At 38.2% G+C, this 530,637-nt stretch overlaps 3 protein-coding genes and 1 long non-coding RNA gene across 7 annotated transcripts; 2 read left to right on the top strand and 2 right to left on the bottom strand.

The window, feature by feature from the left end:
- Positions 1-90,798: 90,798 nt before the first annotated feature.
- On the bottom strand, positions 90,799-137,992 carry GABRA1 (gamma-aminobutyric acid type A receptor subunit alpha1). Its single transcript, XM_067566611.1, has 10 exons — positions 137,863-137,992; positions 135,667-135,755; positions 131,893-132,005; positions 122,007-122,074; positions 116,047-116,267; positions 113,318-113,400; positions 110,814-110,957; positions 104,263-104,415; positions 100,171-100,373; positions 90,799-93,088 (listed from the first exon to the last, which is right to left on the bottom strand). Exons 2-10 carry the CDS (start codon positions 135,738-135,740, stop codon positions 92,780-92,782), a joined length of 1,368 nt encoding a protein of 455 aa, XP_067422712.1. The 5' UTR covers positions 135,741-135,755; positions 137,863-137,992; the 3' UTR covers positions 90,799-92,779.
- A 78,890-nt stretch (positions 137,993-216,882) lies between these two features.
- On the bottom strand, positions 216,883-238,841 carry GABRA6 (gamma-aminobutyric acid type A receptor subunit alpha6). The gene is made up of 7 exons (XM_067567310.1): positions 238,824-238,841; positions 237,151-237,371; positions 236,981-237,063; positions 236,219-236,362; positions 235,635-235,787; positions 230,184-230,443; positions 216,883-217,170 (listed from the first exon to the last, which is right to left on the bottom strand). Exons 1-7 carry the CDS (start codon positions 238,824-238,826, stop codon positions 216,883-216,885), a joined length of 1,152 nt encoding a protein of 383 aa, XP_067423411.1. The 5' UTR covers positions 238,827-238,841.
- A 6,461-nt stretch (positions 238,842-245,302) lies between these two features.
- On the top strand, positions 245,303-270,446 carry LOC137165721 (uncharacterized). The gene is made up of 3 exons (XR_010923467.1): positions 245,303-245,389; positions 269,239-269,365; positions 270,145-270,446. It is a non-coding gene; the product is annotated as an uncharacterized lncRNA (long non-coding RNA).
- A 34,186-nt stretch (positions 270,447-304,632) lies between these two features.
- GABRB2 (gamma-aminobutyric acid type A receptor subunit beta2) lies at positions 304,633-530,302 on the top strand. Of its 4 annotated transcripts, none has more exons than XM_067566618.1 (12): positions 304,633-304,980; positions 305,683-305,800; positions 306,696-306,928; positions 307,046-307,137; positions 308,004-308,071; positions 393,240-393,460; positions 437,931-438,013; positions 489,459-489,596; positions 491,220-491,372; positions 492,452-492,696; positions 527,579-527,692; positions 530,006-530,302. In XM_067566618.1, exons 3-12 carry the CDS (start codon positions 306,852-306,854, stop codon positions 530,012-530,014), a joined length of 1,200 nt encoding a protein of 399 aa, XP_067422719.1. In that variant the 5' UTR covers positions 304,633-304,980; positions 305,683-305,800; positions 306,696-306,851; the 3' UTR covers positions 530,015-530,302. The 4 variants fall into 4 exon arrangements, with proteins under 4 accessions (XP_067422719.1, XP_067422717.1, XP_067422718.1 ...); XM_067566616.1 differs by lacking the exons at positions 527,579-527,692; positions 530,006-530,302 and adding exons at positions 497,271-497,381; positions 512,188-512,908; XM_067566617.1 differs by lacking the exons at positions 527,579-527,692; positions 530,006-530,302 and adding an exon at positions 512,188-512,908.
- Positions 530,303-530,637: the final 335 nt, after the last annotated feature.

Raw genomic sequence — 530,637 nt, 5'->3', positions numbered from 1 at the left:
TTGATTTTGATTTAAAATAAAAAAAAATGTTAATTGTTGACTAAGTCCCCTACCATCCTTGGAGTGCTCAAGTAGTTAACTTTACAATCTCCTAACAAAAACATACTCTTACCAAACATTGCTTATTTCACCATTATCATCTACCATCACCTCCACCCAAAGTCTCTGGATAAACACTCTTGATAAAACCTCCTATTACCTGGAAGAAAAGATGGGCTTTGCACCTTATCTGGAAGGTCTAGTTCTAGGGGACTAAGGGAAGAAGCACATTCTAAAGTGATGGGATCATCATAGCAACCCCTGCCAGCAACAGCCAGCTCCAGCCTGTAAATTATGTAAAAAATTATGTAAAAAATGTCCAAACCAATTTAATCTACAGCTAAGGACAACAAGTGTATCAACATGATCTGCCCCATCTTAGAGGGAGATATAAAATGCATGGTGTCTTCATACTAAACATTACTAGCATACCATCCCACCCTTTAACATAGTGCATGTACATTCCTCTCTATGTCTGGAAGGTTCTGCTGGCTGATGGGGTAGTCCAACCTCCTCTCTGCCTTTTCTGGTGTAGCTAGTGTCTCTATTTGAACTAGCTTAGTTCAGTCCTTGCATTGAGAGTGTCACCAGACCCAGGTTGAGGCTCCATGCACACTCCCTAACATCTCACCCTTGGACACCCACACATGATCTTATCACAGTTTAGTTCATAATGAACTAAATTGCACACTGTTAATAACAGGGGGAAATACAATATTGTGTAAAGGTAACACCAAGTAACAAATTTCGGAAATTAAAAATGAGTGATGAGATTTGAATTCTTAGAGCTTTCCATGGAAAGTTTTTGTCTTTGAAATACTGTTTTAAATGATTATTTTATGGTATTTGGTCATTACAATGACCCCCAACAGATTTAATCATTCTTGACGTAACCTAGGAATCAACACTTCCTTATGGACCAATATGTCTGAAAACATATTCTGCACCTTTCAGATGCTCAAAAGGAGCACAGGCATTTTGGAGTTCAAATGACTTAGTAATGTTTTAAAGTACCATGTATATAACAGTGTAATCCCTCTAGTCAGTCATTTAACACAGCAAATGGTCAGTTTGTTACTGTATTAAGACTCCTCACTTTTGCTGTAGTCTACATTAAAGGTCAGGCAGGCTAGGAAGTGGAGGACAGAGTCATGCATTATTTTTTCAGTTTTTCAGTTCATTCTTTTCATTTACTTTGTGGAATTGTGGTGTTTAATCTTTTTGTGGTTTTGGAAAATTAAATATTTAAGGACTTTTATGGCTTACTATTACAAAAATGGGGCCTTTGAGGATGCTAAAATCTGCCCATTCTGCACATCTGTAATATTAGTCTTGTTCCCAACTGAAGAATAAAAATTCAAATTCACATTAACCAAGAAGACTTTCTAGTCACTAGCTTCTCTATTCTGTTTCTCTATTCTATCATATAGCAAACAAGGCAACATCACCAGATATTTAGTTTCTGCAGAAATGCAAGAAAAACATTATTGGCTTCAACTATCCTGAAAGCTGTTATTTCATTCAGGAAGAAGGCATTATTTTATCACCCTTTTCACTGTCTTTAAAGACAACGTATTGTTTCTTTCCGGAGAGTAAAATTTGTAATTTCCCAGTTTAGACACCAATTCAGCAAAGCACTTAGGTACACACGTAATTTAAAAACATGCTTAACTTCAGTGGACTTTAATGTGATTTAAACATGTGCATGAATACGGATGCTTTTCTAAATCAGGACCTTTATTAGCAGTCTCATGTAGATTAAGTTGGTGAAACAAAGGCTAATGTTTATAGTAAAATTACTCAACCCCAAAATGTCAGTTTTTATAATTGAGCTACCACTATTTTCCCATTAAGAACAAGCCATCTGTAATAAAGTTGCTTCTATGCCTCTTATATGGTTTTATCTCAGAGCACTGTAAACTCAGATCTAGCAGCACTAAAAGGTACTAATTTTGTTCATTCATGGGTCCTCTAAGATTCCTGTTTCTCACTTTGGTAATATACTGAACATTCCTACGATGACACATCCTCTAATAGCCTCAAACAAACTTCATGGATCCTTGTGGTCACCATCTTTCTGGTGCAGAAAAAAACTAAATGTGACTCGCTGCCATTCCCTATCAGCACCATGTGGACCCACCAAGTAGACCAGCGGGTCCCCTAATTATGATTCAAGAAAATGGCAAAGGATTGAGCACATTGGACCCAATCGTGTCCCCATTAATTCAGTTGCAAAACTGCTACTGACTTAAATGATTCAGGACTCTTCAGCGGTTGTAGCCCCCTGCCATCAGGAAATGATGTTTGGTCTTGAACTTCCCTACCTGGTCAACAGAGATAGTTTAGGAAGCTTCAAAACTACTTGGGCTCCTTTTCTAGAACTGTATGATTAGTTCAACATTTATCTGTTTAAACTGAATGAATTTACGTACTCTTATTAACATACCTGCTGGCTGCCTCACAGGTGTCACTACAGCCCAAAGACTGTTGCCAATGCTTCAGCTCCTATATATCCCCTTTATGGACAATTATAGCTATTGGATCCATATATTCGATCATGTATGCAGTGACCACATCCCTATCCCTTGGCACACTCCATAATTCCCCTGCAAGCTGCCACAGAGAAAGTCACCACAGAGCAAGATATGAGGAGTCACCTTGTGCAGACCCTTCAAGGACTGTGGCTTACTCTCAGCATAAAGTAAAGTCCAACAGTATAAACTTTTTATAGAAAAAATGCCTTTTGTAAAGCACAAGGATTTCCTTGTTAAGTCCTGTTCTCTTGGGATGGGACTGTAAAGAGAGTCATCCTAGTAACAGTTATTAATAATGTAAAAGCCACCCATCAGTTCATTCTGAAGCATACATCACACCAGGGTTCAAAGTTTCCTTTGGGACACAATGTGGTTGCTAGATACTCTCTAGTGTAAGGAAAAATTCCAAGTGGAAAGGATGATTTAGGGAATCTAACCCTCTTTATTGAAGTAGTTTCATTTCCTTGCAACACACGTGCAAAAGATATCAGGGTCAACTCAACATTTTGTTTTTTTCTGATAGAAGGTGGGGAAAAATTCAGCTCTTGGTGTAGAGTATAGGTGGGCATAAATACATGTATTTTAATGAGTTTTTGCCTACCTTAGAACTGGACCACATCTATTAAGGCAGGATCTTGATCTCTTGAGTCTATGCAGTTTGTTGTTTGGAAAGTCTTCTTGGTAAACTTACATTTCAAATCAATTTAATGTTTGTTCTGTATAAAAATTGAAGATGGCCCATACATATAAGCAGTTAATTATTTGTTAATAATTGCATAATGATAATGAAAGGACACTGCTAAGTGGTTGTTGAGGTTGATAAAGATTATAAACAAGAGCAAAATTCTGCAATATAAAAGAGTTAAATTGCTTTCTTTTAAGGGAGAAGAAAAACTGGTATAACATGATAGTAAGGGGTTCCAATTAGATGTGCAGTGATGTGAGTAGACTTGACCATGTAAACAGCTAGTGAGTATGCAAATCAACATCTGTTTTTCTTTCCTAAGATTGAAATTTATCAATGTGACACATCTGTAAAGCTCCATGAAGCAGATAAAACAGCATAATCAGATGCAAATATTCAAAATTTAATTATATCTAATAAGAATAACAGTATTTTTATTTGTGATGTATGGGTGGAAAGACTCAGCAGCCAATGAAATACTCATAGGATCAGATCCTGAACACAATTGACATAGCACCATTAAAACTAACGAGCTACACCAATTACACCTGCTGAGGTTCTGCCCTATGATGGTCAAAAGTAGTTATCATCTAATCCTAAAGAATTTTATCACAGCACAGATTAAGGGATGATACATTTTCTTCTGCTATTTCTAAGAAGACTGAATCCTTAGAGATTATTCCCCCCTGCTTATAGGGTGGGTGTGGATCAACTTTCACAACATATAGGACCAGTTAACACACAAAGCACCTTGGGACAGGAGCCATCTTTTTTTGCTGTATTTGTGCCATGCCTAGCACAATAGGGTCCTGGTCCATGACTAGGACTCCTAAGCATCATGATAATACAAATAATATTAATTATTATAATAATAAAGTGGCTGTAGGATATTCCTTATGACCCAAATTCTGCCTTCCATCCCTTCCCAGACATTTAGGACTCAGAGAAAATACAAATACGATTTCACTCTTTGAGTCAGAGGGAAGAATCATAGCACCAAGGGTCTCCGCCTTCTGTGCATTATGGATCTCTTCTCTTTGGGTGCTCCATACGAGGCAGCATTGCAGGACTGGGGCAGGACAGAGACAGGGTGGGATAAATGTATGGCTAGTAAATTTGCAGCTGTGAGCATCTATCACCTTTCAATCCAGTTTAGTAACAACATACAGAACATAACAGATTAGGGTCTGTTCATACTAATCCTAACTGGAGATTGTATAGATAACCACTCTGTAATACTGGTCAATCTTGCTGAATAGAATACTCATACAGCATACGGTCATTGTTTGTTTCTCACTGGCTTCTTCGGATGTTGCTCTGAAAACCCAATGGATTTACAGGCAGTAGTATGCTTCATTCACCTTATTTGAATACTGCCTTGAAATAAACAAAAAGGATAACAATTATCTGGTCTGCATATATTTTCAACCCCAAGGATACCCAACATCCAGGGTCCCTTTCATCTTTATTCCCAGGACTACAGTCAGCAAAATCTAATAATTTTGAAAGCAAGGCCATTATGAATTAATCTGATAGATCTGATTTATTGCTTGAAGGATGAGTATCCTTAGCCTTTTGGCTAGACTCACATTCATTGATGACATTACCTTTGTTTCTGTTCATTTTTTTTCTTTATGTAATCCCTCAATAAAATATTTGAATTGTATTAATTTCTATTCAGCATGTTTGTACACTTCTGTCCCCTGAATGATATATGCACTTGTTTTACTTGTCTTCCTGTCTCTGCTGTATAAATGAAAAATGTTTACAACAGAAATGAATTAAAGAGGTTCACTGTGAAAAGTCTTTACTATTTAGCTAGACATTTTCTAATACAAGAAGTATTTCCTGTATTGATAACTGTTCTTTTTCATCTTTTTCTCATATAAGGTTATATTTCAAAGATAAACAAATTGGGCCCTGATGCTGAAAACATATGCTTTACTTTTGCAATCAGTAGGACTATGAACGATAGTTAAATGAAGCATGTATGTTTGCAGGTTTGGTGTCTGGGGCCAGTAACAGAGCTATGACTATTTAGACTGACTGAGGATCTGTATCTTGTGTCCAAGAGCATAAAGCTCAGATTCACTCTTTTTGTTTTATGTTTGTCTGAGAACAAGCTGCCTTCAGATATGTTCATTTCAACTCAATTAAAATAAAAGTTTATGAAGATAATGAATTTCCACATAAAATACAATTACATTAAATTGACCTTTATTCATAATTCTATTAAAGTTAAAATTGATTGAAGTTCATTATTGTTCATTGAATCAATTTCTAGTGCTTAAAAGGGCCTGCAAATCTTCATATTTCAAGCTATTTTCAAACTAGAGCAGTTGAAAAGGATTAATAGAATTTTGTGGTAATTTCATAAACATTTTTATTTTATTCTATTGCAATTTTCAGTGAAATTTGAAATGTGGACAAAAATTTTCACTGAAATACAAAAAAAGACAATCTGCTCTATTTAAAATAGCGTGTAATGGAATGCATATGCTGCAAGCAGAGTTTGTCACAAATCTCTCTTTCTAGTAGTGGGATGTGCAATGGGTTGCAGAATTGTACTAGTTGTTGGTAATTAATTAATAGATCAGAATTGTTTTTTCCATCCCAGGAAAATGTTCGGGATTTTTAACAAAATTCCTGTCCCACATTGGGACAAAAGATCAAAATCTCTAATAGACTCAGGTTAATGGAAATTTTTCAGTTTAATAATTTAAAAAGTTTTTACATTTTTACTTTTTTTTGGTCTAATTAGCTTATATTTCTAAACAAAAATCATTTTGAGCCAACCCCAACCCACCCCAAAATTTTGTATTTAAAATTTTTTTAAATGGGACATTTTGACAATTTCAAAACTTGTTTTCCAAAAAATTTTTCAAAGACATTTGCCAAAATTACTTCCCACAAAAGTTCCAGTTTTGATAAACTGACATTGTTCAGTGAAAAATTTATTTTTAAAAAATTCCAAAGCTGGTGTGTTAATTAACAACCTCCCAGAACACTAAGGACATGATATTTCCAGTTTATGAATAGCTCTTGTGAAGCGCGGCACATTCTTCAGTAGCCAAAGAGGTCAACTTATTATTATTATTATTTATATTACAATAGCATCAAGAGGCCGTAACTGAGAGCAGGAGCCACTGTACAAGCACATAGAAAGATCCAGGCCTGCCTCAAAAGACTTATAATCTAAATAGACAAGACAGACAAAGAGGAAACATAGGTGAAATTACTTGTCCTGGGTCATACAGCAGGAGATTGATAGAACCAGGGGTATAGTCCAAAATCCTAGTCCAGTGCTTTGTCTACTAGACCGCACTTCACCTCCAGTGATAGCTGTGATGACTGACACACCAAAAAGAACCTCCAGCATTTTGCAGGTTCACATCCTCTATAAGATATGTAAACAGAGCTGAAATCTGTGATAAAGAGTCCCAAATCATGGCTCATTCTGAAGTGCTCTAGTATGCAGTAATAAAGACCTTGCCTTCAGTATTGAGATAACATGAAACAATGGTCAAACAACTTTTAGAATAAAATTAAGAGAAACCTTTCCACTCGCCTTTCAGTTATCTCAAAGAACTGACAAAAAGTTATACCCAGTCATTTAGTAGGTCAAAGGGCAATGAAACAATTGATGATATTTTAGCTGTTTCCTTAAAAAACACTCAGAGGCCTGATTCAATTTTTATAAACCAGTTTAGAAAAAAAATAATGGGTGATAAGCAGCAAATATTAGTGGCAGTGGAAAATTAGAAATATTGCTTAATAGATCAAAAGAAAATGGACAGAAAAAAGTCGTTACCAAAGACGTTATGAAAAGTCTGTGACTTCTTTTCATCTGTATCTCTGAAGTTCTCTTTCAGTTTTCTAGTTTTAAAGTCCATAGGTAAACAACTATTTTTAGGAAAATGTTCCAAAGATAAATCTGCATCTTGTTATGTTTCATAATTTTTGGTCTTCTACTGTTTACAATATGCTTCAGACCTGTGGGTGTTTTTTGGAATCTTTTCAAATAGAAAATACTGCAGGATTCACAGTCCTGTCATATTTTTATTCTTCTATTCCTATTCCTTTTTTTTCTGTGTTAAACAGAAGCATCTCTCTCAGATCATTCCAGTCCACTTTTATGCCTCTGAATGTGTATAACAAGCTCACATGGACCATAAAATAATGAAATACAAAGCAGATCTCCTCAACAATATTTGGTCCTTGTTTGTTCAATTTATGCTAGGTGTTTCCCATCCATAATATCTTGTAGACTGAGTTTCTTGAGGCAGAAACCATTGGATATCTATAGCAACTATCACAAAAAGGCCTTCAGTAAATGTAGGTGTTCCATTGGAATGTGGGATTAGAGATCAGCAGTCCTCACTCACCAACATGAGTCTACATTTCAATTTTTACATTACATTAATAGATTTCTGCTTCTGAGGTTCTCTGTAGGCAGAAATTCTTTTTTTTAAACCCCTGAGCTATACTACCCAATATATTTTAAGAACTGATTTTAGAGGCAGCCAAAGCAAAAGTCCTTTACAGTGAAAGGATAGCTTTATTGAATCTGGCCACTTGGTCACAATGCCCTGAGCAAAAGGGCAGATCTATTGACTCTGGCCATTGGCCCTTTGCCCTAGAGAGAAGGGCAGCTGCATAGACCCTGGCCATTGGGTCCTGCTGCCCTGAGAAGAAGAGCAGTTTTATTGACTCTGGCCATTGGACTACGCTACCCAGGGCAGAAGGGCAGCTTTACTGACTTTGGACATTGTGCCACACTGCCCTGAAGAGAAGAACCACTGCATTCACTCTTGTCACTGGGCCGCACTGCCTAGGAGCCACGGCCTCCATATTGACATGAGATACTAGGCCACTTGAGCTGTCAAATCTCCATTTTGTTCCCCCTCACAATCTGACACCCCATGATGAGGTGTACCTACCTGCAACACCATGTACAAACACTTTTCACAAAACAGTCACTCCATTTCTGACCTTCAGTCTCCATCCTCAAAGGAAACCTGTACAACACCTTCAAAAGATGAGCCTGGGAGCTTAAGTTAATAACTGCTCTAGACTTGAAAAATAATGGACTCAATAGAAACACTGGTTTATGTCTTAGTACAACAATCTGTAACTCACTAATTCTCCTTTGTCCTATGACTACAGAATTGTCAGTTGCTCACTTCATTTTGAATGGTTTCTTGCAACATGTAGTCAATTCCTTATGCTTAAAAATCTGTTCCATCTTGTAGTTAGCTGTGACACTCTGATTACCTTTCCCAGATCTGAAGAAGCTCTGTGGAGCTCAAAAGCTTGTCTCTTTCACCAACAGAAGTTGGTCTAATAAAAAATCTTGCCTCACACACCTTGTCTCTCTCATATCCTGGGACCAAATGGCTACAACACCACTGCAAACAATTTTACTCTTTGTTTCATATTATTGCAATTTCATTTTAATGTTTAAATTTTCTCCTTTGTTTGTTATTTTTACATTATTTTATGACAAATCAGTAGCAGTAGTAGTGCCTAATATGCATAATGTGATTTGTGAACAACAAGAGTCTGATCTTTTACACAACTACTATTCTGTGGTGGGCATCAATGAAACCAACAAAAACCCTGTCAGTTTCAATCAGCAGCTGCCAGAGCATCCAGGGACCCCAGCTCCACAGCAGTTTACTAGGTGTGCAGCTGAGAATATGAGGGATCATTTTTTCCCCACAAACATAATTTTTCAGAGTTTCAGAAAGTATTGCTGTATTTTAATTTCACAACAGTTTTCAAGTTAGGACTTTTCATCCTGATTTGTGATGAAAAATGTTTCTGAAAACTGGCAAATTTTGCCAGAATTAAAATTAGATTTCTCAGCCAGCTCTAATCAACAATGTTGTCAGGATGAATCTAGGAATAAAGGTCAAGGTTGGTTACCTAATTCCCTATTCAAGCTGCTAAATAAGAACAAAATTAAAAGTAGCCAGGTTTTCAGAGGTATGGAACACTCATAGAACTGTGTGATGCTTAAGTTCAGGCATCCAAGTGTGAAAATCTTGGCCATGGTCAAAGTTACTTGTATGCCCCCTGATGATGGGATGGTTGTGCACACAGCAGCAGAATAAAAATATTATACAGGTATCCACTAAAGGCTAGGGAGCCGTTACAAATTGACACAAGTGCTATGGTTACTCTAATCTGTTCCAGGGACTGAACAGGCCCATGTAACTGTATCTATGATTGGGGGAGTCGAAAGGAGGCAGGAAGCCACCTATGGATATTCTCCCTTCTTCCTCAAGCACATTTCTTCACCCATGAGGGTCCTGGACTCTTTCGTTTTATAGTAATATTAAATCCTGTTATCAGCATTCTGTTTTCTGATCTGGACATAGTCTTACACAGAAATGTGTCCACAGAATATAGTAGCTAGTTACTACATATGATCTGAGTGTCACCACTCAGGATAGTTGCTCTTATATTTCATTTTCATGTTTTTGTAGGTATTTCCTGTGTATTTTTTCACATCCCTTTTAAATAAGTCTCGGCATTTCCAGTGTTTCCTCACTCACTGATTGGTCTGTTAAAATGTAGGATAAACATTGTTTTAGATTTCCGTAGTCTCTGAGCGAAAACTGAGGAAATGCAACACTAAACTTAGAAAAAAAAAAACACATGCTGGAAATAGGAATAAGAACAGATGGTCCAAGTTAGCATTTTTAGAGCTTATATTACATAAGGGTGGTAGGAGGCATTTTTTTTTAAAGTTGTTATTTACCTTTTAAGTAATAGAACTATTCAGCTGATGCTTTGATAACCAAAGCTCAGTTATAGTGTGGAAGCAAATAGATATGCTCCATAGCTTTAATATGCAGCAGTTATTCTCTATACCCTTATACATGTATTAAAACTGAAAGTCTTACAACTAAATAATGTGGTTTCAGTATTAAACAGGTATTTAAGCTTAAGATCTAATTCACAGGGACACTAGCAATAATTATGCCTTTCTATTCATTGTGGTTCTTTAGACCATTTCTCCTTTTGTTTGAATTAATTTGAGACAGAATTTAATGACTGCCTAATTATGTCACATAGGGCACATTGCTGTTAATTTGCAAATTATAAGTCTGATACATTCACAATAATATATCCATCATCACTGAGGGGTCTTTCCAGACAAAAAAAGGACCTACTATGATTTTTGGCTGTAGTCTTTCACTATAATGTGTCTTGCTCTAAGAGCTAATTCTGACCTAGGAGCACCCCACTGAATTCTTCAGCACTGTTATAGATCTGTATTTTGGATACAGGCAACAGTTCTCATTATATTGAGTGGAAAGGAAAACTCAATAGACTCAAGTATACTTTGCAAATTATGAAAGGTAAACCAAAGTGATGACAATGATTAGACTCATTTTTTCCCTGATGTAATAATATAGAAATGGATCAGATCTTCAGCTGGTGCAGATGGTTTTATGTCTATGGACATCACGTACTTTATTGCAGCCAAATGAAAGATTATGCATTTAGAATTAAAATGTAGGTCACACTTACAAGATGGAAGAGAGTATCTGGGAATGCACTGATCCTGAAAAAGATTTAGGAGTAATGTTAGGAACCCAACTGAACATGAGCTTCTAGTGCAATGCTGTTGCTAAGAGGATGAATGTGATCCTTGGATATAAACAGGGGAATATCAAGGAGGAGTAAGAAGGTGGTATTATCTCTGTATATGACATTAGCATTACAGTAATTGTGTCACAGTTACCATTTCTGGTGTCCATACTTCAAAAACGACATTGAAAACCTGGAAAAGGATAAGAAAAGAGCTACAAGAAAAATTGCATAACAGGATAACATGCCTAATGGTGAGAAACTTAAGAAATTCAATCTATTTAGTTTATCTGAGAGGCAGGTAAGAGGTGATTTAATCATGTTCACGTACCTACATGGGAAGATATTTATGATAGCAGGCAACTTAAATTTAGCAGAAAATGCCATAACAATATCAAGTTGTTGGAAGCTAAAGCTAGACATATTCAGACTAGAATTAAGCAAACTTTTAAAAGTAAGAGTAATTAACCGTTGGTACAATTTATATAGGAATATGGTGGATTCTCCATCACATGAAGTCTTTAAATCAAGACTGGCTATGTTTTTTAAAGATATGTTACTGCTCAAACATAAGTTATGGACTTGATGTAAGAATTACTGAAAGAGGTTCTATGGCTTGTGCTATATAGGAGATCAGATTAGATTATCATAATGGTCCGTTTTGGTCTTAAAATATATGAATAAGCGAAGGAAGAAGTGAGAATATTACTGAAATCAATCAAGTTGTTCATCTAATCCAGTATCCTGTCTCACATGGCAATAGAGTATTGTGGAAATTACAAAGGTAATTCAGGGTGCTCTGAAATCTGAGTGTAGTATTTGATATAACTTAACCCATTTGAACTTGTTTGACCTGACACTGGATGATAAAATATATATAATCAGAGGAGCTGAGGCAGTGTAAAACGAGAGTAAATTAGGTCCATTATGTTTGTTGCACATTTTCATCAGGAAAGAAACCCACAAATTAAAAAATAAAAAGACAACTGACAGAAGAAAGGTAATACAAAGTTCAAAGCAAAAAACAATTCAGATATCCATGCCCTTTCCTGAAAGACAGGAACACGTAATTCAGAGAGAGATAATCAAAAACGATCAGTGTTGACCTAACTCTGCTCCTACTGAAGTCTAGGATGCTTTACTTCAGTTTTACCTGTGAAGCAACAATAGTGCATAACGTACATATTGCAGGAGGCGGGAGAAGAATTTCCATCATGTAGGGCCTGCTCCTGCTCTGATTGAAATCATGGCAAAGCTCCACTTGGCTTTAGTGGTGCCAGATCCAGGCACATATGTACAGTACATGTGATTACCTCTTATTAACAATAACAGGGTAGGAGATGTGTAGGCTAATTAAACACTAAGTCACTTCAGTGCAAATTTGCTCAGCTCCCACAGCTCCAGTAGAAGTCACTGGAACTGCAGGTACTCATCCCTATCAAAGAGAAATAGGAGATATAAAAAGAACAATAATAAAAATTAGAAATAAAAAAGAACAGTTCCCTCTAATTCTAATGAGAAAACGTATTCAGATTTAATAAACTCAAGCCAAACTGTATCCTGCTCTGAGCATTGTAAACTCAGGTTTTGTCATACTGGTTTTGGGATTTAGGATTCTGAAGATAGCTGAAATAAGTTAGATGAATTTAGAAGACAGTCCTCTATATACCAATACTGAACAAACATTTAATAAGATGTGCTTTGCCTGCTGAGTCTATCAGTCCAATCTTAACAAATAGGGCTGGGTTGAAGGTCTCTCCTAAAACAGGCTCTGGCTCCTTTATTTCCTGGCTGGGAAATTGCAAGCGAGGGTTTCTCTTCTTGTGAAAGTTACTTGTGTGTGCCTGGTTGAGGTTCACCTGACCGTGCTTCTCCCATTATTTCTGCAACCAAGATGGTAGTTTCCCTCATTCTCTCATGAAGCCTTCTCCTGGGGTTGACTCCCAGAACCTCCTGAATGGCTTTCCTCCAAGTGCTATTTTCACAAAAAGAGCAGGGTGACCAAACATCAGGGGGCCCAAGATACCTCATTTGTTCTTTTGCAGCCTCTGATTCCTCTCCTATCATGCCTAGGGATCAAAAGGCTTCCAAATGACACTTTATTTGTAGTCTTTTCTTTGTCAGAGTCTCTCAGTGAGAGAGGAACCCAGGGGGTTATGTAAGAAAAACAGAAATTGTTTTCCAGTGTAATCAAAAGAACAAGTGTAGGATGTTCCCTTTCTTCCTTCTACCACATTTAGACTGTTCAATAAAGAGAACAGTGACTGTATAAAACCAACAGGCCAGCTATACATTTCAATTTGCCAGAGAGTATTGTGTGAATTTTAAATATGCAATCCTACATCATTCTGCCTAAGTGAGTAGTGACTGAGTGAAGTACAAAAGCGAGGCATATATTTTCAAGATGCTAAAATGAAATCACTTTATTTATTAATGCAATCCCTAAACGGAACCCCTAGTTTTGTGGGGAACCATAGTCCCTCCAATGTTCTAATTGCTATAGCCCATGCTATATTTTGTTCTGTAGTAGCCAAATAAGGTATTAATGCAACAGGATAATATAATGTTTTTATTAAAATAAAAACTAACTATAATGGTCTCCTATCCAGCAAAGCACTTAAACATGTGCACAGATTCTTTGAAGGCAACTGAAATCAATGGGACTACTCATGGACTTAAGGTCAAACATGAGTTTAAATGTTTTGGTGGATCGAGGCTATAAGAAATAAGATGAAGAAAGAAAAAAGACTGGTGGGTGAGAAAGAGGGAACAGGAAATCATTTAGAAAAGTTACATTTATCCTTCAAAGTCTGTAGCATTATTATGAATCCAATGACATCTGAGAAGAATATGTGAGCTAGATCCCCAGCTGCTGTAAATTGGTATAGATTTGACTTCAGTCCCATTATGGTAATTTATGCTAGCTCAGGATGTTGCCCTTCATTATCAATCTAAAGTTACTATCATCTGTCTCTACCCGAAGCAACTCTTTCATATGTGTATTAAATGTACTGTGTTGAGCTATGCTGGTTAGTTGTAGTGCATCTTTGCAATTAGATGAGAAGATCTTCTGTGCGACCGTTCATAAGATATCCATCAGCCATTTTATGGATGAACCGATCTCAAATGGAAAACTGGGTGGTTTTATCATCTTAATTGTGAGTATCATAACTGGTAGATCAGTAGTATACTTAGTCCTCTTTTCCTTTTCATATCTTTGAATGCATAATTTAAAAAAATTCTAACAATGTGATTTTTTTTTTGTACTAAAGTCTAAAGAACCTTTAGGAAAGTGGCTAAATGTGAATCAAAATTCTCCTGCAGGCAACAATGAAGCATCAGATGCATTTGGGTAGTTCAGATTATTATTTGCATTTTTTGCGGTTTTTTACCTTTGTCATCTCCTGTTTCCTTTGTTTGTTGTTTTGGAGATATGAAATATGTAGATTCCAAGGCCAGAAGGGACCACTGTGACCATCTAGTCTGACCTCCTGTATAACACATTCATAGAACGTCCCCAAAATCATGATTTAAAAATTGTTGATGATGGAGAATCCACCGTGACCACTGGTAAATTGTTCCAATGGTTAATTACTAACCATTAAAAATGTATGCCTTATTTCCAGTCTGAATTTGTCTAGTTTCAACTTCCAGTCATGTTATACCTCTCTCTGCTAGGTTGAAGAGCCCATTATTAAATATTTGTTCCCTGTGTAGATACTTATAGACTGTAATCAAGTCAATCCTTAATCTTCTCTTTGTTAAACTAATAGATTGAGCTCTCTTAATCTATCTCTATAAGGCAGGTTTTCTAATCCTTTAATCATTCTCATGGCTCTTCTCTTAACCCTATCCAATTTATCAATGTCTTTCTAGTAACTGAACTATTAAATTATTGTTCTCCTTTTCATCAGCTCAGATCATTTTAAAGAGTCTAAAGTGAAATGAAGTTCAGCATTAAAAGCTTTATCTACATTAAGAAACTTACCATTACTGAGAACGTTTGTCTATACTAGGAATATTTTGCAAATAAACATTTCCTCTTGCTTCTTACACTGATTCAGTTCCATTAGTATTAGCAACATCTGAGCCTTAGGATAAACAAATATTGCTAAAAGCATGATTCTGATATATCACACAAGTATAGGATTTAGAAGCTGGGTAAAGAGTAGTTATATCCTTTTCTGACTCATTTAATATATGCATTAGGATACACAGTTAACGTAGTATACTACAACATGGAACCATATTGTACCCAGCTCAGGGGACAACTAGATTGCAACCACATCCCCTAACTCAGTTGCAGTTGTATTGTTCACAGGCCTTAAGAGCAGTAATACTGGGAATTTGGGGAATTTAAGGCTATTTTATAACATTTTTCACAGACTCCATAGCCTCCTTATTGGATATTTCATTGGGGTAGTTGACTGAGCACTGACAGTTCTGCCGGCATTTTGAATTGAAGAACCATATATTCAAATTCATAACTATTTGAAGACTTGTCTTGCTTTATGAGATACTATTCCTGAAATAAATTCTAAGATTCATCCTAAATCTTGCCATGAAGATTTCATTGTTTAGAAGTCAGACAAGAATTTAAAATGTATTTGTAAAAAATAGCAGTCTTCATACAGTCAAAGAGACCATTTATTTTGTTTGGATTTATGCAGCACCAAAGGAGTAATACCAAAAAAAAAAAAAAATACTGCAGCGTGTACAGACAAAGGACAAAGCTTGCTTTCTAGATACACTCAAAGGCTTATTCCACACTCCTCCTTTTGTGGGAGAAGCTTCTATATTTGGCCTTTGTAAAGCAGTCTCCTGGATTATGCTGTATGCCTTAACACTGCAACATCTGGCCTTCAGCAGTGATGTCATGTGGCAGATTAATTCTTCAGGAGGTGGTTCAGTAATTCTTCCATATGGTGTTTCTTGTTTATATCATTTTAGTCCCAAAAGGCCAGCACTAATTCTGAGGCCAGGGAATACACAAAATTGGCAATTGTCTTCAAATTCTGCTTCATTTTTATCAGGGAAATGTCATTGTTTGTCTAAGGTGTAACTTATTCTTTTTAAAAGACTTGACATTAACTTGAAATTGACTTGACATTAATATACCATTTTTCTTTCTTTCTTTATATCACTGCAAGGGTAAAGCTAATAGATTTAAAGAAAAGACACTAATATAATATAATAAATAAAAGACATTATATAATACTTAATTATTCATTTATGTATCTGTCAACACCTACTACAAGACCATGGTAATATAACTCAGTAGTTCCAGACTGGCTTCAAGGTTTTATAGAAATTAAATTTCCAGGTAGGAACTTATTGGTCTCTACTTTTACTTAAACTGATGGCTGGAAAGAAAACAATGAGGAAAGAGGTCAGACAGTTATTTGCCCACCTGCAGTTGAACCAATGGTATATAACCCATTCCGTTAGACAAAACTGCCTATGGTCGAACTGTTCTCATAAATCCTTGTAATACTATGCTGAACCAACATTACTAAATGAATCACATCAGAGAGAGAGAATCCCTTGTGGGGTATAGTAGAGCCAACCGATGGCAAAGTAAAGCCCATAGCAATCAGACTGGGAAAAGGGAGGAAAAGGGGCTTTTAATTATCAGTGTTCGATACACCGTTCTACTGAAATTATTGAGGAGATTATTTTTGTACCCTGTTGGCGAAGGAAAGAATGCTGCAGTGTGATATTATTTTTATATCATAATATCAATATTCCATCAAATAATCAGAATTTTTTGCATAGCATTTTAAGAACATGAGATTGGAGACACTGAGTCAACCAATGGTGCATCTAGCGCAGTATCCTATTTTCTGACAGTGACCAGTGCAAGGTGCTTCCAAGGGAATGAATAGAACAGGGCAATTTATCAAGTGATCCATCACCTGTCCTCCAGTCCCAGCTTCTAGCAGTCAGATATTTAGGGACACCCCAAGCATGAGCTTGTGTCCCTGACCATCCTGTCTAATAGCCATTAATGGACCTGTCCTCTATGAACTTATCTAATTCTTTTTTTAACAGTTATACTTTTGGCCTTCACAACATCCCCTAGCAATGAGTTCCGCAGGTTGACTGTGTGATGTGTGAAGAAATACTTCTTTATGTTTGTTTTAAAGCTTCTATTCATTAATTTCATTGGGTAACCTCTGGTTCTTGTGTTATATGAAAGGGTAAAAAACAAACTTTCTCCATGCCATTTGTGATTTTATAGACCTCTACCATATCCCCCTTTAGTCATCTTTTTCCTAAACTAAACAGTCTCAGTCTTTTTAATCTCTCCTCATACAGAAGCTGTTCCATATCCTTAATAATTTTTGTTGCCCTTCTCTATACTTTTTCCAATTCTAATGTATCTTTCCTAAAATGGGATGACCAGAACTGCATGCAGTATTCAAGGTGTAGGTATACCATGGATTTAAACAGTGGCATTATATTTTCTGTCTTATCTATCCCTTTTCTAATGGTTCCTAATATTCTGTTAGCTTTTTTGACTGCTGCTGCACACTGAGCAGATGTTTTCAGAGAACTATCCACGATGACTCCAAGATCATTCTTGAGTGGTAACAGCTAATTTAGATCCCATCACTTTTTATGTATAGTTGGGATTATTTACCAATGTGCATTACTACACATTTGTCAACTGAATTTCATCTGCCATTTTGTTGTCTAGTCACATGGTTTTGTGAGATCCCTTTGTAACTCTTCACAATCTGCTTTGGACTTAGCTATCTTGAGTAATTTTTTTATCATTGCAGACTTTGCCACTGTATACCCTCTTTTCCAAATCATTCATTAATATGTTGAACAGCACTGGTTCCAGTACAGTTCCTCAGGGGACCTGCTAATTACCTCTCTCCATGGTGAAAACTGACCATTTATGCCTACCCTTTGGTTCCTATCTTTTAACAAGGTACTAATCCATGAAATCTCCTTCCAGTTATCCAATGACTGACTACTTTTGCTTAAGAGCCTTTAGTGATGGACTTTATCAAAGGCTTTCTGAAAGTCTAGGTACACTATATCTACTGGATCACCTTTGTACACGTTTGTTGATACCCTCTAATAGATTTGTGGAGCATGATTTTCCTTTACAAAAGATATGTTGACTCTTCCCCAACTTTTCATGTTCATCTGTGTGTCTGAAAATTCTGTTCTTTACTACAGTTTCAACCAATTTACCTGGTACTGAAGTTAGGTTTACCGGTCTGTAATTGCTAGGATCACCTCTGGAGCCTTTTTAAAATCAGCATTATATGAGCTATCTGACAGTCATCTGGTAAAGAAGCTGATTTAAGTGATAGATTACATATCACAGTTAGTAGTTGTGCAACTTCATATTTGAGTTCCTTCAGAACTCTTGGATGGATACCATTTGGTCCAGTTGACTTATTATTGTTTAATTTATCAATTTGTTCCAAAACCTTCTCTAGTGCCATGTCAGTCTGGGAAAGTTCCTCAGATCTGTTACCTAAAAAGGAGACTTAGGTGTGGGAATCTCTATCACATACTCTTCAGTGAAGACCATTGCAAAAGTAGTCAATTAACTTCTCCACAACTGCCTTGTCTTCCTTGAGTGCTTCTTTAGCACCTGAAGCATCCAGTGGCCCAACTTATTATTTGGCAGGCTTTCTTCTTCTATTGTACTAAGAAAAATGTTAGTTTTTGTGTCTTAAAATTAATGACCCATTCATTCTGTGCCCTAATTACATTGAGAATGTCACAGAACAGATGTCCCAAGAAAAGTAATAAACAGAAGCTATATTAATGGGATGTTGTGAATGCTTTCTGTGTAGAAACAATTTCTATATGTGTAGTTCAGGAAATTTCACAAATCTTTTTTTTTATATGTATAAAGTGGTTGCTGGAAATAGGAATGTCAGATGGTGTCAGTTGAATTTACTTTATTTCTCATTTGCTTTCACTCATTTAATGTAAACTATATAGATAAATTACACTTCTGTAATAGTTTTTGTGGGGAGGGGTTGAAAATGCAACCATAGTAAATATGTATGACTTTAAATTTATTTTGACTGCCAGAATCTCTGCTGTGGACATAAGAGGTGATAGAATTAAAATATTGTGTACCTAAATGTCTTTTGTGTCTAGACGGCCCCCAAAAAGGCTATTTTAACATTTTTATTCCTCAGACTGGCTTGTGGCTACTGCCTTTGGAGAGCTTTTATTTTTCTTTACTATTAATTCACTTTCACTTTTGTGAGCCTCAAGGCATTTTTTAACTATAAATATTAGAGGAGGGATCCCCTGCCGACCACCATAATGCAGCCATGTCTGAGGTGGAACATCAAAGACATTAAAATGATGCTGTGGAAATGGCATGCATCTGGGAATTTCATCACGTTGTCAGCCAATCATGATTGCATTGTGAATGCACCACTGTTAAAAAAAGCAGCTTATCTGGGTTTGACAAAAACAAAATGGTATGTTAGGTAGGAACAATACATTGTTTTGAGCAGCTATTGTAATTCAATCTGTATGTCCATATTGAAGCAAAAATATGTGGCCACTTTTAAAAAATAAGCATATGTATGAAGTCAAAGTTAATAAAGGACATTTTCATAGTGAACACATTTGAATTCAACAAGGGAACACAGTAATATTCCCCACTGACTTTTTTGCTGTATTTCTTACTTACATGAATCATCAAATTTCACATCACATATAGGTAACTAACCATTACGGAATTTTCAGACAGTGAATAGTCTAAATTAACTGTTGACTCATAATCTGAAAAACAAGACCTGTTCCCTACAGAAATTCAAAAATAATTTTGAATTTCATATATGAGATTTTTGTCATCCATTCAGGAACTCACCAAATTATTTTATTTATTGCTTACTTCTGATATTTATAATCCAAACCTCAAATCTCTTTCTAATAATTGAACATAACCTGTGGTATACCGTGGAGGAAAAGTTCACAAATCATGAAAGTGGAACACAAAATCCTTTATAAATCTAGGATGTGCAAAACTGTGAGCACATGTAAGCAAACCTGACTGGAGGGCTTCAAAAGCAGGAAAGGATTTCTAGATTTTATAATCCTTGTGGATTAAGTTAGAATTTGCCTGAATGTAGACAGTATAGTCCCTAGCTCAAAAAAATCACTTCTTAATGGGATTATATTGCTATCTAACAGTGTCAGGTCATAAAAATGGTCTAATGTTTCAAGTCAGCTCTTGTCCTTGATCAGACTCTATTGCTGTCAAAACTGAGTATCTTTGTAGATGGTTAAAATACCATGTTTAAGGGGATTCAGCTAAATAGCTTCACCTTGGTAATATTCCTGCCACAAATTGCCATCTGGGAAGTGTCCATATGCTTATGGGAGGGGTCAGGTCAATTATTCTGTTAAGAGACCAGTGAAGAACATGGGAAACAAGACATTTATGCACTAGCTCTTTTGAAGCATACTACAGATCAGAATTCATCTCTGTACCAAGGCTGACCTCAGCACAGAAGCTAAGAGGGAGCGGAGACAAAGGTGGTTTTATGCCAAGTTTGTGCTTCCTCTGTGTTATGGCTGTCAGATGCTACATGCCTTAGTGGGAAAATACCACTGAAAGCAGAGTGCTTAGGGGAAGAGATCCAGCAATGCTCCCTCCAGCACCCTTCTAGGGAACTTCAGTGGTCCCCTTCATTGCTCCCAGTTCATAGGAGGCTTTTGGGGATCTCACTTGAGCCCATCTGAGTCTTAGTAGGTTTGTTTGTCCCTAACCAGGTTTGCACATTGGAGGCTGACTAGCGTATTTTGGCTTGTCAGAAGTAGAGCTTGCAATTTTTTTCTACCCATTTTTTTTGTGTGTGGGAGGTTGGGGGTGAAAATTGCAGATTCTGGTTGACCAAAACACTTAATGAATTTGTGATGAATTTTCAAATGTTTTGGGGGTGTATGGGGGGAGAATTACTTTAAAAAAAATCTAAATGTTCCATTTTTACATATTCAAAAGAAAGCATTTTGATTTTTTTTATTAGAAATGACTGTTTCAAAATGTACTTCAATTTTATTTTAAAACATTGAAAAAGGGTCAGTCTAAATGAAACAGTTTGTTATGGATTGAATGAAGGTTGTTGTTTTTGTTTTGTTTTTTAAATTTTCAAGTTGCTGAACATTTTGAAATAATTCATTTTCAGGTCAACCCAAAACAATTTTTCCCATTTGTTGGGAATTGCCAGTGAACTATAAAATCAGTTATTCACACAGCTCTAGTCAGATGCCCGAGGAGCCAAGTTTGGTTGAACAAGGGCTGACAAGCAAGTTTGGCTTCATAGAACTATGGCTTCTGTGTGCACATAACTGCTATTACATGGGTTTGAGTCTGAAATTTGAAGGTGTTCATATCTGCTAAAATTCTAGCTCTTGCATGAACTCTTTAAATCATCTAATATGAATGTCTTCAAGTGTTAGAAACTGCACCCTCAAAACCTATGACCCCACATATTGCCAACTGGATCAGTACTAAACCTCTTAAGTCCCCACTCAATACTATGTCCCCTCATAACATTAGGAGGTTAAGTAGGCATAAAACTCAATGTACAAAGCATGTATCTCCACTAAAGATCCCATGGTATCTTATACAAGTTTTACCCATTATCTGCTGTTCAAATTCCTGGTTGGCCAATTATATTCCTGCAACTGTTAGCGGGTAACCATGCAAAAAGTCACTCACAAAGTCAATTTTAATAACAACCATAAACTTGCTGTAATGGCACTGTAATCAATTTTATTCTGTGAACATTTGTACAAAGATTTTTGTTTACAGAAGAGCAGAAAGAGAAAGAGCTGTGAATACTTATTCATTCCTAAAGTATTTGGTGGCCATCTTAAAAGATCTTTATGGGTTTGGAAGTCATCAAGTCCAGTAGCAGAAACAGTGTCTTGTAGCTTAAGTGTCCAATCATTCAGTGCAGAAAGCAAATTATGAAAAATTGTTACTTGAAGCAATATTCACATTAAATACTTTGTGAATGACTGCACCGCACTTTAAACGGGATGTGGGCAGCATTGCCCGGCTTGCTGGGGAGAGGGAAAATAGAGTTTCGCTGGTGGGAGTGGGAGAGAGGCTGAGATCAGCTGACCGTAATTAGGGGGTGGGGCTTCCCTAATTAGGGGACCTATAAAGGCAGCCACTCAGTCAAGCACCAGAACAGGAGCCAGAAAACAAAGATGAAAACAGGGGAGTATGAGTGGGCCTTAGGGGCAGTGGGTGAGTTTTGTGGAATTGTGCATGTTTGTTTTGTTTCGGGGGTCTTTTGTTTTCTTTTTTTCCCTTCAGTTTGCAGGAGCTGGTACTGGGTTGTGTACTGAGATCAGCTGACCCTAAGTAGGGGGTGGGGCTTCCCTAATTAGGCAGTGGCACATGAGCCAGCACATAGAGCTGAAAACAGGGGAGTTTGCAAGGGGAGTTTGGAGAGAGTGTGTGTGTTCTGGTATTGTTGGGGTGCTTGTTGGAGGTCGTTTTGGTGGGTTGTTTTTTTTTTGTGTGTCTCTCACTGACATGAACTAGGGGGAAAGGCTATGACAGATACAGAGGTGGTAATGGTACTTACCCAAGCAATGGAAAATACAATGAAGATGACTGGATGTGGACGCTGTGGGATGTACATGATCCTGGAGGGAGTACCTCAAAAGAGCTTTGTCTGTATGAAGTACCCCCTCAGAGAGCTGATGAAAGAGAAGATTTGAGGTTTGGAGATGCAGGTGGAAACTCTGGTTGAGTTTAGAAGGAGGGGGGGTCGAGCAGATGATGGAGCAAAGGAATGAGGAGGCTGAAGGGACAAACCCAGACCTGCAGATGGAAGCAGGACCAACGAACTCTGAGGGGAGAATGCTGGGTGAGTAAAGTGGCCAGTGGAAGAATGTGACTGCAAGAACCCAACAGAGGAAAAGATGGGCTAGTGAAGGAGAAATAGAGCTCAGAAATAGGTTTACAGAGTTGGAAAATGAGGAAGAAGCACAGCAGATGGTTGCTGAAGGTGGGAGGGCAAGAAATAAAGAGACGAGCAGCTAGTCCTATACAAAGAGTGGATGAGCCAATGGAGATACCACCAAATAAGAGCCCCAGGAGGATACAGGAAAGGTTGCAGAGGATTGCAAAGGAGAATAGAAGACAAGATGACTTGCAGCCCGAAAGAACACATAATAGGCCAGAGAATCACACCATTACCAGGAAAAGTCAGGTCTACATGACTGGGGACTCTGTAGCGTGGGGTCCTGTCTGGCCCCGTCACTGTGGCCCTTCCTCGGGCCCAGGCTCAGAGGAAGGCCACTGCACCTTCCTACAGACTCCCGCTTGAGAAGAACAGACAGGCCTATAACCAGAGCTGATCCAGAGAACAGAAGTATGTGCTGTCTGGTGGGTGCTAAAATATGGGATGTGGACCTGAGGTTGAAGAGGATCCTAACGGGAGCAGGAAAGAATCTACTGATTGTCCTTCATGTGGGTACAAATGATATAGCTACATTCTTGCTGGAACATATCATAGTAGACTATGCCAGGCTGGGGAAGACTCTTAAGGAAATTGAGGCTTAGGTGATCTTCAGTGAGATACTGCCTGTCCCTAAAGCAGGACAACAAAGGCATGACAAGATTCTGATGATCAACAGATGGCTCAGACAGTGGTGCTATAAGGAGAGATTTGGGATGTATGGTCACTGGGAGGCATTCATGGACAGAGGATTGTTCTCTTGGGATGGACTTCACCTGAGTAGGGAGGGAAATGCACTTCTAGGATGGAGGCTGGCACAACTGATTAAGAGAGCTTTAAACTGGGGAACTGGGGGGAGATGGTTGGGAGATTCCCAGGTAATCTCGACACCTGATTTTAGCAATGAGAGGGAGGAAAATGAAGTAAGAAAGGACACAGAAATGGGGAGCAGATGGACTTTAAGAGGAAGGGTAGGGTAGATACCAGTCTAATAGATGATATTGGTAGTAGAATGACTGCCAAATCAGGTAAGGAACGTGAGTGAAGCCAAACAGCATATACTAAGATGTTTGTATACCAATGTGAGGAGCCTGGGTAACAAAATGGAGGAACTAGAGCTACTGGTAGAGGAAGTGAAACCAGATGTTATAGGGATAACACAAACATGGTGGAATAGTAGTCACGACTGGTGTACAAGTATTGAAGGGTATGTGCTGTTTAGAAAAGACAGATATAAAGGCAAAGTTGGTGGAGTTTCATTGTATATCAATGATGAGGTACACTGTAAAGAAATTAGAAGTGGTGGAATTGATCAGACAGAGTCTGTCTGGGTAAAAATCGCATTGGGGAAGAAACTTACTAGAGATTCCCCTGGGATAGTGCTTGGGGTATGCTACAGACCACCAGGATCTGATCTGGACATGGATAGAGACCTATTTAATGAAATACTTTTAATGAAATACTAGTTGAAACTGCGTAATTATGGGAGACTTTAACTCTCAGATATAGATTGGAGGACAAGTGCTAGTAATAATAATAGGACCCAGATTTTCCTGGATGTGATAGCTGAAGGAATCCTTCACCAAATAGTTTCTTAACCAACAAGAGGGGATGCCATTTTAGATTTGGTATTGGTGCGTAGTGAGGACCTCATGAAAGAACTGGTTGTAGGGACAACCTTGGTTCAAGCAACTATGAACTAATTCAGTTCAAACTAAATGGAAGGAAAACGAAAATAGATCTGTGACTAGGGTTTTTGACTTCAAAAGGGCTAAGTTTAGAAAATAAAGGGAATTAGTTGGGCAAGTGGACTGGACTGAAGAACTCATGGATCTAAAGGTGATGGAGGCTTGGAATTACTTCAAGTCAAAGTGGCAGGAACTATCTGAAGCCTCCATCCCAAGGAAGAGGAAAAAAATCATAGGCAAGAATTCTAGACCAAGCTGGATGAGTAAGCAGTTCAGACAGGTGATTAAGAGAACTCAGAAAGCCTAGAAGGAGTGGAAGATGGGGGCGGATCAGCAAGGAAAGCTACCTCTTGGATGTCAGAACATGTAGAAATAAAATGAGAAAGGCAAGAATCCAAATAGACTTGGACCCTGAAAAGGGAATTAAAACCAGTAGTAAAAGGTTCTATAGGCATATGAATAGGAAAAAAAAACAGAGAAAGAAGAAGTGGGACCGCTAAGCACTGAGGTTGGGGTGGAGGTTAAGGATAATCTAGGCATGGCTGAATATCTAAACAAATACTTTAGGTTAATGATGATCTTGGGAATAGTGGTAGGGTGGCTAATGGGAATGAGGATATGGAGGTAGAAATTACCACATCTGAGGTAGAAGCTAAACTTGAACAGCTTAATGGGACTAAATCAGGTGGGCCAGAAAATCTCCATCCAAGAATATTAAAGGAACTAGCACGTGAAATTGCAAGCCTATTAGCAAGGATTTTTAATTAATCTGTAAACTCGGGCTATACCATATGACTGGAGAATTGCTAATATAGTTCCTATTTTAAGAAAGGGGAAAAATGTAATCTGGGTAACTACAGGCCTTTTAGTTTGACCTCAGTAGTATACAAGGTCTTGGAAAAAATTTTGAAAGAGAAAGTAGTTAAGGACATAGAGGTTAGCGGTAATTGGGATAAAATACAACATGTCTTTACAAAAGGTAGATCATGCCAGACCAACCTGATCTCCTTTTTTGAGAAGATAACAGACTTTTTAGACAAAGGGAATGCAGTGGATCTAATTTACCTAGATTTCAGCAAGGCATTTGATACAGTTCCACATGAGGAATTATTAGTTAAATAAGAAAAGATGGGGATTAATATGAAAATTGAAACGGGGAGACTACAACAGGTCATACTGAAAGGTGAACTGTCAGGCTGGAGGGAGGTTACTAGTGGAGTTCCTCAGGGACTGGTCTTGAGACCGATCTTATTTAACCTTTTTATTACTGACCTTGGCAGAAAAAGTGGGAATGTGCTAACAAAGTTTGCAGATGACACAAAATTGGGAGATATTGCCAATACAGAGAAGAATTGGGATATCATACAGGAAGATCTCGATGACCTTGTAAACTGGAGTAATAGAAATAAATAGGATGAAATTTAATCGTGGAAAGTGCAAGGTCATACATTTAGGGATTAATAACAAGAATTTCTGCTATAAGTGAGGACGCGTCAGTTGGAAGTGACAGAGGAGGAGAAGGACCTGGGCGTATTCGTTGATCACAGGATGACTCTGAGCCACCAATGTGATGTGGCTGTGAAAAAAGCTAAAATGGTCCTTTGATGCATCAGATAAGGTATTTCCAGTAGAGATAGGGAGCTGTTAGTACCATTATACAAGGTGCTGGTGAGACCTCATCTGGAAACTGTGCGCATTTCTGATCCCGCATGTTTAAGAAAGATGAATTCAAACTGGAACAGGTTCGGAGAAGGCCTACTAGGATGATCTGCAGAAAAGAAGACCTGCCTTATGATGGAGACTTAAAGAGCTTGGCTTGTTTTGCCTAAGCAAAAGAAGGTTGAGGGGAGATATGATTGCTCTCTCTAAATACATCAGAGAGATAAATACCAGGGAGGGAGAGGAATTTAAGTTCAGCATCAATGTGGACACAAGAACTAATGAATATAAACTGGCCATCAGGAAGTTTAGACTTGAAATGAGTAGCAGGTTTCTAACCATCAGACAAGTGAAGTTCTAGGATAGCCTCTCAAGTGAGGCAGTGGGGGCAAAAAAACCTAGCTGGCTTCATAAATGAGTTTGATAAATTTATGAAGGGGATGGTATGATGGGACAGCCTAATTTGGCAATTGACTGATCTTTGACTACTGGTGGTAGATATGCCAATGACCTGTGAAAACATGTTAGATGGGGTGGTTTCTGTGTTATTACAAAGAATTCTTTCTTGGGTGTCTAGCTGGTGAGTCTTGCCCACATGCTCAGGGTTTAAGTGATCACCCTTTTTGGAGTTGGGAAGGAATTTTCCCCCAGGGCAGATTGGCAAAGGCTCTGGGGGGTTTTCACCTTCCTCTGTAGCATGGGGCATGGCTCACTTGCTGGTGGATTCTCTGTACCTTAACGTCTTAAAGTCCTCAAATCATGATTTAAATAACTCAGTCACAGGATTGGATGGGTGAGGTTCTGTGGCCTGCGTTGTGCAGGAAGTCAGACTAGATGATCATATTGGTCCCTTCTGATCTTAGAGTCTAGTCTGAGTCTATGAGCTGCTGCAAAAAGAGGGAGTGGGTCAACATGGCGACTCTGACTCATCTCCAGGGACCAGAAGTGCTGAGGAATTGAAAAGGGACAAGCCCAGTGGGAAATGCCCCTTTTCCCTGGATCAGGCTGAGCAGCACCCACCTTCCCTTCCCTTGAGGTGGCAAAATACCGGGTTTGGTCAGGACCTGCTGTGAGCATTGTGCTAGCCATGCTTTTCTAGGGCAGATGGGAAGTTTTTTCCTCATTACCAGATTGGCCTAGGCAGTGTGAAGGTTTTTTCACCTTCCCCACAGAAGGTTCAGGGAGGGCTTTATTAGGGTGAACAGGGAAGGTAGGCTATGCTCTGGCAACTCATTATATAAATCTGGGGCAGATTCCAGGGCAGGTACTCCATAGAGAAGGGATACAGTGGATAAATGGCTTGGTAAATATCTTTAAAAGGAGGTGTTTGTTAAAGGAGCAGAATGTATGTGTGTCAGTAGTGGGGGTCTGGAGATCCTGTGACTGGTATGGCAAACACCCAATCCCCCTTCCTTTATAACTCACCTTAACCCTCATTTACAGGGGGCAGGATGGTAAGGTCCCAGTAATGGGTTGGCTGGGAGACCTGGATGGGAAAACAGGAAGGCCGTTGGAAGCCCCCCAGGGAGCTACTGAATGATCATGGAGTTATCTGCCCTGTACACTTTTATATGCTGGGTAGCCCCAGACATCTAATAATAAAGTTGTGGCCTGATTAAAACCATATCATCTCTTGTCCTTCTTTTGGCATAACCTGACAATAACCTTTTGATAGATCTATGGTTGCATAAAACATTCACTGAACAATGAATACATTTTTAAGTCAAAGTCTGTTCATAGATAATATGTGAATAGAGATAGCTAAATTGGTCAAATTAGTGGTTCACTGCAAATAGTTCTTCAGATCCTTTGACCACCAACCGTTTTCCTGCAGTTACAACTTATTAAGCAATTTGAACATTCTGCATATCCTACCCAATAGCATAGTACTGCCCTTTAAACTGTTTTTGGGTTTCAATCCAAAGGGAACTTGATTTCAGTGATGAATAAAATGATCCTTTGTGTATAATTAGTGTATTGATTGATTTGTAAAGCACTTTGGGTTCTGTCTGGATGGAAGACAGTATAAATGTAAGATACTGTTGCTGGTATATTATTCTTTTAAAGATAATTATTCATTGTACTTAACCACATTTTTTTTTGCAAATTGGTAGCGAAGAAGGAAATCCATTGGAAGGGTTTTCACTGCCTGATCCAGAAGATGACACATCAGGTAGAGGCTACAAATAGAATAAGCAAGTGTAATCTGAATGCAGTTAGGGAAGGTTGGCCTTGCATTATAACACCTAACTGGGATTAAAAAAATATGGGTTTAAGCTTTTTGCTACAGACTTCTTGTGTGACCTTGGGTATGTCATTTAATTTTATGTCTCTGAATTTCCCATTTGTAAAATGGGAATAATAAGCATTTATTTTTCCTTCTTGTTTATTTATATTATAAATTCTCCAAGGAAGGGGTCATCACTGATTGTTTGTTTTTACAGTGCCTACAGGGCTCTGATCTCAGCTGGGGCTTCTAGCTCCTATATAATGCCAATAAATTAAATAATGAATAATAATAATTCAAACCAGAAGATGATTCTGGATGCTGAAGAAATGTTAATCTATCAGCCAATCCTTTCCTCAGCACACAGTGTATAAACTCAGAGTAGGTATAGCTATGTTTAGATCAAAATCAAGTTGGATTCACTTAATAAGTTTATGACATCATGATGATAATTGTTGTAAGCAGATATGCTACTTATAATCAAATAATAATTTCCTCTACCCAATTGTTAGCATTATTAATTGGCACTTACAAGCAATCTTGATTAAATTAGCTGTGCTTCACAGGTACAATTATTTCCTGTCTTCACCCAAATACAAAAATCAAGCTATATAGTAACAGAAGTTTGCTACTTGGCACATCTAGATCAGGTGTCAGAAAATGGATGATTGAGAAAGAAGTTTCTCTCTTTTTCACTCTCTTCTTAAATGCCTCCTTCCCTTGTACTCTCTTTTCCTTTGCTTATATATCTAACTCTTCAGGCATCTATCCTATGCTAACCCCTTGAAGGATATCACAATTAGGATTAGAATATCACAATTCTGATATTGGTGGCTCGTGATCCTTTCTAGAAACGGGAAAGAGAAAAGTGTCCATGCAGATTCTATTAGGCTATCAGTATATTTTAGTACTGTTGACTATCCATTTGATACCAGAAGGTTCTTTGACTTGCCCGCAAGAACATGTGGGAATTGATGAAAGACTTTTCAATGTGTTCATGCCTCAGAAAGGCCCCAGAGTTTAATGCTGGGTAATTACTCATCTCCAAGTTGAAGAAGTTCCATCCTAAGACCCTTTCTGTTCAATATGTATTGGAAGCTATTGAGAGGAGAATAGAAGCACTTGGGGTTTCAGCTTCATCAATATACTCCTATTCTCAGCTATATGACTCTATTTCATCAAACCAAATTATTTAGCTTCATTATTCTCATAGCTAGAGGGATCCAAATGAAAACGTCCTAGCTGCAACTCAGTATAGCTAGGACCATCAGAGGTGGATGTATTTTGTTTAGTTTTTGATGAAAGATTAGTGTGACAAACTATTTGTGTGTGTTCTCTGAACAGAGAACTTTAGCTGCTACACTGATAGATATTACTTACTTGTATAACTCCAGAGACTAATCAGAGATGGAAGGAAAACAGAGAAAATCTTTGAGAGCAGAGAACCAAACTCACAGCTTCATCTGTAAATGTTAAAATGGCTTTCAGGTTGTTTGGGGGTTTTTGTATTGCAAAGTTTTTTCAATTTTTTTTTTTAATTTTATTTTTATGGGCATAATATTTTTACCACCAAGGAGGTTATCTCAAATTTTTGCATTCTAATTTGGAAGCTGACTGTTATACTTGACGTAATCTTCCATAGCTATCTGGGAAAATGCTGAATAGCTCCCAATATCTGATATTCAGAACCCTTTTTTACACTTCAATATCTATCTGTAGCAGTTACATTTTCTGATAAATTCGTAACATGCTCTAGCCATTATGCATAGACTGAAAAAATATCTGCACAAAGGAAAATAACTCACTAAGTAGAACAGATTTTTTAAGATCAGAAATCTTGTCAATACCTTGCTCAGTTAACTAACACTTCCTGTCATGTGAATTGTAAAGTTTGTAGATTCAGTCTTAGGGCTATTATTGTATATGTATAATGCAATATGACTGACAGGCCTCACTCAGAATGGCAACTCCACTATATAAGCATGCCAAAAGACTTGGAGTGAAATCCTGGCCTCACTGAAGTCAATGGCTTTTCCCCCAAGAGAGGAATACTGTCAGTCTGATTGGTAAGCAGTGTATAATGTGCTTAATTTAAGAAAATACTCATATTTAAAATAAATAGTTTTAAGAACTTTCTTTGGCATTACATTATTCTTATATAACTTACCTTATTATTGTAACTCTCCACTCCTGTTTATTTTGTATTATAGCTTCCATAGTAAGATGTTTGATTTTCTATTGTTTACTAATTTCTTTGATTTTCTTTATTTCAGGACTATTATTTCCATAGTTTGACAGTTTTTCATAACGGCCAAATTCTGTGGTATTATTCAAACAAAACTCTTGTTGACTTCAATGGATGTTCTGCCCAATTTATGACTGCAGAACATATCCCATAACTATATAACTAGTCCTAAAAAACTAGTAACAAAATTTAAAACAGTTCTCCTACATTAACTGGGAACATAATATTTTTGTTCAAATTTCCACAGATTTTGTCCTTGATTGTTCTTTTTGTAGCTCAAATTCAATTTTTAGATTATGTTTATAATGATCTGATGTGTTCTTGGCACAAGCTGTCAAACACATGACATGCTGGGAAGCTGAAACTGCTAAACCTCTTATGTCGATTTTTCCCCAAAAATGTTATCCCTAATTTTAGCACTGTTATTATTGTCATCTTGCAATTAAACAGAGAGATATGCAGCCTGGTCTGTAAATAAAGTATCTGTGATCTGCAAAGGGCATTCCCTCTTACAGACTTCCCTTTCAAAAGCTGCATGAATACAGAAGGTGTGTAAAAGTTATTCTAAGGTATTATCCCACCTACAATATGTCAGTGTGGATTTGTGGAAAACCTTCTTTTAAATTCTGATCTAAAGCAGGTGAGGGGAAGGAGTCATTAGATTTATTGTGGTGGAATCTACAAGCTATGCAGACTTATGAGTTGGAGAAGAAAAAAAAAGATAAAAGAATTGATACTTTTCAGTCCACAGCTTCTCCACAATGTTTGCGTGCGTTATTATATTGCCAAGTGCCAGATGGTCAGTGACTTATCTGAGGGCTTAGATCATTTATTTCAAATTCAGCTATTTCTATCATTCCAATTCAGGAATCTTATATCTTTTTTTCTTAGCAATGATTGAATAAATGAGCAGATGCGGGTGTCATGTCCTTTTGTGGTTAGTCTGAACTTTTAGTTCATGGCCAGGAGCAATCTCCTAATTGCATAATAACCTTTCGAGCAACTCTCTAGAAGATCTATGTACATATAAGTGACAGGAATTTAGCTTTGCCTCACTGATGTGAAATTCAGAGGAATGTCAGGAAAATGACATGGTTAGAGGAATTGCTTGAGTCAAGACAGAACATATGCACAAATGCAAGAAATATCATTGGGTAAGAATCTCTGGTCCAATCAAGCTAAGCAAATCACAGGACAGAAGGTAGGGCAAAGGAAGCTTTAAGGCGGGCCAGTTGTGGATTGATTTTTGTCTCCATACTACAAGAGAGCAGTCTGGGGGCTTTGACTAACTTTGACTCCAATAATAGCTAGAGCACAGTGTACCCTAACAAACATGTTTGCACACACATAAATCCACAGCCTACAGACATACACAACACTGACTTGTATATGCTAACTGGGAATTGCATATCCGAATGTTGCATTAGTGCAAGCATATGTAATTACACATTTCTTCCTGTATGTTGTTTTGGCCAAGTTTGCATCACTATATCTTTTTTTCTTTTAAAGATAGAGTTATAGCCTCTGTGTAATTTTATTCTCACTCAGTGGAGGAAAAAACAACTTTGGAAAAATATTTTTCCTGTCAGACAATTCTCCACTAGCATACACAAACATTTATTCTTGAAACTGCCCTGTGATTATTGATCCATGTGATGTGCAAAGTATTAGGTAACAGTGTTTTCCCTGAGTAGGCAGAGGCTGGGCGAGAAGTAGCATAGTCTCTTACATTCTCATCTCAAGTCCCTGCCAATCAACATAGAAGCAGTGTCAATTGACTCTGTAGGGAGAACCAAACAGCTGGGTTTTTTTGATTGAAAGAAAGATTGTCGTAATGAGACAGACATCAGAGGTAGGAAAGAAGGGGGAGGGTGTGAAAGGAGGATCTGAAAAAACAACAGGCATGAGAAGGTCCCTCCCAGAGAAATAACAAATATTCTCCCTGATTTGTTAGCAATAAGAGAGGCAGAGTTGTAATACAGAGCATGCAGAAGAGTCTAGTGTTACACACTGAAAGGCCTGTTTTATGTCTGGTATCAATCTGGCCCTCTGTTTGCATTCCTGAGCCCTTATGCCACACCAAAGTAGATCCCTCCTAAAACCTGACACTCTCTCTGTCTTCATTTCTGCTCATCATACTAGTCTTTCCATGCAGCATTCAGACCTTTTTTCTTTTCTTTCCCTCAAGCTCTGCCCTGTAAGAGCTAAGAATTCATTCCCTCTCTCTTCTGCGATGATAACCCTCTAAAGAGTCGGGAATAGCATTGTCCAAACCAGGAGGTATAAGCACATTAGTGAAGTTACAGAAAAAAAACTTAAGGTGCAAATTTGGATCCAGATCCGAACTTCCAAAATGTTGAGGAATCTTTGTCTTGACTGGCTTGAGGCCAGTAGAAAGTTGGTGTATCTTATATGATGTAGCAAGTAAAGCTGTCAATAGTACTTTTATGGCCTCCATTACAATAGTATCTGAGGTTATGTCTACACTGATGGTGGCAAAGTCGCCACTGTCCGATTGACTTATCTGGATCGACTGAGGGGTCAATGAAGACCAGCTCAGTCGATCCAGAAGTTGATGAACTAAAACCACCTCCTCAAGTGGCATAGGGGTGTGTCGAAGGGAACATGGTTCCCGTCAGTGCAGTGCAGTGAAGACGGCGCACAGAAGAGAAGCACAGAAGTCTACAGGAGTTACGCAAGTTCTTTGCGTAACTCCCGTCGACTGCCGCCGAATCACTGAGGTAAGTGTAGACCAAGCCTGAGCAATTCAGTCAGTCTTTAATGTACATAACACTCCATAATGCCCCTGGGAAGGGCTATTATCCATAGTCTACAGATGGGAAATTGATTCTAAATGACTTGCCTAAGGTCAGACAGGAAGTCAGTGGCACAGCAGAAAATAGAGTTCAGATTTCTCAAGTCCTGGGCTAGTGCCCTAACCATTGGACCATGCTTTCCCTTTAACATCTTAGCAATATCACTATTAACACTAGAGAGAGGGTGTTATGCTAACATGAGAGAAAATGCTGCCTACTTCTTACTGGAGGGGGCCAGCTGCAATGTTTAAATTTCAGCCCTGTTCAGACCTGGTTTCTTTTGGTTTTTTTGGGGGTGGTAATGGTGGTGGTTTTTTCTAACCAACAACAGCAGGAATATCTTTTGTTACTAGAGAATTTGCCCACATAGTTTAGGCTGCAATGGTAGTCCTTCTTTGGAACTTGTATTTTGGCTATATTTGTATGTACTATGGTAAATTGAGCCCTGTTCTCTACCTAATAGATTACAGAATTGAAAGGGATGGGGTGGAGGAATGAAAATGAACTGAATCAAATATGTGTCATACATTTTTTTTGCAAAGATAACTTAAAAACTTGCAGTGCTCCAGACTACAATGAAAAGAGTAGGTGTAGGAGAAAATGGGTTGTTTCAAAATTAAAGGGCACAAGACATAATGAAAAACTGTACAGTATTTGATAGCATATACCCCAAAACTGAGCCTAAGGATAACAGATAGGTAACATTCATTAGGTATGTGATTACTGCGAAACATCTGACTCGCTGATGGATTTAGCAGGAAAAAGGGAATTAAAGCCCTTTCGGAAGGAAAGGAGATAAAAAGAAGAGAGACTGGCAATGCCTTGTCCAAATGGTGTATTAATTTACTCTCATGTCAAATTTGTATTCGGATATCGGACTCACTACAGTACTCACTACCAGATTCTGGTGTTTAGTAGGATATTTAATTTATAGCTGTGATTGACTTCTGGAAAACTAAACAAGCATTTAGTTTCAGTTAATAATGTCTAAAGATGCAATAATCATCATCAGTGGTTTTAATTAACGTTCCCTTTCAGCGATGATATACGACACTTAGGTGACCTTGATGACAGAACATTCAAAAATATTAAATAACAGACATCCAGAAGATTATTTTGATTTCTGCCTATGCTGATTTGTTTATTCCACTAGCAAAACTTGTCTGAAAGGACAAAAGCCATCTGGGCATTGACAAATTCTTTGATTTTTAATCCACTTTAATTAAGCTTTTAAATTGACGTTTTGTTTCCTTTGGGGCTTATCACTTTGGAGTCCAAAATGACATTTCTGGTGATGATTTCTTATTTTCATCCACACACAGTATGTATGCTGGATTTTTTTCCTCTCCTTTCTATTTTTGTTACAAATAACATATAGAAAAATTATATGATGAGTTGCTATAAATGTATGAAAATTATTCCAAGAGAAAATAGTTCACTGAGCTCAATTAAAAAGCCTAGGAAAACAAAATATCATTAGCCTGCCATTAACATAAATATGGGAAAATAGGTTGAAAATTCCTTAAATTTGGGATGCAATTGACAATAACTCCAGCACTTGAGCTTTACGTTTAAAGTTTAAGTATACTTGATAGTCCTCTCGAACTTTTGTCTCACATTTTATTTAAATCAGCTAGGACATATTGGGCTAAATCCTTGGTGAAATGTTCAGGTATATGTAGGTTTTAAAAAAACAAAATGGAATACCATGAGTAAGTTAAAGTTGTGATATAAGACCAGGAGTTACAAAAATAGAACATTTTGTGTTGAAGATTAACTTCATGGTGTCACTGGATTCCATACACGTTCATATCTGGCTGTAAGCATTATGGGAGCATTTCTCTACACTGTTATAGCCCTGTTCAGCCAAATAGGTGACACAAATAAGCCATAATCTGGCCCCAAATGCCTACAAGAGAATTCCCTTGTTGGCAGGGTCTCCCCATGGACATAAGCATGCCGGAGCTAGGACCTGTGTCTGAAGCCTGCTGTGGCATTTTTTAGTGAGGAGAGGGGGTCAGTAGTGGGGGGTCTTTGGCATAGGATTGACAGATCAAAATTACATTGTCTCAAGATTCATTTAAGGCTCTAGAACAAAGGTGAAATTTAGAAATAGGCCATTCTTTACTCTAATCGCATCAGGGCTGACCTTCAGCCTATTACTCATGAAACCAATTTTACTCATGTTGTTTTGTGTTGCTGATTTGAAGTTTGGGAGCAAGGGGTTGGTTGTGTTGAAACTGACAAAAGCATCTGTACTGATAGTTGCTTATATGCAAGAAAGCATTTCTTAGCTCTCTTCAGTGTGCTACTGATGTTCTCTCACCAATGAAAAAAGGTCTTCCTCTTAGATCAGCTCTGAAAATATCATTGTTGAGTTCCAGTATGTCTGACACTGACAAAGTTGATAGCAACCCCCTAATCGTCGCTCCATAACTAACTAAATAAATGATAGCTATCAAGCCTATTCCACTTTATGCAGTGGGGAACTAAACCCCAGAGCCAATACCACAAACACAACCCCGGGTTCGCAGTCCATGATAGTATTTATGATATTTCTTCTCTCCGTCCAGGGAGTGCTGGTCATGACACAGGTAAGTGCGTCTGCTTCTCTTCCTGGACCGACACCGTATGCTTCTCTTCCTTGTCCGTAGCCGCACAAACACAATGACACCCCTCCACGCTACCACTAAGATGGGCAGCCCCGAGTTCTGGCACTTACTGCCTTAAATCACCTCTTCTGGGGCTGTCCTTAGCCAATTGGCTGCTAGGATTTCTCCCGCCTTCTGGCCTTTGCACACAGCTCTCATACTGTGCACATGGCACCAATGCCTTTGCACTCAGCACTATAGCTGATGTTTTCCTGCCTTTTCCCCATCACTGGGCAGGATCCAGGCCTTGGCATTCTGCCAACAGTCAACATCTCACTTGCCTGAGTCAGACTCCAAGATGGATTCCAAATCCAATATGGAGTCTAACCTTGTCATCAACTATTTACATTTCAGGGGAGGGTACATAAACATTCCTAAACATATTTCCAACACACTGGTGTAGGCAGGTGTGAGTCCATTGAAGTCAATTGCCCTCCACGTGCCCCACTTACACCAGGTTTGAATTTGGACCATTGTGCAGTACAATATATAAAATGGAAACTGAATTGAAACAGAAGGGAAAGAACTCACCACATAAACCAGGGTTTGGGGAGTGGAGAGGTGCAGGAAGGGAGGGAGATTGCTCCTGAAGCCAGGGAGAATAGGTGGTGCTTTCCCTCAGTTTTGACCAGAAAGGGGGAACTGGCTCCATTCCACTCTTCCTTACTTTAAGCCCTAGTTTTCTCTCAACATTCTCTATATCATTTCCTTAGCTCAAAAGATGGTTTTTCTTATGGCCTACAGCACAAGCTCAGCCTTGAATCAAGATGTTCTTTTTTTGCTTCTTAGATCACAGTTAGAGAAACACCTGAGCAAGGCTCATCTGTAATCAGCACCACTAGTGGGGAGTCAGATTGCTCATCAGTCATCCTAATCTGTCTGATAACTTTGCTGATGATATATAAATCAGGTGGAGAAGGAGTAGTGCAGAGATTTTAATGGGAGTTAAGCACCTAACTCATTTAAGCACTTTTAAAAATCCCAATAAGTGCTTATCTGCATCTTTAGGCAACTAAGTACCTTTAAAAATCTGGCTTGGGATCCCTTTCAAGGAAACTAATGTCTGAAGAGTTATAATCTGTAGAAACAGATGCAGGAAAGGGACTATCCCACAAAGAAAGCAACCAAGGCTCTGAGCAGGATACTCTTTGCAACTGACTGTGTCCCCAGAGGGTGGGGGAAAGGGTGTTCAGGTGCAGACAGTGTGGTAAATCCCTAAGGTCTATAAAGACCTGGCTGCAGAGGAAAATGGTTAGCCAATGGTTACTTAGTAGTAGTAGTCTTCTGTTTTTGGCTGTTTGGGGTTGAGGTAGTTAGTAGGGTTAGGGGGTTTGCCTAGAGCCTGAGATGTTAAATAAAGAGGAAGGGAAAGTTTCAGCTTTTAATTTCTCACTATTTAGCTTTCATTTGTAGTAGTCACAGAAAAGCTAGGCTTACAAGAGAAGCTATAGCAGTTTTGAGTAAAGGGAACTAGTTTTAAAATGATATGATGGCTATAACTGTTCTGCAGTCAGTAGGTCTTTCTTTTGACCTTCAGATCTTAGCCCAGCAGCCACTTACTGTCATGAGTTGACTTTCCTAAAAGGTGCTTTTTCAGACTTCTCTAACTATTGTGTTTCTTTGTGTAAAGAAGCAGTATACTATAATCCCTTATGTGAAGGTTCATCATAGGATACCTTTTGGGTAAGAGAAATTTATTTTATTCTGTTTATTTTTAAAATACAAAAATTCCAGAACCAGGAACACCAATACAGAGGCAGGCTCTACCTATTATCGCAAAGGTGCCCTCATATACTTGTCTAAAGCAGGTTCAATCACTAGCATGCAACCCTTTAAACACAAAAATTGAAACACCATATTAATCTTACAGATCTGAGTAACCTTGTTCATGAAGACGTTTCATATGTAAACCTTCAGTGGACTTCTATGGGCATCAGATCTAAAGTATTACTACTTAAATATTGTATGAACATGTCTGATGCATTATAACATTTCATCTCATTTAAAAATGCTAGCAATTCTGCAAAATGATCTCAAGTGCATTTGCTCTGAGACTAAAATTTAATTCTTGTATTAGGAAAAAAATTAGTCCTGAATCCCTGAAATAAGTTAATATAGAAGCTTGTTGTTTAATTGGGAAGCACATTCACAATCAATATTAAATTATGGGAAGGCTAATTCCTTGGAGCAACTATGACAGAAAAAAAGTTGATTAAATGGAAAACACTTTAGTGCTTTCTAAAACTGAAAAATAAATCAATTTATTTGAGTAAATACATTTTGAAAATTCTATGCTGATACTTGATATTTATTATATGTTGAAACCATTTATGAATTTGTATCGTGAAGCCTAACCTAATATGAAATTTAAAACCACTCTGAAATTACTATTAGAGCTGTGTGAAACTTTGAAATGCCTTCAACCAATTCCTCACGAGAAGTGTCCCTAGTGTACATCTTGTGATTTCATACTCCCCAGACTTCAGTGTGAGACAATCAGTACTTTCTGTTTAACGCTGCGCCATGTGAAAGCACAAAAATTATTTTCCCACATGCATTTGGGCAGAAATAGACCACCTTGGAGAGACGTACTCCTTTTATGGTGGGGGAGAGGAAGTACTGATGAAAGGAGAAGAGCAATAAGATGCTGTTGCAGGTTCATAGATAATTTTCCCAGGAAAGAGAAATGGGGTTTGTGCCAGGATTAAATAAAGAAAGGAGGTTAGTCTGGGCCCTGGACTATATAGTATGTACATAGAATGTGGGAATCTGGATCTTTAATAGCAATTCCTGATGCCTTGCTGGTGTGCTCCTCTCAGAGATGATGGACTACATCAGGATTATATACCTTCAGTGCTAGACAAATGAGGGTAGAGTTATGTAGACTGCCTACCTAATGTCACAATAGGATCACTGTCCACTGTTGTGGATTATCTAATCATAGATAAATCACTATTTCTGTAACTGGGATGTGTGCTTTACACACAGCTATAAGATTAAAAGGAACAATCAAAGTGGAGTATCAAAGCGATGCAGTGGCTGGGTTACATGTTTCCTAGCCTGCTCCCTTGCTGTTGTATCTACCCACAGTCTTTACTGTGAAGCCAAGACATTACTGAGTGTTCAGATGTGCACAGGATTGGAAGTTTTAGTAAAATAATATGGTCATGCTAGAAGAGTAGCAGATAATCCAGCCCTCTCCTATAGATGAAGCACCACAGATGTGTCAGATAAATAAAGTAGGCCATCTGGGAAATATATATAATTATAATAATGAGAAATAAAAGGGGAAATGGGGCCACTCAAATCCAGCCTTACATAGATGCTTTTTTATGTGTAACGTGTCAGCTGACTAGAACAGTTGTTTAGGGAAGAACTAAAAACTGGACAAAAGATTTTTTTTTAATATGGATTTATGACCAATAAGACTATGCAGCACTTCACACTTTTCAAATTTCACCTGCCTTTTTGTTTTCAAAAATTATCTCCTTATCTTGAGGTCTTCAGGGTCAGTAAAAGAAGACCAATTTTCAAATCTCAGCCTAACCAAACAGAACATAAAACGAGAAAACTAACCTCAACATTGGAAAGATAATGTATAAAATCAGTATTTTGAGAACTGAGCTGATCAGAACACTTTCCTCTTAAGGAAATGTTAACGAAAAATGTGAAAATAATATGCAAAACTTGTTATCTGAGACTTTCAAGGTTGCATAGATGATTTAGAAGCACAGTTCCCCCTTGAAATTAATAAGTATTTTGCACCTAAATCCCCTGGACAGCTTTAACTACCTCAGCCTTTGCAAAATATTTTCATATTCTGATCATAGATTCCTTTATTTATGGTTTTATCTTCCTTTGCTCACTTTTTTTTTTTTAGGCATCTGATAAAGCTGCTGATTTAGTTAGTTTGGAAGAATCAATAAACAATTAATTACAAAAAATAGATCAGCCATTGATTAAGGAAGTTTTGTCATATAGCATCTTAATACAAACTGTTCTACACTAGTGATATTGCTGGTATAACTGGCTAATCTGAAGCTATCTAAATGTATGAACATCAAAGTCACTCAATAATTTGGCTGTTGCTCTAGATGTAAAGCGATATAGATGAAACTAAAACTCCTTCCTTTGAAATCAATACCTTCTCTGTTCCTCTTTCCATTTCTGTGTGCACTTTCCAGCGTAAATTAATTGAGCATGTATCTCACCAAGAATTGTTGAATTCTTGTGTTGCAACCAGCTTTTTTCAGTAGTGTTTTTAAAGTAAACTATTTCAAATTTGAAGTGTATTAAGTTTTATTGGAGCAGGATGTTTCCTGGAAGGGTAGCTGTCAGTTGTAGTGTAGGGACTGGAGTCAGGATTCCTGGGTTCCATTCCAGTTTTGGAACTGATTCACTCACTGACTGGCTTTAAGAAGTCATTTAACTACTCTTGCTTCAAATGGATTATCCCTAAACTGACTAGAATAATGTGTGAGGCTGAGTAAATTGTAAGGCCCATTAAGATCCTTTCATGAAAAGTGCCATATAAAGTGCTCAGTGTCATTATTAACATGGGAAGGCTAGCATTAATAGAAGGGTTAAATCATGATACAATTGAATGATAAAATTAAGGTCTAGATGGAGCCCATTAATGATAAGGTGGAATCAATATAAAGGAAATACTTGCCTGACATGGTTTCTATGTGCTCTTTGCAATGCATATTTGAATGAACAGACTCAACTAATTTTATTACTATATCTATTAGAGTTGTATTTTTTTAAAGGTTTGGAATGAGAGTATTCCAATTATAAACAGCTTTAGGAAGATTTCATTAACTAAATTTTAGGCTTTTATGCATTCACATAATTAAAGTGGCCTATTTTTAATAACTATTTTAGATTCAACTCCCTGACTAAACTCTGCTTAGCTAATTCTTGAAAATCCATAATATCCTTTTCCTCATAACTTTAATAGTCTTAAAAGAGGAAAAATTACCTTCCAGTGCAGAAATAAATTCATCATCTTGTGAGAAGGAATGTGCAATGCTGTGGAGTGTCAGTGTAGACAAGGGAGAATTTACCCTTACCAAAGAGTAATGCACATACTCTCTTTTTTTGAAACACAAAAGCAGCAGCATTTTATAAGGTCCTACAAGGACTGAAATATTGAAATATAGATTCCCTACATGCTTTATCCATTAAACATGCTTGCTTACCTTTTGTGCATGCATTATTAAATATATTTTGCTTTTTGGTCATTTACTACGGTGTACGAGTGTTCATCATACAACTGCACCTTTCTCTCATCATACACACCGTAGTACCCTAAAAGAGCTCTATTTAACTCAAACGTGCCTCCACTGCAGCTCAGCTATAAAGGCTCAGTTGAGTGTCTCTTGGTATGCAGACACAGACACTACTCCTTATTCAAAGGGAATATTCCCCTTTGTGACTTTGAAATTCTGGTTTGGGATGTATGTAGTCACTTTAAATCTCCCTCTTCCTTTCTGCCAACTTGCCACATATAGCAGTTGTGGTAGATGACTGACTTTTGAGAATACGCAGGACTCACATCTGAAAAGGGAGTCTAGATATTTCCTTGATAGCCTGAGGAGTTTCTTTTGAAAATGGGCTGATGGGGTCATTGTATATCTGCAGTTGTAAGTCACACAGAAAAATTGTATTTCTTCTACAGGGTAAGGAAGAGAAGAGAGCCCCCTACTTTAATGGGGTGAAGTTTCCTAGCAGTTGCTAGGAAATTTGTGCTAGCTCTAAAAAATCAGCCAAGCACTTGCAAGAACAGCCCCCCCCTCTCCTCCCACAATTATCCTGTCCAGCTGTAATGATTCTGTGGTTGTATAGCCTTCATGGGGGACAGCAAGGATAGAACTCAGGTCCTTCTGCTTCCAAAAAAGCATCCATTCCTACATGAGTTAAAAAAGAATCTCTGGTAATTGTGCTTATATTAGTGACATGACCACATGCATTGAGCAGGCCTCACCTTTCATTTGGCACTGACATACATTTGAACTAGTGAGCAGTTAGTGGAGGGCAACTTATCCAAAACCCTGTATGATTCTACAGGGAGAAAGAAGCACATTAAGAATCCAAAATAATATTCCAGAGACATGGAGTTCATGTAGACCCCATTCTCACTGGGCAGGGAATCAGACTAAGTAGCTGCTGAAGGAACCTGTTAAAATCAATTTTAAATGTATTTATTTAGTGTTTGCATTTTCACGGAGCCAAGCAATAGTGTTCTTAGTGGCCAGGTGAAGTTCTCAGAGCCCACCGCTTAATTTGGTTAACTGGCACTCCTTGACAATGTGTATCATTGTTTTACCTGAGCCACAGTTGCAGCTTGGATGTCTCAAAGACCCCATTGGTGGTGGCTGGCTGCAAAGAGGTCTTCCCCAGTCCGAAAGCAGTTAAGAAGGGCCCACTGATGATGTGGCAGGTCGAAACTGGGCAGGCAAGCGGTAGGGTATGTGATGAGGAACTGATTGATGGTTGATGTTAAACACTAGTCTTCCCATCACAGAGACTCTGCTGTCATGTCCTGGAAGGGCAGCCTTGACCACAATGGGTGTCATGATGAAAGACATGTAGCTGGTGAGCTAAAAAGGTTGTTGAACGAGGGTAGACTTGGGTTGGCACATACCTTCTCAAGCAGCTTGCCAGCTGCAATCTCCATCCTGATGTAAGGGGGAGCAATGTGGTTCAGAACTGGAAGCCATGGAAGATGAGTCAGTCAAAGAGTTCCTGTGATGATGCGTATTGTTGAGTTGCACATCAACAAGTTTGATGTGTGCTGACTGACTCCATAGTGGCACACAGTACTCTCCTATTGAGTATGAGATAGCAAGGGCTGAGATCTTTAGGGTTAGAGCATCCACTCCTCATGAAGAGCCTGCTAGTTTTCTGAGAAGGTGGTTGTTGTGATTTTAAAGAGTACCAAGTAACTTTAGTGAACGGTGCCAAAGCACTTAAGAACTGTGTCTAAATACTAGAAGAGGCAACGTATAAAATTTTAAAAAGTAACAAACATTTAAGTCTCTTAGACTTGTAGGTCATTTAGGTGCTTTTAAAAATTTTACCCAGAGACTTCAGTGAAACCTAATTTAAACACAAGAATGCTCATTGTGATGCCCATGGTAGCTGGTGCCCTTCTTGAGTTGCCAAGCTCTTGGGAGTTCTGTATTTCTAAATGGAGTTGTTTCTTATTTTAGTGTTATGTGGGTAGAGTCCTGAAGCATTAAATTGCTCATGTCTTGCAAAGCTTTACCTGCCATGAAGAAAGTATTCAACATACACACACTGAGTAAGAGAGACACTGTCTTCCTGCTAGACAAGGAGAATTTTAAGACTCCAGCTCCATTGGTTTGCCAGGTTCTGAGCCACTGAACGTGGATTTTCCTGGCCTTATTCAAGTTAGAAGTCCAAATATAGTTTACCCTGGTTTGGGATTTTTAAAGGTCATTGATGCAGTAAAATGGATATGAATGAGGGGGAATGAACTCCATAGGCTAGAACCTATGACAGCAAAGGCACTATGGCCAAGATATCAGGGTGACATCCCTAAGAATTACCGTAACTCAACCTATTCTGCCTCAACTATTTCTATCTGTCTTCCTTTCTCATGGAAAAACAGGTTTTTGAAGAAAACAGCTTGAACAGTCACCTATTCTCTTTATCTTTAATTTTCTGGTATCAGCCACTGAAGTCTCTTAAAAGACACACTCCAAAACTTTTCAAACCATGGGACCCATGAACTTCTGTAGCTCAATTCTGATATTAAAAATATGCAAATCTGGTTTGAATGAAACTTGGAAAGGTTTGTATAGCTTTCACTTCCACTTGTACCAAGATGACCTGCAGTATTGGTAATGATTATTCATGTTTCATACTATATGCTTGGTGGCTTAACCACTTCTAATTGTTTACTAAACTGTTCTTTTCAAAGCATTTGGCTTCTTCTGCTAAATGTCTTTCATCATCTTCTAGCAAAAGCTCTTGTTTGTCTCTAAGAACAAGCACGCCAGTCTCCTGTGCACTTTGGGTTGAGAGTATTCATTAGACATTTAATAAATCAAAGTAGTAACTAAATTATTTGAATGCCCCAATTACTGGACATTCTTACTTCCACACACTTAGTGTTTGACACTAACTATATTGCACAGTAAGTCTAATTAGAGAATAGTCCTGATTACAGAAATGACTTGGCTATTCTTTTAACTTGTCTCACAAGATAAGATCTCTCATTAGAATGGTCTTTGTAAAACATTAATTTAATTAATGAAAATGGTGGCATTGAAAAATATTATCAGGCTTAAAATTACTTTGGGTTTTCAAAGGAACAGTACCAAGTCAGAGAGAGAAATATCACGTAAGCAATTCACATTCTTCATAACTTGTCATGCAAGAAATGATGAACATATTAAATTGGATTACATGAATAATTTATTATGTATAACCAGTGCATTTGCAGTCTTTAAAACCAGTAGGATATCAGCATGTAATTAACAATATTGTTATTTATAGACATTAAGCCACAAAAATCTACATTAAAGTACCATTAACGATTTGCTATAAAACAACTAATGCAAATAAATTCAACATTAGGGTTGAAACATAACCCATTATTTGGCTAGCCTGATTAGTAAATCACTTTTTGAGATCCTTTCTATGTTTCCCAGTACATAGCACTGCCATATCTGCAGATTAGATTAAAGATGACATTTTACATTAAAATATAAATATCTTTATTTTGAGTGTTTAAATCAGCCCTTTAGTGTCAGAAAGGTGTTTGTTTTTGATGGCTTTTTTTTCAACTTAATCTCTTTAATTAGATTGTGAAAAGGAGAAATCATATGTAAAATGAAAAATGTTTAAAAAAATATTTACCTGGTGCCCAAAGGCCCTTCAGACACAGTCAGAGGTTGGCTGAAGCCAGAACCTTCAATTCAAACCCTAGCTGGATGGTTTTGAGTCTTGAGTTGAATCTAAAACCACAGAAAGAAAGTGAGGAGAGCTGCAAATTGGGGTGACTATAGCATGGGGAAGACTTGTAATCAAGATGAGAGTAGATGATAGGTCAGGTGAGAATTTCAGAAAGGCTAAAGGCAAAGTCATTCACAGGCAGTGTTCTGAAGTTATTTTATATCTGCACATTCATTATTAATTGGCAGTGTTCTGCTCAAACAGCGTCTGGGGGTGATGGGATGGCTATAAATGTAATTTAGGTTGTGCATCAAATATCATTTATTGGAATGCACAGTAAGGTCTCTTAAACTCTAATATTAAGTTCCACCGACAATTCTATGCATTTATTCATCATTTTCCTATTTCAGTATGTTAACATGGGATAAATGTTTCAGGAGTTAAACTGTGAGCTACACAACTTCTGGAAGAGAATCTAGAGTCTGAGACCGCAATTAAAAAATTCCAGTGCTCAGAAAGTTTTCAGCAGACTTGGAAACAGGCAACACACAACAAAACAACAAAAAACAACCAAACAAAAAGATTTAACAGGTACACGTATATGGCAGTAAGAATTTAAGACACTGGAAACCATTTTTCTCAAATTGTTTTCTTTATCATTAATGCTGATTCTGCCACACAACAACTATAACTGAGCATCTTTGGAAACCTTAGCACTATCTGAAATGGCATCCCATCAAATGTTTAGATGGGATTGAATAGCTTTACTGTATGCTGCACCCCATTTAGATACATCTCCACATGAACAGTAGACTAAGTGCTATTTTGCTTTGAAGAGAAATTACATTTAATGGTCAGTTTAATTTAAATTGAAAAAAGTACCATAAAGAGAGAATTTGTCATTAATCAAGGGCAAGGCCAAAATTAGAGCTGGATGATAAAAGGGGACTAATTTTTTGCAAAAAATGTTTACAAAAACAATTTCCTATTTTTAACAAATTTTCTATAAAATACAAATGTTAATGACTTGCGTTGTCTGGGAATCAATGGGAGCTTTGACATCGACCTTTCAATTTCAGTTATTTTCCTCATATCTGGGGATAAATAGGACCGCTTTATTTACCTGCTCTAAACTATTCCTTAATTTGTATGCCTCTAAGGGATACCTTCATATTCATACCTCCACTAAACTAAACAGACTCAGTCTTTTAAATCTTTCCTTCTATGAAAATGTAGTCATGTAGTCATTTTCATTTATTGTTTCTGGAACTCTGAAGATTTATGACCCTGCTTTAAATACATATAGTTATCCAAAACTGAATGTAGCATTCTAAATACAAGGTATCATCCTTTTTTTTAAGTTGTCATTATGTTATTTGATTTGATCTGAGGGAGTCAATGGATCTGTTTGTCCAGTTATTTCTAAAATATCATCCAGGAAGTATTTGATAGGCACTCTTACTTATTAAAAAGCCACATAAATAAATATATGTGATGGTATTATAACATATTCAGTACTATTTCCTATTCCATTCTTTACACATTCTAAGACTTTGCTTGTTTTTCTGATTGTTACTGTAGAAAATGTGAAGTTATAAAATAAATAATAGTCTCAGAGAAAAAATCCAACTAAAATTTATTGTACCAGCAAATAGCTTAATGCTAATTTAGCCATTATTTTTGCTTGTTCCAAGATGAATTCTTACTGGTTTAGCACCATTTTAACAGGAAAAGCATATTTTGACAACAAGCTGAGGTTTAGTATGGTTGACTTGTCATAAACTTGAAGATTAACATCACTCAACAGTCAAGATAATTTAGTGGGTTCTGCTGTGAAGATGTATTCTACTTTGCTAATTAAACTCAACCTAAATGGGACAGATGCTTGTAGTTCACCTTTTTTCAAATTAAACTGTTGCCATGGAAATTTAGTCCTTGCCTTAAAAAGAAAAATACACAGCACACTGAAATATTTTGCTAGGCTGAGTGCCCTTCCTCATTACTTAATTCGTACACAAGGAGTTTGCATGAGATATGGTCAGTCAACAACCACAAAGAGTGGAGCCAGGTTTTTATCAGGTCGCATAAATACTGTGGATTTTTGAAAAGTTAAATTCTTTGTCCCTTACTGTTGTGCAAGCAACTGAGTCTGTGCTGGGCAGCAGGAGTCATTTACATGGCTGTTCTCATCAAAGATATCTGTTGTTCATGTGCTGACATGAATGAACAGTAGCTGATATTGCTGTATAACTGCCGGATCATGTGATTACAGAATGATGTAGCATGCTTCCATATGTTTGTCTGCTGAGACCTGAGTCAATAATGGCTTCTTTCAGTGTACAGTACCAGCTACCTGCTTGTGAGCAGAATGCTCTGTTTTTGCCATATACTGCAACTTGTGAATGGCTACTCCTCTTTGACTTGTTTGGTTTAGCGTTATTGTTCTCTGTTGAACTTTGTTGCTCTTACATTGCCATGACATACACCAGGGTTAGCAGGAACATTACAACACCAGACAACGTGCCTTCAAAGCATGCTGGCATTTGATATGTTGTTTCACTCCTTTTCATGCAGACACATTCTGATCATGGTCACAAAGTAGAGTTGTGTTTCAGGCTTGACTCCACCAATATTGTATACCTTAGTATTTGTGCTTCCTAATGTGTCTTTGGCATGTGTCCATTCCAGAACATAAAAAGGATGGCTACTATCGGGCTGGCATGTTGTTACAATGTGTTAAATATTAACAGCAATATTAATTATATGGTATTGTAGTTGGTCGCTATTGTACTGTCGGCATCATGGTAGAAGTCGCACCTTTGAAATATATTAACTAGGTTTTTAAAAACTATTTTCCTTTTCTGTGGGTAAATGATTAGTTTATGAGCATAACTAGCTCAATCAGAACTCAATCTAGGCCAAATATTGCAAGAGCTCCTCCTAATGGAATGAACATATTTAAAACAAACAAAAACATTCCCTGAATTTGCTAGTATGTGTCCTAACCTTAAGGTTTTGATCAGATACAAAAGAATCATTTTAGATATACCTATGTCAAAATGAAGACATAGAACGTTTCACAGTAAGGCATAAATTCTTTTAAAAAATAACTTTACAATGTGAAATGCACAGCTTGCTACCTAGAAAAAATTGTTCTGTTGTGTGTGTTCAGCCCTGGTTGTCAAGAAGGCTAATGGAATATTGGGCTGCATTAGAGGAGCATTGCCAGCAGGGTGTGTGTGTGTGTGTGTGTGTGTGTGTGTGTGCGTGTGTGCGCGCGCGCAGTTTTGTTTAATTTGGGTAGTAATTTCCTTTATAGGAATGTCTGAATTCCATTTTAAGCAGATAATAAATACTTCTTCCTTGTGCCTATATCAATATGCACTAAATTAACTGCAAGGCTATTCTTTTGCAAAGTCAAAAATCTGTATGCAGCAAGCATTCAAATTCCATTTATACAATGAAAGGACGGCTGGGCTAAATTCGATTTTTGACTCATAATAAAATCTTATAGATTCCAACCCTATTTCACCTCTTCAGCTGCACACTATACTCTACTCACTGGCCCTGCTAAGGATGACAAAATGGAATCTTAATCTAAGTTGACAAAATGTTCTAAAAAAACAGATGAACATGTTTTTAATTCACGTCGTCACCAGGAAAAGAATGGGCTGGCTGAGTAGTAGCAGGTTGATAGGCAGAGACTTTTATGCTTTTATTCTAACGCTTTGTTTTCCTCCTTTTCGATATAAAAGGAATTCACTTTGAGACAGTTTCAAATAATCCATGCTTGCTAAAACAAAGGGCCATTACAATCTAATGAAATATCATGAAGTGACTTCTAGAGTTTGTGACTGATGAATGTAGTACTTTGTTTATAAAAAAGCATGATGGTCAGACAGGTTTTAGGACTCAGTCTGGATCCAGCTACACTGTGCTTGACACAGTCCCTGAGGTATGATTATGACAAAAGTTGCTTCCATTGCATTTATATTCCCCATAGGTCCCTGCTGCTGCTGGAGCTAATTCATCCCTGGAATAAATGAGAGCAATCTCAGTGCTGATCTTCTACACAGAGCTGCAATGGCCTCCAAGAGGCTCCTGTGGCCGATGAGCAATGCCAGAAAGCCGCACTCCCTTCCACTGAATCCCTCTACACGGAAGGCTGTGAAGGAAGGTACATAGAGCTGATTGTGGAGGCTCTTCACCATTCATCGATTGTTCTTGCATTTACAACTATTTAAGCCTCCTTTGTGTCTTCTTTGCACTGCTAGAGCAGCACAGAGCAGAATTGGCCTGGGACAAAATCTGGCACAGGGGATATACCAATAACTCTTTTCCTCCAGTACTTTGAAGTCCCTGATCAGAAAGGCACTTTTTAAAAAAAAAAATGTAGAGTAATTATCATAAATTAAACCAGCGTGTGTTACTAGCACTAGAGTTTGACAACTGATCATTTACATCCAAGACATATAGGGTCAAATTCTATTTTCAGTTACTCCAGGAATTAGTGAACTTACTCCAGAAAAACAGCAGCGTACTTGTGACCTGAATTTGGTCCAGGAGACAAGATAAAGAGAAGGGCACATCTATAGTTCTAAAGAAACTATATTTCTCCATTCCAGTAGCACTCAGCTTCTCCGCAACCAAGCTCCGGATTTAATTTAAAAAACTGACAATAACATGTGATTCAGATCCTGAGTCAAAGATGCATAAATTGAGGGACATTAAGTATAATGTAGGTGGCATTTCACAAAGATACTGTGCTGAGCAGTGCTCTGAGCTGAGCAATTCCTGCTAATATGTATTTCAGTAAATGTCCATAACATAGACAGCTTACTCAAGTCTTCTTCTATCGGTAAATCTTTTCCATCAATCAAGGAACATGTGGCTTAGAGGACTCAAAGTGACAATCATGAAGGGGGTGATATAAGGTGAAATTTGTTTGCATTAAATATTCATCAAATGACTTCAAATTAGGAACAAACTTGTATATATTGACGTTTGTGCAGTTGATTCATAGACAGAAAAGAGGGCTAAATTCAATGAATATTTTGCTACAAATAGTTTGCCCAGCTCTAGTGCTGAATAAGAAATGTATCCCATCATACATAACCAAGGGCATCCAGAAAACCTTTTTTTCAGACTAAATTCTATAAAGAATAAAACCCATCATTAATGTTTTCCCCATGGATAATTCAGAGAGTAAATGGGAGTTGGGCACCTGATGACTATTTGTGCCTTTTGGAAGTCTCTCCCTCAGAGACTTGGATGAAAACCCTGCAATGATTTTTATATTTTATAATTGTCAGTTTTCTTTGGTACTATTCCAGCAACAAAGAATGCTGTATATATAAAATATGGCAGCACATATGCCTTTCCTACTCTATAAATGATGCAGTTTAGATGAATAATTTCCTCTCGATTTGCATTATTCACTATAATTGTAAAAATCTTTATGGTCCCACTTCTTTCCCATCTTTTCTTGTCTATAATAGTCCTGATCTCCTGACTGTTGATATGTCACAATAAGATGTATAATATCTTTTTTATGACAGTCAATTGACAATCAGATAGTCGTGTGTGTGTGTGTGCGCGCATGCTAATGTACTATTCACTTTGGGTCAGATTCACAAAGATATTTAGGTGCCTACGGATCCAGTAGGCACTTTTGAAAATTCCCACTAGGTGCCTAAGCAGGTTAAGTGACTAACTCCCACTGACCTGCTTTGGCATTTCTGTAAATCCTTAGGTGCTTATATGTATCTTTAGTCATATAAATTAATTTGTGAATTTGGCCTTTCTTAACATACTTTGGCCCACGTTCTGCTTTCAGTTCCACAAGCACAGCTCCACACCTTGAAATCAAAGGGAGCTGCACACTCCCATATGAAAGTAGAATGTGCTGTGGAGATGAACATTTTGCAAATGAGCCCTATTAAAGCAAAAACAAAAGAATTTTAAAAGTAATAAGCGGTCTCTACCATTGTGTACCTTAGAAGGTCCTACCCATGTAGAAGATAATTTCTTTCTTCGATTCTACTACCATATCGGTTTTAGTTTTCCTCTTCCATACAGGCTTCAATCCACCTGGAAATAAACTGAGAATAGCAAGCATCTCTAATTTCCACTAGCAGTGTCAAGACAAGGTATTGGCTGTACTGTATAATCTCCGTGCATGTTAATAAACAGTATTTAAAGGCAAAATGTCACCATATAATTATTTTATAAATCATATCCTTGCTTAGGCTGGGTGTTTTTGTTTTGTTTTTTTTAATTGGCTGGTAGTAGGAATAAAGCTACCAGCATTCCCACAAATGAATGTAGCAAATAAGAAATCTTTACAGTTTTTATAGTCATTTCTTTATTGCATAATTTCGAATTGCAACACATATAGAGCAAATTCCTTTCCTTACTCAATGAGTTCAGTAGAAACATCTGCAAGAGTAAAGCTGAGCTAGATTAGATTCCCAGACAAGTCTTTATTAACTCCATAATATGATGTAATTTCACCAGTACAAAACTATCTGACCAAAAATCATCAGATGATGAGTCAATCTTTAAGCTTTATATCCATAGAAATGTTCCAATTGAACATAATTGGGCAATTAATATGACGCAGACTTGTGAACCTTTAAAAGACTCCAAAACTATGTCTATACTTTAACATCCAACCTCTTTTACTTTTGCTGAATAAGTTTGGCTGTTTATGCCACTTGTTTGTTTATCCCTTTTGTGATTTTACAGGGAATAATTACTCAAATGTTTAAATATGCATAGAGCTACAAATAAGTCCTTAAATATGAGATCTACAAGAAGTAGAGGTTGTAGCCATAAAAATCAACCTGAATGTTCTTGCTGTCTGTCCGCAGTCTAATGCCCATAAATGGATAACTGAACATTCTTGGAGGAAGATTGCTGGCTCTGGAATTTGCTTCTTATTGCAGTCTGACTGATTTTCAATTTGATTATTTTTTTGGTTGGAATGCAACAGGCAGCATGGTCTAGTAGGGAAGACACTGAGAGACGGGACACCTGAGTTATATTCCTTTTTTGCCACTAGCCTGTTGTGTGACCTTGTCCAAAGCACTTCAGCAATCTGTGCCATTATGCTGTGCCAGCCACCCTTTGTCCTCTGATCTATTTAGATTGTTTGGGGCAGGGATTGTCTCCATGTATATTTGTATAACATCTAATACAATCTCAGTTGAGGTGTTTAGAAACTTCTGTAATAAATATAGTAATACTACTAATGAGGATGTACTTGTTTTGGTTAATTTGTGTCTGAAGCCCAATGGGGTTGCTTATTTCACCAGGGGTTGGAAGTGGAATAATCAGGGATAGGTGTGATCTCTGCTAAAATGTGTCTATCTGCAATATGCACCAATGTATCACTGTGATGGTCATAATAGAAATAAACAGCTTTAGGAGCTAGAAGGAATGCAAATGCATCAGGACTGTGGCCCAGAGTTTCAGAAATAAGTGCACTTGTTTTGTTTTGTTTTTTCTTACACTGCTGATATTATGAAATTACTCACATAAAACTATTGTCTTTGCTTTGTACACAACATTAATAATCTGAAGAAACTGACACGGTTGGATTCCAAATAAACACATTTAATAACCATGTACAAACATAGAAGGTACAAATATACCATGTACCCTTCTGGGCTTTCCAGGCTGGGTTCTGATAGCTTCTGCAATAGGAGACAGAGATGCCCACTAGAAGGGTCCCAACTATTTAAGGGGATATTATTCAATTCCTATATACTAAAATAACCCAGTAAGGAACCAAGATTAAATTATAATTTTAATTCTCAGATGTTCTCGCATTTGGGGTACTAAATGAGCATGTAAAATGAGATTTGAGAAATATATGAACGAATAGTGCATTGATCCCCATATACCATAGTACTTTTAGGTAGGTGTTTTGTTTTGTTTTTACAAATAGCTTTAAAGAAGCTGCATGCCTAAATCACTATGAAGGGGAAGCTGGTATGCGAGAGATTAGGTATACTCACTGTGAATAAATATGGAAACAAAGGAAAACCTGGATTGAGAATCTCCTAAATATTATTCCTTCAAATGTGAAAGTAACTCATCTACATTCTTACTAGAAGTTTTGTTTACAGGTAGCATGGTTTGGAAGATAGCCCAAAGATTCATGAGAAAGTGATTAGCAAAATACCCTATCTAGCTTCAGTGCATTCCTATGCTCAGGTAAAGGTTTGATCCAGGCATGTGAGCATATGCTTGGTCCAGGTAAAAGGAGACTTTTCCCGCCTGGCATGGATCCATATAGTATCTTATCTCTTCTAGTCACCTAGGGGGGAGCGATGGATCAGCGTCCCTACGCTGACCTGCTCTGCAGCAGCTGTAAAAGTCACTCCAGGCCTCTCTAACCACTTAAGAGGTACACACCTTCCACTGACAAGCCCAGCAGCACCCCCGCTCCCCACTCAATGTGCAGTGCAGTCATCAACAAAATACCTTATCTAGTCTCTGTGCATTCCTATGTTCAGGTACAGGTTTGGTCCAGGGGTCTGAGCATTGGAATAGGAGCTTCCAAATTCTAATCCTAGATCTAATAGTCTCTCATTTTTTACTATCTATATGTATATAGAGTGGTAGGATCAAAGACGGTTCAAAGCCCATCCTGTCTCCAGTCCTCTACAAGGAACAGGCTGGCTGAAACAAAGAATCTTGGCCCTTGTGCTACCAGTTTCTCACAGGTCTAAAGAAAGAACAAAAGGTATTTGAGGTTGGAAAGTAAGAGGAGAGCCAAACTAATCATAAGATGTGGGCACCTCCAGTACCCCATCTGTACCCCATCCAGTGCCCCATCTGTACATTAGTTCTATACATTTTGCTCACGTATTTGAGAGAAAGGAGATGGAAAAAACCCTAATACATAGATGGGACAATGTTAAATGGAAAATATCCAAGTCGAAGTTATACTTGAAAGTTGGCTGAACCTTAGGTTTGATTTAAATTCTAAATGTCATGATTCTGACATTATTCATCTTAATTACTTTCCCTGACCCCATTTTTTGCATGTGCAGTGCTCAATTCTATATTTGTTGGCTAAAGGCAGAAAAGTAAAGCTGTTCCCAATCTCAAAGCCAGATAACAACTCATTTATGACTGCAGCAGATGCTCTTGTTTTGTAAATTATTTGCAATTTGGACAAAGTGCCTTCCCCTAAGTGAATGAGCTGCCACGGTCAAATTCTAGTCATTCACCTTTACCCCAGGCCATCAGCACTAGCAGCTGAAACACAATACTCAGAAAGTGGCCAGAAACTCCACATACAAAATGTATTTTTGGAATCATTGGCAAGTTACAGTCATAACTACTTGAGGAACAACACACTGACAGTTTGCTGTTTTAATCTGATGGATTGTGGGCATATGAGCCAAAAAATGATTTTTATTTTAGAATATCATCTGTTCTCTGGCAGTTTGTCATAATGTCAGACAATTAAATCTATCACAATATAAAAGAAAAAGCCCAAAGCTTCTTGTGTTTTGTACAGAGACTTGCTTCCATTTTAGACTAATAGGCATTATCCTGCCCCTATTGTGTGTACTAAACCCAAAATAACACATAAGAAATCAAGCTGGTACTTTTCTCCATGTTTTGAATCAATTTACAAATGTGGATATTGCAGAAGAACAGTGTAATTTAAAGCACCTAATGTCTGAACAAACTGTCATATTGATCAGTTACGATGTAGTACTGTGTAATTCAGAGGTGTTCATATATTTTGGAAGTTTAGAAAATGTTTGGGTTGACTCTGCAAACAGCTAAGACATCAATAGGGATTGTTTTTCAATACCAACATGCTCATGTGAAATGTATTGAATACATTAACTATGGAAGAACACTTTGTAATGCAGTTGATTTCCCCCACCTTTTTATGATTATTTATATATTTATTTATTTAGTCTTCAGATTTCTAAAAGGCATCCATACATGCCCATCCAGTGCTCTGGGTGCCTATTTCCTCAATTAAAAAGCACAAATCAAATGCTTGCCCATAATTCCATACAACTGAGTCCATTCCCTCTACCACATCTTTGGAGAGAAGGATAAAAAGATGAACTTTGCAGTGTGCCTGAAAAGTTAACAAATCTGAGCTCGGGAAGAGTGAGTTCCAAATTCAAAGACACGTCTCTGGGAACACCTGGCCAGCAACTCCTTCTCATATACATTAAGGGGGCTCCAACTGTCTCTGCTGATCTCAAATGTGGTCTCTCGGGTAACCGTATCCCAAACCATTTAGGTGTTTATAGGTTAAGATCAATAACTTAAATTCTACCCAAAAGCTCATTGAATGCCAACCCAGATCACAGAACTCTGGTCTAATGTGTCCCCAATGTTTGATTCCAATTCACAAGTGGACTGCAGAACTAGTATATTCTAGTTTCAGCTTTTGAAAAGTCCCCAGGTATAAACAATCTAAGCTTGAGGTGGAAAAGGCATAGATAATTGTGGCAAGGTTCACATGAGAAAGAAACAAGTGTACTTGTCTTGCCAGGCACAGATGAAAAAAACAAAATAAAGCAAAGTGAAATAATAATTATATGCATGATTTAGAACCAACTCCACAACAAAAATGCAACATAAAGCATTTTTGAACAATTTTGAACAAATTTGAATAATGGTCAATCTTTAGTTTATTTATTGTAAAGTGTGTGATCTGAACACTGAAGTCTGGAAAACATGCCTTTATAATGAGAGACTTAAGAAATTCAGTCTATTTAGTTTATTTCAGACAAGATTAAGAAGTAAATTGATTATGGTCTACAGGTGCCTGCATGGGAAAGAAACTTCTTGTAGCAGATGTCTTTTTAGGGTCCTGAGCCTGCAAACATTTATGCACATACTTTGCTTTACAATCATCAGTAGTCCCATTGAAATCAGTGGAAGTTCTCACAGTAGTAAAGTTAAGCACATGTTTAAGTATTTGCAGGGCGGGGGCCTAATCTAGCAGAAAAAGGCATAATGAGATACAATGGTTAGAACCTGAAGCTATACAAATTCAAATTAGAAATAAGGACCAATTTTTTATAATGAGAGTAATTAACCATTGGAATAATTTATCTAGGAACATGGAGGATTCTTCATCACTTGATGTCTGGATGTCTTTCTGAAATATATGCTACAGCTAAAATAGAAATTATGCGCTTGATACAGAAATTTTTGGGTGAGGTTATATAGCCTGTGTTAAACTGGAGGTCAGATTATATTTCATAATTCGTCCCTTCTGGCCTTAAAATTTATGAATCTATGAAAATATTCAGTGGTATTCAGCTCTTCCACTACTAAAGAGTATGAATGATTTAAATGGAAGTATTTAGTAGTCAATCGCCACAATTGGTCTTTCAAATTCAGTAGAAATATGGCGGTACAAAGCAGTCATCAAATTGACTGTAAGCATTGTAATACATGTACCTATGTGTATATCTTGAAATATTAACTGGTGTTAATGAGCATAGTGAGAAACTATTTCCTATCTGTGATGCTAAACCAATAAGGGGTTGTCACCTCCTGCCCAGTGACCTGGGGTGCTTCTGTGCTGTGCAGCTTTGGCTCAGAACTCTGATATCAGTAGCCTGTTTACAACACAGTGATCTCACCCTGGCTTCCACCAGCCTGGTTACTCCTTGCAGGGCTACACCAACAACCCCTCTAGTCCTGAGTTTCCCCAGAATTATCTCCTCTGTACTGCTCAGCCCTTGTCACTATAGCACTCACAAAACCTTTGTTGCTCCTTTAAAAAAAAAAAAAAACAGTACACAGCACCAACCTGTTAATTTGGTTGAGGATTTTACTCTTCAGTTTGAAACACTGAACAACTGAGATGGTTGTGTAACAAAACAAACTTAACAAATAACAGATATTTAAATAATAAATAGAAGGAATTGGGATAGAAATGGCTACAAACAAAAGTTAAAATATGCTTGTAAGATTAAAACCTAACTTCACAAACAAGAGCCTTTTTTTCAGAGTAGTTTTCTCACCACAGTTGTTCTTCCAGTCTGTCTGCTCATTCCTTAGGAATAAGGAGCAGAGAGAATCTTTGTGCCTGCAGCAGGGCTTCAGATTTATGTACTAATGTACTTTCTTTCGAGGCTACTGAAAAATTTTGTTTTTTAAATAAAATGTTTTAGAGATTTAGAGGAGCAATATTACTTGTAAATGAAATGTAGGAATACACAGAACCCAGTCAAACCAAAGTTAATGACTATTCTGTATTGTTCTTCTGTGTGTGTAGCTGACTTTAGTGCTTAGCATATAGAAATGAAAACAATAGGCTTGAGCCTTAGTTCAATGGAGCGATATCAATTTACATCAGCTAAGTGGAGTTACACGCTTTTTTTTTTTTTTTTTGCCAGTTGTAGATTTGTCTGTTGTGTGCATGTTGAAAAGTGTTCCCTTTCTCTCCATATATTTACTTATTTATTTATACATTGTAAGCTGTTAGGGGCAGGGGCTGGGGCTATTTATGTGTTTGTAGTGACTGGGACATTTAGATACTATTGAAGTGAAACTAACTAATAAATAGTAATAATGGTGGGCCATATACTCATCTCGGGTAAAGCAGCATAGAGCTATTGAAGACAGTGGACATACGGCAATTTATTCCATCCAGGATCTGGCCCAAAACACTGGACACACAGGTCATTTGTATTTGGACATATTTACCCTTTTCTTTTTAGCATGTTTTGAAGTTTTCTACAGGATGTTTTAATCTCTTTTTTCCTGAGTCTTGAGCCGTGTTCTAATTGCATATAATTAGTTTACCATTGCAATTAGAAGACCGACAAAAGGTCTTGAACAATATGTTCGACATATCTCAGAGAAAAATTATGTTTGTTGCTTTGAATCTGAAAGCTTCAAAGTTAACATTTAAAGATGTAAAAAGCTTTGAAGAGGGATTATGAGAGCAACGGGGAAATCATTGTATTTATTAAATCTCTTCCCTATTCCATCTCTGCAAGGGTACAGGAATCTTAAAAGTGAGTGCAAACACACATAGGTGCATGAAATAATCTATGAGGGGTGAAATCCTGGCCCCATTGAAGTTAAACTGGCGTAAGGTTATAAGATGGACAGTGTCTTATGAGTCTGACAACATCAAGCAGCGTTTTGGAGAATATTACAAACCTTTTACTGGTGTGAAATGGAATACTATATAATAAAAGAAGAAATACTGTAAGTGACTCAGTATAATAAAGGTATTTTAGTGAAAGTACAAACTTTACTTAAAAGCATATTATGACACTTAAATAATATTTCAACATTCTGGGATCCCTTTATCAAATTATCTTAACGGTGTACAGGTTCACATTAAACAGTTTGACCTGGAGTTACAAAAAATATGTCAACATGTTTAATTGCCACTACCAATGCTTTAGGACATAGAATGAATAACCGCTGTTACTCCTTAACTGATTATAAATTAAGTGTATTAAGATTTGTATACAATCAGCTATGCTTAAATGGAAATTGATCACTACGATTCTAGCTACAATGAGACAGTAATTCTAACCAGATACACCATCTTGTTGCAATTTGCACTGAATTGATCAGGGCTTTATATTGTAGACAGGGAATCTTTTCGACAGGGTATGCTAGTCAAATCTCTGTTTCAGAATATATCTTATGCTTGGTACTCTATAAACCTGACAGTAGCATAAAGAGTACACTGACCCTTTAGATACACATGTCTGGGTATTCAGTTCTCCTCATTACTGGCACCATTCATCCATTATTTGCAGGCTTACCACTATTTTTCTTCATGATATTTTTTTAAGGTGAGAATGTGCAAACTTAGATGTAATTCGCAATATTTGCTCTCGCCATCTGAAGAATACATTTTTTATGGATTTCTCCTTGTACAGTAATCCAATTAAAAATATATAATTCATCTTACAAATACAACAGACCATTTCCACATCACTTAAATGACTATACATAGAGAAAATAAGAATCTGCTTTTTTTTTTTTTTTTTTTAAGTGCACCTTTTTTAAAATATGGGGATGGGAAAATCTATGTTGGACTGAATAAGAACTGAGCCAAACCTTTCACTAAAACTGAATGAAACCTTTTTGGGAAGTTAGAAAGTATATGGCTTTTTTCTGTGGGGTCATAGCTCTCTCCAATAATGAAATGCAATGCCAGAAAGTTAGAAGAGTGTAGTGCTGTGTGAGGGTCAGTTCTTGGTTATAGCTAATAGTGCCTCAAGAAGCTGCCTTCTTAATTCTTGTTAATAAGGCAATTTACTACATCAAAGAGTCACTTTATAAGAGCGTTGCTGAGGTAACCACAGCTTGGTGAGGCCACAGCAGGATTGTAGCATTTAAGAGTGGGCTGCAAGGGGTGGGAATGGAACCTATTCCCTGCACCTCTTTGACCCCCTTCCCTATGGGATGGATCCCATGTATATATGCAAGGATCCGCTGCCAAACTCTGGGCCCGCTTCGTGCTGCAATGGTGGTGGCGCCAGCTCCAGCTCCCAAGTACACATGCTGCTTCTTCATTGTAAATAAAGTAAACTTTTAGTAGCTATTAAATTATACATTGGGCAGGGGTGGAAATAACTATGTTGTGATTTGTGCCTCAACTGTCAAAAAAGTCGCAAGCTGACACTGCGGGAGACAGAACTCTCAAAATATCACCAGATATTCACCATTTTCAAGACATTTCCAGCCTGACTGGAAGAACTGGATATTTTCTGAGAAAAGCCCATTCCTTTGATCCCAATCTCTAGCCCAGTTGTGCAGCCCCAAGCAGTCCAGACAATTTAGGTAATTATCTCTAGCAGGATAGAAAGCAAGGGAAAAGGTGTACAGGGCTCACAGCTCCTAGAGCACCCCCTGCTTTACTTATCAAATAGAAGCATCGGAGGAGAGACTATTTTCCTACCCTCTTGTGTTTAAGAAACTTAGATACTGAGTTCCAGAGGCGTAGCCATGTTAGTCTGTATACAGCAAAAACAATGTGTCCTGTAGCACTTTAAAGACTAACAAATTTAATTTCTGCAGGCATAAGCTTTTATGGGCTGCAACCCATTTCCTCAGATGCAAGAAAGAGAAATCAGATAGGGGGTGTATATATATACATCCAAGGGTAAGGAACAACAATGGGGAGGGTAGGTGTTAGCAAAGTCCATTCAGTTAAAGTAGATGAGGCCTATTCGCAAACATTGATTAGAAGGTGAGAATGTGTGAACAGTGACAATTACTTCTTGTAATGAGAGAACCATTCCAAGTCCCTATTCAGACCCAGTTTGATTGTGTCAAGTTTGCATATGAGTTCCAGCTCTGCAGTTTCTCCCTGAAATCTCTTTTTGAAGTTTTTTTGGAGAAGTATGGCAACTTGGAATGGTTATCCCAGTATGTAGTATGCAGGATATATACTGCATATATATTCTTTCTTTGCATTAAAGTTCCTTCATTGATGTCCTTATAACCTCCCCTTCTCCACTATGTTTTTCACCTTGGTTCGTTTTTTTCCTTTGTTTATCCCTTCCCATTCCCTCCTATTTTTATAGCGGAATGTGATTGAGCAGCTGTAGAACTTGAGATGAACTTTGGAAACTAGGATATTTGAGTGGGTTTGAAATTAGGAACAATGAGTTTAACCTATCCTGATTAGTCCTGACACTAAGTCAAGGTTCCAGAAAGTCCCTGTCATTGAAAGATCAGAGTTCAGCCTATATTAATTTAGTAGATAAGGTTGGAAAAACATTGTGAACTCAGCAGATTTCTGCTTACATGAGGACTGTAGTAGCAGACCCGGCATCAGCAGGGAATAGCAGCAGTTAGAAAGGGGTCACTGATTGCTCAGCTTTGCCTAATGTGTTCTACTTCAGATTATAAATAGAACAATTACAGCTTGAACTGGTTGAATCAGGAGCATCAATTGCACAATTGGGGACTTTTATCGGACAGGGAAAGATCACAATAGACATCCTTGAGTAAAACCCAACCTTTTCTTACTTCATCTGAATTAATTTTAGCTGAATTCTATTCTTTTGTTGATTTGTTGTTTTGATTTTTTGTTTTTTGGATTTTTTTTTAACAGACACAAAAGCTGAAGTCATGGATAACATTTATTTGAGATCCAAATCATTTAAAGTAAAAATAATGAGTAAGTGGTCTCAAAACTTTCTTAACTCAGAATTTATCAGTTTGTGCAACCACAGATATTTAGACTGAAAATACAGTGGAATCCAAGTTCAAACAGAGCCAAGTGCATGGATCTATTTTTTAAAACCACCTATTTTCTTTCAGCTCAACTCCTGTGTAATTATTCAAAATCCACACTGATTTCCAATGTTTTTGTAATATAATGTAAAATTTAATCAATTTTATATAATTGTGATACCCCTCAGATTGTACCATTTGCTTATGAACCCTGACAGACTTTCCCTGTAGAGCCAGAGTTCATGTAACTTATAGTTCCATGTACAACTTTGACTTTAGGATACAAATGGCCCCAAAACCTTGAATACATATTTTGATTCCAACTGTCACAGCAATGGGAGCCACAGTTCTCTAAAAATAGCTAAGTGAGATTGGGAAAACTCCTCAGAGATCTTTTGAACAAATGAAAAGTTAGAGAATTTTTCCACAAGGGAGTAAAAAGACTGAGGACAAGCAAACCTGAAATCTGGGAAAGTCATGAAGAAGGAGAACAAGACCCTTATCAGGATAGAGGGATTATCTGATTGTGTCCTCAACAGAAGACATAGATCCCTCAGACAACATGCTGGAAAATGCAAGTGGAGGTGGGGAAAATTCCTGTCACAGTGGCAATACACTCTCAGTCTTTCACAGAGAGTCAGTGGTTCCTGAGAAAGCTCCATCTTATAGCTGTTTTGTATGCCCAGTCTCCTACTCCACCACTGGAATCCCTTACCCTTGGTAATAGGTCCTACTGTCTATAAACCAGCGAACAAAAGCTTCTTTTTGAATTATCTTTAGTGGGTACATCTCATTTGTGTGAATTGTGTCTTAAGAGACATAGGGAATGAAAACGATGGGGTTCTATGGGGATCATACCTGTGCATATCAAGCAGTGCTGGACAGAAACCAGGAATAATAAATCCAAAAAAATATTTTCTGCTTTTCAGCTAAATCTTGTTTTAGCAAAAGCTTTTTCAGCAGCTCTATTAACCATTCAAATAATGAACTATTTAGAAGTTCTACTTCAGTTGTTTCTTACAGCCCTTTCTTATAGACCTTGGTGAGAATGCGCAATGGTTCTTATTTTTGACTCTTAGACATCACTGTAATTGATGCTTTGGAAGTACAATAGCTATGTAGGTACGTAAAACTATCATTAACAAGTTTAAAACAAAATAGCACTGAAGGACATTGAAAGAAAGTGTTCAACCCCTTAGAGAAATCTGCACAAGCATTCAAATGGCACACTTAAGAATTCTGGAGCAGCCTCTTTGTGGATCATCTCATTCTTCACTGCAGTTCAGCATTAACCTGACTCCCAAAAGGAAACAAAGGCAATTATCAAAGTTGAGACTGATGAGATGCTTGAATGAAAGATCAATACAGTATCTATATTTGGCTACCCTGAGTGACAACTTCAAAATAAAGAGATGGGCCTAGTGGGCATACTTAGGCTTAAACACAATAGATGGTGACAGACTATTTACCAGTGGCATGGGGGAAAAGAATTTTGCTCCCATCCACTTCCCCTATGGAAAAAGGCAGTTCTGATCAGTAGCTCTCATGACTGTTACTATGTTGAAGGCTGTTTTGCAATGATTTTCAACAGTTTAAAAGGTGAAATAAAAAGAGAAGACACATGACAGGCTTTGCCTTATGCTGATGTAGGAACATTTCATTGATAATTATCAGCCTTTGGGAATAGGAAAATTTGAGACAAATTATCTATACATTAAGCAGCAATACCCACAAATGGGCTTTTTAAGAGAAAACATCAGCATTTCCTTCATTTTACCTTGATTTACAAGTCTTTCATCTTGACTTTATCTAGTTCAGGGACACAGGGCAATTGAAAAGAGACTTTGTCATTCCACTGACAATATTACTACCATTCTTTCTCATATATTACTCTCATTTATGTCAGCTTTGATTTTCTAATGAAACTGTTGGCCATCTTGGCTCATGCAATAGGATTTTCTTAAAGTACATTAAATATGCCATAATCACACCCACCTCTGTCTGTCTTCTTTGATTGATCTTAGTTAGGACTTGCTAAAAGATTATCTAATCTCCATTATGCCTGTTTGTCATAAAATCTGAATCCCAGCCAGCAAAAAAAGTCACATTTAAGTGTGAGAAGATATTTAGGATAGCAAGTTAGTGAAATTAAGATACCAAAACAAAAGGGGGACTAAATCAACCAAAACTCCAGAACCTATCTGAAAAATGTCATAACCACCGAACATAAATTTTCTTCCAGCTCTCCATCCTTCCTTTAAAATTCTCCAGTCTTCCATACCTCAATGGACTAACTAATCTTTCTCACTGATCTCTGGATAGATTCTTTGTTTTTCCTCTGATTTGTTGCTGTTTTGACCCACCTGAAGCTAATTTCATGCTGTTCTTTTTTAAGATGAAAAAGGTGGCTTACAATAGGATAATTAGTGAGTACAGAAGTGGATGGAATGGAAGAGCTGGAAAGGAAAGTGAAGTAGGGACAGGGGGATTTGAAAGAGGAGAATGAGGCCCTTGGTACACTGGAAAAGGGAGTTTGTGGTCTCTAGGTCTTAAGATTTTGTTTCAGGGCTTTGTTCAACTCTTAACCTCTCCGGCTTCAAGGTCTCTGCTGCTTCCCCACAGGCTCTCTGCAGACCTGTATCCAGATGTGACTGCTGCAGTCCTTTCCAGCAACTGGCTCTCCTGCTGGGCTGTCTGCTTCTTACCCAAATGACAGGCTACATCTTGCTGTTGCTGAGGGATCCCATGAGAGTTAACTCACATCCTAAATAGACCATTTTTAAAAGGTTTCTACCCCCTCATGACATTGCCTAGGACAGACAACTCTATCTTTTTCTTCATCCTTCTGCTGACTCAAGACCCTCCGATAGTAGAGGGGGGAAAGCAATGGATTTGCCGCTTTGTGGCTTCACCAGTGTCAAATTAGGCACAATCACAATTAAATAAGGAAGAATCAGTTCAATGGGTTTTTTGGGGGACATTTTACATGGAAATGCAAAACACAGTAAGTCAGTTGGACATTTTCTTTTGGTGTTTTCACTAACATCTTCATCTGGCAAATATAGAATCATGTTGTGTACTTTGTTCTGTATTAACAAATTCTTTAGTTTCTTATCTAAATATTTTTGGCCCTCTAACCGCAGTATCAGAACATCTCCATAATATCTCAACTTTATATTGTTTACTGCAGCAGCTCAGAGCTCTATTTCCTAGGGGGAAATTACTTTTTGTTTTAAATTGTGATTGAGCTGCACAGTTTAGGAGTTGAGCATAGCTGTGGCCACACTGGTTCTTATTCAGTGTTGCCCTGCATCTTGTGAAAGTGAAAGTTGAAAGTGAGCATAAAATATGATCATTTCTGATGTGGTAGCATTTTACACTAATTTTGCAATCAATTTCCAATAGCGTGAATATTTACCCAAAGTGCAGGTTAAGCAGGAATCAGACACATTCTCTGCAAAAAAACTTCACTTTAATGCATTACTGATTTTGTACTCTCATGCATTTCTAACTTTATAAAAAATTTCTCACCTTGTATCACATTAGTGTTTTTTTTTTTCCAATGCTGTTTAAACATAGGTTTTTTTTAATTGGATCCTGCAGGGGACAGGTTCTTGGCCCTGTGCTACCTGTTTTTATTAATGACCTGGAAGAAAAAATAAAATCATCACTGAAGTTTGCAGATAATACAAAAATTGGGGAAGGGGTAAATAATGAAGAGAACAGGTCACTCATATAGAGCGAACTGATTCACTTGGTAAGCTGGGCACAAGCAAACAATATGCTTTTTAATATGGTTAAATGTATTCATCTAGGAACAAAGAATGTAGGCCATATTTCATGGTGGGGGAATCTGTTCTCGGAAGCAGTAACTCTGAAAATTTTGGGGGTCATGGTGAATAATCAGCTGAATATGAGGTCCCAATACACCGCTTTGGCCAAAAGGGATAGTGCAATCCTTGGATGCATGAACTGAGAAATCTTGAGCCAGAGTAGAGAGGTTATTTTATCTCTGGCATTGGTGCAACTGCTGCTGGAATACCGTGTCCAGTTCTGGTGTCTACAATTCAAAAAGTATATTGATAAATTAGAGAGGGTTCAGATAAGAGCCACAAGAATGATTAAAGGATTAGAAAACCTGCCTTATAGTGATGTACTCAAGGAAATCAATCTATTAAGCTTAACAAAGAGAAGGTTAAGGGGTGATTTGATTAGAGTGTGTAAGTATTTACATGGGGAACAAATACTTGATAATTGGCTCTTCAGCATATCAGAGAAAGGTATAGCATGATGCAATGGCTGGAAGTTGAAGTTAGACATTCAAACTGGAAATAAGGTGTACATCTTTAACAGTGAGCGTAATTACCATTGGAACGATTTACCAAGGGTCATGGTGGATTCTTCATCGCTGGCCATTTTTAAAGAAAGATTAGATGGTTTTCTAAAAGATATGCTCTAGGAATTGCTTTGGAGATGTTCTATGTCCTGTTTTATACAAGTCATCCGACAAGATTATTACAGTGGTCTGTTCTGTCCTTGGAGTCTATGAATCTATTTGAATTGAGTTACTGTGATTCATAGCTGGCAGTAGACTTATGGGTAATTATGTTATGAAATAAAAGAGTCAAGTGTTGACATACAGCTTCTTTCCATAGCTTGAATGAGACAAAAAGTATGCTGTTAAAATATAAGTTGTTATGTACTTACTGAAAAAAATCTTACCTATTCAATTATTTAACATACACTGCAGTGACCTTGGTCATCAGTCATGACAAACTTTTGAATGTATATCAACTTAACAATATACATAATAATCAAAGTAACAAAGTAACAATAATTTTACACTTTAAGCCAATAGGTCCTCTCTCATGTATATATGAAAATGTCAGATGTTGGATTAATCTATTTTAGGTCACTGATTATATAATGATGCATCTCTTGGTTGTGTAACTCTGCCCAATATTGAGTTAGGGTATTTTGTTTTATTATGAGGAATTGCAGTTAATCAGTTACAATCATTGTCTAGGTCTCTTTGGTATTTGTTTGGTTTTGATTTACATTTCTGAGGTGGAATTTTGTACTAATGAAGGCTAAAGTATGCAAGCAGCGAGGTCTGTATTGTTCCTCAGGCCATGCACAATCTAAGTAGTTACATCACAAATTACTTTACGCTGGTTTACTTCACATTCTGACCTTTGAGTTCCTATCTTCTCTAGAGGGCAAGACATTTTACAGTCAATTTCAGCATTGAACAACTGCAGTGTGGAGTTTTTCTTCTTTTTGAAAAGGATATTTCCAAGAGCGGTATCTGCGATAATGCTTAACTTACTACACAGCTCTGGAAAAGCTGCCATCAAGGTGATTTAGAAGAGGATTCAAACTGATTCCAGGTAGCAAAGAAGGCCAATAAGTTCCTTTATAACTATTTTAGGAGTTCTTAATAGAAATAGAGGGATGAGCTTTTCGTTAGAAGAAGCCTCTGCATCCCAGTCAAAGTTTTAAGGATCCTATGATATCCAGAAGGAAATACATTTCCCAGGAGTTGTACAGAAGTGCAGCTCAGAAGTAAAGTCGTTGGAGCTAATTAAATTCAGTTTGGGGAGAATTTAATCATAAAAATGATTTTAATCAAAAAAATAAAAATTTACATACCACTTTAATTTAGATCTTAGTACATGGGTACAAGAATTGTGCAAGAACTGTGATTTCAATTTTACAAATCTTAAAACCTTCAGCAAAGAATGGGGAAGTGACTAACCCAAGGTCACACAGTGAACGAGTGGTAGAACTGGCCAAACCTTCTGTCTCAAATTCTGGCCACAGTTTCATTGGGCCACATTTCCTTTCTTTACGATATAAGATAAATCTGCTGTTTTAAAAGAGCTATTGAGCCCACAAGCAGATTTTCTCAATGTACTGAAGCCTTTCTATTATTAAGTAGATATGGAGACCAGGTAGTAGTGAGGAGATGTTGAAGAGCAGTAAGATGTCAGAAGGGAAGAGCATCCAAACAGTGCAGTCATACTGTCAGCTGTGGCTTTAAATAGAAGAGGTAAAAGTAATGTTCCTTCTATTTTTGAGACATTCTTTGACCAATATTCTGCTATTGCTCATGCACAGCGAATCCCACATTTACTTTGATTCATTCTTATAATTGTTTTTCTAATCCACTCTCCATTCCTTCTGATTCATCAAACACATGAATTAAAACAAATATTAGGGAAGAGCAATACAATGCAGATAAAAATGAAGAGTTTGGTGAACATTCTAGAGAGTCAAATACTGGTTAACTTTTTGTTTCTTTTTTAACCATTCCTCCTACATTTTTCCAACCTTAAGTTCTTCTCAGTTCTGGCCAAAACCAGAAATGGAAATAACAACATTCTATTTATCTATCTAGGTATTTACCATGCTATGTGAGCACCATGATGGAGGCACATCTCCAAAAGGTTTCCTGATTATTTGAAGGGCAAATATGTATGGAAAAGGGCTCAATAATGAAAATTGCTAAGCACCCTCTGCTCCCATTGACCTCTGTGGTGTGGTGTGGTAAAAATAGGATGTAGTGGTGGGATCTTCATCTGCAACTATAATGGGAAAATATTAACGGTATGAATTTCATCATCATTCTCTCATGGGGAGATCACTGATGCATACTTATTAAAGATGAAGGCTGAAGAGTGAAGTCTTGTGTATATATGCAAATTATGCAATGTTCTAATTTGCATTTTGAATATTCATTGGGTTGTTTTTATAAATGACAGCAAATATCTTGATTACCAGAATATAAGACTGCAGCATGGAACTAGCTTTAGGGATTTAGGAATTGCTACACTCTTGATTGACTAGCTGAGTGCCTACTTCTGGCTGTTCCTTGTCTCTCAGTCCCTAGCTGATGGGACTCTAACCTTTGCTCTGGACAATGATCCCTAGTTACTGCCCAGCCCCTGAATATGAATATGAGAGATATGGCTGGAGCACTACCCAATATCACACCAGCCATTGCTCCAAGACTAAGGCCACAGATGAGTTGGGGAACTATGCTCCAGGTTTTGGGCCTGATCCAACTCACATGAAAGCCAATAGAAAGATTTTCATTAATGGCAGTTGTATCATATCCTTTCACCCTAGTTTTAGAATTCTCTAACCATAGAGATACAGATATCTCAGATCTTGCTATCAGGAAATTAAAACTCATAGGCAGGAGCTGTGCAGAAAGTAGCAAAAAATGAATCACCTGGCTAACGGTGAAGCTTTAAATGTTTGCTGGTTGAAGTTTCATTTTCATCCTTGAACCCCTCATGAAAAAAATAAAAAATCACAGAAATTGTGACTGTGGCTTCAACAGTGATTATCTTTCTAGGTTTATACAGATATATCTAACACAAGGAAGTAGTCCATAAAGGAATGTTTAGTTTACACATGTCCAGTACAGTTTAATCCAGACAGCTTTGTATCTCTAGCCCAAATAACCTACCATAAGTAATAGGAACAAAGTGAAAAATGTGCTGCAAAATTATCCACAGGAAATAACTAACAAATAAGAGAATGTATCCTTCTACCCTCCCAAAATTCAGGAACCAGTTGAGTTAATTCATCCAAAATACTTCAGAAATATTCACTATTGGTCTGATAGGTAAAATGGAAAGTTTCATCTCCCTACCCCCAAAAGAATTATTTCTGAAAGTTCCAGTGTAAACAACTGAATATAGAGATTTAGAATAGAAATACCTCCTCAAACTTACACACAATTGTGATAATGAAAACGTATAGCATGTACTAGCCACACATGCTATAACAGTACAGAAGTTTCTTCAGTTTTTTCTTTAAATTACCTGTATTTTGGACCAGAAGCCTATAAACTGGAACATATGAATGATGGAAAGAATGAAGGCAATAGTTTCTCATAACACAACCCATTTTACTCAGTGCTATATGCTAGGCCTTAATTACGGAAAATAAATGTACTAATCCACAGTCTTCCCTAATTTATTACTCTATCTCACTAAGAATAATTAAGCTTCATCAAAACCTTCAATCGGTTAATCCTCCCTAGAAAATGAACTCATTAAATATATATGTGTGAGAGGATTTTGCGTTGAGAATCCTTCTGCTGGTTGACTAAGCAGAGCTTTATTTGTGTTGCTACGTAGGAACATTCTGACTCTTTTTCTGGAGACTTTTTAATTATGAGTATTGATGCAACAAATAGGAGCACAGTGAATCGACACAGTCACTTCAGGTCTTTCCTTTAGCTGTTCTTTAGTTGTTACCTTCCAGAACAGTTAGCTGTGCCACTCAACCCACAATGCGAACAGAGGGTGGCTCAATGCATGGTAATAGGGAAGATGAAGCCAGTGATATTCAAATCACTGGTTTCAATCCAGATCAGCATGACAGTAACAGGTAATTAGTACACAATGTTAGCTCTTTGGAGTCTTATGATAAATGAGCTGGGGCTCTCAGACCAGGACATTTGTCTGAAATATAGACATTCAAATAGCGCCAGTAGTAGGGTGAATATTTGTTTTTAAAATCATGACCAAGGAATTGAATGGGCATGAATAAAATATAAACCTTGGCAACAGTTAGGCAGCTGGTGTGCTGAGATCACTGCCTTTCATGCTGGCCAGTGCTGTCTCATTGTTTCCTTGTGCCGTCCCATCTGTATACAACTGTTATCACTTATACTTCATCTTTTTTGGGAAGGGACCATCATCTTGTTTTGTCTGTACAGCGTCTAGTACAATGTGGTCCTGTTTATTATTGGAGCTCCTACGTGCTACCACAATACAGCTAATAGATAAGAAAAAGAAGAATGAATTAATCTGTCCATCCATGAGGTGATCCATTTGTGTCAGGGCTGAGGCACGCAGGCAGGAAAGGGCAGACTTTGCACTTCAATTTTCTGTCCTATACCTGTTCAGAGGATAAATAGAAGATTTCAGTTTTTGACAAAGCAATATATTAATTGAAAGAAATAACAAATGTCTGCTTTACCAGAGATTACTGATGTGGTGAAACCAATAGAATTCAGTCTTGCATTTCTTTGTGAAGAGCTCCTTTCTTTCTTAGATTCAGTGAATTATTGTATATCAGTACATTGACCTCAGCAGAATGCCTCCTCTGAGGAATATCTCAAAACATGCTTAATACCTTAGCTCAGAGGGCTCTCACTTTTTTATTTTCTGATGCTCTCGTATGATGTGAGATAAAACTGTAAGGTCTGAGTTCTGTAAAAATGGTAACAATAGTATTGTGCCAGCACTGGTCATACAGTGGAGTGAGCAATGAAGTGACCCGATAAACTCTTAATGCTGGGTGGGGGGAAGAAATTTTGGGAGGAGAACAGGGAAAATCCTCTAATTTTGTAACATGTAAGCCTTCCAGAAAAAGGAGTTTGGGGCCCAGGGAAAAATTGTCTTCCACCCTAGTGGATCCCATGGATATAGGGAAGGCCACTTCACTGGGTAGATGGGTCTAACAGGAGATGAGCTTCCCTGGGGCTCCTGCAGCTGTGCAGTAGCAGCTTAGAGGAGGGAGTCAGGGGGAATTTATGATACTTCACTTTGTCACTTAACTGCCATTCATTCTGTTGAGAGATCCTCTGGGTTAGTAGGGAAGCGAAGGAATGTACTACCCCTTTAAGTGATACACTGTAGCCAACAGCTGGGGTAGCATGGGGTGTAGTTAAGGTGGCCCTGCCCCACCTATGGTAGGGCTATATGAAGAGAAAGCAGGGGTAGGATGATTGTTTTCTGAGGCACTAGAAGTTCAGCCTAACTAGAGTCTTTGTTTGGAGACTTTAACAAAATAGCATGTCCTCTTTTAATACGGCTTCAGGATGGGAGCAATTCAAATTAACAGTTCATAAGGAACTCAGAACTGTTGTTCAACTCCCAAAGTTAATGTATATTGGCTTCTTCTTGCCCTGGGCTGTTAAAGTTAACATATTGCTGCCAAGCAGGGATAATTAAGCTGCAGCGCGCACACAGTGCCACACTGGGCTGCAAAGGGACACGCCTATACTGCCTACACCTTTAAAAAGGGATCATGCCATCAGCCAGTCTCCTGCTCTATTTGTTCCTATCCCTGGCTCCACTGCCAAAAAGTTTTGCTGAGTCCCTTCCACAAGGAGCTCTGGAGCTTGAATCCTCAGGTTTCCCAGGTGGGGTGATGATGCTCTAGAGGCAGCCATGTCTCCCGTATATGGGCACAAGGAGATCTGCCCAAAGAGAGGACAGGAAAGTAAAGATGAATTGACTCAAGCTGTGAAGTTAATGCTCATAAGGTATTATTATCATATTAACCCCCCCATGTGGACACACTCATGCAAGAGAAAAGTGACATTAGTGCACTGTAATATAATCCTCCCAAGGATTAAGCTTCAGCAAACTAAGGCCATTTTATTTTGGAGTCACAGCAGCCACAAGGGGATTTAATGCACTTTAAGTTATGTGCATTAATTTTAAAACTTGAGTTAATTTGTCTTAACTCCCCATGTAGACAAGTCCTATGAGTATGAGGTCTTAGTAGAAATGTCACTTTTAAGAACAACTCTTTGGGGAATTATATCCAAGACATCAGTGACAACTGATTTGAACATAGATTAGATATTTTGATGTATTGATTTATCTGTAGGAACAACATACAGCTATATTGCAGAGTAGCTGAGGTTCACCTAATGTATACATCTCAGTAATAACAGAAGAAAGTATGCAACCTAACAGGGCCGCCGTCATTGGAAGGATACAGTCACTTTCGCCTGCCAGTGAATTGAAATGCAGATTTCTATGAAGTCCTGCAGAGTCTCCTTTAGTGTTCATTAAGCAGAATCCTGATTTACTTATGAATGGGACTGACTGACAGCTGTCACTCAAACTAATTGAATTAAAAAAAAGAAACTCAGCTAATGACTTTCCCATATTGAAGAAACTGCCTCAGGAATAACCTTGATTTCTGAAGTTTGGTCTTAAAGTCAAAATTAGAAAAAAAAAAAAAAAGGAATGAGTTTCTTGACTATCTACTTCTTTTGTAAAGTCCATGTACTGAAATATAAATACATTCAAAAAGAGAAGAAAGAGGAATAAAGCTCCTCTGGATATGTTTTCCATTTATTATCAGTTAAGTGTTATGAATGTGGTTTAGTGTTTAAAGGTATTTTTTTCACTGACAAAGGCTTGAATAATGGCAGATCGGAATGGCTTTCAAGGCCCTTTAGGATAATCCCGACATCATGAAGGGTTTATCTGCTAGAGTTAAGTCAAAATTGGAAAAAAAGGGAATGAGTTTCTGGACTATTTATCTACTTCTTTTGCAAAGTCCATGTACTGAAATATAAATAAGTTCAAAAAAAGAAGTAAGAGGAAAAAAATCTCCTCTGTATATGACTTCCATTTATCATCAGTTAAGTGTTATGAATGTGGTTTAGTGTTTAAATGTATTATGTTCACTGACAAAGGCTTGAATAATGGCAGGTCAGAATGGCTTTCCAGGCCCTTTGCAATAATCCCAACATCATGATGGGTTTATCTGCTTGGTTAAAGCAAAATGTGAGCTGGGATCACTTAAATCTTTTGATAGTAAGAGCCATAGCACTTTCATTATTATGGGGATTCAGGAGGAACTTCTTTCAGATTTCATAGTATGGATAAGGTGGGGAGAGAGTTAATTTTATAGAGAAGTAATACACAGTCCCTTTTAGCACAACTATATTTGCAAGACTGCTCTCTTCAAAACCAATGAGTGAGTCACCAAGCAATTACCTAGCCCTCTTCTGGTGTCAAAGAGAACAGGGAGAGAAGCGAAGCGTGGCAAAGGGACGAGGGGAAAAGCAGAACCAAAGAGAGAAACTGTTGTTTCTTAATATGATGGAGATGAATCATTGTCTAGTGCAGTGTTTCTCAACAGGGACCGGCTTCCTAACTTCCTGAACTGTGTCAGGGAGATCTCAGGGACCGGCGTCTGTCCGAGGACTGATCATTGAGAAATACTAGTGTGATGGACAGGCACTAGAAGAGGAGTCTAGAGTAGAGCTGTGCAAATAACCGATTTTTTGGTTCAGTGGCTGAACCAAAAAGTAGTTTGAAAAACCAATGTTTCAGGTCAACTTGAAATGAATTTTCTAAAAAAATTGCTAGTGAAATTAAAAAGTTTAAAAAAAGTTTTGTTCTAAGGTTTTTACCTTTTACTTTAATTTTAAAAAGCAGCAAAATTTGAAAGAAAAATCTATTTTGAATAAAAAACCTCAAATGTTTCATTTAAAAAATATCAAAATAAACCTTTTGTGACTTCTGAAATTTTTTTCAGCCAAAACAATTTGGTGAATTTTACGTGAATTCACTAAAAGTTTTGATCGACCCAAATATGTATCTATTTGGTGAGAAAATTTCATCCAAATAGTTGTTCCGCACTGTGGTCAGGAGACATGGGGACTATTTCTGACTGATCTGCTATGGCATCTTAAGCAAGTCATTCCACATATCTGTGCCTCTGTTTCTTCTCTCATCCTTCATCTGTCTTGTCTTTTACACTGTGAGCTCTTTGAGTCAGGAACTGTCTCACTATGCATTTGTACTGTTCCTAGCACAGTGAGGCTCCACTCTTGACAGCAGCCTCTAGACACTACAATATTAATAATATATTTAATTATTTCATGGCACAAACATTTATGGTTTAGCCTAGTCTGGAACAAATGTTTATGGAGGAATGTCTATATTAACATTTACAGAGGTTTTAGCTAACCATGAGTTTATTGGCAATCAATAAACTCCAGTTACAATAGAGCCACAAATCTAGTCTAGATATATCTTTATCGACAGTGTGTGAGTGGTCAAGGACTGGATTTCCATCGAGGCTAAAGCATATGATAAAGATGTGCTGATGAAATGTATATATTTGTTTGCTGAGCCATGGACTCCAGCTACCAGTGCTATCAATCTGGTGTCTTTGATAGATAGCAATTCTCTTTTAAAAGAAAATATCTCAAAAGGAATAAGTTATCTTCCAATTATGGTACATAATAGAACTATTAACCTGAATTACTCCATAGGGATTAAAAAGCATTCAGCAAATAATATTAATTGCTTTAATTACCTTCCTTGATTACTTGTTGCTAACCCTATGGGTGACGATTACTGTTATATTTTTATTTGCTTAAAGCTGTTGCATGGAGTAGCTTTGTCCTTCTCCTTCTCTGTATTTTATAGCTCTTTGCCTCTACTGAGGCAAGTTTTTCTGGGTCTATGACTTTCCATTTGAAAAATTCATTCCGAGTACAATTAGGGTTTGTCATCATCCTATTTCAGAAAAAAATATTCTTCCGTTCATTCCTCCTCAATTGTAATTTTGAAGATATTTGTCCTGTTTGCCTTCCCTTTATCTCTTTTATCTCTTTTTAAGGCATGAACATGATTATTGTATACAGATCCTAGTGAAACAGGTGAGAGTAAAATAAGAGACAGTGCTACTTCTTTCTCTAATTTATATTCCAGTTCTGTCTCTCCACAGCTCTGATTCTGATTTTCATTTCCCTTCTGCATGACAGCAAGCACTGGAGTGAAGTTTGTGGATTTTGAGCTGTAACTCCCAAATCCCTAGTCTGGTCATTATGATGGAGCACTCATCCTATCTAGCGTATCTGCTTTTTCATGGGGGTGGGGGTGGGAATTTTAGTGGTTTGGGTTGTTTTGATAAAGGATCATACATTTTCTCTGCACTGAACTGCTATTGTCATCCTGTAAGCCTAGGTAGTAAAACAATACTATCAACCATTTTGAATCACATCAATCCTCATTAACTGTGACTATCATTTTAACAGCAGCAGAAGACTATGTACAATGATATTTTCGCTAAAAACTGTCATCCAAGTCACATGAGTAGAATCAGCTGCTATCCTTGCAGCCCTCAATTTTTTTCTTGTTGAAAATTTTACTTTATTTAACACTTTTGCTCCTCTGTTTTTAACTGATTTCCAAGGAATGCTATATCAATTTCAGCTCTGACTGCTGAGGCATAACGCCAAAAGGCTAAAGCTGATTATCCTAATAAGGGTTGAACCTTCCCATCAGATCTACTGGGCAGATATCAGCTAAGCAATAGATACAATGGGCACAATGCAGAAATGTGGCTTCTCCACATGCTTTTTTCCCTCCAGATCGGGGGCTTCCACTCGCTGCTTGGCTCTGATTACAGTGATGGCCAAAAGGGGTGTGATCTGGCCACAAAGGGCTGGCCCATTAGATTACTGCACCAACATGGAGATTCTCCCTCCTCAATATTAAAGGAAAATGAAGGCCATATCATATGTAATGCCATATCAGATGACTAAACATTAAAGCTTTAGGATAAGTATACACTCCATAGGTTTCTTCATTGAAGGACTGGAGGCAATTCACTTTTCCACTCTCTGCAGCAGGAGCCTTGGCAGTATCTCACTCTTCTTCCCCAAACAAGAACTTTTCCACCTCCCTAGTACTCACTTTCCCACCCCTCCAAGTGCACCAAATGCTGATACTGTGTCTCCTCTTTGCTACCATGGCTGTGCTTTCCTCTTTCAGACATGCCAGTTACTCACCACCGCTAGGGTATGTTAACATACCAAAGGCTGTGCACAGACTAGCCTACACAAACCGGCTTGAATCCAGTTTCCATGCATAACAACATCAGTGAAGGGAGTCCATCGTGGGCTTCAGTGTGGGTAGTACAACCTGGTACAGACCCTGGGTATGTATTTAGCTCACTAGCCCACTACTATTGTCACCCGTGCTAAGTGGATTCAAGCTAGCTCAGGTGTACAGCTTTTGCTGTGTAGATATACTCTTAGCGTCAGCTGCCACTATCTCTCTCCAGCTGGCATTTTCCAGGATTGGGAACAAGTATCATGAAAAGGCAGGATATAATGGGATTCTGCTTTGTCCCCAGGATAGCAGGCCTTAGTAGACTGTTTATAACTCAGGCAAATTTTAGCTCAACAAAGCTTCCCTTAGGAAAGACAAGGTCCAGATAATCAAAGAAGATCTTATAAAATGTTTACACTGGAACTGAGACTGTAGCACTCTAATCCTGTCTCAGAAGGGCAGAGAAGGCATTTGACCCAATACAACAGTTATACCTGTTTTCAGAATTACACCTCATAGGATTTGGAGATTAATTTATCTCCTGGCTAAAGCTATGTGCTCAGCCTCATCTTCCATAGTCAGAATGAACAGCTTTAATCCAGAGCCCTTCAAACTGAACATGGGCTTCTGGGTTTTCACCAGTGGTTGCCTGAACACTGGAACAGTGACCTAACAAAATATGCAATCCCCTTTAGCATTTCTATGTTGCATATGCATATAAATAGCATAAATATAGATGTCATGATACCATATCTCCTTACATGCAGATTTTTTTCTTGCTACTCACCTCTAAATCAAATGCTTTAGTACTGCCATTCTTTGAGGTGATACAAAAAATAGAGGTTGCAATTTCTTAATCTCAGACCACCCATCACCATCATAAATTAGAATTGAGGAAGAAAAGCTTTAACTGTGATCCTTCAGTGGCCTCACTTTGCCGGAGGATCAGCTGTAGTGGAGTACCATGGGCCTTGTTCCCATCCCACTCACCGTAACCAGCCTCAACATGCCCCACTATACTCCTTCCTTTCTCTGGTGCTATAGGTGGGGGAAACAGCTAGAACAGAAGACTACTCTGGAGTCCTTCATTGGCCATTTGTGGACAGTTTATGTCTGTGCTGTTTGATTTGTGCAGAATAATTTTGGGTGAAAACCTGGTTCCCAGGTTTTATGGTCTACAGCATACCCTTTTATTGCACCTCAGAATTACAATCTCTACTGTCTTAGAATGAGACGATGGCTATGCCTATACTATGTGCTAGTGATCTGATTCCCAGCTCACATAGACATACTCCTGCTAGCTTGAAGGGAGCTAGCACCAGAATAAATAATAGTGTAGCTTTCAGGTAGCAGCAGTGGTGGTGTGGCTTAGCCATGGGAGCACAAACCCTGAAACCTGTGGGTAAATACTCAGCACTGCTGAGCCATACCACCACTGCTGTTTACCATGCATGCTCATGTTCACTGTCATCAAGCTAGCACAAGTAAGTGTATGTGAAGTGGGAATCACACCCTTAGCTCGTAGTGTAGATGTACCCAGTGACACCCACATACTCTGGATCCCAGTTTCAAACATTTCCATCTACTCAGCCAATGGGTATGATGAGTGGAAATGGAGAAAGAAGGTCAGGATTCAGGAGAGGCCTTGTTCAGGGCATCACAAAGGGGGCTCAGGAATGCAAACAGGTTGAGCTGTTATCACTCAGCTCCTTGCTGAGTGGCCATCATTGCTCGCTAACACCCTACAGTCTATTTCCTACAATCCTGCCTGCTTGCCACATCACTTATTGCTAATGAAAGACTAGTGAAAGCTATTACCAAAACTTGAGTCCAAATGGCCCATCTGAATCATGAAGGAACCTCTTTTGTCTGTGGCGCTTGACTCCTTGAACCAAGGCAAGCTCCCCCACTGCAAATCATGACCTTCTTTGACTTTTCAGCTACCTCAGGGGCTGACCATTGACTGCTAAGCCTGGGATAAATTCCCAGTGCAGTCAAGGTCTAAACAACCCCCCAACTCCTTTCTTTCCTAGACTCCAAGAAAAATATATTGAGTTTTCATGAAATTATAATGATGAGGAAATAATGGAGGGATGTTGGAAACAACAAAACACTTTTTCTTTTCAAATGCATTTTTTGTGAAAACAAAAGGCAGTGTTGACTACAGATAAGTAGGCAGCAGAGTATGAGGGGCTGTAGCCCCTTGTCTATTCCTTTCTATGGTATACCCTTTTTTTCTGAATAGATCAGGAATGGCTAAACATGTTTTGTCATTTAGGCCATATATGGTCATTACAAGTCAAAACTCTGGGGCACAGCTGTCTCTGGACTATTTCACCCTAATGCTGATGCAGTCTGCCTTGGGCCACAAACTCTTTCCCCAAGACCTTTGTGGTTTTTAATCTAGTAGTCCCTTATGGCACAAAGCAATCTGTCATTTCAGCTTTGTTTCAGGCCTTGCTCTTGCCTCTGTCCTTAATAAATCTTGTCAATGGCAAAAGCAAAACAGAAACAGGTAACTGCAAGATCTGTTGCTACTCTGAACAGAAACAGCTGATACGCAGAAAGAACATGCATGGAAATTGCAGCTGTATTACACAGTACTGGACCAGTTTGCAGTAGGCACTTAGAGGCTTTAGTTAGGCCACCACTTATTCTCAGTGTGGAAAGGAAAGTCAATGTGTGGAGGAGGAAAGGAGAGGGTCATTAGGTTGTGCAGAGAGATCAGGCAAAATAATACAAAGGTAACTGGGAGGTAGTTTAATTGGGGGAGAGGGAATGAACTGATTTTGGCACTACTCAGATGTAGGCATCTTCAATGAACATTCCATTTCATAGGTTCATTTAAGAACATGGATACAGCAGAAATTATTGATTCATGCCTGCAGGTGCATGGGTTTGCAATCTACACAACAAAGGTATTTCCAGAAAGTCATAGGTTTATTGTAACTGGGTAGATGAAATGTGATTGAACCGTGTATCAGTACCAAGAGTCTGCGATGCTTTTGTGTTCATAGCTATATAACAAATTATGTTTCGGTATGTTGTTTCACAGGTAGGACTGGGGATATTTCAACACACACACTCCTCTTGGGTGAGAATGAGCAGCAACTTTTTCAGTGTTATCAGTTTAGAAAATATAGTTTGATAGAACCTTGTACTCTACAATCTCCAGTATATCAATAATTACAGTGTGACTATTGAGCATTGGCCAGTGTGCTCCTGGTCCTTGCACAGTAAAAGGAGGAGGGTCCTGGAGGGCACAAAGAGGAGCAGAAGGAGGCAGGGCCTCCTTTGTGCTGGCCTATATTGCTGAGCTACTCTAATGTACCAGAGGCCTATTGAAGTCAATGGGATTATTTCTATTGATATCAATGGGCCACCGAAAAGTAATCCTACCGTCTCAGTGGATGATGAAGCTGATGCACTATACCTGTGAGTTTGGGGAAAGATTCCTGGAGGCGCCAGTACTTTTCAGTTCTTCTACTTTAGTTTGGCTACAAACCGAAAACTTTCCCCTGTAGTTTAGAAGGGACTGTGGCCCAACTTGACTCTCCCATCAGCTTATGCAAAGCTACTGTTCCTCTAGACGGATTTGGTTTTGTTTTTCAATTCTCTGTCCAACCACTAAGGCAATGTTTAAGTAAGTGCAAGTTAGGAGGAGAACAACTAGTTAATTGGGAAGAAAAGTGAACTATATATCCCATATCTACAAGGCATATTAGTCATTTGAATACTAGGCTTAGCATGATGTTGCTAGATTTAGACTTGTACTTCAAAGTCCCTCCTCTCCACCCCCTGCACCTTTACTTAAATATGCAGCACATATTAGGGAAATTAGGGATATTACCAAAGTATATGCTGCCCTTATCATCATCCCGAGGTTAATTTGTGTATCTAAGGGCAAACTGTTTTAGTGCATTTTCCGTAGTATATTAGTCATAAAAAGAATTCTGTTTATATACATATCCATGCTCCATCATTTTCTAACAATAGCTACAGCCAGTGAAAGGGAAATCTTGTTCTTCTCTGTGAATTGCCATAGGATCTTGCTTCACACTTGCTATGCAGTTCTCTCATGGTATTCTTTTCTGAAGACTTCAGTGCCATAGGGCAACTGGCTGTATTTAGTAATTTTCTACATCAATAGTTTTGCCTTTTGGACTCCAAAATTGATTTTCCGCATTTTAGCATGTCTTTACAAGTGTGTCCCTTAACCTATTGCACTACAGTGGCCAGTGGCATGAGCAGCAGAGGATGTGTAATGTAGACAGAAGCTTTTTGGTCATCAGAAGTGGCAGATTCAGAAATATCAGCTTGAGTACAGCAAACTGAGACAGTTCATCTGTAGTAAACTACAGTCTGAAATCAATAAGTACCTAGGACGTTCAAACTAATGGAAGCTTCCTCTTTGTTCAGGAAACCTATGTCAGACCTTGCAAACCACACAAGTTTTGGAATTTACCTGCACTTAGGTAAACATGCCAATGTTGAAATGAATAACTAAAATGTTTTCAAAGTACCTAAACTTCTTATGCTAGACCCCAATCTTAGATACTGTTACACTTTCTCACATGCCTCCCTAATATGTCTGGGAAGAGCACCCCATAAAAAATTGTTAAGCAACTGTGTTATCTTCTTTTAAATTCCTCTTTAAAACTACCTGTGCCATAATGCCTGCATATTACCTCTGTCTACATGGTTTGGCTGGTGGCCAGGTATATGACACACCTGACTGATGAGACTACTAATTTAGCAAATTTACCAATCTTTATTATTGCTTTTCAACCATCAGATACATTTTTTCTCTTTATCTATGTATTATGTCTTTGTTTTTCTCAGTTGCACAGTGCCTAACAGAATGTGGCCTGAATCCCTGATGCAGGACTGTAAATGTTAAATAAGAAATAAAGATAATACCTGGTGCTTATGAAATATAAGTTGTTTTATTAAACCCTGTTATAATCTTGGCCTTCACAATAAATGGCAACTTTTCAGAATGGAGAGAGATAAATAGTGGTGTTCCCCAAGGGTCTGTACTGGGACCAGTACCATTCAACATATTCATAAATGATCTGGAAAAAGGGGTAAACAGTGAGGTGGGAAAATTTACAGATGATACAAAAGTCCTCATGATAGTTAAATCCAAAGCAGGCTGTGAAGAGTTACAAAGATATCTCACAAAACTGGGTGACTGAATTTATCAGCATTGCATCTCCTGTGCCCTTTGATTGCCCAAAGTAATGCACATTGGAAAACATAATCCCAACTATACATATAAAATGATGAGGTATAAATTAGCTGTTACCACTCAAGAAAGAGATCTTGGCGTCATTGTGGATAATTCTCTAAAACTTCCACTCAATGTGCAGCAGCAATCAAAAAGGCTTAACAGAATGTTGAGAATCATTAGTAAAGAGGTAGATAATGGGATAGAAAATGTTGTATTGCCGTTTTATAAATCCATAGTATGCTCACATCTAGAATACTGTGTGCAGATCCCATTTCAAAATATATGGGAATTGGAAAAGGTACAGAAAAAGACAACAGAAATGATTAGAGTTATGGGAAAACTTCCATATGAGGAGAGATTAATAAGACTGGGACTTTTCAGCTTGAAAGAGACGACTAACGGGGGATGTGATAGATGTCTACAAAATCATGACTGGTGTGGAGAAAGTTATAGGGAAGTGTTATTTACTCCTTCTCATAACACAAGAACTAGGGGTTACCAAAGGAAATTAATAGGCAGCAGGTTTAAAACAAACAAAAGGAAGTATTTTGTCACACCACACACACTCGAACTCTGGAACTCTTTTCCAGAAGATGTTGTGAAGTCCAAGACTATAACAAGGTTCAAAAAGAACTAGATAAATTCATGGGGGATAGGTCCATCAATGGCTATTAGCCAGAATAGGCAGGAATTGCTATTTGCCAGAGGCTGGGAATGACCACCAGAATGGATCACTTGGTGATTACCCGTTTCGTTCATTTCCTCTGAAGAATGTATCATTGGCCACTGTCTGAAGACAGGATACTGTGCTAGATGGACCATTGGTCTTACCCAGTATGGCCATTCTTATGTTCTTAAGATGTAACTGGCTTAAACTGAAGCAAGGGATATTTAGGTTAGACATTAGCAAAACTTTCCTAATTGTAAAGCTAGTTAAGCACTAGAACAAATGAAGTTTGTGGAACAAACATCTGTCAGGGATGGTCTAGATAATATTTAGTCCTGCCTCAATTCAGGGGACTGGACTAGATGACTTAGAAGGGTCCCTTCCAGTCCTGCATTTCTATGATTTGACAATTCTATGAAGGATGATCTTGTGGTTAAGGTACTGGATTGGATCTCGAGAATTCTGGGTTCAGTACACATTTCTATCCTAGACTTCCTGTGTAACCTTGACCAAGTCACTTAATTTTTCTCCATTAAATGAGCATAATGATATTTCCATTTCCTTATCCTGTATCTTGAATATATTTTCCCCAAGACAGAGAATGTATCTTACTTAATGTTTGCACAGTGCCTAACACAATGGGACCCCTATCTTGCTTGAGGCCTTTTGTTGCCATCACAGTGCAAATAATAACAATAAGAATAAGTTATGTTTTTAAATGTTCAGATTTTGCCCTGTTGACTTTATGTTCAACATGCTGCATTGATCTAACCTCCTAGCAGACCTTACCACATTAATAATATACTATAGTATAATTGTTTCAAAAGTGAATGAATGAATGAATAAATTAATTTCCTATTTGCACTGACCCTAAAATTCGGATGTAATAAATCCTTTATTCTACCAAGCAAACATTCCTGAAAATTTAAAAACTAACAACAATAAAACAAAAGAATAGCTAATAACCTTCACTGCTTGTTGGGTATAATGGCTTGTCTGACATTCTTTAGAGCCAATATTTACCTTTTATCGTTGGTTAGTGTCTCCTGAGACTCATTCTTTCTGTAATTCCCATTAAGAGGCAGTAGTAAAACAGCCTGTTGTCTTACTACTCTTTGTATTAAGTACACTACATTTAGTTATAAATAAGCAGATTTGTACTGCACAAGAGAATCATTATTAACCCTTATCTCTAAATATATCTAAATAAATGAGTCATGCCATAGTGATAGATTTCCTTTCATTTACATTTTGGACCAACCATATTTAATTGGTGTTTTCTACAACTGCATTGTCATGTTGCTTAGGTTCAATACGTAAGAAAAAATGAAATCTAAGACCTTATCAAAATTAATGCTCTTGATTTTGATGTCTTTTACTTTGTATTAAAGCAAAGGTTATGCTTAAGATCGATTTTTTTTTCTTTACTGGTGGCACAAGATAAACACTGTCTGGTTCCAAAATAATTTGATGAAAATACTACACAGCATCACTGATTTACTAGAAATTCAAGCTGGTATTTCTATTGCCTTTATTATAGCCTGTTGTGTTGGGATGATAATTAACTTGTGAAACTAATGTATCTTATTCATGGTACCACATTGCTATACAACAATCTCCAGTATAAATCCCAAACTCTATTATATAATAATGATAGTTTCAAACCACAATATTAGTGTGAATGTAACTTCAGGAAAATTTTTATATCTTATAGAAGAGACATGAAACTGAGGTCATGACTGTTTACTACTTCACATCCTATGGCAGTTTTTGCAAGAGTAGGATGTTTGAATCCAGTTCCCTGGCACAAATCCAAATTGGGTAAATAAATGCTGCCTGCTTAAATAGCTCCCACAGATACTAATAGTATTCTTCTTCACTTCGCATTCTAAATTGTTGTATAGTACTTCTGTGTTTTCTTTTCTTTTTTTTTCCTCATTCCATATGTGGGTTAACTTCTGTGGCTGGTGAGTCAAACCTGAATATTTCTGTATTAGTGAAATATTTTGGGATCCTTTTTGACTGGAGGAACTATATAAAACAGGACATTGGTCAGATTAGTCACATTAGGTGCATATATTAACATGAACAAATCTGGACTGTATACAGTCAGAAAACCCGATGTAAAATGCGTAGCAACGGTATACATATCCATAATTAAAGTGGCTACCGAGAGCCATAGAATCCTAATCTGATGCCAAATTGTTGCAATGCTGCAATAGAATTTGTACTCCCTACAGATTTGCTGTAGTAAACTTACTTCAAAATGCACTCCACTACAGATTCACTTTCTATACAAACATCCAAAATACTTGGGTTATGCATTCTGGCACTAAGCATGTAAGGATAACCACTCTCAGATTTAAAGCAGATGTGCTCTGTTCCCTTCATAAGAGTAAAAAGTTCAAATGAAGAAGCATTGTATATTCTTAATTAACAAATTACATACAAGATATCTAACCAAATACACAGACCTTCTTAAGACAAATTGTTAAAATCAAATTATGCAATACTTGCTGAAATACTCTAAGAATTATACATTGTCCTAGCTCTACCAGGGCAGTGTGTGACTGTGAAGCTTTTTGTGGAAATGCATCCTTACTTCTGAATTTCTTGGGTTGATAATTTTTTTTAACATAAACATCCTTGAAAGAGAATGAGCCAGTTTCTTAGCTGGTATAAATCACCACAATTCCATTGATATCTGAGAACGCAGCCAATTAAATATATTCTCAGAACCCTGACATATACCAGCATTCTTAATTTCATTATAAGAATGGTGTTTTGTGGGTGTGAGCACAAAAGCAGGGTAAACATGCATTTTAAACATGATACTGTAATATGCTAGAGAGGTTATCTTATTACATTGATCTTTCATTGTGGAAACCCTGAGTTTGAATTTTGTTGAATTTGAAGAAAAAATAGGTTAAAGCTTCATCCTTTAAAAACTTGGTTCTCATGCAAGAGATTATGCATAATGTATTGTTGATATGCTGTGATACCCTCAGTCTGATAGTGAATTCAGTAAATAATTCAATGTTAATAATCTGGTTGCCTCAGAAGTGTCTGAAGTAAAAAAGTGAGACCACATTGTCAAAACAACCTAACAAGTCTTTATACACAGCAAGCACCTGTCTCCTCTAAATTGGCAAGAAGCAGCTTCACCTTGAAAAGAACATTTTGTTACAATTTCCATTTCCCTAGCCTCTATCCCAAACTACAGTCACCCGCCACATCAAGTGTGAGAGGGGAAGCACAGAATCCAATATCATGAACTATAAGTGTGGGAGTTATATTAAATCTCAATGGTTCAAGAGGATGAGAAACAATCAGACTGGCTGGCCAAGAAGTCACTGGAGAGTAAGGACTTTCTAGAAATATTCGGTGAGATTTTCAAGAGCACACAACATTGGATTATCTCTGCTCCCATCAAAGTCTATTTGAGTTTTACCATTGATTTTGACAAGAGTAGGCCAGTGTGGAGAAGTTCTGAAAACCCTACCTGTAAGTTATTTATTTATTTTTATCCTTTAGGACTAGAGCTAAGAATCACATTTGGGTGGGTTTTTCAGAGTATTGAATTAGATATATTATCCACAATGTTTCTTTTGTTTTTAACTGATTTTCTTTGTCCTTACTAAATCTTGCTTTTAATTAGACAGCTTGAGTATTGCAGCTTGTCTGCACAGAGCAGTAATTCACACTACAGAGGTGTGATTTCAAAAGTTTAGTAAAGTGTTGCACATTAATTGGTCTGTAAAGACTCTGCTGATTTGGGGAACCAAAAGTTCTGCTTCAAACAGCACTATGTTAAAATACTTTAGGGAATTTTTAGTTCAGATCAGGAGGGTCTATATGAAACAATTAAAGTGCAACACAATGTGCTTTAGAAATCACACATCCACAGTGTTTATTACTGATCCAGGTAGACAAACCCTGAGACTGTTGTTTGGGAACTTCATGCAGAAGAATAAGGTCCTTAAACCTCTAAAACACATAGTGAATGAAGGGTATTTGTAGCCAAACTCAGCTTTTTCAGTCAAAAGGGCATAGGATAAGTTGCAGTGCTCTGATGTTCAGAGAGCACCCAGTTTGCACTAATACGAGATCCATAGTGAATGAACTCATTGAGTTCCCTGGTAATATCAACTGGAACTGTGGAGGGAGCTCAACACCTCTGAAAATAGGCAGCCTATTCGCAGTAAGTGCATAAGCCTGAATTTAGATGCCAACTCTGTGCATTCAATTATGAAAATTCTGCCTTTCATTTTGTTTTAAGTATTGTATTTAGAAATACTGCACAGTGGATGCTATTGAAATCTGAATATTTAGCATGCTGCAGTATTTGCTTATGGCATCTACTGTATTTCTGATACTTAGAATGCGGATGCTCACAAATATTGTGATAAATGTAACTAGTGCAAGTGATAAGCGTCAAAGGCCATGTCCTCAACTGGTGTGAATGGCATAGCTCTATGAAAGTTAATAGAGCCACATATTAATTAAGACTGCTGAGAACCTTGTCCTAAGACTTTAATGGCACATTTTTTATCTAAAGGAACATTGGAAGGCCATAATGAGTAAATGAGCAAGTGAACTAGGAGAACTATGTAGAATTCAGCTTTTCATTCACATGATTTAGTCTGGCTTAGTTCAGTTGTGTATGGTTCTGTGCTGCTGAAGTGTCATTTTGACTTTTATGTTCAAGTGAATTCAGAAGCAAAATTTAATTATTTCCACGAAGTTTCACATTTATCTTCATGTGATTTTGAGATACCCGTGGTGATCAATGGAGCAGTACAGAGTGGGGGTCAGTTCTTCATCTATTAGTCATCTCTACATCCATGGGATGGGGGTTTCTTTCCCTGAATTCAAAGGATACACACCATTGGGAGGTTGAGCCTCTTCTTCATCTCTCATAATCCCTCTGAGCTTTCTCTAGTGGAGTTTCTGGGCAATACTCCATTCCCGTCAGTTTTCTGGCCTGGTAAGTTTTTTTCACAGGAAGAGACAGTTAATATTTAGCTTAATCACCCTCAGCCAAATCTTCAGTTGGTATAAATTGGCATAGCTCCATTGAAGGCAATGGAGTTGAGCAACTTAGACCAGCTGAGGAGCTTGCCTATTAATTTTTTCTGAGAAAGTTTTGTTAACAAATCTTGCTTTGTTAGATTATTTCTATTGTCTTACAATAGTAAATAACTACTGGCAGAGATTTTACTATGGCCTTATTGTTTTTCAGACTGAGGAGATATATATATTTTTTAAAACATGCCTTTTATTTCAGCTGAAATCCAGTTCTCTGTTTTTATAGGGCATTTAATAAAAAAAAATAGAATATTACGATTGAAAATAAATATCTCTCTATTATAACTTCACTGAGATTTATTTCCTGGCTTTATTTCAACATATCACTTTCTCATTTATTTAATTTTGGGCTGGAATTTATCATAACCCTGTGGTAAATTTCTTACATTAACAGGTTTTTTTTAGAATTGAGAGCACTTCTGATAACTAACATCCCATTTATGTTGAGGTACTGTACTCTAGTCGTTGATGGTAGAGAAATAGTAAAGTAAAAGTCTTAAGGAGGGTTTTTTCATTTTGTTTTTAGCAATTTTACACTAATCATATAGATCTGATGCATTTTTTCAGTAAGATAGAAATAGGTGGTTGCATTAGATCTGAATGACCAATAAAATCAAATCTAAGCCTCAGTCAGGCAAGCAAGAGAGGCATATTCTAGGCAAACATCAACAAAAATTGCCTTTAGACAAACTCAGATATCTTGGTCCTTCACAGATAGACCTGCATGGCCTCTGGTTAATTCTGAAGCATACTTAACATATGAGGGAACCTGACAGGAAATGCACCATTTCTATTTGTATGGATGAGGTTCAAAATCTGTTTGACTTCAGAAAGCCAGAGTTCACTGAACATGTCTTTCTTCTCTTGATAGCACATTCAAAAACCAGTGCCCTTTGTGTGTCTTTGAAAGGTTTTTAAGGTAAAATGGCTCTAGTTCTTTGGAGAAATGTGTGCAAGAGACAGCTGCTCTGTGAGTGCAAAATCCACTCAAAACATTTTCAAATGCCCTAAAGCAGTTTAATCAAAGGAGTTTATAAACATCAGTAAAATAATTCTGTCTGCTTAGATGGGCCGGTAGCTAGACAAAAATGAGCCTGTAGAATCTTGTCATTTGGAGGCTTTTAGTTCTCTTCTTGTATATAACATTGTTTGTAATCAGATGTAACATGACAGCAACAGCTTGACAGGCTGATAATACACTTCACTTGCAAAATTCATGCACTAAGACTGCATACACATTTTTATTTAAGCTATGTAATGTTTATGTATAACAGGAGGATTTTTGCTGCAAATCTTCCAAAGAAAGACTGCAGAAATATTGAGGTTTTATTGTTTTAATGCACTGCTTAGATATTTTTCCATCTCCTGAGAAAGTTTAACTTTCCTCAGTCACACTAATTTATTTGTACAGTCATTCAGATCCACAAGACAAGCTGAAAGACGTTCTCTATTTGTACTTCTGCTGCCTGAAGTATGTAAGTCCTTTTTTAAAGCTGCTAATGTGTTTCATAACCTCATATTGTTTACCAAGTTGGCAGTGAGTAAAAGAAGGCAGAGAGAAGGAGCTCAGCCTCTGTGAAGGGCTGTTCATATGAAGATTTTGTTCCAGTGGCTCTTATCCTGTGGCTCTATAGCTCCATGCAAGTTTTTGAGGTACCACATATCTCTTGTCAGGTGATCCATAAATATGGTTGGAACAAGCAGAATATGGCCACACTATCTGAAAAAAACAAGGCAATGGGAATAGGGCTGAGTTGATGGACTAGAGCCATCAGGATCCATCATCCATCCTCTCTCCAGCCAGGAGGGGCGGAGAAGAGACAAAGCGGAGGAGCACCTTTTTGTTCTCTTGCCAAGAGAAGTACCATAGAAGAAGAGATATAAAGAGCTTTTAGATTGGGTCATAATTTGCTAGGTTACACTCTTGTAGCAGCTTTGAAGGAGGTTGCATTGGGAATAACTGAGAAAATTTGGCCCACTGATGCAATGTTACAAAATCAAAGGTAACAAAGAATGCCATGGAGTTTTACCTGGAATGTTTTATGACACTGTGTGAATGCATTTGCTGCTGGTGTTGTTCTTCATCCCTTTAATGTTGAGTACCACACCCTGATTTTTGAGGAGCCAGATCCTGATGTTCTCATTCATCTTTACTCTATTCTAACTCTGGCAAACTCCTGCTTAAGATGGTCTGAGTAAAGACAAAGTAAAAACTGATGATCCATGCTCCCCTGCCCACCAGCACATGGAAGAGAATCTGTACTCAGGGGTATGGGGAATTCCAATGCTGTGGCTTCAATCCTGCAGGAAGTCTTCTGTGTGGGTTCCATGGGATTCTAGCAACATGGAGTTGGAAGAGAGAGGCTAGGGATGGGGAACTGAGTTGGATTTCCCTCACTCTAAAAACACAGGAGAAAGAGTAAATGAATACAAAACTACATTAACTTGCTCTGCTTTCTGCTCCATGTTGAGGACTCCCCTTATGGGGATTCCAGGGGCTAGCGCATTTAGAATAGCACATGAGAGCTATGATTGCAAGGACAGGCAGTTACTATGTGAGGCCGAACAACATGTGGATATTTTTTTACTGCTGCGAATCCCTTGAGATCAACATGGATATCAGGAAATCCATGGATTTATCTCCTTTCTCCCACAGATGAACAAATCATGAACACTTTGCTTCCCCTGACAGAGGAATTCAAGAAAACCTCAGAGGTTTCAAACTCCATGCAATTTCTTTTCCTATACTTGGGTTTTTTCCATGTAGAATGAGGACTTGAACAAAGTTTTCAGGACTTGGTCTGTACAACTTAGCGAGAATGTTCTTAACACAACCAGTTAAAATAAATGAAGAACATCTACTTACCAGCTGAGGATCTGGCCCAAAGTCTCCATTGGATCTGCATTTTTGTTTTGTTTTATTTTACCAGACCATGAGGTCTGTATTAAAATCTTCAGCATTTGTTTTGTTTTGTTTCTCCCATCATCTGTCTGGTTAATCTGTCCATATTCCATCACATAGAGTATTTATTAAAATAAAATTTATTAACTGTGACATTGTCTGTTCTATTTAGGCTCTGTATCATATCCATCACCATGATATTAGCAAACCTAAATCACTTGTTCATCTCGTGCATTGTATTGCTTTGTTGGAAGAACATTGTGTGGGCTTTATTTTTTTTTTTAAATGTAAAATCATATTTCAGAAACTGTTCTAATACTACTTGTGTCCCTTGAAAAACATTGTGCAGACACTTACATCTATTAGAACCTCATTCATTTCCAAATACACAGAAACTAAGAGCTCTGAATGAACAGCAGTTTCTCAAGCAGTAAAGTACAAAGCAGTAACTTAAAAAAAAAAAAAAAAAGTAAAACATTCACTTTCATTATTGAACATTTTTATCTTTATTATTATAATAGAATTACAGTCTGACATAAAATAAAGAGCTTTTGCTAAACTCTGTAAAGCAAATACATGCTTCTGCCATAAACAACCTCTATTAGATTTAGGTTTTATTGCCACATTACTGCACTGAGGTGCAATAAACATTCAATGTCATCTTTTTAAAATTATCCCAGGAGTAAACAGAAACTGTCCTCTATAAGAGTGTATCATTATTTTCAAGGAAGACTTACTATTATTACATGGTTTAGCAAAGCACTGTAAAAAAGCTACATAGAGAATATTTTGTATTTGATAAACTGTGCAATCAAATTTATACAGTATAATACTATTCACATAGACTAACAAACTAAGAGGTGATATAATGCAGTCATTGCATAGCAAAAAGCAGACTAATTAAGTAATATTCACATCTAATGTGCAAAATGCAGACCAAAAAGTAGCTATGAACAGCTAGGAAGGTAAAATACCCTAAATGAACACACTAGATTAATGCCAAAAATAACAAGATAAACAAGTACACAGAAGTTAAAGAGCCATATTTTATTTTTTTTTCTATACATATATCTACACATGAACCAGAAGATGAAACATCCCCTTTAATAAGCTCCAATCAGGTTAGCTCATCAAGTTTAGACAGGACTAAATGTTAGACAATGAAGCATTATTTTAAAAAATCGTCTCTTCTAAATAAAACATCAATTATTTCTTTTTGTAGCTTGTGAGTGGTAACCTCTTGACTTATTGAGAAAGAGTTTATAAAACATTGCCTGAAACACAATTATGAAACTTGACTGTCTCATTGACTATTTTGCTGAAGATTCATCTGGCATTGTTTTTAAATTCATTCAGTACTATCTTCTATGGATTCTGAATTAATGCTTGCAAAAATTCATCAATCTCTCAATCTCTTTGAAAAAATCTTTTTCGGAAGTTTATATTTCTAAGAAGTTCTCAGCAGTAATGAAACTAACTAGAATTGTTTTAAAGGGAATACCATACCTGCAAAATGGACATCTTGTATTTAAAGCCCTTACATATTGTTCCTACAAATATATTGCTACAGTAAAAATGAAATGTAGTAAGTTTACTCAATAAAATCTATTTTCCTGTACATTCTTTTGAATATGATTTTTTTGTATTGAATGCTACATATATTACATCACTTATTGTAACAGTTATGTATCAGCAAATATAGCAGTAATATACAGATGATTTTTCTGTCTTAACAAGTATTTTACCAGTTTTACCTACTATATATATCCCCATATTTTAGTATTTATGTATGACCTGAGCAGACCAGTCATTTATCTAATAGTATACATTGGATGGCATTATCAAATTGCAAACTACTTTACACTTAACCACTTTACAAATGAAATTGACTCCAAGCTCTTTCTTTCTTTCTTTCTCTAGTCTTTCCAGTACCGCTGACTTTTTAATGCAGGCTCTAAATATGTTTCCTTTAGCATTTAACAACATATTAAGAGCTAAGATAGATGAACCCTACACAATATTTTAAGAACACAACTTTAAAAAAGTAAAAAAGTACAATCTCATGCTGCATATTTACATACATTATTTAAATACTATATTTTGTCTTTCTGCTATCCATAAATTTTAATCTAAAGCTTTTTAATGTACGGTTTTATAAAAGAATACATTCAACATATCTAGAGCTTGCAAAACTTTTTTTCTTTCTAAAACGTTAATAAATAAAAGCTATCTGTAAAAGCATACAGGTGTTGGTTTGATTACACATGTGGTAAAGGGCATTTGAATTCTGCACTTAATAGTGCAACTGATTTCATGTCTAGTGTAGTGACAAATTAATGCTTAGAACAAGACTGCCTTAAAACAGCAGATTAAAGCATTCATTACCGTTGAATCATATGTGCTGTACAGTGATAAAGTGTCCCTAGAGTATGCAGACTTCCTTTTCTTTAAAGAACAGTTAATACTATAAGACCAGTGACTGGAGATCGGGGGGGGGGGGGGTGGGAGGAGAGAAAGAGCTGGAAATATAATGTATCTTATGAAATTTGACAACATTGAAAGCTTTACAGCCTTGAAAAGAATACAACGTAAACAGTGCATAGTAAATGGTAAGTACACTGCAGTATGTGCAACATGAACATCATTGAGAAATTTCCCCCACAATTATTATGCATAAAAATATTTCACGTACATGTACAGTATCTTTGTTGGGACATTCCGTAATAAGCTATCTACAAATGGTTTAGAATTTGTTTTCATTACTGAACGTTTCCTCTCCCTTCTTCAAAATCATGGTTCCCAGGTGTACACATCACATTGTTATGGCCCTATTATACAGGGTTACTTTCTTTCTTTTTTTTTTAAATATATATACTTTTTTTTTAAAATAAGGAAACCTTCATTTTCTTTAAGACAGAGGCAATGAAGCAAATGGGAATTACTGTGTGTCAAACTGAAAGCAATTCCCAGTACAAAAGACTGAACAATACTACATGAGTTAACAGGGTTATTGATGTGGAGTTGGAGCTTTTAGCTGGGGCTCCCTGTTTAAATAAGTTGCCCAGTAGACTAAATTAAAGATTCCAAAAAGCAGTGGGAAAGCTATTCTTGATAGTCGATCAATTTTGCTGACACTGTTAAAAGTTTTCTTGGGTTCTGCTGGTTTTGTTTCTGGTTTAACATCTTTGGGCTCTATTGTTGCACTTTTAGCAATGGTAGCCAGCCCAGGGTCTCTGGCAATATTAGGAGTGTAGCTTGTTGCTGCTGCTGTGTATGTGTTATTTTTCTTAATGAGAGGATCCTTCAGTTTCTTTGGCTGGGGAAAGAAAAACATAAAATGTTATTCTTGTCTACCTTTTCAATAGATAATCCTGTGGGAATGTACCATAAAAAAGTGGTGTTGCTACATACTGAAATTAAATTGGACAAACTAGTGTGATTTCCGTAAACCATTCTACTCTCACTTTAACTACTTTTCCTAGAAAGAAATCAACCAATTAATTCCCAAAAGCATTTAGAATAACAGATCCATTTTAGGATATGCTATTTTTGATAGTGAAGCAAAGCAATATCTGCAATATTACTCAAACAGTAGCAAACTAAACATAGTTCATTGTCTTCTGAATCAAATGAGCTTTATGACTAGAATAAAAATATATTGAGTTTGAGAGATACCAAGGATGCCACCATTATAAAACTATTTCCAAATTTGTCATTCAGATACCAAACAAATAATGCTTCATGAGTTCCAACACAATGCATACATAAACCTATCATTTTCACCTTCCTCCCACTGAAAGAGAATGCCTAAAAGGAACCTAACAAACAGCTTCTAGATGCCTATTGAGCAAAATACTTGGAACCTCAGCATTTGTATTAAGGGGCTGGACATATTGGAGTCTTAATGATGCCTTTTGCAGGTTACCATTGAACTATCCGAGTTGGAATGGTTGGTGTTTCATTCAGAATGTGTGGGAGCTATAAAATTGTAAGTTCCCAGTCCTTTAAAAAATATCCATATATCTCACAGAACATCCTAGAACTCTGATATTTTAAAAGTGCTTATAGCTCAGTAGAAAGTGACTGAGTTATATTAAGCATGCTGGATGGGATCCTGGTACTTGATCAGGCATTGTGCCATTCTGATCATTTTAATTAGTCTTAAAGCCTTTTAATTGGCTTTAACTCATCTGGTATATGGTAGTCTTAGCTGTCTTAAAGTCGTAGGTAGCCTTATCCCCAGCATAGTCTCTATATAGGGACAAGTCGGAGCATAGATTGGGTGGAAGGGAGAGGAAGCCAGAGAGAAGTACCACTGTGTTCCAGTTACCCCTGACTATGGAATAATTCCTATGCTCAGAAGGGCTCTAAACTGTGTCTGACACTGATGAAGGGGCAGTTGCCAAAAATCTGATCATGTGTTCCTGGAATAGTAAAAAGAAGGTAGAGATAAAAATGAACCTTTAACAGATTGTTTTATTTCTATAAACTAATATAATTCTGTATATATTTATTTTATTTATATTTTATTGATTTTTTCCCAAAAAATTAGGGGAGAACAGAAAAAGGAAAGAACAAAAAGGCATTCAAAGATAGGGAAAGGAAAGGGGGGAGGGTAGGGAGGGTGAAAGGAGAGTGACTTCTTGTTTTCCATCCCCTAGGAATTAATCAAAGCTTTCTTAGAAGTAAGGCCAAATCTTTTAAAATTTGTCTAAGGTCCCTCTTCTCTGAAATATTAAGTCAAAATATATCCTTGAGGTTGAGGAAAAGTCTTCAAATTCCCTTCAATATAAATGCCGCAGACTATTTCCACCTAATAGATGGAAAAAAATAGCTGAAAAACAGTTAATCCATATGTAAAAAAATACTCCAAAATTTGAGTCAAAATCAGGGAGCACTTTAGTCATTTCTCTATCAGCAGTTTCAGCTCTCATATTTCAAAATTTACTTTTTCTCACTTTTTCTTACTTGCTCAGGACAGAAACAGTCCTGTTTCATTCTCAGCGAGGTATTCTAGTAAGCAGTAATAAATCCAGCTAACTGAAGAGCTGTTTCATAGAAACCAAATAGAACAGCCATTTTGTAGTTTTACATTTTATGAAGAATCTGAGCCAGGAAAACCTAACTCCAGTAAGTATCTCAATATTTTATGTCAGATTGAAGTTTATGAAAAAGTAATAGGACATCTAATCAGAGCCCTGAATTCTATTAAGTTGTGAACTTCTGTCCATCATGAGTTTGCCTTACTTGACTTTTCCCTTTCCTTAGCATTCACTGCAGCTAATTCAGTACACAGTGTACAGAGAATATCTTTGCTACATTAATATCAAAGAATATAGGGGGATCCTTAACTTCTAGGGAACACAAGAGCCATACAATCTTTTAATATTTTAAACAATTGTTGAATGTTGCATTTTATGGGATTTTAATATTTAATTGAATCCCATGTCAAATGGAATGTATGAGTTAGGATTATTATAACATAAGTCTTGATTATTTAGGATACCAGTATCATTGCCATATGAAAAAGTCTATTTGCTACACATAACAGAAAAGATTTCAGAATTTCAGGGCAACTTCGCCTCCACCAAAAATTATTTTTAAATTACCCTTAAAAGGAACTATAACAAACTTGAGAGTACAATTAATAAGGAGAGCTGAGTAAATAATTTGCCATTAAAACTGTAGTTATTATTTGACTTAATTTAGAAATATTCTTCAGTAAATAATTGTGCAGATCATTAGCATACAGTTCATTGTAAATGTTTACTTGTTATGTTGGTAATTAGTTACAAAAGTAACCTGCTTTTATTTCTATTCTCTAATTATGACTTATCCAACTAACCAAAATAATATGAATATTATGGATATTGCTTTCCACTACACAATTTGTATTTTTTTTTTTTGGTGCATATTCAAAAACTGAAGCTTAATGTATTTTTTCCAAAATATTCACTCTACTGAAGTTCCAGTACTAACAAACAGCAAATATGAACACAACCATTCAAATCAAACTTCCTTTTCAAAATTTAAATGGATGTTCGTAGATTCCCCTCCCCCCATATTTATTCAGCTCTACTAATAATGCTGCCAAAATTTGAGTTTTTCAAGACTATCATCGGTTCTCATATGTGACAATTCTGCATAATTCAGTCTAAATCCTTTAGTTAATGTTTACATTTCAGATAAAATAGCCAGAATCTTCTGATGCTTATTGTCTCTTATCAAGGCTTGAAGTAAGTGTCTCTTCAGTGCAAAAAAGAGGACTTAAATCAAGGGAATTTTGTAGTAAGAGTCATTTTAAAGCAGATTTCTTAAATAACAAAGTGATATTAACTATTAGTAGTTTAAAAGAACATATTTAATTACGTTACTTATTTTCCAGCAGATGCCTTAGTGGTAAGCACTGGAAATGTATCAGAAATATGTCTGAATAAATAAATGGGATAATAGTCAATGTGTATGAAAGCATGAATTAGATTAAAATAGCATCAGTGTTATGTGCAAGATGAATCAGGACATTTCTGTTTTGCCTATGTAAATTAACGATATTGTATTGTTCTCTCAAAAAAGTTGATATATAATAATAAATTTATGGAAGCTACTGTATGTTCCTAAGGAATGTGAGAATTGCCATATCAAAGCAGAAAAGTGGTCCACTGTCCTATCTCTGAAAGGGACCACTACCAAGTGCTTCAGAGGGAGATACAAAAAACCCCAACCCCATAGTGAACAATTATGGATTAAACTGTTTATAAAAGAAACATCTTCAAAAATCTCTACATAGTCTACAACAGTGACTTCTGTTCTGAAGTGTAAGATTATCATATTAAAAAAGTATTAGTATTTTTCTGATATCAGTAGTAAATCTGTTGTCTTACAATTTCATTGAATATTCCCTTGTATTATGAAAAAAGATCATGTATAAAATAGACAAGAATGAGGCATGAAATATATTGGCAACCATCAATCCAAACTGGATCATGGTATACACGTAAGAGGTCTAATCAGGTGCCTGATGAATCCGCTCATGGCTGACAAGTCTAATTTGAGACTGACACAGCTTGTTACAAATTTCATATATCCATGTGTTGTCTGAGTTAGAATCCAACAGCACACTGTTTTCTTCTTTCTCTCTTTTCTTCCATTCTCTGGATCATAGCCACTTCATGTTGAGCTGCATCCAGTGCCAGATATTCCCTCCAAATTGGAAGGGATCCTGAGCACTCCTCCCAGCTTTCTAAATTTCATATAATTTTTGCATACGTCGTGGTACTGCCATAAAGGGCTACTCATCTTCCTACAGCTGCCCCAAATCTCACTTGAATATTTCTGTAATAGCCCAAAATTTTAACTGGTTTCTCATTCTATTAGTTCAGTTTAAGGTCAAGATTCCTGATGATTGTAGAATGGAAGTAGCAAAAACTGTTGAAAATTTCAAGGGATTTATCCTCCAGAGTGACATCAGATATTGGTTCTTCCACCCCTTGGTACATGATCACAGTTTTCTTGAAACTAATTGTCAACCCAAAGCTCCTGCATAATGCAGAACATCTACCCAAGAGATTTTGCAAGGAAGATTCACTATGGGCAACCAATGTAGCATCATCTGCAAACTTGAAATCTCTCAGAACTATTTCTTTCACCTTGGTTTTCACTTTAAATCTTGCAGTGTTGAACAAGCCTCCATCGAGTCTGGTTCAAAGATAAATGCCATCATTGCTGTTCTTAAATGCATGAAGAAACAGGAATGAAAAGTAGATGTTAAAGAGCATAGAGGCTAAGTTACACTCCTGTTTCACTCCGTTGTTAATGTTAAAGACATTTGATTCTATGTATTCATACACTACAGTTGCGCTCATACCTTGATGTAAGGAATTAATGATGTTAAACAATTTGGGGGGATAAACCAGTTTCTTCAGAACAATAAAAAGGCCCTGGCTGTTGGCCATATCAGAGGCCTTTATCAAGTCGATAAAGGCTAAGTTTAGTGGCATTCCTTTTTCTCTACACTTCTCTTTCAGTTGCTTAACCAAAAGTATCATATCAAGGATGGAGTGTTGTGAGCAAAAACCACATTGACTTTCAGGAGAGATTCTTTCACCTAGAGATTGCAGCCTAGGGAGCATAACACGAGTGACAACTTTTCCATCGATGTTCAAGAGGGAGATACCTCTATAGTAGTCACAGTCGCTTCTATCCTCCTTGTTTTTGTATAATTGTACATTGCATGAAATAGATCCTGGCATCATCTACACATGGTTTCTTTTATTTTTGTTAATATGTGGTGTTTGGAGTAAAGAATCTGAAGAAATAATAATGAAAAAGTTTCATTTTGTTCTCGTTGTTGTTTATTGGTTGCTAAGGTTAAAGCCCTAGGAATAGGTTCTGATTTTCACAGAAAAAGATGGGATAGATAGGTAATTTTCACTCTTGTGGAATCTGGTCTGAGATTCCCTTGTAGTTCAGCTAGCGCTGATGGCTGACAATCTGACCTTGAAGTCTGATAAGCATTCACTGCAAGACCTCACCTGCTGGCTCCTACATTGCTCAGTCCTCCCCACTGTATTAATGAACTTACATATTAAGCCTCTGGAGAATTCAAGGGCCTGCTGAAAATACCCACTCTGTGTATCCTTTATATAAAATTTATATATGCCAGGCCAGATCCTCAGCTGGTATAAATCAGATGCCCTTAAAATTGGGGATGTAACTGAGGAGACAAGTGCTTTAAAGAACTTTTCTCCTCTATTACATTCCCCATTACTGAGGGCATCTGCCTCCAGTTCAAGTCTTTCTGCAAATCTGGGTTGCCCAGATAGCTACTGGGAGCCAAATAGCCATGGCAGTAAAAAAAAATGTCTGCTTCCAGTTCTAACTGACAAAACATATGTACCCCATACTTTCAGACATAGATGAGGCCCATGGTGATCCACACAGTCATGACCTCTAGGCTTGCTCACTGCAACTTATATTAAGAAATAAAGACACACTCTCTGAACAAGCTCCAACTGATACAAAACCCAGACGTCTGTCTGCTTAATAACCATAGTGCTCCACTCTCTGCACTGGCTCCCCATTAAATATAGTTACAGGTCTCCATAGTATTAGTCCTAGATACTTGAGACATCACCTTGCTGATCTTTCACAAACATGCTCTGCCATGAAAGCTACATTTGGAGCAATTAAACCATCATTAAATAAGGGAAGGTTCTTCAGTGTGTCAAACAGAGCTTTCAAAGGGGTTGGACTTAAGACTATGAAACTCACTCTGCAAAAAAACAAGAATGACCATGGACTTCACCATGTTGAAAACTTAATGCAAACCTCATTTATTTAACTTAGTTTTCCCTCATCAGTTCCTTCCTACATGCAAACTTGCAAATAGGTCCTGATCCACAGTCTATGGAAAGCAAGGAAAATTCATCCACTGCCTTCAGAGAGCTGTGGATCAGAATCACAGACACTCCACACGACCACTGAGTCTCTCTCTCACTCACAAACAGACACACAACATAAAAACTAATCAACCTATTCCTACTACAGGCTGGAAAGGAAAAATAAGAGAGACTGTTATTTCTATTTTTAAATAACTGGGCAGTGCTACAGTGATAGGAGCCATATAAAGTAATGATGATTTTCCCCTTTGTGTCCATAGAGCAAACCAATACCCACTGAAGTTGGAGAATTGTGTTATGGAGAAAACCATTCGAGAACTTAGCTGTAAAAAGTGGCAGACAGTCAATGTTTTTCTACATTCATATTGAGTCACTGTGTAAAAGACATAAGATTCTCTGGCTCGTGCATTAAGGAGACAATTCCTTTTGTACTTCAAGTCCACATTTATTTTTTCTGAGTTCAGTCACAACAGATCAAAATTTAAATGGCTGAATGCTAAAATGTTACAGATGGTTTTTATCTACAAAAGGAGGATTACATCTTAAATTATCATTAGCATTAAACAGAAACTAGTTTAAAAAACTAGTATGGGCTACATGGTACCTAAATATTTGTCTATACAGTCTATGCTCTCATGCACAATGCACAGGCTCATATATAACACTTGCTTGAAATCTCCTATTTCTCTTTCCCACAGTGTTAGCCTCAGCCAACTTATATCTTTAGAGTTGAGACATGGGACAGGGACTGTGTCTTCCTCTCTTTGCCGCACAGTGCTGCACATCCTGATGGTGCTCTATGTAACCATTTTCCATGCTAATAATTTGCATACAACAAGGGATTTCAACACACAGTGTGACCAGCAAATCCTGAACAGAAATGCCCAATAGATCCATGTAAGGAGCCTCTTATTATCTAAGTTACATTGAAAAACAGAATCAAAATGCCATGAATAGATGTGAATGTATGTGACAGACTATCTATTAGTAAAAATGTTACCTTTTCAGGAACAACACTTTTGCCATCCCATGCGTAACCTCTCTTTGTGAAGTAGTTCACTGTTGCAAATTCGATGAGTGCGGAAAACACAAATGCGTAGCACACTGCTATAAACCAATCCATAGCAGTGGCATAGGCCACCTTTGGAAGGGAATTTCTTGCACTGATACTCAAGGTTGTCATTGTGAGGACAGTTGTCACTCCTGTAAAGCAAAAATGTCAGCGTCTCTTTAGGTCAGTTACTGTATTTTGTCTAATCAATATAGATTCACAAATAAAATAGGAAAATACTTTCATAGGCTTCTGTTATTAGAAATATATTTCCCAACCAAAGAATATCAAATTTCAGGTTCTCTCTAGGAATAAAAATCTTTGAGATACCCTTCTGGTTTGTGCTTTATCATGATCTTTTGACTTGTGGAAATGAGGTTTGTGCTTTAGGAGATATTGCTGCTCCAACAGACACAGCCCTGAGTGGATGACCAAGGAGTATTATTGGCCTTGACCACAATCAAGTAGTTGTCAGGTATTCAGTGGTGAGCCACTTAGAAATCAAGAAGATAACAGTGGAAAGAAAAATAAAATGGATTGGGGTGGAAGAGGGATAAATGTGTTTATCGGGGTTACTGATTTCGCATTTCTTTTGCTCAATCATCTGTAATATTAAATAACTAATAAACTACATGAGATATTTGTGTTTCTTTTAGGCAAGAGTTTGTACACTATATCTCAGAATATATACTCTCTATACAAGAAGTCATTGGTCCATGTAGTCGGGCATCCTGCCTGTGATTGTAGCCAGTGCAGCAATGCCTCCAGTAAAGACAAAATTAAACATAATGTGCCCAGCTAAATTTCTTCCTGGCCCTCGGAGTCAAGCAGATTATGTTCCACCGCAAGAGATTTGATTTACTACTTTCTTAGATTGTAAATAAATTCAGCAATTGAATAAAATCTCAGATTTATTATTTTAAAATCAGACTTAATGAGCATCCCACCAACAGGAAAGAAACGGAAAGAAGCAAGTCACCACAGCCGTACACTTGTCTGGACTTATAGACCAACATAATTTCCTCTTTCAACAGAAGAATTAAAGGAAGTGTTAATTTATGGCCCAATTCCTGCTGTCACCTAGCATTTTAGTAGTCATATGGATGGTTGCAAGTCTTTTTCCATCTTGTCAATTCTTTCATTTCATATAATAATTGCAGATAAAACAACTCAAAATTATGCAAAGTTCAGCTAGGCATACAAAGGAATATTGGATACTTTCCACTTTATTTGTGTAACATTGTTACAGTACCATAAGATATTTCCCATAAAACCAAAGAACATTAATTGTTCTTATTGCTGATTAACCTGTTCGGGGCTGAATGAAGTAGCAGGAATATATTTGGAAAAGATCTTCCTCCAATGTAGTCCAAAATAGATTAAGCTGCATGTTATGATATTGCATGTACTTGAACTGATGTTTTATGTAGGTTTTTGCGCCATTACACAGTAATGCTTTGGCAACAGTTAAGTAAGAACCATGGCAATATAATTTGCATTTCTAGTAGCAGAGCTTCATACCTGCTGGAAGAACAATTTTGCTTTAACTAACCGTGGAGTTTTTACTGAGAGTGGGAGGATTGCATTTCTATCACATTGCCTACAGATTTTTGGAAGTGCAAGCTAGACATTTAAATCAAATCATATGTTCGCAAGTTACCTTGACAACTGCAGACATTTCATGTATTAAATATCTGCTACAGTTTATAACCGCTGTGCTGAGAATTAGTGAAAATATGCAGAGATCTGAAAGGACCAGATAATAAATATATAGATATCAATGACAATATTTTAAATTATTGGTACCTAATGATGATGTGGTTTTTGTTCCCTGAGGGATCTTATAAACTCTTCTTACACTTATAACTAATGAGCTCTTGTTGCTGTTGTATAGTAAATCCTGCTGTGCTACAGTTTGTGTTATTATTTATAGTGCTAAAAGAGGGCTATAAATCTATATATGCTGTGCTTTTCTTTGTAGATGCATGTATGAATATGCCCCGGTGAAATATTCTGAGATATCTTTTTTTCTTCAGTGAAGTCAGGAGATTAAAAAAAAAAAAAAAGAAAGAAACAGAATTCCAGACTTGGTTCAAACATATGTAATAAACACCCAAGAAGTCAGCAAAATAATTGTATTCTGAAAGAAAGACTATTAAAATGTGTACAGTGTTGACAGGGAGTCAAAAGGCTTATAAAAACAGTTGCTTGAATACCATAGGGTATTGTATGTCATTTTTTGATACATGGGGTAATTTAGTACCCCATCTACGGCCAATTAACTACAGAATCATGAACCAAAAACTTGGTGTTGTCAATAGTTAAAAAGAAAGCAAAATGGAAGTGTATGAGGTTCTATTTCTTTTTTAAAGTCATGCATAACTGATACAAATATTAAGTATTCCCAACAGCAATCTTTGAATGTGTCTTTTTAAGGGGTCCAATCTACTCTCAGTGACAAAATTGCCAGGATTAGGCTTTTGGTACCAATTTCAGAAGTGAATCTAAAGGACTTGAATCTATTGCACTTCACACCAATTTGTGGATCCCCTTTCATATAAATTAGACTCAGTTAAACTATCTTATACTCCTCTACTTTGTTTAGGGACTTCCCTATACTAATATCTACTTACCAACATGGAACTTACACCCTATGTGAGCACTTGACTCACTGAGTCTAAGGATGTCTAAATTGGTGTGATTCACCTGAAGAGGCACTGGGAAAGTGGAGTGGATCAGGAAAAGCAACTAACAGAAGAGTATTTTGAGGAGAAGGTGAACATAGGTATAGTCCCACAAGAGTTGCAGATGCTTCTCAAAATCAGACCCTTAGACTGACTTCTGAATTTGGCCATAGATCTCTAGTTTTCCTTTGCCAACATTAAAAGGATGAGTTCCTCCTGCAACTAACCTCCATATGTCCTTTGGAGCCTCTTCTTTGTCATGCTCTTGCACTGTGCTAAGGGGGAACCATTGGTGCAGAAACAAGGTCTGCTGCATTTATGACCTTCCACTCCTGCCAGAGGCATTCTCAACTTGCCAGTTATAGCTTGAGCAGCACACAAAGAGCTGGAGCATATTGGAGAAATCTCACCTCCCTGTTTCCTTAATCAAGTATCTGTTTGCAATATTGAAGAAGATCTGAAGAAGAGCTCTGTGGAGCTCAAAAGCTTGCCTCTTGCATGAACATTAGTTGGTCCAATAAAAGATATTACCTCACACACCTTGACTGTCTGTCTGTCTATCTGTCTATCTTGATTTTGGATGTGAAATGTGTTAAAGAAAAGCCCAAAGAATGTTCTAGCTGTTTCTCTCTAATTAAAAAATTGTATTAGAATGTAATAGCAAAAAACCCAGGGAGCCAAAAGCACACATGAATTATACCATCTTAGAGTTCCTTGCATTCATCCCTGCCTGAATCTTTCTCAGAGAAAAGTCAATAGGAATTCTGTCACTAATTTCAGTAGCATCACTGGACCACAAGAGAATCTGAGGAGCTTGCAGATGAGATCAACCCACGGAGTTATTAATATTGGGCGTTTCAAATGGGGCAAGAAAGTCAGGAGAAGAACTCCCATTGACTAAATTCCCTTTGAAAATCCAAGCCAAAAGCTGTACTAGCCATTTTGCTTTATGAGAAACAGTCAATGCACACTGTAAGTATGGCCTACGTTCTTTGCTTCAAATTGTTATATATGTACATTTAGTAGTATTAAAATGTACATAAGTCAAACCTTTTCTTTTTTTTTCTTATATAAATGATGATAGGCCATGATGTTCAGCTCTGAATCCAGATTAGTATAATGTCATTATCTTTTTTTTTTTGTTTTTCATATATAGTATTCTACTATTCATTCTTTCTAATAAATTAAATAGTTTGAACCTTTTAAAAATCATCGTTTGCAATATATTTAAAGCAAAGCACCTTTCTTATCCTGTTCTCCAATGTTACATGTTAATGTCCAATGTTACTTTAAGTTAAAGTAAGAATGATTTTTATATGTCACATATGACCATGGCAAGATTTTTTGTTTCACTTACCAAATACAGTTCTTGCTGGAACAGATTCTCTGTTAAGCCAGAAGGAGACCTGGGACAGAATCACTGTCATGATGCATGGTAGGTATGTCTGAATGACAAAGTAACCAATCTTTCTCTTCAAATGGAAGTGGGTAGTCATAACAACATACTCCCCTATAAACCAATAAAGATAAGACAGTGAGATCCTTTTTCAAATGCACAGATTAGAATCTGTGTCCAAGTTTTTTGCATCTGTAATTATTTCAGCATCATTTCTGACCAATGTTATTAAAAATGGTTTTTTTGACAAGTTTGATTTAGGTCTAAAGAAATTTTTTAATAATGGTGCAGAGGCCTTTCATCTCAAATTCATCCCAGCTGATAAATGAATAAAACTTCATGTTAACTGATGGCTATTCAGTGGCCTTTGAACAAGGGAGGCCTGACCCATCATAAAAACTGGAAAACCACCATAACCAATACTCTTGTGCACAATGTCCAAAGATTAAATGAACCTGGGAGACTGATGCTTAAAAGGGGATCATCCATATCAGGCTTAGGACTCAAGGATTAATTCAGGTTGGTTATGTTTGTATTGCCACTACCTGTGTACCTGTTCTGAAGATAGATGGCTAATGTTCTAATTCTATTAATTCATTACCTTTCAGTAGTAATGCTCTCCCTTAAAGTAAATGGCTGATGGATGAATTATAACAGAATTCTGTCCATAACTAGCTTTTTTGGATGTTGCAGAAATATACAGAAACAGCATTCCTGTGGAGTTTGTCACTATTCAAAGTTTTTTAGGCATTTATATAATTCTATAAATCTCAGTTGCCAGAATATATCAAATAATACCTCAATTTCACTGTTACGTACAGACATTATTGAAAACGCAATATTTTGAAAAGCAACATTCCCAAAAGATTTGAAAACCTATTGATGTGACTTTATGTTCAGAATAGACTGACTCTCAATACAATAAACATTAACTTAGAAAAGATACACATAGATTTGAAAATGAATGAAACCCTGTGCCTAAATAAGAGATGATGCATGAAATTACTGTGATTCTTTTTTAAAATATAAACAACTGGCAACAGCACTGGTGAAGGAAAATCCTAAACTAGATTGAAAAACTGTGTCTAGACACTGATTGCTTATGCACTAAGAATATGAAATGTCCTTTTCTCTAATTCAGATTCTAGAAGAACATCCATGCGAACATTCTTGCTCAACATATAACCCTGAGGGAAGCTTAGAAATAAGATGTGACAATACTCCTAATATGTTTCATTATAAAATAAAAGAGAGTGGCAGAAAGGGAAAAAGAGAATCAATTATGAGCTGAGAAGTGGAGCAAAGGATATATAAAGAGAAAGTTATCTGCAAAAATAGGACTGGCAGGAGCATTATACTCAAGTAAAAGCTAAGTAAGATAACTGATGTGACCCCACCCTCCTTTTTTATTATCCACTTAGTCAATTTTCCTTTTTCTCTGTGTCAGATATGGCTATATTTTGAAGGATGCCCAATAGCCAGTAAAGCCAGAGTAAAGGAGAATCAATCTAAAATATAACAGGGAAGCTATTTTAACGTAATCAGAAACAGAATTATAACAATAGTATGTAAGTGTCAATTCATTGCTTATGGACTGCAAGCAAAGGAGGACAGAGTTAACACATAATAATGCTCTGAAGCTTTATTGGCTGCTTAAATTATCAAAGTATTTCTAAGCCACAATAGTTTTGGTTTAATCTTTATACAGTGTAAGTAACTAGAAATGAAATCTCATTTAGAACAGTGTCCTCTCAGCAGATGCATGGAGCATAAAGGAATAAGAATGTAACCGTTAGTGAGCACAAATACTGCTGATTTTCACTGAAAACCAGTACTTTCAAGGTGTCGAAATAAATTCCATGAAAAAAGGACGTTTGTAGGAGTCCTTTAAGCATCTGTTTTTCTTTTCACGAAAACCTTGCGGAAAATAAATGGCATTTTAGAGACTTGATCCATTAAAAAGAAATGCATTGATCGTTGGGGAGTGACAATAGTTTCACATACATCTCAAAAAATGAAAAAGGTTTGAGTGACTTCTCTTTCATTAAACATACTAGAAGCAGCAATAATAGTTATTTATAAATAACATTTCCTACACCAATTTTGTAGTGACAGCTACATGCAAGGCAAAAAATAATGGTTAGGGCAGATTCTTCCCTTGCCACCATAGAATAGTCATAACACTGAAAGAATATTTTAGTTTTTCAAGGTATGACATATAAAAACCCCTTTCTGTAAACAGCTTGGAAATAACCACTACCTTGTTCTAGAGCTGCAAATGGGGAACCAAAGTAATGGCTATGAGGCAGAATAGAAGAGAAAGGAGCAGGTGGATTGGTCCGATAAAAAATCCTATACTTTGGGGAATGTTTGTAGTGCCCCAACTCCCAATAAACCTGTGAAACTAGGAGGGATACATGTAGAAGGCAGCCACCTGTTTATGCAAGGAATTTTTGGGAAATCCAAATCTCATGAGTATACATCAAAAAACTCTGCAAGACTTTGGTGATGTCTTCAAAAGACCTCAAAAACTTCTAGGCAAGCAAGCTCTTCTTTTGTCTAATAGTGGTTCTGGAAAGTGCAAATGGAGATTACATACAGGAGTTATCACCAAGAGACTTCAGTCCTTTGCCTTTGTGTCAACAGAGCGTTCATCTCACACAACTCTAAAAGTGGGGGAGAATTTGTATTGTTCATATTAAACTTGCTTTACACCTTGAAACCGGGACCTTTTGGATGGCAGGGAATATGCAAAGGGTTTTTGCCGGGCTTTTGACAATTGAGAAGAACAATTACTGCAGTAACTCCCAGGTTTATATTTCAGGGAGATGTTATTGTTCCCATAACCGAGTAGAGTAAAAAGTAAAAAATACCTTTGATTATTAACCATGTTTGAGCTACAGTAGTATTTTGCTGAAGACAAGTGCCATGGAGAAAAGGTTCCACTTGCAGCTCTTTGCGAGACAATGACTTTGTGAATGATAAATCTGTTTCCTCCACAACTGTGTTCCTTTATCAGGTATTAATTTAAGAGGATTCTGTTGTATGTGTAACTTTGGTGCAAAGAAGATTATTTAACTGGTTTATTTTTAGGATTTGATAACTGTTGTTCTTAGACCTGCAGGTTTCTGCATCTGCAGAGTAACATGTTTTTGTTCCAAAAGGTATCCATTATACAGAATCTATATTTAGCCACTTAGGCTTGTGTAGGAGGAAGCAGGAAAAAAATATGGAATATCACTAAAATATAATTCAGTTTCCCTGTAAGAATGCTCCAAGAATGGTGATGGTGGTGGGATTATACTTTTTAGATCTGCCTTCAATTGTTTAATGATTTATTATCTGGCTTTCTTAAGTATTTACTTAAGTATTTAGTATTTAAGTATTTCAGTATTTTCTTAAGTATCTTTCATCTTGGTATTGAATTATCATGTACTATATCTAATATTAACTACATGGTTAAAGTATCTTTCCAATGTTTTGACACTTTATGTATTCTCTTACCTTCCATTGGTCAGAAGAAAAAGTGATTTTGTTCAAAATAGTTTGAGAGGGGGAAAAACTGATCCAATTAGGCTTTTTCTGCACCAGAGATTTCAGCCAGTGGAGCTGCACTGCAACAAACACTTAGCATAGGCAAGCAAAGCCTAGTAAGCTGTACTGATTCAAATTGGTTTTGCCCTTCTACACCAAGGGTTTACACAGGTGTAGCTACCCCAGTTCTGGACTCTGATGTCTGTAACTTGTGCAATTCCCACTGGAGAAGAAGCCTTAGTATCTATGTCTCAGTACTTTTTTGAAAATTTTTCCCTTCCTTATGTTACAACTCTAGGGGACATTGTTCTTTTCAATGTTCATTGATTCAATTGTTCATTGATATTGTTGGAATGGCACTGTATTTGCTTTCGGAGCCTACAGGCTCAAAGCTTGAGGTCTTTAATAATTTTCTACTCGTGTAAAATCCTATTCCCTTCAATGAGAGTTTTGCTAAGTAAAATGTGAGTCCTCAGTCATTCTCTATTACATCTGCACTCAGATCTGGCCCTTATCTGTAGAATGGAGAGAGGTCAGAGGCTTCTATGGCTCCATCCTTCCCTTGCTGGTATCCTGCAGAGAGCCCTGCACAGAGACCCCAGACACACATGTAGAGAGGAAGTGAGCTAGAAACAGAAGTGCGGACTAGAGAGGACTTCATTCATGAAGTCCTAGAGAGCATTTATGCATAAGGTCATGCTGTATTGTGGAAACTCCTTTTTGTGGGTGATCACAGGAAGAGCCACATGTGGAGTAATCCCAAAATGCATGGCCCTGTGGGAATCTGCACTGTCTGGGAACTTGAGGGGAGCAGGACATCCATAGGCTAAACTGGAGGCACAGGACTTCCTGACAAATATCCCTGGCCTCTGGTCATTCCCAAGATCCAGGGGACTGAGGCAGAACCCACTGCTTTCTCCCTTGGGGGAGGGAGAGGGCAATCAGGCTTCCCTTCTTACCCATCCACTAGGGAGAGAAATTCAGATGAAACACAATGGAGCAGTCTCACCAAATTTTCCTCCCAGAGATCCCCTGTTGAGGTCCGTTCTATAAGAGAGGGCAACACTGGCTAGAGTAAGGACCAAAGGATTTGATCCTTATTGATTATCACTTTTATTGTCCTTTAGCACAATCATCTTGGGTGAAATTCTGGCCCCACACAAGTCTATGGCAAAGCTCCCACTGATTTCAATGGGGCTAGGATTTTGCCCCTTGTCTTTTTATTTGACTGTGAAGCACCATGCATGCCTTTGTCACTAAGTAACAAATAACAGTTATTAATACATTTTAAACAGCTATCTTAATTTTGTTTTGATATTACTGCACATTTGAACTCCTTATTTCTTCTGCTTAAGCTGTCTCTCTCCTGATGGAATTGACAAAAATAGTTCTTGAGCAGTGATTTTAATTTTAAATTCCTCTCTTTAGTTTTCTAGAGAGGACCTGCAAGTAGCTTAGCAGATCCTTTTTCGTACTGAAATACAGTTGACTCGATAGGTCTGTTTGTAAATTCCCAAAGCTGAGTAGTCATGGCAAGGCTGTATTAGAGGGATCTCAGTGGACTCTCTTTTAAACGTTTGTTTATCTTGTGAATGACATTAAAAAAGCTCTCTGTTTATTCAGGTGTAAAGGTACTACTGTGCTAGAATCACTGGCTCCGTCACTTTCAATATACTGTGGCTATTCTCCTAATAGAGTGATTCTGTGTGGTCCATTGATTATTCAATCGGGTCAAAAGTGTTAGAGCTTGTTGATGCCCAGTGTATTACTCAACTTAATACTGCTTTTAAAATCTCATACCTTTTAGAAATAGCCAAAATAAATAAATAAAATCTATTTGAAATGCATGCTGAGTAGTGGAAAAGCAAAATTTTTCATCCTGCCCAGAAATCATAGCCATATGATACTATGGTGACGAGTGAGTGCTATTTGTTTATGCCTAACAACAAATACTTTTGCATTGGAAATTAACAGATCAGATTTAATCATCTGTGGGTAGCATCAAAAATAAAAATACTACCCAGCTATCTGTAGTAGCTTCTATTAGGAGATCTCAGAACTTAGAAGACACAATAATAAATTTAGAACTGAAACACAGAGTAATAACGACTTCCCTAAGGTCTCACAGTAACATCTGTGGCAGAGCTGGGACTTGAATGCAGATTTTCTGACTCCTGATCAGGTTCCTTAACTAAAAACCCATTCTTCTAAGATACATTTCATGGGTGAACAAATAAAAGTGGGTGCCTTCATTAGGACTTCTATATCCCACATTTGAACTTTCCAATCAGCATTTAGGTTTGTAAAACAAAATGTTTCCACCCTAAATATCTGTTTGGGAGATCAAATATGAGGTTTCATCATCCTAGTAGACTGCTTATATTTGAAATTTGGTCTTTCTGTGATTAATATTAGAAGCCCATTTTAAGCCTACTTTACTGTAATTATTGAACTTGTATTAATTCTAACAACTGCACTTCAGTTCTCATGATATTTTTTAAATGAACAGTTTTGTTTTCCTTCCTTATATGGACAATATAGAATAATGTACTTTATCTGGTATATAAGCTCCATAAACAGTGATTTATAATGAAAAAAATATTTTTATTAGCAAGATATTGTCCTTTTTCATAACAATTTGTATTTTTTTCCCATTCATAGCAAGAAACTATTACAGTGAGAAGATAGAAACATGATAAGAATAAGATGAATACTTCCTTTTTGATATACACTACTATATTTCTTCTGGTTAGATGCTGTATGTCACTACTGTAGGCTTCCTATTGATAAAACATTTTAACCATCAGTTCAAGTGTGATGATAGTTACTGTGCCAGAATACACTGCCTTGCCAGATGTAAATGTCCTTTGCATTACAATCTCTATCTCTTTTACTCTCAAAGTTCTCTTCTGGCAGTTAAAATCATCTCATCAATATAAACCTTTCTTACCCCAAAAAGACAATGTTTTATTACACACCTGTACTGGATTGAACAATTCCAGAGTCCACAGTTTGCCCCAGAAGATCGTATTGGTTCAATCGAGAGCCATCTTCAGCCACAACCACAGACCTTGCTGGTTCCCGTGTCCATTCATACACAACCTCTGCTCTGGTATATGCATCTAGTTTAAAAGAAAAATATTTCATTTCCCAACCTTTTACATAATATTACAAAGGTAGAGAACTGCCATTTAAGTCTGACAGGATAAAATCCATCTCTTCCCCCATCCAATTCCTGACATTGAAAAGCCTGAGTGTATCAGGCTTTGTGCAGGAAACACCATGGGGGGATGGGACTTTAAATCTGCATTCCCTCATTCATGGGCATGCCATGGACCACTTCCATTTTTCTAGCTTCCAGACCATGATGAGAGACAGCAGCCACACCCCTCTGCACCTATATGTAGTAAGGGTTGGGCCACTGGATCTAAATAAACATCCCCCAGCTAGGCCTCAATGGCCTTCTCTTTCTCAGCATGATAGGAACTCTACCCTCTACATGGACACCTCATCTGTAGACCACTGCTTCCCCCTCATCCTGTTTATGAGACTTAAGTGGCACAGAGGCCACAAATTCATCCAAGCCCAAACAGCCTCAGGGCTAGTCTATATGATCAGTTTGGGGTAGCAAGCTGGGGTGTAGATATAACTTGTACCAGCCTGACATGCACTAACTGTGGATGTTTCTGTGAATCCTGCAGAGCACTAGTGTCCTTTGATATACTCTGTTTGAAATAAGAGTAGATCAAAACAACTAAAGAACTTTTATTGTCTGGGAATAGGGTCAGCATAAACAGTGCATGCTGAATATTGTTCTATAACTGTTATCTCTGGAAGGTGCTGAAAGTGCTTATCCTTGTTCACACTTGCTAACAAAAAGAAAGAAAAAAAGCTTTGCATGTCACTGTAGACGCTCTTCATGTTCTCTGCAATCCAGTTTAAGGCTATGTCTATGCTAACGGCGGCAAAGTCGCCGCCATCATATCAACTTATCTGGATCGACTGAGTGGTCAGTGAAGACCCACTCAGTCGATATTCCCGTCAGCACAGTGCAGTGAAGATGTTGTGAAGGTAAGAATAGCCTAACCTGGACTTCTATAACAGCCAGCCAGAAAAATCCTAGACTAGAACAGAAAGTCTTGAAAAAATGGTCAAAAAAATGTGAACATATTTGGTAGGCTGCCTGGTGCCTCAATTTTTCAGAACATTTGCAGCCACATGCCCTTTTATAGTTGGAGGTTTTATTTATTTTCTTCTGTTTCACAGGATATAGTCAGAAATGTTTCCTGGAAGAGCTGAAAGAAAGTTTGGATTTCAAAAGGTACCAATTCTGGCCAGCTACATTCAAAGAGTCTAAGCTTTTTATTCTCTGAATCCCAGCATGATACAAAATTATGTATAGAAGACTGGTAGATATCTAGTGGAATAGATCAATCCTTTCTGAGAGTAAATATAAGGCCATTCAGTTCAAAGTAAATTATCACATTGTCTGGTATCCAGTGAGGAATGAATTAGATGAATAATAATTATCCATTGTCAATAAAATGATCCATTTTTACTGAAAAGAGAAATAGCCATTGAGGAAATGGTTTGTATTCTATTAAATATTCACTCATTCTGTCTTCTTTCTTTCATTTTGAACTAGATAAAATAAACCCATCTTGTTGTTTTTTCTGATCCAAGAACTTTCTCACACTTACGCTTTTTGATATGTGTACTTTAAGTTACTTTACAATAATATATTTATCTGTGAAATGGAATATTTGTGACGGATGACTCTCAAAAGTGTCAAGAGTTTGGTTTCAGTCAGGATGCTTACCTAAACTAAACTTCATCAGTAAAATCCTGGGCCCATTGAAGGCAACAGTAAAACTCCAATTGCCATCAATGGGGTTCAATTTTTCAACCCACGAGCCTGCTAATCTGAGCTAGAAATCTTGAAAGAATAGGACTCTCTCATGAGATTTATAAGGTTTTCATTTTTAGAAGGGCCATGTTATCACCTTTTTCTCATATTTTGGTACCTCTGCTTTAGGCCTAATCTTTAAAAAAAATGATAGGAATATTTAAGCATCTTAGAAAAGAATTTATTTATATTTGGTTTTAAAAATGTGCAAATTTGGGGGGAAGGTGTTCACTTTTATCTGAATCAGTTCATCCATCATTCATCTATATTACTGATCTTACTCAGTCTCAAACTAACATTCAATTGCAGTCAAGCTTAAAGTGGGTTTCTATATACCATGCTGCAACACTATTATCTCTATCTTTGGAGTATATCCATTCCTCTCTTTGGCTAATGCCTAGACAAGATGTTGATTACACTTAATCATGTAGAAAATGTTCGTTTAAAAAAAAAACCCTGCAGAGTTTGAAAAAAAACCAAGCTTTTATGTTTTTAAATAATCTTCTCCTCTGATCTGATGTGAAATATTTGTAAAGTGGCCTTAAAAGGGGGAACCTGAGTTAAAAATAAACTTACAGCTTCCAAATTTCAATGGGCAAGCATGTGCATCCATTGGAAAGTCTTCTAAATGCATTGGACATTCTGCTCTCACAGTCAGTCTACAATGGATTCAAAAGGAAAAGAAATGATTACAGCTTTATGCAATTAGCAAACAAAATTATATGTACAATTATATAAAGGCATATCTAATAAATAGAATTATAAAATATATTTGCTATGTGATTAAGAAGAAAAATCCAAAGAATTATTATCATATTTCACAAACTTCAAAAAGATTGTTTGCAAGGAAATAATTTTTTAAAATGTGACTTTTTTCAGTCGTGCTGTATATCTTTGCTCAGCTCTAGATGTTGCTTGACTGTCCTGAAATCTTCCACAATTCTTCTAATATTGTTTAATTTTTTCCTCATTGAAGATAGTGGGAGTTTTGCTTGAGTAATGGGAGTATCAGGACAACAATGGACAAAATGTTAAAGAGTTTGTTTAGATTCCTCTTCAGTAGCTTTGCATTTGGCAAATTATCCAATTATTTAATATCACCAGCCACTGGCATCAGATGTTGCAAAATAAGCCTTCATTTCATATAAAGATATTATACAAAGGTGGACCTGATGCACAGCCCACTGACATTAATGAGATGCTTTCCACTGAATTTAATGGGCATTGGGTTAGGCCCTCTTTTTCTAAAGACATTTGCCTCAGTTTGATAGTGAACCTAAATCAACAGATTGGTGAAAACATTGCAGGAAAGTTTACAACTCAAGAAGAATGAACTGGCAGTGTAGGTTTGAGAACAGACTTCCAAATAATATTTTCAAAATTAATTTATTCAGGAGTCCATGGCCATGCAGAAAGTTTGAACACCTACTTCTTAAATCCCAATTGTTATAATGAACATGAAATAGAATTCTAGTTCTGTAGACTCACTTTGCCCATTTTAAGGACAGTTCTTTAGAATGTCCACTACGAATTTGTTAAAGAGGTGTATTGGTGATGATGACAACCCATCTGAGTCAGCCATTCATTATATAATATAAGGCTCATACATTACAATATAGCCCTAGTTTAAGGGTATAAATACTCTTTCCCCTGGGAGAAAAATTATATGAAACTAGATCATACACTCCTTACTCTGTCAAAACTTCCACTGCCTTCATATTATGTGCGCCTATAATCTCTCAACCACATAAACTCTCGGGGTAAAATCCTGGCCTTATTGAATTGGTTCTAATGTGGTATAGGGATTGAAATTTACTTAAAATGAAAACCTTGTTGTTGTTGTTGTTGCATGAAATTGGGATAAATTCAAGCTAAGCTCTTGATTGATAAAACAAAGATTTGATCGGCTTGGATGCAAAAATATTACTCAGTAGGACAGGTGAAATAGAGAAAGCTAATGACAACAGGATTTATATTGTCCCTGAAAAAAGTCAAGCAGCACACATCAGCAAGGAAAGGACAGTAATACTTGAACACCATATAGCGTTTGCATGCATGCACTTTTACAAGTGAAAGGTGAGGAAGACAGAATTAATAATGGCAAAAAGGACATATTTGAACAATGCACTGCAAAGTGGTGATCCTGTGCATTAAGTCCCTAACATCCAAACATTTGGGGAGACGAGAAAAATTGACCTGGACTTTTACAACTGCCAGCTGAAAAGGTCCAACTCCAGCTTAGACAGTCTTCAAAGACATTTCAGAATAAATTGAATATTCCCAGGAGCATGGAGATTTGGATTTCTCAAAACACTGGGGACATGTGTTCTCATTCCTTTAACATTATTTAGGAGTGTTAAAAGAAATCTCAGTGCTCACACAAATATCACTCCGATGAGCTGGATCAGTCTAAAGAATTATTTTATACTTTGAATCCCAGTGAGACTAAACCCTTAAACTGGCAACTATCTAGATGCCAAAAAAAGAAATACAAGCAAACAAAAAACCAACATGCCTTTCCCATTGTTTGTTATAAGGCTTTTCAGCCCAAAAATTGTCAATCTTTGTGTTATGTAATAATGTGTGGAATTAATTGGTTATTTACTTTACTGACTAGCAGTTAGCATGAGTTCACCAACATCCAAATTATCCAGGAGTGGAATGATACATTTCTAATAAAAAGAGTAATGTCTACCAATGAAACAATGTGTTCCCTAACAGTTTCACAAATTCTTCAGACAATTTGGTTTTCCTGTTATGTCTATAATTATGAATGTCCATTTTTAGACTATAATGTCCTATATTTCCCATAGAACCTGGAAAGTGTGCAAAACCTCTATGCCCTCATTTTCTAGTCCTCAGAGTTTGTTTTCCATAATACTCCAAAAAAGTAAAAGAAACATATTTACATTTTAGACCCAGCACACTAGAGTGCGAGTATCAAACTTTCAGGCTTCATTGTGCTTTTAGTCTAGGATTCTCAAAAGCAACTCCAATTTCAGCTCCATTAAAAGCTAGTTGATGCTGGAGACCTAATTTCCTTAGGTGCCTTTCAAAATCACATCTTTAAAGCACAGGCAGAGAGTGTAAAAATGGCCATGGTATGGCATGAGAAAAAAGATTATATTGTAAACTCCTGAATTTGTCAATTATAATATGGCCTATTGTGAAAATGATTAATAAGCTGAAAATTCAAACATACAGTTATCTACAAAAAGGAATATATCTCTATTCTATTTGCAGAAATATTATTGTAAAAAAGTAGCAATTTCAAATGAAATGAAAAAACGTATTCTTATTCTCACCTCATTGTATACAGCAGTGTCCCATCCTCTGTAATTCGTAGTAGTTTGTTAGGCATCGTCATGTTGTGAGCCACTGATTTCTTTCCATTGTGGAAAAAAGTATCAGGTGTCCAAATCTTGCTGGCCATTAAATTATTTAGCCGGAGGACTGTCATGGGTCCTTTGAATTTTAGTCTTTCATCTCTCCAACTTTGACGGAAAAATACATCTATTGTATATTCCTAGACAAATTCATACAATAGGAAAACTCTCAAGATGTCATATTTTGCAATACATGTTTTTCGACAGGTAAACTTTTAGAATTTTTGTAAAAGCAAGATTATGAGAATATTATAACGTCTAAAAACAGTTATTAAGATTGTTACAGCATTGTTACTCATTTCAACTAAAAAAAGGTTAGGGAGAAACTTAGAAATGATTAATATCAAAAGAGACCTTAACAATGGACAGCAAGTTATATATGAGTTTACAATCTGATGTAGCAACAAAAAATCAAGTGATATTTTGATTGCATATACTGAGGCGTTTTGTAATAGAGTTGGAAAGTATTTGTCCCTCATATAAAATAAACCTTTGTGAGACTGCACCTGGAATATTGCCTTCAGTTCTAGCCCTATGTAGCCAAATTGTGGGGAGTTCAAGAGATCACTAAAAATTATGATGGGATTTAGACCCTGTCTACACTTACCTCTGAGATTCAGCAGCAGTCGATGGGAGTTACGCAAGTGACGCAAAAAACTTGCGTAACTCCCGTCGACTTCTCTGCTCCTCTTCTGCGTGGTGTCTTCACTGCACTGCGCTGATGGGAACCACGTTACCGTCGACGCAGCGCTACGCCACTTGTGAAGGTGGTCTTAGTACATCGATTTCTGGATCGAGTGAGCGGGTCTTCACTGACCGCTCAGTCGATCCAGAGAAATCAATCTGATGGTGGCGACTTTGCCACCGTCAGTGTAGCCATAGCCTGATTTATAAGAAAAGAATACAGGAGTTCAGTAGGTAGAATCACTGGACTGTACATACTCAAGTAACAAAGAAAGATTTGGACCAACACTGGTAGCTTGTCTACCCAATGATTGAGGAGATGGGAGAAGGGACACTGCCTGATTCTCAACTCATTTACAATAGTTTTAAAGTAGGGTATTACTGCTGATTTACCTCTGTAAATGAGAGGAGAATTTGTCCTTGATAATAACCACTGCTTGTTAAGGAATGAAATATATTTTTATCATGGTATAAAGCAATATAACCAGAAGCAATAGGATGAAATTACAAAACCATTGTAATATATACAAATATATATAGCTGACAGCAAAATACATAAAGTCATGAAATAGTTTCCCAACTGGAGTGGTAAAAATGATTTAAAATTAGACCGGACAAAGTGTGATAAAATAATTTGTAGGAAATAATCTTGAACTGATATGGGGCTAAACTATATGACTTTAAATGTCTCTTCCATCTCTAACAGCTATAATGCTGTGATGAATGAATGAAAAACATTGCAATTTAAAATCACATTGTGCAATCATCCGTTGTTTTTGGTTGAAAATGGAGGCTTCCCTGAGACTTTTTGACAAAGGACCAATGGCAAACCATGAAGGAAAATGGCTCTACCATCACTGAAAATGTATAGATATATATTACACATACAAGTAAAAGTACTCCATCTATCCAACACAGTCAGTAGAGAGGCACTCTAGAAAGAATAATGGAAGAAATTAGGTTCCACATCAGACCACCTTTAAATCCTCCATTTATTTTTAACAAATGTTAGTATTTCATGGAGCAGAAACCATTGTGAAATGTTTTCTCATCAGTAAACTATCAGCTGCATTATAGACTATTTAGACTAGTAAGGTTACAGTATGTCCGTTTTTATCTATTATGGTGGTACGATAGTCATAATCAAATTCCTTGCACATAGTCAAATGATTTAGTCACACAGGTCTAAATGTTTCTTTAGGCCTGATCCAGCAAGCCATTTTAGCATGTACTTAATTCTATTCACATTCGTATTTCTGCTGTTTTCAATCACCTAGTCCATCCCACTCCAGGAGGCAGAATTATTTGGCTTCAATGGGACTACTCACATGCTTCTAGTTAAGTAAATGCGAAAGGGCTTTGCTGGGTCAAGATCCACATGAGGAATCACTTAAGTCAATGGGAGTTTTGCCCTGACTTCAATGAAGTCAGGATTTTACCCCCATGATTGTACCAGAGCAGATATGAGGGGGAGGGGGGATAGGATGTCTTATGGGAAGCAAATGATTGGAGAATGCTGGGCTTTCATCATGTTCTTCTAACTCTACCCAAAACTTCCTCCTACACAGAAGTGTAGTGAAAGATAAACACAGAAAACGACAGCCTTGCAGTACAGAAGCAATTGTTAATCCATACCCAATACTGCAGAAAGGGAAGACAGTGAGATGATGTGCAAGTCGGGAAGGAGGAGATTAAGGAGCCCAATGAGTCACTGGATATTAATGCAGGGGGACCTGAAGTTGAGAGAAGATCAGGTGTGTGACCAAATGATTTGATGGCAGAGGAACAAAAGTAGAGAGGAAGTGTTGATGGGTCTAGCTAGGCACTCTGCTCTTCCTGACTATAGGCTCCTCTACCCAACAAAACCTTTTCCCAGAGTATTCATTGCAATTTTAAAAATGATTATGCTTTGGCTGTGTTCACACCTCATCAGGGTTAGCTATCCACCAGCACCCACACAATATATTTGCTCAGATGAAAGCTGTAAGAAAGCCAATTTTAACATCAAATGATCCAATCTTCTCACCAGAATTGGTCTGGTTTCTGTGGCATGGTACATTACTTTAGAAAGCAGGAAATCAGAGTTCCCAAATCTCCTTGCTGCAGTTTTGGTAAATATGCAGTTAAATAAACCAACAAGAATCTGACTGCATCATTCACAGCTAGGATCGGTCACATATGCATTAATGGGAATGTAATGAGAGAAAAATAAATTAAGCCTCTGCATCCACACAATAAATCATACAATTGCCAAATATTTTAGGGTTGTTGCTTTGGAGAAGGCCTGTAAGGCCCACAAAATAAATGATTTAACATTTTCTGTGTTTCCCTAATCTGTCTATCTGCTGCCTCTTCCTGGTTGTTATAAATTATTATTTATTTATTTATTTTTACTGTTATTATTTTACTTGTATTGCAGGACCACCTGAAAGCCCTATTGTGCTAGTTGCTATAGAAATATATAGGAAGACAGAATCTCTGCTTTGAAAAACTCCCTATCTAAAAAAACATGGAAAAGAGAGAGAGACCATAGAAGGAAAGTGACTGGGGTGATGGCAGCCACATGCCATTTGTTCCATCTCTCTTTCTCTCTCCATGTTCATTTTAATTACTACAGAAATTTAGTTTTAGGTGTTTAGTTTAAGAGAGAGCAATAGGGTCAGTGTCAATAGGCTACACAGATATTACTGGGTTCCCAAAAGGGAGATGAGCAATAGATTGCACAACTAGCAATAATTTCTTTAACATTAAAATACACCGGCCTATGTTATACTGGTTCATAAGCTCTAAGCCTTTACTGTAAAATTTTGTATTATTAACAGATAGATAAATATCTTTGCCCAAGATTAGTGCAGTAAAATTAAGAGTGTGGAGTATGTTTATAAAATTATTTTTAGCAACTATCCTATTTTTTCATACCTAGTGGTCCCCTGTGCTACATTAATTAGGATATATTGATGTTGATATATATTAGTTCTTTTTTTAATCTATACCTATGCTTAGTTTTGAAAATAGATGATCTTAGGTTCCTATTATATTTCTACCCAACTGCTAAGTCTCATATAAAGATAGACACATATCAGTAGTGTGAAATTAGCTTCAACTTGTATTCAATAATTAAATCACCTGAATCAACCAAATCTAAGTAAGACAGAAAGTCCAACCTTGGCATAGTCCCATACACACCAGTAAGCCTACAACCTGTCTTGATCTTCAATCTATACCATGACAAAGCCTCCAAGTGCACTGCTTACCAGGGTGGCATGCACTGATGGGAATTCCACAATGAAACTGGCTGCTCATGTTTAGACAAAAGTCTATCCAAGCAAACAGTTGGGGAAAACATGTTCATAAATATGAGTTCAAATTTTAAAATTATTTTTGATTCAACCATGTTAATTAGCCCTTAATGTTTGCTTGCTGTGAACATCTGAACCAAGTTGCAAAAAGCAGCCAAGATTCCCAAAAGTGGCTAGTGATTTGGGGTACTGAACTTGAGACATTTTAAAGGATCCCAGCCACCTTCTGAAATTCAGGCCCTTTTATGATGTCTCAGTTTGAACAGTCAAAAATGGAGCACCATAAATCACTTTTGAAAATCTAAACAGCTATATTTTTAGTTTCAAAGCCTATTTACTGAAGATGAATTTCAAATTGCGTACTTTTACTTAAAATACTCTGGTTGCATTGTGTTGGCTGGTTACATAAATTATCCAACCAGGAAAGAGAAGCAATTTGAAGTGATCTATTTAACTTATCGAGGGAGGGCAAACTGTGAATAGCAGTGTGTAAACAAACTGCAGCCCAAGAAATTGCCATTGAAGTAATTTATGTATAATTTCAAATAACAATAAAATGTAAGAATTTTACAGTCACTCAGAACAATCAGCCTTTGTGCAGGTATGCCTCACACTCCACTGGAAAGCAGCTGCTTCCCATATTAGTGTGTGTGTTCACTAAGAACATGAGTCACTTGATCCAGCCATTCTTCTGAATTGCCCCTTCATTGGAAAGGACTGAGTCAACTAGTCTGTGCAGCTCAATACAATGACACACCAGCCTGCTTTAAAATCATCCTAAAAGTAGCATCAGTTGCAGTTTTCAAATCCTTGTAGATGTGTAAATGATATCATCTACTTCAACTAACATTAGAATAGTGGCTTTGTGCAAAGTGGCTCATGAAAAATAACTGATTTTTGGAGAACCACTTTATCTGTAATCCCATCATAAAATGCTGCTTTGTTCTGCTAGAATCTCAGTTAGCGGCTGCGTAAATGCCAGCTATAATTTTGGAGATTGGTCCATTTATACATCCAACACCCAAGGGAATTAGTTTCATGTGCTAGTTCCTTATATTTTTCTCTTTCAGTTCCTTTTGTGTTTTAATTAGCTAAATGATTAATTTTACTAGGGGAAAAAATAAAAGCCTAGTTAATTAGGATATTTCCAATTCTCATTTTTACACAGATGTTAGGGATCCAACAAGGTTTACTAGCCAGACAACAGACTAGGCTTGTCAATAGTGTCCCTTCACATGTGAGAGAGGAAATGGTTCCATATATGTGCAAAAATGTAAAAACAGCGGTAAGTTCCTTTACATCTTTTTTTTTTAAAGTTTAAGGCCAGTGCCTACAACAGCAGTTCAGAACATGTGAATCCCTTGTGATTATGCAGCAATTAGGCTTTGATATCCACGTCATAAAGGAGTGATTCAGATTCTCATCATTAATCTTCTTTGACCAGCCAATAGCTAGGAAATTCACTTCCAATTGATCAGCAGCATTTAATTTAAAAACATGGGCTATACTGTCTGGGCCTCACTGTAGGCTAAGTATTTATCATCCTTTAAAATAATGATCTTTTCTGAAAATTGGATCAGTGGTGTGCCAATTTGGACTGAATTATCATTCTCTGAAGGGTACTGATCCATTCAAAATGATTAAGTAGGAGACAAATTCTATGCTATGGTGCACTTATAATGCGTGTTATAACCTATTATTAAAGTCACAGAGGCTCCTAATTTAAGGACGCTTAAATGAAGTCACAGCTAACAGTAATAGGTAAGTGTAAAAGCTGAGATTATTTTGGAACCAAAATGTATATAAAAAAAGAAAGAGTTAGGTAACAGATTAGAGTAGATACCTCTACCCTCCAAAGAACAGATTATTGCTGTAAAAATATAGATTGTCACTTACCATATCATGGTCGGAAACAGGCCCAAAGCTGGTGACGAAGATGTCAGTCTTCACTTCAGTTACACGCTCTGATGAAGCAGGAAATTAGGACAGTGAGTGTCTATCAACAGTCTTCATTAGATCTAACCACCGCAGACTCTCACCCAAATAGAAAGTTTATTGGCTTTGATTAGCTATTCTAAAATTGGTCTACAATGTGGCCTTGATAATTTACTGCTTATAGATGTAATTTCACAGTTAATATTTTCAGTTACCATTTTTTTAATGCAGTGTCACAATATAGCTTTTTGAGACAAGAGTTTTTATGCAGGGTGTTATGCAGAGTATTGAAATCTCTTTACAGACAGGTTCTGCTGTTAATTCAATCTTTAAATGAACCTTTGACTAATGCACTTCCTTGTTTCAAAAGTACAAAGAGTACTCAATAGTTAATATTGTACTCAAAACTTATACTATGCGTCAGTATTTCTGGGGAATTCTAATAAAGTTCTCAGATAATAAACCTTCTGTTTGTCTTTTGTGTATATCTGTGTATGTTATATATTTATATAATACACAGAGAGACAAAGACAGAGAGAATACAGTATGATGTGATGTGACATGATGTAAAGGTATTTTTATCAGCAGGAGTTTGAAGTGGCTGCATTACTCATGAGTGCAATAGACAAGTGTGACCTATGCAAGCCATTCCAAACAAATGCCAATTAAACCTTTATATCACACCATCATGTATTCTGTATGTGCCTCATATTTTAAACAACCATTTTATACATATCTTAGATTTCTGTTTAAATTGTTATTGGTAGTGCTCTTTGAATCCATTCAGCATCCCAACTGCCAGATTCCTTTTGGATCATCAGACCAGCTATATAGGCCTCAGAAGGAGAGAAAAGATTATTTTGGGGAAGTACTGTGGACTGTGCTATATAGGAGGTCAGATTAGATGATCATGGTAGTCCCTTCCTATCTTGGAAACTATGAATCTATATTCCGTTCTGAATATTGACTATCCTAGACCTCAGGCCAATGAGTTATAGTGAGAAATTCCAATTTTGGAAATAGGAAGAATATGTTTCTAAGACAGATTTGAAATAAAATGACAGTTGTAAAATGTCAGTTGTTGACAGATATGGAATATTAGAAGTAGTTCCAGAGAAAATAGATTAATTAGATACAATGCAGGGAAGGTGATCAAAGGTCCATGATAAAGGACATTTGTCATAGGGCTTTGTGTCAGGAGTCGGGCGTGCAGGAGAGCAAGTCTCTGGGCAACCTAACAAGTGCAGCTGGCCTGTAGAAAGCTGCCTGATTGGCTATATAGCCAGATTGGTTGAAGGAATCAGCGGACTGTCAGCAGCTGCTCAAAGCGTTTTCCCATGGCTGAAGTAGTTCCTGTCCCAGCCTTAGACCCAATCTTGCCCCACTCTAGGTAATGGGGTCCTAACCCTTGGCTCCAATTCCTGCTGACTCTTGCTCTAACCACTGGGCATTACTCCTACTCCAAGAAGTAGGCATGACCATCCACATCCTGGTCACTGACAGATTGAAACATAGTATATAGATACCATACACATTTTACATTATACACATATTCCTTCAAAGTTGTAAAACAATGTAATAGGAAAATTATTGATTTAATCAACCCCTTTTCAAGTTTAAACTGATTTATTTTATTGGACTCTGGTGGACTAACTCTTTCAATAAACACAATTTATTGTACGTGGGAGAGGACAATAGCAAAAAGAAACTCTTGTTCAACAATGAAAACAGTAGCATTAACAAAGCACAAAATCTGTATATATGAAATCAAAAGTTATGAAGGGAAAGCAATAATTCTGTATATGAATTTTATTTCTATTATTTGAAAATATCTAAAACATCTAAGTATTTAAAATCTTATTTTAAAATATCCACCAATTTTTTAGTGGTAAATGATCAAAATATAATGTTAGTTGTGATGTGATCCTCCATCACAGCTAATGTTACAAGAAATGTTATTGCATCTTTTCAGCAAGTCAGTGCAGAATTTAAGTAGCAGATAAGACAATCTCAGACATTTCTTCAAAGAAATTAAAGACTGAAATTTCCTTGAGCTATTCTTCATCACACAAAGTATAATATTACAGCGGTAGCTAAATTTCCTCATGGTGTCTTTTGAATTCTAAGACTTATATTCAGGACTGAATAACAGGTAAATACTATAGTGACTCAGTTGACAAAAGCATTTGGATGGTGAAAAGTCCTCATTAACCATCCAGTGAAATGGATTTGTGCCCTTTTCAACACCGTCTGCAAGCAATTTAATTGGCCTAAATAAATGTAAAGGCTCCCTTGACATATAATTGGCTCTTGGCTTAATCTTAAAGAAGTTCACAGTGGGAATTTAACCTCAACCATCGTAAGAAGCATATAGTTATTGCAAGAGGTATTCAACTTGGAAGAATGTTCCCCCTTCCAGCCTCTACCTCTTACAAAAAACTCATAAGCTTAAGGTAAAACAGCTGGCAGCAAAAGAAGATTCAGATTTCACATGGTGCTTTCAAACATCTCTGTAAAGGTTCCCAGCATTATAATACCTTTAGTTATGGTTACTGAATAGTGTTTCCTTAAGCACAGTGGAAACCATTATAGACATGCAACCCTTCACAGTAATTGAATATTGAAAGCTGAAACTGAAACAACTGTTTAAAACAGTATATGTCACTTCTCCACTACAGCATGATCCACTTCCCTTTTAAGACAATGGAAAGACCCCTGTTGACTTCAGTATGAGTTGGAAGAGGTCCCAAGACAAGCAGAGGCTGGGGGCTATGCAGAAGCCCCTGAAGACATAAGACCAGTTCCTCACCTGCTGTAAAATAAAATAGAGTAGCTCCATTAAAGTCAATGAAGCTAAACTGATTTATACCATTTGAGGATGTAGCCCACAGACCATGTTGATTGAATAAGCGATGTAATATGTACTGGAATTCCTGAGATCCAAACATAGTTCTATCCTTCCAGGAGACTTGTGGCCATAATGTAGAGGTATACGGGTTAATGGTAAATGTAAGTGGGGAAAAAATGGAAAATAAGTGCTCCAGCAATAGTATGGAAGACATCCAGGGAAAAAAGAAGAGTGAGTGGCATTTTTCACTTTTGAGTAACAGCAAATGTACTTTACGTGGCATAACAAGGCCATAAGTAATGACAATATGAATAAACCTAATATTGACTGTGATATTTTCAGACTGACTAGACTTTTGCAGAATTTCTAATCCTCAGATTCCCCCATATCAAAGACAGGCTGTGGCTTTTAAGAATCATCGCAAATGTCACCAAAGAGTCTGTTTTGTACTTTATGTGCACAGAGCTTCCAATGCCAAACAAAACAAAACAAAAACCATGAGCACACTAAGAAGAGAATTAATCCTTCACAGTTCTGAGGATATTTTTAAATTCTTTACCATTTTTCCAGTTAGATGATTCGAACAGGCATTGTTAGTAGCTCCAAAAGTTATGGGTTGGTACCCCTGCACAGGACATAGTTTTATATCAACAGACATATAGAGTTGGGATATGAATTCAGAATCATGATAACCTTCGTTTCATTTTCATTTTGCAACTTGACTGTCATGTGGAGGACAAATATGTGTTTGAGATTCTTTGAGGTTTGTGCATTAATGTCACCTCCTCAACTGCAATGGAAAATAGCACAACGAACTTGGGTTTCGAGAAAATTCTGGAGACATTGAATAGTCCAAAATAAGGCCAGGTCTGAAAAGATATTCTGACATGCCCCATTCTCCTGACCATCACTCCTACCTCCAGAAACTGGGATGGGATAATGTAGGAGCTGTTATGGTGGCTCTAATCCAGGTGAGGATTCCATTACAAAAAAAGGAATCTTCAAGGATTTGACTCACTGACTTAAAATTACATTTGCACCAAGGGAACAGTGCAATGGAAATTTAACACACCAGAGAAATAGGGCTCAGGTGATTATTGCTTAGAAAACAACTAAAACCAACTGTAATTCATTATTTGCTGTACACTTCAGTGCTAGTCTTAGATATCAGAACACTCAAAAGGGCTTCCATACGATAGCAGAACACATGTAAATAGACACTGGACCAGAATCTCAGCAGGTGTAAACCAGTTTACACTAGCTGAAGACATGGCCCACAATGTATAAACAAATGTCATCCAGTATAATATAACTGCAGCTGGAGCAATTGTTTTACTAATGATATTGAGATTAAACAAATGTAAACCCTAAGAATAATGAGTAACATATCCAAACACAAACAGATATGGAAGTAAAATACCTTGTTTTAGCTTATCAGAAATCTCATTGCTTTCTGGGCTTATGATAGGAATCATAAGTTGAGAAATAAATGAAAAATGAATGTTGTGCAAACAGCAGAAAATAAGTCTACTGTGTTACACATGCACACAAAATGGCAAATGTCCCACTTACTTGGAGAATTATGTAGCTTTGATATTTTTAACAGCAATACATTGGAGAATGAATGCTTACAAGACTACTCTCAGGAAGTGCAAGATTAATTAACATGCATTCTGCAGCATCCAAACAAATCCTTGGCACATTACATGACCTGAGAAATGAAGGTTGTAACTGAGACTAAAATATAAAGCACTGATAGATCATTAAACCCATTGAGGCATTTTTAGGACAAACCATTTCATACAGTTGCCGTAGCTAGAGAGTGGAAAAATAGAGGAATGTGATGGAATATTCTAGGGGTTTATTGTCAAGTTTTTCAGCAATGTCAATTTCATCAGCAGTTTTGAAAAAACAATAGATGGACCTCAGCTGCAAATTTTGGGCCTGGTGAGTGTTAAGAGCTAGATCAAAGAATCTAGAACATGACTTTTGAAAGGAGCCTAGGGCTATTTACATCAGCCTTATTCTACTTCTGCACTGGGGAAATTCTCCCACTGTAGCTCCTTGACAGCTCCTTAATACCACCAGAGCAGAATATATGAAGTGGGACAAGGACCAGAATAATTCTCAGCATGTTTTTTATTGATAAATATAGAAAAATGGGAGATTGTCTGAGTAAGAAGTGAGTAGAATCAGAGGCTCAGATTCTTCCACCCTTATTCATGTTTAGTGGCACCAGGTAATTTTGATTGGACTTCTCAATTTGAGTAAGAGTGTCAGAATAGTCAATAACTAGTAGCAAATATCTCCAATGGCCAGAGATGGGATTCTAGATGGAGAGGTTCTGAGTTATACAGATAATTTTTTCCCAGGTGACTAGCTGGTGGGTCTAGCCAACATGCTAACTGATTGTCATATTTTGGGTTGGGAAGGAATTTTTCCCCAGACCAGATTGATAGAGGCCCTGGGTGGGGCCTGGATCACTTGCAGGTTTAAACTAGAGTAAATAGTAGATTCTCTGTAACTTGAAGTTTTAAATCATTATTTGAGGAATTCAGTAACTCAGCCAGAGGTTAAGAGTCTATTATAGGAAGGGGTGAGTGAGGTTCTGTTGCCTATGATGTGCAGGAAGTCAGCCTAGATGATCACACTAGTCACTTCTGGCCTTTACATCTATAAGTCTATGGATCGAGACCACAGTGAGGATCTCAGCATTTCACATGCATCTACAGCCTAAACCAAAACCCTGGGTGAGTTCAGATCTGAGTCCAAAGGCACTTACTATATAGATTGCCCTGATCTCTAATATGCATATAAAACTGATTGATAACATTATTATCAAACAATATGTGGAGTGTTTATTGTCATGCTTATACTCTAGACATCATGTACATTGTGAAAATAATTTGTCCTGGGATAGGGGAGTTTTCACAGTCATAGGGAGCTTTGCAGTATCCATGTCCACATATATAGTTTTACAGTAATTATAGCCAGCTAATGCTCAGGAAGCTCAAGCATATCATCTAGACCCAATAGCTCTTACTAGTGCCCCAAAACAGTAATCAACAAAATAGCTTTTACCCGTTTCATGAAACAAACACAAAATAATTTTGCTTCGTTATGTAGACTAAAGTAATGGGTGAGTAGAACTAGAGTAATAATAACTCACATGGGATCTCTAATATATGTTGGAGTAATAACTACAAAGCTCAGAGCCCATTAACGGATATTAGGCTGAGTCTTGCAGTCAAACCCACCCTTCCTCTTCCCATACTTCTGCAGGATTGTTTTGTATAATCCACCTATTGTCTTCTTCCATGGAAGATATTATGAGGGGGGAATGTTACGTTTACAGTTGTGCCAGGCTGAAAGGTCACAGATTCCAATGTATTCCTCAAGTGGCAGGGATGCACACGTGTTGAAGGAGCAGCCCAAAACCTGTAGGTAAACCTGATCTCACCCTATAGCTCTCAGGGCATCTGTGAAGAGTGCCTGGCCCTCTGCATATCAATCTGGTCTCCCCTTTCTACTATTGGCACAGCCCACTCTGTGACCTGGCTGCCCAGTCCAAAGCTGTCAGCTGCCCACACCCTCAGTCCCCATGGTCAATATCCCCAGATCAGAAGTTAATGGATCATTCATTCTTCCAGGAAAATCTGAGATTTCCCTATCGCACCTAAGGCAGCTACTCTCTGTCTTTATCCCCACAGACAGTTATCCACTCCACTCAAATTACCACAGAACCTCAAAATTTTGTTAGTCGGGCAGACAGGTTGTTGAGCACTTAAGGCTCCACTTCCACTCCAGACGTTGCCTCCTTTCCTTTGCTATCTCTAAACTTTTGATCTGTTTCACACCATGCAACTAAAAGAATCCTAGGACCCTAATTGTTGTATTTACGCTACTGCTGTACACCTTTAATGATGGGGCCTCAGCTAGTTCCCTTATCAAATGATTCAATTACCTAACTGATTTCACTCTTAATTTTTCTGTAATGTCTAAGTTGATTTTCCCTTTTCCAGTCTGTTACTCCTCCATGCAATTCCTCGCCCCATCACTTCCAATGAATTATTACCCTCATATACTTATAGACATTCACTAGACTGATCTTGAACATAGCCTCCGCCTGACCTTCCTTTTGTGTGTGATTTTTTTCCATGCATAAATAACTGCAAATGTAGTTTTATGTCAATGTTTATGGATGGACATAACAGCTGCTCTTTACTGTAGATGTCAGAGAGGCAGACATCTAAATGACTGTGGGGCTCCAAAGCTTGTCTCTCTCACCAACAGAAGTAGGTCCAATAAAATATATTAACTCACCCACCTTCTCTCTCTTCACTTGTACCACAATTATTTACAACATGGAAGATGCAGGTGCAAAATGTAGACCTGCTTTTTAGAAATCATATCCACTTTACGCCTTTTTTTCTATTATATGCATATTCAGTTACCATGATCTTACTTCATGGGTTATCTACCTTGCTAATTTATCAACCTTTTATAAATGAAATGAAAGCTCAAAATGAACACACTACTTTATCTGTGGCCTTACCAAGGTAATCATTATAATCTCCATACTCTGTATTAAATCAGCAATATAAAACCCTATATTATGTACGGTTTAGGTTTTCCATTAAAGGAAACTCTCAGAAGAAGATCTAATAAAGGAAAGTTCCCAACACATGGTGGGGACTTAGGAATGAAGCCACTCATACTGAAATAAACCTTTAAGTGGTATAAAATCCATCAGCCTTACTGATCACATCATGCCACTGCTCCATTCATTACCCTGGTTCCCCAAGGAATACACAGTGCAGTGGAAGGTATTACTTTTTGCTTGAAACATACAACTTTTTGCCCACAATTATGGTATATTTTGGGCTTGTTTAAAGATGTTTTCCTTAGTCATAGTCTTTGAGGTTCTTCAGTCATTCTCAGAAATATGTTTAAGTAACAAAGTTAACATATTCACTCAACTAAAAAAATATTATATCATCAAAATAAATAAATACCATGGCCCAAATCCTTGGCTATAGCTAAGCAACACACAACACAACTCAGAAGAGGGGAGGGGACAAAGAAGGCTTTGTGCTTCCCCAATCCTAGGCCAGCTGTGTGCCAGGCTGGTCTCTCAGTGTAAGTTGGAGAAGACTCAGGGTTACTCAAACTCAACCTAGCTGTCAACGACCCAAAGGAGCTCCTATAGTAGCTAGGGATCAGTAGTTGGAAGGCAGCTGGTGCAGGAGACGCTGTACTGACTCTACACCAATGGAAGATTTCAGTTACACTGGGATGATCATCCCGTAGCTGTTCATGCCATCAAGCCCAGTACTCAAGGACAATGTTACTACACAGGACTGGAGGATATAGACCTAAGCACACAAACAAACTAGGATTCACCCACTAGAAATCTCTGGTTATCTCACCCTCTGATAAATTGCATTTAAATAAATGATGTATAAGATTGTCTTATGCCATTAACAATTTCAACAAAGAGTGTATTTTCTTTTTCTTTCCTTTATCAATTTCTGTTCATATTCCTAGAAAAATGTTAAGTAACTCATAGTAGGTGCAAAAATCAAGTAAGAAATTTGCACAAATGCTTGTAATTTTGGAGAAAATTCATATATCAGATTTTATAGCATATTCACTTTCTCATTGCCTTCTATGATATATGTACTTACTGCAGCAGTTGACTGAAATCTACAGTGGTATTAGTCAAGGATAAAAGAATATTTATTTCCAGACTAATCCAAGGAATTACATGAAAGCAGGCAAAATATTAGTACATCAAGTGGACAAAGTGATTACTTGTTTTGTTGCATATTACCTTCAAAATTACATTTGAAATCCTTAATAAAGAACAAACCATTGCTTTCTGTGTTCTTAAAGAAAAAGAATAATTTATAAACAGAAGTTTAAAGATAATCATCCTTGAACTCAATGAAGTTAGGCCAGGGATGAATTTGATCCAATGTTCAAGGACTGTGGTAAAATGAAAGATTTAACAGACACAGACTAAATGCGCATACTTTTTTATCTCTGATTCTTTTTTCATGGTTAAGGGATAATCATTCTTTTTACAGAAAAATGTTCTCTACAATAAAAGCTTCTGTTTGGAACAATTTTGAAATCAGATAGATGAGGAAAATAAGTTAAATGATATATTCAATTTTATTTTTTCCTGGAGAGTGAAACAAATTGTGGTATCTCAAAGGAGTATAAAGGTCATCAGTTCAAAATCATTGCAAGGAACAAGCTTATGTCTGTGCATTATAGAACCTTTTCCTTGAAAAGACATCATATAAGAGCAAATGATGAATCAGTGTGCTACAAAAGAAGAGGAACGAGTATCAATTTGGATGCAGATTTCCTATTTTGATTGTGAATTGTAAGAACAGTTTGTTTCTGTAGTTACACAATGCCTATTACTCCTTCATTTTTATGATCCAACTCTACAGAAAGGGAGAATAGTTAAACTGCCATCCTTTCTTGTGTAATAATGGTGTTAAGACTACAAGTTTTTTAGCAGGAAATAGACTGGTTGGCCAAATCTTGATTCCCTTACCTAGCCAAAACCATATAAACTTTACTGAGACATTTGTATGAGTAAGGGTGGCAGAATCTGGCCCTTAGGGTCATATTCTGTTATGACTGAAATCAGTGGGAGTTTGGGGAGTTTGTTTGTTTTAAGAGGTTAGGCTTTTAGCACCGGATCTATATAGCCCATTGAACTCAGGCAAGTCCTGGGCCAAATTTTTCATTCCTCATTCATGCAAAACTTAGTGAATGATTTGTTGCACTGAGAACCACATATTTTGTCCTTAATTTAAAACGTGTGTCAGCGAGTGAATGTACACAGATGGAAGTTTTACTAAATGTCTTGAATATCAAAATTGCTGTATAAACCTACAAAACAAATGTGAATGTAAAAACAAACACTTTAAACTTAATTTTGTCCTAAGGGGCAACCTTCAAAATGACAGTATCACACACCTCCCAATCCTGGTCTCAGGCGGTTATCATAACCATCCAGTAGACGGTCCAGTATTCTGGTAAACACTGTAGTGTTGTCTTTAATTTCATCTTGTAATGAAGTTTGTCCATAGCTGAAATCACAGAGCAGTTAACATTATAAAACATTGATCTACTAGTAACCCTACAAAAGAATAATTCCAAAATCTGCTTAATCTTGCTCATACTGATTTATGGAGACAAAATCTCTTCCATAATACCAGATTGTAGTGCATTATGTGGTCCTTTCTCTTAAACATTTTCTTTTTAAAGAACACATTTGCAATAAAAGCTTAGGGCAAAACCAGTTCATTTTCACAAATAGAAAGCAAGTGGAACTTGGGTCCGTTATTGTTTACCTCATTATTAATCTTAATATTTTTTCAGTTTATATTCCATGATGATATTTGTATTTATCAGCAAATGATAGTATGTTTGATTTATAATAGTTATAAAGGGCTCAGATGATAAGAAATACATAACAAATTAAGACTGAATGGAATTTCAATACTGATCATATTTGCTAAAATAAAGAGAAAATAAAAAATACAGAAAAGTGTCCTTCACAAACATGCATGCAGCCCAATTGACATCTATGCGGACCTTAATGGAGAACTGGAGCCAAAGCAAAACATTTACCACTAATATAATGAAATTGTTATTTACAGACATATACATATTTAACACTTTCTTATGTTGATATACTTTTGCTTTCATTTTTCCATTAGCAGATTTATATAAGAAGACCAACTAAAATTATTCCTTGCAAGTGCGTAATCAAGCCATATGTTGACATGGAAATTTTCTTTCTCTGTAAAGCTTCTCCTTCCCACCCTCATCCCACCCCCAGTGCCACACTCCTACTTCAGACAGAAGTCCCACTGAAGTCAGTGAAAAGTTTTGTCTGAATAAGGATGGCAGAATAAAAGTCTTTGAATTTGAGTATTGTAATCTCACTTACACTGGTATACATCACGATGAAGTCTACCGTAGTCAGTGAGGTACAATGGTGTTAAACAGGTGTCAATGAGATCAGAATCAGTCTCTTAACTGCCTAAAGTTCTTACTAAATACACATCATGGCTATATAAAAGATCAAATTATATAAAAACCTTATTATTTCTCTTAAACGTCATCTATTTAGTTTTGTTTGTAGATCCCTCAGGCATAAAAATGAGGGAGGGGGAGGTTGTTTGCATGATCTGTTCCATGGGACAGAAAAATCACTGATATGTTAATTTCCAGAGAGGTTCTGAATAAAATAAATTACAGATTCAAGCAACTAACAGAACCTACTTTCACAAGGTTTTAACCACCATTTTATTTCACGTGTTGTTTGGAGGGCTTTATAATTCCTTTTATTACTGGGAATTTATAATACAAAGATATCTACAGTTCTGTTTTTAACTACTAGAAAAAGATGGCAAATACCTTTCCCAATGAAACATTATTAATACATTCTACCATGTTTCCTTTCAGCTGTCGTAAACAAATATTTCTAGTATGATGGGTTTTCTTTTTAAATTGACAATTTAAATTTTAAGTGACAGATGTAAATATTTTCAGGCATCTTTTCAGATGTTTCTTATCCATTAATTAACAAATTATGCTGGTGTGTTACACTTTTTCCCTATGTGTATTATATTTTAAAGGACCCATTCCCAGATGCATTACATAAAGCTGTAGTACAGGACTATTGTCTGAATTAAATTGTATATAAACACTCATTGTCAGTAAACAAACTGCTGTGCATACATATCTCAAGAAAAAGCAGAAGGCCATCATGATTAAAGTACATTTTAATAAGTCGATGAGAAAAAAATAAATGAACATGCCTGGGGTAAAGGAGAGGAAAAAGTGGTGGATAAATGGCATGTCCTCTGAGAGGATGTGATAAAACAGAAGTATGTCATCACCTGTATCTGTATCTGGGTGTGGAATTTTAAGTACATTTACAAAGTCTTCCCATTATTTTTCCAAATACAAATGTTTTGGGTGGTGTTTTGGTTTAAACTAACTGACATAGTATAACATGAGCAGTCTGCATAAGTGTAACAGACAATACATTATAAATTCCAGGAAACAGTGAGTCTTCCACTTTAGATTATCCAAACCCAGGAAGCCATTCTTGGTAAAATAGCTCCAACACTGATCTTTTTTTTTTGAAAAGAGCCATCTGATTGGAAGCCTGTGACTTTTCCACATAAGAGAAATTGTATTTAATTAGAATACTATAATTGCCAAGGTATTAACACAAATCTAGAAATAAAGGCAAGTGGAGTTGCGTTGGATAAAATGACTTCATGAACAGATATACTTGATGTGGGGTGTGTATATTTTGAAGAAAAAATATCAGTTACTTTATGGGCTTGTGGTTTCATACTAAACCACTGTATAATAAAACACTGTACACTAACTCCATCTACAGGTCATTATAATAGTAACACTTCATATAATTTTTCAAAAGCAATCAAATGCATTTTAATTCTCACATTAGAATATACACAATTAATATCTTTCCAGTGAAACATAATTTCACAAAATACCCTAGCTAATGAAAGAACAAAATGAAATACCTAAATAATAGTTTAAATTCTCACTTTTTAGATGGATTTTTAAACAAGGGTATTTCTTTTTTAAAAATCTGTCTTATTTGTTCAACACTTATATTAAGCTGTATACGTACGCTGTTTACATCTCTATTTGTTAGAAGCAACACTCATGCAAAATAGACCTTTTTATCCTCTTTTATCTATCTAAGCTCTTCTGGTTGGTCCCGAAATAAATTTCTCTAGAGTGGCTGAATAAAAACGTAGAAGAAGACATTATAGAAATCATTGTACAAAATATTTTCTAAGGCTTATCATTGACAGTGAGAAAAATATACTTCTAATGACCTTTATTCATTAGGTAGGATTATAAAGAAGAATTGAATATTTTAAAATATAATAAAATATATATTTGAGATCCCCCCAACCCCTCCAGTGAATTTTGGATTGTACTTTCCTTTTCAGTATACTCAAGGTTAGCCCATGGGTTTAATAATCAAATAAGATAATTGTATAGTTATGAATGGCACTAGTACTAATGCTAACTCTACACATAGATAGTTTTTAACGTATAGATTAAATAGCATGGACTTTCAAACCCAAAGTTCTATGGAGGGGCCTGATTTTTCAAATTCTTAGGCATGTAAGCCTTTACTACTTAGCAGGGATTAGTTTCATGAGTAAGGATTTGCAGGAACAGGTACCAGCACTTTTTTTTTTTTTTTTTTTTTTTTTTTTTTTTTTACAAGTTAGGACCCAATCCAGAATCCAGTGGGAGTTTTGCCACTGTTTTCAGTGAAAGTAGGATTTGGCCCAAAATACTGAAGTAAAATGTCTTAATTACACTTTCCTTTCTATTTGATTCACAGTCCCAAATGAAATATAGAATAAACTCTCATACTCTTTATTTCTGAGTAGAAGGGAAATATATTATTTTATATATATTTAATTGATAATTATCTTTAATATGGTTCAAATAGTTTCTGCTGAAGACTTTCTTAATCTTAGCATAAAGATGTTAAGCAAACAAATTGTAGTGTTCTTTCACTCTTCATTATTCAGATTTAGTTGGGATTTGGACAGGGATTAACTTCCTCCAATACACTTAGTAGAGCCCAGTCCATGTGATAGTTGTTTCTTATGGCCTTATAACAAACTAAAGGTTCCAAATTTATTTAAAAAAATACTTTAAAAATATTTCCCCCACCTTCTTCCAGTCAATGTATTCAAAAGGAGGATCCAGGCCCAAAGACAGTCACAAAGTGCTAGAATGCTCTTCATGATGGGCTCTGAAAGCTGAAAAGGAAAATAAATAATGATCAAGGACCCTTGCATTAAAACAGTCATTTGGAAAAACACAACAGGACTCAGGTAACTTTAGCTGAATAATTTGGTGTCAATCAATGACCTCACAGCGCAATGACATGTCACTGAGTAAAAAAAAAAAAGAAAAAAGTGGCCCATCCATTCACCTTTTTACCTTCCTTCTTCCTTTTCTGGAGGTGAAAATATTACTGTTTATTTACACATACAATGCAATTATTTTTAATCTTGTTTATATTATTCTTCAGCTATTTAAATATATATATATATATTACTGAATTAAAGTGCTTAGCTCCAGAGTAAGTTTAAAAGGCCATTATTCACTCTCCTCCTGTGCTGACAATGTGGAGTCTTTTCATGATATCTGCAAATAACCAAATACAATTGCTTCTTTCTTGTTCTCTTTTTGCCTATTTTAGTGCAGAGGTGCCATTTGGGATATCTGCTAGTGACTGAATGGAGTAGAGTTTCCTTGCTTATAAGTGCTTTACCTTGGTATTATGGAAACAACTTTCTTCAGAGACATTCCTGTTTCTAGCCTCTTATTTATTGAAGCATCATTGTGTAACTAATGTAATGTTTAGAGTCTCATTCTGCGAGCTGCTGCTAAGTATGCACACGATCACTTCAGTCAGGCTAAAGGACACACTTTATTAAACAAACCATGTGCTGATTGCCTACATACCATTTTCTAAATCTCTAGCCATTCTCACTGGCTGACGCTAGGAAAGGTTTCCGCGTAAAGTCTTTTTTTCCTCCATCTCCAAATGGCTCCGGTTTTATTTATTTATTATTCCACGGTTTAATCCAAACAGACCTTTACATTAAGCAAAAAGTGAGCGGACCCTACATATTTTTCCAAGGAAGCCTAAAAACAAACTTCGCTGGTATTTGTGGAATCAATCTTCAACGTTCAAATGGCTGGCTAGATCCTGCTGCGAGTCCCTGTATACATTTTTGTGCGCTGGAATCCAGTAAGTTTCCAGCCTTCATGAATTTTAAATAAGCAAAAATCTAAAACCGAAGAGTCAAAATGAGGAATGAATTGGAATATTTAAAACGTCTGAGCAAACGAAGCACTCTACATTTTCATGTTGTGGTACCTTTAAATACATCTATCCCCGTTCCCTGCACACACTCCCAGGCACAATTTAAATCAATAAAATACCATTACAGAGCGCCAGATGAGCAATGAAATACCATTAATGTGTTTATAATAAAATGATCAGAACATAAACATTCCGGGGATTTGAGCTAATCTCGGTGGATGTGACACAGGTGAGTTGGATGTACCAGGAAAACAACGACAGAGATCGTCATTTTAAATTGCACTGTTCTCATTTCCCCTGTAATGATAAAGGTAACATCTGTAGTCTCAAAACCCCCATCTCCTATTACTATTAGCTTTTGGGTTTGCAAAAGGTGTAACAAAAAAATGAATCAATCTCAACTATCTTCCTGGAGCTGATGGGCTCCCCCAACTACTCCCCTTAAATAAAACCATAGAGACATCATAATTGCTGGAGAAGTAAAGTTTCGGGCAGCCTAAAAAGCAAATGCAAACATACAGTTTAAAGGAGCATTAGACGATTCCAGTTCCCTCAACCTGACCCCCCCCCCCCTTTCCCATTCATCCCAGACATTATTTTAAATCTTCTTTAGTTTTCCTATTCAAAATGGGAGAAAGACCCACACATCTCTGATCGTTTTCGTAGCGTCCATTGGAAAAGATGCATTTTAATGCATTTCTTGACCCATGCTGAGATTTGTCTTGCTCTGAGGCGCAGATCTAGACATGTTTTCCTTCCTGCATTTCAACTTTTGTATTTTGCCCACCTCTCCCTGAGAAAGCCAACTCCCCCCTTCCCCCGAAAAATATTTTTCTAAGGGATTATTTGCAGATCGGTTCATGTAAAAACACCCACCGATCGCTGCGGATTCTCAACCTGGGGAGGGGGTGGGGGGGAAGGATTGAAATGCACCTGCTAAGGGAGAAAATTGGTCATCTCTATACACCGCTATTATTCCAGAAAAACCCGAGCGATCAAAGGTCTGTTAGCAGTAAATAAGCAGCTCTTACCTAGAGCCCCTCTGGGCACAGGTTCGCAGAATTACTGACAAAGTCTGCCAGATAAAATCGCTCAAGAAATCAAGGCTTTTGGAGCGGTTGAAGCTGTGGTGCTTTCCCCGGCTCTGCTTCTCAGTCATTCGGTCTCAGCCATCATGGATTCTGCCGGTGCTTCGGTGTGAGAGATTTAACACCCAAATTTCTTTTCCCAATATTCAGACCGCAGCTATACAACAAAAGCTTTCTCTTTACCAAGACAGTAGTAATACGTCCCAGGGTAAACCGGATGTGAAATAGGCTGTGACTTCATGCCAGAGAGATTTTATTTTAGAAAGGAAGGTGGTACCAAGCTCTCATCTAGAGACCAATCCGCCCATTTTTTTTATATGCAGCACAATTTAACTTCCAGTGCTCTCGCCCTAACCCCTTTCTCTCTGGCTGCAGACTCAAATCCTTCTACAATCTGCAGCATTATTATTATTTGGGGGGTGGGGGGGGATGTGTACAGTTGAGAACTGGGAGATTACACTTGGAATCTTTTGACACTGGCAATTTACAAAACACCCTATTTTAAGGCTCTTGCATTAAAAATACACCCGATCTGCCTTAGCATTCAACCTTTGATCAAATATTTAATCGCTGCATAAATATTAATGAAGGCGAGCTAGGAAATATTGAGGAGGCAACATAGTGTGTGTGTGTGTGTGTGTGTGTGTGTGTGTACACACATATCTATGTATACAGGCATGGGTAGACGTAGATACAGATACATACAAAGAAGTGCTGCATTGTATTGCCAATTAAACCAAAGTAATATGCACTGTGGATGAAGCCCGTAGGAAATCACTCTAAAGCCTGGGTGGGTTTTCCACTCCTTAATGCACATTTAATGGTAGGTGACATGTTTGTCTGGAGTGGGCTTTGCTGTTGACGACATGGAGGGAACATATTATTGGGGGGAGAGGGGGGAGGCAGCCGTGTATGGAAACTCTAATTTAAGCACCTGTCTGTATGTCTGTCTATATACATTCATAATATTTGGATCGCCGTTCTGGGCGATATAGCTGCTTTTGATAAACAGTGCAGAGAGGAGATTGTATCTGTGAGAACAAATATCGCCTTCCTTCTACGCCCCACCCCACTCCCGTCAATGTCACTGTCTAAGGATGTATCTGTCCCAGCCCAGCAAAATAACAACAACATCAGGCGACCAATAAGGCACAACAATACCCCAATACAGCTGGGGGGTGGAGGGGTTGTGTGTGCGCGCACGCCTGCGGCGAACGTGAGTCTATAGATACATCCCCCCCGCTCCCAGGACTGACGGTGGGGCTCGTTTTTCGATTTTATGAATGGGTTTGCCGAGGAACAAGGTAGAGGCGGTGCGTGATGCACGAAAGGGCTCACTGAGGACCTGCCTCAGTCGGCGGCAGGAGCTGTCCAAGCAGTGGGAGTTCTCCGTGGTGCTGCAGAGGACCTCGCTGCACACTGTGTTCAGCATCGCTACAGTACACCGAGTCGATGAACGCCCTGCTCGGTAACTAGCACTACCAGCTTCTTAGACCGACCTGCTGCATGCCTGGGAAATGGGTCACCTAAAAAAAAAAAGCTCCCTTTTTGGTCCTTTTTCAAAAAATAAATAAATGAGGTTTCCCGTCTTGGAGCATGGTAGTCTCTTAGCAGTGGCTGCAGGTTTTCTGGACACTTTGATGGTAGATGAATGCATTGCTGGCCACCAGAAATCCTGGAGTACCTTTCGACAGAACTGCCATCTCAAATCAAAGAACGGTCCTCAGGCCAGAAGGTTATTAGACATGGAATATTTACCACTGCTCACGGTGGCCCATCCGGTTTGTAGGTAATCCCAAAGGTCTTAATTAAGGTTAGCATCACTTTAAGCCTAAAATAATTAACTTTCCCATCTGACTTCAGGAGACTGGGAGAGAGCAGTGGTGGTGTGCTGCTTCTGTGGAGAAGCCAAGAGGAGAAGTTGGACAGACCAGAGCTGATGAGATTTCAGTAGGCTTTCAGAGAGTATGACCCAATCACATCTGTTGTATAAGTTGGCTACCACGCTTTTAGCTCATGACATATATCAGTGGCTCCAAGTTCCTGCAATATTGCATGTGTATGCCCAGCACACCCAATTACCATGGGCTTTCTCTAGATTTACCCATATTTAGTGTAAGGATTAAATGACCCTTTAGGTGAAAGCGCTCTCTCTCTCTATATATATATATACATATATATAAACACGCACATATATACATATATAATAACTTGTAAAGCATTGCAAGGGACATATATATTATGCAATTAGGTCATACTTTGTATGTAAGACCATTTGTGCTCTTTTTCTCCTGTGTTCAACAAGGGTATTTTTGCACTTCATCATGAAACATGAGCCTGCTCTCATTGAAGTTAAAATCCCTATTGGTGACAGTAGTCCCTGGATCAAGCCCCAATCTTTCTGCAAAGCTACCTTTGCAAGCCTCATGATATTCAGCACACAATACATATCCTCCTACTATATATTGCATTATTTGTTCGTTTCTACAACAGCATTTGAGAACAACAACATTGATAGTTGAGGCTGGCAGTAACTTTGAAGGTGTCAAGGCTGTGTTGGAGAAGAATTTGAGTTATTATATCCTAAGTGCATCAATGCTTAGCCTAAGACCAAGGGAATTAGGAATTTTATTTGAGAGAGTCTATTTAGTTTATCCCAGGAGCTCTCCATTCTTTATGATCTGCATGAAACAGCCAAAAAATATCTGAGATCCAGACAAATGTGTAAAGATCAACAGTTCACTGTTGCATTTTTTGCTTTGTTTCTCCATACTTCCATTTAAATTAATCTCATTTTGGTTCAAGGTTGGTCACAGTGCATAGACTATCTAAAGAAATTCAAGGAATTGTTAAATGGAGAGACATATTGCTTTACAGTCAGTACTAACCAGAGGTATACCAATGGCTGGTATGAAACCACCCACACTTTCTTCCATGGCAAGATATAGTTTCCAAACACATTACATTTCAAACTTTTCCTGCTATTGATTGGTATAATCACCTGTGAATTTATGGCCTAATTCTGCAAGCTTTACTTTCTCAGTGAAGAGTTAGACAATTTTGGTTGAGTAATATTTAAAATACAACCCATAGTTGAAACTTTCAAACACTACATGGGCTTTAGTTGCACACATTGCATTAAAATCTGAAGATATATGGCTATGAATCCCTTGTATTGAACCGAAAATCCCAGCCCTTGTGTGCCCTGTGCATAAAGGGTTATATTTGTTACAATGACAAATAAAGCCATCTAACTGAAGAAGATATTGCAAATATAAATATATTTTTAACACTAGGCCATCTTTTTATCTGGTTGAGCATTGCAAAATTGAAGAAATAAGCAGATGTTCTATATTGCTTCACTATTTCATTTCTTTTCCTCATTCAATAAATGACTGCATCAATTTTAAAGAAATTCGGTAACTATAGTTTTACACCCAGAGGGAATATATTGCATGCCAAAATGTCAACAGTAGTGTATTTGAGTTAGAATCTACTGCAAATGGGTGGAGCTACACTGGAGTAGCAACTGCTAAAACTCTTTTCTCAATTTACTTACATTGGTATATAAAAGAAAAGCGTTTTGTTCTTATTTTAGTTGAGCACCCAAGGTTATATGGAATAGTTCATTCCTCCACTGGTATAATTGCTGTACACCAAAGGATGACATGATTTTGGGGTTCTCCCTGGATGAAAATATTGACCTAAAATAAGATGCAGCACATTCTCTCTTTAATTCTCTCTCTTAAAAATGTAGGACAAAACCATTCATTTATTCTGTGTGGCTGAGATTCCAGCCCATCAGTGAAATACATAGCCCAGATTTAACCATTTCCTTTCAAAGCCTGTTATCACAGACCTCACTTCAGTCAATAGGAAGTGATAAAAATATTTGGGTTTACTGAAAGAAATAGACTGGTTTATGATGTGCTGTGACATGCTGTGATGGGAGTTATCCATTGACTTCAGTGGATTTGGGATCAGATCCTGTGGCTAGGATTTTCAAAGGAATCTATAAGAGTTAGGCATCCAACTTCAATAAGAGTTGACTATCTAACTCTCTAAGGTGCCTTTGAAAATCCCAGCCCAAATGTATAACTAATACCATTTAGGTCCAGCTGATCTTGACCTTCAGTAGGTTTCTCAAGTAAATAGGGTGAGCTGGATTTGGCTCTTAAGGTCTCAGAGTTGTTAACTACTAGCTGTGCATCTCACTGCATAGTTCACATTTGGAAAATGAAGATGTCAAGAAGACCTATGTGACTCATTATTTTCTAGCCATCTTATGTCTTGGGCAAGTTTTCAAAAAAATGGTTCATGTGATGAGCTATTGCTTTAGTTAAATCCTTTTTTAAAAAAATCTAAACAGATCAACAGAAATATCTTGCTCCAAGAACTGATTAGAAAATGTTTGTGCTTTGGGTATGGAAAGTTGCATATTAGTACAAAATATTATTAGTAGTAATAATAGACCAGTGACATCTTACTTTCAATTTAATGTCCAAAAACAAATAAATAAAAAGACTATATTAAAACTAACACAGAGCCAGATTGTCAAAAGTGCTTCACACACATCATCTCATATTGTTTTCAAAGGGAATTTCCAAGTGTTGAACAGCTTTTTTTTTCATAATCTGGCCATTTATTTATCTGCCTAAATCTGGCTAATGATCTCTACATACAAAAATATCTTTTATATTCATTCACAGGTCAAGCTGTCCAAAGACTTTTTTCAACAGTGTGTTTGTTCACCTTATTAGTATACTAGTTTTCCCATCATACAATTATATATGTATCTGTGTGTGTGTGTAGTATATACACATCATATGACTGAAATACTCCAGGAGAAGTGCTCTAGTACGCTGTGTCCTGGATAGCCAAAGGATTTGAACGAAGCAAATGAAACCAAGAGATTTATCTCATACAGCAGATCAGATAGAGAATTAAAACAGGAGTGTCCATCTGTTCCAAAGCTTTTAACTCTGTTAGCTACAAGTCTTGCTCATGCAATTAAACAAATACTTTGTAGATATATGATGAGGATTTTATTTTTAATTTAACGTGCTCCACAAATATATAGAAGTGTGGCTACTCTCCCTTCCTAGACTTAGGGAAATTCAGTTAATTAGATTGCTTTTTTACTTCAGTTTCCAACTGCACAAAACACATGAGTGAGTATCTCTTGACACTTAACTTTTTTGCAGTTGACCCAGGTGATGTCAGCCAAGAGCACACATAAATGATGCCTCCTTTTTCCCATTTAAAAAAATGAGTAGAAAGAGAAGAAGACGTGGTTGGAAAATCTTGATGAGAATATTTATGAAAATAAGTTTCACTGTTTTGAAATAGTCAGTTGAATTTGAGATACCACATACCATTAAAGGAAAATGGATGCTCTTTCTGGGTACCTGTTGAAAGACTGAAATTGACACTTTGTCCCAATTTTATAGTAGGAAATGTGTTTAATCAAAGACCTAGAGAACTAACTGATGCCAAGAAGCTTGAAAAAAATGTGATTACTGAACACTGAACGGTCCTAATAAAGTATGCCAGCCTATTGTATGCGTTCACTTGTGAATTTATCCAAGCATCTTAAAATACAACATCTTTTTATTATACATTAGCTTGAAGGTGAAGCCTACTAGTTTAAAATACCACCCCCAAATGAAGTTTGTGAAACTGAAAATGTAGGTGGCTATCATAGGTTCTAAGAACACTTCATGGCTGATGTCATAATGGCAGAAAGGTATTAGACTCCACTTTTTAAAGAAATTTTAGAATGTATATATAGCAAGACCAGAAAAAGAACCAAGTTCTTGACCCAGAGGCATGTGGGGCTTTAAAAGACAAGAAAGGTGTTTTTTAAAAAACCTGTAACTATGTAGCCCAACTTTCTATATGCTTTTGTAATGGTGGCCATTAATGAAATATGAGGTAAGTCTATTTCAAACTCTTTTTCATCTTATCTATTTTTGGCAGCAACTGGATTTTCCTGAATACCACATCTTCACCATATGACAATATGCCCTGTGCTCCACCTAACCCTACAAATGAGTTGAAAACTTGACATCTGAAGCCTATACCTTTCCACAGCTTTATAATTCCTTCATGTGAACTCACTTTCCTGCACCCAGGCTTCACCATCTCAATTATTCTCCACGCCGGTTCAGACCTGAATTCCCTTCAGCACTCTGTTAATGTCATTCTTTAATGACAAATGGGTGTCATCCACACGCAGGAAATGACACAGTGGTTTCCACAGCACTCCAGGCACCTGCCCTGCTCATGAAGTGAAAGATCCATTTTGGAATTCAAACCTTGATATTGTGATTGGCAGTTGAGTGTACCAACCTGTGAGGCCATACTGTACACTTTCTTACTAACTTTCAAGGGTATCATGTGCATTTACATCTACAATTACATCTATCTTTGATTATGAACATTCCTACAATCTGACAGGATGAAACCAGTTTCAGTGGGAGTTGTGCTAAATAGTTCCAAATCTTCTGAGTTTATTTTGCCTTTAAAAGAAATACTTTGCAGCAGCATGGTTAGTACATTAGTAAGTGTCCGTTGTTTGCCACTTTGGAATAAATGAAATAATTGAATATGAAAATATGATGGAAAGTGAGTGGTGACTAGGACTGGGAAATGGAAAACAAATCTGATAAAAATGTATGTCAATGTACTTGTGTATATGTTATATATGCTAAATACCAGATTATCCACAAAATGGAAATGGTCTCAACTGTTACTCTCATTGTGTTGTTTTTGTTTGTTTGCCTGCTTGGTTTGTTTCATTTTTAGATTGATGTTGAAAATTCTTGTTCCCTTTCCCTGTTATAACCATTATCTCTGGCTTGGCCAGATGAGTTGAGAGTCAAGATTCCTGGGCCTCAGTTCAGCATAACATTTAAACATGTTTAAACATATCCCTATTCAGAAAAGTACTAAGCACCTGATTAAATCCCATTAATTCCAATGGATTTTAAGAGTGCTCTTGAAGTACAAGGTTTAGGTGAATTTCTTAGTAGGGATGGTTTGCTAAATTGAACCCTGAGCTCTCCTATTGCCTTGCTATGTGACATAGGGCAGGTCATTTAAATTCTCCGTGCCTCAGTATATTCATCGGTGAATGGATATAATACAACCTATGATCTTTATTCAGCCCAAACTCCCTTAGATTTCAGTGGGACTTTTGATTGAGTAAAAACTGCATGACTAGGGTTTTCATAAGGGTGTTGTTCAGTAATTACATAAAAGAATGTAAAACATTTTGAGATCCTTGGATTAAATTGAATGTTTTGTGTTTTATATTTTGGATGTATATATCTACCACCATGACACAACATATACTTTTTGACTGCTGAAGCAGTTAGATGCAAATCAAGCTGTTGAACGGTGGTGTTAATCCCAAGGCAATTTTACACATACTGTATGTGGTTATCACATTTGTTTATATATCTATGAATGTAGATACATTTTGAATGTATCTATGTATTTTGAATGTACATAGCCAATCTATTATATTAACAATTGAGAAAACACTTGAGTAATATCCTGGAGATCTGCAGATTCATATTTCATTTCAAAGTGACCTTTTGTGATAAAATATTGGTGCATTCAAGTGTGGTAAATGTCTGGGTGTTTATATACTTCTCTAAATCTTGATCATATTTAAAAAGCAATGATGTCAATGAAATGTTATAGTTGTATACTTAACTTTCGCATTTTCTTAAATGTTTTGAAGTTCCTGATCCAAAAAACATTGATTCTATTGCACCCTGGTACATTTCTACTCCTGTTTCCCTTATGGTTTAATATGTTTAAGTTTGGGTTTATACATATACTGCAAATTATACAGATATGCTACTTGTCTTCTAAGAGGATATTTTTTTTTCATTTCAGTTTTTTGGCTTGTTGTATTTTAAAGATTTTGCTCCATGTCTGTTGATAAGACATTTACAATTTCCCTCTTGCAAACTCTCCTGAACTCGTCAGGGGCAATTTGGATTTTAATGTCTAAATCGGCTTCTTTGGGATCTGTTAAATAAATTTTAACATATCTCAACCAGACATGCTCAAAAGTATAACTTTATTATTTAAATAAGCTTTCCTCTCCCCCAAATTTGGTCCAGGGTAAGTACATCTCACAGAGCATTATTTATATATAGGCTTGGCAAATTTAATTTTTAATATATTTTTGATGCATAACATTGTCATCACTCTTTTTAAGCATTTTTTTATTTTTATAGATTTAAATTTTCACAGTCACAGAAAATTGTAGGAAGGTCAGACAATTATTTAATGACAGTAGACATTGAGATTCAAAAAGTTAAACTTTATAAAATATTAAAACACAAATTGTCAACATCACATGTCAAAGCATACAAGAAAGACAAGGTAACTGAAGCAATACCTTTTCTTGGAGCAACTTCTGTTGGTAGAAGATCCAAGGTTTTTGAGCTACACAGAACTTTTCTTCAGGTCTGAGAGCATCTGAGTTAAAATGTATATTTTATTTCTATTATTATCTGCTATTATTATATTATGTTATTATGGATGGAAATATATTTTGGTCGGTTTGTGTCTGTATCATGTAATAAATGTTTACTGACATTTACCAATAAAAATATAGAAAGTAAATATCCTTAAATCAACAAATCATACTTGTTTTTACTATTCACTCACTGCTCCATTTGTAACAAGACTAATTCAAAAGTTTAAATCACTGGATTTGTCTCTAAGCTCTCACGCAGCATTTTTCTCATTTTGGCTACCTGTAAATTTCTGTTACTATCAATGGCAATAAATGTGTACTAACATTTACAAATAAAAATGTAATACTTCCACACCTAGTTAAATGCAAAATACAACTGGCAAAATTCAAGTTTATTGCAAATAATCTATATGGCAATATTTTTTAACATTGGGAGATTGCATTTTTGTTCAGACTCACTTAACTCAAAGGCAGCTGAAATAATTTTTGTCAGGTTAAAAAAAGGGGGAAAATACTTTTGGACAGGGACCAAGCATGCAAAATCTGAACCCAAAGGCAGAATTTTTCAGAAAGTTACCAAAGAATGACAATACAGGTTATAACGGAAACTCTTTTGCAAGATAATGCTACACTGTTCACTACCAAATGGATGCTATGAGAATGCCATGTTTGGAGAAAATCTTTCCCTTCCAAAACCTTTGATCATCCAAGATGCTATAACTTATATTTTAATAAGTACTGGCATAGCTGAAAAAGTGCTCTAAATATTCATTAGGCTAAGCAATTCTGTGGGTCAAGGACAAGATTTTTCAGCTGATATAAATCAGCATAGCTCTACTAAAGTCAATGTGCCTCCATTGACTTACCTCCAATGAAGTTTTAGTCCATGCATGCTATTCTATTGAAATGAAGAAAGCAAGTGCTCTAGATGCTTAGGGTCACTTGGGGACAGTCAATTAATTTAATGTGAATACACAAAGAATACAGCCTGACTTTCAGATTTCATGGTAAGGTTGCAGGTAGTGAAATTACCTTTTTACTTACAAACTGTGAACTTTTGCTCTGGAAGTCATTGAGTGACAATAAATATGGAACCACAATATGCTTCTTTACAGAGGAGATTCATACTTTAAGGGAAGATAAAAGACTGAGAGTGAAATCCTGGCTCCAGTCAATAGCAAATTCCCAATCATGTCCATGGGGCTAAGATTTCAACCTGAATTATCACATGCAGACAAGTGAACAATACTAGTTAGACTCTTGAAAAGGTTGTTATTCAGAGAAAGAACTCTATTTCTCATGGTTATACATTACACCTCCCTGTAATTTCCCACTCTTGTAAAAATATTTTGTAAAAAGTGAAATAAACAAATAGAGCATTATAAACAAATTCCTATTGGCTGGTGTGTAACTACATTTAAAAAGTGTCTTGATCTGTCCAAATGTTTTAGCTCTTACAATTTTTTAATAAAGTAGGTATGCAGGGTTTAATTCTGCATCCTTAGATGATACTGCCTAGCATTTACTCACACAAGTAGTCCCAAGTACTCAATGCAGATTCAGGAGTATAGAACATTTCTCCTACGGGGCAAGTATGATTTTCAGTAACTTGCGGTTATAATGATTTGATTTATTTGTATTGTAGCTCAGAATCCACCCTGTTTACTGAATGCCCTGGGCACAATAAGGAATGATCTGCGACAAAACAATATTCTGACACGGAGACAGAGTTTGTGAAGATTTAACCCGTTTTTCAAAGAAATTTAATTTGGGAATATGGGTTTATTTGTCTATAGTGCACACCTACAGTTTCTCAAGTGCAGACTGAGTACAGTTTTATTCACTAGCATACACACAGCTGTGTTTCAAGCATCTTCATGAGAATGACTAAATGAAGACATGGTTAAGCCTGTTCCATAAAGCAACTGACATATGACACATTTTGTTCCACCAGGAGAAAGCAACTAAATGTTTAATCACATTAGATCCATTGAGAATTATTTGTTTATTTGTTTAACTCAAATACTTCTGTCTTAAACCTTTATGAATTACAATAAAAATTGCATTTTGATAGGTGCTTCCTCTGCTCTCTAGATTCCTCATCCTGCTGGACTGTTACCTTCAAGTGACCTCCTTAAAAACCTTCCTTCTCCTACACCTTTTTGTCCTTCTTTATGTGGGAAAGAAGCCCAAGACTAAGCTCTCTGTTGTTACTGTCTATCAGAATCATAACATTATAACATAGTCATTAATGTTTCAAATCTTGTCACTTCATGTGCTAATGTGTTATATTTGCATGGACACCTGGATTGCTAAACCATGCATTGTAATTTGTATCAGTCTTGCCTTACTGACATCCTGCATTATGTGTCTACTTTGGCATCCAAAGCAAAGCAAGGTTGTTTGATATATTTCAGACACCACAGCACTTATTTGGAACTCTCTAAAGGTGACCTATGTAATTGTACTGATTACAACACAGGAGTTAATATTAAGATCACCCTTCAAAAGAAATAAGAAAGGTTTTGGTGTTGCTTGTATTGGTTGAAATGGAATTTTGGAAGCTGGGGGTTATGATAAGAAGCTAAGTTATTGAGGAACAATTTAAATACGGTTTACGGTATGAAATGGGTTGGAAAACAGAAACATATAATCTTCTACTGTGTTTTTTAAACAAAAAGGCTGAGAAGGAGAAAAATAACATGGGCTTTCAGGGGAAAATATGCTGGATTCTTCCATCATTGTGTGAATGCCGCAGCACATGTGAGGCAGACAGTCTGGCCTTCAAAGTTGCCATGGATAGAGATCCGCTAGAAATGGCTGGGCAAAACCTGTTGATTTTCATGTAACAGGGTTTCAACCAGAGAGGACCTTATCCAACTCCATTTAATTTCAGTGGAAGTTGGATCAGTTCCTTTGTGAGCTTCTCAGTCTTTCCTATCACTGACCCATAACCAACACCAGCAGCATGTCTCCACCTTTTCCCTGCCATTGGCTCACCTAGTGCTGCCTACAAAGTTTCACCCTGTGCATAGAGGAATGAAGTTATGGAGGCGGGGTTAATACCTAGTCAGTCTCTGTGACAGCAGACACTGTACCGTTGCTTTTCTCTCATTCTGCCTGCCCCATCTCTAGTCAATACCAGCAGAACTCTGCATGCTCATGTTTCGTGTGGGACTGCTGCTGGTGGCAATGAAATGAAGGGTGCAACGTATATCATCTGTAACTGCCTTATCACAAATCCTTATGCATGACAGCTGATTTTTTACATTTGAAATATATGGCAAAGAGCACCAATTAATTTATAATGATAAGAATGTGCCAAGTTAATTTAAAATACTTCCTTGAAGATGTAAAGAAGCAACAGGAATCTTATACACAGTAGAATATGATTACAAGTATTAAACTACAAAACATCAGAAGGTCCTAGCATAAACACCATCTGAGCAGGGCTCGGAATGGGTGAGGGAAGAGAGCTCATTCCTTGAAAAATACGGCTAACTGTGACCCAAATCAAAACACATTCATCTGGCTTCTATACAATTGTTTGTTCAGTGTCTCCTAGGCACCTAACACTAAGTTCTTTTGAACTAATCCACTAGAAAAGCATTTTCAGTGTGCAAAATCTAGTACAATTCCAGGCCTTCCTCAGAGGTGCTGCAAAAGCTGCAGAGTTGTAAGACAGATCCAACAAATTTGTACTGGAAAACTTTTGCAGCACTATTTATCAGGCCTGTCTCTGTGCTTTGCATCCATTATTTTCATAAACCATGAAATTTATTAGGTTCCAAAAAAGATAATGCACTTTAAAAGAGAAATAAACCTCTTTATATAACTTTAACGCATATATCATACCTAAAAAGAACACATTTTTACAGTTTCCAATTCTTAGCTATAGTCCTGTGAGGAACGATGGGTCTTGACGACTGATCTACCAGGGTCATAGGCAATAGTAACTTCCAACCTATCACTCAGTGACATGGTAACAGTTGCCAGAGAAGAAGCTGAACCCTGACATGGGATGCCAGTTCTGGAATTTGATTGGCAGAACTCTGGGAGGGTCCCGATTGATTCACAGCTTCTATATAAACCCAATACAGGAACAGGAAGTTGTCCTGCAACTGGGTTCTCCTTGCTTAGGACTGCTTCCCCTGCAATACCTGCTCTTCATCGCCTGGTAACCTGACAGTTGCTACCTGACTTCTAGTTTGCCCTCTGGCCTGTCTCAGATTCTGACCTCCTAGTAGCTGACCAGGCCTGACTCCTGACCCCTGCTCTGACCACTAAGTTAGACTGCCTATGCCTTGGTTGTGACAAGTCCTCTGGAAACATTTATTTTTGAGTGATTAAAGAAATATTAGGCTGCAATACCCACATCAATCAACAGTACCAGTAGGCTAGAAATGAATTACAGAAATCACTGAATGCTCTGTAAAGTGGGCAGATTTATCAAGTTGCAATATTTCCTTTACCCCAGCATATGCAGTATTATAGTTAGAATAGAAAGTACTTCAAATACAGTAGTTAATCCAGCTACTTCAGGTGCTAAAAAACTGAGGTCAAATCCTGGCCCTCTTGTAGTCAGTTACACTGTTGGTCTTTTTTTTTATAAATCTATGTTCATCCTTTGTCCCAAGTTATTCATGATTTCCTTGAATCAAGGTTCAAGAAATTCAATGGCAGAGGTACATAAAGTTCATGGATGATGGTCACACAACATCTCTTACCCTGAAAGGTTCCCACTGTCTTTGACATCAGTGGGAGTTGTGAGTATTCAGCATCTCACAGGATATAGCTTTGTATTAGTTTTGATGAAACTCCCAAAGTCCTGTTGCAGGAGTCTATATAAAACTTTAAATGGATTATCTGGGGGTCCAATCTCTTCCTTTCTTCCCCCAAGCCTGGGTCATGAATCAGGACAGCACAGGGTGAAGAGTGGACAGTTATTACTGAGTTGTGCCTCTGAAAAAAATATTGACTGTGCTTTTTAGAAGTGACTTCACAGCAGTTATAACAGTCTCTGTCACAAAATAAGAAAGAGAAAAAAAGCCAAGACTATTTAAAAAAACACAAAGTATTCCCCTTGCTTTTAGCAGCTTTTATAGCTACACACAAAACAGATTCTGACATGTAAACCACTACTTTTAAGAATTTTACTTCCAAATTATTTCATCATATGCATCTTTACTTGCAGAGCCCTGAATCTTCCGTGATTCTAAATTATTCGGCGACATAGAGAGGGGCAGAAGCCATAAATCAGAATAATATATATATTTCTGCCTCAAAGCTATCTGGAGCAAGCATTCAGACAGAGGACCCTCACTGCCAGTTCTACTCATCAACATCAGTGGAACATTGCTGGCTGATCATATCAGTTGGGATGCCAATGTCAGACAGATTCCTAAGTCATCAATAAGACTAGGAGCATGGGATTGATGGCAATGCATAGAAACCTCATTTATATTCCAATTCTTTGCCAATGTACAGATGAGAACATTACCAAAAACATTTGCATGACCTCCGTTCTTTCATAGTAAAATTTTACTGTGACTTTTGATGCAGGATCTGTATCTCCTCCCAGTTAAAGGAGAGAATTTGACATATGGTTCTAAGTATTGATTATCAATGATTGTGTGATTTGTGTGTCAAGATATAAAACTTGGAGTATTGATTAGCACTCTTTCTAAGTGCATTAGTTTTCAGGGACTGGACAAGCACAGCTATTATTCTTTAAAAAAAAAAAGTGGATGAGTTTTCAGTAGGAACAGAAAAATTTCTACTCTCAACCCTTTACAAAATATGTAGAGCCTTTCATTTATTTGAACTCATTTATAAATGAATGCATCTAGTAATATTGAGATAGATACCATAGGGCTCAGCCTTTCAGAGTCCGTCTCTAGAATCACATCATCATGAGTTAGTACTTCCAGGAAAGACATCAAAATGTGGCAGTTTCAGGTTCATCTACAACATGCATACCCCTAAGAGATAGATGAGCAGTTCTTTGAAGTATTTATTTTTTTCAACTAAATGAAATTCCCAGGGTAAAAAACGTTGTTCATCTATAGTTGAAACTAGAAATATGTTTATAACAAAGGTGTTAATAAAATGCACGTTATGAATTACGGACAAACATAGCACAGAAAGAGGTAAAGAGAGAAGGACTTGCCTAAGGGACCCCACAAAGGCTTGCTGCAGCACCTACACCAGGTTGGTCTGTAAAACAATTGTGTGGGATAAGAACCCTCTTTTGTCTGTATAAGGAGTCAGCTCCAATGTTTGAGGTTTAGGGGATTTTCCTAGAGGTTCTGAACCTCTTTAAACAGATCTAAACATCAAAGTGAGATTAGAGAAAAGGATCCTAAAAGCCATCAGGTACTGAAGAAGATGGCCATCAAACTGACCTATGAGGACCCCCTCACAAGCCCTGGAGTAGATTCTAGGCAGCCCTGTGGCCCAGTGAGCATCCGGAGGAGGCTACTGTACCTTTAGACAATCCCCCAGGACTGTCTAAACTACATTCTGGATCTCTAGAGACCCTGGAGCAGTCCAGGTTCATGAGGGCATAAAGGTGGTTCAAAGTCACCACAGCCCTCACTTCTCCCAGTGCTGTGAGTTCTCTGCTGCTCTTCTTAGGCTATGTCTACTCTTGCATCTGGGGGCGGGGGTGATTCCTAGTTTGTGTAGACGTACTCATGCTAGCTTTGCTCAGTCTAGCTTGCTAAAAATAGCAGTGTATCTGGAGCAGCATGGGAAGCTTGGGCTAGCCAACCAAGTAGGTACCCAAGGGCTCCAGGCAGGTATCCACTATTGGGAGTAGACATTGATTCTGATTCCATAATCAGATATCATAAAAATAAAAAGTCCTGCCCACAAACATCCAAACCCACACCTCCACCTCAAATGCACACTCACACAGTACACTTATACATCATTGTATTCTCACGGGGAACTTCAATCATCCTGACATCTGCTGGAAGAGCAATATAGCAGAGCACAAACAATCCAGGAAGTTTTTGGACAGTGTTGCAGACAACTTCCTGGTGCAAGTGCCGGAGCAACCAACTAGAAGCCTTGCTTCTCTTGACCTGCTGCTTACGAACAGGGAAGATTTGGCAGGGGAAGTAGAAGCGGGTGGCAACCTACCATGAGATGGTCGAGCAGTGACCATGAGATGGTCGAGTTCAGGATCCTGACAAAAGGAAGAAAGGAGAACAGCAGGATATGGACCATGGACTTCAGAAAAGCAGACTTTGACTCCCTCAGGGAGCTGATGGGCAGGATCTCCTGGGAGGCTAATATGAAGGGGAAAGGAATCCAAGAGAGCTGGCTGTATTTTAAAGAAACCTTATTGAGGGCACAGGAACAAACCATCCTGATGTGCAGAAAGAATAGCAAATATGGTAGGCGTCCAGTTTGGCTTAACAAAGAAGTCTTCGGTGAACTTAAACACAAAAAAGAAGCTTACAAGAAGTGGAAGCTTGGTCAGATGACTAGGGAGGAGTATAAAAATGCTGCTCACATATGCAGGAATGAAATCAGGAAGGCTAAAGCACAATTGGAGTTGCAGCTAGTAAGGGACATGAAGGGCAACAAGAAGGGTTTCTACAGGTATGTTACCAACAAGAGGAAGATTAGGGAAAGTGTGGGCTCCTTACAGAATGGGGGAGGCAACCTAGTGACAGATGATGTGGAGAAAGCTGAGGTACTCACTGCCTTTTTTGCCTCTGTCTTCACAGATAAGGTCAGCTCCCAGACTACTGCACTGGGCAGCACAGAATGGGAAGGAGGTGAACATCCCGCAGTGCTGACGGAACAGGTCCAAGACTATTTAGAAAGATTGGACATACACAAGACCATGGGGCCAGATGAAATGCACCCGAGGGTGCTGAGAGAATTGGCTGATGTGATTTCAGAGGCATTGGCTATTATCTTTGAAAGCTCATGGCAATTGGGGGAGGTCCCTGAGGACTGGAAAAAAGCAAATATAGTGCCCATCTTCTAGAAAAAGAGGAAAGAGGATCCAGGGAACTACAGACCGGTCAGCCTCACTTCAATCCCTGGAAAAATCATGGAGCAGGTCCTCAAGGAATCCATTTTAAGGCACTTGGAAGAGAGGAAGGTGATCAGGAATAGTCAACATGGATTCACCAAGGGAAAGTCATGCCTGACCAACCTGATTGCTTTCTATGATGAGGTGACTGGCTCTGTGGATGTAGGGAAGGCAGTGGATGTGATATACCTTGACTTTAGCAAAGCTTTTGATACTGTCTCTCACAGTATTCTTATCAGCAAGTTAAAGAAGTATGGGTTGGATGAATGGACTATAAAATGGATAGAGAACTGGCTAGAGCATAGGGCTCAACGAGTAGTGATCAATGGCTCTATATCTAGCTGGCAGCCGGTCACAAGCGGAGTGCCCCAGGGGTCGATCCTGGGGCCGGTTTTTTTCAACATCTTCATTAATGATCTGGAGGATGGGGTAGATTGCATCCTCAGCAAGTTTGCAGATGACACCAAGCTAGGGGGAGTGGTAGATACCCTGGAAGGTAGGGATAGGATACAGAGTGACCTAAACAAACTGGAGGATTGGGCCAAAAGAAATCTGATGAGGATCAACAAGGACAAGTGCAGAGTCCTACACTTTGGACGGAAGAATCCCATGCACAGCTACAGACTGGGGACCGACAAGCTAGGCAGCAGTTCTGCAGAAAAGAACCTGGGGGTTACAGTGGATAAGAAGCTGGATATGAGTCAGCAGTGTGTCCTGGTTGCCAAGAAGGCTAAAAGCATATTGGGCTACATTAGTAGGAGCATTGCCAGCAGATCAAGGGAAGTGATTATTCCCCTCTATTCGGCATTGGTGAGGCCACATTTGGAGTATTGTGTCCAGTTTTGGGCCCCCTGCTACAAAAAGGATGTGGATAAGTTGGAGAGAGTCCAGCGGAGGGCAACAAAAATGATTAGGGGGCTGGAGCACAAGACTTATGAGGAGAGGCTGAGGGAACTAGGCTTGTTTAGTCTGCAGAAGAGAAGAATGAGGGGAGATTTGATAGCAGCCTTTAACTACCTGAAAGGGGGTTCCAGGGAGGATGGAGCTAGGCTGTTCTCAGTGGTGGCAGATGATAGAACAAGGAGCAATGGTCTGAAATTGCAGTGGACATTAGGAAAAAGTTTTTCACTAGGAGGGTGGTGAAGCACGGGAATGGGTTACCTAGAGAGGTGGTGGAATCTCCATCTTTAGAGGTTTTTAAGCTGCGGCTTGACAAAACCCTTACTGGGATTATTTAGCTGAGGTTAGTCCTGCTTTGAGCAGGGGGTTGGACTAGATGACCTCCTGAGGTCCCTTCCAACTCTATTATTCTTTGATTCTATGATCATGTTGCTTAGAAATGCCCATATTTTCCCACACATATTGGGGCTTATCTCTGACTATACCTTCTGCAGTGTATTTGGTGAGTTTTGCTGTGAATGTATAAATTGAATATTAAGAACCTCTTGCAGGTTGGTCTTCAAGTAAAGACAAATGAGGTTATTTCCCAGTTCATATATTACGTTATTATACGGCATATTGTGTAAGCATACAGTACGTATATATTTATACGAATTATACATATTTTGCTCTTGTGCTTCTGACCCTTCAGGCAGCCAAGATATTGCTTATCTTTCTGACTACCTTGTTTGAACAATCAGTTTTAAATTAACTTTTAAAAAATCTACCTATACTTTTTCTGTTTCTAGAATGTATGCTCCTGTCTTTTTCTAACTTATGGCTGAATGTTATTTCATCTAAACTTTTTTTTTATACCATGTGAGCATGACAGTATTAAGGGAAAAAATATCCTTTATGATAGTGAAACCCACACATTCTCTAATTTATTCTATTCGTAGGAGAAATTACTCAGGTTAGAATTTGTTTTCACAAGAGAAAGGAGAGGTTTTTTTAAAAAATTCCTAGTTTTGCTTAAAACAATTTTCCATTATCTCTAAACTGCCTCAATTAATCCTTTGCATAATATTAGTGTGGTGACATGTTCAAATGTATATCAACTACCAAACTAGCTATTTAACATCTCACTATTTGAAACATAGTTCTACCCCTTGGAATTTTGAAATTGAAATCTGCTTTCATAGAAGTTTCTCTCTTGCACTTATTGGTTTGTTGCTGGTCAATTTTTGTTTGTAGGCTGTTAATTATATTTAAAATTAGAGTATTGAAACTTTTTCTTTAAAATAAAAACACAGACTTTACCAGTGGCCCGATCCCTCAAACACTTAAGTATCTGAATAGTTGTACTCAAGTGAGTAGATAGTCTCATTGGTCTAATCACTCATGTGATTAAAATCACTCAAGTACATACCTGTTGCAGGTTGCAGGATCAGATCCAAACATAAGAATAAAATGGTAGACTAAATATAGGCTTATTAAATTTAAAACAAAATATGATATTTTAACTGTTTCCCAATTCAGGCACCAGACAGCTAGAAGTGTTCAACTTAAAATGGAAATTCTTGATGCTTAAATCTGTGATTCTACAATACCATAATTAAAGACTGATGAATGATTTATTATTTCTGTTAAAATATGTATCATTGCTTTTGGTTTAGGTTCTGCTCTGCTCTCTGTTTCATTTGCTGAGATGGCAGTAGATTTGAAGGCTGGGGGATTTTGCCAATTTTTTTCTATATGTATTATACTTTTAAAAATTCAGTCCGTGTTTTAAAAGGTAGACTTCATTAAGCATATAATTGTTCCTAATGTCCTTCCATAAACTACCAAACTAGGACCTCAGTCTATTCTATTCTAATCTAGTCTATTCTAGATAGCTTCGTATACTCATTACCATAGTATCTTAGTCATGTTGCTTAATGTATTACTGGGAAGCACTAACATTATTTATTTATTTATTTATTTGTATTATTGTAGCACCTAAGATCTCCAATCATTGTGCTAGGAGCTGTACAAACATTGAACAAAAAGATAGTCACTGCCCCAAAGAGCTTACAATCAAAAAATAAGACAAGAGACAACAGATGAATACAGAAGGACTGATGAGGGCATACAAGATAACAATGACACTATTGGTCAGCATGATAGCCTCTGGTCCCCAGATGCTAACAGTCCGACCATGTTAAGTTTTTTTGTAGGCATCACAGCAAAGGAGGGATTTGAAGGAGAACAATGAAGTGGCTTGGCGGATGTTGATGGGCAGTACCACCCATGCATGAGGGGCAGCCTGAGAGAAAGCACAAAGTTCCTTGTTTGAAAATTTAACAGGTGGGCAATGGAAAAAAATGGCTAAAATCATGGGCAAGCAGGAGGCAGGTGATTTGTTCTCTCATTCTCACTCCAAGGAGGAAAATTGTGAGGGTACTACAATGTTTTGTTTTGGTAGCTTTTTTATTTATTTATTTATTTATTTTTGGATTATCACATGCTTAATTTTAAACCCTTAAACTCTTAAGCATGTGCTTACTTTTAATCTTGTGAATAGTCCCACTGAAGACAATGGAATTAATCACTTGCTTCAAATTAGGCATGTGCCTAAATTCTTCCTGAACTGAGATCCTAGCGTGAGGCAGTCAGGAAACTCTCTGCTTCCTTGTTTTCATTTTTCCTTTTGTTTCTGTTTCTATTTTGTATTGGCTTAATGCTGTGTGTAGTGGGAATGACAAATGACAAATATAAAATTCATAGGGAGCTGTGTAAAGAATTCTGAATAATTCAGATTCCAGTTAATAGCTAAAAAGTATATAATCCATACTGTATAATAGAATGAAAAATGGTTATTTCTCTTGGGATGTAGATAAAATTCAATCATGTCATTAAATCAAACACAGATTCTACCCTACCCTGATGGTACATAAAAGAAATGATATTCAGAAAAATCCAGTCCAGAATATGTAAAATAACCCTCTAGCATATGTGTGCTTGCAGCATAGTAGGAAATATATGCATATGTTAATTCCATTTTTATACCTTTCATTAATTCAAAGCAAATTGTGATACAGATATGAAAATGATTCAAGATTACTCTTAACTGGGGGGCAGATTTTGCCACTTTTAATCACAATAAGTATTCTGCCAGTAGTTCCATTGATTTCAGTGGACTACTTGTGGGGAAAGGTGCTACTTAACACTAGTAAGGGTGGAAGAATCTGCCCCTATAATTGTAGTAAGCTTGCAATACACCACTGGCTATACCGAAAGAAGGACCGGAGACGTATGATATGGTTTTAATTATTAGATGTCTGGGACTACCCAGCAGATAAAAGTTTACAGTGCAGGTAACCCCATGTTCATTTAATAATTAAACAGGAGGCTTCCTCCAGCTCCCTCTCTTTTTCCATCCAGGTCCCCCCCAGCCAATCCATTGCTGGGATCTTACCAACCACCCTCCTTCGTAGGAGGGTTAAAGTGGGCTATAAGAAAGGGGGATTGGCTCCCTGCCGTACCATTCATAGGAGCCTCCAACTCCCCTGCAGTTCCATTCCTTTAACAAACACCTCCCTTTTAAGTCCTTTTTCGTCCCATTAATCCAGTCACTCTATATCTTTCCTGTGGAGTATCTGCACTGGACATCTGCCCCACATTTATATAATGAGTTGCGACATATAACCTACCTTCCCCTTCATGCCACACATGAACAAAGCTGCCCCTTTTAAACCCTTCTGCCCTTCTGGTTCCCAGGAGATGAGTCAGTGTCACCACGCTGGTCCCTTTTCCTGTTTTGCCGCAGTCTGACCTCTCTTTATCCGCCCTCCCGCCTCCAAGCCCTAAAGCACTGTCCCCTTCATTTGGCCAGCCAGACAAATCCCCCCCTCCCCGCCGCTTAAAGGTGCAGTGTGGTCAGTTGTGATTTTGCACATTTCCAAAAAACACAGTTTGTTGAGAAGCCTGGAAAGGTTTGGTTAAATGTTTGATATTTTAGAATGACTAATTACCGTGACAAAAAATAAATGACACAGCTCCATTATTTTCTTCTGGGTAAAATATTAACCTCCAATTGAAGTAAAATGAACCCCTTTCTGCAGTGTCATTTGTGATTGCAATATCACTGCCATCTTCCCTAATGCCTTTTGGATACAACAGCGGCATCTCTGCTAACAACCTCTATTTGTCTGTTGTGTCCAGTGTCCGTTTTAAGCATGAGAGTAGTATGTGTGTAGGAATGTGCTGCCAATATTTTACCTAGAGGCAACCACGAAAACATCCCTTTTCGCTTGTAATAACCCCCGTCATTCGTACTGAGGGAGTCACATGCTCACAGGGCCTGATCTAAAACTTGCTGCAGTCAATGGAAAAACTCTCAGTGATGTCAGTGGGCTTTGAGTCAGGCCCACAAAGAGATGAGCAACGGGGAATTCATTAATGTGCGTCCCCATTTTAAGAACAAAAATAAAAGGTTTATAGCCATGACCAAAGAAGGAGGTAAGGCCACTTACCAATCAAACGTACACAGAGTGCACTTGCTGGAAAAATGTATGCTTTCACATGAAAATATGCTGAGATTAATAGCCTGGTGTGCACCTGGTGTAGTTTGAAAAAGAGGGAGCGTGAGGACCTTGTAGTGAGGGTATTCTTCTCTGGGAATATATAGTTTGACATTATCTGCCATTTGCTGCAGTCTGATACATTCTGAAAGCAAAAGATTTTTCTCTTCAGAAGTCTTTTTGTAAACCCCAGGGAAAAGTCATCTCTGCAGGATGATTAAGCAGTATCCAGAGAGGGATGAACTCTATCAGAGAAAGGGAAATCAACCCTCCCTTCAGTTTGGTTGATGGTATTTTTTGAAGAGGTTTCTGGAAGCCCCTGTCAGCGCTCTCCAGCACATTGTGGTGTGCATGGGTGGTGTGTGTAAGACAAAAAGGCAGATAGGTTCGAGAATATACTCTGGCAGTTAGAGACTGCTCGTGCTGATGCATAGAAACTCCATTTCTTCCTACTGTTGGTAACATATTTAGATTCACTTGGCAGTCAGGGCACATGAGTTCTTTCTGAAAGAGGTTTACTGCTGAAAGCTATGCTGTGCTTGTCACTAAAATATAATTTTTTTGGCTGTTAAGGCTTTAGGACAGTACAGCTACAGGTAGTTGTTAATGTGCATGGTCCAATGGAAAATGTAAACTAGTATTTTTTTAGAGAGAAATAGATTAAAGAAAATGTTTGTACAACTCCATTACATTTATTTCGCAGAGGAATTTTTTTTACTGCAGCTCCTTCATTTCTGGAATGTGTGCCAAATTTCTCTCCTCCCCCACCATCAACTTTCCTCTTCAATTTCAGCGCATGAGCAAAATCTGTACCGTACAGCCTCAGTTTGCCCATTGTCATAGAGGATACTAAAATGTTTATTAATCAAAGGAATTAGGAAAACATTACAGGATATGGGTCTGCTATGGATAACACCAATAACTGAGGCACTGATAACCAAGATTGTACTGCATTTGTCCAGAACACGTTTCTAATAATTGATCATCCATTCATGTGAAATACAGTTTCATGCATTATTTTGGGATTCTTTTTTCTCCTCACTAAATTTTCTAAAGTGTGTTAAGCCTGTACAACATAAGTGAAGAACACGGTGTACCACAAAGGTATGCCAGAAAATGTAGAAAGAGCTGGACTATTGAAACTGACATAAAATCCATAAAACAAAGGAAAGATGGGGAGGGAGAGGGCGGGAGAGAGAGGAAAAAAATTAGAAACATTGCCCACATCATTCCACTGAAAAAAAGGAATAACAATGCAATGCAAATTGCTTTATTGCTTTTCTTTTGTGGAGCCTACCTGATAGAAAAGTTAATGGAATTTGGAATTTAAGACCCATCTCAGGTCTAATAACTTCCTATTGAAAGCCAGTAATGGCATTTATTATCCACTTCCAGATACTGTCTCATAGATTTTTAAAAGTTACTCAGCAAAGAACCAAAACTAAGCAAAGAAAGTGATGGGGATTCAATGTCCATAGCACACATGGTCCTAGAATTCTTTAAACCATCAAACAGCATCAAACAGAATTTCCCGGATAAAACTTCCATTGACTTGGGCCCACTACAATAATTTAGGAGAAAATCATGGTTAATCATGGTTGGAAGTTCTATACTGGCATTTCTGTAGCTTTTGTTTACATCACCCAAATTTTTCAGGACGATGGGTTTGATCCTGAAAGGTGCTGAGCACTCTGCCTCCTAACCAGAAAAACATTTTAGTACATATTTAACTCTAAGCATGTGCTTAAGTGCTTTGCTGAATGGGGGCCAAAGTACTCTGCACTTTGAAAGATCAAGCCCTAATTCTGCTGCAGCATCTCTGCCATGGTGTCCTAAGCTGCTGTTAGCAGACATAAAGGCTTTTAAGAAACACACACATCCCAGTATGTCAGACTGTGGAGTTTTCTTACTGGTAATTGAAATGAAAAGTCCTAAAAAGAGCATGTGTTGTTTACAGTTGATCATAACGTAATTTTTAACTTTCCATCCGTCGTAATATCTTTTCATTATTATTTTACAATACAATAGCACATTAGAAAGTAACATTGTGACAGATAAATATTTCTCATTCCTAAATTTGTATGTTTATCACAAAGGATGGATTTAAGTCACCTTTATTTTTTTCCTTATTATAGAGAGAAAGAGAGAGACAGCAGGTTGAATACCATAATACAACACGCATTGTCTTTCTCTTTTGTATTATAGTCCTTTCTCAGTAGCAAATGCTATAACTTAGGCTGCACTGCTGCTCTGTGCCAAGCAACCAGGTTTGTGGGGAGGATTTCCCCTTGTCCCATCAACCCCTATACCCTTTATAGAGCCTGTTTAGTCATTCTTTGCATGGAGGTTGAGTACTTGGTCCTAAGGATTTAAAGTGGTTTAATCTCATATGCTGCATTCAGGATTTATTATTTATTAAGGATGGTCTTAAGGCATTTTAAGACACAAGTACTGCCTTAAATCCTTAAAGTAGCTTAGTAAGGGATTTTAACCTTTCCTTTAAAAAGAAGGAAAATACAATGGGGGGGAAAAAACATGTTGCTAATGTAATGTCCATTTTAAATTCCTTGTGGCAGGGACCGTGTCTTCCAGCACAAAGCACAATGGGACCTTTACCCTGAGTAGTGTGTTTATTTTAGTTTAATTATTAGTTTAAAGGACCCTTGATAGTCACAGAATCACAAATGGAATCAAGTTTGGTCAAGCAGAATCTGGATCAGGTACAAATGCAAATGCAGAAATCCTCTTTGATACCCGTGGGAATAAGAGAATGTTAGGAGACCTAATCCCAGTCTCAGACCTCTGTGGCTACCCTCTGAGTTCCTGTTAAAAACATCTGTTCATCTTGTTCCTGTAGGCTCACTTTCTCCCACTCTGTCCCCTTATTTTTCTATGGACTGTATCTGAATCTGGTACCCTTCACTTTTTCTGATGCTCTACATGACCTGTTACCCTTTCAAGCTTGCAGTATTTCCACCTAAAGTGTTAACTGAGTCTGCTGAACAGTCTTTCCCATTGGGAAACCATTGGGAAACACATCAAGAAAAGGAAGGAGAGAGAAACAGAAATTAAAGTAATACTTCCAGGACCACCCGCTGACTTCCTTGGCAGTGCAACCCTGAAGATGTGCTGCCAGAGACTCTCCTGCTGATCTCACTCCACTACTGCAGAAGTGAATGCAATAGGAGTTTAGGATGATTAATGTGTGGAACTGACTATCAGAAGCAGAGGTAGGAGCTGTAACAATGAACATATTACAAGAACATTAAAAGGAACACTTAGATGGGAACAAAGATTACAGAGTACAAGTGACAGATGGTGATTTGTTTGTGAAATTCCTAGATAGGCAAAAGCACATAAAGGTATTCAAGTTGCAGACTGAGGTACACAGTTTCATTATATACTTAGCAAAAAATAATCCAACCCACAGAAAGCCATAGAGAGGTGAAAATACCTCCCACTGATCTTCTTAGCCATGCAGCCCTGAAGGAGATATCCTCCCCTCCTGCTGATCTCACTCCATTATTCAAAAGCTAAATACAAAAGCTAACACTAGCTCAGTCAGACTTAATTTTATTGTATATTCCCTGTCATCTTGATGGGGACAGGATAAGCATTTCCTTCGCCACCCCAACCAACTTCCCAGGGAAAGAGGGTGAATGTTGGTGCAGAGATGTCTCCTAGATGGGGAACCACAAAATTTGTATTCCCTCCACTTTAAGAAGTGGAAGGAAATATTTTGCAATATAGTCTCAACAGAGATTCTATTATGTGGGAAAATAAATTTAAAATACTTTAAATACTTTAATTTTAATACTTTAAAAATGTTTAATTAATCAACCAAACAAATAATAATAATACCTTTCACTCATATTCAGCCTTGCTCTTTAGAAAGGGGGCTATACTTCACTTCCGACACTATTCAAATAACAAATAATATAACTAGTCACACCATTTTACAGATGGGAAACAGTTTTAGTTCCATCAGATATTGGGTTTCTTTCCTCCCTCTTTGTGCACCTTTTTACATTCTGCCATAAGTAAAATGTGAACCTCATTGTGCTAACTCAAACTGAGTTTTCAAATCCATGACATTTTAATGGGTTCAAAATTAGGCAAAATAAGTGTGGCAATTCTTTGTTTATATGCCTGTCTTTCTGTCCTCTGTTTTAAATATACATATTAGAGATTATCAAAAACGAAGGGAAAAATAGTGGGGAAAACATTTCTTTGTGCATCTAACAAATATTTCAATGGAAATTTTCTGAGTATCTCTTAATAAATATATTGATATTTTATGTGGTAAACAATAGCTCTGTGCTGTTACTGATATGACATAAAGCTATGTGTTATGGAATAACTCTAAAATTAATCAAAAACATTTTAGATTAGAAAAGGAGACTGAGGGATCACGATTTCGAAATATGATATACTTTGGAGTGGACAAAAGATAGATGCCCCAAAACTTGGTAAGAAAACAAAAGACTTATAAATAACAGAATGCAAACAAAGGATGGGGCTCTGAAGAAGTTGAGGGTGATTAATGCGTGGAACTGACTGTCAGAGGCAGAAGTAGGAGTTAGTAGGAGCTAACCATGAACATATTCCAAGACCATTAAAAGAAAGAGAGGAATAAAGATTACAATGTATAAGTGACAGACAATGACTTGTTTGTGAAATTCCTAGATGGATAAACCACACAAAAGGTCTCAGAGATGCAGACCTAGGTAAACAGAGTTTCATAATATAGTTATCAAAGAATAATACAAACCACAGAAAAGTTACAAAGGTGAAACTGCTTTTCCAGGCTGGACGCTATTGAGTATTAAGAACCAGGGAACAGACCGTTTATAGGAGGGAAATTTTCACCTATCTCCATTACAACTGAAACACTAGCACTAACATACCAGATCAACTAAATGGCAACATGGCCTTCTTCAGATGCAGAAAAAAATGTTCATCTACAATGGCTCTCAATGTTCATGAAGAAGTCAGATTTCCCTGGCAGTCATGGAGGGATTGGCCCTGTTGCACAGCTCATGGCAGTGGTGGTGGGCAGAACCCATTGTGGGCACCACATTTGGCAGCCACAAACCTGAAAAATGGATGGTCGGTGATTCAAATCTAGACCAGATAGTGATGAAGAGTTATTACCATTTGATACTACTGACTTATCTTATATTAGCTGTATGAAGTATAGTTCTAGCCGTGCTGGTCCCAAGATATTAGAGACAAGGTGGGTGAGGTAATATTTAACTCATTCACCTTGTCTTCCTAATATCCTGAATTAGCTTAATATCCTGAACATAAGCTTTCCTATTTAAAAAAAAAAACAACCCACCACCATATCCTTCATTAACTAGTAAACCTAATCTCATCAGAAAGGTCTAGGAATGACTCTGATCCAACTCTCTTTGAAATTAATAGAAGTCTTTCTATTAACTTCAGCAGTTGAAGGATCAGGCCTTAACTCTACAGATGGTCCCCAAGGAAGGATTGAGGTGACTTGGTGGGTCTGTATGTGGAAAGTCCTATTGACCTTGACATATCTCTTCCATGGACAAATGCAATTTCAGTATCCATGGCTGCAAGTTCATCACTTTTTTATGAACAATACATTTATGAAAAATATTTTGCATTATTATATAATAAAATATGTTATCTGGTGTTCCTAACACATTTAGAACACAAGTCCCACTGAAGCGAAGGTTCTTGTGCTCCTAAATCTATCAGGCACTTTTGAAAATGTTATTCAAAGCTAGTAGTTAATATAAAGGGCAATTACAAGTTTGTTCTATCTTAATGTGTCCAGTTAACCCTATTAAACAGTGTGCACTTGGTGCACTTGCATATGGAGTATCCATCTCAGAAAGCCTCCCAACCACTGGAAAAAAAAAAAAGAAACCCAACAACAACAACCAACACACACCAAAAAAGCCCAACCCAAACCTTGCCTCAGCCAGTCCAAATCAATGATGCACATAAATGTGTTTATGGTAGAAGTGTCTAGGGCAAGTGCCAGGTCATAGTGCCACTCAGCTTTGGCCCGGCTGCCCCTCTGTCATAATCAAGGAGTAACCAGGCAAATTTGAGTGACTGGTGTTGTGTCTGCCTCCCTGGGCACCTGCCTAGTTTGCCTATTGCTAAAGCAGCCCCTGAATACCTGTATGTAGTGTGTGTGACAAAAAAATCAAAACACATGCACATTATAGTTATATTGATCAATTAAAGTTAAGAAAGAAATGGCATGCTGGAAACAAATGAGCAGCTCCTTTAGATAAAAATTATTTAAAGAAAAGGAACTGTGGGAAAAAGAGTTACTGAGCAAGGAAGATCTGGGGGCTGCAATTTCCATAGTGCACAGGGCCTCAAAATTCTTTAACTGGCGCTGATCCTACTCTACAGCACAGGATTCCTTCCTTATGGAATTCTTCTCTCATAGCATACTATTGATGCACTATCTGAATGTGGGGTGTTGATTTTCTCTGGTGCATTTTCCCAGGCTTAACACTTGGTGCCATGTGGTTGGGCTTTTCATTGCTACAGAGGACGGCTGAGGAAAGGTTTCATGGCTATTGTTGCTTACCATAGCCACTGGAATTGTGACATCACTCAGGGTTATTCAGAATTTGTTGCAACTTCTGGGTGTGAATCACTAATGGTTGGCGCTGGGTTTGATAACCCATTTGGCTGAAACTTGGCTGTAGACTGGGAGCAAGCGGGACACACCTTGGAGGAAAGCTGATCTGGGTATGAACTTTATGACCATACACCGATATGAGGCACCCCCACAGGGAGACTGATTCATGGGAAGACATTGGGTTTTAGGAGCTGCTGTAACCTCTTTAGCAGGACATTGACTTTGAGTATGTACTGTGTTGTGGGACTAAGGGGTGTCAATTAAACTTGATTTGGCTCATTCAAGAAAGCTATGACCAGAGGCCTTAAAACCCCAAACCTTTGTCTGTGAATTAATCATGGGTGCCACCATAGCAAGCACTAGCATTTAATACTAAAGGAATTAGAAAACTGATTACGTTTAAAATCACTGTGGTGGTAATTCCATTCCATTGCTTGCACTATAGTATCTTTCTATGGCAGATAGTAAGACAGCAAAAAGTGGCTGATATACAGCATTGGACCCTCATTTATTTTGAAAATTAATTCATTTCAGAACAAGCAGTGACTGGAATAAATACCAGTAATGCAGGCCACTAAAGATAGTTCTTCACAAATGATCTCTACAAAATGAATTAGGCCTTACTACGAAGTACATAAACAACAGGGAGTAAAATACATTTGTGTATGAGCCAGATCCAAAACCTACAGAAGTAAATGGGAATCTTTTACCTTAGGATTCCTGTGTTTGCAAGGGAAAAGTACCCACCCTACAGAAAACCCACAGCAATAAATATTAAAGCAATCATTGCTTCCCATTGAACAACATTAATTTTGATTTGCTGTGACTGTATAATAAAATGGAAGAGATACTTTAGTAATGCACTTTGAACAAATAAGAATCATCTAACTCATTCATGGAGAAAGATGAAGTATGGTAGTCATATCAATGAAGCTCAGTCTATAGTCTTGAAAAGCCTTAAAAACAGTCAATCACATTTGCCATATTATAGCAGTGGTCCATCTGATACCTGGCAGTGGTTAATTCCTAGTGCATCAGAGAAAGGAAAAATCAACAAAAACATACATAAATCTAGCCTGCTGTGGTATACTGTGTACATGGGAGATGGGGAATTCTTTCCTCATCTCTGTAAGTGACAATCGTATGTCCTGGAGCATAAGATCATATGACCTTGTAGCACATGTGGGCTGTCCCCTTTAAATGTAGTGCAGCTCAGAGGCAGCCCATCCTATTCCATGACATGGCTCTTTTTAATAAATGTGCATTTTAGAGAGCAGCAGACAAGATGGGGAATGGGGCCTGGGTGTTAATCAGGACGCTAGCTCCTGAACTGGATAGAACCAGCTGTTAGCTGGCCCTGGCGGGAGAGAACAGTGCTTCTGTGGAGTGGGCGTGAAAACTCTGAGTGAGTTAGTGCATGTAGCTCTATGACGGAGGGCTGTGAAATCCCTTAACCAGGGTGTTGGAGTGCTGAGACCAAGGACCAGTGCAAGAGAAGGGCTGTGAAAAAAATTCTCCAGAGAAGCCATGAGTTGTGGTGGGACTGGCAAAGTGCTCTGGTGCAGAGGTAACTGAAGGAGCCGCTGGGAACCTGAAGCCCTGGTGTAAAGGGTGGGCTTAGGCCTGTAAGGGTAAATGTATTGCAAAAAGACTCAAAACATTGAACTGCAGGAAGAAAAATGGTACTTTAAGTACTTTTGGCTATGAACAAGTTATTGGGAACTAGGAGGGAACTGAAGGTGAGGTGCCTGCAGGGCCATGCTGTACCACAAAGGGTGATCAGGAATGGGATCCTCCTATAGACGCTAATTGTTTTATCGTGTGTTTCTAGAAATGATATTAATGAGGATAAAATTATCTAGCGTCAGCCCTACAAAGGAGATGAATCCATTTCTTTTTCAACCTTATGACTGAACTGATCTCACAGGTTTTTTTCTAATTATGTCCCATATTGAAACCTGTGTGCCCTGACTTCCATCAGTAATTCATGAATAAAGATCATACCAGAAGATGGTCATGCAATGATTAAAGAGTGTAGCTGTTCAAGGGGCAGCAGCAGTAAGAGATAGCATAACAGGGGAAGAATACACACTAGAGCGAGACCTCAACAAAATCACCTGTTGCAACAGACAGGCCCAGCTTCAGCTTTGAATTTTACAAATGGTTCCTATCTTCATAGTGGGTTGACCTGACATCTCAGATCCAAAGGCACCCCACACTGTGGGTGCTCAGGCTCTAATTTCAAATACAAATTTTGTGTCTTGAGACCCTCTAATGTAATGTAGGACTGCACAGGAAGAGGTACCCTTGGAAAATAGAGTATGTTCTTAACAAATCATACCCATGCTTTCAGCTAGGAGAACTCCATCAATCTCTTCCCCAAGCACAAGGGGACTATGCTGGCTGCATCAACCAGTCCATGTGGTCTGTTCTCTCCTTCTGCCCTCTCTGTGGCTAGCCCAGCTCATGGACTAGTGTGAAGAGCGATGGCTGCCTCCTTGCCATTTCCCATCTCATCTGAAGCACTGTGCACCCCTAAAATGTAAAAAAGGAACAGTCTCTCTATAACTTTCAGTGCAAAGGCTGCAGTCTTGAATGCGTCTTGTACAAGCCATGCAGTGACTGAGGAAAGATTCCTTGCATTCTTTCCATGTACCCTGAGGCTCTATGACAATTTAGCCCTTAAGATTCAGATACCTGTGAATGTTTGTTTTTATTAACAAAGGAAACACATGTACTGCCAGAAAATTCTAAGGTGAGGAGAAACATTCTCCTCTGAAATATTCTCATGGAGAGGGTTACTATCTGCATGGTGGCAGAGATGACTGAGAGGTAGAAGAAAACCTCCTCCATTGACATTAGGTGGCAAGCAGAGGAGGGCATGAAGAAAGCTGTCAAACAATCCTCACTGTTTAAAAATAAATGTTACCAATGCTGTCATTCTGGGTTTCCTTTATAACTTCCATCTGCTTCCCTTTCTTTTCCAGCTTCAGATATACACAGGACTAGGGTTGTGATCTGAAGGTGACAATAGTGCACAAGTGCTAGAAGGGAACCTTTCATCCCTACATCTCAAATAGTAGAGCTGTGACTGCAATAGTATTCTTATCACACAGAACATGATAAAACTCCACTCTTCTGGCAGGTTAGGATAAGGGCATGGTTATCACTGAGCTTCCTTCCTGTAGAGCAAAACAGACAATGCTTCAGTTGGATACTGAATGAAAAAAGGTGTAAATATGATAGGGAGGACAGCTACCATATGTGCCACTCATTAGTGACATTCATAAAAATGAGGAGACTTGTTTTATCACTGGATTGCACTTTGATGGAGGTCAGTGAGCTAAGTGAGTCAAAGATGGAGAGGGAGGTTCATGAAAAAAAAGCAGAGTCTTTTGTCACAGCCCACAGATGTTAGAACTGGAGATGGAATTTAAAAAAAAAAAAAATCAAAAGCTGTTGCCCAAGGCTGGCTTTTATCAGTGTTTGTCTTTTGTCATTCAGTTCAGTGAATTAGTTCATTCTTAATGGTTCACTAAGGAGTGGCTACAACAAAGTTCATGTTTAAATGTATTTTTCAAAAGTAGAAATGAAAGCTACCTTGACAAAAGGATACATCTTGGTGCATGCAAAACTACACAAAATCTTTTTTTCCCCATGTGATCATGGTCATGATTTTGAATCTCCCCCAGTACTCAACAGTTATGCAGGAAGCTTAAAATAATGTATAACGCCCAAGACCTTCAGCTTGTGTAAACCGGCAGAGCTCTGAAATCAATAGAGCTATGCTTATTTATATCAGCTGAGCATCTTGCCCTGCTATTTCTTGATTTTACACTTCTGATGTAAGTAGGTTAAAATAATTATGATGGTTGATGATGATGATTCAGAGCAGACACCTCACAAGAGCCAAAGCAGTATTTTTTATATTCCATTTTACTCTTGAGAGACAAGAAGGTTCTAAATCTTATGCTAAATTCTTTCGTTAGTGTATGTTTGTGGGTGTGGAGAGGTTATCACTTATTTGTCTGTCTTAGTATCTGAAGGAGGACTTCTCTTTTCATGCTCACTTTTACTGGTCATGTTGAGTGACAGAAAGATCAGGAAAGTGTTCTAGTCAGGAAGTTTTAGTCATGACAACTTAGGTTTCTTTCATGTGTGCCTGCCTTTAACGTCTACTTGAGCTGACTACTAAGAGCTATAAGGATACATTTCTGTAATAGTCTTAATGTAGTGTACTCCAACAGCACAGCTTTCCTGCTAACAGTACCTTTCGAACTTCTTGTACTGCCAGTTCATTGTACAAATAAACAGAAATAATGGCAGTTTACTGTACAATGGCATTTACATGAAAAGAAAACATAGGCATCCCACATTTTAAAAATAAATTGCCTGTAATAGACACACACAATTTTTAATTCTGACCATGGGAAACTAGCTAATTAGGACAACATCTTCAAAAGTGACCACTAATTTCAAAAAGACATGTGGATACTGAAGGACAAATTCAGCTCTAACTATGTTGTATCAGTAAAGTCAGTAGGATTGCACAGGGGTAACCCAGTGCAAAATTTGTCCATTGATATTCCAGCTTCTTTTTAGCTTTGTTATCAAACCCCCTGGGCTTGAGATTCCTTTAACTTCTTAGCCAGCTTTGCAAAGACTTCTCAACTTCCTTCACATGGTTGGTTTCCTCCTTCAAGACTTTCCCATGATCAGGGCCATATCCTGAACCGACAAAAGTGTACCTCTTCTGGAAATTAATGAGAGCTTTTGACTGAGGACTGCAGCATTAGCAAGAGTGAGAGGTCCAGCGGATAATCATAAGGGTTACATGGAACTGGCCAACTCCTGTGGCAACAAGCAGAATTTATCCATTGGCCATCTGTTTCTATGATGAATTAATTCAGTTTTTACGCCCTGCACCCTCAAAAAATAATCTCCAAATATCTGTTTGGTTTGTTTTTCCTAATGGCAAACAGATATTGCTGGAGATTTTATTTTTCTCCTTTCCACAAAAATAAATTCACTGGAATTACTTGACATACAAAATGTTTTATATACTTTCCAGAGAAGGACTTATAGTTCTGTTGACCACACTCATCGCTATTGAAACTTGAACTGAGGAAGGGATAGTCAGGTTTGAAGACCTAGACGCACAGGTTTAGTTCTATCCATACAGTTCTAGTCCCAAATAATCAGGGACCTATCTTCTGGTTCCACATTAAATGCAGCAACCTCTCAGAAGAACAGCTAATCTTGGTCTCATGAGATTTTTGGGGTAGAAGACAAAATTACAGTGCTGTCGGATCTACGGCCAACAATAAACCTTTTGCCCTGATTTAATGACAAACCCAAACTATGAAATCTACTTTAAACTGGATCCAGATCAGCCCATCTCTAATATCTTCCCTATGTCTCCAACCTGTACATTGTTCTAATTACTTTTACTTCTTTGCTGCACAATACAGTGAAAAGTGAAGTCTGTCCTCTGAGCTGTCTTTCAAGCTCCTTTATACAGAATAATAGCTGCAGTGGGAGTTTGTTACTATTATTTTAATCTTACTCTACGTTTTTCAAGGTATTGTATCAAGATTGAAAAGTTAAAAATTCCGTAGCATTCTTCACTTCTGCAACAACAAAATAGCCATTTGCCTGATAAAATGTGGTGAAACAGAAATTGGCATTTCACCAACTTCGGTGACCAGTGACTAGCCACTTAACAATGGAGGGGAGAAAGGAACTCCATGAAGTCCACTATGGTCCTCATGCTGTAGTCCGAAGGTATCTTTGCAGTGTTTAGCTTCGGTGATAGGCAACATGGAAAACTGACATAAATCAGTCAAATTGCTGCTAATATAGAAATGCACTGAATTAAAAAACAGTCAGACTCATTGGCTGCTGCTAATACCTCCCTTCAGATGAGATCTGCTGGGGCTTTTTCCACCAGATGGTTCCACTGTCATTCGAGCATAGTCTTCCCATTGCTACATGAGTGGAGGGAAGATAAACCAGGACAGAACCACCAGGGTGGAGGAATGATGCTGCAAAAGCATAATCCCCTCACATCCACAGAAAACCCTCTACACAAGATCCATGGAAACTTATGTATAAAAAGGGATAAGCTAAGGAGAACTGTGTGCTATAGTCGTTTACAGAGAAACCTGATCTATGAGTAGATAACTGCATCTAAGCTCCTTCTAGTAGAAGCACCATTGTCTTAGGATCCATGACTGAACCCTCTTTGAGAGAGTAGGATGGGTTGTGGGGTGAGATATTTGCACAAGTGCAGAGTGGGGGACAATGGAAGCACAATTCTTCTAAGAGTTGTGCTGAGACGGGATACAATTATGATGTGGTTCATTATCAAAGAGTTAGAACAAGTGTCTGGAAGTCATGAATTCAGGATTCTATTCCTAGCTTTACTAATGGCCCTAATGGGTTCTTTGCACAAGTCATTTAACCTTTCTGTTCCTAGGGTTACCCAGCTATATAATGGGTGTACAATGTCTACCGCCTAGTGGTATTATGAGACTTAAAACCAGATTATGGCTCTGCTCTTCCCCATGCTCTTTCAAGAGACTAGTGATGTCATGGACATTAGCCAGGAACAATGGCTCCATTTTCCAATATGATTGAGCTTGACCCCTCTCCAGAGATGAAAGGGGGGATGGGAAGGTCTTGCATTCTTGTGCAAGGCTGGGCACTTTCTAACCTCAGTTATTCAGTACATGTAAAGTGCTGTAAGACCCTATTGCTAAAAACTACTATGAAGGGGCAAAGAATCATATTAGTTGTTGTTAATATAGATGACAATTTTCACCACTGGTTAAAAAGTTAAAATATTGTGATGCTTTACAGCAGAGGTCTTTATGATCAGATATTCTAAATCTCCATGCAGCATCATTTTTAATAATAAAAGCTCTTAGAATATTTTGCATAGCAACTGTTGCTAAGAAAAATCTGCAGTCTAGACCAAAATTCTGAGGGATTCAAATCCTCTCAGCATTTCCAGCAGCTGGAGAAGACTAAATATACATAGTTCAAATGGCTGGCTTCCTCCAGCAATGATATTTTTAGATGTTTCAAAGAGTAATACTGATTCAGTACATAGAAATATTCTTGCTAAATTATAAATATAGGTGGTGTGAGAGGGCTGGATCAAGACAGTACCAAAATTTGATTTTTGTATAGTTCAGGTGTTTATAAGTGCCCTGACAACAGTTCAGATCTCAAATCAGACCCATCTGCTCAATCAAAACAGCACAAATCTTCTGATGAAGCTTCTGCACCCTCTCTCTGACCTCATCCCTTTCTGCCCGCGGTCAGGGTTGCTTTTTACTTTTAATGAAAGCTTAGTATCTGATGTAACCACATGACTCCAGGACCTGGGACCTTATGCTGGGATTTAGCAATGTATTGTGACTAATCAATCAATTTTCAGAATAAAGCGTTACGAATTCAGACAGTGTAACTCACATCCTTTCCTACTCAGGGGAGGGAATGAGGGAAATCCCCCAGACTCTGTACTTTCCAAAGTATGAAGAATGATGTAGGAATGATATTCCAAAGATGCTTGTTGCACATCTGCATAGCCCGGAAAGCAATGAGGGGGAGGGGCAGAGGCCCCAGTGGCAATGAGGCAGACTGGAAAAGGGAATTTATGAAAGCTGAGCAAAGTGGATACAGACCTGCCATGTATGTCATATAACACACACACATTTGGCGGGCCTGTAACATCATCCCACACAACCGGTAAAGTGGCAGGCACTAGTGTATATGTGGCCTTCTGACACACACCACCCTGTAATTTAGAAGAACATACTCTGACATACAAAACAAGAGTCTGAGGTCTAATCCCAGGTCTTCTACTGACAGTTCTTAATATTTCTGTGCGCTTCACAATCCTTTCTAGCCAATGCCTCAAACCCTACTTTAAGGAGGGCAACAAACAACTTTTTTATAGATAAGGTGACTGAAAAGTTAGATAAAGTCAGTGCAAATAGAGCTAGGAATATAATCCAGGCCTGTAATATGGCAGATCAAATTTTCATCCACTTGGGCACACAGGCTTTCAGAAGAAATGGTCCAGATTATATACTTGTCTAATCCACACTAACAGTGTGGATCTTTGTCCCTCTCTGGTGTCAAGAGCACACATACAGGTTTATGAGTCTGCCAATACCTCCATGCTGCTGTGTGTTGCTTTTTAATTCAAGAGGTAGACGCTTATATTAGAAATCAAAGGTTGAATCCCAAATGATCCAAAGCCAGGCATTGTTACACCTGGCTGTGCTCTCTTTACAGTGTTTGTATTTTGGTTAATAGGAGTTCTCTTTAAGTACTGTAGGGTGTACATATTGTAAGGTAAGAAAATTAAGAGCAGTGTGTGCACGTAGTGGAAGATCCTGCCTATGTAAGCTCAAAAGAATCAGAATGTGAACTTATCTTTCCAGAAAACAAGCTTCACTCCTGAAGGAGTAAAAGTGTGGAGCATTTATTATGGGACTACATGCTTCAGGATATTGCTAATGCCATTCCCAGCCTTTTGTCTGTAGGTCAGCAGTATGAATCCATCCCAGCACAGTAAGCATTAACAGTTGTTCCCATATAATGGATGTTTGATAGCTCTTATATGCGCTGAATTTGATAGGTCTCAGTTCTAGCACTCACCAGACAAACTCATCGCCACACTTTTCACTAAGTGGCAGATTTAGCAAGAGAGGCCAAGAGCTTCATGGGTGTGACAGGGTGGCCTGACCCTTTAAGCCAAGGCCTGGGACCACCTAGCCCTTTTAATTAGCTCTCCCTTGCCACCCCTAGGAAGGGTGGAAGATTTAAAAGTAAGGAAAGCCCAGCAGGAGGAAGGTAAGAGAGGAGGAATGTGGAGTATCTATGTGGGTTGGTTGCTCTGATTTGGGCTATTTGTAGAGGGCTGGCTGAGGAAGAGATCCAGGGGAGAGCAGGGAGGCTCTCCATTTGAAGACCTGGAGGAAAACCTGTATGTTGGGTCTCCTTTGGCAAGGGCCTGAGGAAAAAGCCTGAGTGAGCCTAGGAGCAGAGGCCAGTGAGAGGGCCAGAAATTTCCTGGGATTATTGTGGATACTGGCGCTAAGGGAAGGAGCATAGAGGAAGTTTACAAACCCTGATGAGAGGCCCTGGAGTCAGGAGAAAGAAGAAACGTGGTGTGCACTGCTACAGGAGAGGAAGAAGTATTTACAGACCTGAGTGTAAGGCCCGGGAACCTAGTACCCTGGACGCGGTGGGATTAAATGAGACTCCTTAGCTGGAGAGCTAAGTCACCAAAGCAGCCTGGAAGGCATTGATGTCTGGGTCGAGTTGTGGAAGATTAATGGGAAATTTAAGACAAATTTGATTCAGTGCTTCACTATGTGCATGTCTACCTTGCCCTGTAGCTCATACTATAGGAGTGTGAATAGCAGGGCTCAGCAAAGTGCTGTGCTGTAACTCCCCTCTAATATAGTCTTCTACATTAGTGCAAACTAGGGACCTTTAAATTTGCACCGATAGCATCCACATGAGGGAGTTAAGTGCAGCACTCTGCTGAGCCCTGCTATTCACACCCCCATAATCCAAACTGCGACAGTGTTGTTGGAGTACCATTAAAGTGACTAAATATCAAGGTCCTAAAACTGAGATACCCTTTAAAATGCAACACTGGAAAATTTCTAATGAAGTTTTTGTAATGATTCACAACAAAACTGGACTTTGAAAAAAAAAAAAAGGCCTTTGAAAACCCATGTTTAAAGAAGATGAGATGTTGACAGAAAAGGGTAATAATGTTGTGAGTAATTGTCCCCCTCATTGCTCCAAATAGATTAAAGAAGAGGGTATGATAACATACACATAACTAACAAAGCTTTTAATTTTACCCTTTAGCAATCCTTCATTTTTGTATTTCAGTGCTATAAACCAATATATTTTAATAAATTTTAATTATCAATAATGAATGAGTACAGATGAGGTAATACTTAGGGCAACGTCTTGCTGGCATAAATTTGGTTTTGCCATTTCTTCGTTTACTTAGAATTGCTGATCTGCTTAAAATGATGTTATTGCTGACAGAACCAAGGTAACATTGTGCTGGAAGTTTTGAGATTAAGAAAACAAACCTTTAACAACAGGAGCCTTTTTTTACTGGGAAAACTGAGGAACAAGGTGATCAAAACATGGCGCAAACTGCATAAAGAGCAAAAATGCAGAAGTAGGAGAAATTGAAGCTTACGCTTCCATAAAATAGGGGTTACATAAAAGCCAAAAGGTTGAGGTGCTAAAATCTAACTGGAGAAAAGTTAAGATTTATGGAAAAGTTGAAAAGTCCAAGTGAAAAAGTTCCAAACTGGAGAACAGCGGGGACCAGAAACTGAAGGAACAGTACTGAAGGACCAGATTAAGGGATCAGAGGAAGCTACAACAATCAAGAAATGTAGGTAAAGCCCCAGAATGTGGTAACTTGGGCCCTCTGCCTGTTCTATCTTGTCTGTGGTTTTTGTCTGGCATAAATATTCATAATTGTTAATTTATTAGTTTAGTATATTAATTGTATATTTATATTAGTATATTAGTTTTATATTAAGTTCAGATACAATAAGTGACAATAATTCTGTCTCAGGAGTATCTTTTCCTGGTCCAACTTCTGTTGGTGAGAGAAACAAACTTTCAAGCTTATGCAGAGCTCTTCTTCAGGTCTGGGAAACTAACTCAGAGTGTCACAGCTAAATACAAGGTGAAACAGATTGTTTAGCATAAGTAGTTAATACATATTTCAAAGGACTGTTCAAAATGAGGTGGTCCATTAACACCCCTCCAAGGAAAGGAATGGACAGAGGTAAAAGCAGCTGCCGGGTAGTGGGGGATGATAGTGTGTTATAGAATGTTGTAATAAGCCAGAAATCCAATGTCTCATTCAGACCATGATTTTTAGTGTTTAGCAAAGTTATGAATTTAAGCTTCCAGGCTTGTCTTTTGAAAGTGTTGTGCAGGTTTCCTTTGAGGATGAGGACCGAGAGGTCAGATATAGAGTGAGGGCTTTGTGACTTGTGCGCACCCACAGGTGATGTGGTGTTTTTGTCTTTTATCCTTTTCCTGTGTGCATTCATTCGAGAGCATAGTGACTGTCTGATTTGAACTAGATAGTTGCTATTGGGGCATTTAGTGCTGTGGATGAGGTACACTGTATGTTGTGATAGTTATCTGTAGGACCCATGGATCTTGAAAGGTGTGTTGTTGGGAATACTGATCAATAATTCTGTAAATTAAGGTGAAAATTGATTAAGCCTAAATTAGATGGATTTGTGACTCATTTCCTGTTCCAGCCACATCAGTGTAGACATGCCCTAAATTGTGAGGAAATGCTCCAGGGTGATGAGTTTTATAACAATAGGTTATGGAGAATGTACCACCTCAGTTATATCTAGAGGATGTTCTGCCTAGGTCAGGGCTGAGGCATGATGACAGGGCAGGGTGTGGGGGGAGCATCATCTAATGCTACTTTGTAGATAAAGTAAGGTCTTCATTCACCAAAGCTGCATGAGCACTAAATCTATACAATTTATTTTAAACCAGGTTTCACTTATATGCAGATTAGTGCTTTGAATAACTTCATAGATTATAAAGACAGAAAGGACTATTGTGATCATCTAGTGTGACATCGTGCATGACATCGGCCATTGGACTTCTCTTAATTAATTCCTTTTGAAATAGAGCACTTTTTTTTTTTAAGAAAAAAAATCCAATCTTGATTTAAAAATCGTCAGTGATGAAGAATACACCACAATCCTTGAGAAATTGTTCCAATGGCTAATTACTCGCACTGTTGAAAATTTGCACCTTATTGCCAGTCTGAATTTGTCTGGCTTACCCTCCAGCTATTGGCTATTGTTATACCTTTGTCTGCTAGACTGAAGAGCCCATTATCAAAGATGTGTTCCCATGTGGGTTCTTACAGGTCGCAATCAAGTCATGCCTTAACCTTCTCTTTGTGACGATAAACAGATTGAACTTCTTGAATCTATCACTATAAGGAATCCTTTCCAATCTTTTAATCACTGTCATGGCTCTGCTCTGAGCCCTTGTTAACTGATCAACATCCTTCTTGAATTGTGGATACCAGAACGGGACATAATTTTTCAGTCGTGATCACCCTAGTGCCACATACAGGAGTAGTATAACCTTCCTACTCCAAGTATTCTGTTATCCCTTCTAGCCACAACATCACACTGGGAGTTCATGTTCAGCTGATTACTTAGCATGACCCCCAAGTCTTTTTCAGAATCAATGCTTCCCAGTGCACAAAATGTCACATTTGAGGCTGCACAGAATTTGTCAGCTATGTACACAAGGCGGTTTAAAGGCTAGGTATAGCATGGCTATCCATGCTAACCATATGCTTGTAGGATGAGATGACTGTAGCAGGGCGGAGTGGTACAATGCTGGAAGGAAGAGGAACTATCTGAAAGGATTAATACCTTTTATGAGCAGTGCCCCACTGCCACCTGCTGGCCAACACTCTTGGCAGTTATTTACCCACAGCAGAAAGAGGTCTACCCTTGGCTAGTGAGTGATTATCATGCTGCTTGGACCTGTGTTCAGAAGTACCTCTTGCAGTGACTCTCACCCCTTACCTGATTCTTACAAGCTCTTGCCATTTACCCTGCTAAGTCCAGTTTAAAATATGCTGTAATTTGCAGTTTTGAGCAAGGTCATGATCCTAAAGTTCTCATCGCAACCTACTCTTTTATGTGTACATCTCAACTGTTCCAATTATCGTTCTCTCACCAGGTCACATGAAGACCATATGGAAGGGCCTATGGTTTCACCTTCTCTGAATGCTCTTTAGCAGAAAAGGACAACCGTACCACCAAGTCCAAGTGCAAAATCATGATTCAGGTCCCCAAAACCATGAGAGTCTTAAAAATATAATAGACTATGTTCTTTTATTTGCCTTTGTGTCTTTGAATCTTTAGGATTCATTTTTTTCAACAACCAATTTACCTTCTTGCCTTGCACCCCCTAAAATTAAAATGTAGGTTTTCAAATAATCACATGACTCTAGGAACTGTGACTTTAAGGAAAAAAAGCTCTCTTGTGAGACTCATGATAAATTCCCAAGCATTGGTAACACTAGGGAATCCGTGTGTCTATTCTTGTGGTTTATGGCAGGAAATGGTTGTCAAACTTTAGAATACTACCGTAATTGTCTTTTGTTGGGAGAGTGGGAGGAACCCATTAAAGCACTGTTGTCAGCTGGGCCAATCTATGGGCACATCTAGGTAGAATTAGTCTGTTGCATTGGATGAAGGCATCTTTCCTTTGTCTCTTTTGCTCTTCTGTTGGAGATGGTTTGAGAAGTCATTTTTGTCAACATGTCATGTATGAAGGTAGGACACTGAACCAATTCACTTAGGGTCTTCTATTGACCTTCACGCAGTACTTTGTTACTGCATTCAAAAACTATCCCAGGCATGTGGAAGATTTTGTACTTATAAGGAAAATATAAAGAGACTCCCTGTTGATAACATCACTTGCCTTGTAATATTTACTATGTGAAAGCTAATAATGATATCCTGAGCTAAACAAACTCTTAAGCCTAATACCATTTCTGTTTTTGTGCTGGGGTGTAATTATTACTAAATTAACAAGGAGTACTCACAGTGTATTAATAGAGTTATGCTCACCTTCTCTCTTAACCCTGCTCTTCTGAATCTTTATGATTCTTAGGAAGAATTAGAAACCTCTTTCATCATAAGGTTTTATTTTTTATATTGTGTTTATCAGAAAAGCTCCACTGTCCCTTTGTTTGAAGTTGGAATCTAGGTTAAAAACATGGCCAGAGCCCAAGCCTGTGTTCCCTGTACACCCAAAAGCTCCCAAAGCCTTCTGACAAGGAATATCAATGCAAACTACCTCATATTGTAATGCAAATGTAGTTCTGTGTGAGAGTTCTTTCTTTAGGACTCTCCTTGCACTTTATTCTCACTTTCATCAGAACACTTAGCTAGGCATTTATGTCATTAAGATTACAATTGCACTGATCCTTTTAACTGCCACAGAAAGACACCAAATATAGAGGTGTAAAATCCAGACTTTTCACATTCTTGCTAATTACATCTGGGATATCAGATCCCTTGCATTCAAAGTTTTTTCTCATATGAGACCACCTTCAAACTGAGGGGTGAAATTCAATGGTAAAATTTCTATTAACTTGAATGGGAGCTGGGTTAGCCCATTAAAGAATGGTATTTCAACACCATGGTACTCTGCAGAGGTCTAATATTTTTAATAAAGGAATATCACATTACTGTATTGTCAAGGAGCCAAGCAAAAAATATTTTAATGGTACCTATATTTCAGTTCAAAGCAACAGGGAAATTTGTTGAACTGCAAAGCAATTCAAATATACTTTAAAAAGATTGGTAAAATAAATACTAATGTAGAACTTCTTCACAAAAAAGTCTCAGAAAATAAATATTTCATAATTAGCCACAGGCTTCTGTAGGATGGAAGCCACACATTATTTTAATAGCAATGGAAATTGTACTAAGAAATGTAAGGGAAAGGTAGCTGCTACTTCATAAATATATAAGATACATAAATACCAGTAAAGTTGTCAGTCAGTACAGGTTACTTGCAAATCAGGCAGAAAATTGTGCAATGAGGAGATACAAAATGGTGGTGCTTTTGCCTCAAATTCTCTACTGAAGGAGTGGCAGATTTTGTCTTCAAACATTCTTCCCATTGTACAAAATTTACTTCTTATCTGGGATCACATAATTTCCTGGATTATGTTCTGCCTTTTTATTCTCCTACCCCTGTTTTACCTTAGCTCTTCCTGTTTAAATAATGCCTCTGAATCCAGAAAGTACTTTGTGGACTGCTGGAAAAGATAGTCAGGTTCCTTTCCAGGTTGTCACAGTTTGTTAGTACCATTCTTATTTCTACAAGGAATTTGAAAGAAGCCTGCAGGAGCAAAATAGAGGTCAAAGTTTGAGGTGAGGCCTTCACGTTAATTTCTGCTTTTAAGATTTATTTGGCCTGAACAAACCTATCACTTTCAGTTCACAGAAACAAAAGATTAACTGTTTGAAAAGAGCGGGACAACATTTATAGAAAAGCACCCAACAATGTTTAGTTAGTGGAGAAAAATTATACATGCCTCTCACAGCATATGATCCTTTAAATTATTATTATTTCCTGAAAATATATTTTCAATCTGATCTAGTGATTTTTAAAGCTCCTGCACAGATACAAGTCATGGAACATTAGCTACCAAATAATGTTATTAATTAAAGTGTGGAATGGCTGGTCATTTGTGTTGTGAAATTTCTTGACAAAAGTGTGGTTTTGATTAGTTTCTAATTTCTGTGCAACTCCCCTGCTATCAATACTATGAACTGGAGTAGCAAGAAGCAGGAGTTTTGAATAGGGCTAAGCAACACCTGTTTTTAAAAAAAAGAAAGGAGGAGGATGTTCTAATTGTATAGAGTGAATAATTTCATAATCCCAACATAAACTAGCCTGTGTGGTTCTGTAAAAAGAATCAGAATTTCTCAACCAGCAAATTCTTTCTCATTCCTTTCATGCTATGTCACAAACAGCATATAAAACAAAGAAGTAATTTTACTTCAGATTTCTGGTGCTATGTACAAGCCATTTAAACTTCACCCCAAGGTTTATACTCACTAGAGAAACCTCTGATTAACATATAGCCTAACAGTTTGCAGCTGAGTTCTTTATTCTCTGTGTGATAAATGAATGATGGCAGTAAATGTATAGAAATCCCTACTTTAGAAAAATCATAATAAATGCTTCTGACATCAGGGGAGTCATTAGCTGCTAATCCAATGACAGGTTATTACTTTAAGACTTTATTCCAATTATAAAGATACATTTAAAAAAAAAAATTCAAAGCTAACAAAATGGCTTCCTGCATTGTGTAAAATGAAGCACTTCAGAGTAAAATTTTGTAATATCAGAGGATCAAAATGCCAATAATTAACACAAATTGCATAAAATGAACAGTTCAAACATCAGATGATTGAGGGGACTGATGATCAGTTTGTAAAACAAAATAAAATCATGAAGCTGTTGGGAGGGGAAGGAAATGTAATGCTGGTGAGGGACTGTGGTTTGCATCATAAACCAATTGAATCTCCCTTATGATTTAATATGAAACTATTGCATATTTCTCTGTGTAATAAAGTGCACTTTGACTTTTGGCTTCCTCACCTGAAATCTACTTACTTATCTATTGCTGCAGGCGACTATTTCTCCTGTGCCAAGCTTCCCACCAAAATATTTCTTGATTTCCCCCACATGTGAGTCAAGTAAAATTACATTGGCTGAGGCCCTGATTTTCAAAGTTCAATCCTGTATCATGTGCAGCATTAAGCTTCATTTTTTCATAATTTGCCATGGCTAAGGATACATATTTTACAATGCAGGATGGTGGGGATTCCAGGTTGCCCAGCAATCTAGCCTCCAACCTTTCACTTCCAGTCCTGGAAAGTCATAAAGTTCCCTTAACCTTTGTAAACTGGCTAATTCCCAGATGCTTTTCACAAGGGAACTAGATAATTTCCTGGCATATTTTGAAGCTGGTAGGGAGTCCTGTGCCACGGAGGAGGAAGATCTGTGACTCAGATATTATAGTATAAATGAATCAAATAGGACTCCTTTCTACAATGAGTTCTCTCCAATCCATTTTCTCCCCATGCAGAGGAACCAATCATCTCTTTTCTGTCTGCATCAGACTCTGAGCTCCTTGCTTTAAAATCCTGACCCCTTGTACCATGTCCACCCCTTCCAAAACTTAATCCAAGAACCGGCAAGAGTCAGATTACTTATTGTATCATTGAACAAGGACCTCCACATACTGAACTCATGATGATTACACCCCACATATACCATAAAGCCTGTATGAAGATGCTCAAGAGCTATATTTAGCTGGTGATCTACATGGAGAGTTTCTCTGTGGGTGAGCATCAGGAAAACAATCAGGAGGCAGAGAAAGCAGCTGGTGGAGCAGTATTTCAAAATGACTAGAGCTATGTGTTGGGTAACAAGGTTAAATGAAGGTGGAAGAGTCAGGAGAACTCGTACTATGCCATAACCCTCAGGTTAGAGCTCTGATAAAAATACATTCATGGGAGCCTGTTTAGAGGAAATGTGTGAATGGTATGTATAATGCATTGTCTTTTGGTCTCACTTTTTGTCCTTCTGGACAAAAGTCTCTTCCCAAGTCTTTCATTATCTGATTTAAATCCTAAATGCTACAGTTGGAGACTCTTTGGCTTTACTTAGAATTCCTCAGAGAGAAGCTTCTATTCCCAGGCAATTTGCAACTCCTCCTAGGGTAGAATGAGTTGTTTATCTGGGTTTTATTTTTGAAATGGGTAATGATAATGAGATGTAATTGAGAATTGCTTTGGAATCATTAATATGCATGTTGTCATCCACTTGTTTCCTTGTTTCCTTTAAAGTCACCTTCTTGAGGATTTGGAAGATAACTTTTTGATTGTCATAGCACATTTTTCTTTCTTGAGTAATATTGCTGTGGGGGTGTTTTGTGTTTTTTTGGTGTCAGAATTATGTGGGGTTTTATAATGATTATTATTTGTTTTCTCTCTTACAGAGTCTCTGGTTTATTTTTCCTAACTGATTTTCCATTAATGTGGGCTTTGAATTGTCTAACTGCCCTAAACACTGTTATTTAGAAATATTTTTAATATACAAATAGGAAAACAAAGTCCGCCCTCGCATTTTAAACCATTTTCTTCAATTATAGATTGACTAATATCTTAACTGTATTAATGGCTTGATTTATTTTCTTTCCAGAGGTACTAGACACATTGGTTCCTACTGGCTTCAGTGGCAGGTTGGGGTACACAGCACCTCTGAAAACTAGACTTTAAATATTCAACCTTTATTTTGTCTTATAATTAAACATCATAATTAAATACCTTGTTGTTGAATAGCAGGTCCCTGCTAGCCATTAAGAGAGTTGCTGATGTATATGAACTTCCAGGGTTTTTTTTCAACAAATCTTTATGGCCAGTTGGTTAGACCTTTTTCCAGATGCTTTTTCCCCTTTCCAATGCAGTCACCTTTAAAAGACCTGTCTTGGCCAAGTAGAGCTAAACCTATGGGTTAACTCCAGGGCCAGTACATACCTCTGAGTATCAACTAAGAGAGGATGCTTACACAAGATGAGCTTCTTATCCAGGATTGAACATGTGGAACTGAACTGAAAACCCAAACTTGGGTCCCTGTGTGACAATCTTTTCTTTTTCATTCTCTCTCTTCTAAACAATTTGTTTTGAATTAAATCGTCTTTACCTGCACAGAACTCAATAAATCAGGTTTTTCTGTGATTGGACTGCAGCAGATCCAGTCTTGAGGTCAGTGAGCAGGACTAGTACGTAGCCTTCTGAGACTGTTCTTCCAGTTTATGCACTAGAACAGTAGCCACATCCCTTCTACACCAATTGTACAGATATTAAGGAAATTGGATCTACCTAAATTCTGAATCCCATAGACTTGTCCCCTGGTATGCCCCCCACTCACTCCCCTTCACTTTCCAACCTATGTTGGGTAGCATGTAATCCTGCAATATCTAGGGAGAAGAAGGATAATCTTGTTCTTAAGGCATTGGACTATGATTTGGGAGATTTTGGTTCAGTACCTGATTATGCCACAGACTCCCTCTGTAATCTTGTGACAGATTTTGAAGTGTTCAGCTTTGCTGTAAGCACCTAAATGAACTGACCCAGAGTTTCAAAAGTGCTCAGCACTCAGGAGCTTCTATTGTAAGAGTCACAAGAGTTTTGGACACTGCATAGTTTTGGGTCCAAGGGGCTATAGGGGAGTTAGGGATGGCCCCCTGGCTGGGCCCCATCTTTTCCCCAACCCCCATACTACAATACTTGCGAAGACTGTTCAGTGTCTGCTCATGCCAGTGTTACTTTCTCTCAGGCCCCTGGAGCTGGCTCATCCCTGGAATTTCTTTCTTCCTCCCAGTCCACAAAGCTGCCTTAAATGATTTGTCAGAGAAAAGAAATGTGCAAGGGTACTTAGTCTAAACAGTCTAAGGCAGTGCTTCTCAATCTTTTTATACTAGGACCAGCTTGCTGCCTTCCTAAACTGTGTCAGGAAGATCTCAGGGACCAGCATTGATCCATGGACCAGTCACTGAGAAACACTAGTCTAAGGCAGTGTTGAAAACATTAGGAGGAGCCCAGTCCTGCAAGCCTTATTCATTGACTTCCATATGCCTAATCATGAGTAAAAATTGCAGAATCAGAGCATTAAGAATACAGACAAGTTTCTTTCATGAGCACTCAGAGTTATACAAGTTTATCTACGGGTGAGCAGAAAATCAATAAAATAACAGATGCAAATAATATGAAATTTCATAATTTGGTGGGTCAAGTAAGAGAACTTTCAAATGTATCTGTTTATTCTATACAGGGGTTTTAAAAAGGTATTATTTTAATATAACACAATTGTGTATGACTTTTTGTTTGTTTTTGACTAGGCTAGATTTTCAAAAGAATTCAGGGTATTGGGTGCTGCATTCTGGCCTGTATAGAGTCACTTAAATGAGAACTGCACTCTTCTGGAAATCTGGTTGCAATTTTCAGTGATGAGCACTTCTGAAAATCTGGCCCAAAAAAGGTACCTTTATCAGTGAATACGCCTTACTGATTCATTAGGGCTTAATTAAATGGCCATAGCTTGATTCATAATTTTCAACCACTTTTTAAAAAAACTTCAGGCTTAATACTTGGAGCCATACACTCTATTATGTCCATAACATTAATTTTCCTGAAATTGCCATTAACTTCTATTATAATACTGGTGGAAAAAACTACTTCCTTGTTTCTTCTATTTTATTTGTATAAACTTCTAGCTCTTAACATTTTCCTTTCATTGTTTTTAACGTGATTTTATAATTGGTCTCCTTTCTTTTGGTTTTTATTGTCATCTAAAATAAATCAAGTGAAGGAAGCAGGTTTTTTATTTCCACATAGTTTAGGGTAGCCTAAATCCATGGGATGTCTCTTATTTAATATTTAGTGCTTGTGAGAATGACTGAGCAGTGGCCTAAGGTCTTCAGAAGGTGTACCAGCAAACAAATCATTTGTGGACTGACTCAGTTAGGGTCCTGAGGAAGTCAGTGAGAGATTTTTTATTTACTCATTGGGTCAAATTATTGGATGAGATTCTCACATCCGCTCCAACCCCTTTTACTTTACTTTAGCAGCGAAATACAAGTATTAATGAATGTAACATGGTGTCTTCAGGCCTGTAACATATTTAGCTGAGCCAAACAAGGTCTCATGCCTAAAGATAGGCTAACATGAGTAGCTAACTGATGAGTGACCCTATGTCACGAGATAAAACAGATACAGTAATAGATGTATTAACTGCTAACATTTAGAAAATATAAATTGCAATGTGCCAGTTAAAGCCTGTTAGAGTAGTTTAGGGTTTTGTTTTGTTTTTGCAGACAGTGTGTTGGCAATGTGCTAACCACAAGTTGTTGCAGTGATTGTGAGTGATGTTCCCCTTACGCTCATGTTAATGGGTACTAACAAGTCAGCCAATGAAAAATGGGGCACCCCAAATTTGGTGGGATGTGGAAGTATAGATAAGGAAAAGGGATTGAAACCTTCATAAATGCACATAAACCCCAGTGGATTTCGGCATAAACATTGTAAAAACTGTATCCCAGCTTGTATGCCTTGGAAGACGCCAGGATGACAGCCACTGGTGATGGTGGGGGGGAGGAGGAGGAGGAGGAGGAGGAAGATAATGACTCAGACTCTGGGGTTCCACAGCAGGAGTTGTGAGTGATGCCAGTCATAGGATTAACCATGCTGTATTATCTCTCTATCTCCTCTTCTCTTTCTGTGTTTGTTGGATTGCTTATCTGCTTAGTGGACTTGTTAATAAAGGGACATGTGATAAATTGAAGTTGTTCCTTGTGTGGTTTTCTGGTCTTTCATTATAATTACATCAGTGGCAATCTTCCTGATGTTGTAGCCGTTCAGGAGACCAAACCCTTAGTGACCACTGTGGTCTAAAAAATTAATCAATACACCAATTAGGCTACAGCCACATATCTGGCTGGGGGAGAATTCCCCTGGTGCAAGAACTGAGGAAGACAAATACAAATTATCCTTTGAGAATCCACTGTCACATCCTGGTGTAGCGGGCAGGCTGGGGTGGAGCTGGGGATGAGAGAGGTCCATTGGGACTGCACAGCACCACAGACCACTGTGAAGATTCTGGACAGGATTGTTGTCCATATGGCAACTTAGGAAGGCTGCTGTAACTTGAAGAACGTCTGGAGCAGACCAGCATTGGGGGAGCACAAGGGTAACTTAAAACCACCGTAGGTCCTCACTCCCTGGGCTGTAAATTCTGTGCCTTGAAGAGGCACATCACGGAATCTCTTCCCCCTCCCCCCCCCACCCCAATGACTGAGGGGTTCTCTGAGAGGATCATGATAATGTGTATTGTGAAATCTGTCCCTTTGTGATCATTCATTTCCTCTCACCATTTAGTTTCTTAATTGCAATTTGTCTGTCAATTTAGTTTCTTTATATGAAATTACCAGACCTCAGCACTAGGCTTGGAAGAATTCATATTTTTTATATATGTAATTTCAAAGGATAATGTTGAAGTTTATTTCTAAGCATTTTTTCCCCCAATTGTTATAGATTTAAATTTGCACAGTTGTGAGAAATAAAGCGGGGGAGGCAATGATTTAATGACAGTAGACATTGAGATTCAAAAAGTTAAAGCTTTATAAACCATTGAAACACAAACTGTCAACACCAAATATTAAAGTATACAAAGAAAATATCCTTAATCAACAAATAGTATCTGTTTTTACAATTCATTCGCTAGTCCATTTGAAACAAGCCTAATTCAAAAGTCTAAATCACTAGATTTTTAGTCCTAATAAGTTCTCAGAGAGCAGTTTTCTCACTTTGCCTAGCTGTAAATTTTTGTTATCGATAGAAATATATTTTCAGCGCTTGGTGTGTGTATGATGCAATGAATGTCTACTGACATTTACAAATAAAAATTGAATCCTTCCAAACCAATACACGTAACTATTTTTTGTTACAGTTGGTGGAGATGGGGAAATACATTTTGACCGTTGGCTCCCTTCTGTAATAAGGACTGTAATTTGGTCCACAGGCTTAGCAGTTGAAACTAATTCTAAGTGTGCTAATTTGCCCTGTTTCCATATGGAAAATAGACTGGAGACAGCGAATGTATAATTGTTAAATATATATTTCTATCTTCACTCACTGCTATGATAGCAGCTTGCCACCATCATTTTTCCAGGTGGAAGAACAGATGTTTCACAGTTGACATCAGTGTTACTCCTTGGCCAGCTGGCAACGCAAGTCCATGACTCTTTCTCACTTGAGATCACAGATGACACTTTTTTGAGACATTCCTTTAGTAGGAGAGCAATCAAACTGTGACAAACTTGGCACTACCATGCAATATTATTTTGCACTTTGTCTGTGTGTTCATGCACATATGTCTGTGTCTGCATGTGTATTGATAAAGATCTGCAGAATTGTACCTGGGAACTGTATATGCTGTAGCAGGGATTCAAATAAGCCGTTATCTGGGAATGGGATTTTTCTAAAGGACTAACTCCTGTTGGGACCATTTTTCACACCAAAAATAGATAGTTAAAAAGAGCAAAGCTTATATGCCAACTTTGGCATTCTTGCTGCATGAATGCTTCTTCTAGGCTTCCAAACTGTTGTTTATAATCAGGCCAATGGTTCACACGGATTCAGTTTCCTGCTGCCTCAAACTTGACGCTCACTCTCTCTCCAGCTTTGGAAGAGGAGGGGAGGAGGAGAAGGTGTAAAGAAAAAGGAAGTGTTTTGAAACAATGCCAATTTGCAAGCACTTGTGACTGGAGGAGGTTGTGCCTCCTCCTTCACATATTTTCAAACATGGACAGTATTCAAAATGGAGACCAGATGGAAAATTACAGCTCTCCGACATGCAATGCATCATTCAATTTATTTGAACCCCTGATCGACAAAGTTGCAAGCAGTGATAGTTTCAGTTTCTCCAAACACTAACCTTTTCTTACTGTTGTCTTTTTTTTTTAAACGTATGAAGTAATTCAGTCTTCACAATAACCCATCATTTGGTCTGCTCTTGCAAGTAGCATACTGAATCAGGTTCTATGAAATGGCTATAATGTAGGTTTCTGGGTAACACAGACAGTGACTACAGTTAAACAATGGAGATTCTACATACTATAAGTACTTCCAAATACAAGGGTGGTGCTTAATTTATGCATGGATGTACAGAGTATGAGTGGTCTGGCATGTTCTGTTCCTCTTACAATCATTAGCTATAAAACATCATGTAGCTATATCATCTTATTAACCAATATGCATTAGCAGATGCTATAGTTTCATTAGTTATTGGAAATTCCAACTTTAAACCTGCACTCTTAAGAATGGCAATTTTTAAATGGTTCTCTTTAACTAATATCCATAGTATCAACAAGATAGGGAAAATAATAGGAGGTAAAGATTTTTTTTAAATGCCTTCCCTCTGTTTTTTAAGGTGATTATATGTGTATGTATCAGCATTTGTCCTTACAAGATTTAGCTGCAAAGACAGTTAATCCTGTAACCAATCGTCCTTCTCCTTATCCATTTCTGTCTCTCTGACTTTCCCTTCAGCTGTTTTTCCTTCTCTCCTCTCCTGCTGCTCAGCAGCCTCAGGAACCGAAGTGCCATGAAAGTCTTTACAACTCACTGCAAATATTTCGGTTTGGGCTGGATTTGAGGGAGCAGCAGAATAGGTTAATTAAAACGATTGCAGTAAAAAATAAAATCATCCACAGACTCTTGAAAAGTGAGAGGATCTGAATAAATCGGACAAACAATTTATACTTAAAATAGTATAGAAAATGTATTTGCATTCTTTTCCCTAGTAAGTATTTTCTCACAAACTATTTCTCATAGTAGAAGGATACATGTCATGCAAATTCCTGCAAGAATGCATCTTAAAATTTGCTTCTAATGATATGTCAAAGTAAATAGCAATATACCAGCAATAAGATACTTCTGGGTGCGCATTAGTACAGTATTGATTAACTTCTTAATACCTTGAAACCACTCTGGCTTTGGCTTGATACCTCAAACTACAGTCATGCACCAATAGTCTAACGCACATCCTGTTGTGACTTATCGCTATACTGGCCAGTGAAGTGACTTTGTTCTATGATACTTTAGAGGTTATGCTTCTGGGGGGTGATATAAAAGCATGCCAGCCACCAAATATTCAGCATAAATATGGATAACTCAGATAATTGGAGGACTGTATTGTGCAACCCAGCAAATAAATTATTTCAAATTATAGTCCTTTGGAGCTGAGGCAATCTATCATCTGGCTGTGCAGGCAGCACCTAGCACAATGGGGTCTTGCTGTATGACTAGGGCCCCTAGGCACTCCAGTAACACAAATAATAATAATCCAGTTAATCTCTAAGATTAAAGTAAATTTCATTTCAAACATTCAGATGAAGCAAAAGTAATAAGCAAGATACATCTCAAGATGGACACATACCCAATCGTGTTTAATGAGAATTACAATATGTGGGACAAGAGGAAAGCTTGGAAGAAATTCTCCACTGCAAATTGTTTAGCCTGTAAATTTGGAGAAACCTTTGCAAACTTTCCTCATGTTCCTGCAGGTTTTACACTGCTTTCTCTTGTACTTTTTTTACTCCTAAAGTTATATTTTCCTCCTTAATGAGTTTTACTGTCACTGGGAAGAAAACAAAACAAGGGATGGGGAGTAGTGGGTGAATCACTTCACTTCTCTACATAGTTGAGCCTAATCACTAGTATCACTAATACTGTATCTCTTGAAGCACAGCTTCTGTAGTGTTCCCCTAGAGTTAACTCTGCAATCCCTTACTCCTCATCCGTGAAAACGTATGCAATTTGTATAATCCAACCCTGAAAATGGATGCCTCAGATCAGGAAACATACCAAAAAATTCACTCAACTTTACCAAACAAACCAGGCAATGTCTATAGTATGAGCTAGGGGTGTGATTCCCAGCACATGTAAACATACTTGTGCTAGCTTTCATCAAGCTAGCGTGAGTACAAATAGCAATGTAACCATAATAGCCTGGGCAAGGCACAATTTAGCCAAGCCAAATTCAAACCGGAACCTGTGCCACTGCTGCCCATGTTACCCTGGCTACAGTACTATTTATATTCATGGTAGCTCTCGTCAAGCTAGCTTAAGTAAGTGTACCTGAGCTGGGAATCACACCTGTAGCTCATAGTGTAGACATAACCTTAGAAAGGGCTTTCTTTGGCATTGAACTGCTAAGAACTGCAGTGATACTTATCTAAGAATTTGCATTCTCCTTGATGTATATTTTCTATTAATAGTAAGTGACTTAGAATTTATCTTGAATTCTCCTTACTGCACTTGAACTGATTACACGTTCCCACAATTAGAGTCAAAAGTGATATGACTGCATTCTTAATAACAGCTGCTGATAAGTGTATGCTTAAAAATATCACTTCTTCTGAAAGTGGGAGGTGTTTCTACCCACAGCAAGTAGGATGAATATCTGAACAATTGCAGAATACCTATGATGAAAAGACTCTGATATTAGCTTTAACCAGAGAGGACATTGACATAGACTTGTATGATCATGAACAGTTCATATTATTATTTATCACAATCACACCGAGAGGCCCCAAACAAATTTGGTACTTCATAGTGATGGTCGCTATTCAAGCACATAGTAAGAGAGTCTAAACAAGAATGCAGGGGAAAAGTAAATACTTAGATAATGATACTTCCATCTGGTGGACTGAGACACAGAGATTACGATTTAGCCAAGGTCACACTGGAAACCTCTGACAGAATCAGGAATCTAACCCAGATTTCCTGCATCCCAGTCATTTGCACCTTAACCACAGTGCCACCTATCTTCTCAAGGGGCCTAACCTCCCTGTTGTAGGTGCAAATTAGACCCATTTTTTTATACCTGCAATTGGATTGTGAGTGCAAATCTGGATTTTTTTACACCTGTAGCAATCTGTGTATGTGTAAATTATGTGGTCAGATGTGAAACTGTTATGACTTGCACATTAAATTCAATTTGTGGGTGCAAAAGTGAAGTTGAATAACAGTATAAATACAATTTTAACTGAAAAGGAGAGATTACTTGCTTCATATAATTTTAAAAGAATATTTTAGAAGCACATAATACATGAGAACACTTGCCCCAGAACGTGCAGGCCCACAAAGATGCCCCATTTTCCAAGATATCTCTACAAACTTGCATTCACACATACAAAGCATGATCTGTGCACACAGATCACATAGTTTTACAAATAGTATTGTTCACTCTAATGTATAGTGATTAGAGGTGCAGCAGTGGTCAAAAAAACAAACAACATTCAGGATGAAAAACAGCACTAAAAATCTTGTGACCTCTTTGCTTAGTCATCTTTCCGTTGGAGGAGAAATCAATCACTGATTTCATCAGATTCTGGCTATATTGTTAATTCTTGTTTTATTTACATTATGAATAGCAATCCTTGAATAGAGGTAGTCACAAACAGCATGAAGGCAAACCCTTCTTTCAGAAAGTTCATCACTAATACCAATGCACTATTGCATCTAGGAAGTAACTCTGCATCAAGATTGACTCTAGTAAGAGTTTGTCAGAAAGAAAACTATCTTGCTACTTGCAACAGCTCCCCAAAAGAAACTGAATCACAAAACTAGCAATAATACATAATTTCATCAGAGTGAACAGTGCTAATGTTAAGGTAACCATCTAGGACTCCTGCCATAACAATGTTATAATGCCATTACCTGAATTAGTGTATCCTCTCACATGATATACTGTGTTCAGTTCTGATCACCTCATCTAAAAAAGGCTGTTGCAGAAACTGAGGGGGGTTCAGAGATGGACAACAAAAGTTATCGACATGGACAATCTCTCATATTGGGAGATATTGAAAGGATTGGGACTGCTTACCACAGAGGGACGATATGATTAAAGTATGCAAAATAATGAGTGGTATAGAGGAGGTAGATTGGAAATGTATATGATTTTTCATATTATATAAGAACAAGAGACAAAAAGGTAGCAATTTGTTACACACAGCAAAAGTAGGTTGTAGAATTCATTACCACAAGATATCACAGATGCTAAGAGGTATTGGATCCTCAGAAAGGATGGGTCATTTGAATGGATATCAAGGACATCTAGAGTTACAACAGCAATGGTTAAAAAAAAATTAATGAAAACCCAAGAGTTTTAGAAGGGCTACCAAATCCCATGCATCATGGCACATGTCAACTTCTAACTAATGTGGGCTAGGAAGAAAATTTCCCTTGGTCGGGATATTCCATAATTGACTCCTGTATGGTTTTTTTATGCTCCTTTGAAGCAGCGATACTTAGAAGTGCTGAAGATGGGATAGTGAACTCTATGGACCACTGATCCAATCCAGTATAGCAATTTCTATGTTCCTATGGGATTTGGGATTTGAATCTGTGTTCATTGAAGTGTATGGCAAAGTTACCATTTGCTTCAAGTGTGCAGGAAGTGGCCTGTGTTGCATAAATAGCTATTTACGCACTTACATATACGCAGGGTTTTTTGCTTTCTCTTACCTTTGAAAAACTGGGATTTGGGATTAAGAATTGTTATCTAAATAATGAATGTAATAAGCACATGATTGGTTTTCCATTCCTTGCACTTTATTAGTAGAACCTTACATTATTTTAATAAGGCCACTAAGTGAAAATTTGTCCAAAATGTATGTGTATGGATGAGTCTCATAATTACCTGCTCATGTTGACAAGCACAGCTGACAATGTTCTATTTAGCAAAATGAGTGAAGCCCCTGAGCCCTGCCAACAGTGTTTTTCTGTTAATTAAAATGTGACTTTTCCCACCCGGCTTTTTGCTCCTAGTAGACAGCTAAGAGTTTTGTACATCTTTCAAGGAGGTAATGAGATGGAAAGGTAAGATCAACAGGTCAAAAGCAAGAGCACATGTTTTTCATGTTTTTCATAAAGTCATTGGAAAGGTGAGGGTCCTAAGTCACACAGGATGAGAAATGCTTTCGAACTAAATAAGCCTCCAAAACATTATTTGGTTGGCTTGGTTTTTTGGATGCAAGCCACTTAGTCCAGAAATGCTGGACTTCATTCTCCAGCATGATCAACCCACTTTACAGTGCTCCAAATGCCAAAAGCAATCTCTGACCAATAACCTAATTAGGGGTGTCCCCAGCTAACATAAAGCTGGCATAGCTCTGTCCGATCTCCTCCCAGTATAAGGGTCATATCAGGAGATGGAAGGGAACTTCCAGAAGCATTCTGGGAGGAAGGAGAGAAAGCAGATGAGACTCACCACACGTTAGCTATTCTCAGCTGCCAGTATCGTCTGTGAGTTGTTCTATCTATGGGACAGATTTTCTGGAACAATTTCCATAAAAGTCCCCTGTTTTCTAATTCATTTAACTCCTCAAAATATTTACCATGTTGAAATTTTCCATGCTTAGTTTCTGCTTTCAGGATATGTTGTAATAATAAAGTAATGTGCCTTTGCACCTTTTTGGGAAGGAAGTTGGTTAGTAGCAGGAGTGGATGTAGAGGAGGTAAAACTTTCTGGCTATGTCCATGCTGACCTGCAGTTGGATTACTGGGGCGTGAACAGCAGTGCGCACCAAAGTGCTGTGCTATAACTCCCCTGTGTGGACTGGTTGAAGAGAAGGACTACATTAATGCAAACAAGGAACCTTTTAGTTTGCACCTGTAGCATCCACACAGGGTTGTTACAGTGCAGTATTTTGCTGTGCACTGCTATTGACACCCCTGTAGTCCAAACTGCAGGGCATTGTAAACAAGCCCTCTGTCAATGGGAGCTCTGGGTTCTTAACAACTTTGAAAATCAGGCCACTTGTTTAGATGCCTAAATAGTAATTTGGATGCCTAACTTTAGACACTTATATTTCAAAATTTGCTATATTTAAGCTGTTAGCATATAAACCCATTGCAGAGCGTTATCACAGTAGTGACACTAAGAAACAATGTTAGTTTTAAATACTTACACAATTTTTATTATGTCAATATTATCAGTGACTGATGATTTTACAGTAAAAACTCATTCTTGCAATCTGTGCTCTTTGCTGAGGAGTATTTTCCCCCAATGTATTTGGTTTAAATAAGTTTAGATCTAGATATAACATATTAAATTTAGCATTGGCCAATAGAGAAAGATTAATAACAGTGACTAGATCCAATTATACAGAGTTTCTAGGTGCTGTGGAAGCTTCCCAACATATCTGCCAATGCAACTGTTTTGGCTCCACTGGCAACACCTCTGCTGTTTTAGTTTTACGTACTATATCTTCTGCATAATTATCTTGTCATAAGGATAATTAATATGAATATTCACCAGGCACTTAAAGTATAGGAAACAAGTTTAGCCTAATGTTATTACTTGGTGTACAAACTCTCCTATTGACCTGATAGACTGTAATGGCTCCAAAGAGTGACTAAAGTTTTAGTCAATAAGCCATGCATTACAGGTGCCTAATTACATGCACTGACACAATAGATTAACATGTTTGTCCATATAATGTACATTATAGATTCCTAAATTATAGGCACTTCATAAATATTTTCACTAATTTTTTAAAATACTGGAATGAAAAATCTCGAAAGAAGCCAAAGTAGAAAAGTATCCAAGAATGTTCATATAATAAGGTTATTGCTCTTTCTAAAATAAGGATAGCTAAAACTACATCTTCCACTTGATCTCTAAATTTGCCTGAGCAAGACTAAGACACAACATAGTAAATCAAATGTGAGCTCTGATTTACTTCAGATTTGTTCATTTCAATAAGACCTTCTACACAACTTCAGCGGGCTTTTCTTCTCCCATAACAGATGTATGTTACATTGTTATCTATTTAGAAGACTGGGATCTATAAGTGGCCTCCTATTTTCTCATTATATGGTGCATTGTATGAGCTAACCATAGCTTTTTTGGACTGTCTCTCTTTCTCTGTTATCATCTTCTTAAGTTGTCTATCTCATGTTGAGAGCTACTGTTATGAGCTGCTTAGAGCAGTAACAGGTAGAGATTGAAACAGTGGAGTGTGAGGATTGAGGGCAGAAGGTGATGCTTACAGAAAGCCCGGAGGTAATGTAGTAAGTACTGCTGAAGCCAAATAGTTTTCATTGAGCAGATAACATGCATTTTTAACTGTGAGAGTAAATATGTATTGACAGGGATCTACAGATTTCTTCTATGCTTCCCAAAGAAAATTTGATCTGTAAACCAAAAAATGCATTAATCTAATAATATAGAAGATGTAGGGCTGGATTTAGTGGTATGATACAGCTGGTATAAATTTATCCATGAAACCAGCAGAGGCAGCCCAATAAGGTCTGCCCCAAAGCAAAGGTGATCCTTTACTCATACAACCAGCACAGGGATGCCTATACTACTTCCTATCCTAGTTGCCAGAGTATTAGGAAAAATCAGAAATGGCCAGGATCCACACACACTGATACTCAACTATATTTTCAGCTGTATGAGCCTATTTGCAGACAGGGTAAGTTAGTTAGGACACCCCTTGGTGCGCTCTGACTCAGAGCAACAGGACCAGACATTTTAAGGCTGGTTAAATTGTCCGTCTTCAATTGATTTGGGGTGCTCATACAGGAGAATGAAGCCCATGACTTAAATTTAAATCAGATAATACCAGAAATTGGACTTTATGCTTTCTATAAAAGCTATTGTGAGTAGGGAAATGCCATTTGCTGACACAGCAGAGGGCAAAGAAGGTCCTGGATACAGCCTGGGAAGTCTGTAGAACAAAAATTTACACCAGCTAAGGATCTGCCCTAGAAACTGTAGGGGTTTTTGTTTATTTGCTTAATTCTCTTTCCTGGTAGACTCATCCCTACCATGGATTTCAAAATGTTGGTTGACTTCTGAATCTCTTCAGTGTGAGACTGAAGAATGGGGAGTAGAACTGGCTAATTATGTGAAGTCTTGAAGCTCAAGGATGTTTTCTCAACTCCAATAACTGGAAGAATGGAGTCTGTCCAGGAACAGATAATCAGTGCATTTAATCCACCATCAAGATTGACATTCCTGTCACTCATGCAACCACAGTCTCATTGGAGTGAAAATTCTAAGAAGATACAACTCTGGGAGTATCTGTTCAATATCTGACAAATGCTCTGTGTGCAGAAACCTCATCAGCATGTTTAGTTTCCAAATGTAAATGTAATGTTCTTGTACAGTCTCACTTGCTTTGATGTTTCAACATTATCACAAGTTTTCTTGTGCACAGAGACTCATTAACTTTTTCAAGCACAAATGTTAGGGGCCTGGTTTGCTGTTCTGGCCGAGCTTTTCTCAACACAAGAACATAAAGTGGTGGGGGGAAGGTGTCTTTATGCCAATGGCAGTAACTGTTCATCCTAAGTAAGGAAGGCAGAAACTGGCTTATAAAGAGTAAAAACATATAATCAAGACAATCTACTTGTATGTGAATTTCAAAAAGATGTGCTAGACCAGCAATCATTAACCCATTTATTTGTAGTAATAAAAATCAATGGTAGATGGTAAGCGTTAAACTTTTAACAAGATATAGGTAAACACAGTCATATACAACGTATCCAGATTAGTTTTTAGATGCTAATTCTCTTTTGTGTCTTAACTGCCATGTACTATGCATGTGGATGGTTCAGTTAGCCTTAAAATAAAAACTGTAAGATACTGCAGGAAACAATTAAATTGAAGACAATATAAATAATATTATTAATCTATGCTGTAATGAATGCAACTAGTTGATCTGTGTATGCATAGGGAATAAAAGATTCGCTTTAAAGCAACAATCTGCACTGCCTATTCTTCATCAGAGGAGGTCCTGCTGTGAAAAGAGGCTTGTCAGATTGCTAGAGAGCCATAAAGGAAAACCCTATTCCTGATCCTACCATCTCAGGTCTGCTTAAACTTTAACAGGGAAAGTCTAAGCCATAAGACTGAGGTCTCGAGGAAGAACTTGAACAGACTCCACAACTGCACTACCTATTGGACAATAACCTTTTAAATTGATTCCAGAAAGACTTTTACAAATCAGCAGCCTCCCCATCTCTGCTATGAAACTGAGCTAAGGACTTTACACATGTTTGCATGTATATTGATCTCTTAACCTTTTGTAATTCTTTTCCTTTTATTATTAAAACCTTTAGTTAGTTATTAAAGGATTGGCATCTGTGTGATTATTGGGTAAAATCTGAGACTCTTATTGATCTGGAGATGTATCCAGTCCTTTGGGATTGGTGGACCTCACATATGGTGAATCAGGTTTTCAATAACCTCTCACTTTATTAGACTTGTGTGTCTCAATGGAAGTGAAGGGCTGGAATGCTTAAAGGGGCCTGTATTTGGCCTTTTGGTGACTAGTATGGTATTATAGAAGCTGTTTTGTTACTGGCTTGGTGAATCTAATTTCAGAATATACCACTAATTTGGGCGATTATCTGTCCTATTCCTTGCAGTCTGCCCTGAGTATAGCATTCTCAGTGTGGCCCATCCAGGCACCTGGTCATACGTACATTTGACATACATCTGCCTGCAGTTCTTGCTCGAGAAAAATATTGATTTGACTAGGACTGTTGCTTGACTAAGGATTGCAGGTTTGGGTCCTTGATGGGCATCTTTGAACACCAAGAAAAGAAAGGTTATGTCACCATTTTGGGCCAGATGCTAATACTACAGATGCTGGTTCTGTGGATGTTTATCTCTAGAGTAAGGTGTTGTGCAAAATGAGTGTCATAGAAGATGGCCCTAAATTATGAAATTATCAGAGCAGATAGTGAAAATAATTATTGACGCATAATTATTTGATGCTTCACAGAAAAAAAAAAAAAGAATCTTGTTCTGCTACCTGGACCTGGCCGAATAGCACCAAATATATATTTGTGAATAATTTATTTGGCAATTGACAGAAAATGACATGGAATAAACTATACATGAATATTATTCACAGGAGGAGGCTCTTTATCATAACAAAGTGTCCGTGTAGGAATCATTCAGCAGGAGTCTCTCTTTCCTTCCAGTTTTTATTGAAGGAGCATAACCTCAATATTTTGGGAGAGGATTCAGAAAACACTATTCTCTACAGCAATAAAAGAAAAATTCTGCAAGTCACAGTCCATAGAAATGTGAGAGAAATGCTGTGAGATTGATTGCTAGGGGCTTGAATGGATGACAATGGGTATGAACAGAATTACTTATTCTTCCAGTAAAAGGCACAGCAATATTTATATCATGTAAGTCACAAACAGAGATTGTTCATACTGCTTTTTAAAAATGTATGAATAAATCATACCACAAGACAAAAATATATAATAAAATGACATGCCAAGGGGGCCTGCTTTTCAGAAATGCTGAGCACCTGCAAATCTCTTTGAAGCCAGTGGGAACCTGCAGGTACACGGAGATTTCTAAAATAGGACATAAATCTTTACTGTTATGTCTGAACATCTACACTGCCATCTTTCTGATGGACTCACACAGATTATGTATTATTAGATCAATAGTATCACTTTTCTAGCAAGTTTACATGAAATTTGTATTTGGTTTACATCAGTTGTGAAAGTCACTTAATAGTTGGAGATATATTTAGTTTGTTAATTATATTGTATTAACAATTGGCCTGAATTCATGTTTCACCTACATACCTCAGAATAGAAGTATTGATTTGCTGAATAATGGTATTCAAATCAGACTTGGTACTTTATTTTACCAAGATCCCCCATCTCTGCATGTAGGGCTTAATGTTTTTTTGCACTGACAGTTTTATTCCATTATGACATAAAATGACATAAAACCTTTTAATGGCTTGTGCCAAACCAGTGTCACTCGGACCTTGTGGGCTACTGAGCAGCACTAGCTGCAACAGCAGAGGAATTTAAGGTACCATCTGCAACAAATCTACATTTGCATTCTCCTCTTGGATGCCATTTTGTATTTTTCAGTCCAGTCAGTGTATGCTGATTACTCTCCATATATAATGCAAATTACAGAATGCTGAGAGCATAATTAGTTTTTCTGATTGCTCCGCATGATATGGTGTCTCAAGAACTTTGTGCATTCTCATGTCAGAATGTAAATCTCTCTCATCCTAAAGAATTTTCTATCTATGATAAAATAGCCTCCTATTTGAAATCTTAGATGAAACAGCATCATCTCATGGAGAGACTGCTAGGCTGAGACTCCAGAGACATGGATTCTATTCCCAGCTCTGTCACTGACTTGCTCTGTGACATGCTTCTCTTTCACTGCCCACCCTTTTTCGACCTTATCTATGTAGAGTGCATAAAGGGGTGGTCAAAAAAATTTCTGTTGCAACTTTTTCAGTGGAAAATTGGGATTTTGACTAAACCAAATTTTTTCATGAAAATTGTCTGCTTTCCATGAAAAAGTTTGAGTTTTGGCCAAAATGCTAAAATTTTTCAACAAAAAAATTAAAATGGTGTGGTTTTCAGCTGAAATTTATTTTTCAACTTTTCAACAGAAAGTCAAAAAATTCTGTGGAAAATTTCAATGAAAATAGATTTTTTTTTCACTTTTGTCAAAATTTTCCTTTTTGGGAGGGTAGAGGGTGAGGAAGAGGGGAACATTTTCTGACCAGCTGTAATTTTAACCTCTATGGGAAAAGGATTTTGTTTCTTATTGGCCTAATCCATAATCCTTTGACATGAATGAGAGTATTTCAGTTGCCTTCAGTGGGCTTTAGATCAGGCCCTGTGTGTTTTATACAGGGCCTAGAACAATGGGATTTGAGTCTTGTTTGGAGCCCCTAGTTACTACCATTTATAAATAACAATTAAAAATGTATAAACGGTAACAGATTGATCATAGGATGCTGTAGGCATGTGTTTTGTGGAGAACAAGTCCTTAAAATATTGTCTTTGCTTGGATTTTTTTTGCATCGAATCTACTCCAACGTAGTTGCACTGGTGCAATTTCCTCAGGTAGACAGACTGCACCAACATAAACTGCGTCTTGCACTGGTTTAAGCTGCACTAATGCAAACCATGGCTTACACCATTGTAATGTATCTATACTAGAGATGTGAACTGGTGAAGCTACATCCAGGGCCAGACCTAGTTGTTTTGCAGCCCAGGGAGAAAAATATTTCAGTGCCCTCAAGTGGCTGAGCCAAAAAAAAAAAAAAAAACTCCAAACAAACAAAAAGCAGAGAGGAGTCACCAAGTGATGTGATGCCTCTTCTCCTCCAATTTCCCAAGATTTCGCATCCCCAGGTGCTGTTGTCTCGGGCAACTCCCATGATCTCCTGTCTCTGGTGCCAGTCACTGTAGCTAGAAACAGAGGCCCAAATTCTTCCAAGTAATCTTTCTCTCTACCCTCTGCTTAAGTAGTGTTATCTGCTGTTAATACAAAATGCAGTTGCCTATGTGGGGATAATTTGGTGTGGGCTGTCTATTTCTTCCTAATATTTCTTATATATTTGAATCTAATCTATTTATTTACTTATCTGAGTGCCTAAGAACAAGCATAGTATAAAAACTAGAGCTGACTGAGGATGACAATTCCAAGTCACAACTTCTGAGGTTTTGAAATTTGTCTTCATTCAGCACTGGAAAGAAAAGAAAACCTTTCAAACATTTTCACAAAACGGAATTTTCTCAAAACAACTCTTTCTGCTCGAGAAGGTCAGGGCTTCTGGTTCTGGCTTGTCAGAAGGCCAGAGAGCTCTGGATCTCAGAAATCTTCCAGACACAGATTTAATCAAAATCAATATGTCTTCATGAAACATATTGACTTTGATGACATACCCCATCATATTGAAGAAGTACATTTTGTCAAAAATGTGTTGGCCAGCTTTTAATAAGAACAATGGGCCAAGGCCTAACCTTCCGTTATGATCCCTTTGTACCACTCCATTGGTGCAGAGGGGTTTATGAAGCTGCCCTAACCAGATAACTAAAGATTCCCTAGCATGAGAAATCATCCGGTGGTAAAGAGCTGATCTTCCCAGGATAGCTAGGACTTCACCACTTCCTTCCTCAACCCCTAGTCTAGAGGGTAAATCTAGGTGTGGCCAGTGAAGGAAGATTAACTAAAGTGCTGTTGTTATCCAGCTTATCTCTGAATGGCATCATGTCCCGTTAAGGGGTCACTACCAATGACTTAGAGCAGTCCTGTGGCTGGCCAAAGTGTCCCCTATAGAAGAAGAGCACAATGATAATATAAATCTAACTTTGCCTCCTCACTTCTCCCTCAAGTCTTACACTGACAATAGATTTCTTAGATCCAAAAATTGGGTTCAATATATGATTTTGCAAGTTTATGTCTGTGAGAAACAGGTCTTGTCATAAGGCATATATATTAGGAGATACCTTTAGATTGCTGTAACTTTAAATGGAACTCTTAGCAAGCCAAAGTGTTAAATTCACACATCTCTGACCTGAATATATTTTTGATGATTTGGGAACATAAAAAGGTGTTGATTATAAAAGTGGTGAGTCCTTGATTGGTATAAAATTTGGCAAATGGCACCTTGTGAGTGAATAAATTACTTCATGTTCCTAAAATAAATCTAGGTTGTTGGAATCATGTAGCTATGAATTGCATAGTGCTGCTGGAATTAGAATTTTAAACCTTATTTAGCTTCTATGACTGTTTTATCGATGCTGAATGAAGCACATTTACCCACTGGTTTTAATTAAAAAAAACCCACAATAATGCTCCTGCAACTGCTCTGTAAGGAGCTGTTAATGAACACATCTCAAATGCAGAAAGTCATTTTCTGATATAGAAACACTTTTTATACCCAAAGAATAAAAATAAATTAATAGATACATCATATGCAGAGTGTCTTATACAGGCATTTGTGATCTCTTTTGCATCTGAATTCCTGCTCCCCCTGAGGGTTTTGTCTTTTATTCACCATTAGAAGCTCCTCATGTTGCCTTCATATTGTACACAATTTTTTTTTTTAAAGAATGAAATGTAATGTAATGGCAGGCATCTCTAAGTGCAGCTTTTAGGGACATATTTGCCTTAATTCATTTAATTAATTATAGTTGTCAGTATTTTTTCTGCTTTTTTAACTGATCTTTTTAGGGCTTGCATTCATTCAAATATATTTATGTAATTTTTGGTAGTAGACTGCCCTTTCATAGATTTAACCAATATCACAATTCCATTTGAGCTATCGTATAAAAATAATAATTCATGTTTAAAGTAGCTTTCTTATATAAGGCCCCAATTCCAATCTCACTTACATTAATTTAACTCCAGAACAATTCTATTAACTTCAGTGGAATTACTCCTGACTAAATAAGATCAGAATCAAGCCCTAAGAAAGACAAGTCAAAACTTAATCTTACTTATTCACATTGATTTAAAATACTGTCTGAATAACTTTCAGCTCAGATATCATAAAAGCATACGATCAGATCTTCAACTAATGTACATTTACACTGGTTTACAAAACAATGGATCAGGTCTATGTTGTTTTTCAGGAAAAGACATTATTTTCATTGAGACAGATGTAGAAATGAAAAGTGTCAGAATGATTTCAGGCACAAGACTAAATGGTCTGTGCCTGTGGATTTCTTAAATTGGCGGAGGTAAAATCTCAAAAACATAAAAGATGAGCTTTCTGCTATGAGGAGTTCAAACTTCTTTATGGATTAATATAGATAGTGCTATTCAGATCTCACTCTACCCATGAACCCTACTAAACAATTCCCCTTGACCATTAAAACACTAAAATTATTAATTGAAATAAGACTAAATAAGAACATGAGATAAACCCACAAAAGCCAGGAAATTCAGAAGTAAAGCTGAACTTCCATCTCCCCCTGTCATACCTATATTTTACTGGTGCACAGATAATGCCATTCATTGTCCTCAGTCTACATGCTCAAAACCCACTGACATCAGTGAAAGTTTTCCCACTGAGGAGAGGATATGCCCTGCACTGCATGAGCAATCACCTACAGCATTGTTTATAGACTTTTGCTAATCCTGGATGCAGAAAGTAAGGTACAAATGTGGTTTTATAACCTTAAACCACCCAATGCACTATGATTTGATTATATTTTTGGAATTACACTTTCTTTTTACATTCACGACTAAGTTAATTAACAAAAAAGAAAATCCTCTCTTGGCAGCATATACTATGGGAGTTGACACAATAGATTACTAGATAATTAAATGCTTGTGCTCTAGATCTGATATGTATGTATTTACAAAATTGTAAAAATCTTGCTAATATTTAACCAGTAGACATCATGAAGAACATGGTGCTTATAATTCATGAATACTGTATGGTGATTGGCATAGTTACTGTATGGCTATATGAAGTCATTGGGATATTTACAGTATACATATGTTGGTTTAGTTTAATAGCAGGAAGTCCAGACAATAGCTTCATATAAAACATCTTCTATTAAATACCTGGGTTAAGCAACTGTAGCTGAGCTATTAACTGAAAGACACTTACTACCTTGCTCCAGCATAGTTACAAAGCTTGTTTGGCCAATGGCTAAGATCCAACAGATCAAAATGACTATAAACAGATACTCTGTAGACAGAGACCAGGCAATTATTAAGGAGCTATTCTCAGGTAACAGATTGACACACACAGAACCCGCTGTGGAGACTGAAGCAGTTACACATTTCTAGGCTTCCAACACAGGAGGAAGATAAGCCTTCACTAAGACAGTCACAGGTTTAGCCCTTTTGTTGTTTTAGAACACTTTTTCTTTTATGTTATGCTTCATTCCTACTGTTAAGATTAAACAGTACTTTGATTTAAGAACGCTGTTTTGTGTCATTAAGCCACTGGACACAAGCTCCCAGAGGGAAGAACCACAGGTACACAAACCCTGTTGCATATGCTGGATATGCCCAGTTGACACACCAAATAATGTAGCCCAGGACCTGATCTAAGAATGTGAGAATATTGAGATTCAACCTTGAGAGAGGTGAAGGCTCAAGACCTAAGAGCTGAGAGGGTTCACTCTTAAAGATACCTGAGAAAGGGTCAGAGGTACAACTAGTCCTGTAACTGTGACAGAACTTATGGCATATTTTCAATGACTTGAGTAGGGCTGCCCTGATTTACACCAGCCGAGGATCTTGACCTAAATCTGTATTTAGGATCTTTCTTACACTTGATTGAATCTGTAATAGCATTCGAGGGTTCATTTCAATGTGATCGTGGACACAGCTCTTCAAGCTGTTTTGTTTAAAAAAGCAACATTAGTTGGAGAGCTGCTTTCATATATATGAGCTAACTTACATTCGGAAGTTAACTTATATTTTTAAGTAATAAACATATCTGAGCTACATGCATACAAACTTTTATTATCTAACATCTAGTGTGCGTATATGTATGAGGAGTGAATCAGGGGATAGAGCAGCTTTGAGTCCATTACCTAACATTAAAATCTCTTCAAGTTGAAAACTTAATAGCCCAAGTTCTAGCCCCAAATGAATTTTTATGACCAATTAAAACTCAAGAAGACATTATTGATTATACAAAGCAGTGGTCCCCAAACTGTGTGGCGTGCCCCACCTAAGAAATCAAGGAGGAATATTCAAAGAGGTGCGTGACGGGCCCTGGACCAGCTCCCATGGGGGGCAGAGAGGGAGTGTCATCTAGCCCTGCTCTGGCCCCAGCCTAGCTCCATCCCCAAATGCAGGTCCACTCCTCTACACCCTCAGTCCAACTCTGCCTTCATTCCCTCTCCACCCTCAGTCCAGTTCTGCTCCCAGATCAGCCTTCAGCCCCAGCTCCTCTGCTGAGCCAAATGTGCAATAATGGAGGGGAGGCATGGACAGATTCCTTTACTGGTGGGAGGCTGGGGGAGGGGCGCAATAGGAAAAGTAGGGCACCATTGATATAAAGGCTGATATTCTTGTCATAGCCCTATTGGTAAGAACAAGTACCGCAGTAACTAACAAGCTATTTTATATAGATTGCTACCTTTATTCAATCCAAATTATTAACATCCTCTCTATAGAAATTTTACTAAAACAGTGTGTGGAAGACAAAAATAAAACAAAAATATTACAGCAAAGATTGAATATAAAATATCCAATAGTATCAAAAATAGAAGGATCAGTTATTTCTTAAGACAAGCATAGAATTCAAAGCAATGCTTGACTTCTGACTGACTCCGGTACTTAAGAATATATGAAAAATATTATGGATTCTAATATCAGTGGTAAAGTAAGACTAGCTGCAAGGAACATGATGATAATAAAAGCAGATTGAATTTTCATGCATTATTGATCTCCCTGTAAAAGCACTGTTCAGTAACAAAGACCTACAGGACCAAGGATCAAAGGCAGAAATGTTATAATTCAGATACCAGTATAACTTTACTTTTTTAAATTATTTTTTCCCAATTGAAAGTAATCCTAGTTGCTGTGCCTATGTATGGCACCACATATATTAAAATCACTCATTTTCTACTACTATTGTCCTTAGCGCAATATTATAATATGTACTGTGAAAGGTCTTGATTAAAGTAGGTCAAAACATTTCTGATGGAACATTTTTCTACCAGAAAATGCCATTTCTTTGAAATCAAAACTTCCTGGAGAAATGTGTCACTATTGGCAATAATTTGTTTTTTAAAAAATTGAAAAAAAGCATTTTGATAAGGTTGAAATGTTCTATTTTGACATTTTCAGAATAGGTATTTTCCTTTTTTAGTTACTTTTCTTTTAATTTTTTTTTTCTTAATTAAAATGTTGAAATGTTGAAAACACATTTTGATTTTATCAGAACAATGTTTCAATTGACCTGAAATGGAATCTTTTCTGAAATTTTGTTTCATTGGATTTTTTTTTTTTTCCTGTTCCTATGTGGAATGAAAACAAATTTAGAAATTGCAGAATTTCCTGCAAACTGGAAAAACCACACAGTTCTATTCACTAGGTGATATTGCAGAGCATTTGTGTGTTTGGCTTAGTGAAAGTATACTTTTTGTAATGCTTTATGAAATACGAGTCTTATGAAACAACAGTTTTATACGGTCATGTTTAACATGGTTGTGAATATTTTTATTATGTTTAAAAATGTTTTTACTTAAGCATAAGTAAATGCAAGAACTCTTCTTGGGCAATTTGAGAGTGGAAGAACCAAAATATGAACTGAGAAGAGATATTGAAAGAGCACCATAATGAATCATAAACACCAGCTAAGCACTCTTTATGTGTATACCTAAGGCATAAAAGTCCCTGGGTTTGAGGCTGAGAATTACAGTAGAATCTATTTTACAGATTAATTGGGGGTTGAGAAGTTCATAAAATTGAACATCTGAATATTACAATAGTTACTGAGCATAAATTGCAGTGTAGAGCACTGCATCACTTTCTTCTTGTCATAGAATTTAAGGACAGAAGAGATCACCTGCTTTGACCCACAGCCCATCAGTGCCACCCAGCACCCACCCCTAACCCCACAACAGATATTGGACCAAGGTATAACAGCCCTCAAAAGACTAAACTATTGTATGCCACAGGCAGAGAATAGGAGAGACTGAAGTGCATCTATGCCTGAGGCCCTTGCAGTGGCAGGGAATAGATTAAGTGGGATATCCCAGATGATCCCAGCAAATGACCCACACGGCAGAGGAAGATGAAACAAACCCCAAATCACTGACTGTATTCCCCGGGGAAAGTTTCTTCCTCACCCTTCAAACTACTGCAAAATGATGCATGCTAATACACCGAAGGCATGAATGTGAAGATCTTATGGGGTGTCAACTTATTCTTCATCAACATCACTTTTGTGATGTGATTTCTCCCTCCGAGTCAGGAAGAAATGTTTGTAGAACTGTTGGGGGTGTTCATAAAATCTCCTGTACTACTAAATTTTGGATTCATTCTTTAGAGGATTCTAGAAATATAGGATTTAGAAACTGGCAGCCTCAAAAAAGTTTAGATAGCATGATGAATTGGAAGATACCAGACACTCAGGTTATACTATCCCCTGATAATAATCATGGCTCTTTTCCCCAAGACTCAGACTGAAATTGCTGGAATTTAGGTGTATCGACTAGCGGAGCTTATATCTTCAGTAGACCTTGTGTGTTTCAGGAGAAAACAGCTGTATTAAGAAGTTTAACTGCGTATTTTTCCCTTCAACTCTCTTCTAGTTCAAGTTGAAGGTACAGCTTTCATCTTGGGCATTTTGTTGGTGGTGGTAACAAAGGATACACATGTGCTGCCACAGAAAGAATCCGACAAACAGGAGAAATGTCACAATACTTAAAAATACCTTTAAGAAACCCTGAAAGGGTCATACTTGTCCCCGTGCAGCCAACCTCTGGCCTTTCCTCACCTTCTTTGGGAGGGCACTATGTGCCTTTAGTGAGCAAGGGCCAGATCCTGAGTGGTGCTGAGCATCTCCAAACCTCATTTAAGACATTCGGAGTTGTAGGTGCTCAACACTTTACAGGATCAGACTCTAATTAAGGAGGAGTGCCTGACATGAGCCATTCAAGGGCACAAGGAGGAGGGTCCTTTCTCTGTCTCCCGCTGCCCTCCCTCTCTCTCTCTCTCTCTCACACACACACACACACACACACACTTATGTTAGAGGTAGCTAGGTCTTGCTCTTAATGTAGTTTTCCTTCATTCTTGTTATTACATCCTTGAGAAAGATACACTTTTTTTTTAACAATGCACTTTTTTGAACAAGTGTCCTTTCAATTCTTGCTGTTCCATCACATTTATTGCACTGATATCATTCTCAGTAAAAGGATCTCATAATGACTAGAGTGTGTGAGAACAGTTTCAGGTAAGATTAGGCAAGACTGAGCTGATACAGCCTGCAGGATTGAGTTTTGCTTGATTTAATTTGGATTTAATTCACTTGATGACAATCATCACTTGGAAAAAAAGCTAAAGAAACCCTTTAAACAATGGGGCATACACAGTGTTATATCCTACATTCCCTGACTAGGGCATCAGTCAAAGTCTTTTGGGGCAGAGTAGTGCACACCCTTCCAATCTAGCTTCAAAAGGGGTTTGCAAATGTCATTGTCATAACTGCTTCACAGGGGTTTGCGGCCTCAGAAGTTTGAACAAGCTCATGTGTGAAGAACACAGATTATTGTAAAACTACTGGCAAGATCCAGGTCAGGTGGAGTCATATCTGTTCACATCTAGTCACCAGGAGGTAATTTAAATAAAAATATCAGTACATGTAAATGAGCTGGAACAGCAAGAATTGAAAGTCCCTATTTCAATATTTGCATTGTTTAGAAAGTTACATTATTTTAAGAATGCAATGAGAGTACTCCTGCAGTAAGGTATTGCTCAATGTCAGGATAACAGAAACTAGGCCCTGTGGGAGCTATGCTGCTTTGTGGACCCTGTTTGAATTTGAATTGAGGCTGATTATGACAGTGTTTCATTTTAAATCAAACAGCTGACATCCCTCTACTTTGGACTGTGCCTAGTTTTGACTCCCATACAAATATGCAAATATCACTGGGTGAGGTGATCTGGGTAATGACTTTCTGACTTGCAGTATATTATTCAGCTATTAAATGTCTGTCTCCTGTATAGAGTTCCAGAGAAGAGAGGTACCTTGTACACAAGGGAGATAAAACTGGGCCTCAAGGTATGTGGAAACTTGCTTGTTAGCACTGCTTTTTGTAGGTGATTTATTATTTTAGATTTTTTTTTTTTTTAAGGAAATAGCTCCTGTTTAAAATAGACTGATGTTCTGGAAAATTTATCATGTAGTTATGGTCAGAAATTTGAATGCAAAATCTGAATTTTAAAAATGTACATTTTGTTGGTGACTTCTATGTCCAATGTATTCAGATAACACATAATATTCTAGCATGGCACTATCAACCTGATATCTGAAATTCAAGCAATAATCTTTATACTTTGTACATCAAAAGTGCAGCACATTTTGGAGTCAGAATTCAGGTGACAATTTTGCTGAAGATATGTGAGACAAAATGGAATATAGCTCCCTCTTCCCACAGCTATGTTGGCTCCATATTGTGAATAACTTGTTTTTCCTCAATAAACTTAGCAGATATGTGTTACAGCAACACAGTGCATTTTTGCAGTCACTTTTCATGACTCTCACATGAACAGAGACTGAAAAGATTGGGATTGCTTACTTTAGAAAGGAGATGAATAAGACAGGACATGATAAAAATATATTTTAAAAATGAATGGCATTGAGAAAGTAGAACAGGACAATCTCTTCCCACACTTTCAAAACACAAAGGAAGAGACGTTCAATGAAATTAAAAGGGGACAAATTCACAATTTTAAAAAGGAAATATTTTTCACACAATGCAGAATCAGACTAAGGAACTGATTGCCACAGAAATCCATTGAGGCCAGGAATTTAGCAAGATTCACAAAGATTCTAGATAACTCGGAATATACTAAATGATAACACAAACTTTGGAAGAAATGGTAACCCTTGTGCTTCAGGGTTTAAGCCAATCTCTAACTATTAGAGAACAGGATGAGACTTAATGTGGGGGTAGATTATTCCATATCTGCCTCCTGTGGGATTCTCACACTTTGCTCTGAAGCTGCTGGTACTGATCACTGCTGATGACATGATACTGGACACGATGTACCTCTGGTCTGATCTACTATGGCAGTCCCTGTGTTCCACATTTTAAAACCCTGGCTGGAGTTTTATTCAATTTAGAAACCATGAAAAACACTGACTCCCAATAGCAGTACAGGTAACCCCCCTGTTGTAAAGGGCTTTCCATTGTACCTACAATATAATTCTGCCCCATTCTCTATTCAAGAACCAGAATGTGGATTTGAATTTATGAATGGGAAGCATGTACCATAGTAAGTGGGGCAAACAAGATGACCAAGAACAGTCAGTGGTACAAAATCAGAGCTCACTTTCTATTAGGACTTAAGGACATTTCAGGTCAGTATTCCCTGAACTAGGATCCTGAGTCTGAAAACCCAGGAACTTTCTTCATTATTCATGAAGATTCTTGTGTCTTCTGATCCAAGCATCCTGTTGAGCATATACATGTTCCCATCTCTAGCTTTTCAAAGTACCTGTAGTAGGGTCTCTCAGGCCATTTTGGTCTCCCCGCTGAAGGCATCTGTGTCCTGGCTACCCCTGTTAAAGAAAAACCCATTTCAGCTGCGCTACCTGTGAGATTTAGTACTCCAAAGGCCTAGAAGGGCCAGGAGGTGACACAGATGGATAGGGAGCCAGAAGGCCAATTAAGAAGGCTTGCCTGCTTCCTCGGGGGGTAGTACTCGGAGATATTGTGATGGAGGAGACAGTCCTCAGTGCTAACTCAGAACCTCAAGCCAGGTTATATCCAGTCCTGTCTGGTCCTTGGCTTAAAGCACTGCAGCCCAGGGTGTGTCTTTTACATTTGTTTGCCTGTTTAAAAAACCAGACAGTCAGATTCTGAGTCGGTTATTTTTTAACCCTTTAAATATTGTATGCCAAGCTTACAGTACAGACCGCCTTCATCTGGACCAGTTGCCACACCTTGTAAACTGAGGCAGGCAATGCCTGCCACAAAATGCCCCAGTGCAAGTGGGTGCAATAGTGGTGGTGAGTGGAACTACTTACAGCACCACTGACTGGTTCCTTCTATCTTATAAAAGGTGTGTGCATGTAGTAGTAATTATGAGCAGGACTGGTCACCAGATAGAAAATGCAGGGGAAATTAGCTACTTCTCTTTATTTCTTTTGATTTGAGCTACATATGCTTAAATTTCACAATCTCTCTATATATCTGTTCTTTTCCACTGTGTTGCTTTTGCTATCAGTGCTGGCATATGTTCAGGATTGTTAAGAATTTATATTCATTGAAAATAATTACATTTATTCTAAGCTATAACTTGATATTATTAACATTACTATATAGTACTGAGCACTATACTGAGTACTATAAGCAAGAAGTCTCTACAAAGCATTTAAGAACCAAAACAGATATTTCTTTACTAATATTCAAACAGATACACTGAAGCAACTGCTGTTCACCTTGCCCATGTAGGAAATCCCACAGAAGTCAGACAAACAGAATTTGGGACCATACTATACTGAAAATATATGCGTCAAAACCTGAGAGCTTGAAGTCAGTTTTGAAGAAGCTAATTCATTATTATATTTCTCGGGCTAGATAGGTTTCATTGAACCAACCTATAGTTTAAAACACTATAATCAGTGGGAACTGTAGGTGTCAAGGAATTCACAAGATTTGTTTCAAAGCTTATACTTAAATTGTTTGAGTTGTTTTAACTAAAACAAGGTTAAATACAAAATTTAGCCTTTTCCATTCCAGCTTAGCTTTCCCTTCACCTTTATACGTTTATATTTTATAGACAAGGCTGTTCAAAATTATTTTGAAAACTATGGTAAATTATTCACAGGGGGTGTGTGTATATGTGTGCGTGCACATGTATGTGTATTTAAAATATAAAATGTGTTTGTAAAGCAAAAATCAATATATTTACACAAGCCAAATATCCATTTTAAAATACAAATAGCCTTTGGGCCCCTGTTCTTTGTAAAGTAAAATATATTTACAAATTATAAAATATGAAGTTGGGGGGATCTGTATTTAAGATATTGTATGAGGGCTAAAAACAAGGAAAGCTTTCACAATTCTGGTTGCAGAGCAAATGGGAAATAATTCAGTATACTTACAAGTACATTCAAAACATTCCTGTTTGTTGCCTCTGGAACAAAATAAACTGCATATAATGACATCTCTGTGTGTAGACTGCAATTACTATATTAGCCCAAGCATACTGAGCATGAAACTTACTCCACCCACATAAAGTACATATCACTTGCCTTCTATGAAGAGCAGGGACACTGAAATCCAGCTGAGCATTTGACCTACGATGTTCTGTCTGGTTGCCAGACCAGAAGAAGCTACGTGCATCTTAAAATAGGGGTAAAGTAGACAACAGAAGCCAGATCCTCAACTGGTGTAAATTGGCGTAGCTCCAGTGAAGTAACCAGAGCACTAACAACTTACAAGAGCTGAGAATCTAGACCCTGAATATTAACTTGCAGGGGAAAAGAGGTTTGGTTTAGATGAAGCAAAAAATCCTTTACTATGCTTATATCTATGAATCTATGGACCTTGCAGCACCTAATCATCCCATTAATGTTAATTCCATTTAGATGTACAACAATTTAATATAAATATAGGAGTTCTTAGTTTATTTTTGCTGCATGTTTTTTTCAATGCTTACCAATATCCACTGGGCTTGCAAGAAAGAAGGTTCGGGTTTTATTTAATTAGGTAAGTTCTCTCCGGTTACATTCGTAAATAACAAAGATAATAGAGATGAAGAGTGGGTACATAATAAAAGATCAGAGAGCTAAGAAATATTTAACAAAAATACTACAACAAGGGCTAGACCTTTCTTTGTTACAGGAGTGTGAATCAAATTGTAAATACTTTCATCACCATTAGATTTGAAGTTGACACCAAACTTACTAGTAGTACTTTATCTATACCTATAGGCAAGATAATATGTAATATCCTAATTTACTAGATCAGATTAATAAGCAACGGTTTACATGTTCTGTTTCAGTCTCCTGGGAATAAACTGTTTGGATTTTTTTTGTAATAGTGTAGGAATATTCTTTTAGATGTTACATTTGAACAAGATGATAAAAACAAGGATACAAACAAACCAATGTACAGAATTCATCATGAAAAAGTGACAGGGTTCAGTCCTCTTTCACAGAACATCTCAACAGATATTATGTGTAAATTGACAACAGCCCCGTTGATTGCAATGGAGCTGAGTCTATTCATGCTAGCTCAGAATCAGATTTTCATTAGTACCCTTAAAAGTACTTAAGGAAGATATTACAAGGAATATCAATTTTGATTCAAGGTTTACCTTCAAACATTCATAATAGAATTAGAGCATGTATAATTCTCAGTCCTGAACCGTTTAACAAAATAAGAACTTGAACTTGTACTCAGAATCAACACCTTAGAACTTTGCACAGAGTCTGTCCCTTGAAGTGGCCAAGAGTCTAAATTTCCAGATGGTGTCCCACATACATACGCTATATTTTACTTTTACAGCAGTCAGAGATAGACACTCATCCTTTGAAGTCACTGAGCTCTATAAGACTGCCAGTGATTTGTCAAACCTGTGTTGTGTACATCAGTTGGGCTGATGGTCATTCCGAAGATGCATTGCAGTGGGTTCAAAAAACTGGAAGAAAAGATTCAAGAGAAATTTCAGTCATGTGCTGCCAACGATGCAGTCAACCAACTCAACTACTACTGATTCCCAGCTGTCTTAGAAGGCTTAAAGGAGTAACATATTGTAAGGAAGAATCTTCTCAGTATTAGAAGCAGTGTTCACTTCTAGGAACAGCAAAGCTCAATTCTAAGTATGCTTGATAATGACTCTAGTTATTTCTTTTGCAGTTCATTTTATTTTCCAGTGGTTAAAGTGGAGAATGATATTATATACATTGGAAGGGTCAGCTACGTCTTATGAATGTTAGGATATTATTATTCAATTTGTTACAACAATTTATTTCAGCGGCATATCCTGTTTTGTAACTTTGGGCGTTATCCTGCCATTGAGTTGAATTGCCTGGTTTACATGGCTCAGGCTTTGCAGAATTCACTTATATCTTGAATAGAAAGGATTAATACATCAAAATTGCCATAGGTGTTTAAGACAATAATGAATGTAAAAGTTCTTGAGATAGTATTATAGATTATAATGCTGACAATGAATCTCAAAGCCATTGTTCTTCACAAATATATGGAGAGGGGTATGAAAAATACCTTGTCCATTTGATTAAACTCTTCGCTATTTGAAACATTTACCAACTGTCAATATTCTCCTTTTTGTAGTTCTGATTCAGGATTTCTGCCATGCTATAAGGCTAGCATTGAAAAGAATTTCTCAGTTGTGTGTGTCTTTTGGGCGCATTTAAAAGTGAAACATGAAAAATGATTGCAGTCAGTGCTATTTGAGAAGCCTTTAAAAAGCCTAGGGTTAATATTTATGGTAATATACCTGGTTCAACTTAAATTTTTCATAGCTCCTGTGGGAAAATAACAATACTTTTTCATTTTCTATACCTCAATTTAGAATTTTAGAGCAAAATCTTCAGCTGCTGCAAATCAGAACCATTCCAATAAAGTCAGTGACATTTACACCAGTTGACAATGGCTCAGGATCTGCCCCTTAAACTCCTATACTACCAGTTCATATAATAATTATGCATTTTATACCTTTGTTTTAGGGGAACCTGAATATTTCTCTCTCTCTCTCGCTCTTCAAGTGTGTATGTGACATATATACATTTTCGCTCTATTCATTGTGTATTCAATATTGTCCAAATGTGGCCATTCTCTCTGTAACTCTCACACACGAAGCTAAGTATGCTCATAACATCCAGTGCAATATATTAGGTGGTTCAAAGACAACAATGAGGCAAATACCTCATGGTTTGCATCATTCTTTTGTCCCATCACCTGTACTTAGGTGAAAGAGAAAAAAGTCAAATGAGAATATAAGATATTAGAAGAAAAATTTAAGGCTTTAATGAATGACTGGAAATAATAAGCTAATCATTGACAGATTATACCATGGGCATTCAATTTGCATCATATGCATCTTTTCTACCATCTAGGAACGAGGCTTGGAATACTAAGGATAGGACACTTTGCTGTTTAATGCAAATAAGACTAAATCTTTTAAACAGAGTTAAGCAAAGGGGGACAGGGTATGTGTGTGTGTTTGTTCAAACTTCATTTGAGTTAAATAAAATGCTTCAGGGTAATATATATTAATGATGGAGCAGTATTTAGAGATTATACAATGCAAGGACAGCCAATTTTTTTCTCACTGTTTAGTGTTCAGAATGTATCTTGAACTTTACTTTTTTTTTTAAGGAAATAGTCTTAGACAACTGCCCCAGTCCTGCTCAAAGTCCATCAATGTATAAAAAGAAAAGTTTTAATTTCTCCTCTGCGAACAGCATTACTACCTTGTCTTCACCACACCCTTCTCACTGGATGCTAATATATATTATTACAAATTTCCATCCTACAAAGAACTGAGTAACTGAAGTTTCAGGACTAAATTAAAAAAGAATGCTGGCCCACTAAGCATACTTCCATTCTGTAATGGTTGGACACTATTAAACGCTACTACTCACTTCCATTGTGTCTTTTGAAAGATAAACAACCCAATACACCAGGTTGAATCCTGCAAATGCCACTGGAAAGAGGATCCTGGAATACTGGTCTATTTTACTAGTTCCTCCGATTGCTGGTGGTGGTGGTGGCAGTGGTGGGACTGGTGGAGGACTAGACATTGATTGACCTTGAGATGCACTGTTAGACATAATGCTGGCTTTAGGGGACTGATCCACCTGAGAGGTCGCAGAGTTCATTCGCTTCTTCAGGTTACAATTGGAGTCAGAGTGCTGTAGGGAGAAAACATGTTTATTGTACAATTAACAGATTTTCAGCTGTGAGATTTGAGATACGTATTCAGTTTCTCTCAATGTAGTGAAATTAGGTTTCCTGCTGTCTTTCTACTTGGCTTTTTGAGGGTTTGTGGGGTTTTTTGTATTTCTCTTTGTACAGTTCAAAGTAGTCGCAACGATAATATAAATGCTAATGGCCAGAGTCAGTCCTCAGGTGTATATACTTCCATGAGAGATACATGCACATATCTGAGAGCAATATTTTGGCTCAGAGATTTGATATAAGAGGATAGAAGAAAAAGTGTTCTACGTATAATATTGTGTTACCATTATTATATATGGGGATTGGGTGAAGGAGGGAAAGATAATTGACCAGGGGAGAAAGCCAGAGAGAAAAGACAGATGAGAGAACACAGCAGAAAAGAGATTAACTACTAGTTATATATATTCAAGACATAAATCCCATACTTCTCTTCTACTCCAGTGCATCGGCTTATTGGGTCAAATTCTACCCTCAGATATGTGCACACATATCCCATTGGTTCCAACAGAATTTGCATACAGATAGTTGAGGACAGACATGATCTCTAACAAGGATTTTTCTGCCACTTTTTATAGCATAATTATGTTTCATAAAAATGAAATCCTGCTGTTTCTCATGTTTTGTGGAATAGCACTGACCATCACTGATATCAACATCTGTTCCTCCATTGCTGCTCTTGCCAATCTACCCACCTCAGAACCCAACCAGGCTATGAAATCCATAAAATTCAGCTAGGCCCACTGATGCATTCTGTGTTTGCATTCTCTGGATCCTTTATAAGGAAGGCAGAGTTCATTGTCAAATATTCTCCAATCTTGTTTGATTCAGAAAGACTGAAAACAGGTTGACTGTGCTTATTAAGCCTGGATGAACTCTCCTGGGGTTCCTTAACCACCAGGGAAGTATCTATGCTCACTTCTACCTTAATTTTCTCTCAATTCCTACCATTGAAGATTTTCTCCCATGTGAGGCTGTTTTTTATTATTTATATTACCTTAGCACCTAGAAGCCCCAGTCATAGACCAAAACCCTATTGTGCTGGTTGCTATAGAAACACAAAACAAATGACAGACCCTACCCTAAAGAATTTCCAATCCAGTGGAATCACTGACTCTGCTCAGTTCTACCTATTATCATCATAGCTGGGCTGGAGGCTTACAGAAGCTGAGGAAGGAAAGTGTCCGAAGAACCTATGTTTCAGGGTTATGGATAAAAATGTTGGCACTTGAATTGGGTATAATCTCTGTGGGTATGTTGGTCAAAAACTACCGTGTTTTTTTCAATCAGCATCTGCAGAAACAGAATGATTTAAACTGATGGCTGCAATTTAAATATGATTAGATTAAAGGAATACTTGTATTGTAAAATAGAGTTATATTACTTCTTCACACAATGCACAGTCAACGCAGTCAGCCTGCGGAAGTCTTTGGCGGGGGATGTTGTGAAGGCCAAAAGTATAACTGGGTGGAAAAATGAATTAGATAAGTTCCTGGAGGATAGCTACATCAATGGCTATTAGCCACGATGGTCAGGAATGAAACCCCATGCTCTGGGTGTCTCTGAACCTCTGATTGCCAGAAGCTGGGACTGATGACAGGGTGTGGATCATTCAATAATTGCCCTGTTCTGTTCATTCCCTCTGTTTGGTGTGTAATTTTGGTTTCAAAACTCTGCAGAATTCATTATTTGGACATTTATTTTCATGACAATCATTCATTTAAGAACATCCCGGTGTCTTATTGTAAAAGTTTTATGGCTTGGTCCTGCAACTGCTCCATGCATGGGACTTCATTTCAACGCAGAAACTGCAAGAGTGGGATTTTAGCAAATAAAGAGATGAGCATTTGTTGAAATAGTGAATCTATTCTATGGTAATCTATAGTTACTGTCATGCACTCACAGATAACAAGATAACCTGACCTACTTGGTATTGACAAGATGTCTTATATGTTTGGTAAACAAAAAGGATTTAAACGAATTATGTTCTTAGTATTCGGTATCACTGCTATAGCTTGAAAGAGAACCATACACCTCTCACAAAAGGCCAGATTCTGCTCAGGGACACACATGCTGATTTACTATTGAAATCAATGGAAGATGCATGTGTATCCACCTGCAAAATTTGGTCTAAGAAAACATAAACAGAAGGCCGTGGGAGGAAATAAGCTCCTATTTGTACAATAAATAATGTTTTTTCTATCTCTCTCTGTTTCTACCTCTCCACACCCCTGGATTTCTTTCCTGAATCCCAAGCCCCTACCCACATTATGTCAAATAACTGAAGAGTAACATGTTTTGCAGATGGATTATAAATGGCATACATACTGTGGAGCTGTTCCTATCTGGAACACAGATGTTTGATTTTTGTATTTTCCAGTTACACAGCAAGCAGCAGGCAGGTTTGAAGGGGGGGATCATCCACAGATGTGTCACAGAAACAGAAAGAGGGTTATCCATATCCACTGGCACTAATCATAATAATAATCCTTCTCTCTAAACAGACTGACTGTTTGAGCCCGAGCCATTACTTTCACTCAGAGTCACTATCCCAGTCTGCTTTTGTGCCCTGCTTTTGAAACTGGAATGTTGCTAGACACACAGACCATGTCTATACTGACGGGGGCAAATTCACCGCCGCCAGATCAATCTTTCTGGATCAATTGAGCAATCAGTGTAGACCCGCTCAATCGATCAGGAAGTCGACACTGGTAAACCACCCCCTCAGTGTAGACAGCGCGCAGAAGGGAAGCAGAGCAGTCGACGTGAGTTACGCAAGCTACTCTGCGTAGTTTGCGTAACTCCTGTCGACTGCCGCCGAATCTCCAGGTAAGTGTAGACCAGGCACAGTGTTTAGCTTTAGTTCAAGAGGTCTTGGTCTTTCCACAGTCCAGGAAAATGAGCAGAATTTTTTTTTAAAAATCATTTGTTATTTCATCATATCACTTGTCAATAACATACATAGATTGGACCAAATCTGCCTTGAACTACATTGGTGTAAATCAGGATTCACTACCCTGAACTCATGGAGGTACCATGGTGTATAGTTGGTTCAAGTGAGTATATCTACACTGCCCAATCAACAGACTTAGGCTAGCGGGGCTCATACTAGTGCTCTAAAAACAGTTGTGTAGGCAGCACTTTAAAGTTGCAGCTCAGGCTGGAGCTTGGGCTCTGAAGCCCACCCCACCTTCTTAGGCTTCAGAGCCCATGCTGCAATTTCAAAGCACTATTTCTAGAGCTCTAGCGCAAGTGCCGGTAGCCCAAGTCTGTCGACCCAAGCTAGGAAGCTCGCTCCCCTAGGCTGTGTAGACATACGTAGTGAAAACAAAAATATGCCCACTGTTTGCTGATGATGCTTTGGCAGCAGGTACGCTAACATTCTTTCTATTGCTCCCTTCTTAATGCAAAGATAGCAAATCCCTTTGTATAGGGAGTTGGTTGAGGGGAGCTTAGGTGGTGATTTTGTCAGTGGGTTTATTAATCTTTGTTATATTTACATTGCTGTAAGGGTGGGTTATTGACATATACTTGCTGGAGGTTGTTTATTGGGGATGTATTTTACAGAGTCTAGTATTCCCAGAGCAGTATAGCACAAATTTTAAGAAATAAACATCCCTACCATGCTATGACAGAACATGGTCTTCACATTAGATAATGATAAAATTGGGGGATTTTTGCCACCACAAAATTTTTGCAGAAGACACCTTTCATTTTATCTTCTCCCTTATTTTCAAGGGCCCACCTTTATATCCTCATTTAGCATTGCATTCACAGAATCCCTGATCACTGATTCAAGATATGGAATATATTCATTAGTCCAATTCTTGTGTCCCATTGAGCTTTGCTCAGCGGAAGACATGAAAGGAGAGACAAAAGGGTTTCATGCTCCCAGTCCTGGAGCTAGCCGAGGGCTGGATGGCACCTGGAGCAATTAAAAGGTGCATCAGGACTGCTTTAAGTTATACCTCAATGGCCTAGTCTAGCAGCCAGAAATGACCAGGACACATTATTGCCTGAGTCACTAATGGGCAGTTCCTTGGGCATGCCCCATACACTCAGGGACAATAGGTAGAGCTGGTATAACCCTCATAAGGGAAAACCTCAAGTAGCTGCTTAAATCAATTTTATGACCCCTGTTTGCTACTTAAGCAATGCAAAAGGGGCAGATGGAAGCCTAGGATTTGGTCTGTTTTGTTGCAATGGACTGTCTTTACCACCACTATCATTGGAAATTATTCTCGATTTTATAATGCAACTCTGTCTCAGCTTGGTAGCTACCAAGGAAGACTCACCCAGAGATCCTGACCAAGAGCACAGCAGCAACAGGAAATAACAACCCGTACCTCTCATTCAAATTAAATTGATAAAGTTTATGTGTGAAGATTGGAACCTGCAAGTTCTGTGATGACCGAGCTCTGAGTAGTTGCTGAAGTCATTAATTTTCTCTATTTGGATTTTCCCTTTTGAATGTTTTCTCTGACAAAGAGCATTGAGCCTAGGGCACAATGATGAAATTCTGCCAAAACACTAAACAGAAAGAAAATATATGAACCGTTAAAACTAGCAAACTACATTAATCCCTGATTTTATGGGATATAATAAAGCAAACTTGTCCAGCAGACCTAAAACAAAATTTCAAATGCTGTTAGTGATTTGACAAATTGCAAAATAAACCAGATATTAAGAATACATGGCTTCTTTGCTGACAGTGCAGATTTGTGATGCTGCAGCAAAATAAAAAAAGTTGTTCCATGTCTGCAGTCTGACCCATGCGTGTGGGCCCTTACATCTATGTGGAGTGCTGTTGCCATCAGAGGGAAAACTAAACATGACTCAAAACTAAACAAAAGGTGCTTGCTACATAGAGCAGTAAGGTGCCGTCTAGGCCTAACTAGAGTTATGTGACTAAACTGATACCCTTTAGATGCCCACAAAGCAGCCTATTCCATCCAGGTACTGATCTCCCTCAGTTCTCATTGACTATACTAGAGTTTTCTTCCCACAACTCAGGAGGCTCTCAGCAAATTGCAGGATCAGACTTTTAAATCCAGTTAGAAAAGATAGCGCATACATAGCTTTGGAGTGTATGGAACTCTTTATTCTAGCCTTCTTTGTTTTTATATGGATGCTGTGTGTGTATTATTAATTTTGTGTATATATTATTCTCTGTTATATTATTCTCTATTCTAATTAAAAACCACATTAAAATTATCAGTAAATCTGCATTTCTTTGTATTGTGGATATGTGATTTTGCTGTCAGTGCAGCTTGTGGCATGGTACTAAAATGAGTGTCCTATGTATATGTCTAGATACCAACAAGCTTTAAACTAATGTATATTTGTTCTTATGTCTGTCTCCTTCACTCGCTTAAGATTATGTGCTTTTCCTCTCAGTGAAGTGAAGTAAAAAGAAATCAATGGTAATAAACTCTAAACTTTCAGATAGAAAAATGTGATATTTCTTATCTTCTCAATAATTCACTAGGTTAAGGATATAGAATTTTGCTGTCATCACATTGGAATGAAAATAAAATTAGTGCCAAAGCTCAATATGCCTGGACAAGCATTAAACAAGAAAAAAAAATCTCCTACTCTTTTCCCCCTTTCATCTTATTAGCATGTGACATTCCTACCAGTGCAATACAATATAAATGAAATCATTAACTAGTGGCCTTAAATCCTCAAAGATTTATTTCAAGGGCTTAACTCCCATTGAGAGTGTTAGGTGCCTGAATATTTTTGAGAATCTGGACCCTAGACACTACAAGACTTATATAATAATAATAATAATATAATAAATGATAGTTTTCTTTCTTATTTTTGTTTGTTGACCTAATGGCAACAGGACACTCAGAAGGATACTCTTTTAGATCCCTCTGACATAGATATGGATTTAAAACAAAAACACCATTGAAAATCTTTAATCTACCACCATATTGGGATAGATGGCTGAGCCTTTACTCACACTGGTGAGTACTTACTCATAAGAGTAGTTCCAATTAAGTCAAGGAGACCAACCTTCTGCGTAACCCAGTATAAGAGGTTCACTATCTGGCCCTCGATTAGTAACCTTGTCTTTAAAGTCTTAGGTTGCTCCCAGCATCTGTTAAGTCCATTACCAACATCTAAAGCAGGTAAGCAATTTTTACAATGGGCCCCCAGAACTCCAAAATCAGGTCTCGGCAGGAAAAAACAAAATGTTTTCCATGCTCTTTTAAAGATATATGATCTTGCTGTATCACTGCAGTTCCATGATATGACACATCAAAATGTAAATAGACACTGCCAAGCCTCCGACAAAATGTTTGTTTTTATATTATTTATGTTAAATAAGCCAAGTTTTGCTCTTAGATAACACCGGTGCCAACCCAGCAATTTAAATGGAATTATTCTGGAGTGGCCTCTGTGGAACTGTGAGCAGAATCCAGTCCCTCCACTTATTTTGTGCAATCTTGTACTGTGCAATCACAGTTGTTTTGTCCTATTTTAATATGTGCTGCTGTGACTTTTGAGATCAGACTGCAATACTGTGTAACAATGTTTAAATGCCAGGGGGAAAAATCCTTCATAACTTGAAATAACAAAACATTTAAATTACATTTGTATATGATTTCAACTCTTTCTTCTTTCTCCCATCCCTGCCCCCCAGCTCTGTAGCTCTAGGAAACATTTAACTTGTGGATCCAAATGATCATCAATTACTTGCCCTCTCCTTTCAGCTACACCAGGATACTCATTAAACATGCCCAACGTATTCTGACTGATATAATCACAGGGAACTAAATCCTTTATACTGGAAAGACATCAGGCTCCTCTACACTTAAAGAATGCTGCTTAAAGACAGAATAAGAATCCCTTGCTGTCTGAGCTGCACCGCTTTGTGGCTTAGGAGAAAGAACTACTTGAAAAACAAACAGCAAAAAGCTTTCACCAAAATATTTCATTGGAAATTGTTATTTAATGGGGGGGAGGGTTCAGATTTCATTTGTTTTTTATCAAAATGTCAAAAATTCTACCCAGCTGTACTAGGAAATAATCCCTCTTAAGCTCTGTGACTCTCATGCTGAAAAACTCTTGGATACTCTACAACAGGCACCCATACAAACTGATTTAGGCCCCATCTTTTGTACTGGTGGACCCTGGCTCCCTCTTGAAGTCAATAAGGCTCCAGAGGGGTCAGTGACGCTCATAGGTAGCCACCCATGCAACACTTACAGGATCTGCATCTATTGAATAAAGAGAGCTATGAAGAAGACACCACATGATTCATATCTAAAACACATATTTTAAATGGAATAAAATATAACGGCTGCACTTCTTACCTACGCTATAGGTTATGAGTTTGTTTTTGTTCTGCTGGAACAAATGTAGTTACTGTAAGAATAAAAATGGGCTTCTGTCAGGGTCCAGAGGCATTCTCAGCTTGTTGCTGTCATATTATGGAGTGGAATGCCCATAGTTTTATACTTCACACAGGGATCACCTGCAGCTGACAAATACAATGAGCCAAATTCTGCTCTCAGCTAACTGATGTAAATTCAGAGTGACTCCTTGGCAACCAGGGAAGTCACTCTGGGTTTATATCCCTTCGTGAAAGCAGAATTTGGCCCACCATATTTTATTGAAACCAATGGAGTCCAAGGACTTAATGGAAGTTTGTAGCAACTCCACTGAGTAGAACAAACTAGAATTTGGCCCTGTGACTTCTCTATTTTTAGATTAGAGTTTTGGTATAGGATTATGTAATAATATATTAGCAAGAGATTTTGAATAAAACAGGTATTTGAACAATATTAACTATCCCAAAGGATGAGAGGGACACTTTTACAGTATTTTGAATGATTTTTGTAGTAGATAAAATTAATTTGGAATTGTAAAAAATTGAATATATTCTGAATCCACTTTAACTTGATGGGTTTAAAACTATTCAAGCAAATAAAGTTTTTAAATGGCTCTTTGAATTTTCATCAATACTAGGTTCTTGCTCTCTGGTCTTGTCTGCTACATGGGATTTTTTGTGGGGGAACTATTCCATCATTGCTATACCACCAGAGGAAGCGTTTTTGTAGCCAGGACATGGGCATACACACCACTATGTCACTTAGACTGGTTGGGGTAGGTTTAGATGTCATGATAGCAAAAATGCTGGTGTTTTATTTACAGTGTAACTCACACCATTGATACGATTAATTAAATTGAATTGGTGGCACTGATTCCCAGTCAAACACAGACACAACCCATTTATTATTTCTGCACCTGGACTCTCCAGCAACTAGTCCAACATTAACATTCTTCATCTAAGAAGTAAGCTCAATAAAGACAGAAGGCAGATAGCACTCTACCTTCTGACACAAACACAGCTCACTACATTTTTTCCTGAAACTCCCCACTGATAAAGCTAAAACCCTGACCATCACCACCAAAAAATCCCCACCACCATAGTGGAAAAAAGATCTTTTTACTCTAAGGGAGAAATAATGCAACAGAACAGAAAAGGAGGCAAGCAGACCTGAAGGCCTAGGAGAAGGTGAAGGTTTTTAATTACAGGATTTCTTTTAATCACATGAAGCAGAAAACTTGGTGGTTACTTAGGAAGATGAGGGTTTAGAAATAAATTTTCCTCTTTAAAAAACTGTTCAGGGAGAATAGCAGAGGACCTGGTTAAACACCAATTCTGAGACACACAAAGGATGTCTTAGAGAAGAGAAAGTGCTAAAACAATATTATACTAGGATCTAGAACAAGAAGAAATAGACCTTGCAGAAATCAGAAAGAAACAGAAATGTAAAAGAAAGTAATGAGAGAGGACTGTGGCCTGGTCTATACTGCTGGAGAAACTTGGCAGCAGTTGATGGGAGTTACGCAAGCTACACAGAGTAGCTAAAAAAAATAGATAAAAAACAGAAGGGACAGGGCTATAGAAAGAGAAGGAAAAGAGACAAGCTCCCAAAACTACAACATAAAAATAGGAGCATGATATAGCAGCTGTATACAAAACACAGACACACCCCCATTCCTTAAAACACCTTCCTTAGCAACATTCTAACTCCTCTTGAACCAAGGCTGCCTTCTTACAAGAATTTTTCCCAGCATGCCTTCATGGGGGTTGGCCCTTTAAATTTGACAGATTCAAACAGCTGCAGTCCTAAAGAAGCCATTTTTTGCAACTGCTTGCTACATCTCCTTCTTCTAATTGGTAAGCACTCTTGAGTCTTTTTGTAACTCCCCTTGATTTTCTCTTTCCTATTCCTGAGGAGATGGGCACATCCTTAAAACAAACCAGCAGGGTCGAAGTGGATCAATATCCACGGGTGTATATAGTGACCGTTCATTCTCTGAAGATGGAAGCTCTGAAGTTCTGCTTGGGGAGAAGTTCTGTGCACTGCTGTTTGCGACCTTTTTAAGTTTGGAGACTGTTTGTATACGGTTTATAGTGTTTGCTTGGTTGATTTTTTGCTCCTTTCCTAGTTCTAGATGCCACATGTTATTTGTAAATAGCTCTGTTAAGGAAAATACTTGAATATTATGTTTCTTAGACAGAGGAAACTGTTGATTGTACTTAGTTTTACACTTTAAACCCTTGAGAGGGAAACTTTACATAGTGAGAGTTTCAAATGTCTTTGTTTGTCTTTTTGATTCCTTCAAGGTCAGACTTTTAGCCTGCATTCAGCTTGGGCTGCAGTGGTATGGAGACTATGCAAATCCCGTCAGCAGCTATAGGAGCTGCTAGGCTTTTTAGAATCAAGCCATGGCATGACTAGAAAAATCGCTGTGGGGAGCAATGTCCTTAGCAACTAGGCTCTCACTTCCTTGCTTTGTAGCGTCTGTTACAGATTCACCCCCAGCAGATTACGCAGAGGAGGGCAAACTATAAAAATTTGCTTGCTGTAATTGCTCAGTGTGAAGTTAAACTGGATGAATATGGGCCCTGTTTTAGAGAAGCTGAAACCCCTCTGTGATCTGCACTAGAGCTTGAAAATAGGGGAGTTCCTTTGTGAAAAGCAATGGCTCGGTAGTTCCTCTCCCTTATACGCATTATGCAGCACTGTAACCTCACTGTAAAATGGAGCAGAATCACACCCAAAACACTGGATTGTAAATTTATGAAAACCAACATGAGGACTCTGAGAAACAATGAAGAGGCTGAGAATAAAGAAAGTGCTAATTGGATGTTGGTATTTGATTGAACAATTGCAACATGAATGCAATGTCCTCTTCACTAGAGACTCTTGAGTTAAAAATTGAAGAGTTCCGCTAAACTCTCTGTTCTGTGGGAGTTGAGGGCACTCAGCACCTTGCAGGATCAATCTCATGATGCCTTTAGAAATTAGTGCTGTGGGTGGGCCTCTTAGGAACACCATGGGGCCCTCCTGCCAGGCCTCCTTGGGCCACCTTGCCTATTCAGGTTCCATTGTATGCATCAGTGTCCTCAAAAAAAAAAAAAAAAAAAAAAGAGGTAAACGTTTGTCTACCTATCAAGAGGAGTTAGATCTTCTGTATATTTTTTTTTCTTCTATGATCTCAGAATTTTAATGATTGCAGTATTTACATAAATGTTTTATTGGATATAATTTGATGTTTCTGCCTACTGTTTGGATTTTAAATTATATACAATTACATTTTTGGCTTTCACCAATAACTGAGGACTTTATGGACCATTATAACATTGTTCTTTTGTCCTCTATGAATTAATTTAATTGTTCATATATAATAGACCCTCTGTAAATCATATTATATTTTCTTTGGTATTATATATCGTTGGGTCTTTAAATGGAACAAATGATGAGGAGCATTACTGAGGGATTCAGACCAGAAATATCTTTCCAGTTTAGTGTTCTTATTTTAAGATAGTGATATGCTTTTTGTTGTTAAGCTTTTCTTATGTTATGTCATGAAAAGTAATCTATTTAACTTAGCATTTTGATATTCACCTGAGTGATTTCCTGTGAAAAAAAGCTATATTTGAAAATAAATAAATAAATAAAGGACTTGGGATCTTTTAAAGTGCTCCTAGTCTTTAGGTCTGTAGCATTTTACCTTTGCAACATTAATTTGTTGTTATAATATACAGCCCATAGGCTATGCAATGCCCTCAATCAAATGATAATAATTCTGTCATAACAACTGAGCCTTTCTCAAATGTCATGACATTTGAAAAAAATGACTTTATCTGAACATTAACAAATATATTTTCTGTTTTTATTCTTGTAAGCTTTGATGAGGTATCTTAAGGTTTCTTTAGAATAATAAAAATGTAAATATGCTACATACACATCTAGATTTACTTTATGCACATTTATTTACAAGTTTCATCAAAATTGAAAACCTACTTTTTCATTATCCATTATTGCAAACTCTATCATACATTACTAGCTTCACTTAAGTCAGTCTTGCTTGATTTTCGGGGGAGGGAGGGTGGGATTTCTTTAACCTCATTTTACACAATCTGGGCAGGAAAAAACAATAGTTTTCTGAGTTGTAATGTACAATACAGTTTCTTTTGACTTTCATAAACATTTAAATATGTTATGAGAATAATCTGCTTTTTTTATTTTTGTCTTTCTTTTCTGGAGTCTCATATTTTTTCCCAATACTAAAAAAATCTTTACTAAAATACACTGAGGGCTTCTCTACACACACAGTTAGTGTGCAGCAAGGTGTGGTATAAATCTACAGTATGCTAGTTGTCCCTGTAGACCCTGCTACCATACGCTAAAAGTTCCCTAGTTCATTTTATTCTACTTTGCTTTACAGGATTACATTAAAGCACACCAGGGAATCGATAGTGCATGGCATACTAGTGCACTGTATTCCTGCATCCCAGTTTGCCCCACACTAACTGTTTGTCTCAATAGGGCATGAGATTTCTGTGCCCAATCCTTCCCCCACTGATGTCAAGAACAATTTCCTTTGTTGCTGCTCCCCATTGAAATAAATAAAGATATAACTTCACCTTTGTTAGTAAATGGACCCCACTACTCATTACATGATTTGAGTATACCTAATGTATTACAGTTTTAGCTGTAGTAAAACATATGTAAACAGGAATGTTTTAGCGAGGGACTTTGAGATGGAGAAGAAGGATGGCTTTGTGGTTAAGGCAGTACACTGGTATTCAAGAGAACAGCATTCAGTTGTGCTACCCACTTTCCGGGTGACCCTGGGCAAATCCTTTATCTCTTTGTGCCTCAGTTCCCTATCTGTAAATGGAGATGATTATAATATTAGCTTACCTTGAATAAGTATTGTGCATATAAATAAACTGAAATTGGTGCTAATGGGAGGCTGTAGCATTACTTAGGGACACTGGCTAGTAAAAATATTTAAAATCAATTTTCAACAGTTTATCGTACTTTTGATAAGAGAAAGCATTTCTGTGTATCACATGTGATGAATATTTACCCCTCTTCCTTAAAAACTGTGTCTTTCTCAAAGCCTCCACCAACACAGTTCTTTATGCCAGTAACAGATGCCAAGTTTATGTAAAAGCTAATTCCCCTTCCCCCAGTTGACCCACTTATGGTATGTATAGTACAGTGATCCAGTAACCATCTAGCCAGTGCATGTTCTCACTCTTTTGAACAGTGCTCTGCAAATTCTGCAATCTTACTATGATGTGGTCTATACATGGATGATTATTTGCCTGAATCACAGTACTTATAGCATTGCTCAAAGAAAGTATTTGTGTATAACACTCTTATGTTGTTTTTCCTTAATTATTTTCATTCATACAAATCAGAATGACTGAAGAAGAATATCTCCACTTAATGCAAACAAGAACAAAAAATGAACTGCTTTCACTTTCTGATGTTAGAGCAATAACTTCCTTGACATTTCAATTGATGTGACTCAGTTATGTAATCTGTTCCAGACTAAGATCACTTTAATATTGTTCAATTGTTTTGCATTCACTACTTTGGCTGTCTCTTCCTATATGATGCTTATTATCAGAAAAATGAGCAATTACCGAGACAATCTCGTCCTCTGCCGGTACAGTTGCTGCTGCTAGTGCTGCTGCTAGTGCTGCTGCCCTGGCTGCCTTCCTCATTGCTCTCTGAGTCTGAAGATTGGTAAAGTAGTTGACAGCTGCAAACTCGATAAGTGCAGAGAAGACAAAGGCAAAGCACACAGCTATGAACCAATCCATGGCAGTAGCATAAGACACCTTGGGCAAAGAGTGGCGTGCACTGATGCTTAAAGTGGTCATTGTTAGAACTGTAGTAATCCCTTTAAAATAACAGAATGAAAATTAAGATATTAGGATTTTACTTATATCCATATTGCTTTTAAACTATTATAAATATATAGATTACACTTCCTATTGTTTCATTACTGTGCATCCTCTCAGCTAAATAACAGATAGCGCAGTACTCCTTGTGCTTCAAATAGTTCATATTTGTATATCTAAGCATACTGAATAAGCCAATTTTTAAATGGTATACAGATGTAAAGTTAAGCTACTGAGTAGGGATTCTTTCTAGAATGATGTTATAACATAGACATAACAGCATGACTGGAAGCACCATTTCCTGGAGAAGGTACTTGTAGGGATGACATGAGGAACCACATGTGGCAATTCCCATAGAAAAAGGGAAGGGCTCAGATTTCAAAAATACCTATTTCACCTAAGGGTTAGTGAGCACTATCTATTGCAGTAATCTAGGTTAACAAACTACAGTTTAGTAATATATAATTTCAGCATCCTTCTTTCCTCCTCCTTGGGGTTACACTGGAAGGACATAACATCTCATACTGAACTCTCATTGAACTCATGGGAGTTCTGCATGAAGACCAGTGGCAGGATATGGCTCTGAGAATTTTCAGATAAGAACAGAAAGTGGCTGAGGAATAGTCTCAGATGCAACATTTTTAAATCTTTGGGGAAACATTTTATTGCCTAATTTGATCAAAATGTTTGTAAGATTTACTAAGATATTTCATATGTTTGATATTGTTTCATATTGCTGCAAACACGTAGGTGTGGAAAATCCCCATAACTGTTAGGGTCCACATTTTTTCTAACAGAACAAGTCTGAACCTGTAGCTCTTGACCCACATAATGCTCTTCTTGTCTTATGACATAGACATGCCTGATTAACCTTCTGCTTCTTCTTCCTATTTGAGGTGAGAATAAGTTGATCAATCATGTATTCCCCACATATGCCTAATACAGGCAGAGGGTATAAAACAAAGAGATCTGATGGCAGGCAAGCTTCCAAGATCCATGTTCACTCTTTACTGTGATACGTGGGTCTGAGGATGCATACACTGAAGTAAATAGGCTGCAGAACATTCCTTCTCTCACTCCCAGTGACCAGGAAAGAGAGGTTGGGAAGGTAGAAGATATTGTTATACTAGATTGTGTTGATGCATCAATAGGCACATCTTTCTGGGTGCCACATTTCAGGAAAGATGTGGACAAATTGGAGAAAGTCCAGAGAAGAGCAACAAAAATGATTAAAGGTCTAGAAAACATGACCTATGAGGCAAGACTGAAAGAAATGGGTTTGTTTAGCCTGGAGAAGAGAAGACTGAGAGGGGACATGAAAACCGCTTTCAAGTACACAAAAGGTTGTACAAGGAGGAGGGAGAAAAATTGTTCTTCTTAACCTCTGAGGACAGGACAAGAAGCAATGGGCTTAAACTGCAATAAGGGAGCTTTAGGTTGGACATTAGGAAAAATTTCCTGTCAGGGTGGTTAATCACTGGAATAAATTGCCTAAGGAGCTTGTGGAATCTCCATCATTGGAGATTTTTAAGAGCAGGTTAGACACACACCTGTCAGGGATGGTCTAGATATTACTTAGTCCTGCCATGAGTGCAGGGGACTGGACTAGATGACCTCTCAAGGTCCCTCCCAGTCCTATGATTCTATGCTGTGGCTGATGCTGAGCCATAGGAATGCAGTGTCATCATATACTGATGTAGCATCTCACTGCAGCATCTGGACTACGTGACTGGATTATTTTAGTTTTCTCTCTGCAACTCTCTGACGAGATGCAACTTGTCAACTATCTGAGGTTGAGTACCATTGTTTCAGTGTCATAATCTAACATGTTTTTAATAAAATGCAAATAGAAGATATTATAAAGATAAAGAGTATCTCTCAGCCCCCAAATCTGGCAGACATTTTTATAACAGAAGTATGAATGAGCCTGAGATGTATTTCAATGTCAAAAGTTCATGTGTCACACATGCACAAGGGTGAGCCTTTCAAGGTTATGTGTGCTCAGCTTAGAACATGGCCATGTGCTATGTAGCAATATTTAGTAATGCATGGATGGATTCAGTGTCTGTATAAAGACTTATCACTACTGGAATTTAGATGTTAGGAATTTGGAAGATTCCTATCAGTGAGGGCTGAATCATTTTAAAAGGTGATTTTTCTGAAATCTTTGGACTGACAAAAATTGCCTTAACTAGCAGAATTGTACAATATTTTCAGCAATATTGTAGCATTGATTCTTGTTTATCTTTGGTTTTAGATTTTGAATATTTCTCAGAAGTTTTAAGAGAGATCAGTTAACATAACTGTACAAAATTCATTTTATTTCACTATCTGCATTATAAAATTTTGCTTTAAGAATCTTTTCGCCTCTGAGATATTAATGAATTTGATAGATCAAAGGTCAAATTCTGGCTCCCAGTGTGATACAAAAACAAGAAAAAGCTGGTCATATCTATCTGTGCATAAGATTTTCCATCCTGAACCTATTAGTTAAATATTCATGTAGAGGGACTCTTTGGGAGGATTCTGAGACAGACAAGGCATCTGGATGAAGTGATGAGGTCATGAGCAGAGTGGGTGTGGGCTAAAGGAAAACTTGCATATGACCGGTAATGGGGCATACTTAGATCTACACCCTAAATACCCATTCTTTATTCCACTCCAGACTGGAAGTAACATATATATGGGAAGATGCATATTGGCAATCCACTGCCCTTCTGGAGTACACAGGAATACTACTGTCCCTGAGATGGTTCTGCCTACCACAGTGGTTCATTCAGAAGTTTCTAGCAAGCAGATCTTTGTGACCCCTGCTTCTCCTTCATCTTGGGCTCATGGCATTCTTTATAATAACTGTAGAATATAATTTTGCACTCTTTTTTGAGGCATTCAACTTGCTTACAGTATTGGCCCATTTGTATATAATGTTGGAATTGGCTTTAGCAGAATAGCTTTGATCTCCCATCATTAATTTCTCCTTCCGTCCCCCCCCCCCTTTAAACCTTTAATTTGGGATATTAAGGTGACTATTCTAGCCAAATTCACTTAGATATTTCATTATCATATCAGCGTTTTCCAATGTTATACAAAGGTATCAGGCCTTCCATTTTAAACCTCTAGTTTGTTACTGGGCCTGAAAATTTACTCTCGGTAGTAAAGAACTCACCCTGCAATTGTTTTGCAGGTGAAAGTCTCTGGAATTATTTGTCTGAATAAAGACTGCAGGTTCAGGCTGTAATTGGGATAAATCCTTCAATCCTTACTCTGCTGAAACTTCCATTATAGTCATTGGACTGAGTACCCTGAGTAAGGAGTGATGGATTTGGTCCTTTTATATACAAGAAGTCAGGCTCAGTATTACTAATTTTCAGCAAAATTGGCACTGGCACTTGCATTTACTATATATTCTAAGAATATTCCTCTCTTCCTAATTCTGTATTTACTCTTCAATCTGAAATGGCTCATCAGAGCTGTCATTTCAGGTGTTTGTAAAGATTCAAAAAATCATTCTGAAGACCTATTTACTCAATAGACTGAGCAGTTCCAAATCACCCATTCAGCCAAATAGTATACATTTTACCAAATGTGCTATGATATGTTTCTGATCATCTGTAACTGTTCCATGAACTACACGGTCTTGGGAGTGTTATATTATGATGTCAGATTGTCAACCCAGGTTTCCTCTATACACACTGTACTTCAATAGTGACAAAACACCTTTTAAAATCTATTATCTCAACTTATCCAAGTACATGATTATTCTTTTCAGTTCTGTCTGCATGCTTAAGAAAATAAAAATTAATTACAAACTTTCAAAAGTGGACTCTAATTTTGAGTTCCACATTGTTTTAGGGTGTCTATCTGCAGTTGGGATTTCAAGAATGAACAAGCACCACAACTTTATTTCAAGTCAATGAGAGTTGTGTGCACCTTGGCCCAAGTGGGTCCCAGGTGTCCAGTGGCTCAAATGTATACATGAGTAGCTTTACACATATTAGTAGTTCCATTACAGTCAAGTTAGATCCATAAAAACCAATCCTCCTTTCCCTGAAGCTGGATAACCAAAATTTTAGGCTACTTTTGAAAATATGACCCTAGATACTTCAGTCTTAGTATAAAAGGCAAATACAGGAATTTGGTCTGTACAAAGACTACAGGACTGAGCTCTAAGGAATTTACAATAATATACCTAGAGCTGGTTGAGAAATTGTATGGGGAAAAACTCATTAAAAATGTGCAGTTGTCCCCATTTTTCACTGTAAATATTTTTATGAGAATTTTTTTGTTCATCTCTAATTATACTCCAGTCCTACTCAACAGTTCAGTCAGTGGAAGTTTTGTATTTGATGTTACGGGCACAGTACAGGTCCAAAATCAATAATGAAGTAAAAAGAAGAAACAAAATCGAAGGTGATACAAAATATACAGCTTGACAGTCCACCATTAACCCAAGCCATTGGAGAGAAGGTAGCCCAATGTCATGAGACGCAGGCAGAAAAAAGAGCTGGTGTTGGGGTTTTTTGTTTGTTTGTTTGTCAGTCTTTTAAAATAACATTTCAAAATTTAACACTATAAATTTAATTTTATTTTTATTGGTATACTTGAATCTAAATATTGGTTTTAACTGAAAATATCAAGGGCAAATTTCTGTTCTCAAATCTGAATGATGGATCTTAATTCTGAAATTCTCCTTGCCACATACATGGAATGCCTATGGATAGTGTATAGGTTGAGCAGAAAATCAGTCAAAACTAGCCATGCAAATTTTCTGGGAACAGAATTCTATTCCTAGTGGGATTTTTTTAAATATTATTTATTAGGATTCAATGTAATTATTTATTTTTGTTCCCTGGAACCTATTAGGTTTTTCTTTCTCTATTTAAAAGCAAATCCCCATCAGACTACAGTAGCTGTTCAATTTAATACAACGAATGAAATTCATGGTAAAAACATGAATACCAGCCACGGTTCTTGCTGGAACAGATTCTTTGTTGATCCAAAACACAACCTGGGACAGGACAACAGTCATGGTGCATGGAATGTATGTCTGAATGAGATAGTAGCCTATTTTCCTTTGCAGATGAAAATAGAGTAGCTGAAGTGAATATTCACCTGAAACACACAAGCAATGAAAGGTGATGAATAAATGGAATGATAACATGAGCTGTTGTAGACTTTAACACAGCGTACCAAAAACTGTTCTAGCTGGAACAGACTCCTTATTAATCCAGAAAGACACCTGAGAAAGAATGACTGTCATAATGCAGGGAGTATATATCTGTATCATGAAGTAGCCCATCTTCCTTTGCAAGTGGAAATAAACTGTCATTATTATGTATTCACCTGTTAGGAGACAAGTATATCAGCATTATTTTGGCAGTATATGAAAGAACATTAGTGGACTAAACCTTGGAATGTCTTAAATTAATATGCTGTGTTTTGAGAAAAGCAGTGATGAATAATGGGCCTCCTACTGTATGGTAAAGTTTAGCTGATCAGCAGAAGCTAAAGTGAATCAACTGACATGAAGAAAGTAGGTGAATCAGTTATTACTTTGCTATGTTGTTCTGCTACTGAAAAAGCAATGTTCCTGAAAGTTACATTAAACTTTGCCTGCCTATGAGCAATGTGTTGAAAATCATTCTTTGGTAGGAAACAAATTTTAGTTAGTGGAAGAAGAACAAACAGGTAGAGAGATTAAAAATAAGAGTAATTTAGTGGGTTTCCAATGTGCGTTTTATAATGTGTCAATTCAACATGAGGCTATGTCTTACCTGTGTTAGATTTAATTGTTTCACTAGAAACTGTTTGTCCTATAAGATCATACTGGAGAAGACTGGAAGATTCTTGTGGTACTTCCACTGAATACAGAGGTCCCTTTTTCCATGTGTAAATTATTTCACTTTTTGGATAGGCATCTGGGGCATCATGGAGGAAAGAATCGATATTAATAATTAAATTACAGTAGTGTCCAATGGCCAAAATAAATACAATGGCCCCACTGTGGCAGGAGCTATACAAACAAGGAGACATGGTCCATACCATTAGAAACTCTTTCTAATCTAATTAAAATAAAATTTAACTCATGAGCATAACAAACTGGAGGGGACAGGTAGGATGAGGGTAACAGTAAAAATAGCTTCTCCTTCTCAAACTTCCTCTTCCACCCTAGCTCCCATGTAGCTAGGACAGGACAGAACCCTTTCCCCCCATTTAGCAACTTAGGAAGGGCAGGGGGTGGTAAAAGGTACTAATATAGACTTGGCTTTGTCAGAATAACAAAGAGCAATATAATTTATAGCTATGAGCTTGCAGTGAAATCCACTAGCATGGATGTTTCTGCCTATGCACAATCCTAGTCATAGTGGTACTCGCTAGCAGATTCTGATGTGGGATATGGCCTATAGTTAGTTAACCCCTATTAAAGACTGCTCTAAGGCCCCATTTTCAAGTGATTTAAGTCACTAACAGGCCCGACAGCCTGTTATTCAAACATGAAGGTATACTGAAAAATCTGAAACTTGTACAAAACTTACAGCTCCCAAACTTCAGTGGACAAGCGTGCCCATCCATAGGGAAGTTAACCAGCCTCATGGGACAATCAGCATTAATGGTCAGTCTAAAATACAATAAAATAAATTGTGCTCAGTTCCTTCATTAGCAGAAGAAAACAAGTTGAACAGGAAACAGCACAGTAGGATCTTACCTCATCGTATAGAGAATAGTTCCATTCTGCATAATTCTGAAAAGTTTGTTAGGAGTTGTCATGTTGTGAGCAATGGACTTTTTCCCATTTCTAAAAAAGGTGTCTGGTGTCCAGATCTTACTGACCATTAAATTGTTCAATTTAAGAATTTCAATTGGTCCACCAAACTTCAACCTCTCATCGGTCCATGTCTGCCGAAAGAAAACATCCATTGTGTATTCCTATAGGAAAATAAACCAATCAGAGGTCATGGCCAACAATATTAAGCTACTGTAACTCGGGAGAGGACCTAACACACATGGTAACCACATTTCCCACTGCTTAATCACTTTAATCCTATTACCATTAAGTAGTTACTAAAAATAAATATAAATAAAGCCAATCTAGGAGAAAAAATATCCTATTTTCTTACTATTTTAATGAAGAGCTGCAAATTAATCATTCAACAGATAATTTTACATAAATACAAAGAAGGTTCATTTTGCTCCCATAAAAAATAATTGAATTAAAACGACTGCAGTTGTAAGGAGATACAAATGTCTAATTTTATATGCTTTATAACTGCTAAAAGAAACTTTCAATACTTAGTGACAGTGAACAAAAGAAGATGCCCTCAATATCTCTTAAGCAGTTTATTTTGCATATTTGCTACAACAATCTTATACATATTCATTTTAGTGTGGTAACACTGCACGTGCCAAGTTACTTCATGGTACTATTGCAAATTGATGTTTGCAAAAACTTTCCTAATGTTCACGTTTGAACTTTTCAAATGAGTGGCTGAAGTTAGTCTCCTAAATCCATATTTAAGCACTCAGATAAATTACTCAGGAGCCCAAATATAGCCACCTAACTTAACCACCCACATTAGAAAACATGCAGCCACTGTGATTCAGTATTCATGTACCAGAACTGAAACATAACTGGAGTGTGAACACCATTTCTGGAACGAGTCATGATTATTGGGGGAGCATGGGAGATGGTTTACCTTCAATGGTTTAAACATTTGCTCTAGGTTTCTATGTAAATTATTGTGTATGAACAAGTTTTACAGCAGTCTGCAGCTACCTGTATTTGGGTATTACACCTTATAGCTTCGACTGCTTTACTCAGAAAAGGAAACAGTTGACCTCATCAGACTTCCTGACTCACTCATTGCTTTATTTTACTATAGCATGTCTCTTAGTGTCCGTTGCCTAACACGCAGCCCTGCTGTAAATCTAGGCGTTGTACTACATCTGCCTACAATCTTCTTAATGGTGGTGATGCATCATTAACCAATCCTTCCTTTCAGTCCATCAACATTCAGCAAAGCAGAAAGAAAGACAACCCTAGCTCTCGTGGCTTGTTGAACTTATTTGCACCACGTTTCTCTCTCATTTGCCTTGCAAAGGCTGCCGAAATTGCACGGCCCGTTAGATTGCCACAACTGTGGAACTAGCTATATGCAACCCAACAGTAAAATGCTTTGCTCGGTCCCTCGGAGACAGAGATTGTCAAAAAGATTAAACCTCGTAATCTGCTCTAATGACGGTCCACTCAGATGTCACCGTAATAAATCCTGAAAAACAAGACGAGGGCCAGGGACAAGCGAGGCTCCCATGTTGGAAAGATACCACGGATGTCAAAAAAGGAACCGATCCCGAGCCCCTGGGGGGTGGAATGAGTCTTACCATCTCCACGTCTGACACCGGACCGAAGCTGGTCACATAGATATCCGTTTTGACTTCTGTAACAGCACCTAGCAGACATTCAAACAAGCTCTGAGCACGGCCGGGTCAGGAGTAAATAGATGCACGCTATCGACAGGCTTTTACTAAACAAATCCTCACACAGACACAGCAACTTGTCTATGTCATGAACGTAGCACCGAGGAGAAGCCAAACTGCCCCTGAGGGGCTTCTTCCCTGGTGCATTACGAAGCAAACTGTTTGTTTTTCACCGTGATCTCCTGCGTCTAGATTTCTAACCTTTCATGTAAAGCGAAGGCAATTGTTTCTCCCGTAAACAACTCCCGGATGGGGTAATTCAGATACTAACTTTCTGCAAACCGTCCCGAATCTGTTTGGAAGACACCTTCCACTTGTGTGACTCTCCATAGGAGAAGCGGGGTAGTAATCCAGGACCTGGAGTTGTTTCCCCTCTAAAATCAATTTACTTTTCAACTACAGATAAGACACAGGGGGAGGGGAGCGCAACAGTTAAAGATACTGGGTTTCCTCTACCTCCAAATCCAGGTCGGAGCCTGTTGTCGTATCCATCCAACAACTTGTCCAGGATTCGGGTGATGTTTTCAGAGTACAGGTTCCCTTCATCCCTCTGGCCCCCAAGTGCCTTGTCTATACTGCAATTAACACATCAACAATGCCATCATCCAGCAAGTCCTTTCTCTTCAGTGCAAAGTCACAAGTTGCTTTTCTTTAGCAAGGGTCATCAGTGAAACAAACCAGGAAACATACAACCCCCCCCGCCCCAACACACACAAACCTTTCCCCAATTGACTCGACCCCGGGCAGGAGAGTTGGGTTGCTTCGTCTTTGATTGTCTTCAGTATTGTTGAAGAGTTTACTCACCATATAGTGATGCATATCCAAGAGATCAGCAAAGCCATGCTTCAACTCTGTGGTCAGGACTCCCAGATATCCTTCTGCCTAGTCAACTGGAGCAAGTTTCATAGCCCATCTTTTTCTCTCTCCCCTTGTAATTCCCGGCGGTTTGTGATCTAAAAGTGCAGTTATGCGGGTGAAGTTGTTTGTTTTTCTCCCTCTTCTGGCTCTTCTGTTCCCTTCACCCTTTTGTGCGTGCGTGTGTGTGCGCGATTTGATTTCTACACCGCGGTTCAGCCTCATCTGACTGTTTCAGTTGGGGAATTAGAGTTTGAAGGGACGGTGCACGGTCGGAGAGCAGTGACAATAATCGAATAAGGCATTAGGGGAGATTAAAAGGAAGAAATCCACTGCTACTTTTGGCATGGAATTAGCAGGGACCCGTTAGGAAATCTGGAAAAGCGCTGGCATCTTGCTGATAGAGATTATGTTAGAAATGGCCTCAGCTTTTATTATTTTTGTGGTTCACAGAGAGATTATTATGCAGCTTCTGCATCATTAGAACTTTTAAAAAAATCTACGGTTCTGCAGTAGGCTGTTTCCTGACCTTACCCCAACAGATTTAACTGTGACAAGGCCTTTCAACCTATTATAGAGTTTCTTGAATCCCCCAGCAATGTGTTTATGTTCACCCATTGAAAGCTGGTTTTCTTTCTTTCTTTCTTTTTAATACTGGTCTTTATTGTGGAATTGTATAGAACTATTTATACTCGGACTTTAAACCAGAGCATTATAAAGCATGCTGCTTCTGCCAGGATTGGTGCTATATACCGGGGTTTAAAATTCTGGGGTTTGTGTATCTCTACTGATTTAGTAATGATAGGTATTACTGATTGGATCAGTAAGGATCACATTGTTCACTAATATAGCCAGTCCTAAAGGAAAGGAAAGTCAGGCCTCTTCATTTTTTTCAGTAATATTACTTCTTTTAAAGCCAATTAATGATGTAGCTAGCATGCCATACTATTTAGCTCTGTTATAAACAAAACAACTAGATGTCTCTCCTAATAGTAATAGGTGGGGAAAACAGGTCACTGGAACAAAGCAGACTAATTTTTGGTAAAATTTTGTTGCTTAAAATACATTTATTTCACTAAGGCTGTAAGCAAATATATTTAAGTTCCCATGATAGTCTGAAAGCAATGTGATTCCATGAGGCTGGTGGAGATCTTTTCCTTAGCTCCGTAGTCCCACAGTTGGTTCATCTGTTAGGTGTTTTTCCCCCCTTCAAGTTTTGGATTCACCAAAAAAGGGTAAAAATGCACTAAAAAAGACAGATCTATATATAACAGCAAACAAAATTAATGATCTGTTGTCATTCAGAGATCTTTGTGCATGAAATTATGTGAGAATGGCACTGCCTAGCCTATAAACATCACAGTAAGTTGATTCAGTATTAAAGGGATTCACTGTATTGAAAAGAGAAATTAGAAAATCAAAGTGCCACGCCATCTTGGTTTCATTCCCCTCTAGGGGTCTCTAACCAGGATTCCAGGCCCACCACTTTGAAACTTCCCCCTATTTCTCTAATACACTTTGATTTCACTGGCATGTTCTCTACAGCTTTTCTGTGCATCCCCTCTAGTCAGAACATTAAAACTGCATTTAGCCTTTAAACACCGCTAATACCCATTTTTAGCAAACATGTTTCCATTAGTATTAAATATGTAAACACCTCTGTCTTAACAATTTTTTTTTTGGCTCTGCTGTGAGACTTTGTTATGTTCACGGCAGGGCTATTTATATTCCATGATTTACATCAGGACCACTTCCTGGAATGGTAGCTTTTCACCTTCGACATAAGGAAAGAAAGTAGTTGCTCCAAAATAAAAAGAAGAGAGTGCCTTTTTAGATTGCTCACACCCTGAGTGTTCACATAGAAATCATAAAATGAATTGAACCTTGAGAGATGATGGCTAAAGCACAGGGCATTAATTCTCCAGGAATGCCTTGTACATACCAACTGAAACTACATCTCCCATAAAAAATGCATAAACCCAATTTTGTCTCTTTCTTTTTTAGTTTTTAATAGCAGCTACTTCATGGCAAGGCATTTCCTGGGGGATTAATAGTCCAGTCCGTGCAGCAGTGCCATTGGCTCCTCCCAGTCACTCATTAATCCCCAGAAATGACTGCACCTTGATTCTCATTGCTTAAATGGAGCGCAAGTTTTCTTATTAATCAAATCAAGTACTGCAATATTAAGTCCACTTTCAGTCCAGTTCAAAAAGAGGCTTTTAATGTACCAAGGTTGACCTCATACTGGGGAAAGACAAGGCCACTAAGGGTGGGTCAGGCCATGAATCGGATGAAGGGGAGAATGCTTTTTCCAGAAATTGGGCATGACTAGCATTCTTGCTTTTTGAGCCTACTCTAACTAGTACCAATAATCGGGTCATTCTGACTATGATTCTGCTGTCAGTGCAGCCTCCCTCTCTCACCAATCCTGCTGTGTCCATATGGCATGGGCTACCAACAGTTTTCTCTATTAAATCTCCATTCCACTGGGGGAGTCAAACTCCATTTGTCCCTGTTAGAGACCTTTGCCGCTACAGATCATGGTGACATATGCTACCTCCATGTGTTTGAGTCATTAATACAGTTAGATCAATGTCTTCCAATGTGGCCACTGATTTTGGATGCCTCAGTTTCTTATGCCTAGGGCCTGACTGCTCCCCTGTTTTGGTGGGGGCTACAGCAACTCAGAACTTGTGAAAATCAGGCTTCAGGCATCCCCATGCATGCTTTTGAAAATTTGGTTTTAGGTATGTCCATCATATAGAAAATTTACTAGATCACTTATTTGGTCAGAAACATTTGGAAGTTGTTGATGTAACATATGAGCAAACTAGATGAATGAAAATCTTATGAGATAAAGTTCACTGGACATGACATGTATGTCCCTCTACTTCAGGCAAGGACAGGCAAAGGCAAAGAGAAGGCTATGGACAGAGACAGTCAAAAACAAGGCAGTGTTTGACAGAGAGAGAATTCAAATTACACAAGGATTTTAGCCAAAATTTGAAACTCCTCCTCCTTATATGGACTGTACTTAATCATGTGAGCCATTGCATGATTTCAGTAGTTTACTTGTGTGAGTAAGATCTTCTCCTGTGAGTAGCAGTTGCAAGACAAAGCCCTACTTTAGTAATGCTGTCATGAGGAGCATTTCCTTGCTTTGACTGGCATATTAGCCAGTGAGAGCACTCTGCTTTTGTTTCTAATGTCCTTTTCAGAGTATTTTTTCTCCCTTAGTGCTATTGAAGGGCTTTCTCCTCATCAAGGCCCTATGTCATGGCAGGCTTCCTGGGTCAAGCAGAGCTGGATAGGATTCCAGTCAATGCCCATGCACAGTATAGCCACAGAAATTGATTCAGAGTGACAAAAGGCATTTGATTGCATGTGTTAGCTCTGCAGTACTCCAAATCTCTGCCAGCTGAGAGACAGAGAGAGATCCTCAGGGTCAGAGCCTGCCCTGCACTAGGGTACTGTTCCACCAATCCAAAACTGCCCTAAAGCTGCCTTACACAGTCACTCAGCATAGCTCCTATGCATCCTTTCTCCCTGCAGCAACTGCAGGGGAGATGGCTGGAGAAGAGGGAATGTGAACTTGGCCATTGAGCCATAGGCAGCTGGCACAAGTGAAAGCAGCGTTCAGGCTGTTCTAACCTGCACCAACAGACCAGACCAACAGAGAGCAGCCCCAGGATTACAAGAGCACAAAGGTGATTTAAAGCCTTTTCTGAACCAATTCTCTCCCTTCAGTTGCACCAAACACTCCTCTGCAGCTGCCTAAACTGTAGGTGCCTGCATTCCCTAGGCACCTAGAAATCTGCCACTAGGCAGACACAGAGCTGCCCCAGCCCTATGTCCACTTGCCTTCTCCACATCTAAGCCCCATTAGGATCCCCAAATTAGGTATTCCTCTGCCTATTTTGCCTGGTAGGCCTGCTCAGAGGTGATGTAACAAGTCGACCCTGTACAAAACGCCAGAGGAGGAGAGGTGCTGTTATAACCTTTAGCCCAGTGGTTAGGGCACTCACCCAGGATGTGGGAGGGTCAGAATTGCCTGCCTGATGTGGAGCAAGGATTTGAACTCACATATCTCACTTTTCAGTGTAGTCATTGGTTCCACTTTGTGTAGTCATTGGTCCCGTGCTCTCGCACAACCCAGGTAAGTGTCCTAACCACTAGGCTACAAAATTATTCTCTCAGGCTTTATCTGGCTATAGCAAGGCGCTGTGGCCTTCCTCCGAGCCTGGGCCCAAGGAAGGGTCACAATACCCCTGCTGGGCAGAACAGGGCCTACAGGCCAAACTGCCTGGCAACAGAGGGGCGGAGCCAAGGCAGGAAAGAGAACTATAAAAGGCCAGCCTAGCAGCTCAGTAGGGTGGAAGCTTCCGCCAGAGGCAGACGTGTCTTCCCGGAGGCTGTGGCCTAGGCCTGATCCAGACCCAGCGGCTGTTTGGAGCAACCGCCCCACCAAGCGGAGCATCGAAAACCTGCCCAGATTGCTGGGCCTGAGTGACTGGAGAGGGCTGCCGGGCCCTAGTGATTGGGTGGGACCACCATGCCCTAGTAGCTGGAATGAGCCACTTCCTCCCACCCTGTCTCCGGGTACCTGTCGGTAGTAGTCTCCCTCTGGGTCACTGGGGTAGCAAACTGCTTGCCTTCCCCGCCCAGCCTGAGGGAAGGGCGGGGGCACCAGATCGCTTACTAGCCTGCCTGTTGGAAGGCTGGGGCTACAGATCCCGTATCAGCCCTGCCCTACAAGAGGGCTGGAGGGCTACAGACTGGGAAGGAAGCGTGCCCCGCTGGGGGCTGGGGCTAAAGACTTGTAAACAGGCACTGTTTATTCCCCTAAAGGAAGGCGCTGTGGCCTTCCTCGGAGCCTGGGCCCAAGGAAGGGTTGCGACGCCCCAGCTGGACCATGCCACCGGCTTACACTGGCCTACTGACTATTTAAGTAAGGGAGGCAGTGGAACCATCAGCTCCATTTTTTCAAGAAAAGGCTTATGCACCTAATTCCAGGAAAAAAGGGTCCATGGCTGTGAATGCCAAGTGGATTCCTTCTGACTCGGAAGTATCTAAATCTCTCAAAGGTGCGGGACTTAGGCCTCACCCTTCTCTTCACCTGTTGGCTAGGTTAGGCAGCTCTCCACTCAGTTTGCTGCCTTCTGTGGATCCTATTCTTAGATGCATAACTCTCCCCATGCATTCTAGAGGTGCCAGGGTACCTACCTTGAGGCTGTGGAGTCCACTAAGGCACAGGGTGCCTAAAGTTAGGTATTGCAACTTTGAGAATAGATCCCTTTTGTGGATCAGCCCTTAACAGACAAAATGTTTGGAAATCTGACTAACTGGGAAACTGGCAATAACTGGGGTTTTGGATGGCAAAGTTGTAAATGTGGAGGCACAGTTTCACTCTCCAGCTGCCAACTTTATCACCTTATGGAACATCATTAAAATGGTGATGAAAAACAATGCATCTGAGTCAGTAGAGCAACAATACTCCTCAAAGTGAATGAATTTCTCGTCTACCTACAGGAGGTGCAAGAGATGGTTGAACATGTGCAGACAACTTCCTGAGAGAGGCTTTTGGAACCAGAGCCGTGAAATGGAAATCTATTTAGGTGACTAATCTGACTGAAGTTACTGTGACAGTGCATGGATTAAAGTTTGCAAAATTGGCACAGAACCCCCAGGATTCCCGTTACATATCCAATACTTGTTGTTGTAAAAATGCTACAGGTGGCTAATGTAGGAGCCGTTCATCTCTGGAGAAAGGAGATCCCTACTATATTTTTTTTCCTTCCTCCAGCATTCACCTTGCAAGAAAAGTGATTCTGAATGTGTACCTATATTTAAATGAGGGGTAAAGATGGTGTCTTTTAAGATCACAAAATTCATTTACTTCTAGGGTTGAAGGGAAAATATGTCCCTTTTTGTCAACATTTTTCAGAATTTGAAATGTGTTGACCAGCTCTATTTATTTGGTAATGAAGAAACCCCTTTCCATTTTAAATGATGTATGTGTAGCTAAAGACTAAGGTCCACACTTGTAAAACTCATGTAAATGAGATCCTTGTTCTTGTTCCGGTTCCTTTATGTCACAAAACAGCCTTTAAAGCTATTGGCCCTTTAAGGTTTATCATTGTCTAGGGCAATTCTCAAGTGTTACATAGCTTCCACATTTTCTCCCATGCCACCCTCCTCCAGCTGTAGGATGGTAGCTGATGGCAGAATGATCATGGGAGGTGGAGAGAGGGCAAAGTGAAGTAAGTTTTTAATATGTATAAACTTCCTCCCTTCCTAAGATTAATCTGAGCACTTGTGATATAATGTTGGCAGATTGTTTGGGCCCCCCACCATTTGTTAAAGAGTTTCTGCATGAGTTTGTGAGACAGACACAAAGATATATTTGGTGCGGTTGCTCTTTCAATACTACTGTAACCTAATATTAAATGGAAAACAGCTGTGATAACTTGGCTGTATGTCATAGTTCTGTACCTTTACATAGATCTTCATAAATACAGAATAAGACATGGTCCCTATTCTGAATTGCATATAGTCCAACTTTATCTCCTATGCATTATGATGGAGCAGGCATGGAAAGGGGAGAAGATAGTTCCACTGTGAGTTCTCTATTTCCTGCTAAACCTTCATAAACTATACCATGGTGGCCAGAGGGTCCCAGCTCCACTGACCTAAAGGAAATGGACTCTCTGTGTATGATTGTTAACCCAACACAGGTTATTGCTGATTGAGTCAGGATTAACTTGTGTAGATCCCCCACCTCTAATCCCTTTCTGTATATATACGTGTAATGCAGCGATCAATGTGGTACTCAGGCACCCGGTGATGGCGAAACCCTCCCACACCCCTCAAACTTATGACAACAACAACTGGTATGGAGGCCCTGGCAGCACAGTTTCATTGTAGTCATGCTGCCATGGAACTTGGCATAAGTTGAAGCAGTGTTAAATGGTAGCAACCCCTGTCATGTAATGATGGTAATGGCATGGCTTTCTTTTAACTGTGGGCTGGAGTTGTATTAGAATAAGGAAAACAGTATTAGTCCTGAAGTTCCTCCTTCTCTCTTTCTGCTTCACTGAATATCTACAGCCTAGAATTTTTCCCAGCCTCTCCAGGCTGGCCTCAGACATTCAGATTGAAGGAAATGGTACACTCAGTCTTCCCATGCTCCCATTCCCCCCTACCCTCCTAAAGAGCAGTGCTTTTTTGAAGTCAGCCCCCTTGCCACTTCTGCTTGGAGAAAACCTACACACACATCAATGAAAGACTAAAGCTAATTAATTGAAACTCAGTTTCTGACACCCCTCCCCCCTCCCTGATGTGGCAATGGTAATATGGGGCTCTTAGTTTGATTACAAAACATGTGGATACATAAGAATTTGCAAAATGTCTCTCTTCTATTTATATTTGCAACTATTTGTAACTGTATCATTAATGCAAAATATAAAGATAAAACATATTCAATACAGATATACGAGACAGGACAAGGTCCTTTAGTATGTCAAGCAATTCAAGTGTTTATATAACAGATTACTATTTTGATAACATACTCATTTCTTGGATACATTTTCCCTACAGTTGTGCATTTACATATGGAGACTTAAGGGCCTGAAAATTATTTTTTGTGTGCAAGATCTTTAATAAAACATTAATCACCATGTTTTTACATAATATAGCTTTTGCTATACATAATAAAAGCTTACCGTGAAGTTTGCAGAATGATTACATTTACTACTCTTTTTTTCAGATGTTGATAATTTTCTCATAAATTCATCTCTTCAGATCAAATTTTTTTACCCTTGGTTTCTGTCCAAAAATATGAAGGAAACCCTTGCAACCTTCTTTTAACTGGAGGAAGATGAAATAATACTCTTTACCTCTTTTTAAAAAAATTTAATTCTAAAGCATATCTTTTTTTAACTCTTTGATCTAAATAAAATAGATATTTGAAAATGGATATTTCACACCTAATTAGTCTTTAACAGGAGTAATGTTCTTCTGGTTCGAGGTGAAAAATGGTTTTAATTAAGTAAAATTAAGACTATTTGGAAACTGACCATGCACACAGCACATTTTTAAGTACACAAGTGAATGCTTCCAGATAGATTAATTACACAGAAAGGCAGGGAGTGTGTTTCAAAAGTACCTAAATGACTTAGGAGCCTCAGCCTATATTCTATATACATTTTTATACCATGCTTAAAACTATAGTATCCGGGTGCTTTCCATGAGTGCGTTACTACACATCTGTCATATGCTGATTGTTCTCTCATCCTTATGTCAGAGAAAGAAGAGTGTGGAGTGGAGTGTTTTATGTTGGTAAGTTATATATGCCTGTTGCTATGTACTTATATTAGAGAAGACAAGGTTAAAGAAATGAGCTTTGCACTTGGAGCAGGAAGTGTTGATGTTTGCAATAGTCCTTAGTTCCTGGAGGAGTTCATTCCTCAGTCTTGGCCCACCCCAGTGGAAGGTTCTGTCTCCCACACAGATGAGTTTTACTCTTATTATTGAGAGTTCCAATGTGTCAGAGGAGTGAAGTTGTTGACTGCAGTTTTTGTCCCAGAACTTTAAATGGTCTTTTAAGTATCCTGGGCTCAAACCATGGAGTGCTTTGAAGATAAAGATGAAGACCTTGAACTTGATTTGAAATTTAATAGAAAGCCAGTGAAGAGAGCAGAGGACAGATTTGCTGTGTTCACAGTAGCCTATGTTCTGAGGAGATATGCTGCAGCATTTTGTACTAGGTGGAATTTCCTACGTGCTGAAGATTTCATGCCCAGGTATAACACATTGTTGTAGTCCAACTGAGAGATGACAAAGGCATGAATAACTGAGGCCAGGTCTTCATCCATCAGGGTGGGACAGAGTCTCCTAGGCAACTGGAGATGGTAGATAGCATTACTCGCAGTTATTGCAATGTGAGAACTCGGCTTCAGTGAGGAATCCAAGAGTACTCATACACTACAGACTTAACTGAGGTGATTGTGGATGTGAACCTTCACTCAAAGGATGCTGCACCATCACTGCAAACTCCTCAAAATACTTTTCTCTGCCTATTGGCATCAGCTTTTCTTCATCCATGAGCTGATCTCATCCAAGCCCTGAGCCAGGAGTGGGATGGTTGTACATGGGGAAGGATAAGTAGTGCTGTGTGTCAGCTGCATGTTGCTGGCACTTGAGTCCAGGTCATCTGGCCAATTCATCTAGTAATTGCAATACATGTTGTAAAAGACCGGAGAGAAAATTGATCCTTGTGTAACCTCACAGTTTCAGGGTCTAGTGGTGGAGACGCAGTTCTCCATCACTATTCTTCATGTGTGTCCCTTCAGTAAGGGCTCAAACCATTTGAATGCATTAACCTGGACTCCTGCCACTTCTCTCAGGCGAGACAGCAATATAATGCTGTAGAGAAATCCAGGAGGATAAGAATGAAAGTCTGCCCTCTGTCCATTGACAGGAAAAAATCATCTATCAGTTCCACTAAAGCAGTTTCAGACCCCTGGCCTGGCCCTAATCCAGATTGTGCTGGGTCACAGATGTTGGCTTCAGTTAAACAACCTTGCAGTTGGTCCTTGAGTAGCTTCTCTATGAGCTTGCTCAGGAATGACAGGTGTGACACTGGGTGATGGTTGGCTAGGAGTGAAGTATCCAGTGGGAGTTTCTTCAGTATTGGTCAAACTACTGCATGTGTGAAGGAGGAAGGGAAGATTCCTTCTCTGAATAAGACATTGGCTGTTTTGGTCAGGAGTGGTATCAATTGTTCGTGACTCTTTCACAAGCCAGGAAGGGCATGGGTCAGATTCACAAGTCTTGGGGTTGGGATTCTTTTAGGATGTCCAGAACTTCTTGATGAGTGAACTCTATGAACTCTAGAAATGCAGGGGTGCTGTGGGTTGGAGGGTGTAGTTGGAGCAGATCCATGCTGTTTGAGAAGGGTTCTCAAATGTGCATGATCTTTCAATGAAGTAGGATGATACAGATGGCAAGCACTCAGGATTGATGGAGCACTTTAGTGCCTGTATGGCTTCTTGGGTGGGATTTGGAAGCTTGATGGAGGTTGAGATCTTGTCCTGTAATAAAGCTTAAGTATAGGCTCTGAGGAATCCGTTGTTTCATAATGTCAGAACCAATCTCTGTTTTCCACCACTGATGCTTGAGTTTCTGCCTCTCTCTCTTCATCCAGCACAGGATGTCAGAAAACCAAGGAGAGATCTCTGTGTGCAACAAGGAGGAAGGGGCCGTTTGGAGGACAACATGTCAATAGCTGAGGTCAATGTAGAAAGGTAATGATTCAGCAGGTCCTCGACTCCTTGTCTTGTGGATGGAGTCCTGTTGTACTTTAGCAGGCTTTCAAACTTATTGGAATTCATGAGTGCCTGTGGTCAGTTCAGGATCATTTGTCTTGTTACCTGAGCACTAGAAGGTCTCTGATTACTGCCTTTATGAAGAGATGGTTTGTCTAAGACAGTGGCTGGGTTGTAATCGTCCGTCTGGATATCTAGGCTGAAGCTCAGGTCCAGGATATGACCAGCTGTTTGGGTTGGACCACAGATGACCCTGAAAGTCCAAGGGATGCAAGTGAGGAGATGAGGTTTTGGATTTTTGCATCTGCAGCATTGTCAATATTAGTGAAATACCCCAGACTTGTCATCCTGGGGTATTTCACTACCATTGCTGACAAGCCCCATTGAACTTAGGCTCCTAAGTGACATAGGTGCTTTTAAAAATGGAATATAGGCCTGGAAGTTATTTAGCAGCTTTTCAAATATTTTATATACAAATTTATCTTACATGGTGCTGAGTGCATCCCAGAAAGCATGGAAAGCAAGGATCAGCTCTTGTGTCTCACTCTTCACTATAGTATCAGAGTGCATAAGTGTGTGCCTCTTGGAAAGTGTGCATATTTTACAATGTGTTTAGACTGCATCTGTGCAAAATCAATGGCCCGACCAAATGCTGCAATTTAACCTGTAGTCTTCTGCTTCCAGCCTCCTTAAGTTTTCCCCAAAATATTGTTTTTTTCAACATGTAACCACTGAATTTCCCAGACTCTTTGTCTATGCACAACAGAATGCACTGAGATATCCAGTGTCAGAGAAATGTGAATAGGAGTGACCTGGGGGTGAGTCCCCCAGATGCTCTGTGGCTTCCCCAGTCTCCATGTAGGTCCGTAGTCAGCTGTTTGGTCTACTGAATGGGCTCCACATCCACTCTTTTGCTTCTTTATCCTTCGTTTATATGTTCCTGTAACAATTTAAATTTTACAGAAAGTCAGTGAATGCATAAATTAAAGGGGCAACGATAATTTTAACTCATATGTTCTCTCTCCACCATTTCCCACACATATAGATAGACAGGGACTTAATTTATGCCCTTCATGGATGGGTGGAGGCTTAGCTTTGGCGATATTAACTGCCATCCATGGAGCACCACTTACAGAAAAGTTTTCATTGGTGTTTCAGACTGTAGTGGAGTATCTAGAACATTCTCCAGGTGGTCTAGCTATGATGTCTCCCAATCAGCATCACTCAGAGTAAGGATGGAGGGTCACTTACACCATTTTGGACCTTCTTCCTGGTGGACATAGTATCCTGGAAACTCTATGCCAGAGTCTGAACTAGTACTGTGGTACTTCTTAGTCCTGTTTTTCCTGTTGTCTTCCTATATTGCTATTTATTTTTAAATAAATAGATATACCATTAGTTACACAGGATGTGCAATGAGACCAAATTAATGTTGCTCAGCAGGGACACCAACTTTTGCATCTTCTGACTTTTCTTATTTTAAATTTGCACTAATATATAACATATGTAATATATTATATTGTATATAATATTGAATTTATAGTTCATAATGGAGAAATCCATTAAACTGCTTTGAGGCAAACAAAAACAAATGCACTGAAAACAGAATATACAAAGTAATCATTTAATTATTACTATTAATTTGTCACATCATTGGACTCAATTTGTCTAGTCTGAAGGGCCAAGCTCATCAAGTTTTTTCAGGTTTATGAAAGATGAGAAGCAACGTAACTTTAATCCATCAAAAACAGTTCCTCGGAAGTGACACACTTTTGAATTCAACTGCTAATACCAAGCATTTATTCTGATCTTCAGTTATATAAAACATTTCTGAAGTGTTTGCAAATTCATTGCCAACATATTTTCCTGAAAAACCAACCTTCTGCAGACAAAGTTAATTTAAAAAAAGAGAATGATCTTATTTTCTAACATGGAATATGTACTATTTGTGTCCTTTTATTTATATTTGTTCCCTGAATAAATCAGAGAAGTGGCATTGAGGCAATGTTTGCTTGTACTCTATTTCAGAAATTAAATGTATGGATTGAATTATAAATATGTTTACTCATAATACGTTTTATTCAAACATATTGTACCATAAAATTCAAAATGTATGAGTGATCTGAATACATAATATGATGATGATTTGGTTTAGGATAGGCGAAACAGTTCAACATTTTAACCCATTTACAATTTATGCTTTCTTTAATTGGAAAGCACATTAAAATATATACAACATATCTGCTTTATATTTTTTGTTTTACATATGAGTAACATAAGTGAGTATTGCTCATTATATTACAAGTTTTTTACCTAGCTCATGCAAGTCCAATGAAGGGACAGAGTGAGCTATTCAAGCCACGTGTGCAAAGATCTTGAAAGGAGACATTGACACAGTTTTAACAGGAATGTTTCATTAGCAGCAAATACTACCTCTATCCCACAGGGCTGAAATTAGGTCTGTACCTAATATTGAGCTGCTCAAGGCTCTGTGATTTTTTGGGCGGAGGGGAGGAAGGGCTGAGAGACCATTTTCTCAAGACCTCTTCCGACCACTCTCCCACACCTTCAAAGATCAATGGCAGCAGCTCATCCGCCCCAGCCTCCCACTAAAAGCATGCACTTTGATCTCCTCATGCTTAACCCCCCTTATCTTTAGAACAACCCTTGACCTACCCAGCAGCCAAACCCCACCACCCTTTGCTGTGGAATGCATCTTGTGGAAAATGTCTGAAGTGTCGTACGTCTTATTTCACACATGGTCCTGAAAAATCTAGGAGTGAGATAGCTACACACCCCTGCCACCATCCTCACAATGTGTGAACACAAAGCAAAAGCAGAGCTTCTATTAGTCAAGGGTCGAATGTAAGCATGGGTATTCTAGGAGAAGCCATCACAGGAGAAGTTTAAGGGCCATGTTGAATGTAATCCTCAGGGTAGAACTGTCTGAGCTCCCAAATGTTTCCTTTTAATGTACTAGATATCCACACACCAGTTAAGGAGGGGACGGAAATGGGGAGGGAGAAGAACCTTATGCATCTGGTTTCACCTTTAGAAGTGATACAGATGTTTATATCTCTAGATGCAGGTCCCTAAGTTCCTTGCATTAATGTTGACAGCATATTAGGCTCTAATGTCTGAATAACAAAGCAACCTCAAATGTCATTTTTATCTAGGGTGTTGGTGTTTGATGTTGCATGTCTTGACAAGAGACTGGTGAATTTGACCATGCTTAGGTCCAGTATGCCAACTACTTGGAGTTGGCTGGGCAGTTTAACCCACACAACACAGATGGAAGTGGTACCTCAGAAGAATAAGGCTAGTGAAGAAAATGGGACCCTAGACTCCATGGGACCAATCACACCAGCAGTAGAATTTATTATTGATTTCTTAGAGTAATTGATGTTAGAACTGTCAATATAAATCATTTCATTCATATCCTTGGGAGTTTTAGCAGCTATTGTTATTACCTAAATTTGCAAAGAATGAAGATGATCTGAGGTTATGAGAGATTGCTTGAAGAAAGATAATATATAGTGGAAACAAAAGAAGCACTGAAGCGGAGGAGAGATGTTAACTAAATATGTAAGAAAATACTCATGAGTTCAGAGAGTGAATATTAATAAATGCAACATATAACAAAATATATTTAAGACATTTCTAGCCCCTTATGTGTACATCATACTCTGACCAGTATAGTAAACTAAATAAGCATATTATATATTAAATATCAGAAGGACTTAAGAGAAACCGAGGGAAAGATATAAGAAAAAAGGACACAACAAAAATCTATAATTCACTTACCATTAAAAATACAGTTAAAAAATTAACCTTCCAATCAAATATCCTTAAAAAAGGTAACTCAGTTTTATATAGTTTTGCATCAGAAGATATCTTCTCCCCTAATACTATGCAGGCATCTTTCATTGACTACAATGGAAGCTCTGTGTGCAGAACAAGGGAAGACTATTTTAAATAATGTTTAAACATTTGCTCCATGATGTTTAAGTTATAGGATATCCTATATGCCCTATTTCACAAGGAAACCACTGTTAACATTGGAAATACTTTATTAGTATATTATATAGAAATTACTTTATTATAAAACTGTTAGACTACTCTGATAAAATTTTAGGATCATTTGCCATGCCGGTAGAAATACATTCAGAATTACTGGTAATGTATTCCAAATTGCCATTTTTTGTGAAATACGTCTATGCATTTGTACGTTCTACTTCGTACCAGTGTTTTAGAGTGGACAAAAACATTTCTCAGATGAACATATTAGATTCAGTAACTTGTCATTGGTTACAAAATACCAAAAACTTTATTGTAACAACTGCTTTCTAAATATTTATAGGCTTAACTACAAGGAAGCTCTGGCAAGAACTAAGAGAGGAATAAACAGAAATCTGTTTGTTTCAAAGTAATTACTAGATGTTTGTTGTCATGATTGTTGGTTTAAAAATATATTCTGGAAGAAAAAAATACACTTTTCATTGATAAGCAGATCTCCCACACCTACTCACATTCAATAATGTCCTGTTGAAATTAACATAACTCTTGCAGAGTATGTGAGTACTCAAAGTAAGGGTATCAGAATCTGATCCATATGCACATACTTGATCTGATGCCTTCCCATCATAAACTACAATAATTATTCATAAGCTACCTAATCATGTGACTATCAAAAAGGACTTTACAGTAAGACCAGTAAAATGCATTTGGATAAATTAAATTAAGAAGTAACATTTTGACCATGTGTTGAGCTCCTTTAACATTCTTAGAGCTATATGATTGCCTCTGGTCTACTGATCTCTACAGTGGGTTTATGCTAAGATCAGCTGGAGTATATGCCCCTGAGGGAGGGAGTTCTAGATTTCAGGCACATAGTACATAATATGAAATTTTTGTGGGGCTAGCTGATCCAAGTATGGACCTTGAAAAAAATAGAAAGTCTAGATCAGAGGTTGGGTTCTGCCATACATAGGCTATGTGCCTTCCTGAGTCAAGCAATTTGTGTACATTAATATTTGGAACATGCCTCCTTACCCCAAATGCACAGGCATAGTTCCATTTGCCTGGTGTCTTCTGAGCAGCCTCTTACAACTGTTTTAAAATTGGACCCTTTAAGCTAGTGCAGTCCTCAAATGGCTCCAACAAACTACACATTATATAAACACCAGCCTAAGCCTTGTCCCCAGGGTTGGCTGCTCATAGGATTCCTTTCCTAGCCTAAACAACCTCTTCTTCCCATTATATCCTAGCTTGGTGGTTGCTAAGTTTTCTTTCCTTAATGACCTGTTTATCCCAGAACCTAACCCAGACCTTGTTACAAGATCCTAAACTGTGCATCATTGATTTTCTGGCTTCCAGCTCTGAGAAGCATGAGCCAGATTTTGGTGCTTGTGTACATTAGAGATAAAAAAGTATTTAAAAAAGAAAGAAATCAGATCACCAATTGATACGTGCCCAGAAAAGTAGTAGTATGTTGTATTCTCAAAGACTTAGTAATATGGATATGTCTTCATAGTTTGTGGAATTTATATTAGGTTCTTATGCCTGTTTTTTCCTCAAAACTTGGATTCAGATTTAAACACTTTTGATCCTTATTCTGCAAGAATATCTTTTCCGCAATAGCTCTCTTCTTATTGATGAGTTTTTGCCTCTTGTTCTTTGCTCTCAGCTTAGCCTGACTTTTACTGTCCATTCTCCACTTCCCACATTTATTCCATTCAACACAGGCAAGTCCATGGAAATGAAAGTGTGAACTGTGACGGAAAACTGTGATCTATTTAATTAGTTGTGAAGGTTTTATGTGTAAGTCTGTGTTCACTGTCCTCAGCCACTTCTTTAACAAAGTGCTTCCTTCACTTTTCTGCCATATACACTAAAGCATATTTCCTTCATTTTTCATGCACAGTTGTAACATATATCAAACTTTTTAACTGATTGTAGGTTCTTCTCTGTCTTGCTAGTATTGGAATCAACATATCTTAAGCGAAGATGAGAATTCTTCCACTGCATTTCCATTCAGCTTACCTCTTTTTGATTCTACATGTATGCTCTTGGATGTCAAGAATCCACTTTTACGGAAGTGTTTTTTCTGTTCATAGAGGAACAGGTGTCCAGTTGTGAATTCCAGTTGTTCTTTTCATTGCCCAAGCTTTATTATTAATGTAATTTTAATTAAATTAAAACATTAACTAAATGTTAATATTAATTAAATGTTAAGTGCTTCAGCAAAGCACTTCATCATGGGCATAACTTTAAGCATATGAGTAGTCCCATTGACTTAAGTTGTACTGAAGTAATTTGCTAGATCAAGGGACTTTTATTTTGTTCATCTACATAATCAGCCAGGAGATTTCTATACTTTATACATTTCAAGGATCAAATTCTAATAACAGTCTGTCCAAACCTACTACTTTGCACTCTCTTAATCTTTGGTCCAAGCAAAACTGTAGAAAAATGCAGAAAAACACTGGATATTGAGGGCTGATATACATCTTTATTGATTGCCATCCCATGGTTATTTGTGAGATGGACACCATATTTCTGCTCTCAGTTACACATATGCAGTTCAGTGTAGTTCAGAGTAGTCTGTTCTCCACTAAAATAACACCTACATCACAATGCCTTAGCAACTATTCCTGGTAAGTTCATAATGACGTCTCCTCCACCTTGATAACTTCTCTGCTAGACCATGGTAGAACCTAACCCAGTCAGCAAACAAAAAACTCTTCCTCATGAATTTGATCTGTATTTGACCTATAAATAAAGTTTGGGATTTTCAAAGCAGCTTGAGGGAAATAGACAACCAAACCCCATTGAAATTCATTGGAATCTGGGAGTGTAACTCCTTTAGGGTCCTTTGAAAATCTATCCAAAATGTGCTTTTAATGTTAACTCCTAAAACCGTTCAATATAACGTCTAACACCTTCCTGCAAGCTAATATTAAAATCACTTTTATAACAAACATGCCTGTTATATTTTGTAGCTATATATTTTTTTAATAAACCTGTTGTTTGTTACTTTCCAGTTCTCAGAAACCTGACTTGTCTTCAATGATATTCTGATATTCAAAAAAATTGCTTAAAAGGTCATTAATTTTTGGTCCTATTTACTTTAAAGTGGGGATCATGGCCCTAATTCTGTAAGATACTTAAACATGTGCCTAGTTTTAAGAACCTGGATCAAATGACATCAATGCAGCTGATGATGATATTCTAAGAAAAGCTCACTGTTGTAATCAATTTTTTCTGATGTTTACAGGTCAATGATTTGTAAACCTGTTAAAACTTCCTATATAAATATATAGGTTTTTTTTAAAAAGCACATATGAAAATACTTATTTTGAAGTAGATATTTGGTCCATCTAAAAAGTTTCCATTCTTTTCTCAGATATTTCAATTGTTTTTTACTTGCTAACTCTTGTCTAATACATGTATACATATGATGTCTAATCTAAATATAGATAAAATATGAGACAGTTGTTAGACATCTTTTTAATCTTTGTTGTGTTTAAAAACAACCAAAGCAAATAACTATTTAATGACTGCAATTTTTTATCCTCCTTATCTGATTTCCTAGTATAATCATTTGTCGATCAATTTCCTTTTTTCCACATCCTGCCTGCTGTGAATATATTCTGTTTTCTCTTTGCTGTAATTTATCCTTTTTAATTTGCTTCTCCTGATTTTTATAGCTACCCTTATCTGGCTCCTCACTAGATTGTTTATAACACTAAAAAAAAAACCCTCCTGCTTAATATTTATATTATTATTTTAGATCTCCACTTAGCCACCTTTGCCTTTATTGCTTTTTTAGGAGAATTTTCCTTGTCAGTGTTTCTAATCGGATCTTAAATATCATCCACTTTTCTTCAGTAAATTTTGCATATACTGTAGAGTTACAAATAATAAAAAGTTGGTTGATGCAGCTCCCAGTTAAGTCAATGTGAGTTTTGTCACTGAGTTAAGTGGACATAGTACCCAAAATCTCTACAGCTTTCTGAATTTTCAGCTATTCAGCTTTTTTAATTTTCCAGAAAGGGAGTAATAAAGAGAGCTGGTTGGAAAAATTCTGACAAAACATTCTTTCTTTGTAATTTGCAGATTTGTTGAAATCAAAACATTTTGCTGAGATGGTTTGATTCCAACAATTCTGACAGATCCCAGGCAGGGTTCTTTTGGAAGCCTGACTGGTTTCCTGCCAGCTCGCCTGCTCAGCTCCTCAGCAGCCCACCTGGCTGATGGGGTGCAGAGAATCTGGAAGATCTGTGAGCCCTGGCTCCCAAGCTCCCAGAGATCTGCAGCTCCTCAGTAGCTTGGGCTCCCAAGATACCCAAGGTCCACAACTCCGGGGCAGTATGCCCTAGGCAGACTGCCTTAGAGTCAGGAATCCTAAGGCTTTGGGCTCTATGTCTCTTGGGCAGCTTTCAAGACAAACTGCCCAAGAGTTACCATTCCCTTTCACAGAGAATTTCAATATTTTTGGATTTTATTCCAAATCAGAACAAGATCAAATTTTAAAATACTCAAATCCTCTGCAAAACAGATTTACTTTTCCCTACCCATCTGTAATAACAACACTTTCCTTTGTCAGTGCTGTGTGTCTATCTTGTCTGTTCAGATTATAAGCTTTTTGTGGAAGGATCAGTCTCTTAATATGAGTCTATACAGTGTCTAGCATAACTGGGCCTGAAGCCACTACTGTAAAACAAATAACTGTCAGTGTAATTCATCATTCTCATTAAGGCGGGTCAAAATTTTTCCACTGAAACATTTAATGGAAAATTGGGTTTTGATTAATGAAAAAAGATTATGGAAATTTTCTGCTTTCCTCAAAATTTTTTCAATGGAAAACTGAAACCCCCCAAACAAAAAATTTTCACTTGAAAACCACACATTTTTTAGAAGGTGGGTTCAGGTGATAATTTTTCAGTTTTGAACAAACAAAAATAAAAAAAATAAATTCAGTTTTGGGGGTTGACAAAAAGTCAAAATTTTCTGGGTGGTGGCTGGTGGAGGGAGGGAGTAGAAAACATTTCTGTCCAAGTCTGTTTCTTATTGTATAAACTAATAGCCTTTTCACAGAAGTTTGTTTGCTATCCCTTAGCTGTCCTTTTATGGCAACTTTCCATTAAACCTTCTCTTAATGTATCACTAAACTAGAAAAAATATATATGTATTTTTACACAGTAATAAACGATCACTTTGTTCCTAAAAGGTAGGGAAGCAATCCAAATCTTCTCAGTGTAAAACATTAAAAATGTCTAAATGCTGCTGGGGGAAAAACAAAAAAAAACCTTGTTATTGAGCTCAATCTTTTTTGTACTGAATCTAAAACTAGTCTGGTGTCATCAATGAAAGTCTTGCTATATGTGAAACCTCCAACCCATCTCTAATTCTGCTACTTTGCAGCCACATATTGCCACTAACAGGCAATCCTCAAAGAGAATGGGTTCCTCAAAACTATCAGGAAGTCACGCTTATGCCTATCCCCCCTAAATAATTACATGATCATCCCTTTGGAGCAAATTAATCAAGAGGGCAACCTCATGGCATACAACAAAGGACGTGAACTCATCAAATAACCTGGAAATCAGCCAAACATTCATACTTGTGGCTAGCTAACAGTAAGAAAGATGTTCTTTTGTAGGCATTGGTCATATTATTATTATATTTTAATTTAAAAAATGCTCATATGCAAAGGTCTCTGAGAATCTAAGGGGGGGAAATACCCTAAAAACCCCAAAATTTATAAATAGGTAGCCTAATCCAAAATCATGTACTAGAACGGGCAAACACATGAATCCAGAAATTCAACAATATCTGGTGTGCTCAGGCACAGCAGTCCCCTTTAAAGTTTCATTAGTTTTCCTATCTCCATCTGCTGGCCGGAGGCCATATTATTCCACTGTCTGGGCTGGCATATTTGATCAACAAAGAACATGAAGGAATTAAATGCAACACTTTGGCATTCTCCTGAATGTTGATGTTTGATTAAATAAACCATAATGTTTTTGTCTGCATTCATCTAAAAGGTGCATGTTAATCAGAAGTATTTTCTCTGACAATTTTATTGTGGATTTCTTCCACCCTTGGAATTATAGTTACAAGCCTTAAGTGAGTGATAATGGAAATTAAATATTTTTTTCAAGATATCACAAGCATAAAGATTCACTGACTTTTGTCAACATATTAATGGCATGCAGCACTAATCCATTTTTATTTTAGTAACATGAACTCATTATTAAAGCAAAGCAAAGCATATCATATTTTTTAAAAAATACTTTGCCATAGCAACAACCAAGATAAGTTAATTTATAATAGCAGTCCATGAGACTAAAACAGTAATCCAAAAAACCAGAAGATGCTATTGTCCGTAAAATCTGATGAGATGCAAACCATTCTTAATTTTTTATCCAAATCTTCAGCAGAACTACTTTACCCCTTCTGCCCTTTAAATATCTCCATTGCTGTGGAAATTTGTCCCACATTTTCATGACTCGGGTATCATGACTTTCTTTATTCAAAAACATTGTCAGAATAGATGGGACCTGGCATCTTTGAGTTCTTCTTGGTGTTTGCTGGTGTTGCATTGTCTGAGACGTTGCTGAGCTATTCTCAGTGGGGAATCTGCTGGAACTTCTCCCTTTGGTGTTTCACCAGAGCCCCAGTTTGGTGAACTGAACAGCACACTGCCCTTCCCTGCAGTCTCCAAGGGGGAACTTTCAATGGTGGATAGGAGAGGGAAGTACGCAGTGCCTGGGAGGGAGGTAGAGTGAATGTGAGAGAGTATTGTGTGGCTGGGGAAGGGACAGCTCCCCCTTTCCTTTTTGAGTCCTCTGCTTTCCCACTGGATGGAGTTGGGGGAATGGACTAGCCAGTCTGTTTAAACTTCTTTGAGCTTTTCAAAAGCCTCTTGGCCTGGCTGGCAACAACACCTGCCTCTCCTTAGTATAGTGTTGTTGCTGTGTTATTTAGGATGCTGCAGGTCTGACCAATCACCTGTTGGGGGATTATGATGAATTTTTTCCTGTTGAACCAAATTGGCAAGAGTTGTGGTGGGTTTTTGCACCTTCCTCGGAACATCATGGAAGTACAGTTAGGTTATAGCATTAAGAATTAAAAAGGTGAACATTAGGCAAGTAAGACTGTTTTAGCTTATCACAACTTGTGGCAGGTATCCTGTGCAGACAAGGATAAAAGGGACCAGCTCCAGAGGTCAATGGAGACCCAGGATTGCCCGGCTGATGCTTTTGTGTATCAGAAAATGGGAGATATGAAGTCCTCCTTTAGGAACCTCTATTTCCACAGGGAAGGTGGAAAAGATTCAGAAGTGAGCTGAGTTGTAGGGGTGGTTCTAGGCTGGTGTACCCCGAGTTATTGGTTGTGAGGTGGGAGACCTAAATACCACACTGAACCCAGAAAGTGCCTGATATGTGAAAGCAGGGGAGTGAGGCACATAATGCCCCTCTCCAGTGTTAGATGAAGTTGCAGCCTGCTGCTTAAGATCCATCCCATGTGTCTGTCATTTGTTAGCTCATCTGATCTGATCAATGCAAGGGGCATTTGTTTGCAAACCCCCTTAACTAAAAGCCATATTTAAATGGAATGCCTCTAGCTGAGACAAGGATGGGAAAAATATACAAAATTGTCATGTTAGCTTCTGGAGAGCACATCCTCAGTACTATTTGAAAAAAGAGCGTAAGTAAGTGAATTGCCTGTAACTGAGTAGAAGCTTTCGGAATATTTTTATGATGTAAAACATTGCTATATGAACAAGTTTTACTTCTCTGAGGGTCCTGATCTTGATTTCTCTTGGGAGAATGTCTGGACTTTATGAAAACTATACAAATAAAGATGGTTACGATCATTCTCCTCTGCTTCTATCTTTCAAAACTATGATCAAAACTGGAGTTTTGATATGTATATTTTTGTCAGTTTTTGGGCACTTCACTTTTGGTTTTTACGAAGCATGTACATGAATTTACTAATGCTGATTAAAAGCCAGTAGCAACACTATCAAAGAAATCTATGATGATGAAGGTGACTATATTAGTCTGTAATTGCCTCCTGTTGGATTTCATGATTAATTTTATTTCAGCACGTAATAAATCAAGATGGACATTGTAAAGCCAACATAAGTTATTTTGTATCTGCCACATTTTGTTCTCGTGATACTCAGCAGTAAAACAGCTCTTTCAGTTCTGTATTGAAAGATGGTAATATGTACATCAGAAAACTAAAGTGGCTGCAGGAAATGTAGTAGAGAGTGTAATAAGAGTGCATCACACAGGAATGCTGCAAGAACTTGAAATTTTATTTCCTGGCCTCAATCACCTGTCACCTGATAGGACAAAGGTTCAGATATTCAGACAAGTTCTGCAACCTGGGGGGGGGGGGGGGGAAAGAAGCCCACATCGTGTTTGTCCTCTAATTTTAACTAACCAAAATGATCAAGAGTGAGTGAAGCAATCTAATATGCTATATTCATATGCATTATTAATAGGGGACAATTCTGAAGCATTGTAGTACAACACATGAATGTCACCTTTTTTGGAAAAAGAATACCTTATTTCAGTAATTTCTTTCAGCTGAAAAATCAATGCACTGTTTTTTGCTCGCTTCAATATTTGATTTTATGTCATAAACTTTCTAGAGAAGGGTTTCTATAGCTAAACACCTTTTGTTTAGAAGTTGGGGAAGGAAAGGATTTTTTGTGTGCCTGTTTTGTTTTTTTAAGAAAAAAAAGCACCCTGAAAACACTTCCCCTCTAACTGCATAATTTCTGAGTTTCTAAAGAAACTAAGATGTAAGCTATATAAAAATTGCTTGAAGAATGAAGAAGAAAAAAAAGAAACAGAACAAAAAAAAATAATATATGCTTCTTGATTCACTCGTAAGATATGTCAGACCAAAAACCAGATTTAAAGGAAAAAGATGCAGTTATTTGGAAAGTGATCTTGTCTGAAACAGGAGAATTAATCCACCTGTATGATAAATAAAGGGAGATGGACCAGTTTTGTTGCTAGGAGCGCACAATAAATATGAGGGAGGAGGCTTGATGTGCTGCACAGTGAAGTGGTACTTTTCACAGAATAATTTCAGTATAAGTGGAGATTTGGTATATTTGGAGTTGCTGTTTGTACATTCATTGCATCAAAAGTCTTATCTGAAATCAGTGAAACTCAAAATACAAGTTGTATTGGTCAGTATCAACTCTTCCTATAGGTCACATGACAATGTTTCTGTTTAGTGGTTGGATGAATGTAACTTCAAATCACGTTTCTCCTACAAACCCTTATGTTTACAATTAAAAATCAGCAAACATTATTGCAAGTGATCAGATTTATTTTGTGATATATTTCATTATTGTGGAGAAAAATATACAAAATCTATAAAGGACGCATTCAGAAATTCCAGTGTCATCTGAAAGATAAGTCACTGGCCCATGTTGATAGAGATGCTTAAAATAACATTTCTAGACATTTTTCTTTTTAAATAAGATTTTTGTTTTCCTTATGAACAATTCAATACTTTCAGTAACGTAATATGAATCCATATCTGCTGTCTGTCCACATGTGAATTTTAAGTGACTTGAGTTGGAGTTACTTGTATTGAAGGAGGACTGTAGCTTGCATTCAAGAGTACAGAGCCTACTAAGTAAAGAGTCTTGAGTGTTCATAGTGTCATCTTTCTATTTTATGGATAGAGGCTTTGAATTCAGTTGTTTCAAATTCTCGTCCAAGGAACAAATATGTTTTTATGGTGATGGACTCACTACTGAAGGATTTGATCCTTGTATTTTGAATGGTTCCAAAATCTGTTCCTGTTCCTTTTATATTGTTCTCGTATGTTTATGGTAATATTCTCCAGAGCAATTGTATCCTTTAGCTGAAATTCTTTATGCACCGATCTCTCAGTGTACCATGCCAAAGAAGTGTGCCCTGTCAAAAAAGTGACAAGTATAAAATAGTAGTTCAGTGTTGTTGAAGCCTGTAAGTCCCAGGATATTAGAAATGCCAGGTGGGTGAGGTAATATCTTTTATTGGACCAACTTCTGTTGGTGATAGAAACAAGCTTTTGGGTTTACACAGAGTAGATTTTCAGAAGAAATTTTTCAGAAGAAAAGCTCAGTTTAAGCTCAAAAGATGGACTCCTTCACCAACAAAAGTTATTCTAATAGAAGTAATAGTCTAATAGTCTAATAGACTCACCCACCTTGTCTCTCTAGTATAAAATAGGCCACTTTCAAGATTAATTGTGGATTCATCAACAGAACTTTGATATTAAGTTCAAGATGATGCTGTGTTAAAATAACATAATTACTATGGGAATGCTTGTGTGTAATATATGCTGTTATATACCTGGGGTTTAAGGATCTTAAATTTGAAACATTTCTATTTTTTGTTTCCAATATCCTATGAATCAATAATTTGAGTCTCCTAAAATTTCTAAGGGATTTGCTTTAATTCATCTTTCAAACCTAGAAGGATAAGACTAAAAGGAAAAACTAAATTTAAAAATACTAGTGGTCTGCTAATTTCCTTGTGCCTGGAAAAGAAAAGAAACACCAAGTATGATCCCTCTTATAGGCACTTGTGAATTGGTCATTCAGTACTGATAATGACTTGTTGCCTTATGGAAAAAAGGGGAATTATTATACTTTATTTATAAACATTCCCAAATAAAGTGCTTTACGTTCCCACTAATACATATAATAAATTCCATAAAACCAGAATTATCTTTATAAGTGAGGAGGGAAATTACAAAAATAACTACAGTGTAAATGTTGGTTTCCTTATTAAAAAGGAACTTATGATGAAAGCAAGAGCCCTACCACAAAATTTTCCTCATGGTTATCATCATCAATTTTCCAAAGCTGTTGATAAGAAAAAAGGGAACTGACATTTTTCCTACATTCCTGTATTATTTCCTTACTTTTAGTCAAATAATGTAAAAAGTTAAAATGCAGTTGCATTGTGTAAATATTCCACCCAGTGCAAGGTTCACTTATTTCTTTTAACGCAAAAGAACAGTGTAAAAGTGAAAATCCCAAACTGTAATTCAAATTATTTTATCAATAGAAGTTTTAGTGTGGGGCATGTTATCTTCTTCGTGATGATTGTAGGTTGATGGAAATTCCTGTACAAATTGCTGTTAAAAAAAAACCAATTCAGCTGCCTGATGTGTCTGGCTGTTGTTGAGCAGAGGACGGATACTGCTTAAGGATTTTTGCTTATATGACATTTTTTGCTTATATTTTTAGAGCTATGAATAGGCGACTGCTAAAATAACGTGGAAAGATCTCGTTTTAACATCACCAAACTACTCTTAAATGCATTTAGATAATCTCAGAATGAACAGCTACCCTACTATTAAAAATAAGATTTTTGAAATATAAAAGCTTTCCTAATAATCTGAAAAATGAAGAATGTAAATTTAAAGCATTTTCAGAATGATATGACTCACTGAATCCGTCCAGCAGACAGCAGAAACTATGTGCCCCGAGCAAGTCGGTGGCTACTGTCGTTCCTAGGAGCTTCCAGGACACACTACAAGGCTCACCTTTTTTCCTTTGCCTGGGAAGAATTGGATAGCATTTGTGTTGGACTCCACTGGGTATTATATGGGAAGGTTGATTAATTTTTGTTTTCATTACGTTGTCACAGGGGTATTTGATTTGATCCAGGATAACTGACAAATCTGTTTGTTACATTATTGGGTGAACTTGCAGCAATTCCTCTAGGACAGGATGCCCCTCACACACATCCTTCCCAGGGCTGGAATGGGAACACATGTAACTGAATTGTACAAATAATAATAATAATGGAGAATAAAGAGGTCATGGGTTCTAGACTCACGTCTTCTGCTAATCATCTGTACCCTTCTCAAATTGTAAAGTGGTTTCTGGCATTGTTTATTTGTTTATTTATTATGCATACTTTAAAACCTTATGGAGATATTAAAAACAAAGGTGGAAGGAAAAGTAAGTGGAGATCACCCCAACAGAAGGACACTGGGCCAGGCTTTCTACCCAGCTGTTCCACATCCTAGTGTCCCAACAACAGGTTGGATAACCACATCTTTTATACACAATTTCCTATTCCACCCATACATGTACGGGACCATATTTTATAAGGTTTTGGCCCCTGCCCCTGTGTGGTATTCCAGCCAACCATATGTGGTATTCTGGCCAAACATAGTTAAACTTCCAACTGTTAACATCTCATTTGTGTTAATGTCTCAGTAGTTTTGATACTGTTGTCAGGTGTTGGCTAAGTGTTCTCTGTGTGTGCTGTGCTGATTCAGGCCAGATAGCCAGATCGAACTGCCCGATAAATCCACACAGACCTGGATTCAGTAGCAAAGGAACCTAGCCGGGTTTATTGCCGATGAAGCACTGTGCTAGCTCCCTGAATCAATGCCTACATTTACACTGGGATATGTGACAATGGACCAGCTTAGTGAACAGCGGGACTTTCTGTTCCCCAGTCATCTAGATTCAGACACTCCCTTTAAGGCCCTCTTTTATACACTGATACAAACAAGTTGCATATTGCCCCTGTGACGTAGTGAGATACCACACTTTACCTTGTACCTGATGGTCTGATCAGAACATCTCTATCCATCATTCTGTCACCCTGACCTTATCTTTGGGGATGAGTCAGTGTGTCCTTATTATCTTTGGGGAGTGTACTTGTACTATGCTTGGTATTGGGGTGTTCTGGTACCAGCTTTCTGTAATGGGCTTGCATGAGTATCCTGTGTCTAGTGCTTCTTTAGGAATATGTGCTTTTTGCAATACCAGCTCTGTTCTTGTCAAATTCTGTGAACCTGGAAGCAGGCTCACAGACTGACTCAGGCTCTTAACTTTGCTTTATAATATCAGGGTCCAACTACTGCTTTAGTTTAGGCCTCATGCCTCATACCCAGCCTGTTCTACTAAGCCTCACGTCTCAGGCTCTCACTTTCTACTACAGATACATCCATGCAGATAGCTCCATGGTTACCTTTTAGCAAAAATACCCTAAGATGCTACTGTATGTTTGTTTGTGGTTTACCTATTTATCACGTTTATGCATATTGCTAAATTTTATAACCTTAGGTCAAGCATGTATCACTTCATAACCTTTGGTCAAGTACATAGTACTCATGCTAGCTTATGCTAGCTGTCAACTTTTACTGGGCCACACTTGAAGCACTTAATGCTTAAAACCTATAGCCAAGCTTATTTTTAATACATATATTTTGTTTCTTCTACTTGCTGTTGCAGCTTCACTAGCTTCCATCATTATTCATAAGCATACTTAGCAGATAAATTATATTTTATCCCAAACTATAGACCTTCCAGAGTAGGTCAGGGCTTAATGGTGAACACCTGAAACAAAATTCCAGAGGGTCGGATGCTCTGTACTTTCTGAAAATCAGACCCTTTTTAAGATGTCTCAAATTGTGCACCAAGAATCACTGGTCACTTTTGAGTATCTCACACCCGACACGTTCACTAGACAGAAAAAAGAACTATAATTTGTTGTAAATTGTTACCCCTGTTATTGAAGACAAGGGGCCAAATTTTCAAAGGTGCAGATAGGTGCAATGATGGAGATAGCTGCCTAGTGAGATTTTAAAGGGCCTGGGCAGGTTAGGGTACCTAACTTCCATTTACTTTCACATACACACCTGATGGGATGTACAAAAGTACCTATCTGCATCTATAGGCACCTAAATGCCTTTCTAAATCTGACTCAAGTGCAACTAAATGGTTGACATCTGGTAAAAATGAATGGATGGCATTCTGTTTTCCTCTGAAGGGAAGATCAGATTTGGAAGGGTGGCTCCCAAATGAATGAGAGTTTCAACTTTGAGACTGTACCTCAATAAGAATATGGAAATTAATTATGACATTAGGAAGTCTGTGACGTGTTACAGGTGTTTGTACATATAACATTCTGTGAACACACTGGATTAGTATGAGTTGTTATCACTGCTCTGGTAACACTCATCTGTTGTCTTTTCTAATGATAGGTCTCACAGACACTAAATTGTTGAACATTTCTGGCTTAATATCAATACTAAGTTATAGTAAATTTTACAAAAAACAGACCATAAATCATACTAAGTATAAATGATATCTTGTAGAAACTGGACTCAGTTAATTTCCTATGTAATGCATTGTATAGTATAGATAAACCTGAATTATGCTGGGATTTTTTTATGCTAATGTTAATCTTTTCAGTGTTTTAAGATCACATATTAGCATTGACTAGAAATGTTAAAAAACAAACAAACAAATGAAAACCTCAAACAAACCACAACAACAACCCCACTACTAATGCTCATGATTGAAAAACAAAACTCCAAATCCTTTGATGGGTTTATTTTAACAGATGACTTGTATAACCAACACACTAGGAAACAGCCTTCATATATAAATGTCTTACGCTGCTACACAAGAAAGAAGAGGTTTGTTGGGTTTTTTTTCAAATTAGCATTACATTTTTGCATTGGTTTTTTATGTTATCTTCCTGAACATAAAGAGAAGCATAGATTTCAAAAGAGCATCATGTAATATGTTTATTCCAAATATGAATGATTTTGCAATTAAATAATAAAAAGGTAAAAAAAAAAAAGAGGAAAAAAAGCATATATAAATTTGAATGAAATTTCACAAAACAAGCAATATAAAGACATCCTATTTGTGGACTTTTAGTTAACCATAGATTTTGTTATCTGTGCTGGTCAAGAGCCTGTTCAAATGAGAAGGAACATTTCATCTGAAATTGGCAAGAAAAAGTTGCAGCTGCATGTAATTCTTCATTAACAAATAAACAAAATATGACTACTGCCCATGGACAGGTGACCCCCACAGCATGGGGGAAGAAGAGGGTTAATACTCTGCTTTCCCTTTGATCATTGCACCTTTCTTAGGCCTAAAATCACTAGACTGAAATTTCTTCCCAAGTGTCTCCAAGGCCATGAGACCATAAAACTATATAACAGATTCCAAGGCCTGTTGCCTGCAGCTGCTCTAGATAATATCATCCGATTGCGGGTAGAAAGGGATTAGACATTCTCATGGTCCGAAAGGACATTTCATGACCTAAAAGGTCTTTTCCAACTTTCAGATCCATGATTCTAGGATTCTGTGGGCAGAATGGGATCCCTACTTCTAACTGCATCCAGCATGAGTCAGTAATCCACTTCTGCCATCACTGTGTCCAGATGGGCTACGCTTCCAGGATGTGGCCCTAGGTGAGTATTCATTTAGCAAATTTTAAAGCTCTACCCTGGTAGAGAAATGCATTTATACCCAATTTTAGCAGCCTATAAACTACAAATCTAGCCATCTTTTAGTAATTTGTTTTCGGATTTGACTGGGCAAATGCTACAAAAAAAAGTCTGAGATCAGACCTTCAATTAAACACCACAAATGTGCTTGGGCAGTACTCCTGTCCACTTGTTATTTGCTTTTCACAAACATTTGCACAAGCATTGGTGAAAAGGGAACATATTGTGAATATTCATTTGAATGAGTATTTACCATGTAAATATTCCACAAGCGTCTTTATGGGTTTAGGAGTCATTTGATCAGGAACCAGAAACAATATCAAGTGACTCTGGTGATGACCTATACAGGGCAAAGGAGAAATTATGAATAGTGAGTACTTGATGCAACAGTTGTGCAGAGTAGTTTATTAGCAAATCATAGGCTAACATATGATTGCATAAAACATTTGTGAAATAATTGTGAATCACTAACAAATTAGTTAAAAAATCAACCTATTCATGAATTATTTGCAAACAAAAACAAAGCTTACGTGTGTGAACAGATCACCCAGCTCTATTTCAAACGTGTGGAACAGAATCTGGATTGATATGAACAGTTTATTAATTTCTTCTAATCATGAACAAGGGTAAAGTGTCCATGGTGATTTTATTAATTCTTTCTGCAGCTTTTTGATAATCGTGACGACAAAGTTTTCTTGACCCAACTACTGGAACTTACAGATTTGCTTGGTGTGTTCTTTCAGCAGTTTCACTCCTTCTTACTGGGTTCCTGGGGTGTTGCTGTTGGTAATTACTCATCTTCCCTGAAGTTATCATATATAAACATTGAACAGGAAGAGTGACTCCTTGTGGGACCAGATATAACGTCACTAAGAATGTGCAACCTTCTGGATTTAATTTTTATGGCTATCCTGATGACATTCATCTCTGTGACTTTTTTTTTTCCAACCCAGAGTTTATAGTTTTGTTGTTCTTGCACTGCTTAACTATGATAAGGCTCTGAATAAAAGTGAAATGGCTGCAACATAACCAAGGTCAGATAGAAGCAATGTTTGTTTGTTTGCTTTTTGAAAGAGGGGACACATTTAAATGAAAGGGTGAAATATATCAGCACCATGTGTCGAGGGTCTTTGCTCACCTAACATCATGACAATTCACTGATTCAAGGTTCTATGGGATCCTGGATTCCCAGGTAAGCAGCAGTTGCCTATGAGGCTCTGTTGCTCTTTGGCCAGTGAGAAGGTTTCTCTCTAATGCAGTCCTTGTAATGATCTTCCATGCCTTTGTTGCCATCAGACTATGCCACTGCAATGCACTCTGCATAGGGTTACTTTCACAGAGGCTGCTCTCCACCTGATCAATGCTGAGGAATGTCCAGTCCAAGAGTTAAATAAGAGGGTGTACAATTCCCTATTCTGAAGAAGCATTCTAGAGAAGAGTTAGATATTATTTTAATATTTATGTTATTATTTTATCATTCTAAAGCAGAGAAGAGCTACCTCTCTTTCCTGGCAGGAGAAACTGAAATGAAAGCAGCAAGGTTACTGCTTGATAGGTAATTTCTGGGGCTACCAGTATTTCCCTCTACTGGTGGGAGCAGCAGCAGCCCTGACAGGCAAAGAAGTGGTATCTCAACTAGAAGTCGCCTCTCCACCTCCTCCCCTCTAAACAAAGCTGCAGGACAGTTAGGGTTGCAGATCCCCGTCTGGCTCTGTGCTGTGGGACTCTTCCCTGTGCCCTACCTGAAGCCGACGAGCATGACTTCCTGACCAGCTGTAGGCCCATCGGGCTCAGTGGATTGCTCAGAAACAGCTTTTCTTTCCCAGATAGACAGCCATTTGCTGGCAGCAACTGCCTTTCCTCTGAGTAGCTCTGCCAAACTTGCTCCACTTGAGTGCCAAAGCAGATAATATGGAAAGAGGAATGAAAGTGCTGAATATTCAAGTCAAAATGTTACAAAATCTAAAAATGACATCGTCTGGAAGAAGGAGGGGATACCAAATGATTAAAGGTGGGGTGATAATGGAATAGAACAATCTGCACCTTCCCTGTTATATCAGCTTCCACACAGTCTTATTTCCAGAGATATAAATACTGAGACTTAGCATTGTCTGTTGGTGGGCACAGGTGCATTAGTGCATTTAAGAATGCTTTCAGGATAACTCAGGGCTTGGGGAGAAAGGTAGATATCCTGTGTATTCATAGCCATGTATTATCACATACCTTGAAAAATCAGTGACTGTGCTTACAGGTTTAAGGGGCGATTTGACAAGATGTCCAGAGTTTTGGGGCCTATGTATCAATAGGCCACACCAATAATCTATTTTTGAATTCTAGGGATTAGTTACCTGAGACATTTATATATAAAAAAATAGCTGTTTTTATTTTGGCAGTTTACAAGCAGAAATAATTAGTTATTTAAAACCCCCACTGTAAAAGAAACCAGCAATTACAAACAGTAGTATTTCTATAAGCTGCAAATACTAGTTCATAGAAAAAACTCCATGGTATTTCTAATGAACTTATTTTACTGTTTTAAAAAAAAAATCTTTACCTTGACTTGTCCTGCATCAGAATATATAGACAAGATTTGACATTTTCATAAGGTTCATGCTGATTGCATGGGAAGCAACATGCTCCATTTCAGCTAATATCTATTTTGGTAACAGACATTTGGGTCAATCTGTTCTCATACAAATTCTTAATAAACACATTTCTCCCCTCCCCCCCCCCCATCTACACAATCTGAATGGATGAACTAAATATGAGTAAAGAGGCAAGCTAGAAGATCACTTTTATACTTCCCAGAGATTTTATTATTATTTACTATTTTGTTTAAATGAAGTCTAATTTTTAATGTATTCCAGGATTTTTTTAGGGTATAATTTCATGGCTAAGTTTTCTAAATGGGCAGATACAAGGAATACCTTGCTAAAAAAATGCCTATATTTCTGTAGACAGAAGGTTAAGCATGCAGTTATTTAACCTGCATATGAAAACGAAGGTTATTATGGTCTCATTGCATGCACCTTCCTTTGAAAACTTGGCTTTTATTTTATTTACAGAGTTGTTTATTAAATAATATAGGCAGTTGACTCCACTGTGTCTCTTTTTCATAATATTTGCAGAATTTAAATAAATCAGTGTTACATTCTGAAACTATTTTATCGCAGTCTTAGACAGCAAGATTTAATGTGAATTGTACGTTATCAAAATTACAATTTGATCACCTGTGTTTATAAGCTATTGCTTATAAACTTGGTTACATTTAAACAGTGCAAGCATTAACTTTTCAATAATAAAAAAAATTGCATTTTAGAATATTTAGTAACTACTTTGCAGTTGTTAAATTTAACAACCTAACCAGATTTACTTAAACCATTAAAAGCCTATTAGGTCTGCAGCATATTTCATTTCACCCAGAGCAATCTGCAAGATGAAGGGTCAGTTTCACAAGCAGTGTCAAAGCAGTTTTTGTGTCATTCAACACTTAGCAAAGGCTAATTAAAGTCCTTCATGAAAGGTTCTTCAGCGTGAACAAGGAATATTCATTTCAAAGTCGCTAGAGGCATGCTAACTAACCAAAATGATCACCACAGAATTTCTATAAAAGAATTATGCTGGTCTGAAAACAAAGAGATAGCATTGGGTAACCTACTGTATATTTCTCTCTGTCCTTATATCTTTTATATGAATAATGTGTTCCTGCGGGCCTACTAGATGCAGTGGGTTGCTATACTATCCTTTCATTTCTGGAGGCTAAAATTTCAATTCTGGCTGAGTTCACAAGTGAAAACTAATTTGTTGGTCTCATCTTAGGTCCTAGTGGACATGTTGACACCATATGTATTGGTACCAAGTAACATAAATGACAGCCTCTGCCTGCGATAACTTCACAACTAGAGGACTGAAATATGTTTTCAAAGCTGTTTAGGGAAACCTTCTCAAGTCAAAACTATGAGCCTATCATCTTCTGGAGCAACATAGACATGACAACAAACACTGAAGATGCAGCTGTATGTTTGTGTAAAATGGTCACACCTAGGACTCAATGGATCAGTGCATAACATCAGCCTTATTTTGAGAATTTAAGTAGTGCATAGGCCTTGTGTTGGCCCTCTGCACAGGAGTGAATATCACTCAGATGAGTTTTCCTCAGTACTTAAGGATTGTCTACATGACGAGATAGCACGCAGCAAGGTTGTGAATCTCCAGTGTATCAACTAACTCACCATGTAAACAAGCCCTTATGGATATTTAAAATTAGCAAAATTTGAAGCAGGTGCTCAGATGCTGGTGAGACGCCTGGGATAGATAGATCCAAGTTATCTCTTACCACTCCTTCTCCTTTGCTTCCAGAATAACAATGTGTAGGGGGGAGGGAAAAGATGGAAGATCTAATGATCAGCTCAGTGGCTCCTCCCTTAGACTAAAGAAAAACTGATATGCTTTATCGTATTTTGTAGCTGACTATCAAGATCCTAGTACAAAACCATGTACAAATCAGTATGTCTCAAACTATATTGTGACATAATGATCCACACCAGAATGACTAACCAACCATCCAAAGAACAAATGTTAATTTAATAAAACACTTAGGGGGGAGAAAACAAAAGCAAAGCTTCAAGTGAGCTTCTGAATCACCTTGACAAAAATGCTACACCACTGCCTCTCAGTTCTATATTTTTTATGCTAACATGTTTGTCAATACTGGTATCTTTGCAGCATTTTATAATATGCAATCAAAAGTACTGAAAAAAGTGGAAATGCTGCAGCTTCTCTTCCCTCCTCCCCCCCATTTCATTCTACTGTGTGCAGTCCATGTCAGTATCTTTGTTGGTTACCTAGGAAACTATTGTAGGATGGAATTTGATTGGCTGTATTCTCAGATTGATTATTAAAGTCGTGGGCAGTTTCGAGTGGCAGACGTTTCATAGGTTGCACAAAGTAAGTAGCACTAAATGATTCACAATTTAAGATTCTTTTATTTAGAAATGAACTGCATGGAACATTAGGTATGTCAAATCTTTGAAAAGTTGGATGAGAAATGAGTAATAGTTTGAGATTTTGTCTTCTCTGCATTGTAGTTCTTGTTTCTTCTAAATATTTTAACTCTTTTATCTTGAATTATCTTCAGCTTATATCCTGATTTTATTCAGAGGTGTCTTGTCAAGGGCAGGCAGGATAGACAGCGCTTACCATTGCCTGAGAGAACTAAAATCACAGGAGATAGGAAAAGGGGCAAAAACATGAGAAAGGGAACTGTCCTCCAGAGGAAATGATTTATTATTACAAAAAAATCCATATTTTATGCTGTTTGGATGAGGGTTTGGGTCCCCTATCTCCTAAATTCTTGCATTTTCTTTTCTGTTCATCTTACCCAAGCCTTAATTCCCTGCCGTGTTCACAATGCATCTGGTTTTCATGACCGAATGTGAGGCCACAGAGACCCAGCCAAGGGCTTGGTCCCACACTGCCTCCACTCCCACCCCTGCACCCTCTAACCTGACTTCTATAACAATTCCCATCTTTCCTTTCATACTTCTGAGGCTTCAACCAGCCTGTAAGGTGGCCTGCTAGCATCATGAAGTCTGACTTTTGGCAGGCATATTCAAAAGGTAGAGCGAGACCTCTGGTTCTGAGGGGAAGGACAGCTCAAGTGGATGGTTGGGGAGGAAAGGATGAATGCCAGAAGGAGAACATGAACAATATAGGTGTGGGGGAACATAAGAAATAGACAGAAGGAGCAATAAGGAACAATGAAAATGAGAGGAGGAAGAAGAAGATAGGTCAACAAAAGGAGAAAGAACCTGAGAATGAAGGAAAAGCATTAGAAGCAAGCTTGTCTACAGAAAAGCTTGCTGAAGCATGGAAGGCGAATGTGTGTTTCCTTTATTTGTCGAAATTTCTGTGGCACTTGCCAGAGTCAAGAATGTGACGTTTAAGACAATTCCTTTCATTATTTGTGTTATGTTGGTGCCTAGAGGCCCTATCTGCGATTTGTCTTTCCAGCTGCAGCTTTTCTCTTTCCTTTTGTCTTTCGAGGCAAATGACATATGGGCCCTTAGCTATGTAGCTGTCAGACTTTCTGGCCCTTAAGTTAGATCTATCCTAGTAAGTACAAATCTGTATAAGATGTTTAATAGAAACTTAAAGATGCAACATAGATAGAATGAATCCCATTGCACCAACTTTGGGGAAGTCACCAAAGACTCCTGTCAGAGCATCACACAAACCTTTCCCACTCTGGAGGTGAGGCAGGATTGCCTGTCCACTTTCAGACATCCCCATTCTTCACTGATTTTCTTAAGTCCATTTTTACAGGTTCAGATACCTCGTGTATATTTCATAAATCACTGCATGTGTCCTTCCAGAGGATAGAACTTTCAATACTTTGCATTTCTTTCAGTGGAATATTGGGTGTTGGACACAACTCATTCACCCAACTTTGATTGCTGTCGTGCACCCTCAGCATTCCAACACTGCATCTGCATCTCAGTCATATATTGCTCTAAAACATTCATGGTTCTCTATCTAGAACATATTTTTAGTTATGGATGTATACCCTTTCTCGAAGCACCTTTTGTCCTTCACATTACTGCATCTGCAATGCGGTTTACAACCATACAAGAATAAGTAGTAGAATTCTTGTAAAAAAGGAAAGCAAAGATTTCAAACTAGTTACTCTCTTACACCTTCTCTTTTGAGCCAGAAGTCTCTTTGCTGACACTTCCAACAAAAATGTGAGCTTTTTATCCTGAGAGGGACACAGACTTCCTATGTGACCTGTGCAAGTCACTTAATCTCCCTGTGCCTCAACGTCCCAATCTGTAAAATGGGAATGATATTTCCTTTTCCCTGATCCTTTCTTTATATCGTCCATTGAGACTGTAAGCATTTTACAGTAAGGACTGTCTCTTAGTCCTAGTCTACACTTACCTGGAGATTCGGCGGCAGTCGACAGGAGTTACGCAAACTACACAGAGTAGTTTGCATAACTCCTGTTGACTGCTGTGCTTCCCTTCTGCATGCCGTCTTCACAGCACTGTGCCACGGTTCCCGTTGATGCAGCGTAACGCTACTTGAGGGGATGGTTTTACTCAGTCAACTTCCTGATCGATTGAGCAGGTCTACACTGGATCGCTACACTGATCCAGAAAGATTGATCTGGCGGCGGTGACTTTGCCGCCATCAGTATAGACATACCTTCAGATAATACACTGTATGTATACCTATCGTATGGGTTTATCCTGCTACCCATCACCATAGTATCTGTGCACTTTTCATGTAGAGTCCTGACACTTCTCCCTTTTTGGGGTCAAAACTCTGCTTGGAATAGGGATTTTGTTTGCTAAGTTTTTGTTTAAGATTTGATTAATTTCCTTTTTTGCAGGATGGTGTTAGAAGGGCTTTACAGGAACAAGGGGGTGTCAGTGTTGGGGGTTTACAGGTAGAAGGGGCTGTCAATGTTGTGAATGTTATTCTGATAGTGGAAAGACTTTTTCACAGATGAAAGTTTTGCAGCATCTCCTAAAGACAGTCACACTCTGGATTTGCCTTATTTCCTCAAAGAGGCCCCAATATGGTAGGGGCATTAGGTAATATAAATAATGATAGATCAACTTTAATCACTCTATAGAAGCTCATGATACTCTTGTGCAAATGCAGCAATTTGAATGTCCTGTTCAGATGAGATTCAGCTACAACACATTCGTGATTAAAAAATAATCATCATTATCGAATAATACATTTTATATAATGATACTGGAATGTCTCTTTTTTCCCTTGAAATTCTTGATGGTTTCCACCAAAATGTCAGTGTTGAATAAAGTATCCTGATGTAAAGTTGTCTTGCTTATCCACCTCTTGGAAAAATAAACTGTACAAATTGGGGTGGGAGAGAAACCCTGATCGAGCTATGCCTTAGAGCAGTAATAGATTATGCTTTATTGTTCCCCTATCCTCCATGTCTTCTGCAGATATTGTTGCTACTTAATGTCCATTACTAGAAACGTTTTTGGTATCAAGCATCTGAACTTAATAAACTTATCTAAACATCTGAATACCCTTACATTCTACCATTGCTTGTCTCAAACCATTGTTGTACTGGCAGAAGAGAATAAAAAGGTGTCCCTGTGGTCAAGTTTACTATAACATACAGGGTTCTGTTTATCATCTTCATTCTCAGCTGCAGTTCATCCTGGAACAGTCGGTTGTCTTTTCATCTTATTTATTTTTAAATGGAACCTCTGATTGTTTCATAACTATAGACTTCTTTAAATTCTTATGGTGACAAACTGTCCTGGAAAAGTGTTACTTTGTATTATGTGCTTTGTCTAAGTAGTGTATTTGTGTGATATGGGGGTGAGGGGATTAAGTATGCATGGTTCAGTCACATGCCTTTTCTATATCCTATTTTTTCTGATTAGAAGTGATTCTCTGGATAATAATATTTTGCTTATCTGAGAGGTTACTACCTGTTTTTGAATCCCAGTATATACTGAAGTATCATGATGTGTACCAATACTCTTATTTTCTGGTTTCTTCAACAGGTAATCTCCAATAAGAATTATGTGGACAATTGTCTCTACTTTTAATGGGATTTTGTCCTACCATAGTCAATATGTTGCCTAAATTATGTCCTATGCTATAGAAAGTTTTTATTCCAAAATCATTTGTGTCTATTATATTTCAGATAAAAAATCTTTGTCACACTACCGGTTACTGGGTGTAATTCAAAGGACGGCCCTGGTCATTAATGATATTCATAGATTCATAGAGTGTAAAGTCAGAAGAGATCCTTAGATCATCCAGCCTGACTTCCAATATATCATAGGCTAATACATTTCACCCACTTCCCCTGCATTAAGTCAAATAACATGTGTTTGGCTAACGCTTATCTCTTCCAGAAAGGCATCCAGCCTTGATTTGAAGACATCAAGAGATGGAGGATCCACCACTTCTCTTGGCAGTTTGTTCCAGAGACTAATCAACCCTCACTGTTAAAAAGTATGCCTTATTTCCAGTTGGAATTTGTCTGGCTTCAGCTTCCAACCGTTGGTTCTTGTTATGCCTTTCTCCGATAAATTAAAGATCCATTTAGTTGACAATATTTTTCCCTGTACAGGTATTTAAACACTGTATTCACAATATTCCTCTCAAGCTTCTTTTTTGATAAGCCAAACAGATCAAGCTCTTTAAATATCTCAACGTTTTATATTTTCTCCAATCTTTGAATCATTTTTCTGGCTTTTTTCTATACTCTCTCTAATTTTTCAACATCTTTTTAAAGATGTGAACATCAGAACCAGATGGAGTATTCCAGTATCTCTCTCTAAAATGTCAGAAAGGAGGATTCCCTGAGAAGATCACTTGGAGATTCCTCTCTCTTTAGCTCTCTTCCAAGAGCCCAGAATCTTCCATAACCTGTGTAGTTCCATGTTATGCCATGACATTGATCCAAAGTGTATCATCACCAGTGAATATTGACCACATAACTTCATAATCCCACCCAATCTTGCAGTTACATCTCATATTTTTGCTTCAGGGAGACAGCACACCATCCTGTTGTCCTGTGATAAATTCTCTGTCCACTCTCCTTAATATTGATTACAACTTCTTGCCTTCTTAGGATGGTTAAAGAACCTCTCTTGGTAGCTGCCTACTTCATTCTGCAAAGATGTCCATCATTTATGTCTCCTGCAACTTTCTGTTCCATTCCTCCAGAGACATGTTCCTTGGCAGTTGACTTGCTGAATGACTGACAACAATTTGATATATTTCACCTGGTTGACTGACTCCTTGTTCTCTTTCCCTTCTGGTCACAAATCACCAGTTCAATTGTTTGGTTCCTAGTCTCCCAGTTTCCTTATTGTTGATCCTTCCCTTTGTGGTGTCTGTGGCAACAGTTTTGGAATCTGGTTGTCAAAGAAATCTTTTGTTTTTTTGGATGCTACTCAATGTTGAAATTAGTGCTTCCAAACCATCCATCTTCTTTTCCAATATGTCTATCAGCTTGTATTTCATGCACCTGATATTGCTTCTGTCCTTTGACAGAAAGGATAACATAGAACATCAAAGGCAGGTCATAGCAGTTGTTCCCTTGATGTCCATATCCACTACGTGGTGTATGTTTAAATCAAAAAACAAAACAAAAAGCAACAAACTGCTCTTCCCTTCTCCAATGCCTTCCCTCTATGCTTTCCCTGTCTTGCCTCATAAACACATTAAGAACCATGGAAATAGTCTTGAATTGAATTTCATTTAACAATCTTAACTTTAATTTAAGATTATTGGTTTGGAATTTCCTTTATTTGTTTTAAAACTCTGATTTAATGCATTATCAGGATCCTGCTGCTTCTCAGGCTAAGTTCTACATTCATAAAACTGGAATGGTTACGATTTTATTTGCTGGGCATTTAAAGTTATGGAGCCAGATTTTCAAAGAACACAGTCAGCACTAGATTTTCAGAAAAATTCAGCCTGTTGGATGCTGAACTGTTCTGAAAATCTCTCCATAAGTGTTGCAATGGAAGCTGCTGGGTGCTGAGCACGTCTGAAGATCTGGCCGTGTGTGTGAGTGAGAATAATTGGGAAGGGTTTGTACTGATGTAATTTTACTGATCTTGCTTCCTGTTCCTCATACAGACTCCAGTGTCCAAAGCAATTCCTGCTCCCCTGTTCTACCCAGCCTCCATAATATGCTGTTGCTCTCTGTTTCCTAAGAGCTTTTCATGGTTGCAGTAGAGGGGAAGAATGGTGCAGTGGTTAGAGCATGAGCCTTGGACTTGGCAGATATGGGTTCAATGCTTTCTTCTGCCACAGACTCCCTTTGTGATCATGAGCATCTCACTTAGACCCCCTGTGCCTCAATCCCCCCATCTGTAAAACGAGTATAATAGCACTGCCCTACTTCACAGGAATGCTGCAAGGATAAATACTTTAAAGATTTTGAGGTGCTCAGACTCTACAGTGATGCGGATCATACACCTGCCTTAGATACAATTCTTGTTCTCCACATAGTTTTAGTAAGATCTTGATTATTAATATCTAATGGAGTAATTTGGTAAAGTACTACTTTTAGTTTAAAGCCCCTTTGCTCATTTGTGCAGTTATAGGTAACATATGTTGTTTCCTGTATACAGTTATATAGAGAAATAATAACTCCTTTATCGTTTTACCTGTTTCAAAATGGAAAATGCTAACTGGCAGGTTATGCCAGCATTCCAACCAGACATCCACAAATTAATTCAGCTGTGGAGTTCTCCACCTGATTTTACTTGCAGTCCACACAGTCTAATGCTAGAAAATCTCACTGTGACACCCTCAGTGTGCCAAGCTGGTAGATGCAGCGGCTGGTAGCAGTAGAACAAAGGATTCTGTCCCACAGGGCTTAGATTGAATGTAAAGTAAAGACTGCCTGCAGCCAGAGTCCAGTCATAAAACTAAGGCTTGGGTTATTCTGGTTTTGGGTCAAATAAGAAAGCTTTCTGCAGCACATCATCAAGTAGGGCATAAATAGGAAGCATGTACTTGGTGACCACCAGCTTTCAGTGTTCTCATCTACCAGATCTTTCCCTGTTGCTAGTTTATAAGGGAATCTGTGCAGGGTACCCATTATGCTTGATAAGACAGCTGAGCAATTTCTGACAAGCCTACCATTTGACAGCAGCTGTAGGGATTCTGCTGGCCTGGAACATGGGTTTTAACCTCCATTTTGCCAGGCATTATGCAAAGTTCATGCACCCCGTCAGAATGACTAAAATATAAATTTAAAACTATGAAAAAGATAGCCAACACTACATGGGCTCCTACAAAATTACCCTTCTGACGATTCAGCCACTACAAAAGTATTTCAGTCTATCGCACATGTGTTAAACAAAATAATGGCCAGGGTGTTCAATTTCAGAATTACAAAGCTCTACATTATCCTGAAGTGCCCTCCATTTTTTTGTGGGTGAAATTTTGTGCATGAGAAAGTTTGTGTTTGCATTTTTGCCCTCTCTTATCTAACTACTGATTTTGGCATCCACAAAGGAACACATTGGGCAGTTTTTTGCAGACACAAAATTACACCAAAAAAATGGAAGTTGGGTTGATGCCCAGATGAACATTTGGTCCGAAATATATGAACATTGCCTAAGTATATGATAAAACCTGTCACAGAATTGCAGGGACCTTTATAATAGAATGGGACAAAGGATACCTTGTTTCTCTTTATGGTGCTTGTTTCCATAGTTATACTTTACCTACTACCATTCCTTACTGACTTACTGAAAATTCATAACACTGCTTTTGATTAAGAATCCAGAGGAATGTCTTCATCTCAAAGGCATATCCAGTATAGCTCATCATTAACGGGCAGGAACTGCACTATAGGAAGTGAAGCGATCGTACATATAAGACATGTTTATTTCCTAACTTTTCAAAGTTGTGTGCAGAGTTTTAACTGCTGTTTTGTCAATGATGTGGCTAAAACCCCAATGCAAATATACAGCTAACTGTCTCTAGACTTACTACAAATGTTGCATGGAAGAAAAATGCAAAATATGTTTTGCCTAAAATGTATGGTCTTTAAATAGTATATTACAATGTGCAAGCAATAATCCTGACTTCCTTTTTAATACTTAATCAAGCAAAGACCCAACAGGTCATATCATGACTCAGCTGTTCACTGCCCACACTTGCCCAGCATGATCAAAATCCAGGCCCACTTTGCACTTTGAAATCTCAAGGGGGAAGCTGACATAGGCAACGAGCAGCCTTGTGTTAATCTAGTCCTGCATCCTGGAATCCCAGAAGACTTCAATCCCCCACTCCTATTGCCTTCCATGATACTGTGGGCTTTGGGAAGGGATGCCCAGCATCCCTGCATGAAAGTGCAAGTTATCCCCACTACCATGATACATCTGGGCTGTCTAATAGCTAAGATAACAGTGTCAGATGGGAATGATGAAGATTCAATACCTCTGTAGACCTCCTCTCTTCCTGGCCCAGGCAGGAGCAAGAGGGACAAAAAAGAAATCCTCCCATCAATCCTCCCACACATAATCTTTCTAGGGGCTCATTTGAAGCCCCAGTTCTCAGGTCCCTCCGTGCTTCCCCTCACCTCAAACACCATATCCTGTTCTGCATAGTACCAGGAAGGAGGAGTCAGATGAAGTAGAATATATAGTGGGCAGTCATTCAAATGAGCTCCTTGCCTACTTCTTTAGGGTCACAAACTCTCACCACATAGCTGTTGCTCTAATGCCCTGGCCTGCCTATCCTCAGGTTTGCTCAGGCTGTTGAATAGCTCCCTTAAACAAAAGGTCTTATTCAACCCTCTGGATTGGGCTCATTGACTTCAGTGGGAGTTTACATAAAGACTGAGTAAATATGGAATAAGTATTTCAGGATTTGACAATGTTGTTGACAATTATACTATTTTATAATGTGCAAATGGTGATAATTCTGCTACTATATCTCAAGAACAATTAAGGTCTTATCCATGATTAACCTAAAAATAATATTAATATTTCCAGATTATCATACTTTGAATAAAGCCCTAATGACTTTATTCTCCCAAGTATCATGTAGAATTTACCATTTAAAATGTATCATAAATGAGCAGTATTCCAGTACAAAATGGATTTTAAGAAGTCATTCTTCCAGTGCTAAGTCATCACCACTAACTAATTTGACTTTAGAAGCTGGAAGATTAAACCTGATGTACCATGATGGATGCTCACAGGTAATTGTAACATAAATGTGCTCTGTTTGTAACAGGATCCAAGCCAAGATGTAAGCGTGTGAGTTTAGAAGAGATGCTTAATTTGTGACATTTCTTATTTAATGTACATGCTGTTACTATGATAGCTTTGTTTAAATCTCTGCTTACTCATTCAAAATTGTGACATGTTTTCAGTAATGGATTTGACCAAGTTTCCTATTTAATACCAGGTTAAATTTAAAGGTACTAATTTAAAATAAATATTAGTCTACTCTGTCTGTTCTTAATAACTTGTCTATTGTGAATCCTGTAGGCTGTGGGAGGCAACATATGCATCTTTTTTTAACTTTTGATTTAACTTCTAACTTTTTAAAAGAATTAACAGGATGCAAGAGATTTATTATTACTAGGATAGATCCATATATTCTAAAACCAGACTGGACAACTGTAATCATTTGGTCTGACCTTCCGTACAACACAGACCACAAGATTTTCCTGAATTAATTCTTGTTTGAAACAAAGCATCTCTTTTAGAAAAGAAAAATCCAATGTTGACTTAAAAACTACAACCTTTGGTAAGTTGTTCCAATGGTTAATTATCTTCACTGTTAAAAATGTGCATATTATTTCCAGTCTGAATTTGTCTAGTTTCAACTTCCATCCATTGGATCTTGTTATTCCTTTGTCAGCTAGATTGAAGAGCCCATTATTAATTTTTTGTTCCTAATGAGGGTACTTACATATTGTGATCAAGTCATCACTGGTTCTTTGTCAAGCTAAATAGATCATGCTCTTTGAAGAGCCCATTATCAAATTTTTGTTCCCCATGTAGGTACTTACAGACTGTGATCAAGTCACCCCTTAATCTTCTCTTTGTTATACTGAATAGATTGAGCTCCTTGAGTTTATTTCCATAAAGCATATCTTCCAATACTTTAATCATTCTTATGGCTTTTCTTTGAACCCTCTCCAATTTATCAGCATCCTTCTTGAATTGTGGGCAGCAGAACTGGACAAAATATTCCAGTAGTAGCATCAGTGCCAAATACAGAGCAATAGAAACTCCATACTCCTCCTCAATATTCTTTTGTTTATATATCCAAGAATCGTGTTAGCCCTTTTGGCCACAGTGTTGCACTAGGAATTCACATCCAGTTGATTATCCACCATGACCCCCTAAGTCTTTTTTCTTGTATTAGGACCACCCATCCTGTAGGTGTGGCCTACTTTCATTGTTCCTAGATGTATAACTTTAAATGGACAAAAAATTCCCTTTACATTCAAGGCCCTGATCCTGCAAACACCGAAGCATGTGCTTTCCTTCATATATGTGTGTAGTCCCACTAGCCTCAACAACACTTCGCATGTGCATAAAATGAAGCATGTATATGTCTGAAGGATCTAGAAACCAAGTTAACATTATTGGTAAACATCGAGCACCTGTTTATTTAAAATTTTTGGTGGAATGTTTTTTTGGGGGGTGAGGAAGGATGGAGCATATGAAATATATAAATGAAATAAACATGGACCTTGATCTAGCAAAGCACTTAGGCATGTGGTTAACTTGCAAGAAATTCCAATGAATTCAGTAGGACTCATGCTTAAAAATAGGTACATGCCTAATTATTATTGTTGGTTATTTGTATAGCAGTAGGGCTTAGGAGCAATGGATCACATCCTCTTTGTGCTAAACATTGTACAAAAACGTAACAAAAATGTTCTCTGTCCCAAAGAAATTATATAAGAAAAGAAATACCAAGTGGATACAGACAGAGAGATGCTTAAATGCTTTACTGGTGAGAGGCCATAAAAAACGAATTTACTTCATAGTCCCAGAAGGGTGCCCACATTAAGTAGCTACTCCAATGGGTTGACTGCAGAAAATCATATTCATTTTCTAATGGTGGGAGAAAGGAAACATTAGTGTCTTCTTGATCCTGTAACCGTTAATAAGAATTAAGTTAGACACATTAAAAGGAAAACAAACTCTTTGGGCTTGTCTACACTGTGCGGCTCTGTCTATGCAAGGTGTACACAAGTTACGTTATGTAAGTAACGTAACTGAAGTCAACAAACCTTACATTGAATAGCCATGCTATCTTCACTATGCTATGGAGACGCTCTCCTGTCAACATAGCTTACACTTCTCGTTCCGGTGGAGTACTGGAGTCAACAGGAGATGCTCTCGGCAATCAATTGAGCGTGTCTTCACCAGACCAGCTCAATCAATCAATCACAGCATCTATGGCTGTGGTGTTGATGGACCAATCAGGGTTAGACAAGTCCCTTTTTGAGATGTTGCAAAGCTACCTTGCCTTCCCATGCATTCTGTATATACCTGAAGGTGAAAAAAAGAACCATTGATAATGTGTATACAGTAAATTCATTTTTGTTGCCCTCAGGATCTTATCTTTCAGTATTTTACCAAAATAAACATGGGGCTCTCTAAAACACTGAATTTAAATGTGGTGTTTGGAGGGTTTGTTCACATTTTCAGTGTAATGTATTTTGTGAGGAAAATGCTATTATAATAGACAGAATGCATGCATTAATGGAAATGATAGGGACAACGCAATATAACTTGCAATTAATTTTAGGGGTCATTAAGCAGAGAATGAGAGTAAGCATGCCCCTTTAACTTTTTAAGCCAGCTTAAGCTGCAGTTCATTAGATTGCTAGCCTTGAATTATTCTGTCCATTCCTGTCAGTGTATTTGTTTTCAATGTTCATTTTTTAAGTGTGCATTCTTATGCACTGATTTAATGTTTAAAATTCCTTCCAGGGCAGAATTCTCTTCAGCAATCATACTATAATTTTCTACAATTTGAATAGTTTATAACTGTGCCTTGTGTTCCTCAAGCTATTTCTAATGCTAACAAAGCATTTATACATCAATTCTTATTTTGTTTAGGCATTTTTAAAAGGCTTTAATTTTTACATATTGATTTGTTGGGTTCCAATAGAGCTGCTACTGTAAAACCTTGAGTTTCCAGAAACTATGTAGCATGTGATCTGAACAAAAGGCAGTGAGATAAAGAAATGTACAGAATGAGAAAATGAAGGCCCTTAATGTCAACTATAGCCTCAATAGGACATCTGTTAATCATTCCTGATATAAATCGTCACATATTCAAATGGGCTCAAGATGGCCTCTCAGTGTGCATGTCCAAAAACATTTGCCCAGAGAAGTGGAAGATTCTATATTCTAAAATGTATGTGTACCATTGGAACAAATTTTGGCTCAACAGAAATTAGGCCCCATTTTGAATGTGCACCTACTTTACAGTATTTTGTATCTCAAAATGTTAACATTCATTTTGTGTAGTATAAAATATAAAGTCAGCTATGTTATTCACTATGGTTAAAGACGGAAATTTTGGTGAAGAAAGAAAATGTAGAAAATGTATCTATGTGCTGTGTACAAAAGAGTGTGTCTTCAGTTACATATGAAAGTTAGAGATATTGTTAAAGAGGGTCCCGGTCCAAGTTTTGCCATTAACTTCAAGAGGAGCAGGATTGAGCTCAAAGTTGGTAGGTCTAAAAATGTGATCTACTCTACCTTGATACTAGTCCTTCAGTGTGCAATGACTGTTGCCTGTACAGACCCCTGAATGTATGTGGAATCTCATTAAATCATGAGAACAAGTGCAGGGATCTAGGTGTATGGAGCTCATTGTAAGATAGGGACCGCATATTCAAATGTCTGTATACGTACATTTTTGCAGGGAACAAGAAACTCATGCTGTTGCTCAAACAATGATGAAAGGGGACTATGCCCAATAATATTACTATTGGTCTAATAGTAAATAAATCATCCATAGCAATTAAATGCTGTTGGAGTTTTGTTGTAGTACCTATTATATGATAAGGGTCCTAGATCCTTGTTATAGGTACATTTTTATTATTATTTAAATTCAAATAAATCAGAGGTGTATTGTGATAAAAACAATACCCATTTACTGAACTTTTTCCTATGAATTTCACAATAAGTCATATCTCCATCTGTTTATGTACTTATTTGTGTAGTGGTAGCATGGATCAATATCTAAAACAATGCAAGTACGGACTTCTTGAGGGTCAGAGCTTACAGATGGGACCACTGTCACGGGAGGTCACATTTCAGAGCCAAACATCTTTACGGTGTCCCTTTAACAGAATATGTGATGTCTTAGCTTTTGATCTACTTTGCAAAAGATTTAAACTGAGCCTTTTAAATACAAAAAGCTTCTTAACATAGATCCCATCTTTTCTACATTGTGTGTGATGGAGTTTGATGGATTCTATTGACCATCTAGTCCAGTGTTTCTCAATTGGTGTTCCGCGGGAACACTGTTAGGGTTCCGAGAGCAGCTGTTCTCCGCGCCGCCGAGAGCAGCTGTTCTCCGCACCACCGAAAAAGGGAAGATGTCTCGGATTTTCCGGCAGAGGGTATCCAGTGTAAGTGTAATTTAAGTGAGAAATGCTGACCTTTGCTTATTTCGACATTTGAAGACTGCTAAGAGTTTGGGGGGTTCCGCAATTATTTATGGAGTTCAAAAGGGTTCCGTGGCCAAATTTAATTGAGAAACACTGATCTAGTCAATAGTATGTACCTGGTGAATATTTACTAGTGCCTTGATTGCTCAATATCTAATAAATACATACTGACTTTTCTACTCATTCTTCTGAAATACTTAGAATTATTTGCAGAAGTGCGAATTAATATCTACAGCTTGTGAAAATATTTATAACTCATTGCACACAATCATAAAATATGAGTGTGTCCATTTCTGTAGCCTATTTCATATATAATGCACACCACTTATATATGGTATACATTTATCTGAAATGTCCTCTCCTGAAGTCCTTAACCAGCCCTCAACTTCAATCAAGGTTTTTTGCTTCAGTAGACTCCGGGAGCATAGTTGTTATATTTGTGTGTGTGTGTAATGTATACATCCGCCTGATGTTTAATAATCATATCTATTGATCTTTTATTCTTTATTGCTGCTGCATGCTGAGCTCAGACTTTAAATGCTGAGTCAGTTAACACATAATCATAGAATCATAGAATCATAGAATATTAGAGTTGGAAGGGACCTCAGGAGGTCATCTAGTCCAACCCCCTGCTCAAAGCAGGACTAACCTCAGCTATATCATCCCAACCAGGGCTTTATCAAGCCTCACCTTAAAAACCTATAAGGATGGAGATTCCACCACCTCCCTAGGTAACCCATTCCAGTGCTTCACCACCCTCCTAGTAAAAAACTTTTTCCTAATGTCCAACTTAGACCTCCCGCCCTGCAACTTGAGACCGTTGTTCCTTGTTCGGTCATCTGCCACCACCGAGAACAGCCTAGCCCCATCCTCCCTGGAACCCCCTTTCAGGTAGTTAAAGGCCACTATCAAATCCCCCCTCACTCTTCTCTTTTGCAGACTATCATGCGATAGTGGAGATGTTTTTGAGAGCAATTCTGTAATTAGGAGATCCTTGGCAGTATGAACTCTATATAAAAGATTATACAGCATCCATTAGAAGCCAGTGAGGCCTAGGTGCACAAGTGGGCAGGAGTTGCCTATCTTCTCAAAATCCAAGCAAATGTTGCTAGGTGTAGTGGTTGAAACATCTGTCCTTATATTACTCCTCAGACTGCAGAAATTCACAGGTGGACAATGGGGAATAGATCACTCAATGATTGCCTGTTCTGTTTATTCCCTTTGAAGCACCTGGCATTGGCTACTGTCGAAGACAGGATGCTGGGCTAGATGGACCATTGGTCTGACCCAGTATGGTTGTTTTTATGTTCTTACCTGTACATTGAAACACAGTGTTTCCACTCTTCTATGTGGATTATTTACATTTAAAGATTATGAGGCACATAGATTTAAGAATTGTCTTTTCATTTCAGATAATTTTTAGAAAACGCTGTTTTTAAAAAATTTTTTGAAACTCTAGTCACTGTTCTCCAACTACCTAGTACTGCTCCAGTACCAAAGACTTTCTAAAATAATTGCTGTTAGGTTCCTAATCTCATATATCACCTGTGATGCTAACTCATCCCTACTTTTAAATTTATCTACCACTGTCTCAGTAATCTATCTTCACCAGGACAAAGTGGAGAATACCTACACACATCCTCCACTGATGTATTGTTAATATTCTCCTTAAATGCAGATACAAATAAACGTTTTATTTTCCCCACCAATTCTTTTTTTAAAGTACCAATATTTCCTTACTTTGATGCATTATTAAAAGTCTCCAAAAGTTTCTTTAGGATAAAATTTTCAAAACTGAGCCCCCCTACTCTGCATGCATAATTAATGTATCTCAGTTTTGAAGATATACACTTTATTTATCTGTTTTGCTAATATATTAACATAATCTGTTTTATCTTATATTATTAGCTGGTTGTTCATCATTTTTCCCTTTTTGTTTTTTAAATACCTGTTTCACACCTCCTCCTGTTTTTAAAAGCCACTTACTCTGCTGCAATACTTTTATTTATTTATTTGCTCCTTTGTCCTTTTAGAACCCAGCTGAACTTTCAATTAACCAGCATACCATTCACCCACACTGATGTTATTTTTTTATTTAGTTTTGCGTAAAAGTATATGGTATCCAAGAATACACTCTTACACTCTCTGTAAAATGTAGCTAACTTTTGCTTATAGTATCTGTGACCAAAAATTTAACCAATCTGTTTTTGCTCAGTATAGAGTATTCCTCATTTTATCAAATTGAGTTGTAGGTTTGGCACATACTCCAGTGCCTTGTTGAATTGGGGCCCTTTATCTGAAACATGTAGGGACATTCAGTGGACTTATTCCAGAAACTCAAACTTGGTAGGGACAGATGTGAGCTGCCAGGTTCCAATGGTTACTTTACTTCATTCAATGATTTTATAAACTAGGCTACAATTTAGTAACTATAAGATATAAAATGCATCAGAACTGTTTTGGCAAGAGTCAGTAGGCTGTATTGTGACTGTTAGGTTAGACAGAAGTAACATATTGACACAGAGGAGCATATTTAGAAGGCATATGGTAAAGAAAGCAGGGAGTGCTGCGTCTCTTCCTATTTTCCTGCAGTACTGCATTGGGAGGGGGTGGGCATGCATATGTGGCTCTCCTGAAAGTGCATTAATTCGAACGTATTTCATAACAACTCCTGTGCTTATTGAGCTTCTTTTACACAATACTCTGAACAGTAAGTGTATAATAATTGCTGGCCTCTATTAAAGGAAAGCTAAATAACACATCTTTGTTATTGATGATTAGTTTTTTGTGAGAAACAAACAACTTTCAAGTGAAAATGCAAAAGCAAATACTTAGAAAATGCAAAATATAGACTGCATATTAATCTTCAACATCTAGATATGCTGTTTGTGAATATGCTGCAATATTATATTATATTACTGCATTATTTTGCAGATAAGGTGGAAACAATTTGTGGCATTTGACATTTGTCTTCTTAAAGTGAAAGTCCTTTTCCACGTGATATTTTTGGCCACCCAGACTGCGGCACATATCAATCAAAATCTGAATCATATGCTTTTTATTTCATTCAAAAGCAGGCTCTTCCCATGACATTTTATTATCCCTTTACATTTTTATAAGCAATTCCCATTGTCTTGTGTTACTAAACAGTGACGTGAAATGAGAACCACTTGTCACATATGACAAGTAGCTCATCTACTTCAGTGGCTCATATCAGGTGCTTAAGAGGAAAGTGTAAAACCCACCTAAAACACCTAATTTTGCTAGCTACTCTGGTTGGTGTATGAGGGGGATGGTCCAATAGAGCATAGGAAAGGGAGAATGAACTCCTTGCTTTGATTCTGACTCCCACTGCACCCACCAGCATACCGTTCTCAGTTTATTCATAAGTCATATTGATATTACTACATTATTAATTATTATTATGTATTATTATTTAATTAAAAACCCCTATGGTGTAAAAAAATGTTAAGATTACAAAGTTAAACACTCAAAAGTTAGGAAATAACAGGCTTAAGCTTGCTTGTGAAGCCTTAATTAGGTCACCATGCACATATGAATTGTCTTGCCCAAATTCTTATAGGAAGTCTGCAGAACCAGGAATAGAACCCAGCTTTCCTGGGTTCCAGTCCAGTGCCTTAACCAAAAAAAAAAAAAAAAAAAAAAAAAAAATCTGTGTTATTTTCAGCCCTCTGACTCATGTATTCTGTGGCCTGTGCACTGAATAAGGAAGGAGTCCTGTAGAACAAATGATATGTCATCATGTAATTAAAGATTGTATCATGATATAAATGCACAATAGGGTTGAATTAAGATTGCATGGTCACACTTAATTCTTGCATTTCCTAATTTCTGAGTACTTGATCTTGGAATGTTAATGTTCTTTTACACAGTTCTTAAAAAAAAATAATTTTAGGGGTTTTTTTTAGGAAGCAAACTGAAGAAAAACAAAAACCAGAAGTTTCATTATGTGGAACCATACTGACCATCTCTCAACTCTCTATGGTCATCACCAGAGATAGGCCCACAGCACAAATGTCTACCAAGTAAAAAAAAAAAAACTGATAGCAGTAGTAGGCTAGTATCCTTTATGTGAACCAGCCACCACAAGGGTATATGACACACCTTTGGCCAATGGCTTATATATCTATTTGTTAGACAGCAGGAGAAAGTTGAATAATCATGAGTTCTATTACTGTCTCTGAAAGAGAATATGATCTAGTAGGTACTGTCAATTCACCCAAGTACATATAGGTGCAGTCATTCTTAAAGGCAGTGTGCTGACATGGATGAGACTTAAGTCTGCTGTGTCAGAGTCTAAGGTTCTGTTTGAAGCTCTCCTATAAATAACCTCATACACTCTCTTTCCCCATGTGCAAAATGGGAATATTTATCTTCATCCTATGGTAGGGGCATGAGTCCTTGCTCAATAATAAGGGATGTGAAGTGCACAGAATGATCACCAGTCAGTGGAAGAACTGAAACTAGAAACTCATCTCCCCACGACTCCGAAGGGGATGATGATACTGCCGAATCCCTCACATTTGGAGCACCAACTCTCACTTACTATATTGGGAGGCACACTGAGGCCTGGGAGCATGCTTAGTGCACTTGGCATGCAGGATGCTGTGTAGGGTTTCAGCATGCTCAAAGCAGATGGAATGTTCAGAGACTTTACCAGTACGCCTCCAACAAGCTCTACTGAATATATTGTGCATATGTCAAGTTTAGAGGCTTATAACTTGATCAAATATAGATACATTTTCATGGAGAGAGCTAATGGAGATTATGGAATGGAAATTAGCATGTAGACTGAAGAATAGGATAGATAAATGGAGGCAGCAGTGATATAGCTCTCCCACATTGCCCAATCAATCTGCCTCACTTTTTATTAGGTGGTTTCACCTGCTCAGAGTCTTCTGTAGTTTGACCAACCATGATAATGACGTCTTTTCCTCAAAATTTGGCATTTTTCTATTCAGCCCCATTCCCAGGCTATTATTAAATAAATAAAATTGCACACAAACCTTTTTCTAGGGCTTTTATTATATTGGTTTCTGGGGCAACACACTCTTAATCTCTCCTCATGGTGAAGGACAGGTCAGTCATTCCTACTCTTCACCTCCTAACTTGTATTTGTTTTTAACACAAGACAGGGCTTAACTTCTCACTTCATTATTGCCAAGTTTGCTTTATAACCTCTTGTAAAGGATACTAATCCAAATCTTTGAGAAATTTTGAACATCTTAAATCCAAAGTGCTCCATTTTCCCATTATTTTATTAACCCTTTAAAAGAATTCTAACAGATTAGAGAGGCACAATGTATCCTTACAAAACCCATTCTAGTTTGTCCTTATCATTTTGTACTCATCATGAAATTTTACAATTCTATTTTCAATGAGTTTCTTAGCTGTGCCTGGTACTAAAGCAAGGCTCACCAGTCTATCTTAAACTCCTTTTTTTAAAAAAGATGGACTTTTACAGTGCTGTCTATACTTCAGACCTATCTGTTTGGTAGCTGGTAAATTATGATTTTTGATGATAAACTTAAATATTTTTGTTAGTAGCTCATTACTTAATTCTTGAGTTCTTTCAAAACTCTTGGTTGAATATCATCTACTCCTGGTGATTTATTGCAATTCAGTTTATCCAGTTGTTCCATCAGTTCTTTTTATACTTTTTTGATGCCTCTATTTCTGACAATGCCTCATCGTCAATATCAGTAAACTGCATTCTTGTTCTAAACATCTCCCCAGTATCCACTGTTGTTAAAGAATGAAGTAAAGAAATATTTTTTGCCTCACTACAATGTCTTTATCTTGAATGACTCTTAGATGCCCTGCAGGCTTCCAAATTTTGATGTACTTCAATAATTTCCTACTATCTTCTTTTATGTCTTTGTCTATGTGTACTTCAGTCTTAACCTTCTTTCCAGCCATTGTGTAGGTCCTGTTCTTCTGATGTTACTTGGGAAAGCTTTCCATTTTTCAAAGACAGTTTTGGTGCCTTAAAAATGAAGCACTTACCCATTTAACCACAGAACTTCTCCTTGCTATTTTGGCTTCCTTTTTGTTGTTGTTTTGGGTTTTACATATCTTCTCTGCTACTACTGGAGTATTCTCCATCAACCTCCATGATGACTTGTCTGGATTTTATTTTTCTCTCTCTTTTTCCTTCAAGCTTTTTCCCTTTAAAAAAAAAAATCCTGTCTTGATTTTTAGTGTCACAGTACTACCTCTTGGTATGATCTCACTGAGGATGTCAAATTTAATTATATTATGTTCATTCTTTAGTGGTTCAGCCACATACAGGAATTAGTTCAGAAAGTTACTTAAGGCAAAGTCAAGAGTAGTCTGTTCTCTCATATGCTCCAGCATGAGCTGTTCCAAGATGCAACTGTTTACTGTATTAAAAATTGTCTCTCCAAATTATGTTGCTATGTGACATCCTACCTGTTTATAGTTGGTACACTACTATGCAAGCAGATTTGGTTTCTCCTGAGTTCTCTCAACAGTCTAAAGACCTACGGAAACCTCGACAGTTATAATGGTATTCTTACCACCTGGTTATACTATGTATCCATACAGATTATACACATGGGTCTAGAACCTAGGGCCAGTTGCACTGCGGATATAATTTGGTCATAAACCCATCTTAATTGGCCCAAGAAGGACTACCCAGAATAAGGGTGATCCTTCAGTAACACAGAGCTGATGCAGGAGTTTATAGCTACTTTCCCTCCTCTGTCCCAGTGCAGTGGTGAAAAAAGGGACAGGAGTGGGATGCCCCTACATCACACAAATTCTGAACTGCGTTTTTGGTGTGGTATTGAAATCCGGTGTAAATTAGAGCCGTCTTCAAATTGTTCCAGCACAGGGCATGGGAGATTGCCCTACACAGAACAGCAGCAGGATCAAGGGGAATGCAAAGGAGAGCTGTAAACCACCCTTCAAATTGTAGCTGAATGTCAGGATCTGGCCCATGGAGTGTCTATGTGTGCATGTTACGCACACACACCCTAGCTTCTCTATAAAGTTTATATCACAGTTATGGTATCACATTCAGGACGTTCATCTCATCTTGTTTCAGAAATGTAAATTATGTGTAGGTCTTCTCCCAATACCAAGCACAACAGCTCACTCAGTTTCCTTTTAAGCTTCTCATTTATTGTATACAAGTTGGCTTTTGACATTTTTATTTGTATTGAAGTATGTGTTTTATGTATCTCTCTTCAGTGTATTTATTAGATTGTTTACCACCATCTCTCCTCTGGGGCAACCTATAGGAATGAAAACCTTACTATCCACAAATGGTTACCAATCAGAATGCCAGAACTCTGATACTGGAATAAATGTCTTTCTGTTAAGAAGTTGATTTATAATTATGAATAAATTCCCAACACAGTCATTTTTGTTAAAGAGGGCGATCTAGTTTTTCTCTAAAAGAGTTAGTCAGAGACTGAAATGAAGAAGTGGTGAACAAATCAGAACACTTTTACAGTAAAGGTAATATAATAGTATTAACATCTGACACACGTTAATGCCATAACAGACTCTGGCCTCGGTCTTTCAAACACTCTACAGTTCTATGATTTACCTCCTGTGTCAAGCAGGGCCTGATCTTGCTCCCACTAAAGCAAAAGTGAGTTTTCTCATTGATTTCAGCGGGAGTCAGGTTGGGCCCTGGGCCCATCTGTGTCTCTTCTAACTCATTTGTGAAACTGGAGTAATAATATGGTAGAAACTCACTTATTTACAGGAGTGAGACTTATTTGCAAGTTACTGACCTTTATAAATTACTAAGAAAAGAAAAAACAACAAAAACATAATGGGGATGGGGCCTAATCAAGGCCAACTATTCACAAAAAGTGCTTTGTCCATTTGGCTTGACAAACCTGGATTTAGTCTTAATTCTTTATAATGCATCATATGATATTAAAAACTCTTGTAGTTTAACATTGAGAAGTCTTAGCAATATGAGACCTTATCATACTGCACTAATATTATTTGTTTAGAAATAGTGTTGGTGTTTTGATGGGGATTATCAGGTTTATAGATTAGTGGAGTGAGAATTAATAAAGGTCTACTGGAATAATAACAATTACTCAATACTTATGAGGAACAATAATTAATGTTTGAGATGTTCTGAGATCCTTGGATGAAAGGTACCATTTTATTATGTTTTTGTCCTGTCTGCTGCTTCCCTAGTGAGATCATTCCACAGATTTATATTCCCTGTTTGGATTTTTTCTGTCCTGACACTCAGTTAGCTTTCTCTGTTTTAGTGTATTATTCCTAGTAATTCCCTCAGAGATCCACCATGGCACGTATTTGCAATAAACATTTTCTTTTCTTTTCTTTTCTTTTTTTAACTTCCACTTCTATTTATTCTCTCAGCTGGGTTTACCTACTTTGCTCTACTGTGGATACCTAAACCCATTCATACTGAACTCCTTTTTTAACACAGACTCACTGTTCTTATAAACCTCTCAGTTTCAGGTAGCCCCTTACTACCCTTTTTTAAGACTGTTAGCTTTTAGGAGAAGGTGTTCTGTGCTTGGATTGGTTGGTAAAGTGCCTTGCAATCCTGACTGGAGCCTCTGGACCCACCTGTAATATAACTATTAAGAAAAAATACACTTTTGTAGAATTTAACATAACAATCTCATCAAATTAATAGAATCACATCAGTTGCTCTGAATAAGTCAATGCAGACTAGAACCTTCCATATATAAGGTCTAAATCTGGCATTTGCAACTAGCAGCATTCCATTCGGAGGTGGAATGAAGTGATGTAAGGACAAGTGGTGGTGTTATGAAGCACTGTGCTTGCACAGCATGTAGGCAGAATGCATCAGAAGCATGGTGAAATGACTGTGAAAAGCATGTTTACGCCTGCTGCAGAAATGTGTAATGTGTTCTCCTGCCTATGGACTCTAGCAGGTACTGGGGTGACAGTGAGAAAAGGGGCACCAGCATGTCCTCAAATCAGCGGACCACATCTCAAGTCAGAATCTCAAGCAGTGGCTCCCAAACTCTTTTTCCCTGAGGACTCCTTTGGCATCTTAAATCAGATATTTTGCATTTCTAAAATACATCAGCTGAGGATCAACCCCCAATAATTTACCACCAGTAAATTACTGGTGGCTGACATTTTTACCTTTATAAAACACTTTGAGATCTCCTTTAGTTCTGGGCTTGGCCAGACCCAGAACACCCCTGGCCAGCATGGGAAGTCCCTGCCAGCCTGATGATGAGTGCAAGGTCATGCTGTGTGAAGGACGTAATTAAGAGAACAAAACAACATTCTACATGTGACAAAAGTGCATGAATGCTGTTCCAGCCTTGTCTCCAGGGACAGACCCCTCCATTACTCAGAATGGACCCCAGGGGTTCTGAGACCCCACTTTGGGAACCACTGATCTAGAGCATTGTAGGGAGCACTAGCTATCCTGATTTTGCTCATGGGGTGCTAGAAGCAGCATAGTGCTTGGCTCCTGCATACCTGGAGAGAAGATTCCCTTACCATAAAGGGGTAGCCATAATTTTGCTTTTGATAAATTACAAACCTCTGTTCTCATAGTTCCTGTTACAAAATAATGATTCAAAAAGCTACTGGAAGACAAACACTGCTGATGTTTATCCACTACATGTCTCCTCAGGCTAAACACCTTTTTAATATGGACTCCTCTGCTTCTGACCTGGCAGCTTTACTTAAGACTGATCTGAGGAGACATGTTTGCTTGTTTGTTCCAGCAAGAATGTGGAATTCTAGCATTACCTTTTCAACCAAATATTTTGCATTTCTTAAAATACATCAGCTGAGGATCAACCCCCAACAATTTAGTGGCAGCTGACATTTTTACCTTTGTAAAACACTTTGAGGTCTACAGATTGAAGATTTTTCACTCATTTCAGATAGCAATAACTTGAATAATTAAGTCTCAAACCACCTACTTTGGGTCAAACCGTATTCCACATCTGGCTCAAACTCCCTGTACAAACTTTTGTGGGGGTTGTCTGTATATGGACAGCAGAATCATTTTATGCAGATCTTGTGGCTGATCCTTCAGACAAAGATTATTTCACTTTTAGGGTATTACTTTTCCTGGAAACTTAAAATGGTAATTTCAGCCATATTTTTCTGGAGCACCCTTTGGAATGTTCAGCTAGGAGAATGACCCTTCACTTCCTGTGTGCCATATCCTGATACACATACCCCTGTTCTTTTCTTTCTTCTCTCTCCTCTTCTTGGCTATCTCCATGCTCAATTTTTTTGCTTTTTCTTGGGTTTACTCCCCTCTTTTCTGCTGACTCCTGTTCCTAATTTGCCCTTTCATCAGGAGACTTCATAATGCTCTGGATAAAGGGGAGTCCATTTGTGATTCCAGGTGACTGAAATATATGCACTCTCCCAATTGAAGTGTTGTGAAAAGACAGAAGCTAAAATCTTTGGGGTGGCAGACTTCTGTTTTAATCTTAAGATTTGACATGTACACATGGCCAGCTCCTGAGAGTGGAGGCACAGAGCTGACTGGAAAAAAGGAAGGAAAATTCACAACATTTCAGTTCTGTTTTTGTCCAAATTTCCCAGCCCAACTCTAACTGTTTGCACCATCATTTATTATTTATAATAGTACCCAGAGTGTGATGCATGCTCTAAAATAATTTAAGAAGGCAAGGCCCCATCCCGAAGAGCTTGCAAATGAAGGCCCCATGCTACAATCAATCCATGCAGTCAGACCCCTGCATCTCTACTGAACTCCATTGACTTTAAATGGAACTCCATGCAGTCAGAGGGATTTGCCCACACAAATTTCGTTGCAGAGCTGGGGCCCAAGACAAACAACAGATGAGGGATGGGACAAAGGATTCAAACATATATGCACAGGAAGTCAGGTGACCTTGGTACACAGCTACTTGGTTCATGGATTTTTATGTTTCTTAAGTGTTTTTATTATCTCCCCCCAACCCAGTTCCTCTCTCAGTTCTCACTTTCCCTGATCTCCTTGCCTTTAAAAGTCAAAGGGTAGGTTGGTGGCACATGATAAACATGGAAAATTAGCCTCCCTATATGGCCTGTCACCTGTCCCTGTGGTTCTTGGTCCTATTTTAAAATATTTCCTTAAATTGTTTAATCAGCCCTTACCAAGTTACTCCTGCTACCTCATTTTACTGTGACTCCCAGCTATTCCCAGCCCCCATTAAACAGCTCTTACTTGGTCAACCAAAACCCCTCATCCCTGCCTGGTACCAGACCCATTTCCCCCATCCGTCACCTCCCCCAACAGATCCCAGTCCTGCCTCTCTGGACATGGAGCTTTCCAAGGTTCTTTAACCACAGCTGCAAGAGTACATTTGGGGTGAGAAGGCACAGTATATCCAGGGTCAGTGCAACTTTCTCTGTTTCCCTGATGGCAAAAAGTGATGACAGTCCAGTGGAACCCAATATCGGAGGGGGCTCACTCCTCAAGTTGAGGACAGTGAATGACTGTGGAACTTCAAATTTGCTGTCTACATCCCTGTTACACTAATTTATTTACTCCACCACTTTGAAGGAAATAACTTTTTTATGCTTTCATGACTTGATAAGAAGAGTTTTAGATTTCCTTTTGTCATAATTCTGGGTGCCAGCCATTTTGCTCCAGCTCCCACTGAGTTCCTTACAATTGACACTTTGCTGCAATCAATGTCTCTCACAACCATTTCACTTCCATTTTTTATATTATCAGTAATTTAATTTTGTATTAAAAGGCTTAGTGCAATGTACACCTAACATCTATTGATCCCAAGCAATGCTAAAAGCCTTGTTTGTTAAAAGACACAATAATTCAGTACCTTAATGTTTCCTATCAGTTCTTTCACTTATAAAATACAGTCCGGGTCATGACCTGGCTTTTGCTCTTCCACATGCTATACTTTAACTCTGTGTGTACAATATGCAGTTTGTCCTAAATGAACAAATCTGTTATCAATACCCTACATAAACAGAAAAGCTAATTAAGATCTATGCTTTGCTCCCCCACCCTTGCTTTCCTTCTGCAATTAAGTGCACACGGTATTAATGTTACTTATTCACTAAACAATTTACCAGACCAAATGTATGCACAAGACTGATTAGTTCAACTTTCAAATATAAAATGATAAAAAGAAAATCAAGTGGTAGAACACATTGCAACTTTATTATTGTTCATGTAAAATAAGACATCTCTCACTCAAATTGGAATTCAGTGTAGCCTCATCTTAGAGAAGTTAGAAGTGGAAAAGACATGTTAAAACAGATCACCACAAACAATTTGCCTGCAAACACAACACATATTCAGTCCCCAAGATAAAGTACATATCAAATGGTAGGGAGTGTGTCCAATATTAAACTGATATTACACTTCATCTTAGTGAAAAGGCCGTGTGTGTGTGTGTATGTATGTATTCATGGACTTATTACTCTCAGGTGGCATAGCCCTGAATAAAGAAACAAAGGGACAGAGTCTCAGCTGGTGAAAGTTGGCATATCTGTAGCTCCATTAACTTCAGTATATTTATACCAACTGAGGATCTGGTCTAAAATTCTTATTTCACACCAAAGCCCAGTATTTTGTATATGCTAGATATGATACAGGGGAAAAAAAGATTGCTTTAGAGGGTTTACATTTTATGGGGACTATTATTTTGCTTTTCTCTACTTGTGAAGCCAGGTGTTTTAGCTACCAAGAGTATAAATGTAAAGAGACCAGAGGAATCAAACTCTAAAAATCACCTACAAAACCCCTTTTATACATAACATTGTTATGTTTTAAAAATTGAATATCTCAGGTCTTTCCAGAGCTGAAGTCAGTCCTGGGTGTCAGTGGGAATGTGGTGATCTCCACCATGGTATGAAACTTGCAGAGTCATGAGACGCCTGACCTTAAACATACCACTGGAATAGTGCTGCTAATGCACTGCTGCTAATGCAGGTCCTTGCATAAGTAGGTAGTCGATCCTCATCCGTCTTGCATTCAGGATGGATGCAGGTGGGGATGATGCACCCAAGGTCAGGTCCTGTCTGACACAATATATAGGAAACAATTTGAGTCAGGAAAAAAGTTGGTGCAACCTTTATTGACCTGATGAAAGTCTATGACATTCTGTGGCACATCAGGCTGATTGACAAGCTGCTGCAATTTATTCCTTGTTGGCTGAAGGTGTGGTTCAGCCAAGACATTATTAGTAACTGAAGTTTCATCCTGCAAGTGAGGTAGAAAATCAGTCACCTTAAACATTTCTGCAAAAACCTTCCACCAGGGTCAGTTTTGCTTCCCCCTTTTGTTCAGTATACACACATAAAACCTTCCTGAAACATGGACTTCCTGAAACATGAAACTTTGACATCTGTATTGCTGACACAGGAAACTATTTCTGTAAGATTGAAGTGAATCTCAGTTAAGACATGGACATTTTGACCACTTACTTCCAGCAATGGAAACTAATTCTTAGTTAAACTAAGACAGTTGCAACTGATCCATCTTGATCTTTGTACAAGACCAGTAACTGCCATTCCAACCAGTTGTCACGCACTCGGGAGTAAAACTCGACCATAGTCTGGCATACTGACCTCACTGAAAATGAGCAACTGAAAATAATCTCTCTTCTTGTTCCAGCTCAATACAAAAACTATCGGGAACCTCTTGGGGAGCAGACCTTTCGGTCCTTATACATCTATAGCCACCACCATGTTTGCTCCAACTGAATAGTGCTCTACAGTGTGGGGGGTGCAGTCATCAACTCAGCTTGTCAACATGGAGCTGAATTTTTATTATTCGTGGCAGCTTGAATTATACAGCAAATCCAGTTTGTATTGTGGAATCACAAAAATTCAGACAAGACGCCTTAGACTGGAACTGTGATAGAAATGCTATATTCGGGCAGGATGTCTTAGAACTACAATAGAAATGCAAAATCGTTGGCCTATGTTGTAAGACGTTAACTACCTTTGTAATAGCACCTAGCCATACCCTGTCAGATAGATAACAAATGACTGTATGTGACTCGGGACTCACTGGCACCAAAAGAATCACTGGGACATGCTGGCACCATGAGACCCCCACTGTGTGTTATAAGTACCCTATGTGCGGTAAATGACCTGTTAAGTATCAGAAACTCCACTATATGATCTGTATGTAAAAAGGAATCTTAAAAAAACCTATATACGCCATTTGTATTTTGTACCAAGGTGAAGTTCCAGAGATCAGCACAGGGACGTGCTGTCTGGGCTTCCCTATAGCTATAGCTTCCTGTGTGTGTATGTCACAATTAAAGTTCTGCTCGATCCAACCCTAAAAGAGAAGCTGCGTGATCTTTTCCACGACAGTATGTGCCAGTGCATGTACATCTGTCAGACCTCTGATGAGATGCCATTACAGTTGTCTGACTGAAGAGTTAGAGCAGATTAAATCAACCAACATCTCCAGTTGACTGACGCCCCATTCTCAGACAGAAAACATCACTCCGAGACAACTCGAAGATCTGCTCATATCCAGAGGAGGAAACCTGTGGACTGGCATGTGACTCCACAGCTGATCTCTCAATACCTCTTTGCTACGGCAGCTCACGCATTCTTGGACAGAGTACTACTGGCCCTTTACCACGTATGGATCATCAGCACTGCCAGGGAGCTGAAAATTATGTTCTTATAGAGTGGAAGTATTGATGGGAAAGAGAGTCTAACATGATAAGTGAATTCAGGAGCCCATCACTGCACTTGCCTCTTTGTCCACTTGATCGTAGATACTGGACCAGGCTCAACAGACTACTCTCTAGCTCGTCCAGAATAGCCACCAGATTGGCTCGGTTTCCTTTCTATGCTGTGACTGTGAGGCAGTGTTGCAAACAATAACTCATGTGCTGGAACAGTGCCAGCTCAGCATCTGGAGGACAGTTTACAATGTCTCACCTGCTTTGGTACAGAGGTTACCTTCTGGATACGGAACCTCGATATTGAGCTTTGATGTCTGCACATGAGGAGGAGGAGAAGGTGGTCATCACAATGCAGTTTCTACATCAAATAGAAACTTTATACTTCTGCAAGTCATAATGTATGTTGGAGAAAAGATACATTAGATATAATTTTATTGGGGGTGTTAAGTTCTGTTTTTCATATCATTCTTCTTTTATGGCCAAGTTGCCGTAGGCCCTGATCCCATGAACTGCAGCGCACACTCAACTTCCACTGAAGTCAGTGTGAACAGAGGGATCTTGGTTACCATATAGTGTCCTCAGGTTCTTAGATTTTAAAATGAACTGCAGTAGTTTTTAGTTGCTTGTCCCTACTCTATTTTTATGTACAGTTTTGTATCACTGTTTTAAAATTTATATTTATAATATATGCATTAACAAACAAAATAAACTTGCTTTTCTATGTGTAAGGGTGTCACTGTTTTGTGCTGTTATCTATTCAAACTCCAGAGCAGAGTACAAATTCTATATACATTGCCATATAGAACTGTATTCACTTCTGTATACGTCTTGACTCCTCCGTGGAGACATGGCATGTTTCTATCTCTGATGTCATGTGGTAATTAGACTATAATTCTTTCCCTAGTCCAGCACTGAATATTGCCATCCCTGGGCCTTAGATCTTTGTTTTTAATCTGATTTGCATTCAGACAGGAAAGAATGACATTTTTAAAAGTAGTTCAGTATAATAGTAACATTAGAGATCTGAAAACAGCTTAAGAATTTGAAATGTCACATATAGTTCCCATGTAAATTCTTGTGAGGACAAGTCCACAATCCATCCCTTTTACTGCAAGACTGCATGTTTTATCATGTGGTTGCAAAAAAAAAAAAAAAAAAAAAAAAAAGAAAAGAAATGCATATCATTCATAGATCTAACAATAAAAGATTAATTGTACAAATGAATGTCCACCACCTGCTCTGAGGGCCATTTTTCAACTGCTTTGAAAGTGCAGCATCCCAGCTGTGTGAGAACAGATACCTCCGCTGGTTAACATAGATTTCATCATGCAATTAAAAAAAAAATCTTATTTCTCAATCTTGAACAGGAAAAAAAAGTGGCATTGTAGTGTGACAGATTTTAAAAGAAAACATTTTACTTAAGAGTGATAATTTTTATAAATAAATTTCAGAGTTACTGAAAACTCTTCTTGCCTGTTAACCTTTTAGAGTTCATATGTGTGAATTCTCCCCATTGGATAACTCCAATTACCATAACAAGAAAGACAGTGTCCATCCTCTTAGCAAGCATATTACCCCTCTTTTTTTTTTTTTTTTTTTTTTTTTTATTCTGGCCCTTCAAAAATAATTTGAGTCTAATATTTTTTGGAGGAAGCAAAAATAAATAACTATACAGATCACACTGGGGGTGATATTTGAGGGTTGTGATGGTAGGGGCTGCTCAGCTCTAGCTATTTGTCTGAGTATTACACACAGGTAAATAGGCATCTTTTGGAGCGTGGAATGCTCTTTTGTGGTTCTCAGCCTTTTTTCAGTTGCAACCCCCTAAACATTTTCAAATGGAGGTGTGGACCACTTTGAAAACCTTTGGCATAGTCTATAGATGCCCAAGGGGTTGATAGACCACAGGTTGAGAACCACAGCACTAGATTGTGGTAAAGTGGTATGTGTGTTACCTTAACAAACATTTTGAAGGGTAGGTGGAAGATATTTTGACCCCGTACAAGGTTTGAGTCACTCACTAACCTACAGTATTTGAATGTTGATTGCATTTTATTTTTAACCCACCTGCAAAATGTTGTTAAATGGATGCTGGACTTTACAGCCATATATTCAGGTTTTCCTCCTTTGTATCCTTGCTGTTTCTTCAAGGTCTCCGATTCTATACCCCTTCTTCCACTAAGTATTTGTGCTTTTATCCTCCCCTACAATCAAGACTGCTCATCTGTACTCCTAGCCCATACCCCTCCTTGCTACAGCCCTTCCGTGTGTGCAGCCCCTTACCATGCACTTTCCTGATGCAATGTCTTTGCAGCTGTATCCCCTTGCTGATTCCTCGTAGAGCTGCACCTGCTACCTATGATCCCCCTCAATTGCAACTATTTCCCCTACCACCCATCTGGCCTGTGGCTCCTTAATTGTATCCTCTTCCCAGCATGCATCTGATTTGCCCAGGGCAAATTCCTCAGCAGCTCTCATTGGAGCCCCCAGCCTTTCTCGCTCTTGTCCCCGCTTGTTTGGGGGAAAAAGAGGAACTCCCCTCCCAGTCTGCCAAGACCAACCTGTGCTACAGAGACCCTCTGCCGGGACTCGCAAGTCTCCTGGCGTCACGTGGACAGCCGGGGCTGGGGACCGCTCACTCCAGCTTGGCTCTGGCTGGCTGGCGCGCGCCGCAGCCGCAGCTCTGCCATTCTCACTGCTGCGCCTCCAGCTTGCCCGTGGGTTGGGTTTTTAAATGCAATGCATGCCCAGGGAGTCCGGCGACTGGGCCCTCCCTGTTCACGCGGGGGCTCAGCTTCAGTTTATAAAATATAGCCTTCCGTACGTCTAAAAAAAATGCCTAGTCCAGGCAATCGGAGGCGTTTGTTTGTGTTTGCTGACCATGATATGCATGCATGTGAAATGGCCTTTCACCAGGCAATGCGCTTGGTCTGTGGAGTGGGGGGGGGGCATGAGATTTAAAACCGTTCCCCTTTTCCACTGGAGGGTGGGGGAGAATTTACCAGGCATGGAGCTCCTGTCGTTTGCTGTGAGTGGAATGACTAAACGTTTATTGAGGGGAAATCGGAGGCTTTCGAAGCGACTCTTCCTTAGCCACGGTTCACGTCTTTCTCTGTGCAACACTCTCCCTTGTTCCGCCCCCCCCCCCTTCCTTCCCCCTGCAGCGAATTAAATATTTCTTTTGTGAACTGAGAAATTCAAGTGTTTCTGCCTAATTCCCTTCCCTGTGCAATCCAGGCAAGGCGAGGACGCGTGCATACCCCAGATCCGTTCAATGAAGCAACACAGATCCACGGGTCCAAATGGGTATTTGGAGGAGGAGGTGTAAAGGGAGCTACAAGCAGCAGGCAGATTTGCAAGGAATAATTTAAGTCCTCTATTTCCCCCCCCCTTCTCTCCTCCCTCCCTCCCCTGCTCAGGATTTAAATGTCACTCAAAACATTCTCAAATCAGTTTTCTGCTCGTCTCTGCTTTCTTCTGAAGCATTAATTCGACCAAACACTGCATTTCAGCCGCTCTGGTGTTTTACTCAGAAAGGTAAGGAGGGTCTGTGAGTGGAAATGCACCGGGTACGGCATGGTCACTGAACGCCTGGTTTTCTTTGCAGGGTATCCCCCCCCCCCCCCCACCCGCTCGCCAGGCTAAATCTACCTGAGGAATTTGCATTCCCTGCTACAGGAAAAAATATAGCGTGATCCCCTCCCCCAGCCTCCCCACGCTTGCCCATCCTTTCCAGCCATTTGCTGTGCTCTTTAGGAGCCACCCTAAACTAGAATGGGAACAGAACAGGGAGACGTTAGTTTTAATTGCCACCCTTTTCATGTTACAAATAAGCTTGACAATTGCCTGGCCGGTCACGTCATCAGACGAGTCCCTCTCCTCTCCCCCATTCCTCTGACCTAGGAACGGCTCCTGCCAGAAGAGTGGGAAACGTTCGAATCCCTTCTTACAAGAACCTCTTCGTCATCATTTCATCCCCCCCCCCCCGAAGATTACTATAGGCTCAACCTTCTTCTCCCCCGCCCCTTGCAAATCCCGGGTCCCCTTTTCTGCACCTCACCTTTCTCCATGTAGACCGTGTTGTTTCCAGGGAGCATAAAGTTAAGCTACCCCCGGTGTCTGCCTCTCGCACCAGATGCACGATTTGCATTTCCAGGTTTTTTAACCTCTTTTCCCCTCGGTTTCTAATCGGATCCTGCACATGTTTCTCTCTCTCTCTCTCTCCCCCCCCCCCCCAAACCCCTAAACTAGGTTGCAAATCTGCTGTACCCTGCAACTCCTGAAACTTCCCTGCTTGCTGCAATTTATATATTATTACATGTTAACCAAAAGGGCAACAAAATACACTTGATCCTCCCGTGGGATGACTTTTTTTTTTTAAATAATGCATTTCCTTCTTCCCCTTTAATTTTTTTTTTTTTTTTTGGGCAAGGAAATTTGCTCCATCTCCAGCAGCAACCACTGCTCCTTTTGATGTTGTGGTACGCCGTGCGCATGCGCCTCACATTAGAATTACTGCACTGGCCAGAATAAGTTGGATCTCTTCTCCTCTTCACTGAAAACCTAATTCATATCCAAAGCCAAAGGGATGTTGAGAGTCCGGAAAAGGGGCTACTTTGGGATTTGGTCATTCTTCTTAATAATAGCAATGGTGTGTGCACAGAGGTAAGTGAGCGAGAGACATCTCTTTTCCTTCACTTTGAATTGCACTGTATGCTCCCGTTTTACACGAATGGGGAGATTGGATCTGAGAAATAAGAAATATGTGTTGTTGTTTTTTAGTGTCAATGACCCTAGCAATATGTCGCTGGTAAAAGAGACCGTGGATAGACTGCTGAAAGGCTATGACATTCGCTTGAGGCCAGATTTTGGAGGTAATTTGATTGCTTTAAATAGATGTTACATACCCAGGCTGTGTATCCTCTGTGTGTGTTTTTAAACGTGTTGTGGGTGCTGCTTTGGTGTGTATGTTGCCATTTTCTCAAGCTGATCCAAAGTTAAGCCAATTGTTACTCAATTTTCTTAGCACAAGATGCTCTTAATGCGATCACCGAAATCTCTTGTATGTTTGCAATCGGTCTTGTGTGTGTGTGTGCTGATAATTTATTAACCCATAATTAATAATTGGCTTTCTGGAGATGCAAATCTCTTAAGTTTACCCAGCGTTTGTTCTAGTTAGCCTAATGGGTCTGTGACCACAGTTACTATTTTTGAGTACAAGACATGCTGTTAACTGAGACAGAAAATGTCATTTAACCCCCTGTGTGCTGCAACTTTGAACGAGCTGTGTGCGTGCATGTGTGTACTACTCCACAAAGCAATCCTAAACGCCTGGTATAAATCGGTTGAATCTCAGGTGAGATTCTTCTGTCTCAGTTTGCATGTCGCATGTGTCGAGTAGAAAGAGTTAAAATGTGCCGTCCAGTCTCTTCCGCCAGGTGCCGATTCGAACGGGTTCATACAACACCCCATCTGTGTGTGTGCATCGCTATATAGCCAGTGTCTACACAGCCCCCATTATTAACACGTGTGTGCATGTTACATAAAATGTCCCTACCGCCGACAGTCGAGGCAAAGGTGAATACGCTGCAAGCGGATGGTTTCCCATGTAGCCAAGGAGAGCTTGTGTTGTTGTTGTGACCACTCATGCCATATCGCCCTTTGATTAGTCCTGATAACTCTGCTAGGAATGAGTTAAGTTCTTAGAGATCACATTGCGGACCATCTTGTTGGTTTGCAGGTCCCCCTGTGGCTGTTGGCATGAACATAGACATTGCCAGCATAGACATGGTATCAGAAGTCAATATGGTGAGTATTTTGGTTTTTTTACCCCCCTCTCCCTCCTGAAGATTTTGGTGGCAATAAGCTTGGAGACTGGGGGTGGGGGAGGAGAAATGTTTGTATGTTTCTCATCTGGCTACATAGGTTGTGCAATGAGTGGTGCTCCCGGTGATCAACCAGCCATGCTCCCCACCCGCACCTCCAAGATCTGCTGGCCTTTTGTGTGCATTATAAACCCACTAAGGACTTGTCCTGCTCGTTTGCACTACAAGACACTGAGTAGGGCCCGTCTTTGCCTACTGGCTACAGCAAATGTTACCAGTTCCAAGCTGCAGACAGATTCTGGGGAGCGATAATCTGGAGAAATGAAATCTATCAGAGGGGTTGGATTTAGGGTTTGTGTCACGTTACACCCCCTCCCTCCCCGAAAAAATCCCATAAATTAATAATCTGCAGTATAGGCTGTACGGATTATTTTTATATTATGACTCACATGTTCAAAGCTTGTACGGTTTATTGACAGTCTTATTGTTTAGTAGCTAGCACTTGAGACGAACAGTAAGCGCTATTGAGCGAGCGCTTGAGTTTATAGTCACTGGAGCAACGTTAGGCTTGTTTTGCTTCGTGCAAGAGCGCCCCCTGCTGACATCTGGGTTGCAGTGCAGCCGAAAGACCAATTATAATACCCTACAACTAAATCCCCGACCTGCTTGTTCGTTCTTTAAAAGAGTTTAAAAAAAAAAAAATTATTTGCACTTTGTGCCTGTTGGGGGATGGAGGGACCCGAAAATGCTTCAGCTAGCAAGGCCACTTTGGACTGCCTGCAAATTACTTGATGCAATTACAAGACCCACATGCTTTTTCATGTGCCGGTCACTGAAAAGTGTGGAGGAAGTTTGTGAACTGGGTAGAGAACTAGGTCTGTTCCCAGCCAGATTTCCTTACACTTGATCTCAGACTAAATTAGATATGAAACCACACTGTGCTGCTATCTCTTCACTTGTGGATGAGGTGATGGCCCATTTATAAAGAGTTCAAAAATGTAACAAAGCATTGTGCTTTACCTCAGACATGCTTCTCAGATTATGTGGGTGGGAATTGAGTTCACATTAAGGATTTGCTCACAGGCTTGTTTTTCTACCTATTTTTTTTTAATGAAGTAAATTGCTTTTAGACAAACATACACACAGACAAAAACCCTGCCCCAAATAAACCTCTTACTTTGTTATGTAAATCAAAGTTATTCCTGTTTTCTTTGTGTCTTGAAGTTTTTTCATGTCATTTTCGCTCAGCCATGACTGAGAGTTAACGAAAAAACTTCCTAAATACAAGTTTAATTATCCATTTATCTTTGCTATCAAAATAGTTTAATAGTCTATGCTCAATAAAATGATGAAGTTGCTGAAAGGATAATAAGAAGTTAACTAAATCATTAGTGTGTTTTGTTTCCATTATTTGGGGGTTCTAATAAACTGTCAACATTCCTGAAATTAACCCAGCCGAGAAAGAGTTCTTCAAGGGTTAAACTGAACTTTCCAAGGAATCACTTTGCTTACATGTAAATGTCATGGGTCATATTCTGCAGCCTTAACCTTCACTTCAGTTTTATTTGGTTAAGGGCACAAAATTTGGTTCGGTGTCCTCAGATACTTACTGCGGAATGGCAACACACAGACATGAAACATTGTAGTAGCAAAGGCAACATGATAAATGTGTATTAATGAAATATAGAGACTGGAAAGGAGATAAGTATCTTGTTTAAAATAAATTGTCCAACATTGCTGGCACTTCTAACTATACGTGTAAAACTATTTTTCAAAAAGGTTATGTAAGTGACACTTTGCACTGTCTTGGTCTTTTAACAGGAATAAAGATATTTTACTTGGTGGTTCAATGGTCTGATCTGAATTAATACTTTCCAAAAATGCTGTACTGTCTAGGTAACGTAGTCAAGTAGACTGGCAGACGTTTGTTTGTTTGTTTTCATAACTGGAGCTGTTCTGTGACTTACAGAAAATGGTCCATCATATAAAATGGTAACATTAGGCCTAATGAATTGCATCATATAAGGGTTATAAAAATATCAGTTTTGTTTTTGGAAGTCTTGCTAGGTGAGTGCTTCATCTTGCTATCATTGGAGGAATGACAAAGCTCCCAATAACAGAATCAGTTCCTAAGTTTAAAGAGTTAAAGCAACTGCCTAAAATATAAAATAAAACATCTTTACACTGAACTTCTAGTTTTGTTATCATGGGATACTTTGGTATGTTCCATTCAGGAAACAAAGTTGCATTTTATTTTAAGCAGCTTAGTTTTAATTAAAAGTAATCTGGGTAGAACAGATATGGCATACATAGAATTTTTATAAACATCCATTAGCAGTTTGAGAGTGGTGAGTTTCACTTGCTGGAGCTGTGAGCTAGATCTGTGTTACATCCCAAAATCTCTGCAAAACTGGACATTGAAGCCAAACTTTTTTTTTGCATTTAAGAAGATACAGAATCTGTTAAATGATTTCCAGAAATTTGATCTCTCTTGAAAAATGATAGTCACCTTTGTAATGCGACACAACATGCACAATTTGAATATTGTTTTGAAAACTTTATGTATGTGTCTTGAATATATAAGTCTCCTTAATGAAAAGTTTGACTTTTGAAAAACAAGTCTTGTAACAGCTTTGTTAGATAATTTGGCAAAATTGACAGGAGAGTTTGTTTTGAAGAGACATATATAGTTAGTTTTACCAATTACAATTGGCTAAAAGGATTATTGACTGACAATTGTATAAATGTATCTGTGCTTAAATATTTGGAACATGACTAACTTCATTCTTGAAACCACAAATTTGTCTCCAATAATTTTTTCGTCTTTTAGTATGAGGACAAGTTCCTCATCAGCAGTAGTAAGAGTTATTTTCTCAACCTATTAAATTGTAAAATAAGAAATACATAAGAATGCACTTACAGTGCTCTGTAAATCATAATTACTATATGTCCTGATGGATTCATAGTAAATGAGCCTCTAGGAAGACAGGCATACAAGAGAAGAAGAGAAATACTCAGCATATAAAGTCTTGTCTTGCCCTTCTTGAAATCAGTGGGAGTTTTGGCCTTGACTGATAGAATCTCTCTGCAGCTCTCATTACTTCAGAAAGATTCTCATCTGGTTTAGGAGTCCATTTTCCTGTCTGTCGACCTGCTGCTGCTCACATTGAAGTCAATGACAAAGCTACCATTGACTTCAATGAAAACAAATTGTTGCCTATATGTATTTATAGCTTGCACTAATTTTAATGGGAATTAGGATTTTTGCATGCAAAGGAGACAATAACTAAGTTAATATTGGAGTTATCCGAGATCTTCTCATGTTAGTCCTATCCTCTCTAACAGACACATACGCATACACATGTACACTTCCATAATCAGAAAGTTTTTCATGGTAAGTCAGGCTTTGCAGCTGCCTTCAAAATAGCTGCTCTTGTCGGTAACGGCGTTAAAGCTGGAAACAATTCATTTACTTTTGACCTTTCCCAGTCAGAATGTTGGACATATATTCATAAGCATAAATTTCATTTTCAAAACCTCTTGGTAAACATTGTATATATGCTTTACTTTCCAGCTTTGGGCTATACTGAATTAACATAAAAGGAAATAGTGAGGCCTTCAGATAGATTTGTGAGTTGATGGATATCATGTCTATATTTTTCAGGCTTTGTATTTTGCACAGAAGTAAAAAACTTCAGGTAATGTTTTTGTGCAGCACAATAATAACCATAGCTAAGTCCATTTACTTCTTTGTGCCCTGAATCAGGTCCTGTATTATCATTGTTGAATGTATGCTTTGTGCCAGTCATGCTGCAGCTTTCCTTAAAGGTTTTCTGGTGCAGGTGACAGTTGAAAATAAACATGAAGAGGTGTAATAGCTACTTACACCAAAATGGTTTTCCTGTCATAATGAATTCTGTGTTACATAAGATGAGAATGTTTTATCAGGCTCACTGCAATACAGCTCAAGAGAGTTTCCAGGTGTGTGTTACTGTACTTGAATTTCCTTCCCAGCTTCCTTTTTCACTAGTACTAATCAGACTCATTATAAAGATAATATCTCCAGAGGGCTTAATAGTCTATTTTTAAATAACTAACGCTAGCTGAGATGTCAGATTTCCAAATCTGCACCCTCTTGATTAATAATTGGAACATAGACTTTGACATTGACACAGCAACTAAAATTCCTTCTCCCTCCCAATATCTCCATTATGTTTAGAAAACAGACTTTGACCTGCAAATTTGTTTGGAAGCACAGGAGGAACTTTGGGATATACTTTTTCCTCTGCAGTCTTCACTGAGTGTCCTCTATAGAATTTCTGCATTTGTTCTGCTTGTTGACCTTCCATGAATGATATACTGATCTCAAAGGTGAATTTTGGCCTGGAATTAGGTTCCATATTTTGTTTTTTTGTTTAAAGCATTGGAAAAAATGTGTGCGCGCGCAGCTCTTTTGGGATTCTGATATGGAATATCCTAAAAAGAGAGAGAAATGCTTGATATAGGTTTTTAATCCCAAATGTTTTTAAAAATAAAAAAAAAAAAAGTTTTACTTTTTTAAGTGTTAGGTGGTGGTTAACTGAATTATATCTATTAATCCATACTGAGTTGAAGAAGGTGGAATCTAAACAAATGACTATTCAAAGTATGCACTTGGACATAATCATAAAGAGCAACAGCATTACGCAGATATTGGCACATGACTTAGTATGCATGCATGGAGCCAAATTAATACAATAGACTGGTTTGTCTTAGTGGCAGTCATTATGGATGGTTGACTGTATAATCCTTCCATCAAGAAGGAGTTACAGGATACAAAGCCACTGCTCTAGTCCATCAGGGTATGATTCACTTCTTACAATCTGCCGAAGTTTTTACAACAGGCTCTAATAGTATCTAAGCTTTGTAGAGAATTAATATTATTATAGTAACTTCTGTATATTCAATGTGCCCTAGAGTTGGTTACTAAATACCAAATAAGATCTTGATAGATCAAGATGTAGTGAGCCCAGAACAGTGCTGTTGCACTTATCATGGTAGGACAAAGCAATACTCTGCTAGTGGATCTTAGGCTTTCAGTCTCCATCACTAGTGCAGGGTCGCCACCGTGTTCTCTTAAAATCTGCAACGCTTCCTTGAGGTATTCTAGGTAGGGAGCATTAATAGAGGAGCAACAGAAGCTGGCTGGTTTGATGAAAATAGTCTGATGAGGGTTTTCAAACTTCAGGTAGTCAGAAATTGACTGTTTGTGTGAAGTAGGAGCAGGGCTGATGACGGGGGCGTAAAGGGGAGCCACTGTACCAGGGCTCCCAAAAGATCTGACATAAATAATAATAAAGTGAAATTGAATGGGGTGAGGTCCCAGTGAACATGATGTACTAGAGCTCAAATTTCTGTCAAAGGGCCTGGCAGAGAGACGGGGGATTGGAGGGATGATTTGTTCATGTATGGGAGGGAGATGAGACGGGAGTGTGGCGGGTAATATTGATAAGCAGAAAGGAGAGGGAAGCCAGATGAGCCAGGAAAGGGTAGAGCAAGAGATAGAGCCCTGATAAAGGAAAGAGGAGAGAAAGAAAGGATAAGACAAATAGAGAAAGGGGAAGATGGAGAACATGGGGGGGAAGGGGAGAGGAAAGACGAGAGGTTTAGAGAGCAGGAGGGAAAGAGACAAAGAAAATTGTTCTGACTGGCAGCATCCTCTTGTTTACATTCAGGAGATACTGGCAAGGGCAGGAGTGATAGAGCATGGCCATTTCATGTGGCCTGATGTATGGCATATAAACATGAAAATTGAAGCCACAGGTTTGGAGGGCATCACTTCCTCGGTTTTATAACACTATTTGCTCGTTACGAGTTTATTTTCACAGCGTCATGGGTGGGCATGGAGCTGCACGGATGAGAGAATGGTCTTTTCCCAAAGAACTTAGTCTGAGTGTCGTTGCAAATGTTTCTGTAGTTAGTTAGATTTAGAGCTCTTGCACTCCCACAGTTATCCTGACTGCACATCTCTGTTGGTAGTGCATGACTATATAGACCAATGTAGCAACGCCTATGAACACAGAAGTAGCTCCCACACATCTTGCACCTTACAAACAGTCTTCCTGAAAGAAGGAATTTTAGTCTGAATACCAAGATTATTCATTGTTCATTTGAATAGCATCATGAGCTCTTCAGTTTCCTGGACAGAGGGACCTCAAATTTAATATCTTGTGTGAATGATTTAGGGGTGCAGTGTCCTCTCCTAGATCTGTAGTATAAAAACCCAGTAAGAGCTCAAACGATTATATAAGATTTGAATCCATGAGCACCTGACCCAAAAGCGAGAGTGCTGTCATCAGTATCATATGCAAGGGTTAAACTGTATATACTAGATCTGTATAATGTGCATATGTTATAATCTAAAATGTGCATATCAATTGAGTTAAGTGTAAAAATATATTTTAAAACCGAATACAATAGCAAATATGCATTCTTAATATTATATATATTTATGTTGAAATAGTTCCTGGGAAACGAACACCTACGTAAGTAAGAGATTAAAGAAGAGAGGGGTATTTTATTTATAGAAAATGGTCACTTTGCATGTCTACATTCCCTCTAGTAGCTGTCTCCATTACTTGTTAACTCATTGGCTTACGTTATGTTAAGAGAGTTCTCTGTGTGCTGGCCCCAATCTGTTTGATTGTTTGTAGCCCCGCTCAAGCCCCTTTTGTACCTTCAAATGGATGATACTGTTGGTAGCTTCCACCTGTATGCTCTTCCTCCCCTTAAGGGCTTCCTACAATAGACAGGAAGCACTTGTTCCTTCAGCGTTAACAATCAAATGCAAAATATAGTTGTGGTTCAGCACTATACCATTTACTTAAGAAAGAGAGAACCGAGAGAGAGGAAAAATAAAGACAAATATTTACCCTAATGCAGAGGCAGCTACAGGGACGTATGCCACTATGGGCTGGGAAAATATAAGTTACAAGGGTTAAAGGGTGGTAGCCATATTCTTTATGCTATTAGCAGTGGCCCAGTTTATAAACGCTCTTTGGAACTCGCTGTCTTTTGGTGCTTCATCTGAATGTCTGTGTGTCCACGTAGGGCTATTTTAAATAGTGGAGCCCAGACTTTTCTCCTCCCCGCCTCAAGACTACCTCACGGGGACTGAATGTGTTCCCTTTGGCTTTCCAGGATGCGTTCCTCTCTTCTTTGGGGACCAAGGCTAGCACAGAGATTAGTCACATTTTAGCACTTTCACAGGAGCCTGAATTTGTAGAGACAGGCTTTGAGACCTGCTGCTGTATTTTGGTGGTTTTTTTTTTTTTTTTTTTTTGGCCAGGTAGACATACCCAGAGAGATTTACACAGAGTTTCAGAAATAAACTTTACTTAATGCACGTGACCTATAAATCTTGAATCCAGAGAGAGGTGCCTGTTAGTGTCATAACCAGCTTCTATTTAAATGTATGGTCTTTGCATTGACCTTTAAAGAAGATAATAAGTGCCTAGTTCAATGGCCTGATTTCAGCAGGAGATTTTCTTGCTTAAGGAGTAATGAATTGGACCCTACAGACCTGATCCTGCAGTTTCTTTCATGCAGAGGCAGATGTGACCATTCATTGCTCCACTGAAGGCAGTGAGGTTCTGTCTGGGTGCAGCAGTCCATCTTGCATGCAAGAAATTGTAGTATCCTGTGGCTTAAGACATTTAAGTTAAGGATTTTTAATAATACCTTTGTTCATTTCAGATAGGAGACTTTTAAAATGAATGCACTTTCTCTTTACAATGATGCCCTTAAAAGCGACAGAATCCTGATATGTTTTTCTTTGCTTTCCTTTAAGAAATTAAACCTTGGCATTGGACATTTTCCTGTACTGCAATGTTTGTCTTTTTTTCAATAGAAGTTTATTTTAAATTGATTGCTTTGGATTTATTCTTCAGACCAATGGCTAGTGCGAGCAATTTAAAGAGATTGCCTTTGAGATGATCTGTACAACAGAGTTAATAATTACTGCCATCTTGTTTCCTGTTAGCCCTTATCCATAAATATTGTAACTAATTTGGCTCCTGCCATGGAAAAGAAGATGTATTTGTAGTTACCGTGTTTTATGGACAATGTCTTATGTTAAAGTATGGGAAGGCACACTTTGTGCACTTTACCAGTTACTACATGGCTTGCTTTATTTCATAACTTCTCTATTGTCAATCACATCAAATCTTTATAAATCAAGTGTGCGGTGGAATGAAAAATCTCTTTATATTATGCTCTACAAACATTTCTCTTCCAGTTTTAAAGAGATGTCTGAGGGTTGTGTTGGTGCCTCTCCGTGCTGCTAGAGTTAAAAGTATCTGTATTCCATGACACAAGCCTCATTCTTTTTTCATGGTTTATAATTTGGTTCTCAGTATTATCTGGGATGAAACTTGGCATGAAAGGTCTTAGAGCAGATATGATGCTTGCTTGCTTTCCCCAGTGAGGTCAATGGAAATGCTCCTCTTTTTCACACAAGCTGGATATGGTCCCCTTCTGACAAATCCATGAAAAGGGGCTTCTTATCTTTGTTTTTGTAACACCTCTTTAAAAAAATAAAAAATGTCATCCTGTTACATTTTAAGCAGTCCTAAGCACTTAAAACAAAACATAATAAAATGCCTGAGTTATTAATGTTGAAAAATTGGCTATTGAGGATTCACAGAAACTTGTAATAAAAAAATGCATAATTATATTAATATTGTATAAGTGTCATACCATGGGTTGAGAAAAAGATGCACAGCGCAGAAGAAGCCTTTGTGTTTTATTATAATTACTCTTTAGTATGCGTCTATGAGCATTCACACCTCACTTATTTTAAACAGCGATATTACCAAAAAAGAGAGAGAGACCCGCACGTGTAGAGATAATAGTGACCATTAAGATGATGATAGAACATTAAGGGAAATACTTTCTCATGTGTGGATGATCATTTGGAGTTCCACCTGTGGCTAAGGGCCAAATTATTAAATGAAAGTTCCTAAATTTTGTCTGCAAAAAATAGACGTTATTTACATTTGCAAATGGCTAAGTCTGTTGAAGTCAATGGATAGCCTCCTATTGGTTTTGGATTGGGCCCTAATTGCACATCTAGGTACTCATTTGGGGACCAGATTCTGGTTTTGCACATACAAATGTATATGCCCATTATAATCCACCCTTTACTGAAAATTTGGTGTTATGGTCATAATTCTGTCCTCAAAGACACAATTTCAGACACTTCAGTAGGATGGCACCACTCTGACTGAAAGCAGAATGTGTACATTAGGTCTTATTTAGGCTCATGCAGTTTAGAGGTAATGTTCTGAATCCTTCCTGCATCGTCTGACATTGCTTGCGGAATGAACAAGGCTCTGCCATCCCTATGTATCCTCGGCTGCTCTTTTGCATGTCCTCTATGTTAAGTCCTGTAAGTTTTCCCTTGCTAAATACTGTTTGACAAAGGGATTCTTTTGGTCAGCCCCTTTTACGTGTTCCTCCCACAAAACAGCTATGGTAATGGAGTCACTCGTGAAAGTGCACCTGCATTCATGTGAATTTCTCTTGTGAGATTTATTATTTATTTTGATCAAATAGTTTGAAGACCCCCTGTTGTATAACGGCCAAATTCTGCTCTCAGTGATACCTCTGCAGGAAAATTAGTGGAATCACTCTGGATATACAGCAGTGTTGCTGAGAGAAGAATTGAGCCCTACTTTCTTTTAAACAATTCAGCTTTACTCTTTTGCAACAAGGTTAACACTGAGTCTGCAAAGATATGTAGGATGGTATATTGGAATGATCTTATGAATGCATATTCAAAGACATGTACTTTGTAAATATTCTCCTACCTATATTTATTCACTTGCATAATTCATTAATGCCTTTTATTGAATATAGTCACATCTAAGCAGCAGTTCAGATTTCCATATTCTGTCTTCCCCCCCAAATAAGATTCAGTGACAACCTGCTTTCAGTGGCGATTCGACATGAAGACATTTAGATAGCAGCAGGGACAAGTCAGACAACAGAAGTGAAACAAAGGGCCATGGTTGGCATAATTGAAATGTGAAAAAAAAGTTTTGTGAACTAAGAAATGTTTTGGAATTTTTATCTCGAATTTTCTGGTTTGAGTTAGTTTGAAAACTGCAGCATCTTATGGGCCAAATTTTCAAAAGTACTTGCTGTGCTACATAGCCATTATTACATTTGCAAATGTCTGAACCCATTGAAGTCTGTGAAAAGTCTCCTGCTGACTTTGATTCAGGCCCTAATTGCCCATTAGGCACACACATGGTACCTAGTACTCTTGAAAACTGGCCCACTTTAAGTGCCTGACTGGGATCTGAACTCTTTTGGAAACCTGTCCCCAATTGTGAGTGTTGGTTTTATGAAAAACTGACCCTTTAATTTTATTCTGTATTTTAGGGAGTTTAAATTGTGAATTATTTAGTTGAGTCATAGACCCATTCTAGTCTGAGTGGTAAAATATGACTTTAGGCTATGTAAGTGTTGTATTTAGGCTTTTTAAAAGGTGTCTTTAAAATTAATGCACACTTCATCACACCCAGTTAGGCAAAGGAGTGAAATAGCTTGAAGTCATTATTATGATCCATAAGGATAAATACGTATTTTCGTTTGCATAGTACTTAGTACCCAATAGTCCAAAAGTCTTTATGGTTCATTGTGTAAATCTATAGTTATGTTCTATTTTACAAAGTATATTTTCGAATTAATAGACCTAGTGCCTCCAAAGGAGTTGTTGCAGATTACTGTGGAAATTCTTCCTGTTTCAAGGACTATTGACTCAGTAGCCTCTATTGGCTCCCTTGGAGCTGTCACAGTGATTAGCGTTAATCTGTCTTTGGCACATATGCACTGAAAACATCGATACAGTTTGAGTCCAAATTAGTTTAATGTGAAGTAAGTGGATTTTCTAAATAAAATATTTCAGAATTTTTTCATATTTTATTTTTTTTAATTTGTTTTAAAATTATTTTATTCTTCTAGTTAAGATAGGGATAGGGGAAACAGAACTAAATATATATATGAATGTCATATTTACAAATGAAATGCAACATATTGTAATCAACTGCATCACTATTATACTAATTTTGTAACTCCACAAACAATCAAAGAAGCCCATCCAGAACTAGCAGTTTCTTTTAAGCAGTATGAAATCATCTCTAATTTCAAGAGAACACTCATTCCATTATACATGTCTGTAGTATTTAGCTGTGTATTTTTTCACGGTATAGAATGCTGGTATGAGAGATCCTCTAAAGAATTGTTTCTCTGACAGAATCAGGGAAGAAATGTTTGTGTCTGGAAATATATAGATCCGTAGGTTGCTTGGGATAAAATACTTTAAAACTTGTTCACACAGACAAATGACTTGCAAAATTACTCTTTTAAAATGTAATAAAAAGTCCTTTTTAAGATTTAAGAACGTTTGTAGAGTTAAACATAGCTGAGACCTTTATACCAAGTTTCAGTAAGGCTATATATATTACCATGGCTGATGTATAAGCCCCTGAAAATAGGTTCGTAATGGAAATGCCAGGAGACCCTTAACTATAATCATTCTTGTTAGTGTAAATGCCTAGAAATGAATAAAGTTTTCATTGATCTACTATAATGCGACAGAAGTGACTACTCTCAGGGAAATCCATAGTGATTCCAGTTACCATAGGAAATTAAGTTAAATGTTATTCACCCTGTGCAAAGGACTCCCACAGCGCCTGTGTATCACTCAGATCCCTTGTAAGCCTTATTTTGAGGTCTTAATGTGGTGCAAGGCCTTGTGCTGACTTTGCAGGGGGCTGAGTTTCACCCTGTGTGCCTAGAACAACATTTGGAGTGACCAGGTGACTCAAGATTCCCTATGTGAGATGGCTCCTTTCATTTCTAGGATATTAAATGTGAATCTGAACTAGGTCAGCAGTGTCCAGAATTGTAACTGTTTAATAGCAGCTCAGTGTCTTTTTGTGAAGTCCGTGAGTGGTCTCAAGACTTGCTGTTAGACAAATGACCATATCAGAAAAAACACGATGGCCATTGTTGGCAGTTTCAGTGGAGAGTCGTCAGGAGACAAGAAGTCTTGGCATGGACAATGAGGTATTTTCTCACTACTAGGGTTGGTTCCTTTGGGTGTGTCTACACTTAAATCACGACTGTGGCACAGCTGCATTGCTAGCGGAAGGGCTTTTCCCATCAGCATAGGTAATCTGTTTTCCTGAGAGGTGGTAGCTCAGTTGATGGAAGAATTCTTCTACACTAACTACTTGTGGTTGTTGCCAGTGCTAAACCTGTTTCGGTAAATGGAAGACTTCAGTCTCCAGCTGTGTCTTTCTGGCATCTTCCACCACTTTGAATAAAGTAATACAAATGAACGCTCTTGTTCTGAGACATAAGACTGAGCTAAGGTGTATACTAATGAAAGGACTTGAGTGTCGAATTTAATTTTGATTAACTTTTTAATTAGATTGACTTTTTGAGAACAGAAAGATATCAGCACTTGATATGTCACTTGACATTTCAGTGATGAGACATCTATGCTGCAGTATACAGTGACTAGATAACCATCTCATAGCTCACTAAAGGCAGTAATTATCAAGAGCACATTCAAAATAAGAGATTTCTATCAAAATAAAGATCTTTCTTTGTGGGAAAGTGTTTGTTTCCACATTTATCCACTTACGCCAACTGTATAAGCAGATATTTTACATCTCCTTAGCTTTGTTCACTGAGTAAGCCTTATGAAAAACAAGAAAAGATTATTTTTTCACCCACATAATTTATGGAGAAGAAAGTACAAAATGAGAACACACATGCACATGAACACAGGAGCAGGGGTGGAAGCGGAATAAAAATATGCTGATGTTTTTCCCTGTATACTTTGACATAATTCGTATCTACAGTTATTCCTTTCAATATGCATTAAAAGACAATGACAACCAAAAAGTAAAACTGCATGGAGATACCAAACCAAAATACACTAAGAATGATTATATTTTTGCTGTCATGCAGTTAATTAAATAATATATTGACTGCAGTATAGATAAACATTTTATCATTCTCTTCATTATTCAGGAAGTGAAATATTTGGAGAGAAGGGGGAAAGTTGAATTAATGTATCTCTGTTTTTGAATAATTCTTTGACAATTTCACAATGTGCAGTAGTGATAAAAAAAAAAAGCTAGCAATGTTAGAAACTGATAAGAAAGGGATAGAAAATAAGATTGAAAATATCATAATGCCACTATATATATCTATGATGTTCCAACTCCTTAAATACTGTGTCTAGTTGTGGTCGCCTGATCTCCAAAATAATATAATGGAACTGAAAAAGGTTCAGAGAAGAGGAGAGATTAAAAAAGGTTAGTGCAGTGATGTTGTAGGCATGTTGGTCCCCGGATATTAGAGAGACAAGATGAATGAAATAATACCTTTCGTACTGGTATTTATTATTAATTTATTTATCCAGTAAAAATTATCTCACTTCCCTTCTCTTTTAAAAAAATGAGGGTTGTCCATCTTAGAAAAGAGACAATTGAGGGATATGACAGAGGTTTATAAAATTATGAAAGGTGTGGAAAAATCGACAAAAGAAGTGTTGTTTACCCTTTCACACAATACAAAAATCAGAGGTAATCTGATGAAATTATTAGGCGGCAGGCTTAATACAAACAAGAGGAAGTACCTTTTTTTTTACACAACGCACAACTAACTTGTAGAATTTATTGCCATGGGATGTTCTGATGGCCAAAAGTATAACTGCGTAAAAAAAAAAAAAAAAAAGAACTGGATGAGTTCATGGAGGAATGGTCCATCAATGGCTCTTAGCCAAGATGGTCAGGGGCAACCCTAAACCTCAGACTGCCAGAAAATGGAAGGGGCAGATAGGGTGGATCATTCCAACTGTCCTGTTCTGTACATTCCCCTGAAGCTCTAGTTGAGTCACTTTCAGAGACAGGATATTGGGTTATATGGACCATTGGTCTGATCCACTATGGCAGATCTATTGTTCTAAGATATTAGGGGGAGGAAGAGAAGTATATTCCATCCTATGTAAGAGTTTTAGGCATGGTGGGAGTACTAGATTTGGATTCTTCAAACCTGAACCTGCTCCTGGGTTAGATACAAAACTGGAACTGTTCCTATTTCAGTTGAGATGCAGCTGAAATCTTGTGAGAACACAGATCTAGTCTTCATCTGATTTTGAATCTGAACCTTTGCCTATTCCTCACCTACTAACAATTGCTGCTTCCTTGTCCCAACTCCAAAATATGACACACACAAAATAAGTCGAATAGCCAAAGGTTATTTGGCATCATGTCTCTCAGTGCAATCAAAACACATCTATTATGCATTTCTGTTTGAGGGTAGAATCTGCAAAAGATTCAGCCCTCTTGTAGAAGCAACATTTCTCAGTGCCATATGGGACAGCTGTATCTGAGTTTTTGAATTTCAAATTTTCAGCAAAGTAATGTGCATTCTGAAGATGGCATGATTGATCTCAGTGAAAAAAGGGATATTACAAACTATCCATGAGTCTGTAACCATTGTAACTGAGGATGTGTGGAAAACTTGGCGAAGTCCTGGTGTGACAATATAGGGGCATGAGTATACACCTGATTGTGCTTGTGGATCTCCCATTGGAATGCACAAGAGTTCTGTGTGCAGAGTAGCTTCACAATCGGGTCTGTAGTAGGAAAGGATGGTCCTGATGGTGTTAATTTTGAAGTAAAAGGGTGAAGCTCTAGCAATGATAAGTTGTCTGTCACTATCAGTAGCTGAGTAGGTTGGGTATAGGGAACCCAATATTAGATCAGACTAACTTTGATTCAGTTTAATAGCTCAGAAGATCATTGAAACCCCCTCATATAGAGAGAGACTTCACTGACATAAAAGCTCTATCACGCTGCTTTCTGCAAGTTCCATATCCTCCATACCCAAACACCACAAGCATGTCTCCCTTCTAGAAAACAGTATAAGCAACGTGCCTAATCCAAAGTCAATTGATGTCAATGGAAAAATTCCCATTAACTTCAGTGGGCTTTGGATCAGGATCAGAGATTCTCTAATAAACCAAAATCACAACACCTGCAGGTCAGCAAACCAAACGCATTATTTATTGGGATGTTTTCCTACAGATAATGCAGATTAAAGATGTCTGCAGTCAGCCCGTAATTTATAAGGTCGGCTGTTAAAGTGAACTAACCAATCAGTACAAAGAGAAAGGGAGTAGACCACATTGTTCTCTGTCCCAGCTCTAAAGTAAAATTGGGATGAAACAATCTGTTTAAGCTTTGTCCACAATCCCATACTCCACTTGCAATTCCACAGTAGCTTCTGTATGTTTCTGATAAAATGTTCAGTAGTGAAATAGCTAAAAATGTTTACATTCACGTTTTGTTAAGCTTGCCCCAAATATTAAGTCGAGTAAAAGAGTTACAGTGCTTTGCCTGGTATGAAACAGAAGGAAGACACGTACTTAGTTCTTCAGCAATTTGTCTGGAGTGGTCACAAATTTATTGATATGAAACTATGAACAACAGAGGGAGACAGTTCTTGATAGTGAATTAATTCTTGGGATGGAACATTCTTTGTTTCCATGACCACAAATCTGGGGACCCCACAGCCTCATAAACACACTAAATTTGGGAGGGTTTGTGTCCATTCCTCCCATGTGAACTGGTACTTTAAATGACTCCCTTTTTCCCATTTCTCTTTCACTGGCCCAGGTGAGCAATACCAGCTTAAAGAGCTGAGCTTAATTAACAATTGTAGTCAAAATATTGTATCATAAAAATTCTTCTCTATTCTTAGTCAGGCATTTCTAGAAAGAGACCAAATTTCTCTTAGATTAGCTTGGTCATTTAGGCCTAGATATGTAGGACTGGTGGGGAATTGATTTGTGGGGTTAGGTTTGAGGAGGTGGGTGGATGTGATGTTGAGGAGTTGGAAGGAGTAGGAAAGATATGATAGGTCAAGCGGAAGGTATGGTGGTAAGTCTGATTTAGTAAGATAGTAATACGAGATTTTCTTACATGAATATGAGTGTAGGCATTGTTTAGACATCCTATTTTAAAATGCTGTTTAAAAATAGCACTCAAGACAAACAGCTAACATCTGAATAGATAAAAAGCAAATTCAGCACTGGTAATTGAGTGGAGTAGGATATTTATAATACATTATTTGGTTTAATCATGATGGGTTTTATAAGGTAGTGTAGCACAAGGAATTATTTTGCACATCTTAAATTTTTTTTTATTTTATTTTTTTGCATTCAAGAAACCTAGAAGAGCTCTGTGTTTATGTATACTGGCAAGGTAACCATAAAATTTTATGTTCAGAGAGGTTTCTAAGGCACTCTAATTTTTCATTATTATGCAGATACCTTCAGATAGATCATTTTTAACACTGTGTAAATGGTTTGGATCATCTGCCTTCATCTTTAATTGACTAGTGTCTACTTAAAGACTAATGAAACTTCAGGAATGATGATTGATGGACAGCGTAAAACATCTGTTACAGCATAGAACAGTGACAAAGAACTAACAATTGCATTTTTAGTGCCTTAAATTGAATTTAAACAACAGGCACTTAACTTTGACAAGAGACCAAAAAAAAATCTAAGATCCATTTACAATGTGTGTGTTAAATTAAGCCAGTACTTTCTTGAAATCAGGGCAAAATAAAATTACCTGTTTAGATTTTTGGGTGTTTGTTTGTTTGTTTGTTTTTGTCTTCTGAGAGCTACTTATTTTTTCCTCTGAGGGAAAACTACATAGGAAAACATGCTTGGCATTAGGATTACTGTGCTACAAAATTAGAAATTAAAGTGTCCATATGGCATGTTCTCAATTCCTTACTTATGGGCGAGGTGGTGTTGAATTATCATTCTTTATTAGAATGTTAAGCCATCACAACTGGCATTAAATCATACTCTTTTTTTCAGTTTCAGCACAGAGGCCAGATGATGGCATAAAATGGGACAAGAGACTGAAATATTACCCCTAGAGAAAGCCTTCCAGGTCATGATTGAGGCCCACTGGTGGACAAAGTGCAGAAGCTCGCAAGGTCATGGGTTGTGGGAAGATGAGGATGTCTCTCTTTGGGCTGTCAATCTTGTACTTTTCACAAACACTAAATTCACAAAATCAAGAAAAGATATCTTACATTCATGGGTTTGGGGTTTTTTTAAATGTAAAAGCTCCAAATTCTGATTGTTTAGGATAAGTTACAAGGTCACTTTTTGGGGAGCAGGGGGGAAGGTGCTCTTGGCCAGCCACAGGCAAACATTTTTTTCTTCCATTTACTTCCTTTGTCCTGCTCCACTTCTCATCACACTCAAACCTGTCCCCTCCGGCTCCCAACTATACCAGGGCAAATCGAGCTCCTTGGATCACAGCTCTGTGGCATGCAAGTGTTTCTAGATCTCAAGCCAGCCTACTGCATCCTTCATCCTGCCTCTGTGCATCAAAATCACAACAAGTTCATGCTGCATATTACGCCTTTTATACTCGTGGGATGGGTTTTCTATGAAGTCCTGGCTGATTTCCCGTGAGACCTAATGTTGGACTACCCTTTTCCAAGACTTTGTTTGAAATAAATTAAAATGTGGTTAGCCAGAAGCATCTGTTGATGGGTAGTAACTAGATGGTTGTTAACATGAGTTGCTGTGAATGGCTGGATGTCCTGCATGCAATTTTTTAATTCAACGAGACTTTATTGGCACAACAAGCTATACAAATGTTGCCAAAGTATAAGAAAGAGACCTGTGAGGTTTAACTGTCTGAGGTATGAGCCTCCATGGTACGGCTATACATTGTTTAGGGGTTGGTCTCTAACTGAAGTATAGACATATCCATAAACACCCATGGCTGGCCCGTGCTTTGGGCTGTGAAGCTGTTTAATTGTAGAGTAGACCTTTGGGCTCAGGCTGCAGCCTGAGCTTTGGGACCCTCCCACTTTGCAGGATCCTAGAGCCTAGGCTCTGGCCTGAGTTCAAATGTCCAAACTGCCCCTTACCCTGAGCCCTGTGAGCCTAAGTCACCTGGCATGGGCCAACCATGGGTTTTTAATTCCAGTGTAGACATGCCCTCAGTCCATTTTTCAGCAGTATCCTTGCCTCATCTGGTGGCAGATTGCTGTGTACCATGTTACCATCTCTGTCATTTGTCTTCTTTCTTCCAGGGTCAGGCACAGTTTTGCCTCATCACTTTTTTTAAGAAAAAACTATTTGTGATTTCTGATCATTGAAGGAAATGTCTCTCTCACACTTTCTTGTATTTGGGATAGTGCAGTAGAAAGTGCATCTTTGTCTGTCACATTGGCTGCCTAGTCATTTCTCACTGGTTTGGAGTGTGCTTTGTGCCACCCCGTTTCCACCTCTGGTTTATGATTATGGATTTTGTATTTGGTGAGAGTCTGTTTTCATTTTTCACATTTCATTGTGGTGAGGTAGTCTGCTAGCATTCGGTGAAATAGTCTGCTGGTATGTTAGTTCTGGATAGAGATCTGTAGCAGTCTAGCTTTTCGTTGGGTTTTGGTATATTCTTCCCAATGACGCATGTATTGGTGTTGTAGGTAGTGGTCAGGCATCTTGAGGATTTTTCAATTTCAGGCATGGTTGTTTGCCCCCTTGGTCAAAAGGTTGGATTTACTAGGCTCAGAAAGTAATATGTAGGAGTGGATCATCTTCCATTTGGATTTAAATTTTGATTTTTCCAGTGCTTTTTGTTGGAGGAAGCATATGTTGCTTTGGTTGAGATGGCACCAGAAGCTGAATAATTTTTCCTGCATATTGATCCAGCAGGGAGTATCACCCCTGGTCTGCTATGCAGCCTCTAGTACTGGAGTTCCTGAGCACATGGAGGGTTGTTTGCAAAATGGTAGATACAGGATTTCTGGTAGGGTTTTACCCCAATTAATTATTAAAATTAGGGCCCCAGATTTCACACCCATATTATTCTTCCATTAATAGAATGGGTTGGATTATTCTGTTGACTAGTTTTGGTAGTAGTTTTATTTAGGTCATATATAGCGAGTGGTTCTATTAGGCCCTAAAAGGCCCACAGAGCTTATTTTCTGTCATGGTTTGGTAGTCTGTCTAAAGCTTTTTGATGCACTTCTTATGAGGCTTAGGCATGTTTAATTTAAGATATGTTCAATTTCAGTGACTCTGTAAATTAGAGACATAAAAATCTGATTCGGTTAATTGGGGCTTTTTCTGAAATATCATGATCTTTGTTTTTTCCTCAGTGACTTGTAGGGTTTCATGTATTACAACAGGATTCTAGAAGGTATAAGTTTCTCTGGAGACCATCTTGCATAAGTGATTTGACCAGGTCATAAGCATAGAGCAGCCATTTTAAATCTGAGTCATTTAATAGGAGTCTAGGGATTGTTTCAGTTGGGCTGGTAAATCACTGATGTATTTGTTTGCAGTATTATTGTAGCCGTGTTGGTCCGAGGATATTGGAGACAAGGTGTGTTAGGTAAAATTTTTCGGGATTAACTTGTGTTGGTGAAAGAGGCAAGTTTTTGAGCTTATATGTAGCTCTTCTTCATGCCCTGAAGCTTGTCTCTTTCTCCAACAGAAGTTGGTTCAATAAAACATATTACCTCACCCACCTGTCTCTCTATTGATGTATTTATTGAAGAGGGTCAGACTGTGATTAGATCCCTGTTTTACTGCCCTTTCTTGCTTGAAGAACTCTGCATATTGTTTATTGATATCCTGCATTTAATGAACTGGTACGTGACGTTAATGAAATCATACATTTTCCCACAATTTCCATTTTGTAGCAATTTAAGGATCAGTCTTGGGTACCAGATTGAGTCAAAAGGTTTTTTGAAGACTATGAAGCAGGCAAATATTTTCCTATGGTTTTTTATTGTGTATTTGGTAAAGAGAGTGTGTAGGGTGAGGACAATGTGTTTGATGGCGTGTTTCGCAGGGAGGAACTGTACATATAAAATGATGAGATCTAAATTAGCTGTTACCACTCAAGAAAGAGAACTTGGAGTCATTGTGGATAGTTCTCTGAAAACATCCACTTTATGTGAAGTGATAATAAAAAAAAGCAAAACTAACAATGTTGGGAATCATTAGGAAAGATAAGACAGAAAATATTGTATTGCGTCTTTATAAATCCATGGTACGCCCACATCAGAATACTGCATGCAGATCGGGTTGCCCCACCTCAATAAACATATATTGGAATTGGAAAAGGTACAGAAAAGGGCAACTAAAATGATTAGGAGTTATGGAAAAGCTTCCATATGAGGAGAGATTAATAAAACTGGGACTTTTCAGCTTGAAAAAGAGACGACTAAGGAGGAATCTGATAGAGGTCTATAAAGTCATGACTGGTGTGGAGAAAGTAAGTAGTGTTATTTACTCCTTCTCATAACAGAAGTATTAGGGTGTCACCAAATGAAATTAAATGAACAAAAGAAAGTATTTCTTCACACAACGCGCAGTCAACCTGTGGAACTGCTTGCCAGAGGATATAATGGGGTTATATAATGTGGTTAAAAAAGAACTAGATAAGTTTATGCAGGATAGGTCCATCAATGGCTATAAGCCAGGGTAGGCAGGGATTGCTGTTTGCCAGAGGCTAGGGATGGCCGACAGATGGATCACTTGATGATTACTGGTTCTGGTCATTCCTTCTGAAGCATTTGGCGTTGGCCACTGCTGGAAGACAGGATACTGGCTAGATGGACCATTGTTCTGACCCAGTATGACCGTTCTTATGAGGAAGACAATTTAGCTTTCATGGATTGCATTGAGCCTGGTCACATACCATATTATTCTTTTCTTGAGGATGCTACAGACAAGTTTGCTAAAGTTGCTGCTAACACAGATATCTCAGTAGTTGCTGTGATTGAGGGCACCTCCCCTTCTGTATAATGGACTAGTAAGATCCACCTGACCATATCTCAGGGGAGTGTTAAACTGGAGGGTTAAGCTAAATAGTTTTAGGAGGGCTACCTGGTTTCAGATCTCAGTGCTGTGTTTCAGCATCTAGGCCAGGCTCCTAATTTCCTCAGTTTGAGTTTTTGAAGATTTTCCTTTAGTAATATATTGAGAAAATGTCCCTCAAGACTCTTAAAATGTGTTTTATAAAAGTTTTAGTAGAGAGCAGAAAATTAGATGTCCAGATGTGTCAATCTGGAGTAACTGCATTGAAATCTATAGAGTTACTCTGGGTTTACGGCATTTTAACTCAGACCAGAATCTGGTAAATCCTTTATAAATAGACATTGATACTAATGTAGCACTTTTCATGTAGAATCCCAAAGCATTTTCTAAACAGTAATTGTATAAGCTTCACAACATCCATATTGAGATATTTCAGTACTACATCTATTTTATAGATGGGTAAATTAAGGAATAGAGCAGCTATGTGAGTGGCCCAAGTTTATACAGTGAATCAGTGGCAAAAACAAAGTGTGACTCCCAATCTCTGTCCATAAGCCTCCCCTATGAATTTCTTTGGATAGATTGTATTATTGAAGCTTACCAAGCCATTAATTTCTGAACCCTAAAGAAGAGAATCTTGGATGAAATTACCATCTAAAATTTACAAATAGACTATAATGAAAATAGCAGATGGTGGAGGGAATGAAGTATAATCATTGTGACTTAGTAGTTAGTAAATATGCCACTATTTATCAGACATGGGGAAAAAAGAAAACACCCTGAACTAATTTAACCTACCAAATAAATAAGAGTTGTAATCACAAGCCTTGAAGGTCTTTATTAATGTCAACTGACTCAGAAATTTGTGCAGATATATTTTAAGTGCAGGGCAACCCAAACTTTTTTTTATATTCTGCTACCTGATTGGAAGTGGAATGAGTTGTTTTTTATAGAAAATCCTAACATGGCATTAATAAATGGAATAATATTTTTTTAAATGTTAAGATAACAGAATTGTCAGTAAAGAACAAAGTGTGGCTTATTTATAAGATGTGGATCGTCCTCCAGCATCTTGCACAGAAGGAGTCCTCAGCCGATGTAGAATCATAGAAAGGAGGAGGAGTGTTGCTGGTACTGCAATGTTTTTCCCTCTCCTTTGTTCCCAGTGGACTGAGTTTTCATGCAGAAAAGGCTTGGGGTAAGACTGTAGTGAGGAAAGGGTCACTACCTACCTCAAAGTGGTTCTGTGTAGCTTCATTTAGTGTTTGTAAAGTTTGCTGAGATCCTTGGATAAGATGTGCCATATAAATACAACAGTATTACAACTATGACACACAATAAAGTTCAGTTTTCTGTAGTATCTTTCATGCAAAATATCACAAAACATTTCCCAGTTAGCCTTCCTTTTCCACTATGATTTTGATTAAGTGGAGAGAGACTTCATGAGGTATGGGAGAGCACATCAGGAAAAAAACAAGTATATAGAAAAAATGGGAAGGGGACAGAAAAGAAGCCATAAACAAAATATTGAGAGGGCATGCGTTTGAGTGCAGAGAGGTAAAGTGAAAATGTTCCATGGAAAATTTGGAAAACTAGGAACGCAATCCTGAGTTGAATTGGTAAATCAATAGGAAGCCTGCAAAGTGACAGAGAAACAAAGTGATTTTCTTGTTGCAATTACATCATTTCCCTTCAGAATTGAACCCCAGTAACTGAAGTGAAGGAATCGATGGGACAAGGATTTTCTGATGCCCTGATGTTTCTGATCACTGCTTTCTGTACCTGTAACATTTGAAAATAGGGATTTTCAGACACCATTAGAGGGAATTGCAGTAGTCGAGACAGGAAATAATTAAGACATGATTAAGATAAGTGATTTTTAATTACATTTACCATAAAGGTAAAAACTGATAGGTTAATATATATCTTGCAAACTCAAAATGAGAGAGAGAGAGAGAAAATACATATTTTCTTAGCCTGCAGGCACTTATTGTTTAATTTAAAAGATCTTGGAGAGAATGCCAGTCTAAATGACAGTGTAATAGGTTCCTTTGATAAAGACGGATAAATAAGATGGCATTTTGTAATAGAAGAAATCACATTATTTAATTGTACTGGCAAACAACTTTTTTTTTTTACTAATTGTTTTTAGCCACAAATAGTCTGCATTCTACTGGATATTTTGAGTTTAGCAATAGAATAGACATTTTAATTTTTATTTACATTCATTGTTAACTGTCTTTAAGTGAAAAGTTAGTTGAGTTAAAAAAGAATTCTTATTTTTTTTCTGCGTTGTTGGATAGTCAGTGCTTGGTGGTATGCTATACAAAATCTGAGAGAGAGTTTGGAAATTTTTAGCTGGAGACCAACTGAATTCCTTTTTCTTTTATTTAAAAAAAAAAAAAAAAAGAAGAAGGGGGGGGGATTACTGTGTATTAGTGATTTGTTATAGTCTACCTAAAAAAAAAAAAAAAATCAATTTCATTTTGAAATCCTAGTTACATATAAAAAAAACTAAAACAAAGTCCTTTGTGTATTGCTAGTTCATATGAAGTTTGGTTATTTTAAAGGAAAAAAATACGATTCCTGAAATATATTGTGCCATTTTAAAAATACCGCCAATTTATGCAGAACTTTTCACTTGTCTTGGAGTATGCTTCTGAACATCCTGTCTTTGCTGTTTGATCTCAATAATTGCAAATCTGTGGAATTCAGCACTGGCTTGACTTCTATACATTCATTAACTTTGCAACACATGCAGTAATAATCTAGGGTTAATTACGTTTGACTCAAGTAAGTGTATGTGAGCAATCCTTTTAATGTCTCCTCTTCCTTATACCGCCAGTATTTCTTTGGTTACACAAGAAGGCCTGACTTTTTCTTTACGGCCTCTTGGCTTTCAGAAATGTATTTCCTCTTATGTGATAGCCCGTTTCTAATTTCTCATTGAATTGCTTGATGATAAATGATAAATTTTGGTCTTTTCCGTAAGTGTGGCATGGTTGAACAAAAACTCTGTCATATGTGCAGTTTTTTTCAGTTTTCTGTCTTACATTGGTGGTTGTTCATATAGACCACATCAGTGATATTTAATGAGGTCCTGTCATGCAAAACTTTCTTTTTAACAGAAAACTTAATTGAAATGAGTGATGGGTTATGCTCAGTAATCAAAGTCATGCCATGACCCATAACTGGTTACAATTAGCTTACGTTATGAATAAATCTTTTTTATTAACCTATTTTAAATACAGCAGTTGAACACTTGGTACATAGTTCGTGCCATACAATAAACATTTCTAGATTCATTTGTGAATGTCATACAGGTACAGAAATAGTTTAATAGTGACCCAAAATGGTCTTGTGTAAAATCTATCTGGTGCAAACTATAGTTTTGAGGGTCTCCACAAAGCCTGATCAAGGCACTGCATAAGTCTATTTAAGGCCTTAACCTAATTTAAGTGGATTTAAATGGAACTTAAAATTTAAGTGGAACTTAAATGATCCTTGGACCTCGGGTCAGGTCTTCAGTACAGGGCCATACTTTGCCCTTAATGAATTATTAACTTTGCTTTCCTAAATACAGATGGACTTATACACGTTTCACTGCTTTCTTGAATCGGGTCCTTTTTTTTAGCTAGCATACGATGAAATGTACTTAATTAAATAATTACATAATTTTCTTGCTATTTAGTCTCTCTCTTTTCTCACTCTTGGGTGTGCATCATTAAGATCACTGAACTGTTTATGGCCTTTTCTTAAAAGGAAAATTAGATGACCTTAAATTCATACTGTTTCTAAAGTAATTTGTCATAGTTGGTAGTGAATTGAATCCTGTTGTTATTAATAAAAATATTAAAATGAAATGATTTGCTATGTTCAGTTTATGTTTTGCCAGAAATACCACTATGTATTTTTTAAAAAAGTAATCTCACATTTTGTCAACACACAGAATTTTTTCTAAGATTTTCCACTGTTGCTAACACCAGGATTCCTTACTCTCCAGATTTTCAATATGGCCTCCAATTGCGGCAAGTGTAGAATTAGGGTAATTTTGGATCTTACTGCCATATTTGTGTTCCATGTAACTTTTTCATTGCACAGATGATGGATTAATAGGCAAGTGGATTTGAACACAAATTGTGCACATGTGCAAACCACTGTCAATTTATAAAATGTGGCCTATTCTGTCTTGAAGAGCTGTTAAGGCATAAAACTTGGAAAACCTTTGTTTTTAAAGCAATCCTATTTATAGTTAATCCTTTTTTTTCTGTCTCGTCTTGTAGATTCCTGAGGCTATGTCTACACTAGCACTTTTGTCGGTCAGATGTGGAAAAAACACCCTCCTGACCAACAGAAGTTTCACCAATAGAAGCACCGGTGTGGACAGTGCTATGTCGGCAGGAGATGGTCTCCTGCCAACGTAGCTACTGCTGCTTGTTGGGGGTAATTTAATTATGCCAATGGGAGAGCTCTCTCCAGTTGGCATAGAGTCGCTACATGGGAGACCTTACAGTGGTACAGCTGTGCTGCTCTAAGGTCTCTAGTGTAGACATAGCCTAAGAATGTGTAGAAACAAGATTATGCAGTGTAGTTATAACCATGTTGGTCCCAGGATGTTAGCGAGACAAAGTGGTGAGAGCTAAGAGATCCATGTGGCTCGAAAGCTAGTCTCTCTCACAGCCGTTGGTCCAATAAAAGATATTACCTCACCCACCTTGCCTTTCTAAAAACAAGATTATTACTTTTGAAGTTCTTCATGTGAATTCACTGATTTCTCTTTAGGCCTGATTCTGTAGTCCTTGTTCACTTTGAATGAGACAGAAACCCATGGACAATCAGGCTGATTCAATGAAGTGCTTAAGCGTACTTATCTTAAAACATGGTGCTTAAGTCTCAGTGAAGTCAATGGGAGTTAAGTCAATGCTTAACTTTAAGCAGGAGCTTAAGTGCTTTGCTGAAATGGATCCTATAAGTGTTGAGGTCTTCAGTTCATGGCACTATCCTAGTCCTTTCCATTGTAACTAATGGTCATGTCACAAATCAAGGATTAAGTTGAGAAGTGAGTTATAGGCAGTAGGAGCAGATGAATCCTTAAGAGAAGGAATCTGTTTTCATGCAAAAATTCACAGTGAGAATGAAGAGAAGACGACAGGTAGATAGTATATGGTATGTATGCAGGATTGTTTCTATGTGTAATGTTTTTCCAAAATTTCCTTGAGGCATCAGCTGTTCTCTAAACACCTAAGGAGCTCATTGTGCTTCTGATCAGTTTCCCACTCCTTTTGAGCCACACCACTTAGCTGTGTCATCTTACTGTCACTTTTTAAATTCTAGCTAAAGACACATTTTGTTTATAAAACAGAAATATAAATCTGGAGAGAGGAAATAATCTTTTCTCTACTTCAGTTTAGCAGATCAAAGCTGAATCATGTGAGCAGCAAATATGAAGTAAAGTAACTAATGTTTAAAATGCACAGTGCCTGATTTTAAGTGAGGAGTTAAGAAATACTCTGAATAGACATTGTTTCATAGTGATTGTTTTTGCATGTGTTTGATTTTATTTTTAAAAAGTCTATCTTCCTGAAAATGATTACACTTAATATATAGGAACTTGGGGGTTGCCGAACCACATGAAATCTGTGGTTTATCAAGCCAAGTATACTGTCTTGGACAGTGGTCAGTACCAGATATTTAAGGTGAAGGTGCCAGAATCCTTGTAGTGGAATATTATGGAATAAGCTGCCCAAAAGAGGAAGTTTCTTTTTAACCCTGAGCGACTAGATTGGTTATGCCCTGATAACGGTCAATGATAAATACTTTTACTTTGTCTAATGTCACTGTTAATGTTCTTACATAATTACTGTCATCATAAGTAGGAGGGAGAACTGGTTTTGGAGAGACAATTTGTTCAGCAGGGGGCTGGATGTCAATCATCCTGAGTTCTATTTCTAAATCTGTGCCATAGGTTTACTGTAAGACTTTATGTAAACCATGGTAATGATAACTGCAAATTATGTAAACAATTCTCAGTTTACCCCTCTGTAAAATACCCGTTTCACAAGAGATTTGAGATATTCACTAAGGGAAAGTCATGCCTGACCAACCTGATTGCTTTCTATGATGAGGTGACTGGCTTTGTGGATGTAGGGAAGGCCGTGGATGTGATATACCTTGACTTTAGCAAAGCTTTTGATACTGTCTCACACAGTATTCTTATCAGCAAGTTAAAGAAGTATGGGTTGGATGAATGGACTATAAAATGGATAGAGAACTGGCTAGAGCATAGGGCTCAACGAGTAGTAATCAATGGCTCCATGTCTAGCTGGCAACCGGTCACAAGCGGAGTGCCCCAGGGGTCAGTCCTGGGGCCGGTTTTGTTCAACATCTTTATTAATGATCTGGAGGATGGGGTAGATTGCACCCTCAGCAAGTTTGCGGACGACACTAAGCTGGGGGGAGTGGTAGATACCCTGGAGGGTAGGGATAGGATACAGAGTGACCTAAACAAACTGGAGGATTGGGCCAAAAGAAATCTAATGAGGTTCAACAAGGACAAGTGCAGAGTCCTCCACTTAGGAAGGAAGAATCCCATGCACAGCTATAGACTGGGGACCGACGAGCTGGGCAGCAGCTCTGCAGAAAAGGACCTGGGGGTAACAGTGGATAAAAAGCTGGATATGAGTCAGCAGTGTGCCCTGGTTGTCAAGAAGGCTAATGGCATATTGGGCTGCATTAGGAGGGGCATTGCCAGCAGGTCACGGGAAGTGATTATTCCCCTCTATTCGGCATTGGTGAGGCCGCATTTAGAATATTGTGTCCAGTTTTGGGCCCCCCACTACAAAAAGGATGTGGACAAGTTGGAGAGAGTCCAGCGGAGGGCAACCAAAATGATTAGGGGGCTGGAGCACAGGACTTATGAGGAGAGGCTGAGGGAACTGGGCTTGTTTAGTCTGCAAAAGAGAAGAGTGAGGGGGGATTTGATAGCGGCCTTTAACTACCTGAAAGGGGGTTCCAGGGAGGATGGGGCTAGGCTGTTCTCGGTGGTGGCAGATGACCGAACAAGGAGCAACGGTCTCAAGTTGCAGGGCGGGAGGTCTAAGTTGGACATTAGGAAAAAGTTTTTCACTAGGAGGGTGGTGAAGCACTGGAATGGGTTACCTAGGGAGGTGGTGGAATCTCCATCCTTAGAGGTTTTTAAGGTGAGGCTTGACAAAGCCCTGGTTGGGATGATATAGCTGAGGTTAGTCCTGCTTTGAGCAGGGGGTTGGACTAGATGACCTCCTGAGGTCCCTTCCAACTCTAATATTCTGTGATTCTATGATTCTATATAATTCTTAGATTTCAATTTGGTCTCACTTGAAACCATGAAGTTCATTTCCCCTGCCCCACTTCCCCCAGAATAGCAGGTAATTGGGCTAGTTGCAAACAGTTGGCTTGATAAAATAGTGATGAGTGAAAACTGCTTGTAGTTAACCATATGACTTATTAGTACAGCAAGTCCTTTCTCTTATTTCTCCCACATTTCTCGACGGTTAGAATTCAGTTTGGATTTTAGTTGCCTGTTTCCTATTTATTATGAATAAGCATCAGATCTGTTTAAATGTTTCATTGATTTTTCAGGAAATATGATTTGGTTTTTGATTGATTCAGCAACTTAAGACAGGAATAGTTGTAGGAGTTAAATCATCTTTGACTGTTTATAGACAAATTATTCCTAAACTTGAATAGAGATGTATTTCTTTTCATGTAGATAGAAACATAGAAATGTAGGACTGAGGCAGGACTAAGTATTATTTGGACCATCGCTGGGAGCTGTGTGTCTAACCTGTTCTTAAAAAAACCTCTAATGTTGTCTTCAGTTTGAAATGTTCTTTCTACTTAACAGATTTTTCACACATGTACATGTGTGGGCATCCTCTCACATATGTAGCATATGATTATAATGTTGTCTTGTAATAATGGAACTATGCAATAATGTGATTGTGATTGTTTGCATTTCAGTAGCGACAAGGAGCCTCAGTCATTGATCTCATTGCGTTAAGTACTGTACAAACATAGAACAAAAGGATGGTTCCTGCCCCCACAATAGCGTATTATCTAAATAAGTAAGCTACATTAACTTGGGAATTATGACTTCCTCTCGAGCCTCTCCTGGAACTGTTTCTAACTTTCCAACTCTCTGAGCAATTTTCAAACTGTTGCTTCAAAAAACAAGCAAATAAAAAGAACTCCTTCCATGTGTTCTACTTAATGTGGAATTTCCTCCCCAAATTGTGTATCCAAGGTGCATCACTGACAAACTTCATTCCTGAACTAGTGACAGGTTTAGACTATAGTATTTTGTAAATAATCCAGGGTAGAAACATGCACTATAGAGTTGGGCTCTTCCCCTTTTTTTGAATGGTGTGTGTATATATTGCCTATACTCCTTGCTCCGGTTAGTTACTAAGTGATGTTAAAATAATCCTAACCACTTGGAACAAAGTAGAGCTATTCCAGGTTATATGTATGGGTTTATTAGGGTGTGCATGTGATCTATATTTCTCTGTACCTGCACAGTTGGATTAATGGTACTAAGGGAACTTGGCTTTTACAAATCAACTGATGTGCAAAACAGCTCTGATAACATTATTAAAAAAAAAACAAAAAAACCCCAGCTTAGAATAGTGCCTTCTAGCAGAAGATCCCAAAGATGTTTATTAACATTCACATGTCATTAAGCCTAACAACATTCTTCTGAGGTAGATTAATATTATTATAGTCATTCATAACATCACCACTTGTGACTAATGCATCCTTCTCAAACTCATGCTAATAAAACATTTACCCCCTAGCTGTGGTTCAAACAAACAAAAAACCCAAAACCACCACCCTGTTTTGTTTTTTTAAGTGTTCCTGGGTTTTTTTGTCTCTTTTCCTTTTGTCAGTGAACCTATTTATGGAAAAAATCATGGAGATAATAAAGCCAAACCGCTAAAATGCATGTTATTCTTAGTTCAGTTAATATTAGATTCTTTCCTTTAATGATCAGAAATATTGTTTACCGTTATCTTAACTGTTAAAATAATAATTTACAGAAAGTTGAAAAACATTGAAAGATGTGGTTTAAGTTGCATCAGCCTGTTAGCCAATCCTAATTATTGAAGAAATCCATTAAAGCCTTCTGTGAGGCTTAAGCCAATACCACTATGTAAATGATCGAATAGTCGGCATGTGTAGAAACACCTTCATCATATTTAAGGTTGTTTTCTCTGCTGCATGTCAGAGCTCCACTCTCCCTGGAGGCTGCAATCCCCAGGCTGCCAGTTTATCCAAGTATTTTGCATGATACTGCCATATGGTGCTAGTCACCAGATCACTTCTATTCAAATGACTACACCATGCCTAAAGTAGAGAGAAGGAGGGAATGTTGTCTGGGCTTGCCAGTTGAAAGTAGTAGTGCTTTATGGGTGGGGTGGGGAAAAGAAGGTCAGAAGCTGCTGCAAAAAGGTGGATGAGGGTCAGCTTGGTGACACTGACTCATCATCTGAGAATGTAAGGGCGGAAGGCTTTGAAAGGTGCAAGTCTGTGCATTGGAAACCCTCTCTCCATGGAGCAGGCCAGAAAACACACATCCTCCCTCCCCTTGAGGTGAAAATATCATTAGGACCTGCTATGGGCATTGCGCTAGTTGCTTCTTTTTGAGGGGGCTGGGAAGGAATTTTTCCCTCACCACCAGATTGGCTTATGGTTTTTTTTTCTCCTTTCCCACAGCGGGTATCAGGGAAGACTTATTATGGTAAGGAAGAAAAGGTGTTAGGCTATATGTTGCAAATTATTTTGCACATGTGGGGCAGATGTCCAGTGCAGGTACTCCATAGGGAAGGTATCCAGTGGCCAGGTAAATGGCCTGGGAAAGGACTTAAAAAGGAGGTGCTGGTTAAAGGAACGGAACGGGGTGGAGGGCTTTGGGTTCCTATGATTGGTACCCCTCCTTTCTTATAGCCTACCTTAAGACTCCTATAAGGGGGGGTGGATGGTAAGGTCCAAGCCATGGGTTGGCTTTGGGATCTGGAAGGAAAATAAATTGGGGCTGGTGGAGGCCCCGGGTAGTTATCTGAATGAACATGGAGTTGCCTGCACTGTATGCTTTTATCTGCCGGATAGTCCCAGACATCTAATAATAAAGTTGTGGCCTGATTAAATCCATATCAAGTGTCTCGTCTCCTCCTCCTTTCTGTATAGCTGGACAATACACCTTTGACATGACATTTTTCAAAGAAAGCTAAATTCTAAAAACAAATTATTTGAATTTAGTGAGTACTTAGTGATAGTGCTGTGCTTAGAAGTTTGCTTCCACTGTGTTAAATAATGGAATTAACAGTTGCAAATATCTTTCCTTCAAAAATAAATACTGATTGCTGCTTCACAGGTGGAATTTATGTAGATCTTTATTCATTAAGGTGTGAATAGCTACCATGTTGTTTTAGTCTCAAAGGAAGTTCATTGGCAGCAGAATGAAATTGCTGTGTCAGGCTGTTTCTCCCATGTTTTCTAAATATAACTCATCACAGTCTGCTTCCTGAAGCCATCTGCATTAACGTTTCTAGACAACTAAAATATAGCATATATTGACAATACAAATTGACAAAAATGAGGGTTAAAGGGATTTGCCCTTGTACTTTATTCAGAGAAAGAAAGTCCTTTCTTTTAAGGAAAGGTACGGTTCAGCTGTAGTGTGCTATAGCATAGATTTTTCAAAGTGACTAGTGATTTTTGGTGCTTCCACTTATTAGCGCTCAACTTGAGATAACTTAAAGTAGCTGATTTTCAGACAGTGCTTACCATCCACCTTCCTCTTGATAATGAGTTGACAGTCTGTAACAGTTACCATTATAAAGCAAGGTAAAAATTACAGCAGAGAGCTAACAAGTACTTTTCACAATGGGGCCTTTCGAAAGAAAAACACGAAATGGCACATCTTTTTCACAGACTTGTGCATTCTCTCAATACTATATAAATAAAATAATCATCGTAATTACCTTTTCTGCGGTGAGAACTCCTATAGAGTTGTAGGAGTGGTGACTAAATTCCCCTTCACTTGTCATTTTTATATTCTTTCTTTCTATGGTCTCCAAAAGTGATGTTGAGTTTACAAAGACATTGTTTTCACTATCTTTTCCATTGTGCAGTAGCTTGGATCATGTAAGTCATTATTCACATCAACTTTTATCTCCTTGATACATATCAAGTGGACCTGGGATTTGGGTCTTTCTAATTCTTCATGGGTTTTTTTTGTAGTCACGTTTGCTAAATATTAATTACATTAGCAGTTCTTTTACCTGCCATCATTATTATAATCTTTGTATTACCTGGCTACCATCTTTTGTAAACTTGACACAGGAAAAAAACTACCAATGTAATATCCTTTTCAGTAATGAAACTTGTATATTTCTGTACTTCCTTTGATTTGTTGTTTTGTTGCATCTGCTTTATAAATCATTATCAAACCTTTCCAGTCATCCAGATCTGCAAAGGCGTTCTCAGAAGGGCAGTCATTTTGAAGAGGCATTCCTTGTGTTACCATCTGTAAGATTTTTACGGGCATGCTCTGCTGTATGCCCCTATTTCACTAGAAAAGGCCATGCTTTCATTACAGAACAAAACTCTGTGCTATAACTCCCCCAAGATTTTCTTTCTTCTTCATCGACATGCTTCAGTATTTCAAGCTGCTGTTTCCTTGCCCATCCACCCACTATAGTCCTTACTCTGCATTCCGTTTGATTTCAAAGACTCATTAATTTTTCACTTCATGTTGGGCTCATCTCTCCTGCTTCTCTCTGGTGATTACACAATACTCAGGTTTTGCACTGGCACAGGATTTGTCTTTTGTTGCACAGATATTTTTCTGGAGGCATAAAAATATGAGAATTGCCATACCGGGTCAGACCATGGTCCATCTTGCCCATCTTGTCTCCAACAGTGTCCCAAATCAGAGCTTCAGGGGGAGCGTACAGAACATGGAAATAATGGTGTGATCCTTCCACTCCTGGCTTCTGGTAGTCAGAGGTTTAGTGTCACTCCTGGCAAAGAGTTGTGTCCCTGACCATCTTGGCTAATAACCATTAGTGGAACTATCCACTTGGAACTTAACCAGTTCTTTTTTTAACCCATTTATATCTTTGGCCATCACAACATCCCCCAGCAATGAGTTCCATAGGTTAGTTGTGAACTGTGTGAAAAAGTACGTTCTCTTGTTTGTATTAAACCTGCTGCCTAATAATTTCATCGGGTGACCTCTGGTTTTTGTATTGTATGAAAGGGTAAATAACGCTTTTCTATTCACTTTTCCTATACCATTCATAATTTTATAGACTTCTGGCATATGCTCCTCAGGTATCTCTTTTCTAGGATGAACAGCCCTAATCTTTTTAGTTTCTCCTTGTATGGAAACGGTTCTATAGCCTTGATCATCTTTGTTTCCCTTCTCTGAACCTTTTCCAGTTTCACTATATCCTTTTTAAGATGGAATGACCAGAACTGGATACAGAATTCAAAGTGTGGGTATACCATGGATTTATATACTGGCATTATGATATTTTTTGTCTTATTATCTATCCCTTTCCTTACAGTTCTTAGCCTTCTGTTAGCCTTTTTGGAAGCTGCTGTGCATTGAGTAGAAGTTTTGAGAGAACTATCCGCAGTGGTCTCTTTCCTAAGTCATAACAGCTAATTTAGAACCCATCATTGCGTATGTATAGTCAGGATTATTTATCCCAATGTGCATTACTTTGCATTTATCAATGTTTAATTTCATCTGCCATTTTGTTGCCCGGTCACCCAGTTTTGTGAGATCCCTCTGGAACTCCTCTCGGTCTGCTTTGGGCTTAGCTGTCTGGAATATTTTTTGTATCATTCACAGACTTTGTGACGTCACTGTTCACCCCTTTTTCCAGATCATTAATAAATATGTTGAACAGCAGAGGTCCCAGTATAGACCTGTGGGAGATCAGCTATTTACCTCTCTCCATTGTGAAGGTGACCATTTATCCCTACCCTTTGTTTACTGTGTTTCAACCAGTTAATGATCCATGAAAGGATCTTCACTCTTATTCCATGGCTACTTGGTTTCCTTAAAAGCCTTGGGAGAGGGCTATCTGAAAATCCAGGTAGGTTTATTTTTATCCATATGCCTGCTGACTCCCTCAAAGACTTCTAATAGATTGGTGAGGCATGAATTCCCTTTACGTGTTGACTCTTTCCCAACAAATCGTGTTTATCTATGTGTCTAATAATAAACCTTATTATTGTTTCTACCAATTTGCTCAGCACCGACTTGCAATTGCCAGGATCATCTCTGGAGGCAACTGTAGTGTTTAGTATAGTAAACCATTTATGAAAGTCTATTTAATGTAAATGTTCTTTATATTATAATAAATAGTGCCATAAAATGGTAGTGACTTTTTTTAACCTCTAAAAAGTAAAAGACCGTTAATGTCTTTTTGTTTAAGGGTAATTTGCCCCATGCAGTAGTATATGACATACAGCAGTTATTTCTGTATAGTTAGAATAGGGAAATAACTGCAGTACTATTTCTTAAGTATTGCTATGTGTCAGCTTCTGGAAAATGCTACCGTTTTAATGGTGACACTCTGCTTTGTATCACTCATTCCTCATGCACAATAACATTTTGTGATAGCTTCGTTAGGCGCATGTTTTGTGGGCCTGATTCTTTTCTCACTCCAGTGTAAATTGGGAATAGCTCCAGTGAAGTCCTATAGATAAATGAGAATGGAATCAGGATGTGTTTTATATCACTTTACAGACTGATACTCTAATAAATGTGAAGAGCTGAGCAACTCACAGGTTCAGACCCATAGATTTTCAAGTGTACAATATGGTTTAAAAACCTGTGATTGTTATATGTTATAAACAGAGAAATAGGTTCCATGTGGCTCCTGTACAGTTGTACAAAGTTCACACTGAGGAATATCCCCACCTTTAGAGGGATTCCCTGGTAGTGTAGAGTCCATGCCCCCCTTCCCCTTAAGCCTTCCATACAAGAGATTGCCAGCGTGAGGCCTGCTAGGAGGGAGGTGTGGCTAGAGTGCACTGCTCTCCAGCAATTCTGGGCTGCTAAAATAGCCCAATAAGGGCTGTTGCAGCAAAGCTATGTTAGAGGAACACCTGAGGCTGCTCTGACTTGTCCTAGGGTTCCACTCCATTCCTCTGCAAACTTTGGAATTTACAGGTGTGCTCCCCATTGCCTGCCATTCTTGCTGTGAGCTTAGCCTGGCTGGAATTGAGAATCAAATGCATGATCTTGTCTCTGATGTGATTCGGAACTAGGAACTTTCTACTTCAATTCTGGGTCTACATAGATTCCCCCTGGACAAGCCACATAACCTCTGTTGTTTCCATTTAACTGCCAAAAAAAATGGGATAATAGCACCAACTTCACAGGGCTTTTGTGAGATTTCATTAGTTAATGTTTCTAAAAGGGGATAGGTATGAAAAATAGTAAGTACAGCAGAACCTCAGAGTGATGAACGCCAGAGTTACTAACTGACTGGTCAACCATACACCTCATTTGGAACCAGAAGCACGCAATCAGGTAGCAATGGAGACCGGGGAAAAAAAGAGAGAGAGAGAGAAAAGCAAGTACAGTACAGTACTGTGTTAAACTCGGGGGGGGGGGGGCGGGAAGGTTTGACAAGGTAAGGAAACTGTTTCGGTGCTTGTTTCATTTAAATTAAGATGTTACCACATTTATATTATAAACTTCCCATTTTTTAATGCTGTGGTTTTAATTACCTTCATATATATTTTAAATTGAAATACTTTGCTTCTAAACAGTCTGTCCAGTGTGTGTGTGAATGCCTTTATAATCCTGTCAATGGAAATACAAGTAATACCATTTCCAAGTTGCAAGATACCATTTTTTCCCCTCTAATACTTAAATATATGAAATACCTATTGTCATGTTCTTGTCCTTGAATTAATTGTTCAATGACTTATGGTCCATGCTATCTATTTTTCCAGTATTTTTCATGTCTGTTATAATTTTTTTACAAAAGTATTTTTCTCCGTTAACTGCTGTTTTAACATAATTTTGAATGGCATTGTCTTCCTTTTTTAAATTTCTGTCTAATAAAATTGCTAAGTGACACATGGAGGAAGCTATGGTCCCTTTATTCTACCCTTGTCTTTCTTCCCCTTTTCCTCCTCAGTACATGTGTGTATGAGAAACTGGATTGTAGATGCTTCAAAGCAGGCCTGTCTTTTCTAAGTTCTGTGAGGTGTTTTGGGCACTTGACAAATAACTTTTGTAGCACTTTTTATCAAAGGGGCTGAGAGAGTTTTACAGCCATCAGTTTATTAGGTGCATCTCCTCCCTTATTTGATAAGGGATATGCTATAGAGGTAATTTCAGCCATTACTGAGATGTTGGAATGATGAGGCTTGATTGTGTAATTGTGAAGAGCAACACTATGGAACAGTTTAAGATGGTGTAAAACTGTGGCATGAATTTAGCTTGGCAGGATATAATGATCTTTGTTAGAATTTGGATGGAATACCATAGTTAGCATGCATAAGTGGATTGGGATATTTAATTACTACAGTCTTAGCTTTATACCCCAACTGAAAGTACAGTTGTGGTGGTATCATAATGCCCACCCATGATGCATGGGCCCTTAAAGAATATATACTGTCAACAGATGTGGTCCCTGCCCCGAAGAGATTGCAGTGGAATGGAGATAACACTGCAAATAATAGATAATGAAATTGGGGATTGGGTGGGTGAAGGTTGCAAAACTAAGGTCAGACAGCTACATGGAGACAGATTGCAATAGCCTTACTCATGCTGAGCACTATCTTACTCCATGTGAAATCCCATTGAAGTGGGCTGTTCACAGAATGAGGCATTACCAAACTTGAATAAGTATACCACCATCTGGCCCTCAGTTGTTTCCAAAGTATGTTCCACAGTACTGATAATCCATGGGATTTTTAGTGAACAAATGAAAGAATTTCAGATTTATTTGGGTATACCTGCACCATTTGAACCTCCTCTAGCCGTTAACTGCGTCCATTAAGAGTGTGAATATGAATATGAATATGATTGCATAGCTTTGTGTACCTCCTAGAGGCTTGTATCTTCATCCCAAGCAAGCATGCCCAGAAAATTAGCATGCAATCTTCAGGTTTGTATAGTCTGGCATTATTAGGCAAAAGAAGATAGCTGATGCTTTAAAAGTGCCCTAGTTAGAAGCCTCCTCACCAAATGCTTTTTTATTATTTATTTAGTTGCAGCAAATAAATGAAGTGACCCAAGAACAAAAGAAATGAGCTAAAATGAATAAAATCAACTAAAATTAGTAATAGCCTAAAGGCATGCGCGTTGCTTAGGGCAATAGGCAGCTGACAAATGATGTGATGACAGACAACAGCTGAATTTCCATTCTCAATCTAAATTCTGTTTGCTACACTAGGTCAAAACTCAACCAAAAAACCCTAAAAACCAGCCCCACTTTCCAGTATTTGCATTGTGGAAGCCTGTGTTAAGACTGTGTATTCCCAAGAAAACTCCTTAGTCCACAAATCCTCTGGCGATATTAAGGTTTATTGACTCTAGTCCCAAATTAGTAATCTCAGTAATATCATCTTCAATGATAGATGAATTATTTTTTATGTCCATCTGTACTTTGCAGCTTTGTGCCTTTGCATACCCTGAATAGCGTAAGCAACCACTTATTAAGGTTCCAAACCTGAAAGATGTTTCATGACATAAATTGGAATTAAGGACAATTGGCACTTTATAGGAAATGCTCATCTCTTATCAGGATTTGGCCTGACCACAAGTGCTGACACAGAGAAGGAAAGTGAGAGGGCTAGTCTGTGCTAGAGAGATTTTGGTGATACAATTAACTGGCGGAGACTTCTAGTGAAGACACTGCTTATACTGACATCAAAAGATCTTTTGCCAGTACAGTGAAACCACCTCCTGAATGACCTAAACTTTATCAGTAAAAGGTCTCTTGACAGTATAACTGCATCTACACAAGGGTTTTTGCTGGCAGAAGTATGTTGTTGAGGGGTATGGATTTTTTTCACACCCCTACCCAAATTAGCTATGCCAACGAACTTTGTAGTATAGAATGAGCCGTATGTATTAAAACTATGGCAACTTTTTGTGAATAGTTTGATGTAGGAAGTATTTGTAATTAAAAAATCAGTGGAGTTTAATAGAACTTAATTCCATTATGGAATTATTAGGAAATTGAAGCATTCCAGAACTTCTCGTTTCATAATTAGAGGGCTCCCCATAAAGAAAAGTACTCCAATAATGCAAAGTTCCTCTAGATTGCACCTTCATGCCATAGTCCACTCCCTGAGACTCAGAATAGTATAGCTCTGTTTCATAAATAGTCTATCGAGTGGAAAATATTCTGTTTAGAAAATGTAGCGTGGAAATAAATACCTCAAAGGAAATATTTTCCAAAAGAAAAAACATGAGTGAAGAAATGTTAAATACTCTTCATTTTAAAGCTAAAGGATTTTTTCCCAAAAATAAACAATATATTCAGCTAGTACTAAGTAAAGATGTTTGTTAACCTGTTGCATGCCAGGCAGCCAAGTGCTTTGTTTCTCTCTCCATTTTGTTTTTCCTTTTAATGACAGCCAATAAGTCAACTGAACCAAGAACTAAAGAATTGAATAAAGTTGAATAAAACAAACCAAAATTGGTAATGACACTCATTGCTGTGGGCAACGTATAGCTGATGCAGGATGTAGTGACCATCAGCAGACAGATCCTCATTCCCATTTTGAAATCTGTCTACTCCATGCATCAATGATGTTGTTACTGTTCTCACCATCCACAGCAGCTATATTACCATATTGTCTGCATTTTTTGTTGTGGGCTTTGCCCCTTTGCCTATTCCAGCTGTTGCAGTTTCACTACTAATCTCCACCAGTACAGTTGGATTATAGTGCTGGGAAGATATGACAGTAATGAAACCTGCCATGAGTGGCCTTTGAACCTTATTGGTTAATTTAGGTATAGTAAGAGAGGATTCCACAGCTGCTGCCTCTTTTGTGCCTTCCTTTTCCTTTGCTGAATCTGTCCTTTGAGATTCCCTGATTCTGCTGACATTGCCTCTTCTACATCAGCTTCTGCCCCATTGCTCCTGCCTCTTTTGTAGCTCCCCTGCCTCCATCACTGCTTACCAGTCAGTGAGGGACTTTGTTTCTGCCGAAAGCCTTTCTGCATTTGTCGCTGCTTTCCTTTTCTGCATCTTCTCCACCTCTACTGTTCACCCTTTTCATCTTCCCCATTTCAGCTGATTTGCCTTTTCTATAGTATCTGTGGCTCCTCACAACTCAGCAGAGATGGTGCTGAGGTCATGGATTTTAGGTGGGTGAATATATTTGGCCAATGAATTTTAAAGATTCCTTTTCCTGAATATACAGGTCTTAAGACCTGTCAAGGTGTCTGTGCACTCAAAGTGGCATGCACAGAGAAGGAGGAGAGCTTCTATGCAAATCAGGCACCAAATGTATCAATAGTGTATAAAACTTGACTATTTTTTCCCAAGTGTGTTATTCTCACTTGCACCAGCTGTCTCCCACCTTGATTCACAACCTTGCTGCCTGTGCAGACTGAGAGGAAAAGGCAGTGCAAGGCCAATTTTAAATGTGAACTATGTTCACCTTCTACTATCTGTGTTATTTATGGAGCACTATAGTATACGTGCAGAACTTCACAAATCCCTGCCCTTGTGAGTTTACAGTTTAATCCAGAGACATAATATAACAAATGAAAATCAAGAAGGCAACTGATGTCTGTTTTAAGAAAGGATTTGAAAGAACAAGATGCTGCCTCTTGAACAAAATGCAGATGGCTACTGCAAGATTATAGGGACAGCATGAAAGAAGTCAGAATAATGAGTGTGTGAGGTGAGGGGTCAGGTAGGAGCCACAGTTGCTAGTGAAAGTCAGCTGGAGGGAACAAACAGCTGTAGGCTTTGGGTAAAAGTCTTGTGAACCAGTGAAAATGCAGTTTTGCTACCTTTGCTTTTACATGCATCATGTTGCACAGTTGAATATATGGATCTTGGTTGGTGCAAGCCCTTACTTACCTCTTTGTGACAGACTGTCGTTTTGTTACATGTACAGTGCCAAGCACAATGAGGCCTTGGTCTATGACTGGAGCTGTGAGGTGTTATTGCAGTCCTAATGATGATAATGTCGGTGTAGTTATTTAGAAACTAGCCCTTTTGAAGTATTTCAAATACTTTTGAAGTATTGAGATGGAAAGACCCCTCAGGGAACAGACATGGCCTGCGTAATTGTCCATAAAGAGCAATTAATTATGTTTCACTTTGAGATTTACTGACTGTAGTTTGAGGTTTAATTTCATAGAATCATAGAAGTGTAGGACTGGAAGGGATCTCAGGAGGTCATCTAGTCCAGTCCCTGCACTCAAGGCAGGACTACGTAATAACTGTGATAGGTTTTTTTCCACATTCACTCCCCACCTGCATAAAGTATAGTAGTTGGGCAGTTCTAATCCTGGTCCTTCTACACATGCACAGGGAAAGTAGTATAGCACTGCAAATATTTGCATTCCCTCCATTGCAACAGTCTTTCTTCTTTTATGTCTAATGTTCAGGCTGGCTGAGTCACTGCTTTCAAACATCAGAGAAATCAGTATGCCTCTCCCATGTTGTTTGAGGTATTAAGATTCATTGACTAGCAATAGTTACAAATCCAAAGCTACAGATAAAAGGAAAAACCAATTTTTCACTTCAGTAGCATTAAAGATACTTTCTGCTTTTGCTCCCCTCCTTTTTGGACCAACCCCTTGCTCCTCATACATTCAACAGGGTGAGAAATTCATGATGTCTATCCCTACTTCCCTGAGAAAGGTTTATGGTAGAACTATGATGTTTCATTTCACCCAGATTTTTTATAAAAGCACAGCATCTTCTACGCCAAATGTCATGAAAAGGCCTATGGGACCACTTGTTCACAGGGCAGAAATAGATTCAGGAAGACAGATGGCCTGTCAGACCAAAGCAAGACCTATTAGACCCACAGGAGCAGTCTGGATTGACGAGGTTGGACCTCCAGGGCTACTTCAACACTATTCTGAAAGGGTGGTTTTTAAATAATTCGTTATGTGCTTGGCTCTTTGGTTCACTTCACAATGCATCTGTGGTTACACTAGCTAGTATAAAAACTGAATGAGCACTGAATCCTGCTTCGAGGCAGAGGCTCATTAGTATCCAGGCTCAGGAGGCAATAAGTAGATGCATTGTGAGGGGTTCTGTTAAGAATTGTTCAGCATAGAAGGACCATGGGTTTATTCTAATATGCCATTATTATGTTTGATATGTGTTAAAGGAAGTTTTTACCTTTCTTTTTCCATAAATGGGCAGGTGTTGGGCATAGCCCAGAAATGTTTAGTTCTGTTGTACAATTTGGACATTCTATGCTATGAGAAGACAAGCTAGATCCTTGAGGGGTGAATATTTCAGAGATGATACACAATCGATTCCTAGATTTTTATGCACTACTTATATCACAGGAGGGCAATTCGTGGCACAGAAACAAGGTTCTTTAGTTGCCAGATCATCCAATCACAGCCTTATTTGGAGCAGACACTAACATTATTACCCAACCAAATCTGATTCAGGAGGAATCTGGACTTCCTGTTCTCCTTGAGGAGAATAGTAGCCTCACAGTGGGAGTTATGTGGAGGGTCCAAAATTGCCTAGAACAAGGAAACATCTGCAGTCTCAAGGCAATTATAATAGAGAAAAGACATTAGAGATCATGGTGTTATAGCATTTTTATGTTCAAGCTCCTCTCTGATTCTTTTGCCTCCTCTTTTTTACATTTGCAAGATCATGAACATCACATTTTACATTAATTAGGCCTACTTATGTAGTGATTTGATAACCACTTTCTTTTTAGATGTCCTGCGCTGACTTTTTTTTTTTCTTGCTTTGATTTATGGCAGTGCATGGTGTTCTGCACCTAGAATAGATGTCTTAATGAGGCATATTCGTATATCCAAATCCATGTTTTAAGTTCAATACTAAGCTATTGCTAGTCTCTACACACTATGTATTTCTCAGCTCTTAAGTACTGTGGGTAGTGTTTATGTGCCAAGATTTTTTTTTTCTCTGCCTCACTACTGATATCACCTAAACATCTGAGCAACAACAATGGAGTTTGGAAGAGCGAGGGGGTATTTTTATTTATTTATTTATTATTGTTTGGGTACATAAGATGAGGAGAAGAATCAGACAGATAGAGGGAAAAAAATGCAAAAATACACACATCATGTGTAGTGAGGAGGTGTGGCCTCCCTCCAAGATTGACTGGTAGCAACAGGCCGTGCCTGTGGGGCGGAGCCAGAGACTGCCTGTCTGCCAGCCCAGAAGCGAGGGGGCGGGAGCGGGACAGGAAGTACAAAAGAGAGGCCCAGGAGCTCAGTTGGCAGCCAGCTCCTGGAGGGGAAGGATGTCCCTCTGGCCCTCCAGCTCTGCCTGCGGCCTGATACCCAGGTGAGCCAACTGAGGCTGGCATCCAGGGGCCGACGAAGGAGCAGCGCGAGACTGGGGGCCCAGCGGTACCCCCAGATCCACCCACCCCGTTGGACCCGGTGATCCCGAGGGGCGAGGACCTGGAGGAGTTGCCCGATGCAGACGTGGACGATGTGGCCCTACTGGGGCCAGACCTGGAGGAGCTGCCCCTGGAATTGCAAGAGGACAATGGCGACGTGCAGGTCCTGACTGGGCCAGACCTGGAGGAACTGGCCCCCGCAGATGACCCCGAAGAGTTGCCCGACCTGCCACCCCCTGACGAGATCGAGGGGTTCTACAACCTGCCCCTGGGCACCTACCCCGACGAGGGAGACTGGACAACAGGGCACCAGGTACCCGAGGGACATGGGGAAGGAAGTAGCCCATGCTCAAGGGACCAGGGAGCCGGACGGTGACTCAGCATGTTGGGGTTGGGACCCCGCTGACTCTGTGGCATACCCCGCAGACCCCGTGACCTACCCCTCGGCCACAGCTAGGGACCTGGGCTGGGACGCAGTGCAGTGCATCCTCCTCCCCCTTCCCTGACCACCCTGGTGGCCTTTGAACTGTTTGCTGCCACGCCTGGGGAGCTAGACTGTTTGCTGCCCCGTCGGGGGCCTTTGAACTATTTTTATAACTTGGAGACTGTTCCCCCCCCAGCCGGAGCTGGGACTACCCCTGCTGAAGCAGGGTAGTGAGGAGGTGTGGCCTCCCTCCAAGACTGACGGGGAGGGACGGCCAACCCTACTACATCATGCTACATTAGGGCAAGTATAAGAGAGAGAAAATATCAGCGACAATCACATATGTAGCTAGTATGTCTGATAATAGTGACATTACAGGACTTATCTGCACAGAAAAGTTAATTTTTTTCAATAATTTCTGTAAAAAATCATGAATATCTCTGCAGTACTAGGAAAGATTTTCTTCTTATGTGTACATAAGTCCAAAAGTGGACTAGGAAGTTTGGTGCCTTATCGTTGCTCTGACAGTTCACAGGTTAGAATTAGACTCTGCAGAAGAGACTGCAAATGGAGACTGGGGGAGTAGTGGAAGTAATAATGAGGGTTACACAATAAGAGCATGCAGTTGCCTTGTTGGGTTGTGTACACTTCTTAATGGATTATTGATTTTTTGGAAGGATGGGGGAGCAGCTAGATGACGTTACTATGGGAGAGAAAAAAAAGGGCAATTGCGGGTTCATGGGGGGAAAGTTGATCAGTGGGAAATGTCTACTTTTGTTCTTAAAGAAATATTCATTATGAATGAACAGTAATCCAACTATCCAATTTCTGAGTCCCTTTGTCTCACTTAGTGATATGATTGTTCCAGAGCCTGCCATGCTTAACTCAGTCCTGTTAGTTAACAGAAGCCTGTTACCTTTCATGACGGGGAAGTGAGACTAAATTAAAGCATAGCTTTAGGGATCCTGTAGTTTTAGGCAATGTCTCAAACCACTCCTTGTTAATAATGGAATAAATCATTATGCTGCACATTTTGTCATGTATTTGATTCTCTTAGAGTTTCCAGCACTATCAATGATCTTTTTGATCTTTTAGTAGAGTCACAGCCTGATTACATACCTACACATGGATTGGGAAACTGATTCATGTTTCACAGAGTATTGTACACAGAGGGCATGGTACTAGTGTAATGGATGGAATTTAGGATATGCATCTTATGTGGACAAGGATCTGCTGCATACTAAAAAAACCTTCCAACCTTTTATTATAATTGATGTTAAATTAACCCCAATCTTACTCCTTAATGGACAGTTGTTTGCCTATTAAAACACCATCTGGCAACTAGAACTAACCGCAATGACTGTGGTGATGGTCAGGGAGATTTTTAGGGCAGTGATGAGCTTTGTACTTTTGTAAAATTTGTGTTTTTATTGCAAATAAAAGTTTAAATGAAATAAATGATTCATCCTCTTGTTTGTAATCTATGCATGACAACCTGGATGGAGCCGATATGCAGTACTCTCCCTCCGAAAAGTAATTTATCCAGGCCAAGGTTTAGGTTTATTAAAGGGCTCCGTTGTGCCTGTGCTGCACCTCTTTTGTAATTCAGATATGTAAGACTTCTGTTTTCAGGGCTGCTAACCTTTCACCTGCACGAAAGTTACTGAAAAAAGTTTTTGTGCTAATGCTTTAGGACTTGATTACAAAATGATTACAGTTGAGTGCAAATGTGATTGGACACAACATCCTTTGTGCTTTTACCTTAAGATCGCTTAAATTTCACAAAAGACATAAGGAAAAAAGTCCACAGTTCCTTAATATCGATTAGGCAGTGACATTAGCCATGGAATACTTCCTGGCAGATAATCAGGACTGCGTTTTATAAAGCTGGCAAAGATTCTGAGGAAAAATGTACTTAATATTTTGAGAAAGAACAATCTAACAGAGAAGGCTACTGCTGTTTTTTAAAGAAAAATACATCACCAGATGTTTCATAGATCAGTGGTTGAGGCCCTAGCACAGGGTAATTACGTAAGGCGAATTATGCTTTTCACCCTTTGGATATTGCTAATGAAGGGACCGGTACTGAGGCCTGAAATGAACTGCAGGATCAATTTTTAAGTCTGTCTGGTGCTGTTTACTTTAGCTATCACATTACCTTGTGCCACAGGGAGTGGAAGATAATAAATAACAATTCTTTATCCAGACATACATAAGCACAAGCATGCATACATAATTTGAGTCTCTTCTTTCAGACCTGTTTTTGTAATTTCTTACTGCCCTCTCCCACCCCAAAATGGTATTTTTGTAAGATCATAGGTACTTATGATTCCCATTGCCACAATATCTTAGGATCTCACAATCCTTTAACATTTTTATCCACACAACACCCTGGTGAGGTAGGAAAGTACTGTTATCCCCATTTTACAGATCGAAAACTGAGGTAGAGAGAGACTAGAGCATGGATTCTAAAAATGAGTTAGGCATCTGAATCCCTGTTTTAGGCACTTAAGTTCTTCATTTTGGGACGACTGCAATGCACAAAACTCCCACTAAATATTGTTGGCAACTAAACTGTAAAAGTTCCCTAGGCACCTACATTTCTCCCTCTGGGCATGCACACGGGTGCCCAGATGCCTACAGGGAGGCAGCAATCTCCCATCTAAGTCCCAGAGTGATTCACAAACCCAGGAAAGATAGGCATTTGGTTGCTTAAGTCATGCTCATGGCCTGATCCCATAGGTGTCCTCTGAGCATGCCTACTGATTAGGCCCCTCAGGCGAGTCAACATGAAACACTGGGGGCAGAGAGGAGGACCGGGAGCTCCCTTATAACTTTTAGCGTCATGGTTAGTGGATTGTGAGATGCTCAGACGCTCTGGCAATGGGAATCATATAAGTTAGGGTACTGAGTAGATAGGGTATGTGGGAGACTCCCTGTTCATGTCACTCCCTGCACCTAAGGGGAAGAAGAAATCGGAACAGGGATCTACCACTGCCCAGGTGACTGCTTTATTCATTGGGCTCTGGGATATTCTAAGGTGGGAATCCCTCAGTCTCTCCTGTTGGAGCTGCTGCACTGTGGGTGGTCATTGGAGCAGGGGCACTGGATCTTGGAGCTTCCACATCCTCGCTGACTGTGCTAGTCACCAGACTATAGAGTTATTCTCAAGATTGTGCTTCTCCCTCTCCCTCTCTGGACCCAATGACTCCAAGTATTTCTCCAGAGTGGAACACCTTCAGTGGGAGAGTTTGAGGGAGCCCATATCTTAATATCCCATAGTTCAGTGGTTAGGGCATTCACCAGAGAGGTAGCATATCCCTATTTCAAATCCATTCTCCCCCTTGGAAGGAGGGGGGACTTGATCCCAAATGAGTACCCCAACTACTGGGCTAAAAATTATGGGCAGACTCCCTCTTCTCCTCCACCTGTTTTTCTTGCAAAAATGATATTGGCGACCAACTCCAGGAGAGGGTTTACAGCTAAGAATCACAAGCAGAGCTAGGAGCCTCCCCGCAGCCTGGTTTTAGGTGCCTATCTCTGTGAGAGGGGATGAGGCTGAGCACACACCCCTCTGGTTGCTTATCCTATTGGCTAGCTCAAGTGGCTCATTTTCTAAACTGCGATTTACAAAAGCCAGAGTGATAAAGTACTATCTTCACTCATTGGATGGGAGTCGACCTCAGGCTTTGTGAATTGCAGTGATTTTCTAGGCATCTAAAAGTGCTCACTGTTACAACACTTAACTCCTTTTGTGCCTCCATGCCTAAGTCAAACTGAAAGTCCATATGACCTTTGCTCTGCCAAGTCCCATGGTTGGCATCTACTCCATCCTTCCTCTCTCCCTCTTCTTGGGTGAGATGGTTCAAGTTCCTTTTGGATTCTCTTTGCCAAAAAAAATTGGCGTTGAGAAGCAGCCAGGAGCCAAGATAGTTTCCAGACATGAAAGGGGTGCAGAGAGAGAAAAAAAGCTATGGTCAGTGCACTGTGCATTGTGCACTCTGTGCCTCACTTGCCCTCACAGATTATCAAAGGAGAGAAAAAAAGAGGAAAAATAAAGCACCAAATTCCTTGGAGCTTTCTTAGGGCTTGTCTATAAGAACAGTTATTGCACGGCAAGCCAAAGTATGCACCCATGTTCTAAAAGTCCCTTGTGCACTTTAATCTGCTCCCATTTCAAAGTGGGAAGATCAAAGTGAATTAGGTAACGTTTAGCATATGGTCATCAGTCCACACTGACAAGAAGTGTGTGGCACACTAGTGCAAGGTAGATTTACACCCCAGCATGCTGCACACTAACTGTTCGTATATAGACACACCCTGAGAGAAGAGCATGTCAGGCCTGCATGGCAGATTGACTTTAGATGTGTTTGCTTTCCTCATCTGGACTGGATGTCCACTGATGTCATGAGCTATCCCCTGAATTGCTCTGTTTTATATGGATGATTTTATACATAATGTTGTGCACTGTGTTCCAATTTATCGTGAAAGCTCCCAGAGCAATGGTTCAACACTTCAGATATAAATGGAAAGAACAAATAATTGAATAAATATCTAGTTCTGTGAGATGCCACGGAGTTGAGTTTTCTGAACGGAGCAATACAATTAATATAGTAACAGCCAATTTTACAATGAAATCTATGCTAGCCAATGAGGTGGCTGACTGAATAACCATTACTAATAATATAAAATTAAGATAAAATAAAAATCTGGAAACATTCTGATAAAAAACCAATAAGGATTTTAATGCTATTTCTATCAATAAATAATTCTCTAATTTTCAGGAATTAATACAGTCTAGGGGCTGGAATGTGTTTCTGACCATGTCACTAAGCCATACTGTAATCTTGGGCAGGTCACCTATCTCCTGTGTCTCAGTTTCCCTGTCTATGAAATGGATATAAGCAATACTTTCACACAACCTCTATCAGGTGTGTAACTTAACGGATGTTTGTAAGGGGATTTGAGAACTTCCGATGAAAGGTATTATATACCGTAGAAATGCATAGTTTTAGTGATAGCCAGTGCAAATGCCACAGAATAGTTCAATGAGCAACTGTCATATCAAATGATTAAATCAACATTCATGATTTAGTATAATGGAAATAATGTCATTTGTTATAGAACATTATCACAGAATTAATGTCTCCTGCTTTGAAAATAAACGGCTTATCCATGCCTTGGCATTTATTTAGCAGCAGGAAACCATTGTCCTGTAATAATGCACTATTTCATAGTCATTAGCTCTTAAGTAACAAGAGTACTACTCAAAGAAATTACTGAGGACTAGATTGCTGCCTTCTGCACAAAAATTCCCCCAAAAACATGGAAATGGAAAAATGTAAGTTGGTCCGCAAGATGGGTGTTTCTGGATATTCCTCTCATTGAAAGGAATGGAAGCAGGCTCTGAAAAAATCTCATAGGCTGGAAATCTTTTGGAAACTATGGCTCCAATCCCATGGATCCCTAATGAGATGAGTAGAGCAGATGTCCCTCCATGTTCTGTTTTGACAACCTTCCTTCACCACCACCCTGTTGCATGGCTTCTTATTGTTATAGAAAATGCTTGGTTATTTTGTATCTGTCCATGTCTTATTCACACCTTTCCCCGAAAAGGTCTGCTTTTTCAGCAATGTAACTAGTGTTCCTTATCTGGAATATGAAGGTTTACAGTATAAGACACCTTCTCCGTGGCTTATAATAATCTTACAGTATTGATAAGAGGCCATCAATATTTTTTATGTGAGCTGAGCATAGGAACATGAGTGGACAGCAATGTAGGTGATTTTCCCACTGGACAATGAAACCAGCTTGCTCGTTCATACCTGCCATTTGCTGAGGGTAGCTTCCCCTTTGTCGAATTTAAAATATAGTTTCCAGTCCTCATTTGCATAGTTAATTTGCTTGCTCAAAAGGGAATCTTTTTGCCCTTACTTAAAAACAGATTCTCACCCATGTATTTGTACATAGCTTTGTATCCCAAATGCCCTCATTGTAGAATTCCATGCCTCTCCTGCTGTGTACAGGATCTGTGAGGGTAAAATCGTAGTTTCCATATGCCTGTTACATTACTTCATAACAGAACCCTTAGAATACATATTGAGAGGTGCATCTGAAAATGATTAAATAACAGAGGAAAAAATAGGACGTCATTACATTATATGAGGTCGGAGAAATTGTGTGCTTTGGTTTTATTCAGCAATTTCAGTAGCATTGAAGATGGACAAGAGAGGCATACACAGGACATAAAAGACTTTTTTTTTTTAATTACATTAAATAACTCATTTCCCACTCTTGTAGCCCACACACTGACATATCACACGACCCAGATTCAAAAAAAGGTGTTTTTTCTTTTGATGATTATGATGGTTTTAGAAAATAATTTATTTCGATACAGCACTACACATACAAATTAACCTCCCACTTCTTCATTTAAATGGCATGAGAATTACTCATCTTTATTCAGGGGTCTAGAACTTGAGAAAAGGAAGACTCGGCAGACGAGCCGTGCTTCTGTATTCAGGTTTTTTTTTTTTTTTTTGGTTGCATCTTGTTGCGTGATATGTGAATGCCAAATTTCATGGTAATTTCTCTTGGCTGCCTTTCCTCATCTTTCCATCAAGCAATGTAGAAATGGCAAATGAATTGTAGTCCAGATAGCTTGAATCACCCATGTGTTGTCCTGATCTGAGAAAAATTTGAGAAAGAGAACTTGAAAGTTTGGTCCATTTGTGTGCATTTGTGTGTCCATCTGGAGGTCTGCACAACTTAATGCATGTTCTCAGGGAATGTCCATTTTCTCCTAATTCCTGTGTCTGTCCCATTTCCTTCTCCAAAACTTGCACATACAGGTGCTTGCTCTTTCACAGAACTAGCATTCAATGTGGTAGTACTATGTGTTCTATGCAAATAGAGGGATTGTAGGCCATCTGCAGGTTACCTGGCTCAAATCAGAGAAATGAGATCTTTAAGGCACGTACATCGGCTGTTAGCCTTCAATATTTATACAGCAAGTAAAATTCATATTGGAGAGTCTGGAAATAATCTGCCACGCCTTCTTTCTGATATACGAGTGATGCACGTGCTTATTATGCTTACTGTCCAAATGCAAAGGATGGCATCAGTTAATTTTCAAGCCACATGACAATATATAATAAAGTAAACTTATTTTAGGAGCATGCCTGACTGTTCAACTAAGTTGTTTCCCACCATAACTAGGTATGCTGCCATGCAAAGTCTGTGACATCCTGTTATGTCCTTTGTTATCTCTTAATTTATTATAGTGATTTTAACATACCCCCAGTATATTGTAGGTTTGGGTTCTGCAGCTGGTAGTTCAGTTGTGCATTATGTCACAGATGAAGAAAAGCTAGCATAAGCCATGATAATTGAACCATAGTTTCATAAAAAGAGGACAGCAAATGTAAAATGTAAACAGCTGATTAAAATTTCTGGGGAAATACTCACCTCAGAATATTGCTGTTTGGGGGGAAAATGCTGAAAATCCTTGACCACAAACCTGACTCATGGTCTGATTTCCCTAGATATCAAAACATCAGTTACAACTACTTTGTTATAAGACAACTTCAGCATCATTGATTTGATATAAATGTCCCATTTAAATGTGTTTGGGGCATAATAATATCATCCTTGATCTAGAACATCAGTTGGAAATGCTGTCTTGCAAAAACAAAAATGCATACCATTAGTATGCATTTACAGGCAAATAATGTGCTGTTTAAAATGTGTATATCTGGAGGATTTTTCTATAAATCTAAAGGGGGTTTTTGTTTCTTTTTATTTTGTTTTTGTTTTGCAACTCTTTGGAAAGTTATGTGATTCATACTGTATGTCTGCTTTTGACTTACTGGGCCTATGAAGTATTGCATTGTAATATATGGACTTTACACAGACTCTACAGTCTTGTTGATCTGTCATGCCCACTATGTGCCGAGCAGAAAAAGTATGACCCCTGCCCTAGAGTTCTCACACTTCTGTACAGATACATAGACAAAGAATCGGGGAAGGATGTGGGATTTGGTGTTCCCAGCATATACCCCTCAAGTTTGTCCTTGTCCGTCAGTAACTTTTGCATAGGCATCATGGTGGGGAAGGTAAGGGCTTATGAGTGAGCTCAGTAAAGTCATTCTATGCGTGGGGGCAGCCTGAATGCATTCAGGGAGATGTAAGAAGCCTATAAATCTGTGGATAAAGCTGCCATAATTGGAAAAAGGGTGTGGGGCACTCTAGTGCGTAACTCCCATTGATATGGGCCTTGAGGTGCTGGACTGACAGACCAGAGGGGAGGTGCTTACCTCTGCTTGGGATTCTCAGCTGTGATCATCTCCTGGAGTGAGGCACGTTAACCAGATCAGTCCTTTCTTGTGAAGAGGGAGAGAAACCTACTCTATTATAGCTGATAGCCCAATGATTAGGGTACCCAATTGGGATGTAGGAGACTAAGGTAAAAATTCCCACTCTGCCTTATTTGAAGCAGGGATTTGAACCCATGTGCTCCATATCACAAGTGAGTGGGCATGCTGGGGGACACCCCTTCCAAAAATAATTCTTATCTTCTCTGCCTTTTGTGCCCGGAGCCCACCTACTGGATGAGGCCCCCCTGGTGTACAGGTAGGGTATGCCTAGTTTTAGAATCCTGTCAGATCTTAGGTGCAAATTAGGGTTCCGAGCGGCTTGTTAGCTGGGGCATCATCAGCAGTTAGGCTAGGCCTACTGGCAGAAACCGAGGCACCATGGGGATTTTAAGCCCTTACAAGGTTAGGTTGCAGTTGAGTAGTGCCTAAATGTTGGACTTAGGTGTCTAAAGCGTTGAGGTGCCTTTGTGAGTTCAGCCCATGGTGCCTCCACTGTAGCATGCATCTTTCACTGACGCAACTAATCCTTCCAGTGGTCAATTTACCAGGTACCAGTGACTATATTAGAAGCTTAAAATGGTATATTTTTCTACAGTGAACCAGGTGATTGCAAAAAAGACATACTATATCTAGTCCACAGAGAAGTATTTTAGAACATACCAGAGACATTTTATTCCTTACTATTTACTATATTATAAATCCTTATACAGTCCATCCCCTATCTAGTGTCTTTGACAGCTGTCAGATTTCTGTTTCTCAAGAGAGTACGAAGCGTGCATGACACAGTTTGTGGGGTTAACGCCGCAGATTGCTTTGTCTTAATTGCCTGGCTACCCAAAGGAGACTAGGGGAAAAATAGTTTCAAAAGGATCAAGTTAATCCTGAAATTACATTGCACAGTACACTGTAGACTCATGCAGCTTCACTTTTTCTGTAGGAGGGATGTCAGGCAGAGAAGCAAAGGTTTTCACCCTACTTTTTTTAAGACAATATCTTCATTAAGAAGAGCTTTGGTGTCTTTAACTAAACCACAGCCATGGATTTATGCTCAGAGATCATGTTTTGGATCTAAAATTGTCTGAATTCAATCAACTAAATGCTAGCCAAATTGTCGCAATTTGAAACTTCAATGTAAAACTGAAGCAGACAACAAATACAGAAAACGTTTTAAAAAATCATTTATTCCTGGGACTTGTGTACTAATTGTCAGCCCAAAGTAAATGTCAGTGTCTGAAAACAATGAAAAAACAATTAAATTAAATGAAAACAAAGAAAACAATGGCAAACATTTAACTTCAGTGTTGTTGAGGCGGGGAGGGAATCTGCACAGAGACTTGTCAACTTGGCATCTATATCCTGTCCCCAAACAATGCTGAAGAGCAAGTTAGTCATATGGCATTAGAGTTAAATGACTGAGATGGCCAGTATAGGTATGAAATCCCAGTATACAGATTAATTTTTAAAGCTCTTTTAAAATGTTTGTGGCAGCAGCTAGAATTTAAGACCTAATTTATTTTGATTTAAAGGAAGTGTTGTGTGTCAGACTTAACATACAATTTTCAATGATCCAGAGTGTGAGAAGGCTGTAGTGAGGGTATGAACCATGAATGGATAAAGAAACCTAGTTATATATTCTAAAGGCAAACTCACATATGAGTGTCACTGACGGCTTGTCTTCCCTACAGTGTTAGCTTGAGAGAAAACTCGTATGCTGCCTCTAACCGAACTCTCATCCACACATAAAAATCTCTTGCTTGAGTTAAGTGGTGCTTTAAACTTGAGCTGGCTGGTCCATCAGGGGGCATGGGATGAAGCATGAGTGCTGCTGACTGCTGGAGCTAGTAGTGCAGTGGGGACTCAGTTACTCTGCTAATCCAAACGTGACATGCAACTCCTTTGGTGTTTTGCAGCGTGACCACTCTTACTTGATAGGAGTTAACTTGAGTGTAGGTAACTTGAGTTGACATTGCAATGGAAGCCTGGAGTGAGTTGAGTGATGTCAGTGCTATGTTTTAATTTTAATCTATATATTAAAAATAAAACTGAGGGATTGTCTGTGACCAGTTTACATGTTCTGATAACATACCATTGGGAAAAATCTGGTGCAAGATCAAACTGGGAAAATCTAAAAATTATTGATTAAGTTCCTCCTGTGTAGGTTCCCACAAACAGAGGCTTTAGTATTGATAAATATACAAAAATACTCAACTTGTATCCTCATCATAAACCTGTTTGTTTTTATTTTCTCAATGTGAAAATTTCTCCAGTCTAGAAATAGAAGGGGGACAATAAAATGCTCAAATTAAAACAGTACCTAAGATATAATTAAATTGAGATTTGGCCAGTTCCGTGGGGCTTATATTCCACTTTACCAGTTTTGTTTTCCTTCTCTTGTTCTTTTCTTAACAGAATTTGGCATATACTGTGACCAACACATTCATTTTTTTCTTGTGATCTAAGCTGGGGTTCTGCCCAGGTCTCTTGAAGTGAAAGGCTAAGCACCAATCACTGAAGTTCAAGACACAATAGTTTTTAAAATTATTGTGCTAATTTCTTTCCATGTGTTTATTCCCTTCCCATTGTATAAATGAGGGTTGCTATAAAGATTTCTTTCCTTGGTGTTGAAGTGATAGTAAATGGTCCTGTAGTCATGCCTCCTCACCTCATGGGTTGCCCCCCTTATCTCTGGTCACAGTGTTGCTTAGGGTCCTTATCTCTCGCACCCCCTGCTGGGCTCTTCCTCAGCCATACAGTGACTTTCCCGGTCTTCATCTTCTCCTGACTCCCCTCTGGGTGTTCTGTGACTTAGCCCTCCAACCACCCCACATAAAAGTCTAAATCCCTCCTGGGGTAACACAAGTCCAAATGAAAGTCTAAACAAATCTTCAAGCTAATAGCCCTTCCACCGCTCCCAAGCTCCACTGTAGTTCCATTGTAGGCTATAGCTCAGAGGCCTAACCTGCTCCTGTAGTGTTTTTCCTTTATGGTTTCCTCTATTAAACCCTATCCCAGGGTGTCTGTGTATCAGAGAGACCTATCTTCACTGCAGTCTGAAACTATAGTAAAAAATTGTCTGAAACTGTAGTAAGAACAGAATTATCAGACACACATATAAATACGATTTGTTGGGGAAGAGTCGACATGTTTTTTGTAAAGGGAAATCATGCCCCACCAATCTACTAGAATTCTTTGAGGTGATCAACAAAAATATGGACAAGGATGATCCAGTGGATATAGTGTGTTCAGATTTTCAGAAAAGCCTTGACAAAGTCTCTCACCAAAGACTCTTAAGCAAAGTAAGTGGTCATGGACTAAGATGGAAGGTCCTCTCCTGGATCAGTAGCTGGTTAAAAGATAGGAAACAAAGGGTAGGAATAAATGGTCAGTTTTCAGAATGGAGAGAGGTAAATAGTGGTGTCCCCTAGGGGTCTGTACAGGATCCAGTATTGTTCAACATATTCAGAAATGATCTGGAAAAAAGGATAAACAGTGAGTTGGCAAAATTTGAAGATGATACAAAGTTACTCAAGATAGTTAAGTCCAGACTGCAGACTGCAAAGAGTTACAAAGGAATCTCACAAAACTGGGTGACTGGGCAACAAAACGGCAGATGAAATTCAATGTTGATAAATGCAAAGTAATACACATTGGAAAACATAATCCCAACTATTCATATAAAATGATGGGGTCTAAATTAGCTGTTACCACTCAAGAAAGAGATCTTGGAGTCATTGTGGATAGTTCTCTGAAAACATCCACGCAATGTGCAGCAGCAGTCAAAAAGGCTAACACAATGTTGGGAATCATTAGGAAAGGGATAGATAATAAAACAGAAGATATTGTATTGCTTCTTTATAAATCCACACATCTTGAATACTGTGTGCAGATTTGGTTGCCCCGTCTCAAAAAAAAAAAAAAAATATTGGAAAAGTTACAGAAAAGAGCAACTAAAACGATTAGCGGTATGGAAAAGCTTCCATATGAGGAGAGCTTAATTTTGGGATTTAAGACTGGGACTTTTCATCTTGGAAAAGAGATGATGAAGTGGGGATATGATAGAGGTCTATAAAATCATGACTGGTGTGGATAAAGTAAATAAGGAAGTGTTATTTATGCCTCATAATTCAAGACTAGGGGTCACCAAATGCAATTAATAGGCAGCAGGTTTAAAACAAACAAAAGGAAGTATTTCTTCACACAATGCACAGTCAACCTGTGGAACTCTTTGTCAGAAGATGTTTTGAAGACCAAGACTATAACAGGGTTCAAAAAAGCGTTAGATAAATTCATGGAGGATAGGTCTATCAATGGCTACTAGCCAGGCTAGGCAGGGGTTGCTGTTTGCCAGAGTCTGGGAATGGCTGCCTGGATGAATCACTTGATGATTACCTGTTTTATTCATTCCATCTGAGGCACCTGGCACAGGCCACTGTCAGAAGACAGTATACTGGGGTAGATGGACCATTTGTCTGACCGCTGTTCTTATGTTCAGTTTCCCCTTACACAGACACAAACACACCAGTTCCCACCTGTTTATTTGTAAGGCCTTGCTTTGCCTCCTTTGGCCAGAAGGCAATTAGATAATCACCCTGCACGTGCGGAGTATGACTAATTGGGGTTCTTTTCCCTTGCCTTACAGGGGATGGCGGGCAAGCCCCATCACAGGTCCTAAGGAAGAACATATTTGCTGTAAATGTTTGTTCCACAAGTAATTTTAACTAATGTCAAATACTTATGAATCATCCTCTTATCACTTAACGAAAAAGAACTTTTAGTCTCCCATCTGCTTCTCCTTAATTTTCAGCTTTATTACACATGCAATTACAATTTTCCTCTTTGAAATAATTCACTGCACAGTTCATTTCACACAGAAGGTAAATGAATAAAAATTTGTTTTCTTTAGCATTAGCCTGTCTGTTTTCTATGCATGGTTGGTAGCCAGAAATGTTAGATTTCAGCATCCGTTTTTTGTTTTGTTTTTTTAAGATGTGTGGTTCTTAGTGTTAATAATAGATAACATGTATAGGTGCTATGTCAAATACCCCATCGTTGGAATCAAAACCCTCTTTAGTTGTACTTTTACCACTTCTTTTCTGTGCCTACTCTAAACAAGGAATGGCTAGTTATATTAAATTATGGCAAATGTATATGTGGTTGTTTTTTTTATATTAATAAATGTCCCCTAGTTAATACACCGAGATTCCCTTGTCCAAAGGAAAGTACTTGAGTAAATTTCACTGTTACTGTAATTGAAGATCATGTGGGTCAGTCAAAAAACTAGGAAGTGGATGATGACTGGGGAAACACTGTTTGTTTCATACAATCTAGACAGCAATACCTGAGAGAGAAACTTCCCCTACAGTAAAAGCAATTATTCCGTAATTGCTGACTTAAGGGTTTCTTCTACAATCACTTGAAGCATCTGATACAGGCCATTGTCAGAGACAGTCTAGTAGACTAGAACATGCACTGGTCTGATCTGCTCTAGTAGTTCCTATATTTAGATTATTTTTCCATATCATATTATAATAGAAACAGTGTAGTCTATTAATAAAGGTTCCTGAGATGTTTCTTTATAATTAACTAATATATTTAATTAATATCATTAAGGTGATAATCATCTCTATTTCATTATGACTTCATATTTGGGTGGGAGGAGGTGGCACTTAACATAGTCATGCTAGTGTTTCCTCCCTTGCCCCCTTCCCCACAGTGTGATGTTCTCATAGGTGGAGGCTCGTTTGTATGGTATGCAGTCTTATATGTCTATTAGGAAATCATCTTGATGGATGTTTGCCATTATTTGTCTTGCCAAAAGCAAAGTGCAGAGATACATTCTTTCTTGTTAAGAAATTTCCTCTATGTAAAAAATATTGTAAGGTTTATATTAGCTTATGTGGATTGTTTATCGTCCACAACATTTCCAGTAGTTTTTACTTGTTTGTTTTAATGCTTCCTCTGCATCACAAGCATATTACCTTGGCTTGTTTAATTCAATAGCATCTGCATAGGCATTTAAAGATTAATATTTACGTTAGAATAAAAACGCTATTTAATTGATGAATTTTGTAACTTAATAGGGCAACAGTTTCAATATGCTGCAAATCAAATTAAATTGGTTGTAATAAAATAGAAATGTATAGTCCTTCTGTGCCCCAAACTTAGGGGAAATTTGCATCTGAATCATTTTGTATCTTAAGAAAATCTTTTTATAAAGGACCCAAAACTACAGTCCTGAATAGAAACAAAAATATCGGAAATTTGGGGAAGCTCAGACTTGGATCAGAATGATTATTAGATACGAGTATCATTTTTCTTTCTTTTTTTAATACACTTAGGCCCTGATCCTGCACATACTAATGTATATGTGCAGCTACAAACACAGAGTACAGGTCTATTCATAGACTAGATCCTGCACCTGGATTTTTGACATGGACTTCAATAGGTGCAGGGCGAGGCTCCATATGTCTAAAGTTACTTGTGTGTTAAATGTGATATCAGCAAGGCTCCATGTGAGTGCAAGGGTACATCACATTGCAGTTTTGGGATCTTACTTCTCATCCAGTTATTTTGTCTGAGAATTTACCTTTTGGTTTATCTTCAAAATCCTTCTTGAGGCTCTGATTCAGGAAAATACTTAAGCATATATTTAAATTTAAACTTATGCTTAATTTCCACTGACTTCAGTGGGAGTGAGGCACATATTTACATACCCTGTCCCCCTATGCCAACACTGATATTATTAATTTAGGGTGTTTTTCTTATTTGATATAAGGAATCCTCTGAGATACAGTAAACTTCTCTGCTTATGCATTTCCCTCACCTACTGTCTCAAATGAACAGATATCAAGACTCCTATTGCAGTGAGCCTATAAATAAGTGTGTGTGAGCCTGTGGTGTTGCTGTAATTTGTTAATTATAAACTGCTAGAGAAAAGCATATTATGCTTTAAGCCAACTGAGGTCTCGTCTTGACTTTTGAACATTGCAAAAGATAAGGAAATATTATAAGAGGAGTACTTAATTGTAATGCGTGATGACGTTAATAACATGATGTCTAATGCAAGACGTTATGCAATTAACTTATTGTGCGCTTGTCTCAAAATGTCCAGTAGGAGCAAAAAAAAATCTTCCTTTCAGATACCACCTTTAATCACAATATGGATATCTACACTTCCAGCTACCAGATGGTGGGTGCACGTAGTCTGAGATGTGAATGCTGAGATGCACCCACAGTATGTTTTACGGGAAACCAGGCTTCAGCCTGGGCAAGGAAATATGATTTTAAACAAAAATCTTCTGCATGAATATCGTAAGTGTTGAACATCTCCATCTCCCATTGAGTCCATGTTCAGCACTTCTAAAAATAAGGCCAATGATTTTTAACCTGACTATATCTCTAACTATTTTCCATAAAAATAAATTTAGAGGAAATGATTAAAATCAATTAACTTTAAAGCTGGGACATGGGAAGCTAGCACTTGGCTGTTAATAGCTTCCATCGTATAATATTAAGAGCAGTGCTTATTAAGTGAGAAAATTCAATTCCTCTCTCTCTGCACTAATTTGATGTCCCATATAAAGTGCTCATATTATAATTGTATTCGCAAAAACCTAAGGAAGTTTCCTTCAAGCCCTTTCTCATGTGTTTATTCCTATAGACATCAATGGGAAATGAGTAAGGATATGCAGAATCAGGCCCAGAAATTTCAATTAAAAATTGTTTTATCTTGTGTATTTTGCCAATGTTCGGAATTTAATTGTGTGGACTACAGTGTGTGTTGTTAAATACTAAGGAGCAAATCCTGTGCAAATCAGGTGAAGAACTGCTCTTAAATATTGACTTCTTCATGTACTAATACCTGTAGAAACATTGTTGTCATCTTCCGCTTAAAATAGGAAACAGTTTGATACCACATTAACTGTGAAATCGCAAATCGTCACCACATCCACTGTTGCTAAAAATATATAAAATGTTTAAATATTTTAAGGAAGTGAAAATATGTATAAAGTGTAATCACAAATAGGAATCAGCAATCATAAAAGTGCTAAGGATGGCAGAAATGGTTTGTGTTGCTCAAAGTTATTATTGTAAGAAGAGAGCTGTAGTATTAATTAGAAGGAACAGGCTTTAAATCTATTTTGGAACTATACTGCAGTTTTCAAACCAATTCAGTTTGTAGTTTTGTAAGTGACACTGGACCTATCGCTCTGGATTTGTGGCTAAAAAGATTATTTTGTTTGACAGTATAACATATTAATGTTGGTTGGGAAATGCACCAGTGGGGTACAGATCTACATAGTTTCAAGAAGAGAGTCAAGATGAGCACGGCTACACATATTTGGATGATTGCATTTTTATAGTATTAGGATTGTGGCATTGGCACATCAGGAGCTTAGATCCTGTCATGGTACTACAATGATGAGGGCCATGTAAATGCCTGGACAATTACATATTTTGAGAGTGAGATAAACGTATTACTCAGCCCGTGTGAAAAAATGTTACGATGTATCATGAGAAAATATTATTATATTTTTTGGTCACAGTAAGTAAAGTAAGAATATGGTTTGTGCTTTACTCAACTCCAGTAGACTTGAAATAAGGTAATTTTGCTCGTGTGTAAAACAGACAAAACACTCCTTATTCAGATGTATTTTTCTGATATTTGACAATTTGGATGAAGGAAATACAGTTATAAGAGAAGTAATACTAAAACTTATCACCAGCAATAGTGTCTTTCCTAACGATCTCAAAGCACTCTGCCAACTTCAGTTAATGGAATCTCTTAGCCTCCCCCCCCCTTTAAGTAAATAACTATTGAGTATTATTAGAACCATTTGTAAACTGGGTGTAAATTGAGGACAGAGAATTAAAATGATTCTCTCAGGATGATGCAGCAAGTCAGTGGTGCAGCTGGAAATAGAACACAGAATTCTTAATTTCTAGTCCAATGTGCTATTCTAAATTTGCACAATTTAACCTGAGTAGCCCAGAGCTAAGGTACTGCACCGTAGCCTCCAAAGAATGGCATTGCTGTGGAGCCTCCAAATAATGTAATGCATACATGGTGACGTGCACTCCCCCTCAATAGAAGGTTCAGGCTCTGTGCATGTGGAACAGTTCAGGAAGTAAAATCTTCCCCACATGTGACCCAGAACTGCTTTTCTGACCTATGGCCTGGAATAGCAGCTTCAGGGATCCTCCATGCCAGTTGTGAGGAGTTACTGGTGCCACTGCATCCATATAAATTTGGATCTGAACCTCTTCCCACCCTCACGGTGACTTTCAGTACCAGCTTGTTTCCACAGCAACCGTCTCTGTGATTCAGAGGGAGTGCATAGGCCCAACCAGAAACCTTAATATCTGCTATGTTTGGCTTAAGTGATGCACTTGGCCTTGTGCTGGCTTGCTGCATATTGGATGAATTTCCACCACACTTTCAGAAAGAGGGATACTGAGAGATCATTGGCATTTCAGCAAGAGGCTGCTTGTGACAAGTACTGTCCTTAAGTTTCACAAATTAGGAGAAATTTTCTGGATAAGGAAAACTGTTAACAATGACCTTTCTGTGTCATTTGGAAATGTCTCATGGGAGAGTCCCTTTTAATTTAAATTTCAACTACACACTGTACAATAGGAAGAGACTATATAGGAAGGAAGCCATAGGATTCTGAATGAGAAGCACTACTATTCTCTTAACAAGGAGATATGTCATAATCAAAGCCACTGAGATGATGTATAAATGTATGTGCTTCATGCATGAACCCACCTGCTACAAAATTAGCATATTTCAAATTGACGTGCTGTACTCACAGATTAACCTGTTGTGTGCTCATGCAGAAATACTGTATAAAACTTTTATGAACAAGAGGATAGAAATATATTTGGGATTTGGGATTTTGGTTGTTCAACAGCTGCTGAAGCCATGCTCTCATTTCATTGATTGAAAATTTAATCATTTGAGAGAACAAACAAAAGGGCTATCGCTGGTGTCTTTGCCAAGATGTTACAACTAAAATATTAAACAAAACTGTGTAGTGTAGGTGCACAGTCAATCAAAGATATCAGTGCTAGTCAGCTCCCATTATAGTGGGTGAGAATTTTGACATTGATTTCAGTGGGAGCACTGTGAGGCCAAGGCTGAGCACTGCTGAAAATCCCATCTGTAATATTTTACACAGTATAATGTATTTATGTTGTTTGATAGATTTTCTTTTAATATATTGTGATAATTTTCCACTGCAGGTGTGAAAAATAATGTATTGTTAGTCTGCGTGTTTGTTGGAGTTATTTTATGGAGTGCAATGAAATTTGATTGATTTGCACACATGTTTATGTTCATTTCAGTGACTGGTGACCACTTTTGAGAGTTTCCTTACTTGGTTATGGATGCTTGAATTTCAGAAGATGCACACAGGCAATAAATATATGTTAGGATAATATGAAAAGTCTGGCTCACACCACAAAAGCAAGAAAAATAAAGCTGAAAACTGGACTCCCATTTGGTCCATTTTTATCATGTCAACCTAGACACTAGTGGTACAATGAAGACTTCATACTGAAGGTTTTGATTCAGCACATTCTGGAAAGAACTAGTGCGGGCTTTACATGTCTATTAATCCAGTTATTCTGTTTCTTTTGACTTGTAAAATGCTGTAACTTACCAGACAGTCTTGGAAGGGCTTTCCTGGGGTACATGTTTCTATGCAGTTTATATTGTGTGCAGTTTAAACAAAAGCTTTTATTTTCATCTTCTCAAATTATACACCAAAAGCGCAGACCATGCCTAGGATACTCCCTTATCAAGCTACCCAGTGAGGGAAAAGAGGTCTGGAAGAAAGATTTGGAAAGGCTCCATGATTCCTGCTGCTTCTGACCTGAGAATTAGTTGTCTTCCTGTATCCTCTTTTAGTTCTTGGTCACAATCCAAGAAAAGAATGCTAAACTTGCAGCTGCAAAAATGCATTCATGATGCAGGAGTGGGCTTGATATAAGAGCCCAGAGAGAAAGAAATGGAATTGCTGAGTCCCCAAATACCCCAACCTCTCTTATAGAGCAAGTGCACTTCATGGTGCCAAAATGATACACTTACAGAACAGGAGTTTGATATTCACTGAATAGATGGAGTAATATATGTAAGAGGGCTGGAACTACGGGTGCAGGTATTGAAGTGGTTTCTGTCATATACAGGGTTTACAGTTTTTTCAATGGCTTTCAGCACCCCCACTATAAAAAACAAATTGTTCCAATGCTATTGAATATATGAGAAATATATGAGAAATGGTAACTCAGCCCCACGTGATGAGGGAGAGGAAGATACAAACCTTTGGAGTGTTTGATTTATCTTGAACAATAACAGAGAACAGGAGATTTATTTTCTTTCAATATTAAAGAATAATCTGGTTAGACTAATTTGGATCTAATTCTGAGAAAATGCCTGAGGGGAGAAAAATGATTAATGATCTAAAAATAGACTGTTTTCAACTTCATACTCAGTAACATCTGAGGTGTTGATGCAGTTCATGATTTCATATCACAGTATCATTGCAGAGATGTTAACTAAATATTTGGACTGCTAAGTAAAAAGAAGAAGGAAAAAGTATTCTAATTAGATATTTTTCGTTGATGGAAGAAGGTGGAAGGGATAACATGAAACCAACAGTGCTAGTGGATTTCATAAAAGCTTCCAAATGTCAGACTGATGGAGCAGTTATGTGAGTTAAAAAGTTCCAGTGGCTTTCAGCAAAATCACCTTTCTGAAAGTTTATTAAAGAGCAAATGGTTTTGGAAGAAATGATAGAATATCTGGAGAAGTCAGCTGGATTCAGGAGTGAATATGCTGAGGCTGGATCAAAAGAGATGTCCAATATTCTTCATGAATAATTTCATATCTTTAGGTGCTATACTTGCAGAATCAATATCTGTATTTAGAAATAGTTATTTGAGAAGGATAAAGGGAAAAAGGCAATAAGATTGATGCCACTGTTAATGCTATTTTTTTTACTACAGGGATGGCCTCCTAAAGATTGAACATGCTGAAAGTCAAGTATAATGAGAAAAAAATGACTTCCTGGTTTTGTCCTTCCTCTGCTTGAACCAGATGCCTTGAGCTGGAGGATAGAAAGTAATGTTTTCCCTAAATATTTTATTGCAGAGGAAGCAGAACCTGCCACTTAAAAAACAAAAACAAAAAAACAAAACCAGACCTAAAGAACATATATGACTGCAGTGTTCTCATCTGCTAATGCTATGACCAATGCTCTGTTGTAAAGATTAAAGAGAGACAATTTCCTGTGTCTCTGAGAGTGCTTCTCTTCTGGTCTGTTGTCTTTTCCCCCTTCTTCCTCTTGCTCCTTCATCTGTTCTTTCTCTTCTAATTCCTGCATATGCTCTGCTGGACTGTACGCTATCAACAGGAAAAAAGGAACTGCTGCATCTTGATTCAGAGCGTAGTTTCCCCCCCCTCTCTCTCTCACACACACACACACACACACACACACACACACACACACACACACACACACACACACACTACATACATCATGCAGAATAAGCACCATGTGAAGTCACAGCAGTGGGACAACACAAAGGCTGGTGTTTCATATGGCAATGATATCCCTCAGTTTTGTGATTAATCGGAGCTAATATTAGAGAGCAAGAGGAATAAAGAGTGATCCAGTGGCTTGGGTACTAGCCTAGGATTTGTGACACCCAAGTTTGCGAGACCCTTTGCCACATACTTCCTTTGTGATCTTGGACAAGTTCCTTGGTCTCTTTTTGCTTCAGTTTCCCATCTTTAAAATAGGAATAATAATATTTCCTTACCTCACAAGTGTGTTCTGAGGATAAACAGATTAAAACATTAGAGAGACATGTTTGTGTCTCTCCCCAACAGAAGTTGGTCCAATAAAAGATATTACCTCCCCCACCTTGTGTTTCTAGTATTCTCTGATCAACATGACTACAACAGCAGTGCATAGATTAAAATATTGTGAGATATTCAGATAATATAGTAATGGGGGCATATAAGTATTATCTCATTGTTTCCTTGTGCTCCCACATCTGTCTGTATCCATCTATTGTGTTCTTAGATTGTAATCTTTTCAGGGGCAGAGACTAGCACAATGGGGTCCTGGTCCATGACTAGGGTTCCTAGGTGTAATGATAATACAAATAATTGTACCTAAAATAGAATGTTGGTCTTTGGAATAATCCTTACTGAATCAGCGATTAATTTTCAGAATCAGAATTTCTTTACTTTATCTTGTAGTTATTTAATAGTAAAGAAAGGAAATAAATGGAAAAGAAGTTAAGGAATGCAAATATCAAAGTAGCTAATAATTAAGACCATCTGGAAGAAGGAATGCAAGCGAGTAGCAAATGCATTTGATAATTCTTAAGGTTAAAATGATTACTTCTCTCCATGTTAACAAAATTGGAATGCACATCCCATATATATACATGGATTTTTTTCAGGGAGTACAGTGAAATCTTAAAAGATTTTAGTATAAACAGGAGCAGATAATAAGATGGTTATAACTGTTAAAAACTGATATAACATGAGACTCAGATGAATTTCTCATCAGAACTATGATGGAAGTAGCAAGGGAAATAGGAAAGCCTTTGGCTAAAACGTTTGATAGTTCAGTATATGTGGTTGTACCAGAGAACTGCAGAATGTTTAGTATACTGTGTTTCCCATATTAAGAAAAGGAACTGGGGTTGATCTAGGGAACTGTAAATCTACAAGCCAGTCTTCAGCTCTGGGGAAGATATTGAAACACAGGGAACGAGGCAAGATTGCAAAATATGAGATAAGATGTTGAATTTAGTAAGAGATGGTTGAAAAAGTAGATCCATATTTGGAAGAGGGCATCTGATATATTGATTTTTTTTTTTAAATCCCAAATCAGGACAAAAAGTTGAAATACTGAAATTTTCATGGAAAAAAAAGTTCTGAAAAACTTCAATTCAGAAATGACAAAAATGAAAAATGTTGCCTTTTTTAAAATCAAAACTAAGGGATTTTTTTGTTTTGACAAATCTATTGGAAATGAAATTATTTGTTTCAAAATGTTGGTTCAAAATGAAATATTTTGTTTAAAAATTTACTGTTGAAAAATTGGAAAATGTCACGGAAATTATAATTTTTCTAAAAAAAAAAAAAAAAAAAAGTGATTTACACACCCCCCCATAATTAGTCAGAAATATTTTTCTGTTGAAACATTTTCACTAGCTCTAGTGACTAATAGCATTGTCAAGTGATGATACAACATAAATTTAGTAGCCAGTGTGAACTTTTGCCATTTCCACTTACCATTGTTTCAAAGAATGACAATGTAGAGACCATATTATGACTCTTCCAGTGATCCACAGTAATGGAGATATTTCAAATTACATTTTTCAGGAGATGAATGTAAAATGTTGAGAGAGAGAGAATTTTCTGCTATTTGGGGGGAAAGTAACTACCTATACTTATTTAATCTATAAGACTTTCTGACTCTCAGTGGTCAGTTAATTCTTTTTATACTTCGTTTCCTAGGGACTTCAAGAATTTAGAGTTAACACAATGGCTCACAATCTGTCTTTTGAAATGTGGCCCAGTATTGTCCTGGCAGGAAAGTTCACAGCAAGCTTATAATAAGAAAAGTGTTTTGTCATCTTGTCTACCTCACTGGGCCCAAAGCAGAATTATCTCAGAACTCTGCCATATTTATTGGATACTGGTGTGTGTTGAGGGTTGTAAATAGTCTGCACAATACCTTTCAAAACTGCTGTGCCTAATTCCCTAGTACAGCACACTCTGTTGTAGAATTCACATATATACACATATACATTAACACTTGACTGGTATAGAAGTGTATGTGGTGAGGAGATTACTGATGCGCTAACCTTTTGGACCATCATACATTTGCTACTGATACACATTTGTTACAATCAGTGTTGAATTTCAGCTGCTAGAACTAACAGAGCCTGCTTTCTGATGGCCCATTATGAGAGAGAACAGTCCTCATTTTGGATGAGCCCTGGCCTAATTCCAACATTGGTTCTGATACCATGAGAGACATATATAAGTCAAGCTATAACTAATGATGGTGCAATGACTGTTAAATATTTAGTGTGTAGGCACCTGCAATGATTTTTTTTGCAGATTATTTTCCCCTGCAGGATAATCACATGCATTTCTTTTTCATCTGGATATATCAGTTATTCTCTTGGAAGTGCCACCACTAAGTGTATTCTCTTTGCTGAAGAGTTGGGTTGCCGTGCAAATTGGACTTCCTATCAGCTTCCACAAGCTTGTCATCATTATGAAAGCAATGATAGGTGCTTATTTAAAATTGTCTTTTTATTTTAATACTGTCAGCTCTCTGCAGAGTCTGACACTTCAGACAAAATAAGCCTAGCACAGACCGTGGGGAAAAAATAAGCATTTAAAATACTAGAAAAGGCCTACTTGACATGACACTGTTCCTGTGCTTCTTTTTCCATCCTCACGCTCTTCAACCCCCATGAAATCTCTACATACAGTTGGAAGATTCTACAGATTAGTTGTCTGAGTGTAACTTAATCATATATTTTGTGTCTATTCCCACAAAGTGTGTATGTAAATAGGAAAGAAACGCATTTGTCTGAGGTGCAGTATGTTATCTCTGGTGTATTCGATCATGATATATAAATGCTTATAAGAATATATCTGTGGGAGATTTGTGCTCTCTGGAGTACATTGCCTCTTTCCAGGCATCAGTTTGTCACTAGCAGATTAATGAACCATTTTAGAGAACTTCTTGAGAATCAGCAGGGCAGAGTAGAAGAATCCGTGAAAGTGTTTAATAGTAATGAACTGCTGCTGGTGTTGCTTCATATGCAGTTGGAGAATGACATTAAAAATAACTGACAAATTGCAGTTGCCAAGATCCATTTCCTTTTTTAGATCCACATTCCATCCATTTGGTAAGGTGCTGAGAAGATATTAATTTGAAGGGACATGGTTAATTTTAGGTCTAGCATTCAGTTTTGTGCAAACACACACTCACGCACACATAGGCACATCCAAAATCTGTATGCATGATTAGAATAATAATAAATACTGGTATTTTCCCCTCAACGGTAATTGGTTGGATAGGGGAAAGAAACATCACTGTGCTACTGCTTCAAATTGCATGCTCGTTTTCCTATCATGTGTTTTCCACATCTATGGCATTCCAGTACCCCGATCCAAGTATTTCCTGGTGCTAAATTGAGCTTGTGGGATATGAAGGAGGTAAAGAGCTCTAAGAGAAGAGTCACTTACCTCTGTTCTGCTCAGTCTATTTAGCCTTTGTGGGAGTTACTCCTCCGTGGACTTCCCCTGCCTTTGAACCCATACTTCCTTCCCTCACCCATAAACAGACATAAAGGGTGGCTCTCCAGCAGTGAGAGTAAAGCAGCCTTAGGTGGTTGCCCTGTGCTACCCCTCACTCTTTCCCTGCCCCTTGAAGGAGCTGGAATCCTATGGAAGCCTTTTGTGGAGATTTCCATGGGATGCAAATAAACTTCCATTAATGCAGGCTCCCCTCTGTCCACAGACAGATGTAAGCATGGACTATAAAACATGGCTCAAGTCTACATCAGGTTCAAATAATATGGTTAGGACAATCTCTGTTTGTAACCTCATATTTATGTATTTATTTCTGGAGATTATGATGATATGACTGGGACTTGAAGTGAGGAATGAGCAACAGGAATAAGTGTATTTTCAGGAAGGTTGATTTTGAATTTTGCACATGGTTTTAGATTTTAAGAAAGGCACAAAAAATAAAATCAGTGTGTCTGACACATAGTCCAAGTTGTTTCAGATTTCAAAATTTCCATCAGAGATTCTTTGAGGCCATTATAAACTAATGGAATTAATTAGGCTAACTTGATTTCAGTGAGACAGTACATTAGTAATATGATGAATGGTGGTGTTTTTATAGTTTTGAAATTAACGCTAAATCATAGAACAATTTTTATTTTAAAAATTATTTTAAATATAATAATCGAGGTGGTGTGTGGTTTTTCTTTTCTAATTAACATTTTTTTAGGGAGCTCACCCAAATAGGGCTGTATTCATTATTCAGTATTCACTGAACTCATTCAAAACTCTGGCCTCAGCCTCTCTCTTCATTTTCTCATCTGTAAAATGGGAGTAGTACTTAGCAGTTGTACAGAGCTTAGCATGCCAAAAGCACTGTATAAACTTTCATTAACAAAAATATTTCTCTCTCTCTGGTATCTTCAGGAGTAATTAATGTATTTGCAATAAAGAGCTTTTGAAGTATTTTGTGCATATTGTGCTGCAATATGTATTCATGATGGTGAGCCAAATTTTATTCTGTATTGCTAAGGGCATTTTCACAATTTTTATCACAATACTAAATTGTGATGTCACAGCTGCTTTTCCAGGCCTCTGGTCTGCAATATTGGACAGGAAATCTTAACAGCAACATCATTCCTTCCAGATTTCTAGTTGGTACAGAAATATACTGTACTGTACTATACCATTACTGTTTTCACCATAAGAGCTCCTGTATTTTATTTAGTGTGTCTTTTGCTGTAAAAGCTGTTTTCACCATAAGAGTCCCTGTATTTTATTGAGTGTGTCTGTCTGTGCTGTGAAAATTGCCGTGGAGAAACATCTCCATCACTTACTAAGAAGGCTAGATAGCTTTATATTTGAGGGGAAATATTAGCAAAATAATTTGCTTAATGAAACAAAAAAAAGGCATTACCAGTTTCTTGCCAAACTAAATACAGCAAAATGAGTTCCTCTGCAAAGAAAAGTCATGTTATAAAATACCTAACTGGTATTTGCTCTAGAAATGAATGTTCAGCCTGTCCATTTGAAACTGAGGGTGCAAAGGATGGAAGTTGGCTAGAGTGCTGCTTGGCTCAATGAACACTAAAGAAACAAAACTTCCAGTCAGCTCTTCTTGTTTAATTTTTTAAACTGCTGACCAAGTTAGGATTACACAACCAATTTTCACTGACGAGAACATTTTGTTGTTCCTTTTGGCTCCTGTAAGGGATATTCTGCTTCAATGTGCAGGATGTGCCACTTGGAATGTAGCAGTTGCCACGTATTATATGTTGTTATTGCAAGTATTTCTAGAGTGCACATCACTTTATCACTCGAATGGCATCAGGGTTCAGTGCACTATTCTGAAGCTTTAAATATTCTACCTTTCTTGCAGGCTGGGAGTGTCATTTGAACAGGAACTCATGGCTACGCAGTGGAAAACTTCCCTGTGGGACAGATGGAATTGAACATCACCCACATATAATAAGCAAATACATTGTGACTGCCTTTGCCACACTGAGATGGAGAAAATACTAGCCAGTAGGCTGAATGCCAGGGAGAGCTGGGAACCTCCATTTAGGGTGGACAAAGAGATGTAGTCGCAGTGCATTTCAATGTGGCCTGTTCTCATATGTATGTCTGGCAGTAGTGAATTTTAGAGGTGAGGACCTGCTGAGAATGCCCTGCCTTGAGCACCTGCAAGTCTCACCTTTGGGACTATTAAATTAAGCATTCCTGATGTGCCATGCTGGGTCAGGGAAGAGGAAGCAGTCCTGTTATGTAAGTTAAGTCTAAACCAGTTCAGACTTTGTTAATGGGAACTGAAACCTTGAATTGACAGCCAGTGCTGGTGATGAGTTCAACTGTCATGTAGTTTCAACAATTTGCTTCTCTGAAGTTAGACAACTGCATTCTCTGGAGAGCTAAGCTTCAGATAGCCCTTCATAGTAAGTCCAGGCAACCTGGCCTAGAAGTAAAAAGTCATGGATGCCCTTGGTCTGTATCTGAAAAAACATGATCTTCTGGTCTGCTGCAGAGGAGAAAGAGATGTCCCTGTCTTTCTGTGATGCAATCTGGGTCTTGAAACTTAATGAATCGAGTAAGCTACTAGACTGCAAACCACTTTGACAGTAACTGGTCAGACAGGCATAACTGAGCCAGTGCTTATACATTTTATGAGCCAGCATCATCTCTGTTTGCTCTGAATTGATCTTTAAGCCATTTGATTTTCATTCAAGTCCCGATCTCTGCTAGAGTGAAGTGTGGAGTGGAGAACTTGAGAACTATGGTCTGATGAAAAGAAGACAGAGGCGAGGCTAATCAATATGTTGGCATGCACAGTGACTTACACTGTTGCCATATGATCTCACCATTAGCTTCACACACATCTTCAATCACAGGTGTGAAAGGATTTCATTTCAGGAAGGACATGTTTTGAAATATTCCTGGGGTATCATCTTGTAGCTCTTCTTCATGCAAGGTTTTGCATCATGTTTCATTCAATTAAAAAATAACAAACCCATTTTAATATTTTACTGTTTTTAAACAAATACCTATCAACCTTTCTCATTGAATTAATTTTTCAGAAAAGCTGTTATGATTACCCAGAAGTCAACTTTTATGAAAAATATGCTTTTCAATTTAGTATTGCTTAGAAGTGTTAACTTTGCCACTAATAGTTCAATTTTTTTCTTTGCTTTCTTCATGATTAAAAATGTCATTAGGAATTTACTGTTGGGTTTACATGTTAGAAAATCAATCATCGAAACAAACAATTTCAAAGGTGTGCACATCTCAGTGTTCATATAGGCACCAATTCAGCTAAGCTCTGGCACACATTAAGTGCTTGCTTAAAGGTAATGTAGTCTTAAATGTTTTGCTGAAATGAGGCAATAGAGTATGACTATGACTGGATGAAAAAAAGAGACGAATTTTTTCATCAATTTTTTTGTGAAAAAATATACCATTTTTTTAAACCAGCTCTAATAGATTACTACACCGTTGCTGTTCATGCTTTCCTCTTATCCTTGAAATTTCATTATGTGCCACAGGTTTCCTTAATGTTTTATTTAAAACCTCAATAAGGACTTCAAGACATGTTCAGCATCTCATGTTCTCTTCCTTTAGATCATCATCAAAAGTGGCTTTTGTCAACAAATCTTTTCTTTTGTAAATATCTGCTTGAGGTCTCTCCAATTCTGCAAGATCACATATTGTGACCACCAAAAATAAACAACGTTAGCATATTTTTAATAGTCTAGAGCAATTATAACAAGTGGTCCTTCAGTCACAGCCTCTTAATGTTGAATTCCTAACTCAAATACTGTTTCTATTCTCTGACTTTAGCACTCATGAGGAATTTTGTTACTGTAGAATCGCATAACCAGTAAGCAACCTGTGAATCAAGAATTCTTCCGACATCTTTGGCTGTAGGTCTTATAGCCAATTTTGTAATACACAGCTGGGTTAAAATTCATTATTAAAAACAAAAAAAAATACCCAAATGTAAAGTCTGTCATGTGGATTGATGACACTTCTTAGAGCACTTTGTAAACATGAATCTACTAATAGATTACAGTGACACATGATGATGTCGGAGGCAGAACATTTTTGTTAAAATAATTGTCATATTTAAAGAAAATATTGTACTGAATTAGTGTTAATACTTTAATCATTTTAATTAATATTTTAAATAATTAATAATTTAATTAATGTTGATACTCAGACCTGAGCTCTGTGAATCTCAAAAGCTTGTCTCTTTCACCAGCAGAGGTTGGTCCAATAAAAGATAATACTTTCCCCACCCTAACTCTCTGTTAATACTTCACACTCACATACTGTCTTTCATCTGAGAACCTCGGAATGCTTTGCAAAGATGACTAACCTCTTTTAACAGTTGGGAAAACTGTGAGGCATTGAGAAGTTTACTGACTTGCCTAAAGACTTACAGTGGCAGAGCTGGATTTCCAGGCACTCAACCCACGTTTAATGTACTTAATCACATTGCCTCTTGGTGTTAGGAAGCAACAAATCAGGAAACTAAAAGGCATGGTGCATATGTTGCACATGCTTTGTGATTAGAATGACATGCAAATTGCTAGCCTGTGTTTATGTCATGTGTGATGTCATGGTTCTGCCTGGGTGATTTGTCAGAGCCTAAAATCAAGTGTGTCTCTTTCTTAAATGTCTTCCTTAATTAATTGACATGACAGGAAACATTCTTGCCCTAACTGAATGATATTGCAGGGCATGAAGACTAAATATCTTGTACTGCCCAGTTATATATAATTCAGTATGTGGAAACAGTGTAAATATTTGATATATAAAGCATTGAAGAAGGAGGCATTAACTGGTGGTTAGACAAAGTCTTTCCACTATAATGTAGTCTCTTACCTACAGACTTCATGTCGTCAGTGGCAATTGATTTTTTGCCTCCACAACAGACCAGCTTTAACATAATTGGTAAAGACTTCTGCTTTTTGGTACTGAGTATCCAGGGTTCAAACCCATCTGACCACTATGCTATTTATGTTCACAGTTAACATTCTTCATGTAAGTCTGTTGCAGCACTCAGTACTGTGTGGTCCATAGTGTCGTGCAGCCGTAGGTAGATGCCTCTTGCCTATTTTTTGCCCATATTTATGAAATGGGATATTTGTAGTAAATATTTTCTGGGATAATCCTCCATGGAATAAACATTTGGGTTATATGTTGGAATCTGCGACTTTCGGAAGAATCATAAATATGCTTCAGACCTTGCAATTTCCATTTAGAAAAATGAGTTACCTTTTAGGAAGCTTGTTACGTGTTTTGAATCCAGGGCAGGGGAAGAGGTTTTCAAAGGCTGAAGATGTTCAAATCTAGCTCTATCAAAGGATTTAGATATTGGCTGAACACTGACCATGTGTCTTTTGAAGTAGAGAGTCACCGACTAATATCAGTACCTTTTGAAAGGACACGAACTGGTAAAATGTATGTTGATACTTGCTTTGGAACATCCATTGGCACAAAGCCATTGCATTGACAATTCCCTCTACTCTTATATAGCTCACTGTTGGCCTCTCTAATGTGTCAGTGTCATGCTTTGCACCATTTTCTCTTACCCTTAGCCCCAGATAGGTGGTTCTGATCGACAGGGACACTCCAATTCTTGGTCTTCAAAGGAGGTGTGGGATTGGAAAAGATTCTCAGTGGTAGGTCCTCTCCTATAGAGTTCACTCCTGAAAGACATCTGTCAGAGCCTTTTCATATTTTGGGTCCCACTGTATGTTGCACCTCTTTGGGTTTTGTATTTGTTTCTTCTGTGACACTGGGTGGTGACACAGACTGGTTAGTGCTATGAAGGAAACTGGCCTCTTGTCTGTTATATTGCCAATTCTGTCTGCTGATGGAATGGGATGGTTCAGATTGTTCGCTCCATAGGCAAATGTATTTTTAGTTTTGTTTTAGTAGTAGAACTTGAATATGTCAGTGGTAGGCCCCCTTATAAATGCATATAATAAATAAATTATAGCATGCAGCAATCAGGCAAAATGTTCAGCTTCAAATATTTTCTGAGAGCATCTGGCCTTAAATATGTTGTGGTGGGGACTGGAATAAACTTCTTATTTTTACAAGTTAGGATAACCAGAAAACTTGAGATATGGGACCTAAACCAAGCCACAGATGAGTTCTTCAGTCATTTCTAATGAGAAGAAATAAATAAGTTATTCTGCTTCCTGTTGCTGCATGTTGTATTTATGTAGCATGAAATCTTCCTCATAGTCATTTGTTTTTCTCCACCTAAAATGGTTCAGTTTTATTACTTTCAAAGTGTTTCGGTAGCAGCACAGTCCCCCAGTTAGTATGCAAGTCAGTGCTTTTATTACTATGAATTCTGGTTTTGTTGAATGGAGAATTAGGCTTTAAACGTTGTTGTGCTCAAATTGGAATGTCCTCAGACACTGAAGAACTTCAGACCCGGATCCAAACTTTGCACCTGAACCCTACTTCAATTCTCAATATACCTGAAATTTAGGAAGTTTGTTGTCTGCCTTGGAGGCCTTTCTTGATTTTAAATGTTGACAAATTGCAGTTTGGCTACCTTATCTGCATGTTCTAGTTATTAATTGATTGTGCCTGTGTTGAGTTAAGGCCTTTTGCCAACCACTCCCAATATTTTATTTAATTTTTGTATTAAAAATCATGCAACATACTTTTGTGTTTTGATTATGAGTACAAGTCACATTTTCCTGTTAAATGAGAAAGTTAATTAAATATACAGTGATCATATAGAAAAAGTCACGGTGTTTATCCTTAATTTTTTCCCCAGCCCAGAAGAATAAACAGATAATTAAAATCTTTTGAACTTGATAAGGGTGATCCCATCACCCATTTGTCCCAGGCTTAGTTATATCAGTTAATCAAGGTGGACATCTTGGAAGGATTCTAAGAAGTTGCTATTGACCATCTGGTACTCCAGCTGTTACCAATTTCTAGCTAAATTTTATGACATGTCATGATGTATGGCTTGTGTGGGTAAATTGTGTCATAGGTACAATATTTTAAGGCTACAATAGTTTGAATCTATTCACCAGATCTTTAGGACTGGTCTTGTGATTAAAAGCACAGGCCAGGAATGTAAGGCAGATGGATTCTGTTTCTATGTCTCAAACTTGCTATCAAACATGCAACAAGTCACATGACCTTACTGGCCCTCAGTTTACCCATTTGTAAAATGGAGATGATAATACCTAGCTGCTTCCTATGCATTCAGTTAAAATTTGTAGCATTCTCAGAGAAAACTAGGCCAAAACAATGGCTTAAAGAGAAGATTTGGTGAAACATTCTGATTGTTCATTGAGTATAGCCTTTGGCACCAAAAAATGTTAGTTAGTAAAAGCCATATTCAATCACAACTGCCTATCACAAAAATCACAGAGTTTTCACAGGCAGGACATGGAAAGGAGAGGTATTAGTTAGATGTGTTGATAGGTAAATCTTTCTTCTCCATTGATGGAAGGAGTTTATCTGTTCTCATGTTGTTAGATCTTTCTGTTAGATTTAATACTATTAATCTCATCTGGAAAATGTACTAGAGGATAATTGGAAGTCCAGAGTTGGAGGAGTTTCCTTCTTTCAGGTCACACTCAGAGTGATGAATGGCAGTTTTTCCTCTGCTATCAGATTGTGTGTGTGGAGTATCTTAAAATGCAATATTATTGCCCGCTGTGGCCAAATCATCATGATAGTTCAGTGCACAATCTTTCTGCAGTTGCAGACAGAAGATGTTTTTCATCAGCTGCTACTATCTGAATGTCCAGAAATAGAGAAGGAAATTATGAAACAATTAGTCTATTTGAGGGCAGACACCTTTATCTTGCGCAGGCTTTGTTTCAGCTTCTGCCTTTCATCCACTTGTTGATTTTGACCAGGTCCTGAGATAGCTGGATGGTACTGTTGTCAGTGTGCCAAGTGAACAAAGAATAGAGCTTGGTCTTATCTGCCTGTTGCTGATATTTGTGACCATGAAGTCTCACAATTACGACCTGTGGTTTCATTTGAATAGTTGAAACTGATAGTCATCAATCATTAACTTGGCTGACTGTAACGTGGTCTATTTGTGAAATGCTTTATTTTCTAATGCATTTATATTAGCAGCGAAAAGTATCTCCAGATATCATTGCACAAAATTAATGACTGAACCCAAGGTGATAGTTATATAAAGCTAATTTTAATACACTAATCACTGAATTTTTATTAACATAAAGAAATAGTTAACTTCATCTTGAACTTGCTGTTCTTATGGTCTTTCTACATCTTGACAGAAACAAATAGCTTAATCAGCATAAATGTCTAGAAACAAGGGGACAGTAATGAAAGCTGCGCAAAAGGCTTCATAGATATTTCTCCCATGCTTAAAGATAAGCATATGTTTATGCACTTGACTGGATCAGGGTCCAAATGCATTCAAACTGACATTTAGGTTCTAGTTTTGATGCATTTGTAGCCTGAGCCCATACCATTAAAAGTTTGACAAGCACATGCCAAAGTGTTTGCACTGGGAAACTGGTGAGCCTCCCACCCCACAGCCTGTCTCTTGATCCCTGCACTCCTGAAATCCCTGTATTCCCAATAAGACCAAATGGATCCAAGAAAAAAATCACAAAGACATCTAATTTATGAAAAAGTGGGGCTCAGGATTTGTTTGGAACTAAGTGGGGGAGTCAGGGAGGTCAACAAATTCAAACCTATAAGAGTTTATTTCTAATCCTTGCAAATCCATTATCAAGATTGGAACTCTGCAAGGTTCTCTCAGCTCTAAAAATAGCGCTGTTTTTTGTTTTTGTTTTTTTAAGAATTCTTTATTGAAGCAGGAGATTAACTGGATTGAAAACAAGCTCATGAAAATTAGATGAGCTATCCACTATATTTCTATACGTATATGTGTACAAGTAATCTCTGTGTTATATATGGCGCATACACGCACAGTCAGAGATGATCATTCATTGAGTCTTGGTTTCTACTTTGAGTGATTGCTCATATCCATTCCAATGTAGGTGAGTGCACGCCACTATGCACTGGTTCCCGGAACTTTTTTCCCCTTAGCAGACCCCGTAGGGTCGGCCTGGGTGCCCCCTGGAGTACCGTGCTCATGCCGCAGTATATGAGGCGCCGCGGGCCCTCAGTTACTTCCTTCCGTCCGTGACATTACTGGAACGTCTCTTGCCTCTTGTGCACAGCAAGTAGCAATCCCCTTATTGACTGTGTTGATTATTGTAAGTAGTTAAATAGTTAGTGTTTACTGTAGTTAATAGTTAGCATTAGATAAGAAGCCCTTAGGGGCTTAGGGCTCAGCCATGCCTGGCTCTACCGGTTTCAAGTCCTGCGCCACTTGCGGCAAGCCTTTCCCTGTAAGTGACCCTCATGACTGCTGTCTCAGATGTTTGGGAGAACAGCACAGGAAGGACAAATGCAGGATTTGCAAAGCCTTGAAACTGAGGACCCAGAAAGAGCGGGACGCTCGCCTGAAGGCCATTCTAATGGAGTCGGTGCTCCACCCGGACTCCGAACCGGCGCGTTCCCCCATGGCACCGAGCGTCTCCTCAGTGCGGAGCGCTCCACCGGCACCAGAGTTGACCTGCTGCCACTAGTCGTCGGTACCTAAGAATAAGAAGCGCCAGGGCACTGAGCGCCAGGACTCCCCAGCACCGCCTGCACGGCTGGGGCCGAGTCGCAAGATGCACCAGCCATGGCCCGTTGAGTCTACTCTGGCGCCCGCATCTCCACGCGGGGAGCCTCCCCCAACTCCTGGGGGTGGGGGAGCGCCCCTGCAGGGACCGTCCACGCCAGAGGCGTTCCACGCGGCACGGACCCTAATGGCCATGCCTATGCCTCCGTCCCCCCCTCAGCTGAGGGTGCAGGGACCAGTGTCCTGAGGTAAACCCGTGCTGGGTGCCTCAGGTGGGTGGTCGAGACCGCAGTCAGCGACGAAGTCTCCCCCCAGATGGTCAAAGAGGGTAGAGCGTGCCAGCTCCCCTCGCAGCTCCGACTATGAGTCGTCAAGCTCCTCCTCACCGAGGCACCAAGGAAGGTCCACGGCACTGGAGGCTTCGCGCTCGAGGCAACGCCGTTCCGCATCCGCCTCGTGCGATGTGCACAGCTCCTGCTCCCACACCCTGGCATCGAGTCCTCCGCTTCCATGGCACCGGTCCCGATCCCCTCCTGGCGGCTGTGAAAGCAGTCCCTCCACAGGAAATAGGAAGGGGATTCTACTCCAGGTATTTCCTCATCCCCAAGGCAGTGGGCCTGAGACCCATATTAGATCTCCTCCATCTGAACAAGTTCATCAGGCGTCTCAGATTTCGCATGGTTTCCCCAGCCTCCATTATCCCTGCTCTGGATCCAGGAGATTGGTATGCCGCCCTCAATCTAAAGGATGCGTATTTTCATATTTCCATCCTTCCTAGGCACAGGCGCTTCCTCAGGTTTATGGTAACTGGCTGCCATTACCAATTCTCGGCCCTGCCCTTTGGCCTCTTGTCTGTCCCCAGGGTCTTCACAAAGTGCCTGGTGGTGGCCAACCTGAGCCGCAGAGGGGTCCAGATCTTCCCCTACCTGGACGACTGGCTGATCCAGGGCAGGTCCAGGGCCCACGTGAAGAACAGCCTTGCACTCACCTGCGCGACATGCACCAAACTGGGGCTGCTCATAAACAAGCAGAAGTCCACTCTCACCCCGATGCAGCGCATAGATTTAATCGGGGCCACCCTGGATGCCACTCAGGCCAGAGCCTTCCTCCCACAGCCTCGCTTCGAGGTGCTGGCCGCCATAATCGACCAACTCCACAGGTCCCAAATGATGACAGCCAGGCACTGCCTGCAGCTGTTGGGACACATGGTGGCCTGTATGTATTTGGTGAGGCTGGCTCGCCTCAAACTCTGGCCTCTCCAGGCGTGGTTAGCCTTGGTGTATGCACCAGCCAGGCACTCCTTGAACAGGGTAGTCATGGTTCCCACATAGGTCCTGACCTCCCTGAACTGTTGGAGGACTCCCGGGGAAGTACTGAGAGGGGTTCTGTTCCGAGATCTGGCCCCATCGGTCACCCTCATTACGGACGCTTCGGCCGTGGGGTGGGGGTCCCACATCAGCACCGACCTGAGTACCCAGGGGCTCTGGTCGGAGGAGGAGAAGAGTCTCCATATCAACGTCCGGGACCTTAGGGCAGTCCGGCTGGTCTGCAAGGTGTTTCTCAGATTCCTGAAGGGTAGGATGGTACAGGTCCACATGGACAACACAACAGCCATGTTCTATATGAACAGACAGGGGGAGCACACTCCTCGGCCCTTTGCCAGGAGGCCATTCGACTTTGGGACTTTGTATTGAGGCACGACTTCCATATATCTGCCTCTCACCTTCTTGGAGTCAGGAACGACGAGGCGGACTGCCTCAGCAGGTCGTTTCTACCCTGACACGACTGGTCGCTACACCCGGAGGTGATAAGTTTTATCTTCCGCAAGTGGGGTATTCCCCAACTGGACCTGTTCGCGTCGTCCTGGAACAAGAAGTGCCCGAGGTTCTGCTCACTCTGGGGTCGCGAGCCGGGCTCCATCTCCAATGCGTTCCTCATAGACTGGACGGGGACTATCAAGTATGCATTTCCCCCCATTCCACTACTGCCCAAAGTCCTCTTGAAAATCAAGAGGGACAAAGCGGACGTCATACTGATCGCCCCAGCCTGGCCGAGACAGCATTGGTTCAGCGTATTGCTGGACCTGTCCATCGCCCCGCCAGTGCTGCTCCCGAGGCGTTACGACCTGCTCTCCCAGGACCAGGGTCGCCTGCTGTACCCGGACTACCTCCACGTGAAGGCATGGAGACTCTGTGGCTGACGGAGGGATAGAGAGTCTGCTCGGCACAGGTCCAACAGATTCTGCTGGACAGCAGAAAACCTTCCACTCAGGTTGTGTCCTGGGCGAAGTGGAAGCGGTTTACCTGTTGGGCGGAGTCCCGGGGCATCCCACCGAGCTGCTCGCCTATACAGGCAATCCTGGAGTATCTGCTCCACCTCAAGCTCCAGGGTTTAGCGCGGGCCTCCCTGAAGGTGCACCTGGCGGCCTTCTCAGCCTTCCACCAACCGATGGAAGGGAGGTAATTATTTTCCCACCCAATGTCAGTTAGGTTCCTCAAAGGGGTGGAGAGGCTGTACCCGAAGGTCCATGACCCGGTGCCTCCATGGGATTTGAACCTGGTCCTCACCAGACTAACGGGACCTCCATTCGAGCCCATGGCTACATGCCCGCTGCTCGTCCTCTCTTGGAAGGTAGCCTTCCTGGTGGCCATTACATCAGCTAGGAGGTCTCAGAGATAAGAGCCTTAACCTCGGAGCCCCCCTACACCATCTTTTATAAAGACAAGGTGTGGCTGAGACCCCACCTGGCCTTCCTGCCTAAGGTGGTGTCCCAGTTCCATTATAACCAGGATATTTTCCTCCCCGTGTTCTTTCCAAAACTGCACGGGTCGGAGGAGGAGCGGAGATGGCACTCGCTGGACATGAGATGAGCCCTCGCCTACTACATGGAGCAGACGCGGCCATTCCGGAAGTCAACACAGCTGTTCGTGGCGGTGGCGGACTGGATGAAGGGCTCACCTGTCTCCACCTAGCGCATCTCCGCCTGGATCACCACCTGCATCAGGTACTGCTTCGAGCAGGCAAAAGTGCCGCTTCCAGGAGCTGTTCCAGCACACTCAACCAGAGCCCAGGCCTCGTCAGCAGCCTTCCTGGAGAGAGTGCCCCTGCAGGACATCTGCAAACCAGCTACCTAGTCGTTGGTTCACACCTTTACGTCCCACTATGCCATCATGCAGCAGGTGAGAGAGGACGTGGGCTTCGGCAGGGCCGTGCTGATGAGAGCAGCTCACCGATGACTCCTACCCATCTCCAAGGTATGGCTATTTAATCATCTATATTGGAATGGATATGAACAATCATTCGAAGTAGAAAACAGGCTTACTTACCGGTAACTGTTGTTCTTCGAGATGTGTTGCTCATATCCATTCCACACCCACCCTCCGTCCCCGCTGTCGGAGTCGGCAGAAAGAAGGGACTGAGGGCCCGCAGGGTCGGCAGCGCCTCATATACCGTGGCATGAGAGCGGTACTCCAGGGGGTGCCTAGGCCGACCCTACGAGGTCTGCTAAGGGGAAAAAGGTTCCGGGAACCAGTGCACGGTGGTGTGCACTCACCTATATTGGAATGGACATGAGCAACACATCTCGAAGAACAACAGTTACTGGTAAGTAACCCTGTTTTCTCATTTCATTCAACCCATTGTAATTAGTGTTTTGTGGCAGGCTGTCTAAGTGCATGGGCTCTTGCTTCACCTACATATTTATTTTTACCTCCTAACAGTCCTTAACTGTATTTCATAGGAATTTCTCAAGATGCTACTGTTTGGTTTTTTTGTTTTTTTTTAAATTAAAATCCTCTTTCCAGTCCTCCAGCTCTATCTAGCTCTCTGTCCCTCATTTGTTCTGTGAGGACAAAGCATTTGCATGCCATTTGAAACTCTACTCTTGGGGCACCAGGGAACTCCCTTATTAACTGTAAGATTAAGGCTCTTTTTCTTTTTAATATTGCTTCTAGATGAACATGTTTAAAATCTCTTTCAAAGTGTTAAGTGCCTTGGGAAGCTCACATGATAAACTACTTTATAACCAAGACTCTATTGTGCATTTGATTTCCTTTATCCTGTTTCAGTTCAGGTTTTAAAAATTTCTCCTTTTTTATTGAGCTATGAATTGTGTCTTATGAGACTAATGATCTGGTGTGTCTAATTTTTTGGGTACACGATTTAAGACACCCTAAAAGATCTGATTTTCAGAAAGTGGGATCTCTCATGGCTATCTAAAAATGACTCCTTTTTAAGGTGTCTCAAGCTGAGCATCCAAAATCACTTTTAGAAAATTCGATCCTTTTGATTAGAAATAAATCTGAATTATACCACCAAATTTGAACCTCTCTGAAATTTGGATTTGATCCTGATTGTCCTTCTTACGGCTTGTCTACACAATGGAACATAGGGATGTGTGAGCTGTAGCGTGTTCTAATGTGTTGCACTCTAATTGCCCTGTGTGGATCTGGTTGGCGCACTCTAAGAGGTACCTAGTTCACATTGCCCATTTCAAACAGGATTATATTAATGCTCACTTGGGTACCATTTAGAGCATGCCAGCAGGGTCTATGTGGGACAGGTAGAGTGCCCTAGAAATCATGTGCCTCTGCTTCTCACTGTGTTACCATGTAACAAGCTCTAAGTGACATCGCCTTGTCTTTCTGATGAGCTGCATCAGAGCATCACATCCAAAGATTTCTGAAGTTTGGAGATGTTCAGATTCTGGGTGTTCAATTCTATAGGCCCACCTCCTCTATTGATACATAAAGAAGGAAAGTTGTTCTTTGTTAATGTTGTGTAGATAATTGGCAAGGAAAGATGTATCAGTACATGTAGGTCATAATTTAGAACATGCTTAGAATTCAATATCCCAAATTTTCTAAGGACAATGGAGGAGAGATGGCCATGGCTCATAAACTTAGAAATGGGGTGTTATGTTACTGTAATGAGGAGTAATGCATTTTCTTACAGACAATGCATAACTGAACAGCTTTCAATGCCTGGTTATGAAACAAATTTTGCAGATCTGTTATTAGACCAAAGAATAAAATAGTTAACATGATACCGCATCACATACGTGTGGCCTATTGTTAAGGACCCAAATCTTTTATGGTGAAGTAGGAAAGCCATTTGATTTAAAAAAAAACAAAAACTTTGCACATGTTAGAGAATATATGGATAGGCTTAACATTTTAAAAGGGAAACACATTTTATAATAAAATGGTTGAAAATCCCTTCTTTATTTACCTAATTGCACAGTTCTTAGTTCAGGAATGTGTGTTTCCATTAATATTAGATGACGTCCTACCAAACAAAGTAGTGCAGGGTGCCAGGGTGCTTTGTTTAAGGTGTATGTGATTCCAGCAACAGAAGAAACGTAAGACTCTGAACTAAAGATTTTGGTGAAAAGGTCTGTTCACCTTTAAATGCAGAGGGAAGAGGATTGTATGAAACATTCACCATTCCATTATACGTGGAAAGGAAAACAATGCTGTTAATAATCTTTCTCAATCAGAACATGCTTTTAACCAGACCTGTAATAAAAACTAAAAAAGCATTTACATGGACTATGTTGGGAACAGGAATGTAATCATTCATTCAAAGATAGTTTCTGTGCTATAGATAATATTTCTTTCTTTCTCCTTTGGGAAAAAATGAGGGTTTACCCTACCTCAAATACATTGACTTACAGGAGAAGCAGGATCAACTAATTTTCAAATATTGTATTTTAAGTATAGTATAATGAGTGGAAATGGAGGTTTAAAAAAAACCAACAAAAACTGTTCCTGTCATATTTCCAAAATGCACGTATGTACATGTTGACCTGTTTTCACAATCAAGTCAAAAATTGCACCCACAAACCTGATCCGAGTGTGAAATGCTCCGTTAGCAGAGGAAAATGTCTGGGTCTAATGGTTCAAGCTGGGATTAGGAATCAGGAAGTCAGATCTGGGTTTCATTTACAGTTCTGCCCCAGAATTGCTGTGTAATGCTGAAGAAGTCAGTTAATGTATTTTTCTATTTCCCCATCTGAAGGTGGGATTTCTAGAAATGCAAAGTATTTTTTTAAATGTGAGTTTTGATGAGTGCCTACATCACAAGTGTATTTTCACGTGTCCTTTGAAAACTTGTTCCTTAAATAGTAACATCGGAAGTGGCAAGTGGAGGGGGAAAATGTTAATAGACCTTCATTTATGAGTTTTGTGAGATTATTCTTGCCTGTTCTGTCACCGAGTTTGTGCCTGTGAGTATTTGAAATCTCATGCATTGACAACCATCAGAGAGATTAATTTCAGTGCTTCTAAATTATAGGTAACTTTACTAGAGAGTTTCACCTGGGAAAAAAAGTTAGTTCTTTCCTCTGTCTACTGTGGTACTAGTTTCCATTCTCAACCATAGTGTCTTGCCATCAGGATCTGGACAACAGTTGTGAAGTGTAGCTACAAAGTAAATTAATTGGGAGTTAGTATAGTAGTTTGCAGAGTAACTTGTGTTTGTTCAAGGGTATCTAAGTTTTTCGGTGTTAGCAGACAAATGATGAAAATTAACCTGTGAGGCTTAGTTAAAGTAAATGATAGTGTAGTCAAAATAAGATAGGATTTCATAGGTTCAAAACTTTCTCAGGCTGATGGATAGACACAAGCTCTCAGAAAATAATAAATTCTCTTACTCCCGGTGGTGGTAGTAATCAAAGCAGCTTTATTTACTGAATCTGCTAAAGGGACAATAATTACATTTCCTAAGCTAACAATTATCACCAAGCAACACAGATCATATAAAATGGGAATTTTCAAACAAAACACTGTAAGCCTTATTCTGATCTCATAGAAGACTGGAGTTATGCCATTGTGCCTCTTCTGGAAGTTTAAAAATGAAGGCTACCTGTCTTTGGTATTATTTTCTTACAGTCATCATTCCATGGACAGTCAGAGAGAAAATGTATGCCTGTACTAGGTATTGTCTATGGAATGAAAAGCTTTATATTTAATATAATATACAATATATAATTAATATAATTGTTCTTTTGTTTAACAATTCATAATGATACACATACCAGTATATTCTTGCTAAATCATCAAGACCAGCACAGCTCCAAAGTATTCATAAAGGGTGTGATTCAAAGTCAGTCGGTTCCTAATCCTGCAAAGACCTATACATGTTCAACTTTATACACTATGAACAGTCCCATTGAAGTAAATGTGACTTCTTAGTCCATAAAATGAAATATATAAGGTAGGCTTTTTGGGGATTGGGGCTAGGAGTCTTCTTATTTCAGCGCTCTTAATGAAAGCTAGCAGGCTCACACTCGTTTTTTCATGTAGAAAAGAAAGTGTAAAGGGCTGGATATGTTTTTAGGAAGAGATACAGGGCCTGATTCTAAGTTGACACGCATTCCTTGTAACGCCATTGAATTCAGTGGAGGTCATGGGATAAAAAGTCAACACGTAATTTGGCTCAGAATCCATGTTTTCTAGGACACAATTTCCTGTGTTCTAGAACACAAAGCCTCGTAGAACTCCTTGAGGATATGTTCCGTGAATTGTAGAGAGACTTTTAAATAGCAATGTTAAAAAGTGTTAAAATGTTTAATGGGCCCTAAGGTTCATTTAAAAAACACTTGGTAGTACCCCAGTCTGTGTTCCAATTCCTCTCATTAAGAGCGTGTATAAGCTTTTCCTATATATACACACACATCAACAAACAATCTGTGAAAATACAAAGCTGAAATTTCTGTGTGCAAGTGCTGCCATGAAGTATAAGCTGCATTTTAATATATTTGGGGTATATCTGTTTCAGTGCAAATAATGATTCTATTTTTAACATTGCAGGACTATACTTTGACAATGTACTTTCAGCAAGCATGGAGGGACAAGAGGCTGTCGTATAATGTAATACCTTTAAATCTTACACTGGACAATAGAGTAGCTGATCAGCTCTGGGTTCCTGATACCTACTTCTTGAATGACAAGAAATCATTTGTCCATGGGGTCACTGTGAAGAACCGAATGATTCGTTTGCATCCAGATGGAACAGTTCTCTATGGTCTCAGGTCAGTGTCATCCATTTTTAACTACATTTTTTAAGCCAAAGTTTCAAACTGAAGAGTACTATACGTAGACCTTCACTACCCATCTGTCTCAACTGCTGACATATTGCAAACAACTTCTATTTAAATGTTTTAATAACAGATAAGACTTTTTGGATAAATTTTGAGGATTCTGTCATTTTTAACAAAGTTCTAAGATGTTTGTTTTAATAACAGATAAGGATATACAATCTTTTTTTAATAAACTTTCTGGATTAAGTGTCATTTTTAGGACTGCTTCCATAAAGGATCTGAAATAGAAAAAAATCAAGTGGAGGTTAGGGAAAAAAAGAAAACGTATGTGACTGATAAATTCATTATTTAGAAAAGCCAGATGATCCATTTTATAAATCATTTTTGAGAAGACCTGCTGAGAATGGGCCGCGATGGTAGAAAATGGTAGAAAATTTTCTCCATTTTCCTGAAGTGCAGCTGGACTTGAAATGTTTCTTCTGTGTTCTTTATGTTATCGTTATATGTGATGTTAGATGGATATGCTGCTAACTGTTCTCAATGATATCATGATACAGCAATGCAATAGCCTAAGTATACCATAGCAAGCTCAAGAAGTCTTTTTTGTGGCTTGTGTAGAAAAGAGTTCCTGAAAATGGCAATTTAAAATTACAGAACTGGTAACGACCTGAAGTGATTGGAGTGTTCCTGAATTACACTATGACAAACTAGCCCAGAGTATTAGTGGTTACAAAAAAGTAGTTACAATCTAATGGGTATTCAGAGACCTGTGTGAAATAAGTTCCTATGTCCACATCACAAACACCTCTAATTATTGGCGCTCTTGGTGTCAGTCTCAGCAAAGACAATCCAGGATTCAATTGATCTAGAGATTCAATTACCCGCTTGTGGTGGCCTCTCAGATATTCGTTTCGAGTCATGTTGGACAATGTGGGGACGTGTATAATCCATGCTGTCTTTTCTGTACTTATTCATAAATGAAAATCTTCAGTCTTAATTACAGTGAATCTGTCTCTGTTCAATAAAAAACAAACAAACAAAACCTTATCACCACCAAAAAGCCTCTTTGTATGGATTAAAGAAAGGAAAGGAATCAATATAGACGGTTACTATATAGGCACAGTTGTGCCAATGTTCTTAGAAGTAATATGGGTGGTTTGTGGATGTTGCTTTATGAACATTGTCGTTAGCATCCATCCTTTTATTGTGCAGTGAAATCTCAAGTGCTCTTGGCACTCATTACTGCAGTGAAGAGCAGGTATCCAATTCCTTTTTTTTCTTATGAATGTCATGTTCCATCTGTACACGTTTGACTGCAGCAGGTAAGAAAGAGTGGTTTTGATTAACAATATTTTTTATTTACATACTATATGTTGGTCTGTACAGTGTGCTGCACTACACCGTCCTTGCCCCAAATCCAGGATGGGCTGTGTTCACTGTAGCAGCAATGCTTCGAGGAGCAGACTGAATCTTCAGAAGCGTTCAGGAGGTGGAGAGGGAAGAGCATGTTACACAAATTGGAAGTTGCTCCAGCTGCCTTTGATGGCTTGAAAGAAGGATGGTGGAAAGCCAAGATAATATAGTAGATTGTGAAGTAGTCCAGGCTGGAAAGCCTCTTACATGTTTGTTTAATGAGGACTAAACTCAGTCTTGTTCAGAGAATAATTTGTGGATTCCCAAAAGAGAGCAAAGAGATGGGGATGGAACTGAGGCCTAGAAAAGCAGGATATGAGATCAAAAGGAAAGGGGAGAGAGACAAATGGAAGCTGGACTTGTGGTCAGGTGGCAGCCTGTCAAAGTTTGGGGACCAAGCAAAGTCCTTTGATTTCTTTACTTGGAGTGCTACAGAGGCAACACACAAAGTCACTGGCTAAAATGTGACTTATATTAACCTTTTCAGGCTGACTGAAGGAGCAGCAGGAATAGCTTCCAGATGGAAGGTCACTGCCATGCTTGCTTATGAGTGACTGGGCAAAATAAGAGGATCAGTGGAAATGCCTCTTACCTCCACAGTAACCCACAAAAATACAGGATGGAGAGAAGAAAAAGCTGGATAGAGAGAGAAAAATGCAAATGGGGGATGGAGCAACATTGGCAGAAATGAGGGTATGGGGAAGATGATAAATTTACGAAGTATAAAAATAAGGAATACATAAAAGAAAAAATTAAAAAAGAGTCTAGTGAATGTATAGCTTTCCAATAGTGTGTGTGGAGGCAGGAGGGGAAAGAGTGAGTGTTTTAGTGCTTTTGGGGAGAGCTTGATCTTACAACTGATTGATGGTGAATATTTTTGCTGTCAGCGAATAGTTGTTATGACTAGGAGTGTGCATCTAACTCATTTGTTCTCTGCAGAAGTGCTGCTCAAAGAAGTGGTGTGTGCTTGTTTACTTTTATTCTTTTCTCACCAATTGACTGTATGCAGAAATAGCTTGCCATTTCAATATACACAGAAGTAGCTCCACATTTGCTTAGAAGTACGTGTTGTAAGTAACCTGATCTGAAAAAGGTTGGGAGCATTTAGGTTCCTTTTTGTCCATGCTGTCTGATATTAGGCATGCAAGTACATCTTGAAATGTGGCTTTTACTATAAAAACCTGATTAGGTGAGTTAACTCAGCAAACCTATCTGATTTCCAGATCGCTCTCTGTGTCACTGTTTTTAAGTCTGTTGGACCTGAAAATAGTTTAAAGATTTCCCCCTGAAAATCAAGCCATAAAACAGGAGGTTTTAAGAGCCTAATTTCAGAGGCCCAAGGTTGAAAATTTTGGTTTCACTGACTTTCCTAAAGCCATGTAGATAGTGAGTAACAGAGTTGGGATTAGTATCCAACTTTTCTTGGCTTCCCAGCTCCATGCTCAGTTCACTGCATGTCACTGCCTCTCTTACTACAGTTTCAAAGTAAAGATTAGTATTTTACAAAAACAAGCTATTATTATTATTATAGCTGCCATAAGACGTGATCCCAACTAGGTATAGGTGGTAGATGACAAAAGTGTGACCTGCATGAAATTGTACTTTCCCTCTGAGGTGATCACGTAAATTGTATTTGTAACTGCAGTGGCAATCACTTCTAATGCAACATGAAATTGTTGAGGGAGTTTCATGAAAACGGCAGTTCAATCCTGCTTTTTTGCTGACAGAGAAATCAAAGCTATTTATTTTAGTGCTGGAACTTTAATGCAGATCAGGTATTGCCTTGTGAATTCTAGAGGAATAATTAGTCATGGGTAAATGCAGGGAATTTAACTGAAGTTATGCTGCCTGATACTCAGGTTAAATTATGCTACCCAAAAGTTTCTAATGTTGGCACATTATGGTTAGTGATATCCCTGTTGTGTTTTGTGCATGAGAACAAACTAAGATTGTGCTTTGGAATCACAGTGAGTGTTGTGTTACTAGGTTGTAGTTTTTGTCGATGGTACCAGGGCCCAAGCATAATTTTTTTAGGCCCACTACAAATCTCTAAGATTTGCAAATCTCACAAGATCTGGACAATAGATACATAGATACGGGGAAATAAGTGTCTATAAATATCCTCAGGCATGATCTACAATTTAGCCTCAATTTTTTCCTCATGGTAATGGGGGTTGCAGTCTGAGTCCTGATCAAGTGTACCCTTCCCCCCCTCCCCCCCCCATGTGGGGGCCCTGGGTGATACTGTGTGTTCTGCTGTTTCATTGATTTGCATGGAACATCAATAAAGCATGATTACATGGGAGCTTATGTGGAGAACCACCTGTGAAACAATTAGAAAACTATTGTTGTAATGGTTTTAAACAGAGAGATAGTGAGTTGAACTTGGTACAAAGTGCTGAATTGTGTGCTGTAAATATGAACTTTAAATATAATGACACTATTGAAGGAAATATTCAATCAATGAAAAAATGGCCAATCTTTTAATTTATGGAAACCTAGCCAAAGCTAAGTTGTGGAATATATGTAATTACAAATGTACTGCTTTGTCTAGGTTCCAATACATTTAAAATATGCCATATATGATACCAGTAACAGAAAAAGTCAGTAGGGTAGGGTCCAAAGTGTTTGTTATTTCAGTCAAACAATGGGTAAGTAAGTATCCTACTATATGACTCTTCACCTCAGAACTTTACTGAAATGCTTCTTGAATCTTAGCAGATCTGGCAGTCTTTGCTGGGCTAGTGGGTAGCTTAAAATCATGTGTGTTCCAGGAATTTCACATGACTGGAGAGGTCCAAACGCTTCTGTGAAGTTTGTCTGGGTCAGAATGTTTTGCTGTTTCATAGCTGCGGTGTTTGTGAATGACTGAATGATCAGTATGCCCGGAAATTGTAATGGCTGCATATTTATAAATAAAAAAGAAAAGATGCAATATCAGTCTTCCATGGCCAAGGTTTTTTAGTAAGAGAAGTAAAAGGAAGTAGGTCTCCATAGTTTTGTCAGAAATGCAAAGAATTCTCCTCTCAGAATTTTATTTGCAAAGATCTAACTTACCTTACATCTAAAGGTCCAATTGTGGATTTCCAGGAAAACTAATAATGATTCCTAATTATTTGACAAATATAATTTAGTCAAGCTTTTATCCAAGCTGCTATTCATCTGCAGAATTGTGTGGGAAGTTTACTCTGCCTGCATTTATTTCTTGCTACTAATATTAGTTACATGTATTGAAGTTATTTCTACTTTCTAGACTTTGCTTCCTGTTCCACAACTCCTAATCTCTTATTCTAGGTTAATAATTCAATAATTTTTGTCGTATAATCAACTTCTTCAGCAATTTAATATCTTTCATGCAGCTCACTCTCTTCAAAATCTGACAAAATAAAAAACAGCTCATTCCTGAATGTCTGTAAACCCACAGAGGGAAGTCCTAATTCAGAAATGGCTAATTCAAATTGTTCACACAAGATATTATTGGGGGGGAAAATTATATGGTTTTCATATTTTAACAACAATAATGGCCTCAGCAGTAGCAGGGAAAACAGCTGTTTTAAGAAGTGGAGCAATAAACATAGTCTATGGAAAACAGCTTTCTGCCTCTCAGCTGGAGATCTTAGTACCGTATTTTATCAGGGGTACCAATGAGAATTAATGTTATGTCATTAGTCCATGTTTTGAACTTCAAATTTCCCTGTAGTCACAAAACTGCTTCGATGGGGCAAGATGAAACTTAAATACACATCCCACTTTTGCACATTTAAAATATAATCACAACAGCTGGTCAATAATTTGTCATTGACATTTTTTGGATGAAAAATGGTCTTTAATTTTACAAACCAAACATTTTCTCAGAAAATATTGACTCCTTTTTCAAATTTGCAGTTTTTTGGTATTTGTTGTTTTTATAGAGGGGAAAAAATACAGAAAATTTCAGCAACAGTTAACAACAATAATAACAACAAAACCTTTAGGTGTTTGTTTTTGTTTTGCTTGGTTGTTTGACAGATATGTTGTTTGAATATTAATCTCAAAGACCCAAAAGTTTAGAGGTGTTTATACACTTCTTCACTGACCAACATTAAACAGTGATAAGTAGGTTTGGGATTATTTTAAACAAAGGCCTTGGTTTTATTTGTTACTTGGCAAACACTCAAAAGCATTTATTCACATTAAAGTTTATTGAATAAACACAAGAAGAATAAGAATTTAAAACGGGCATTTATACTGAAACTATGGTTGAGTGGTGATGCAGAACAAACTTAGTCAAAGTCTTTAAAGCCTTTCTCCTTTTGGAGGCAAAATATAAGCCTCTCTTATTTTTAGAACAATTTTTATTTGAAGAAAAGGGAAGGGTTAATTTTACTCTCAGTCCTGTTGTGAGATGGAATTTACTTATCCTGTTCTTAACAAACAGAAAGACAAAAGTGGGAGGAGAGACGGGATAGAAAAGATGAGTGAAATACGGTTTTTCCTAATGTATTTGGAACACGGGACTGCTGGTTAGTTACAAGTAGATGCTTTTGGCTGGCAAGACAACCATGATACCTGCTGGTTTACAATTTGGTCAGGGGCATTATCTGACTGGATGTGTTCTTTGTAGACAAGGCAGGCTTGGATGAATGCAGCATAACTGTCTTCATGATTCAGTGAAAAGCCAAGAGAGGGAAAGAAAGAGGAGGCAGAAAATGGGAAGGGAAAAATATGCAGGATCTTACGTGCTTCTGCAGTGCTGGCAATTAGGTATCCCTACTGATGGGCTGAGAATTGGATGGCATGATAATGTGATGATTTTCAGCACTCACAGGTGAAAACAAAGCTCCTTGATCAAGATTAAGGCCATACAGCCTTCCTCTCAGGACAGATGTGCTGAGTTGAGTTGCAGTGCTGGCAGTTTGGGAATGAGCTGGGATGCAAGGTGGGACGGAGATGAGCGGGAGAGCTGAACTGAAATTATGTGAACTGATCTTGTCTTTTTTCAAAGTCTCTTTTTAATAAATCCCAAAAGGGGAAAAGTGGGCATCAAAGTTCACCCCCCTCGTTATTTTGTCCACCAGTTAGGCCTAATACGTGTCGCACCCATTTTGGTCTCTTAACTTCTGATTCCACATCATCTATTTTTACCAAACATAATTTCAGCAATCTTTGGATTATATCAATGTGACCTTTTTGGTGAAGACGAATCCACTTCTTTGTCTGGTTCTTTTGCACTTGTTAAAACATTCATCATCATAAACAACTTAACTTATTTGTCATGATTATTGTAACATCTTATGAACTGTCATATACTTTTTACATTTGAGCTCATAATAGAGATACACCGTGTAGTCACAACAGGTACAACAGCCCCACTGTGATATGTCAACGTTATCCAAATTTTGTCTATCAATATCTCCAACTAATGTTGCCAGTCTCCTTGATAAATATCATGCATGATTTTCATGTTAGGTGTGAAATATAGCTGATTTCAACAACAGCAGATTATCACATAGTTGCTGAGAGCCACGAGACACTAAATTTATCACTGAATATTGATGGTGTAAACACCTGTGCTCAACTCTTGTTCTTTGGCATTAAAGCATACTTGAAAGTGGTTTACCGTCTCTGGCAGTATGCCCCCTTGCTGCTGCTGTCACAATGATGTCATGTTCTGGCTCACTGGGAAGTCACACAAATATGAATTTTAATTAAAATGTGTAAACTGAAGGTTATAAGTGGTGAAAAGTGTTTCATGGCATGTAAACTTTCAGAAGCCTGTGTTGAACAAAATAAGGGCAAATTTGACATTGCCTGAAAGGTACATCTGTCCCTTTTTTTACAATGTTCCTTTTTTTTTTTTTTGGTCCGCATTCGTATTTAGCATATATAAAAGGATAGAATATTAGTCCTAATGTTTTTTCTGATATGGTAAGAACACACAGAAGCATTGTAAAAGCTTTGTGGAAAAATGTGTTTGAGGGAGCCAAGATTGCTTTGAACATGAGAATTTCAGCACCACAAATTTTTCTATCATGTTAGGAATGTACTGTGGGGGTAAATTTTCAGCTCCTGGTCTCTTTTTGCACCTATTTACTGTCACCAAGCATTGCAGACCTGCAGAAGTGCTTTCAAAAGTCTCCATACTTGGGTGTATAGGTGCTAGAATAGGCACTTGCAAAAGCCCTTAGGAGTCACTGGATTTCATGGGTTTGCATATGTGAAAGCGTTAAACTACTGTACACATAGGTGTAAGAATTCTTAAAGCACACTCACAGGTGTTTGGAGAACCTTTTTGAAAATGGGCCCTCTGGTGCTATCAGAGAAAAATAATCACAAAGCTAATAAAATTTTGTATCCATAAATCATCAAACCCAAGTGAACAAGTGCATCTATCATAAAGACTGGCATTTTTACATCATAATGAGAATATTTGACCATTATGCCCTTGATAGGATCAGAATAATTTATAAGCAAACAAATTTATCCTCCCGACACCCCTTTGGGGGGAGGTTAAGCATTATTATCCCAACATTATAGGTGGAAATATTGAGAGAGAGAGCAGTATGTGACTTGCCCAGTGTCACACCATGAATCCATTCCAGAATAGGGAATGAAACACAGGTCTCTTGACTCCCAGTCTAGTTCTTGATAGAAGTAGTTGTAGCTTTCCTATTAATTAAGCAAGATGTCATCCATACTTGCAGATTATAAGGGCCAGATCCTGCCCTCCTTCCTTATCAGGGAATCCCATTGAAGACCCTGATTAATGAACAATGAAGCCACTCCTACTCTTATTTCTATTAATCAATGAAAAGGAGGTCAGCAGACCAGTCTCCGGTGTGGCATTAGGCAAATCAAGTAACCTCTCCATCTCAGTTGTTCAATCTATAAAATTGGGCTAGTAATACCTCCCTGCCTCACAGGGGTGTTGTGAGGACTAATTAAGTGGTTTATAAAGTGCTTTGGTCCCAGAAAATGCTACATAAGTGCCAAACATTATGATGAATTAAAAAATGACAGCCTTCATGTGCACCTTGGGATGGTTGTTTTATGCTACAAACTGTTTTATTCTCTTCACAAGTACATTTTCCCACTCTTCCCACATCCAAGAGCAAATTTACAAAAGTAGTCAATCCAGGCAAGAGGTTGGAATAAACAAAGGGTTATCGAGTGTGACAAATACCTTTAAGACTCACAGGTCTCTTTCCCCTGATGCATTTTACTGGAATTGTTGTTGGAATTATCTCCATCAGGGGTAGGTGGGGATGTACTCAAGCATTATATATCTCTCCCATCTGAAACAAGGCAAGCACATCTTTATATTTCCAGTACTTTTACAGGGTCTTAAGTGTGGGATAAGTATTCAAGAAGGGTCTCTTCCTTTTACTATATATAAAATGGCTGTGAAATCATAAATATAAGAATAATTAATTCAATTAAGCTTAGTAAGGAAAAAGCCTAAAGTCACAGGAATCTCTACCATTAGGGTTCTATTATCAAAATGTATTACTTTGCAGTGAAGTGAGGAAAAAAATCCAGCGTTTTACTGCCTAACAGACAAGCTGTGGCATTTACTTTTTATTAGCAAGAAAAACTCCATCAGCTCTGGGACCATGTAATCGGTTAAGTTGCTCAAAGGATATTGGATAGATTTATTCCAAAAAACAGAGGTCATCAAACACATAATCTTAAATTGAGATTTACATATCAGAGTATTTTAGACTGCAGAAACATGAATGTATCCATACCCACTCTTAGAAAAGTCTCTGTCGTAGCATTTGAACTGGAGTTTGGTGTTGATGAAGACAATGACAACAAAACTGTAGTATAGGAAGAACATGCACAATAACTTAATTAGCAAATGTTTCCTAATGCGACTGGAATGTTTCTAATACGTCGTAGTGTAAAAAAGAGTTCATGATCAAGAAGTTACTTCTGTTTTTAACTATAGAATCATAGAAGATTAGGGTTGGAAGGGACCTCAGGAGGTCATCTAGTCCAACCCCCTGCTCAAAGCAGGATATACTTAATACTGTTTTATACACAACTCTGGATGCGATAAATCCAATCTGTTGTTGATATAAACAGACAGTCCACTGAAATGGTGGAAAAAAAGAACATGACAGGGGACAAGACATTCTGGAAGTTCCTGAGCTGTGAAGTTTTCTTTCAATCAGAATTTGATTTAGGGTGAGAGAGACAAGGAGAGTGTTGTCAGCCTGCAGAACAGGAATTCTGCCCCTTATGCTGTGGATGCTACAAGATCAGTGAGGAAGTCTTGATGCCTGACAAAGGCACTCTGTTTCCACATTGGTTCCCATCTTATCACTCCCTTCTCCCCAGCCATATGGTGTCTGCAGAAACATACTGCCATGACCTGATCACTTATGTGAATTACATATATATACTCCACTCTTCACCCCTGCTCACACACCTCTGCACTGGGATTTCATACAGCAGGAGTAGAAACAAGATCTAAGATTATGTTAACCCTTCAGCAGTGGCCCTCAACCTTTCCAGACTACTGTACCTCTTGCAGGAGTTTGATTTGTCTTGCGCACCTCCAAGTTTCATCTCACTTAAAAACTACTTGCTTACAAAATCAGACATAAAGATACAAAAGTGTCACAGCACATTACTGAAAAATTGCTTACTTTCTCACTTTTACCATATCATTATAAAATAAATAAATTGGAATATAAATATTGTACTTACATTTTAATGTATAGTATAAACAAGTCATTTCGATATGAAATTTGAGTTCGTACTGACTTTACTAGTGCTTTTTATGTAGCCTTTTGTAAAACTAAGCAAATATCTAGATGATATTTGGAAGACCTCTGCATACCTCCGGGGTACATGTATCCCTGGGTGAGAACCACTGCTCTACAGTATTGCAGGAAAGAGGAATGATGCTATGTAAAGCAGGCACCCCCCACTTCTGCATGGGGTTCTTGTGTGGAGGGAATTGTAGAGGTTCTCATGGGTAAGCCCTAAGCAAGCTACTGAGGCACTCCTCCAACATCCATACATCTGGGTGCTTTTCTACCTCATTTTGTGCCCGCCTTCTCCCCCCTATCAAGCAGAGGGGAAGCCCATGTCCCACAGAAATTAGAGAAGGAAGTGACCTGTTTACTGTAGGCCTACTAATGCAAGCTTGTTCCCTTCCTATAGAGTACTCAGACGTGCTACTGCGGTACCTGCAAAATTCCCTGAATATTGTGTGAACTTGCATTGCCAGAAAACAAAACTTCCCCAAACAAATCAATGAGCTACTCAGTTTACTTGTACATGATGCCTTCTTTGTGTACACATGTCAGACTTTGGCTTAGGCATCATGGATGGAATAGTGTCAGAGAAAGTTTTCAGTGAAGTTGTAAGGTTTTGTGAGTAATAGGACTATAAATTAGACAGTTTGGAATTGTCAATGTTTGTCTCATTTCCCCCCTTCTTCTGTTAGTTCTACATTCCCAGTTGTTTTTCTCAGTCCATAGGTGAGCATGCTCTCTCTTTTACAAAGAAAGCTAATGCTAGAATCTGCTGAATAGTATTAATAGAATAGCATATATAAAATGAAAGTTATACATTTTTCACATCAAATGTTCTGTATAGAGCTGGTAGAAAAAAATGAAATTTTCCAACTGAAATGAAGGGACATGTTTATAAAAACGTCTGCAAACATTTACCTACTTTTTCGACTAGCTCTGTCTATGAATGATTTTCATCCAGGTTCAGCTTTTTCCATTGTTTTGCTTTATTTTGTTAGCGATATAACCAGCGTCTTTGATAGAGATGATAAAATAGATTCAGGGGAAATAAGAGCGGTCCCAAAAAAATAAAAAACAAGCCAAATATTTTTGTGATTTAAAAGAACATTGACTAACTGTTATTCCCCCATTCCCATGAACTATTTTTCATTCTTCCATTCCTCTGTAATTCTAAGTTCTGTGAGGGCTTGGATGTGCCAAAGTGCTCCTAAAAAGGTGTTCCTAGAGCTATATTTCTGGCCTACCCATAAAACAGAAAGTAAAGGAAATCTTACAAAAGATCCTGTTCTTGTGCAATTCTAAGAGTTTTGGATAAGCATCTGGAGTTGTGAATATTTCTTTGTGTTTTAATGTTCACCCATCACTAACCTCTAAGACTATAATCAAGTGAATTATGCATATGGTAGCCATGTTCCCATCAGGATGCACATTCAAAAGTTCTTTTCCCCTCCTGTAAATCATGTCTGTGTCCTAGAGGACTACAAATACTTTGCACCATCCTCTATTAGTGTTTTTCTTTCTTATTTTCAGAATTATCTAGGACAATCCCTGTTTCTAATATTCTAGAGCATGCCTGAGCAAGTAGAAGAGATTGAATAAAGAGGACTTTTGGGACACCAGATCTTTTGACTTTCCTGGAGAATGCCATCTGCATGAACAGATGGGAAACATGTCACAGGGCCGGAGGGAGACTACAAGATCAAATCAGAATGAAGGAACTACATGCAGACTTGTTTTGTAGTATTAGAGCAGAATGGATCCCAGTTGCTGGCATTACCTCAGTGATCTGACCCAGGCATTGGTCACTGAGAAACTGCTGTTTTTGAAGCAGAAGAAATTCTAAGGGCTTGTTATCAACACTGTTATAGAGCCCTAAGGCATTCAATCTGTGGTCCCTCTCAGTTTTGGGCAGGTGCCATGAGTGCACAAATGTTCAAATACCTCAATTACACTTTTATATGAACTATAAACTCTGATTCAGCTTTGAAATGAGAGAAGGTGCAAAAGTGTCTGATCTTCCCAGCTAATTTCTCAGTCAAGAGGTAATCAATTTTTCTCCATCTTCAGGAGTGATATCTGACTTGCACAATCAGTATTCCATTATTAATTTTTTGATTGCAGTAAGAGCGGACTTTAGAATGTACGCATCACATCTTAGTGAGGTACCAGTGCGGTTGCATGATGAACTGGGTTGACAGAGGATTTCAGTATACAAATGTCATATGGAAAAATAGCTATGGCTGCTAAGTACATTTTCCTTTGCTGACACAAGATTCTTTCTTGAGACTGCTTTTTAAAAATCTGATATTTATCTTAAACATTTAAAAATATTGACTCTGACATTTTTTCTTGAAAAGTTAAACAAAAGAACTTTTAAGAGACTTTGAAATTTATGCATAAACCTTTCTCATACCTTTTTCAAAGCTGTGTATGGGGTTATGCAGTCAAATGGAATCGAATGGCTAGACGTTCAGCATCATTTACTAAAATCTAGAGAAAAGACTTTCATTTGGGAGCTGCTGTAAAAGGTGTAAAATGCCAGTTCCCTGCCTCTGTGGAAAAGTTTATGGGGAATTCCTGTCAACGTATTTTGGAGCAAGAAAAAAAAATATATATATAAGAGCATATTCTCTCTCCTGTGTCAGAGCTCTGCTCTGCACAAGAGGTTGGATGATGGGGAAGTGTCAGGAGGCCTGTTCTAGCTTTATGATTCTCAGGGCAGGCCCCGATGCTACCTGCTGAAAGGCAACTCAAAGTTCCACCAGTGGCTTGAGGTCCCTACTGGACCCTATGTCAGTGGAGGTAAAGAGTAGCAGAGCAGAAATCCTCCATGCTCTCTCCACACACCTCTTGCTGAGAAGGGTGGCAGCATGCCCAGTATCTTGAGTCAGCTGGCTTTATGGAAAGACTGCATGATGCCAAGTGAATTCTCTGCTGCCTACTTGTGGCTAGCTTCCATTTTTCTGAGTGATGCAAAGGAAGCAGCTTTGATTAGGAAATCCAATCCAGTTCCTTTGGGTTGGATTCACCTCTGTAGATTGCATCCCTGTACGACAAAAGCGGGCAAGTACACTGGGGGGTTCCTTGAGGAGAGCGGATGGTGGTAATGGCCAATCCATTCCTTGGGGTTTCATCATTAAACTCCAACCAGGGTCTACATGAGCTCCACCAGCAGATGGTGTTTTGTTGTGGGTTTATTTGTAGTTTCCAGTGCCAATTTCCACCAATAAAATGACATGCAAATGTGTTACTAAAAGCCAGATCTTTATTTCCTAACTCCAGCCATATTGCACAGGTCAAGATTATCAAAGGTTAGACACTTGGCCACATGGCAGGGCCGGAGTCCACTGATTGCAGTGGCTCCTGTGACATTATTAGGCAGTCAATGTTTTGTACTTGGTACTTCTGAGTGTTCAGTGTGTAAATACATATATGGCTTGTAAGTTGACTGGTAAATAATATGGCTGTTCTAGGTTGCTTGTGCTTCATCAAGTTAGAATACTGATGTAGAATAGAATACAAGAGATTTGTTTAAGGTAAGACGTACCATATTATATATACATATTACTACATTATCTCTGGCCACAAAGCAGAATTGCCTTCTTCCTGTCATATGGAGCCTGCTGTAGAAGTCTTGTGCATGCCTGTTTTTTTATTTTTTTTTTTAAATTAATAAAACACTGTTGAACTAGTGTATGCAAGTTAACCCACATATATTAGGTTTACTCTTTCCCTTCCTCATGTGTATGTCCATTGTATCCTTCCTTGTTTCAGAGGCCACTGATTTAACTACATTTTCATTAAAATTAACTAAATTTAATTAAATCACTCTAAACCAGTGCAAACCCTCACTTAAATTGGTTTAGCTCAATTTGGTCATTTACTGACACAAGCAAAATCAATTTAAACAAAGGTGAAACTGGTTTAAGTATTCTACATTAGGAGCTTGCACTGATTTAGCTAGATCAATTAAATTTTGATTAAATTAAAGTGGTAACTTTTCTAGTGTAGATAGAAACTGAACTTCTAGCAGGTGTCCGCAACTTTCTCCCATGCCTGCTCCATTTTGTTAGATCTGCCTATCCCAGCTCTGCCCCACTTTGGGGTGAATTCCTGAGCCCAATGAAATCAATGGCAAAACTCCTATTGATTATAATAGAATCAGGATTCCACCCATCAGTCTCCCCCGATACCCTCCCCTTTAGGCTTTGTCACCTTCTTTCCCCCAGCTACATACTCTTTCTTGCAAGTAGTAAACTGCTGTCCATGATATGTCTGCTGTGCCCACTGGCTACCTTTCTGGCTCACTCTCACCCCAGGCTATTGCTGAAAATGGCTTCCTCTAGCATTGATGCCTTTTACTGTGATAATTGAAGGTAGTAATTCTGATGATAGATTTGCTCAGCACAGGATCAACAAGGAAAGACTGGGCCAGTGTGCCCTTGTGCTGTTCCTGCGATAGGCCCACCCATACTGTTTGGAAGCAGACCATATCAGAATAGAATACTTAACTGATACTCTGCATTTAAATAAAAAAAAATAATGTAAGAAAATAATAATTTGGTTAAAATAAATATTTGCAATTAAGTATTTCAAAATCTGTTCTGTTCAACTGGACACTTATCCAGGATACACAGCCCACTGTGATTGCTAGAAGTGGATTAGTTAAGCCAAGATTTGTTTCTATTCTTTCCAGAAAGCATAATTGTCCTGTTTGTTTCTGCAGGGAGCAAAGGGATAAAGAAGGGATATAAGAAAAAACACGCTACTCTCAAGTACCCTTCAGAAAGGAGACAAATGCAGTCAGATCCTTGCAATTCACTCTTGCAAATACACACTATTCATACATTAATAGCATATCTTCTGTAATCTAGAACTCTAGAGCATGGCACATCCTTTCCTTTCCAACTCTTAAGGGTAAAAAGCACACAGACGGTAGTGTGGAGTGATATACTGAACCAAATGAGTACAGGGAGAAGGTGCAGTGTCATGTTAAATCGCCAGATAAGCTAATGTACCAGTGATACGCTTACAGAAAAAGTTGGCTTCTTGTTGTTGTTTTTTAAATAGCTGCTTTCCTGTATCTGAGATGTAAGTGAATTCGTCTTGATTTGAGTCTCACGGCCAGAGAAACACACTCTGGGATCCTTACTAAGTTTTAAAACTCCCACTAACCTCAGTTCGAGTTTGCCTATATTAGGACCTTCAGATTTGGCTCCTGTTCATGAGTCAACATAAAGTCACATAAAAGGTGTCCCAAAGTGTTAATCAAGGAGATGAACTTTGGGGGCTCTCAAGAATATGTATTTCAATGTGTCAAAATGTGCCCCTCACACTATTATTATTAGCTTTCCTGGTATGTGATCTGAAATTTTCCTAAATGATTTGTGGTGCTGTCAGTAACATTCAGAGGGAAGGTAGTCAAACATATTAAACAATATCCAAGCAGTATAGCTGATGATATATGGGGAAACAAAACCTTGAATGTTTCACCTTCAATTCAGATAAATCCTCCAGTAAATTAAGGTACATTTTACACTGGAGCACAACACAGAATTTATTTACAATAGAAATGAACCTCACAAGAACTCATGAAAGTGGATTGTTTTGCCAAAGGATTCATTTATGTAATAAGTAGAGGAAGCAACTTTGGCAGAGTTTATAAAAGTCCCTAAGTCAGATGACTACAGAACATGTACATGGTCAATTTAAGAGTATAAAGGATTTGGTCACTACTGTAGATTTCTTTGATAAGCTCTATCCTTTCATCACTGTCATGTATTCATCTACTCTTTCATCGCATCATTATCTCCCTAGTGTCTGTTGTATACTATAGATGCACATCTCTGAATTTCAGAGTTAATTTTATCAATACATAAATTGGGAAACAAGACAAAGGCAGGAAGAAATGAATCATTGCTTCAAGCATTTGCCTCCCCATGTTTTTTATTGTGTATATTAAAAGTTACCTTGCATTGTTGAAGTCTAGTTACTACATATTATTGTCAGCTAACGCCAGCTTCTACTTTGGTTCTTTAAGAATTAGTCTTTGAGGTGATTTTGCATGCAAAGTTTTCCCCGAGCTCCATTTCCTCCTAGTGAGCAACTAATCTTCTATGGCTTTTTGCCCAATTGACTGTTTCCGACCAAGAGAGACAAGGTAGGTGAGGTAATATCTCTTATTGAATCAATTTCTGTTGGTGAGAGAGACAAGATTTCAAGTCACATGGAGCTCTTCTTCAGGTTATGCAAGAATGGAACGGGTTGTTTAGTGTATGTAGTTTTTTGTAAGAGACCATTCAAGGTAGAGTGGGCTGTTAACACCTTTTCAGTCATAGGACAAAATGAGGGGCTAGTGGGTTACAGATATTTTTAATAAGCCGTAAATCCAGTGTCTCTCTTCACTCACTGATTTTTAGTGTCTAGTAGAGTAATGAATTTAAGCTCTCAGGCTTGTATTTTGAAAGCATTCTGCAGGTTTCCTTTGAGTATAGGACTGATAAGTCAGATATAGAGCAACTGCTTTGTGAAAAGTGTTCACCCTCAAGTGATAGGGTATTTTAAAAAAGATAAAGTTACATGGAAGGACTTCAGTGAGAAGTCAGTTACTATGTTTCTCACTCTCTCTGTGTGTTTGCATTAAATATCTGTTTACGGCACTTTGTGTTGGAGAGAGATTTCAACAATTTCATCTGTCTCATCTGGTCACATCTTGTCTGTTTCACCTCATTTCATTTTCCCTAAGCTTCATCTGTTCATTTTATTTCAATACAATTTTAATTTCAATAGAGTCTAAATCTATGATCTGTGTGATTGCTAGCAAAATATGTACAGCACTGATCATATGAGTAATGGAAAGACACTGGAAAGGGTTTTCAATTGGAATAGTGAACTGAGCAATAGGAAAAAAGCATGTAAAATAAAATTAAAAGATTGTTTAGTTAATGCTTGTAAAGTATTTAAGGATGAAAATAAATGCTAAGTGTTATTATCATTATTAATTATTATAGAACTTGATTAGAATATCTTTCAAGGGAAGTTATACAAGCTGCCTCAATGGACTATGAGACCATTAGTAATAGCATATGTGAGGTTTAATACTTGACTAATGTGTGCAATGCATAATTTCATGGACTTGTAGGTCACTGGGGCCAGTGAGGGAAAGATAATTATAACTTTACATTCAAAAGTACCAGAGGGGTAGTCTGTATACAGCAAAAACAACGAGAGTCCTGTAGCACCTTAAAGACTAACAAATTTCTGCTGGCATAACCTTTTGTGGACTGCAACCCACTTTGTCAGATGCATGAAGTGGAAACCACAGATAGGAGGTATATATACACATCCAAGGGTGAGAAACATAACAATGGGGAGGGCAAGTGTGTGAACAGTGACAATTACTTATTGTAATGAGAGAACCATTCCAAGTCCCTATTCAGACCCTATTCACACATTCTCACCTTCTAATCAAGGGTTGTGAATAGGCCTCATCTACCCTAACTGTCCTGACTTTGTTAGCACTTGCCCTCCCCATTGTTATATTTCTCACTCTTGGATGTATATATATACCTCCTATCTGTGTTTCCACTTCATGCATCTGACGAAATGGGTTGCAGCCCACGAAAGCTTATGACCGCAGAAATTTGTTAGTCTTTAAGGTGCTACAGGACTCTGGTTGTTTTCATTCAAAAGTAAAGAAGCACTTATTAGTTGATTCTCTCCCATATAAACTCATCATCCTTTTTTGCCTTTTTAGACTGTCCTATGTAAGTGTTATATGTGAAAGAATTTGGCTTTTAGTTTTACTATGTTAAGTACTGTATTTACTTGTATTCTGCAGGGGTTATCTGCCACTTATACATTTTTACAGGTATTAGTTATATTAGTGATGGGCAAACGGATGATAAGTTTGGAGATTTAGCTTAATTTGAATAAGCATCCCAAAGCATTTATGCAAATTTGAAGGTTGAAATCTGAACCTTTTAAGTCTGTAAAATTGAGTTTGAAATCATGTGAGCATAACTACTGCTTCCAATATGATCATAGCAAGGAAGAAAATACACAAAAAATGAACAGCAATGGAAAAAGGTTCCTATCCCACAGGGCTAGCTGGGCTTGCCTCCTGCTCCAGACACTGCAACCTCTGGGGTCCCAGCGCCCCTCAGGTTTGGCCCAGCCACCATGAAAATTGATGTCTGGGTAGGCCAAATTTGAGTGAGTGGCACTGCAATCCCATGAGCCAGGTCACAACTCCACTCACACAAATTTGGTCCAGTCGGGGGGTGGGGCCAATCCAAAGGTTGCAATGCGCAGAACAGAGAGCCAAGCCCAGCCAGCCCCACAGTACTGGAGCTGCAGGAGCCACCAATGTGGGGCAAGTGCCGGGCAGGACCTAACCCCAGGACTCATTGCCAGACTATTTACGAGGTCGTGACAGATCATAAACATTTACGAAAGGTTGAGAACCACTGTGTTAAAGCATTTGTGGTTTAAACAGTGAGTGAAGGTGGTGATTCCAAGGCTATTCGAGAGACAACATTGCCGATGATTGCCGTACAGTTCTCCATCCTTGGAGTAGCATGCTATTCAATGGGGCACAACACAATCTGCACAACTGAGAGCCCTTGCCCCTCCACCAAGATGGTCCACCCTCTGAAACCATTTCTCAGCCAACATCAGTGAGTTAGACTCTATAGTTCCCATCAACTATAGTAAAATGGATTTACCAGGAGAAAAATTCTCCCTCTCTGTCCCCAGTTAGATTTCTAAGCATCACTTTGGGTATTGTTTCTTATTCTAACTATGGAAGATAAGCTCTACATGTAACTATATCCCCTGACTGGCAGGCCAATGCCAGTTAGCCAGCCCCTTACTGCTTTTATTGGAGGAATGTATTCATGTCACACACAGATACTTCTCTTGCTTCACTCTGTTATTAAACTTCTTTTATCCTCTCGCCTTCTGGCTTTGCTTAACACTATACTATTCTGCCTCATCATTTTGTGCTCGTCCAGGCTTTCTGTTCAGCAGTCTACTAATGTAAAGTCTGTACAATCTGTAAATCTTTTGGAACGTGGGCTGTGTTTCTGGGGTCAGTTTTTCATTCAATTACAGACCTTGTTTATCCCCTGAGTTGTCATTTTCCTGTAAAATTTACAGTGTTCCATTTTTCTCCTCTTTATTGTAAGGCTGACTTGAATTCATAGGTCTTTTTTGTCTCTTTAGAGCATTAGGTGGTCAATTTATCTTGATGCCACACGCATCCTATTTCTAGTTATTCTCTGCCTCTTACAAGTATGTAGGTTTCACCCACCTATGTATATGTGGGATTAATTTAGAATAATGTATGAGCCACAGTAGAAGCTTCAGTCAGTGGTGGGCTTTAAATTGTTTGTCTAATGGAGATTAGGGGATTTCACTTAATGATTTATGTAGTCATAAATAATGCTGGTACTCCCTCATATACCTCTCTGCTAGACCACACTTTGATTGTACAGGTGTTGGCTTTGCTGCTCCTCTTTATATTTCAATTTCCATCTCCTCATGTGGACTTCTACATAATTTAAATAATTTTATCAAAGATTTTTCACCTCCTTATTTATGGTAGATTTTACATGAGACAACATCTATCTTTGAAACCAAATTCTAAGACTGTACATACATTTTGTTATTAAGAGGCATACTTTCCTCCTTTGACCATCTAAGTTCCTACTTCTACCACCAAGTTTCTCTTGAAATAGCCTCAAAATATCAAAACAAATCACTGCCAGAACCACTGGGTTTTATTTGCTTTCCTATTGAAAGCACATGAAACTTCAGTGTACGATTTCAGTACATAAACATAACTCAGTCCTGGTTGACTCAAAACATTCACAGACCTGTCTGAGTTTGTAACCAAGCCCACAACTAAGCCAAAATTTATATGCAGTTATGTTCCGCTGCAAACATTTTGCACAGCTCTAGTGAAGCAAGGTCATTTTGCATGTGCTTAATGGAATTCAAATTCCTATATATTTCGTTTTGCTTTTTTTATGGATTTGATCTGTCTCATTCTACCCTCTTTCTTATTGCTTTTTAAAAAAGCAGCAAACAAATAAAACCTACAAAGAACTTCAATCCCTAAAATTTCACCTCTGCCTTTGATCATTCTTTCTTGGAGCCATCCTGCCTTAGGAATCAAATTGGCAAATTGTACACTTTGTTTTCATTACATAGTGTTAAAAGTACTGACCTTTCTTTGTTCAAAAATTTGGGGTTTTGTATTCATAAAAATGTTAATTATCTGCCCATGTTGTGTGCTAGAATCAGCTCATTAAAGGTTATTTGCCTTCAGGTCTCATTCTTTTCTAGCTTTCTTGATCAGCTTTTATGGCTACTTTGGCTAGTTGGTACTTATCTTAGTACCTTGTTTTGCACTGCATTTGTATGTGAAAAATCAAAAATCCTGTATTGCAGATATCAGAGGAAATAAAGAGTGCAAACAATCAACAGAACTGGGATTAGCAATCCCTGAGGTGAAATCTTAGCCCATTGAAGTCCATGGGAATTTGGCAAGGGATTTCACTCCAGGTTTTCTAATAATTTAATTGCTACCAAACTCACTAATCACAGAACCCTCCAGGCAAGCTTGTTATCACCTCTGGGTCTGTTGCCCTATCTGTAAAATGAGAATAAAAACATAGGTAGATCCATCCTCTGGTTCTCCTTAACACAGCGTTGACACTCAGGTCACTAGTCTTCTCATTTCTTGATTTGGAGAAGTATATAGGAAAATCATTTAACCTCGCATCAGATATGTGGAACAGTTGGCAAACCGCCAACACTATAGGTCAGATTGTCATTAAGCTGCCCACCCTTTACTGGTATCAGTGAGATTTTGCCAAGATATTAAATCAAGTATTAGCTTAAACTAGAGATATGTCATTTCACAAATTCCAAGACCAGAAGGGACCATTGTTATCACCTCGCCTAACACAGGCTATAGGACTTCTTCAAAATTGTTCTTTTTAGAATTTGAGCATATTAAAAAAAAAAAAAAATCCAATCTTTATTTAAACATTGGAGGTGACAGAGAATCTACCACAATCCTTGGTAAATTTTTCCACTGGTTAATCATCATTGATCACAATCACTATCAGTAATAGTATTAATGATGAATTCCTGTCAACTCTTCACATATTATATTAAACTGGTTTGCAAGTCAAATACTGAAAATTTGTGAGAATTAAAAATAGAGCAGATGGATTTTTTTCCTCCTGTGCAGGATTTAACAGCATTCTTGGAAATATGCATGGGTTTGCTGATGAGTTGGAAAAGAGAGAGCTTTTTTTCCCACATGGAAGAAGGATTCAGACACTGAAGTGAAAATATTCCTCCTCTTCACTCATACATCTCAAAGTAGGGTGACTAGATGTCCCGATTTTATAGGACAGTCCCAATATTCTGGGCTTTTTCTTATAAAGATGCTTATAACCTGACACCCCCATCCCGATTTTTCAGATTTGCTCTCTGGTCATCCTACTCGAAGGGCTTTGTATATGTCCTGGTGCTATTGGGGATGGGCGGAGTTGGACTGGTCAGATGAGAACTGGGAAGATGGCGTGGGCACCTTGTGTGCAAATACAGAAGGAAAATTCATGGTGGGAAACTAGCATAAAGCGGGAAAGATGGCTCTGTCTGTAGACTGATTGGCAATGTAGTTGTACTTCTAAAGACAAGCCAGAGCCCCAAGAGATCCAGCACAGTTGTAGAAGAATAGGGACTTTGTGTTAATGGCCTTGTGTGTTTGGGGTTTTCTAAATCCACATGGGGTTTGTGATCTGGATTCTCACATTCCTCCATAACAGTGAGAATGGGTCAAATCCTGCAACCCCTAAAGGAAGAATACAGATCAAACTCCACAAGGAGAACTATGTTGATGTTCTTGGTCCCTGTTAATACAGAGAAATCAAATCTTGCCATTAATTCTTACTAAGTCTTTATTTAGACCAACATCCATTGGTGTCAATGGGTGCTTAAGTCAAACAGAATAAGGACTTGTCCCATTCTCTCTGAGGTGAAGATTTTAATTGGTATTTTAAATTAATTAACGTTGTGTGTCATGCAACAAATTAGGCAAGAGTGTGACATCAAGACATGCAGTCACGTGTGAGGCTTTTGTGGACACACTAGGAAAATGTATAACAGGAAATTATCATGACAGTGGTTAGTTATTTTTTTTTCAATAAAGCAAAAGATTTCCTTTTTTAACTAATCAGAAGAAGATGGTAAAACCAATCATACATTCTTAGCCCAAAATGATCATTCATGTCTTCTCTAACTACTCTAGCTGCACTGGCTCACTCTCCCTCCAAAATAGTCTCTTTTGGTGCAGTCTCTCATCTTTCCTTTATAGTGATCTTTTCCAGTTCCTTCCTTTCCTATATTAGAAAAGTTGCATGGGCACCACTGCATTGGCTTGAAATTGATCCAGTTGCACCAGTGCAAGTTCTTAATGCAGCCACACACAAACCAGTTTAATCCTTGTTTTAATCAGTTTAGTTTAATTCAATAATTTATCAAGTTAAACTAAATTGGTTTAAGTGAAATATCAACTATTTTAAGTGCAACTACACATGGGCTTTGTGCTGGTGCAATTTTTCCGGTATGGACCAAGCCACAGACTTTCATTGTAGCTCTGCTTTTCAAATGCTCTACTTTACAATGAAACCAAAGGGTTCTGCAAATTTTCCTTTGTTTTACATACCCCCATATTCAAATGTTCATCCTTTGCAGTAATACCTGAAAGACCATAAAGTAGGAAGAGAAGGAAGGGCATGATCAAGAGTAAGGAGATCTACATGTTGCATGAATAAATATAAAATTATTTATTAATAAATGCAGTCAGCAGTGAGATTATTTATTCTTAATAATAATTTATGGATAATGGATTAAGAAACACCTTGAAGATGAACAAACACGTATTTTCTCTATCTATAAACATGTATCCTGCTTCTGAGTTTTTCATTACTGAGATTTCTGAAAGGTTTCAGTTCCAATACAGTAAGGGACCACAATAATATCTGGAGTTTGAAAACCAGATTAGAAACTCACTTTGTTTAGAGACTTCCAGTGCTTCCTGGTTGTAGTGTGTCATGTTTCCAGTTTGTCCAGGCCAATCTAATGTGAATACTCTCTCTTGTATGTCTCTTGTTTCTAGCTATAACATGGAAAAACAGAGGTGTGCGCTAAAATGGGGGGAGAGGATACTTAAGCTGTAATTGAATGTTTTCTGATCATCAGACATGCTCTGGTTCAGCTGTAGAAATGGAAAATGTTTTCAATGGGGATACTTGGAGTAGAATTGTTTATTCTTAATTTTTATCAAACCATCCTGCCTTCTACATGGAGTTCCCCCCCTCCCAAGTTTATGAATCATTTTTACCCATCTTTAATGAAAACCACATGCTATTCTCCTCACATCATCTTTTAACACAAATCTAAAAGAAAACAAAACAAATCTGTTTTGAAACTTATATTATGCATTCTGAAATGTTTAAGGAGAATATGGTTTCCAGTTTTAAAACTAATACAGCTGCAAACAAGAACGAGGAGATAACACCAAATACGTGATTTGATGTACAATGAAGCAGACAGAAAATGACTTAATTCCTGCAAAGTTTGAAAGCAGCAAAATGTATTTCATCTCTTAAACTGAACAGATAGAACCCAGAGGTTGTCAAGGGTATTTGTCAAACACTACAGCTGGTATGAATTCTCTTAGAGCCAGGGAACAGAAAGGTCTGCCAATTTGTGACAGGAGGCATCTATAAGTAATTTATTTTTTCCTATTTCAAAAAAAAAAATGTTTTGCTCTGCTGGCTTTGGTTATCATGGCAGCAGCCATGTACCTCAGGGAAAAAGAGAGAAGGAGAATGTAGCTGCAAAAGAGTCTTCCACATAGACAACTTAGCAACCTATTCTGTCTAAGAAAAACAACAATTTTAAAGGGTAAAATTTACCCAATAATATGTTCTTCTTTGCTTTAACACCTAGCACCAGTCAAAAGGCCTTATTTATGAAAAAGGATACTTCATAACCTTTCCCCACAAATACAGCTATTCTTATACAAAAAATAATGCTCTCCTTTTTTCTCCCTCATAGGAGCCTGATCCAAAGCCTACTGAAATTAATCTGTCCTTTGACATCATTGTGGTTTGAATCAGGCCCCTCAAACCTTTCAATCATTGCAGTCGGTGGGATACCTTTCACTTAGGCTCAGCGGCTATTTAGGCCCTGATCCTGCAATAAGTTTGGTTTGATGTGGGAAGACGCCCATCATCTTTAATATGGCTGCGCAATGACCCAAGGGGCCGAATTGTAGTATCAGTGCCTTAGACTGTAAACTCTTCAAGAAGAGGCTGCATCTTACTGTGTGTTTATGAATTGTTTAGGACAATGGATGTCTGATCTGATTTGTTCCCTATAGACCCTACTTTAGTAAAAATACATAAATTGTAACAATGGGAGTTTGACTGCCTAAAAGTGGAGGAAGGTCCTCTGGTTCTTGCCTTTAGAGATTTTCTAATAGCTATAACATTTTAATAATTGTAATAAATATATTCAGAGTTGTGTTAGTGTTTCTATTCTCAAACAACCAAATATCCAAATGTATTGCTAGTATATTTTTGAAATTTCAGAATATATTTTAAGATGGGAAAATCAGAATAGACAAATGGGATTAAAGTGCTATAATATTTTATATTTAATTTTCTTTTCCAGTTTTTGTATTTGATATTTCATATTTTCCATTTTCGGTACTTGATATTACATATTTTCAACTTATTAGGTTTAGTCCCTATTGCATCTGTTTCTTTTAAATTTCAAAATCCAGCAAGGTCTGTTCTTTTCACTTTGATACAGTTTGTAGGACTGATCTCTCTCTGCCCCATGTGCACTGTGTGTGTGGCTGTCTAATTGCCTGCCTGTTTATATACTGCACATTAGTAGTTCTCTTCATGGTATTTGTCATGTTGTTATATACTCTGTATTTAATACTTGAAAATTTTTTCCTTACCAGGTGTGGGTTAAAAAAATAAAAAGGAAAACCACATGCTTTATCTATAAAGCTGCATATCATGACGTTTTAACTATAATCTGGAACATTCCTGAATTAAAATATATTTCATTTTAAATCCTGCGTATCGTACATGCACAGCTGAATTATCTGAATAAATTGGAAGAATAAATGTGAGCACTAAACCTTTAATTGATAACTAATCCACTTTTTGTTTAAATATTAAACAATAGCCTGGCCTGGATAACAAATGACCTAATTCGTTTAATATAAGCAAAACAAATTATATGAAAATAGAAATAGAAGTGAAATAAAACCAATCGATTCCCATGTGTCTGTCATGCTGTTCTTTATTTAACAGTATTGCTGCCCATTCAGCTTACAGGAGGCAATGTCAGCTTCTAATTCCAGACCTCAGCAAACTCTGTGAAGCAATATGGTAAATTTAGCCCTCTTCACTGTTTGCTTTAACTGTATAAAGCTCCAGTCTAACAAAGACTTGAGCACATGAAGAGTTGCACTGAACTTGACTCACATACATAGGTTTGAATCAGGGCCTGAATCATTGTGACTAATATCAAAAGCTAAAATCCATGTATATCTGTGATGCTCCCCATGGGTACCCAGGTTGAGAGGCACCTCACCACCACCTGCCATTAGCATGGGAAAGTCTTGTCTGTGCCTACTGTGGATCGGCTCCCTGAAACCACCAGCCTCTGGCACACAACCCCTGCCTTCCCAGACTCCATAGGACTCGGTCTCTCTGTACAAGTAGCATTAGGCACACACCAACTACCGAGTCTTCAGAGAGTTCCCAGCAGTGTCCAGCCCCTTTTCCGCTGAACGGTCACAGAATTACAATGCCCACTGTTCCTAAAGGAAGAGTATGCCACAGCTTATTACTTATACCTCAGAACACAGCTCTGCTAAACATACAGCACTTAGATATATTTACAGCAAAAATAAGAATAAATTTATTATCAAAGAAGAGATTTAAGTCCCAGTGAGCAAGAATATTGGAAAAATAATTTCACGCTCGATAGAGACGATACTTAACTAACAAGTTAACATCCTGTCTAAAGATTCTTATCTCACCCAATGTTCTCTGCAGCGTTTTCAACCAAACCTGGTTGAGATCCCTCTTTCGTGAAGCAAACTTGCTGCCCATTTACTTCTTCAGTGAAGGATGCCAGAGAGTGTTCTTTGTCTCCCAAATATATTAGAACAAATCTTTGATGATAGGGTTCCCCTTCCCACAGTTTGCTTTTACTTTTTTTCTTTGAAGCTCTCACAATCCTTTATTAGTGTTTGGTTCAGACTGGTGAGTGGAGGGAGGCCTATTGTGAACTATACTATACTTAATTTACTTGTAGACAGATAGTTTAAACATTTCTCGCCTGAAAGAAAACTAGCTTTTCCCATTTCTTGGTCACCAGTCCCTAGACATAGATGTTAAAAACATTATTTCCAACGTATATACATAACTCCATATACAAGATTCCTATGGGCATTTTGCAATGATATTGATGACCATTGTGACACAGGCTTCTATTAGACCCCTCACACTACATTTTAGTTCACCAAACAAATGTCAGTACCATACCCAGAAGATCCTTGTAACTCCTATGCACCCACTTGGTGCCCTTTGTTAGCTGGCAATAAGAGGTTCCTGGGTCACAATATCCAATGAAGTCTCTAATGCTCTTTGAGGATCTTTGAAGATTAGTTTGGCCTCTGCAAACAAGAGCATAGGGCTGGATGCATGAATAGGCTCCCTGTTGTATGACTAGGAAAACTCCTAGTTCTCTTATAGGATATGATTTACCTACCTCTCGAGTTTTGTGAGGGTTCAAAGGCATGCACAAGGGGGGGCAAGCAGAGGCACAGGTTCCCCAATAATCGTTGGGGGCACAAAAATCCTCTGGCCTGGGAGCCATGGGGGGTGATCTTTTGCCAGGGCCAGGGTGGGGAGGGAAGAACAAGCTTCTTCCAGGGCCAGAGGGTGGGCAGGGAGATGAGTGATCTCCTCCTGGGGTGAGAACATGCCCCTCCAAAAGGGGTCAAATATAAACTCCTGTGCATGCCTCTGTGAAGGTTAATCAGTTGATATCTGTAAAATGCTTTAAGATCCCTAGATTTACATGCATGATGAAAGTGCCTAGTCTCCTTATTAAAAATGATATATAGTATTAGATTAGCATAATTAGCTAAATAACATGTTCTTGTGAAATATATGGAGAGCTCAGTTTTCAAATCTTTGGCACCTAAGTCTGTTACTTATGAGTTTGGCCCTTTAAAATTCTGCCTGTTCTGCAGGAAGAGCTTTTCCCATCCCTTGCCATGCACCTTCCTCAGTTTTGTTCAGTGATAGCCTGCAGGATATGAATAAATAATAACTTAGACTTGTTCTGCAACTGTCTCCATCCAGGCACATCTCTGTGCTCACATGATGCGTCCTTTGATTTCACTTAAGCTTCCATGCTGGCTCAAGGGTCTGTGCCTGCTGAGTCAGTGGCAAGATTATGGAGTAGAATCCTGAAATGGGTATTTATGTTCTGAAGTGCCTGTCTAGGTACTTAAATGTGTGAGTAGGCACTTGAATTTGAATATTTGGCCAGCAATGTGCATATGTGTGTGTATGTATATTTGTGTGTGTGTGTGTGTGTGTGTGTGTGTGTGTGTGTAAAATATATTATGATGCAAAATGATTGTGCTCTTGCATCTCTAATGCATCATCATCATCATGGCAAATCCCAAAGGGATGTGGCCTCCTTGCAAATCAAGCTCCACCTGACTCAATCTCTGGCAAGGTATTTAAGGTGGTCTGATTATATGTTTAGGTTACGTTCATCACCAATGATCTTGTTACACCACCAAAGCTTTTTGGTGCCTACATGATCGCTGGCTGTATGGCAGCATTCCTTGGTACACATGCTTTGGAATTCATTGCTTTTTTAGTCTTATAACATATCCATACTAAGAAAGCTGCTGAAACTGAAACAGTACTACTGGACGTGGTTGCTGGTTTTGGCTTCGAATATCCTCTTTTCTGATTTGGTCTTGTCCTTAACATGGAGCAGCTGGCAGAGACAACGAGAATCAAAACACCAATCAGTTGTTCTTCAATCTTCCTTAGTGCCCATGTTTCACTTCCATACAACAGAGTTGGTATAACTATGGTTCTATAGATCTGCAGCTTCATAGCAAACTTGATGTCATATGGTCCCACAGAGGCCTATGAATGGTCTGAAACATGGCAGCAACCGCTGCTTAATGTGTGTCTATATCTTTCAAGCATCTTCCAGCACTGTTTAGGATGCTGCCCAAGTATTTGACAGCTGCCATCTGCTCAGTGCACCACTATACAAGTTAATATTGAGCTTGTTGTAATCTGGAGCTGGAGGCTGTTTGATGATAATGACCAGGGATTTAGTTCTAACCAGATTAATAACCAGAGCACTGTGCACTGTTCCTTGTCCAATCAGATCAGACATCAGCTTCAGCAGTTCACCAAACTAAGCTAATAAAACATTGGCATATTCAAGATCTTAAAGCAGGATGATGTTCAGCTCAATGCCATCAGCGGCTGCCTCCTTAAGCTTATCCATCAACCAGTCAGTGCCGATATTGGACAATGCAGGTGACAGAAGATGGCCTTGCTGAACTTCCATGGAGATAGGAAACCATGCCATGTATCTGCCATTGTCCCGAACACAGCTTTCCATTCCATTACAGAGCTCTACAGGGACATTAAGATGCCTCATCAGATCCCACAAATTTGCTTGATGCACTGACTCAAAGATCTGACAGGAATCTATAGAAAGTGCTGTGCACAGCTCATTAAATTCAGCTCTGTTTTCAAAAGGCCATCTCAAGGTAAAGATCTGGTTGGCAGTGGGACAACCAGGTTTAAAGCCACATGGAGTATCCTAGCTTTTGCCATAAAGTACATTATTATTTCTAGATATTAATACAGAAACAAAGACTTTCCCTGAGACCGACAATGGCATAATATCTCTATTGTTGTGACATTCAGCTTTATTGCCCTTTTTTGAATGGAGGCAGAGTAATCTCCTTATCATTGGGGATGATATTAGTATGCCAGATGTGCTTGGAAGAACTTATGCAGCCACTGTTCAGCAATACTCTCACCCGTCTTCAGAAACTCAGGCGTAATGTTACAAACCCCTGGTACCTACCCAGATTTCAGTTTATGGACTGCAATCTGGATCTCTTCTTAGTTGAAGGAAGGAAGCTTTACTGGAACTTTCTGCCCCTCTTCAAATGGGAGAGGGACTGCAGGCATTAGACAATTAAGGAACATCTTGAAATGATCTTCCCATCAGTGCAGCTGATCCTGCAAATTGTGACTGATTCTACAATCCCAATTCTTTACTGGACAAGCTGGTGTCTCCTTCCCCTGAAAACACCAAAAGGTTGAATAGAAGGTGTGGAGATTGTGCCTGTTGGAACTTCTTCTGAACTGGCTGCCTGAGTCGACCACCAGGATGCCTTACCTTTCTTACACAATAACTTGAGGACATTCCAAAGTCAGACCCATTCATCCTTTGATTTTGCTCTTGACAAACATGTATTTGAAGATTTAAATTGTAGCCTGGCCTTTTTCTTAGCTCCAAGGCTCTGAGCGTGTCTTTACTGATCCATGAATTACATTTGAAAATCTGAGGCACCACCGCTGAGCTGGTGGTGGTCAATACTGATGGTTTGACTTGACATCAGATCACAGAATGGCCCCGTGAAGTTCAGAACAGAAAGTCATCTGATAACTTGGTTGTAATGAGAGCTTTTTGTGAAACTTAACTAATTTCAGCCCATTAACTATCTGTCTTTGAAGTCAGAGGCACACTTCTGTTAGCAGTGTCATGTTCAATATTTCTGGAAACTCATACCTCCACAGCCGTTGACTGCCAATGATTGTTAGAGACATGATAAATAAAAGTCCTGGGGAAACCATGTGAGCTATACCTGGTCTGCTTTGGAATCTTTGGGTGACGGAAGAGCAGGTCAGTGATTACTGTGTCGTTGGTAGCCACAAATTCCAACTGTGGTTGTCCATTCCTGTTCTTCTGTCTGATACCAAACTTTCCAAGCACACCTGAGTAGGTGTCATTGTTCTTTTCTTACCTGCGCATTAAAGTCATCCAAGGATGACAAATTTTCATGACCGTTGTTGCTGGTAAAAATTATCTGCAGCTGCATCATGGCATAGATGTTGCTGAGACCATACACTGAAATGATAAGATGCCCACAGCCAGTACAGAACTGGATGCAGATAAGTTTCATTAATCACCCACCAACCCTGCAGTACACACAGCTGCCTGACAACAAAAACGTATAGACCTTAACTCTCTTTTCACTGCTTCCTGGCCAGTATGCCTCAAATAAAGCACAGATCTCAGTGTTCAGGCTTTTCATCTATTTGATTCCAGGCACTAATTTTGGTGAAATTGCTAGTGCTTAGTTACTTGCTGTACATTGCCAGTATGCAATTAAATATATCCCATGCAACACTGCAGCAGTAATCTGCGAAGCAAACTATCACTACTTTGGCATAACTGCTAAGAGCTACTTTTACGCAAGAAAAAACTGCTGAAGCAGAGTGTAAATATAGTACTAGTTTGACTCAATAGTTTTATAAAGGGAAGTTCCTGTCAATCTAACCTTCTTACCTTTTCTGAGGTTACAAAGTTAATAATAGCACAGCATATGACAATACATTTGACGTTTTAAAAAGCTTTTAATAAAAGTACTCATGATAAGATTATGGTTAATTTATGAGCTATAGGAATAAAGGAGTTTGTAACTCAACCACCATGGTGGAAATAGATATAAATAGAGCATGAAAAAGAATGAGATCTGGAAGAGAAGCTCTGCATAAATTAGTGAAGGGTATTAAATAGGGTCTCCTGGAATTAGTTTCTAGATCTGTATTTGTTTGGTTTAGTCAATCCATAAATTGACCTAGACAGACAGTGCAGCAGTGAAGTACAGTTTGTGAATTTGTTGATGATACACAATTGAATGAAGTAAAGAATAACAAAGCAAAGCAGGCAATAATTCTAACGCATTTGGACCCTGTTTTTATTAGTCCGTTGGGTAAGGAATGAAAATGGTATTTGGCTGCAAAAGGAGAAAATTTAATTCTAGAACTACTGAACGCTGACGTTGAAGAGAGACTAAATAGCAGAGTCCTCTCCACTAATAACTATTCAGGGGGGCTGGACATCTCAGGATAACTAATGGAGGGTATGTGTGGATGTAAGTATATATATGTTATTTTTCACTGCTAGGTTACCATATGAACCAATCCCCTGTCAATATCAATCATGAGATGGCTGTTTGACTTGAAATTAATTGTACCCTGGTATCCATTAGTGTTTTTAAGGTTTATTTTTTTAAAAATTCCATGCTATTGTATTATTTGAGAAACAATATAATAAATTGGTGTTTTTCAAAGGAGTTTAAAGGAATTACATGCCCAATGTCAATGGGATTTGGGTGCTTAACAATTTTAGGCTCCTTTGAAAATACTAGCATTAAACACCAAACCGTGAAGCGTATGCAAAAAAGGTAGAGTTCAGGTAACATCCGTAATTCAGGCAAAAATCTGAGTACTTGCCCCTGGAAGCATTAATCATTTAATTAGAAATGCAGATACTCAGAATGTGCTTACAATTAATTTTGCATATGTAAATATTATTAGTGCAAGATGCGTCTGAATGAAGATAGGCTGGCTCTCAGCCTGACTGAAAATGTACTCCATCATTTCCTGTTTTACCAGTAGTACTGGCACCTGAGTTTCTTAACACTGAAATGTCTCATGAATTCCCCAAGATATCTTACAGTAGACTGAGCAAATAGTTTGGTACTACAATGAGGAGAAGTATTACCAACTGTTGTCTATTAATGGTCATTGGCTACACAGAACACTGAAATGATACCTTAATATCATTCTGCTATCTCGGTGCTATTAGTGCTTATCACACGAGGCATAAAGTGCCAATGCAATACTTTAGTTACTGAATTTCAATGCTTTGAAACCTTGAAACATTCTTTCTGCATAATTTTTGCTGTGTTATTGTCAAAGGTTGATATTACAGTGATATTTACAAAGATGTCAGTGGAATGGAACTGTGTTTTTGGGTAATTGTCTCCTGCTGCTCCGTAAATATCAGGGCAAAGCTGAAATGTTTATTTGAGGAGCAGGAAACATTGATCCTGTGACAATATTCAGTTACAATCACATTGTGTCTGCTGTACCAAATTATAAGTGTGGTTTTAATCAGTTTATTCAGTGGATACTAGTGCAATGGGGTCACAGTAACTCATTCTCATTAGTGACTAGTGATTAGTTGAATTGTAATAGGCTTAGAGAACTGATCTTTTGTATGTGTGTGTATGTGTGCCTCAGCCAATCATGGGAATATATCTATATTTGAGGTCTTTCTACCTAATGGGTCCCAGTACAGATATGAATAAGTGATTGGTAAGTTTTCAACTTTCATAAAGGAATTTAAAAAAAATAAGAAAAAGTAAGAAAAAGTCTCATCTTTGTCCTAGTTTTATAAAGTCATCTTCTAAGACTGGGCTTATTCTCAGAGGTAGAAGGAAAGAAATGAATCGCTAAGGGTAACTACCCTGAATGCTGGAGGCATACCACCAGGTGGTGCAGAGGAACTGCATTGCAGCTGGAGCACCTAGGATAATTCAGGTTTAGTCAGATTAAATTCTTCCTAGTGGTCTCCAAAGTGACATGCCAGAGTTGTAGCTCTGTCATTCTCAAGGACAGTGCAGCATACTCCAGTTCTAGTTATCTCTACTGATTACTCCTCTCTGCTGCATTTTAGGTAGCTCAGTCTTAATTCATCATTTCATATAACTCCATTAATTTCAGTAAAGTTACATCAGGGATGAATTTGTCTCTTTATGCTCACTGGGGTGCTAGCAGGGAAAGCATCTCAAAGGGATCCTGGCCTGCCCCTTCACAAGGGAGTGATGGGAGAGGTGGAAAAGGTTGTTCACCGTGGCAGTGCTTTAAATATCAATATTTTAGAGCTGTACCCTTGAGTTTGAATTTCTGGTGGATAGCACTTGCAAACAAACAAAAAACCCTTAGAAAGAAATGTTTCTTTCACTGAGGGTGGGTTTGCTATAAAAGAAATCAGAGGAAATACACAAATAGAATTTAAGATCCATTCATAACCAAAGGCCATGTTAAGCAAAGGGTAAATGAGGTGCTGCCTAGAATGTTCATAAAAGTGAGTCACTAGAAATGCACTGGAACTGTTATGGGTACTCACTGATAGGCCCATCCCCATCCACTTTTTCTGAGACTGCAGAGCTTCTGCCCAAAGTGGTAGCCCTATGCCAACCCTGTTGTTTCTGCTTTATGCATAGCACATTATCCGGAATATTTTGGCTCAATAGCTGCAGGACATCCTTTGAAACACTACTGCAAAAGGTTCCCAAGTATTTTAGGGAACTAGGGTGCCCATTGCATATAGCTGAGCAAAATGAAATGCCATTTTGGAGTAAGAAGTGAGACAATGGTAGAGGGCAAATTCTTTATAGCTAACTGTGGACAAACTCCCCTTGATCAGTGTGAAGCAGGGAAATAAATATGTTGGGTTATTCCCGGTGACAGGGTGGACTAGGTCCAGAAGGCCCCTGCTAGAGGGCTTAGAGTCCTGCCACACCCTGGCGCAGAAAGGAGCAGAGGAGAAGTCCTCCAAGTGGCCTAGAGTGGTTTCAGGGAAGCAGTCCATGAGAGAGACTGCAGGGAGCAGCCAATCAGGGCTCAGCAGGGCCTATAAAAGGAGCTGCTGAACAGAGCAGCAGTTAGTTGCTGACTGGAGCAGAGGACAATCTGCTGGCAGGGACTAGGGGAGCAACAAAAGACTACTGGCTGGCTGCAGGAGTTGAAAGGGCTGCAGAGATCAGTTACAAGCAGGGACTGGGGCAGCGAGAAAGAAGCTTTTGGCTAGCTGCTGGGACTGAAGTAAGCAGTGACTGGCAGGGACTGGGAGAGTGAGAGAATAGCTTCTGGCTGGCTGCCAGGACTCCGCTAAGATAGGCTATGGGGAAGTGGCCCAGGGAAACACAGAGCAGCAATTTATGAAGGAACAGAGCACAAGGCTACTATACTAAAAGGATACCTGGGTGGGGATCCAGAGCAGTGGGTAGGTCTGGGTCCCCTCCTCCCCACCAGTCACTGGGCCAAGTGACTATGCCTTAGGGAAGGGAATTAGTGGAGTGCAGAGCAGGAAAAGGGGTCACGTTATTGGGACTCACTCAGCAGGGATCTCTGGTCAGGGAACTGAGTTGAAGAGGGGTGGCTCAGCAGGAAGGTGGGCTCTCTGAGTACTCAAGCAGACACAAGCACTGAACCCAGGGAGGGCTACAGAGAAAGGACATATCCAACTGAGGCCATCGTGATGGGCCCTGTTGCACTGAATAAGGACTTAGCTCAGAGATGGCTGCAGGAAGATAGTGTCTCCAGGGAGGAAGCCCTAGGGGTATAGCCCCATACCAGGACTATTTAAAGAGTGAACCCAGGGAGAGCTGCAGGACATTTGGACAGCGTACCCTGAAGGGGTTGGTTTGTTTCATACACCGACAGTGAGTGTAACTTAGCCGGAGTCACTGGAAACTGCCAGAGAAACCACCTACAGGGGCCACCAGAAACTGAAAACTGCAGGCACACCCAACCAGACAGGGGCACTCAGGAGTGGTTGGTGCCATGCCATTACAGTTTCCTATGGTGAAAGGGGTCAGTTTGGTCAGTATGGTGTAGTGGGTCAGTTGCTGAATAGAAGAGAGGGCAGAGTGTTATGGCATGGGCTAAAATCCTGTCTTCACCTCGGCCTAGCTTTGTTTGCAACCCATCTATGTAGATACAAATCCCCAACAATAACTGCTACAATAAACAACACGCTTACCCTTTTTCTGCACTGCAGGAGCAATACCTTGGAGGACTGTCTGCCTCTTGTCTTAAATCCTTAACTGTTGCATTGATCGACAGAATTTAAAGCATGATTTGAAATTTAGGACAGTGAGCGTGCATTTCACTGTGGTCTTAGAATTTCATGAGGACACCTGCAGAGTGTGTTATTGCCCTATTATAAAGATTCTTGGCAGAAGTACATGGTAATTTGAGATCTATTGTAGAGTCTTTTACTAGCTTTTTTTTTTTTTTTTGGATCTGAGAGTAGGCCTGTTCACGAAGAGTCCATTTAAACCTATTTGTTCAATTGACTTTTCCCTTTGGAAAACCAGCCTTCTTGTTCTGAATCACAAAAGCCTGAAGAATAGGAGCTTTGGGCTCTTATCTTAGGTCTTGTGTTAGAATTACTAAATAAGCTGCATTCATAAGGCTGAATGTGCCTTTTCTTCCCAAGGTTTTTTTGACTTTCACGTTCATTTTGAAATTCGGGTGAAAACTTGATTCTTTATAATATGGAAAATATCTTCTGGACAGATCATGCCCCACACATGCGGCTTTCCCCTTCCTGCACAGAAGGGTGGCCTGCAGCCTTTCTGGTGCTGCTTGCTCAAGGCAAGGAGCTTCACACAGGATTGGATTTAGGAGGAAAAGAGGTGGGTAAGCAGTAGGGACTGGGCAGGCCCATCTCTGGGGGCACGGTTCCACCACCCCTGCACCACAGGGAAAGATAATATAGCCCTAACCTTTAATTTGCCATGTTGCCGCCTTAATGGTGGGAAACCCATCTTTAAGGCAAGTACAAGGGACAGCCATGGCTATGGGAGACCCTGGTAGAACACTTAAGTTGGAGTCTATCTACTAGGAAACACAGAAGTGGGGGGAGGAAGGCTGGAAGGACTGCTGGGACTTCAGAGTATACAGATTTCTAAGACCCACAGGGATTTACTGCACCCATTGTGTTTGTGGGTAGGCTCCATGGCACACTCCCTGGAGGGAGGCTGTCCACCCTCCTCCCCAAAGCAAGCATTACAATGCGCTACTGGGTAGAGTTAGGTTGTTTCAGGTGTGTAAGATGTGCACTTCTTCTCTACCTTAACATGTTGGAATTCCTCATAAAATTCAGAGTTAATACTGAATTTTATAGGTCTTGCAGTGCTTGTTTTGGGTACGAATACTACATTATAATGTTTTTTTTACCTTCAAATTACTATGTATCCTGAACCTAAACTTGAACTCAGTGTACTTTTTTCCTCTGGGAGTGTGTGTGTGCGCGCGTTCGTGCGTGCATGTAGACACACACAACCTATAGATAAGTAGTAGACAGGTCGGAATTTTCAAACAAGCTTAAGACAATTAGGTACCCAATTTTAATTGAATTTGATACACTAATTCCCTGAGGCTCCTTTAAAACACCTACAAACATGACAGCTGTGTTATCAACCGTTCTTTATTAAACTTAATGTAATATAAGAAATACAACAATTTTTTTAAGGTGCAGTCAATCTTTACCTTTTTTTATATTTTACAATAGCTTGAAGGAGGGAAAAAAGAATTAAAAAGGCTGTGAGTAGTCTGAGGAAGGTGCTTCATGTGTTCTGAAATCCATTAATTTAAATCATACATTAGTAACTTTTTTTCCTGCAGGAGGCAAAATAACTTCAGTTACTTTGTATAAATGACCTGCAGTGCTTTCTCAGCTGCAAGAAGTATGAAATGTGACTTGAGTAGCAACAATATGAAATTTCAACAGAAAACAGTTGAAATGATGCATTCTTTATTTCTCTGTTCACATTACCTTATCAGAGTGAAATATACATGAACTCTTTCCAAGTGGAATAGGAAACATAGTTTGAAAAATTCTTAAGTATGCTTTCAGTTCTCCAATGTTGGTAATAAAGTATGGGGTCAGCGAACTGCACATTAGTGGAGCAGACATATTGGTCCTATACTCTAAGGCTGCTTGTTTTATTCATTGTCACTCTGGTAACATTCTCGTGTTATTCCAATGTTCTGCAAGCACTATGCGTATTAAATTGTTTTAGAAAGGATGAAGTGAAGTGAATGTTTTGAGACAGGTATACATTTCTCAGTGATAAAATATTAAAATTCTAAAGTGCACCTCCTATTTATTCTGATATAGTTATCTCACTGTGATATGTGGATTTTATCATCTGGAGTAGACTGCAATAATACAAGGAAAGGTCAGAATAGCTACAGGCCAAATCCAATGCCAAGGATGTTGTCATGGTAGATAGAATTGTAGCACGAGGGCATGCTATTTAGAGGGTTTTAAACAATGAGCATGATGTTGTGGCTCGGTGCCGGGCTTCCAACTGTATGTTCAGGACAGTGGTCAATACTAGCTCCCTAACTTAGTTCTGCACCAGAGAGCTATTGGTGGGAAGGAAGGCTGATCCCGATTCTATTCAAATCCGTGGCAGAATTTGCACCAGTGACATCCATTCCTCCACCATGAAACAACATCAGAAGTTAACCCATTTATTCCAGTTTTGCATGCTGGTGTCGCAGCAAGCTAATGGTCATTCTGTTTTGCATCACCAAAAAGAGCAAAACTGGCTCTTCGTCAGAGCCAATCAGCCCAATTAGGAAGAAACCTAAAAGACAGCTACTCAGGCTATGTCTGTGCTGCCCTGCACTTTGGACTATGGAGTTGTGAATAGCTATGCACACCAAAGTGCTGAGCCATAACTTGCACGGCTGCAAACTACTTTGTCCTGTTTGAAGAGGACTATGTTAATACAAATTAGGATCCTTTTAGTTCACACCCACAATGGCCAGAAGAGGGAGTTATAGCAGAGTACTTTGGTTCACATTGCTATTTGTACTCCCATAGTCCTAACTGTGGTGAAGTGTAGACAAGCCATTATTTTCCTGCACACTGTCCAACATCTAATTGTGTTTTTCCCATGGAGTTGTGTATCCCACTGGACTCCATTTCCAGTCTAGTTGTCTTAATTAAAAAAACCAACTTGAATAGGTATTCAAGGCTCCTATATCCCTTGTTGCTTCCTACCCCATAGAACTGTAGAAGTTCCTTTATCCTCTGTATCATCATATCATCCATGGTTAGATGAGCCTGGCCCCTCTTCTTTCCTGAATCCCTTTCCCAGGTTCAACTAGAGAGATATCAGCTTGGAGTTTATCAGCTCCTTCAACATTCCTTTGCGGCTTCGTAAATCAGCCAGAGAATATCACGCCCCCAGCTTCATTGAGTTCAGTGAGTCCTCTCAAAGCCCACTTACCATATATATAGTTACCATATGTCTGGGAATTTTTGGACATAGCCTCTTTTTTGAGCCTGCTTTCTCTATCTATGAGGGAATTTAAAATAACATGAAATGTCCAGGGGTTTGCTGAGCAGACAAGCTTTAGCTCAGAAAAAGCCCCAGTTGGTCCCACCCCTGCATCTACAGCTGATTGGTCCATTCTTCTGCAAGCCACAGCTGCCGGATCCCGCCTCCCTCCAGTCTCCCCTTCCCTCCCCCAAACCCTGGAGAAGGGGTCCTGCAGGTTGGTGCTGACTGACAACTATCGCTGCATCCTGGTCTTGTCCTGACTGCTCTGCCACCATGACAGGGAGCGACACTGCCCCCCCGCCCCCAGTGAGTACCCTTCCAGCTCCCCCTGCAATTCCACCAACTTTACCCCCTCCCCAGTGCCCCCCCCATCCTCTTTTTTGGGAACCTGCAGTATAATAACCCTACATATTGTATAGAGTAGAATCAGACAAGCAGAAAATGTCTAAATGCCATTAGGTGGCCAAAGGAGAAATGGCCATTTCCTATGTGGCTACATATGCTAGTATGCCCATGAAACCTCCATAGCAATTTTGGGTTGGATGATGATATAAATTCTGTAATAATCTTGGAACAGCATTGCCTCTCTCATTTTACCATCAATAACTCCAGCTGCTAGTTGTCTCCATAAAAATGTATTATGAAGCTGTCCACGCAGTAAAGCGTTTGCACTCCAAAAATCTTGATAGCTAGTTACAGAACATTCTGATTTAGCAATGTATTTTTAGAAACGTCACTATTATAGATGCTTTGCTAAAACCACCCTCTACTCAATCTCCATAAGAGGGAAGCACTGATGATATTTTTTATTAGAGAGGGAAGGAGAAAACAGAATTCTATGGACTTTGCAACTTGTAGTTAACTTGTAAATAAGTATATTTTTGATTTAAATGTTGGTCAGATGTTGTTTCATGACCTTGACCATGTCTTTTTAAAGCTAATATTCCTGTGCAGGAGAAAGATTAATCACAATGCAGTTTTGTCTCCAGATTTCCACATATTTGTAATAGCGTCTGCTGCCTATTGCTGCCAACATTTCCAACTGTCACACAGCAGGTCTGTTCCCAAGGAGCAGAAGTGAACACTGGGCATAGCTATAGTACAGGCTTCAATCACTAATTCAGAGAGGAGAGCCAGTAACTCTTACTGATCATGTGCAGAGGAGTCTGATAATGATAGCGATAAAGGGGGACAGTCAGCTGAAGAACATGATTTACAATCAAAGGTTTTGTGATGATAGCGGGATTGCTAATTAAGAGCCAGATTCTGCCCTCAAATATCATGCCCAGTTTCATTGTCTTCAGTGGGAGTTGTGTGCATGCATCTGAGGGAAGAATCTGGCTTTCTTACTTTCCTCTGATACAGATTTTGCCCTTGACTTCAATGGGAGCTGGATCAGCCTCCAAGCAAGCATGATCGCTAGGAATGATTTATACAGTTCTCTAGAAAAAAGAACTCAATATGTGATTATGGCCAGAGGAGCTATATAAAATGTCACTGCCATACTCAGCAGCTCTGTTTGCTGTGTGTATTCAGAATCAGATCTACTTACGTTAGGGACCAAAATAGGTTTCCCCTATTTCTTATTTCAATTGGCCCTGCAGAGGCAATACAGCTATGGGGAAGTGAGTTGGCCTACTTCACACAACAGAATCATCCACCTAATTTCCAGTACAGTACCTTTATTATTAGTGATGTCAGAACTATTAAGATCCTAGTTTATTTTTCCGATACCAGGTGGAGTTTACAGTGCTAACAAAACTGAGTAGCTGTGCTTTGAATGGCATTGAGAAACAATAAGAAATGTAACACTCACATAGCAACATATATTAGGGATTATTTTTTGTATTACTACTAGTTTGTGAGTTATTTTAAAATCGAAGAGCCATACTGGGGCCTTTAACACCGACCTGAGTAGGGGGTTGTGTGGGTCTGCAACACCCCATGTGCAGCTTACAGAAGGATTGTTCTTCTGGTTGAAATAGTTGCTCCCAAAGCAGCTGCTAGATGAAGAACTGCACCAGGTTGTACATTCTTTTGGAAGGGTATGGCTTGTTTTCCCCAGTGTAGGTGGCCTGCATTAAGGGCCAGGGCAAAGGGGGGTAATTCATGTCCACTCCTCCTCCCCATCGTCTTTGGAATGCACCAAGGGAGCAGTTTGTGTTCTTCCCCAAGCACAGTGGGTGGTTGTTGTGACAAGTGCAAAGAAGAGGGACCTTCAGCACTCATGCTGTCCAGCTGTACACATGCATAATTGCTTTTCTGACTCTCAATCCTGCTTCTCTAATGTGTCTATTCGGTATGCATTGCAATATATAATACATTCCATAAGTGTATTATTATTTTGAACCTAACTATGCCTGTTTTGAAATGTACAGTTTTCTTTTGGGGTTTTATGTTTCATGGTATGTTTTATTTAGTCAATTTAACTTAAACAAACAAAAAAAAAGTAGAAGAGTTGCCTTGTGAGACACTGCAGTGGTTTTACATCAGAAACATACATTGAGAAGGAGGTTGCTGAAGACTGATTTTCATTGTTAGCAGGCTCATAAAATGGAATATCAAAAGGCTTCTATTTCATTAAATGTAGATCAAAAATCAGTATAGCAGTCAGCTTCTGTGTTGTTTTCTTTCATACAGGATTTCTTTGAGAGCAGCGTGCCTCTAATGACTGTAGTACATTGAGTCAGAGAGTTGTAGGTATTTTAAGCTTCTTTTTTAATGGTCATTTCTCAAGGTTTTGCAAAGTATTTTTCATGTTTAATGAATGTCAGTTGCGATAGACAACTTAGAAACAAAGAATCTTTTTGGTGCATTTATGGAGGCAGAATATCATTTTTTAGGGAGAATAAGTTGTGGGTGGATTTCAAGTATTCCTTTCTCTTGAAGTGACCATCTATTGGTTCATCTCTCTAAAAAGGGATAGGGTGGATATATCTAGAACATTGAAAAATGTGGTGTGGTCACTATCTGACGTATTAACGTTAATATGATCCCACATTGGTCTCATTTCATACACTGAGAGATTAATGTGAGTTGTGTTTCAACTGGAGCTGTCTAAAGGCAGTTATTTTAAAATAATTCTCTTTTGAGAGGTGACTAAGTCTTCTCTTATCAATACTTTCAACCAGATGAAAAGAAGGTAAAAATCAGGGTTAAATCATGGGGGAGAGTAGGAGGAGAGGAAAGGACAGATAATTTTTTTTTCCATACGTTTGCATTGTGGAGCTAGCTGGGTTAAAATAAATCATCTGAAACTGTTATTTAGGTTTGATTAAGGCCTTACCTTACCACCAAGCACTCTTGCTTACTGCTATTTCTATGTGCAAGAAAATGTATTTGTGTTCATACACATTATATATGGGGCTTTGATCCTGATTGGTACCTCTGATTGATCCTGATAGGCGCTCTTGTATTACAAGTAGTAATTACACTTTCTCTTTCAATTAAAACAATGTTAAGGTTGCAGCGTAAAGCACTCAAAATGAAGAAATGCCAGAGTTGAAGTTGCCAGCACAGCCTGTGCAGGCACCCTGTGGGGATAGCACACCTACAGTTTGATTGTGATATAGGAGTTGTGAGAGGATGAGGCATGCTCAGTGTTGACAGAATTTCCAGAAAATTTAGCTGCCAAATTCTAATACGCCTATACTGAGCATGTGTGAACTGATTTTGTTTTTCAAAAGCTTATAATTTGGCCAATGTTGGACTATTTTTTATGGGAACAGCAAAAGATACTTTCCTGACATGAAAACAAACCAACCCCCTGCCAAATTTCAAATCCCTTCTGTAAAGCATGAAGGTGCTAGAGCTTCTCACCCACACCATTGTGAGGTTTGTTTTATTTATTTTTTTATCTGTGAAAAACCAAGGTTTCTTTCCTTAATCTCATTCTCAGAAACAGCTGAAACTTTCTTCAAAAACATCAGCCTTAGGCAGGCACCCAGCATGGTCAATTTTTAGCCTGAATGCAAAGTTATAAGCCACAGGGAACAGTCTTATAATGTAAAGTGTAGGACAGCCTTAAATACAGGTGGTGCTACCTGCTCAATCTATAATAATCCTCAATATCTGGACAGTAGGGTGACCAGATGTCCTGATTTTATATGGATAGTCCTAATATTTGGGACTTTTTCCCACCCTTTGTCCCGATGTTTCACACTTGCTATCTGATATCCGGAGAGCTATCTTCTTCGGTTGCTTAACCCTTCTACTTCTGGGAGTTCCCCCCTTTGGGTCTCTCTAGGCACTGCTATGGTACTTGCTTTTAAATAACCCTGTTGGGACTAGGGATAAGCCAGGACGTTTAGAGAGGGGGGAAAATGGGGCCCAACAGTGGAGGGGTTTCCTAGGTCTTTAAGAAGAGTCCGTCTAGAGGGGTTTAGGCCTCATGCCCTTTCCTGTTCCTTCTCCCCATGGATAGTAGACGACGTACTGATGGTCAGTACTGTGTCAAAGAAAGGAAGTTATGTACACCGCAGGGAAAAGTTTATCCATCTGAAAACTAGCTCTGTTACAGTTCCACATCCCAAGTCCAGAAGGAGCATAGAACAGATCTGTTTCTTGTGTATAGTGGTAGATTCCAGAATGTACTATTGTTCAAGTGCAATGGAGTTCTGTACAACATTGTGTGGTTTGGGAGGAAAAAAGATCAAAAATTGATTTTTGTCTATACAATAGAAAAAATTGAAAGGAACACAATAAAATACTGCTGCAGAGCTCTGTGCCTTGGCTCACATTCAGCTTAGGGCTATTCTTCCCTGAAATCTAGGAGTAAAAGGTTTTTGATAGTACAGATGTTTCTACCAACATTTAAAAGGCACAATTGACTCATGTTAACGTTAGTGTAATGTGGAGGCACTAATATGTCCTAAATATTTTGTAAAAACAGTCCTGAAAATACTTCTTGCGCCACTGGTGAGGAGGCACCACTAAAATAACCCTTCATTTGCACAGTATTATTGAGTAGAAGAGAGAATGGAGAATTGAGTTTTATATGCTACTGCGCAGAATAAACGTTATTGGTTAATTCTCCTTTGTGCAAAGCCTGTTTTACATGCACTAATTTGGCACTATTCAGCGTGACTAAGGAAATTCATAGGATCACCCAGTTGGTGAGCAAAGAGAATTTATGTGATGTCTTTCTGACTCATGGTCCAGCTGGTTACTTTCATCCAGAAAATGAGAAATCAAGGCTGGTAATGAAACTCTGGTGCCTCTCAAGGCAGTAAACAGCACTCCACTTGAAAGGAGTTAGGGTCCAATGGTGGGGGCACTAGCCGAGGACTTGGGAGATCTGCATTCTCACTGCTCTGCCACAGACTTCCTGTGTGATCTTGGGCAGGTTAGGTACAAATGAATACACTGCAACAAAAGATGTGTTCTTAACTTTGATTCAAATAGCAGTGAAGACACAGCCTCTCGGGTTAGAGCTCAAATAACAGTCTTATAAGAGAGCATGGGGATTGAATTTGAGCTGCTAACTTGTGTTAAAAGATGTCACCATGTCTTCTCTGCTGTTTTAACCCTGGTTAGGCAATGTAGGTTACCTAACTTGAGTTAAGAATATACCTTTTTTTGCAGTGTAAACATAGCCTTAATCTCTCTCTGCCTCAGTTCCACATCTGTAAAATGGGGATGATAATGCTGCCCTACATCATAGGGGTGTTGTCAATATAACTAGATTAAAAATTATGAGATACTGAGATACTATGGTGATGGGGGACATATAAATATAATAAACTGTCCATTTGTCCACCAACTTGGCATGATATCAGATTGCTTTCATAAACCATATCAATAGTACCATTCCCTTATGAATAACCAACACATACAGTATCTTAGTAATAAGCAAAGAGGCAAAAGTGCTTGTCATGCAGAATACATTCTGTTGTTTCAACTCTGTTTAAAAAGAGATTTGAATAAGACATAATCACAGTGGCCCTCGTCTATGCTTCTCTTCTAGAATTACAACAACAGCTGCTTGTATGATGGACCTACGAAGATACCCGCTGGATGAACAAAACTGCACGCTGGAGATTGAGAGCTGTAAGTACTTTTGTAAATCCTGCTTACTGTATGGTCAAACTGTTTCTGACATTTTAATTTTTTTCATGGTACATGCTACTAACCTAGTTGCCTTTCTGCCTGATGACATTTACATCCTTCTAAACACACACAACAAATTTAGCTTTCCAGATGGATTAATAATTTGTGGCACAAAGATTAGAGGAATTTATTTTGTGTTTTGATGGACAATTTTCAGCTTTAAAAGTCTCACTCAAATGGCATGTGGTAGTTCATGCGCGGTGCAAGAAGATTACTATCAGTTCTTTATCCTTCTTTGCTGCTGAACTGTGTTGCTGGTTGTTTTCATTTTTAAACAGGGGTTTAGATTTCTCTTTGCAGTTGATGCTTTTTTGTCACTGACGCTGTAGTTAGATTTTCAGTGCATGTGTAATACAGCCTACTATATGTGTTGATTTAATAACTAGTATCTCTACCAAAGGTCAGGCTTTTCATACAGCTAAAACATGTGCCATGAAATAAAATTTAAAATCTGTTTACACTGAAAACTCTTTAGAGAATTTTAATATATCAGAGAACAAAATAATTTGACCATGTAATAAATACAATATTGCAGGAAACGAGTTGTTTGACATGATAATTATTGTGTCAGCACTTCCATGATAAGCTCTGTTTTTCAATAGAACTGCAGATCACTCAACTATTGTACATCATGAAGCTGAAATGAGACATACTTCACTTTCTCTGAATGGAATTATTGAGTGATTTGCAAGCAAACCAAAAATTAATTTGAATGTTACAATATATGAAATTTGCAGCATTGGTTAAAATGTTTATATTCTTTATACAGCTTTGATTATATAGATATATATTATATATGTTTACATTGGTGTTTGCAAAGCAAAAGTTGCTTAGGCTTCAATTCTGAAAAAATTTACACATGTATTTAAATTCACATGCTGTTTCCCTTATTCAGGAAAGCACTTCAGAACATGCTTAACTTTAAACATGTGTTCAAGTCCCATTCATTTCAGTTTTATTTAAACATGTGCTTCAGTGCTTTCCTGAATAGGGATACTTTCCTGAATTAGGCCCTGTGTGTATTCCCATTGAAACTATTCACAGTGCATAGAGCATGATGGGGGTTTTACTTTTTATTTTTATTTTTTAAGTCCTTATTCCATACTGAAATATTTGTGTAGCAAATATTGTGACTGATTTAGTGTTTGGAAATATGTAGCTGGTGAAATCCTCCTCTTGAAGTCATTAGCAAGACTCCCATTGATTTCAATGGGGTCAAGATTTTGCCCTTAATTTGCAGTTTAAGTATTGCCATACAAACTATGCTAGTACATTATTTAATGGAAGACTGAATCAATTTCTCTACTGGCATAACAGCAATGAGTCTGAAGATTTACGCCTGCAGAGAATAATGCTTTAGTGTAAGGAATCTTCCCATTCCCGCCCTCCGCCTCCCCCCTGCCATCACCATCTCTGCTTCAGAAAATGTTCCAGCACAATCCATTATATCTATTGCCAGTTCTGAACTTTTATATGGTATCAATAGGATGGTGTACCCTTCATTTAGTTTGCGCTGTCTGTGTGTAAAATAAGTTTGATTCCAGTGTGAGCAAAGTGGAAAAGGACAAACCTGACACAGAAAAACTATATATATATATATATATATATATATAGAAGAAGAAATGTATGAACAATGGAGAGTAAAAAGCAAACATGGAATAACCTAAAAAAAAAGCATTTGTCTGTGTGTCCTTGCTAAAGGTGCAGTAAAATTTGTGGTTTGAACATAGAACTGAAGACCCAAGTGCTCAAGAGTTACAATTCCAGGTTTTCCACTATCATATGGATTAACCTTCAGCAAGGCATTTGCCCTGTCTGGGGTTCAGTGTTCCAAATGTAAAATTGAAATGATAAAGCATAGACCTGCCTTTATAAACCTGTTGTGGGCTATATAAGAAGACAGACAAGCAGATGCTAATACCTGTATGGTGTTTTAAAGCCCTATATCAATGCTTCTTATTGAAATTATTATTAGGTGTGTGCCTGCATGTCCAGGTAGCAATGCAGATTTATCCAACCATTATAACTACTCGAGTCAAATTTTCCAGATAGAAATTTGCAGCAAATCTTTAAAAAGTATTGTCCCAGGCCAAAGGGTGAACTCAATTTAATGTCCTGCAAACAGGCAATTAAGAAATGACTGTGATGAAAGGTTTTACTATTAGGTAAAATATGAGCTAGGGGACATAGTATCATCAATGGAGAAGCAGAAGACAGCATTTTTACTGTATCCGTTCAAGGGTAGGATTAATGCACTGCGTTATCTGTGTACTATAAGCAGAAAAAGCAATTAATTAAAATAGAGCCATAGTTTTTGACTGAAATATGAGATATACTACTTCCTTATAGACCTGTGGACATACATTATATTATTCTGTGATCATGGCTTGTCCAGCATCCATAAAGAACAGAAATGTCTTGAAAATCTGCTTTCTATTTCTTTGATGCTTTTGTACTGCTACTGTTGGGTAGCTCTTTCCTAGTGGGCGGGATCAGAGTTTACCTATCCTCTCCATTTCTTCTTTCGTCTCTCTTTCCTCTTCTCTCTCTGCTGGCAGCCAATGTACAGGTCATTGCTGAGTAGTAAGAATGTGACATTAGAGTGAAATCAACTGGCCGTCACCTTGCCAGCTTTGTCCTTTTTCTCTCCTTCCCAGTGGGATAATGACAACAGAGGTAGCATCCCTTTCAATGAAGTGTTGAAATCAGAGGGTAGATCACTCATCTCTTCTGCCTCCTCCCTCTGCTACTCTTGGAAGAACAGCTTAGCTCCTTGTGGCATCCTGGATTAGTTGATCCTTCCTCCCTCAATTTGTTTGTGTGATGCAGTTCTAGCAATTGAACAGAGTCACTAGTCTAGTGTGAGCTCGGAGGCAAACAGATGTTTTAGGAAGTACATGGAACACTGGTTCACCTCATTAAAATAACTAAATAAATAGAATACCTTCCTGCACATCTGCTGGCCTCTGGTTTTCAAGAGATGCCATTCAAACACACATCTAGTGGAGACTTTCACTGTAAAATCATTCAGACATTCAGATCTGGGATTGGATCATGGATTTTTCTGGATATAGCCAAATGCAGTTATGCTAGTTTCATCTGGTGGGTTTGTATTGTTATCCATTTTAATTACACAATGACACCTACAGGCTTTAAAGTTCATTTCAATTCTTGTTCTTCTCATTACAAGATCATTTGTTCTGTACAGCACTATTAGCATTCTTGCAATCACATCATGCAGGCAACCATTATCTATACTGAAATATCATAGCGAATCTGTCTACCTTATTACAGTAATGTATCTCTGTCCATTTCTGCATTCTTATCCAACAAAAAGCAAATAATTGCTCCATAAGTGCATCTTATAGACACATTTTCAGAGACCACCATTGAAAATGTCTCCCATAAGGTTTTAAATATTTCCACAACATATTGAGCTCAGTTTCTGCTAATTTTTTAAGTATAAAACAAACCAAAGGAAAAATTCTGTGCAATCTCTTTATAGGTTTATGATGCAGGTGTCACATATGCTACTAAATGCATTGGAATGCATTGCATTTACTTTAAAAGTGGTGCCTGTTCCCTAACCATCCAAAGCGCTGTACAAATTGCATGTCTGTGGATGCAGTGCAGCCCTCTCTTTGGGGAACAGCCTTGAGGACAGCTTATGCACAGAGCACCACAAGAGGAGGAAAAGGAAGTATTTTTGTGAAAAACTGCAAGACGCACACCTGTTCCTGAAACATACAATACAGTGTTTAGTGATTATGCAAAACACAGGACCTTGATTGTAAAGTTTTTGTTTGTTTTTTGAAAGCCCGCACACAGTAAACTATGTGGACTTCAGTTTATCTTCTCTGAGAGGAATGAAAAATTGAACCAAATCCCCTAGTTTGAACATGTGGCTCCTGAAGGTCTGAGTATTTGTAGCCTGATACTTAGACAACTCAATACTCTTATCTAAGCTGAGGAGTTACCTGCTAATAAGAGCATGGACAGATATACTGTATCACAGTTGCAATGGATTTTCTCTCATAAAAGGCCTGACAGTCTTATCAAACAGCTTGTGAACTGGTCATCTCTTTGAGCTATGTAGGTGAGCTATAAGGCCCCACAAAGAAATCTAGGATATTGACATGCTGACAAATGTCTGAGATCTGCATGGCATCTGATTTGAAATGGTTGCCCCTACAGAATGTAAATAGTTTTTTCCCCTAAAATGTAAAGAAAATTTGGGTTGCAATTCAAACTTCTTAAACCGCTTCCTCAGTCAGAGTGTGATGAAGACATTATTTCTGGAATGAGCGAAATTTATCAACTGTGTACTGCTCTTTTTTGGTCTCCTATTTCAATTTTGGACACAAAAGCAATTGCTGAGTCAATGTAAACCAAAGTCTGCTTACCTACGATTTTCATTTTGTACCTTGTGCTTCTGAGAATGCCAAAACTGGTCATTAGTAAATGTAAACTCTCAGCTGAGTCCACACAAATCTCTCCAAGGAGCGTAAAATATATAGCCAGTGCTGAGACACACCATCTTCCCTTCTAGCAAAGCAGGACATGTTACATAATATACTGTGGTTCATGGTAATAACAAGCCATTGTTTTGAAATGGCAACAACAATAACTGGAAAAAGTGCTTCCAATCAATTAAAGCATCAGCAATGTCTTATTTTGCTTTAATGAGGCAGTTCTATGTCACACTTTGTGTTTGTATAATACAGTATATAGACATAAACATAAAATAATATTAAATTCATTATTTATCTGTATGTTTTGCTGATATGTATAAACACACCTGGGGAAGTGATATCCATGTGATCTATTTCAGATCATGTGTTCAATTAATTTATCACGTTTTGGACAACCATCATGCATCTCTGACCACTGTTCTCTGCCTACAAATTTTATTCTAACATTTCAAACCCAAAGCAGCTTCAACCAGACCAAGAAATGTTTTTCTTCTTTCTCCAGTCTACAATTTCCACTGAAAGTTAGACCCGACTAAGGTAGCAACATCATTCAGCCCTGGGCCCATGATTGCTTTTTATATATGTTTCACAGCTTTCACGTTGGCTACCTTGCAGTCCTACACGGCTATAAACAGGGAGCTTCTTGTGAAAGGGAACTTCCAGACTTTCCACAAGGACATAGAAGCACTTAGTTCTAATCTTGGAAGGTCCTAAAATAACTGAGCTTAAAATTAAAGTTGCAAAGGTAATTGTAAATTTTTTTTGGCTCCCTCGGAGTTCTTTACCACGTCTTCATGGTAACTAAGGCATATGACTTTCCAAACATAGGAATTTGAAAAATAATACCTTTTAAAACTCTCAAAAACTTTACTAAAATAGGTTTTTTATGTAAAATATGTGGCATATACAGAATACATAAAAGTATGGTGTAGTGTGCAGGTTTTAGCAACACTAGTTTGGATGACCTGAATAACTCACTTGTGCCTTTTGTGATTGATGTAGACCAACATGTAACATCCATCATGCACATCTGTACTCTTACATGTGTTGAGCACACACATGCATAGACATATATCTAACTGCTGCAACTTTTTTTTTTTTTTTTGGTGGTAGAATGGGTTTAGGTGTATAGTCCACTCAAAGCTTTCGGGTTTGCTGTCTTAAGACCAGTAGACTTGTTCTTTTCATGCTGAGCTGAGTACATCTGTTAGGCACACTATGAGGAACAAATCTGAATGATACATTAAAATCTGTGCTTCAGAGGCAAATGAAAAATTTAATTTTTTGAAGGGAGCATGATTCATCTGAAACAAAGCATCCCATTAAGAGCTAGGGCAGTATGTAGTAAATTCAGTCTGGTTGTATTTTATTTATTTTCCTATTGGTGGGGATTATATGGGTTGAGTTAAACTTGAGATTGTAATGCTAATGTCATCAAAGAGGGGGTTTAAAAGAAGGAAAAGCTGTTGTTGTTTTATACTGCTCAGAGGAAATAGAGACAGAACAGTCCCTCTTCCTTTCCTGGTTAATCAGTATGTCTGTAATCATGGCCCAATACAGATTTTTTCTCTCTCTCACATACACACACACTCTTTTTTATCTTTCAGTATTATAAAACTGATGCCCACCTGTAACATGTTACAATTCAGCAGTGAGTGTATCTTCATGATTGCATTTGGGGATCATTTCTCATTTAGTCTGACATCCCCCTTCCTTTAGTCATCCCGTATTCCTCAGCCTCCCATAAGGGTTCTGTTAGAGAAAATCAGCTGACATAGCCCTTTAGCTTAATAATGTTTCTTCATGCAGCTTATACACTAACAGTACAATTCCATCTCCTCTGCCTACTGTAACACCAAATTTTGTTAAACTGCCTGGAAATGCAGAATACAAATAATCTACGACCTATCTTTGGCAAAGCACATACATTATGATAGTGTTTATCTTTGAAATCTATAGTATATGGAGAAGGAAAAATATACAAAAGAATACATTAAATGATAGTAAAAATATTCAACTTTGCGTGAATGAACAGGCAGTTTTAAATATGTAATAATTCTCTAGCTTGGATAAAGCAGTATATTTTGAATATAATTGGACAGTGATATTTTTGTGATTGTATTTCAGAACGTGTCTTACATATTATCAAAAATTCAATTCTAAACAATCAGCCCATTAGAAACAAGTCATTTAAATAGCCATGAAGACTGAACTACCTTCTTGCTCCTTAAGGCTGTTTCCTCCTTACCCTCCAGGTGAGGTCGGAGAAGACATATTGGTGGACTAGCCCTTAAATTGCCACTGTCAGTTCTGTATCTCTGCTATTGCTATGCAGAGAACTTTGTTGTCTGGGGCCTATCAATCTTTCACAAACACTGGAAAAAACATTTTGAAATTTTTCCTCTGAGTTATGATTTTATAAATTCAAAGAAACACAGTTATATATTTAAAAACTTGTGGCCAGAGCATAGAATTTGGAGCCAGGATTGTAAGAGTTTAAATGTGTGTCTGGTTCTGTGAAATGTTTGGTAATAGCCTGGATTCAGCAAATGATGGATAGCAGTTGATGTAGCTACACCAGTCCTGTCCCTTAAATGTAGATAGTGACAAGCCTGGGTAAACCTCGGTGAGCTTAGTCATTGCAATCAGTGTGAAGATTTTGAATAGCAGGAGCAAGTATAAAATTAACCATTATGATTTTTAGCCCCCCTTTGAGATCAAGTCACTGAATGGCAGCTTTCAGATGAACTGTGAACTGAAATTGTTTTTATTCATTTTGGTCATAGTGTTTTGTACTGCTTTGTACTAGTAATTCAACCTGTTCAAAGTCTTTTGGTATAAGGAAAATGTAGCTACTTTCTATTGTTGGAAGTAAGTCCTGTTTTCCTGTGCCTTAAATCTATAGAATATAGAGTTGAAAGTTAGTATTTCCCTACCATAGCAGTAGTTCATTTAAAGAGAGTTCAAATATGGCTTTATCTAAGTTTTAGCAATGCTAGGGGATGCAGTTGTCATCTCCTATCAATCTAAAGCTACTGTAATCCATGTGTGAAAATGCCATTGCAAGTTTGCTAGAGCATTATTGGCATGCAGGTCATAATGTAAATGCTTCACTAAGAAATTCTATCAGCTTTAGGAAAATTCAAAGCACATATGGTAGTCCTTCAAGGGTATGTAAATTTGACATGGGAAAAGCATCTGGATTGTAATTTGTAAAGTTGATATTTGTTTATATATCAAAAGTTCTTTTAGTCCTATCAAAGCCTTGGATTAAAAAATGTTGGACTGTTTCATAATTCATATTCATGTCTCATATTCAGTTTGTATCATAACAAGACTAAAAGACTGATAGACTGATGCTTCTATTACAATACACAACACAAGTAAAAATGTTGGATTCCAAAATAATCTTTATAAAGAAAAGGGTGTGACATTAGCTGGGAGAAATTTTACACAGATTATATTTTAAAGTGTTGTTTTGGGGGTATTTTTTGCTTTGTATGTGCCTTTATTCCACTAGTAGTCAATGCAATCCAAAAAATAAGAATCCCTATTTGCCATGAATTCATTCTGTCAGAGAAAACACAAAAGGCCTGATTCTCATTTATGCTAAGGCTCACCCTACCGCTCTGGTATTTATTATACAGGTGCATTAAAGTAAATGTATTCCTATATTCACTGTCCCTTGCCAGTGTATCTTAGTCTGATCTGGAAGAACCTTTTTGAGACAACCAATGAGGATGTCATTTATGGTGGTGATTTTTAGTGGTGTGAATTTTTGTAACGTTACCTTTTACATAGGGAAAGAGAAGAGAAAGCAGTGAAATAAATTAATATTATATCTGTACATTTCACAATGCATGTTTCATTCTAACTGTGAAAAGGAACTGCTTTACTGTATCTGGTTTATACATCTCCGACATACTCCATCTGCCTCTTAAGTAATTATTTACCACTATGGCACTGAAAATGATATTCCCAACAATGCTTTTTACATTACGTGCAGCACAGGCTGTTCAGAAAAACTATGATGAGTTATAAGCAATGTTAGTAAATGGCATTACAGTAGCACGAGAATGTTCTGAATGCGGCTTAATCGAGATAAATGTTTAACAAGAATAGCTTTATCATATTTTAGATTTTATTTAAGAATTTATTTTATTATTTATTTATTATTTATTATTTATAATGTATTTATTATTAAGATTTTATTTAGTCTTATTTAAGAATTTTATAATATTATATTACAAAGTAAAGATAAACTAAATGGCTATTAGACATCTGATTGGTTCCCAAGTGGGACATAATCTAGTGAATATCTCTCCCACACAGACCAAGAAGCTACTACACACTTTTTGAACTATATTGTCAAAAATGTGAAATTACTTCTCCTGCCATATATCCAGAGGCTAGGTTCTGCATATGCCTTGATGTCCCCGGTTTATTTTTAAAGGCAAACGCCCCTGAAAATACGGGAGTTGCCTTCACCTGAAAATGTGCCCATAGCACAATTGCCCGAAAACTTCCATGACACCGTCACTGGCAAAACAGAAAGTCACTCACTCCCGCAGTAAAAATCCGTTCCCTCAGATACCACATATCTGCACAGTAGTTAGGTTGTCCTTACTGTGCATGGGTCAGGAAATTGAACAGTTCCATAGGAACATTTTGGAAAGGCACTGCCTCGGATGACGACTTTGGAATTTGCTGTATAATATGGTATTTATTGCCCAATATCGGGGTAAAGGTGATCCAGTGGGTAATACTCGTGTTGTGGTTCCTTGTCAGTTCTGGTGTTTGATTGATGACATTGTTTTGCAATAGCTGTGGTCACCAGAATTTAACAGATGCCACCTCACTCCAATGTGATTACCGTTTGTAACGTTTAGAAGGTAAGACAATGGGAGAACAAGGATTCAGTAATGTAAGTCATTATTTAGTCATGTATACCAAAGGATATCCCTTTCTGCTCTATTGACATAGCCGCTCTCAGATACAGCACCCAAAGGAAAGAGAAAATGATGGCTGGAGTACCTCAGCAGGAGAAGTTAAGGACATCCCAGTTATGAAGGGTGTTGGGTATCAAATCAAATACAGGTATCTATGTCTGTACTTAGAGGTTGGTATTCCCTCAACCACTGTAATCCCCAACAAGTGTTTGAGAGCTGCTCTGCATATCCTAATACAACATCATCCCTGTAAGGTTACTACAGGTTTCCCTATTCATGGTCCCGTTTTGCACTTAACAGAGCTAAGAGGTGAGTTCAGTAGTAGGCACAGCCCATGCACAAGGTTGATACTAATGGTGTTTTGGTACAGGAAATGCTTATATCTAACTTTAGCAGGCACTTCTGTCCTGTGGGAGTTCATCTTTGCAGTCCTGGTGCTAGACGAGAGCAGAAGTAGACAAGTGTTTCACTCTACCTCAGCTATACAAGGCAGTCTCAGCAGTTCACTGTCTGGAACCTGGCTTGTACCAAGACATTCTCAAGACCACCTGAGTGATATAAAAAAGGCTGGTAAGTCACTTGTTTTTAAATATGATGTGGGTTGTTAATTTGTTTCTTTTTGGCCAAAGTGCAGGCCATGAACCCAGTCATCAAAGTCCCATTGCCTTCATTGGACAATACCTGGGTCTGGCTGCAGTCTTGGGGCCCTATTCTTCTCTTTGACTAGTACTCTCTCTCTCTTTTGTTTCTTTTCAGAAACCAAATGAACCGTACCAATTAGTCGTATAAACCATAACAACAATGGGTCTTGTTTCTGTCAGCATTTTATTGGGGATAGATTCCTGGCTAAACAGCCTTGCACCCCTCACACAGAACTACCATTAAGCAAGTGGGACTAAGAGGCTACAGGTACTGGGGAGTTGGCTGCTCTGTGAGAGTGAATCTACTGAGTAAGTTCCTTGATATTTCTATGGGACATCTAACTTGAGCATTGTGTACATATTATATTAACTAGGACATTCTTTTCCTTTCAGAATTCAAAAACAGCAGTCTTGAACCGGAGGCAGCTCCCTGAAGCACAGTAGGTAAATGTGTTACATTTCTGCCCCTGCTCCAGTCTAGCGTGGTTCTTATCACCATGGTATCTGAGTGCCAGCATGTTCTAGCAAAGAAAGAAGTACCCCTCTATAGTCAACTTTGTACACTTGTATTTATTTTTACTGTTATTGTGTGCAACCTCGGTGGAAGAGTGGGTTTTGCATTTTGCTCTGAAGATTCAGAGGTCATTTTTTGTCTGAGATTTATACTTTACAATGTGACATGTACTATTTACAGTGTAATCTGATATCTTTTCCTGAACCCTGTTATGACATCTCCTGTACTATGGTATTTTTTGTTGTGTTGGTTGTTTGTTCGTAGGGCTTATTTTTCTTATAATAAACATAGGTTTTATTAACTATGTATTTTATATTGCTTTAAAACATAAAAACATATTTTGATTGCTGTATATGTGTGTCTAATTCAAATTGCTTTTCATTTGTAAACCCACATTTGCAGCCCACTGAATATACGAAAAAGGAGAAAAAAGAAGAGATGGGTATGAGACCAGGGTCTATGACAGCCCCAGTTTATTCTTCACTTGCCTGGATATCTTTGTGTGCTAGGAGCGTAAAGGGTTTTTTGTTTTAGGAGGGAACCAGTAAATGATGCAGATATAAGTGCCTGAGCACAGTACATGCCAATCTGGTTTTTGTGCTGCTGGGTGTAATGTGTGCAAGCTCTTAGCTATCTTTCTTGTGTACCAATACGTGCTCCTAATTTCACACGTTTGCATATATACTCATTCTGGATTTGCAGGTCCACAGAGGGCGACATTGTGCCCTCGTTTCCACCAGCTATGCCCAAACATGATAGGGATGTGGCTGCCAGTAATCTTTTTTTGTTGAGTGAGGGATATCTTTTATTCTGGAGTTTAACCACAGACTAGAACCATATATTCAAAATAGCAGTGATACAGCAAAATAGCAGAATTTTCTTTCTTTACCCAGCATATAGTTTTCATATTTTTACATGCAAGAACTTGTTGAATGTGGCTACAAAAATGGTATTGTTTCTTGCCAACATAGGATCTAATCCTGAACTCTTTATTCAAGTATAGGTCACCTTCTAAGAATAGTGGAAGTGAGGAGTGGGCACATGGTTAGTATAATGCCTGTAATGTGTGTCTTATGTCAGTATAATAACCATGTGTGTCATCTGTTGTTGAGATTGGACATCCACTTGTTTTTCACAATAAGAAAAAACAAAAACAATGTACAGAAGGTTGGGCCTTGGTAACATACTTACGAAAGTTATGGCCCTCATTTACCACAACAGTATAAAATAAATTGCTAGAATTTCGCTTACGTGGTATGTGAGCACCAGCATTCTTATTTAATTTCCTGATTCATTATATTTACACTTACAAATATTTTAACTGCAGTTGCTCCTTAGGCTGTCTCATGATGTTATGATTTACTATATAAGAAAACAAAACCTTTTAAACTATTTCTGTATGCCAAGGAATCAGGTCAGTATCTCTTCCATCATTTGCAGATTTTTGTTTTAATCCACATGTTCCTAATTAAGTAAAAATACACTTTTTTTGTACGTAGACTGTTAAATTAAGACAGGAGAATATTTCCAGAATCATGGTAAATATGCTGCAACCCATGAGAAAAAAACAGTCAACAAAGGGGATGAGGGAACTTTTATGGGTGGAATTTTCAAAAGTACTCAGGGTTGGCCTCACTCTACACCATTAAGTTAATGCTAAAACTTCCATTGATTTCAGTGGAAGCATAGACAGACCAACACAGAGTGCTTTTTAAAAGCCCACCCAAGATTATTCCCCTAAGCATTTCTAAAAGCACACACATAGGGGGGTTGTTGTAGTTCAATATAAGCCCTGTGATACATCAAGAGAGAATGAGCGCTCACTTTAACTGAATAATGATTAACAATGAAATTAAGACTTTAGCTGTTACAAAACAACATTTGAGTGGCTTAACTTACTCATTAAGGTATATTTGCAATTAAACACCTGTGAGTGACGATAGGGAAAAAAATCCTTTACAATTTTCTTTTATTCAACTAACCCTGTCATGTGTATACAACCACTTCTTAACATTAATAAATTACATTGGTGATATTTAACTCTCACTGTGTTAGAGTTCCTATATATATAATATGTATATATGTTGTGACTATATAAAATGTATATGTGACTAATACAGTGAGAGTTCAGTCACTCTCCAACAATTTCTATGTCATGTAATTAGAAAAAAAAATTGAGCTCATACCAATATAAGTTACAGCACTGAAACCTGTCATATGTTTATGAAAACAAACTTACGGTCTGGTAACCACTGTTTCTCATTTTCTCCAGCTGTAAAACTGGGATAATCATTTGGCAGCTTAATTAAATTTTCTCTTTGAGGTACTCTGATGCAAGGTACGATGTAAGTACTTAGTCTTATTATTACCTGGCTAATTGATGTGAAATATTCATCTGGGCACGTCACATAAATGATGAAGACAGAACTATCTAGGATTAGATTTTATTAGTTCATCTTGATTAATTCATAATTTTCAAATTTTCTGCTAATGAGTGGTTTTAATGTCAGGGTGATAGGAAGCAGAAGAACTAAGCTGGATGACATGGTTGAAGGGGTTGTGGTTTGCTTGGAGAGGTTTTCGCATTTGCACTTAACTGAGTTTATTGGATTGTGAAGAAGAGGTGACAATCAATTAGGAAGTTGATCTTGCACTCCACCCTAAACAACCCTACCTGGGTTCCTGCACCAGTAACTGTACCCCTTGGATAACTGGCAGTTAGTAGTTATGGGATTGAAACACGAGTTTATATTGGAGATACTGACTGCAAATAAAGTGGTGTTTGTTCCTGTTTGACAGGGTTTTTTAAGAGAGCTAATGGTATGCTTCCCAAAGTGATGAAGGGGTAGAAAAAATTTTCTGAAAGTGTCTGGAGGTTGAATTGATTACTTAATGCTGCTGGTTTTTCATTAAATGTATTATATTGTTAATGATGTTTAAGATCAGCTATAGACTTGGTTTTCCTTTTTTCATAAAAACTTCATATAGGGACCATACTTTACACTCTACTTATCATGCACCATTCTGTGACCACCATAATTTCAGCTGAAGACTCTGATGGGATTTTCTCCAGAGCCTGTCAGTTCTTAGCCTTCATTGATTGGGAAAGCTGCTGCTCAACAATATGAGACACTTCCCCCTCTCAATTGTCAGAGGTATGTTAGGCCTTTGGAGCACATTCTGGTTTTGCTCTCTCTGAGGGCAGGAAACCTAAATCCAAATGTTACCTAGATCTTCATCATGGCTCAGGAAATCACTACCACTACACCTGCAAGGACAGGCTGAATTACTGTAACTTTGAAACATTCTTTTTTTGGGGGAAAAACAGATACCTCAGTGCAGTCACATTATGGGATGGAAATTTTAAGTATTGTAAATTGGTGAATTGTTTTGCATTATAAGTTACTTAAAGCTCTAGTATACAAAGCTGTTCACCTAGGTCCTACTTTGTGCCAAATACTTTAAATATAAAATGATGCTGAGATGTATGTTGTTTTTATTTTGAATTGAGAATTCCTCTTTAGCAAAGGTTCCCAAGCAATGGGTCCTTGAACTCCCTGTGACCAGCAAGGTACTTGTTGATCATGTAAAGACCACTGGCTGGTCACCTGCTGCTGGCTGTCCTTTGTTCTAGCTAAGCAGGATAGATCAGATGGGAGATGGAAAGGAAGTTAAGAGCAAATGTAGACAGTGAGATTCACTTTTTTTCCAAAGCAGACAACCTTCTTAATGCCCAAAGCAGAACAAAGCTATCAATACTTCTTCCAATTAGGCAATTGTTGTAGCTTCTATAGGGATATGATCTTGGATGGGAGGGAAGGTAGTCCGCAAGGTAAACTCTCTAAGAACCCTTCCTCTAGAAAGATAAATTCATGCTCTTTCACTTGCACTACCTGTTGCACAGCAGAAATAAATGCCTTTGACTGCAATACCTAGAAGTGATTGTCTGATGTTTTCTTCCCTTTCTCTCTGTCTGATCTACCCAAAAACAAAATAAAGGCTGTTTTGATATATTTTCTAATACAAAGTATGTCATATTTCCTGTGGGTGATCCACACAGTTCCTTTTGTGATGAATGAGAGGTCCAATACATAATATATTGAGTTTATTGGTATCCAACTGAGCAATGGAACAGTATGCGTAGGGAATGCACTTTTGATATTTACAACTGACATGATGTGTTGTGCTGTGAAGGAACTAATCTTGTACATTTCTATGTGGTCCATTTATGGAGAGTAAGTAATTGTTTTGAAGACCAATTCTTCTTGACATAGATATTTATATGCTTTGAAAACAGTAGGTTAAAAGAGAGGAATGCTAGTGTGCTGAGTTTTGAACAAGAGAACTGATATTTGATATGTAGCTGATATCTGTAGCCATGGTCTGCCTTCATTACTTTTGAATGCTGGCTTTGGAAATAAAACTATATAAACTGATGCAGTGTCACTTGTGCTGTTGAGAAAAATGTGGGCTTGATGAAAGGGTGATATTCTGCATTACATGGAATTTCCACTGGTACCTAGTCCCTTTTGTTGCCGTCCTCTGTGGTGTTTCAGTTTGTCAATATTTCTGGCCTTGAGGTGCCCAAGAACGTTAACAATATTCTGGGTGCTGTTAAGTGGGGTCAGGTGCCAATGAGCAATGCTGGCACTGTGATTTTATCTCCCCTTGATAGTGTTGACTTGTCATGTGGGAGAATCTCATGCTGCACCCTTTTAGAGAATGTTGGATCTACTACTCTAGAATGTGTTTTCAGCTCTAAGATGAACTTTCGGGGAATCAGACAGAAATCCAGTTAGGATTCCTGATGCAGCAAAAATCTTCCTCCCCCTCATTACCTCAATATAAACCCTGGCTTAAAAAGCAAATAACTGATTGTTTTCCATTATTGATTTAATCTTGTACAGAGATAATAGTTAGCTTTTTCCAATTAGTGTTTGTAAGAAAAAGACAATTTTACTTCAATTCATTAAGCTCAGACTACAAATCAAAATGTTATTTGAAATACTGCTGCTTATATTGTAACAGTTGTAATATTTATATTACTTTAACATTCAGTTAATCTTAGTAAGATTTTGTTATGGTAGGAAAGTAAAGATTTTTTCCTTGTTAACATAGGGCTTCTTGTTTTCAGAATATACTGATTGAATGTTCCTTATAAAGGTACTCATAAGACTAACGGTACATGTGTGGAAGTAATATCATACATGCTTAAAGTACAGTGTTATTCAATATTGATCATTTTAAAATCAAATCCAGTATCAGTGTTAAAAAAAAATGGTTTTCTAGCTAACAGTCCTAAATCTGAAGGGCATAATTTACTATTTTGTGACATATGCTGGTGCTTGGCAAAAGTAGCGTCAGAAAGCATGTCAAATGCCATTGCTTAGAGTATTAAAGTTTTAACGAAATGTCAGAGAAAACTGAAAAACTAGTTAATCCACAGAAATCTGTCATAAAGATTGTGTTGTAACGTTATTACAGCATGAATTCTAGTGACATATGGGAGCTGAAAATATACTCTAATGATATATCTTTATGGTGAGATGTTTATATAACATGATTGCAACAGCGCTGTCATTTCTTGTTAATTTATTAGGATAATAAAAGATGTAGTGTTTTTGTTACTGTGCAAAGAATGAGGCTTGCTCATAAACATTTGATGTTACCTGAACCATAACTATTTCTTCTTCTCCTGTGCAGTCTATGAAAACAGAAATAATGTATCTAGTTGGTGTATGCAGAAGATTGGCAGTACTCTGTATGGAACCCTGTGGTGTTGATGTAGTCTCAATATCATTATTGCTCTGGGCACTGAAGTATGGGAGCCTAGCATTGAAAGGAGAGGGAAGTATAATATCAAGTATGGAACTGACTTGCTGAACTAGGAGACATAACTTTTATTCAAACTCACAGGAAAAAAAAATCTCACATAGGGGAAAATACAATGGAGGCTACTTACAGTGAACTTGGACTCAGAAAAGCTCCATTTATAGCCAAGTAGAAGAAAAATCCTGAATTATTTCAATGCATTGAAATTTGCATTTCTAGCTGTCATGACCCTCCATCTTATAGCGAAGTTATTATATGAAAAAAATGACTTCAGCTATGTTGGAGAGTCACAATGAGATTGTGCTCTTCTTGTTCCCATTTAAATCCAATCTGTCTGTCTATAATACATTTTCATTTTCAATTCCCCTATTTTTGAGTAAAGGTAATTTATAATATAGCATGTCATATAATATAGCAATAGTGCCTTCTGAAAAATCACCCTGTGTTTGGTTAAATATGTTCTCTTTCACATATGTAGTACAATTATAGTCATTTCTTGTTTACATTGTGTCAACAGTTATGCATAGGATGAATATTCAGATGCTGTTACAGGAGTTCAGAAATATTCCTTTTTTTTTTACTGGCTCCTTGCCTAAAAGGTTGCGGGGTAGAAATAGGTATTTTCCAATTGTTGGATGTCAAATAATTTTATGTTAAAAATACTAATATTGTATTTAGTTTTAAGAAATAAGAAATGGTAGGCCAGCTTTTACTAATTGTTTCTCCTACTGCCAACTCATGGGTGTGACTCCCAGTATTTTATTCACAGGGGATACCATGATTGAGTCCAAGCAAAATAATCAAAATTGTTAAATCAGCTACTTATGTAATCCCCTTCTATTTCTGGGTTACTTGGGAGCTGGCAACACTCACCTGTGTGCAAGGGCGCCTAAGGTTGTTAACAACAAAGGAGATCCTGAGTATCCCAGCGGTGATGTAGGATAGGTGGGAATCTTCTATCCACACCCCTGCTGCAGTCCCTTTACTTGTAAAGGAATTTAAACTTGGCGGTGCCTCCACCTGACTGGCCCCTACACATGCTTAATAGCGGGCCTTGGGAGCTTCCAGGACTAAACCTAGTCTGATGATGATGATAATAATAATCTGAGACGTAGGTCTAACTTAACAATTGCAATTATGCAAACTAAACATCCAATATACTTAAATTAGAGTTAACACAACTTTACTTAACAAATTAAAGAAATATGGCATAACAGACTGAAATTAAACATCACTACTATTTTAAATCCACATCACTATTATGTTAAATCCACAGGGCAGTTGAATAAATCAATTAATAAAAATAGTATACAGCAACAAATGAAACTTGTCTAAACTTGCATTTACACTGCCACTGTTTACCCCACCTGCAGAGTGTACACTCCCCAAGAGTTCAGAGCCCTAACCCCTTGCTTGCGTGGGCGCGCTTGAAGATCTAAAGAAGACCGCACTCTGTGGGTTCAGTGCACCAGTTCAACTCTGTTCTCAGGCTGGAGATTTGGAGCTGGCCCAATCAAATGTCTGCAGTCCTGGCCCTGCTTGAAGGGACTCTCTCTCTGCCTCTTCTCAGGCCCAGTCAAAGTCTCTCTGCAGTGCCACTTCCTTTACACGCCCTGCTCCAAACAACGGGGGCGGGGGGCACTCCCAGCACCTTCACTGCAGGCCCACCTCAGGCAGCTCCAGGCTCAGTCCCTGCCCTGGCTTGGGCAATGCCACTAGCCGCCGAAGCTCCCTGCTCAGTCAGGCTCCAGCAGACGCTCAGCATCAGCTTCGAGACCCCGGCATCAGTCAGCAGCAGTCAGCCAGCAGCTTCCAGCGTCAGCCGCACTCCACCCCAGCACCAAAATGGAGTCCCCCACATGCTTTTCTCTGACTCCCTGGAAGGGGAAGAGTCTCTCTCCTTTTCCCCAAGGCATCCTGGGAGTTGTAGTCTCCCAGGATCTTTCCAACTATAAAACTCCCAATCAAGTCCCAAGGACACTGAAGTACAGGGTGCCTACACTTAGAAAAAGCCATTTAAACAGCTGTCTTGAGGCAGGCCAATTTAACCAATATTAAGAATTTTAAATCTACTTAATTCCCAGTATATTTCTCTGTTTGCCCACATTTAGTCATTATATCTTCTCCAGGAATACATGGTTTAACCAGATTTGGTGATTAACCAGAGAAACTGTTTGTATTATTATAAATTACAACAGCATTTTCATATCCCAATAAAATCATTACAAGAGTCTTAAATCTAATCCCTTGGCAGTATCTTAGTTAACTTTTTGTCACCAATCTGTACTGAAGTCTTTGGGATGTTTTTTTTTTTTTTTTCTTGAGCCTTCTCTGTTTTCTTCAGCTATCATGGCAGCTTGCTTGTAGGGATGGACAAGATAAATTGGTGAGTGCATGAAATTTAAGCAGGGTAGCAGAAGGTGTGAGAGATGGATTGCTCACTTCAGAGATTTTTATATTCTTCTTTCTGTTTCTGTGAAAATACAGGAACACACACCTCTTTCAGACTTGTTTACATTCAGAATTGGTTGCTGTCCTTCTTCCATTTGCTCCATGTCTTCAGGGTTGTCTTAGGAAACATCTTCACCTTCTGAATATGGAGTCTGTTTGAAGAATATGCGACATTACTAATTGCCTTTTTCTTCTCGTGGCACAAAAGTATCAGATAATTTTTTAAAGATAGATTTAACTCTTTCTTTCTCTTAGTAAGTTTTCTGATATAGTCCTATAGTTTTATTAGGGTTGGTAGGAAATGAAATTCTGTTTTTCAAAAAGTTTAAACACTCCTTTTCTTTATATAAAGTTAAGTATAGTTAACTTCAGTTTAAACTTAAAATTTCTCAGAACAGTCTTTTTAAAACTTCAATAATTCTTAAAGTATCTTTAACTTAAATAATTAAAGAAATTGTTGCTTCTACACGACAATTTTTTGGAAAGATGATTCTTGTCCTCCTCCATTGGATGAGAAGGTTGTTTGAGCACTTCCATTAATTAATTAACTCCTCATTAATATAAATATTTTATTCTTATGTGGCTTCTTACATTATTAATTAGTTGAATAAGATTATTAGATTTCTTGTCGGCACTTAAAGCATTTTACCATTTACATAGCAATAATATTTGGAGCTTTGCATTTAGCAATCATATTTACAAATATGCATTTTACACAAGCATTTGCCATTTCAATATTAAGAAATAAATAAATGTTTAAAACATTATCAGCCTCACATGTTTTCTCGAAAATTTTAAAAAAGAGTTTTTTCTCACAAAAGGGTGGGGTTTGGTGTAGCCTTATTCACCTGGATTTATTGCTCTGGTAACCCACTGCATTACTTTTCGTAATCTCTTCCTAAAACATGAACGTTCTACAATTTTTGTCATCTTGAGGTAAGGAATACATAGATATCAGACAGGTATTTACACAAATGGGAAGGTGTCCTGGGTTAGAAAAAACACTGAGGTTTCTTGCTTTGACCCAAAGTCCTTAGACTTACAATCTGTCTGTGATAGCAATTAAACGTCTATTAAATATTTTGTACAAAGCCCAGAATTCAGTTTTAAACATAGCACACAGGAAATCAGTATATATTTAAAGCAAAGTAAAATTAAAAATGCAGCTTCTCTGAGTTTGTGTAACATTCTTAAGATGATAATCTTTGGGTTTTTTCCCAAGGACATTTGCTTATTCTTGGGTGATAGCAGAACCCTCCTGACATTTCTTTGATTAGCTTTATGCGGTGGTGTTGTAGCAATGTTGGTCCCAGCATATTAGAGAGAGAAGATGGGTGAAGAATATCTTTTCTTTTGGATCAGTTACTGTTGGTGAGAGAGACAAGAATGTTGAGCTACACAAAGCTCTTCTTCAACTGACAGAAGTCGGTGCAATAAGAGATATTTCCTCATCCACCTTGTCTCTTTGATTAGCTTTGATGTTTTGCAATATAGCTAGCTAACCATAATATGTATTGTTATATTTTCTAGCTGTATTTCTGGCTATGAAATACTTGTAGCTATATCTTAATATTCAGTAAAGATGCCAAGAAGTTTGTGATGACCTAGTATTTAAAAAAAGTTATAATAATTTCATGAATGCCATCTTTAAAATTACAATTGAGAACCACTACAGAGACTGCTGACCTAGTAAAGCAAGAACTACATGTTACAGTGATGAGGCATTTCTTAGTACAATCTCCTAAGTCACTAGAGATAAAGCTTGTCAAAAAGATAGCATGTCCCATCTCCAGGAGAAAGTGCTTGCTATTGTGCTAGCAATCTGTTCTACAGAGCTGCAGTATCCGGGCCTGATAGGGAGAGTTGCAGAAAATATCACTGTCCTACTGTAAGGGCCAGACTTTAAAAAGTGCTTAGCTTCCATTGAGTGTTGTGAGCACTTTGCAGTGCCACTTATTTAGATACCACAAAAGGGAGTGGTCAGGTATTGAACTGTTTTGAAAATACTTTTTCTTTTGTTTCTTTTTTACAGTGTAATAAAAAAATCATATAAAGTGAACATTGTACCCTTTGTATTCTGTGTTGTAATTTAAATCAATATATTTGAAAATGTAGAAAAACATCCAAAATATTCATACATGTAAATTGGTATTCTAATATTCTTTAACAGCACAATTAAAACTGTGACTAATCGTGACTATATTTTTTAGTCACGCAATTAATTGCAATTATTTTTTTAAAATCATTTGACAGCCCTAGTGTATATCAATCTCCAGTTCTGGTAACTCTTACACATATGAGTGACCCATTGAAATTGGGTCACAGGAGGGTAGTCCCATCAATGTGGGCTTTAAGGTCAAATATTTTGTGACTTGCAAAGATGCAACCACTCTGGTGGACCACTGCAAAATGCTTCCAGGACCACTAAGCATTTCTGAGTGCTGGTCCTCCTGAGCCAGTGATAAGCAAAGAAGAATAATTTAGCCCTCATTCCCAGCAGCACCACCCACTTACAGCAAGCTGCCACAACCCCTATTACTACCACCTCCCTGAACCATCCACCAGAACCAGCGTTTACGGTGTGTGGCTCCCTGCAACTGCTTGGGGAAGCATGTCCACTGGGGGCTACATAGCCTCCTGGTTATGGTGACCAGATAGCAAATGTGAAAAATTGGGAAAGAGTTTGGAGGGGGTGGAATAGGCACCTACCCAAGAAAAAGCCCCAAATATCGGGACTGTCCCTATAAAATCGTAACATCTGTCACCCTACTCCTGGTGTATGTCCCAGCGCAACTCTCCTTGTTAGAAACAATGATTCAGTCCATAAACATCTGTCTAATGGGTATCGCTAGGAATACACTTGAATACATTTTGAAATTGAAGTGGTGAAAAATACAAGTCCCAGCTGTGGCAAAATGCTTTCTGTGAAGGAAGAAAAGAAGAAAGCAAAGACTGAATAGGAAAAGCTTGAAAAATGTAGGAAGAGCCTTGCTAGGGTCCAGTAGGTAATCGTGGGGTTAGCACCATCTGCAGAGAAAGTGAAGTGTCCAACATGTACAAAGTAATGCAGCAGTAGTAAGAAAGAGACAGAGGATGAGTCTGGGAAAACTAGTAAATGAAGACCAAAGTATGACTTTGATAGTGACTATTTGAAAGAATAGGTCTAGATGGAAGCAAAATTGCCATAAAAGTCCTTCCATTCTATACATGGGAGCCCTCTCTCCAAAAATAAATTAGAGGGAGATTTTGAAAGGCATAAATGAGTTAGGCACGTATTTCACATTGTCTGTCTGCTTCTTGTGCCTTTGAAAATCCCTTGATTTTTCTATTAAATCATAGGAGAAAATAGCCAAACCGTCCAGCTCTTGTGCACACGTGGATGCTAAGTATACTCATGTAGAGATTGTCCATGCTTGTGGATATGTATGGAACGTGGTACATACTCTAGAGAAAAACACTGGGCTGCAGTAGTTTTTGAATTGGCAATCTGATCTGGTCAAGCTCGACAGAGGAGTCAATTGTAGCATCTTGAGAAAAGTGGTGTTATTAAGTTAAGAATCTTACTTACAGATCAGCTAAGATATAAAGATAAGCTAATACCTATTAATGATTGTGACATTGAAGCTATAAGGCAAATTGCAGTGATCACCTCTATATACTTAAATGTAAGTAATCTGACATGAAAGGCTTCAGCTAGCTACTGTAGATTCTCTATGTAATATACAAGGCACGGAGATAAGTTTGAGTGATGCTTAGATCTAACATTACCTGCTTTCTTAACTAATTATGTTGGCAATTGATGTGGACTAGGAAAATAAATTCTGAGAGTAGTGCCACTTATTCTGAGTGCTAAAATCATGGATAAGTTTGGTGTCATTGAATTAGTCGCAGAATAAAAGCTGCAGGTGGTATCAACATTCACAGCAGCGAAGGAATGGAAATAGTGTTGATAAATACGATCAAATCCAGAATAGATCCAATGTCATGTATTAGCTTTGAGATTGTTATGTGCATGAAATACATGATGGGTAAAATCAAGGTAGAGTACATGAGCTTGTTCTCCGCAGAGTTCCCAAATCCATTGTTGATAGCAATTTGCTTTCTGTCACTCACATAATTTCATCCACAAATCTTTTTCTAATTAAGGGAACAAATCCCTAGAATGAAAAAAAAAACCTATTATTTGGGGTGAGGGAAGGTTGAGTAAGCATTCAGTAAGAAGCATAGATGTCCTCTAGAATGTGTAGAGAGACTGTCAGCACTAACTAAAAATCCGGGGTTAGCCAGAGATTAAGACCTTTCGCTGAGGATTGCAGGTCTGTTCTCTTCCCTTGTCTCCCCCCAAGTGAATTGTTCTATCTTAATTCCTCCTTTTAACTCATCATCCACTTGTGCATGTTTTGCAAGTGTGGTAGGATGCGGCTTGCTGAGCTCAGAGCAGCAGCTTCTTAACCCCTTCTTGTCCAGTATTGGGTTTGTGTACCCTATCACACAGCTTTATGTGGGAGTCTGCATGTTGGCATCCAGAGTACATGCCCCAAATATGTCCAGTGCTTCCTTCTGATTCTGGTGGAAATGAGCAGCTGGTTTGTGATTTTTCAGATGTGTTCATTGGTGATGAAGTCTTTCCAACCATGGTCCAGAATAATTCTTAGGCTCTTATTTTCAAAGGCATCTAGTTTTTGTTAGCTGGAGCTAAGTTATCTCCAGCTTTCACAGCCATATGTTAGCACTGAGATTATGGTTGAATTGAAAATTCTCAGTTTTGGTGCTGCATATCTTTGATTTCTATATGTTGTTGAGTTTAGTAAATGTTGTGGATGCCTTTCCTATCCATGATGTCACTTCTTTCTTGGGGTCTCTGTTGGCCAATATGGTGTTGCTCAGGTAGATGAACTGTTCTTTCTTGATATTTTTGCCTTCTAATGTGTTACTGCTTGACATCCGGATTTCAAAGACGTTTGTTTTAGCATAATTAATTTTAAGCCCTATTTGACCTGCTATTTTTGCCAAGATGTCTGTCTTTGTAGCTTTTTTGCAGTGTTGCTCAATAGCACAATATCTCTAGCAAAGTCTAGGTCTTCAACCCTGCTTTACTGGTGTACGAGTTCCTAATACACATCTTCATTATCCAGTCCTGAGGTATGCCTGAGTCCTTTCCAGTGTTGAGGGGGAGGGAAAGTCAGGGTGGAATAGTCAAGCCAAGTTCTTTATCAATCCCAGCGTCCTCCAGCTTTTGGGATATCTTCCAAGGGCCCGATTTTCAGAAATTGCAGAGAACTATACATTTGGAAAACATGCTCCTTTAATGTGTCTCCAGTTGGGCACCCAAAATCACCAGTCTCAATTTTGAAAATTACATATTGCAATGATTTGAATCTGCCAGCAACGGGAAGAGTTAAAATACATGATATTACAGATCCAGATGTATAATTGATGTTAGAGGAAAGCACAGAAAGTGTGTTATGTCTTTTGCTAACAGCTCAGGGCCACTTTATAGTGGATAATTAATTTCATTTGTTGGGTGATAGTTGAACTAGGGTAACCAAATGCCATAGGTGTGCAGTGAGTTTGGAAGAAAATGCCTTCAGCACATAGACAGGTGGCATTTTCACAGCACAAATCATGCCCTGAAGTCTTTCTTGCCAGCATAAAAAGACAGTTAAAAATAGGATTTGTTAAAGATGTAGTCTTTTTAAAAAGCCTCCTACCAGGCAATGCTCAGATCATTTCCAGTGAAATGGTGGTTTTGTGAAGAACTCCAAGATATGTCTGTTTGTCTATTCAGCATCCAATTCAAGGACCCCCATGTAACAGTGACCCTCTTTCCATCTGATGAGGATAAAGCACTCTCCAGATTTTTCCAGCACTGCTGCAAAAGGGATCCATCTATGACATTACAAGGCTCTCTCTCACTGCATAAGGATGCTCTCTCTGGAGTTCTCCCACGCCATGTCATCCAGAGGTACAAGGGACCGAACTCTGTTCCAAAATCTCAGCCCTGGCATTATACTTTCATTAGACCACTGGGCTGGTCTTGGAGATAAAAGAACATGGTATACCATTGTTATAGAAATATATTGTATTTACCTAGCTACAAGTTCATATTTGTCCCTCTTGCCTCCCCCACATTGGCTAAGTCAATGAAGAAGAATTATGTCTCTGTGGAAGATGGAAATTGGCTGAAATGAAGAGTAATTATGTCTCTGTGGAAGATAGAAGCCTAACTGGCTCAGATGCATATTTTCATTAATCCTGCAACTGGAAGGAGATAAAGATTAGTGTCCCAAATGGATACTGTGCATAGCAGTTTGGAGGGTCAAAATTGGCCACAAAGAGGCCTGTCTGGGATCACCCCCACTATTTGCTCACGCCACACTGACTTCCCTCACTAACATGCAGTGGCACAAACTCCAGGAATGTGAGGCAGGTTGGGAGTGTACCAGTGTTGAGAAAATCTGTGCAAGAAAAAGCCAGACAGATCTGACCTGCACTGTCTTTTCTGTATCTGTTGGAAGTGTGCAGAAACCCCCTCAGCTTTTTCATCTACACTAAACAACGCACGGCCTATGATTACTGAATTGTAGTAGATGGTGTAAGCTGGCTTGTGTTTGTGCCAGTCTAAGGAGTAGATCCTGCCACACTTACTCATCATAAATCATTTGCCTATTCTTTTTTATTTCAGTAGAGCAGCTTGTGGAATAAGGTCATCTTGAGTAAGGTGGCAGGATCTGGCCCCAGTTGTTTCCCAGAAATGGGAAGAAAGAATATTAATTTGGAGAAATAATGTCTAATTCCTGCAACCCAACTAATAGTGTCTCTCTTGCTTCCTCTATTGTTTTATTATTAAGAAATTTATGTTGTAGCTGTGTGCTTTGGGGAATCTACTTTCCCATGTGTTCATAATTCCTGTTTGTAGAACGCAGACAATGTGCAATATATTATTTTTCCCAAAACAAAGGATGTGAATTTTCTTTAAAAGAGAGAAATATAAAGCTCCAATTTAATTTATGATGAAAAATTATTTTAAATATTGAGTGTGGGTGGCTGAAAGAGAATTAAAGTAATAGGTGCTCCATGCTTCTCTTGTTCAAAGGAAGGGTAACCTCAAGGCAAAAATGAATGTAGTTGAAACAATCTTTCCATTCCCAGCTTGCACCATGTAAAAAGACACTGTCAAAGTATTTCAGTGAGATTTCCAAAATCATTTAAATTCTCATTGTTTATGTAATAATCCTTTGGAAGCTTGAAGCTGAAATTTTGATGATTCTCTAGTCCTGCATTGCATGTATATCATTTGTTAGAAGGCGAGTTTTGGATGAATGTTGTTCTACTGACAATTACACTTTTTATCGTTAATAAAATAGCATTTTAAGTCATAAATACAAATGAAATGGCGTTGACAGACATAAGAGGTTTGGTCACAATTTGAGTCAACTTGACCTTTACTCACCTTAATTGGCTTAACCAAAAATGGTGCCACTTTAACCAATCAGATATGGCAAGGTCTGAATTGCTTTATATTAATTCAGATGCTGTGTATCAATAGAGCTGAACAAAATACTCATTGCAAGCATTTTTGAGGGGGATAACATTGAGTTCACAAAACAGGAGCAATTTAACAAGATCTTGAAATAATGTGTGACATAGTTTCCACTTGCTTGATGTTCGGAAAAAAACACAAAACCCTTTGCACAAAAAATCACACTTGGGGAATTTTGAAAGAGAAGGAAATGGCTCCCCAGATGTGCTATATAAATAAGAGGAAGAAACTACCAAGTTTTCTTCAGAGCTGGTCAAAAAATGGCAAAAAAATTATTGAAAAAATATTGTCAACTTTGTTGTTGATCTTTTTGTCACATATTTTGACTGGCTTGAAAAATACATCCCACTTACATAGCAATTTACAAATATGTAATTAGCCCTTACAACGCCCTGAAGAAATAAGTCAATATCATTATCCCTCTTTTACATATGAGAAAGATGATGCCCAAGGCCTAAACCCAAACTCTCACAGCAGTTCAGTATCAGAACCAGGATTAGAGCCAACTCTTTCGGCGTCTCATTCTTTAGGCAGCAGTGCCCTTGAGCAAGTCACATAAAATTCCTGGGCCTGATTCTCTGATACCCTGCGCCTTGTGTAGTCATGTATACTAATGCAAAGGAGGTGTAAAATGTGGGTATCAGAGCTTCTGTGTTTTGTTTCTTCATCTGTTAAATGTAATGATAGTTAGCATAGATGGTAGGTAAAATTATCTGTAAACAGGATTTAAGCTGCCTGCAACATGCAGATAAGTACTAATTGGTTGGGCTATGGTGGTTGGTTTGTGAATTGTAGACTTAAGGGACACAAGTGCTAGGGACACTTATATGCCAGAGTAAGTGGTGGTGATGATACAGTGGGTGGTACTCTTCCATCTGAATCAATACTGAATCAGTACCCAAAATGCTAGTGGGGTGGGGTGGTGTCTGTTGGACATCACACACAACATTACCCAAACAGTTGTTGTTACCGATGCCAGGAACTTTTACCCATTAGAACAGAAGCTCAGCCTCTTGGCAAAATTGCAACTTTGATGATTAAATTCTGCCTAGCTCAATTTTCCTTGAAATTTCCATTGGAAATGATATTCTTTGCTTCCTGCCACAAATGGTTGTGTGAGGCTGTTGTGTGCTATTAAACTGCTGTTGCATTTCAGTGGTAGGTGAAGTGTTCCTTATGTATCCCTTACTTGTTTCACATGTGAGTCAAGTTATTTACCCTTTAAGTGCTTTGAGATCCTCAGATGAAAGGCACTATAGAAGTAGAAGTTCAGAATATTTATTCTGATAGCAATTATAAACCATTAAATCTCCCTTACACAGAGAGCATTCTTGATCCCTGGATATTCTGAAGAGCTCTTTATTTGCTAAAACTACTTTCTTGTTGCTCTGAAAATGTTCAAGCATTGGAATGTATGGAGTGGAAATGTATCCTTATTCGGTACTTACAGGGGAAACCATCCATACCAATAAGTGATTTAAAAACTGTTTGCATTACAAATATGTGAATTATAATAAAAGATGCACCATTCAAATTATATTTTATGAGATGAATGTATTTTTGTAAGTATGCTACCAGAGTTCTTCAGGTTGAGTGGGCATTTGTCATGCTTTAGAACATTCACAAATCAACACTTCGTAAAATTTACATTATATATTAATTTATACATATTTGCCTCTTTGGTTTAAATTATATTTAACTAGCAATAAAGGTCTGCAGACTAATTACTTATTGAACCCACAAATAAAGCTGAAAATTTTGGTGGGATGGAATTAAATGCTTTCCCAAATGCTTTTCTCAGTCTGTATAATAATTTATCTCCCAGTTTAAGAATTATCTACACTTCATTCCAAGACTCATTTTTCTGCATTTATTTATTTTGAGTTGTGATTGTCATCCATTAGGTCAGATGTTCAAATGATCCAGATCTTCCCATATCTGAATTAATTTTCCCTCTTAATAGTCAGTTCTTCCCAACTTACCGTATTGATCAGAAATAAACTATTACTTTATTAATAGCGTCATAACCATTCAAATAACTAAAAGTAATTATCCAATATTATAGTTAAGGAGTCACTGTTTATCTCTCAGATTCTTTCCCCAGCCTGAAAAAAATCCAGATAGCAGATTTAGTGGATGTAAACTGTCATAGTGCCACTGACAATTGACTCCTGCTGAGTATCTATTACTTCCCCCACGACTATTTATTCCTCTTATATGCGGTTCTTCACTGCAAGTTCTGATTTATTCCATGGTTGTGAAATTTTGACACACGTAATGCCTCTGATGTGGAACACAGACAACAGAAGTGACAACTTCTGATACATCTGCATATGTTAAGTAGTACTGAATTTTATGGATATATTCACTGAAATCAATGTAACTACAATTATTTTTGGAGTAAGATGCTACTCATCATGAATAGACCATTCAGAATCTGGCCCTCAGTAAATAACTTCTGTCATCTCCATATATGCCTATTAATTTAAATCAATAATTTCCCACAAGTGAGACATCTTTTTTTCTTTCCTGTAATTTGATTACCTGTTATAGATTATAAGGGAAGACACTTGATACCTTGAATATCAAGTATATCAATTTTATTTGTATCTATCTAGCTACATCAATATAGTTATAGATATATACATATGTATATCTATAAATAATGCATTTGTGTATATGTAATATGTATATATCATGGAAGAATTATCCCACAGTTCACCAAATTGTGTAATTTAGATCTGGTCAAAAAATTTCAAAATCTGAAATTTGTCAATGAATATAGGGACATATTTTTGTGATATTTAAAAAAAAAAAAATCTGTTTTGCTGGGAATTTTTTTACTTTTTTTTTTTTTTTTCAATACCAACTCCAATGTTCTTTTAGTGGTTTTAACACTTTGTTTGGTTTGTTTGGCCTGTCGGTGTGGGGGATCATGGGCCTTGAAATGGGGCCGCTACCCAACAGCTCACCTGAGCAACTGGAGAAAGGAACCAGAGAAGTGTGAGCTTGTTAAATGTCCCTTCTCCCAAAGCTCCTGATCTGAGGGAACTATCCAGCACCCTAATTGGCTGAGGAGCTCTCTTTAAACCAGGAATAGGCATCGGAAGTTGTTTAAACATTTAGAGGAATCCTTGACTAGCTGCTACTATGGACCCTATCTGCTAACCTGACTCCTGAGCCCTGCCTTCCTGCCTACATGCTCTTGGTTCCTGTTCTCCTTATCCCAGACCTCCCCATCTGTTCCTGGTTCCTGAGTGTCATCCTTAGGCCTGACCACCCACGCCCTGGTCATTACAGTTGGCCCTTTTCAAAATGGTGGTATTATGTTAATTTCACACCCTCAGCTGTTTAGACTAACAAGGCATAATGAGAATACTACAGAAAATGTTAACAATTTAACAAAAATGTTGCATTTTTCCTTATTAAATAATGCATCAAGTCCTTGTAATGAACAAGGGCTTGAAAGAATCTCTTTTGGTTGAAAAACAGCAGAGCTTGATCAGAGCATTCCAGGTTTCCAGTTTATTTGATTTGATTTTAATTGAGCTTGTTGTTTTATTCCAAGGTATGTGAGTTTTGTTACATATTGTAGAAGGAAAGGGTGTGGATAAGTTGTCCTGTATTTCACATTAAGAAATTTTAAAACAGATTATATTTTCCTCAATTCATTTTGTAGCTAGCAAGTCTTCCATACATAATGAGGCTTTTGGCCAGATTCCATGGTGTGTCTAAACAAGTGCACAGGTCAAGGGAGTGTGTAGTTCAAAGCTCACCTTCACACTCCCCTGATGCTTTTGCAATTCTGTATAGGACTAATGTAGAGCTTTGCAACCCAGTCCAAACCCCAACTGGACCCAACTACCAGTGCTGGGTTCAGGTCGGATATGAAAACAACTTCTTAGTTAAGTGGTCTCTGATCACCTCCTCCTGCCCATGGGTTTGGGGTGGCAGCAGCTGCTTGCCCTGCACCAGCTAGTCATCGCCACCTCACTGTGTGCGCATACTGAGGAATGAGTGTGTGGACAAGTCACACCACCTCTTAGTCTGCAGCACACACAGTGCAACAAAGCGGTGCCAATGTGCCAAATCCGCAGGCAGCAGCTGGCCTGAGATGCATTGCAGTCATGGGGAGCTGAAAGCCCGCATCAGGCTTAGCCCCAATGGTGAGGTGGCTCTGACACAGGTTTGGTGGGGCAATCTAGGGGAAGGGGGATCTGAGCCAGGGGTCAGGTAGCCCCAACAGCTTTATAGAGGAAACAAAGTAAAGAAAATGGAGTCTGAGCCACTGCCTAGATCCTTGCAATCCAATAGGATCCTACTAGAAGTGTTGGGTTTGGGTCAGATATGAAAACAATCTGACACGCTAGTGCTAGTCTATTCTGGTTCAGGTTGGGTTTAAAATTACTCCCAAGAAGACCTCGAAGCTGGTCCCCCTGTCCTGTGACAGATCAGCTGGCCACACCCCTTTCCTCCATCTATTCCCCTTTTCCTGTTATAGCAATGGTAGGAACAGCATAAAAGTCCATATATTGGCTTTATTCTATTAAAGGATCACCCACAGACCTTTTCTACACTTGCCTAAGCTTGTGGCAGCCACAATGAAAGGCAAGATGCAGCCATGCTCACTGCTGTGTGTAGCTACACATGGCAGAAAAAGGCTCCGTTGAGGGGAGGGAAGCTGCCAGAGCCTTTCCCCTCACAGAGAAAGGTTCCAGCAGCTTCTCACTGCTGGAGCCTTTCCCGCATCTTCTTCCCTGCCAGAGCCTTTCTCTGCTGCCAGATTCTCTTACTACAGCAGGGAAAGGCTCTGGCAGTGGGATACTACAGCACTAAAAATAGCAGTGTAGATGAGGGGAAGCATTGCTTGGGCATGTAGAGAGCTGTGTAGGGTACATACCTTAAGGTTCAGACATGTAAAGCACTCTACTCTACTTGCCTGCTTTGTTATTTATCCCCATGTTAGTTGGGTATGTAGCATCTGTACTCTACATGCCACCATAAATGTAGACCTACCCATATACTGGCCAGATTATGCCAGTAGTACAGGGAGTATGGCCCATGTGGAGTCCCACTGAAGTTGATGTTTCTTCAGGTACAATGGGTAACATGCTACCAGAACCTGATACAGCATTTGGGTCTAAGATTGGGCAAGGGCAGAGTCAAGGCAGGCTTTCAACTATATTATTTTACAATACATTTATATTGCCATTTTGAAAACTATCCTGCATTGTTAGCAATTGGGAGACTTAAACAGGTTCTTCTGTGTGTATATTTCATTCTAACATGTAATAATCTTCATAAATATGAATACTTAGCAGTTTTTGTCATAGGATTTCTAAATACTTTATGAATTAGGAGCAAGATTCTGCTTAGCTCTTACATGGAGTGCATAATGTGGAGGAAGGATTAAGCCCTGACTGGGATGTTTTAGTTGGGGTTGGACTAGATGACTTCCTGAGAATCCTTCCAACCCTAATCTTCTATGATTCTATGGACCCTTGCATGCCCCATGTGTGAGCTGGGCATAACTATAACAACACTTATGTAGTGTTTTTTGTCAGTAGATCTAAAAGGGCTTCACATGAGCGCTGTGAGGAGAGATTATCCTCATTTTGCAGTGAGACAAACTGCATTGTGCCAGGTCACACAGGAAGTCTGTGCTGGAGCATGGAGTTGAACCTAGGTCTCCCAACTCCTAGGCTAGCACCCTAATCACTCCACCATCCATTGTCTCTTGCAGTCCCTTTCCTCAAGGGAACACAAGGGCTGGTCTGTCTCTACTTCAGAGCTTAATTGGTAATGAAAGAGATGCTGGGGCTCAAGTAGTGTTTTTTTTACTTTCATAACTGACACGGCAAGTTCAGAGATGCCAGGGCTATGAACTACCACACCTAGAAGTGCCGGGGATCAGCCCAGGCACAAATTAAATACTGCTCTACTCTCCCTATGGGCTAATTCTCTTTACACACCAGTCAGTAGAGCTGGCAGGCTGCACAAAGGGCTGGGGTAGGTGTGTGGCAGAGTGCAGGTTGCCCTTCCACACTAGGCAGCTCTAGGAGGCATTCGGCCACACTGAAGCAGAGTGGTTTCTACTGCTTACTCTGAGGCTGAACCACTCTCCACTGCCCTCATTTCTAGGCAGTGACTCACTGGTACTTAACAGGCTGGCTTGCCGCTTTAAGGGCCAGAGGCCTGGGGCACTGCCAGAGACAAGCGGCCTGGCAGTAGCCTTACAGGAAAGACCTTGAGGGCAGAGACTAAGGCCAGCAGGATAATAGCCTAATGTTGTTTTTCATTTTGGTTTGTTGATTTTGGAAAATAAATAAAGCCTTGCAAGACCGATGGTTGTGAGTTTAGTTGGAGGCCTTGAAGAGAGGAGAGATTGGTGGAGGACTGTTGCAGACAAAATATTATCCCCTAAAATAATATTAATAAAACATATAATCATAAAAATCTGTTGTCTCACAAAATAAACAGATTCCAGCAATTACGTAAATGCAACACAACTCTGAAAGCAACATAAATATAACAATGATTTAATAAACTCATCGACAAAACTGACATCAGAGTCCCACTTCATCCCTGCCTCATCCACTCTCAATGGACCAGGAAACAAAGATTAGGTTGGCAACATGCCCTGAAGGGTAGAGAGAACTATAGCTGTTATGAAGTGGGGGTGGGGGGGTAAGCAATTTTCAGAGGCACAGGACCCAGCCTAGTGAGTGGGGTGAGCTTCAGAGCTGAAGCTCCAGGCTGAGCCACAATTTCAAAGTGCAGTCTACACAGCTATTTTTAGAGCGCCAGCATGAGTCTGTCAACCCGGGCTGGGAGGCTCGCTCCCAGGCACAGTGTAGACAATCCCTGACAGAGCCCTCTCTCTGATATGCTCCAATCCATTTTCCACAAATAATCATTCTATTGGTTGAAGAATTTGACAGACAAGTAGCACTTTCTAGGCAGGGAGGAGTAGAAACCAATAATTATAAGGTAGTTGGTGATATGGTATATCAGGTAGATGAGCACTCTGTGTGTGTGTGTGTGTGTGTGTGTGTGTGTGTGTGTGTTGGGGTGGAGGAGAGATTTGCTGCGTTAAGAAGTTCTGGGCTTCAGAAGAGAGCAGAGGGGTGTGGGGTTAGAAATGAGTTTGATTCACTATATAATCTTCCAAGCAAATATAGCTGGACAAGTTTTTTTTAAATTTGGGACAGAATTTGCATCTTAGTCAATCTTTTCATTAGTGAATCTGTGCACGTATCCTTCTGAAAATATAGTGATTATAAAATGTTAATAGTAGTTTCAGTGCTGCATTGTGTATTGTACATTATTTTATTATTCATGTGTTTAGCTGTTGGTGTATGATTTTTTAAAGAGAGGCATCTATTTGAAAGGCACAAGTGAGATGAAATCCACATGGGGTTCTCAGCATAAGGATTTAGTATTTTAACTCTTGCATTTGAGGCTGATTACCTTTTATGTATGTTAAAATATTGTTATTGGGTTCTTTTTAATGAATATTTACATGCAGATATCCTGCTTTTCCAGCCCACAGCAACTTTATATAATATACATTTGCATATTGACATAGTTATGATACTAGAACTGGAAGAAAATAGAATAAAAGTCACATGAGTAGGTTAAAAACCCATTGGCAGAATGCAGCTCCTTAAAAACTTAGTATCACCAGGACTTTATGGCGATTATTTCAATAATAGGTACAGTCTCTAGCGGTGGATACCAGGAATTACCTCTCAGGTGAACAGTGATTGTCAGAAGTGTGTTCCAAAGGCTTCTGTCAACATGAGGAAGGAGCAATTGCTTGCTTTCGGAACTATGAAGATGATAGTGGCCGAGTGGGGTAAGGTACCATACAAGAGAAACCTGGGAATAGCAAGACAGGAAAGAGGATGCTAAGTCAAGGGAATGTTGATTTAAAAAATTTGTTTCATGGCAACTGGAAGCCAAACATGAAAAATAATTGACTCTCTAAAGGGTCAAACAACTATTGGATGCAGCTCTCATTTGTTCCTTTCCTCTACTCTCTCTCATGTTTATCTGTTGAGAGTACAAGAAGAGCCATACAAGAAAAGCTTCCTGCTCCACCAAAGGAGAGCAATGTGTGAGAGGAAATTTCTGCTGCCATGGGTTTCATAGAGAGGTGGCTCCTGGCTGTAGGCATGGGGCTGCTGTTCAAGGGAAATGCATGTAGATCTGGAGAAGGAACCAGCCAGTCAGTACCCCTTTCCTCCTTCATTTTGTGTTGTTCTATCTGCTTCTTATCATGGTAGTCTTCCTTCCAGCTCCCCCACTCCCCCCCCCCCCCCCAATCACATACATGCACATATTCCCAACACTAAACATCTGATGTGTTTGTGTCTCCCAAACAGCATTAGTTCTTTTGTATCCCCCTATTTTTCCAAGCTGGATCCTTAGGGGGATGTAGAAATTTACTCTTAACTACTTCAGTATTCTAGCAAAGCATCTGGGCCCCTGCCTGCTAAGTTATTTGTTCTCTTCTGGTCTGGCCACAGAGTTTCCAGGCCCTTGCCTTCGAGCAGGAAACCCAGGTACGAAGAATTTGAGAAATCAGCAGGAGTAGTCTAATGATCTCTCAAAATTCAGAGCCAACCAGCCTGCATGAAGACTGTAGTTTTTGAAGAAACATTGGTGCAGTCCCAACATGAAGGAGACTAATGTGTCTAATTATAATAGCTGTATTCTATTTTACATAGCATATAAATAGTTCCACGTGGAAAGATACCAGTAATTCTCCTTGACAACATTATGAAAAGATGGGAATTATCCAGACAAAAGCCTAGGCTAAAAAAAAGTTTACAGCCACATAACATTTTTAACATAACTTTTATTATTACATGCTCATTATTAAAAGAAATTAATTTCTGGAAACTCATAGTTAAGGGTCCAGAAACAAGCCTAACTAACCAATGTGCAAAGTGGCTTTTTTTCTAACTAGTTGATCATATGTATTTAAAGCACCTCCTAATGATTTTTGCAGGGTCTTTGTTTTCCCCAGGAATAGTGTAGAACAGCATTCAGCCATAATCAAATGTATTCTTTAAGTCGTTAGTCTTTTTAGAAATTACAGTGCCCAAAGTACAGCAGGTAAGGATGAGGTAATTTGTTATAACATTGCCTCCCAAGTTGTTGCAAGTGAACAGATCTTAATGAATAATATTTTCCTAAGTTGAACAAATGGCATGAACACCAATCAGCAGAGCTTCTTTCTACAGATTGTTTTTCTCCTTGCGGCTTTGGGTTTTTAATATAGCTATGGAATAATTAAGCAAAGTGGAGTATTAAAGCAGTTTTTCTACTAATATATTAAGGTTGCCAGATGTTGTTCATTTTTTCCTTTCAATTTTTTAATATACAGCTCCATTAGAACTCTAGGGTATTGATGGGATCATTGAAAATCTAAATATCGAGAACCAATATTTTTATGTACAAACATTTGAGTTGAGGATCATGTTGTAGTTCTTCCCTCATATGAGTCTTTAAAAGCCCTTTTAATGGTCACATTGGAAACTCATAACAGCAGTTTTGGAACACCAGCAAAATTTTACACACCGATTCAAATTTATGTGCCTTCTAAACTCAACTAATTCTTTTATATATGTGAAAAAGTTGTTTTATAAATTAACCCCTCTTTATTTCCAGAGCATATATTTACTTGGACATCAATTTTCTGTGGAATAAATTTCAATTAGATAGAGCCAAATTCTGGCCTTAGACACTTTCAAGGATAACTTTTTAGAAGGGATGAGGCCTGGCCGAAATGCAGTTTGCACTGACAAAATGTAATGTGGATGCAAATCCGAGTAATTGTATTCCTAAATACCAGATTAACACTTGCAATCAGATAGTTGGAGGCACATGTACTCAGACTTGTGTCCAGTGAAATTTTTGTGGAGGAAATTTGTTCCTTCAAAGGGGAGACCGTCCTTCTGAAAATTTGGCACATAGTGTGGACATAGGGACTATAGTTATAAGGCACAACATCTGCAAAAATAGCTTAACATGGGCTTCTGAATACAGGCTCAGTGGCCTTCTATCAAGCTGTCTCAGATACATCATACTACACTCCATTCACATCCAGTACCTGGTTCATAGCTAAGCAATGGAGAGGAATGTGACATCCCTGCATGACTGTTTCTGAGCTATATTTCTGGTTGCATTATGTTTTTAAGAATATACATGTTGGTCACAGAGACACTCAGTTTTCTATGCAGGGTACTGATGGGTGATCCTCAAAAGGTTCAGAAGCTTCGTTTGGATAGGCACCTGAATGTGCCTATTCAACTCCAGCTCTTGTGATAGAGGAGAGTCAGGGTTCGGTTGTAATGAACATAAAGGATATTGTTTACTGAGGACTCTGCACATAGATCCTATAGCTCTCTGGCTCTCTAACTGCTAGACCTAATAAACAGCCTATGGTGTCTAAAGTCATCACAAGGTCTCTCCAAGTCCTGACCTAGGCTTAGCAGTTATGGGAAGGACTGCAACTATACAGCAATGAAAAAGCCCCGCAACCCAAACCCTGTGAACCTGAGTCATCTGGCATGGGCCAGCTGTGGGTTTTTCTTTGCTGTGTAGACACACCCTGAAATGACAGACTGCAGGGTGGAGCTGTAGTGGAAAAGGGGAATGCCTGCACAACCTCTAGGCAGCACTGGCGGTGTTTCCCTTCACCGATCAGCAGAGTTGAACTTACCACCTCAGGTACCTGTGGATTTTCACCAATTAGAATGCATGTGGGCGTCCAAATACGTCTCAGGACTCAGTTGCAGGTCCTCAGCTCAGGACTTCTCCCCAACAGTGGCGCTGACTTGCTAGTCTTGATGAATGCATCCAGTCATTATGGACTGGTGAATCTGAAGGTGCAGAAAATCAGGCTACAGATCTTGAAATGAAAAAGAGAGTTGATTTTATACTGTACATGTTAGGTTATGCAATCCCTTAAAAAGCAAGTGAACAGAGTGCAACGCAAATCCCAGGAAATGTTAGTCAAACAAAACACATGTCCACCAGTTTAAGGGAGGATTTAATATAATGACCCAGTTAATCCTTAAGAAATGAATGATTCATTCACAGAGTTGTATTCAGATGAAAAATTGGAATCTGATGGATTACATTGTCTGTCTCATGCTCCGCACTGTGTGAGAATGTATCTGGTACACTGTATGTTGAAGATTCAGGGTCTGGTGAAGGGGAGCAGAGGTTGGAGTGAAAAGAACAATGTTTAGGTACTCTGAATCAGTCAGAAACATATAAGCTTCTTTCTAGCTCAGTTTTATTTTAAAATTCTTTTCAGTTGTAGCATTTTCAAGGAGAGAATGCTACTGTAAGGCTTGATACAGAGCAATTACTTCTTTAATATAGTGCCAAAAAATAGCTGTACATAAATTGGAAATAATGACAGCGCTAGGATTCTTAAACTAGTTGTGGTGCCTCAATTAAGGGCATTTTTTAATCTTATTAAAGTAGTTTTCAAATGCTTTGTGTTCATTATGCATCATGTGGGTTCGTTTCTGTTCTCTCCATACAAATGTCTGAGACAAGGTAGGAGAGGTAATACCTTTTATTGGACCAATTTCTGTTGGTCAGAGACACAAGCTTTCAAGCTACACGGAGCTCCTCTTCTCTGTGTATCTCAAAAGCTTCTTTCTTACCATCAGAAGTTGGTCCAATAAAAGATATTACCTCACCCACCTTGTCTCTCTAATATCCTGACATGGCTACAACAACACTTCATTTCTGTGGACAATGCTGACATCCTCCTTACAGTTAATAGGACACTGAGATAGTGATCATTTGGAAGGTTAGAAGTGGAAAAAAAAACCCAGTTTATACTTGGGTCCTTCTGAAGAATAAGTGGTTTATGAATATGAAAATTTAGTTTTGGGAGATGATTTTATATCCTACAAGGTATAAAAATAATGGATATTGTAATAAATTTACTTTAGCCCTAAATATTTTCTACCCTGTTTGGTGAAATTGGAATGATATTGATGTTCTTGATGAGTTGGTTGCTGGCCAGATGCTGATAACCCAAAGATCTGCTTCGTATCTGTGAAACCCCAGGTGTCATACTTCCATATCCAGCTAGTGGGACATACATTTTCACTACTGATTTCTGCCTTTGAGACTGCCTTCTCTACTCTGGAATTTGTATTTAGATTCCAGCAGTGGTGTTGATGACCTTCCTAGCAGGTGTGTATAACAATGACCCCCTACATGGATTGATAGTTTCATTTAGTGCACTTCACAGTGTTTCTTTCTTTATTTGTTTGTTTATTTTATTTCCTCTTGAACCTTAATTCTTCTAGGATGAGCAAAACAGATATTGTTTTCATTTAAATAAGTTTCATGGCAAACCTTTACGTGTTGAAGAGAATATTTATTCCTTCCGTTTCACTTTTTTACCTGGCTGTGGAAGACAGTTGTGAATGATGTAGTGACATTTCTTGTGCTTTGGAACTTCATGGACATTCTGTGTAGTAGCGAAGCGTATTTACATTTTCATATTGGGCATTGCTGTGAAAAAAGCAAATTGGCTATTGTTTTGTGAATGTATATTTAGATACTGTTTAGAGACTGCTTGTATTTGATTGCATATGTTTTTTAAAAATTGAGATTTTTTTTAGCAAGGATGATTCAATCAATGATGAAATAGGTACAAAATAGATCATGTATACATAAGAATTAATGAGATTGCTGGTGCTATATTAAATCTTCACTGATTACTTACAACTGAGAGAGATTCAAATTTAAATAGCAAATTGTCATTACCATCTAAATATCATCCTTTGTAACAGAGATATGTAACAACCCCATACTTTGTTACTGCAATTCCCCTTTGTGCCTTTAAAAATCTCCTCCTAAGAGTAGTAAACATATATTTCTCAGCACACCTACTTAGATGCTTAAATTATGATTTAAAAGAACACTGCAGTGTTGTGTACTCAGAGTTATTTAGCATCCTTGTAGTCCACATAGTACACTTTTAAATTATAATCTTACTGAAATTCAATGTATTGCTTTGCAAGAGTAATTAAAATATGGAAACAACCTTCTTTTCTTATTCAGATGTTTCTCAGATTTAGAGAAATTTAACTTTTTGGATGCTGATTAGTCCTCATGTGTTTGGCACAATCAACTGTATATTTGTAAATGATTTTTGTAGAAGTTCTAGGATTAATATGGAATTAAATGCAGTCTGACACTTGACAGTAGCTTAGTAATATAAACTAATTTTTAGTGACTTCTTCAAAATCAAAATTCTATTTAATATGATATTTTTTGTGTACATTTCGCTATTGATTTCAGTAGAAAAATATAGTGTGTATGAGAAAAGCTAATGTCGCATTCAAGGAAGGAAGGGTACAATGCCTGAAGGAAAAGAATAAAATTCTATTATTTATATCTTAGAAGTCGCTGCCATCTTCTTGTGCTAAGTTGATGTCATTCTTGACATCAACATTTTCACAAAAGGAACCAGTCCACAGATGTTCCAGATGCAATACAAAAACTGACAATCTGCAGTCAACACTAGCCTCCATGGAGGTGAATACTGTGTCCCCTGCCAGTTGAAGAAAACCATTTGGAAGGGTATGCTGACAAAAGTGTACATAGGCTAGAAAGAGCAGAGAGCAGTGAGAATATATCATCAGGGACACGAGGCCACCAAGTGACTTAAAGGGTGTGTGTGTGTGTGTGTGTGTGTGTGTGTGTGTACACGCACCACTGTTCTCATGTACTTAAGTACATTTGCACTTTAAAAAGCCCTTACAGCCACAACTCAAAGCCTGAAGTACATTTGCACTTAAGTAGTTTAAAGTGCTCTATGTATTTCCACTTAAGTACTTTAAATATTCTGTACTTAGTAGTTGTATTTAAATACATTTTAATGTACTTAAACATAAGTAACTTTATCTGAAAGCACTTTCAAAATAGTTTTTGAAACCATCATATCCCTTCTAGCTGTCTTGGATTTCGGTGGGTCCCCAGAACCCACTGTCCCAGCTTGAAAGCTTCAGGCTCTGCGTTCTGGCTGCCAGGGCTTTTTTTGTGTTGGCCCTGCTGTTGCACCATCCAAAGAGGGTGGTGGACCCACCCCTTCACTTCTGATTGGTCACTGCAACCAGCAGCTAGCAGATTCAGTTAAGTTTCACTGTAGTCATAAAACTTTACAACCTCCTTTGTGTTTAAATACTTAGTGCCTGAAGGGAGAGAGGTTTTTTAAGTTAAATGCAAAATGAATGTTAATGCTTTATGCAGAAGACCAAATATTGGGGGGGGGGGGGGAGATTGTTTATATTTCTTGGGCCAGCAGTGAGCCACATGATCCATGTATAATGTTTCTCCAGAGCCAGATGAATTAGACTATAGGCCAAATCCTATTGTCCTTATTTACACAAATTGTCCTATTGACTTCAGTGTGAGTAAGGTGACTTGGATTTGCCTCTGCTTTAAAGAAATCTATAGGGTCAAAGTAAGATCTTCATTTAATTCATTAAGGCTGACATTTTCAAACAGCCTGGTAGAGCGAGGAGTCCAAATCCCACTAAAATTTAAGGGGAGTTGGGTGTCGAACTGCTTTTATTTCCTTTGAAAATCCCAGCCTAAATATTTTGGTTACCTAGATTGGCTTCATATGAAAATACATGCAACTCTATGAAGTAGAGGTAATTGTCCTACTCTGCTCGGCACTGGGGAGGCCTAAACTGGAGTACTGTGTCCAATTCTGCGTACCACACTTCAAGAAGGATGTGGACAAATTGAAGCAGGTCCACAGGAGAGCAACAAAAATGTTATAAGGTTTAGCAAACCTGACCTATGAGGAAAGTTTAAAAAAAAAAATGAGCACAATTAGTCTTGAGAAAGGAAGACTAGGAGAGGACTTGACAATTGTCTTCATATTTATTAAGGGTGGTTATAAAGAGAACGGTGGTCAATTGTTCTCCCTGTCCACTGTAGGTAGGACAAGAAAGTAATGAGCTTAATCTGAAACATGGGAGTTTTAGGTTAGATATTAGGAAGAGCTTCCTAACTATAAGCATAGTAAAGCTGTAGAATAGGCTTACAGGTGAGGTGTGAAATACCTGTCATTGGAAACTGGTCTAGGTTTGCTTGGTCCTGCTCAGCCCAGGGGGCTGGATTTGATGACTTCTCAAAGTGCCTTGTAGCCCTATATTTCTATGATTCCATGAATTGCCATAATGTAATAATTAAATAAATTAAGATAAATCTTTAGTCTGTGGTTTATATATTTTCTGTAACAATGGAGCAGACAGGCCATTATTCTTTTCATGTTGTATGCAACCATTAGTTCTAAGAAAAAAATGTAGGCTGTTACCTGCAGTGAAAGACTCCTTCACATTATTAATTATTTGTACTACCAAGTGCTTAGGAGCCCTAGTCATTGACTAAGACACCATGTGCTAAGGCCTATATAAACGCAGAACAAAAGGATAGTCCCTGTCCAAAAAGCTTGCAATCTAAGCTTTATAATCTTAAAAAGCTGTAAAAGTTGTCCTAACTCATGGTTAGATGATTCTACTTAATACATGCAGTGTATAGAAATGAGTATGTTATAGGATTATGTGTACATATTGTATATATAAATTATAGTACACACCAAAAAACTGTTAAAAAAACATTATTAAGGTTGCAAAGTCAAGTATTCAAAGTTAGGAAATTCCACAATTAAGATTATCTTGCATCCAATGTCATTTTCTTATTCTAAGCATTCAGCCTAGTATTTAATCTCTTCCACCAGTTCTCTCCATTTTGTTGTTTTGGGAAGCTATTGTTTCATGATTACATCCTTGATTTGCCAAAGAAAATCTAGTTGACAGAGGCAGGGTATGAGACCTAAAATAACTTTGTAGTCTTTCCTTCTTAGTGTGTCAACAGATTCTTTTTATTTTAAAATATAATTTCTATGTATACAGTACAACACCCCTCTGTTCTCAATTACAAACATGCTTTTCCCCCTGTAATAAAAATTCACTAGGATATTTATAGTGAGTGCCTCCTAATGCTACTCTTTGCGATAATGAAGAGAAAAAGTGGCAGTGGTCAATAGTATTTCACTCAAAAGTCATTTGCAGCCTAATTCTGATGTGCCTGATGTCATTGTGCAAAAGGAAGAAGCCCTGGGGGACAGGAAGGTCCATTCACCATCAGATCTGTCTGTGTCTTGGGGCTTCAGGCCTGTAGGGGGAAGGAGGTGGTCATGTTCTGCCTCCGCTGTGCCTCCACACTTGCTGACCCCTGTAACTGTTGAGAGCGTACGCCAATTTGAGGGGCAATTTATTCTATTTTAGAGCTGGCAGTTTGGTGAGGATCAGGGAGCCTGCCATTTTTATACATTATACATACCACTTATCTGGATTCATGTGCAATATAATGTGTATGTGTGTGCGTGTGTGCACATATCTGTAAAATAGCCCAGCTGTCTTAACTCTTGTTGCCCTGTATAAACAAAAATACTTCCACACAGTAAACCTGGACATGGATTTTATAAACTTCTCACAAAGGTTTATTTTTATGCATTGCATATATTAACCACATCTTGTTTAAAATGCAAAAATATTCAGTTTTAATCAATAGTGTTTGCATGTTTTAATTGGAGTCCTAAATTTTTCAGCTTGTGTTAAACTGCAAAAAGTAAATGGCTCTTTCTCTACAGTATATATGTTTTCTTCTTCTTTCAAAATACTTTATAGCCCAACCTCTGTGAGGTTCCCTGTGAGGTACTGAGCCAGCATAAGCTGCTCTCCAAGTTAGTGGGAGTTAAGAATGCTTTGCTCCTCTCAGAATCAGGCTGCATATTTGCTGGAATAATGTATTGATTTGGTTGACTGCTGATGTGTGACAAATGACAGAAATGAGAAATGAAACTTTCTAAATGAGAAGTGAATCGTGCTTCTGATGATATATAAATGATTTAGGGGGAAAAAAGCAATCAGTCATTCCTGGTAACACACTTAGACTGTATCTAATATACAGTAGAACAATAACTCTCTTACAATCATGTTACATTTTAAATCAAATAGACCGTGCCTTCGCTAGGAATCTTCTTGTACAAAATGAATGATGAGGTATTAGTCACGGTGCTTTACATACTGCAGGATCCATACGTGTTCTGATAATTTAGAAATACTGATCTAGTATTCATTCATTTTATGGGTTTTTTTTTATCATTGTTATAAGTTGATTCTTTCCAGACTGCTATTACTCTTTAAAATTATCTGGGCGGTAAATCATTTAACTAGCAAATAGTGATGTCTTGAAGTCTAAATACCCGCTGACATTGTGTATTATGTCCACAGGTAATTGGACCTATAACTATTACCTGCAAAACATCAACCAGGGAAATGAATGCATCCATTCATTTTACAGGCTGATGTTTTGTAGATATGAGGTTTGTCTCAAATTATCTGTAGGTATTTTAGCAATACACAATGGCATTCGTTTGCAATTCCCCCCATAATTTTCCTCTCACCCCCCTCTATGAAGTGAAATCAATGGGACTATTCATTCTACTTAGACAGGGAGAGAGATGTTTCAATGGGGTTCTGAATACTTGTGGACATTCCCTGAAATTCTTTCTTCTGTTACTGATGGATATTAACAGTTTTCTTCATTCAACGTCAGAGCCCTATTTTAATTTCTCTGTAGCATAAATGCTCTCTGGTGCCTTATGTAGCAGGGGGTCATGCATAGCCTTACCATGGCAAAGTTGAATGTTTTAAAATCTTTTGCTTTGATTCTTGCAGCAAGATTTTCAAAAGAGCTCAGCTCCCTTCACAGTACCTAAATGAAGTATCCAGATTTCCAGAAGTTCACAGCACCTAGCAACTCCTATGGAGAACACAGAGGACTGTTTAATAGACACTCTCTTTCTTGAAGGGGCTAAAGGGAGAGCTGGAATGTGTCAGAAAGTGTTGGCAGAGAAATCAACAGCCATTTGTTGGGTGAACCCAACTTTGGGAGGGAAACTCATGGTTAAATATCCATCAGGAGACATTCAGAAAATAACCAGTAATCAGTTATATTTCATAAAAGTGTGGTTTAGGTTTTTTAAAGCACTTTCCTCAGTCTATTTTCCTGAAAGTAAAAATAATTATCCTGGTGTTTTAGTGTATACATAGCATACAGTACATAGACATAAAAAAATCTCAAGGAAACAAGTTTATTAGTTTTCTTTTTTCTCCCTATGTTCTATATAATTCTAAAGTACAGTATTTACTTTTTTCTCCTGTCACCTGCTTTTGGTTCACCCTAGAGAGTTCAAAAAGATATTCCAAAATTCTGAGCTTAATGTTGAAATTAAATAAGTATTAATTTGGAATGTGGTATGAGTAGATGTTTTTCCACCAATTTTCCTATAAATAAAAGTAAACTGCACAATAAATCATGTAGAATGATTTTTCATAACCTCTCAAAAGACACAGTTTTTACATTTTTCATGGCATACAACTGCCTTTCTTTACTGATTTTTGCTGGCATGTTTATTTGTTTCTAAATTTTTATTTATCTTCAAAAACAGAAAATTAGATTCTAAAAATCTAACAGATATGGTGGTAGACAGGAAAACATTCTCTCTCATTAAACTGTTCACCTCTTTTCTGGAAAAGAAACCATGAATTAGGGATGGAAAATGGCATTATGATGACCTGTTTCAGAATTGCAGAATCTCCAGGCATCTTTGGTTAAAAACCCTTTTAGGCCTTGAAGTATTATCAAAGACCTGAGTACATAGAATAAGGGATTTTTGTTCAGGATAAATGTATAGAGAATTATGTTTCCATTGAAACATGAATGAAGGAAACATAGTAGTCTGACTATCTTTAACAATGTCCATCCAATCCATGCACCCCATTGCCTTATCTCCTCTACCCCCTTTTTGTAGAGAGCGAGAGAGAGAGAGAAAATGAAGTACATTTCCTTGCAGCATTTGAAATCAGGGATTCTGTACAGAGTAGAAACATCTTGTTTGTATCCGCTGTCCCATTTTTTTGTCATAAATTTCCCTCCTTGCTAGGCAGCAGTTACTCCATTTGCTCTTCATTCTGGAGTATCTGCTGCATAGCATGAAAAGAAAGTGTTCTTTCCAGATGGCAGTGGGAGAAATGACAACAGATTTTGTTATTAGTAGAGTCAGCTTTATAGAACTGTTTTGGGGGAAAAATCTGTGGTACAAGCTTAGGTGAAGTACATTGAGTACAGTGACATGCAGATGCTGGAAAACCAAAGGACTAACCCTAATAGTAACATTTGCACTGAAAGTCCACCAAAGAAAAAGAGTTAACTAGGGGCTATAATGAGGATGTCACAACAGTAAGGTGCTGCATATTTACCATGAGTAATATTGTGGAGAGATGCCTATAAAGGAAGTGGAAACCCTTTTAAAAAATTATCATTAGTGTCCACGTAAATTACAGTGCGTTAGGTGAGAAAGTGCAGTAGTCTCAATTACAGAGCCAGATGTCACAAAGGAAAAAATGCATGCCTTACCTATGTGTTTCGTAACCATGCTCAGCAGTTAATAGAGCCCAAGTGTTTCAGGCCCTCTCTGTTGGAAAGAAACATTTAAAGTATTGCACATTTAAGTTTCTACCTTTTAGATATTTCCAGGCTGTGGAGAAAATAGAATAAGGTTAATTGAAGAAATGAGGGATACGGAGGGAAGCTCTCGTGTAATTAGGCAGTTTTCAGGAAAGCATAATTAAGCTGTGAAATGCATTATTTTCCCTATAGGACAAAATAATTCCCATTTCTGGAGTAAGTATGTAATTTGGCTTTTTTAATAACAGCAAATATAGTAGAATAATTCCAACCTAATCTGAACTACGGAAGCTTTACTTAAAAGAATGCTTTGCTATCCATAGGAAAATATCTTTGTGTGCTAAATACAATGCACTGTTGATTATTGCTCTGAAGCCTTAAAGTGTACTGCGTAGCTTTCCATGAAGATAATTTTCTTAGTATACTAATGTTTCTAGTCTCCAAAGATGCAAACAGCTAATAGCAGGTGTATTTTGAACATGAAAAAAGCATGTTGTTCATTGGTTATTGTAGCAACTGTAGCACTTCAGGAGCATCAACATGACTCATTCTGCAATCATTTTTGATGATTGCTGGACTATATTTGATCAGGCTTCTGTCAACAGATTGCAGTGAGCTTGGCTATTTCCCAGATTTGCATTATTTTAGAGTATATAGCAGACATCTACTATATTTATAAATATAAAAAAAAATGACCTTCAATGAGGATTCTGCTCTATAAAAATTCTCTGTGGATGCTTGTCAGTGGAGAACATTGCCCACTTTAATCCTATTGATGGCTCTGCCTAGTTCACAGGCAGAGAAAGGGAAGAAACATTTGGTGTAAAAGTTGTCCATCCAAACTACACTCGGTTCCTCTGGCAAACCTATAGGTGAGAGGAGAAAAAAAGTCTACAAGTGATACAAAGAAGAAATGTAATAAATGAGTGGGTCCTCTCTGCTTGAACTCTTATGGAGGCTCTGCATATGTTGGGGAGAATGTCATGCTGCAGCTTGAGCTGTGGATCCTTTTCCTTCCTCGTGGTCCTTTACCGGTGGTGTTTGCCAACCAAAACTTGTCCAATTTTTGGCAAATTAAAAATTTTGAGGCAAAATAAATTTCACAAAAATGTTAAGTTTTTCTCCATTTTCTGACCAGGCTTTTTGTCAATGCCAATTATTTTAAAAGAAGCATGTATTCAGCCTCAGCTCAAAAAAGCTATCCCTTGATGCTGACAATCTATTGGATCAGTGACTGATATGTAAAGTTTTAATTATGGCTAAGATTAAGGAAATGCTGTAGCAAGACATCGCGAATATCCTGATGTCTCCAACATCCTTAGCATTTGCTAATTGGGGTTCTCACCTCAGAACAGCACAGACACTACATTTTGTGCTGTTGGTTGATCCTTTCCTAGTGATGGAAAAAAATTCAGGTGTCCTCAATGATGCCTGTCACTTAGGCAGTTTCTAATGCATGACAGTACTTTTTTGCCTTTGACTCCATGACTGCTTAATTTCCTTAACAGCCTCTTGTGGTGAACTTTTCCAAGACCTTTGGAAAGTCCACCAGAATATCAACAGGTTCGCCATTATCCACTATCTAGTAAATTAGGGAAGCTTCTTTACAGGAGCCATGCTAGTTTGTTTCTTTTTTAGAATGATATTTCTAATAATTATTTCAACTAGTTTATCTGGTGTTGACGTAAGCATTAGTCCCTAAACTTCCCATATCACCCCAGCACCTTTTACTATACTTCAGTTCTCCAGTATAATAGCTGATTTTAGTGAATGATTGGATATTTTGTTTACAACTCAGCTATTTCATTCCAAAGTTTCTGCAGAATTCTTGGAGGAATATGACCTGATCCTGCTCATTTGTTGCTCTTTATCCACCTTCATGTATGCTTATGGCCAGATTTGTACAAGTGCACAGTGGCCTACAATTTCTATGGTTTTTAGGGTGCTGAGCACTTGAAAAATCATTGAGCTATGTAAATCAGAGCAACTGGTGCTGAGCTTTTGTAAAAATGTGACACTCTTGATTTTTAATTGCTAAATGGAAACAAACCTTTTCAGCAGATGTATTCATTTTTCGTATAAAAGAAAGTATTTTCAGTGGACAGTAGTGTTTTGATTAAAAAGTCATGGTTACTTACAATTACTCTTTGGTAACAGTTATCTCATGTTCTAAGAACAGGACAGTCTTTTGGTATCTCAAATTCCATGCTGTTGAGGTTTTTTTTAAACAACTATTAAGATAAAAGGGGATATATGTTCCAGGACTTGTTGAAAAAATTTTGCCTGAACAAATTTCCATTGGAAGATACAGTTTCATCAAAATTAAAAATGCCTTATGGGAACATTAATCTTGGCAAAATTTGTGATGGGTAAAAAGTTGAAACTATTTGTTTTGTCTTTCCTGTTTTGTTTAAAAAACACTGAAATGTTTTGGTTCCATAAGGTAAAAACGTTTAGTTTCAGTAAGAGAAAAATGTTCCATTTTGACTTTTAACTTTTAATATTTTATATTAATGTTTCATTTTAGAATGTTCCAGCATTATGAAAACCAAACATTTCTATATTATCAAAATGAAGTGATTCCATGTTATTGAAGTGAAAAGTGTCGATGTTTCTAAATCAATTTGTTTTTCAGATATTTTCATCCAGCTAGAAATTCAAACTTTCCATATCAGAACACAAATTTTGAAATGTCATAATTTCCCACAGGATAGAGATTCTGTTTCCTAGCTAGCTCTAGAATCTGCCACAGTGTATGTGCTTTTGAGAATTTATTTTTTGCTTCATATGCTTATATCTCTAAATATCCATAATCTTGACATATTTTTAAAAGGAATGCAAGTGTAACAGGATGTCTGTGTGCTTAAGGGGAGTAGGCATATCCGTGGCATGTCCCCGTTCATGGCATGTCCCTTTAAGGTTCCAGGGATATTAGAGTGGATCCAGTCCTAGGGAAAGGCAGAGGCAGGTGTTAGAAGAGAGGAAGTTGTCCCAGGAGGATAGTCAATGTTTTAGGGAGACCCAGGTAATTACCTTTTTCAGGGCGAAGACCAGGAGTCTAGTAGACTGGGTGGGGACAAGAATCCCCTCCCTCCCAGCCAGCCAGGACACGCATTGGAAAAGTGGTCTGTATATATGCCGCCTCTTTCTTTAGAACAGGGGAGACATCAGCAGGGGCAGAACTGCTACCCTGTCTCAGCCCAGGGCCTGAGCTACAAAGGGAGGCCAGCTTGTGAGAAGCTGGTTCTCAGGCTGCCACTGTCCTGAATTAACACTGACCCCCAGAGGGAAGACTGTGGGATGCCTGAGCCTAGGAGGAGAATCTGGGCTGACCAAGAAGGCAGACTGAAGGAGACACTTGACTGAATACACACAGAGCCCAAGATGGAGGGCTGTGGGCCTCTTGAATGAAAGGCGAGGGCCTCAGAGTGTATTTTGGTTTTTTAAGACTAAAGAAGAGCCTGCACAGGGGGAATCTTGTTCGAGTGCTCTAGCTCAAAAGTGAGCCCTTACAAAGAACCGAGAGACTATTGAGGCCAGAGTACCTTCAGGGCTGCCTTAGGTCACAACAGGATACCCTGGAATGGCACTCATCCGCAATAAATAGAAAGCTTGTTTGTCTGTTTTTCTGGATGACTTCAATTAACAAATTGTTGTCCATGCAGTTTTCAAAGGGAATAAAACAAAAGCAGTTAAACAGAATGAATCAGGCAAGTTACATGAATACTGTGAATAAAAGATAACAAATTAGTTGAAAACATGTTGGGCCATATTCTGGCCTAATTTAACGAACCACAAAACCTTCCCACACTGAGTAATGCAAGGATTTTTAGCATGCAGAATTTTGGCCCAGTGTATTGGGGCTCAATCCTGCATGGTGATCAGTTGAGGATGATCAGGACCTCATAGTCTGGAGGCCAAAGTGAAAGAAGGTATCCCACTTACACCAGGAGAAACTTTTCATGCATTCTGACTTATTTTTCACGTCTGGTATTATTATATTTCCTTTGTCTGCTTTCCTCAAAGCGCATTAGATTTCCAATTAGTCCCTTAAAATTATAGAAGGAAGGCAAAGAAAGCTGAAACCGACAAAACCAGAGCACTATAGAAAAACACAAACTATGAGAATGCTTTAAAACTAACTCTGTGTGTTGAGCAGGCTTTTAAACCCAACCATTCTAATGTTATAAAGGGTTCCTGAGTTCTCATCTTCATAACTTGATGATACACTGTATATCTGCGTACTTTTTAAGTGCTACTATTCTACACTTGGCTGATCAAAAATTAAGAGATTTGGAGACCATTTGATACGTTTTCAGGTAGTCATGAAGTGTGTAGTGTTTTGCCAGTTTGCTATAAATGTCCATTATCCTTGAAATGGAGTCATCCTCAAGCAACATAAAAGGTTTTATTTTTAACCTATTGTAAGATTTTATAGTCATGCTCAACTGCACATCAAGCTTTCTTATGCAGTTACCCTGGAAGACTACAGATAAAATTTGTGTCCCTACCACAAATGCCCTTTCTAGTTAACAAACATTTATTTTCCTATGTTTTTAGAACATTACAAGCCATGTACATTTAGTACATTACAAGCACCTGCTTCATTAATGTTAGTGTGTTATACGCTCTTGCTGTCAGTGTGTGTTGTGTGCCTCCATTCTGTGTCCAATACACAGAGATGTGAATCTGTTACACTCAGCGCTATAGAGCCTGCGTCTTTAGCTTATGCTATAGAATGTAGAGACTCATGCTTTCAATTCTGGAGATGCCCTTGTTGTGTTGGCCAAGAGGGCAGATATCACCTGTGCACAACTTTACAAGTAATTTATGTGCTGCTGTGCAGCCACAAAGGGAGGGGCGCTCACATTTATTTCTTACAATATCTACAATAAAGGTGTCTATTTTTGTTTGACTTAATTTCTGGGCAATAAAAGTGTGAATCTACTTTTTAATGAAAAATAAAATAGGTTTTGAATACAGAATTTGAAGTTCCATATTCAACAGCACATTATTATAATGTACATTAAATGCTGTTTTCTGATAGTTGAGATTAAATAAATTTGAAACACAATGTACATCGGACTCCACCTGCACTAAGTACTAATTTCCTTTTAGCAGTTTATTTTATTAAAGTAATATGACTGAATCAAGAAAAAGAAAAATATAAATCCCTTTAAAATTGCCATTTGAAATAATCATTTATTTATAACTAGACTGTATATTGTGACTGTGAATACACATCTGTTATATTATTTATATTTTTATTTTAGGAAATGCAATTAAAATTGCTCTAAGTTCCCAAATGAATGTATTGAACTGTTCTTTACAACTCTGCATGATCTCAGAAGTGCTACATGTCATAACTCTTTGCTCCTGTTTTATAGATGGCTATACAACAGATGACATTGAATTTTATTGGCGTGGGGGTGATAATGCAGTCACAGGAGTGACAAAGATTGAACTGCCACAATTCTCCATTGTAGACTACAAGCTTATCACCAAGAATGTTGTTTTCTCTACAGGTTTGTAGAAGGGGAGTTTAAGGGGAACACTATTTGCTCACTGAAAATAATTTTAGAAGTAGATTAGTTGCAAGAGTGAAATCCTTGATCTGAGTGAAAATTTGATATGAGTAGGATGGAGAAAGAATTCTGAATTTGCAAATGAACTATTCTCATGAAATTTTCACAGCATAGTACATACAGAATTGACACAGAGAATTCCTGTGTGTTTGGCATTAATCTCTAGTATTACAGCTTGCTCCAGCAAACTATATTGCTTGGCTTCTGGAGTGAGTTAGCCCATGAAAGCTGAATAAACTGGCTGTGCACTTCAGCTAGCTAAATTCTTCAAGACATAACCTACCCCACAGGAAAAGCTTTCTCTCTCTCTCTCTCTCTCTCTCTCTCTGAATTCTGGTGCCAAGCTGCAAAAGTATTATGCAATACTTCGCCTTCTGCTGCATGAGCTTCTCATCCTGGTTCAACAGGATTTGTAATTCTCCTTCTGCTGACAATGAAATGATTTTCAGCAGGGCTAGGAAGGCATTATGTAGCCCAAAGAGAGGAAGCAAAATTGGCTGCATACAGGTTTTTGTTTTTTTTTAATTCTGCTTAATATTTTTTCCCTGTGGGTTGGGTTCTTAGGGCTTTTAGAACCCTTGGGGATCTGACCCATTAGCATTTCCCTTTTCTAACTCCACCTTTAAGACGCTGAATTGTGCTAACAGGGATGTGCTCCTCATTTAAGAGGACTGATTGTAACTCCAGCTGGAGCTATTGAAATAAAAACAATGTCAATACTATTTGGTCTCCTACCTTCCATTTTGATAACCAAGTTTCTTTTATGGCTTAACTTCTCCCCAACGAAGAGACTTTCTTTATTATTTGGGGGACTTGAATCCTGGGAGTTTGATCCATTTGGGACACAGTACCTAGATCTGTTCTTATATTGGTGTAAATCAGAAGTAACTCCATTTAAAATAATGTAGTGACACCAGTGGGAGAGGTAGCAGAATCATACCTGTACTGCTTATTTGACTGTTTCCTAAGTAACTGACACGGCTGCTGGCTGTGTTTAACCAAGTACAGGAAAGTCCCATTCAATTGCACAGTCTTGATGAAGTTCACGTCTGTGGGAGAGACATATACAAGGATTGAGTGCTCTGAAGTCCTCAAAATAGTGGAATTTCAGTGTGCATAGGCCAGTGAGGGCCCTGTGCACCAGTCACTCTAACCCTTCCTGAGTAGCACACCTGTAATATTCCTTAGTGCCTGGTGGTGATGTATGGCAGTTCAGAAAGGGAAGGCTGCATCACACCTACCGTGGCATTCAGCGGCTATCAAAGAATGAAGCCTTTGCGCAGTTTGGCACTCTGAAAATACTTTGGCAGCTGATTATAGGAGATTTTAATTATTAGCAGCTGTGAATCTCTGTATTACTGACTAAACACCTTCGGTACAAAATACTGTTGCAGGACACAGAGCTTGTTATAAAATCTGCAATTGGTTGTTCCCAAGCTAAGGGAATTCTGTGTGTACGCTAAATCAGTAACGCAGCAAACAGAGTGTAAAACTGAAATGATACAAAGAATGTTAAGGGTATGCAAAAGTAAATCATGGCCCTCCCTAAATATTCCATTTTAGGTGCCTACCCACGGCTGTCTCTCAGCTTTAAACTTAAGAGAAACATTGGCTACTTCATTCTGCAGACCTACATGCCTTCCATTCTGATCACTATCCTCTCCTGGGTTTCATTCTGGATTAATTATGATGCTTCAGCTGCAAGAGTTGCTTTAGGTAGGCATTTTTACTCTTCTCATGCAGTGTGTAATAGAATATTTTTTATGGCTTCTGGCATACTGTATAGTGCATGATTTGGGGGGAAAAATCTCTGTTGGGTTTCTTTGCCTAGCTTGTTAAGCTTTGTATTTTCAGATTCAGCATTCAAATCATCACAATTTAAATAAAAATTGAAAGCGATTTCATGCCCAAATTAGCTAACTATATAATAATTGTAATTAGAATTATCCTGATTGTCTCAATCAGATTTCTTTTATTGTACTTGTTTTTAGTCTAAAAATAGCACATATTTTATTTGTTTCTGCTCATGGCAGTCCAGAGCAAACCTATAATACTGTAGTATGGAATAGACATTGCTTTTCCTTTCAGGTGTGAAGTCCATACTATTTTGGCAGGGCTGTGCATTTGACTAACCTCTCCCCTAGCCAAGTGGAGGGCTTCCTCTCCTTAGTGTTACATTAATATAAAGAGCTGTGTTCTCAGCATTAATAAGGAGAATTGTTTTGCTTGTGGAATTTAAGGTATCTCATCAATAATCCTTTGTGTGTTTGTTTATATTATGCCCATCGTCACACTATCTGAGCACAAATTGCAAGTATAAATATGAACGGTGCTTGCTAAAAATTAACACAAATCAAGCCCACTCCTGCTGATGCCTGCTCCATCCATGGATATGAGAACTTGAGCCTGTAAGGAGGAGTTATTTAAGTGGGTGATGTCATGGTCCCATTGAATCAAGTGGAAGTTTTGCTATTGACTTCAGTGAGGCCAGGATTTCTTTCCAGGAGTTCAAGCCTAAAGACAGCCCATAAGAACATTCTAGAGGAAAGCAGCGAGGCAAGTAGTGTCTCTGCTGGCAACTGATAACCAAGATAGTTAGGGGAGTCCACAGCTCCACCTTTAAGAAAGCATATTTGTATGAGTCAAGATTACTGTATATTTGATTTATGCCACACTGTTTTCACTAAGAAGAAAAATACCTTCCTAACTTCCCTGAAGTTTGGCTTTTAAAGATTGAGTTATAATGATAGAAGATAACATGAATATAATCAATGAAACGGTCTTCCTTTTTCCAGGAATCACAACTGTGCTCACTATGACAACCATCAATACCCATCTCCGAGAGACTCTTCCCAAAATTCCCTATGTGAAAGCCATTGACATGTATCTGATGGGATGCTTTGTCTTCGTTTTTATGGCCCTACTGGAATACGCATTGGTCAACTACATCTTCTTTGGCAGGGGACCCCAGCGTCAAAAGAAAGCAGCAGAAAAAGCTGCCAGTGCCAACAATGAAAAGTTGCGAATGGATGTTAATAAGGTAAATTGAAGTGGGGGATATATTTTAGCCATGCATAGGGATCACAGCAGATTCACTTCTTCCAAACAGAGCTTAAAAATATAATTTCTTGTGTAGAACAAATCAAGTAGGATTACTATGAGCATGTCTTAGCTCTGCAAAGCATTAAACTTAGTTATCTCAGCAACGCATACTGCCCTCTAGCTGGAACTGTTTGTTAGATTGTTCGTTTAAAAAGCACATACTCAGAATAGGCTGAGCTCAGAGGTGTGTCCTCACTTAAAATGAAGGTAGGAATGCTTCAAGATAAACTGCAAAGATTTAACTTGTTCCTTAGAGGCCTTCAATGAGCAAATCCAAAATGATGGCTATTAGCCGATGTGCTAGAAAGAGCTGTATGAAACCCAAGTAACAAACAAACCCTAAACTTGAACCAGATTCATAACTTTTCAGAGACACTGGAGTTGTAATGTGTGGATTTTCTTTTTTTAAGGAAACCATTGAAACATGTTGGCTTTGCATATTTTCAGTTACAAGTGTCTAAAACATTTTTGGCAAAATGCAAAATGACTCAGAATTATGGTGTCACTTTTTGTGTATTTATGAATCTGAAAATGGGCCATTTTGGGGGGAAGTTGCTAAGGTATATGCTTCCTTCAAGTGCATACAGTCCCTTTTTGTAATGAAAATGAGGCCATTATTCAAAGTAGCCATTTTGGTAAAATTTCTCATAAAGCAAAATTTGGGGATAAGCACTAAATCATGCTAACGGCGAAATGGCAAAAAACATTGTGTATAAATTCACAAAACAAAAATTGCAATATTTCTGAGAGTTCTAATTTTCAATCAGATCAGAAACCAGATCAAGGTTTCAGCTTGCTTTTCTTTTAGTTTGGGGGATTTTAGACTTCTGTAATTCAGCATGAAACTTAGAGGGTACAAATTCAAAACCAGAGGAAAAAGTTTGCATGGATGGAAATGGAGAAGTTTCACACAGCTCTGGAGGTAGAATGTTTAATTGCAGCCCAGATTTTTATACAGATGTAGTAAGTATGGGTTTAAGGGGATGGAAGGGTATGTATTTTTAACTGCAGGAGCTAAAGTTCCACTATCAGCTGGCACCTATAAACATGCTTTACTGAATGTTTTCAACTGGAGGATTATATTTCATGGCTCATATTTCATATACTAGCTAGAATTTTTTTTAACTTTTATTTTTTGTAATGTGAGAAAACAATAAGAAAACTGCTTTTATTTAATAGGATTGTAGTATGCAAATGAATTAAGGCACATGCATGAGGACTGCTATTTATCATTGATGTCACACTCTCATAACTCATCCCATTCGCCCTTCACCATTCCAGTGTTCATAATACAATTGAATTAAAACCAATGAAAAAAAATTACAAGATTTTATTTCACTTGGTTATTTTTTTAAAACTGGTTTTCCTTTAGCAAACAGAACCATGCCCCACAAAAACCCAACAGTGTATTTTGTGCTCATTTATAATAATAAAAATAACTTTTTTCTTGTTAGAATCTTGGGAAAATCATAGTATATACTGAACACAGATATTCTGTAAATAGAGCTGCACATATTAGGGTTCTATCATCACCATCCAGTGTAATTTTGCTTTCATAAGGGCTAATTCAAAACCCACTGAAGTCAATGAAAAGATTCAGGCACGTAAATTACTATGATGTCCTCAGAGCCACTGGGTGTAGTTTGCCCTGTATGTCTTTGTAGCACACAGTTTCCCTTGTGCTGTCCTCTGTATAATTATCCATGCAGTATATGCACACAGCCATCCACATAATGAAATGAATAACTTCATCCAGAGACAAACTGTACCCATTTTGTTCATCCTGCTAATCTCAAAATTCAGGAACTAACAAGCACATTGATATGGATCAATGAGATTCTCAGTTGTAAACCCTGCATCTCAATGAGTTTTAAGTAACTTCCGTGTGGACAAGATCCTCTCCTATGCTGAAAGGGGAGGTGTCAGGGAGTCAGTAACAGCTTCGTGATCCCAACCTTTTTTATGCTGGCCCTGATCTCAGACCTGGCTGGAGCTGAAATAGTTTAGGGCCTGCTCTGAATTATGCCAGGTGGGAGTCAAAATGCAGTGGAGCGGAGCAGAGCAGAGCTCCACCCAGCCTCTTCCCTCCAACAAGACACCCCTATGCTGGGTAGGGAGGGGGCAATTGGTGCAGGAGCTGGCTTGGCCAGCTTTCCGTAGCTGAGCATTTGCTGTTGCCAAGGGACTTTTCAGTTGCTCAGTTACAGCCAGAATCTCTCTCTCACATCTCTGGAGCAACACAGAAGTTCTAAATCCTTATGGAAAATCTGGCCCATAAACTTTAAATTGTCATACAGCTGTGTTGCTGCAAACATAATAGAGAATAGTGCTAAAAAGAGGCTTCATAATCACTGGAAATGTTGCAATACACCAGACTGGTTGATTTCTATTTTGGAGAACTGCCCATTGGTCCAACAAATCTGAAATATATTTCTTTGACGTTTAACACAGAAACTAGCAGAGGTTCACATTTTTCTTTCCTACAACTCCCCTACCCCCAGTGGGGATGCTCTCATCCCCTCCATCCTCAAGTCTTCCCATGAGGAATCAGTGGAGAAAATGAACACATCTCCCCCTTCCACTGTTGAACTCCCCTGTAGTGCCCTGCATGGGGCTATTTTTTTTAATCTCCCTCCTGGCCTGCCCCACAATACCCACTCTCAAATTGTTTCTTGCATTTTTAATCCCACCTGCAAAAACCTCAGATCCTGCAAGACAGACAGAGTCCCCTATGCTTCTAAAAACAAAAACAAAAAAAACCCACAGCTGTTTAATATGTTATACATATAAATGGAATTCAGACACAATTTTTACCACTAAAAGAATAATACAAATCTTGCTTAAACCATTTAAAAAATACTTTAACTGCTGTTATAATAGACATCAAATATCTTTTCTATCCTTCGTTTTAATTTGAGTATTAAAAGTTTTAATGTGTTTTCCTGCAAATTACCACAGTATTTTTTTGCCAATTCAATCCCACCTGCAACAAAGTACATTTTACCCACTCCTGCTATTATGGCAGCAGGTCCTGTAGGATCCCAGTCCTGTTGCAGGGCTCTGCTCCCCTGCATGCAGCAGGTCCTGGGCAGACAGAAACATTGGCGGCATGGTGCCACTTGCTCCTTGATGTCCAGGGATCAGGGAGTTCCAGAATCTGTAGAAAGGCAGGGGCTCTTCTTTGGTGTCCATGGCCTCCTATGAATCCCCTGGGATCTGTGGGGAGCTTTGGGGTTCTGAGAGTCAGAAGTATCAACTCTCCGGTTTATGCCATTTGACTGAATTCCACCAGCCTTCATCCAGGACCTCCTGGGGACTTTTCCATATGACAGTGTGGTCAAATCTAATATTTTCAATTACATTTCATACCGTATTCATGCTAAATGCCTTGCATCTCTTTATCTTTCAGGCTTCAGGTAGGACAGAAATGCAGTCTTTTTTTCTTCCTTCCTTCCTTCCTTCCTTTTAATTTTTGTGATCCTATATCCCTTCTTTGTTTTTGCAGTGCATAGTTTCAATAATAAAATCAATGAGAGTTAAAAAATAGACAACAGGAAGGAAAATTTCATAATAGATTATCTGGAAATATATAACCATAGATTAGTTTAAAAACATATCATGTATGACAAGTTCTATTTTACTTCATAGCCACTTCAGGTTAGAAAGGCCATGTAGATGATCAAGCCCCATCTTCCTGCAATATGTCGGAGTTTCCCTTATTTCCTTATGAGGTGTTTTGTCCTCACCCGCCTATATTTTAAAGTTGAAGTTTCATCAGCTGACCTCAGTAATTTAGTCCATGTTTTAACTCTCCTAACAACCTTTCTCCTCACGTCAAGTCTTATTGTATTCCTTGTAAGCAATTTCATACTATTACTTCCAGGTTTGCCTTCCTCTGCTGACTTTAACAGTTTCCATTTCCCCTTGTTGTGGGGACACTCCAGTTGTTTGCAGATAGTTAACACGTTTATTCTCGACATCTCTTTTCCAACCCACATACATATATATTTAATGTTCCCAGGCTATCCTCATACTTCCTACCTTTGTCATCTCGATAGTGCCTTCAGTTTATTAACATCCTTTTTATACTGAGGTGCCCAAAATGATACAGAGTATTGCAAGTGTTGATGTAGTAAGTATGAATAAAGCAGGAGTATTACCTCTCTGCACCTTGAAGAGATAGTATGACTTGCACACTTCAGCCTAATATTATATTGGGTTTTATTTTCTAACCGTGAACTCATCTATCTGCTAAAGCTAAGAGTAGCATTAAAGGTCAATAAAACCTTTCTTCTCGTTTTGTATGGACATTTAGAATTATTTTATATTCAATACATTTGTGGTAAAATTATATAATCTTTTTTATTTTAGTGAAAATTCTCATTTTTATTTTGTCCTTTTAATTCCTAAAATGCTTTTGCATTTTTCTATGCCACCTCTAGTTTTGACCGCCATTCCCTAATTAGTAGAATCTACAGACTTATGTAGCGTATTCTCTACTTTGTCTTCCAGGTCTTTTATAAAGATATTAAACAAAATGGGACCGAATTCCGATCCCTGGACCCCACTGGAAATCTCTCCCCAACTAGACGGACTACCAATTACGATTACTCTCTGTATACGGTTAGATAGCCAGTTTTTGATCCATTTTAATTGTTTTTCTGTCCAAGGCATCTTGTGTTGGCTCCCCTCCTCTGTGATACTGTATCAAGTGCTTTTCTGAGATCCAGACATAATGTCCACTGCATTCCCTTCATCTACTAATTTTGTAATCATATCAAAATAGACTATGAAATTGGTCTGGCAGGATTTGTTCTTAACCCATGTTTAGCCCCATGATGCTTTTGCTTCAGATGATTATAATTTTTCCCCCTATTTCCTTCATTACTTTGCAAGGGATGGATATGAAGTTTTAAGGGTAGAAACAAATATGGTACCAGGCTGACACACTTCCAGTCTTCTGGGACCTCTCTAGGTCTCCACAGCTGATACAGATATTAGCTGATGACTACTTCAGTACTCACGTATCCCCCAGAATTCTGGGATGTAGGTCTGCTTGCCATTAGACTTGCAGGTTCTTTAAGTAAACTTTTGCTAAATTCTGTCTCTTATTAAGTTCTGGGTTTATTCTTACATTGTTGAGTTAGTAATCTTGTCTTTGTTGTTATTAGAAAGAGTTACTAAATGCATTAGTTCTGCCATCTTCCACCACTCTCATTGATTTCCTAACTGCTTAGCAGAAATTTCATTTTGGATTTCTGTTGTAGCTTACAACTCTGTTCCCATTAGTAAGCCATATTTTCTACTGTCTCTGCTTCTCTTCCTTCTCCCATGCAGGACATGTAATCCTAACTGGTTACCTTTCAACTTTGTATTTCCAATATAGCTTCTTTTTAGCCCTGAATTTATCCAAGCAGCCTATGCTGAGCCATGCTTAGCTTCCATCATTATGTCCTTTGGAATTGTCAATGTTTTCTTCACAGTCATTCTTGTTAGCACTTCATCCCACTTGACTCAGACTACCACTTTTAGTGGTTTCTCTGGATGTAGCATTAAGACAGAAACAAACATTTGAACACTATTTCAATGGCAATAATATTATTTATAGTTCTTGATAAATCAGAAAACTCCTTCATCACAACATGATGATTTAATGGATGTTATGGACGGTACAATGAAGCATATAATAAACATGCTGGGCTAATTGCAAGCCTGTTCTATGCCCTCTACTTCCATAACCTAGTGTCCAGGGGCCTTGCCAATGGAAATTTTGCCTAGGGGAGGTTGGGGTGGTGGTGTGAAGTACCTTTTCACTTGCAGAGCAGGGAAATGCTACCTCAAAAGTGTGAGGCAGCACTGGATGGGAAGCGGGGTATAGACAGTGCATCTGGGGGATGTACTATCACAGCGTATTTCTGCTACAGTTTCTACAAAGTGACTCATTTAACAGAAAGCTAAAGCTGACTCTCTGGGTGGAGCACTGAAGTAAAAAAACTGCTTTTCCTTACCTTCCCCCAGGAGTGAATACACCTTCCTCACCAGGGCAGTAGCTGACGCTGGCATGTGCAGTCTGTATGTCCCTGAAGCCATCCCCATATGTGCTTAATGCAGTCACTTTTTACCTTCAGTATCTGGTACTATACCCTTTCTGTTGCTTAACCACAGGTCGCTCACACTGCACTTAGTCGTTTTCTAAATTAAAGTATTTAATTATTTTTTGCAATCACAGCATTTTTGTCTGTTAACATGCTGAAGGGTCCAACACAGTCCCCTATAATAGTGTTGGTGGTCCAGTGTACATTAAACCACATTGTTTCAAGCAAAAATTGTAAAATTTTATTGAAGAACTCTGCTTATTTAAAATAAACATTTTGCTAGTTCAGCTCAAAATAATAATTTTAGTTTTTCAATATTCAAAACCCTTTTACAGTGTTGATGTGTCACTGACTGTGCGGTTTCACAGTTTATACAATTTATTTATATCTAAAGCCCAGGTAGTCCTGAAATAGCTTGAAGCACAGAGATGTTTCAACTGTCACAGGTTGCGTACCTACAACATGGGATGACCTGAGGCACACGCATACTAATACTGTACTCAAGGTCCTGTTTTATCTTAATCTGAGCATGAATAAAGTGATGTCCCCCTCCTCTTGAAGTCTAACACCAACTCTATTTACTTACATTATAAAACATTTTATAAGACTGTTGAAATAGATTCTTTGAGCCAGAAGATTTTTTTTTTTTTTTTTTTACATGTGATCTGACACTGCAAACATCTCCATGTTTAGAAAAGGCATTTTATCTGGACATAACAGATTTTTTTAAACAATGAATGATTCTTTACCCAGGAGTCTCTGTTCTGTTAGGTATCTAAAGTCAACGTGACTGATAGTTACAGCATATTACTGTTACACGACACAGAGTTGTGCATGCCTTTTGCATTCCCACCCTTGTGTAGCCATGCAAGGGCTCGCTGAACTATGGGTCTGGGTGTGAGGGAAGAGGGGAAAACGGGGGATGCACACTTGGTACTCTCCCTGCCAAGTAGGTAGGTGGGGAGAACTTGGAGAGTAGCATGGCAAGGCACCATGCACACTCGCACACAGAGGCTCACAGATCTGAGCTAGGATAAGGAGGAGAGAATGGTTTAAATGGTGTAGAGCTGGGTATGCTAGTGTCTTACCACTTGAGGCTACCTTTTTCTGGACAAATCTCCATCTGTCTGTTTATGCCAGATTTCCAGCCCATTTGCACCACCAGAAAAGCACAGAATGGGTTAGAGTGAGGGAGGGGGTCAGGATCTTTCCCTGAGAATTAAAGTGGAATAATTTTATTCCAAGGTCATTAAGTACAGAGATGAGGGAATGAGAGAGATGAGGTGGAAGAAGGTTTTGACTTCAGCTGAAGAGAGGAGACTGTAGTGAGGGGGAATGGAGAATGGCAAGGCATGTAAAAAGTGTAGAGACTGTGTAGTATAGAAGGAGAGAGACAAAGGCCAGTTAACATGGGATCAGATTCTGCCATCCTTATTCACAATGAACAATACTTTATTCCCTGTGCACTGCTATTGAATCTTTGAGGCTACTTGTAGAGCAAGAGTCTATTCAACATGAGTAAGGACAGCAAAATCTGGCCCACAAACATCAATTGGACAGTCAAAGCCTAGAAAAAAAAAAGATGAGCTTTAAAACAAACATACTCAATCACTGGAACTGAACCACACAATATTCTATTACAGCATCACTTTCAGGGGCCTAAAAAGTTCAATTTAAAATCTGCTATATCACCCTCTGTCCTGTGCCATAAGGACCTTCAGCCCTAAAAACACTCTAACTGCTAAATTTTCAACTAAAATATTGTTTACGACTTTAAAGAGGTGTGTTTTGTTTTGTTTATGCTACTACTAAAACTGTAATGGGAGTTAGCTTCAGGCGCAGCATCAAGAATATCTTCCTTGTTGAATCAGATTACGAGGTTTGTCATAAAAATGGACAGTGATAATAAAAGCACCATAAACACAAAAGCCCAGTATTGACCCCACATCTTTCATCCTAAATTTGCCATTCACACATCATAGAAAAACACCTGAAAACCACAAAAAAGCAAACCCTATCCCCCATTAGCATTATCTAGGAGTTTGATATGAATACAATTTGAGGAAGTTCCAATCTTAGCCTGTGGCCTTTTACAGAAGTGATCAGAAGGTGACTTTTCTCTACAGTCCATAGTGAAATTCCAACTGACATCAGAATAAAGGTCAAGTTGGTTATGTGGGGTTTTCTGTCTGCGGCTGTGATCCTCACAATGCCATCTTTAATTCGTGTAAAACAGTGTGTGCACATTCTCTGATTGTTTAAGACAAATCAGGCTGCCTACATCATGTAAGAACCTGTCATCCAACACTGACCCTAAATTAACGAACTAGCTCTTATAATTCTTAAACAGTTTATGTAAGTCCAACTAGTACAGTCAGGTGTAAGAACTTTTGGCATATTGCGCTTACTGCAGATAAAACATAGGGAGGGAACACTGCTTAAGTACAATGGAAAGGACTGGAAACCACACTGCTAGATGCTGCCTGGTCCTGCCAAAGATTTCAGCTTTGTGACCACGAACAAGTCTTTTGCACCTCTTTAAAATCAATATAATAAACCTTACCTTTTAGGGTACCATGCATAAGAATGTTGAGGTTATTGGCTGAAGCAAGGATCATTAATATTATAATCATTGGAATGTACAAGAATACCAGGTACAAATTCATTATCCTCATGTCTCAGTGATATCTGAAACCTTTAGATAATCTGATTTGCAGATAAATTTGTTTTGGGTATTTTTTAGGAGTTTTTTATTATTATTTTAATTTAGAGAGTGAAACATATTTCAGGTAATCCAAAATTCAGATAATCAGCATTAAGATAATTGTGATTTACCTATCTACAGTTTTGATGAGAGAGCGAGATTAGACATTTTTAATCCATCTTTTGCAACTCTTCCCCACCACATAACTATATATATTTGAGAGCCTTGTGCTCTGATAAAAGATACAAAAGTAGTTTAACACCTTGTCTATATATTTTTAAGTTCACTAGACAGTTCTTTAAGTTCTTGTAGAAAGAACCAGTTAACTCCTCAACACTATTTTAGAACAAAATTGCTGTGTCAGATCTCAACCCAGAATTATTTCCCTTATTTCAAAAAATAGTGAAAATGATTGCTACCTTGCCTTCTTGGATTTTCAGTATGGAAAGTACTGATTTCCTTAATGTACAGTCAGACTGCATTATTTCATAAAGATATTGTTTTTTCTTGCATGCTGATAAGGATCCATATTAATGAGCAGAAAAGTCAAAATGGACTAAAAATAAATGGACTAACAATATTTGTAATACAACGTAGTTGTGTGCATATGTATTATCAACCCTCTGTGTGTATGTATATAAAATATACACATATGCAGAGTAATAGATTAATGCATATTCTGCATGTGTATTATTATTGTACATTATTCGTATTATTGTCATAGCTAGGTGTTCCAGTGATAGACCAGGACCCCATTGTGTTAGGTGTTGTATAAACACAGAACAGAAAGACAGTCCTTGCCCCAAAGTTGTATTATATTCAATGGGAAAGGGTAAAAAAAACAATCCTGTGCTATAAAGGTTAAATTCACCCAGAAGCTTGAAATTCCCATACATTCCCTGAATACTGCTACAATGTTTGTTTGTTTTTTCTCACACAGAATTCCTTATATGGATAGGGATAGAAACTGGAACCAGGTTCCTGAGAAAGTCATCAGGCCAGGCTAGAGCGAGGGTAGGAGAAAGAATTGAGAGGGTTTTTTTTTAAACTTTGTTTTATTTCTCCTTTTCTTCCTTTATTTCTTACTTCCCAGTTTTAAATGTTATCCTGAAATCAGCATCTGAAGCAGGAGAATCAGCTACGTTAATGCAGCATTGAGTTGACCTGCTATATTGAAACACAAAAGGCCAGATCATCCTTCTCTCTTCAGTCCCCATCATCTGCCTTGAAAAGTCACTAGATGTGACTAGGGATTTCTACATGGAAATTGCCCCATAGCATGCAATCAGAATGGAGGCAGAGGGAAGGTGATGTACCTTCCTCTCCCCCAGTAAATATGGCGTGGCCTACTCCCAAACCTGATGGGTCTTGAGGCTCTGCACACAAAGGCCCTCTACTGCCACACTGACTCTAGCCCCAAAATGGACTTCAGCTCCCTGGCACTGTATCTGCCAGAGGCCCCACAGCTACAGCTGCCCTAAATCTCCACTGGGGGAAACTGCAGAAAGGGTGATACAGCACGGAGCAGTATTATCTTAACAATGTTTCTGAATCACCCTCTGTCCACTCAGTCACTCTTCTATTATCTCAAGTTCCTGCAGGGCTAGAGACAGGAAACATTACCTTTGGAAATGGGAGATTTTTACTTGCTGCATAAAGTTCTACGTATCAGACAATAAAGGTGAAGAACTTTTTAAGTGTAGAAAAAGTACTACGTCATTTTTAGGTGGCTCCTCTGAGCCCTATAGACTTGGACTTGTAGCCAGAGGGCTACAAAAGAAAATTCCAAAAGCCAAAAATTAAAAAATAACACACCTGTAAAATAGGATTTTTGTAACATATGTCATATACCAAATATATAGCGGGTGTGGCATAAAGATTTTATCAGCACTCGTTTAGGATGACCTGAATAACCCGGGTATTGGTCAGTTGCAAATATAAGTTATTGATACCACTGTACATAATAAGTGAGGGGGACAGTTGCCAAATAAACTTAGTCATTTTACACTTTTTTTCCGAGACACACAAATTCTGTTTGCTTTGCTGAGATTAAACCCAGTATGTTCTTAAAATACATGGAATGAGGATGTTGCTGGAAAGTGGAGTCCAATGTTACACGTGTGCTCTGTGTGTGTGTGCACACATGCATACATACACGCAAAATATTTAAATAAATTGTCATTTATAGATATACATGTGCACACACAATAGACCTAGTAAATAATTAGAATAAAATTTCCACCAAAAATGATTTTTTCCCACCCTATTTTTCATTGATAATTTGAATTTTCTGGTATTTGCAGACTGGTTATATACATCATAGTGTGGATATCATAGCTAATTTGAGTATAAAAAAAATCAAATTTCCAACTGAAAATGGCAAAAAGGGGCAAAACTATGTATTCCCTTTTTTACCAACTATAGAACGATTGTGCATATAAATCGAAGCATATAATGTACTTGGATATTTCAGACATCCATGCAGAATTTACTTGGAAAAAAGTCTAAAATGCCTGTTTCTTTTGCAATAGAAACCCTCATTCTGTTCTTGTCACTCATATTTCCCCAAAACACACCCAAAAACTAGATTATCAAAGTACAGGTAAGATGCACATTATTGTCCTAATTCTAACAAATTGAATGATGGAGCTTTTCTAATTACTTTACAACAGAGCATTGCTAATTTTAATTATGCTGAACAATCAGTGAAGCCCATTGCCACAGCCAATTTTTGAGACCCTGAACTCACTGCTAAATTTTTTTTTTCATTTGTGTTTACAAGTACATTTCTAGCCCCTTTGTTATGAAGATAACCTTAAAAATGTAAACATTTTTCTGTGGCTGGAAATTTGCAAATGGTTCCCCATAATAATCATGAGTGAAATCCTGGCCCTGTTGAAGTCAATAGAAATTTCATCCCATGTCTTGTTCACAGTCTTTGCCTCTGCCTCTTCAGGCCAGTGACTCCAGTGCCTCCCTTAAGCTTTGAGATGGGTACAAAAGAATCATAACTCTGATGTTTCCCAAAATCCTAAGATCAAACCTGCATCCAAGCAGTTATAGTGGATGAAGATGAATAGAGCATGCCATGCAATCCTCTCTCCAGTTTCTTATCTTCCAAGATGTGATTAAATATCCCCTTGTGCTTGCCACATAAGGCTTCATATATTATACTTGACTTCATTTAAGAAAAATAGTTTGTCTATATTTTACAGGAGTGAGTTTGATGGATGTGCCAAAACTTATCAGCGTTATTTTGGCTGTTCAGCTTGTGTATCAAAAACACAGCTATTTCCAAATGATGGCATAAGATCTTTGTGTTTATCTTTTCAAATTGCTACCACCAGTTGTGATGATAACCGAGTATTTCCAACATAAGCTTTTCAGGAAACATCTGAAAAGCTGCAATAGAGAATTTCAGTTATAAATGTTTGGAGATAAGCATTGGGTACTCTTTCTGTGGTAGCTTTTGGTGCATGCTCCTTATGATGAGGTACTTTATAAGCTTAATTTATATTAGGATCCAGTCCTGTAGATCCTCCTGAGCGCAAGTCAATAAGATTTTTGTTTTATGTACAAAAACATTTCAGTATGCAAGAAAAAAAACAAATATCTTTCAGATATGGAAAACATACATGACACACTTCCACACATGCTTCCAGATCATCAGCTTATTTCTGTCTTCAGTTAGGTCCTAAATCACACAGCTAATCATCATGGGGAATGTTGCTCACTTACCTCAAGACTTACGTTATCTATTATACTTAATTTATTTTTAAAGGAAATAAATTCCTCGCTCTTAAATTATGATCTGGGATAACATTGTGTTCAATTAATCTGCTGCTTAAAAATGAATGGTTAACATTTTCCCCTCACAACAAAAGCATTTTTGTATGATTTCCCCCCAACAGGTAAACATATGTAAATGTACTTACAATAATATCTGTGATATGATCTCCCAGAGTGAGAAATCTGAGCTTCATGATTCCTGGTTTCTCTGGTTAGTATATTACAGCCATCAATAACTGGAACTCAAGATATTCCATTCTAAATCCCTTATCTTCGCTACTTCCTAAATTTCTCAAAATTTGTATAATTTTGCTGAAAATTTTCATGGACATTTTGAAAATTTTCAGACAGCTCTAATAAAAAGCTTCCTTTTATATTATTTCAGGTAAAGGTTGCTTTTTTGAACCCCAGGGCACAAGGAGAATTGTTCCATTTAAAAAAAAAAATGTACATGTAATTCAGACAGGTCCAATTTTAACTTTCAGATTAGTTTCCAATCAGGAAAAAAATGTGTTTGCTACATGCACATTTGAGAAAATTTGGTTCACTATTTTATGTTTGCTTTAAGCTACAACCAATATAGGTTAGAATGAAATGTTTTTTTCACTTCAGTTATGGTCTTTTGTGATGTCATATTTTTACAGACTTCCCGTTTTCTCTGCACTCAGATATCTAAAGAGGTGATGATTGCCTTTAAACATGATCATTGAAGTTCTAATTACATTTTTCAAATGCATACTTTTTCTTTGCTTTAGGTTTCTTAATTGCACTGTATCTTAAATAATGTGTTTTTTTGCTAATAACAGATATTTAACTTGACAAATATTAAAAAAGTTTAAAAAGGTCTGTTTGTTAGATGTGTATAAGCGCATTCCTTTGGGACAGCTGAAATACATTCACTGTTGTTTTCCCATGTATCAGTCCCATCCCTGAGTTATCTTATCTGCTTTGCCTTGGAAAATTCTTTCCTCCTCCTCATGAATCCTTCCTCCTTCCCCTGAGAATTTGTAATAGCTAACAACTATTACATACATTACTATTGTAGATTTGGGGTGAAGGGCTTATTATTAATATAATATTTAAGCCCCTATTCAGGAAAGGACTTAAGTCTATGCTTAACTTTAAGCATGTGCGTAAGACCGATTTAAAAAAAAAGCATCTGCTTAAGTGCTGTCCTGAATTGGGATGCTGTCCTGATTCAGAGACTTCAATTGTTGGGTACAGTCAACTAAAGTTGTTTCATGGAAATGGATATTGAACATGCAATTTAAAGATTTTCTCTATATGCTTTGTCCCTCCCACTCTGCTAGGAAATAAGGTAGGGCCAAACCTTTCCAGACTAAAAATAAGCTAAAAATTGTATCTGTACAGACTGCTCCTCATTCCTCTCTCCACTGGCTGGTTCAGGTGCAAGGATAGCTGGTATTACAAAATGGCTACTGCAAACTAGAATCTGGGGACCAAGATGAATATAAGGAGGCCAAGAATCACATCTCTGGCCCTACCCAATAGTGTCCTCCACATTGTTAAGACATGGAGCAAATTTAGGGTCTGATTCAAAGCCCTTTGAAATCAGTGAGTCTTGCCACTGACTTCATTGGGCTTTGGCTCAAACCTTGAAGAAACATAGGTCTGATGGAAGCATGGATATTGTGCGGAAATGTGAAATTATGGAGTGACAGGTCCATATCTGCTGAGGTTTTTTTAACTCCCATTGTCATGCCCAAAGACCACTCCCCCCTTTCCCTCTTCTATAATGCATAGACTGTTGCAGAATAAAAATCCTCAATTCATGGAATGCTGTACACATACAGTGGATATTAAAAACCATATCTATTTTTGGCTTCTGGGGCACGGCCATTTTGTATATTCAGGATACTAAAGCATTTATGACTCATTCTGCTCTCAGATGTACACATTCACAGCTCTCACTGAAACCCATACAAGCAACACACATCTGAGGGTGAAATTAGGCCCTGGGAATTTTGTTACAAGTAATTAGAGATGTGTAAAGCTCAGCAGTCTTTGTTCACATTTGATTTTTCAATTCATTTTCATTTCCTTTCTGTTTGAGTTATACCTCCTTGAATTTCACTTGGAGTTTTAGAGTTTAAATAAACCCAACAACATGAAGGAAATCTCCACTGAATCTGCAGAGCTTTATTTCAATCGTGGCCTGAAACCAAGCAAAATCATAAATCCGCCCATGTTGGTTCACCTCTCAACCCAGGTTATCTGCAGAGTCTGTGAACCTGACCCATGTTTCAAATTGTGACAAAATCTGAACCCATTGAGCTTTGCTTATTGTCAGGTTTCTTTTTGAACAACTGCAAGTAAGCCCACTTTCTTCCATGGGGACCCAAAAGCACATGTGCATGTTTACATTGCAGAGTTTCATATTTGGAAATTTTGAAATATTGGGCATACCTTTTTGAGTGCATATATGTTTAGCTTTAGTAGTGCATTTACCACTCCAGAACAGGTACACATCGTTAGGCTGCCATTTGTAAACTATTACATTTTTTTAATAATCTCTAGAATGAAACTAGCAATGGGTGTATAGAGACTTCACCCCTAGTGTCCTTCCTACACTCCTTATCCCTTATAGCCAATGCAATTCCTATAGATAAGGTTTAAGTAGTATTCTTTCCGGAGAGATTATTTTATGTCCTTTGGCATTTCACGTATGTGTGCCTTTCCAAGGCATATTTCCTTTAATCCCTGTCTAGTGAGCTGATTCTCAGTTAGTATGCTAGCTCACAGTACCTGTAAACGCTGAGGCCCAATAGTACAGTTTAAATTTCAGAATAAATGAGGTAATCGTGCTCTTTCTGTCCTGGCCGAGTGGACCGTTTTGCTTTGTCAGGGGATAATCTTACCTAATGAAATTGTGCATTATTTGTATGCAGTTCTCACCTGTGTTCTTGTTTCACCAGATTTCACAATTAGAAAGACCAGCCATCATATATTTCCTGTACATTTCTTTTGTTCCACTCTGTGTTTAAAATGAGCAATCCGTATCTGCAAGTAGTTGTCTATAGTATATTATATAGATCAAACAAGAATTTTGTTTGAATACCAGAAAGTAAAGATGTCAATGATATTGTTTGTTTTGAATAGCTAAGTTGTCCATTACAAATACACCCTTTTCAATAAGTGTTCAACACAACAGGAGATAATACCCCAAAACCAAGATACTGATTCTATACCAGCATTGTTTTTGGAAGTGATTCTTCCTAAATGTATATACACATGAGAATGAATGTAGACATTGTAAATTTAAGATATTGTACATTGAATAATGAATAACAGGAATTCCTGTAGATAGCCATCATTTTGGAGTTTCTATATAGCAGGAGGACTATACAGTGGTAACATTTAAACACTCTTCTCTATGTATTTCTTTTCTTGGGGAGGCCATCAGAAAAGTTCAGCAACCCTCATAGCTCCAGGGTCAGCTTTTCTCAGATTGACCTGGACCTACTATAAATACCATTTTTGCCATTTATTTTGCCATCCTCCTTTTTAGACTGGTGATGAAAACTCTTGCATGTGTGCTGTGTTCCAGGCACCACTTTTCCACTTCTGAATTCACCTTTCATTTTCATAGTGCTTACTGCTATTTTTTCATCATCTTCCCATCCTCCCTACCCACCCCTGGGAATTATGTTTGAACTCTGTTGTTCACCATAAGAGTCCTGTTGTATGGTTGAACAACCATTCAGCACCAAGAGATTTTTTTAACCTTCTACCACCTTCTGAAATCGCTTGTACACCCACTTCCCCCAAAAATAATTTCTACGATTCTTTTCATATCATCATATTTTCCTGGGTCAGAATGACCAGTTGGAAAAAATACATTTACATCACCAATTTGTTACCTGTGGTGGCAGGGCCAAGGCAGTAAGAGCACCTCTAAAGCCAGAATACACTTATGTTACTTGTTGGCTCAGAGGGCCCTTGTATCTTTAATTAAAAATGCATATCCTATTAATACCCTATAGTGCATTAATTTTTACTGAAAGATAACAGCTACCTTATCTCTAAGGAAATTGGTCTTGATTTTATTAACTTACAGGACAGAAGAATAATTGGCACATATCATTGTCCAGAAATGTATTCAACAAAGGTATCTTTCATTGTTTTTTAATGTTTTTATCCTCAGGGACTTAAAATTGAGGTCCTGACTACTTATGACCATTAAAGATCCCATGGCACTTCTTGTAAGAGTAGGCACCTCATCCCCAAGCCTCCTGGCCAAATTTCAATTTGTATAATTATGTTCTACTTATCTGACATTCCCACCACCACTCACCCACCCCATAGTTTCAATTGGCTACAGCATTCTTCATTTCCTGTATTAAAATAAAGTGTGTTGTTCTGCACTGATAGACAGTCACCACATTTCACCTGACAGGTGATTACATTTCACTGACTTGTGAAGTAATTCTTCTTTCTAAAGTTTGTAAAGCGCTTTGGGATCCTTCTGGATGAAAGGTGCTGTGTACAGTAAACATGATTCATTATCATTCTATTTCAAACATGAATTCAGTAAGAAAAGTACATTTGATTTAGGGCTGGGCGAACCTACTAGATTAAAATGACACTCCTCACTCTTTATCCTCACAGTGAACCTTTTTTTAGGTTCAAAGGTTAGGTTAATTTTTTTCATTGTTTTTCATTTTCACATCCCTCTGTGCTTCCTGGATTGGAAGTGAAAGATCTGAAATACCATGAAAAAGATACTGTTCTTGTGAGATGTTCAACCAAATGTTTCAGATGTGGGAAGATCAGATTAGTTCTGGAGACTTGTGAATTTGTGTGCTTATATGACCATTCAACCATCTGGAGGTTCGCCCAACGCTAATTTTACTGGATTCTAGGTTACTTCTATTTTTCTTCAGAAAAGTTGTTGAGGTTTTGCAAAACCTCCTCTCCAGCTGTCAAGTTGTTAGACAAAGCTGATATGTGCAGAAGAAAACACCTATCCCTAGAAGATTGTTTGGAATTTTAAATAAATAAAGGATCTGAAACAAAATATATTCTGGCAACTATTTCCTTTCTGTTTACTGATACTAATCCAGTAACTGCTGCCTGATACATCAAGTATATGCAGCAGCTTGCTGTGCAGCCAAATTTACTAGGTGCATGCTAACATTTTGGGGATCTTAATGACATGTTAACAGCAGCCATAGGAGACAAAATAAATAGTTAAGTGGAGAAAAGTTCTTAGCTGTTTACTATAGTATGTCTTGTTCTAAGTCTATTTGATTAAAATAAAACTTTTCCTGTATTTGTGTTTTCCATGCAAAGTGTATTCTATACTACAGTAGTCTTTAAAAAACACACTGTGGGCTGATATCAATGCGAGTCAGAGGGTAGATAAATTGTTTAGATTCAGTTCAGTCTCAAAGAACTTCAGCTGTGGCCAAATTTTTTAAATCAAAGTCATCCCTAAGGTAGATTCTTATCAATCTACAGCTGTCTAGCTTCCTTTTCAGGCCTAAGTAACCCGAGGCCTGACCCTTGTTAAACCTCTTGGGTGAAATCCTTGCCCCACTGGGCCAATGACAAATCTCCCATTGATTTCAATAGGGCCAGAATTTCACCCCTCCTCTGTGGGTTAGACGATAAGGAAAATGAAACTTTGAAGGGGGCTTTTAACTTGTCATTTGTCCTAATTAGTTATCTAAGTATTTGCAATGAGTAAACCTTAGTATTTCCATAATTCAAAATACTTATGATAGCTACAGGGGGAATTGCAAGGAAAATATAGGTGTTAAGGTAACTTTATATGTTTAACTTGGTTAAAAATCTAAAAGTTTTAAGGGCCACTGTTGCACTCCAAATTTACACTAGAGTAAATAAAGTAGAATTTAGTCCTACATCTTTGAATACCCTGACTTTTGTGTACTCAGGCTTTTAATCATAACATTGCATTAATGCTTTCTTCATTGAATACTTTTTTCATTGAATTGCCTTGTTTGAGTTATTAATTTTTTTAAAAGGTAGTAACCACATACTGAAACAAATGTGCAATTAAATTTAACGTTATTACGCTCTGAAATAAATACATATTATTTCTTGCCTCTGAAATTCAGCCCTTTTCTATTGCCAATGCTCTGGTCTGATGAGACACCCCAACGTGCACTGTGCATATGAAGTTCATGAGCATTGGAGAGTGGAGACTGCCTATAAGTATAACATAGAGCATGTCAGTTATTTTCTCTCCCAGTAGCCAGTGGTTCTGTTAGAATTTCAGGATTTTATATATGATCTTCTTACAAAACTGTTGGATATCATGGGAGAGGAAATCATGTTTACTTTATCCTCATGGGTACGCTCCATCATTCATGCATAGCAATACTGAGCTCATCAGTGTTGTGCACATTTGGAGATCTTGGTCAAAGCAGAGGCTGCATTTTATGAAGGTAAAAAACAAAAAAACCCTAGCATAATATTGAGCCCAGATATGTGTGCACAGTGCAGTACCATACTTTTTCAAGATGCATGGAGATTTGTGCTATACATGTGAGATTAGGATGTGGCCACTGACTCTGAGCCATAACAGTGTATTACCTCTGTTCTCAAAATCTGGGATTCAGTGAATATAATCTGTTCAGACGTACAGGACAGGCCTTATTACTCTTACCACTTACAAAGGAATGATAGTAAATACTGTAATGGTTGTATTGAAATGACAGGAATAGAAATCTTTTAGATAGTTAGGAATCCAGTGGATTGGTATTGTTAGATCCAACCTCTTTCAATGTGGGCTCAGTTTATAACTGATTGGGCTTTTCTTTCCGCCTTGCTCAGGCTGCCTTTTTATATTTTACAGATGGATCCTCATGAAAACATTTTGTTGAGTACACTTGAAATTAAAAATGAGATGGCTGCCTCCGAGGCTGTTATGGGACTTGGGGACCCTAGAAGCACTATGCTGGCCTATGATACTTCAAGCATCCAATACCGGAAAGCTGGCTTGCCCAGACACACCTTTGGCCGCAATGCCCTGGAGCGACATGTGGCACAAAAGAAAAGTAGGCTACGGAGACGTGCCTCTCAACTGAAAATTACCATCCCTGACTTGACTGATGTAAATGCCATAGATCGATGGTCACGCATATTCTTCCCTGTTGTTTTTTCCTTCTTCAATATTGTCTATTGGCTTTACTATGTGAACTAAAAAACAAAGCCACACACAAAGCAAGAACTGGATTTCTCTTCAGATTGGTTGTACAGCCAAAAGTGGGACTTAGAAAAATTCTATTCAGGACAAACGTTACTTTAAAACACCTTAGTTGCTGGCCTGCTCTACAGTCTGTTTTATAACGTTTGGGTTGCTTCTGCTAAGTCATAAACACGTTCTTAGTTACAGTCGAAACATGTCCCCCACTTAAAAATGTGGGTGTCCATAAAGAGTGAAGGCAAAATTCCATTCAGACAATCTTTTTTTTTTCAGCATTCATATGAGTTTAAAAACTTACACTATAAAAAAAGGAAATTTGGGAGACAGGTTTGAGTTCTAACAGCAACACGTGTCATTTCTTTGTGAAATTGCACATTCAGTACATATGCATCTATACTTTATTAAAAAGTTTACTAAGATGCTATCATGCTTTTGAGACATATACACTTACCTTCTAAATGTGTAAACTTGAAAACAAGTAGTGCCTATCATGTCATCTTCATGATGATGATGATGGTCAAAGGTTTCTAAGCAGTCTTCAGGTAATTGCTGTTATTTATTAAAAGACTAAACCTTTGACTGATATTCTGAGTGGGTCAGGAGTGTGCACAGAAACTTCAGCAAGTAACACTAGTTTTGTTTTTGATTTTAAAGAGTTGGCATAGAGTTATGATCACAATCCATTGTATTTGTGATCTGTGGGGGAATGTGAAAATTAGATTTCGAAATGGATCAAGCTATCATGGCCTAAATGGGTAGACATGTTGATGGGAAATAGAGTCCAAAATGCCAAATGTTGGTTGTTCAAATAGTAACTTTACAGATGGCTAATGGAGATCATTGGTGCCATGCACTTCCAGGATAGAAAAAGGGACACAGGTGGCAATCATTCAAAAATGCAGCTCCAGGGAAAAAGGAAGGCTAGACTTATATTGTACTAATGAATGTTGTCAGTCATAGTACCTATATTAGTCCAAATGTTCATATGGAATTGAGTGTTTTCTTTCAAATTTGCAGGCTTTCAAGCTTTGCACCTGAGAATGCTTTTATATTTAGAATCTAACATCCAATTTAAAGAGAGTTACTGAGGCAGCAGACAGTTACAGGAATTCATATCTTAGCTGTTTGAAGAATTCAGATTTCAGAAAGTTTCCAGTCATGGATCTTTCAATAGAAAATGTATAGATAAGATACTTTCTCCAGCTAGATTAGACAGTGCCAGGCATTGTTTTTTTAATTCAATAAGATATTTTAAAGGAGAGGATTTGATAGGCATAGATTTAAGATATTAACTGTGCTTTTCAGCATTTCCTCCTTTTAGAATGGCTTCCTTTAAAAACTACTAAAATTCAATTCTGCCTTAGAAAATGTGGGGTTTAAAAAAAAAAAAAAATAATATCCTCTTGTTTTTCTTTCATGTAGTTCTATTTTTTATGAGAGCTATTCCTAAAAGGTGAGGCAAGGTAGAAAATGTGCTCATTTAATCAAAAATAAAAATTGACAATTGCAGTAAGAAAAATGCATCAATTTCTGATGACTTTTACACAACTATTCATTCTGCTGTTCAACAGGAAAATAGTTATAGTAGCAGCCACATTGTGTTGTGTCTATGCTGCCTCTCAGCTATATACAGATTTCTTAAAGAAAAACAAATTCCAGCATGCTCTGAATAATAGTATTTCTGATATATTAGATGAAAATTTGCAGCTATGTTTTCCTATTTAAGGATTCATTTTTGCCAATGCTTTTAAGAATGATTCCTTAACATTTTTCATAAAAAGCAAATTTTTTCTCTTTCCTTTTTTTCCTTGCTTTTAAAAAGTAGCAACTACTGGAAATTTCTGTGGAAGGGGGCTTAGAGGTGACTAATGGTTGGAGGAAAAACAGCTTTGAGAATTAATAGGTCAAGTTTACTCCATTATTTTTTACTTCCACATGACCATTGGCTTCTGCTTCAGAAATAGAGGAAAAAACAGCTTTAAACATTATTGTGTAAACAACATGAAAATCAGATGTGCTGAGCACCCACGACTCTTTTTTAGGGAAGTGGTGAGTCCTCAGTACTGCCTCTAGGGTCAAACCATGACCCACGTGTAGAATCAAGCTTTTGATCATGTGATTAGCCTTTCCAGGGCATTCACACGTGAATTCTGAGAGCATTTCACAAACCAGAACAATGTGCTTTTGTAGACGTATTTGAAGTTTGAACTTCAGTGAATCACGCATGCAAAAACTCATCCTAACTTCTCAGAAAAGGATCCACACCAGAGATTGGTACCAATCTTAGAGGTCTGTTTTTTATGTATGGCACCCTTTGTGATACCCCAGTGCTGTCTCATAGCCACAGTTGTCATTCAATGCACAAAGAGCATTTAATACTTGTGTTTCACAGAAGCATAGGTTGAATACAGGGAACACAATGTACACATATGGTAGATATGCCTCAATTAGAAAAATAATGGAGTATGTTTATTCTCTGCATTGGTTTAGCAGGTCAGCTATGTTCAAAACCATGGAGATCAGATCCTAGTACTGCATATTAATTTATCTGAAGTTATAGTACAAGCCATGACTTCGATGTTGCTATTTGTCGGGTAAGAGAAAATGTCTGGTTTCTACTCAGGTGTCACCAAGAAGGATGTATTAATAGGAGGAAGAAGCACTTTCATTTCCACAAGGTCCTTTTGGCCATTAATGTCATGTACAGAAACTTTTAGAAGACCCTTCCAAAAATGGATTGGGTATCATTTTGTACTAAAGCTAAACACTGTGATGTGAATAGGGTGTGGGTTGCAGGTAGTGTAGGGGATGAGAACTGACAAGACTCTGGCATGGAAGAACCAGAACCAAGGGAGTATGAATCATTACCTCCTCTTCTTGGGACACTTGTTACGAAAGTGATAAATTATGCCAGCATACAACAGCTGTGGCTTTTATCATGTGCTACCTTCTGAGTAAATTAGACTAATCAGACTAGCTTTTACCTTAGAATTTACCTAAAAAGAATACTCCAAACCCTTACACTCCTGTTCCACTGTTGTTAGATCCACTAACTAAAATACTGAAGTTATAATTTAGGTGTTTGTAATATAATTAGAATTACACATGTTGTTATTTCATTATACATAACAGCCAGCAATTAAGGTGTTTTTCATCTTTGTAAAATTCATGGGCAAATTATGACTATAATAATGGCACAGTTTTAATTAATGATATCTTTGAGATCAATATGTAAATATAAACTGTATATGACTGCTAGTAAGTATGACATGCATTTTCAAAACTGAAAACTCATCCAGCATATTTCTGTGTTTGCGTAAAGAATGTTATGTTTCTATCCTGTTGCAATTTAATGACTGGGAAGTAAGACTCAAGCAATGTCATTCTGAATATTTCCTTTATCATTCCCAGGAGGGAGGGAGAACCAGAGTCTTAAATAATATGTTACAGATTACTTCAGAGAGTTTTTACGTTCTAATACAAAGGACATAAAATCTATCAGGTACAAAAGCACAATGCATAGAGAAAGTGGGGGGTGGGCTTATCCCTAGGGAACCACTCCTGTTTATTTTAGGCAAAGTGTGCATTAAAATTAAAGGTCAAATAACTTTCAGTATAAATACTAAGCTGTGTTCCAATTTCATAATTTACACAGTATTAAACATAAGAGAACAAATGTTAAACATTATCCAAGTATATGTGTATATAGACAAATATATTTATATATGTCTATATATGCATATGTGTATATATACACATAGTATAAATACACACATTCATATGTTGGCGTGTTAAAGGAATAAGCTAATAAGAGTTTTGTTTCTATCATCAACCAGTGTATGAATAATTTTTTTGAGAAAGCAAATTAATGTATTAAAAAAATCTTACTATACAGGGTAACTGGGCATTTCTATTTCAGCATATAATTCTTATCAAGCATTGCACAGTTTGACATTTATGATAGTACTGTACCTCCTAGCATCTGAAATTAGACTAGTCCTCACATTGCTTGCCTATTTCTTCTCTTTATTTTTAAATAACAACATTGTCCACTAGTAACTTTTCAATAACAAAGAAGTCCTATTGATACCAAGAAAAAAGCAAAAATATTAAATATTTATAGAAAAATAACTAGGGTGGGGGATGGCCAGGGTGCAATATTTAATTTAAGTATATTATAACAGTAGTGATCATAACATTTTGCTATGTGTATATAGAACATATAATGTGAGCATCCATGATTTAAGCTGAACTTGTGTAAATATTATCAAATTTCTTAAACATTTTTAACTTCTAATTTGTACTTTATGGTAAGGCAAAAAGCTGATTCTATTTATGGTTTAGGTTGATGTGTCCTAAAATTATGTAAATAACTAAATAAGCTGTAAATGAGCAGTCAATAGATACAGTAATTGTTTAGTGACTTTTTTTTACTAAGTACAATAATTGCAGTGCTCTAGCAGAGTAATTTAAACACCCTTTTGCATAAACAGATTTGGATTTGATATAAGAGTTTTAATATAAAAATTCAAGGAAAGTACTGTAGTGTAAAATAGTCATTGCAACAGTGTTACTGCTTGCATAACACGTTACTTTTGCATGGTTAAAAAGTTAAAGCAACAGAAGATGGTAGTTCAGCACTCAGTACTCAGATCAACATTAAGATGGTAGGACCTGATTCTGGTTTACACTAAGACCTGGTTACACCACTCTGGACAGTTAAGTAAAGGGATATTAGTGTATAGGAGAATTCAGCCCATAATGATTTCACTGTAGAAAGCCTGCCTATTGCATCTGTTCCTGAAATCTGTCTCTCTTATATGTATTAGTAGACTTTAAAATAAAAACATGTTTGATTGTCATTAGATAGCATAGTCCCCCAAAGCCAAAGAATCTTCACTCCAGAAATTATTTAAAAGGGAAAACTAATAAGTCACTGCTTAACACCAAAGGTAAAGTTTAACAAAATGCACTAGGAACTTTGTCTAAATTTTTAAGGAGCAACTAGAATGTTAATCAAAACCACTGCCCTATTCTACTTTGTAAAAATAACAACACTTTAAATATCCATTGATTAATTCTAAATTGAAATAGATCATCTCTGCAAGTATATGCAAGACACATTCATATGTATCAAATGATTTTTTTTGGTAAGTGCTTTGACAGTGAATATGAAATGTTGGAAATCTTAGCTATACTATCATACTATTTTTTTTAATGTTTCTCTCAGCCATGAGGTCATCTATTCCAATTTGATAAACATTTTGTATGTTTGCACTGTTACTACCATTTGACAAATATTCACCAGGCTGTATCGGTTATGGTCCATCATATAGTTTGAGTTAAAGATCATGTGGACATTTGAAACTTAAGTAATTAATTCTAACAAGCTGACTATGATTTGACTTCTTTCACATTTTTATTTGCATGGGTGTTTAAATGGTTCTGTTAGTACTGTCTTTGCACAGTTTTGATTTCTATTTTTTACTTAGTACTATTTACTTCATAATGTAGTAATCATCAGCCTTACTAATGACCTTGTAGCCTTTCTTATATGCACATAATGCACATTTTCCAATGGCTAGAAAATGCAAAATACTAGTGGATATCATTGCGTCAGATCTTCATGTCTTTCTCAAAAGGACTTGCTAACCTCTGGGATAAATGAGGTAGTAAAATGATGATTGTAAATGAGTAGCACATAAGAGATATTTTCTTGAATTTAAACTTATTGCAGCCAGTTTCAGCATGTAAATATATAATAATAATGTTGGCTAGTGTGTAATTCTTGAACTAAAAAAAATAAAGAAAACCTAACAATGTACATGGAGTTGTGTAATGTTGGGAAGATGTGTTATTCACACTTTACATATATAGAGTGAAATCTTATCGATAAGAAGGCCAGAAGGGACTATTGTGATTATCTAGTCTTACCACTCTTGTATAATACAGGTCCTACAGCGTCCCCAAAATAATTCTGAGACCAAATATTTTAGAAAAACATCCAAACTTGATTTTAAAATTGCCAGTGATGGAGAATCCACCATGACCCTTGGTATAAATTGTTCCAGTGGTTCATTATCCTCATCTTGAGGGCCTCAGTTTTCATTCTGCCTTTATTCCAGCAGTATTCCCACTAAGTTGATGGTTCTGGCAAAACTGGGTCCATATCTCTAAGGAGAACCTAACCACATCTGCATGTGTATCTTCCCTCTCTGGAGCAGGAGGAGATTGGTCAGCTGCCTGTGTGGCATCATTCTTGCAGATGCTATAGAGCCCTCACAGTTCCAGGGTCTATGCATAGGGACAAATAGCTGGGGGACTGTGGAACACGCAGTCATCCATCTGGCCATGTATTCATCTGAAAAGTGAATACAGTCCGTAGAAGTGTTATCTTTTCTTTGAAGACCTCTTCCTGAGAGCAACCCTGACTGAGGAAAGGACCTGGTAGCATAGCTTCAATGGAGCATTCCTACTACGGTTTGGGGGACTATAAGGGGACAGAGTAGAAGAGGGGGGCAATCCACACAGATCCACCCAGACCTTCACTTAGGGATAAGTCAGGTTGAGGATCAGCCCATGTGGTCTATTCCATGATGGAATGATCAGGGAGGCGCTCCATAAGGAGCTCCACACAGAGATTTCCCTCATCGGTCTCTCTTCCTCTCGGCCTTTTGTAAGAATCTGAGAATTTGGCCCTGAGGCCTATACAGTTAGAGGTCAGTGGAGGGGAATTGGTAGTTGCCGTTAGTACTTTCCCACTAGTAGTTGTGAGTCTGACTTGTAACTCTCAGATGTTGTGTATTATATGAAACATCATGTCTTTTTATATATGTGCAATTTTACCCCTTGAGAATAGGGTTTTATTTTCATTGATACCCACAATATTCTGAATTTACAACGGAGCTGGGATGCTGTGAAAGCTGCTGGATTCTGGCTGTGTGTAGCTCCTGCTACATAGAAAACAAACACCCAGAACAGGATGAAGAAAACATAATTTTTCATGGGTATAAATTTGCCTCAGTTATGCTCAAGGAGCTCGCAAGGCACTCCAAAGGAAACTGGGTGGAGATGAGGAGGACTGGCAAGGGCTACTACTGTGGGGAGAGCCAGACCATTAGAGCAGCCCGACCCCTGATTCTATGACAATTGTGGCATTCAACCACTAGCCCAAAAAGAGGGCAGTCCAGAGCTGTGCTGCCTTAAGGGTATCCCAGGGAGGAGGAATATGAGGAGCAGTTGTCTCTGGCTATTTTGTGGGGATAAGGCAGGGTGGCTTTCTACAATATTGCACATACATACACACAAAAGGAACCACAATCTGGCCTTCAGTTTTGCCTCTGGGGTAGGATGAAGTGCAAAAGTAGGGGCACCACAAGGGAGAACAAAGGGTTTTCAGGAATGATGACAGCAGCCAAATCCCCATTTTCACTGCAGGCAGTTCCCATTCCTGTCAGGAAGTGCAGGCAGCAGCTGGTGGCTTCTTTGAAACCATTCACCTGAACATTCTCTGCCTGTTTTCCCCATCTGGCCCCCTGGTCCCCTCAACTCACTAGCCCAGGAATGGCTGATGACTGTGACCTGTGTTACTAGTATTCTATATGGACAGACATGACTAGAACTGCAGAGAGAAGCAGACGTACACAGCGGCTTGGAGCGGGAAAGAGCCAAAAGACGCACATCTGACAGCAGGGTGGCATTAAAGAGGTACATTTCAAGTGAGTGTCGACAGAGGCAGGGCGTGAGGAGCAAGACACTACAGAATTGTTTATTCCATTTTGAATTTGTGCTTGGGGAAGAGTGTGTATTTTAGAAATTCATTATATCCCTGCTGGTCTTTAAGGAAAGGTTCTAGTACGAGAATCCAAAAGGATTGCTGGGACGTATTAAAATGCCAACGTGTTGATGTCATCATAGGCGTGTGTGATATTCGCATCACAGTAATTTCTGAAAGTATTTTTTCTAGCTAAAACAAAATATGTTTTAAGCTTGGCTCATCACTTTAGTAGCATACAAATTTTTATACCTCATTAGTAAATCTCATCTCCAATAATAAATGAAATAATATTTTTAAATTGTGTAAATGTTTCCAACATCTGAGATCTAATCAATAGAATAGAATTAAAAAGCCCTGAATAGTAGTTTGAATCATTAGGACAACTTTGTTCTATCTTCAGCTTTGATACTAACTACCTCTGTGTGATCTTGAGTAACTCACTTAATCTCCCTGAGCATTAGTTTCCTCAACTGTAAAATGGGAATAATATTTACCTTCCTCATTAGAATGTTGTTTACCAAATGTTTGTAAAGTGTTTCAGATTAGTTAAGAAAATACACTACATATGTGCACAGAATTAGTATCTAATAAATCACAATTCCCTTTGTGAATTAAACTTCACTTTTTATTTAAAGTAACAAATTGACTTTCATTTATAGCTATCAATTTATGTGAGAGTCAAGTAATGAAAATTGGCTCCAAACAGATTGTAACAGTTAAACATTAATAAATGTAATATTGATACATAAATAGCAAGTATGTTCATTAATATAAATCCTTGACTATCAACATTAATGACCACCATGATATTATTAATTTGTTATGCTTGTCATAGTCTGAAGGATATTCGGTGTCGCTGGTTTAGCAGAATGCTTATCCTTCAGAGTAATTAATAAATGGTGAATATACAGAAAAAGAGCCAGATACTGGCTTGGTGAAAATCACTTAAAACAATGAGATATGCTGACTCACACCATCTGAAGATATGGTCAACCCTGTACATTGATTATATTTCAGGGACAAACCTTTAGAATATAGCTCATCCCGTGGACAAGAATAGTTTGTTCACTCTTTATGACAGGTTGACAGATCTGACATAGTGCATTCATTTTGGCACTCTAATGGCTAATGGAATGCTTCCAGCTGAGACCATTTCTTTTAAAATTTCTCTTTTTTGGAAAGAACATAATCTGGAAAATGAAATCTCCTGAGGTTATTGTTTTATTTTTTATATTTTTATTTATTATTGTTTTATTATTTATTGTTATTTTTTCATACTAAACATTTGAAAAAAAGCCAGATAATCTGTGTATATATTTTGCAGATACAATGCAATTCTACTGTCTTTCAAAGGGTACACGGGAAAAAAAGTTGGCATACTTATGCTTAAATTTATAGGTCTAATTAATTACCCTTGTTTTCTACTTTGGCCCACATGAACCTAGTCTCAGACCTCTCAGTCCAAAAAAGTACTAATTTCCATATTAGAAATTTACAAAGATGTTATCTTGAAGACTGATTGATCACCTTTGTGTTTGATCTTCAATTTTGTTCATATTTTATAAACATTAACATTCATGAACATACTGCAAAGTAAAAGAGATTACAAACAGGCAGAAGAAAACAATGTCGCACAAGTTAGACTAAACTAAGTCCTTGCATATGCTCTTTGACAGTAGCAACAAAGGAAAAGATTCAGAGATGTACACACAGCACTACTGTTATCAAGCAACAGACGGACAAATCTGGTTTCATTATCAAGTATGGTATTCTCTTGGTAAAGTTTTGTATTGTAATCTCTCCTTCAGTGAAAGTACAATGCAAAGCTATGAAACATGACAGAATAATAAAAACAAAACAAAAAATTAGCACTTATGTCTGGAAAAAGGCTTCAGGTTTCCCAGACTAACTGAATCATTTTCATTCCTCTTTTATATTTCACAGTGTAAAATAGAGGCTCATATTTTAAAAGGATGTGCAGATTTTGTACACACTTAGGTTGTGTGTACAGAAATGTGCAGTTGCAGAGGTGCCCATGCAAACGCCAAATTTGGAGTGGGCACTGTTCACACACAATAAGAGCACACCTACTTTCACACATTTGAGCCACACTGTTCCAGTAGAAATGAGCCAGACAAATGTTTTATTCTCCCAAGCTTGCATATGAAAGATCAAATCAATGAGGCAGGGTGGGTATTATTACACCGGCAGACTTACAGATTCAAATCTGATTTACATCACAAATGAAATTTGTTTGGTCTCAATCTAATTCCCAACATCCAGTGTAAAGTTAACCCACCACACTTTGGTAAATACTATATGAAAATCACCATGAAAGATTGGGATTGAAATATAAAGCATCAAAAGAACAGAGGAAAAGTGGAATGGCAGAAAACAGTATGGGGAAATTTAGGCTGTCTTCTCAAGCAATGGCTGACTCTAGACAGCGGACTCTAGTCTCGCTTTCTGTTTCCCCCCACTCAAAATAACTATCTCAAAAATAGAAGATTTCTTGATATTGTGGGCAGGGGGAAGCTGTACTCTGATGCTATGAGTTTGAGATCTCAGCATGAAGATGTTAAGTGAATCAGACACACTTGAAATGGCAATGGAAGGTCTCCAAATCAGGCTAAGGAAGGTTAAATAATATGCGACATAATTTGCCTGAATTAACTAGTGACAGTTACACAATATCTGAACAGGTTTGACTTAGAGACTAATTTAAGATCATAGAGGAAGAGAGAACCTGTTTAATATGACATCCAGACAACAATTTCTAGAGGTAAGAAACAAAGAGGGAACAAATAAATAGGTTAAAAGAAAAATGGTCATTTTTTCACTGCTCATTATGGGATTCCAAAGAATGCTACAAGTTGTGTTTGTGGTACAGTATGTTTCCTTTACCCTTTAATTGCATCTAACCTAGTAAGCATCTGCTTTCCCCACATTACTCCTTAGTCTTCAAAGAGTGAAGCCATTTGCACTGAGCTCTATTTTTGTTGATGGAATGGAAAGTTGCACAGCATATGCCCATCTGATTTCCCCTTCATTGGACATGTGTTGTACATTCCACAGCACTTTAAAAAAAAAAAAGGCCAAATCTCATTACCCTTCCCCCCAATGAGTAGGATTTGGCCCAACGTATTCCACCCAAACATCTTGTTGACAAACCACTTTTTTCCACTAGTATGCAGCTCCTGAAAACTGTCAGAACAGTTAAAATAATGGGGGGGAAATGTTCCTCTTTTAATAACTCGGATATAACTAGACCCATCTGTTAAGCTGTAAATTAGAACATCTTGTTTATATTTTACAGTCATGCATGTTACTGAACTGGAAACAATAGCAAATGAGAATCTGTATTTTAATTAGAACATAGAATACTGGAGAATTACACTGGAGGCTTTAATTCCAATGAAATGAAAATATGGGTAAGGAGGTAGATATGGAGTTATCATGCTAAAGATTCTATTGCTTCACCACTGGAAGATGTGTTGTAGAATGTCCCTTGTGAGTTTTTAGTCTATGTGAACACTCTCTGGAAGAGGTCAGTACTAGTGTTTTCATCAGGGATATGAACCTGGTATCCAGACCTTAGTGAGTGATTTGTAACAACTAATTTATTCGATGAGCTTTATCTCTGTTCTTGTGAAAGAAATGTCTAAGGTTGCTGTTTCTCACATTTATGTGCTGCTTGATGGCATTTGATTGTTTTTAATGAATTTTGTTTCCATCTTGAGCAGTGGTTTTTTTTTTTTTTGTTGTGACTGGTCACATCCATCACAAAGTATTGTAGCTCTGATTGGATGAGCCAAACTCTGATACAAATGCTATGGAAATAAAAGATAGTTTGCTACCTATGAGTTTCCAAACACGAGAGCTTAGCACCAGGAGGTACGACCTTCACCCTCATGCTTGGGTTCGTAGCACATCATAGACCTATGATGCCAAGTTGAGGTTTCCTTTAGAACAACCTAACCAGCTAGTTACAGAGAGTTTAACCTAGTTAACTTATGTAAAATTGTGGCCTCCACATTTAACCACATGATGTGTCTTTGTCTCATTGTTTGTGGCTACATCAAAATACTATACCCTTAGAATGACTGAAGAACATGGTGGGACTGGAGCACTTCTGGTTGTTATTTCCAAATAACCCAATAAAACGAGAGGATCTCAAGAGATGTGGCCTCTTCAGGAATAATAGTGCCTTTTATAGTTAATCTTAGTGGCCGAAACCCAAGAAAAGTCAGGAATTTGGAAATAAAAGCCCTCCAGGCCTTAAGTTGTACTGAACAAAACCATTTTGTCTTTAGCTATAAAGTCAGTAGAGCCTGTCCTAAGGAAAGCAGCTAGATACATTGATGGACAAGTCAAATCTGCTTTTGATTGTTGAGATTTCCATGAGTGTCTTTAGTTACCCGTCCTTGGGGAGAAAAATGATAGTCTATGCAGATGCATGGATGCCCACAAAATACCTGCAAGCACTGTGTGAAATAATGCCACTTCACACACATTGAAAATAAAGAGCTTCTCTGAAGACAGCTGACACTTAATTAATTTGCAGGAAAGCTGAGGTAAGCAGTGTTGGTGGCCTCTGCAGGTGTATCTCCAGGTACTGCTAGTGCACCAATTATGATAAAACATTGTCTTCTCACAGACAGTAAGCCATATGCTATGCACTTGAAGGGAAGGTGTGTTATTTATTAGTCTGCTGGAAAAAATGTGCTGGTATCTCTCTTGCAGTCAAAGTATCTTTCTTTTAATTATTTCCTTATCTGAAAGAGAAAAAAAAAATAACTGTCACTCTTGCTTCTTTATTTTTAAACACCCTCTCCCTACCCCCCATGTTTCCATCTGACCTCAAATAAGTTAAAGCTTCCACAGAACTTCCATGTAAGACAAATAAACCAAAGTGCCTCATTTCAGCAGAACCAGTTCATTTTCTGACTGCTACAATTTATTATAGTTAGCCCGTTATAAATTAGACACTGTCTCCAGGGACCTGTTCTGTACTGGAAATATCACAAGACTGCTGTCATGCATAATGCCACAGAAAGCTGCCAAATTTATTCCCACTAAAAATGTACTTTACGTTACAGAATGACCCAGTTTAACTTTGATGTATAAATGGGCTTCTTTTTTAAAAATAATTTTGTCCTGTATTTTCTTGCAGACTACGTTTTTTCTCTAGTTCAGAGCAGGGGCCTGGAAAACCTGCCTGGTGTGTAGTGCAATTGTTATTTAATTTATAAGAATTGGACATACTTCTAATTCTTCTATAGAGACAAAGCATGCAAAGGGCAATTTTCTTTGCCAGCTCATGTAAAGTCTATGGGAATATATAAACAGACAGAAGCAGATTGGCTCCTAGAGTTTCTAGCTGCTTCTTCTCTGAAGCAGTTTGTACACTGGATGGTGAAAATGACAGTAGGGTTGATGTGTGAAATACAAGTCAACCCAACACAATAGGTTATGAGAGGTCAGTTGCACAATTTCAAAACATGTAATTTGATACAATTTAAAAGCAGTATTCATGTTGCATGAACAGAGAACTCCTGTACCCAAACCAATTACTACAAAAAGACGAAAAAGGAAACTGACTCGTTTTTTTCCCAAAAATCACTCAGCCTGATTCTGCGGTCTACTTGGGTTTAACATCAGTGTAATTAAGTGGAGCTGCTCCTGATTTATAGCATGGGAAGAGAAAGCAGAATCAGGCTCATAATGATGGCAAGCAGCTCTAATGTTAACAATCAATGCACAGTCATTCGCTACATAAAAGAACCTACCCTGTAGTCCTACCTTCAGCACTGCACCCTACTACTTCCATAATAAGAAAAATAAAATAAGGTCATAGTACTAATTTATATGCACATTCTCTATGGCAATAGAAGCTGAGGCTGTATTTAAATTGATAAACATTTAGAAGCAAACGTAAGGAGGAAGCAGAGCAGGTGAAGATGATGAACAATTTTTCATATTAAACAGGAGGGAAAATAGTTGTCTTTGTAAAAATGTCTTTGTGGGACACCAGAAAGAATGAGTGAACTCTTTTGTGATGCATAAAAGACAGCTCCACTGGGTTCCTTGGCTACTGCTTGTTTATCAGTGTGTTAGGTTCAGCCATGATACCTGAGCACAGAATGTACACAGTTCACATTATAGTATTTGAGTGCCTCTTTGAATATTTTAGGGTTCAGGCTGGCTTCAGGCTTCACAAAGGAGGGCCTCACACATGGAGATCAGCTACTCCACTTGTTTTACACAACCAAAGGGACCGAAGCCAAAGGTAGTTAGCCTTTGGGAATCCAAAAGAGCAAAGATGTCTTCATCAGAAACCAGAAATCATTTGTTAAAATGAAACTTATAATTAATTAAAGGTTGGGTGTGTCTGCTTATTAGTGTACGCTAAGCAATACCTCCACACTTAGCCAAAACTCTGTCTTCAAAACTCTTGATGAAAATCAGGGTGGTGCTGTACAATATTCTAATGGCTGAAATATACCTGCCTAACTAGTATTTTCTTTTCTTAAGCAATTTGCTACACATGCCTTTTCTGTTTTTATATAAACGTGATACTCTGTACATGTTTGTCAACTCCTACTGGCCTTACAAGGCTGAGGTGAGAGAAATAATCAAATCAGACTCAAATAAATATAGAGTGTAAATATCACCATTGCGAATGACATTAGAGAAAATGTCAGGAGTCTGGGTGGAGGAAAGAAGACAGAGTTTTAAGGATTTTTTTCTAACAAAATTTGAACCTTCACTTTCACTTGCAAACTGCATAAAGGCTGGGAAATAAACTCTTCTCTGATCAACTGGACATCAGGAAAGTTCATGTATGACCTGGAGGTTCATAAATAACGAAAGGTTTCCTTAAGTTGACATTAATGGAGGCCTTGAGCTTTGATAGGTTAGGTTTGGAATGGAAAAAGGTTAGGATAGGCTATAATTGCTATGGTGTCCACTGAGATGACTGGGAGCACAGTACAACTTCGTTGCTCTTTTGTTTGGGTAGGGAAATAATTCTATAATTTAATGAAGATCATTTTTAGTCTGAAAAAGTCAAGTGCTTGTGTGCTGGGTCTCATGATTATGTAGGGTGCACTTTAAAATTAGAGATGGAAGGCAGAAACACAGTAAAAAGGTCAGGTTTCAGCATATGAGAACATCTTTACTTTAAAATAGAGTGAGAATATGGAATTCTACCTCACTAACAGCCAATTTTAGTCTGTGTGATGCATTTACTTTTGCTTTCAGGAGCAGAATTTCCTACCACGGGAAAGCCTCCTAAATCAAAGATGCTCTAGTAAAATCCAGCATAAGATGGATCTGAATAAGACCACACCTTTCAAGGCCCTGCCATATTGTGAGGTAAAGTTGTTGCTTAAATCTCAAGCACAGCTCAGGGACTATTGCAGAGCCTAGAACCAGACGTAGGCAATATTTCTTAGGAAAAAATAGGGACCTCCATGCTAAATATCGCTACTCTAATAAAATGTTAACTGGGCTCGTTTCTCCTTTTCCATTTCATGGACAACTGTATAGAAACTTCAGTGTAATTAATGTTACTTAGATTGTAGAATGAACTCCATCATTAGGTTTATTGCTCATAAAAGCGGTTCTCTTTACCAAAACCATATGCATGTACTGTATTTACAGTTGCACAATTAATGTGTTGTAATTAGAGGCAAATTAAAATGGCAAAGCTTGGTTTTTCAATTAGATGACAACTTTGCTCACTTTTGTATAATTCAGAAATGAATCTAATTGGAAGAACCTTAGCATAATCAAATATAAAGGCTGGCCTTATTAGGAATTGTTCTCATTCTATAGCAATTCTTGTGTTTCATATTACACAGAATTCTGGACCTGCTAGACCAAATTTAGGGACCAACTCTGCTCAGGGTTAACCCCTTGGTTCCAATGTGCCAGATCAGTTAACTTCAGTAGCTTTCTAATCTCAAAGATTTGGCAGTGCTCCTGGGTTGCTAAACCCTTTGATGTTTCAGAATCCAATGAGGAGCATCTCCTTCTCCCAGTCTTTCTCACTTCCAGCTGACTTGCTGCTTCTGTCACAGAGGCTACATGCAGAAACAGTTCCCTTTCCCTCCCTGTCAGCCAGCTGCTGCTACATAACCTCACAACTGCTGACTTTTCTCCTCCTCAGTTCTTTCTCTCCGTCTTGATCCCAATACGATACCACCCATTTACCATTTTTTTTTATTCTGCCTCAGTGAAAAGCTGCCAACAATTTTCCCTGCTTTCCACCTTCATGTTCCCCATGGTACCGAGTCCATCCACATGGCTCTAGATCCAGCTTTGCTCAATGCTCACAACTATCGGAACAACCTCCTCTGCTTCCCCCTTGCTGTCATCTTTTCACCTGCCACTCCATCTCTGCATTCTAGCTACATCACCTACAGGAATGCCTGCTGCTGCCCACATCACAACCAATTTCTCACCAACCTCCTTCCATTGCTCAATTTACAAAGCAGATCTGGTACAAGATTGTTAATCAAGACTTTAGTGGGGGGTGAACAAATATCATAGCATGCCTGGCTCCTTCTTCCTTTCATTTCAAATGGCTTTATGGATTTTGTGATCATACACAAGCAACAGTAAACTGCTAATAAGCCCCTGAGCCGGTGCTGGTGGTAGATGCAAAACACACCAAATACAAAGGGAGCCTCAGTCCTTCTACACATATGCATCCTATCCACAGACCTTTAACAGCCATGTAGCCACATAAGGCTTACTCATGAGGGTGCTCCCTGCAGGACTATTGCACAGTATGCAGAGTCAATTAAGGATGTTGTGATTAAATTTGAGAGTAGAATTGTTTGTACCTCTTCTGATGGAATGTTTTTCTGTTGGAAATGCTGACTGGTCAAAATTGAAATGATGAAACTTTCAGTGGAAATCATGCAGATTTTTTACATATGTCTGCCTGGTTTCCAGATAGCTCACCTACCTGCCTCCCACACTCCCTGACTCCTTGGTAGCCCACCTAGTGGGTTGCCCAGGATCTCAGAGATTCCTGCTCTTAAATTGCCCAGATTCCCAGGCAATTAACTCAGTGGACTGTCTCACAGTCCAGACATCAGGCTCCCTGATTCTCCAGGTGGGTGGCTCTCCAGACAGCCTAGCTCTCCAAGCAGCTTGGGAACCAAGCTGAAATATTCTGTGTCAGTTCTCCCAAGATGAGATTTTTTCCAATTTTTCCCTCCTCTCCTGATTTAGAACAAAAGATATTTTCAAAAGTTCAAAAATTTTCATGGAAATGAATGGCTGTTTTCAGGCCCACTCTGGTTCTAATCTCTGAGTGACAATTTAAGGGATGGAGCCCCTGTTGTTGAGGAGGGGCAAAACTGTTTTAGGCCTACTTCTTTTGCATATTGTTACCCAAAATTCTACCTTGTAAGTTTTTTGTTTTGGTTAAAATTTAAGTACATATGTTATGCTAAATAATTATCCTTATTGGCTAATGGAAGGGCATACAAATGGTGCTAAATATGCTGTGAATGAGGGATCACCATAAGGGTATAAAATGTGAAATCAGATTGGGTAACGAAGTTTGGGTCCAGTAGAAAAAAAGAGAGGGGAAAGTACTAGATACAAGAGTTCTATCCCAAGGAGCAGTGACTCTATCTAAAGATATTGTTTGCTTTGGGTTTCCCTTTCCAGAGATCCTGAGAAGAGGAGTCTGTAGATGAGACTTGACCAGCGTAAGGGTAATCCTTTTATGAGACCTGTCTCGACCACCATGGGCAGCAGGCCAGGGAACAGAGATGACTCTAATTGGTGAAGACCTGCAGCAGAGGTGACAGAGACCTGACTCTCAGCAGTGACCAACTCGATCTGCAGCAGCAGCAGATGTGGACAGCTGACTCTGAACTGCACTGGAAGCCATGTGGACTCCATGGCTGGGCTAGTGGACTCCATGGCTGGGCTAGCTAACACGTGGCACTACCCTTCCTAGTAAAGTACAGTCAGTATGATTTTCCTTGTGTTTCTTTAGTTATTATTACAGTCAACTTACTTTATCCCCTTCCCAAATTCTCAATTTACTGGAGAGTTTTGTCTAGCAATGTTTAATTTCCTCTAGAAGTGTAGAAAGATAGTGACCTCTTTGCCATCTTTGATGGGTGATTGTAACACCCCCCACCACCAGCTAACAGAGGTGCCAGGTTGCACATCCAGTGTGGCGAGTCTGGAAACAGTCGCAACACTGGACTAAAACAGAGTCCTTTTACTCAGAGATTCACTACGATTCTGGCAGTGCTTATCTACACACAGGGGTTAGGGAAGACTTCTTG

The sequence above is a fragment of the Emydura macquarii genome, unplaced genomic scaffold (genome assembly GCF_026122565.2).
Source record: "Emydura macquarii macquarii isolate MOO-44397 ecotype Brisbane River unplaced genomic scaffold, CSIRO-AGI_Emac_v2 contig_2768, whole genome shotgun sequence".
NCBI lineage: Eukaryota > Metazoa > Chordata > Testudines > Chelidae > Emydura > Emydura macquarii.
Note: the sequence above shows the minus strand (reverse complement) of the source record. Positions and strands in the feature narration are given on the sequence as shown.

Excerpts from the sequence above, each read along its gene's own strand:
- GABRB2 (XM_067566616.1), top strand. The coding sequence starts at position 306,852 with ATGTTGAGAGTCCGGAAAAGGGGCTACTTTGGGATTTGGTCATTCTTC. Across the intron at positions 307,138-308,003 it reads CTTGAGGCCAGATTTTGGAG|GTCCCCCTGTGGCTGTTGGC; the intron begins GTAATTTGATTG and ends GTTGGTTTGCAG. Across the intron at positions 492,697-497,270 it reads TGCGAATGGATGTTAATAAG|GTCTTTTATAAAGATATTAA; the intron begins GTAAATTGAAGT and ends TTTGTCTTCCAG.
- GABRA6 (XM_067567310.1), bottom strand. Across the intron at positions 237,064-237,150 it reads ACTATTCTCTATACGATGAG|ACTGACCATTAATGCTGATT; the intron begins GTAAGATCCTAC and ends ATTGTATTTTAG. Across the intron at positions 235,788-236,218 it reads AACAATTAAATCTAACACAG|GTGAATACATAATAATGACA; the intron begins GTAAGACATAGC and ends GTCTCCTAACAG.
- GABRA1 (XM_067566611.1), bottom strand. The coding sequence starts at position 135,740 with ATGAAGAGCATTCTAGCACTTTGTGACTGTCTTTGGGCCTGGATCCTC. Across the intron at positions 116,268-122,006 it reads CTGTTTCCGACCATGATATG|GAATATACAATAGATGTATT; the intron begins GTAAGTGACAAT and ends GAATTTGTCTAG. Across the intron at positions 100,374-104,262 it reads TCCAGCAAGAACTGTATTTG|GAGTGACAACTGTCCTCACA; the intron begins GTAAGTGAAACA and ends TTTGCTTTACAG.